At 29.4% G+C, this 482,141-nt stretch overlaps 25 protein-coding genes, 6 long non-coding RNA genes and 1 pseudogene across 43 annotated transcripts; 16 read left to right on the forward strand and 16 right to left on the reverse strand.

Annotated features, from left to right (window-relative positions):
- Positions 1 to 4,952: 4,952 nt before the first annotated feature.
- LOC130666761 (uncharacterized) lies at positions 4,953 to 31,355 on the reverse strand. The gene is made up of 4 exons (XM_057468012.1): positions 29,538 to 31,355; positions 26,121 to 27,821; positions 5,750 to 5,910; positions 4,953 to 5,408 (listed from the first exon to the last, which is right to left on the reverse strand). The coding sequence occupies exons 2-4, from the start codon at positions 27,034 to 27,036 to the stop codon at positions 5,349 to 5,351; spliced, it is 1,137 nt and encodes a 378-aa protein (XP_057323995.1). The 5' UTR covers positions 27,037 to 27,821; positions 29,538 to 31,355; the 3' UTR covers positions 4,953 to 5,348.
- Positions 31,356 to 47,894: 16,539 nt separating this feature from the next.
- Positions 47,895 to 49,681, forward strand: LOC130666949 (probable RNA-binding protein CG14230). Of its 2 annotated transcripts, XM_057468297.1 has the most exons (7): positions 47,895 to 47,958; positions 48,045 to 48,118; positions 48,193 to 48,330; positions 48,448 to 48,656; positions 48,714 to 48,973; positions 49,037 to 49,261; positions 49,326 to 49,681. In XM_057468297.1, the coding sequence occupies exons 2-7, from the start codon at positions 48,095 to 48,097 to the stop codon at positions 49,481 to 49,483; spliced, it is 1,014 nt and encodes a 337-aa protein (XP_057324280.1). In that variant the 5' UTR covers positions 47,895 to 47,958; positions 48,045 to 48,094; the 3' UTR covers positions 49,484 to 49,681. The 2 variants fall into 2 exon arrangements, with proteins under 2 accessions (XP_057324280.1, XP_057324278.1); XM_057468295.1 differs by having other exon boundaries at positions 47,919 to 48,118.
- A 65-nt stretch (positions 49,682 to 49,746) lies between these two features.
- Positions 49,747 to 52,800, reverse strand: LOC130666948 (farnesyl pyrophosphate synthase). The gene is made up of 7 exons (XM_057468294.1): positions 52,512 to 52,800; positions 51,073 to 51,235; positions 50,877 to 51,017; positions 50,591 to 50,794; positions 50,362 to 50,526; positions 50,074 to 50,286; positions 49,747 to 49,955 (listed from the first exon to the last, which is right to left on the reverse strand). Exons 1-7 carry the CDS (start codon positions 52,646 to 52,648, stop codon positions 49,755 to 49,757), a joined length of 1,224 nt encoding a protein of 407 aa, XP_057324277.1. The 5' UTR covers positions 52,649 to 52,800; the 3' UTR covers positions 49,747 to 49,754.
- A 327-nt stretch (positions 52,801 to 53,127) lies between these two features.
- Positions 53,128 to 57,463, forward strand: LOC130666947 (serpin B8-like). Its single transcript, XM_057468293.1, has 8 exons — positions 53,128 to 53,394; positions 53,483 to 53,589; positions 54,682 to 54,861; positions 54,930 to 55,140; positions 55,208 to 55,422; positions 56,719 to 56,898; positions 56,966 to 57,101; positions 57,162 to 57,463. The coding sequence occupies exons 1-8, from the start codon at positions 53,364 to 53,366 to the stop codon at positions 57,326 to 57,328; spliced, it is 1,227 nt and encodes a 408-aa protein (XP_057324276.1). The 5' UTR covers positions 53,128 to 53,363; the 3' UTR covers positions 57,329 to 57,463.
- A 105-nt stretch (positions 57,464 to 57,568) lies between these two features.
- LOC130666942 (spermatogenesis-associated protein 20) lies at positions 57,569 to 62,174 on the reverse strand. The gene is made up of 12 exons (XM_057468285.1): positions 61,534 to 62,174; positions 61,109 to 61,457; positions 60,901 to 61,044; positions 60,733 to 60,828; positions 60,424 to 60,666; positions 60,162 to 60,341; positions 59,890 to 60,096; positions 59,638 to 59,830; positions 59,394 to 59,562; positions 59,120 to 59,328; positions 58,001 to 58,200; positions 57,569 to 57,934 (listed from the first exon to the last, which is right to left on the reverse strand). Exons 1-12 carry the CDS (start codon positions 61,668 to 61,670, stop codon positions 57,674 to 57,676), a joined length of 2,388 nt encoding a protein of 795 aa, XP_057324268.1. The 5' UTR covers positions 61,671 to 62,174; the 3' UTR covers positions 57,569 to 57,673.
- Positions 62,175 to 62,355: 181 nt separating this feature from the next.
- LOC130666954 (probable protein BRICK1-B) lies at positions 62,356 to 64,331 on the forward strand. The gene is made up of 3 exons (XM_057468302.1): positions 62,356 to 62,691; positions 64,046 to 64,128; positions 64,202 to 64,331. Exons 1-3 carry the CDS (start codon positions 62,571 to 62,573, stop codon positions 64,226 to 64,228), a joined length of 231 nt encoding a protein of 76 aa, XP_057324285.1. The 5' UTR covers positions 62,356 to 62,570; the 3' UTR covers positions 64,229 to 64,331.
- On the reverse strand, positions 64,325 to 65,531 carry LOC130666952 (uncharacterized). Its single transcript, XM_057468300.1, has 3 exons — positions 65,390 to 65,531; positions 64,831 to 65,139; positions 64,325 to 64,761 (listed from the first exon to the last, which is right to left on the reverse strand). The coding sequence occupies exons 1-3, from the start codon at positions 65,397 to 65,399 to the stop codon at positions 64,550 to 64,552; spliced, it is 531 nt and encodes a 176-aa protein (XP_057324283.1). The 5' UTR covers positions 65,400 to 65,531; the 3' UTR covers positions 64,325 to 64,549.
- Positions 65,499 to 66,192, forward strand: LOC130666953 (uncharacterized). The gene is made up of 3 exons (XM_057468301.1): positions 65,499 to 65,641; positions 65,742 to 65,859; positions 65,934 to 66,192. Exons 1-3 carry the CDS (start codon positions 65,609 to 65,611, stop codon positions 66,080 to 66,082), a joined length of 300 nt encoding a protein of 99 aa, XP_057324284.1. The 5' UTR covers positions 65,499 to 65,608; the 3' UTR covers positions 66,083 to 66,192.
- A 97-nt stretch (positions 66,193 to 66,289) lies between these two features.
- Positions 66,290 to 67,470, reverse strand: LOC130666950 (complement component 1 Q subcomponent-binding protein, mitochondrial). Its single transcript, XM_057468298.1, has 2 exons — positions 66,624 to 67,470; positions 66,290 to 66,543 (listed from the first exon to the last, which is right to left on the reverse strand). Exon 1 carries the CDS (start codon positions 67,462 to 67,464, stop codon positions 66,634 to 66,636), a length of 831 nt encoding a protein of 276 aa, XP_057324281.1. The 5' UTR covers positions 67,465 to 67,470; the 3' UTR covers positions 66,290 to 66,543; positions 66,624 to 66,633.
- Positions 67,386 to 70,763, reverse strand: LOC130666945 (SET and MYND domain-containing protein 4-like). 2 transcript variants are annotated; one of them, XM_057468291.1, is made up of 5 exons: positions 70,553 to 70,763; positions 69,242 to 70,276; positions 68,889 to 69,166; positions 68,522 to 68,830; positions 67,386 to 68,309 (listed from the first exon to the last, which is right to left on the reverse strand). In XM_057468291.1, exons 2-5 carry the CDS (start codon positions 70,272 to 70,274, stop codon positions 68,070 to 68,072), a joined length of 1,860 nt encoding a protein of 619 aa, XP_057324274.1. In that variant the 5' UTR covers positions 70,275 to 70,276; positions 70,553 to 70,763; the 3' UTR covers positions 67,386 to 68,069. The 2 variants fall into 2 exon arrangements, with proteins under 2 accessions (XP_057324274.1, XP_057324273.1); XM_057468290.1 differs by having other exon boundaries at positions 69,242 to 70,279.
- On the forward strand, positions 70,727 to 73,409 carry LOC130666946 (SET and MYND domain-containing protein 4-like). The gene is made up of 5 exons (XM_057468292.1): positions 70,727 to 70,883; positions 71,083 to 72,108; positions 72,173 to 72,435; positions 72,497 to 72,799; positions 72,950 to 73,409. The coding sequence occupies exons 2-5, from the start codon at positions 71,085 to 71,087 to the stop codon at positions 73,184 to 73,186; spliced, it is 1,827 nt and encodes a 608-aa protein (XP_057324275.1). The 5' UTR covers positions 70,727 to 70,883; positions 71,083 to 71,084; the 3' UTR covers positions 73,187 to 73,409.
- On the reverse strand, positions 73,204 to 75,410 carry LOC130666951 (zip homologous protein 2-like). Its single transcript, XM_057468299.1, has 4 exons — positions 74,958 to 75,410; positions 74,272 to 74,453; positions 73,944 to 74,194; positions 73,204 to 73,875 (listed from the first exon to the last, which is right to left on the reverse strand). Exons 1-4 carry the CDS (start codon positions 75,073 to 75,075, stop codon positions 73,665 to 73,667), a joined length of 762 nt encoding a protein of 253 aa, XP_057324282.1. The 5' UTR covers positions 75,076 to 75,410; the 3' UTR covers positions 73,204 to 73,664.
- An 18-nt stretch (positions 75,411 to 75,428) lies between these two features.
- LOC130666944 (SET and MYND domain-containing protein 4-like) lies at positions 75,429 to 78,112 on the forward strand. The gene is made up of 5 exons (XM_057468289.1): positions 75,429 to 75,603; positions 75,776 to 76,815; positions 76,889 to 77,175; positions 77,242 to 77,544; positions 77,622 to 78,112. The coding sequence occupies exons 1-5, from the start codon at positions 75,593 to 75,595 to the stop codon at positions 77,859 to 77,861; spliced, it is 1,881 nt and encodes a 626-aa protein (XP_057324272.1). The 5' UTR covers positions 75,429 to 75,592; the 3' UTR covers positions 77,862 to 78,112.
- Positions 78,113 to 78,266: 154 nt separating this feature from the next.
- Positions 78,267 to 82,194, forward strand: LOC130666943 (SET and MYND domain-containing protein 4-like). Of its 2 annotated transcripts, none has more exons than XM_057468286.1 (4): positions 78,267 to 78,483; positions 79,192 to 80,238; positions 81,111 to 81,382; positions 81,453 to 82,194. In XM_057468286.1, exons 1-4 carry the CDS (start codon positions 78,477 to 78,479, stop codon positions 82,014 to 82,016), a joined length of 1,890 nt encoding a protein of 629 aa, XP_057324269.1. In that variant the 5' UTR covers positions 78,267 to 78,476; the 3' UTR covers positions 82,017 to 82,194. The 2 variants fall into 2 exon arrangements, with proteins under 2 accessions (XP_057324269.1, XP_057324270.1); XM_057468287.1 differs by having other exon boundaries at positions 79,195 to 80,238.
- Positions 82,195 to 84,100: 1,906 nt separating this feature from the next.
- LOC130666680 (uncharacterized) lies at positions 84,101 to 433,516 on the reverse strand. The gene is made up of 4 exons (XR_008989730.1): positions 433,416 to 433,516; positions 93,062 to 93,228; positions 85,032 to 85,226; positions 84,101 to 84,949 (listed from the first exon to the last, which is right to left on the reverse strand). It is a non-coding gene; the product is annotated as an uncharacterized LOC130666680 (long non-coding RNA).
- Positions 94,132 to 95,275, forward strand: LOC130666678 (uncharacterized). Its single transcript, XR_008989728.1, has 3 exons — positions 94,132 to 94,375; positions 94,818 to 94,979; positions 95,054 to 95,275. It is a non-coding gene; the product is annotated as an uncharacterized LOC130666678 (long non-coding RNA).
- LOC130666677 (uncharacterized) lies at positions 97,034 to 99,098 on the reverse strand. Its single transcript, XR_008989727.1, has 4 exons — positions 98,857 to 99,098; positions 98,251 to 98,414; positions 97,325 to 97,487; positions 97,034 to 97,250 (listed from the first exon to the last, which is right to left on the reverse strand). It is a non-coding gene; the product is annotated as an uncharacterized LOC130666677 (long non-coding RNA).
- On the forward strand, positions 99,767 to 108,488 carry LOC130666679 (uncharacterized). Its single transcript, XR_008989729.1, has 3 exons — positions 99,767 to 100,172; positions 107,335 to 107,529; positions 107,614 to 108,488. It is a non-coding gene; the product is annotated as an uncharacterized LOC130666679 (long non-coding RNA).
- On the forward strand, positions 110,634 to 111,972 carry LOC130666673 (GPI mannosyltransferase 1). The gene has a single exon (XM_057467877.1). It carries the CDS (start codon positions 110,775 to 110,777, stop codon positions 111,963 to 111,965), a length of 1,191 nt encoding a protein of 396 aa, XP_057323860.1. The 5' UTR covers positions 110,634 to 110,774; the 3' UTR covers positions 111,966 to 111,972.
- Positions 116,101 to 168,674, reverse strand: LOC130666671 (irregular chiasm C-roughest protein-like). 3 transcript variants are annotated; one of them, XM_057467875.1, is made up of 13 exons: positions 167,537 to 168,674; positions 143,301 to 143,626; positions 138,032 to 138,264; positions 131,732 to 131,932; positions 131,088 to 131,215; positions 130,680 to 130,831; positions 129,193 to 129,503; positions 127,502 to 127,742; positions 126,709 to 126,852; positions 125,738 to 125,985; positions 125,308 to 125,543; positions 125,048 to 125,177; positions 116,101 to 123,505 (listed from the first exon to the last, which is right to left on the reverse strand). In XM_057467875.1, the coding sequence occupies exons 1-13, from the start codon at positions 167,617 to 167,619 to the stop codon at positions 123,407 to 123,409; spliced, it is 2,532 nt and encodes an 843-aa protein (XP_057323858.1). In that variant the 5' UTR covers positions 167,620 to 168,674; the 3' UTR covers positions 116,101 to 123,406. The 3 variants fall into 3 exon arrangements, with proteins under 3 accessions (XP_057323858.1, XP_057323857.1, XP_057323856.1); XM_057467874.1 differs by having other exon boundaries at positions 125,738 to 125,982; positions 126,709 to 126,864; XM_057467873.1 differs by having other exon boundaries at positions 126,709 to 126,864.
- On the reverse strand, positions 230,185 to 233,484 carry LOC130666674 (seipin). The gene is made up of 5 exons (XM_057467878.1): positions 233,084 to 233,484; positions 232,431 to 232,576; positions 232,159 to 232,361; positions 230,602 to 230,887; positions 230,185 to 230,526 (listed from the first exon to the last, which is right to left on the reverse strand). The coding sequence occupies exons 1-5, from the start codon at positions 233,305 to 233,307 to the stop codon at positions 230,366 to 230,368; spliced, it is 1,020 nt and encodes a 339-aa protein (XP_057323861.1). The 5' UTR covers positions 233,308 to 233,484; the 3' UTR covers positions 230,185 to 230,365.
- Positions 234,463 to 237,902, reverse strand: LOC130666672 (retinoblastoma-binding protein 5 homolog). The gene is made up of 7 exons (XM_057467876.1): positions 237,770 to 237,902; positions 237,676 to 237,701; positions 237,425 to 237,597; positions 235,982 to 236,210; positions 235,399 to 235,854; positions 234,914 to 235,319; positions 234,463 to 234,585 (listed from the first exon to the last, which is right to left on the reverse strand). The coding sequence occupies exons 1-7, from the start codon at positions 237,786 to 237,788 to the stop codon at positions 234,500 to 234,502; spliced, it is 1,395 nt and encodes a 464-aa protein (XP_057323859.1). The 5' UTR covers positions 237,789 to 237,902; the 3' UTR covers positions 234,463 to 234,499.
- LOC130666670 (tyrosine-protein phosphatase 99A-like) lies at positions 246,845 to 406,783 on the forward strand. 5 transcript variants are annotated; one of them, XM_057467867.1, is made up of 13 exons: positions 246,845 to 247,521; positions 317,706 to 318,008; positions 365,252 to 365,375; positions 383,233 to 383,411; positions 384,370 to 384,554; positions 384,644 to 384,758; positions 391,280 to 391,471; positions 392,435 to 392,715; positions 394,327 to 394,583; positions 395,631 to 395,914; positions 396,686 to 398,075; positions 398,910 to 399,045; positions 399,123 to 406,783. In XM_057467867.1, exons 1-13 carry the CDS (start codon positions 247,437 to 247,439, stop codon positions 399,639 to 399,641), a joined length of 4,050 nt encoding a protein of 1,349 aa, XP_057323850.1. In that variant the 5' UTR covers positions 246,845 to 247,436; the 3' UTR covers positions 399,642 to 406,783. The 5 variants fall into 5 exon arrangements, with proteins under 5 accessions (XP_057323850.1, XP_057323851.1, XP_057323852.1 ...); XM_057467868.1 differs by having other exon boundaries at positions 246,849 to 247,521; positions 395,643 to 395,914; XM_057467869.1 differs by lacking the exons at positions 246,845 to 247,521; positions 317,706 to 318,008; positions 365,252 to 365,375 and adding an exon at positions 380,262 to 380,290 and having other exon boundaries at positions 399,123 to 406,782.
- On the reverse strand, positions 361,192 to 388,155 carry LOC130666676 (uncharacterized). Its single transcript, XR_008989726.1, has 3 exons — positions 388,031 to 388,155; positions 386,985 to 387,941; positions 361,192 to 361,466 (listed from the first exon to the last, which is right to left on the reverse strand). It is a non-coding gene; the product is annotated as an uncharacterized LOC130666676 (long non-coding RNA).
- A 280-nt stretch (positions 433,517 to 433,796) lies between the features above and the next one.
- LOC130666675 (solute carrier family 25 member 16-like) lies at positions 433,797 to 435,864 on the reverse strand (annotated as a pseudogene).
- A 654-nt stretch (positions 435,865 to 436,518) lies between these two features.
- LOC130666709 (uncharacterized) lies at positions 436,519 to 444,226 on the forward strand. Its single transcript, XR_008989734.1, has 3 exons — positions 436,519 to 436,930; positions 443,603 to 443,797; positions 443,880 to 444,226. It is a non-coding gene; the product is annotated as an uncharacterized LOC130666709 (long non-coding RNA).
- Positions 444,227 to 445,976: 1,750 nt separating this feature from the next.
- Positions 445,977 to 449,500, forward strand: LOC130666443 (telomerase reverse transcriptase-like). The gene is made up of 10 exons (XM_057467440.1): positions 445,977 to 446,194; positions 446,289 to 446,407; positions 446,484 to 446,692; positions 446,771 to 447,333; positions 447,399 to 447,733; positions 447,807 to 448,009; positions 448,079 to 448,338; positions 448,423 to 448,619; positions 448,695 to 448,910; positions 448,991 to 449,500. Exons 2-10 carry the CDS (start codon positions 446,292 to 446,294, stop codon positions 449,409 to 449,411), a joined length of 2,520 nt encoding a protein of 839 aa, XP_057323423.1. The 5' UTR covers positions 445,977 to 446,194; positions 446,289 to 446,291; the 3' UTR covers positions 449,412 to 449,500.
- Positions 449,501 to 449,804: 304 nt separating this feature from the next.
- On the forward strand, positions 449,805 to 450,657 carry LOC130666978 (protein chibby homolog 1). Its single transcript, XM_057468327.1, has 3 exons — positions 449,805 to 450,186; positions 450,264 to 450,379; positions 450,517 to 450,657. Exons 1-3 carry the CDS (start codon positions 449,988 to 449,990, stop codon positions 450,607 to 450,609), a joined length of 408 nt encoding a protein of 135 aa, XP_057324310.1. The 5' UTR covers positions 449,805 to 449,987; the 3' UTR covers positions 450,610 to 450,657.
- Positions 450,658 to 450,663: 6 nt separating this feature from the next.
- LOC130666976 (DNA topoisomerase 3-alpha) lies at positions 450,664 to 454,719 on the reverse strand. The gene is made up of 6 exons (XM_057468326.1): positions 454,247 to 454,719; positions 453,839 to 454,185; positions 453,312 to 453,777; positions 451,225 to 453,239; positions 450,897 to 451,147; positions 450,664 to 450,806 (listed from the first exon to the last, which is right to left on the reverse strand). Exons 1-6 carry the CDS (start codon positions 454,460 to 454,462, stop codon positions 450,766 to 450,768), a joined length of 3,336 nt encoding a protein of 1,111 aa, XP_057324309.1. The 5' UTR covers positions 454,463 to 454,719; the 3' UTR covers positions 450,664 to 450,765.
- A 1,108-nt stretch (positions 454,720 to 455,827) lies between these two features.
- Positions 455,828 to 461,710, forward strand: LOC130666974 (ras GTPase-activating-like protein IQGAP1). Its single transcript, XM_057468320.1, has 4 exons — positions 455,828 to 455,986; positions 456,279 to 456,372; positions 456,445 to 456,679; positions 456,749 to 461,710. Exons 1-4 carry the CDS (start codon positions 455,947 to 455,949, stop codon positions 461,348 to 461,350), a joined length of 4,971 nt encoding a protein of 1,656 aa, XP_057324303.1. The 5' UTR covers positions 455,828 to 455,946; the 3' UTR covers positions 461,351 to 461,710.
- A 733-nt stretch (positions 461,711 to 462,443) lies between these two features.
- On the reverse strand, positions 462,444 to 468,940 carry LOC130666975 (uncharacterized). 4 transcript variants are annotated; one of them, XM_057468323.1, is made up of 5 exons: positions 468,761 to 468,940; positions 468,021 to 468,203; positions 463,781 to 467,923; positions 462,945 to 463,208; positions 462,444 to 462,858 (listed from the first exon to the last, which is right to left on the reverse strand). In XM_057468323.1, exons 2-5 carry the CDS (start codon positions 468,158 to 468,160, stop codon positions 462,687 to 462,689), a joined length of 4,719 nt encoding a protein of 1,572 aa, XP_057324306.1. In that variant the 5' UTR covers positions 468,161 to 468,203; positions 468,761 to 468,940; the 3' UTR covers positions 462,444 to 462,686. The 4 variants fall into 4 exon arrangements, with proteins under 4 accessions (XP_057324306.1, XP_057324308.1, XP_057324307.1 ...); XM_057468325.1 differs by lacking the exon at positions 468,761 to 468,940 and adding an exon at positions 468,500 to 468,693; XM_057468324.1 differs by lacking the exon at positions 468,761 to 468,940 and adding an exon at positions 468,374 to 468,693.
- Positions 468,941 to 470,148: 1,208 nt separating this feature from the next.
- Positions 470,149 to 473,362, forward strand: LOC130666979 (peroxisomal ATPase PEX6). Its single transcript, XM_057468328.1, has 4 exons — positions 470,149 to 470,584; positions 471,080 to 471,553; positions 471,631 to 471,857; positions 471,937 to 473,362. The coding sequence occupies exons 1-4, from the start codon at positions 470,164 to 470,166 to the stop codon at positions 473,263 to 473,265; spliced, it is 2,451 nt and encodes an 816-aa protein (XP_057324311.1). The 5' UTR covers positions 470,149 to 470,163; the 3' UTR covers positions 473,266 to 473,362.
- The last annotated feature ends 8,779 nt before the right edge of the window (positions 473,363 to 482,141 follow it).

Here is a 482,141-nt window from a genome sequence, read left to right on the forward strand (position 1 = left end):
TGGAAACCGAAAACTTTTACGTCATTGCCAACGATGTTAATTAAAAAAAAACCATTAATTATTAAATAAATAAATTCAAAAAATTTCAAACTGAAAATCTAAAAAAAAATATTTTATAACTAAATAAACGGGCTGCTTCTTACGTCATAACTTTAAAAAACTAAATTTACCTGCATGAATAAATTAACAATTTAAAAAATTATAAAATAAATAAAAATACATTTTTTTGCATAACTCGTATCGTATTACGTGAGAAACTTAACTTCATGCAATTTGCCAAGAGTTGCACTATTGATTTCACACAAGAGTTTTGTGTAAGCTTTTTTTTCTCTCTCTCTCTCTCTCGCTTCCTGTTTTTTTTTTTTTTTTTCATCGCGGAAGAATGAAGAAATCTGTATAAATGGCTCTCCCGCGTCCTCTTCCCGCTGACAAATTATTCTATTTAAAATACAATGTACACATACACATATATGTATGTATATATATTGATTGTTTCTATAAATGTAATCCAATGCAGATCAAAACGATTGCAATTATGGACAAAATTAGCTTCGGCCTTCTTTAATTGATCGTAACTGAAGCTATACGTACATTGAAAGTGACCTTTAACATGAATTGACGTAATAACTTGCGACGAACCAATCGAATATAGAATAGTAGGCCATGTAAAAAAATTTTATTTTTTTATATATTTTTTATTTACTATTACACATACACATATTTTCATATGCATGCATGCATGTATGTATGTATATACCAATACAAAATATATATCAAAGTACAAGCGCACTTTGAGTCTCGAGATTTAATGAACTCGGTGTAAAGTTTCTTAGCAATGTTTATATTAAAATAAAAAGGATAAAAAAACAAATTGATAAAATGAAAAAGTGAAAAGAAAAGTAAACAAAAGACCGGTCGCTGACCCGATTGTAAGAAGCTATAGTTTTCATTGATTTACAATTTCTTTTTTTATCAACCTTCTTTCATTACTATTATTTCTAAATGTCATTACTAGATCCGCTTATGCCCATATATAGATAAACATGTATGTATGTATGTATATTCGTATATATATATGCTATGTAACCAAAGTCTGGCCGCGACGCTCTTCGGACTTAGCAAGCACGCAACTTAAATAATTAATTTTATCCGTCTACATAAGTCCAGGATATTTGCCCGATCGGAATTATTTATCATCTCTATTATCATCTAAAACGTGGGTTTTAAGTTACCGTTATAGACCCCGACATATTTATATATATGTTGTTTTTTAGAATAGCTGGATTTATTTTTATTAGAGCAGGGGTTTTAGGTTCTATTAAATAAATGTCGTTAAATGTAGAGACTGTTCGAATAATTGTCTGAAATGAAAATTATACTTTTAATACGGGTCTATGTACTTTGTAAAATCGATTTAATTTAACGTTTATTGCACGATAGAGAATAGATAATAATGTAATAAAAATGAAAAAATTAAAAAAAATATTAAATTTTTTTATGTAGACGTAAATCGTTACACGTTTATACAAATCATTGATCGTTTTGGAGTTCAATGACCTAAACTTTTTTGGCAACCGAAATACCCAAATGCATTTAAGAAAGTTAAAGAAACATTCATTTAGTTCAACATATAAATATATGTCTTTAGATATTGAATTTTTAAAATAAAAATTTATGTCTGGGAACTTTGAAAGCTTCGGGTCCAATTGAAATAGAGATTGTCAATTGAGAGCGTAACATTTTTATTTTTATTATTACAATTACTATTTTGCTTACGGTTTATTTTTTTCCGAGGGATTGTCGAGCTGAATCACCAAACGGTTAAGAAGAAAACAGTTACGAGGGTACGAGCGTATTTCAGGCACAGGATGACAGAAAAGTAGAGAAGAAATAAAAAAATATGGATTTGTAAAATGATATAGATATTGAATGAAAAAGAGTAATAAAAAAAAAGTGTACGATCGAAAGTACAGTCTCGGTCGTTGGCTCTACCAGGGAGGATGCAGTTACATAAGAGCAGAACAAAATTGATGGTTTCTCGTTGCCCCCGAATCCTCGTGATATTACGGCCGGGAAATGTTTTTGGTAAGTTGCCAATATCTGAGCCCGTTTCAACCAATCGGTGAAATTTATCCAAGTGCCAAATCTAACGAGTCAATCGAATCGAGTTTGAGTCAGAACTAAATGTTTGAGTTTATGTAAAACAAGTTGAAAAAATATAAATAAATACACGGAAAGAAAATTATGGCAGCGGTTCCCATAATTTTGTGAAATTTTTTCCTATACCATCATAGGAATTACGACCATAAATTATGGGAGCGGTTCCTATAATTATAGGAATGATTCCCATAATTATGGGAATAGTTCCTATAATTATGGGAATGATACCCATAACACTATAGGAATGGTTCCTATAATTTATAGGAATACTTTCTATAATATTATGGGAATCATTCCTATAATTTATTGGAATGGTTCCTATAATTTATAGGAACCATTCCCATAAATTATAGGAACCATTCCCATAATATTATGGGAATGGTTCCTATAATAGTATTGGAACTATTCCCATAATATTATGGGAATGATTCCCATAATGCAATTGGAATGGTTCGTATACAATTATGGGAATCATTCCCATAATATTATGGTACTAGTTCCCATACTATTATAGGAACCATTCCTATAATATTATGGGAATGGTTCCCATCTTATCATGAAAAAATTAATTTAAAGAAGTGTGGTAATCACTTCTACAATACACAGAAATATTATTAAACATAAAAACAAAAATTCAAACATTGAAAAAAAAAATCGAATTTGGCAAAAAAACATTAAAATTTTTAACAAGAATTTTTTGTCACCACAAAACATTCAAGAAAATTTAAATTTTGGGAAATTTCTACACTATTGTGCAAAAAAAAAATTTTATGATATTATAGGGATGGTTCCCATAACATTATGGGAATAGTTCCCATAATATTATAGGAATAGTACCTATACCAATATGGGAACCATTCCCATAATAGTATGGGAATGATTCCTATAGTAGTATAGGTACTATTCCCATACTATTATGGGAACCATTCCCATAATGCATAGGAAAACTTCCCATAATTTTCTTTCCGTGTAAATGAATAATTTTGTTTTTTAAATAAAACTTGAATGCATCGCTTCCAACGTCATTAAGCTTTTCTTTTTTAATCTCGGGTATTTTTTATAACAGTATGATTAATTTATAAAGTTATCCGTCTGACGCGGTGGCCTCGCACACTATCGTGATATTTTATCCAGCATATATAATATAGATATAAAAGAATCAATGGACGAGAACCAAAAATAGATGACGTTACCTTAATTGAAATTTAACTTAAATTATATTCATGCATGCATGCTTTAATACTTGGGGGATCTCGTTGGCTATTGGATGTTGCGTAACATCAAATTTAAATTAATCTAAGAAACATTCCATTAAATAATAATAATTAAAATAATAAACAACAAATTTTTATGTTATATAAAAAAACATTTTTATCATTTCAAATATAAAATAAATTCATATTTACATTTTTAATTATAAATAAATAAAAAACTAAACAAATTATAATAAAATACTTAAATTTTTATTATTATCTTTTGATTATTCCACTAAGGTAACGACATTTAATTCAGCTCAATAATATTTAAAATAAAAAAACTGACAAGTAAAAATAAACTGACGAGACTTTTTAATTAAAAAACGACAGCACTTTTTAAATTATTTATTTTTACTTCTCAGTTTTTTATGTTTTTTAATTTATCAGGTAAAATTAATTTTTTTTAATGAGTTTACTGTAAAAATAAAGTGACAGTGAACAGTTTGCTCAATGAAATCACCCGTTTTATCAAAAGACTAAATACATGTACAGTCTTTTGACTACAACTCAGTTCAATTAACTCAATGAAAAGTTTACTTTAGTAAAGTGACTCAACGACTTCCGGACGTGCTTTAAATTTTTTTTTCCTGCACCGAGTAATTGAAAGCGTAATTTTACATACGTAAACTCAAATCAAGTATTAATTGTTTAATTATAATGTTTATTTACGACAAAGCACGACCGAAGAGCTGTTGCGTTAACTATTGTTCATAAATATTGACAACTGATTGATATTATTTATATAATAATAATAATAAATACTGTTAAGTATAAGTATTAGGGGAGGGTGGGGCAGAGCGGCCCCTCTAAGCCAATTATTATTTTTTGTGGCTTTCAACCATAAGATCTCTTTACTTTTGTCCTATTTCGAACAAATTTATGGACATTTTGCCAAAATTCTGAAAAATTTTTTTTTTTTTTTGTGGGGCAGAGCGGCCCCCCTTCAAAAAGTGATAAAAAAAATTTTTTTTTCGTTTTTTTTTTTTTTAAATTGTTTTCATCATTAAGAATGTATTTCTTTCTCTTGACAACTATTTTTGGTTTTATATTACTCGAAAAAAATTTTTTAAAGCGTAAAAAATCGTTCACTCTCGATTACCTTAATTACTAATTGTTATTTAATAAAAAAAAAAATCAATTCTATAATTTTACTTTATTTCAAAAATTTATCAACTAAAAAAAAAAAATTTAATTTTTATAAATTTTTAGTGACCAAATTTGCCTCTTACATAAAAAAACGGCCGAAAAATATGAAAAAATAATTTTTTCGGAAGTTTCGGCTGGTCCATTTTGCCCCAGGTGTTATGCGTAGGGCTAGAAATGTGGAATTATAATAATTTTTTTTTAATTTGACGATAAAAATATGAAAAAATCACTTTTTCAAAATTTTTGGCTTGTCCATTTTGCCCCAAATGTCATGCGTAGGGGTAAAAATGCGCAAACATATCGGATTTATAGTAATTAGTCGAAAAAAAAAAATTTTTTTTTTTGGTCAAAATTTCAGGGGGGCCGCTCTGCCCCACCCTCCCCTATATTCAGCCTGTTATGTAAACAAAAATGTCTGTTGAGTGAGAGCACAAACAGCGTTATCATTTTTTAAATTTTTTCAATTGAGACGTTTCGTCCATTTTTCACGTTTTTCATTAATTTGAGTTATGATATTCAACCGAGTAGAGAAGAAGCAGTAGAAGAAGTAGAAGAAGAAATATTACCGATCATAGATGAACTCGTCACAGTACAACATTTATTGATAAGATGGATTTATTCCTCTTGTCTCTCCTTTTTATATATATTATTATACTTTTTTTTTTTTTTTTAGTTTTTACGTTTTTTTTTGTTGGTTTTCTTGGAGGTTTATTCTTCAATAATTAATGAGTCGAGCATGAATAATAAATGTAGAATAAGATAAGGAAGAAAGTAACAAAGATTTCTTTAGCGGCCTCTGACCCATCGCAGTAAAGCCTCTGCCAGTACGTCTAAATGTGCCTTTGTCTGTAAATAAAAATAGAAAAAAAATATGTATTAATATATACATTTGCGTGACTGAAGTAAAACCTACTAGATATATATAAATTCTGTATATATAGATATATAAGACTCAGCAATATAATTTTTTCTAGTTCAAAATATAAATCTAAGTGACTATTTAAAGAATAAACTTTGAAATAAAGGGGAATAAAATAAATGCATTTTTTTTTTACAAGAGGATTTAAATAATAAATTAATAGTACGAAGACACAACACCTGGTGCAAGTAGAATTTATAAAAAGTTTACACAAAGAAAAAAAGGTTATAAATTTATAATATAGTTAAGCCTGTATTTATGCACTTACGGTTTTGTAGAACATGCAGGCCTGTCGATCCTCGTCCTCTCCAGTAGGACAATCGATAAATCCGTCGCAAAGTACGTGATCGTCAATGCAACGATACCTGCCCATTCTGTCGGGTGTTGGGCAGGCAAATCTCTCCATCCCGTCTTCTGATGACGGGCACTCTGTAAATAATTATTATTTATTTAATTAGTGTAATTTATATTTGTCTAACTAATAAAATATTAAACAGAGGATTTTAAATTAAATAAAACATTTATATTTAACATTAAAAGTCAAATATTCTTCAAGCGCACAATATTCGTCATGCGCAACAGGTGGCAATAAAGAGAAATAAACTTGCTGTCCTTCAATTAGACTCATTGTTCAGGGTAATTTATTTATTAAAAATAAATGATTATTATTTTTTTTATTGTACACGGAAAGAAAATTATGGGAAGTTTTGCTATGCATTATGGGAACCATTCCCATAATAGTATGAGAATAGTTCCCATACCATTATGGGAATGGTTCCCATATTGGTATAGGTACTATTCCTATAATATTATGGGAACTATTCCCATAATGTTATGGGAACCATCCCTATAATATCATAAAATTTTTTTTTTGCACAATAGTGTAGAAATTTCCCAAAATTTAAATTTTCTTGAATGTTTTGTGCTGACAAAAAATTCTTGTTAAAAATTTTAATGTTTTTTTGCCAAATACGATTTTTTTTTTCAATGTTTGAATTTTTGTTTTTATGTTTAATAATATTCCTGTGTATTGTAGAAGTGATTACCACACTTCTTTAAAATAATTTTTTCATGATAATATGGGAACCATTCCCATAATATTATAGGAATGGTTCCTATAATAGTATGGGAACTATTCTTATAATATTATGGGAATGATTCCCATAATGGTATAGGAACCATTCCAATTGCATTATGGGAATCATTCCCATAATATTATGGGAATAGTTCCCATACTATTATAGGAACCATTCCCATAATATTATGGGAATGGTTCCTATAATATTATAGAAAGTATTCCTATAAATTATAGGAACAATTCCTATAATTATAGGAATCATTCCTATAGTGTTATGGGTATCATTCCCATAATTATAGGAACTATTCCTATAATTATAGGAACCATTCCTATAGTGTTATGGGTATCATTCCCATAATTATAGGAACTATTCCTATAATTATGGGAAACATTCCTATAATTATAGGAACCATTCCTATAATGATAGGAATCATTCCTATAGTGTTATGGGTATCATTCCCATAATTATAGGAACCATTCCTATAATTATAGGAATCATTCCTATAATTATAGGAATCATTCCTATAGTGTTATGGGTATCATTCCCATAATTATAGGAACTATTCCTATAATTATGGGAAACATTCCTATAATTATAGGAACCGCTCCCATAATTTATGGTCGTAATTCCTATGATGGTATAGGAAAAAATTTCACAAAATTATGGGAACCGCTGCTATAATTTTCTTTCCGTGTAATATTATTTTACATTAATGAGGAGCTAAATGCGTACGACAATTAATCGGTCTATTGATTTTATTTTTTTCCATTAAAATTTTTTTTGATTGATTGACGTCAATGGGTGAAGCGTTTCAATGGTTGGCACTCAAATGAAGCTTTCACCAGATACATAATTTTAAATCAATAACTTCTCCAATTTACATATTCAATATTATTTAATTGAGTTTTAATTTATCATCAGGCTTTAAATTATTCAAAAACTTTTTCAATAAATATTATCATATTTAATGGGAAAAGTAAAATTAAAAGAAATTATCACAATAAATTATTTTATGTATTTATAAAACTTCTTAGCAAAGTTTACTATCAGTTTTATAAAAGAAATCGGGTCTGCGTTTCAAAAAGTTTAAAAAAAAATTTTTTTTGAAAATAATTCCGCAGGGGTTGCAGTGCGTGGTATTAATAATAATTTATCAACAATAATATTTTTAAATTCGAGTGTACTCTGGGGATTATTAAATCTCGTGACATTTTATGACGCTATCGTATTTGCGCTCATTGTAAATTATTATAAGGTTATAAAAAAAGGTAAATAAATAATTTTTTATTACTTTCTGGGCAATCTATTAAATCGATCGTTAAATAAATCTTTCATATTTACCGTTGAGTTTACCAAAGTTTTGACCCAATAAAAATTAAGTTTGACATGTAATATCAATTTATAACGGTTTGAATATTATTTAAAGATAATTTAAAGAACATTAAATTCAACTTTTTGATTAGTACGAAAAACTTTTTACATAAGAAAATTTATAACCGCGTGAATCAATTTTTGGCATCGATATAGATTTCAAAAGTACTTCTGTCGGCTTATTTTATCGCGTCGTTTATGCGCATGCGGAACAATCGGGTTGGGCAAAGTGAAACTAAAATAGTTAATAGTTTTAATGATGATAAAGATTAATATATCCATTGAATTTAGGTGTAGAAAGTGCTAAAGGTAATAACTGTTACATCCCTTGAGGATAATAATCGTCCATATAGAAATGGCAAACGGTCACGTAATCAACTCGATGTGTTTATTTTCAACTACATTCTATATTCACATTCATTTACTCCCTTACATTTATTTTATTTAGTTTAATTATAATTTTATTATTATTATTACTATTCATTTTTTTTTCATTTCAAAATTATCATCAATTATTTGTTCGAGAAAATTATTACAAATAAATTGGGTCTATAGTCATTAAAATATTTTTCTTCGAAAAATTGAAAATTATTCACTGAATTTTTAAAAATCATTTTCATTTTTCATAATTTTCGAATGACACTTTTAGAGTAAAAATAAAAAATTCAATTGAAATATAAAACCGGGTCAAAAATAAAAGTTGATTTAGACTTGGTTTACCAAGTCGAAATTTGTAGCCGTTTTTCACAAGACAAACTCGACTTTTTTTACGGAGTTATGAAATATATTAAGTTTTCGCCTTGGTTTAGACTTAACTGGCTTACTTAGTCACGATTTAAGACGAAAAAGTTTAAATCAAGTCAAAACTGACTTGATGTAGACTTATTCGAAATTATAAGTCGAAAAAGTCAAAACTAAGGTGAAATAATTTTTATATATCAAGGCGAAAGTAAGGCGAATAAATGACTTTTTTTCGACTTGGTTTAGCAAGTCAAAAGTAATGTGAATGACTATCGTGCTCAAAGTAAAGACGAATAAGTTGAAACTAAGATGAAAAAAGTTCAAAAAGTTGAAAAAAATTAAATTTAAGTCGAAAAAGTCGAGATCTTATCAAAAAATCGTCGGCAAATCGATAACTTCAAAAGAAAATAAGGCGAAGCGAGCCTGAATCAAGTTTTATTTTTGACCCGGGAATTGACACCGTAACCAGATCTCAAATTAAAATTTTTTTTTTTTCGTGTATTTAAAATTATGAAATTTTTGTATTTTAATATTTTTAATGACTTTCCTAAGTGATTAAAAAAATGGATAAAACAATTACAGTAAAAGATGACAGATCCTGTAGCCAACAACTAGCTTGATAACTTTCTGCTGGTTTTCATCTCAAAAAGTTATTATTAATCAACACCGAGTGTTAATTAACCTATATTAAATATTCAATATACTATAATAATAAGTCATTGTTACGACTATATTATGAAAGGTAAAGTTACAATAATATCAGTAATTAAAATATTTAAGCAACGTCAACCAAGTAAAGTAATTATCCAAGCATCGGTAATGTTTGTCCTCGAGTGTATCTAGCTCGTTAGACTAACAGTAATACAACTCACATCACCAGCGATAAGTCTCTTATGTTGTACTCTCATATATTCATATATACATATGTATAATATTGCAATAACGAGATACCTCGAGAGCCAAGAATACAAAAGCTCGGTAATAAATTTGATGCCGTTACTGCTGGCAGATATTACAAGCAAAAGGTAAATATACTTATGTGTGTTTGCCTTTGTACTGATCTTATATTACGTGGTTTTGTTACACGCCCTCGAGAATCTGTTTTGGTTAATGAAATTCGAGGACGCACTTAATCTCAACTTTAAATATTTAAACAGATTTTAAACTCGACTAATAATTAAGTAAAAGCTTTTATTTTAAATTTAAATTTGAATTTCAAATTCAATAGCTCAAACTATTTATATAGGGGAAGGGGGAGGGGGTAGAGTAGGCAAAACAGGGTACCCCCAAAATTTGATAAAAAAAAATTTTATATTTTAAATGGTTTTTAAATATTCCAAAATCACTTCTGTAAATGTAATTAAGCGTTACTTTGAATTTTTTTCGGTAAACTTTTTCAAAAATCAATTGTCAGTTGAAAAATATTAATGACGTTTGTTTGATGATAAAAACTATTAAAAATTTGTTTTCTTCTTTTGTCTCCAATAAACATGTAAAATATAATTTTTCTTCATGTAAATTACTTACAAAAAAATTAAACTTAATCAAATTCGTTTAAAATCCAGAAATTTTTTTTTTTACTTTTTTTAGGGGGTACCCCACTTTGCCCGCAGATATGAAAAATTTTTTTTCCAACGGTAACTGAAAATTTCTTCTATTTACTTTGAATATCATTAAAAAAAAAAGATTTAGCGTATTCGAGTCCTCGAAAACTTGGTATTTCCTCAAGTACCCCCTTTTGCCCCTCCCTCCCCTAATATATGTATATATATATAAATGTATAAAGATCGACTTGCGGCTGTATTTAGACGGAAGTACATTTTTAAATAAAATTAAAAATTAAACAATCCTAGGTCTTGAGTCGTGTTAATTTTAGCATCGAATGCTGAATCTTTTAATAAAAAAAAAAAAGAAAAGGCATGAGGACATACATGACATGAGCAAGTATATATTTAAGTATTGATAACCGATTTATCGTTCTCATTCAAGACATGACAATGTTTAACGACCTATATTTATAATCATTCAAACTATAATTGAAAAAGTTGATGAATAACAGTCATTGTGATATATGTCCTTATCTATATATATGTAAAATGTATGTGTGTGTACATTAAAGAGGACGAAATAGATCCTTTCTCATCAGGTGACATGTGAATTGTAGATGCCACAGGTAGGTGGTGAGAAGCTTTTTCTACGATCGATAAACTCTCGTTTCTATATTTAGAATTATATTCATTTCAGTTTCTCACGTACGACACAAAGGATTTACTCAACACACAATTGACCTCTGGTACATGACATTAAATATATGAATTAATCTATTCAAACAAGATTAATTTAAAATTTTAAATTGTTCAAAGCTAAACAATAATGGCGATAATAATTATTGGAAATAAATTTTTCTTTTAGTTTTTAAGTAAAAAAGTTTTTTAATAAAAAAATTTTTAATACACTTCGAGTGAAAATAACTTTGTAATTTAAAATTTCAAGTATTTTTCAGGATATTAAAAAATGAAATACTTTTGAGTCTGGAAAATAAAATTATTGTCGGATAAAAAAAAATATTTTTTAAAAAACTTTTGAGTCTAAGAATATTTACTATTAAATTTTCTATTTAAACTTTATAGAGTTTTATAACTATTTTAGTATTCTTTTTATGAAATATTTTATACCTATATATATTTAATAGCGTGTAAGTACCTCAAGTCACACAAAATCTTGAGACACGATAAGTTAGATGGTCAAGTGATAAATCAATATCGCAAACACTAGCTTACAAACTATAAATTATATAATAAAAATAAAATAACACGATCATTGTTATTTATTTTCGATTGTCACAAAGTCACTAGCCCCATTAGCATCATTCATTTTAATATTCATTTTCATTTACATTTACATATTTTTTTTTTAAACAGTCATCGTGTTGTTTTGCATTTAAAAAGAAACTATAAATTTAAATTATTAACTTCCTAGGGTCTATAAATATTTTATAATTATCCATTAAATTGCTCGCGTGTTTGCTTTTAAGTAAAACGAATAGAAAAAAAATTTTCACTGGCACTTTGCGGACAAGCGTCATTTAGGAGTAAGTTTAAATTTCTTTGTGTAAGTTGTAGGGGGCAGGGGGATGAAGGGTTACATGACTAAATAACTAATTCAAAATATCTAATTCAAAATATCTGACGACAAAAGATCTAATGACAAAATATTAGGGTCAAATATTTGGTCGTGACACTGTTTGTATTCCTATACTTAGTAAATTTGACTAGATATAGATATACAAATACATTTAAAATTGCTACAATAGTAGCAATACTACACTGTAAAAAGAGCGGTGTTAAAAATGGACTCATATTAACTCCGCCCGGTGTTAAAATAAAATTACACCGGTGTAGGAGGAGTAATTCACCGGTGTTAAAAATACCGATGTTAAATCGGGGTAACCGGTGTAAAAGCGGAGTAATACCGGTGTAAAAGCACACTGTAAAAAAAATTGTTTGAATTTTCAAAGATTGTATATAACGCAATAAACACATACATTTGTGCTTGAAATTTCACTACTAATTTCATATAGAATTTAAAATACACGTTTTTGAATTTTCAAATTAACACTTTGGATTTTCAAATACTTTTTTTTTAATTTTCAAATAAGTATTATGAAATTTCAAATAGAATTTTTAAAATTCAATATATGTTTTATAATTTTCAATACTTGCTTTGAAAATTTAAAAATCAAGTATAAATTTTAAGTACATTTATTAAAATTCATATTTTTTTTCTTAATTTTGAATACCAGCTTGATTATTAAATTACGTATATTAAATTTAAAGCTTTTTTCATTTAAAATACAATTCAAATATCTAGTTATGAAAATTCAATTCCTTTTGTATTGTAATTTTCAAATTATTTTTAACAGTGCAGGGTAAACTGCGTCCGCTTGGAGTATTAATTTTAAAGATTATAAAACACAAAAAATGTCAGTTCTTTATGAAAATTAATAAAAAATATCATTTATTAACAAATATAGTGATCGAGTAAGTAAAAATATTCACAAAGTCAAATATTTTAACACCGGTAAAAAATATTTACACCGGCGGCGGCGTTATTTTAACACCGGTCTAGAATATTTACACCGGCGACGGCATTATTTTAACACCGCTTTCGGGGGTAAATTTAACACCGATAATTTTAACACCTACACCGCTTGGACTTACCCCGGTGATTTTTTACAGTGTATCAGAAACAATTACACCAGTAACTTCATTAGATGATTTGATCAGATATTTTTGGATTAGATCTAATTTCTTAGATATTTTGACGTTAGATATTTAGGGTCAAATATTTACTCGTGACACCGGGATGAAGAAAAATTAAATTTCACGTAATTATTGGATGCAAAGGGAGAAAAAACCTGAATAAATAATAACTTTTGATCTTTAATTAAAAGAATAAAGTATTTTTATATCCATGATTCAGGAAGATTTTGATGTATATTGTTGAGTCATCATTAAAGTATATATTTCACACGGGCGTCAAGTTATTGTTGTGATATAACTAATGAAATATCTTAAATTAATCACACTCTAGTGAACTATTTAATGAGAACTTAGCGTTTGTTCGTACGTTGGCGGACAAAGAAAACAATGAAAAATTATAAGTGAATAGTAAATTAAATGTTAGAGGTAGGATGAGCTTAAGAGAAACGTCAAGTGAATGCTCAGAGTAAAGTGGTCAATCTTAGCTTAGTTATAATAACTAGCTTTTCTATGAAAAAGAAATAAAAAAATGAAGAAGATAAAAAACAAAGTTTAAAGACTGAAATAAAAACAGAAAAGTTGAGAATAAAAAAGGTAAAGTAAGAAAGAAATCAAGAGAAGAGTGTATGGAGGCTTCGTTCAATGGGGTGGTGCTCTAGTTCTAAGAATTCCCGGGCACTCCCTTCTTTCTCTAGCTTATTTCTTTCAACATCCCCCGCAAGCTCTTCTTCGTAGCCGCGTAGTCTGCGAGACGCCAGTATGACCTCGTAGTGTTTCAGATCCCTTATTCTGCTATATATATATATATATATATATATATATATATATATATATATATATTTATGTATACGCCGTTTCAAGAATCTCGATAACTTTATCCCATACTAGAATCCGCTACTGATACACAGAAAGGCTTTTGCTTGTTACTTAAATCCTTTAACGGAAACCAAGGTAACAAGGATCGAAATTTTATTATCTCTACAGGTCTTATTCTTTACTAAATATATTTATTTATTTATTTATTTATATACTCTTCACTTTGCCTACTGCATAGTTTTAAATATATTCATTAATATTTTAAATTCAGAGAATACACTGTAAAAAATTCGCGGAGTGAATGCGGATTGAATGAATTTTTAATTATTCACTCCGGAGGGGAGTTTTAGAAATATTATTAATGAAAAATAACTCCACTAAATAAAATCGAAGTAAAAACTCGCGTATTACATTGCTGATCAACTGATACGCGCACACACTTGCACACACACTCACACATATCCACATACACGCGCACACACCCGAGCACACGCACACACTCACACATTCGCACACACGCACTCGCATATACACACTGCTTAACAGTTTAATATAAATTAATTTCAATGTTAAAACTCCGGAGCGGAGTGAATTGGGAGTGAAATTAAATCCGAATTCACTCCGGATTTTTTACAGTGTAAGAAAAAAAAAATTAGGATATCTTTTATTTAAAATCTGGCCGATTAAAGTTTTATACTTGTCAGTACCAGCCCTGAGTCTAGATTGTCTATCTATTTTTTATAGAATTTATATTCAATCTCAACCAAAATTAAAATATCAGTTGAATGTTTGGAGGCCTTGGGGTATCAGACAAGTCTTCTGGACGAACACTAGCACACAGAAGTGAAGACAAAATTTTTTTTTATCAGCACCCTGAGTCTAGATTTTCTATAGAAGTTCTTATTGTAAAATACTTAATCTTGTCTCATTGAAGAGTAATTTTAAATCCGATAGCACAAAATGAGCAATGAAAATTATATATTTATCGGATGGGAAATAAATAAGATCAGTAAAGTGGAGATATATTGAGGATTTTATGAAGACATTATTCTTCAGGGAGTATTGTTTTATTCTCGATACTCGCAATTCTATGTATATAAATATATATATCTGTATATGTATATACGGGATTTCTACCCTTTATTGCACACACAATTCGTATTTCTATCTCTCGCTAACCACAAGGTATAATTCTATTGATTACAGAGCTATCGACTAAAGAGGAACTCGATGAACAAATGTTTCCCTCTAAATTATAGACTCCGCTATCGTTGGTTGTTTAAGTCTAGCTGACAATAATTGTCACCTATTCTATAGTCTACATTGTTAAAAGCCATCTAGCCATACAACTAAATAATACTATTCAGATAACAAATTCAAATTCAATTTATAAATCCTGCAAATAATGAAATTATTTTTATGCACAAAGAAAATAAAATACATAAATTCATTAAAACTATTTATTATCTACAGAACAACTAAAACTGTCAGTATGCGCGCCAACACAATTAACATCCGGTATAAAATTATTTGAAAAACATTTATCTGCGTTAGTCTATTGATGCTTTTTTATTCATAACTTTTTTAGTCATTAGCAATTTTTATCTCGTTTTTTTCTCTCATGTCCCTGGGCGAAGCGGATTTCGAGGATCCTCCTTACGAATTGAGGGAAAACGAAAATTTAAAAATTTGAATTAGGGGAGAGTGGGGCAGAGCGGCCCCCCTAAGCCAATTATTACTTTTTGTGTCTTTCAACCATCAGATCACTTTACTTTTGTCCTATTTCGAACAAATTTATGGACATTTTGCGGAAATTCTGAAAAAAAAAAAATTTTTTTGTGGGGCAGAGAGGCCCCCCTCCAAAAAATGATAAAAAATTTTTTTTTAAACTGTTTTCATCATTAAGAATGTATTTCTTTCTCTTGACAACTATTTTTGGTTTTATATTACTCAAAAAAAATTTTTAGGTGTAATAAATCGTTCACCCTCGATTGGCTTAATTACTAATTGTTATTTAATAAAAAAAAAACAATTCTATATTTCTTATTTGTCATTACTTGGAACCCAAAAAACGTATTTTTTAATTTTTTGGATTATAAATAGTTTTACTTTATTTCAAAAATTTATAAACTAAAAAAAAAATTTTATTTTTGAATATTTGTCGTGACCAAATTTGCCTCAGACATAGAGAAGCGGCCGAAAAATATGAAAAAATCATTATTTGACGATAAATATATGAAAAAATCACTTTTTCAAAATTTCCAGCTTGTCCATTTTGCCCCAAATGTCATGCGTAGGGGTAAAAATGCGCAAACATATCGGATTTATAGTAATTAGTCGAAAAAAAAAAATTTTCATTTGATCGAAATTTCAGGGGGGCCGCTCTGCCCCACCCTCCCCTACGATATTTTTTACTCAAGTTGTAAATTCTTATAAAATATTTAAAATTACATTTGCATAATAAACTCGATAATTTACGTATCATTTATTCATTAAAAGTGTATCGGTTTCAAACTAAATTATACACTAAGCGCATTAATGAGATATATATAATCAAGATAATTGATGTAATTATAAACAACTTGGATGTTATTTGATACTAAATGTGTACAATTAATTGAAATACTATATTTACTCAGTAGTTTGTGTATATCATATTGTTTAAAACTAGTTCATATGATTGCTCCATTTATGCGCCCGATTCTCTTCATAGACTGGACTAATCTATAAATATTTATGTTTTGTAATATTTACGATACTATTACCAATAAATAACCCGGGAACTTTCGAAAAACTAATCGAAAACTTTTTATGTCAAATGATTTTATTTTTTTAAAACGATTCGATATTACACGTAATAGTAATAAAAAAAGTAATATTGATAACAGCGTTTTTTATTATATTTCATAGCGCGATTGTTCCAAGTAATTACTGTTGTTCGATATTGCAGTGAAAAAATTTTATTGGAAAATATAAACGAATGTGAAGAGAGAAAAAAAGTTAATTACTAGTGCGTAATATTTATTACGATTAAAAAATCTAATAAATATTTCAACGAATTTTCGACAGTCACTTTATTGTTATTTTTATGCGTGTTTTCGTCTCGTAAAATTTATACAACTCATAAAATTTCACAAAAAAAATATAAATATACATTTTTTAATTAAAAACTTTTAAATGTTTTCTGTCTGATTCCACAGCGAGATAAGTTGACAAGAAAATTTCCAGGAAATTCACAACAATCTTACCGGAAACTCGATAATTATCCTGATAATTAATGCAGCTCTAATTACCTACAGCTTGAATAGATATTTTAATTGAAATGCAGAACACGGAAAGTTTTCTTTGTAAAAATAACAACAATAATTAAATTGTCAATCCACTGAAGTATTTTTTTTTAAACAATCAATAGTTAAAATAAAACTAAATAATTATTCTGGTACTCTCTAAAACTAAATTAGTGAAAAACCACTAATTACTTGTGAATATTCACTAATCTAAATTGTCCAAAGTATACGACTATGAATTAGTGACTATTCACTTTTTGAATTAGTAAAAAAAACAACATATAGAATTAGTGAAAATTTCACTGATTTAATTAGTCAAAAATGTACTAATTCACTTGTTGACGAGGATTTATTTGGAAAAATATTATATCGTTGCTAATAATATTGTATCAAAATATTATTATTATTATGATTATTATTTGTAATTGATTATAAAATTTTTTTAGCAACTTGATCGACTAAATTAACAATTAAAATAACTTTCATACGGTAAATATTTATATCATAATTATAACTCATAACCTGAATCTATTGTCAATGATGGTTTTGATTCAGGTTCGGTAAAAAAAGTTGGAGTAAAAATATAAAGCTATTAAAAAATAACAAGATGTATTATTTAGCAACAAAATTAGGTTTTATTTAATTAACTTACTTGAATTAATACTGTTCAGTTGTATTTAAAAATTATCGTAATTAATTTTGCCCTGAATTTGATAATTCAACGATAGAATAAAAAGTCGTTAAGCGAGGCGCCACTAGTAATCATTGTAGGATCCGGGGAATCACTAATGAATTAGTGAATCTAATTCAAAATCACTAATTTTGTAGTGAATTTTAAGATTACTATTTCAATTAGTGAAATTTTCACTTATTTAGTTTTAGAGAGTATAAATTAGGGGACGGATGATTGTATAGAGTTTGTAAATTGGTACATATGTTAATAATTACTTCGTTCATTAGCTGTCTACGCCTCCTTACAAATCAGGGAATTAATTAGTATCAGCGAAGGGGTTTAATTCAATTTATGACTCGAGAGTGAAACTCACGGTTGGTTATCATTAAAACTAAACAATTTGTAACCTTTGACCTATACGATGAGTTAAACTACTTGAACACGACGTATATAAATATGTGGGTACGCTTGTTATAGACATTTGTAACTGACAGTGAGTACACATGTATATGCTCTATTTAACTTTCCACTAACATTTAAATGTTTCTATACGAGATATTTCTATAAAATTATTTGTTACGTGTAAATAAATTCCCCTGGAAATTTTTTCCCACTCGAAGAAATAAAATATGACGTTAATTGTTTTTTTTTTATTTCATTTTATGATCGGGAACAAATATTACGATTAATAAAACCGATATTGAGTTATTTTTATTATTAAAACAATAATCACGTATTTTAATTTTTTTTCGCTCAAAATAAATTTACTAATAAAATAAAATACATTTTTTATTGAATGTTTATAAAATAAAATTAAGTATAAAAATAATAATAAAAACTATGATATTTTTTCCATAATATATTTTTCTATCTCTCACCGGATAATTCTTAAGTAAATATAGCTCTGTAAAAAGAAACCGTTGCAAATAAGGTACCGTTGGTGAAATCTAATTTTAAAAGTTTACCCAATAAATTATAACTTTCTCCATTTAATTAACATAGCGAAATTCAACTTTTTTCTTTAAAATTACAACTCGACAAATTTTTATTTCTTGCCATCCCACGGGTAATTCTATAAGAAAAAAAAAATAAAAAAATTCAAATTTTTTGCAAGAGAAAATCCAATAGAAAAAATATCTATTTTAGAATTTCCGCTATAAATAGACTGGAAAAATTTATAAAAAAATAACGGAAGAGGAAATATATAAAAGTATACTCGATAACGGCAGTCTTGCACTTGTGTATGCACAGGTCAAAGCACCGGCTGAGCGATGGGGTTGTGTATGAGGAGTAAAAAAAGCAACCAAAGAAAAAGGGATAATAGAGTAGGTAGGCATTGGACGAAAGAGAAATAGGGAATTCAGCAGCAGTAGCAGCCAGCAGCAGTAGCTGCACACACTGCAAGTAGTAGCTGCACACACTGCAAGTAGTAGCTGCACACACTGCAAGTAGTAGTATTACGTAGTGAGTAGTAGGAATGGATTGGCAGTCAGCCGAAGCGCCCCCAGTGAGTGCAACGGTCGCTTAAGAGCGGCGCCGCTTATGTCACTCTCTCTCCTTCTTCTTTACATTCCATTCCTGTCCCTATCGCGCTATTCTCTTCGCCTACAGCTAAATCTACCCTACCAAGTAAAGTCTAGGCACATTTCACGCTACTTTTTTGTCTGCCGTCTACTCTCTCCCTCTTTTTCTCTCTAAAGCTTTATATCAATCGCACTTTGATTTTTAACAATGAATCTTACCCGGTCTCTGCTAAATTTATTGGCTATCTATAAATTTTTTAAAACGTTAGATAAATCAGCCTCCGTCCCAATTTATTTTATTATAAATTACACCCAAGATTATTAAGTTCAACAAGTTATTGCAACTTTTAATTTAATAAAATATTATTTAAAATTAAATTTGTAACTGAGTACTTATTGAATTTAAGTAAATTATCGAGTTTTAAAATAAATATTTAATGAACAAGTTTAATGGTATTTAACAGAAGTAGGTCACGATCCAAAGAAAATCCATGAAAAATATATTTTATGCGTAGAAATTTTTCACTGGGTCTTAACATGCCTTTTTTTTTAATAATTAATTTAAAAGTACAGTAATGTAGAGTATATGTGATAACTTTCGAAGCTTATTTCCGTACTTTTTTTAAAAATCTTTTATCTTCTTTTTTTCCCATTTACTTGTCCATATATTTTCCCTGTCTCTAGTGTATATTTTCCCTTCTTTTATGACGAGATGAAATATTCACCTTGGCCTTATTGCTCCCGCTGGCCATTAATTATGGTCAAGATTCTCTTACTTTGCTGTTGTTTTTTTTTTTTTTTTTTTTTCATTTACTTTTATTTTTATTATATTCCATCTCACCCCCTCGTCCAAAAAACTTACATAATTAGTTTAATTATTTATGAATTCAATTAATGCGCTTAAGTAATTTAATTTCAATAACTTTCTTAATTGATAAAATAAATTACATAATAATCATACAAACAGCCGGTAAAATAATTAAATGTCATTTTATTTTTAGTGAATATTAAATATCGCAAGACAGGAAATAAGATTTAAAAAACACGGAAGAACAAGAGTAATAAATTATTTTATCCCTTTGATGTTATCTCATCAGTGTTAAACCATCTACAAGACTGAATAAAAGGGCTTGATAAAATCAACGTGTCGCAAATAATGCCAACATTTATTCTCAATAATAATGACTCATGTTAAACATTATTATCCCCCACATTTACTTGTTATTATTTTTCTTTAGCATAAATCTTGTAAACAATAAAAAAAAAATTGACTGTTCGATAATAAAAAAAATGATGTCTTTGATGTCATTTTAAATTTAACACAAATTGGAATTTCATCCACGTCTTTATCTTAATAGAAATATTTATGGAAAAACTAAAGACTTTTTTTTTTGTGTTTCTGAGTGACGGATATTAAACCCCAGAGAGCTTTGAAATTGTGAAAGCTCAAATCACCGCTGACTATAAATCATAAAATACGAGGAGCGGGATAGTACCAACTTTTACTGACATGTCGCTCACGATCGTTACCACTGATTTTCTCAACTCACCCTATATACCCTCCCCCTCCCCCTCTCCCCCTCCAGCTCCTAGATTCTACGCTAGACTTTTCAAAGACCGATACTTTTTCCGTCGCGCGGTTTCTTTTTATATTTTTAACCTATGAAATACAATTCTATTTTTAACCGTATATTTCTTTCTGTATATAAATATAAATATATAAATATTTTTCCGTGTCATGTGACATGTACCGTCATACTGGAATATCCTTGGTGATTTATCTTTTTTTAAAACTACCGTTATTCACACAGCAGGATAATGTAAGATTATTTTATTTATTGTTCAAGGATTTTACTCACTACGATCTTATAATTTAACTCATTTATCAAATCTTATCTCTTAGATAAATTTTATTCACTAATTAATAAATTTTTAATTAAAACCTCTGCCATAAAAGTTTAAACCAAAAGCTTAATTAATTATTTTTTAAGCCCGAAAAAAATTTTTTTAATAAAAACTTTAAAACTTTTTTTTTTAATTCTATTACGTTAATTTTGTCCTCAAGAATTCCATTGTGGCTCCAAAACTTTCTTCTCAATAAGACAAAAAATAAAAAACTTGTTTTAATTTAAAAGAAATTAATTTATTCAGTGGATTTTCTTATTATTACACTGTAAAAAATCATCGGAGTAAGTCCAAGCGGTGTAAGTGTTAAAATTAACGGTGTTAAATTTCAACACCGAAAGCGGTGTGAAAATAACACCGTCGCCGGTGTAAATATTCTGTACCGGTGTTAAAAAAAAACTCTCCGGTTTTAAAATAACACCGCTACCGGTGTAGATATTTTACTTTGTGAATATTTTTACTTACTCGATCACTATACTTGTTAATAAATGATATTTTTCATTAATTTTCATAAAGAACTGTCATTTTTTGTGTTTTATACACTGTAAAAAATCACCGGGGTAAGTCCAAACGGTGTAGGTGTTAAAATCGGTGGTGTTAAATTTCAACACCGAAAGCAGTGTGAAAATAACGCCGCCACTGGTGTAAATATTCTGTACCGGTGTTCAAAAAAAATCTCCGGTGTTAAAATAACGCTGCTGCCGGTGTAAATATTCTTTACCGCTGTTAAAATAGTTAACTTTGTAAATATTTTTACTTACTCGATCACTATACTTGTTAATAAATAATATTTTTTTATTTATTTTCATAAAGAACTGACATTTTTTGTGTTTTATAATTTTTAAAGTTAATACTCCAAGCGGACGCAGTTTATCCTGCCTTTACACCGGTATTACTCCGCTTTTACACCGATTTTACTCCGCTATTACGCCGGTTACTCCGATTTAACACCGGTATTTTTAACACCGGTGAATTACTCCTCCTACACCGGTGTAATTTTATTTTAACACCGGGCGGAGTTAAAATGAGTCCATTTTTAACACCGCTCTTTTTACAGTGTAATCTTTAAAGTTAATACTCCAAGCGGACGCAGTTTACCCAACTTTTACACCAATATTACTCCGTTTTTACACCGGTTTTCCCGTTTTTACACCGATTTTACTCCGCTTTTACATCGGCATTTTTAACACCGGTGAATTACTCCTCCTACACCGGTGTAATTTTATTTTAACACCGGGCGAAGTTAATATGAGTCCATTTTTAACACCGCTCTTTTTACAGTGTATTGAAAAAATAAGTACTAAATATTTATTTACTGACACAAAAAATAATTACGTCAATATTTTTTAATTAATAAATATTATTTTTGTCCTACAAAAGTCTAGTCGACCGAAAAAATAATAATTAACTGATGGCTGAAAATGCCACGTACCTATCATAATTATAATATAATTATTTTTTCTTCCACAAAGGTTCTCTCTACACCCATATGATATTTTTTTTTCTTTACTATGTTTTTATTATTATACTAGTCTTTTATCCTCCCACACTTCCACTTCATGTGAATAAATTTAATTTTTTTTTTCCCTTGATAAAACTGACACGATATAGCCTGACAGAAGTGTTTTATATAAACTATTGCATTAATTAAATGAGTTGACATGTAAATTGCACTTCTTAATTGAGTAATTTATATTGACATTTAAATATACGTTGACTTTTAATTATAATTTTAATTACCGACAGGGCAGTTTTTGAAAAAGAAAAAAAAATTATTTTTTTCTAACATATATGAATTGATGAGCGTTAACCGTTTAAATATTTGTCAAGCTAACTTGAGTTTTTAAAAAATATGTATGTTCACTTTAAGTCTATTAAACTGGTAAAATACATGCAACAAGTGGGGACAAAGTAAAAGCGAACATCATACACGAAATTCAGTATATTATGAAATGAAAAGGATTATATTTGAATGGACACATAAAAAAAGGATTTCTTGGCGCAAGAAATATTTTGCGTTATAAAATAAAGACAGAAATTCTCTTATAAGACTAGAAAAAAAAAATTCGCGCAAGAAATTTTTTCTCTCCTCATGAAAAATTTTTTTTTCAATTCATATTGCAGGAAATAAATTTTTTCTATGAAGGATTTTAACGTAGCATACGTAAAATTCAAAAATGTCGTTTTTTTATCCCATCTGGTTTTTATAAGAACATCTTACTCTCTGGTGTTTTTAAGACAGCGTACAAATGAGGGTAATAAAAGTTTTTTTGCTAAAAAAATATTTTAACGTTACTTTACAAGTATTGTATTTTAAACAATAATGTGAGAGTTGTATAATAGCTGAGATGCACTTAGACAGGAAAATAAAGCAGTTAAAGGGATATTTTATATCCGTTAGACCTTAGACCTTAAACTCCAGACCTTTGCGTTAACATTAACCATGACCCGCAGTACTGTTTAAATGTTCCGCCATAAAAACCCTTCAGTGTAACTATTTTTCTTCGCTCAACACGAAAGTTAAATAAAAACCCACACGGATTAAACTTACATTAATCCTAATTACTTTTGTGTAAAGGATAAATTATATAAGATTAGTTAATTGGGAGTACTTTTTTTCATTTTAAATAATTACTTATGTCCTTGGGCTCAACATATAAAATCTTATTATTTTTAAAATTTATGCCCGAGTCGAAATATTAGACGTAAATTGAACGTTTTAAACGTAAATTGACAGCTTTTAACTTATTCAAAACGTAGATTGGAGTATCATAAATCGAAAACGTAACTAAAACCTATTTAGACTTACAATAAGAAAACATAAGCATTCCAAAAAATTTTTTTCATCGATTTTGTACTCCTGGATTATAATCACGTCAATTCCCTAAAATTTTGTCGTCAGCCTTTCTGGCTCTTGAATAAAAAATTCATATTTTGAAAAAAAAATTTTTTCAGTTCATACTCTCTAAAACTAAATTAGTGAAAAACCACTAGTTACTTGTGAATATTCACTAATCTAAATTGTCCAAAGTATACGACTATGAATTAGTGACTATTCACTTTTTGAATTAGTAAAAAAAACAACATATAGAATTAGTGAAAATTTCACTGATTGAATTAGTCAAAAATGTACTAATTCACTTGTTGACGAGGATTTATTTGGAAAAATATTGTATCGTTGCTAATAATATTGTATCAAAATATTATTATTATTATGATTATTATTTGTAATTGATTATAAAATTTTTTTAGCAACTTGATCGACTAAATTAACAATTAAAATTACTTTCATACGGTAAATATTTATATCATAATTATAACTCATAACCTGAATCTAGTGTCAATGATGGTTTTGATTCAGGTTCGGTAAAAAAAGTTGGAGTAAAAATATAAAGCTATTAAAAAATAACAAGATGTATTATTTAGCAACTAAATTAGGTTTTATTTAATTAACTTACTTGAATTAATACTGTTCAGTTGTATTTAAAAAATAATGTAATTAATTTTGCCCTGAATTTGATAATTCAATGATAGAATAAAAAGTCGTTAAGCGAGGCGCCACTAGTAATCATTGTAGAATCCGGGGAATCACTAATGAATTAGTGAATCTAATTCAAAATCACTAATTTTGTAGTGAATTTTAAGATCACTATTTCAATTAGTGAAATTTTCACTTATTTAGTTTTAGAGAGTACTTCTATCTAACACTATTATATCTTTTCATATATTATGATATCAAGGTTATGAAAATTGTGATTACAAATATTAAAATAAATTAATTAATGTTATCATTAAACTAAAATCATAACTCATAAAATTACCAATTTTTTACGAACCAAAACTCAAAAAAATCGTTCAATTTACTTTCAAAACGTTAAAAATATTCAATTCACGTTTAAAACGTTAAGAACGTTCAACTTACGTCTAATATTTTGACTCGGGTGGTTAAAATAAAAAAGATTTGAAATTTAAACTTTAAAAATTTTAAATTCGATTTCATTAATCGGAGTTTGGTAATGAACATGTTTGGTGATAACTTAAATTTTTGTTTTAATCTTTATAAGGGATCAAAAAAAATATCGTGGATATTTTTTTTTTCCTTAAAAAATTGATTTTTTAATTAAAATAACATTATGAGAATCTGAAGTATGTCATTACCCTGCCCACAATATTAAAAAAAGTATATGTAATTTAAATGCAATTTATAGTTGGACTTAATTATGAAAAAGTCGAATTTGTTATTTTTATTAATAGAAAAATATGTAGGGTAGAGTCTGACAAAATAGGGCACCCATTACTTTCATTACTTTATTTTTGAGAAAAAAGTCCAAGATCAAAATGCCGGGTCATTTGAAAGTTAATAAAAGTACAGTATTATAATTTGACCCGGTTTCTAGTAATATTCCGGACAGTGATAATTTTATAAAAAATCAAACTTTTACTTCTGCGGGCCAGTTCCAAAACACTCAGAAATTTTCACATAAAAAATTTGAAAAAGCTCAAAAATGAATTTTAATAAATTGATAATTTAAAAAAGTATCGTGGGACTAAATTTTGTTTATAAACCCACAGATATCTTTAAGAAAACAGCCAAAAAATAATTTTATTTTTTTTGCTTGAAAAATAAAAATTGGCCAAGCATAAAATAAAAAATGATACTGAAGTCAGCAGACGTCTAATAATTTTTTGATTTTTTTTTAGACGATAAACCAGAAGAAAAAAAATATTTGAAAAAATTGCACCTGTAGTTTTTTAAATTTTCTACATGTGCATATTTTTATTTTTTTTTTCTTCAAATTTAATTGTTCAAAAAAAAATCAAAAAATTTTGAATTGTCTGCTAACTTCAGGATCATAATTAAAAAACCAAGTCATTAAAAATTCTGAAGCCACTTTAAAATTTATCATTTCCACAAACCAAGAACAATAACTGATAGATAAAGTAAATAAAAGTCCATGTATATAATGATAATAAAAACTTACCAATTTGCGGAACATCGTACTGGCGATTGCCACGCGCAGTTCGCAGCATTAGCTGGGACGCCATGCTCCCCATGGCAACTTCAGGGATACTCGAGCCTAGGAACGGTGGTGGCTGTCCTTGTTGGGATGTAGAACGTGATTCTACAGGCTTTCTCCGTCCCCCTGCGACCTGATTTCTCTTGCCCAATGTCCTGGCATAGGTATTCCCGGCGGGTAATCTCATATCACCGTTAGCCTGCTGGATTTTCCATGGATAGTCAACTACTACATTAGGCTCAAGGGACCAGACCGACGACGAGCTTTTAAGTGACGACGACCTCCCTCCTACTAAATTATCTCTTCTCTCCATTGATCGTCCATTCAAATCATATTGATTTCTAATACTACCACTATTTCCACTACCACTACCGCTACTTCTGCTATGTCCACTCGACATTTCATCAGAGTCACGTAAACCACGTTTATTATTGTTATTACTATCACTACCACCATGATTTGAATGTCTTTCTTTACTTTTTAAGTCTCTATGTGTGTCCGTATTATCCATTGCCGAAGCTGTTAATTTATTTACAAGTCCTTTATTAATATTATTCTTATTATTATTATTATTAATATAATCACGTGAATTATCATTTAATCGATTATCAATAAAATCTCTTGTGAAATGACGGTCGTCATAGAGATTCCAATCTGGTGGTAAATCATAGGGTTCTTCATCAAATCTCGATGATGAATCTGATTCACTGGAATATTTTTTGTTGGCATCATCAATCGACTGATCGACATTTCTCAGCCGATGATCGTGTCCGGAGGATCTTATCTGCGTGTGTGGATAATGCGACCCAGGATGATTGCCCAACGTCAATGCAAGTCCAAGACTTATGTAGCACATCAGCCAAATTATTTTACCCGCCATATCTTTGCTGTTGTCTGTAATGTGTGATGCCACTTTTCACCAGCAAACTAAATAAACTTTTATTATATTTTTTAAAAATACAAGTGTTCCTTCTCAAAGCGGCGGTTACATTAAACCCGGCACTTGAGCCTGATAACTTTTACCCAACTCACTTTGGTTATTTTTAAAAAGTCTTATTTCGTTTAATTTCACTGAGCCGTTTCCGAAGTCCGACGTGTTTAAATATCTCACCACAGATCGATTGTCGACAATACGTGTTATTTAATTTTTTTTTTCTATTTATTATTCGTTGTGCTTATCTCACCGTTCGTCGACGTATGAGCTTTGTACGTGGTTAGAGTATAAAAATGAGAAGCAAGAAGGAAGGCTTTTTTTATGTACCAGGGAATTATTTCGAGGATATGACAAATCGGAAGGATCTCTTTTTGATAATGGTAAAGTGAAAAACGAGAGAGGCGAGATACAGAGATAGAGAGAGAGAGGAGAGAGAGAAGAGAGAGAGAGAGAGAGAGCAACAGAGGAAGATAAAAAAGTGCGGAAATAAGAGGAAGACTTTCGCTATTGGAGAGGAATTAAGGAGAACAAGAATGGACAATAATTTGTTGTCTTCCTCACTTTTTTTACTGTCTTGCAAGTTTTCTTATGGTTATTACTGCTGAGTGCAATAGTCAGGTGGATTTCCCAGCCGGTTGTCGTCGGTATTAAAATCCTCTAGTTACAAGAGCTTTAACGATCTTCGTACTCTTGTTTAAATGGCTCTCGAAGACGAGACTTTTTGTATCCTCCTGAAATCATGTCATTATTACAAAAGTGTGTCCTATTACTTTGTAACAGAATCTCAAGAGTTGTGTACACAAGTGCTCGGTAATAACAGTGACGTTGATAAAACCAGTGCTTATTAACATGATAATTAATTTTGTGCCGGTATCGAAACTCGCCATGGTGATCCTCGTGCATTGGTGCATGTGCTATTGTGCTCTTATTTTGTGCGATAAAACTTTACAATGATTATTAACATTTACATTTACATATATTTCATTAATTTGTCTGAACCATATAACTTATATTAATATAAACTAAATTATCTTTAATATAAATACGTTATTTGTTATTTTAACCTGACAAACTTTATTCGGTAGCAAACATTAACTAAACTTCAGGAGTGTTTATTCCCTTATGTCTGTGTCGGGGAACCCTCACAGATGTGGGAGGGTCGTCTTACACGACTTCTCCCCTCATAAAATTCCCTCGTAACCTTCACTATAACCCAAGTACTAGCGTCTTACAAGCATTGACGTCGCTCATTATACATACACATATATATCTATATATATATATCTACTATATCTACTTTAATTAGTATTTATCTTTATTTTGTTATTTTTTTGTATATATTTATTTTTCCAACACGATATTTAATACGCTCTAGATAAATATAACCATAAAAATCTATATTTTTTATTTTTATTCAAATATTTATTTCAATAAATATATAAGTATATCTCTATCAACAATGCAACATAACAACGCGCGTCCTTCGCGATGAAAAAACGTTACTATTTAAATATTTACTCTATAGACATCTGTAATGGACGGCATCTATACATATAAATATAAATATATCTATACATTATTTACCAATGTACCTCTTCATAAATAAATAAATAAATAAATACTATATTTTATGTATATGTATAAGTATATAAATATTCAATCTCTAATTTTTTTTTTTTTTTTTTTTTTTTTTTTTGTAAACTTTACGCGGGTGAAAAAAACATTTATAAATATACACTATATTCTTTTAGAGTTTGTTATTGTTTTTTTTTTTTTTTCTTTAATTAATTAATCATTATATACATATATAAATGTGCACTTGCATGCTAAGGCATTTGGTGCGTTAATAATAATAATTATCCTGTAGAATAATTATTTATGTGCGTTTACACATGTAACACGTGCTCAGTAGTGCTTATTATAAATAAGTGCTTTATTTTATCAGTGCAGTAAAATAATAATAAATAAAAAAAAAAGTTTAAACAAAGTGAGTATACAAAATACTTCAAATATAAAACATTTAGTTAACATGAAATATTTTTTTCAGTATTTTTGTTAAAATATCACAATTTAGTGGTTCCGTAATAAACAAATAACAATTAAAATTAACAACGAGGTAGCGGTGTGCGTCGGTATTTATTACAATACTCAATAAAAGTATATAAGAAAATAAAAAACAAGCATTCGAAGAGTTTTTGAGTTAGTGAGCGAGTGCAGTCGACAAAATAGCTCGATGCCCTGAAGCGTTTTTAGTAAAACCGTGTTGAGGCAACAGTGGAAAAGGGCCGCGTGTGCTCCGGCGTAATCAACAGGTGTCTCAAAAGTGCATAAAAAATATAGAGACGTATTGTGAGAAATAAATCATAGATCATTGTCTATGTTTTATTTAAGTCAACATCACTTGTTGATTTTAAAAACATTTCTTTTAGATTTTTTAATTTACGTACGCCTGTTTGTTTGTACAGTCTGCTGTTGGCGGAATTGCGTGTTCTTGTATATGCCGGTGGTGAAGACGTTGACGTTGACGTTGACGTTTAAATACGGATAAATATTAAATACTTGGTAGTAGAGATGACGTTGCTCTAGCTGTTGTGTAAGTACTCGCAGTACTTAAATATACAGTTATTTAATATTTATTGTGTGTTACTTTAATCAAAGCTAATTATTTAAGAATATCGATAAATGGAGTTACTGATTTTTTTATCTGATAAACAATATCAGTATCAATATAAATATATTGACAGTAGTAATAATAATAGTAGAGTTTTACAGTAGTGAATATAGCAACTGATTATTTAGTGACAATCCGTTTCCGTTAACTGAAGTAACATATACCTGAGCACTAGGTTCACTTCACCGTCAGATTTTATTTCCCCTTCTATAAATCCGTTTTCCCACCCAGTTCACTGATACGTGTGTATATGATACCTCTTCACCTTTTTCAAACTCGTCTGTATTTTTAATTATTTATTTAATGAAGTATCTGTTTTCCTTGACCACAACTTTATTATTATTATTATTATTATATGTAGAGTGTCGACGTCAACGGTAGCGTGATAAAGACCCGTGTGATCATTCACACCTGTAATTTATTTTTCACTACAACTCAATTACTTTGTTTTGTTTACTTCAATGTCCCCGTTTTGTCGAAAAAAATTTGAAAAAAAAAAAAATAAAACAGTACCTGTTATTATTACTATGATTATAATTGCAACTTTACTAATAATTTTCTTCTCTCTCTCTCTCCTCTCTACTCTCCGGTATTTTTGATAAGTCGGGTTTGTTTTTAACTTTAGTCGTTTGTTAACATAATAAATCCCGAAGGGAGCTTCTCTTCGCTCACTTTTCTTCTTCACCTTCTTCACAAGTGCAACAACTTATTATTCACTCACCTAAATTGTGTCACTTAATTATCGCGCACCGCTACTTATTAAAGTAAACCAGACTTCACTTGGTTACTTAACTTAACTTTTATTTATTTATTATATTTATTATGCGCTACCGTCACAGACACTAACGGCGCTCGGCATAATTTTTTTTTATTTCTTCTTACCGAATACAGACAAAACAAAAATGAAAACAAAAACAAACGGTAGAAAAGTCGGTAAGAGCAATATCGTAACTTTAAAATATAGTAACTGCAAACAACAATATATATGTATATTTAGTTTTAATTCAGGCAGTTCTTGAGTTTGTAATTAAGAAGAGTAACATTTTCGCCACCTCACCTCAGGCTTTACTAGCTGAGTAATCAGACATGAAACTCGTTTCAAGTATTAAATGCGAGAACGAATCTGAGGAAGAACCAACAGAATAATAATAATAATAATGAAATTATTAAATTCCTTCCTCAAAGCAATAAAATAAAAGTTCAACTACTTTTTTCTTCTCATTCGTAGATTTCTTGTAACAGTCTTCAGTAGTTAACCAAGAAGAAATATTTATTTTTTATCACGTTTAGTAAACCAAGTCCACAAGTCGGATTACACATATAAAATATAACAAGTCATATATATATGTGTGTGTAAATATATATTTATTTATATTAATATATTTATATATATATATATATTAACATCAGTCACGAATAATACTTGAAACAAAAATGATCTTTTGTAATGTTTCCCGGCAACGCGACAATCAGCCTCTACAAAAATCTGCAGCTGAGCCGGAGCCGTGAAGCTGTATAGTGAGCAAAATCGACGTGGGGAGGTGGCGATCGTTGGAGGGTTGGGGATGATGGTGGGTTAGTTTAGCGAGCGAGCCGGCTGGCGCCCTCACCAGAACTAACACCCACGCTGCGCGTTTCTCCTCATCATTTTAATGCGTTGCGCATACCCCCAACATCAATTCAAACTCTGGCACCCCCACCATCACCATCACCATCACCAGCACACCCACACCCACAACCACCCGTACTACATTATACGACACAGATCACACAGACAACACAGCAAAAGCCCTTACGACCTGCACGACTTTACTTACTCTGTCCTCCTCTTTGTACTCTACTCTATCAGCCTTTACCCAACTTGAAACCTATACGCTCTTCTTTGTATGCCCTGTCTCCTGATTCACCCTCTCTCGGCTATACTGGTTATACTCAACCGAGAACTCTCTTCTCTTCACTTCTCTTCACTTCTCTTCTCTATCTGTATCCATACACACCCTCATCTTATCCTCTACTCTCTCTCTCTTCCTGCTTTTAGATTTTACCCACAACCACCTAACCCGACGTCAGCATACACACAACAACTACTCTCGCACCTTCAACCAGCCGCGACGACACCCCCTTCACGCGCTTTTACCACTCTAGCTTATTTTACCTTTTTTTTTTTACTTTTTTTATTGAAGCACACGCAACCAATACCTTGAGGCTCTTTTATATAAATCACACACTGTGCAACAGACACTGGGTATAAATTTTAAGAGACAACGAATAGAAATAATAATAATAATAATAATAATAACGGAGACAGAGAAATAAAATCCACAGATGCCGAAGTGGAAAAGCTGATGCTTTGTCAGACAGAATGCAGGTATCACTACACAAGTCAAACAGGGATTGATGAAAATAGATTTTTTAAGGCTTTCTCATCACGATTGTGAGAATACTGTGTAGTGATAGAAGAGATTTTATTTACTGCGTCGTGTTTCCCATAGCCTTGGACTTTGTTACGTTAAAATTTAATGGATTTTTTTATTTTTTCCGATAAAAATAGGGTTGGAGGGAGCAGCTTAAAATTTAAATAATAAATCAATGTTGAAGCTCCGCGTAATCAATTGTAAAATCTGGGTTTTCTTATAATTTAGATGATTGAATTATTTTATTTATTATTCATTATTCGGGATCAGTTTATTTATTATTCAATCATCAAGTACAGTATACTATTTATTTCTTTTAAATTTATTGCATTTTGTGCTTTATATATTTATTTAAATTACGGAATTTTTTTTTTTATTGATCGAAAATATTTATACTTTTATTCAAATATTTAAAATATTGAATGTCGAATTTAGTGTGAAATTGACGTTAAATTTCATTTCCTATTTTTTAAATTTTATTTCACATCTCTCTATATATATGTCGTCATATTTTTACGAATACATAAATGTCATTTTTTTATGTTGGTAATTTTTTTTTGCAACACTGACAGTAAAAAAAAAAACAGTAAAGCAATTTATGAATATATTTAATTGTAAAGTCACTCGTAGCCGTACTAATTAAAAAAAAATTTCACGTTAGTTTATGATAAACATAATAATTAACATAATTAATAATTCATCAAATGACCTTTTTTAAATTAATTTAAATTACACATCTTTTCACATAAAATTTTTTACCAACCTCGGGATTTATGGTAAATTAATTTCTCTTATAAAAAAAAAAATTTAATAAATGAAATTGAACCGAAAAATGACGCACCTTTATACCCACGTATACAAGTGCCGCCTTTTCCAATCTTACGTCGTTTTCTTGATAATAGAAAAAGTTTCCGATACCCCTGAGATCCACGGATCGTATTCAATTCATTGATCTATGATAGATTTTTTATTGCATCCTCTATATAAATATTTCAATAAAAATTTCGAATTTTACTTTTATTGAAAAAATATTTTCCTTTATCGGCGCATCTAGTCTTGCGAAAAAAAAAAAAATAATAATAATGATAATAATAATAACTATAATACAGACTTTTATGTATGAAATATCGATAACGTTTATTGATACTAAAGATTGAAAAACAAAAAGATAAATATTTAAATGCGATGACCTGAAAATAGTCAGAATTGTTTAAAAAAAAATTCAAAACCATAAAAATCTAAAAGATCAAAGGTTATAAGTCCATTTGTTTTGTTTTGTACACGTGTTTACTTTGTTGTTATTATTATTTTATTTTTCATCATAAAAATAGAGACATTGAATATTTTAATAAAAATTTTTCGAAAAAATTTTAAATTCAAATATTTTTATGTATAAATACTCCGTATTAATTTTATCATTAGTATAAAAGTATGAAAAAAAAGTGAAATATTTTTAAGTAAAAATATTGAATAAAATAAATAATTAACAAGAAATGTATGATAGAGAACATCGGAGTTGAGTTGTTCCAATGCTACATCGATAGACTTGAATAAAATATAACTCCAAGCAATTTAACTCTTATTTTGACAGGGTAAATAATTTATGAGAACGAAAATAGAGTACTTATAAATAGATATTATTTATTAGCATGAATTTGTAAGATAAATTAAATGCGATACTAAAAAAAAAATTATGCTAAATAATTAATATCATAAAATCAACTCCATTTTTTTTTCTGTCTATAATTTATTTTTTTTCTGCGTAATAAAAGCTTGTGTGTAAAAAATATTTCAATATCAATTATCGATGATTGTAATTTATAAGATAAATAATTTCCTTGTAATGACTAGTAATAAAATAACAAATATTAAGTGACTGAGACACTCCCTGGAATAAGCCATATGATGTCCACTTGACGGCTATATTATAATGCATATTACACCGGGTATGACGTAAACCAGGTAAACCTAGTGAAATATCTCCACATATATTTAAACCCACGGAGTTAAACCCATCACACAACGTCCGCTGATATTAATTTTATTATTTTAACTCATTTACATCTACTGTAATTATTACCACATTAGTTAGCGTTGAAATGGACATTTATGAAAATAAATAAATTAGGGGAAGTGGGGGCAAAACGGGATACTTAACGAAAAATTTAGTTTTTAGGGACATAAATATCGTAAATTGGCTTCATTTTGATTCTATTTGAAATAAATATAACGAATTTTAGACTGCCATCAGGAAAAAAATTTTTATTTTCTGCGGGCAAAATGGGATACCCCAAAAAAAAGTAATTTTTTTTTTTGTTTTTTTTTCAAGTGAATAAAATTGATGTAATAATGTCTTTCTAAATTGATGTAAGTAATAAAATTTACTCTCAACATATTTTTAAAGTTTTTCCTTGTCATTTCTTTTCAAAATTTGAAATTGGCGGCAATATTATACTTTTCGCAAAAAATATAAAAATGTTTTTTTTTAGCTTTTAATACACGGAAAGAAAATTATGGGAAGTTTTCCTATGCATTATGGGAATGGTTCCCATAATGGTATGGGAATAGTACCTATACTACTATAGGAATGGTTCCCATATATTATGGGAACCATCCCCATAATAGTATGAGAATAGTTCCCATAATGATATGGGAATGGTTCCCATAATGATATGGGAATCATTCCCATACTATTATGGGAATGGTTCCCATATTGGTATAGGAACTATTCCTATAATATTATGGGAACTATTCCCATAATGTTATGAGAACCATCCCTATAATATCATAAAATTTTTTTTTTGCACAATAGCGTAGAAATTTCCCAAAATTTAAATTTTTTTGAATGTTTTGTGCTGACAAAAAATTCTTATTAAAAATTTTAATGTTTTTTTGCCAAATTCGATTTTTTTTTTCAATGTTTGAATTTTTGTTTTTATGTTTAATAATATTTCTGTGTATTGTAGAAGTGATTACCACACTTCTTTAAATTAATTTTTTCATGATAAGATGGGAACCATTCCCATAATATTATAGGAATGGTTCCTATAATAGTATGGGAACTAGTACCATAATATTATGGGAATGATTCCCATAATGGTATACGAACCATTCCAATTGTATTATGGGAATCATTCCCATAATATTATGGGAATAGTTCCCATACTATTATAGGAACCATTCCCATAATATTATGGGAATGGTTCCTATAACTTATAGGAATGGTTCCTATAAATTATAGGAACCATTCCAATAAATTATAGGAATGATTCCCATAATATTATAGAAAGTATTCCTATAAATTATAGGAACCATTCCTATAATTATAGGAACCATACCTATAGTGTTATGGGTATCATTCCCATAATTATAGGAACTATTCCTATAATTATGGGAATCATTCCTGTCCTATATCTCCCATAATTTATGGTCGTAATTCCTATGATGGTATAGGAAAAAATTTCATAAAATTATGGGAACCGCTGCCATAATTTTCTTTCCGTGTAGTGTAAAATGATACTAGATGTCATTTTTGACCGTTTTCGAAAGTTTTTCGAGAAAAAAAAATTTTGACGAAATTTTGAGGGTATCCCATTTTGCCGGCCTATCCCGTTTTGCCCCCCTCTTCCCCTATATATAATTAAATGTAAATTTTTTAAATAAATTGCGGTATTATTTTTATACTTAAAGTCATAACTCAACGATTCTGTGAAAGTTTGAATGCTCGAGTGCTACAGACAATAAATATTATTATTGGTAAAGTATGAATGATTGTGTGTTGTGTGTTGACTACAACATGGGTGATATATATATAAGTATATTTATATATTACAGCCATTAATGTATAATTCAAACGAAATTCGTATTTATTTTATTCTTGAAACAAGTGGACACAATTTCGTTCTGAAATATTATAAGAATATTTTACGTGAATTTTATTTTTATTCAAGTGGAGAATGCCCTCAAGTAAGCTTTCTATTTAAACGAAAACAAAAAACAATTAACTACGTCATCAACCTGCGTCATTTAAACAGTAAACTTAAAGAAAACGTTTGATTATAATTAATTTTCAAAGAAACATTTATAAATATATAAATAGAAATGCCCTTGCAAAATAAATTTAAATTTATAGACACAAGGGTTTTTAACAAATTAAATTAATTTTTAATTATTCTCATTAATTTTTTTCCGTTTAAGAGCATCTTCAAATATAATATTTTATATATTCATTAAACCTGGTTCGCTTTGACGGATTTTAATTAAAAGTCTTTTTAATATTTATTAATTAGTAAACTTAATTCTTTTACATTCAAAAGCGGGCGGGAAACACCAGGATTCAAAAATGAAAAAGAAAAAAAAATCTTCTTACTTCTATATTTATTTTTTGTAAAATAAGAAAAACGGCTCTACTAAAATACCACCATATATATTTTTATTTACATGCCAGTAAAAGAAAATAAAAACGTCTAAAAAAATACAATAAATTTTTTTTTAAAATTCATTAAACGCGGCCTTGCCCACTTCCGTAATAGACAAGGATACTTTTGGACATATATTAATATATATAAAGTATGCGGAACAGGGATGGTACATAAATAACTTAAAGGAGTATCCATAGTTCGGGGTCAAACCTACGCACGGCATTTAAGATACAGATAAACGATATCTTGAAGCCGCCAGTGGTGAACTCACGCGGAGACAACAGGATATTTGAAAAAATAGTCGCCATTAAAGAACAACATTATTTTATGCTCAAATTTTTTTATTTAAGTATCTCCATCTTCCATAAATATATATATATTATTAACTTAAAAAATCTTTAACCTTTCTCATGAATTATTAAACAGAATAAATTTTTTTTTAATAACTCTTATAAATATTAAACTGTAAGTACATGCGCATATTTTTCATACCCATAAATCGTTAAATTTAATTTCAGGTGCAATCGAACGTAATTTATTTCAAAATTTAATTAAACAATTTTATTTACGCGATATCAATAAATATTTAATTTTAAAATCCTACGCGGGAAATTTGAATTCAGGGGCAAAGATACCAAGTACTCTAATAATAGTAATATCTATTTAATGGTCTTGCTCTATTTCATTTAAAGCTCATGTATATGTACGTTAGTGCGACATTATTATTGGGCGGGAATATTTAACTAACTACAAGCTACAGATCTCTATACAAATCACCGCCTGAAATTACCACCTGAAAATATGCGTTGGTGGTTACATCTATCCATAGATCCATATATATATAGATATGTAAAATACAATATCAAATCTCATGATACATAGTGTGTGACCTCGTTGCCATTTGAATTTACGTCTCTTCAAATATTATTCCATTACACAGCCGACTGATATGTTTCATATCCATGCATATATAGGATCTATGCATTCGAGTATAACGTGTACATTTCATTTTTATTATTATTTTTTTTTCATTATTTGTATACATATTTTCCAGAGTTTTATAGAAATCTACAATGCAAACTACATTCACTCATGTTTTTTATCTCAACGCTAACAAGAATGAACTTGTGACTTTTATGCAAACAGTAATTGAATGAGATTGTTTATTCTAAATCTAAGATTACAGGTGGATAAAATTGTGAAAACGGATTGCTGGTGGTTATGATATTACTTCAACAAAGTAAAGTTATACTACTGGTGTAAAGTATACTTTTGCTATTGTCTATCATCAGATTCCACTGGTAGTAAAACCTGCTATTTACTTCACAATGCACTACTTCAAGTTAATGTTACGGAAACACTAGTTAACCTACGACGAGTGATGTATTTTGAAAAAAAAAAAAATTTTCTCTTGCCAATTATATCTTCCCTTATTTCAAAGCTCTTAGTTTGCTGGATGCCAATTTTTATCACAGCTCTACTACTCAAAGGAAAAACATTGCAGATGTATTCGGAAAAATCATCTAGATATCTATGAATTTTCATCAATATTTTTACTACCCAAAAAACATGTTTTCATAAAATAATGGAGGATTTTTCGGTTCAATACTTCAGCTCTTTAAACAGTTGTCCAAAAAATTTTACGTTCAGATGACCAAATAAATATGCACAACTCAAATTTAATTTGTTTTCCCGAGTCGAAATATTAGACGTAAATTGAACGTTTTGGGCATTGAAAACTTAATTTGACAGCTTTTAACTTATTCAAAACGTAGATTGGAGTATCATAAATCGAAAACGTAACTAAAACCTATTCAGACTTACAATAAGAAAACATAAGCATTCCAAAAAATTTTTTTCATCGATTTTGTACTCCTGGATTATAATCACGTCAATTCCCTAAAATTTCGTCGTCCGCCTTTCTGGCTCTAAAATAAAAAATTCGTATTTTGAAAAAAAAATTTTTTCAGTTTCATACTTCTATCTAACACTATTATATCTTTTCATATATTATGATATCAAGGTTATGAAAATTGTGTTTACAAATATTGAAATAAATTAATTAATGTTATCATTAAACTATAATCATAACTCATGAAATTACCAATTTTTTACGAACCAAAACACAAAATAATCGTTCAATTTACTTTCAAAACGTTAAAAACGTTCAATTTACGTTTAAAACGTTAAGAACGTTCAATTTACGTCTAATTTTTCGGAATGCTTATGTTTTCTTATTGTAAGTCTGAATAGATTTTAGTTACGTTTTCGATTTATGATACTCCAATCTACGTTTTGAATAAGTTAAAAGCTGTCAAATTAAGTTTTAAATGCCCAAAACGTTCAATTTACGTTCAAAACGTTAAAAACGTTCAATTTACGTTTAAAACGTTAAGAACGTTCAATTTACGTCTAATTTTTCGGAATGCTTATGTTTTCTTATTGTAAGTCTGAATAGGTTTTAGTTACGTTTTCGATTTATGATACTCCAATCTACGTTTTGAATAAGTTAAAAGCTGTCAAATTAAGTTTTAAATGCCCAAAACGTTCAATTTACGTTCAAAACGTTAAAAACGTTCAATTTACGCTTAAAACGTTGAAAACGTTTAATTTACGTCTAATATTTCGACTCGGGTTATTTTCGACTACTATAGACCAATCGATTTCAAAATATACTCGGTCCTAAATCTTGATGAGCCCTTTCGTTCCAAAGATCCACACGGACCTACATCTGAAAATTGTCAAAATAACTTCCGAGGACCTCGAAACGTTGAGATCTGATGAAAATTTTCACAGCGGGAAGTTGAAAGATAAAAATTATGAATGAAAAGTTTTTAAAGAATTAGTTCCAACTTATTATTTATCCATGTCCATTAAAAATGAATTTATATTTTTCTAATAAAATATTAACCGTAATGGATTTTTGAAACTCCAGAAAAGCGTAATAAATATTGCTGCTAGTTGACACCATGATTTTAAATAATAATATAAATAAAAATTACTTTTACAAACAGTAAGTACGTATATAGATGATGTATGAGAGACAATATAGATTGTACATAGGGCAGTTTACGCCGCGAGCAGTGAAGAGTTTTTTACGAGCATATAAAAGGTCACCAGCATTACGTCCTGTGTATACAATCAAAAACACAGGAAGCGAAGTAACGATACTCATTCAGTGAATAATGTGAATCTATTCTTCCCTCAAGCCAAGTAATTTCGCTTCCACCCTTTATATTGCCCGCCTACTTCCGTTTGTCTTTTCCAATCCAAAATAAAAACCCGAGTGTCGTTTAAAGTATACTCGTGGGCGAAAACAAAATTCACAGTAATATGTTAGCCAGAATATTTAAGAATAAATGAAAATAAACATAAATAAAATTACTTATGTTTATTATTATCCTCACATACACTTTCTTTATAAGATAAAATATTAAATAAAAAAATTACAAAGAAAAATCCTGCGGATTAAATTCCCGTGACCTTAAGTTAACTTTTTTTTATTTTTTTTTCCACTTTGTCCTTATAAGTGGTGTGAGAGTGAATTTAAGGTTCTATATAGCAAGAATACTCTCGCAGAATAACAATTAGTATCGAAAAAAAAAAAAAAGTTTTTAGATACTTGTCAACTAAACAGACCCTAAGAGCTAAAAATAACTTTACAAGTTTTTTTTTGTCTCATCGTTGACGTCGGCAAATTTAATTCCAATATTTGTTTCTCGTTACTCACTCAATTATTTACTATACCAACTAGACAAGTTGTTATTTAAAAATAAAAATCTACGATTGTAAAAAAAAAAATTAATAACGAGTAATGAATGGTAAATCGTAAATATAAATTTTTATATGATAGTAAAATGTATAATAGAGTAATAAAATTAAGTTAAACGTCTGGAAGAATAGCTGTGGCGACGTGGTCCGTTTAACACAGAGTAGAGTACAAGAGAGACCCGAAGCCGAGCTGGCTGGCAGAGCCACCGCCTACTTGGCCGGGATATAACGTGTCTGGGGTATTATATACATACACATATATATGTATACATCGTACAAATATCTATAGCATCTTTGTCTGATCCTCGCGTAACCCTCACGTACATACCCTAGGTCTACTAAATACGCTACCCACTTTCATTTATATATATGTCGCCTCATTTGTATTTTCTTATCTCCGCATTAATCGGGTTTTGCATACTATGTTTCATTGAATTAAAACTTTATCACTAACTCTAATTCATTATTACCTCTCTCTATTATATTTATCTATCTTCCTTTGCCTTCTTACATGTTAAATACCTTTACACACATAAAATATGTTTACAATGTGATTTTACGGTTTGCGAAACAATTAAAAAATTTTCCACAATCTTTCCATTGTTTTGCTCAATTACTTTGTTTCCACGCTCTCTTTGCTTTTAATGGAAGCTTTTTTTTTTTTTTTACCATCTACTATCTCTTAATATTTTTTGCACACACGATTTGTGTGTAGAGTAAATTATTTTTTTTTCGGCCGCAAAAAAAAAAATAAAAAATTTCCTCAGGCACAATAAAATTTAGTAAACTCATTCCTTAGAGCATGTTTGTCTAAGTTATTTTACCACGAGAGTAAAATCGAAGAATACGATTTAACCTCGAAGCCAGCCGCCCACGTACTTGGCGTTGGCGTTAATAAAAAAATATAAAAATCGAACCAACTAACACGTGGATTAAGTTAAGTGTTTTGTGGGTAAATTTTACTGGCTTAAACTATTTCACCACCATTACATTACATCACATTGCGTTATAAATTTATTTTATATTTTTCCTTAAATAAGATATTGACGTGAAATTTATATTGCTCGTATGGTTAAATAAATAAGTAAACTATCTGCGTTATTGTTGAAAAATAAGAAAACATAAACAGTGAGTGATGTACGCTGTCAACGACACGGAAAAAAGACGGGAGCATTTGCATATGAATACAAGACAATTGAAATCGATCGGCGAACCGGAAAGATGACGAATACTCGAGGGATGCTGGGAGTACTTGGGAGGATATGAAAGAAGGATAAAATAAGAATAAGAAAAGATGTGTAATGTTAAAAATTTATAAATATATATGTGAGCATAAGTATGAGTACGAGTACATATATATCAAGTAGTATGAGTAGAGGAAGATACCGGCGACGCCGCCGACAACAACAGCGGACCAGAGGCGACAGCCGCCGCAGCATAGCAGTCATAGTAACGATCGTACACGGCCTTGAACGATGACGTCAAAACTAGAGAGCTCCCGGTCGTGCATCCCCCCTCCCCTTTACACTACCTACCCTCGACAAAAGCCCCGGCAAACGTCCCACTCAAGTCCGAATCCTCGCGCGTCGTCCTCACCACCCTTACACACATTCTCCTCATCACCTATACAACCTCTCATCTCCACTCTCCGCCACCCTCTTTGTCGTACCCACTGATACCCACCACCGAGTAGTCAGACGGGGGAGAAGGGGGAGAAGGAGGTGGCTGGAGCCAAGCCAAAACCCGGGCTTCATTCATCCTTCGTACACCACTACACCGCCGACTAACTAAATCGCCTTCACCCTCACCACCCGTTTCACCCTCTTCACCCTCTTCACCCTCTCTACCATTACCACCAGCACATTTTACGTCTTCACACCGTCACCTCAATCTTTTCTTTACTTTAACTCCTTCTAAGACCTATATACAATAATACTACCGGAAATAACTCTTTACATCTCGAAACTACTACTATAAATAGTCTGACGTAGATTCGTATGACAAATAAAAATTTTTTTAACGACCAAACATTTAAATCTACTTTACATTTTTTTATTGTTTTCAGTTAATAATAAATAGTTATTGATATGGGTATAAATATTTAATTGCCTGTTTGTCCAGATATTTGGGGGAATAAATAAATAATAAACTATTTATACTCCCAAGAGAAGAAAAAAATACTAAAACTTGCGGGAATAATTATTATCGAGTTAGAATCGACTAAAAATAGATGTCAATTAGACATGTAAATAATACATTTATTAATATCCCTATTCTATTTTTTTGAATGGATATAAATAAGCAGACAGGGTTTTTTTTTTTTTTTTTTTTTTAATAAAAAATCTGCGGGTAAATAAAATAAGAGACTGCAAAATTTAACTATTTTCTAGTCTCTCGAAACGACCTCTATACTACTTACACCTCCACTCACGTGTTACTTCTTGTCGAGTCTGAGTGCACTCATAAATATACGTTTTACGTCAAGACCCCAAATCTGACGAGTACGTTATACAGTCGTCTACTTTTATCTTTTGTCTAACTTTGTATATATATATTTATTGCAAAAGACGTAAAGAGTTTAAAAAAAAAAAAAAAAAAAAAACAAGAGTTATAATTTTATCTTCAAAAGAAATTTATTTCTCTCTTCATTGAAAAAAATTAAAAAAAGGAAATAGTAATAATAATAATGAACATAATTCTGTCTTGTTGAATTTATAAAGCACACGAGCATAAAGAGTTGGAATAATAAATAAAAATAAAAAAAATACCGGACATATCGTGAAAATGTCGCGACAATTATGGGCTGGGGAGATACATTTAAATGGGATGAGGAAACAGCAAGATGACGCGTGTATGATAGAATAATAGTAGAAGTATAGCCAGTGGTAGAGATAATTAAGTGAAATAATATACAAAAGACAAAGGAGAGAGCAACAGAACTAGAGGCAGGAAGCAGAGATGAGAGGGGTCGCGCTGCTAGGGTGTTTTTGTGAATGGAACAAAAATGGAGTTTAAATAAAAAAATCGAGTTTTTAATTACAGTTAAACTCATTTTTTAATTAATGTAAATAATAAATGTTACTAACAATTGAATTTAAAATTGTTGTTTATTGAGAAAAAAAAATGGTTTAATTTTAGGGCTCGAAAATTACAAGCCCAGCGAGGATCTTTTTAGATGATCTTAGGGCACGGAAGTGGGGTTAAACCTGGCATGCCGAACTGTTCATTCACTGAATGGAGCAAAACCCCTGCGAAATATGTGGTGGGGGGAGTGAATCAATATGGCGGGCCGCGCCTCTCACTAGAATCGTGACGTCACTCATCAGTACCCCTATGTAAGTGAGTTTGTGTATGTATTTATACATGAGTCAGTACTACTTTACATGTATTTACTTATTCATTTACACATGCTTACATACATCAACACACACTCATGTACGACAACCGAAATTTGTCCTTTTTATATTCCACGAATTTCCACTGCGTAATTTAATTATACCATCCATTTATTTTATCTACCCCGCATTGAAATTTATTTATTTATTTCTTTTTTTTATTACATACATGTTAGAATTAATTAAAGAAATTAACACTCAGCGATCTCATGATAATTTATAAAAATAAATAAGTAATTACCGTAGACATAAATAAGTTTAAAATAATCCGGAATAAAATTTATTTACAAATAAAATAATCCCTCACATGGCTGACCCGTCCAGTAATCGAGACGCAACAGGGTTCGGCTATTGGATCATGTGAGAATCGATGCCTGGCTTAACTTGGGTCACCGCCACCAAATATCACACCAATTATATCTATATCTATCTATATATATATATTTTTTTATTATCTATATATACACATGTCTATTAAAGTTGACTATGATTTTTTTTTATTACTGTTTCATCAGCTCAAATAAAAATTTACAGCGATATTATTTTAACGAGAGTTTTTAGTATTAATAAAACTTGTATTTCAAAAGTACGCGGTACACTTGTTTCAAGGTCAAATAAACTAAATGAATTATTTATCTGTCTGCAAACATAAACACAAACTCTAGTTATTAGTATGATAAATGAATAATAATAATAAAAATATAATGTGATAAAATATATAATTAAATTTAGTGGTTCTCTCCAGAGATGCTATTTGATCAACACAAAAAATTTGAAAAACGGTTGATTCTGTGAGCGAACAAAACTTCCCGTTGTTTTCGAGCTCCTAGAGCTCAGTTTGTAAATTTTTGAGTTCGTCGAGCTCAAAAAACGGTTGGACAAAAAGAAAATACATTTCGCTGATACAAAGTTAATTTTGTCCAACGTTATTTTCAAAACTAATCGACCGATTTGCAAGTATTGTGCGGCAATCAAAATTACTTTTTGAGATTTAGCTGCAATTAAATTTTTAGCCAAGTCGATCAAGCGGTTTACGAGTTACGCAACAAAAACCTGAATGAAATTTGAAAATTAGTTACACATACCCACACAGAAAAAAATAATTTCTTGGCGCAAGGAATTTTTTGTATTATAAATTGAAAACAAAAATTTTCTTGAGACAAGAAAAAATTTCTCGGTTCAAAAAATTTTTTCTTGCTCTAAAAAAATTTATTCTCGCTCCAAGAAATTTTAAGTTTTCAATTTACAATTTAAAAAATTTCTTGAGGCAAGTAAAAATTTTTTTGGGACAAATAAAAATTTTTTGTACTAAGAAATCCTTTTTTTCTGTGCACACACGCGGACGTCCATCTGAAAATAGTGAGAATATTTTTCTAGGACCTCAAAACCTCAACAATCTGATGAAAACTCAAATTTCGAAAATTGTACTGAAATCAATAACTTCCTTTTTTTGAAAATTTTCAATTTTCATAGCAAGAAGTTAAAAAAAATGAGTAAATAATACTTCGCTATCTTGTGAATGTAATTATAATATTTTTATATAATTTTATCTCGCTCGTATATAAATATGAATGTATATACTCATAAACTCATTATCCTTGTCACTCACTTCATCACAAAACCCTTTTTATTTAACTTACTTATACGCCGTAAAATAAATCCCATTTTCATAAAGTTCATCTTGTGCAGTATTATGGAAAAAAAATATTAAATTTCTTTATAGAGCCAAGTCTGCGGATGACGAGCTCAGTAGAAAGATTGAATGAAAATAAAAAAAAAATAATAATAATAATATTAATAGTCACTAGACAGAAATAGTAATAAGATTTTTTTAAGGGATTAGATTGATAGTGCGATGAAAAATCGAAGTAATAAATTAAACAAGTCAGCCAGTGAGGGTGTAAGAGAAAGAGGGAAAGAGAGAGAGAGAAAGACAGACGTACAAACGGTTTTTATTTTATGTTAGAGCATGACTCTAGTGACGGGCATCGACCGTTTTTTAAAGGTTACGAACGACAAGTAATTTTATTATATATAAGTGTATATAATACGCCAGCTGGTTAGTGGTAGTGACGTCACATGACTTTAAAAACTATCTCAAGCTATAATATTATAATAATGTATATAAAAGTATGTAAAACGTAATCGACTTAGTGGATCGCATTGACGTGTCTGCCTGCAGAGCTGGACTATCTCTTTAAACATCGGCATTATACCCATCTATACGTCATTGAATAAACGGTGTTGCTGGGTCATACTAACCGAAGGGTATATTATTAACTAATATAATAAATAACTATTTATAATATCCCTGTCGCATCAAAAATCGTACAATAGGCTTATCGCATTAGAGAACACCCAGATTCCTGATATATATCATACAGACACTACTTCATATATCGAGCGAGGTTTCATTCAAACATTTATCATATCTGTCCGAGTATTATCTATTAGCAATACGACAGATTCGAGTTATTGGAGGATTTAAACTATTGAGAACGAGAAAATACTTTTTACTTTTTATTTATTCTATCAATGAGAGAGTAATCAGACTCCAGTTCATCGGGTCTTACAATCTCGGCGAATTTTATTTATCTCTTGGATAAAACTTTAATTAATTATATTTATTACCGACAATGAGATTTATTATATTTAGTTTTATAGCGTCTGCGATTTTACGAGCTCTCGGAAATGTAGAATATCGTATTTCTTATACTTTTTAACTATTTTTAATACTTTGTTACCTGTAATTGCGTTTGTAAATTATTTGTTTCTTATTTGCCTTTATTTTTATTTCAATAAAGATTTATCACAACACACTCATATAGAGTGAGTTAGATTATTACAGGATATTATGAAATAATTCCCTGGCCCTGCATACAAGCCCCCAAATTTCCCGCCATTTCCGAATTTATAGAGCTATGGAATTTTTGAAAGTTTTTTTATCAATATTGACAGTTTGGTTTACTATGAGACACTGTGGAAAACGAGAAACATTCGTATAATGGAAATGAGATCGAACTAGAGCACATCTACTCGCTCCTATCTATAAGGGTTGCGAAGAATTGGCCATGTAGGATCCAACGCACTAACGTTTTTTCATGGGGCGAGTGCCTTTATTTCCAATTCGATTTATCCGTAGGATCATAAATAACTTTATAGGTGAACAAACAAATCAGATTAACATATGGAGAGGTTGCCCAGACACATGGGTCTGTTCTGGGATTGTTCTAAGACTCTAAAAATTTTTTCCCTCCACTACTTTTGATTATTTTACATTGAAAGATCCTCAGAGAAGACACCAGATGGTAATCAGAAAGAAATATGAGAAAAAAATATTCGATCCCTGGCGGTTTTAAATCACCCTGGAAACAGCCTGAAAACACCCTGGGAGTGGAAACACAGTGGAATCACGGTGGATCCAAGGTGGTTACATGGTGGGGTTTTTTTCATTTTATCACCCTGATTCCACGATGGTTACACGATGGTTACACGATGGTTACACAGTGTACCCACCGTGATTCCACGTACACCGCGTAATCACCATGGATACACCGTGGAATCACGGTGATAAAATGAAAAAAAACCCACCGTGGATCCACCGTGATTCCAGGGTGTTTCCGGGGTGATTCAAAACCGTCAGAAATGGACAGAGAGAGCATTTTCGCCAATTTTCGAAGCAAATAGCTCTTCTGCTAAGACTCCACGGCTCTTCTTAATTGCTATTACTATTTTTCTAGTGCTAGGATTCTTTCTTGACTCACCTGAGCAGTTGTCATCATTACGATGGCGGCAATATCAAGTAGGGCCCAGAAACACTTGCGCAGTCTGGGTCAGCTTGTCTCCCGCCTGATACTCTCTCATTGTCATCATCATTTTATTAAGTTAAAATAATTCTTTCAAATATTGCGACACTCGATTATAAGTGTAATGTTAGTTTTAAATATTTTTTTATGAAGTGATAAACATGTGAATTTAATTTATGTGCATCCGTGATTTTTCAAGTAGGAAAATAGTATCAAATCTTACTAATCTCCTATTCCCATTCACTAGTTAAATCTTTTTTTGCCCGGCGACAAAGAATTTTTTATGTCGACAACATATGGAGCCGCCCTAATGACTTGTTACCGACTGTTGCATCGCGGGAAATCAAACGTGAACTCACGTTGGTTTCACGCTGACCAGTCAATTTTGAGGTTATTATCTAGAATAACAAACTGCTCTGTTACATTTATTTATTATTTATCAATAAAAAATTATTTTCTTCTTTAATTTTTCGTAGAAAATTCAATTTTACTAATTTCACTAAGCGATTAATCAACTGATCTTGCAATGGCGCCGTTCAAAATAGACGCGGTATTTTTAAACTTATTTATTTTTTTTAGATTATTGGTACGTGTAATTACATAATTATTTAATTTTATTTTTAGGACAGTAAGCAAAGTAACAATAAAATAATATTCTCCGATGATGAAAGTGGCAATAAAAGAGAAAAAAGAAAATTGTTTGATGATGATGGCAATGATGACGAATGTGTTTATGACATTAGTGAGAAAAAAAAGTCGAAGGTAAATTATGATAATTCACAAATATGTTTTGTATCAATGGCTTTAATTGGCTTCATTTTAATTGCAATATTATTTCTTTTTTTTTTAATTTTTTCTGATGTAATTTTTCAAATTTAGAAGAAAGTTATCGGAAACGATGAAAGATTCACGATAGACAAAAAGCATTTAGACGACGAAGAGAAAGAAGAAGAGCCAGTTGAGGAACAAGAGGATGGTGTTGATGATGAAGATGACTTGGCTCACGAAAAGAAGAAAGAACTGGAAATTTTGGGCCAAATATTAGGAAAGCCCGTGCTGCCTAAACCAGAAATAGTTGCTGCTAAAAAGTGAGTTGATAAAAAATAATTTATTATTTTATTTCACATGTGATAATTATTTTGCAGAACGAAGACAATGGAACGTTATGATCCTACAGGAGACGATCACCACAAGCATGAGATAAAGATTAAGACGAAAGAACCAGAGTCGACAAAAAAATCCAAGAAGAAGAAAAAAGAAATTCCAGAAGAAGAAAAAGTCAATCAAGAACCTCCGCCTCCCGTAAATGAAGAAATTTTTTATTCTGTGTCCGATAAATTAACGGAGAGCTTGCAAAAAAAAGAAGAGTTCAGTTTATTGAAAGCATTTGGGTCTAATGTACCTGGTAATTATTTTACGTTATTTATTTTAGTGTTGGAAAATTTTCTACAATTGATTTTTTTTCTAGTCGAAGAAGATGCCAACAACGAAGTGGCCAAAGCAACGGAAATGAAACCTTTGAAAGTAAAGTACAATATAAAAACTAAAAATCCATTCAAGTATGACTCATCAGACGACGAAGATGATTCAAATAAAAAGAAAAATAATAAAAAGTTGACTAGTGAATTCAATAATAATAAATTTGTTAAGACGAATAATTTTTTCTTTGCATCGAACGATTCACGATTCAAAGGTAATTTATTTTACTCTTTAAAATGGTAAAATTTTCTTAATTTTAATCAAAGTCTTTAATTCAGATGCTGTAGAATTTTTCAAAACACCTTCGAGCTCCAACGAGTCATTCAAAAACACCAGACGTGAATTAAAACAGATCGTGAGGTCAAAAATTCGCAATAACGTTCGCAAAAACCGCCCATGGAGAACTAAAGTATTGAGAGTCAAGTCTAAGAAATAATTTTCTTTGTAAGTTTTTTTTTTTTTTAATATAAAAAAGAATCAAATAAATTTTACAGTTTAAATGTAAATTTTTTTTTCAAAGTTACAAACACGATTTCCCATTTCTTACCGTAAAAATATCCATTACAAATTAAGAAAAAAAAAGTAATCATAAAAATATTAATTACATTCAATGTAGATTTTTATTCTTAGGAAAATATAAACCATATATGTTTATATTTGTATCAATAGATAGAAAAAATAAATTTAAAATTATTGGCATTTGGCGATCAGGCGTCCCTGCGGTAAATCTTCGACAATATTTTAAAAAATAAATCATGGGGTAGACCACGGGATATTTGTTGTATATGAGTATTCATGAGGTTGTAACTTTCTTCTTCATAAATAGCGTAAGTTGTTGATAGCCCCAAATCGTCATACAACTGTCTTATTTGTCCCACTTTCTCCTCATCATCGTGCCCGTAGCATTCCTGTTGGAGTTTTAATATAAAACATATTTAATTTATCCTCACTCAAGCCATTAAAATTATTCTTCTGTAGCAACAAATTATAATTTAACAGTAAATAGAAAGGAAATAAATTATTTACTTCAAATATTTTACGCTGAGAAGGAGTCATGCGTTGAAGAGCCACAACTGCTAGCCACGTACACTTTCCTTCTTTAATATCAAGTCCCTGTTTTCCAGTTATCCTCGGGTCACCATAACAATCTAGATAGTCGTCTTGCACTTGGAAAAAGTGTCCCATCTCCAACAAAATAGTCTTGGCTTGTCTATACATTTCGGGATCTTCCACTCCCGCCTTTTAATTATTTATTTATTTATTTACAAACATCCAAAACTTTCTACTCGACATATTCATATTAAAAATACTTACAAAATGCATTGCCAGTGTTATCGGCATTACAAATGAATAATAAGCCGTCTTATATTTAACAATAGCATTGTAACGATTCATTGTAAACAAATTAAAGTTTGGTCTTTTACCAAATTGTTTTGACAACATATCCAATGTTTGTCCCATCACAGTTTTCATTGTCGTCTGAATAATTTAATATTTATTAATATTTAATACTATTAAATTTAACAGTAAATAATAAACTTACATCGTGAAATGTTTCCATAAGATCTAAATAACATTTCTTATTTTTAAAATGCGTGCGTAATAATTGATATACTGTTTGCTCCAAAAGTATACCATCATTAATTGCCGCAAGACCGATATTATTATTTAAATACCAGCATGGCTGACCTCGGCGTATAGTTGAACGATCCATTACATCATCTTCGACTAATAAAAATGCTTGGAGCTGATTAAATGTTATTATTTATTTATTAATGCCGTATAAATATATTATTTAAATGATAATAATTATTGTAATGTTTAATTACTAATTCTGTACACCATCCTAAAGTCCTAGCTAATCTTATATTGTCATCTGTCAGTTGGTCATGTGGCGCTAGCATTCTGTACGCGTATACAAGAGCTAATCCACGATTTTTTTTACCACCGGGTACGTTGTATTGCAACACCTGAAAAATAATCAAGTAAATATTTTAAAAATATATAAAATATTTGGTGACATACTTTAGCCATCCATTTGGTAGCATCAGGAATGTCGAGATGACGACCAGCTTCTGTAAGATCTCGTACGATATCCGGCCAGAGTGCCATCATTTCTCTACTTTCATCTTTACTAGAAGTCCAGTCTTTTTGCGCCATACTGTGGATCATGCGACATAGTGGTACTCTGGAATTTAAATCCAGACAGATATTTTAATTATCAACTTTTTCATTTAAATCCTTCGTTATCTTGTCTAGTGATATTTATCACTGCTCTGATTTAAATAATAATATAATATTGTCATCCAGACAATAGTTTAACGTCACAAGTAATTTTTATTTTTACTTAAATTTATAATTCACTTGAAATCTGATCTCCAGATAAAATATTACAGCGGTAGTGACATTGAAATATAAATAAATTTTAGTGATAACAATCGTTTGAATAAACAATTCTATTGTTACAAATTATTTTCGTACTAAAAAAAAAATGTGAACTCATAAACAGGAGTTGATTAAAATGATCCTGAAGTTAACAGATAATTAAAAATTTTCGGATTTCTTTTTCAACAAATCAATCAGAAAAAAAAACAAAAATAAAAATATGCACGTAGAGAATTAAAAAAACTACAGGTGCAATTTTTCCAAATTTTTTTTTTTATAATTTACTGTCTAAAATAAAATCCAAAAATTATTAGACGTCTGCTAACTTCAGTATCATTAATATGACCCTGAAGTTAGCAGATAATTAAAAATTTTTGGATTTCATTTTCACCAAATCAATCAGAAAAAAAAACAAAAATAAAAATATGCACGTAGAGAATTTAAAAAACTACAGGTGCAATTTTTCCAAATTTTTTTTTTTTTTAATTTACTGTCTAAAATAAAATCCAAAAATTATTAGACGTCTGCTAACTTCAGTATCATTAATATGATCCTAAAGTTAGCAGATAATTAAAAATTTTCGGATTTTATTTTCAACAAATCAATCAGAAAAAAAAAACAAAAATAAAAATATGCACGTAGAGAATTTAAAAAACTACAGGTGCAATTTTTCCAAATTTTTTTTTTTTATAATTTACTGTCTAAAATAAAATCCAAAAATTATTAGACGTCTGCTAACTTCAGTATCGTTAATTAAAAACTAATTTTTTTATTTAATTTAAATGATAGACGCGAAATCTTAAATTTTGTTTTTAAATTTTTAAAAAACCGCGGCCAGGATTCGAACTTGAAATCTTCAAGTAGACAATAATAGCCACCGTCCATCTTACGGCATAAAATAAATAAATCGAACCCAGGTTTTCAATAATCAAAGTGATCAATATTTATAAAATAAATGTTTTTATTTCAAAGTATAACCGTAATTATTTCCTTAAACGACAAACAAAATTTATTATTAATAAATTAAAATAAATATTTATAAGTAATAAATAAAAAAAAAAAAAAAGTAAACAACTCACCTGACAAGTTGATTTGACAGATTCAATTTTAAATGATTAGTAATAAAATTATTTTTTTTAGATACTGTATCAATTAAATTTTTACAAAAACTTTTCTGTAATAATTTTGACGTCGCTCTATTTATTACCAGTGACATTTTTATGTTTTTCTATCGACTCGAAAACAAAAAACTTATCAATATCTATATATATAAACTCGTAAAAAAAATTAATTGGCGTTTCTTCCAGATATTATTTATATCTTTTAATTTCTTTGTGATCAAACAAAAAACCAAAAGATAAAACACAATAAAAATTTATTGTTTAAATCAGTAGTCAATTATCGGAGTAACTTATAAATTAAATTTAATTTAAAAGTAAAACAACTAAATCTTTAATTAATAAATAAAAAAATTATTTAATTAATTACAGCAAATATTTATTTTAAAAATTTTTAGTCCATAGTTAAGTGTCCAAGTGCAAGTGTTTAACTAAAACGAAATGAAAGAATACTTTGAAATCAAAAACGTCACGTAGGCCACAAATATATGTATACATATATACCACATATAAATATGTGTACTTCGAATCACAATTTGTAGAGGCTCTCATATCGTTTTTTATCAGATGGTATTTTTTATTCGCTATTATCTTGAATTTAATTGCAGATATAAACAATAAAAAAAGTAGGGGCATTAATTGATATTTGTAAATAGTTAGTAATTCATCTAATTAATTATCTTAAACACATAAAAAATATTTAGTACCTGCTGATTTAACACATTTTCTAATATTAGAAATTAGAGGGCATTATTTTTATTACGCCTCATTTAATTGTCATTTATTTAAATTCTATGTATTATTTTTTTATTAATGACACTGATTAATGGTACTTATCATAAAAGTAAGTTTTTTTTTATTTAAATTATCTTGATGACTAAATACTCAGAATATTTATTAATTCATTCATTCATTCATTTACTTATTTTCAGATTTACTAATTGGAGTATTCAAGCTATTTGTGTTAATTATATTTATAAACATTAAAATGGCCCAATCTGTACAAGAATTTCATACATTTACTTCAAATTTATATAAAGTATTTATTTTATTTATATATTTCCATGATCCTGAAGTTAGCAGACAATTCAAAATTTTTTGATTTTTTTTTGAACAATTAAATTTGAAGAAAAAAAAACTTAAAATATGCACATGTAGAAAATTTAAAAAACTACAGGTGCAATTTTTTCAAATATTTTTTTTCTTCTGGTTTATCGTTTAAAAAAAAATCCAAAACCCTGATTAAAAAAGTATTGAAAAAGATGAGAAACGAATCCTTTCGAATACTTTCTATACCCCAAGGTTTTCATTTTGACATAAAATGAATACTTTCCAATCCCAAAATAACAAAAGAATTTCTGAACTTCCGAGGAATTGAAAAAGATTCAAATGAATTGATATTTTTAATCTTTCTGAATCCTTCTCAATACCTAAATAATCCGACATTTCGGATCAAGTGTGGGATTGAAAAAGATTGAAATGAATTGAAATTTTTGAATCTTTCTGAATCCTTCTCAATTCTCAATTCTTTTCAATACTTTCGAATTCCACTTTGGAATTGGAAAGTATTCAAACGATCGAAATTTCAATTCCATTCAATACTTTCCAAAACCGCCGAGGGATTGAAAAGAATTGAAATAATTTTCAATACTTTTCAATTCACTTTTTTAATCAGGGAAATTATTAGACGTCTGCTAACTTCAGTATCATATATTTCCCGTTAAGATAAGAGGCCTAGTACTCGACCAAGGAGTTAGTACCCGATCACTCATGTATTTGTATATCATCTATATTTACTAAATTTTACTAAATATATTTGTACAAATACACCCTGATTAAAAACTCCGATTGAAACCGCTGAATTCTGATTGATTCCGATTGAAATCCGATAGACTTTCAATCGGAATTCATTGGTTTCAATCGAAGTTTTTAATCAGGGCATGGAGTAATCAGGTACTGGTTCCCTAATCGGGTACTAGGTCTCTTGCCTTACTAATTCCAAAAGTACAGATTTTTATACGCCCTTTTGGCTTTAGGAAGCCCCCTGAGGGCGAGTAAAAATCAAAGTCTTGTTAGAATTAGTAACGCGAATAATTGAGTAGTTTAGATTTTATATAATTAATTTTTTTAGACGACAATAGAAGAATATAATGATAACGTTATTTTTTCACCGATAAGTATTCATGTTATTTTATCATTTATATCTCATGGTGCAAAAGGAAAAACTGCCGAGGAAATGATCAATGGTCTTTGTATTAAAGATATCAGTAAACTAAATATCGATTACAAAAATATAATATCAATATTAAATGTTAGTAAAAACAAATGTCTAAAGAATTTGAATTTGTAAATAATAGTTAATTTTTAAATAATTATCAGTCAACAGATAAAGCTGAGCTACATTTAGCAAATTCGCTTTATTTGCACAATGATATTGAGGTGCTAGATGATTTCAAAACACTGGGAATGGATTACTACAGTTTAATTGTATCAAAAATGAATTTTTCTGATAACATACAATCAGCCGAGCAGATAAACAATTGGGTTTTGGAGAAAACTAATAATAAAATCACAGACATTGTCTCACCTGGTATCACTTATCTGCAATCTTTCAATGTCGATATATTTATTTACATGAATAATTATTTTTTTTACAGACGACATTACTGAGGAAACTAAAATGTTTTTAATAAATGCTATTTATTTCAAAGGATCATGGAAAGATCCATTTGATAGCCAACGGACTATGCATAAAATTTTTTATACAGCAAATAACGTTCATGTATTAACAGATATGATGATCAAAAAACAACATTATGTTCATGGTGATCTGCCTAATTTGAATGCTAGATTTCTTGAAATTCCATACTCCGTAAGCTCATTTAATAATAATTATCTTTACATACAAACCTCCCCCCCCTCCCGCGTCTATCTGTCTGTATGTTCGCCGTAAATTTAAAAACTGCACGAATTTTCGTACGGTTTTCACCAATGGGCGGAGTGATTCATAAGGAATTTTTTTTGTTCGAAAAGAATAGTTTTATTCAGCAGAAAAACAGATACATAGCATTAACAAGTATAAAATCATCTTTTAATTGTTAAAATACATATTTATTTATTTATTTATTTATTTAATAGACAAATGCCAATCGGCTATTTACATTATTATTATGATTATGTATTAATATAATAAAATATTGCTGATGGGGACTCTAAGTCAATATACATTAATTATTATGGATATTGCACTATAAGAGTATTAAAAGAAAGTGAAAGGGCCAGGTACATAATGAATAAGATTTAGAGACAATAAATACTAGTGGTGATTTGGTGATTATGTTTGTGTTAATTATTCAATTTTATATTTTTAATTTTCGAGTTGAAAGTTTGCAGAGAGTCCTCTAAGAAGTTGATAACAGAGCAGTGATCGTTGACTAGATTGGAGATTCTATTTCTAGGCCCATGGTGGACATAGCTCTTAGAAGTCTTAGCTGTGACTAAGAGCCTGGTGTTTCTTAACCCTAGCCTTGGTTTGTTGAACATAAATTGTTCTTTTATTTCTGGTGATAGTATTAGGCCGTTAATTACTTTATAAAAGAATGTTATATCAGCAACTTGGCGCCGACAGAGTAGACTATCAATTTTGAAGTGTAGACTATCAATCTTAAAAATACTTTAACTTATTAATAATAATATTAATATTTGTTAGCTTGCTACCAGTGGTAGATCTCACTAACTGACTTACTTCACTTAAATTTAGAGTGTTATTTCATTTGTAAATTGAGCTTATGTGTTAGGTATGCCAGGAAATTTAGCAAATCTTATTAATTTGTTGATAGATGTAAAAAATTACTGCTATAAAAAAAAACATCTAAGATTCATAAGGAAGGTTTGGGTATATAGTTCATTGAGATTTTGTGTAAACTGACTGCAATATGACGATGACAGTTGAAGAAGTCGGAAAAATCATGCCGACTGGGAGTTTTACTGGCGTCGCGTAAACCAACAGTTATATGAAAAAAAAATTTCCTGTGGAATTTATTATTTATTCCTCATAAAATTATATCCTCTAAGATTAACACACAAAAAAAAAATACCCTTGCGAAGCCAGGGTGGGTTGCTAGTTATTATTAATTATTAATTTACTCTTTAAATTAATTAATTTCAGGATGATAATTTAAGTATGGTAATTATTTTGCCATACGAAGTTGAAGGATTGTCATATGTAGAAAAAAATTTTAATTGGAATTATATAACTACCGCAGAGTCTAGTAACGGTGAAATAATATTACATGTACCGAAATTTAAAATTGAATCTACAATAGATTTACAACAAATTCTAACAAATGTAAGCCAATAAATTTGTAATATTTATTATTGAATTCAATTAACAAAATATTTAAATAATAATTTAGATGGGTTTAAAATCAATGTTTGAGGACACTGCCGACTTGAGTGGTATTACAAGTGTGCCTGTAAAAATAAGTAAAGTTGTACAAAAGGCATTTTTAGAAATAAATGAAGAAGGTTCTGAAGCTGCTGCCGCGACAGGTAATTTATTTACAATATTTATTAATAGATTTTAAAAAAAATTAATTATTTAAATTACAGTTGTGCGAATTCGATTAAAAAGAATGGCCGTTCAGACAGAAGAGTTTATAGTAGACCGGCCATTTATGGTCGCGATTCGCCACAAGCTTTTAGATATCCCATTATTTGTTGGCCAAGTAAAGGTCCCAGATGTAGTAACTAAGAGTACTAACAAAGATGAGCTATAATTTAAAAAAAAATTTTCTTTTTATACAGCAATATATATTTTTGATATAAGTTTATTAACAAAACGCTTGATCTGCTAAAAAAATAATTAAAGAAAAAAAAACTAAGGCACAAATTTATTTAATTGATATATTTATTTTTATTTAAATCTACAAGTAACGCTGTTAGTAATTTATTAAAATTTTTATACACATCTACAGTGTGATTATTTAATTAAAGAATATCACTGTTATCCATATCACGTTGATTATTTAAAAGTACATAGCTACCTTAAAATTAATAATTATAAATTTATGTATTAAACTATATTGTCATAGCACTCGTACAACTTTAAATTACCAATTAGCTTAATTATTTTCATCAATAAGTTCTGCGAGCTGCCGAGATTCAACGACCGGTAGAGAGCAAGTCCGATGTCTACAAACATAAGCAGTAGCTCTGCCGTTTTGCATTTTCATTTTTTTCACAACTTCATTGCGACGAATTAATACCGAGTCAGTATCTTCTGGATCTGTTAAAATAACTAATTTCGCGGGTATCATACGGTCTCTTATAATGTCCAGCAATTCTTCAGTGTCTTTAGCATCTTTTTTACCAGCAATATATATCTAAAATTATTATTATTTGATTTTTTAGCTCATTAATTAATTACACATTAATTAATATAGACGTACTTGAGTCGTAGCATCCCAGTAATGTAATAAAGCACAGCTTAACTCAGGAATAGCAATAGGCATTCTCATGAGGGTTTCACTAAAGAAACAAAGCAGCTCAACAACTTTGCTGTTGTAATCCGTGCGGTTTAAACAAGAGGCTAAACGCAATAAATTGCTGCATGCTACTGAGTTACTTGAAGGTTCAGCGCCATCATGATCTAAATTTAATTATAAAATTTTTAATTAATGATTTTAAGGAAAATCTTAAACAGTACCCCGTTCCCCCATTTTTTAAATACAGTAGACCCTCGTTGTAACCCAAGGAGCACACTTGCCTTTGTGACATCTATAAGATATCAGTTTTTAGGCTACTTTCTGACATATCGAAAAGGCAGCAATATGCTGACAAAACGATCAGAAATTTATGTCACCGAAAAAATGTCTACTTAAAAGACTTAACACAAGTGACGACAAAAAGTAAATTACAAATAGTGGTAAAATAGTAACAAAATAAGTCATCTAAATGGTTTTTTAATTGAAATGAGACAGGAAAAACAACACGATTCTTCTCTGTCTTCGGAACAAACATTTGCATGTCGTATTTATACCAAAAAAGATGACTTTGGGACAAAAAAAAAAATTTGTCTTGTCCTTTTAAAAGACATCTTAAAGTTGTCTCTGTGCTACTTGGGAAGCAACATCGGACGCTCTAATTCTTGTAAATTGAATTTTTCCCGCAAGTAAGAGGAGACTGAAGCGATGCTTATAATTAAAATTTGATTGATTGATTAATTAATTAATTAAAAAAAAATTAATTGAAAAAAGGACAACGTAGTTACAACTTTGCCGAGATATTTGATTAAATAATTACTTACAGTTGTTATCAATTGGGAGTCAAACGAAATTTTTTGAATAAATTTTAGTCTACAAGATTTGAAAATTCGAAGTATAAAATCGACATGAAGATTGTACTGAAGTTTCATTCAACTCTCAATTGATATCAAGTGTACGTTGTCCTTTTTTCAATTAACACTTAATCTTTTTTAATTAATTGATAAAATTTGGATACGGTTTCCGCGGGGGAGGGGCCACTGTCTGAGAATGGCCTCAACGAAATTATAAATAATAAATATTTACCGTCTTTTAATCTAAGTATTATATTTTTATCAGTATTTGTCGTATTAAAGTAGCCACCATCTTTGTCATCCCAAAATAATATATTCTGAACATCCTGCAATTCCTCAGCTAACTCAAGCCAGTGTGTATTTAAACTGGCCTCGTATAAATCCAGAAGTCCTTGAACTACAAACGCATAATCTGCATGGAAACCATGTATTGGAGTTTGCCTATATAATAAAAAGTTTATTTTACAAATTTAATATAAAATAATATAAAATTTTAAATGACTCACGGCTGCATTATTATGTCTCCATCACCGCGATAACAACTTCGTAATAAAATTTTTTTATTTCCATCATACAAATAACGTTCTATAAAATTAGCATTATCTTCAGCGTATTGTATGTACTGTTTATTTTTAGTTGCAACACCAGCGCACGCCAGTCCACTTATCATGAGACCTTAAAAAAAAAAAACTCGTTTAAAAATTGTAATTTAAAAAATTATTTTATAAATAAAACATTATCTATAATAACCATTCCACGCTGTTATTATTTTATCATCCAAGTGTGGCCTGGGTCTTTGTGATCGGGCTTGGAAAAGTATTTGCTTGGCTTCTGATAAATACTTCTCAGCATCTTCAACACTGCAGTCAAATTTATCAGCAGTATCTCTTATGCTTCCAAAAACAATCAGGACATTCTGGTTCGTCAGTTCACCATGTGGATCCTTAATGAATATTTACAATTAAAAACCAATTAAATTTCATTTTATTATTAATTACTTACTTGTCTTTTAGAAACATTACCATCATTTTTTACATTAAAATGGTACGAAAAAATATCACTTAATTTAATATCACGACCAGGTAGTTTTTTATCCAGGTGTCTTTCAATTTCTTCCATAGTCCATACGTAAAAAGCGCCTTCTCGTTTATCAGTTGCGTCTGCAGATGGTAGAGAATCAGCATCTTCAGCACTATAATATCCCCCGTCCTTAAATTTCATAATTAATCCATAAATATTTTTTAAAAATTGTATTTATTTATAAAAAAAATTACCTTGTGTCGTAGGTCTCGTGTGACATAAGTTACAATATCATCAACAATATCAGAAAAAAATTTATCTTTAGTGACAATATAAGCGTTCGAGTACGAACGTAGTAATTGCGCTTGATCGTAAAGCATTTTTTCAAAATGCGGCACGTGCCATTTACCATCAACTGAATATCTTGCAAAGCCCTTAATTAAAAGTATATTTTAATTAATCATCATTGACTTTAATCATTTAAATAAATAAATAAATGTCATTATTATTTAATACCTGACCGACATGATCATGAATCCCGCCGTTAGCCATTTTAGTCAAAGTATGTAAGCACATACTCAAGCATTCTTGATTTATCTCATTTTTAGAGTCGCTTGCGTACATATGAAACAGTAAATTTAAATTAACCGGCTGAGGAAATTTCGGAGCATCTGAAAATCCACCGAACTCGCGATCGTAAGATCTTATCAATTGTTGGACGCATAATTTAACACAATCTTTGGGTGGTGGATTTTTCCCCTTTTAATAAATACAAATAATTATTATTATTATTAACAATAATAATAATAAATTATTATTACTTACAGCGGCGATTGATTGATGTTTATTTTCAGTTGATGTTTTTAATAATTCAAGAATTTTATCTCCTGACTTTAATAAATCACTTTTACTTTCCAGCCACTGAAAAAATATCAACATTTTTTGTTTTCTAATCTTTTTGAAATGAAATAAAAATTTAAAAATTATTACTACCTTGTGTGCAATGCTGAGTAAAATTTTTTTAAAACCAGGTTGCCCAAATTTATCAACTGGAGGAAAATAAGTACCGCCCATAATAGGAACCAAAGTTGGTGTTAAAAATACACTCATTGGCCAGCCTCCATGTCCTGAAATCGACTGAACAAAACAAAGCAATCAAAAACTGGTTATTTTTAATCAAGAAGCTGTAAAAAAAAAATACCTGGACAAATGTCATGTATATTTTATCAATATCAGGTCGCTCTTCGCGATCGACTTTGATATTTACAAAATATCTGTTCATAACTTGAGCGATTTCATCGTTTTCAAATGATTCCTTCTCCATAACATGACACCAATGACAAGTCGAGTAACCAACAGACAAAAATATCAATTTGTCTTCTCTTTTAGCTTTCTCCAGTGCTTCATCACTCCATGGGTACCAGTTGACTGGATTACCAGCATGTTGCAATAAATAGGGCGATTTTTCAAACGCCAATTTATTTTTTTTGACTTTCGTGTCACCGTGAGATGTTGATGCCATTCTTACAGTATATTTATTGTACCTTGACCTAAAAATAAATAAACAGATAACACTCATTGACTATTTATCAATTAATTAATAAATTAATTTAAAAAAATTCCCACCTTTGTAATTGCAAATCATTAACAGACAACTGCGCGTGTAAAAATCTCCGATAATTGTTATTATTATTATTATAAATCTTAGTAATCTCTGATAAGCAACGTATTGACTGAAAAATATAACATCTTCCAAAACTCATAACATCTATTTAATAAAAGGCAGTCGCCTAAACTCAAATTTACTTGAAGAAAAATTATTAAAATTAAATTTAATAATTTTTATAATATTTGCAACCATCAAAATTATTTATTATTATCCGCAACTTAAATATTTATTGTTAAATTTTTTATGTAAACTTTAAATGACAAGCAAAAACTTATGATTGATTACTTCAGTCCATACTGTTGCCGGGGAATGTTTTATTTTAACGAATTATTGTTGTTATTATTATTATCAGGGTTAAAAGACATCGAAGATCATTCAAAATATGTATGATAATTTCACAGCAATAGATAAAAAAAAAAAAAAAACGTTTTAATTAGTACTCAGATTACTTTATTTTTATTTTTAACAGCAAATAAAAAAACACTTATGACAGCTGTCAGCTGTTACGTATTTCTTCTTTTTTTACATTCGCTCATTACAATTAACAAGTCTAAATTCTTTTGTTGCAATAATATTGACGTAATTGATGTTTTTATTCATGCATGCATACATATATGTAAATATATAGTACATACGTAACGTCATATTTTTAAATAATTCGTAGATGGAGTGACTAGACCATTTTTATTTTTGTTTGTAAGTAAAAATTAAAAAATAAATTTTTAAAAAAATCATTAATCAGTAATTAAAAATTGTAATTATAATTTATTTGTTTACTTATTAAATTTATAATTTATTTTTGAATGTTGATAATTTATCAGTTGAGTGATTTAAAGTGACATCTGTATGTCATAAAAATTTATAACAACATTGGGATATGTTTTGTTGTTTATTCATTCGTAAATAAATTTTTACACTTTGTACTTTTATATATTTAATAATTAGGGAGTGTACTAAATATATTAATAATTATAAATTTATAAATTAATAAATAATGGCAACTGTACACCGCGAAGCTTTTCAAAAACAAATTCAACAAGACTGGGCCAATCGTGAATACATTGAAGTCATTACTGGAAGTATCAAAAAAATAACAGATTTTTTAAATTCATTTGGTAACATACATTTATATTTATATTTATGATATGATCTTGAAGTTTGCAGATAATTAGTAATTTTCGGATTTTTTTTTTCAACAAATCGATTACAAAAAAACAAAAACTAAAAATATGCACGTGTAGAAAATTTTAAAAACTACAGGTGCAATTTTTTCAAATATTTTTTTTTTTAGGCTTATCGTCTAAAAAAAAATCCAAAAATTATTAGACGTCTGCTAACTTCAGTATCATATATTTATGAATGATCCTAAAGTTAGCATACATTTAAAAATTTTTGAATTTTTGTTTTTCAACAAATCAATTGCAAAAAAATAATATAAGAATATGCACATGTAGAAAGTTTAAAAAACTACAGGTGCAATTTTTTAAAATATTTTTTTTTTTATGGTTTATCGTCTAAAAAAAATCCAAAAATTATTAGACGTCTGCTAACTTTAGTATCATATATTTATGATCCTGCAGTTAGCAGACAATTAGTAATTTTCGGATTTTTTTTTCAACAAATCGATTACAAAAAAACAAAAACTAAAAATATGCACATGTAGAAAATTTTAAAAACTACATGTGCAATTTTTTCAAATATTTTTTTTTTTAGGCTTATCGTCTAAAAAAAAATCCAAAAATTATTAGACGTCTGCTAACTTCAGTATCATATATTTATGAATGATCCTAAAGTTAGCATACATTTAAAAATTTTTGAATTTTTGTTTTTCAACAAATCAATTGCAAAAAAATAATATAAGAATATGCACATGTAGAAAGTTTAAAAAACTACAGGTGCAATTTTTTAAAATATTTTTTTTTTTATGGTTTATCGTCTAAAAAAAATCCAAAAATTATTAGACGTCTGCTAACTTTAGTATCATATATTTATGATCCTGCAGTTAGCAGACAATTAGTAATTTTCGGATTTTTTTTTCAACAAATCGATTACAAAAAAACAAAAACTAAAAATATGCACATGTAGAAAATTTTAAAAACTACATGTGCAATTTTTTCAAATATTTTTTTTTTTAGGCTTATCGTCTAAAAAAAAATCCAAAAATCATTAGACGTCTGCTAACTTCAGTATCATATATTTATGATCCTGAAGTTAGCAGATAATTAGTAATTTTCGGATTTTTTTTTTCACCAAGTCAATTACAAAAAAACAAAAACTAAAAATATGCACATGTAGAAAATTTTAAAAACTACAGGTGCAATTTTTTCAAATATTTTTTTTTTTAGGCTTATCGTCTAAAAAAAAATCCAAAAATTATTAGACGTCTGCTAACTTCAGTATCATTTTATATTTACATATAAATTAATAAATAATTAGTAGCTAGTAATTATAAATAAATTTTTTTTCTAGATATGTCTTGTAGGTCAAGACTCGCAGTTTTGAATGAAAAACTATCGACACTAGAACGCAGAATTGAATATCTCGAGGCTTGTGTAAGTAATTAATTTTAATTTACTTTTCTCAATTAATCTCAAGTGTTATTAATTTAAAAATTTATTATTACAGGTAACGAAAGGAGAAACTTTGACGTAAATTCAAAAATGAGTTATTGTTCAATCAGTATTAGAATTTTTAAAAATCACAATCATTATGTAAATATTTTGATTCCATAAATAAAAAGTAATAATATCAAAGATTTAATTGGTTTTATTTATATCCTGATCAACATATAAATATATCGATTAAATTAATTGCTAATATAAATTTACATAACTATTTAAAGTCGTGGTTTCAGAGCAATTATATATTTTTAGTTTAGTGAATTAAACCAAGACTTGGTCTAGTTCTATAGTGAACTTTATTTAGATATCAATGAATTAATTAATCAATCAATCAATCAATGATATGATTTATTTAATAAGGTCTTCTTGGCCACTCCGATTTGACTATTGACATATCGTATTTGTAATTTCCGTACTCGTAGTGGTCATGCCAATTGAAAAATTTCCAATCACATTGTATGGAATCTTTTTTAGCTAGAGCTGCGAACATCAGCAATGCTGTTCCCCAGAGAGTGAATGACGTCGTCTTCTTCCAGGCCCAAAGGATTGGCATGCACGATACCGCTGAAAATAATATTCAAATTATTACTGTTATTGTTAACACAATTATTATTAACAAATAAATCAACTCACCACCAGCAGCGTAATTCCACTTGTCATCTTTTCCTCTCAGATCTGTTGCTATGTAAGTCACACCTGCGAATGCTGATGCTAATCCCATGAAAGGAACGAAATAGTACCCCAAAATATTTGCTGTTTCCGCAATATTTTTAGCTTGACTCAACACCACAGCATCTGTAGTTCCAAAAAAAAGAGCTGAGGCTATCGCATATTTGTTGATACCCCACAATTTTCCCACAGGATCTTTTCCTTCTGGTTGGTCGTAATATCCTGGCCCGGATAGGATACGAAAAATATGTTCTTCCTTACGATAGGGATTATCTGTAATTTTTTAAAATTTATTCCATCAGTAATTTATGCTAATTATTTATTTATTTATTTGTCTCGACTGAGCAATTCAATTTATAAATCAAAATTTTTTTACTGGAATAGGTTAGGAGACACCATCAAGTTTATTTAATTACCAGAATAATTTTGAATAATTAGTCACCTAGTAATTGAAATAGGGACAATTGATGATGATTTTAATTTATAATTAATTATTGATAAATTATTTATTATAAATACTTACAGAACTCCATGTTTAGGTTTAATCAGCTGGTGAAAAAACTTAAAAATTCTACAGGACGACTGTCAGCGCCCCGTTACATAAGTTTTTATAAAATAAAATTTCGTCAATACGACGTTATTTTGATGACTAAATATTTTGTCTTGTGTTAAATTTAAATTATTTAAACTAAAAAAAAAATTAGTGGTTGATAAATAAATAAAATAAATTTTAAAAATTGAAATGTTTTCTTCCATCAGAGCTCTTCGTTTCGCGGTATTTATTTAATTTTTTGAACATTTCACAACTTAACCTTCATATTTAATTACACACTTGTTTATTTATTTATTTATTAATTAATTATTTGTTTTTTTAGAATAGAAATTTAGCCGGCAGATTATTTTCCCAGCAAACTAATCAAGGTCAGCCTAGCAAACCAACTGAAATAAATGTCGCTGGACTCAGTGAAAATTGTGTTGCTGTTCCACCACAACGTCAGTATAAATATTTTTATTTTAATTAATCAATTTTATTAATTAATTATCAATTTTACTTGTAATCTCAACAGCTGTCGGAGCCGTTGGTGCTGCAAAAAACAAAGAATACAAAAATCCTGAATATTTCTGTTATCATGTAGACAGTTTCGCTGAAGCGGAAGTGGAATTGGCCAAATTCCGACTTCCACCTCCGTCAAATAAACGAAAATTTGGCCAGTAATTGTCCATTATGCCAAATAGTTGAATATTAATTAATCATAATTGTAATTAGTGTATAAATTATATTAAAATAATTACTTACTATTATTTTCATGTAACCACGTGCTTTCATTCAAAATAATACTCATTACTTAAATTTCAACTAATTACTAATTAAAATTAATTTAAAACTCGTGCAGATTTTGAGGTCTTTAATAAATAAAATTAATTATTTGACTTTGGCTGATTTATTTATTACATTCATCAATAAGCTGTCAAATTATACATATTAATAATTAATTCTACTGATAATACATTTTAAATGTTTTTTTTTTTTTTTTTCAATTAACAATACTATATATTTTGATTATTTATATCTAAATTTTTTTTGTTCCTTTAAAATGAACTAAAAGTAAAAACTTATCGTAAACGTACAGTACTTTTGGAATTTATCAGCCGGAATTGTAGTCAAACTTTTGGTTACTGAAAAAATATAATATATGTTATATAAATAAATCCTGAATAATAATAATAATAATTATAATATGAAGTTAAATAATTACCAGTATAAAATTATTTTCCAGTGGTAAACTTAGAAAGACCTTCTAATAAACTAATGTAAGCGCTGTGCTCGTAGTTGGTGCTCAGTTCAATGAGTTTTTCAGCAAACTCATTGGAAATTCCCTTCTCCTCCAAGTAGTTCATCAACAAATCATAGAGATATCCATCAATAACTTCTCCAGCGACAGCGTAGATTTTGTCAGTGTGCTCGCCTTCGTACAGAGAAATTTCATCGATTCCAAAGCAGTCATTGTAGCTGTCATCAGCTCCAGATGCGCCATGCTCGTTGTTGAATGAACATGTCAGTCCCAAAGTCTGCTTGCCCCGAGTGATGTCAATCGTGAAGTTGGGCTTGCTCTTCATTTCTCCGAACTCTGGTTTGTCGTCATTCGGGTCGATTTCACCGTCACCCTCAGCGTCGACAGTGTGATTAACATTGAATGCAATTGTTATTTTTTCATCCTGTATGTTTTTAACCAGCGTGACATTTGATCCGTCCAATGATACTGCGAACCCGTCGACTTCTGTTGGAATAGTTTTCGACTTTTGTGCTTTTTTTTCAGCAACAATCTCCTCAGCGAGGAACTCGATCAATTCTTTCTCAGCTTTTGTGTGCTGGGAACAACGACACTGGTAATTGTGGCCATTTACACATTGAAATTGTTTGTACTGATGTTGTTTAACAATTGGCGCGTTTGTTAAATTATTTAAATTATTATTTAATGTGTTGGACATGTGCCAAAGCGAGCGGGAAATTTGTGAGGTTATTCTATTTGCCGAAGTTGATTTTAACAAATTTTTTAATCCAAATGCACACAATGAATTTCTTACTAGTCCACTCATGTTGATTTATTTTTTTTTAAACTTTTTTCAATTATTATTAAATGTTATCTTTGATGAATCTCAATATCTTGTCTTAGCGATCGGTACTTGCGGCTTTTGGGTTCTTCACAAACGGGAAAATGGCTGATCTTGTTGCAACCACGTGTAGAGATGGATTTTATACGAGATTTTTCTATAAAAAGAGGGCACCACTTTCAAAATCACCGCATTCTTTATTTAAAAAGAATTAAAATTTAAAAAATTATTACCCGCTTAAAAAATATTTATAATAAAATTCAAATTTTAAATTATTTGTCCACTCAACTGTCCAGAGAACGATTTACTAATGAATTTAAATTTCTTTGTCTTAACTTTATATATAAATAAAATTTTTTATTTTTAGACTAAAGTACGCAGTTTTAAATATAAATACGCTGATATATTTTTATTTTTAATTATAATTAGATTAAGTATTTAAATCTAAATATTTAAAACTCAAATTAAATGGTAGCAAAAATTTATTATTTAAATGAGTACTTTGTCTTTAAATTACAAAGTCTTCTTAATTAAATAATTGTAATTTTAAATAAAGAAAAAATAATTATAGTATATAATTAGATAAATGATTAATAAGAACCCTGGAAGTACAACAGAACTAAAGCACTTCTGTGATTAATCATCTCAGCACAGGGAGAACTAATATTTATTTCTTCGAATAATTTAAATAATTTCAGGATACTTTCAAGAGTTTTTGAAACATCTACGATTAACTTCGATTCGAAATTAAAAATTGACAAATAATTTTCTAAATCTTCAACCATTGCCATTCGAAATCTTCTCATTATTTCCTCAGGTACAGATAGTTCCTATTAAATCAAATAATGAAAAAAACAATTGTTTTAATAATTATTTATAATTCAAAATAAAATACCCGGGTAAAAAAAATTCAAGCCAAAATTATAAAATTTGTTATGGCCGCAATGTGGGCGATATTACCACAGCCTCTTCCAATAAAACTCTGCGGCTTCAACGGGATTTTGGCGAAATATTTTTACCCGGGATTGAAAAGTATACTTACCGATAATGAGGGAAATTCAGTCTCAGGGTCCCAGTTATTTAAACAAGCGACACAATTGCACAAAAAATTGTAACGATTTTTAAGAACTTTTCTTCGGTCTTCCGTACTATGAAGCTGAAAATCAGCACCGTAATTAAGTGTTAATTGTTCTCCTTGTTTTATTGTTTGAACAGCATTGAATGCAACCGAAGGGCCGGATGTGTGAAAACACATGTTGAAAAAACAACTGTGATTACATAAACTTATCAATGGCAAAAGCATTATTCCTCGTATGAATTCATCTTCATCCTCGTCTCTAAATATCTGGGCCTTAAAATAAAATTAATTTATCAATAATTAAATAATAAATAAATAAATAAATATTTACCGAACATGAATTCAATAAAACGATATCAAAATGTTTCAACAATAAGCCTCCGATAAATAACGCTTGCTCATCATCAGCAAGATCTTTGAAGTCAGTTATTTTTCCATCAAATATATTATCAGTCGTCGCTGCTAAATAATATAAAATAAAAATACTTTTCAATTGATAAGTGTAATTTGGTAATTTCCAAAGAAATGAAGTATCTGCTGCTAATCCAAAAACACTAGCGTATTTAGTGTCGTCGAAAATTCCATCAGTTAAAAGTTTATTGACAGGATCTACATAAATAATAATAAAAATTTATTTTCTAAATTAAAATTTAATTATTAAATAAATAAATAAATAAATTTTACCAGTGAGTAAATTTAATTTGTCAACTTGGTCTTTCAAATTTTCAATTGATCCCATTTCATTTAGAGCTTTCACAAGCATTCTTAGACCCATAATTTCAGGAGCTTTCATATTGTTGAGTAACATTGAAGTGATAATAGGACATTCGATGTGATGATGTTCCTTCCATGCTTCATTAAGACAATTTTCATCGCAGTAAATAACATTAACACACTCGTGACAAGGAATTCCAGACATAACGAGCTTATAACAGTGCCAGCAGTAACGATATAAATTCTCGGGAGTGATTATTGTCGCGTATGGCTCATGAACTAGGACAGTCTCTCCCACATCAATATTTCTGGTAGCTACAATATGACGTCCTGATTGTTCATTGTATTTTATAGCAATAGCATCCGAAGCTCGAAGTATTTTCGTATTAGTACTAGGTACTGGGAAAACTAATTTCTGAGGATTTAAATCTTCAATTCCTGTGGGAAAAATATCCACGAGCTCCTGTAAGATATTTTCAATTTTCTTTCTACTGGCGAAGTTCATTGCTGACATCCAATGACGAGCTTGACTTATTGCTTCTTCGACTTCAGGCCGCATCGTTGGATCCAATGCCAGTAAATTTTTAGCACGACGTGCGTACAACTTGGCTTTCAAATCATCTGGATACCCAATTTTCAATGCCCGTTCAATATCTTTCAGCGAATCTTGATGATGTCCAGTCACGTACGTGACTGCTGACCGATTTGCGTAGCCTTTGGCCAGTTCTTTTGAACTCAAAGGTGCATATGCTATTCCCTGAGTGAATAACTCTAGTGCCAATTCCATTTTACTTTGGGTTAAATAATATTTATTACCATCTTTTATTTTCTCACAAGACTTTTCTTTACTTTTCAACTGATACTTCATCATCGGATAGTGTTCTTCGCATTCTAGCAAACGTTCCATTGTCAATTTAATGGTTTCCTCATAATTTTGACTCGTGCGATCTGGTATTTTTAAAGCTGAAGATTTTTCGTGCCAATATCCATGTGCTGGATCCATTTCTACTGTAAAAATTACAACAAAAATAAATGATACTGAAGTTAGCAGACGTCGAATAATTTTTTGATTTTTTTTAGACGATAGAAGATAAAAAAAAAATATTTGAAAAAATTGCACCTGTAGTTTTTAAAATTTTCTACATGTGCATATTTTTATTTTATTTTTTTACAATTGATTTATTGAAATACGAAAATTCAAAAATTTGTAAATGTCTGCTAACTTTATTATCATTAAAAATAAATAAATAAATTTTTATTTTAATTACAAAGTATAATTACCTGTTTAGTCTTGTGATCTTCTTTTGTTTCAATATATGTACTGTACACATACAATTAATTATTTAAATTTTAATTAATGTTTATTAATAAAAAAAAATATTTTTTTAATTCACTGGAAAATTAATAATTTTTTTCAAGTCGTCATTAATTTTTTTTACTTATTACGCGTCAGTAATGCATTGATACAAATATATGTGTAACGTATTTCTATACATACATATATATATATATCACACACACAACACATCTATGGGAATATATAAATATATAGAGTAAAAAAAGTTCATATATTTTGGCGCCATATCGCTAGAAAATAAGGTTAGACTAGTAGGTACGTATATTAATAAAAATATATAAATATATACAAAACTAATTAACATAACATATATTTTTTTATGTTATTTAATTTATTTTTAAATTAATCATCCAATTAATTAATTATGATAATTATTCTAATCAAACTTAATTTTTAAAAATCTAAATACTTTAGTTTCACATGGAAATTTAATTAATTAATTACTTAATTACAGAAATGGATCCACTGAACCTGTCATTAGATAAAATGTCATTGACAGACAACGTGAGTAATGAAGAAAAAATAAAAGAAGCAATTAAAAAATATTTAATTGACAACAATGAAATGTCATCATCAATAAATGACAAGAAAACAAAAGATGCTAAAAAGTCTGAAGAAAAAGTCAATGAAGCTGATGAAAATTTTTTAAAGTCTTCATTATTTTCAGTGATCGAATTATACACCCAAGCAGTCGCTTGTGCGCCAAATGATTCACGTGAGCTGGCAGTTGCATACGGAAATCGATCAGCAGCTTTGAGTTACGCGAAATTATATGAAGATTCGCTGAAAGACATTGAACGTGCGTTGAAACTTGATTACCCAGATAATTTGCGAGCTAGACTGTTCGCACGTCAAGTGAAAAATCTGCTTGCGCTCAACTCTAAAATCCGTCAAGAAGTCAAAGAAGCACTTGCTCAAACTAATTACTGGATGACGCAAATGGATGAGACCAATAAGAAAATAGTACAGAGTATTTTAAATAAATTAAATCAGCGTAACTCAACTGCTGTGCCTTACAAGAAATGGGACTCGAGTAAATTCCTGCCTGAAGTGCCTGCAGATAATCATAAAATACCGCGCGCTTCAAGTGCGATCAGTCTGGAGTATTCTGAAAAGTATGGAAGACATATTGTAGCTACCAGAGATGTAAAAGCCTGTGAAACTTTGCTGGTGCACAAGGCTTACGCTTCTATTTTACACGTTGAAAATATTTGGAAGTACTGCTGGTACTGTTCGAAACGTACTTGGTCAAGTGTACCATGTAATCAGTGTGCTAATGTTATTTATTGCGATGAAAATTGTCGGAATGCTGCTTGGAATGAATATCATGACTTTGAGTGCCCAGTTATCGCTGCGATGTTTTCTCATGAATTTAATTCTGTATTTATTATGAGCTTGAGGCTGACAATAAAGGCGTTCAAAGAAGCTGGATCTTTGGAGAACTTAAAGGAAAAACTTCAAGACATTGATTCAATTACAGGTAATTTATATTAATCGGGATTTAATGGCAAGTGAATAAATAATTTGGTCGTTTTTATTTTAAGATCCCATGGCTAGAGGTTTGACTGATGATGTTTGGGATGACACCAAGTATGCAAGTGTTTATTCTTTGACCAGAAACTCACCAGACACTATATCAGAACAGTGTTTAAAAAAATCTATTGGGATTTTGTATTGTCTGATAACAACAACTAAAATGTTTGATGACAAAATTGACATTGAAAATTTGGCTGATGATAAATGGGCTAATTTTGTTGGAGAATTAATTTTAAAACACGTGGAAATTAGCAGAGCTAATGCTATTCAAGTAAACAAAATCATAATTAATTTTTTTCTATTCATAAATTAATTGTATTTATTAATTACAGTTAAGAGTCAAGCGTGATCCGGATACTTTCGTTCCCTACTGCGATGTCTTGATGCCTTTCTTCAGTCTATTTAATCACAGCTGTGATCCCAATGTGCACAAGTTCACATCAGGAAACATAAATGCCATTTTCGCGACCCGTGTTATAAAAAAAGGAGAACAGATAGTGATAAGTTATGGCCCGAGGTTCCAAAATTTATCAACAGCTGAACGAAGACAGCACTTGCAAGTCCATAAATTTTTTTGCCAATGTATCGCGTGTTCAAATAACTGGGGACCGGAGTATCGTTTGCCATCTTGCCAAGTTATTATTTATTTTTATTCATATTTTATTTGTATCGCGTTACTAATTCCAAAAGATCTTATATTTTTATTCGCCCTTTTGAAAATAGTAACGCGGTATAATTGAATTATAAATTAACTTATTAACTTATTTTATTTTACATTAACACAGGAACAATCATTGCCAGTTGAAATAAAAAATAAGCTGACGACAACTTCCAGATACTTGTCATTCGTACGCAGTATGTGGAGCAATGCAGATAAAACAAGCAAATATATAAAAGAAACGCTTTATTGTTTATCAGAAATTATAAATACTTATTGTGAACATGTTGAGTATCCTTGTCTTGAAATAGAAGCCTGCAAAGACTTTTTGGAGTTTGTCTATCGGTACATCAGTGATCATTAACTCGCTTACTATTATATTTATTTAATATTTATTACTATAAATTATTCCGTACTATTAAAAAACGTTTTTTCGTACTAATATTTATTTAAGACTAGAGTTAGCTCTAAACTTGTAATATTATAAATGATCCTGAAGTTAGCAGACAATTCAAAATTTTTGGATTTTTTTTTGAACAATTAAATTTGAAGAAAAAAAAAAAATAAAAATATGCACATGTAGAAAATTTAAAAAACTACAGGTGCAATTTTTAAAAAAATTTTTTTTCTTCTGGTTTATCGTCTAAAAAAAAATCAAAAAATTATTAGACGTCTGCTAACTTCAGTATCATTATTATAACTCGTCACCGATTTCGTACTTTTTTATAATTATTTGTATTAGTATTATATGTTCAAAAATAAACCCGTATTTATTTTAATGTTGACTGTAATTATTTACTTAATTATTATTAATTAATGAAAGAGATCAGTTTTACTTTTTATTAAAACATATTGATATTTAAAGATGAGCTGTTACTGGTAGCAGCAGTTGATGAACTACCGGCTGATCTTGGAACTCTCCTGTTGTTGATCATACGATGAACACTAAGAGGAGTCATGTTTGAGCTCAAATTATTTGATACATAAGATGAATTTGAATTGTCTGAATTGTAAGGATTGTTTGGACTAACGAACGCAACTTGTCTGGTAAATCTATAAAAAATGTAAATTTTAAATAATCAATATTTTAAATAATGAGTGTAAATAAATAGGGTACGTACTGATAGTTAGAACGCTGAGCTCGTTGATTACGATTGAAATTATTTACAACATTAGCATCCTGACCAAAGAAATTTGCAGGTGGACCATGTCTGCGATTTGAACCAGCGGCATTGAGAATGTGCTGGTAATTGGGTCTGACTGCTTTCCATTCATCGCAAGCAGTTTTCATTTTCTCTCGAACCTGTTGTAATTTCATAAATGTTTTACGTTGCTCCCAGTACAGACGTTTTAGTGACGAATACTTATCATCCTGTGTGGAAATAACAATCAAATAAATGTTAATATCAAGGTTTTTTTTTAAATTTAATACAGTGGGTAGAAAACTACCGTATTTTGGACGAATTTGTTGACTGCTGCGATCTGGCCCAACTGGAACTTGGCAGTCATCACCATTTGCTCCATGAATTCGATGCACGGTGTATGCAAATCAGCAATTACTGGAGGAAGTGGTTCCTTCAACTCCAACAATCGAATGTCTGGTGCCTGACATTGCTGACAAACGGTACCTCCTTAAAAAATATATAAGTTTATATGACAATAAAGTTAGCAGACATTTAAAAACTTTTGGATTTCTTTTAACGAAAAAATAAATATTAAAAAAAATATTTTGAAAAATTGCACGTATAGTTAATGAAATTTCCGACATGTGCATTTTTTCATAAATATTTTTTTTTCATTATTTATCTGTTAAAAAAAATTTTTTTTAATTTCAAATGTCTACTAACTTTACTATCATTAAGTTTATAATTATGATACTGAACTTAGCAGACGTCTAATAATTTTTGGATTTTTTTTTAGACGATAAGCCATAAAAAGAAAAACATTTGAAAAAATTGAACCTGTAGTTTTTTGAATTTTCTCCATGTGCATATTGTTAGTTTTTGTTTTTTTGTAATTAATTTGGTGAAAAAAAAAATCCAAAAATTTCTAATTTGACTGCTAACTTCAGAATCATTTTATAATTGAATAAACTATTTTTTTAAAACAAAAATAGTTCAAAACAGATTGCATACCTGCCGTGGCACATTCATGACAAAAAATATGACCACATTGTGAAATAAAAAAATTTCTTATTGCCGAGCTCATTAGTAGCCGGCATTTATTACAGCGGAGCCAATTAATTTGCGACATGATCAATTTATTCTTGATGATTTTAATTATTGATTGGAGATCAATTCAGAACGTCCTGGTACTTCTAGAGGATGGAGGAAATGAGTTGGATCCTTGGTTTGTTCCAACAAAATTTTAAATAACTCAAAGTTACTAAAGCGCCCGCGCGCAAAATTTAAAAACTGGCGCTGTCAGTTTATTTTTAAAAATCACGCGTTCCTTCGATTCTGCGTGCTGATAAAACAGTTTGATGTATGACGTCATGATGTAAATATTTTCCGATAATTTTTTCCCGCTAATTCAGTAAGTATATATATGTATATATATCAGTGGTAATATGAGACAGATGAAGTAAATAACTATACTCGTTATTTATTTCGTTTCATTTTATTTTACTTATCTGTGCGGCGTGTGAAATAATTTCAACTACTTCTCGTGTATGATCTATCATTTTAGACACCAACATACTTGTAATTAATTTAAATAAAATTACATACATCGGAATTTATCAATTAAATAAACAAAAGAAGAATTCACAATGTCAATAAGGTAACTATCAATAAATAAAAATTAATTGTTTGATTACAGATTACGGAATTTATGCTCACGTTTTTTTTTCACTTTCCCTGAGTGTTTAATTTTTTTTTTTAATTTACTTGTTAATTGTCTGGACATTAATGAGTAAGGAAATTAATAAATTAATAAAACATTTATTTTTAAGAGACCGGTATTTAATAGAGAGGAAAATGCTGGAAAAACGTTGGGAAGAATCTGCAGAAAACGAGTGGTCAAAACTAAATTTCAAGGATGAGTATGAGATGATGACGGAAGTAATACGTATTATAAAGTTCGATGATACTAAAATAGAGTGTACGAAAAAAAGTACAGAAGAAACAGAGAAACTGTTGGCTGAAGCTAAGGCAGAACTCGCGAAGAAATCATCATCATCATCAGAAACTGTTATTGAAATATACACAAAAGCAATTTGTAATGCGGTGGCAAATTCACCTGAACTAGCTCGAGCTTACGCAAATCGTTCTGCTACATTCTTCAACGCAGGTCTCTACGAAGAATGTCTTACGGACATCAAACGAACTTTGGAGATCGGGTATCCTGATGATCTTAAAGCAAAACTTTACTTACGACGTGCTAAGGCCTTGTGGGGATTAGAGAAAAAAGTACGTCCTGAGGTTGAAGAAGCGATAATGGAAACTCGTAATTGGATTGAATATTTACCAAGGGAAAGTGAAAAGACACAAATGAGGAGATTATTGAAAGAGTTTAAAAAACATTCCTATGAATTATTTAACAAAAATTTTGTTAATCTTTTACCCGACGCACCTACAAGTAATCCATTTATCAAAGGTGCTTCTGATGCCGTTAAAATAAAATACTCTAAAAAATTAGGGCGACATTTGGTAGCAACCAGAGACATTAAAGTTGGTGAAGTTGTCTTGGTTGAAAAAGCTTATGTTTCGGTTCATATTGATGAGACTAAATATTCTTACTGCTGGTACTGTTCAAAACGCGCTTGGTCTAGTATTCCGTGTACTGAATGTACCAAAGTAGTTTTTTGTAACGAGACTTGTCGTGATGCTGCTTGGAATGAGTTCCATGATCTTGAATGCCCGACTATGGCTTCACTTCCTATGGCTAAATTTGGTTGGTTCGATATAATGGCCCTTAAATTAACAATTAAAGCTATCAAAGAAGCTGGATCTTTAAAATCATTAAAAAATATTATTGATAAAATTAAATCAAGTAATGAATTATTATTTTTATTATTATTTTTTTTTTTTAGATGATTTTACTTAAATAGTTTACTTGATTCTAGATCCAAGTGAGAGCAAACTGGGCGAAGAAGGATTTGATTACAATAAACTTTCCCCAATTTCTATAATTTATAATTTATATAACGATTTAAAATTTATGCAAAAGACAGATGGACATAAAGATTTTCCAGTAAGAAGTACTTACTTGCTTTATGTATTAGCATCTAAAACTGAATTACTGGACAGTAAAATAAATGACATAGGTGATCTTAAGGGCAATGAAATGGCAACTTTTTTGGGCTCATTGATTTTGAGATTTATGAATATTTCTCTCTTGAATTCATACGAGGTAAATTAACTTAGATTTTTAAAACTGATTATTTAATTGGTCACGTAATAAATAAAATTTTTTCAGGCCATTACCGTTAAAAATAAGAACAAGTGCAAAAGAGGTAAATTACTGGGTACGTTCGCCAGTTTTTTTAACCACAGTTGCGATGATAACATCACTTGTTCTCAGTACCACGACTATTTGGTCTTTCGCTCAACTTGTATTATTAAAAAAGATGAACAATTATGTATAACTTATGGCCCGACGTTTCATTGGTATACAGTTGAGGACCGACGACGTAAACTCAAAACGCAGTATAATTTTTTGTGCGAATGCAACGCTTGTTCTAAAAATTGGGATAAAAATACTCTAATTCCATCTTTTCATGTAATTATTATTATTATTATTATTATTATTTATTGTCAAATCGTCACTTGACTAATAAATTTCTAATTTGTCAACAGAATCAAGCTCTATTACCTGCAAAAAGATACAAGGTGATTTTAGAATACCATAGGTACAATGATTATTTTGCAAACTTGACTGAAAAGGATATTGATCACAAAATGAACTTTGAACCTTCATTCACACCTATTTTGATAAGTGTGTTGAACGTGTTGTATGAGAATGTTGATAGTTTTTGCGTTGAAACAGTATCAAGTAAAGCTGCGCTAAGTCACAATTTCGTTTGTGGTGGATATTAATCAGCTTATAATTGATAAACAGCATTCTGAACTAGTTTATTATTCATATCCTAGAAACATGACTCATAAGATATTCGACTTGACAATTAATATTTCGTTTAAACATAAATAAAATACCACTTATATTTTTTTTCAATTACTGTGAAATTTAAATTCGTTTTCGACTTTTGTGGCTTAATTTAAAAATCATGAGAGTAATTAAGATTAATTGAATTACTGACAAATAAAAGAATTCTTTCCATTATTCTGGTTGTTAAAAATTTTTTGTCTATTTACTTTTGTCAAAATACCCTCTCCTTATTTTTGTTCTTACTATTTAAAGTGCTCTTCTGTCGGTAAAATAGAAGAGCGTTTGAACAATGCGCGCTCTACCGACCATTCATACATTTCTTCGTTACGTTTTTCCTTTGTCTTGAACTTTCTTCCATTGTCATCAGCTTTAGTGAAGCCAGAGCTGATGCTGAACAAAAGTCATCTGAAGTCTATGGAATCCGAGATTTATCTGTTTTAAATAAATTTTATTTAAACATTTCATTTAAAAAATTAAGTATTTTAATAAACTATTAATAGTTTGGAAATTATAATCCATCAGTTGGGATTACTATTAAAAAAAAAATGGATGGTAAGAAATTTGACACACAATTAAATTATGTCTCATAATTATACACTTGAAAAAATAATTTGTTGTTTTTTTATGAGTGTGAATGTAATGATATTGAAGTTAACCGACGACTGATAATTTTTGGATTTTTTTTTAAACAATAAATTATTGAAAAAAAAATATTTGAAAAATTTGCACCTGTAGTTTTTTAAATTCTCTACATGTGCATATTTTTATTTGTTGTATTTTTGTAATTGATTTGTTGAAAAAAAAATCAAAAAAATTTTAATTGTTTGCTAACTTCAGGATCATGTGAATGTAGCAGACATCAGACAAATTTAAAATTATAAATAAATAGAGTAAGTAATTAGAAAAAAAATATTTTGAAAAAATGCACTTATTCATTTTTTAATTTTGTAAATGCGCCTTTTTTTAAAATTTCATTTTATTAATTATTTACTTCATTTATTTATAATTTTAAATTTGTCTGATGTCTGCTACATTCACACTCATGAATGTAGCAGACATCAGACAAATTTAAAATTATAAATAAATAGAGTAAATAATTTAAAAAATAATATTTTGAAAAAATGCACTTTTTAATTTTTAAATTTTTTAAATGCGCATTTTTTTTAAATTTTATTTTTTAAATTATTTACTCTATTTGTAATTTTAAATTTGTCTGATGTCTGTTACATTCACACTCATGTTTTTTTTATAATTATTCAGCAGAAGGTATGTTCGGCTTCATGCTTTTTACGCATCATATGGCGGATAAGTTGACACCTGGTGAATTTTTACGCGATGATGAAAAACTTATGAAAAATGCTCTTCGATGTGCAAAAATTTTAACGCCTCCGAGCGTCAGTAACACCGGGGCAAAAAGTCCAACCAGGACCCAGATTTTGATTGACAAAGGAAACGCAGCTTTCAAGGCCTCACCACATTCATTGGAGACCATTAAAATCTATACCGAAGCTCTAGCATACGCGCCCGTTGATTCACACCCGGAACTGATGGCTAAATGTTACGGTAATCGGTCAGCAGTCCTCTGTAACTGCAAGTATTACGATTTTTCGTTGAAAGACATCGACAAAGCCCTCAAAATAGGGTATCCTGATCATCTGAAAGCTAAATTGTACATTCGTCGAGTGAAAAATTTACTGGCACTACATAACGGCAAGAGTAATGAACGGATAATTGAGGCTACCAAAGATGCTCGCTACTGGATAGACAAAATAAGTGATGCAGAAATCAGGAAGAAGACTCAGGGCTCTTTGAATGGTTTGAAAAATCTTCATCTGAAGTCCCACAAGAAGTTTGATCCTACTTCATATGTGTCTGCGATACGTGATGACAACCGTCAAATACTACGAGCTTCAAGTGCCATCGCTCTGAAATATTCCGAGGAATTCGGCAGACATGTCGTCGCAACCAGAGACATCAAACCCGGGGAGGCTCTGACCATACAAAAAGTTTATGCGTCAACTCTTCTGTCAGACAATCGTTACACTCGTTGTTGGAACTGTTCCCGAGCAACTTGGTCAAGTGTACCCTGCAATAATTGCAGCAACGTCATCTTCTGCGACGAAACTTGTCGCGACTCTGCTTGGAATGATTATCATGACATCGAGTGCCGAGTTATTTCCGCGATGCCTCCTATTTTTCTCAGAACTGAGTGTGTCTTGGCTATAAGGGTCACCATAAAAGCATACAAAGAAGCTGGTAGTTTGCCTGCTCTGAAGAGAAATCTCATAAAAATTGATGTGCATACAGGTAAAAAAAATCGGTCTGTCAGTTGACCCTGCGGGCCAGCCCCAAAACTTCCCGCTGTTGAGCTCGAAAACATTATTGTGAATACATTTTCGAGCTCTTCGAGCTCGCAAATACTTTTGTATGCCATTGTTTTGTAAAAAACCATTTTTTAGCATTTCTTTCTCCCACGATATTTCGCGAACGAATTAACCGATTTTGATGGTTGAGGCGGCAATCGACGCGTTTTATCAAGTTCTAAAGCTGATCAAATTTTGAAATTGATTTATTTAGCCGTTTTTGAGAAATTTCGAAAAAACCAAAAAAAAATTTTTTTTTTAATTCTTTCGTCAACGGTTTCTCTTGAACGAATGAACCGATTTTAATGGTTGAGGTGGCATTCGACGCGGCTTATAGAGTTTTAGAGCTGATTAGATTTTGGAATCAATCCATCGAGCAAATTAAAAGTTATCCAAATAAAACATTTTCGAAAAAATTTTATTTTTGAAATATCTCTGAACGCACCCTACTGATTAAGTTCAAATTTTTACGGCTTCAAGACATTAACAAGCCGCGTCGAATGACACCTTAACGATCAAAATCGGTTCATCCGTTCAAGAGTTATGAATATTTACATACATACATACGTAAGTACGTACACACATACATACATACACTCGGACATCATCGTGAAATTAGTGAGGATAGCTTCCTAGGACCTCGAAACGTCGACATCTGATGGAAATTCGATTTTCGTAAATCGGACCGAAATCAATAACTTCCCGAATTTTTGAAAATTTACAATTTTCTTAGCGGGAAGTTAAAAAAAAATTATTTATTAATTAATTAAATTTATAATTTTATCTTTTATTTATTTATCATTCGAATTATTACAGATCCACTGACTAAAGGCTTCACTAACAATGTATATGATGAGACAAAGTATGCAAGTGTTTATACATTGAAAAGAGGAATAAATTCAATATCCGAGAGAGCAAAGTGGTCTTATATTGCTAGTCGCATTCTGTACACTTTGTCCGAGACTACTGACATGCTCGGTAACAAAAAGTATGACAACTTCAAAGATCTTGCAAATGATGATCTAGCCGTTTTTTTGGGAGCAATTATTTTTAGAAACATTGAAATAACAGGAAACAATGGCGTTAATGTTTGTATTTTTATTTTTAATTATTTTATTTATTTTAATTTAATTTGATTAATTAATTTACTTTATCTAGACGTCACTTCTGAATAATATCCAGGACACAATAATCGAGCACTGCGACATCCTGATGCCATTTTCATCGATTTTCAATCACAGTTGCGATGGCAGCGTAACACCAGCGATCTTTCGCGACGTAAATGTTTTTTTCTCAATGGATTCTATAAAAAAAGGCCAACGAATATTAGCCAATTACGGAAAAGATTACGACTACAAGCAAGCAGTTACTGCAGACAGAATAAAGAATTTAAAAGAACGCTTTGGTTTCCGCTGCAAATGCATTCCCTGCGTAAATGATTGGAATCCTGATACAGTATTTCGTTCTTATCACAGCCTATCGTTCCCTCCGTCAGTGCAATTGAAGTTAACGATGGTTGAGTACGAAGTTGATCGTTTGAAAGGAAAAGTTAAGAAATACTGTAGTCTTATAAACAGCATCCACTTGAGAGAAATGATTGATTGGTTATCGAATGGTTTAATTATTCATAATAAACATTACGATCAACTCACTGCTGAATCTGCCGAATGGAAACATTTGCTCGGATTAATGTACTCGAGAATGAAGGACATTACTTATTGATTTCAATGATACATTCATTATTTTCGTTTTACTTAACGTTTTTTTTTTCATTATTTAAAGTGTTTAAATATCTTATAACTTATACTCAATATTACGAGTGTTTATCCATTTTTTGTTTAAGTCCTTGCGTTTAAAGTTTAAATAAAGTAAATTTTTCATTAAAAATTTAAAAAAATTATTGCAATTACATTATTTTAAATGTAAGATCGCGGATGTCTATTCCGCTGACCCAGTTGTCGGTACAGGTCCCAAATATCCAAATTTTCTATCATACAAATTATCAATTACGGCCTTAAATAAAAATATAAATCGTATTCTCCGCGTATGTGCAGTTCGAATCTTACTAATCAATAGTGCGAATATTTTTTTGATAAATAGGAAAATCAACAAAAGCGGGAATTTGCTTTACGTTTAATCTACTTGTTAAATTTTTTTGATTGGATAATATACTGGCTAGCAGAATAAAAATTTGCATATGACAATTTACATATTTGAATAATTGATTTGATTAAATTAAAAAGCCCGGGAAAATCTTAAAATTTTAAAACGAGATAATGTTTATTCAGGACGACTATTCATATATTTAAATTACATCAGCAAATTATGGGTGTGAATGTAGCAGACATCAAACAAATTTCAAATTATTAATAAGTAAAGTAAATAATTATTCAAAAAAAATTTTTTAAAAATGCGCATTTAAAAAATTTTTAAATTAAGGGCCAGTTTTTCAAACCAGGTTTATTTTTAATCCTGGTTTAATTATCATTGCTGGTATATCTAGTGTATTGGTATATATATTATTAATATATAGGCCGTGTTCGCTGGCATTTTTTTTTTGGCGCAGGCGCTCTAAATTTTAATCTGCGCATGCTCAAAAAAAAGAGAGCTATTATTAACTTCCCGCAAAAATTACAAATTTTCAAAAAAAGCAGGGCCAAAGCAGGCGTTGGATTAAGAGTTTTTTGCATATATTTATACTTATAATAAAATTTTGTTTTATTCACTTCCAGGAATAATTTTTTTGTTACTTACCTGTATTTTTGTGAGTAATTTTTTCTTTATAAATAAATTTATTTTTGGTTTTAAAAATTCGCTTAGTTTTATTTGTAAAATTAAATATTTAATTAGAGAGAAAGAAAAAGTTTTTAAAAAAAATAATAATAATAATTCTCAACAATTGAAATAAAAATTTATTATTAAAAAACAAGATGACTGAGGACAGACTTTTTACATACATACACTTGTCAATAAGTGGGAATGTATAGGTTTATCAATGCGCATGCGCGAACATTTAAAAATTTACATTTAGTCACCCAGAAAAAGTTTTTTAATGATATATTGTTCACATTTTATACTTTCTTTGATATTTATTACTATTAAATGAATATAATTATGTATATTTTATTTATTTATAATTAATTACATGCATACATTAATAAATAAAATATTAAATTTAAAATAAAAGAGAGGTATTTTCTTATTTAAATCAGAATTGCTCACTATAGGAAAATTAGAATTAATAAAAAAAAAAAAAAAGCCACTAAGAACCAATGTTCTAGTGCGCATGCGCAAACATTTAAAAAAATAAAAAATCTTCCAGAAGATATTCTGTGGAGATTTTTTTTTCTTTTTAAAGTATATATAAATATATATATATATATATATATAAATTAATATTTATTTTTTTAATTTGCTTCTTTACAATAATATTTATTTTCTGTACAACAAATGTCATACGGGAAATAAATATTTTTGTGAAGAAGCAAATGAAAAATATAAATAATTATAAAAAAAAAATTCTTCATAATATATATGCATAAATATATATTTTTTTTCATAATTCATATTTTTTTTGTTTATTTAACTGCATTAATGTTTATTATTTACCTGCATTTATAAGAATTCTTCTGCTTCTTTTTAACTGTAGTTATTTCTCACTTTCTTATATATACTTATTTCTACTTATAAACTAAAATATTTAATTAAAAATAAAGGGAAGGTTTTTTTTTTTCATTTATAAATGCTCAATTAAAAATAATAAAAGTAAAAATTTATTATTTAAAAAAAAAAAAAAAAAAAGCGGCTGAGGACCGACTTCCTATACTGTGCGCATTCACCTACAATTGTATTTATTTAAAAATACAATTGTAGTGGTCTAAGCTATTTTCTTTTGGTAGAAAGAAAATAGCCCGTTTGGGAAACCTCAACACTGATAAAATACTCCGATAAAAATCCGATAGACCCGGAATCTATCGGTTTAAATCGGAGGTTTTTAACAGTGAAAAAACCCGACCAACACAGTGGTCACTCGATTGGTGACCAATAAAAAGCTAAATGACAATAAATACAAAATATTATACATTACACAATTACGAAAATAAATACATAAAGAATATAAATACTAAAATTTTATAAATAAAATTTCTTAAAATTAAGGCTTAAGAATAATACCTAGGCCCGGATATCGCAATAAAAAACATCACACACATTCATCATACAATTAAATAATAATCATACAAACTTAAAATTAAGAGGTAATAGGAAAAGGGGAAAAAATTAAATTAAATATAAGCAACCCAAACCATGCAACCCGAATAAAAAAAAAAACAAAAAACAAACCATGCTATCAAACCCGAATAAAAATAAAAAACCATGCACAAGCCAAGCAATAATAAAAACATGCCACTCGTACTCATTCTTACAAAAAAAAATTATAAATTAAAATCTTAAATTATAAATCACTCCTACATCATCCATCACACTCACAACATAATACAAAAATTATATTAAAGAAACTAAAATTAAGCTTAAATAAAATTAATAATAAATCTTCTTCTTCCTGGTCCTGGTCCTGGTCCTGGTCCTCTTCTTGGTCCTTGGCATCCATGGGCATCCTTCAAGTTGGGCATCCTTCTTGTTGACTGGATCTGAAACTAGAATATATACCCCAATAGATTAATACCGGGTATATATATTACTATGAAAAAAAAGAAGGATGTAGAAATAAATATCCACCAGAAAAAAAAAATTAGAGCGGCGGTGTGTCCTTGGATCTGGACCACCTTGTCGTCAATGCTCAGCAGCATCACTGTCCTCAAAATTATTCTGGTCCTCATAGGCCAGTCATGTCAGAATAGATTCCAGTAGACTCTAGCTTAGACATGTCGTATAAGATCTACTAAAAAGTAAATCCAAATTATGTACCTAAACCTGAAAAAAAAAAATATTTAGAAAAAAAAAAAAAACAAAAATTAATTGAAAGCCCGAGTAACTTCAATAGGGTGAGGATTAGGTAAGTCTCCGAAATCTTGAAAAAAATTAGAAAAAGATTATGCGTCAAAACCTAAAAAATAAAAAAAAATTATAAAATAAAAAAAAAATTCGTGATGAAATTACGGAACATTGCGAAATCTGTAGAAAAAAACAAAATTTTGATTTCTAAACCTAAAAAAAAAAAAAGATTATGATTAAACATGTCGGGGCGGTTCTCGTATCTTGTTTTATTTTATGTTTTCAAAATAATAATGCTAATAAAACTAAACTGTACGTGTAGCATTAGGCCACCAGCCAACCGATAAATCGACTCCCCGTTTTGATCGCACACAAAAGTCACTATAAAATCACATCATTATGATATCATCAATAAAACCATTGCAGTCAAAATTAATATCAATTGTGTAATGTGACCCGACAGGGCCAATTACACTATCATTATAAATTGATAATGGTATTGATATTAATAATGGCAACAACAATAATAATGATAATACTGATAACAACATGATGATAATAGATATTCTTAAAGTATGCAACCAATGAGGATCGACATCGATCAAACTGGAGGGTTATGCATACCAGCTCAGAAGATCAGCATAGATTAAAAATTAAAATTAAAAAAACTATAGGGTAACCTGACCAGTTGCAATAAATTAATTCATTAATTGGAGAAAAAAAAACTGACTCTAAAAACAATGACTCTACTTCTGCAAAAATCTCTAATAAAAGTGACTACTTTTGAAAAATAATGACTCTAATAAACTTGAATCTACTTTCAAAAAAAAAAAAAAATGACTCTAATTCTAAAAAAAATGACTTCGATTGTATAAAAAATGAATTGAATTAGGAAATGACTCGACTGTTAAAAAAACGACTCTAATTGAAGTGACTCTACTATTATAAAAGTGACTCAAATCTCCATAACTTTAATTTTAAAAAACAGGGGGGGGGGGGGACAAGTACATTCACATTAAATTAATCGATAAAAATAAAAAAATGGTTCCTATTTGAGTGACTCTACTATTTTAAAAATGACTCGACTTAGATAACGATAAAGAAAATTGAGGGTAAATGAGCATTTACATGAAATTAATTAATTGAAATCGAACCCCTTTTCGACCGCACACAAAAATTACTATAAAATCACATCGTTATCAATATCATCAATAAAACCATTGCAGTCAATATTAATATCAATTGTGTAATGTGACCTGCCAGGGCCAATTACACTATCATTATAAAATGATAATGGTATTGATATTAATAATGTCAGCAACAATAATAACGATAATACCGATAACAACATGATGATAATAGATATTCTTAAAGTAAACGATCAAAGTGGATCGATATCAATTAAAAATTTAAATTAAAAAAACTATGGGGTAACCTGACCAGTTGCAATAAATTAATTCATTAATTGGAGAAAAAAAACTGACTCTAAATTCAATGACTCTACTGCTGCAAAAATGACTCTAATAAAAGTGACTCTACTTTTGAAAAATAATGACTCTAATAAACTTGAATCTACTTTCAAAAAAAAAAAAATGACTCTAATTCTAAAAAAATGACTTCAATTGTATAAAAAATGAATTGAATTAAAAAAATGACTCGACTGTTAAAAAAATGACTCTAATTGAAGTGACTCTACTATTATAAAAGTGACTCAAATCTCCATAACTTTAATTTTAAAAAACAGGGGGGGGGGGGGGGGGAGGACAAGTACATTCACATTAAATTAATCGATAAAAATAAAAAAAAACTGGCTCCTATTTAAGTGACTCTACTATTTTAAAAATGACTCGACTTAGATAACGATAAAAAAAATTGAGGGTGAATGAGCATTTACATGAAATTAATTAATTGAAATCGAACCCCTTTTCGACCGCACACAAAAATAACTATAAAATCACATCATTATCAATATCATCAATAAAACCATTGCAGTCAATATTAATATCAATTGTGTAATGTGACCTGCCAGGGCCAATTACACTATCATTATAAAATGATAATGGTATTGATATTAATAATGGCAGCAACAATAATAATGATAATACCGATAACGACATGATGATAATAGATATTCTTAGAGTATACGACAAAAGTGGATCGACATTTAATTAAAAATTTAAATTTAAAAAACGATAGAGAAACCTGACCTAATGCCAAGTCTCGATTAGAGGGAAAAACAAAACTGACTCTACTTCAGATAAATTGATGATAAATTAAGTGACTCTACTATTTAAAAATGACTCGAATTGAATAACGACAAAAAAATTAGAAGTGAATGAGCATTTACATTAAGTTAATTAATAAATTCAAAATAAAAATAAAAAAATTTTGAAAAAATGGCTCTAACTCAAATGACTCTACTTTTTAAAAACTGACTCTATTTCTATTAAAATGACGTTAAATTAAATGACTCGACTATTTTAAAAATGACTCGACTTAGATAAGGATAAAAAAAAATTGAGGGTGAATGAGCATTTACATGAAATTAATTAATTGTAATCGAACCCCTTTTCGACCGCACACAAAAATAACTATAAAATCACATCATTATCATATCATCAATAGAACCATTGCAGTCAATATTAATATCAATTGTGTAATGTGACCTGCCAGGGCCAATTACACTATCATTATAAAATGATAATGGTATTGATATTAATAATGATAGCAACAATAATAATGATAATACCGATAACAACATGAGAATAATAGATATTCTTAGAGTATACGATCAAAGTGGATCGATATCAATTAAAAATTTAAATTAAAAAAACTATGGGGTAACCTGACCTAATGCCAAGTCTCGATTAGAGGGAAAAACAAAACTGACTCTACTTCAGATAAATTGATGATAAATTAAGTGACTCTACTGTTTAAAAATGACTCGAATTGAATAACGACAAAAAAATTAGAAGTGAATGAGCATTTACATTAAGTTAATGAATAAATTTAAAATAAAAATAAAAAAATTTAAAAAAAAAAATGGCTCTAACTCAAATGACTCTACTTTTTTAAAGCTGACTCTATTTCTATTAAAATGACGTTAAATTAAAGGACTCGACTATCTTAAAAATTACTCGAATTAATTAACGATAAAATAAAATTAGGCGAAAATGAGCATTTACATTAAATTAATCAATTGTAATAAAAAATATAAAACTAGCTCTAATTTAAGTGACTCTACGTTTTAAAAACTGATTTTACTTCTAATAAATTGACGCTAAATTAAATGACTCGACTGCTTTCAAAATGACTCGACTTAGATAATGATAAAAAAAAATAAACTACTTAAAATGACTCTAGTTCTGTGAAAATGACTCTAGGTTTATAAGATTGAAATTAAAAAATAAAAAAAAATAATTGAGGTGTAAATCCATGTGTGATAAAAAAAAGTGTGTGTTTGGGTGTTTTTCTGTTTTTTAAAACAATAATAAAAACTACGTAATATATTACCATCAAAACCGAACCGTATGTGTAGCATTAGGCCACCAGCCAATCGATAAATCGAATCCCCGTTTTGATCGCACACAAAAGTCACTATAAAATCACATCATTATCATATCATCAATAAAACCATTGCAGTCAATATTAATATCAATTGTGTAATTTGACCTGCCAGGGCCAATTACACCATCACTATTACACTTATAAAGTGATAATGATATTGTTATTAATCATGACAACAACAATAATAATGATAATACCGATAACAACATGATAATGATAGATTTTCTTAGAGTATACGACCAATGAGGATCGACATCGATCGAACCGGAGGGTTATGCGTACCAGCCCAGAAGATCAGGATATATATTATCAAAAATACTAACAATTAAATAACGCGACCGCCTGACATAGTGCCAGGGTTTTTTTTACGCGAAAATGCCATTTGAATTAAAATTTTTATTTAAAAAAAAAAAAAAAAAAAATCGATTTTTTATGTGACTATAACCAAATTAATACTACATACAGGCAATACTAACGAGTAAACTCAAGACTCTACAGCTATTGACACCTGACCGAGTGCCAGGTGTCTTTTTTAATTTGAATCTATATTTATGAATTTAAGGGTAAAAAAATTAGGGGTATAGATTGATGTGTAAATTAAAGTCGCCGTAAACGAGGTTGTGAGTAACCTCAACTTACGGCGACGTGTAAGGTAAGACTCGATTTCATTGAAGATGAACAGAGTCTCAGTGGGTGGTGTAAGTGGAGGTGTATGTGAATTTAAGCTAAAAAAAAAACCCTATGCAAAATTGATTCTAATTTCAAAACCCCTGGACCAGTAACTTAAATATCTAATAAAAGCGTGACGCTAATACTTGAATTTTAAAAAAAAAAGGGGGGGGGGTAAATCACCACTCTTATAAAAAAGGGATAAGGTGACTCTAATTTAAAAAAAACCCAAGTTATTTAATTAATCTACTTCCCCGATCAGTCTAGTGACATCAAAACCCCAGTCCTATATTATTCCCCTCCTATAGTAACTAATTTATTAACTAACGCAGCAAAAGTGACTCTAATTATTTAAATAATAATAATAAATGAAAAATACACACCGCTCTACAGACACTTAAACACTTAAAAAAGAAAAGTTATGATCAGAAAAATTTTTTATGGATTGAGACCGGCACCCAAATCGCACCCGGGTACTCAAAGGGTGGGACAGAATAATCCATTAAAAATTAAAACTGATCAGGGAAAATTTCTTTTTTCAGCTTTTTATGCATTAAAAAATGAAAAAAATAAATTTTTTTTAAATTTTAATGTATAAAAAAAATATTTTATATACGCTGTTATGGTTGGCCACCCATAACAGCGTAACAATATTTTTCGCCTTTAAGATCTATAGAGCGATATATATTTTTAGACTCTAATTCGCGTGAATTTAATTTGACCTAAATTATAAGAACCAAGTGTCCTTATAATCCCTTATAATCCCTAATACCCATAAACCCCCAGCTAAATCACTAGACCAATATCCCATTTCGCGGAAAAAAACCCAATACGAATTAATTAAAAAAAAAAAGGGTAAGAGTGGCAATTGTTGGGGAAGGGTTGGTTGACTCTAGAATTTAACGCGTGATTCTACTGAGAGAATACTCTCAATGAAAAAACCTATTACTGGTCCATTAACTAATCTAATTACCCCGATTAAAAAATTAAAAATTATCCTAGCAATGCAAGAGAGTGAGTTGGGTATACGCAAAGTGCGTATTTATGTGTGTGAGGTGGGTAAAAAATGGTGTGTTTAAATTGTCAACAGCAGAAGGCTATTGATAAAAAATCAATCTATACCCCATGTTAAATTAAAAAAAAAAAATGATAACTCCAGAAGGGAGTTATTTAATTTATAAGAAATAGCAAAAAAAAAGTTTACTCGGTTAGTACTGCTTGTGATTCAAATGACTCTAATTAAAATGAATTTAAAAAAAAAAAAAAAAAAAAACCAAGACTTAGTTGAAAAAACTAAATGACTCTACTTTCTAAAAACTAACTTAATTTAAATGGCATTTTTTAAAATTGAATGAATTTACTTTAATTGAATTGAACGCGAACAGTTTTACTGTAATTAAAATGACTCTACTTTTAAAAAAATGTCTTTAATTTAAATGACTCGACTTGCAAAAAAACTCGAATTTAATTTATTAAAAAAAAAAAAAAAAAGTGTTGAAAATTATGTAACTCTATTTCTAATAAAATGTGGGTTAATCTAATTTTAAAAAGCTAATGTATGTTTGTGTTTATGAATTTACACCCTATTAATTGAATTATTAAAAAATGACTCGAATGTTACTGATTCTACTGATTTTAAAATAAATTTAACTGCTCGAATTTAATTTAAAGAAACTAAAACTAATGTAAACGACTAGACTTTAGAAAAAAAAAAAAAAAAAATAACTAAATTTAATGCAAATGCTCAATTTCGATTAAAAAAAAAAATATTGATTAAAATGACTCGAATTCTAATTTTAAAAAACTAAATGTGATTCAAATGACTCGACAAGAATTAAAAAAAAAAAAAATTTCATGCAAATGCTCAATTTCAATTTAAAAAAAAGATATTGATTAAAATGACTCGAATTTAAATTTAAAAAACTGAATGTGATTCAAATGACTCGACACGAATTTAAAAAAAAAATTATTTTCATGCAAATGCTCAATTTCATTAAAAAAAAAAAATATTGATTAAAATGACTCGAATTTAAATTTAAAAAACTCAATTTAATTCAAATGACTCGACACGAATTTAAAAAAAAAAATTAATTCCATGCAAATGCTCAATTTCAATTAAAAAAAAAAATATTGATTAAAATGACTCGAATTTAAATTTAAAAAACTGAATGTGATTCAAATGACTCGACACGAATTTAAAAAAAAAATTATTTTCATGCAAATGCTCAATTTCATTAAAAAAAAAAAATATTGATTAAAATGACTCGAATTTAAATTTAAAAAACTCAATTTAATTCAAATGACTCGACACGAATTTAAAAAAAAAATTATTTCCATGCAAATGCTCAATTTCAATTAAAAAAAAAAATATTGATTAAAATGACTCGAATTTAAATTTAAAAAACTGAATGTGATTCAAATGACTCGACACGAATTTAAAAAAAAAATTATTTTCATGCAAATGCTCAATTTCATTAAAAAAAAAAAATATTGATTAAAATGACTCGAATTTAAATTTAAAAAACTGAATGTGATTCAAATGACTCGACACGAATTTAAAAAAAAAATTATTTTCATGCAAATGCTCAATTTCAATTAAAAAAAAAAAATATTGATTAAAATGACTCGAATTTAAATTTAAAAAACTGAATGTGATTCAAATGACTCGACAAGAATTTAGAAAAAAAAAAAATTTCATGCAAATGCTCAATTTCAATTTAAAAAAAAGATATTGATTAAAATGACTCGAATTTAAATTTAAAAAACTGAATGTGATCCAAATGACTCGACAAGAATTTAAAAAAAAAAAAAAATTTCATGCAAATGCTCAATTTTAATTTAAAAAAAAGATATTGATTTAAATGACTCGAATTTAAATTTAAAAAACTGAATGTGATCCAAATGACTCGACAAGGATTTAAAAAAAAAAAAAAATTTCATGCAAATGCTCAATTTCAATTTAAAAAAAAGATATTGATCTAAATGACTCGAATTCTACTTTTAAAAAACTGAATGTGATTCAAATGACTCGACAAGAATTTAAAAACAAAAAAATTTTCATGCAAATACTCAATTTCAATTTAAAAAAAAGACTTTGATTTAAATGACTCGAATTCTACTTTTAAAAAACCGAATGTGATTCAAATGACTCAACGCTAATTTTAAAAAACTCAATTTGATTTGAATGACTCGACTATTAATAATCTGAATTTAATTTATTGCAAAAGACTCGACTTTAATTAAAAAAAACTAAATTCAATTCAAAAGACTCGACTATTAAAAATCTGAATTCAATTTATTGCAAATGACTCGACTTTAATTAAAAAAAACTAGATTGAATTCAAAAGACTCGACTATTAAAAATCTAAATTTAATTTATTGCAAAAGACTCGACTTTAATTTAAAAAAAATAAATTGAATTAAAAAGACTCGACTATTTAAAACCGCAATGAATTTAAATTAAAGAAAAAAAAAAAAAAGATACGGAACCGTTGATAAATATTAAAAAGTGCAATTAAATATATAGATTATAATGGAAAATAGAAAAGAGAGTGAGAAATCAAAAAACAATAACAAACCTCAACAGAGAAATAACTTTATTTCCCTGCCGAACGATGCCAGTTGATCAGCTGGTAGGATGACAGCTAGCAGTTCATTGAGGCTGGTCAGTGTTCTTTGGTTCCATCCTTCCTTCCAGTCAAGACATCAGAAAAAAAACTTTTCATCGTTGGAATCCATTGATAATCTACCTAAACAATCAACACTAATTAATATATAAAAATACTGTTGACTTGTATATTTAATTGGGTTGACAAAAAAATTAAAAAAAAAAAATTGATTTTTTCAACTTGCGTAGACGCCGGTTGAAAAAAAAAATTTTGGATAAAAATGACTAATGACGTCATTAAGGGAAAAAAAAAATTTAAAAAAAAGTCAACAATATTTTTAAAAATAGTTGAACACTTCGACAACGATGCGTACACATCGAATGTCGGGTGCCAACTGATCCTTTCCCCCCTTGCCCTTAGGACGCTCGATTCACCCCCACTTCACCCCCACTTACTAGTCGACCAACGCAGAAAATAATTTCATTGGTACCCTTCTCTCCCTGCGCATGTGGAGGGGATCTCCGGCCAATTGCACCCTTATCTCCTGACTACCCTCCCACCCGCTCTCTACCAGCTATGACGCGTTCCTCACTCCCCTCACCCCTAAAATCTGATGCAATCATTTTTTTAATTTAATAATTCCTTAAAATTAATTAAATTTTCACGTTTTTTATGCTAAAATCTATTTAATTTACATTATAAATCTACATAATTTACATATATTAATGCATATGCAACTAATTAACGCAAATTCATATGCAAATGAGACATGCAAACTCGTTTAATTGTCGATTAAAAAGTCTAGTCGATAAAAAAATGTGCTTTAATAATTAAATAAAATTATTATAGATCTTCTAATGTTTAAATAAGATCTATTTCATTTAATTATTTATATAATTTCGAATTAAGTTATTACGTTTAGATGATAATTAATTAAACGTTAAAGTAATCGACATTTTTAAACTAACAGCACTAGTTCAAATCCAAAAAATCTTCCGCGACAATAAGTCGCGCGTTTCTCAGTGCGCATGCGATCTACGTTGGAAACAGATCAAAGAAACTTGTCGTTTCTCTACAAAAATAGTTGACGTAAATTTTAAATTTAATTGTCAACCTTAAAAAATTAATTTAATTAATAAACTAGTTTGTATGTCCATCAAATTGCCAGTGGAAATATTAAAATGAGCATTGGATGAGCAACAGTGGCCGCAGATCTGTCATCAATCTAACCTAAAGTTCATTTGTCAATAAAAATAAATTGAATTTATCAAGAATAAGACACGAGTAAGTAATAATTGATCAATTGATTGATTTTAAATCAATTATTTCATGTTCTTAAATATCCTCTAGTAAAAGTTTACTTTTTTAAATTAATTAATCACAAATTACATGATACTGTAGTTAGCAGACGTCTAACAAGTTTTGGATTTTTTTTTAGACGATAAACCAGAAGAAAAAAAATATTTGAAAAAATTCCACCTGTAGTTTTTAAAATTTTCTACATGTGCATATTTTTAGTTTTTTTTTCTTCAAATTTAATTGTTCAAAAAAAAATCCAAAAATTTTGAATTGTCTGCTAACTTCAGGATCATCAAATTACAACATTATCAATTTTCTTTCTTCTTTATGATCGATAAAACTTTCTCTACTTTTATTTTTAAATAATTAAAACACATAAATTAATAACTTAATAACAAATATTAATTAACAATAATCTTTATTTCAGATTCGTAAAAAAAAAACAATTCAGTTGATCTATAGATATTTTTAATAGTCACTCGTTGATTCGTCCATTGCCTACTAAATCAAAGGAATTTTTTTTACCTTAACTTCAGTAAGAGGATATCGGCGAATTGATTGAAGCAGCTGAAATTTCATTCTGATATCAGTGAGTATGCAGACATTTTTGCGTCACAGAAAATAATTTTTTTCTTGTATTTTTTTAATTTGATATATTTTCAGATAAAAAAAAAAACGATTGTGAAGCTTCTTTACTTGGGGCAGTGATAAAAACTGAGTTCTTCTAAAGTTTTTGTCAAAAAAATGTATCATAGATCAAGAATACATGCAACTGCAATTTAAAAAGCGAAATTTTATTCCTGCGGAATTGATTTTGAATTTATTTTTTCAAGACTCAATAAATCTCTTTGTATGAAATCACAGTATCAAAAATCTTTTATTATTCCTTGAATATTATTTGTTATTAAGATTATTTCATCATTAAGTGAAGCAAAGGGCATCAACTGATAAATCACATGTTTTCGTATGCTTCTGGAAATAAAAATTTATTTCAAGATACGCGCGGCTCATTCTTGCGGAAAATTTGTTACATTTTAACAGAAATTTCGATTTAAGAAAATAATAGTAACGCAAATGACTCGAATTTACTTTTTAAAAGACAATTTATTACGAATGACGACTTTAATATAAAAAAAACCTAAATTCAATGCAAATGCAATTACTAGCAATTTGATGGACGCAGAAACTAGTTCATTAATTAAATTATAATAAATGAATTGTTTAGAGTTGACCATTAAATTTATAATATGCGTTAACTATTTTTGTAGAGAAACGACAAGTTTCTTTGATCTGTTTCCAACGTAGATCGCATGCGCACTGAGAAACGCGCGACTTATTCTCGCGGGAGATTTTTAAGATTTGAACTCGTGCTGGTTGTTTTAAAATGTCGATTACTTTAACGTTTAATTAATTATAATCATAACGTAATAACTTAAGTCCAAATTATATAAATAATTGAATGAAATAGATCTCATTTAAACATTAAAAGATCTATAATAATTTTATTTAATAATTGGAAGACATTTTTTTATTACCGACTCTTTTTAATCGACAATTAAACGAGTTCGCATGACTCGTTTGCATGTGAACTTGCGTTAATTGGTTGCATAAGCATTAATTTATGCAAATTAAATAGATTTTAGGATAAAAAACATGAAAATTTTATTAAAATTAAGAAATTATTTCATTAAAAAAATGATTGCATCAGATTTTAGGGCTGGGTGGTGTGAGGACGCGTCATAGCTGGTAGAGAGAGGGTGGGAGGGTAGTCGGAAGCTAAGGGCGCATGTGGAGGGGATCTCCCGCTATGACGCGTTCCCCATTCCCCCCAGCCCTAAAATCTGATGCAATAATTTTTTTAATGAAATAATTCCTTAATTTTAATAAAATTTTCATGTTTTTTATCCTAAAATCTATTTAATTTGCATAAATTAATGCATATTTTATTAATTAACTCTAATTCACATGCAAACGAGTCATGCAAACTCGTTTAATTGTCGATTAAAAAGAGTCGGCAATAAAAAAATGTCTTCCAATTATTAAATAAAATTATTATAGATCTTTTAATGTTTAAATAAGATTTATTTCATTTAATTATTTATATAATTTCGACTTAAGTTAATAAATTTTGATAATAATTAATTAAACGTTAAAGCAATCGACATTTTAAAACTAACAGCACTAGTTTAAATCCAAAAAATCTCCCGCGAGAATAAGTCTCGCGTTTCTCAGTGCGCATGCGATTAAAATTTGATTAATGAACTAGTTTGTGTGTCAATCAAATTGCTAGTAATTGCATTTGCATTGAATTTATCTTTTGTTTATATTAAAGTCGTAAATCGTAATAGATTATCTTCTAAATATTAAAGTCGAGTCATTTGCGTTACTTTTATTTTCTTTAAATTAAATTTCTGTTCAAATGTAACAAATTTTCATTGGGAATGAGTCGCGCGTATCTCAAAATAAATTTTTGTTTTTAAAAGTAAATGAATTTTTTGTCACGTACATTGAAAACTTATAAATCATCGCCGTCACTTCTCAACTCTATTAACATCATTGCAATAAATTTATACAGATGGACACCACTTGCTTTACTTGATAATTAAATAATAAAAATAATTTAAATAATAATAATAAAGGAATAATAAATGATTCTTGACACTTTGATTTCATACATATAAATTTATTGTGTCTTGAAAAAACAAATTCAAAATCAATTTTTCAGGAATAAAATTCGGCTTTTTAAATTGCAGTTGCATGTGGTCTTGTTCTATGATACATTTTTCAGACTAAAATTTTAGAAGATCTCAGTTTTTATCCCTGCCTCAAGTAGAAGAGCTTCACAATCGTTTTTTTTTATCTGAAAATATATCAAATTAAAAAAATACAAGAAAAAAATTATTTTCTGTGACGCAAAAATGTCTGCATACTCACTGATATCAGAATAAAATTTCCGCTGCTTCAATTAATTCGCCGATATCCTCTTACTGAAGTTGAGGTAAAAAAAATTCCTTTTATTTAGTAGGCAATGGACGAATCAACGAGTGACTATTAAAAATATCTATAGATCGACTGAATTGTTTTTTTTTTTACGAATCTGAAATAAAGATTATTGTTAATTAATATTTGTTATTAAGTTATTAATTTATGTGGTTTATGCATCAAAGAAACTTGTCGTTTCCCTACAAAAATAGTTAACGCAAATTATAAATTTAATTGTCAACTCTAAACAATTCATTTATTATAATTTAATTAATGAACTAGTTTCTGCGTCCATCAAATTGCTAGTAATTGCATTTGCATTGAATTTAGGTTTTTTTTATATTAAAGTCGTCATTCGTAATAAATTGTCTTTTAAAAAGTAAATTCGAGTCATTTGCGTTACTTTTATTTTCTTAAATCGAAATTTCTGTTAAAATGTAACAAATTTTCCGCAAGAATGAGGCGCGCGTATCTTGAAATAAATTTTTATTTTCAGAAGCATACGAAAACATGTGATTTATCAGTTGATGCCTTTTGCTTCACTTAATGACAAAAAAATCTTAATAACAAATAATAATCAAGGAATAATAAAAGATTTTTGATACTGTGATTTCATACGAAGAGATTGATTGAGTCTTGAAAAAATAAATTCAAAATCAATCCCGCAGGAATAAAATTCCGCTTTTTAAATTGCAGTTGCATGTATTATTAATCTATGATACATTTTTTTGACAAAAACTTTAGAAGAACTCAGTTTTTATCACTGCCCCAAGTAAAGAAGCTTCACAATCGTTTTTTTTTTATATGAAAATATATCAAATTAAAAAAATACAAGAAAAAAATTATTTTCTGTGACGCAAAAATGTCTACATACTCACTGATATCAGAATAAAATTTCAGCTGCTTCAATCAATTCGCCGATATCCTCTTACTGAAGTTGAGGTAAAAAAAAATTCCTTTGATTGAGTAGGCAATGGACGAATCGAAGAGTGACTATTAAAAATATCTATAGATCGACTGAATTGTTTTTTTTTTTACGAATCTGAAATAAAGATTATTGTTAATTAATATTTGTTATTAAGTTATTAATTTATGTGTTTTAATTATTTAAAAATAAAAGTAGAGAAAGTTTTATCGATCATAAAGAAGAAAGAAAATTGATAATGTTGTAATTTGATGATCCTAAAGTTAGCAGACAATTCAAAATTTTTTGATTTTTTTTTGAACAATTAAATTTGAAGAAAAAAAAACTAAAAATATGCACATGTAGAAAATTTTAAAAACTACAGGTGCAATTTTTTCAAATATTTTTTTTCTTCTGGTTTATCATCTAAAAAAAAATCCAAAACTTGTTAGACGTCTGCTAACTACAGTATCATGTAATTTGTGATTAATTAATTTAAAAAAGTAAACTTTTACTAGAGGATATTTAAGAACATGAAATAATTGATTTAAAATCAATCAATTGATCAATTATTACTTACTCGTGTCTTATTCTTGATATATTCAATTTATTTTTATTGACAAATGAACTTTAGGTTAGATTGATGACAGATCTGCGGCCACTGTTGCTCATTTTAATATTTCCACGGGCAATTTGATGGACACACAAACTAGTTTATTAATTAAATTATGATAAATTAATTTTTTAGGGTTGACAATTAAATTTATAATTTACGTCAACTATTTTTGTAGAGAAACGACAAGTTTCTTTGATCTGTTTCCAACGTAGATCGCATGCGCACTGAGAAACGCGCGACTTATTGTCGCGGAAGATTTTTTGGATTTGAACTAGTGCTGTTAGTTTAAAAACGTCAATTACTTTAACGTTTAATTAATTATCATCTAAACGTAATAACTTGAGTCGAAATTATATAAATAATTAAATGAAATAGATCTTATTTAAACATTAAAAGATCTATAATAATTTAATTTAATTATTAAAGCACATTTTTTTATCGACTAGACTTTTTACTCGACAATTGAACGAGTTTGCATGTCTCATTTGCATATGAATTTGCGTTAATTAGTTGCATATGCATTAATATATGTAAATTATGTAGATTTATAATGTAAATTAAATAGATTTTAGCATAAAAAACGTGAAAATTTAATTAATTTTAAGGAATTATTAAATTAAAAAAATGATTGCATCAGATTTTAGGGGTGAGGGGAGTGAGGAACGCGTCATAGCTGGTAGAGAGCGGGTGGGAGGGTAGTCAGGAGATAAGGGCGCGATTGGCCGGAGATCCCCTCTACATGCGCAGGGAGAGAAGGGTACCAATGAAATTATTTTCTGCGTTGGTCGACTAGTAAGTGGGGGTGAAGTGGGGGTGAAGTGAGCGTCCTAAGGGCAAGGGGGGAAAGGATCAGTTGGCACCCGACATTCGATGTGTACGCATCGTTGTCGAAGTGTTCAACTATTTTTAAAAATATTGTTGACTTTTTTTTTGAATTTTTTTTTTTCCCTTAATGACGTCATTAGTCATTTTTATCCAAAATTTTTTTTTTCAACCGGCGTCTACGCAAGTTGAAAAAATCAATTTTTTTTTTTAAATTTTTTCGTCAACCCAATTAAATATACAAGTCAACAGTATTTTTATATATTAATTAGTGTTGATTGTTTAGATAGATTATCAATGGATTCCAACGATGAAAAGTTTTTTTTCTGATGTCTTGACTGGGAAGGAAGGATGGAAGCAAAGAACACTGACCAGCCTCAATGAACTGCTAGCTGTCATCCTACCAGCTGATCAACTGGCATCGTTCGGCAGGGAAATAAAGTTATTTCTCTGTTGAGGTTTGTTATTGTTTTTTGATTTCTCACTCTCTTTTCTATTTTCCATTATAATCTATATATTTAATTGCACTTTTTAATATTTATCAACGGTTCCGTATCTTTTTTTTTTTTTTTTCTTTAATTTAAATTCATTGCGGTTTTAAATAGTCGAGTCTTTTGAATTGAATTTAGTTTTTTTTAATTAAAGTCGAGTCATTTGCAATAAATTAAATTCAGATTATTAATAGTCGAGTCATTCAAATCAAATTGAGTTTTTTAAAATTAGCGTTGAGTCATTTGAAACCAATTCATTTTTTAAAATTAGAATTCGAGTCATTTAAATCAATGTCTTTTTTTAAAATTGAAATTGAGTATTTGCATGAAAATTTTTTTGTTTTTAAATTCTTGTCGAGTCATTTGAATCACATTCAGTTTTTTAAATTTAAATTCGAGTCATTTAAATCAATATCTTTTTTTAAAATTAAAATTGAGCATTTGCATGAAATTTTTTTTTTTTTTTACATTCTTGTCGAGTCATTTGAATCACATTCAGTTTTTTAAAAGTAGAATTCGAGTCATTTAAATCAATATCTTTTTTTTAAATTAAAATTGAGCATTTGCATGAAATTTTTTTTTTTTTTTTAAATTCTTGTCGAGTCATTTGAATCACATTCAGTTTTTTAAATTTAAATTCGAGTCATTTAAATCAATATCTTTTTTTTAAATTAAAATTGAGCATTTGCATGAAATTTTTTTTTTTTTTAAATTCTTGTCGAGTCATTTGAATCACATTCAGTTTTTTAAATTTAAATTCGAGTCATTAAAATCAATATCTTTTTTTTAAATTAAAATTGAGCATTTGCATGAAATTTTTTTTTTTTTTTAAATTCTTGTCGAGTCATTTGAATCACATTCAGTTTTTTAAATTTAAATTCGAGTCATTTAAATCAATATCTTTTTTTTAAATTAAAATTGAGCATTTGCATGAAATTTTTTTTTTTTTTTAAATTCTTGTCGAGTCATTTGAATCACATTCAGTTTTTTAAAAGTAGAATTCGAGTCATTTAAATCAATATCTTTTTTTTTAATTGAAATTGAGCATTTGCATTAAATTTAGTTATTTTTTTTTTTTTTTTTTCTAAAGTCTAGTCGTTTACATTAGTTTTAGTTTCTTTAAATTAAATTCGAGCAGTTAAATTTATTTTAAAATCAATAGAATCAGTAACATTCGAGTCATTTTTTAATAATTCAATTAATAGGGTGTAAATTCATAAACACAAACACACATTAGCTTTTTAAAATTAGATTAACCCACATTTTATTAGAAATAGAGTTACATATTTTTCAACACTTTTTTTTTTTTTTTAATAAATTAAATTCGAGTTTTTTTGCAAGTCGAGTCATTTAAATTAAAGACATTTTTTTAAAAGTAGAGTCATTTTAATTACAGTAAAACTGTTCGCGTTCAATTCAATTAAAGTAAATTCATTCAATTTTAAAAAATGCCATTCAAATTAAGTTAGTTTTTAGAAAGTAGAGTCATTTAGTTTTTTCAACTAAGTCTTGGTTTTTTTTTTTTTTTTTTTTTTAAATTCATTTTAATTAGAGTCATTTGAATCACAAGCAGTACTAACCGAGTAAACTTTTTTTTTGCTATTTCTTATAAATTAAATAACTCCCTTCTGGAGTTATCATTTTTTTTTTTTAATTTAACATGGGGTATAGATTGATTTTTTATCAATAGCCTTCTGCTGTTGACAATTTAAACACACCATTTTTTACCCACCTCACACACATAAATACGCACTTTGCGTATACCCAACTCACTCTCTTGCATTGCTAGGATAATTTTTAATTTTTTAATCGGGGTAATTAGATTAGTTAATGGACCAGTAATAGGTTTTTTCATTGAGAGTATTCTCTCGGTAGAATCACGCGTTAAATTCTAGAGTCAACCAACCCTTCCCCAACAATTGCCACTCTTACCCTTTTTTTTTTAATTAATTAGCGTTGGGTTTTTGTCCGCGAAATGGGATATTGGTCTAGTGATTTAGCTGGGGGTTTATGGGTATTAGGGATTATAAGGGATTATAAGGACACTTGGTTCTTATAATTTAGGTCAAATTAAATTCACGCGAATTAGAGTCTAAAAATATATATCGCTCTATAGATCTTAAAGGCGAAAAATATTGTTACGCTGTTATGGGTGGCCAACCATAACAGCGTATATAAAATATTTTTTTTATACATTAAAATTTAAAAAAAATTTATTTTTTTCATTTTTTAATGCATAAAAAGCTGAAAAAAGAAATTTTCCCTGATCAGTTTTAATTTTTAATGGATTATTCTGTCCCACCCTTTGAGTACCCGGGTGCGATTTGGGTGCCGGTCTCAATCCATAAAAAATTTTTCTGATCATAACTTTTCTTTTTTAAGTGTTTAAGTGTCTGTAGAGCGGTGTGTATTTTTCATTTATTATTATTATTTAAATAATTAGAGTCACTTTTGCTGCGTTAGTTAATAAATTAGTTACTATAGGAGGGGAATAATATAGGACTGGGGTTTTGATGTCACTAGACTGATCGGGGAAGTAGATTAATTAAATAACTTGGGTTTTTTAAAAATTAGAGTCACCTTATCCCTTTTTTATAAGAGTGGTGATTTACCCCCCCCCCCCTTTTTTTTTTAAATTCAAGTATTAGCGTCACGCTTTTTTTAGATATTTAAGTTACTGGTCCAGGGGTTTTGAAATTAGAATCAATTTTGCATAGGGTTTATTTTTTAGCTTAAATTCACATACACCCCCCCCCCCTTACACTACCCACTGAGACTCTGTTCATCTTCAATGAAATCGAGTCATACCTTACACGTCGCCGTAAGTTGAGGTTACTCACAACCTCGTTTACGGCGACTTTAACTTACACACCAATCTATACCCCTAATTTTTTTACCCTTAAATTCATAAATATAGATTTTAATTAAAAAAGACACCTGGCACTCGGTCAGGTGTCAATCACTGTAGAGTCTTGAGTTTGCTCGTTAGCATTGCTTGTATGTAGTATTAATTTGGTTATAGTCACATAAAAAATCGATTTTTTTTTTTTTTTTTTTTATATAAAAAATTTAATTCGAATGGCATTTCCGCGTAAAAGAAAACCCTGGCACTAGGTCAGGCGGTCGCGTTATTTAATTGTTAGTTTTTTCGTAATATAAATCCTGATCTTCTGAGCTGGTACGCATAACCCTCTGGTTTGATCGATGTCGATCCTCATTGGTCGTACACTCTAAGAAAATCTATCATTATCACGTTGTTATCAGTATTTTCATTATTATTGTTGCTGCCATTATTAATATCAATACCATTATCATTTTATATAATGATAGTGTAATTGGCCCTGGCGGGTCACATTACACAATTGATATTAATATTGACTGCAATGGTTTTATTGATGATATTGATAATGATGTGATATTATAGTGACTTTTGTGTGCGATCAAAACGGGGAGTCGATTTATCGATTGGCTGGTGGCCTAATGCTACACATACGGTTCGGTTTTGATGGTAATATATTACGTAGTTTTTATTATTGTTTTAAAAAACAGAAAAACACCCAAACACACACTTTTTTTTATCACACATGGATTTACACCTCAATTATTTTTTTTTATTTTTTAATTTCAATCTTATAAACCTAGAGTCATTTTCACAGAACTAGAGTCATTTTAAGTAGTTTATTTTTTTTTATCATTTTCTAAGTCGAGTCATTTTGAAAGCAGTCGAGTCATTTCATTTAGCGTCAATTTATTAGAAGTAAAATCAGTTTTTAAAACGTAGAGTCACTTAAATTAGAGCTAGTTTTATATTTTTTATTACAATTGATTAATTTAATGTAAATGCTCATTTTCGCCTAATTTTATTTTATCGTTAATTAATTCGAGTAATTTTTAAGATAGTCGAGTCCTTTAATTTAACGTCATTTTAATAGAAATAGAGTCAGCTTTAAAAAAGTAGAGTCATTTGAGTTAGAGCCATTTTTTTTTTTTAATTTTTTTATTTTTATTTTAAATTTATTCATTAACTTAATGTAAATGCTCATTCACTTCTAATTTTTTTGTCGTTATTCAATTCGAGTCATTTTTAAACAGTAGAGTCACTCAATTTATCATCAATTTATCTGAAGTAGAGTCAGTTTTGTTTTTCCCACTAATCGAGACTTGGCATTAGGTCAGGTTACTCTATCGTTTTTTAAATTTAAATTTTTAATTGAATGTCGATCCACTTTTGTCGTATACTCTAAGAATATCTATTATTCTCATGTTGTTATCGGTATTATCATTATTATTGCTGCTGTCATAATTAATATCAATACCATTATCATTTTAAAATGATAGTGTAATTGGCCCTGGCAGGTCACATTACACAATTGATATTAATATTGACTGCAATGGTTCTATTGATGATATTGATAATGATGTGATTTTATAGTTATTTTTGTGTGCGGTCGAAAAGAGGTTCGATTTCAATTAATTAATTTCATGTAAATGCTCATTCACCCTCAATTATTTTTTATCCTTATCTAAGTCGAGTAATTTTTAAGATAGTCGAGTCCTTTAATTTAACGTCATTTTAATAGAAATAGAGTCAGCTTTTAAAAAATAGAGTCATTTGAGTAAGAGCCATTTTTTTTTTAAATTTTTAAATTTTTTATTCAAATTTACTAATTAACTTGATGTAAATGCTCATTCACGTCTAATTTTTTTGTCATTATTCAATTCGAGTCATTTTTAAACAGTAGAGTCACTTAATTTATCATCAATTTATCTGAAGTAGAGTCAGTTTTGTTTTTCCCTCTAATCGAGACTTGGCATTAGGTCAGGTTTCTCTATCGTTTTTTAAATTTAAATTTTTAATTAAATGTCGATCCACTTTTGTCGTATACTCTAAGAATATCTATTATCATCATGTCGTTATCGGTATTATCATTATTATTGTTGCTGCCATTATTAATATCAATACCATTATCATTTTATAATGATAGTGTAATTGGCCCTGGCAGGTCACATTACACAATTGATATTAATATTGACTGCAATGGTTTTATTGATGATATTGATAATGATGTGATTTTATAGTAATTTTTGTGTGCGGTCGAAAAGGGGTTCGATTTCAATTAATTAATTTCATGTAAATGCTCATTCACTCTCAATTTTTTTTTTCGTTATCTAAGTCGAGTCATTTTTAAAATAGTAGAGTCACTAAAATAGGAATTTTTTTTTTATTTTTATCGATTAATTTAATGTGAATATACTTGCCCCCCCCCCCCCCTGTTTTTTAAAATTAAAGTTATGTAGATTTGAGTCACTTTTATAAAAGTAGAGTCACTTCAATTAGAGTCATTTTTTTAACAGTCGAGTCATTTTTTTAATTCAATTCATTTTTTATACAATTGAAGTCATTTTTTTTAGAATTAGAGTCATTTTTTTTTTTTGAAAGTAGATTCAAGTTTATTAGAGTCATTATTTTTCAAAAGTAGAGTCACTTTTATTAGAGATTTTTGCAGAAGTAGAGTCATTGTTTTTAGAGTCAGTTTTTTTTCTCCAATTAATGAATTAATTTATTGCAACTGGTCAGGTTACCCCATAGTTTTTTTAATTAAAATTTTTAATTGATATCGATCCACTTTGATCGTTTACTCTAAGAATATCTATTATCATCATGTTGTTATCGGTATTATCGTTATTATTGTTGCTGACATAATTAATATCAATACCATTATCATTTTATAATGATAGTGTAATTGGCCCTGGCAGGTCACATTACACAATTGATATTAATATTGACTGCAATGGTTTTATTGATGATATTGATAATGATGTGATTTTATAGTAATTTTTGTGTGCGGTCGAAAAGGGGTTCGATTTCAATTAATTAATTTCATGTAAATGCTCATTCACTCTCAATTTTTTTTTTCGTTATCTAAGTCGAGTCATTTTTAAAATAGTAGAGTCACTAAAATAGGAATTTTTTTTTTATTTTTATCGATTAATTTAATGTGAATATACTTGCCCCCCCCCCCCCCCCCTGTTTTTTAAAATTAAAGTTATGTAGATTTGAGTCACTTTTATAAAAGTAGAGTCACTTCAATTAGAGTCATTTTTTTAACAGTCGAGTCATTTTTTTAATTCAATTCATTTTTTATACAATTGAAGTCATTTTTTTTAGAATTAGAGTCATTTTTTTTTTTTGAAAGTAGATTCAAGTTTATTAGAGTCATTATTTTTCAAAAGTAGAGTCACTTTTATTAGAGATTTTTGCAGAAGTAGAGTCATTGTTTTTAGAGTCAGTTTTTTTTCTCCAATTAATGAATTAATTTATTGCAACTGGTCAGGTTACCCCATAGTTTTTTTAATTAAAATTTTTAATTGATATCGATCCACTTTGATCGTTTACTCTAAGAATATCTATTATCATCATGTTGTTATCGGTATTATCGTTATTATTGTTGCTGACATAATTAATATCAATACCATTATCATTTTATAATGATAGTGTAATTGGCCCTGGCAGGTCACATTACACAATTGATATTAATATTGACTGCAATGGTTCTATTGATGATATGATAATGATGTGATTTTATAGTTATTTTTGTGTGCGGTCGAAAAGAGGTTCGATTTCAATTAATTAATTTCATGTAAATGCTCATTCACCCTCAATTTTTTTTTATCCTTATCTAAGTCGAGTCATTTTTAAAATAGTCGAGTCATTTAATTTAGCGAGATTTTTGCAGAAGTAGAGTAATTGATTTTAGAGTCAGTTTTTTTTCTCTAATTAAAGAGTTAATTTATTGCAACTGGTCAGGTTACCCTATAGTTTTTTAAATTTCATATTTTAATCTATGCTAAGATACGAGAACCGCCCCGACATGTTTAATTATAATCTTTTTTTTTTAGGTTTAGAAATCAACATTTTGTTTTTTTTTTACAGATTTCTCAATGTTCCGTAATTTCACCACGAATTTTTTTTTATTTTATAATTTTTTTATTTTTTAGGTTTTGACGCATAATTTTTTTCTAATTTTTTTCAAGATTCCGGAGACTTACCTAATCCTCACCCTATTGAAGTTGATCGGGCTTTCAATTAATTTTTGTTTTTTTTTTCTAAATATTCTTTTTTTTTCAGGTTTAGGTACATAATTTGGATTTACTTTTTAGTAGATCTTATACGACATGTCCAAGCTAGAGTCCACTGGAATCTATTCTGACATGACTGGCCTATGAGGACCAGAATAATTTTGAGGACAGTGATGCTGCTGAGCATTGACGACAAGGTGGTCCAGATCCAAGGACACACCGCCGCTCTAATTTTTTTTTTCTGGTGGATATTTATTTCTACATCCTTCTTTTTTTTTTCATAAAAATATATATGCCCGGTATTAATCTATTGGGGTATATATTCCAGTTTCAGATCCAGTCAACAAGAAGGATGCCCAACTTGAAGGATGCCCATGGATGCCAAGGACCAAGAAGAGGACCAGGACCAGGACCAGGACCAGGACCGGGACTAGGAAGGAGATATAATATTTATTATTTAATTTAAGCTTAATTGTAATTAATTTTAAACAATTATTTTATTAAGGTGTGTGTGTGTGATGGATGAACTGCGAGCGATGAATAATTTAAGAATTTAGTTTATATTTTTATTTTGTAAGTATGATTTTGAGTGGTATGTTTGTATATTGAGTAGGTGTGGCATGCATGTATTTATTGCATTTTCTGCATGATGCTTGCTTTTTTTTGTTTGATTTTTTTTTTATTGCATGGTTTTGGGTAGTTTGTATTTAATTAATTTTTTTTTCCCTTTCCTTATCCCTTTAGGTCTTAATTTTAAGTATGAATGAATTTTGTTTTATTTAATTATAAGTACATGTTTATTTTTGTGTGATCAAACCCGAATGTTAATTATAAGCGTATAATGAATGTGTGTAATTTTGAGTATTGTGTGATCAAACCCGAATATTATTATTAAGGTTTAATTGTAATTATAATAATTTTGTATGTATATTTCTTCATGTATTTATTGTCATTTAGCTTTTTTGTTGGTCACCAATCGAGTGACCACTGTGTTGGTCGGGTTTTTTCACTGTTAAAAACCTCCGATTTAAAACGATAGATTCCGGGTCTATCGGATTTTTATCGGAGTATTTTATCAGTGTTGAGGTTTCCCAAACGGGCTATTTTCTTTCTACCAAAAGAAAATAGCTTAGACCACTACAATTGTATTTTTAAATAAATACAATTGTAGGTGAATGCGCACAGTATAGGAAGTCGGTCCTCAGCCGCTTTTTTTTTTTTTTTTTTTAAATAATAAATTTTTACTTTTATTATTTTTAATTGAGCATTTATAAATGAAAAAAAAACCTTCCCTTTATTTTTAATTAAATCTTTTAGTTTATAAGTAGAAATAAGTATATATAAGAAAGTGAGAAATAACTATAGTTCAAAAGAAGCAGAAGAATTCTTATAAATGCAGGTAAATAATAAACATTAATGCAGTTAAATAAACAAAAAAAATATGAATTATGAAAAAAAATATATATTTATGCATATATATTATGAAGAATTTTTTTTTTTATAATTATTTATATTTTTCATTTGCTTCTTCACAAAAATATTTTATTTCCCGTATGACATTTGTTGTACAGAAAATAAATATTATTGTAAAGAAGCAAATTAAAAAAATAAATATTAATTTATATATATATATATTTATATATACTTTAAAAAGAAAAAAAAATCTCCACGGAATGTCTTCTGGAAGATTTTTTATTTTTTTAAATGTTTGCGCATGCGCACTAGAACGTTGGTTCTTAGTGGCTTTTTTTTTTTTTTTATTAATTCTAATTTTCCTATAGTGAGCAATCCTGATTTAAATAAGAAAATACCTCTCTTTTATTTTAAATTTAATATTTTATTTACTAATGTATGCATGTAATTAATTATAAATAAATAAAATATACAAACTTATATTCATTTAATAGTAATAAATATCAAAGAAAGTATAAAATGAGAACAAAATATCATTAAAAAAATTTTTTCTGGCCGACTAAATGTAAATTTTTAAATGTTCGCGCATGCGCATTGATAAACCTATCCATTTCCCTATTGACAAGTGTATGTATGTAAAAAGTCTGTCCTCAGTCACCTTGTTTTTAATAATAAATTTTTATTTCAATTGTTGAGAATTATTATTATTATTTTTTTTAAAAACTTTTTCTTTCTCTCTAATTAAATATTTAATTTTACAAATAAAACTAAGTGAATATTAAAAACCAAAAATAAATTTATTTATGAAGAAAAAATTACTCACAAAAATACAGGTAAGTAACAAAAAAATTATTCCTGGAAGTGAATGAAACAAAATTTTATTATAAGTATAAATATATGCAAAAAACTCTTAATCCAACGCCTGCTTTGGTCCCGCTTTTTTTGAAAATTTGTAATTTTTGCGGGAAGTTAATAATAGCTATCTCTTTTTTTTGAGCATGCGCAGATTAAAATTTAGAGCGCCTGCGCCAAAAAAAATGCCAGCGAACACGGCCATTATTAAATTTCGGAATGCACCCATCGGTATCATAGTTTAGTTTTATCACGACAATGCTGCCAACCAGGTGGCAACCTGCCGTACTGTAGATTTGATTTTTCCGTGACCACAATCTTGGTTAGTTTTATTTATTTCCCCACCAGTAGGTTATTTGATCAACGATCACGCTGTCCGGTGAAATATAAATAAAATAATATTTCATTATTAATAAGTAATTATTCATTTTACAACAAACCTGCATGAAGACTTCTGATCCATGTAAAAAATATGCATGCCAACTGCAAACGTGTTTACGAGGTAGATTTATTTAAAAAAAAAAATAATACCACGTAAAACTTAATTAGTTAATTAATAATTAATTTTTTAAAGATAACGTCTATCAGCCATCACGCTGCGAGCAAGTAATTGAAAGCCTTCGCCAGTGTTGCATTAAATACTTTGATAAATCATCATTAGTTTGTGAAGGAATCGATATTTCAAAACCTTACGAACACAAAACAGTTGATTACGTAAGCATCAATCACTCCAATAATTAATACAATAAATATAACTGGTCGTTTGTTTTTTCAGTCATCATCATTGAAAAAGTCATGAACGACGACCGGAAGATACTGAAGCACAGGTCTATATTTATTCGATACCCGCGTACTACTACTTATGTAGGAACTGCAATTGGTTTGGGAATAATATTTAGTGGTCCTTTATATTATATACTGGGAAATAAACTCGAGACTCTTGAATTATCCGACGAAGATTATCAAAAATTATCCTTTGGTTTTAAAAAATAAATAAATTAGTATAAAATATTTCAGTAATGAACTCAGTAGCAAAAGCCAAAGAAAGATTTAAAAAGTATCCATTGTTGGTGGCACAATGTAGAGAGTCAGCAGCAGAATACGGGAAATGCGTTTTGTCGAAACAAAATATCGGTAAAGATGATTGCAAAAGAGAATTTATTAAATTCAAAAACTGTTTAGTTGAAGCTGCTGTTAAAAACAAAACAAAATTATAATAATAATATGAAGTGGCCTGAGTTCAAAGTTCATTGCTACTTAGCATTTGTCTTGAGAATACTCTTGATAATATATGCTAATTTTCATGATAAATATTTTCGTGTTCCATACACAGATATTGATTACAAAGTCTATACAGATGCTGCGAGGTATATAACAAATAGGGAATCACCGTATTTACGTCATACTTATCGTTATACACCATTATTGGCATTTATATTGACACCAAATATTTTTCTACACTACGATTTTGGTAAATTATTATTTTCATTAATTGACATCATCGCTGGTGTATTGATTAAAATAATTTTAACAAAAGGTAACAAGAATAAATGTAAAAAAAAAATTGGCGAGCTGTGTGCCCTTTCATGGATTTATAATCCAATGACGATAATTATATCAACTCGCGGTAACGCTGATTCATTGTCTGTCGTTCTAGTTTTATTAACATTATATTATTTAATAATTAATAAGGATTCATTTATAACCGGTTTGATTCACGGATTATCTGTACACTTTCGATTGTATCCAATAATATTCAGTTTAATTATGTATTTATCATATCGCGATAAATATAACATTATTCCTAATAGAAATCAATTTAAATTTATAACTGGCTGCGTATTATCATTATTTACATTAACGTTTATAAGTTATTATTATTATGGATACGAATTTATTTACGAAAGTTTAATTTATCATTTAATACGTAAAGATGGACGTCATAATTTTTCACTGTACTTTTATATGAATTATTTATCAGTTGGACAACCGATTGAAGTATATGAAAAAATAATCCGGGTATTGCCAGGAATTTTATTATTAGTAGCGTTATCATTTCGTTATTCAAATAACAAAAATAAAATAGAATTGTCATTTGGAATAATGACTCAGGCTATGGTTATGGTTACTTATAACTCTGTTGTAACATCACAATATTTTTTTTGGTATTTGTCTTTATTACCGATTTGTATACCGTACATTAATATCAGCATTGTTAGATTTATTATATTGCTTGGAATTTGGATAATAGCTCAAGCGCTGTGGCTATTTGATGCATACTGTCTAGAATTTTTAGGTCTTAATAAATTTCATTCTATATGGATCGACAGCATATTATTTTTCTTCGCGAATATTAAAATATTGTACGACTTTATTGTTAATTATGATAGTAATTTGTTGAATAAAAATTATTAAAATAAATGGATTTATTGTATGGGTTAATTTATCGGCCTCAAGGAACCTAACGGCGTATAAAAATTTTTTTTTCTGCCCAACGATGCATTTTTCAGCTGAAAGGATATACCCTAGGGCGTTTAAAAAAAAACAAGAATTTTTTTTTTTCTTGGAACCAGGCTCAAAATTTTCGTTTTCCCATAAGAATAACACAGGAAAAAAAAATTTATTTCTTCTGATTTTTGAAACTAGTGAACCGTAAATTACATTGTAATGTCCATCAAATATTTTTGTAGAGAATTGAACGTTCTACAAAAAAGGTCTCTTATCATTTTTTGATAAATCCATTTGTTCGAAAGTTATTAGAGCTGGAAGTCAAATCTACAGTAAATTTCGAGATCTTTTTACTTTTCCGGCGAAACTATCAGACTTTTTAAAAAATTTCATGGAACCTTTTTTGTAGACAATTTTATTCTCTACAAATTATTTTAAATAAAGTTTATTCAAACTCCGCATTGTTTTCTAGTTATTTTCATTTTAATGCCAAGCTCATAAAAATAATAGTCTTCTAATCGATTTTGAGAACTTAACGTTAAAATGAAAATAACTAGAAAACAATGCAGAATTTGAATAAACTTTATTTAAAATAATTTGTAGAGAATAAAATTGTCTACAAAAAAGGTTCCATGACATTTTTTAAAAAGTCTGATAGTTTCGCCGGAAAAGTAAAAAGATCTCCAACTTTACTCCGGGCTCTAATAACTTTCGAACAAATGGATTTATCAAAAAATGATAAGATAATTTTTTTGTAGAGCGTTCAATTCTCTACAAAAATATTTGATGGACATTACAATGTAATTTACGGTTCATTAGTTTCAAAAATCAGAAGAAATAAATTTTTTTTTCCTGTTATTCTTATGGGAAATCGAAAAGTGCGATGCGGACAACCTTAATATTAAGGGCTCTTATTTTCAGAGGCCTATTTTGGCATCTAAACAAAACTTTTGAGCCTGGTTCCGAGAAAAAAAAAATTCTTGTTTTTTTTTAAACGCCCTAATACACCCATATGGCATCTGTTTATTATTAGGATTGATAATAAAATACGATTTCCATCAGTATATTTTTTTTTTAATATTTTATTTTGAGGAATACAAAATACTTATGTACAGATAGTTTCAGAGAGTCATTATAATAGATTTTTTTTCTTTTATTTTTATATTATTATTGTTTAAGGAATGACAGATTCTGCAATTTAAATATAGATCTTATAATAATAGTCTAGAATTGAAATTGTGAGCAAGAGCATTCTTAAATCTTCTTTCATTTTATTAGATTTATTTAGGTCATCTTCAGAAATAATTATATATATATATGTGCAAAAATCTTACACCTTATCAATTCTATCTTTCATTATTTATTATTATTTTTCACTACAAAAAAATTTCATACATCGTAATCACAAGTATGCTTGTGATAATTTAATATAAATTATTATTGTGTATTTAATGTGAATATTTATCACATTTAATACATATGAGCAATTTATTTCTGCCTCGAAAATAGGAATAGTTGAAACTTTTTATTTATTTCAATAGCAGTTTAATGCAATTTATTTTGTTGACATACAAGATATATTTTATAATATTTTTTTAACAGGCACACTGTGCATTTTTATTTAAATTTATTTATATGAAATAACTACAACATCGTAGACGCGAGATCGAATTTATATAAATCTAAATCATATTCATCCTTACACTTAAAATTTATTTAAACATTCACATTTACAAGTTAAGTCTTATTATTGAAATTTATTTATCTACAGTGTAAATATTTCTGAAGATGATCTAAATTATTATTATTATTCTTATTTTACGCGCACTCATTTAAGTACAATTATTTTTATTATTATTATTTTTACAATTCTTATAAAGAATTATAATGATATTTAATTTCTCTCCAGGTAATGACTATGAGCGACTTAGAAATTTAAGGGAAAAATTTAATTTTAATTCTATCGATGATAAAATAAATGCGTGCGTTAGTTAAACAAATCGTGATATTTATATAAATTTAATTTTTTAAAAATTCATCTTGTTTTGTTTACTGATTTATAAATCACTAATTACTATTTTATTTTTTATTTTAATACATCAGCGTAAAAAAATCATCATTTAATTATTACATTTATGCTTAAGAATTGATTTATATTTTCTTTGTTCAATCGAGTATACATTTAAATATTAATATTGATATAAAAAGAAAAATTATAATTATTTATTACGACAATAATAATAATAGTAATGGGCACTCGAAATAATAAAAATGTTTATTAATTTACAAGATTCGATATGGCAGGATTTAATGTAGAATAATCGTTCATTGATATATTGTTATTATTATTATTGTAATTACAAAATAATTAATTTAACTTATTATTATTATTACATGACCAATAACATACCTATATAAATATTAATATAAATCGTTAATAAAGAAAAAAAGATAAATATATACATAAAATTTATAGTAAGATGGCTTTTAAAAAAAAATATTATTGCACACGGAAAAAAAATAATTGTGAATGCAATATGATGCAGTCTTGGTAAATAAACATGATAAAATCATGTTGCATTCACATGATTTGTCATGTTTCAGCTACATGATAGTCATGTTGCAATAACATGAGAAAATCATGTTGCATTCACATGATTTGTCATGTTTCGGCTACATGATAATCATGTTGCGGTAACACGAGAAAAATCATGTTGCATTCACATGATAATCATGTTGCGGTAACATGAAAAAATCATGTTTGGGCTACATGATAATCATGTTGCGGTAACATGAGAAAATCATGTTTCGGCTACATGATAATCATGTTGCATTCACATGATTTGTCATGTTTCGGCTATATGATAATCATGTTGCGGTAACATGAGAAGATCATGTTGCATTCACATGATAATCATGTTGCGGTAACATGATTTTCATGTAGCCGAAACATGACAAATCATGTGAATGCAACATGATCTTCTCATGTTACCGCAACATGATTATCATGTAGCCGAAACATGACAAATCATGTTGCATTCACATGATTTTCTCATGTTACCGCAACATGATTATCATGTAGCCGAAACATATCAAATCATGTGAATGCAACATGATCTTCTCATGTTACCGCAACATGATTATCATGTAGCCGAAACATGACTATTATGTAGCCGAAACATGACAAATCATGTGAATGCAACATGATTTTCTCATGTTACCGCAACATGACTATCATGTAGCCGAAACATGACAAATCATGTGAATGTAACATGATTTCATCATGTTTATTTACCAGGACTGCATCATGTTGCATTCACGATTAATTTTTTTTCGTGCATATTATAGTAATGAATACAAGTAATAAAAACATAATTAAAAAAATTAAAGCACTTTACATCAGTAAATTAGTTGATACTGATTTTAAACGTGACATCCACGTTGTAAATTATAAAATAATAATTATAAACAAAATACAAAATACAAAGCATGTACAACATAAAATAAAATTGTCTTTGGTAATAAAATATTGTTTTCATCCATTAATAATAATAATAATAATAATAATAATAATAATAATAATAATAATAATATATATTTATAATAAAAAAAATAATAAAATTATCGTTAACGAAACGAGACGAGTAATTAAAATAATTGCATAAAAATTATTCAATCTCTGGGCATTATAAAATAAAAAATAATAATAATAGTAAAAATGAAAATATTGTTGGCACGCTGTAGGATGAATGTTCAATACGATATGTTTTGTGTGTTGTGTTATTGTTTATATACACATAAATAAATAATGTTAGGTGTTATTGTTGCTTACAAACGGAAGATCTTATACAATAAATAAGATAATAAATATTTATGTCCAGGCACCACTGACGGAGGAAGTTTTAGATAAAATTTAGTTTCTTTTTTTAAGAAATTTATCGCAAGCTTTTTTTATTTTTTATAAGTATATTAATTTTCGAAAATGGTGATATTAATAATTTAATTGATCAAGTAATAAATTGTTTTAAGCAGTGGTTTTAAATTGTTGTTGTATTTGTGCACGAAATTTAAATGTACAGATGTTAATAACCGACAGTTATTATTATTATTATTATTTTTTTTTTTTTTATTTATTACTGATTGGTAAAGTCAGCATATTTACAAGGCATAGTCGGAGGGGCGCTACCTTTAGCTTATTCATTATTATTATTATACAATATTGTAATCAATGCTCTCTCAATATTTTCAACAGTTAATGTTACAAAATTGCTTTGAATTCACTTATCTTCTTTCATACATTTTAATTTATATTTTCTGATAAATTTTCGCGCACTGTACATTACTCATAGATTAATTTAAGTTTTTAATATAAAATCAATTAACTCTCTCTCTTTTTACACTGATATTACTAATTTTGAATAATTACAAGAGTATTGAGTAAAAAAAAAGAATAAATAAATCTTTAAAGTTTTTGACTTTTTTGATAAATTTAAAAGTGAGTGAACTTTTATTGAGGTAAAAAAAACGATAGTGCTGGATTTAAAGAGCAAGATTTGAACCTGTGTAAAAATAATATAATTAACAGTCTTATTTTGGTCATTTCACTAATTGACAGTATATATATATATATGTATTTATTTATTTAGGGAATTTGAAAGCTAATTAACTTGACTGCATGGAACAGCGCCAAAGTATTAAATGGCCCTTTCTATTGTCAGTTATAGTACGTGTATATATGTGTATATATTTGCATTGTAGATGAAACTCGACTGGAACGCAATAACTCGAATAGTTTCAAAACATCGTAAAAGCAGAGAAAGGAAGAAAAGAAAAACTTGATAAATACTTAAACAAAAACAATTTCAAATGTGTTCGCGTTAATTTTAAAATAGTTTAAGAATGCGCAATATTTAACGTTGTACAGTTTAGTTAATATTCAAATTATATTAAATTTACAACTAAATTGTTGTGCTAAGCTTTATACTGTAAACTAATTGTATTTTTATATTTTTTTTTTTCGTCATAAATTATGTTTTACATTTTGTACTCGGGCCATTTTATTTTAAAATACTATAGTAATTTCATACGTTAATTAATTTTCGTTTAATGACCAATTTACATTTAATCCAGTGATTTAAGTTTCTTTTGATTCTCAAAATTTTTTCTTATCTCTACATTTTTAAATTTTCTGCATTACTTATTTTTTTTTAAAATAATATTATTATTTTACGAAGATATTAATATAAATAACAGTTTATAAATAAAATGACATTATATTTATATAATACATTATTTTTTTTTTCACTGTAGAGAAATAATTATACTGTATACGAGGGTGGGTTGAAAAAAAACTTTTTTTTTGTTTTTCTTAGCATGGGAGTAAAATTTGTACCTTATAAAAAAAAAAATTTTTTTACTCAACATTTTGAGGTCCACTCGTTTTTAAAATAAATAATTGATCAAACGGGGTAGTTCCAACGAAAAAAAAAACATGGTGTTCTAGAATCTGTAGGGTGTCCCCTTGAAAGCTAATTGAAAGTCAGGAGTTGAAAAAATTTTTTTCCTATTATTTTTGTAATTTAAGTAAAAAATTCAAAAATGAAAATCATTTTCTTTTGGATTAAAATGAAAGTGAAGTAGAAAAAAATTACATTCGACAATTATTAGATGTTTTCCACGATTTTGGTAAAAAACAATTTTTTTCGTTGGAACTACTCCGTTTAATCAATTATTTATTTTAAAAACGAGTGGGCCACCTCAAAATGTTGAGTAAAAAAAATTTTTTTTTTTTATAAGGTACAAATTCTACCCCCATGCTAAGAAAAACAAAAAAAAAGTTTTTTTTTCAACCCACCCTACTGTATACGTGAAAGCTTAACATTGAGAAAAATATACAGTATTTATATATATTATTTACTATATTTTTCAGTCAAATTTAAAATAGTTGATATTTTTTTTATGCCACATAAGTACGCAAAAGTATTCGTATTTTTTTTTGTTCATTTATTTAACTTTTACTAAAAATTCACATACTTTCTGATGATTTATAAATGCAAAGAACGATATTTTTGGAAAAATTTCCGGATAGTATTTTGAGTAGAATCATTAGAAATTTTGTTTAATGAAATAATAATGAATTATTTATATTTAACGCTCTGGCTCAATCTCACTGTAATAATTACAAATTTTCTTTATCAAATAATTATTACACTTTTTGTTTAATAACCTAATACAGTTTTAATTTATATGTTATATATATATGTATAATTATTAAAGTATGGAAAGTATCAACGTATTGGAAAACTTTGCGTTTAAATATAATGAATATTATTCAAATATAATACATATATATTTGTATTTAATCTCTATATATAGTATTGCCTAAAATTGAATTCTCAATAGTTTTACTAATTTTATAATATAATCGGAATATTAGAATTATTTAATTACTTTTACTATCGAATAATTACGCTTTCAATATAAATAAAAGTTATCTCAATTGAAGCGTTCATTCGGAGGACGAATAATATTCGTAGCATTTCATATATATTTTGTTAAATTTCAAATTTTAATTTTTGAAAATTTAAATTTTATATTTTTTCTACAATCGACGTTTAATCGATTATGAGCATCAGACATCACTTTTATTATAAATGTAAATTAATTTTATATAATTTAATTAATAATTGACAACTAATCAATTAATCAATATTTAATGACCTGCGGTGAAGAAGGCGTAAATTGTCGAGTAATAAAACAATATAAAATTTTCTAATTTTAACATTTTACCACAGGCCAGTTTGTCACAGTAATTGCAATTATTTACTTTTATTTTTATAGTATACATTTATAATTCTACGTACTCGTAATAATAGAAAAATTTATTTTTCCGTTTGTCGGTGCGTCTTTCAATAGATTATTAATAACACCGGCACACAAAAAAAAATAAGTTCTCTGTACTTTTGACGGGACTGATTTATTCCCATGTATTTTGACCCGCTGAATCCGAATCCGAGGTCCGTTTAACCCGTACACCCTCAGATTTTTAGAAAACTTTAAAAAACCTCAAAAATGCACAAAAATCGACCGTTTTTTAAATTTATAAATTTTTTTAACCCTAACTAAGCATGATTTTTATGTATTTCGGTCCTCCACATACTAACCTGAAGTTTATTTAAAACATTAGCCATTTAAAGTCTGAGTAAATTCCAAAAAACCCCATAAAATTGCAAAAAAGCAAAAAAATTCTTAGTGTTGTGATGAAAAAAATTTTTTGAAGCATACTTAAAATTTTTTTATGGTTTAAGCCAAAATATTTTTTATATATATATCACAGATCGAACAATATGATTTCTTTTATTTATTTCGATTTAAAAATTGATTATTGTTATACCAAATTTTATTTTTTTCGATTTTTTGGGAATTTTTGCCATTTATTTAAAATTTTAGAGATGTCTGAGCCATGGATGTTCGAGAATTATATGTGACAGATAAACATACATGAAAATAATTATTTATTTAGCCCTATAAAATTTTTTTCATCACAATACTAAGAATTTTTTTGCTTTTTTGCAATTTTTTGGGGTTTTTTGGAATTTACTCAGACTTTAAATGGCTAATGTTTTAAATAAACTTCAGGTTAGTATGTGGAGGACCGAAATACATAAAAATCATGCTTAGTTAGGGTTAAAAAAATTTATCAATTTAAAAAACGGTCGATTTTTGTGTATTTTTGAGGTTTTTTAAAGTTTTCTAAAAATCTGAGGGTGTACGGGTTAAACGGACCTCGGATTCGGATTCAGCGGGTCAAAATAAATGGGAATAAATCGGTCCCGTCAAAAGTACAGAGAACTTATTTTTTTTTGTGTGCCGGTGTAATTTTTAAAAAAATTTATTAAATATTTATTATAGTATCTAGATTTTTTGAATTTTAATAAGCAAAATATTTATTTTTTCATTTTTTATAATTTATTGCAGATAATCTATCTGTATATATCTGTAATAATAATAATTAATATTATTATGATCATAAATATATACCTACTTTCGCAAATAACGCGCAATTAAATTGCACAAAAATATTAAATAGTTAACAGTTAACGTTATCAATATATATAAACATTACACATAATCGATAAATTCAACGTATAATAAAGCCAAGACTTTTAGTTATTTTTAATGCCGCAATTATATTATTTTTCTTTTACAGTTATTGACACGTAGTTTAAGTTTAGCTTTTAAATTACTGATCTATTTTTATTTAAAGAGCCTCGATTGAAAGACACATCGGAAGCCGAAATTTAAAGACAATATGTAATTTATTTATTCCAATTGATATTTCATTTAACGATTTTTTATTTAAGTGCATCTTATGCACCGATAAATTTACATAAATATTAAATTTTTAAAAAAATTTAATTTTCAGGAAAATCTCGTTAAAAAAAGATTGAGATTTCGTTACCGTGATTCACAGTCACAATTCTAACTAAACTTATGAAATACGGTGATGAGCAATAATTTCAGTTATATACATACATAATTATATAATATTTTACAGAGACACATTAATTTTTTATCAAAAGAGACTCGTTTTTAGTCCATATACCCAACGCATTATTAATTCTTGTTCAATATTCAATTAATTTTATTCTCGCTATATTTACCTTTGTATTCAATTGTACTGTCATACGCAGCCTCTCAATTTTTTTCCATTTTTTTTTTTATTAATTGATTGACGACCCTGTTTTATAATGCATACATCAGCGATATTGCTCTTATTGTTGAACAATTTATATATCTATAAATATTGACACTTTGACGCTGATTTTTTTTTTTTTACTCAATGACGACTTGCTTAATTTTTAATAGCAATTGATTTATTTATTTTTAAATTTTCACCGCAAATTAAATCTTCATTGAGCTGCATAAATTATTATTATTATTATTATTATTATTATTATTATTATTATTATTATTATTATTATTATTATTATTATTTTATAGCATGAGGCTACGTAATACAGTTTAAAAAAGAATACTTAATCGCGCATCGATAACGAGTAGCTTTCATTATTATTAAAAAAAAAATATATATATATATATCATATAAATATATCTAATAGAGTGGCTGGCTTTCAATATAATATAATTATGCCAAATTTAATAGGCAATTTAAAATTTTTTATTTTCTCTATATTATTTATTAAATTATTATCTAATATATATTTATATATTTATATATGTGTATACATACATTTATTTACACAAAGCCGTTCGACACGAACATGCTTATTTTAATATAAATTATTTTAGTGCCATCAAACTATAGGCTCTATACTTATATTGACAACAGGTATTTAATTATTTAAATTACTTAACTACATATTTTTTATAGACAACACGGCTATTTCAAAAAAATAATAATAACTTTTTTTTATTTATTTATTCTGCATTATTCCCACTAACGCAAAAGCCTGGTAAGTTAAAAAAAAAAACATTTTTTTATCTATCAGGCCAATGGAAACTGCCGTGAGATTAATAAATAAATTCTGCCCAAATTCTGATAATAAATCTATCTAATTAATAAAAGAAATTATTGCACGCCTCGGAAGCGAAGCGGAGAGGTTGTGCTTTATAACCGACCTGTCAAGGTCACACGATTTCCACTCATTAAAGTGCATATATTTTTTTTCTATTACTCTTACACATTATGAAAAAAACATCAATATAAAGCTGAAACACTAATAAATAATCCTGATACTTTTTTTAATTTGTCTAATATGTATTAATATAAAAAAAAGTTCATTAAAAAAAATTTATCGTGGACGTCCATTAGTCTGTGGTTCAAAAAAACGGCGTGGTACGGATATCTCGAGAACGACTTGACGAAACTACTTAATTTTTTTTTCAAAATTTTCAGAAATAAGCAAAGAAGGTTCCTTTCAAAAATCACTACTGTAGGCCTTCTCGTTTTTTTAAAAATAAATCATTACGGTTAAAACCGGCAATCTTACATGTAAACAAACACACACTGCCGCCATTTTTCATTAGGAATGTTCTCCTTATTTATTTTTTTTTTTACTTTTATTACCGTATATTTACCATGGAAATTTCTATGGGAAAAGAGCGGGATGTTCAATTTTATTCGAAATTTAACTTTTAAAAAAAAACATAACATGAGCGTTCGAGGCGTGCACTTTTGGATTTTCCAAATTTTTATTTATAAATCTAGACAAAAATTATATCAGATTATTTGGGCAATAATTGACGTATATTTCGAGTTAATAAAAAAAAAAATTAAATAAAGTTACTGATGAAATGCTTATTGGAAATTCATGACAATAAGTCAAAGATTGTCAATATCGTGTCTAATTATACATATATATAGATATATAATATATATATCTAAAGAGAATATTCTATTGCACATTTTAATTGCGTTTGATTTAATAATTTTTTTTTAATTAACTCACATCATTCAGAAGCTCCTGTTTTATTTAGTGCAAGAAATTAATTATAATTTCTGTTATTATTATTATTATTATTATTATTATTATCATCATCTAAAATTTATCAATAATCTTGTATGATGATAGTGAATGATAATAATAATAATCGCGTAATCGTTAGTAAATATCTCCATTAATTACAAAGTCTTGAGTGTTTGTTTGTAGTATCAAAGTTATTAAGTAAATACCCCTTTTAATGTAGAGCTTAAACGTTGTTAATATATGACAGTTCGATTGCCCGGAAAATTTACAGTTTAATGACATTCACTAGTTACAATAATATACATATAGATATTATCGATTGACATTTGCATATCATCGTTAATTAAATAAACTTAATGAATTCCTTGATGATTAATTAGACGATTAATGTATCGGGAAATCGTTGTTGGATGAGCTTACGATGATTTTCACTGGTCATATATATGTATATATCCCAAGTCGAGTATGCCAACTATTTCTTTGACAAATATATATATATATGTGTGTAATAAGTCAGAGATATTTTGTCGTAATTAACGTAGACACTTAAATGCTGTACAACACACGGCATTTAATTAAATGTATTAGTGCGTATGTGCCGGGATTTACGTCTGTGCTGATATTGAGTGTTAATTCCATATAAATACTCATGTATATATGTGATGATGATGGTGATGAAGGCACAGATTTATTCACTTGTTGTTGAATAAGATCAAAACCATTGTCTACTCTTTATAGCACTTAACTCTGACGATCACGACGGCAATCGCGTCAAAGAACAAGTCAACACAATAGTCATATTATATATTAATATTCACTTGTACTGGGATTAAGATCAAACGCAATACACTCATTAGTTATTGTTGTAATATAATTATCGTCACTAAACCGCACTAGTTTCTAGTTAAAGTCCTTATCTCATACGTGCGTTGCCAGCGTACCAATTCCTGATGTACGTTTTACTGTGGCTATTCCACCATTGGGACCACCCGTTATATAATGCGCTGATAATGGTGCCTGAAATTTATTTATTGTTATTTCATTAATTAAAATAAAAAAATAAAATAAGAGTTACACTGTAAAAAATCACCGGGGTAAATCCAAACGGTGTAGGTGTTAAAATTATCGGTGTTAAATTTACCCCTGAAAGCGGTGTTAAAATAACGCCGTCACCGGTGTAAATATTCTAGACCGGTGTTAAAATATTTTATTTTGTGAATATTTTTACTTACTCGATCACTATACTTGTTAATAAATGATATTCTTTATTAATTTTCATAAAGAACTGACATTTTTTGTGTTTTATAATCTTTAAAATTAATACTCCAAGCGGACGCAGTTTATCCTGCACTGTTAAAAATAATTTGAAAATTACAATACAAAAGGAATTGAATTTTCATAACTAGATATTTGAATTGTATTTTAAATGAAAAAAGCTTTAAATTTAATATACGTAATTTAATAATCAAGCTGGTATTCAAAATTAAGAAAAAAAATATGAATTTTAATAAACGTACTTAAAATTTATACTTGATTTTTAAATTTTCAAAGCAAGTATTGAAAATTATAAAACATATATTGAATTTTAAAAATTCTATTTGAAATTTCATAATACTTATTTGAAAATTAAAAAAAAAGTATTTGAAAATCCAAAGTGTTAATTTGAAAATTCAAAAACGTGTATTTTAAATTCTATATGAAATTAGTAATGAAATTTCAAGCACAAATGTTTGTGTTTATTGCGTTATATACAATCTTTGAAAATTCAAATAATTTTTTTTACAGTGTGCTTTTACACCGGTATTACTCCGTTTTTACACCGGTTACCCCGCCTTTACACCGATTTTACTCCGCTTTTACACCGGTTACCCCCCTTTTACACTGGTTTTACTCCGTTTTTACACCGGTTACCCCCCTTTTACACCGATTTTACTCCGTTTTTACACCGGTTACCCCGCCTTTACACCGATTTTACTCCGCTTTTACACCGATATTACTCCGCTTTTACACCGGTTACCCCGCTTTTACACCGATGTTACTCCGTTTTTACACCGGTTACCCCCCTTTTACACCGATTTTACTCCGTTTTTACACCGATATTACTCCGCTTTTACACCGGTTACCCCGCTTTTACACCGATGTTACTCCGTTTTTACACCGGTTACCCCCCTTTTACACCGATTTTACTCCGTTTTTACACCGATATTACTCCGCTTTTACACCGGTTACCCCGCTTTTACACCGATGTTACTCCGTTTTTACACCGGTTACCCCCCTTTTACACCGATTTTACTCCGTTTTTACACCGGTTACCCCGCCTTTACACCGATTTTACTCCGCTTTTACACCGATATTACTCCGCTTTTACACCGGTTACCCCGCTTTTACACCGGTTACCCCGCTTTTAAACCGATATTACTCCGCTTTTACACCGGTTACCCCGATTTAACACCGGTATTTTTAACACCGGTGTAATTTTATTTTAACACCGGGCGGAGTTAAAATGAGTCCATTTTTAACACCGCTCTTTTTACAGTGTATAATTGAAGTGAAACTGACCTGTGGCCCGGCACCATTCAGCGTATTCAAACTATTCATCCGCATAGCTTGAGTGTAAGGTGGCGGAGCCGGTGTGACCCCTGGTATTGCGGTATGGGGAGCGTGTCTGAGCTGCTCGGCCGCTGACATTCTGTGTTCAAATCAACCCCGTAATTAATATACATATATGTAATTAGATCAAGGTTGTCTTTTAGGGTTAATATTTATTTATCAAGATCAAAGATAACTGACAGTATGTACAGCAGTAAATAGTTTATTACCTCAGATAAGGATTCCCGTATGTAGCTGAGAATCGTGGATCAATTATTGGGGTTGCCTGTGTCGTATTAGTGCCCAAGTTGGCTGAACTCAGACCTATTTTCTTCGACGTTAATATACCACTTGAGGGTATACGACTGAGGGATTCACGTGACGCACCCATTCCTTGGGTATTGGGCGGCATATAGTCTCGTGAATAATCCACATACGGTACGTAACCATTATTGTTACTACCATCCTTTAATAATAATTATTATTATTATTTTTATCAGAGTATTATTGATTAGACGGGAGTAGTGTAGTACATTGTACTATTATTTCTTAATAAATTCAATTGAGGTTGATGGTTGGTTAAAAAAATAAAAGTAATAGAAGAGAATTAATAATAATAATAATAATAATAGTGGCGATTAAATGAAATAAAGTACTTACGTTGTTCTTAGGTGGAAACGAGGGTTCCGTGTAGTCGGCGCTGTATCGATAACCCATTGGGTTGGGTACTGGGCCAGCAAGAGCTAAAGCATTTACACCCCTAGTACTTCCTTCACCTTCACTGTCGAGAGCAGTCACGCTCTCGGCGTTGCTCACGCTAGATCCAGCACGTATATCTGCTTTAACGTCCGACAGATTACTGCTTCGATCACTTTCACGGTAACGATCTGGATTTGAGTCTGTTTCTTCTATATTCAAATATATTTAATCAATAACGAAAAAAAAATAAAAAATAAGTTATTTTTTTTATTCGTTTAGGGGAGACCGGGGCAAGACGGCCCACCTAAGCCGGTTATTATTATTTGTGGCTTTTAACCATCAAGTCGATTTACTCTTGTCCAACTTGAACTCAATTCACCAAAATTTTGGTGAAGCTCCTGAAAAAAATTTTTTTTTTTGGGGCAAGACGGCCCCCTCCGAAAAAAAATGAAAAAAAAAATTTTTTTTTTTTAATTGTAAAAAAATTTCCCGCGTAACAAATGTTTATATTTTTCTCTTTAACAACTGTATTTACTTTAATATTACTCGAAATAACCTTTTTTGATATAATACGAGTCATTTTTTCACTTCTGTAGAAAATTGATTATTGGTTTTTTTAACTTTTTCAAATGCTTTATTTTAATCCAAATCCATATAATTAACCAAAAAATGATATTTCTATTAAATTAATCATGACTAGGTTATAATACTATGAAATACATTTTCTTTTAGAATTTTTGAGTGGTTCATTTTGCCCCAAGTTTTACGTATCGGGCTAAAAATGAGTAAATAATATAAATTTGTGATAATCAAAAAAAAACAAGAAAAAAAAATTTTTGGTTAATTTTTGAGGTGGGCCTTCTTGCCCCAGATGGGCCGTCTTGCCCCAGTCTCCCCTATTAAATTAGGATTATGTTTAGGTAAATACATACGCAAATCATTCTCTTGAGCTTGAGTAGATCTCGGGCGTGGTTGTTTTATACGATCTCGACAGTGTAGTATCAAAATAACGATGACGCCAATGAGGATAATGCAGACGACCAGTCCAACGATTATCAGGATAAGTTGCCAATCAACTGGAATCAACGCTGAGCGTCACGTCTGGTTAAATCTCATGTTTCAATTTAAAACTTATATTTTTTTCTATTTTTAAACGACACGTCCGACTCTGTATTTTTTTTTATATTGATTACCGATTTATATTTTTTATCCGAAATTTTTTTCTCGAGACCGTGTATTGAATAATTAAATCCATTTATGAATTCATTATTGTTAATTCTTCAGTGTCTTGATTTTTTTTTAGACCGGTTCGATTTATGGTATATATATAGGTTGTCCCAGACATATTATTTTTGTACAGTAATTTTTCAATCGAGTTATTTTACGTATTGAAATTTAAAAATTAAAGATTTATTTATAAATTTAATTTGAATTAAAAAATATTAGTTATAAAAGGAAAAAATATCCATTTTAATCTTAAAATAATAACAATGGCATAAAGTAAAATATATAAGAACAGTATATGGGTGGATTTTATTTGTAATTTAATAAAGTCCTTGGAAGCAGTAGAAAAAATAAAACGGGTTATTATAAACAATAAAATTGTATGCTTTGTGTACACGTAAACAAGAAGAAAAAAAAACACACAATAATAATATTTAAACAACATGGTAGTAAAGGAGAAATTGCTGTCAAGATGAGGAAAGAAGGACTCTTAAAACTTACCACGCGTAGTGAGTTTAATGATGACAGTATCTGTGCCATAGCTATTTGTAACAGTACAATTGTAATCCCCGAAATATGTAGATATGGGCTCTAAAAGTGTAACAGTGCTGACAACTCTTTCTGGTGTGTACTCTTCTTGTACGTAGAAGGGTGTATTGTTGAACGAGAAATTAAGCTCACGACCAGCAAAACTCCATACAACAGACTCAGCTTTTGGCACTGATATTGCGGTGCATTTAACCTGCAAAGAAAATCATTATCTGTTCTGAATATATGCGGGTATAAATATATATATATATATATACATTATACTTTGTATGGTTATCGTTAATTGGTATCTCAGCATACGGATATTATGAGGACTATTAAATTCATACATACACGGAAAGAAAATTTTGGAAAGTTTTCCTATGCATTATGGGAATGGTTCCCATAATGGTATGGGAATAGTACCTATACTACTATAGGGATGGTTCCCATATATTATTCCCATAATTTTGTGAAATTTTTTCCTATACCATCATAAGAATTACGACCATAAATTATGGGAGCGGTTCCTATAATTATAGGAATGGTTCCTATAATTTATAGGAATGGTTCCTATAATTTATAGGAATACTTTCTATAATATTATGGGAATCATTACTATAATTTATGGGAATACTTTCTATAATATTATAGGAACCATTCTCATAATATTATGGGAATGGTTCCTATAATAGTATGGGAACTATTCCCATAATATTATGGGAATGATTCCCATAATGCAATTGGAATAGTTCGTATACCATTATGGGAACCATTTCCATAGTGGTATGGGAATGGTTCCCATATTGGTATAGGAACTATTCCTATAATATTATGGGAACTATTCCCATAATGTTATGGGAACCATCCCTATAATATCATAAAATTTTTTTTTTGCAAAATAGTGTAGAAATTTCCCAAAATTTGAATTTTCTTGAATGTTTTGTGCTGACAAAAAATTCTTGTTAAAAATTTTAATGTTTTTTTGCCAAATTCGATTTTTTTTTCAATGTTTGAATTTTTGTTTTTATGTTTAATAATATTTCTGTGTATTGTAGAAGTGATTACCACACTTCTTTAAATTAATTTTTTCATGATAATATGGGAACCATTCCCATACTATTATAGGAACCATTCCAATAAATTATAGGAATGATTCCCATAATATTATAGAAAGTATTCCTATAAATTATAGGAACCATTCCTATAATTATAGGAACCGCTCTCATAATTTATGGTCGTAATTCCTATGATGGTATAGGAAAAAATTTCACAAAATTATGGGAACCGCTGCCATAATTTTCTTTCCGTGTATGTGCTTGTTCATACTTTATAAAGGCTTATAATAAAAAGCAAAATAAAAATTATAAAAACAACTTTAACTAGACACTCTTTTTCTCTATGTACTGTTTTACTTCTCATGGTTATTCAATCTCTCTGGATTTACTATTTTTTTGTTATCGTAAAAATATAAATAAAATAAAAATGTATATACAGCACAGGATTGTAGTCGGAATCGAACGTCAACTCTGTGTCGTATTTCGCTTTGCTGTTGTTGTCCTACATTTTTCTCTTTTTATTTTTATTTTATATTTTATTTGTACAAAATACAGTAGGTATATATATTGTAGAATGATGAAAGTGGACAACTATTGTTAGTTTACCTTTACTACTCCTTCGTCGGGTACATATTGGATTCTTTGTGATACGATGCTCGGTGGTGCGCGAATCAAGATGTTGGCATAGCCGATAAGTTGAGGAAAACCAGGTACATGGGCTTTACAGTAATAACGTCCAGCTGTTTCAGGACTCACGACAACGCTTATGTTTGGACTTGTCGCTACAGTACGATCTGATTCTTCATGAATCCATAGAATTTCGGGAGTCGGATTACCGTCCACGTCGCATTGCAGTATCTCTGTTGCACCGTAATGCGTTTCAACAGATATTGGTGGACGTCGAAATTGTGGTCCATCTTTATTAAAACAATATATATTTATATAAAATTATCTCTCAAATGCTAATACAAATGCATATGTATTAGGGTGATCCAAAAAATAACAAATTTTTTTTTTTCTCGCAAACAGGTTCAAAAGTTTCATTTAGGTAAAAAAATACGCCTGTGAAAATTAGAGCTCTTAATATTAACATTAAGAGGTTCCTCATCGCACTTTTCTATTTTCCATAAGAATAACATGGAAAAAATTTTTATTACGTCTTCTGATTTTTATAAGTAGCTAACGATGCGTCATAGGAATGATTGGCAGGCATAGTTTTGTAGAGAATTGAATACTCTACAAAAAAAGATTCTTATCATTTTTTGAGGAATCTATTCGTTTAACAGTTATTTGAGGTTGAAGTCTAATTCATATTAAATTTTGAGATTTTCTTACTTTTCCGGCGAAACTATCAGACCTATTACAAAATACCATTGGACCTTTTTTGTAGACAATTTTATTCCCTAGAAGTTATTTCTAATAAAGTTTTTTCGTATTCCACATTGTTTTCTAGTTATTTTTATTTTAATGTCATGCTCATAAAAAAAATAGTCTTCTGATCGATTATAAGAGCTTGACATTAAAATAAAAATAACTAGAAAATAATGTGGAATTCGAAAAAACTTTATCAGAAATAACTTCTAGGGAATAAAATTGTCTACAAAAAAGGTCCAATGGTATTTTGTAATAGGTCTGATAGTTTCGCCGGAAAAGTAAGAAAATCTCAAAATTTAATATGAATTCGACTTCAACCTCAAATAACTTTTGAACGAATAGATTCCTCAAAAAATGATAAGAATCTTTTTTTGTAGAGTATTCAATTCTCTACAAAACTATGCCTGCCAATCATTCCTATGACGCATCGTTAGCTACTTATAAAAATCAGAAGACGTAATAAAAATTTTTTCCATGTTATTCTTATGGAAAATAGAAAAGTGCGATGAGGAACCTCTTAATGTTAATATTAAGAGCTCTAATTTTCACAGGCGCCTTTTTTTATCTAAATAAAACTTTTAAACCTATTTCCGAGACAAAAAAAAAATTTGTTATTTTTTGGATCACCCTAATATGTATATATAAATATATAATATACTGGTGTGGGAGTAGTGGAAGTAGTGGCAGTGTCGGGTCCCGGTATTCAAGATAATACTTACAAGTTATATCCAGTGTTTCCGTTTCCTCGCTCTTGCCGACCTCGTTGTGAACTTCACATTTTACGATAGCATCGTGGAGTTCCCGTGTGGCATTATGGATTATCATCTCTGTCGTATAGTCACCGATTACCGTTTTCTCGTTTATATACCACCTGTACAGAGTGAAATCGGAAAGCATTGTTATGTGCGAATGGATAGGCATGAAAAACAAAACAACCATCAGCACTACACAAACGAGAGATAACAAAAACAAAAACAAAAAAAAAACAGTCATCATTGATTATCACTGTGTTTTTACAGAGATAGTGAATATTTAGTGACTAGGCTGCTCTTAATTAAAGATTTTAGTCTCTAATTTATACAAATACGAATTCATTCGATATTAAATAAATTATTATTATCAGTTACCTATACTCCATGTCTGGTGGATTAGCTTCAGCACGGCATTTGAATCTTAATTCGGAACCTTCGATTATTTGCCCGCTCTTGGACAAACCTGAACTGATTTTCAACGATACTTTTGGAGCATAACGTACCTATATATTGAGGAAGAAAGAGTGAGTGAGTGAGTGAGTAAGTGATAAAATTTTAAGTAGTTTAAGATACTTAACAACCACGATCGAGTATTCATATACCATCAGGAGGGTTGTTGGATAAGCGGTTAAGTGGATGATGAAGAATGTAAGGAACCAGAAAGAGAAAGAGAAGAAAAAGAAAAAGAGTAATAAGAGACTTTGGTAATTATTCGTCGTATTAGAATAAGTCTTGAAAATCTTCTGAGGCGTAATGAGAGAGCAAGTGGAAGAAGAATAAGGAGAAGAAGAGGAACAAGAGTAAGGAACATTGGCAATTTTAGCAAGAATAATAAATTATACGATGGATCATCGCTCATTCTAAATGCAGAAATTCTCTCCTCTTATCTTTTAAAAGTTAATAACCTTATTCTCCATCATCATCATCATCATCATCATCATTCTCATCCATATATTATGTTGTAATTATTAATTTGAATTGTTAATTAATACTTGTGCATTTATTTAATAAAGACTTACCTCAACACGTAATTTAGCATTTAGCGGTGTACGATCCGCAGCATTTTGACTTTGACAAGTGAACGTTGTATTATCGTGTTCTTTACGTGGCATTACTTTTAAAATAGACCTTACTGTAAAAAGTGGCCCATCTTCATATTTCTCAGTGATTGTTTCAATTCCATTATGTAATACATTGCCAAGACCATCGATCCAAGTAATCTGGAAAGCACAAGAGCAAAGACCAAGAGAGACGTTAGCAAAAAAAACATTTTAAATTTTTTATACATATATTTATATATACGAGTACAGAGTACATGGATGTATATATGTATATGTATATGTATATGGTGAGAGAGCTTTTGTCGACTTTCTCTCTACCTTTAGTACGTCAAATGGGCTTGCGGTAGATCAACATCTTATTTGCATTTAGTAGGTATAGTATAAGAGAAAGTTGGTACCAACTTTAGTAAGCCAGTGCATCAGTTGTTGGATTGTGTCTACACCCAAAAGATATACATATACATATATATTCACGTAGTTTTCACAGTTTCAACGACAATTTATCAAATAAATAAATAAAAAAAAAAAACAACCATAAATAAATAAAATAAAACCAATAGGTTTTACGTTGAAAGACAGGCGATTTCCGAGTCTGCTTCGATTTGCATTGCACATTATATATATATATATATATATATATATATATATATATATATATATATATATATATATATATACATGTATGTGTATAAAGGTGTGATAGTGAAGGGAATTTGTTCTCCATTGGGATACGCGTTCATTCGTACTGGGAAAAACGGTTATTTTGAAACGCCTAGTATATATTGTCAATATTTGTATTATGTTCATATATATATATATATATATATATAATTCGTATTACTTTTAGCATTTTATTATTTTTATTAAATTAAAATACCATCGTTCGAATAATTCAATGCATATATATCTATATATTTCAGTTAATCTGTAAATTATATTATTTCATATTATTCATTAAATTTACTTAAATTTAATTAGTAAATATATATACGTATTATATATTTTATTTTATTATAAATAAATAAATGTTGTATTTAGTAAAATGAATAAAAAAAAAATTTTTAATTAATGAATCTGATATTTTAATCCATTTTAATAGTTAATAAAATGAGAAAAAAAGTTATAGTGGAAATTTAACAATTGACAAGTTAATTTTGATAAAGTAAAGAATTTTCTTGTTATCACGATCACTTTCAATTTAAGAACTTTTTTTAGTAGACATGATGCTCATTAAGAGTAATACTAATATAGTAACCAAGTTTGACATGCCCGTTTAAACTTACACGATAACTGTGAGAATTAATTTAATTTGACAGATGAAAATAGATATTATGATCTGTAAAGTTTTTTGATAATATAAATGTTAAAATAAATAAACCAAATAATCATGAGTTAAATCAAGCGCCAAAGATTAAATAGTCAATGAAATTAAGATAATTTATTGATGAAAATTAAAATAACTGTATAGAGTATACTTATAAGAAAATTTAATTTTTTCACCTTTTTTTGGGAGTGTCCCATTTTGTCCACAAAAAATAGAAATTTGTGTTTTTAACGGGAGCTGATTTTTTCTATTCACTTTGAATATCATTAAAAAAAAAAGATTTAACGTATTTGAGTTCTTGAAATCTTAGTAATTCCTCAAGTACCCAGTTTTGCCCCCCCCCCCCTTTCCCTATATTTGAATATTCGTCAAAAAGTATAATTGTAATATTGAATTATTTGAACAAACTTTAATAGAAGAAGGTTTATTCAAGTTTAATGGCAATAAATATTAATAAAACTATAATTATGAAATAGGATTGACATGTTATGACGATAAAAAAATATTTTTAACATATTTATGTTGTAAGTGTTTGACAAGGTGTAGGGTAAATATTTAAATTTGAGGGGAAAAAAATAAACCAGTGAGAATGCTTGTGAAAAAAAAAGAAATAACAAGTTTACGTATACTAAATAAGTCAATTATGTGAAATGTTGTTTGTACAAGCAGAGGGCTACTTCGGGTGGAATAAACTATTAAAACTCTAGTGAGCATGATAGAATTCTATTGGGAGATCAACTTTAAGTATGTAGATAAAATGCTAAAGTCCGTGTTGTACATTGACTGCTGAGGTTTATATATATATTATATACAGTACTTTGAGTTTTAAACAACTTTTTCGTTTAATTTTAAACTAGAAAAAAAAAAAAAAAAAAAAAAAAATTGGAAAATCCAAAAGTGCACGCCTCGAACGCTCATGTTATGTTTTTTTTTAAAAGTTAAATTTCGAATAAAATTGAACATCCCGCTCTTTTCCCATAGAAATTTCCATGGTAAATATACGGTAATAAAAGTAAAAAAAAAATAAATAAGGAGAACATTTCTAATGAAAAATGGCGGCAGTGTGTGTTTGTCTACATGTAAGATTGCCGGTTTTAACCGTAATGATTTATTTTTAAAAAAACGAGAAGGCCTACAGTAGTGATTTTCGAAAGGAACCTTCTTTGCTTATTTCTGAAAATTTTGAAAAAAAAATTAAGTAGTTTCGTCAAGTCGTTCTCGAGATATCCGTACCACGCCGTTTTTTTTAACCACAGACTAATGCACGTTCACGATAAATTTTTTTTAATGAACTTTTTTAACTTCCCGCTAAGAAAATTGTAAATTTTCAAAAATTTGGGAAGTTATTGGTTTCGGTCCGATTTACGAAAATCGAATTTCCATCAGATGTCGACGTTTTGAGGTCCTAGGAAGCTATTCTGACTAATTTCAAGATGATGTCCGAGTGTATGTATGTATGTATGTACGTACGTACGTACGTACGTATGTAAATACCTGTATCTTTTGAACGGATGAACCGATTTTGAACTTTAAGGTGCCATTCGACGCGGATTGACAATATCTTGAAGCCGAGAGAAAATTGAGCTTGATCGGTAGGGCTCGTTCAGAGATATTCCAAAAATAAAGTTTTTTCAAAAATGTTTTTTTTTGATAACTTTTAATGTGCTCGATGGATTCATTCCAAAATGGACTGGGCTCTAGAGCTTTATAAGCCGCGTCGAATGCCACCTCAACCATCAAAATCGGTTCATTCGTTCAAGAGAAACCGTTGTCGAAAGAATTAAAAAAAAAAAATTTTTTTATTTTTCCTGAAATATCTCAAAAACGACTCGATAAATCGAATCCAAAATTTTATCAGCTTTAGAACTTGACAAAACGCGTCGATTGCCGCCTCAACCATCAAAATCGGTTAATTCGTTCGCGAGATATCGTGGGGGAAAGAAATGCTAAAAAATGGTTTTTTACAAAACAATGGCATACAAAAGTATTTGCGAGCTCGTAGAGCTCGAAAATGCATTCACAATAGTGTTTTTGAGCTCAACGAGCTCGAAAACTGCGGGAAGTTTTGGGGCTGGCCCGCAGGGTCAACTGACAGACCGATTTTTTTATATTAATACATATTAGACAAATTAAAAAAAGTATCAGGATTATTTATTAGTGTTTCAGCTTTATATTGATATGCTTTTCATAATGTGTAAGAGTAATAGAAAAAAAATATATGCACTTTAATGAGTGGAAATCGTGTGACCTTGACAGGTCGGTTATAAAGCACAACCTCTCCGCTTCGCTTCCGAGGCGTGCAATAAACTTACGAAAATAATTTTAATAGCTTTATATATTTATGGTTTAATTTAAAAATTGATGGATAGAAGTTTTGACAGATATTAATTAAAATTATATCAATGACCGTTTTGCTACAGTAATAAGTTATATTCAGGCCACCTGTTGATAAAAAATATATATATGTGTCTGTCTAATTAATTTTTATTTTTTTAATTATTTTTTTCATTTGTATCAATATATTACTTAAAAGAGTAAATGAAATCGTACGTTAAAGGTATTTCTGGGGTCCAATCTACCAGAGGTAGTATACTAGAGAGATTCCCTTTGAGATTTATCGCCGGTAGTTTTCACAGTGAGTGTCTGTCTATAATAGGTGGAGAGGCAACCACCAGCTGGATGTACGAAATACACTCGTGACTGGAGAGAAAATCAGGACAGAGATATCAAGACAAACCTATCCAGCCACCGCAGTGTTCATGCTCTATATATATATAAAGTGTACAATAAACAAGATGGGTATAGAAATATGACCGATAAAAGATCCTCCGGGAAAAGATGGGATACTCTTTTCAATGAGTCCCCGTATAGGATATTTATGGTAGGAATTGTTGTTAGTTCGCGATGAGAACAATGCCTTGTTTCTCAACTAAAGAAAATTTCAGGACTCGTAAAATCTACCGGATTATTATGTTTCTCATACATATGAGCTTGCTTCGATGTCTAAAGAATAACAAATAAATTCATCGAGAGCTTTTTTCTTTGTTATTACTACACACAATATAAGTTATCAACAAGTTTAATGAAATGGTTTTGTTGTTGTTTTTGCTGATCATTAATAAATTTCAAATAAATAATTTATGACACTTGTCAGTTTGAATAGTAGGGGAGACCGGGGCAAGACGGCCCACCTAAGCCGGATATTATTATTTGTGGCTTTTAACCATCAAGTCGATTTACTCTTGTCCAACTTGAACTCAATTCACCAAAATTTTGGTGAAGCTCCTGAAAAAAAATTTTTTTTTGGGGCAAGACGGCCCCCTCCGAAAAAAATGAAAAAAAAAATTTTTTTTTTTTTAATTGTAAAAAAATTTCCCGCGTAACAAATGTTTATATTTTTGTCTTTAACGACTGTATTTACTTTAATATTACTCGAAATAACCTTTTTTGATATAATACGAGTCATTTTTTCACTTCTGTAGAAAATTGATTATTGGTTTTTTTAACTTTTTCAAATGCTCTATTTTAATCGAAATCCATATAATTAACCAAAAAATGATATTTCTATTAAATTAATCATGACTAGGTTATAATACTATGAAATACATTTTCTTTTAGAATTTTTGAGTGGTTCATTTTGCCCCAAGTTTCACGTATCGGGCTAAAAATGAGTAAATAATATAAATTTGTAATAATCAAAAGAAAACAAGAAAAAAAAATTTTTGGTTAATTTTTGAGGTGGGCCTTTTTGCCCCAGGTGGGCCGTCTTGCCCCGGTCTCCCCTAAATATAAAAAAAGCTGATGAAATACGTTGAACAAAGGATTATTATTTGGTACTCTGGAGAATTATCCGATTTTGATCTTTTATTTTACCGCATACGTCTATACATATATAGCTGACGTAGTTTCTCTTACTCTGAATTTTTCGGTAAGCGGATTTAGGCCCTTATGTTCGTATTTTGTCTCCAAAGAGATAAGCTTTTTGAGAGGCTGTATACCAGCTAGATTTTCCGTCAGACTTAGTCGGTACAGTCTGTGATACATTTACAGAGTCCACTGGCTTATTCCTTTGCCGTTAAATTACGTTTGTGTCAATGGATGGCAGTAGTAGTAAAAAGGTTCTAATAAAATACCAAAAAAAAAGTAACATCAACAAAGAAAATAGTTAAAAGTTAAGCGCATTAAAATTAAATCGTATTTAAACATGAGTAATGAGGCTTCGCGAAGGAAAGAGTTGAAGAGTCTAACAAACTGTGAAACTTTAATGACACTGAGGTTTTAAATGACGGAGGTTTAGAAGAATAGAGCAAGTGTCAGAGTATCCTTAGTGCGGGGCTTGTTCACTATCTCTCTAGTATAAGCAGGGCAAAACGACTTGACTTGACTTGACTCGACTCGACTCGACTTGACGACGATGTACGGAAGAAGAAAGCTAGGGTTCAAGTGGCTGAGTCGAGAACAACCCTATCTTCCCCTTTCTCTTTTTCAAACTCCAACTCTTTCTTATTTTTCTTTTTCTTCTTCTTCTTCTTCTTCTTGTTCGTCTTCATCTTCATCTACTTCTTCTTCTTCTACCTACTCGGCTGTCAAGTGTTCGCCCTGCGGCGTTTTTGTCGTCGGGAAACGCGCTCCAACTTTTAAAGCCTTTTGGCCTATGCGAATTTATACCCTACTACTATTCTCTTTTCTTTTCTCATCTCGTGTTCCGCATAAAGTTTATATACCTTGATAAAAGTCCATGATCCACTCTACATGACGTATACTATATACTTAAATTTTAAATATTCCTTTTTCCATAGACTACAATATTAGCGAATATAGTTTAAGCTTATAAATTTCACTAGTAAATTAACTTGATTGCATTTACAAAGTATATACATGTAGATACTACTTAAATAAAAAATTAAAGTGCATATAGTATGTAGTATACTTACATCCGCTGCTGGCTTTCCACCGACACTAATGCATTCCATGGTAAGCTCTCGATCCTCGGTAGTAACTAGAAAGTCACCCTGAAGGATTTTCGGCTTTTGTGGTGGTACAAGAACACTCAATCGAGCAAACCTTGATCTGAGACCTGGCTGACCGTCATCTGTAGGTGACACTTGACACTGATATTTTCCATCGTCCTCCAATTCCACCGGGAATATGTGTAGTGAAAAATCACCTACAAAATTTTTTATTGTAAATAATAATTATGATTAATTGATCCTTGTGTTATTACACGGAAAAAAATTATGCTCAAAATTTTAATAATTTGTAGTCTATTTTTGACTTAAAATCAAACCAGGATCATTATATATATTACAAAATGGCTATTATTTATATTAAAATTTGATACACATAGTAGAGCAAAATTTGTAATTTCGTATATTAAAATTAATATGAAAAAAAAATCGAAAAATTGGTATCTACAATTATTACTATTCAAATAAACATAGAAAAATTAAAAAAATGAGGAACCGAAAAATTAGTAAACGTACATATTAATATATAAAGATCTATAGTATACTAATTTTTTATTTTATTATTTACCACTTATTCGATATATGTATATAATAAATTCATTTATAATAACGAATAAATCACATTTTATATTAATTATTAGTCAATGGGATAGAATTTATAAAATAAGAGTTGAAAGTTTTCGGTATTTTCATGAGCAAAAAATCAGTATCTAGTATACTAATTTTTCATTTTATTATTTACCACTTTTTCGATTTATGTTTATTGTAAACTAATTTATAATGATGAATAAATGATATTTTAAGCTAATAATTGATCTGTGATATCGAATTTATAAAATAAAAGTTTGTAACTTTTGCAATTGTCGGCTTGAAAAATCAGTATCTACACAGAAAAAAATTATTTCTTGGCGCAAGAAATATTTTGTATTATGAATTGAAGACAAAAATTTTTCTTGGCTCAAGAATTTTTTTCTCGCCTAAAAAATTTTTTTCTTGTTCCGAGAAAATTTTATCTTACCCCAAGAAAAATTTTGTTTTCATTTTATAATACAAAAAATTTCTTGGGTCAAGTAAAAATTTTCTTAGAGCAAGAAAAAATTTTTTGCGCCAAGAAATCCTTTTTTTCTGTGTAAGATAGCAATTCTTAATTTGACCAATCATTACTTTTTAATAGATGTATGCCATAAATTAATGAACTTTCACTAAGAAGTCACGTATTATACCTAAAAGTAATAATATTTACTTACTTTTTAGAATAATTGATAGTAGTTTTTAGGAATCTACAAAAATTAGTAAACTACTTTGCATTAAGTACATGATAGTACTAATTATTGATAACAGATTCCACTTTTTACTATTATTTATTAATTTTTAATATTCTATTTTTTCCGTGTACAGATTTCCTTAACTTATATAACATCAGGTTTTGACAATTTATAATGCGTAATTCATACAAGTAAAATTGTTGCAATTGCTGTCACAATTTGACATGTTTTGGAGTTTCTACCAAGTAAATGTGCTATACGGATATACATTCAAATGATGATTTTAATAGTACATTAATTGTTGCAGTTCATATATGTATATATGTATATATATGTCTTATTGTACAAGCCGGACTGGACTTACGAAAATGACGTTACCTGCTACGTAATTACCGTCAAGTTTGAATTAGTTCTGAAACATTTGCCGCACGCTCTTGCGCGAATAATGTTGCTCGCGTAAATCGATATATATATATATATATATATATATATATATATATATATATATATATATATATATATATATATATATGTATACTAAAAGAGTAGTAAATGTATACTCGCATAATATGTATACGTGAATAAATAATTAAAATTTTATCAGCAGATATGTATACGTTATACATATACACAAAAAATACCGTTAGTGACGAGCATTTATATATATCTCCTTTTACTTCATATTATAATAATTAAAATCATCCTTAAATATTATCTAACTTTTAATTAATTTAATATTTAAAAGTTCCGAGTTGTTCTATATTAGTAAGTACACTGTAATCTCTTTGTACTCAGTTTAGCTTTTTTTTAATTCACTATTTTGATATAGTACCGAAGATTAATTTTATTTAACGAGTAACAATAAAAAGACGATAAGAAAAAAAAAATAAAAATGAATAGAATTTAAAAAATGAAATATTCCTGCGGGTATGTTTGATATTATGTCAGGTGTAGATGTGAATCCGTATGTTTCTCATGGTCATGAAATTTACAGACTCAATTAATGTCAGATCCAAGTTGCTGAGTCGATATAAACTCGGGGCTTTGACTATTAAAATGGACAGAGACAGAGAGATAGAGAGAAAATATGCAACGGCAATAGTGTGTGTGTGTGTGTGAGAAAGAGAGTATGATAGAATTTCATAGAGAGCGAGAGAGAAAGAGAGACCCGCATTAACAGTAACGTCAATTAAGCTACGGGCCTAATATATATATATATATATGACCGTTACTAATTTCCCTCATCGAATTATGAACGTTATTGCATGCAGCAAGGTGACTACTGGACGGTGCTTTGAAAGCCCATGAGCAAAAGCGTTCGAATTCTCTCTATATACCACTTGCGTTGTGCTATCGACATCACATCGAATTTACTATCGCAATAATAGACGCCCCCCGACCAACTATCTCGATTATTTATTCGGGGCATTAAATATTCAACGACTTTCTCTATCTCTCTCGCTCTCTCTTTCACACTGAGCTCTGCTGTACCAGCAATCTCGATGGTTGGCTTCAAGCCCAGAAAATTTACTAGATTTCAAAGACGATTCAGGGTGATTTTTAAAGACACGTAAGATATATACATATATAGATATATATCTTTTGAAGCTTTTGCAACTGATGCAGCAGCAGCAGCATAAGAGGCTATTGAGACTTTAACTTCGCTATTGCTATTTGTATGATGAGGATTTTACCTTCATAACGTCTTTTTTTTCTTTTCCTTTTAACATCGACATATTTAACCTTCGGCTTTTCTAAAGTATCCTAGAGAAAAAGTTTATCGAAAGCTTATTACAGAGGAGAGTTTACGGCCCTTGTGCTGATGATGGTTTATAGGATCAAGTGTGATCAACTTTTAGTTTACATTACTATTTATATTGATTTGAAAATAACTATCATAATATACATATATTATGCAAATTACATTTATAAATTATTTTTCATAGCATATCGTAACTGAAATTTTGAAAACTAAAAAATGTAATTTTTTAATTTAGAAAATTGTACTTAATTTAATGAAAAATATATATATTTTCAGAGTATTTTATTATTTAACGTGATAAAAGCTAAGTGATTTGAATTATTTAAGACATCCCAATACAAAAATTATTTATAAATTTGCCCCCTCTAAGCTAATGGGGACATTAATAATTCAATTAGTCAATTTTTAGCACAGCTTGAGTTTTTTTTTAAATTATATTTGTGATTATTAAGTTGCAAGGATTTCATAAGATCACTCTTACACTGTAAAAAGAGCGGTGTTAAAAATGGACTCATTTTAACTCCGCCCGGTGTTAAAATAAAACTACACCGGTGTTAAATCGGGGTAACCGGTGTAAAAGCGGAGTAAAATCGGTGTAAAGGCGGGGTAACCGGTGTAAAAGCGGAGTAAAATCGGTGTAAAGGCGGGGTAACCGGTGTAAAAGCGGAGTAAAATCGGTGTAAAGGCGGAGTAAAATCGGTGTAAAGGCGGGGTAACCGGTGTAAAAGCGGAGTAAAATCGGTGTAAAGGCGGAGTAAAATCGGTGTAAAGGCGGGGTAACCGGTGTAAAAGCGGAGTAAAACCAGTGTAAAAGGGGGGTAACCGGTGTAAAAGCGGAGTAAAATCGGTGTAAAGGCGGGGTAACCGGTGTAAAAGCGGAGTAATACCGGTGTAAAAGCGGGGTAAATTGCGTCCGCTTAGAGTATTAACTTTAAAGATTATAAAGCACAAAAAATGTCAGTTCTTTATGAAAATTAATAAAAAATATCATTTATCAACAAGTATAGTGATCGAGTAAGTAAAAATATTCACAAACTAAAATATTTTAACATCGGTAAAGAATATCTACACCGGCGGTGGCGTTATTTTAACACCGGTCTAGAATATTTACACCGGTGACGGCGTTATTTTCACACCGCTTTTAGGGGTAAATTTAACACCGATAATTTTAACACCTACACCGTTTGGACTTACCCCGGTGATTTTTTACAGTGTAGATCTTTATGACACAAAATTATAAATTTTATAAGGCAACAAGAGAATGCACAATGTTAGTTATTTTCATTGTGATAAGTGTGGATTATAAATATATTTTAATTCAGTGGTAATATTCAACAGGAATTGATTTTTTTAAGATCAATAAAAGTTACTCTTCATAAAGTATTCATATTCATAGTACGAAACACCAATGTCATATACATTATATATACTACTGATACAACTATCTACGGAGCATCTGATATTATGTGACAATAATATATATATATTTATATATATATAATACTCGGTGGATCTAAATGTCGATTGGTCTACGCGTACTGCAACAGTAGACAAGTGTTTCAAAGTTGCCGCGTTGTGTGGTTCATGCATTAAACATATACAAATGTTACGTGGTTTATGTCCGGCAATGTCTATTTCTATCATGTTATTTTCCGTTAAAGTGATAGATATTATATTGTTTGATATCAAATATCAAACATCATTATTATCATAAAATTATGTATTTATTTACGAATCTCGAGGTGGCATATGAAATAATATTTAATTGATGCTGATACATCTTTTATACGAATCAAAAACAATAGTAATAATAATAATTGCAGTCTGTATGTTAATAAAAATTTTAAAAATACTTTTTTCATTTATTTTTTATTTATTTTTCTTTTTTTTTTTTTTGAATGAATTCATTAAATGGCTCACCGGTGTAGTAATCAATGTCAATTTTAAAATACCCGCTAGTATTTGATCAATCCTTTTTTCGATATGCGCTGTTTTAAAATTGATTAATTATTTTATTTTATTTATTTTTTTTTTGTTTTATACATGATAAAATTCAATAACTAAAATTGATTCTCAGTTTAATTATTTGATATAATAATATTTAAATAATTTGTACCGTTTTTTTTTATTGATAAAAAAAAATCTAATAAAAGTTTGTGTAAACGTATTGGATTTATAAATATAATAATATTATTGTAAAGAGGATTACCTTCTTCATCACTACCAATCATAGCGTAACGTTCGTATCCAGTGAGATTTCTTACAGCACCAAGGCCAAAGTCATCTTTGGTCCACTGAATGGGACCTTTTTGATCAAGTACTCGACATGGAAGTGTAACCCGACTGCCGATAACAGCTGTCTGATCCTGCGGCTCAATTGCAAATCTCTGATAAACTATCTCGGTCGTTGCCGGCCTTAACGTCGATGGACCTGCTGACGAGTTTGTCGCAACAGCACATCTTGCGATCGTCATCCAACAGCATACTGTCATAACTAACCACGATCTCCTCGTCCATCTTTGTATTCTTTGTAATCTGAAAAATATTTAAATACACAAATTATTATACAATTTAATAAATGATAATAATAATAATAATAATAATAATAATAATAATAATAATAATGATAATAGCAATGTCGGCGGTTGAGTGTAATGTTGATAAGCCATAACAGGATGTAATTTGAGATTATTCTCATCATTTGTAGTACATCCCAATCCATCCGAGTTACTTCTTATAGAGTGAATAGAATAATCACTTTGCCCAGTCGTTCAAGTATATATGAATAGGAATACAACTATACTATGGGGATAATTGTGCCTGACGCGAATGTTCCTCCGTCTAGTCGGCATTCATCCTTCTTTCTCTTTCATTCTCTTTCTCTTTCTCTTTCTCTTTAGCGCTTTCGAGATTGTTCAAGCGACGACAGGAGTAGCTAATGGCTTGTCTCACCAATCAATTGTTCTATGCTGACTTCTAATGTCGATAACTAATTTAACTAATTACTCTAAACCATTTCGTCTTATCATTATTGTATACCTATAATTCAATTATTGCCATTTATCCATTTAATGAAAATTTTTTTAATGAAAATTCAATCTTCATTAGGGGAGACCGGGGCAAGACGGCCCACCTAAGCCGGTTATTATTATTTGTGGCTTTTAACCATCAAGTCGATTTACTCTTGTCCAACTTGAACTCAATTCACCAAAATTTTGGTGAAGCTCCTGAAAAAAAATTTTTTTTTTTTGGGGCAAGACGGCCCCCTCCGAAAAAAAATGAAAAAAAAAATTTTTTTTTTTTAGTTGTAAAAAAATTTCCCGCGTAACAAATGTTTATATTTTTCTCTTTAACAACTGTATTTACTTTAATATTACTCGAAATAACCTTTTTTGATATAATACGAGTCATTTTTTCACTTCTGTAGAAAATTGATTATTGGTTTTTTTAACTTTTTCAAATGCTCTATTTTAATCGAAATCCATATAATTAACCAAAAAATGATATTTCTATTAAATTAATCATGACTAGGTTATAATACTATGAAATACATTTTCTTTTAGAATTTTTGAGTGGTTCATTTTGCCCCAAGTTTCACGTATCGGGCTAAAAATGAGTAAATAATATAAATTTGTGATAATCAAAAGAAAACAAGAAAAAAAAATTTTTGGTTAATTTTTGAGGTGGGCCTTCTTGCCCCAGGTGGGCCGTCTTGCCCCGGTCTCCCCTATATATCATTCTACAAACAAAGATTTCATTGTTGTTGAAAAAAGCCAATAGCATTAAAAAATATTTCATCTGAGATTTTATTTTAGTTATTTATATGATTTTATTAAAAAAGAATAAATCATTCATGTCTTTGTATATTTCCATACTGAATTGACGTTTCCTTTGTATAAAATTACTTCCGTTCAGTTAATGCTGATGTAAGAGAATAAAAACTTTAATAATTCACTTTTTTTAAAAAAGAATCTACAATTTGTATTAACTTATAAATATTAATTTTCATTTGTAATATAAACTTTGCATTGTTCATTTTACTGCATATTTTATTATTTTAATAAATATCAACTAGATAGAAAAAAAAAATAAAAAATTAAATGAAAATAATTCTGCATGCAGGCAGCTCAAGCTAAAAGTGAAGAATTTACTCAACTTTAACAAACAAAAATATTAAAGCTGCATTGTTCATCGATCCAAAGAATGCTGAATTTAAATACATTTCAACGTTTTAAAAAAAAAAAAAAATTGTCTCGTTTTCTTTTGGCAAATAAAAGCTTTTACTTGTATACAGTGGTACAGGAATGAAAACACACATACATACATATTTACAGTTGTATATATTTATACATAGTTGAAAAAAAGTTTAAAAGTGTAAAGAAGGAACAATGAAAAAGCTTCAAACAATAAAAAAAATAAGAGGAAAAAAAAAAAGAGTAAATCTAGTCTTACAAAGATTCGGCCAAAAGATAATTTAAAGACTTTTCGACTTAAATATATATGTAAAGAGAAGAAGAAGAGGAAAAGAGATCGTAAAGCAGGAAAGTGTGTAAAATATGTTGGGAATTTAGATATGGTAATCGTGAATGAAACAAATCAATTTATTAAACAAATGAATATTATATCTTTCATTAAAATACGCGCTCTAGGGTATGTCTTCACTAGTAAGAGATTTAGCTTAGACTAACTTATTCTTTTAACATTATTTAACACTGAGGTCCACCAACCTCTCCTCTTTTTGTATAACAAAGATCTCTCAGTTCAAAATATATACACTGTAAAAAGAGCGGTGTTAAAAATGGACTCATTTTAACTCCGCCCGGTGTTAAAAATATCGGTGTTAAATCGGGGTAACCGGTGTAAAAGCGGAGTAAAATCGGTGTTAAATCAGGGTAACCGGTGTGAAAGCGGAGTAAAATCGGTGTAAAGGCGGGGTAACCGGTGTAAAAACGGAGTAATATCGGTGTAAAAGCGGGGTAACCGGTGTAAAAGCGGGGCAACCGGTGTAAAAACGGGGTAACCGGTGTAAAAGCGGAGTAATAGTGGTGTAAAAGCGGAGTAAAATCGGTGTAAAGGCGGGGTAACCGGTGTAAAAACGGAGTAACATCGGTGTAAAAGCGGAGTAATAGCGGTGTAAAAGCAGGATAAACTGCGTCCGCTTGGAGTATTAACTTTAAAGATTATAAAACACAAAAAATGTCAGTTCTTTATGAAAATTAATAAAAAATATCATTTATTAACAAGTATAGTGATCGAGTAAGTAAAAATATTCACAAAGTAAAATATTTTAACACTGGTAAAGAATATCTACACCGGCGGCGGCGTTATTTTAACACCGGTCTAGAATATTTACACCGGTGGCGGCGTTATTTTAACACCGGTCTAGAATATTTACACCGGTGGCGGCGTTATTTTAACACCGCTTTCGGGGGTAAATTTAACACCGATAATTTTAACACCTACACCGATTGGACTTACCCCGGTGATTTTTTACAGTGTATATATGAGTGCAAATGAAGAAAAACATACTGCCTTGCATTTACTTGGAATCTCTCGTCGACCAAAATACCTAAGGTCATAAAATTTGATCCATGCTAGCTTTCTTTTCCTTAAGTAAACATATACACATTTTCAACTCAACTCAAATATATATACTACGACTTAAATGCGACACTGTTCGAAATATTATTTCGAACAGAATATTTAGTAAAGAGAAATAATTAAATAAAGTATATATAAGAATAAAGATTGATTTTTGTACAGAGAATCCAACAAAATACAATGCGAGTATGGCTCTGTGATGTAAGAAACTTTTGTTCAATTGGATATATACAAAGAGAAATGGTTGAGGTAGAATCACCCACACCAGAAGAAGGAGAAGAAGAATATAAAGGATACTTGATGAAGAGAGCAGCAATGCAGAACGTTTAATCCAATAGATGTCCCGATGTTCATTATTCAAGAGAGTTCCGCTAGTATTGCCACTTGGATTTCTCTCCTGCAAGCTGTAAATCTTCAAAGTTCACTCGAAAACTTTAACAGTTGCCGTAGTTGCCGTAGAGAGAGAATGAAACGATGTAATGAATACCAAAATGTATTTAAAGATAATAAAAATAATGATAATATAAATTTATAAAATGCGTTATTGTATTTTTTATACGTCAAATTTTTTACGATATTCATATATGAGTAGTTTAATATAATTTCATAATAATAATAATAATACCAACAAAATATAAAATTTTCCCGGCAAATAAATACATCAAGTGCTCGCATCGTTATCGCAAAAAATATAATGCCCGTAGTTGTTGTCATATTTATCTAGTTAAATTTTATTCTCAATAATCTGTGATATTTTTTGGTAATAATATATATAATATTAAAAATAATTTATAAAAAGCTTGAAAATATAATTTTCATTTTATCCGTTAAATTATTTATAAATTTATTGGTCGTAAAAACTATTCGAAAGTTTAAAATATTTTATCTCAGCCTATTTATCTATTTCGCCTAAAACTTTATTAAAGTGATAAAATAAATTATATATTTTTATGAGAAATAAAAAGTTAATTACAAGTTCGTCAGTTTCCTTTAAGTTTTACCCATTGAAAATTTAAACAAGTATGATGTATATGTGTAGATATAAAGAGAACCGAAAGGTAATTTATTTATGTATTCACTTTAAAACTAAATTATCACTTAAACTTTATATAGGTACATACACACACACATCCATATAGATATAAATTTATTATCACATGTAGAAGGCAAGACGACAAGTCTGTGATTGTGTCTAAAAGTCTAAACAATGTTCGCTTGTTAACTTGCTCACTATCGTTAGCGACAAGTTGTTGCCACGGTTATTTTCCTACACATAGCCTAGCTTAGCTCATCTCTCTTGTACTCGCTCTGTTTTCCTACTCTGTGTCATCATCATCCCTTTTCCTCGCTTGTACTTTGAGTTGAGGTGTTTCAGGTCATTCGATCACAACTTTTACTTCCCCGCGAAATAACTACCAGGAGTAAGGTTAAATTCTGGTGAAATTGCTTTTCACACACTATTTTATCTTTTCCTACTCTCTCCCTTTTATTATCTCTCTCTCCCTCATTACTCTTTTAGAGTAAATAAAACCCTTTATTATATATATATAATTTAGAAGAGAAAGTACACTGTAAAAAGAGCGGTGTTAAAAATAGACTCATTTTAACTCCGCCCGGTGTTAAAATAAATTTACACCGGTGTAGGAGGAGTAATTCACCGGTGTTAAAAATACCGGTGTTAAATCAGGGTAACCGGTGTAAAAGCGGAGTAAAAGCGGGGTAACCGGTGTAAAAACGGAGTAAGCGGTGTAAAAACGGAGTAATATCGGTGTAAAAGCGGGGTAACCGGTGTAAAAACGGAGTAATATCGGTGTAAAAGCGGGGTAACCGGTGTAAAAGCGGGGTAAATTGCGTCCGCTTGGAGTATTAACTTTAAAGATTACACTGTAAAAAGAGCGGTGTTAAAAATGGACTCATTTTAACTCCGCCCGGTGTTAAAATAAAATTACACCGGTGTAGGAGGAGTAATTCACCGGTGTTAAAAATACCGGTGTTAAATCAGGGTAACCGGTGTAAAAGCGGAGTAAAATCGGTGTAAAAGCGGAATAACCGGCGTAAAAACGGAGTAATATCGGTGTAAAAGCGGGGTAAATTGCGTCCGCTTGAAGTATTAACTTTAAAGATTATAAAACACAAAAAATGTCAGTTCTCTATGTAAATTAATAAAGAATATTATTTATTAACAAGTACAGTGATCGAGTAAGTAAAAATATTCACAAAGTAAAATATTTTAACATCGGTAAAGAATATCTACACCGGCGGTGGCGTTATTTTAACACCGGTCTAGAATATTTACACCGGCAGCGGTGTTATTTTAACACCGGATAATTTTTTTTAACACCGATACAGAATATTTACACCGGCAGCGGCGTTATTTTCACACCGCTTTCGGGGGTAAATTTAACACCGATAATTTTAACACCTACACCGATCGGACTTACCCCGGTGATTTTTTACAGTGTAAGAATTAAATTGCAAGATACTTTAATGATCAATAAAATAATAAACTTTAATTAAAAAAATAATTTTTCTCTCTTAAATTAAACATCCAAGTGATTTATTGCGAACGTCTATTAACTTCACCTTTGCATTATAAATGTTGCACATTAAATTTCAATATCGATGTATCTTTCGTTATTATTCTTAAGCATGAGTCAGCTTTTTCATTATTTTGTTTTTTTTCTTTTCTTTGCACTTCGTATTATTGAACAAACGGCGGCTATAAATAAAAGTGACAAATGATAAATTAAAAAATAAAATGACAAAGTTTATCATTTAGCGCAGGTGAAAAAAGAAAAAATTAATAATAATAATAATAAAAAAGAAGAAAAAAATTAACAGAATAACAAATGGGAAAGATATATATATTTAATTATACTACGCGAAATAGACGTACAGAGTAAATATTCGACAAATGGGGTAACCTGGATGGCGGATTATTCATCATAGCACACACGGCATCACCTGGTCAGTATGGTCAGTATATAGTAGTATAACATACTAACAAGAAGGCAACTAAAGCAGAGACTACGCTACGCAAAGCGGATCGATGTAGCGATGGGTCACGACAAAGGCCACAGGTGTCTTGAAACACCAATTAATTATTTCTCCTAAAGATATATATCTTACTATAAGATTTATCAAATAACTAAATTCATTTAGTATTTTACACATACTTTTATTTTTATTTCACACAGAAAAAATAGATATCTTGAGTCAAGAAAATATTTTTGAAGACAAACATTTTCGGGAACCAAGTCAAGATTTTCTTGAGCTAAGAGAATTCGTCTTGGTTGGAGAAGATTTCTACTTCATCTGAGAAAATTTAGCTCTCCAAAAAAATTTTCTTGAATCAAGAATATTTACCTTCAGTCGAGAATTTTTTTTTTCGTGTGCATTTATATTTATTATAAAATAATTGAAACAAAGGCGCATACAATCCATTGTGATTCACAGTATAAATTTAAATATCACGTTAATAAACTAAAAAATACCTGGTCATATATTCAGTGTGATTTAAAAATCATCTAGTCTGGCGTAGACTACGGTATTGAGTTTTTTTTTTGTCGGAAAATTTTCAATTCTCATACGCGAAATTAAATAATTCGCAGAATATGGGATTACTGTAGAAGGACGTGGTGTAATAAGCTGCCGGGGATATAATAATATCATTTTTTTTTTTTTTATATACAATGTACATACATAATTATACTTTTACTGTACAATGTACTACTACAGGGTTAATAAACATGAAATTTGTTATTTATTTTTTTCTTGTTCTCTCGTAAAATAAATTATTTTTATTAATCCAACAATGTAGTGCCATAGTAATAATTAACAACTCAACTATCAGCAAGCTTATATTATTTTATAATAATAATAAATAGTAAAATAGTATATCTATTATAAGCTTCTGTACATGAGAATCTTCATAAATGAGCTACTAAAATTTAAACAGACATCAGTCAGATAAGCCGATTAAAATTGAACATTACTAAGTGTACCTATAGCAGTACAACAACCAAGTATGCTAGAGGAGCTGAGTGTATACACGTATACGTGTTGCGTAAAGAGAGTCGATATTCAGATCGAATGTCGGTTCGCGCAGACGCGCCGACCTCTCACCAACTAAACGCGATACGAACAGGAGAATTCCACACATAAATTTTTACCCTCCTGCTTGCTAATAAATTACTCAAATTATTACAACTTTAATTTGGATTTCTCGATACTTTACGTGTAATAACTCTACTGTCGAAATAAACTAATTTTGAAAATAAATATGTTGTTTTGTTTGATAGATTTAAATAAAAAAATAAAATAGTTGCCGGCCACCCCCAGTGTCACATTAATTGAGATTATTACTGCATTGATAACTTTAAAATAGTTTGATAACGGTAATAAATCTATCGTAAATTGAAATAGTCAGACATTGTTATAAAATAATGATAACAATAATAAATTTAATTGACGCGTAAAATTTAGGTTGTTATCCGAATGCAAATACCGCACGGTATGCAAGAGACTGAATAAGAGAAAGAGATAAAGCAGTAGCAGCTAGTAGCAGTACAGGAGATAAAGAGAGGGTAATAGGGGGTAATAGGGGTATAGAGTGAGTATAGGAATGCTAGCACGACGTGTGTGCTGGTGGACTACAACTGCACATGGCTTGTGGTTAACGTGCGAACAAAACTCGGATGTCCAACTATACAAATTGTTGTCACCCTACGATTTCAACCAGGGAGATATTCCCTTTGCATTATTCTATGAGGTTGCAACCTAGGAATTTCACTACGACAAATTAAATTCTCTATTAAAATACACTTCTGCAGTACATATATAAAATAACATTACTTTATTTTATATATATTATATTACATTACACGGAAAGAAAATTATGGGAAGTTTTGCTATGCATTATGGAAATGGTTCCCATAATGGTATGGGAATAGTACCTATACTACTATAGGGATGGTTCCCATATATTATAGGAACCATTCCCATAATAGTATGAGAATAGTTCCCATACCATTATGGGAATGGTTCCCATATTGGTATAGGAACTATTCCTATAATATTATGGGAACTATTCCCATAATGTTATGGGAACCATCCCTATAATATCATAAAATTTTCTTTTTGCACAATAGTGTAGAAATTTCCCAAAATTTGAATTTTCTTGAATGTTTTGTGCTGACAAAAAATTCTTGTTAAAAATTTTAATGTTTTTTTGCCAAATACGATATTTTTTTTCAATGTTTGAATTTTTGTTTTTATGTTTAATAATATTTCTGTGTATTGTAGAAGTGATTACCACACTTCTATAAATTAATTTTTTCATGATAATATGGGAACCATTCCCATAATATAGGAATGGTTCCTATAATAGTATGGGAACTCTTCCCATAATATTATGGGAATGATTCCCATAATGGTATAGGAACCATTCCAATTGCATTATGGGAATCATTCCCATAATATTATGGGAATAGTTCCCATACTATTATAGGAACCATTTCCATAATATTATAGAAAATATTCCTATAAATTATAGGAACCATTCCTATAATTATAGGAACCATTCCTATAGTGTTATGGGTATCATTCCCATAATTATAGGAACTATTCCTATAATTATGGGAAACATTCCTATAATTATAGGAACCGCTCCCATAATTTATGGTCGTAATTCCTATGATGGTATAGGAAAAAATTTCACAAAATTATGGGAACCGCTGCCATAATTTTCTTTCCGTGTACCTTTATATTTATTATTATTATTATTATTATTATTATTATTATTATAATATTCATTTACTCTTAGTAAATCATAATGTCGAAATTACAAACATATTTTAATTATTATTGGACGATTGAGCCCGTTAGCAAGTTAGCATATAAAGATCGTTAATCAAAATGTCACCAGGTCATCGAGTTAATTTCGAAATTTGTGTATCAATTATAATCTTGCTTATAACAGCTTGTATATTGTTAAATTCAAAAGCTATATTTATATTTATTACATACAACTCATACATGTTGAATATATTATACATAAAGCTTTGTTTAATATATATGCATACAAGAAGGGAGACTTTTTTCATATTATTTGCATAGAGCACATTTTGAATTGGCATTTGAAAGATTTTTTACTTTTTTTGAACAATAAATCTTGGACATGTGAAATTACTTGAAAATTTTTGTAGAAGTGATAAATTTAAGACCATTTTTTCAGACCTTCTATTATTTTATTATTATCCGTTACACTGTAGTTTGCCAATAAATTATTAAAAAATATTAATTTAAGATGTATAATAAAAGCTTGGATATACATAACTTTGTTGGAATAGTATACATATATATACTAAAAGTTTGTGAAGATGCGTTGACGTTAGTTTAAATTTCAGTGGTTGTACTTGTTGATAATATTTAGGCAAGTATGAGTAATGGAGATTGAAAGTGTATATATTACGAAATATATTCTCCAGTTTATGATTTTAATGATTGACTTTAATTACAAAGTACACGATTAACTTTTAAATTGTTACGAAATATGTGGTTTTAAAGTTATCAAATTATTAAACTAATTATTACCCTGCCATCGCGTTTTATGTTAAACTCTACTAAAATTTTAACTAAAAAAAAAACTTGTTTTTGTATTTTCAATTCTGTCGATTCATTTTATTAATACACTGTAAAAAGAGCAGTGTTAAAAATGGACTCATTTTAACTCCGCCCGGTGTTAAAATAAATTTACACCGGTGTAGGAGGAGTAATTCACCGGTGTTAAAAATACCGGTGTTAAATCAGGGTAACCGGTGTAAAAGCGGAGTAAAATCCGTGTAAAAGCGGGGTAACCGGTGTAAAAACGGAGTAATATCGGTGTAAAAGCGGGGTAACCGGTGTAAAAGCGGAGTAATACCGGTGTAAAAGCGGGGTAAATTCCGTCCGCTTGGAGTATTAACTTTAAAGATTATAAAACACAAAAAATGTCAGTTCTCTATGAAAATTAATAAAGAATATTATTTATTAACAAGTACAGTGATCGAGTAAGTAAAAATATTCACAAAGTAAAATATTTTAACATCGGTAAAGAATATCTACACCGGCGGCAGCGTTATTTTAACACCGGTCTAGAATATTTACACCGGCAGCGGTGTTATTTTAACACCGGAGAATTTTTTTTAACACCGATACAGAATATTTACACCGGGGGCGTCGTTATTTTCACACCGCTTTCGGGGGTAAATTTAACACCGATAATTTTAACACCTACACCAATTGGACTTACCCCGGTAATTTTTTACAGTGTAATAAAAAATGCTGGTTTTATTAATTTGATATCAGAGTATTTAAATTTTTATTTTACCAAAAAAAAAAAATCAACGGGATACGTAACTTTATCAAAAGTTGTGATACATTTAAAAATCATCAAACTAATGTAAAAACGGCTTGTAATGTGTATAGAGTAAAAGTGGTAGAAGGAACACGCGAACCACCCATTTACTAGTTAAAAATTAAAATAATGATTTATTTAAAAAATTAAATAAAAAATATCATGAACCATGAACTGTATATCTAGATATATATATATCTATATATTTTTTTTTGTTTATTCGTGATATTGTTGTATATAAATGATGATATTGTATTATACAGTGAAAATATAATCGCGTGATAAGTTTTGTCGGAAAATAGCGCTTGCGTACAATGGAAAGACTGTAAAGAGGATGAGAGTATAGAGACAAGAGGGCGTCAGGGGTGAGAGAGAGAAAGAGAGAAGTGGAAAAGCGAGAGGAATATTAAACGAGATTTTGGCGTATTTGGGATTTAACAGCAGGGATCCTGCTAGCGCCCGTTCGTCACTCCTTCTCTCTTTCTCATTTCTGTATATATGTATATAATAATATATATAATACAAGAGAAAGAGAGAGAAAGTAGCGGTTGTAGTAGCGAGCGCGGGCGCGGTTCACCAGCCACAGGGCATTATCGACGTTCATGCAGGAGCTCGCGATCTATCGAATGAAATTCTTATCGACGCGTTTATCCACCTTTGGCCGGAGGCGGTTGCGAGAAAATATTTATTATTTCCCCTTCCGTCTGCCTGTGGCTCTCCAGGTGGTTAAAAGAGCCATGGTAAGGAAGCTACGGGGGAAGACGTAATCAAATCGACCGTAAAACAAGAAAGAAAGAAAGGAAGAAAGAATAATAATATAACTTGCTACACTTTTCCAATCTTATTCTTATTCTTCTTCATTCATTTTCTTCTTCTTTAGCTTCAACTTGTTTTACTTTAGACTGAGTCCTCACCGTCATGATCGTCGTCGTCGTCGTCGTCATTTATACTCTTTTAAACCAAGTGAAAAAAATAATCTTTTGATTTCGACATTTGATTCACAACACGAAATAAATCCCAAACCGATGTTTTTACGTTGTTTATATATGCATGTATACGTCAATATACTTTATAGTACAAATTGAATCGATAGACGCATGTGTAAAAATACACACCTACATATATAAATCAGATTTTATTAGAAAAAGGTAAAACGACAAAATAAGTTTGAATTAAAAGAAAAATGTTTTATTTATAAATGAAAGTTAAATTTCTAACGTGTAACATTTAATGAAGAGAAAAAATATTCTCTAGCAAGCATAGGTTACATACACACACAATTTTGCATATATATATATATATATTTATAGATGTGAATGCATCAACGTGGTTAGACGAATGTGTACGCGGTACGATGGTATATCGTGTAGGAGTTTGAGTTTGAGTATAGGGTGGTGAGGGTGGTATTAGGGGTGAGTCGACAGAGCTCAAGCTGCGTTGTTGTAGTGGTGGCTTCATCGCGAATGTATACACATACATAGAGACGGTAAGAGTGAGTGAATGAGGGAGCGAGTGAGTCGTAGTATAGCTTCAACTTTAGCTGTGCCGCAGTGGTATCGAGCGACGGCTACCTCACCTTTCACCCCAGCCCCTTCTTCACTTGTACAATCCTACTCTGTTCCTGCTGCTGCTGCTGCTTCTACTACTACTGCTACTGCTACTGTTACTGCTACTGCTGCTGCTGCTGCTGCTGCCGCGTTATTCCATGTTGGGACTGTAGCTTTGTTCTCTCTGTCTCATTTCCGCGCACTGGTTTTGGTCACATCGTCAGGCTGCATCGTCTCTCCCGTGTATGTAGCGTTACGTCGCAACGACGATCTTAACCTCGTTGACAATGTTTAACTATATTTCATCTTTGAGACCCGTGAGAGTAAAAATCATTGTGCTTTTTATTCACTCTGATTTATTTGTATACATTATTATTATTATTATTATTATTTAGATTTTTTTTTTAAGGGATTTTCAGAATTCACAAAATCAAATGCCTTTTTTATCATGAAAAATATCAAAGATTTAAAAAAAAATAATCCAGTACGCATTAGATTCAATCGTAAAATACGTATGGAAAAAAAAAATATATATATCATATACAGATCGTGTGTACCAGGCAGAGCAGTCACAAATGCTCACACTATGCCGCTTTTGATAATGCACGAAAAGCTTTTCACATACTCGTTAAATCGACCCATAATGTTGCTACTATAAAGATATATGAGAATATATACATTTATATAATAATATTTATCCAGTTTATGCGGATATTTTTTTTTTATATTATAATAATATGTTTTATTTAAAGTAACAATTTCTAACATTCAATTGTCATTTATGCGGCGTGTATTTATAATTGTTATTGATGCATAGGTAATTTAATAGAGAACAGAATATAATAATTGTATTATTGATTACACGTGTTGAAATTTGATGAGAGTTTGCAGATCGTTGGTAACTAATATTAGGTTTAATGTACGTCTCAGACATGTTGTGTACGTGTGCGTGTGTGCGTGCATATGTGTTAATATAGTATTACACATGTTTATACCTCATGTAAAACTAACATACATACCTAAGATAATAAAACAACTCTATTTGATAAACATCTCTGACTATTTAATTAGTTTTATGAAACTTTGTTTATGACTGTCACATTAATTACTAATTACTCGGTAGACCATTTAAAAATTTATTAATTAAAAAAAATATAAATAACAATAATAACAAACTATCTTTTGATTATGGTAATAAAACATTTAAATATTTAATGATGATATTATTGAGTAAAACAGTTGTAAAACTGTCAAACTAAAACTATACTACACAGAACATTGTTGAACGTTTAATTCACCGAGATATACAAATTGTACGTACATACACAATTGAACAATGAAAAAGTTGGGTTCATTCTGTGGTGTACTATCTATAATGCAGACATGAGTATTTTTTAATTATATTATGTCTCATTATTTTATATTTCATTTTAAATTAAATATAGGGGAGGGTGGGGCAGAGCGGCCCCCCTAAGCCAATTATTATTTTTTGTGGCTTTCAACCATAAGATCACTTTACTTTTGTCCTATTTCGAACAAATTTATGGACATTTTGCCAAAATTCTGAAAAAAAATTTTTTTTTTTGTGGGGCAGAGCGGCCCCCCTCCAAAAAGTGATAAAAAAAATTTTTTTTTTCGTTTTTTTTTTTTTTAAATTGTTTTCATCATTAAGAATGTATTTCTTTCTCTTGACAACTATTTTTGGTCTTATGTTACTCGAAAAAAATTTTTTAAAGCGTAAAAAATCGTTCACTCTCGATTACCTTAATTGCTAATTTTTATTTGATAAAAAAAAATATCAATTCTGTAATTTTACTTTATTTCAAAAATTTATCAACTAAAAAAAAAAAAATTTAATATTTATAAATTTTTAGTGACCAAATTTGCCTCTTACATAGAGAAACGGCCGAAAAATATGAAAAATAATTTTTTCGGAAGTTTCGGCTGGTCCATTTTGCCCCAGGTGTCATGCGTAGGGCTAGAAATGTGTAATTATAATAATTTTTTTTTAATTTGACGATAAAAATATGAAAAAATCACTTTTTCAAAATTTTGGGCTTGTCCATTTTGCCCCAAATGTCATGCGTAGGGGTAAAAATGCGCAAACATATCGGATTTATAGTAATTAGTCAAAAAAAAAAATTTTTTTTTTGATCAAAATTTCAGGGGGGCCGCTCTGCCCCACCCTCCCCTATACTGTGTTGGTTTAATAATTTTTTTTTATTTTTAAATATTGAAAAATAAATCGACGTATGGAATTGATCGGTGTAATTAATTATTTGATATTTATCGAGCAATCAAGCAATCGTGCAATTTGAGTCTTGTTAATATAATCCTTTTTCTAGACTCGGTACGAATGTCATGTCGAGGTCTTGGGTATTGGCGTGACTCAAGTAGTGCATACATAACATTTGAGCATCCAATTTGCACCTTGTGCACTCTCTACACTATTTATAGATACTGTCTAGTATTTACGATTGCTCTTTTTGTCGATTTATATTTTAAAAGGTGATAAGACTACATATCAAACTGATTAAAAATCGTTATTTATTTACGTGTTAACAAAAGCTCAAATATAATATTAAATTATCGTTTTTATCTTGTAAAAAAGTTAATTATTTTTGAAATGTTTATTGATCGTTTGTTGAAAACTATTAAGATTAATTATTTGTTAAAATGAAAATCTGTCGGTTAAGTAATGTCGGATTTTTATTCTTTATACTTTTATTATATAAATTATTTATAATGGAGCTAGTTAAGCTCTGAGCTCAAACTTTTCCCCGGTTACTACAGTTAAAGATATAAAAACTTTAAGAAAGTCTAAATAAATTAGAGATTTCGTTTTTTATTTTTGATGATAAAGTACACACTACTGTGTGTTTGAAAGCACAATTTATATTGTGCACAACTCTACTGCCTCAAGCGGGTAGATATATATATAGATATATTTAGGGACATTGCTGTACAGCAGCTCAATTTACCGAGGGAAAAAGATATCACCCAATTTCTCTGTCTTATATAATCCAATTATTCATTTTGTTATTTATTTATTTATTTTTTTTTTATCGCAAACTTTTGAAGATATATTTATATATATGATTTTCGCGCTGGTTGATCGAATTTTTGGCACGACTGTTGGCTACCCTGTCCTGCAACGTTGGCACGTCGTGTAGGGCAGTGAAATAACTCAGCTAACCCGGGTGGTGGTGGTGGTGGTGGTGGTGGTGCTCTTTTCTCCCAACAAATTGGTGTTTCGTGAATTCTAGTCACGCGCGGAAAATGGCGGCGCGACGTTCCTGGGCAAACGAAACAAAGTGCCATATATACGTATATATACACGAAATACACTCATACACTCATATTTCTGCCAATAATTTTTCTTTGTCACGCTCTCACAGTCATTCACTCTTTGTCTCTAAATACGTCAAAAGATTTTCACGGAGAGAAAAAATAAAAAATGAAAAAAATAAAAAATAAAAAAAGCTCTAAAGCCGCGGCTTGAAAGCCTCTCACGCGTTCACACGAATCTCGCGCGTAGAGCATAGACAGAGCTAACATTTCTCCTCGAGGATTCACTAGTTTTCCGACAGCTTGGCATAAAATAAATCTACAGCTCTCCTCGTGTATGTATCTCGCTCTCTTTCTCTATCTCCTAGTAATATAACCTCTTGTCACTGTAGGGTGTGAGAAATCCCAAAAGAAAAAAAAAAAAAGAAAAAATAAAAAGATGGTTATTTCTTTCTAAAACAACCATATACCCCATTTACTTATAGTATCTATCTATATATGTATATTTATTATTCACAAGTAATATAATGTTATATATGCATAGATTTATATATTGAAGATGTTATTGTACTTTTGTTTGATAAGTATAAATAAATATTTTGCACTGAATTTCCATCAGACTTGTCTGACTAGGATGCTTTTGAATCATGGATGAATGTTCTCAATATCAAATATTCTTATCGTAAAACTTGAACATTGATGGTTCTTTACATAAAGAGAAATGTGATAAATGAGATCGATGTGACCTACTGAGTTTCTTTTCTCTTTTCAATTCCAATACTCCCTATTACTCATGTATTTATTTTGAATCCAAGTATTGTGTATTTTCGGTATTCGTTATTATTGAATAAAATGACAACACACATACGTTACATTTTATTTGCTGACAAATTATGATAACAATCTTTTGTTAATTATTATATATATTTTTGTTTTGCTGACGGTCCAATATTAATCAACACTGAACAGTTGTACTTGTACTCATTGGAATCGTTGAGCGTACAAGTGAAAGGGGATTGAAGAAGCTCTCTTTCTTCTCTATACGTTTGCGTTTCTCCTCATAACGAGGGACAAACACGCGATGATCCTGAGACCAACAACCGCATTCAGGTCGCAAGTTCCTCCGGGAATTCATCGAGCTTCTGTTCGTTCACTAGTAAACCCCGATGGGTATAAAAACGTGAGACATAAGCCCGGATCAGCAAATGAACAATCCCATCAGGTTTCACCATTTCTTTATTTTATTTTATTTTATTTTATTCTAGTTTACTTCTTTTTTTTTCTACTATTACTCTTTATTATTTTATTATTCACGTTGTCGTTGAAATCAAAATCTAAAGAACAAGTATCTTACTCTTTTTATTTTACACATATTTGCTAATAAAAAATTTTCATAGTAAAAAACAGACAATAACAAAGTTAACATCCAATATCATTTTTTTCCCTTCTCATTCAACTATTCGATGTTAATAACTTTTTTCATTTATTGTAAAAAGATTTTTATTTCAATAATTCTTTTAGCTTTTCCATTTTAAATAAAAGAAATTTTTTTTGTCATTATTGAATTGTAATGTGATTGGTTGATTGATCAGGTAAAATTTTTTAAGGACGTTAATTATGGAATGGAGAAGTGAGAGGGTACTGGGAGGTACTTCAAACAGTAAATATAGATAGAGAAAAAAAGAGTCACCGACACTAGACAATGGCAACGGGAGTAGTTCGGTGCTCGCCACTAGATGGCGCCTGCCACTTGTAGTGTCCCTGGTAAGAAACTTATTTCAAAAGTTTAATATTCCAAATTTGATAGCAGTATTGGCATAAATATTTTTCTGTCATACGAATTATTTATTATGTATGATTGACTCGATATAATACCTTTACTAATGGTATTATATTGAAAGTAATGAGTATAATTCATTGTTGTAAAGTTTATGATTAAATAGTTCAAGTGGTCATGCGCTACAATTTTAGAGTTAAATTAACTTAATTTATCTCTGAGTGTAAATCTCCACCCCATGGAAAAAATATTTTTTACAGGTATAAGTCGATCAGACAAAATTGTCTGATACCTTCGACTTATACATTCAAACTGTAATAATATTTTTGGGTTGGAAAATAAATAAGTCCAGTGACGATTCTTGAGATAATCACTGGACACGGAAGTGGGGTTACACCTGTCATGCCAAACTCTGTAATACAGAGTGAGTGGGTACTATCGACAGTGAATGCTCGCATTGTGAGTAAAAGTACAAGAAGAAAGAGTAAGAGAATCAATAAATAGGAGGATGAGAAAGGGAGAGGAGGAAGAGAGAGAAAGAGAGAATGGTATAGAGCATATGACAAGTGGGGAATTTACATTCGAGTAGTATATATATATAACAGTTTGGTATGTTTCGATTATTGGTACATAGATATTTAAATCAGTACACTAGTGTGTTATATACATATATGTGCATATGAAAGCAAACCTTGAGATCAAAGTATAGCAAAATCAAATTTCCAATTTATTGGAGTAAAATGTTATTTTTTTTTTCTTGTATAAATATTTAAAAAATTTGGTAATGCTTTGTGTAATCAGTTATGATGTATACACCAAATACATTTAATTTGTAATTAATGAATTTATTTTAAACAAATAATTAACATTTATAGGTAGATTATTAATGCACACATTTCGACTATTTTAGTATAGCCCTAGATAAGTGATATACATTATCGATACTGTAAGTAGGCAATAATATCAATATAACGATTTAGGGTTTCATAAACAAAAAAATTTATTTATAATACCATCGGGTACTTGTATTCTAGATTTGAATCATCAAAACAACTTTTTTAATAACTTTGTCTCAAATATTAACAGATTTACTTTATCTAATATACAATAAATGAAATGTTTATAATTTAAACCAAACGTTTGATCATATATCAAAGTAGTCAAAGAGATGGAATATCTTATTTTTAAATTTCTGATACATTGAATACGATAATTCAATAATTAAATGATGTACGGTTCAATTAACAGGTTCCACTGATTGAACATATGTGAACAATACTATTTTTATCTTTGCCGCCGCTCTAAAAATATTAAATATTTCAGATATTATTTTCATTCAGATATAGTGAAATAACGCGATGTTGAAACTTAATCTATTTAGAATGGTTTATATATTTTTAAGAAATGTGTGTTATCACACTGTAAAAAATCCGGAGTGAATTGGGAGTGAAATAAAATCCGAATTCACTCCGGATTCACTCCGCCACTCGGAGTTCCGGAGTTTTAAAAAAAATCACTCCGCATGCGGAGTAAATTGGGAGTTTTTTTTTAGCGGAGTGACGCGGATTTTATTTCACTCCCAATTCACTCCGGTCCGGAGTTTTAATACTTAAATAAATTTATATGAAACTGCTAAACAATGTGTGTGTGTGTGTGTGTGTTTGCGTGCATGTGTGTATTCGGGTGTGTGCAGGTGTTTGTGTTTGTGTGTGAAAATTTGTGCGTGTGTGCAAATGTGTGCGTGCGTGTGTGTGCGAGTGCGCGTGTGTGCCTAAATATGTATGCTTGTATGTGTGTGCATATCAGCTGATCAATAATGTAATACGCGAATTTTTACTTCGATTTTATTACGTGGAGTTATATTTTATTAATAACATTTTCAAAACTCCGCTCCGGAGTGAATTTCACTCCGAGGGGAGTGAATAATTAAAAATTAATTCACTCCGCATTCACTCCGGATTTAATCCGCATTGACTCCGCGAATTTTTTACAGTGCATTATAACTTAATTTCTCATAATATAGAGTATTTCATAACGTTACTTAAAGTATCTCCTTCTTCCGATCTTACCCCATTCTTGTAGTATCGTATAGCAATGTTGTCGATAGTTAATTGAGTTTGTTAAAGTATCGCTAAAATTGAATTGAGCTCGCGGGTTCTTGAGATGGTGGTACACCGTTTCAGCACTGTCAGCTGCAGTGTCTCTCTCAATTTTAGAACAATGACCCAAAAGCCATGATGTACATCTTCCTTCTGCTAAAGATAGTCCTTTTTTATTTTATATCCTCTCTTACTTATATATAAGTTTAAAATCTTCCATGTAAATGTATCCATATCCGACGCTTTAATAATACATTCCGAGTTAATAGATTCTTTATAAATTTTTTTTTTTTTTTTCCAAGTCATTCTATGTCAATTTATTATTTTTGATATCTTTATAAATATATATTTCAGTAAAGATGAGAGATGGTAATTTTTATACCAAAAATAGATCGACTTCTAATGGAAAAAAAAAAACTTGAAATTACTTTTTAGCTTGACTTAGTTTTAAATTAAATCTCACTTAAAATGTATACCGAAGAACACTTTAAATAAATTAAAAATATGAAAAGCCTTACACGAGAGTTAATTATTGAGTTAACTAAAGGAATTTAAGTCAAGTGTTTACTTCCGTTACGGACCAACTGATCCGGAAATTCCGTCTGGGAAAATCTAATCTGTACATCTCTTGCCATTAAAAAAAAAAATTACATTTACCGTGTCAAATATATATATAAAGTGTTATTAAGTAAATTCTATATATTTAAAACAATTAAGTTCTTTGGATTATTGATTTAATACCTAAAATAAGATTTTATTACTTCCGAGACTGGAGGAAAAAATAAAGAAAAAAAGTAAAAAAAAGCAAAGTATATTGATAGAGCGACACACTATTATATAGGGTGGAACAAGCATGACTAAGATGTTAGAATTATTATATTTATATATAAAAGAGGGTCTGACGCACAATTTTGACTCACGTGTCGTATTAAAGCGAGGGGCTCGATCTTTGGTATTACAAACTCACACATACGCACACACGCACATACATATGTATATGTAGATAAACAGCAGACAAGACAATCTACGATTTTAGAATCCATATAGTTGCGTTGAGATGCTTCGTCTGCAAATTTAACACACCTCAGGCCACCCTGCTACTGCTGCATTAACTTTATAACGAGTGAGAAATTTGATAGTTACATTAAAGGGAGAGTTAAGGGACACTGGAGTCTCGAGGGGTTAAGTGTATCTCTTTTGCTTGGTTATAAGATACCATATAATAGAGACAAAAAAATAAGTAAGAGCAGGGGATATAATGACACTGAATCACCCTTCGACGATTTCATATATATATATATATATATTTTTTGTTCCGGGTAAAGTAACGGAAGGAAGTCGATTGCAAAAAAAGTTAATTTTATTATAGCTGTACACTGTAAAAAATCACCGGGGTAAGTCCAATCGGTGTAGGTGTTAAAATTATCGGTGTTAAATTTACCCCCGAAAGCGGTGTTAAAATAACACCGCTGCCGGTGTAAATATTCTGTACCGGTGTTAAAAAAAATTCTCCGGTGTTAAAATAACACCGCTGCCGGTGTAAATATTCTAGACCAGTGTTAAAATAACGCCGCCGCCGGTGTAGATATTTTTTACCGATGTTAAAATATTTTACTTTGTAAATATTTTTACTTATTCGATCACTATACTTATTAATAAATGATATTCTTTATTAATTTTCATAAAGAACTGAGATTTTTTGTGTTTTATAATCTTTAAAGTTAATACGCCAAGCGGACGCAATTTACCCCGATTTTACACCGGCATTACTCCGCTTTTACACCGGTTACCCCGCTTTGGCGCCGCTATTACTCCGCTTTTACACCGGCATTACTCCGCTTTTACACCGGCATTACTCCGCTTTTACACCTGTTACCCCGCTTTTACACCGATATTACTCCGTTTTTACACCGGTTACTCCGCTTTTACACCGATTTTACTCCGCTTTTACACCGATTACCCTGATTTAACACCGGTATTTTTAACACCGGTGAATTACTCCTCCCACACCGGTGTAATTTTATTTTAACACCGGGCGGAGTTAAAATGAGTCCATTTTTAACACCGCTCTTTTTACAGTGTATGTTTATATATACATATAATTTATTTTTTATTGATAGACGGATAGAGGAGCGACTAAAAGTGAAAAAATAACTAAAAAAAGTGAATAAATTTATTTATCAATCAAGTATAGTGTGTGTGAAATGGAGATGGGATGTTGAAATGTTTGGAATTTAAAGAGAAAATTTTAGCAAGTGCACGGCTGCTGGTGAAAACTTGGTGAATAAACTACCGAGATGATGATGGTCCTATACTATATAAAGTAGTCTGAGTATAGCGAGCTGCTTCTACTCGTTGGCCAATCTTGATAAATTATCGTTTATATTTACGAGAAAGCTAACGCTGTAAAGGCCGTTTTAGCTTCCCGTTTACTGACATTATCGAGTACGATTATTTCAACTCGCTGACTGATTAAACGATTAAACTATATAGATTTGATAAATTACTCCCGCTAATCGCTTTTTATTTATATACATTTTTTTATCATATTTAAATTATCATTCATTTATTTGGATCTCTCAAATATATATCTTTTGAGTGTTCACTCAGTAATTAGAGACTGCGATAATAGTAATCGTTCATTTTGAAATTTGAAATATATATTAAATGTTTATTATTGTTATCGAGTGTTGAAATATAATTATTGTAATGAAAGCTTGATTGTTGGTCAAGCAAATAAAAAAAAGGCGTTTCAAATAACTTTTTAATTTAAATGAATTAAATTGAAATTAATATTAATAAATTACAATTAAAATTGAACCGTAAACAATAAATCCAATTAAATTGATCCAATAAATTAATTATTATAATTGGCCAGTTGTGTAAATATTAAAATTGATATTTATGAGTTTCAAAAAACAAAATTAAAATTGAAAATTTAATAATGAAAATGAAATAACTTTAATAGTAAAGGTTTTAAAATCGAATAATGGTGTAATGTCAAACACGCAATCAGAATTATGATATATACGTTGAATCGTTACTCTTATGATTAATGGCGTTACCATGATTTTATTTTATATTTTTTACCTCAAAATATAACTGTTGAAAATTTTTCATGTTGATTGAGACAAAATCCACTATATTTATTTTATTTTTCATTTATTTATTCACCAATTAATTTATCACTTTATTTTATTATTATTTATGGCGATAAAGTAAAATGCCAAATCAAAAGAATAAAATTTTTTAATTTTTTGTTTTTTCTCTATTTTTATAAAATATTCATAAATTGTATGTATATACGACGAAAATAATGATTTCTTTACCAGGGGATATCAGATATTATCGGCTGAGTTTTTTTCGGAAACAAAATCTCTAAATACAAAATACAGACCGCACATTAATGCACTAGGGGAGACCGGGGCAAGACGGCCCATCTGGGGCAAGAAGGCCCACCTCAAAAATTAACCAAAAAATTTTTTTTCTTGTTTTCTTTTGATTATCACAAATTTATATTATTTACTCATTTTTAGCCCGATACGTGAAACTTGGGGCAAAATGAATCACTCAAAAATTCTAAAAGAAAATGTATTTCATAGTATTATAACCTAGTCATGATTAATTTAATAGAAATATCATTTTTTGGTTAATTATATGGATTTCGATTAAAATAGAGCATTTGAAAAAGTTAAAAAAACCAATAATCAATTTTCTACAGAAGTGAAAAAATGACTCGTATTATATCAAAAAAGGTTATTTCGAGTAATATTAAAGTAAATACAGTTGTTAAAGACAAAAATATAAACATTTGTTACGCGGGAAATTTTTTTACAATTAAAAAAAAAAAATTTTTTTTTTCATTTTTTTTCGGAGGGGGCCGTCTTGCCCCAAAAAAAAATTTTTTTTTCAGGAGCTTCACCAAAATTTTGGTGAATTGAGTTCAAGTTGGACAAGAGTAAATCGACTTGACGGTTAAAAGCCACAAATAATAATAACCGGCTTAGGTGGGCCGTCTTGCCCCGGTCTCCCCTACTGTCTAATCTAGCGAAGTGCGCTTACATTATTTGACAATATCCATTTGTTAAGGAGAAAAACTCGGCCAAAGTTCCTATTGACTGCACAAGTGCAACAAAGATAGTACCGTTCGTTTAGGGTAATAGAGAGAGAAGTACGAACCCCTGTTACGCACAAAAAATTTTGCATTATGAAATGAAATCAAAAATTTTCTTGGGACGAATAAAAATTTTTAGCGCCAAGAAATATATTTTTTTTCTGTGTATATAAAGCAGATAGGGTTCTATATATAAATTTATGATAATGTTAAAAGGTGTACGGATTTAAATGTCGTTGTTATTTGGTGTGTCGTTTTGGGTTAAATTAAAATAGAAAGCCCTTTAAAATTGAAATGCCAAGGGGAGATGATGTTAATTAAGTTTTCTGAGAACGGAGGTCCTTGATTGGAGAGACAGATGCTTCTATCCTCTTTTGTGTCAAAGTGGGCGTTCGCGCTGCACGGCTTTATCTACTAGCAATACATATAGAACATGTCATATACACATACATTACTAACCATAAAAGGGGAAGCGGACGAGTTATATCAGACATATAACAGGAATATTCATTTTAATAGTTGATGTCTGTTACTCTCAATTATTGTCTTGTATTTTTAATTCCTCTCTATGTATTTTAATCCAATCTATTGTAATTTATAATAAATAATAATGATAAACTTACCGGCAGACTCCTTTTGGAGCTGCAATGTTTGTCGCTATATCCATCGCGGATGCACTCCCCAATCCATTATTTACAGACGACATATCGTGTATGTTGGTGGTTTCAATAAACAATCAGCTCGTCTCCACGTCTCACGAGTAACTTAGATACCCTCGTATTATCATTTTTTTAATTCTCACTCTCGTGTTATTTCTATTGCCGTTCGGTCATACACCCCAATTGTAAATTCACAAAAACTATATATTTATATATATATATGAAGAATTTTATTGATAACAAAAAATAATTTAACGAGTGAGAGAGTAAAAGTATAAGGAAAAAAAATGGCCCGGGATATATTTCTATATATTTTTCTCTTTAAACGATCGAGGGTAAGTCGACCCTCGTGCTGGAAGCATTACTCAACTACTCGAACAACTACCACTACTTGTACGGCTACGACCATCTCAGGGGTCTGGGCAACTCCGATATCCGACTGACTCAGCGATCCGGACGCGGATAATAGCACTACGAGACGAGCAACACAATCCCCGTTGCACACTTGATCTATCTCTCAACGTGTATTTCCCTACGCTAGTTTCAACGTCAACAACAACGACTACCACCACCACCACGATTAACATCCACCAAGATCAAATATAATCACTATTGTTATTGTTGTTGTTGTTGTTGTTGTTGCTGTTGATAATACTCTTGTTACCTAAGCACTCACTATGACTGATAAGATTTAAATAACACAAAGTTGCTGCTCACAGTTATCACTACAAAACCAAAAATAAATAAATCCTCTTAATTTATCAATCACTATCATGAGGATCAGTGGCATTATTATTATTATATCGTGCAATATCCCGCACGTAGTCTCACAATAAACAACAGTCACTAGTTATTAAATCCACGATGCTTTAATCGATGACATTTAACTTAAAAGAGAAAAAAATACAATGTGTTCAGGTATGAAAGTGATCGGTAGGCTATATTTTTTTTTAATCCACTTATTGCAACAATAATTACTGTGATTTTTACCAAAACTAGTGGGTGTATATATATTTTTTTTGTCAAAAAATATATGAAATATATGAATGGTAAATGGTGTGACAGATGAAACCAACTCGGAGCGCTGCCCCTTTAGAACTAACGACGCTATACTATCAGAGCTCTTACAAGCCCCCACCATTGAGTCAATGGTAGCGCCCCACTAGGACGATCCACCACGCGCCCTTACTCCCACTCTTTAAAAGCACGCATTAGACTACCCGGAGCGTGACACACGCTTGCAAGCTAAGTGGGGGAAGGGGTCGCGTGGCTGTCGTGGCGTGCTGAGCTAGCGTCGAGACTCTGGAATCATCAGGATCCACACTAGAGAGACAATCACACTAGTACTGGTACTACCTAGAGTTGAAAAGAGACACCATTAGTAAATGGTTTTTTGTGGTGGGGCAAAGAGAGAGTTTGAGGGAGAGAAGGGGAGAGAAGGAGAGGAAGTAGCTGTGCTGTAGAACCACAAGCGGCAGCGCCAACTGAAAATCAACGGCAGCGGCGGCGGCAGCAGCAGCAGCAGCAGTACCAGTACCAGTACCAGTACCAGTACCACCAGCATTAATGTGAATTGGTGAGCGGGGTGACAACGCAGGCGCACACAGGTTCCTCTATCATCAGCAGTACTACCAGTTTACTAGCGTACTAGTATGAGTATACGCTATACGATGAGGAATACGAGAGCAACGATGAGAGTAGTCTGGATGATGATGCGGCAAAAAAAAAGAAAAGAAGTATATGTATATATATATATGAGTAGTTTTGCTGGTGAAGGCCGCGGATACGATGCCGCGAGAGCCGAGTCGAGCTGAGTAAAACAGAGTCGAGACCTCTTACGCTTGGTGGTGTGCTGCTCATGCTGTTGATGCTGCTGATGCTGCTGAGGCTGCTGGCTGCTGGTGACTATTTACAGGCTAATGCTCGATCTCTTGCATCGCCGCCGGCTCGTCCCGTGTTCTTCATCCGCACCGCCAAGTACCCGGGTTCGCTTCGATGAATTGCTACTGACGCTCTGAAACGGATGTAGACTCAACTAAAACATTTTTTACATTCGTTGTTTTTAAATCAACTAATTTTTTTTTTTTTTTTTTTTTTCATCCTACCGCCACATTATTTTTATCTGTCGGTCTACAAAAAATGTATTTTTAATAATTATTAAATAACCGACAAAGTAAGATGACAAAAAATAAAATATATGTAGTTAAATATTGGTAGTGGCGGTGGTAGGGTAGTCTATTGTATTTAGAACAAAGGTTGTGTTATAATTCGCAACAATTGCACGTGTGTGGCACAGGTGCATTAGATGATGAGGGTATAGATATAGAATTAACAATTTGTGAAATTGTCAAAGGATACTCTCCACATATTAAGTTATAAACTCAATTTACTTAATACATATATTATATAAGTGTATATAGATATATTTAATTAAATAAATTTTATTATGATGATAAAATAAGCAGCGTTGATAATTCAAGTTTCATATTATTTTAAAAACTTATAAAAAAGTTTAATTACGAGTATAAATAAAAAAAAATAAAATATTATTTATTAAATCTATAAATTAGTGTATGCACTGTAAAAAATCCGGAGTGGATTCGGAGTGAAATTAAATCCGAATTCACTCTGCATTCACTCCGCCACTCGGAGTTCCGGAGTTTTGAAAAAAATCACTCCGCATGCGGAGTGAACTGGGAGTTTTTTTTTAGCGGAGTGATCTCGGAGTGATGCGGATTTTATTTCACTCCCAATTCACTCCGGTCCGGAGTTTTAATACTTAAATAAATTTATACTAATTTATATTAAACTGCTAAACAATGTATGTGTGTGTGTGTGTGTGCAGGTGTTTGTGTGCGTGTGTGCAAATGTGTGCGTGTGTGCAAATGTGTGCATGTGTGCAAATGTGTGCGTGTGTGCAAATGTGTGCGTATGTGTGTGCATATCAGCTGATCAATAATGTAATACGCGAATTTTTACTTCGATTTTATTGAGTGGAGTTATATTTTATTAATAATATTTTCAAAACTCCGTTTCGGAGTGAATTTCACTCCGGAGGAATTAAATTAATAAAAAATTATCTACTCCGCGAAAACTCCCCTGCGGAGTGAATTTCACTCCGAAAGGAATGAATAATTAAAAATTCATTCACTCCGCATTCACTCCGGATTTAATCCGCATTCACTCCGCAAATTTTTTACAGTGTAAATATTGCTAAAATTATATACATTTAAGTTTTTTGTCTAATTGATAATGTTTATACATTTAAGGTTTTATTCATTTTATCATATTTTATATTATTCTATATTCCATATTCTTTCACTGCTTCTAATGCAAACATCAACACAGATACATTTCTCCAGACTTTTTAAAACTTGTACATTCAGTATCTGTTTTTCTCAAGGCAACTACTCGAGAATGGCGAATGCAAAGCATATTTGCCCATGGCATCTTTGAAAAAAAGAGAAAAAAAAAACAACGATGGAAATGATAAAAAAGAAAAGGAGTCATACAAGTGTGGCAGAATGCCAGACAGCAGAAACGAGAATTACGAATACGTGCACATTTTTGAAAGGTATCTTCTATACGTTAAATTCAATTGATCGTTTAAGTTGAATAATAATTTAAAGCTCTGTTAAAATAAATTTCTTCATCATTATTATTATTATCATATGAATTGACACACTTTCTACATATTTAATATTTAAAATTTTTTCATTGATATTTAAAATAAATAAATGTACAATAAACATCAATCAAACGTATTATATATACATAAGCCACCCAATTATTAAATTATGTCTGGTTTGAATGAAAATAATAAAATATATATACCGCAATAACTTGAGACTCAAGTATTACGTGGTCTAAATAAATATAATTTATTGAGTCAGGTATATATTTTTTTTTCATTTTTCTTTGTGTAGACAGAAAAATTAAATACGTGATAAGATCAATTTGGTTTATAAAGTTAACTATATTATGTAATAGGGGAAAAAAGTGGATTTGATAAATGAGAGGACACGATAATGGCAATTATTTTTGATACTTGACTATACTATTTGCTAAGCCCGGTAAGTCTTTCCCTTTTATTCCTTCTTTATTGTTTTTTTATACATCCTCTGGCGTTAAAATCCGCTCAACGTTTGCCGTGTCAACATTAGGGTGCTTCATTTGAAACGAACATTTTTTTTTTTTAGAGGACACAAGAAAATTTTGTTGTTTATGTTGAGAGAAAAATTCCCTGAAAATTTCAGCTCTTAATTTTAATTTTAAATACTTTCTATCGAGCATCAAAGTTTTCCCATTTAAAAAGCATGTAAATCGAATAACTTTTTTTTAAAATTACTATAACTTAGCCCGATTTTAAGCTATCGTTTTGAAACCAGTTTTTATTTGTAGAGTAATTGTTGCTTTTTAAAAGTGTATGAAACGGTTTTGGTCTAACTCGACCCATGTCAATTGTGTCAGCTCCGAAAGTCAATTTTTCACTTTTTTCATTTATTTTTGTTTATAGTGAAGAAACGGCTCATCTTACAAAAAATATGCATAGGACCAATCTTTTAGGAAATTTTGTCCTCTACAAAATTGCTCATGACACTTATATTGCTAAAGTGCACTGTTCATGAGATATATGCATTTTAACATTTTACAGTAAAAAAAAAAAGTACTATAGTAAGCTTACAATTTTTTTTACTGTAAAATGTTAAAATGCATGTATCTCATGAACAGTGCACTTTAGCAATATCAATGTCATGAGCAATTTTGTAGAGGACAAAATTTCCTAAAAGATTTGTTCTATGCATATTTTTTGTAAGATGAGCCGTTTCTTCACTATTAACAAAAATAAATGAAAAAAGTGAAAAATTGACTTTTGGAGCTGATACAATCGACATGGATCAAGTTAGACCAAAACCGTTTCATACACTTTTGAAAAGCAACAATTACTCTACAAATAAAAACTGGTTTCAAAACGATAGCCTAAAATCGGGCTAAGTTATAGTAATTTAAAAAAAAAATTATTCGATTTACATGCTTTTTAAATGGGAAAACTTTGATGCTCGATAGAAAGTATTTAAAATTAAAATTAATAGCTGAAGTTTTCAGGGAATTTTTCTCTCAACATAAGCAACAAAATTTTCTTGTGTCCGCTAAAAAAAAAAAATGTTCATTTCAAATGAAGCTCCCTAGTCAACATATTAGTTTCATAAGGATTTTATTTGAAAAAAAAATTTTTTTCACTTATAGGGGAAGGTGGGGCAGAGCGGCCCTCCTGAAATTTTGATCAAAAAAAAAATTTTGTTTTTTTCGACTAATTACTATAACTCCGATATGTTTGCGCATTTTTACCCCTACGCATGACATTTGGGGCAAAATGGACCAGCCGAAACTTCCGAAAGAATTATTTTTTCATATTTTTCGGCCGTTTCTCTATGTAAGAGGCAAATTTGGTCACTAAAAATTTATAAAAATTAAATTTTTTTTTTTTAGTTGATAAATTTTTGAAATAAAGTGAAATTACAGAATTGATGTTTTTTTTTATTAAATAAAAATTAGTAATTAAGGTAATCGAGAGTGAACGATTTTTTACGCTTTAAAAAATTTTTTTCGAGTAATATAAGACCAAAAATAGTTGTCAAGAGAAAGAAATACATTCTTAATGATGAAAACAATTTAAAAAAAAAAAAAAACGAAAAAAAAATTTTTTTTATCACTTTTTGGAGGGGGGCCGCTCTGCCCCACAAAAAAAAAATTTTTTTTCAGAATTTTGGCAAAATGTCCATAAATTTGTTCGAAATAGGACAAAAGTAAAGTGATCTTATGGTTGAAAGCCACAAAAAATAATAATTGGCTTAGGGGGGCCGCTCTGCCCCACCCTCCCCTACCATAGACACTTGGACTTATTTTATCATAGAGCATTCTGGTATCACTACATGTATACATATAAATTTGAAAATAGGTCAATTGAACGGATTCTCATTAACTATTGATAAGGAATAATCGATCAAAAACCCACGTGATAAATTAATTAAATTGCAAGTAACGGTAATAGTCAATTTCTATGTAGAATTTCGTCTCAAAAAATATGAATTAAATTTTACTTGTGTCATTTTATTATTGAGTAGCTTTAAATGTTTAAATATTAAGTTAATAAATTAAGTAAAATTCGAAAATTTTAATCGACAATGTAGACAAATATTTTACTTTGCTTTTCCTTTTGCATCTTAATATTTTAAAATAAAAGTCTGAGTGAGTTTCTATACTTGAAGATATATTATTTTGAAATAGTATAATTTAAACAGAGATGAGACAAAAAAAAACATTAAATGCAGTAGACTAATTAATATAAATGTATATATATTGTCTGAATTTATTTAACTGTTTCACAAATATAATTATCTCATTGTCTATTATCAATAGACAAATTAAAACTTTGTTAATTGGTTCTATTTATATAATAATAATTACCTTTGCGTACATATGCATATTGTAATTTTCATTAACCTCTGATTAAAAATAAAATTAGAATTTTGTGGATAATTTAAATTGAATTTTTTAATTACTTTGATAAATGAGAATGAAAAATATTTATACACTGTAAAAAGAGCGGTGTTAAAAATGGACTCATTTTAACTCCGCCCGGTGTTAAAAGTACCGGTGTTAAATCGGGGTAACCGGTGTAAAAGCGGAGTAAAATCGGTGTAAAAACGGAGTAACATCGGTGTAAAAGCGGGATAACCGGTGTAAAAGCGGAGTAAAATCGGTGTAAAGGCGGGGTAACCGGTGTAAAAACGGAGTAACATCGGTGTTAAATCGGGGTAACCGGTGTAAAAGCGGAGTAAAATCGGTGTAAAGGTGGGGTAACCGGTGTAAAAGCGGAGTAACATCGGTGTAAAAGCGGGATAACCGGTGTAAAAGCGGAGTAAACTGCGTCCGCTTGAAGTATTAACTTTAAAGATTATAAAACACAAAAAATGTCAGTTCTTTATGAAAATTAATAAAGAATATCATTTATTAACAAGTATAGTGATCGAGTAACTAAAAATTTTCACAAAGTAAAATATTTTAACACTGGTAAAGGATATCTACACCGGCGGCGGCGTTATTTTAACACCGGTCTAGAATATTTACACCGGTGGCGGCGTTATTTTAACACCGGTCTAGAATATTTACACCGGTGACGGCGTTATTTTCACACCGCTTTCAGGGGTAAATTTAACACCGATAATTTTAACACCTACACCGTTTGGACTTACCCCGGTGATTTTTTACAGTGTAAAATATTGAGGCAAGAATGTCCGTAGGTGGTTTTAATCTTATCAGACACTATTATTAATATAATATACAGCAGATACGTGATACGAAGCTAAAGCGGATTGAAAGACAAGGTGGTAAATCTAGCTCGGAGATGAACGCCCATATGCATATATAATATATATAGTGTCTCATCCAGTTCTTAGACTTGTGTATTCCAAAAGCTCTTGGTTGATATAGAGAATACTACAAGATATATATGTACTTGTATTCGAATATATTTAATATAATAAAACAGATAAAGAGGTGAGGTAGATAGAAAAGCGAATAATTCCCAAGAGAGTAAAGAGTCTGCAGCACAGAATAATGGTCTGATGTAGACTAGATTCTCAACTAAAGATGTCGACGAAAGACGAAAGAGAGCTGGGCGTACAGGGTATACACGCGTTAAAACTCTAAAGACTACGGCCGTGTATAATTTTAGAATCTTACGAGTCTTCTCTTAAATTTGTCTACCGACATATATATATATATATATATATATATATGCACACAGAAGTGTAACCTTTATTTTTTCTTTGCATAGTTTAACTCTTATTATTTTTATATTTTTAACTCACATCCGCGGCGACGTCGACGCTCGTACATACAATATTCACCCTTTGGTTATTTTTAAACTTGACACACGTACTCTTCTTTTTCTGTCAAGGGTCAAGGGGAGACTAAAAGACGCTTTTAATACGTATTCTTACTTTTACTTCATGATCGTTATCTTTTTATGCTATCTCACCAAAATATCTTTTTAAAGCTACGCTTAATACTCTGTCGCTAAATTTTAATTAGTTTCTCCAAGTTGTTGGAATAAACTTTTTTTCATTTTTTTTTATAGATTAAAGTAAAAAAAAAATTAATGAATTTTTAACTATATGTATATTTGCTATATTTTAATACAACAACAAAATAATATAAAAGCTGCAGATGTAGGATAGGCGTCAACAATTATCTAAAGTAACGCCCCTTCTACTCTATATTATGTAATATTAATCAAATGAATAACATACCACAAATATGTACATATATATATCACTTAACTTGAATTAATTAACGCGATGGCTGATGGCTATTACGTATACAATCAGTGCTTCAATGAGTGATTGTAGATGTTTAATCAATTGCTAAATTGGTGATCAATTTATTTCATACATTGGAAATATAATATTCAAATTCTCAATATAAATTTATACAGGATAGTATTTACAAATAAAAAACTTTTATTTATCTTATTGATCGTTCCAGAGTATACAACTCTCTAAAACTAAATTAGTGAAAAACCACGAATTATTTGTGAATATTCACTAATCTAAATTGTCCAAAGTATACGACTATGAATTAGTGACTATTCACTTTTTGAATTAGTAAAAAAAACAACATATAGAATTAGTGAAAATTTCACTGATTGAATTAGTCAAAAATGTACTAATTCACTTGTTGACGAGGATTTATTTGGAAAAATATTGTATCGTTGCTAATAATATTGTATCAAAATATTATTATTATTATGAATATTATTTGTAATTGATTATAAAATTTTTTTAGCAACTTGATCGACTAAATTAACAATTAAAATTACTTTCATACGGTAAACATTTATATCATAATTATAACTCATAACCTGAATCTATTGTCAATGATGGTTTTGATTCAGGTTCGGTAAAAAAAGTTGGAGTAAAAATATAAAGCTATTAAAAAATAACAAGATGTATTATTTAGCAACTAAATTAGGTTTTATTTAATTAACTTACTTGAATTAATACTGTTCAGTTGTATTTAAAAATTATCGTAATTAATTTTGCCCTGAATTTGATAATTCAATGATAGAATAAAAAGTCCTTAAGCGAGGCGCCACTAGTAATCATTGTAGAATCCGGGGAATCACTAATGAATTAGTGAATCTAATTCAAAATCACTAATTTTGTAGTGAATTTTAAGATCACTATTTCAATTAGTGAAATTTTCACTTATTTAGTTTTAGAGAGAAGGGTTAAAAAATAAAATAAATAATTTAAAAGACATTTAATTGTGACAATTACTGAAAGAATTTATTTAATCATTTAAAAGTATAATAGTAGGTCAAGAATCGTTTTACTGTGTATAAAAAAGAACAGACGTTTCCAGTTACTAGAAACAATTGTTCCTCGTCACGAGTGTGCAATTAGTTTACCGTCAATTTTGTGTAAGCTTCAATTGGATGGTTCAGGTATACCATAGAATGTACTCTCATGTTATATGATCACATAATTGATTTATAATTCGAAAACTTTTTAGCTTGTTTTACACCATTTACGATTACACTTTATTTATTTTTAAAAAAACTTTTTTTATTTTATATTATGTTTCTTTTTTCTTGTTAACAAGTTGTAATTAAAACAAGTAGCACACATACGGAAGTCTTATGCTCATCATGAGTTGTTAGAGGTTGTTTTGCCACGAAAACGGTTCGTTTGCGTGTTTGATGATGAACAACGCGGTGTCTGACTCACGGTAGGGGTGTAATAAATGATTAAGGGTGAGTCCTGAGGCCCTGAGGCACTGAGGCACAACAACCACCCAACGTAATCGTCATTACTCCACCGGAGAAAGGATACGGCGTCTATAAAGACGTGTGTGCCTAATTTAATAACTCCAAGTCGATCAAGTGCTTTTTTATTAGGGGAGACCGGGGCAAGACGGCCCACTTAAGCCGGTTATTATTATTTGTGGCTTTTAACCATCAAGTCGATTTACTCTTGTCCAACTTGAACTCAATTCACCAAAATTTTGGTGAAGCTCCTGAAAAAAAAATTTTTTTTTTTTGGGGCAAGACGGCCCCCTTCGAAAAAAAATGAAAAAAAAATTTTTTTTTTTTAATTGTAAAAAAATTTCCCGCGTAACAAATGTTTATATTTTTCTCTTTAACAACTGTATTTACTTTAATATTATTCGAAATAACCTTTTTTGATATAATACGAGTCATTTTTTCACTTCTGTAGAAAATTGATTATTGGTTTTTTTAACTTTTTCAAATGCTCTATTTTAATCGAAATCCATATAATTAACCAAAAAATGATATTTCTATTAAATTAATCATGACTAGGTTATAATACTATGAAATACATTTTCTTTTAGAATTTTTGAGTGGTTCATTTTGCCCCAAGTTTCACGTATCGGGCTAAAAATGAGTAAATAATCTAAATTTGTGATAATCAAAAGAAAACAAGAAAAAAAAAAATTTGGTTAATTTTTGAGGTGGGCCTTCTTGCCCTGGTCTCCCCTACTCATAACTTATATCATAATCAATCACAAAGAAAAGTATTTTTATATTAAAATTTTTATAAATCGTTAGTTCTTATTTTTGGACCAACAATTTAAAATTTTATTATTTATTTAAAATATCAGGAATATGATTTTTTTAGTGTCCCCATTTTACTCAGTTCTTATTCATATATATAAAATAATAATTTACCAATTGCAATAATAAATGCACAATATACCAGACAGTGTTTGAAAATAAATAAAAATTGATTAAATTTTATAAGAATCACAAACAATTTTATACACCAAAATATAATTTAATACCCGTCTGCATTCAGTTTTCAACTTTTTATATCTGCTTGGTATTAAATAATTAAAATATGATCCAATAAAAAATTTTATTTTTATATATATAAAGTTTATTAAAAAATAAGTTGGCGCTATAATATCTGGACGTAATTTAAATAGTTAATGATTAATTCAGTTGTAGAGTGTAACTGCGTTATAAATATATACCGTTTTTCCCTTGCATAATTATATAGAAAGAAATAGTAAACTAGTTATTCCGGTAGAATAAAGTTGAGTTAATGCATGTAGTGTGTTGGTGTAATATACATATTTTAAAATAAAGATAGATTATCCGAGTCATTTTAGTTGAGGTATCCAAAAAGTAAATTAATGTCGGGCAATATTACATACACTGTAAAAAGAGCGGTGTTAAAAAGGACTCATTTTAACTCCGCCCGGTGTTAAAATAAAATTACACCGGTGTAGGAGGAGTAATTCACCAGTGTTAAAAATACCGGTGTTAAATCAGGGTAACCGGTGTAAAAGCGGAGTAAAATTGGTGTAAAAGCGGGGTAACCGGTGTAAAAACGGAGTAATATCGGTGTAAAAGCGGAGTAATATCGGTGTAAAAGCGGGGTAATCGGTGTAAAAGCGGAGTAATACCGATGTAAAAGCGGGGTAAATTCCGTCCGCTTTTGGAGTATTAACTTTAAAGATTATAAAACACAAAAAATGTCAGTTCTCTATGAAAATTAATAAAGAATATTATTTATTAACAAGTACAGTGATCGAGTAAGTAAAAATATTCACAAAGTAAAATATTTTAACACCGGTAAAGAATATCTACACCGGCGGCGGCGTTATTTTAACACCGGTCTAGAATATTTACACCGGCAGCGGTGTTATTTTAACACCGGAGAATTTTTTTTAACACCGATACAGAAAATTTACACCGGCGGCGGCGTTATTTTCACACCGCTTTCGGGGGTAAATTTAACACCGATGATTTTAACACCTACACCGCTTGGACTTACCCCGGTGATTTTTTACAGTGTATTATTGTTGCTTTACTTTTCAATAGTCTTGACAAAAAAAAAATTATACATTTCCTTTAGGAACTCATATGTACTTAGATATATATTAATATATACATTGGGTTGGATGAAATCCAATAATTGAGATAACAATATAATTTATGATTTGCCGGATATATATAGAGATGTAATTATAAATCTTTTTATTTTATTATAGTTTTTATTGTTAGTTCAGTACTCGATAAATACATTAAATGGACTTACCGGTCACTAGACGGAGATATTTATTTATTAGAAAAAGTAAATACATGGATCACCAGCAACAGCAAAGTCGCAGAAGTGTATAGGTATACATATATATATAAATATATTTGTTGAGTGTGTGCAGAAGCTAGCTGGAGGAGTACAAGATTTATCCTGGGGATGAATGGCCTTTGAAAACTTTAGAGCAGCAGGCTACCGTAGTCTGGTGGTGTATAGTGTGTAAATGTGTGTGGGTGTCGATGTATATATATATATACATAAAAGCAAGTAAAGAGACATTTACGGGAGAACGCGTTTTCCCTTCGAGTAGGACACGCGGCGGCACTGAATAAATATCCGAGGTAATCGGAAGCGAGACTGTAGGGCGTGTTCCCTTTTCATCCTGGCTACAATTCTCCAATAGGTATAGAGAATGTACTGGACGACTGAACCTAGAGATCCAGGGTTTGGTTGCCCGCTCTCTGCTTCGGCGATCGACAATTTATCTCACCAGCATTGCTGTGTCAAGACTTTGTCTTGTGTTTGCCCATCACATCTATACAATACTATCATTTTTTTAAGTCTATTACCATAAATATTACCACATTACTTAATAATATTGCACGCCTCGGAAGCGAAGCGGAGAGGTTGTGCTTTATAACCGACCTGTCAAGATCACACGATTTCCACTCATTAAAGTGCATATATTTTTTTTCTATTACTCTTACACATTATGAAAAACACATCAATATAAAGCTGAAACACTAATAAATAATCCTGATACTTTTTTTAATTTGTCTAATATGTATTAATATAAAAAAAAGTTCATTAAAAAAAATTTATCGTGGACGTCCATTAGTCTGTGGTTCAAAAAAAACGGCGTTGTACGGATATCTCGAGAACAACTTGACGAAACTACTTAATTTTTTTTTCAAAATTTTCAGAAATAAGCAAAGAAGGTTCCTTTCGAAAATCACTACTGTAGGCCTTCTCGTTTTTTTAAAAATAAATCATTACGGTTAAAACCGGCAATCTTACATGTAAACAAACACACACTGCAGCCATTTTTCATTAGGAATGTTCTCCTTATTTATTTTTTTTTTACTTTTATTACCGTATATTTACCATGGAAATTTCTATGGGAAAAGAGCGGGATATTCAATTTTATTCGAAATTTAACTTTTAAAAAAAAACATAACATGAGCGTTCGAGGCGTGCACTTTTGGATTTTCCAAATTTTTTTTTTATAATTTTTAGTCAAAATTTTGATACAATTAAAATAAATTACAAACAACGAGAAGTGAATAACACAAGGTAAAATTTATATTTTATTTATTTACGACTGACTTCTTAATTACTGACAATATCATCAATAAATACAAATACTTATTTCAAAACTATTTAACTACAACTGATGAATCTTAATATTTAATATTCACCTTAACGACAATAGCTCAATTTTGAATGATTTATCTGATGCTTTTTATTTGAAAATAAAAAATTTTATTACGTAATTTATTCATTCTGTTAAATTTTACGCTGTGTATTGATTTTAAACAGTTTCGAGAAAATGTATTAAAATTTTAACTTTATCCTATGTATATCACTCGACAAATTTAGAATAAAGAAATAGTTAAATGTTGAAGGCATAACGGAACTTTGGTCCCTTTCTCATACATTAAAATAAAAATAAAAGGGAAAGAAAAAAAAAATTAAGAAATAAGAAAAGAAACTGGCCGAGATTACCCACGGTTTGCAGTCGAGTGAACTGTCGGGCGCTTTTTGTAGTATATATTTAGTGTGTCTGGATCGTGTGCGCGTAACAACTCATACTCAATATTTGTGTATGTATGTCTGTGAGTAAATCTAACGTTGTTGTATCGTGTACCGTTTGTTCGTCAGGAAAAGTGAACAAGAGTAAATATATAAGGACCTAAACAAGGAGTATTATATGTTAGCGGTACTGAGTATATATATGTATATATATCGACTCTGGAAAAGACAGTGAGAGCCAGAGAGTACGAGAGAGTGATGAAAGAGATAAAGATTCAAAAGGACGAAATAAAAAAAAAAAGGTCTTATGGTGACACAGAGAGCCATGTGGAAAAAAAGAAACGTGTGGTCTTTAGGACAGGAATAAAAAAAAAGGATGTGTGGTAGATAAAGAGAGAAGGATAGAGCGGCAATGCACAGATGCGGTGACGGCGGATGTGATGGGCAAGCTTTAAAGGAGCCTACACTACTCTCGAATTTTCTTGATGCTTCTCACACTGATATACATGACTCAAAGTCTAAGGAATAATAATCAAAGCCTGGCACGATCTCGTCAGAGGTTGTTTTTAAAATTCTCAACTCGCTTCTCACATATTCCTTTTTCCTTAATTTTTTTTTCAGTCCAAGTAAAGGCAGATCCGGGCTTTTCATTTTTCTTATGAAGTTTCACAATAATGTATGTAGGGGAGGGTGGGGCAGAGCGGCCCCCCTAAGCCAATTATTATTTTTTGTGGCTTTCAACCATAAGATCACTTTACTTTTGTCCTATTTCGGACAAATTTATGGACATTTTGCCAAAATTCTGAAAATTTTTTTTTTTTTGGTGGGGCAGAGCGGCCCCCCTTCAAAAAGTGATAAAAAAAATTTTTTTTTCGTTTTTTTGTTTTTAAATTGTTTTCATCATTAAGAATGTATTTCTTTTTTTTGACAACTACTTTTGGTTTTATATTACTCGAAAAAAATTTTTTAAAGCGTAAAAAATCGTTCACTCTCGATTACCTTAATTACTAATTGTTATTTAATAAAAAAAAAAATAAATTCTATAATTTTACTTTATTTCAAAAATTTATCAACTAAAAAAAAAAATTTAATTTTTATAAATTTTTAGTGATCAAATTTGCCTCTTACATAAAGAAACGGCCGAAAAATGTGAAAAAATAATTTTTTCGGAAGTTTCGGCTGGTCCATTTTGCCCCAGGTGTTATGCGTAGGGCTAGAAATGTGTAATTATAATAATTTTTTTTTAATTTGACGATAAAAATACGAAAAAATCACTTTTTCAAAATTTTGGGCTTGTCCATTTTGCCCCAAATGTCATGCGTTGGGGTAAAAATGCGCAAACATATCGGATTTATAGTAATTAGTCGAAAAAAAAAAAATTTTTTTTTTGGTCAAAATTTCAGGGGGGCCGCTCTGCCCCACCCTCCCCTACTCTAATTTTCCTGTAATTCATTATTTACAAAACTATTATTATCTGTATGTAAAAATTTTCATCGGTTGCTGTCATGTTATTGATTATTTTTTTTGGCAACTATCAAAGTTACTGCTAACGATTAAATAAAATAATATTTGTAAATAATAAATAATGTGATATATTGTAATCCCAATGGAGTTGTAAAGTACTCAATAAATATTTAATTTATTAAATGTCGATAAATATAAAATATAAATAAAATAATTTATGCTATATAATATACAAATTTGATGTAATATTCAGGTGAATATAATCGGATGTATTTTAACTGATAATTGGACGAGATAACAACACGTCATTGATCAGCAGTATTGTCAAAGTCGTATATATATATATATATATATATATATATATGTATTTACTGCAGAGAAATTCACAGCTAAACGTTGTCGCACGCGTACCCGGTGTTAATCGGATTATCACCGATTCGCACGATGAGAAAATAACAATTCCTCGGGACACTGATTTGAATATTGTGCAGAGGCTATTGATATTATGCGTAGAAGCGTTAAGAGATTGATATTTCATCAGCCAACTCTCTCTATATCAATGAATTTATATATATAGTAAACGATTAGACAAATGGTAGACAAACCCACTGAGATTACCCACCAACGTTTAGCTTTAGAGTAATCCAATTAAATTAAAGGTTCCAGTCAAGTTTTATGGGAAAACTATTAACGTAATACGTTTTTTATAATTTTTTCTCAGTTATATAATATACGTATTACATTAAGCGAAGAAGTGTAATAAAACTATACGTGAATCACTCTAGTGCGACAAAGATAAACCAGATGAGTAGAATGAGGCCGTAGATTTTTGGTAATTCAACACGAGACTGCAGCTGTGCTCCGTAAATCTTCAAGGCGACAATCTGTCCTTTTATTCTCATGTTTTTTTTTATTTTTTTCCCGTCTAGTATTTTTTTTAAGATAAAATTCAAGTGTGTCTATTTTTAAAAAATGACTAAATGTATAAACTTAAATAAATGATCTGGAATGCGATTATAGTCAGTTCGGCTTGTTAGTTTGATTGTTTCAGAATAAAATCCAGCATCGTTTCAAAAAATTTAAAAAATGAATAACATGTAGGGGAGGGAGGGGAAAAAGGGGGTACTTAAGGAAATACCAAGTTTTCGAGGACTCAAATACGCTAAATCTTTTTTTTTTAATGATATTCAAAGTAAATAGAAGAAATTTTCAGTTACAAAAAAAAATTTTCATTTCTGCGGGCAAAGTGGGGTACCCCCTAAAAAAGGTAAAAAAAAAAAATTTCTGGATTTTAAACGAATTTGATTAAGTTGAATTTTTTTGTAAGTAATTTACATGAAGAAAAATTATATTTTACATGTTTATTGGATACAAAAGAAGAAAAAAAATTTTTAATAGTTTTTATCATAAAACAAACGTCATTATTATTTTTCAACTGACAATTGATTTTTGAAAAAGTTTACCAAAAAAAATTCAAAGTAATAAAAATATAAAAATTTTTTTTATCAAATTTTGGGGGTACCCCGTTTTGCCTACCCTACCCCCTTTTGCCCCCCCTTCCCCTATATTCTCCTTCAACTACTCAAACATAAACTTTCAATTTCAACTGTCGGTTTCACACGTATATATCTACTATCAAAATCATTTAACAGTTCACATACTTTGTTAAAAAAAATAAAAAGCTAAGATTCATTTCTTTTTTTTTTCATCTTCCATCTTATAGCTATTTCAGACGACTTTATATAATTTTAATCGATTTTAATTGTTCTTAACCTTAAATTTTTACAAATCGGATAACTCAATTTTCTTGGCCCGACTGAATTACATTGTTTAAAAAAAAAACTGTCGGAGAAATGATAAGATTCACTACGTCACTTGATAAATTATTTTAGGTTGACATTTCTTCAAAAGTATTGATCGGTATAAAAATTTTCTTTTGGCCTGTCAAGATTATTTTAAAAATTTTTCACATCTAACTTAAAAATAAGACAAATTCTAAAGAGCGACAGTCAATATACAGAAAAAAAGGATTTCTTGGCACAAGAATTTTCTACTCGCCCCATGAAATTTTTTTCCCAGCCCAAGAAATTTTTTTGCATTATGAATTGAAAACAGAAATTTTCTCCCGGCGAGAACTAATTTTCTCAGAGCAAGAAAAAACTTTTTGAGTCAATAAATTTTTCCTCGTCCAAAGTAAATTTTTGTGTTCAATTTATAATACAAAAAAATTCTTGCGTCCAGAAATTCTTTTTTTCTGTGTAGCATAAAGTTAGTGGTCATTAAAAGTGTATCATATTTCTGATTAAAATTAAATGCAATACCTGATGTCTGCAAAGACCTTTTTATTTTATCTAAAGCTATAAGTACACAGAAAAAAAAAAATTCTCGACTGAAGGTAAATATTCTTGATTCAACAAAATTTTTTTGGAGACCTAAATTTTCTCAGATAAAGTAGAAATCTTCTCCAACCAAGACGAATTCTCTTGGCTCAAGAAAATCTTGACTCGGTTCCCGAAAACGTTTGTCTTCAAAAATATTTTCTTGACTCAAGATAACTTTTTTTTCTGTGTAAATAAAATCTTTAAATAAATTTATGAAATAAAGAGGAAAAACTATCAACACTAAGAGGGCAGGGTATATATGCATCAAGTACCCTCTTGGTTGTATATAGGAAAGAAAGAAAGAAAGTTGCGGGTTGCATAGAGCACTATAGAGTTGTCGTGAAAAGTATAACCTTATCATCGTGGGTGCTAGGGCGTCTGGCATTTTCACCTGTATTGATCGTTCTACACCAATGGCATTGTTATTCGAGTGGCGCGTACTAGCATCGAATTTTAAAAGCACACACACACATACAAATGTTTATTTTTTATATATATATTACATCTTACTTTGTGAATTGTACATTGAATAGTATGAAATATTTGTGTACATTGTTTATCATTGTTTATCAATGTTGACGCCTTGTATATATCTGTGTGTTGTACAAGAGAACTCTCCGTCTGATCCTTTCACTTGATCGCAAGGGTTAATGTATTGCCCACCTGTCATGGTTGATAATATACATCGTTTAGGTTTCAGTTTCCCTTTCTCGGTCTATGTTATACTCAGACAAGTCTTGGTTATATTGTGTTGTGTTGGATAGAACCAAGAGCAGAGTAGTACTAGTAATAGTACTGCTGGTAGTAAACTACTGCTGGTGTACTTGCGTATAGTGAGGTAGGTCAGAGAACATGAGGTAAATTTGCAGCGTGAATATTCGTGAATATACTGAAACCGGACATATCCTATGCGCTCACTCGGGATCTGTCGGATGGTGTCACCCTCTACGGAAATTGGAGCGTCGTATTGTATTGATGATGCAACAACCCCTGTGTACTCTACTCTGTGATATGTCATTATTCTCTTAAATTATTCATCATCACATTTACACCATTTATTATTATCATTCAATTTAATATATTCATGTAATCATCTTATTATTATTATTATTATTATTATTATTATTATTATTATTATTATTATTATTATTATTATTATTATTATTATTATTATTATTATTATTATTATCATTATTATTATGATTATTATAATTATTATAAGTATAATAATAATAATAATAATAATAATAATAATAATAATAATAATAATAATAATAATAATAATAATAATAATAATAATAATAATAATAATAATAATAATAATAATAATAATAACTTAAAAAAGAAATAATAATAATAATAATAATATATTATTATTATTATTATTATTATTATTATTATTATTATTATTATTATTATTATTATTATTATTATTATTATTATTATTATTATTATTACATGACATTATTTTAATATGAATAATACTTTCAGAAAAAATAAATTATTCATTACAAAAAGGCATTAAGCATTTTATATTATTTAAATTATTGGTTTTTAAATAAGATTCAATTAATTGGTTATTTTCGTAAAAATTAATATTTAATTAAAGAAGGAAAAAAAAGCGGCAAAGTCCCGGATGATGAATTGTTGAAGTGAAGCAAAGTTTAATTTTTACCGAGTTTTCTTAACTTTGATGATACACTGAGCTGTTACTATTTTATTTTTATGTAATTGAGTTTTATACTTGAAGACGTTTTAATTGTAGGCGACGTAATACTTGAAGAAAGTAAAAACAAGTCAAGGCTTATTCACTGTAATTGTAGTATCATTCAGTAAGAAAAGTAAGAAAAGGAGGATGAGGATGAAGAGGAGTAGTATGTGAATACATAGACGTTACAAAATGAGAAACAAAACTGAGTAGATATATGATGCATGTTCTTATACATATTCTGCACTAGTCTTATACTATACGTTTACTATTATATGTAACGGTAAATAACTACATGTATGTAAAGTGGATGGTATAGTGATAGACGGAATAGAATAAGGCAAGGCGTTGAAAGTTACTCAAGGGTGCTGGAGACTCAAGAAGCTGGGGCGACTTTTCAAAGATCCTACTACTGCTGCTGCTGCTGCTGCTACTACTCCTACTGCTACTGCTATACTGCTGCTGGAAGCTTCCTCAAGTGCTGTCGCAGCACTTATTCTATCTACTTCTACCAATATATATAGTTTACTTATAATATTTAAATAGTATTAGTAAATATATTAAAAAATCAAAAAAATTATAACAGTATTGCACGCCTCGGAAGCGAAGCGGAGAGGTTGTGCTTTATAACCAACCTGTCAAGGTCACACGATTTCCACTCATTAAAGTGCATATATTTTTTTTCTATTACTCTTACACATTATGAAAAACACATCAATATAAAGCTGAAACACTAATAAATAATCCTGATACTTTTTTTAATTTGTCTAATATGTATTAATATAAAAAAAAGTTCATTAAAAAAAATTAATCGTGGACGTCCATTAGTCTGTGGTTCAAAAAAACGGCGTGGTACGGATATCTCGAGAACGACTTGACGAAACTACTTAATTTTTTTTTCAAAATTTTCAGAAATAAGCAAAGAAGGTTCCTTTCGAAAATCACTACTGTAGGCCTTCTCGTTTTTTTAAAAATAAATCATTACGGTTAAAACCGGCAATCTTACATGTAAACAAACACACACTGCCGCCATTTTTCATTAGGAATGTTCTCCTTATTTATTTTTTTTTTACTTTTATTACCGTATATTTACCATGGAAATTTCTATGGGAAAAGAGCGGGATATTCAATTTTATTCGAAATTTAACTTTTAAAAAAAAACATAACATGAGCGTTCGAGGCGTGCACTTTTGGATTTTCCAAAATTTTTATTCTACTGCATGCTGCAGGTGTTTAAATTATTATTGTCACAAAATTTAATTTTTTAAAACAGTTTGTTTCTCATTCTTTCAATATTGAATTAATGTTTTCGATGCTTATTAATTTCCGTTCCTCGAATTCACTGAATTTAAAGTAAAACAAGGATGCTAAATTATACGTATAGATTTATTTTCGGATCAGTTGAAACTCTTGCTACAAAAATAAGTAATCTATTTTACGAGTTTGAAATTTACAGTCAAACTTGATCACAGTTAAAATTAAAATTTTCCTTGATTTAGAACGTTATTTATATGTATAGGATATAAAATTTATTATTCACCTTATTAGTTATGAATTTTGCATCTCATTGACCTCAAATATTCACTATTTTTGTCTGTGGAAACAAATTGAATTATTTTATTGTAATATTTTATCATCTCTATGAATAAAAATGTCAACACGATCAACTATACACGGAAAGAAAATTATGGGAAGTTTTGCTATGCATTATGGGAATGGTTCCCATAATGATATGGGAATGGTTCCCATAATATTATAGGAACTATTCCTATAATATTATGGGAACTATTCCTATAATGGTATGGGAACCATCCCTATAATATCATTAAATTATTATTTTGCACAATAGTGTAGAAATTTCCCAAAATTTGAATTTTCTTGAATGTTTTGTGGTAACAAAAAATTCTTGTTAAAAATTTTAATGTTTTTTTGCCAAATACGATTTTTTTTTTCAATGTTTGAATTTTTGTTTTTATGTTCAATAATATTTCTGTGTATTGTAGAAGTGATTACCGCACTTCTTTAAATTAATTTTTTCATGATAATATGGGAACCATTCCCATAATATTATAGGAATGGTTCCTATAATAGTATGGGATCTATTCCCATAATATTATGGGAATGATTCCCATAATGGTATACGAACCATTCCAATTGCATTATGGGAATCATTCCCATAATATTATGGGTATAGATTCCTATAATATTATAGAAAGTATTCCTATAAATTATAGGAACCATTCCTATAAGTATAGGAACCGCTCCCATAATTAATGGTCGTAATTCCTATGATGGTATAGGAAAAAATTTCACAAAATTATGGGAACCGCTGCCATAATTTTCTTTCCGTGTATTTATTCAAATTTTCAAATGTTAAAAAAATTATGGTCGAATAGAGTTATTAATAATGTGTTCTCCGAAAAGTTTTGTTCAAATAATAATAATAATAATAATTATAGTTATAATAAGCAATGTACAACACACTGCAGTTGATTTCATTACTCTGTGTTTTACCTGTTTCGTGCATGCTATATATACTGTATAGTTACATTTAACGCGTCTCACTCTTACAACAATGAGACTCGCTAACTAGGCAAGGTTTAACTACACGTTCATATATATATATATATATATATATATATATATAGTCACTACTGACCTGGCTAAACTACCTTGGGTGGTATACATGCATACAATCTACATACATACACACACATATATATATATATATATATATATATATATATATAACTAGGTATACCATGTTTAACAAATTCCACGCAAACTACAACATTGATTACCTTATCACACAAAAGGTTTACTAGTTTAATTTTCTTTGAAAAAAGTTGTAAACAATAAATTCATAAAATAGTTTATAGATGTCGCACTCCTATAAAAAAATCTCGCAATTAATAATTATTATTGTTGTTATGATTAGACAAAATAGTGTAATTGGTGATAAAATTGTGGTATATTAATATATTTATAATCATTGAACAGACAAAAAAATATAATAATAATTATGTATTTATTGAAACAAAATAAAAAATTTATCGTAGCTTTTAATATTTATATGTATTCCATAACAATTTACATTTAATTACAGCTATTATTCGGGCTTGAAAATGTTCATTTTTGTTGCAACGTTGAAGGGTAAAAATTAATATTTATACCGAAAAGTAAATACTATTTTAATGGATATTTATGATTACGTCTATAATAATAACCAAACAAAAATTCGTTAATATCCGCGTCGTTGACGATGCTAACTCGTGTATGCCATTAAATGCAAACATATTTTTTTATTACATTTACAAATAAAAACATGAATTTAATTGTTTTAGTAATAAAAATTTACGTGAGTTAAATTCATAAAATTTTAAATATTAATATATAATTAAAAAACATTAGCAGCAGCAACTGCAGCATCAATTGATGCAAAAGGTTCTCAATCACATACACACACACACATATATATATATATATATATATATATATATATATATATATATATATATAGTGGGTGAGATACGAGTCTAAAAGGGAAAAAATAATTTGTATGGTCGGATGTGTAGGCGGGTAAGAGGAAGGAAAAGGGATATACGAGCACCGGACGTAAAGGGGATGATGGGTTTGTGACTAGGCGTCTAGAGGGTGCAGGCAAAGGATGTGGGAAATATGAAGGGGTTGAAAATTTTAGCTCCATAGAGCGTAGCACGGATAGATCATACATCATTCCTTAGCGAACGAAGCCGCTGTGCTAGTGCTAGTGGTGATGGTGGTGGTGGTGGTGGTGGTGATGCTGATGCTGGTACTCTACTGCTGTATTATTATATATAGTTTTCTTCTCAGTGGCAACGGCGACGGCGTTCTCCACCTCCTCCTCCGTCACCTTTTCTACACGTTTTGCCGCACCTCTCTTCAGTTGCAGCCTTTTGTCTGCCCTCACCCCTCATCGGCCACACCAACACCAATGCTTTATATATATATATATATATATGTCTATACTTTACTATACCTCAACTACTCACCCCATTAGCTTCCGCTTCAACTCGATTCACATCTACTCCCTCTCACCCGCAATTCACCTTACCTTGCCTTACCACCAGCAGCAGCAGCATACTTACAAGCTCCGCACTCACCATCATCACACTACTAGCCTTTCGATCCGCAACACGCCATTCTTCAACCCCATATGGTACGTGCGTGCTTTACTGGGAGCCGGCTTGGAGCTTTAAATTTACGCGCCGTCGCTTTGCGGAAGGAGAACGCTTTTCCCGCATTAGCCATCCTTTCAACGAAATCACCTCAATATTCATGGTCGATCGTACCTCTCCCGCTTCCTATATTATATATATATATATATATATATATATATATATATATATATATATATATATATATATATATATATATATATATATATATATATATATATATATATATATATATATATATATATATATATTTATATATATGTATACACTATAATGCATACCTGATAGACTCATCAGCATCAATATACTTTACTATTATTATTATTTTATCTACCTATATATTATGTTTATGTACAATAAATCTATTTTATACTTTGCCGTTGTTATTTTTTTAATTTTTTACCTCAGTCTTCATTTTTTTGCTGCACTGAATAATAATAGCAGTGATCCGTGAGAATAAATAATATTTATATTTCAAGTTATTGTGTTTAAAATACAACACTTAAAATTTTTTTATAATAAAAATATTATTATATTGTGATATTGATCTGTCTGCTGATACTTTTGCGTGAGATGTAGTAATAATTCAGAAAAATAAAAAATAAAAAATTACAAGATTGATTGTTAAATTATACCACTAAATCATTTTTTACTTTTAAAAATGTATACAAAAATGTAAATTATTATTATTTTTTTATTATACGACTTTGTAGAATAAATATTTACAATCGTTATTAATTAATTAGATGGATAAATAATATATAGACATACATAAATAACAGTAAGTTTTACACAGTAAAAAAGGATTCGTCAAAATCAACACATACCGTGTGTAAAACAAACGTTTTACACTTATTTATATGTTACTTTAATATGTTGTGAGTGTTAAAAAAAGTTACACACGTATACGTTAAAAATAAAAATTTTCCAAGAATTCTTTTGTGATGGTCGACATTATTTTTAACATATTTTGCGTGTTGATTTGATAGTAACATATGAAAAGTGTTACTTTACTCTCTAAAACTAAATAAGTGAAAATTTCACTAATTGAAATAGTGATCTTAAAATTCACTACAAAATTAGTGATTTTGAATTCGATTCACTAATTCATTAGTGATTCCCCGGATTCTACAATGATTACTAGTGGCGCCTCGCTTAACGACTTTTTATTCTATCATTGAATTATCAAATTCAGGGCAAAATTAATTTCGATAATTTTTAAATACAACTGAACAGTATTAATTCAAGTAAGTTAATTAAATAAAACCTAATTTAGTTGCTAAATAATACATCTTGTCATTTTTTGATAGCTTTATATTTTTACTCCAACTTTTTTTACCGAACCTGAATCAAAACCATCATTGACAATAGATTCAGGTTATGAGTTATAATTATGATATAAATATTTACCGTATGAAAGTAATTTTAATTGTTAATTTAGTCGATCAAGTTGCTAAAAAAATTTTATAATCAATTAAAAATAATAATAATAATAATAATAATATTTTGATACAATATTATTAGCAACGATACAATATTTTTCCAAATAAATCCTCGTCAACAAGTGAATTAGTACATTTTTGACTAATTCAATCAGTGAAATTTTCACTAATTCTATATGTTGTTTTTTTTACTAATTCAAAAAGTGAATAGTCACTAATTCATAGTCGTATACTTTGGACAATTTAGATTAGTGAATATTCACAAGTAATTCGTGGTTTTTCACTAATTTAGTTTTAGAGAGTATAATAAAATGACATTTTTGTGTGTTAAAAAATCAATCGATTGCGACAGTTCAAACAAGATAAATACTGTGTGTTAAATTAACACACAAAAGTGTTAAAAATTCAACACTCCGAATTTTAACACACGTTTTTTTTTGCACTTTGACGATTCGTTTTTTACTGTGTAAGAGTGTATATAATATATAAATGTAATAAGTATGTCTATGACAATTTATTAGTGATATAAATATATATATAAATTTGTAAAAGTAGAAGAGGCAGTAGGAATAGGAGCAGTAGCAACAGGTTTTACTCGAATGTTCACGTTCCTCGCGTAGTTCATGCATATTGAGTGATATTCGGTTCGTAGGTCGATTCGCGGTGCGAGTGGTAGTTTCTAACCGGTCGTGTGATTAACGGTGTCGTAACACGAAAAGGAGCTTCTAAGGAAACAAGACACAGAGAGTAAGAGACAAGTACTCTCTGTGTATGTGGTATTTGGGAACCGTCCTCGGGAAATGTAACCGTTGCCCTATATCGTTTCAACTCAAACAATGGGATTAATTATACAGCTTGCTCAGGATAACCGCAATCCCGCTGCTCACGAGAATTCCACGCCAGTATACTACACATTTATATATATCTATATATATATACTTAAACTCATTTACCTTCATACACCGACACAAGTCTCGCTCAGCTTCTATATAAGACGTCGTAAACAAAGTAGGAAACTTGATGAGAAAATTATCATTTTATATATATGTACAAAAATTATAACAACTTTATTAAAGTAATTACAGTATCCAAAAGACTTTTTGCATCTTCTTTGATCCGCGGTAAATCTCTCTTCAAGTAACGAATAATTTTGCTCGAAAAAACTTTAAAAAGTTAAAAAAAATCTCTCGATACTTAAAATCTTTTAACTCTAATGCTGTGTTTACACTGTATTTGAATTAAAATTTAGGTTTAATATTATGTATACATATTCTGTATGTACTTAGCAACATTGGCTTTAAATGTCCTTATACTTTTATATATCTATATATATTATGGATTAATGTAGTAGAGATGTAAAAAGCAAATGGAAAATATAAAATGGTGATTTAATGGTAGTGGTGTAGGATGAGTGAAGTGCAAATAACAGATGCATTCGATGGATATAGAAATGCTTTGACAATAATGGATGGTGTGTGTGCAAATGATATATATGTATATACTCATTTGCTATAAAAATTCTTGACGCACTATAGCTAGCTAACGGTATAGATGTATATAGTGCTGGTGGTGTTGGCGGTGGAGGCAGTGGCGGTAGTGGCGGTAGTGGCGGCAAGTGAGTAAAGAGTTGAGCTGTACCAGCAGCACTAGGAGCACTAGCAGCTACTACTTGGGATGGTGGTGGGTAATAGAGACCTGTTACCATTATCGCTCCATTTCTACGGTCGTATATTTAATGCCTTCGAAGCATTTGGAATAGCGAAAGTATCTTAATTTGCATATATACCGAGTTGAAAGTTCATGAAAAATTCATGTGGCAAGTGCCTCCTCCGTACTACTCAGAATTATGCCTCGTTCACTATCAATTTCTTATTGCATATAACGTTCCAGCAGGAGCATGAGTTGGATCTCTACTGGATCTCTACTGGGACACCCGCCAGGGCTACGGCAAAAGCGCACACACCATTGGTTCACCTTGTCTCCGATAACTTTTCAATTAAATTGTCTAGCTTTGATAAAATAATCATAATAATAATCATTCCCGTATGAAAAAACAATATATGGTTAAAATATATAAAATCATATATGTTTGCAACAAAAAAATATATGATATATTATATTGTATATTATAAAATATCATATAGAGATTTTCGCCGATTTAATGTAAAATTATATACAGTAGTAAATATATGTATTCCATATATGCACTGTAAAAACTCACCGGGGTAAGTCCAAGCGGTGTAGGTGTTAAAATTATCGGTGTTAAATTTATCCCCGAAAGCGGTGTGAAAATAACGCCGCCGCCGGTGTAAATATTCTGTACCGGTGTTAAAAAAAAATCTCCGGTGTTAAAATAACGCTGCTGCCGGTGTAAATATTCTAGACCGGTGTCAAAATAACGCCGCCGCCGGTGTAGATATTCTTTACCGGTGTTAAAATATTTTACTTTGTAAATATTTTTACTTACTCGATCACTATACTTATTAATAAATGATATTCTTTATTAATTTTCATAAAGAACTAACATTTTTTGTGTTTTATAATCTTTAAAGTTAATACTCCAAGCGGACGCAGTTTATCCTGCTTTTACACCGCTATTACTCCGCTTTTACACCGGTTACCCCGCTTTTACACCGCTATTACTCCGCTTTTACACCGGTTACCCCGCTTTAACACCGGTTACCCCGCTTTTACACCGCTATTACTCCGCTTTTACACCGGTTACCCAGCTGTTACACCGATTTTACTCCGCTTTTACACCGGTTACCCCGCCTTTACACCGATTTTACTCCGCTTTTACACCGGTTACCCCGATTTAACACCGGTATTTTTAACACCGGTGTAATTTTATTTTAACACCGGGCGGAGTTAAAATGAGTCCATTTTTAACACCGCTCTTTTTACAGTGCATATATGTAACTTATATGTTTTTTATATTAAGCTATATATACATTTACATTTAACTTATAATATATTGTATTGATATATTTATTTTTATATTTAAAAAATATTAAATTTTTATATGAAATAAAATATATGGTAGCATATAATTTCTATTATATATGGCACCATATATTTTCTTTGTTATATTTATTTTATTCGGTGTATGTATATATATATGGGAATGCATATTCGCATCAAATTAACTAATAATTGGAGTTGGTCATACAAATAAGAAAGTTTTTTTTTCCATACACAATGTAAATATATGTTTTATATATGATCCGAATATATTTTTCGTATATGAAAAGAATATATATTTTTATATATGATAAAAATATATTTTTTTTATATGATTGACATATATATTTTATACATGCCAGACATATACGGACTCGTATATGATGAGTATTATATTTTTTAATATAAAAAAAAATATATCAGAAAATGTAGTTAAATTCGCCACTTATATTTTCTGATATTTATCATATATTTTCACATATATTTTGACCATATATGTTATTTTCATACGGGTTACCATTATCATCCTCATATTAATATCAATATTATTATTATTATTATTTCATTGTAAATTTATTTAAAAATACCGCTTTGCATACTTTTCATATATTATTATAATATTGAGATCATTTATTGCTTTTGCTGTTGAATTTACCATTTACTTGGTCCTATAGTGCCTGAATAAATGCATGACTTCACCAACCAACAGCTTATATATATTGTTGTATACACCTTCACACAACATACATCATCATCATATATTTCGGTACCATATGTTTACATTTTCATATTATTTAGATCCTGACAGCGAAAGCTAAAAAATATATATGCTTAACAAATTGATTTATTCATTTTTACTTTTCGTATCGAGAATTTATAGAACCCCAATAATTAAATTAATATAAAAAATCGAATGGATTATTTAATTTTTTTTAAGTAAATTTTTATGTACAGAGTATGAAAATTTATTATTAATTTGAAAAAATGTCAGTGCACTTAATTTTATTTTGGGTCTATTGAATTTCCTTACATGACGTATAAAATTTTATAAATAGTTAATTCGATTAAATATCAAGTTGTATAGTAATCTTATAATTATAACTGACAAATGATATCACTAATTTAATAAAAACCGCGAAATTAATCATTACATGTAATAAAGTTTAGTAGAATAGTTCGAATTATTTTTTAAAATTATTAAAAATATTTTCAACATCCTTGTATATTTTAACAAGACCAACTTTTTTTTTAAATTAACTTTTTATACATTGTTTTACTTTGTTGCATATATATATATATATATATATATATATATATATTAGGGTGATCCAAAAAATAACAAACTTTTTTTTTTTTCTTCCAAACAGGTTCAAAAGTTTCATTTAGATAAAAAAAGACGCCTGTGAAAATTAGAGCTCTTAATATTAACATTAAGAGGTTCCTCATCGCACTTTTCTATTTCCCATAAGAATAACATGGGAAAAATTTTTTTTACGTCTTTTGATTTTTATAAGTAGCTAACGATGCGTCATAGGAATAAATGGCAGGCATATTTTTGTAGGGAATTGAATGCTCTACAAAAAAAGATTCTTAAAATTTTTTGAGGAATCTATTTGTTCAAAAGTTATTTGAGGTTGAAGTCGAATTCATATTAAATTTTGAGATTTTCTGCTTTTCCGGAGAAACTATCAGACTTATTACAAAATGTCATCAGACCTTTTTCGTAGACAATTTTATTCCCTAAAAGTTATTTCAAATAAAGTTTTTTCGAATTCCGCATTGTTTTCTAGTTATTTTTATTTTAATGTCATACTCATAAAAAAATAGTCTTCTGATCGATTTTAAGAGCATGACATTAAAATAAAAATAACTAGAAAACAATGCGGAATTCGAAAAAACTTTATTCGAAATAACTTTTAGGGAATAAAATTGTCTACAAAAAAGATCTGATGACATTTTGTAATAAGTCTGATAGTTTCGCCGGAAAAGTAGAAAATCTCAAAATTTAATATGAATTTGACTTCAACCTCAAATAACTTTTAAACAAATAGATTCCTCAAAAAATTTTAAGAATCTTTTTTTGTAGAGCATTCAATTCCCTACAAAAATATGCCTGCCATTTATTCCTATGACGCATCGTTAGCTACTTATAAAAATCAAAAGACGTAAAAAAAATTTTTCCCATGTTATTCTTATGGGAAATAGAAAAGTGCGATGAGGAACCTCTTAATGTTAATATTAAGAGCTCTAATTTTCACAGGCGTCTTTTTTTATCTAAATGAAACTTTTGAACCTGTTTGGAAGAAGAAAAAAAAAAGTTTGTTATTTTTTGGATCACCCTAATATATATATATAGATATAAACTTTAACTATGTTCAACATACTATATAAATTTTTTTTTTTAAATTGTATAAAGTTTGAAAGTAAACTAAAAATTAAACCCACGTAATTAATTCAATTAAAAATAATTTTCTGGCTCCAAAGTTAGCTCAAAGAAAACTTTAGTAAGATTTATATGTTATACATTTTTCACACTTTATGGTCATTCTAAATAAGTTAATATAATTTTTATTTTTAGGACTGGTTTGTTCACATATTTATCGTCAAAGACTTTTCTTTCCCTATCCGTAATAAAATTGTAACTTAAGTTGGTTAAAACCTTTGTATGGATAATTAAAACAACTTTCAATCTATATGTATATACATGAATGGTAGAAAAGTCGTTTATTAAATAGTTTAACTTAAATTAGTAAATTTCTATAAAACATTAAATATTTAATTATAAATTTATCTTTTTATCTGTTCTTCTTATTCACAACAATTTTAGATGTATATACATTTACAGATACAAGAGACACTCGCTCCATTTATTAAATCTCCAGAAAGTTTTGTCATAAATAAGAAGTAAACAGGTAAAGCACTGTATCTCGTGATTTACGATCCACCCACGTTGATCCTCTGCATCAAGTTCTTCTAGTACTATTACCCGTTCAATGTTCTGTATACACTTGTTATTTATATCTTGTTTATCTTTTCGATTTACTCATTACAATATTTTTTTAATTTATTCGAATACACGGAAAGAAAATTATGGGAAGTTTTGCTATGCATTATGGGAATGGTTCCCATAATGGTATGGGAACAGTACCTATACTACTATAGGGATGATTCCCAAATATTATGGGAACCATTCCCATAATGGTATGGGAATCATTCCCATACTATTATGGGAATGGTTCCCATATTGGTATAGGAACTATTCCCATAATGTTATGGAAACCATCCCTATAATATCATTAAATTTTTTTTTTGCACAATAGTGTAGAAATTTCAAAAAATTTGAATTTTCTTGAATGTTTTGGGCTAACAAAAAAATTCTTGTTAAAAATTTTAATGTTTTTTTGCCAAATACGATTTTTTTTTAATATTTGAATTTTTGTTTTTATGTTTAAAAATATTTCTATGTATTGTAGAAGTAATTACTGCACTTCTTTAAATTAATTTTTTCATGATAATATGGGAACCATTCCCATAATATTACAGGAATGGTTCCTATAATAATATGGGAACTATTCCCATAATATTATGGGAATAGTTCCCATACTATTATAGGAATGATTCCCATAATATTATAGAAAGTATTCCTATAAATTATAGGAACCATTCCTATAATTATAGGAACCATTCCTATAATTATAGGAACCATTCCTATAGTGTTATGGGTATCATTCCCATAATTATAGGAACTATTCCTATAATTATGGGAAACATTCCTATAATTATAGGAACCATTCCTATAATTATAGAAACCATTCCTATAATTATAGGAACCATTCCTATAATTATAGGAACCATTCCTATAGTGTTATGGGTATCATTCCCATAATTATAGGAACTATTCCTATAATTATGGGAAACATTCCTATAATTATAGGAACCATTCCTATAATTATAGAAACCATTCCTATAATTATAGGAACCATTCCTATAATTATAGGAACCATTCCTATAGTTTTATGGGTATCATTCCCATAATTATAGGAACTATTCCTATAATTATGGGAAACATTCCTATAATTATAGGAACCATTCCTATAATTATAGGAACCATTCCTATAGTGTTATGGGTATCATTCCCATAATTATAGGAACTATTCCTATAATTATGGGAAACATTCCTATAATTATAGGAACCATTCCTATAATTATAGAAACCATTCCTATAATTATAGGAACCATTCCTATAATTATAGGAACCATTCCTATAGTGTTATGGGTATCATTCCCATAATCATAGGAACTATTCCTATAATTATGGGAAACATTCCTATAATTATAGGAACCATTCCTATAATTATAGAAACCATTCCTATAATTATAGGAACCATTCCTATAATTATAGAAACCATTCCTATAATTATAGGAACCATTCCTATAATTATAGGAACCATTCCTATAGTGTTATGGGTATCATTCCCATAATTATAGGAACTATTCCTATAATTATGGGAAACATTCCTATAATTATAGGAACCATTCCTATAATTATAGAAACCATTCCTATAATTATAGGAACCATTCCTATAATTATAGGAACCATTCCTATAGTGTTATGGGTATCATTCCCATAATTATAGGAACTATTCCTATAATTATGGGAAACATTCCTATAATTATAGGAACCATTCCTATAATTATAGAAACCATTCCTATAATTATAGGAACTATTCCTATAATTATGGGAAACATTCCTATAATTATAGGAACCGCTCCCATAATTTATGGTCGTAATTCCTATGATGGTATAGGAAAAAATTTCACAAAATTATGGGAACCGCTGCCATAATTTTCTTTTCGTGTACTATAACACTATTGGGCAAAATAAAATTTATATTTAAATCAATAAAATAATTAATTGACTTAATCAAGAATTAGTCGAAAAAATAATTTCGATCGCAAGGCAACCACAGCGCCTTCGCGCTTGGATATGAAATTCAGCAATTTCTTCTTTTTTTTTCTATCGAGTGTTTAATCATTTTTATTATTCTTAAATTTAAAAAATTCAATGTAATGTTGTTATTTTTTTCGTAAATACAAAATGAATTTTCCCGACTTGGGTTGAATCGAGAAGACGATAAAGAGGATGAGGATAAGAAGGATGAGGAGGAAGGGAAGGAGGTTTAAAGAGAGGGTGAGATATATCTGATGTCAGGGATTGTGCAGCACGTTATTTCCAGCGGGCTGTCTTTTCTGGGTGCACAGTATTTACACGGGCTCTCAAATAAGTGAAAAAAGGGAGATTGGAAGATAGAGATATATAGTCAGGGAAACCTTAAAAATAGACAGTTAAAAAATAAGTAGGGCTTCGCAAGTGAAAAATCTATCGAGCTGTTCCTTCAGCTTTACGATTCCTTTTTACATATATATATAAAACTTGTACAAATTACATCAAAAGGTTTCATGAGAACATCATTGCACATTTCCATTATTTTTATTTTTTAATCGAATTACTTTTACGTTAAAATTTAAAAGCCTAAGATGATTTTTTTTTCTTATTATTAAAAGTCTCGAAATTTAAAGGTACTTGGTATTGATAAAATATCCACGAATACCAGTTAATTATAGGATTCCTTTAAGTTTAATGCATGAGTAATTTGATTCAATCCTTTGACTTCAAATTTAATTAACATCTACTACGAGATATTAAATTTCATATCAATAAATTGAAGAATAATTCCATAAAAATAGCACCATCGCTTCCCTGTGTATGCGCATATGACATTTCTATATTAATCTTACATCAAATTGAATTTTAAAACTTAATGAAAATTGTAGCAGTAATAGTAATTACTTAAATTTATGAAATGGATATAAATGTATATGGTTAACTTTTTGGTTCCGTAACAAATTGCCTTCGGGCAAAATAACCTCGACAAAATAACTCCGACAAAATACCCTAGTATCAAAATAACCTGAAAAAAAATAACTGTGTTATAAAATAACTTGAACAACAATAACCTTCAAGTACGAATTTTATCGTTATAGATTTATGTGAATTTTTTCAGGTTATTGTTATTCAGGTTATTTTATTACAAAGTTATTTTTTTTCAGGATATTTTGATACGAGGGTATTTTGTTCTAGGTTATTTTGTCGGGGTTATTTTGTCGAGGTTATTTTGTCCGAGGGTAACTGGTCGCGGCACCAACTTTTTTTCATAAATTTAAAAGTAAAAAGGGAGTTATCGTTACTATTATTATTGTTATATAACAAAATAATTGGAAATGAAAATAAGTGGATGGGTGATGAGTAAGTTTATTATTAAAAGTGGTGTAGAATTGATTGTATACATGAAGCTGTTGATAATTGGACACGTGTTTGAAGCAAGTAAATCACGATCAAGAGTATACTTGATCAGGCGTGTGCACTAATTGGAGGTACAATTAAAACAAGTCTCTGTCGTTCTTTCGATTCAATTGGGGTACTGTCTGATTTTATAGTTCGACGTGATCTTTACATTTATTTATTAATTTTCACCTTTAATCCATCACACTTTTTTTTTTTTTATTAATAAATATTGTATATAATAGTTAAAGTAAATTAACACCGGATATTGAAAGTTTTATTTCTCATTTTATTTAAGACTTTTTTTTTTATTTCTTTTGGTAGAAATAATCGATTGCTATCACGAGTAAGTCCGCCGGGTTTTTACGTGTAATTGAGCAAACGTTATGAATGAGGTTCGTTAGTTTTCCAATCGAGCGTATGCATCTAAAAGAAATTTTTATAAATAAAAAAAATAACTTAAATAATATAGCACATAGAAATTAAAGAGTGTTACAGCAGTAATTATTGTTTTTATTTTTTTTAAAAGATTTAATTGAACAATATAGTTTCCCAATAAGGTAACATAAAACCATATTGCACGCCTCGGAAGCGAAGCGGGAGGTTGTGCTTTATAACAAACCTGTCAAGGTCACACGATTTCCACTCATTAAAGTGCATATATTTTTTTTCTATTACTCTTACACATTATGAAAAGCACATCAATATAAAGCTGAAACACTAATAAATAATCCTGATACTTTTTTTAATTTGTCTAATATGTATTAATATAAAAAAAAGTTCATTAAAAAAAATTTATCGTGGACGTCCATTAGTCTGTGGTTTAAAAAAACGGCGTGGTACGGATATCTCGAGAACGACTTGACGAAACTACTTAATTTTTTTTTCAAAATTTTCAGAAATAAGCAAAGAAGGTTCCTTTCGAAAATCACTACTGTAGGCCTTCTCGTTTTTTTAAAAATAAATCATTACGGTTAAAACCGGCAATCTTACATGTAAACAAACACACACTGCCGCCATTTTTCATTAGAAATGTTCTCCTTATTTATTTTTTTTTTACTTTTATTACCGTATATTTACCATGGAAATTTCTATGGGAAAAGAGCGGGATGTTCAATTTTATTCGAAATTTAACTTTTAAAAAAAAACATAACATGAGCGTTCGAGGCGTGCACTTTTGGATTTTCCAAATTTTTTTTACTTTTATTACTGTATATTTACCATGGAAATTTCTATGGGAAAAGAGCGGGATGTTCAATTTTATTCGAAACTTAACTTAAAAAAAAAAACATAACATGAGCTTTCAAGGCGTGCACTTTTGGATTTTCCAAATTTTTTTTACTTTTATTACCGTATATTTACCATGGAAATTTCTATGGGAAAAGAGCGGAATGTTCAATTTTATTCGAAATTTAACTTTTAAAAAAAAACATAACATGAGCTTTCGAGGCGTGCACTTTTGGATTTTCAAAATTTTTTTTATTGTAGTTTATTTATTATATAGTAGATAGAGAAACAAGTAAAGGGTTAAAGTATTCAGTTGACGGTGAATAAAATTGAATATTGTCATTCCATGCAAGAAAGCAGGAAAAATGACGTTAGATAACCGATAAAGATTCGTTGCACTCAACTTTATATGCACTTTTAGTCGCACGGTATTGCTATTGGATGGGCGTGATGCGCGTGCCAAGTTGTCGTACGTGTTTCAGGGCGAATCACTAAGGGCCTATTCGTGCACTACCCCATGATAGGATAGACCAGACGACGTGTGCTCTTTTATCTATACACTCTCTGATACTTTTACAAGAATTTACATACATCTATATATTTATTACACATATACACTCACCGAATCATTGAGAAAGACTTTTGGGAATTGGAATAGCTCTCTGTCAATATATAAATAGTATTATGTGAGGAAACGTTAAACAATGAATAATATTCACATCTTACCGCCATTTCCCGAATATAAACATCAACTTTCAAATAAATAACAACACTTGTCATATCTATATATGTATATATTTGTTGTGCAATCCATTAAGGGTTCGTGCACATGATATCATTATGAATTCCGTAAAATATATGTATGTTTAGGTCTCTAGCTCCAGCATGTGCTGACGCAAGATCTTCAATAAATTATAAACTCTGCTAATATTCTCGTCCAACTAATTCTAAACAACTTATATTAAATATATTTTTTTTAATAAATAGTAATAACGGTCTTTGAAAGTTTATGATGCTTTGAGAATTCAAAATTTTTGTTAAAAAAAGTTATGTACGCTTGTAACAAAAGTACTTTTAACATATCAGTCAACTTTTATGATAACCCACACTGTGACCTGACAGTTTTATATAACTTGGATATAAAACTTTCTTCAACATCACGTCGAAATTTTACAATATCGCAAATTGATTTAGCTATATATGTTAATTTATATTTTATTTATTATGAGAATTTGAAATGTTATATTTTAAAATTGACTTATGAATAAGAGAAGATATATCACTTTAATAATTAACACGCTTGTCGTAAGTGGAGAGTGACTAGTATACATATTTAATCTGATGCTTTTGCAAGGGTGAGTCTTTGGTCATTGGATGGGGAAAAATTCACGTAACAGGCTCTTGGGTCTCAAATTACCCTACAATTAAAAGCCAGGTTACTAGGATAAGCTTTTAACTAAAAATATCAAGTCAAAGTAATCGATTATTTTTAAATAATTTTACTAAAAATGAAAACTATTTTTAAAAAAATATTTTCGTTATTTAATTTCTTAAGAGTAGGGGAGGGTGGGGCAGAGCGGCCCCCCTGAAATTTTGACCAAAAAAAAAATTTTTTTTTTTCGACTAATTACTATAAATCCGATATGTTTGCGCATTTTTACCCCTACGCATGACATTTGGGGCAAAATGGACAAGCCCAAAATTTTGAAAAAGTGATTTTTTCATATTTTTATCGTCAAATTACAAAAAAATTATCATAATTCCACATTTCTAGCCTTACGCATAACACCTGGGGCAAAATGGACCAGCCGAAACTTCCGAAAAAATTATTTTTTCATATTTTTCGGCCGTTTCTTTATGTAAGAGGCAAATTTGGTCACTAAAAATTTATAAAAATTAAATTTTTTTTTTTAGTTGATAAATTTTTGAAATAAAATAAAATTATAGAATTGATTTTTTTTTTATTAAATAACAATTAGTAATTAAGGTAATCGAGAGTGAACGATTTTTTACGCTTTAAAAAATTTTTTTCGAGTAATATAAAACCAAAAGTAGTTGTCAAAAAAAAGAAATACATTCTTAATGATGAAAACAATTTAAAAACAAAAAAACGAAAAAAAAATTTTTTTTATCACTTTTTGAAGGGGGGCCGCTCTGCCCCACAAAAAAAAAAAAATTTTTTTCAGAATTTTGGCAAAATTTCCATAAATTTGTTCGAAATAGGACAAAAGTAAAGTGATCATATGGTTGAAAGCCACAAAAAATAATAATTGGCTTAGGGGGGCCGCTCTGCCCCACCCTCCCCTATACTTTTATTGTAACTTGGATAATATATAAGATATAAATTGGCATTGTGGTTTAATGGTTAATTATATTACCGTATAGTTAAAGTTGATATAAAATTTTATTAAACATGGCAGACATCGACATTAGCGATGAAAATAAGTGTTATAAGCCTGTAAGGTATGTGTGCGTAGTGTATGTAAAACCGTTAGACGTTTGATAGCATAAAATATTAGAAAAGAGTGTGTAACAGGATGCAGGAGCTTAGTATGTATCCCTGGAATGAGATCAACACACGTCTTATTCGGATCGCTGCACGCATCAGCATCAACGAAAAATAAGGAAAAGGAGTTGAATTTTAAAAAAATGTGAATAATAATAATAGTATTAAGAAGAAGTAGAAGAAGAAGAGAGAGGATGTGTTCTGATGTAGAGCGTTACCCTGAGGCCAGCAGGTGCGCTACACTCTATCCTGTTCATCCTCTTGGTACTCTCAGAGCAGAACATCTTATATATATATCAGTATATAAGATATGTATTCACTGAGCCGTGTGTTTTCTCTGATGAGCACGTCTATGAAGAACATTCATGCGTGTAGATGCGTATATATATGAGTATATGTCCAGTGTGCGAGGTTGTCGGTGCATTTGATAGCGATCAACACCCAACTCTTGCTCGCTAGCTGCCCAGTTCTTCTGGTCGCGGTTTAAAACTGGATAGAGAAGAATGTAAATTGCTCGCAAGATCATGCTACACATCCTCTGCATGTACATCTAGACCCGCCCGATATATATATACATATATGCGTGCTCAATATGTGCTGAGATTCTTTTGAGAATTTTATCCGCTCTAATCTTTATCATCCTTTGCGGTTTTTACCATTTCACAATATTAGCAAGTTGAAAAAAAAAGAAAAAACTACAATAAAAAAAAATTTTGAAAATCCAAAAGTGCACGCCTCGAACGCTCATGTTATGTTTTTTTTTAAAAGTTAAATTTCGAATAAAATTGAATATCCCGCTCTTTTCCCATAGAAATTTCCACGGTAAATATACGGTAATAAAAGTAAAAAAAAAATAAATAAGGAGAACATTCCTAATGAAAAATGGCGGCAGTGTGTGTTTGTTTACATGTAAGATTGCCGGTTTTAACCGTAATGATTTATTTTTAAAAAAACGAGAAGGCCTACAGTAGTGATTTTCGAAAGGAACCTTCTTTGCTTATTTCTGAAAATTTTGAAAAAAAAATTAAGTAGTTTCGTCAAGTCGTTCTCGAGATATCCGTACCACGCCGTTTTTTTGAACCACAGACTAATGGACGTCCACGATAAATTTTTTTTAATGAACTTTTTTTTATATTAATACATATTAGACAAATTAAAAAAAGTATCAGGATTATTTATCAGTGTTTCAGCTTTATATTGATGTGCTTTTCATAATGTGTAAGAGTAATAGAAAAAAAATATATGCACTTTAATGAGTGGAAATCGTGTGACCTTGACAGGTCGGTTATAAAGCACAACCTCTCCGCTTCGCTTCCGAGGCGTGCAAAAAAAAAAAAATTAACAATTTGATCAAATGAAAAAAACTTAAAATTCTAACAGCAGTAATATAACCGATGATATTTTAGTGAACTGGATAGGATGGAAAACTCTTGTTTTATATATAAACGAAAATGTAAATATTGCAATGTGAATATGGCATCCAATTTTGTGGTTTTGACTTGTATAGATTGAAGAGATAATTAAACATTTCAAATTGAATCGACTGCTGGCGAGTATTATTTTTTACAATATCACCACTTTAAACCTTCGTGTATATTTATATGTTAAAATTTATAAAAAAATACTATAGTAAAACATCCTACGCAACGATTGACTGATAAATTTTTAACGAATATATCTAGTTCTAAAAGTTCAACAATCTAGAGCTTTAAAAAATTTTGATCTAAAGCTGTACCTAATTTCACATTTAATTCATGGGAAAAATAGATATTTATAAATATATATATATATATATATATATATATAGAATATATTTGATTGCTATTTTGATCAACTGCTGAGTGTAATAATAAAGAAACACCCACGTCAACTTTGTCAATTTATCATGTAACCTTTCACATTAGAAGACATCAAGATACGAAAATAAGAACAGATCAATCAAAAGTTTTGACAAACAGTCTTAAAAATGTATGAGATGTGAGGAGTAAAAGAAAGAAATAAAGCTATATATATACATAAGTGATGATGAGAAAAGAATATTGTGAAACAATGAATAATCCAAATGGTTGATGGGGTGTATGATGAAAAAAGGGAATACGATTGAGAGTTGATAAAAAGGAAAAAAAAGAAAAGAAGATAAATAGAGACAGATTGAAGAAAAATCTATATGATCTAGCTGAGAGAAACAAGAGAGAGAAATCTGTCACACTGGTTCAAGATATTCTTCCCACCGTACGGGTTTCCAGTTTCCACTATTGAAAATAAGTTTTTTTGTTAAATTTACAACCCCGTTCAATCCTGACGCTGTAAATAATTGATAAACTATACCACAAATAATGAACTCCGATAAAACAATGTCGTTGGATGTTTTATTTCATTCTAAACAAAAATATATGTACTCTCAAAATACTACATGCATGAATGATTGAGTTGTTATTCAATTATTACTGTTTACTATTCAATGAGAGATATCTTTGGATTATGTAATTAAGATTGACGATTAGTTGATTCATTAACCGTTAGGTTTATTAATAAAGTACAATAATAATGTGCTTGTATATTTTGTCAATTCAATAAAACACAACATAGTTCAATACTATTCCCAACAATAGATTACTACTATAGTTTTACATTCGACTATAAATAATATCAGAGCATAGATCTCTGGTTACGACTGATTGGTGAAAAATCAATTCATCAATTTTATTGTGTAATGGGTCAAAATAAATATATGTTTAAAATTAGTTTCATCAAAATTAAAGCTGTCAGTCATTCTATTTCAAGTGGCAAGATATCATTTTATTTCATTTTTTTTTTCATATGATATTAAACTAATACACGTCATATTATCAGTGCACTTCAACAATTGTCCATCATCGAGATTATTTTAATGCAATTAACCTATATATTTCAAGTTATATTTTAGTATGACGTCAATTATAATCTTCGCAAAAATTATTTACAATTTTTTGAAGGTTTTTTTTTTAATTTTTAACTTCCCGCTAAGAAAATTGTAAATTTTCAAAAATTCGGGAAGTTATTGGTTTCGGTCCGATTTACGAAAATCGAATTTCCATCAGATGTCGACGTTTCGAGGTCCTAGGAAGCTATCCTCACTAATTTCACGATGATGTCCGAGTGTATGTATGTGTGTACGTACGTACGTACGTATGTATGTATGTAAATATTCATAACTCTTGAACAGATGAACCGATTTTGATCGTTGAGGTGTCATTCGACGCGGCTTGTTAATGTCTTGAAGCCGTAAAAATTTGAACTTAATCGGTAGGGTGCGTTCAGAGATATTTCAAAAATAAAATTTTTTCGAAAATGTTTTATTTGGATAACTTTTAATTTGCTCGATGGATTGATTCCAAAATCTAATCAGCTCTAAAACTCTATAAGCCGCGTCGAATGCCACCTCAACCATCAAAATCGGTTCATTCGTTCAAGAGAAACCGTTGACGAAAGAATTCAAAAAAAATTTTTTCCTTGGTTTTTTTGAAATTTCTCAAAAACGGCTAAATAAATCAATTTCAAAATTTGATCAGCTTCAGAACTTGATAAAACGCGTCGATTGCCACCTCAACCATCAAAATCGGTTAATTCGTTCGCGAGATATCGTGGGAGAAAGAAATGCTAAAAAATGGTTTTTTACAAAACAATGGCATACAAAAGTATTTGCGAGCTCGAAGAGCTCGAAAATGTAATCACAATAATGTTTTCGAGCTCAACGAGCTCGGGAAGTTTTGGGGCTGGCCCGCAGGGTCAACTGACAGACCGATTTTTTTTCTTGTCTTCAAAACTTAAAAATAATTTAATTTAATATAATGCCGCGGATAAATATAGACAAGTTTATGTGCATTATATATATAGACTAAGAAAAATAATCATATAAAATAGTTTTAATTAAAATGGAGATTAAACATTGAAATTAATATATATACATATAGATAAATGTATACCTATGTGCTATTTTCGTTTTAGAACTTTATAATATTAATACAACTCTGTAAATATAACTAAAAAAAACCTTTTAGCTGATTAAAGTGTTAAAATGATTTTCCAAAATAATATCGCAAACATCATTTGTTAATATAATTACGACATGCATTATTCAACTCAAATCAAAAACAAATATATTAATTAATCAGAGATAAAATAGTACTGTACTATTTAAAAACCTTTTAATTTTATTAAATTGAAATATTATTTTTTGTACAGCAAAAACTTTTTACGGCATTATGTCCTTTTACTCTTTCACATATTTTATTTTATTTTATTTCAGTGAATCTTATATATAATTCTATCTTTCGTTCATATCAAGCTGATTATTTTCAAGTAAACAAAAAAAAAAAAAAAAATTACTTAAACTTTTATAATAAATAAAAAAAAAGTTATTACGTTGGAAAATTCACATCTCCTTATAATTATTAATTTTCTTGTTATACTTATCGATGAAAAATTAACAAAGTATTTCATAAAATCTATAAAATTTAATTATTTTAAATAAAGAAGTATACTTATTTTTATTACTTTCTTAATTTTTATTCTTTTATAAAATCGGACGTAAATTTTTATGTTTACCCTCTTTATTATTTTATTTTATTTTTTTATTTTTTCATAGAACAAAGTAGAGGCATTGCAGCATCTCTGAGTTTATATCTCCGGAGTTATAACTTATAATGTATTATATCTGCAGTGTAGAGTACCATCACCACTTCTAGCAGCACATCATTGTACAAGTGTATATAGCTTCTTTTCTTATATATATATATATATATATACATACATAGCCAATACAATCTTACTTATGTTACGAGTCTTGGGATCGAAAGCAACTATAACTATATAGCGGGACCAAAAAAACTTAAAATAAAAAAAAAAATAACAACATTTACTCGAACATCGGCCGCGTTTTCTCGTCATCGTACTCCTTTACCTGTATATATATATATATATATATACATAACATGTTAGTACATATATACCTACACAACCCTACAACTACTCAACTCTCTTAACCGCCGCCTCTACATTATTACTTCTTTGGTATCCTTCTCTTACATCCCTTTCAGATATTTCTAACCGGTCCAACAGGTAAGCGATCGCGTGTTGTTCGCGTGGCCGAACATACCCGAGTTACTACGAGTCTAACCGAGTTATGTTATTACCACTATTACATACAATTACGGCTTTCGAACCAACCACGACAAAATACAAATTTTTGATTAAATATCTACATATAGTTTTTAAGAATAGGGGAGACCGGGGCAAGACGGCCCACCTGGGGCAAGAAGGCCCACCTCAAAAATTAACCAAAAATTTTTTTTTCTTGTTTTCTTTTGATTATCACAAATTTAGATTATTTACTCATTTTTAGCCCGATACGTGAAACTTGGGGCAAAATGAACCACTCAAAAATTCTAAAAGAAAATGTATTTCATAGTATTATAACCTAGTCATGATTAATTTAATAGAAATATCATTTTTTGGTTAATTATATGGATTTCGATTAAAATAGAGCATTTGAAAAAGTTAAAAAAACCAATAATCAATTTTCTACAGAAGTGAAAAAATGACTCGTATTATATCAAAAAAGGTTATTTCGAGTAATATTAAAGTAGATACAGTTGTTAAAGAGAAAAATATAAACATTTGTTACGCGGGAAATTTTTTTACAATTAAAAAAAAAAAATTTTTTTTTTTCATTTTTTTTCGGAGGGGGCCGTCTTGCCCCAAAAAAAAAAAATTTTTTTCAGGAGCTTCACCAAAATTTTGGTGAATTGAGTTCAAGTTGGACAAGAGTAAATCGACTTGATGGTTAAAAGCCACAAATAATAATAACCGGCTTAGGTGGGCCGTCTTGCCCGGGTCTCCCCTAGTTTTTAAGAATAAATCTTATCAATATATTCATAACAATTTACCTCCGGTTAATTTTATAAGTTATAAAAATGATATTATCATGTATGTCATCGATTAAAGTTGATATTAATATACATTGATACAGAAGTGATGCAGGATCATTAAGGTCAAAATATCCTGTTTTCAAGTAGATAATACCGTAACTCTGAATAAACAGAGTGATTGAAACTCATTAAAGCATTGCACAGCCAATCGTAGTTTCAATTCGTTGCAAGAGGAAAAGTTTTAACAGTCTTAATTGCGACGTTCCAATCACCCTAAAACACACTACTAGTGAAATATTCACATTCACTAAAAGTTTTGTGTTGTGTGTATAGGCTAAATTTAGTTTACAACAGATTGCTTTTACTCTATACATATACAGATCTATAGATCTATGGATAATACTCTAGTTACAAACAATTTCGTGTTTAACTTACAATTTAAACTCATTTGATTTCTCTCTTTGTAAAACGGCCTTTCAAGGATCAAAATAATTTATATATTCACATCAATCATATATATTTATAAGATATAAATATTCAAACAGAAAATCAATATTTTTGAAACAGTGGGGAAAGTAACAAATCGTATGGCAAAAACAGAGTTGTAAAACAGAAAAACTTTTCATCCTTTGAAAAAGGTTTGTTTATAGATTACTTTTCCCTTAGAAAACTTTTCAACGTATACACATATATTTTGTAATGTGTTTTGTAGTTGACAGATACCTTTATTTTTTAGCAACATACAAAAGTCACAAAATGTAATGAGTTTCGGTAAAAAAAAAAATAATAATAAAAATAGTCATATTAAAATTTTTTATAGACACATTTTTTTTTTCGTATCTCATTTTTTATGTGTAACGTTTTTATATCCGATAAATGTATATTTTGTGAAAAATTTATTGTATACTACATAAGCCATAATAGTTAATATAAAACGAAATAATGATTTTTTATCTGCGTAAGGCTTTTTTAACTTCCCGCTAAGAAAATTGTAAATTTTCAAAAATTCGGGAAGTTATTGGTTTCGGTCCGATTTACGAAAATCGAATTTCCATCAGATGTCGACGTTTCGAGGTCCTAGGAAGCTATTCTGACTAATTTCAAGATGATGTCCGAGTGTATGTATGTGTGTACGTACGTACGTATGTATGTATGTAAATATTCATAACTCTTGAACGGATGTACCGATTTTGATCGTTGAGGTGTCATTCGACGCGGCTTGTTAATGTCTTGAAGCCGTAAAAATTTGAACTTAATCGGTAGGGTGCGTTCAGAGATATTTCAAAAATAAAATTTTTTCGAAAATGTTTTATTTGGGTAACTTTTAATTTGCTCGATGGATTGATTCCAAAATCTAATCAGCTCTAAAACTCTATAAGCCGCGTCGAATGCCACCTCAACCATCAAAATCGGTTCGTTCGTTCAAGAGAAACCGTTGACGAAAGAATTCAAAAAAAAAATTTTCCTTGGTTTTTTTGAAATTTCTCAAAAACGGCTAAATAAATCAATTTCAAAATTTGATCAGCTTCAGAACTTGATAAAACGCGTCGATTGCCACCTCAACCATCAAAATCGGTTAATTCGTTCGCGAGATATCGTGGGAGAAGGAAATGCTAAAAAATGGTTTTTTACAAAACAATGGCATACAAAAGTATTTGCGAGCTCGAAGAGCTCGAAAATGTATTCACAATAATGTTTTCGAGCTCAACGAGCTCGAAAACAGCGGGAAGTTTTGGGGCTGGCCCGCAGGGTCAACTTATAGACCGATTTTTTTTATTATTTTGAACGAATGTAATAATTGCTTCAACATTTTAAAACGGATTAAATAATTTGACAAGTATTGGCATTGTATAATAATTCTACTGAAAAGTATATATTATTTTTATCCCAGTATCATATATTACACTATTTATATACCATCTACAACGATACGAAAATTTCCAAATAGAAATAGATGTTTCATCATATATTTATTAAATTTTAGCTGGATGTAAAACTTTTTTCGATAAAAAAAACTCCAAGAAAGCTAAATAAGTGTGTGCATACATATATTTGACACAAATATATACAAACTTTTAGTTAGCTTATGTAATACTCAGTATGATGAAATATCTCTAAAAAGTATTACATGCCTCGACAAATATAATTGAAAAGTTTCGATGTAATTAAAATAAGCAAGACGTGTGGTTGTCATTGTTGTTGAGTAAATGACTGATGACTGAAAATTAAAGTTGTAGGTTGGCTGGAATGAGTCGATTGGCAGCGACAGCTGTTGTAATAACATCTTGAGTGAAACGAAAGGAATAAAAGGATGAGAAGTACAGCCACCACCAGCAGAAGCATCAGCATCAGCATCAGCATCAGGAGAACCCGAATAAGAAGAAAAATCCATGGAATAAAAAAAGAATTGGAAAAGAAAATAAGAAAACTCGTCCACTCTTGGACTCTAGCTCAACTCAGCTACTCGTTTTGCCATCATCGACATTCCGAGTCGTATACTTGCTTCTGGGAAGAAACTTGCCGTGGATCCTATGTCCTTTTTTAACTTTTATAGTATAGGATATAGTTACCTAAGACTACTCTACTTTAATACCTTAGGTACACACACACATACTGACATACATATCAAATTCAACATACAAGTTTTACTCGGTTTACCTTTAAATATATGTACATCTATAGAAAGAGAGAGAAATTGTGCGGTGGTGTCCCTTGTAGTTCACCAAAGACACGACTACTGTCACATACATAATGTGTGTATGGACCTTCGCGTGTCTTGCATCCATTACAGAATTATTGTCGCTGGGCGGCAGCTTTTCCAAAGCATTGGCTCGTCGTCTCTTTCCGTTCTGCAACACTAAATACCTCGGCACCCGAACGACGCGTGACCAAGGCCATCTCCATTTATTGTCCGATGCATCACAGGACAAGAAAGACTATAAACTATAGGTATACCTATATATATACATACACATATACATGTATGTGTTATTTTGTCTTGTTTAATTTTTAAATTTTAACTGCAATGGCAATTTTTTACCAAATAAATACTCATTATTACTGGACTGTATTTATAATATTTCTATACATATTTACTTTAGTCTTATTACCAATTAAAGATTTTTTAAAAATAAATTAGCAATAATGATGTATTAATTTTTTTAGTCTCGGTATCTTGTTTATATAAATACTTGTAAAAATAAATAATGATAAGTTGAACAATAGTCTTTCTCATTGTCACTTAATTTACCTATAGCAGGACGAAGAGCATTAAATTGTCAAGTATAGCAGGAGCAGGAACAGGAGCAGGAGCAGAAGTAGAAGCAGGAGCAATGTGATTGCGTGTTTTGTTACAATAGAACCAACCCGGGCGTGTAATGCGATTCGAAGCGGAACGGAACAGTGAGTTGGACACACGGGCGTGCACTCTTGACGTTCCGTAAAATTGCCGCGGGCACTTTCAGCAAAGGTAAATTCTTTTACGCTTTGTGAACATCGTAAGGTACTCATAGATCCTCGTCTTTAACTTATTTTTATTTTTTTTATTAGCTACTTAGCTTTATTGCGTTATTGCGTTACTGTCTTTATGTAGCTGTCGTTGTCTCATCGTCTGTTGTTATTGAAATAACAAAATTCTACATTAAAGATAATTTTCGGAATTGTACGAAAGCGACTACTGGCTAGAACATTAAACATCCCAGTGCTTGAAGATTATTATATGAGTATTATTATGAGGAGACAAACCGAGTAAAGGTAAAGAGAGAAATTGAGTGCTCAGCGATGACTACTTTGGTGCGACGTCACAGCAGAACCAGCAATAATGTCACCGTCAGCATTTTTACTCTTTCGCATTGTCTGGCCCGCGGGAAAATACTGCTATGATTCGCTTCGTCGTCCTCTATGCCTCGTTATATTGCCGACGAGTGGAAAATCGCGGGCTCTTTCAATTCAATCGTCAGTTTCTCTTTCTCGTCACCGCGTAATTGCCGTCGAATGTCCCTCATTCTGACATTATTTCTTTTTTTACATTTTTTTTTAACGATCTATCATCACGTCACGATTCAACTCGTTTCAAGTAACTTCCAATTGCTACTCTTAATTGCTCAAATCATCTCTCCTTCTTTAATTTCCTTATTTTATACCTATATATATTTACTTTTATTACTTCTGTTAATAATTATTTTTTTTTTTCTTAAGCTTTTCTTGTTGAAATTAATTTCCACTTGTGCTCCTCCATGGCCCAGTTAATAATATTAATGGATAATAGGACTTATATTTTTCGCAGGATCCTCATTTTGCTCGGCCCTCCCCTACAGAGAGGATTCTCATAAAATATTTAAGACGGTTAATTGCTGCATTGAATATATGTGTAATATCACGTTTGAAAAATCATGTAGCAAGTTGTTAATGCGGGTAATCTTTTTAAATCAGCTTAAAACTACAACCACTCACTTTAATATTTTGAGCCCTCTTTCATCAGCTTAAAAGAAAAAATTACTCTCAATGTATTTTTTTTAAGTGCATAAATAATATAATTTAAGTACACAATTGTAAAAAAAAATTAACATGGATATAAATAATAATTTATCACACTGTAAAAAATCACCGGGGTAAGTCCAAACGGTGTAGGTGTTAAAATTATCGGTGTTAAATTTACCCCCGAAAGCGGTGTGAAAATAACGACGCCCCCGGTGTAAATATTCTGTACCGGTGTTAAAATAACGCCGCCACCGGTGTAAATATTCTAGACCGGTGTTAAAATAACGCCGCCGCCGGTGTAGATATTCTTTACCGGTGTTAAAATATTTTATTTTGTGAATATTTTTACTTATTCGATCACTATACTTGTTAATAAATGATATTTTTTATTAATTTTCATAAAGAACTGACATTTTTTGTGTTTTATAATCTTTAAAGTTAATACTCCAAGCGGACGGAATTTACCCCGCTTTTACACCGGTATTACTCCGCTTTTACACCGGTTACCCCGCTTTTACACTCGTTTTACTCCGCTTTTACACCGGTTACCCCGCTTTTACTCCGCTTTTACACTGGTTTTACTCCGCTTTTACACCGGTTTTACTCCGCTTTTACACCGATGTTACTCCGTTTTTACACCGGTTACCCCGGTTTTACTCCGCTTTTACTCCTGTTACCCCGCTTTTACACCGATGTTACTCCGTTTTTACACCGGTTACCCCGCTTTTACACCGGTATTACTCCGCTTTTACACCGGTTACCCCACTTTTACACCGGTTTTACTCCGCTTTTACACCGGTATTTTTAACACCGGTGTATTACTCCTCCTACACCGGTGTAATTTTATTTTAACACCGGGCGGAGTTAAAACGAGTCCATTTTTAACACCGCTCTTTTTACAGTGCACTTATCAGTAACGGTTTATGTTTATTGGGTTAAATTTGGTATAGATCAGTACATGGAACATGAACTAAATTGGAATATTCATAGGATACAAGTTTAGTGTACAACATTCGTACTTAATTCTTGGCATACACGCATTGATCTTGTAAATAAACACGCGTTGTCGGCGTGATACACCACAAACTAGACAATGCGACAAGAGAGAGGTATTACAAGGCAGTTGGACAAGGTATAGTGGCAAACAAGAGCGACAATCACGCGGCATACTTGCGCCACCATCACCACCAACAGCAGCAGCAGCAGCAACAGCAAAACCAGCAACGCCAGCAACAGCAACAACAAAACCATATAATATATATATATATTAGCAGTTGTATGTATTCTGTACTATCCCATCGTAGCCAACAAATGCGACACGAACGTTTCCAGCACGAAGAAATCGATCGAACCGTCAACGACCTGTTCGCTGAAGCGTGTCTATGATCGGGTTGAGAGACGCGGTTGAATGATATATATCAGAGTATGCTAGTGTGTAGTAAGTTTATGTTGTGGCTGGAAATACCGGTCTACTCGCCCTTGTTTATACGTATATATCTCTACATATATATATTGTAAGTAGTATTAGTCAGGAGCAGGCAGGCAGATAGGCAATGGGCATTGCAAGATCTACTCCCTGCTCTGGATGATGTTGATGCTGGCTTCCGTATAGTACATAATATAATGTAAGCCTGTAGACAAAAATTATCATCATCATCATCCGGGGTATGATAGTGGTAGTAGTAGAGAACTTGAGGGACTCGGCTTAGATGGTAGATAGAAGAGTGGGAATAGTAATGGAACAAGTGCGGCAAATGGAAGAAATAAAGTATATCGATGGTGGTGGTTGAGTTGCTGGAATATGATGAAGGATGAAGGGAAAGGAGGAGAAAGAGGAGGAGGAGAGTAAAAGGAAGAGAGGTCGATGGGGCTTAAGAACCCCCAGGGCTCGAGAGTTGTTTTCTGGTGAGCCTCCTCGGTTTATTCCGTGGGACTTCGGGTTCACTCGGGCACGCGAGGACCACGCGCATCAAGGTCGCGGCCGTCTACCTTTACTTAGATGCTCAACGGCAAGTGAATGCATTGCGCGTGGCGCGGATGTTGCTGCTGCTCTGCTGCTGCTGCTGTTATGTTCCTTCTTGACTCTGGATTTGTGTGTGTCTGCGTTTCTATTCGAAGAAACTAATACAATATACAAGTTCACACGATAGCTATCTGACCGCGCTTGAAACCGGCTCACTAGCTTTAGCTCAACTCAATCGTTTGTGTTATAAACATATATATATGTATATGTATTTTAAGTGATGGCAGAGGGGGCTTTGGATCTTTCTCTTACGCTTTCTGCTGTATTATAATAGCCCTCAAGGTGCTTTCGGTCCAGAACTAATCGTCGAAATAAACTCTATACTCTTCTCATTTTTTCTCTATACTCGATTCTGAGCAGCCACCTGCTCATCGGACATGATGAGGTCGACGCTTTGCTTCCGCGCCCATACTCTTTCTCTCTTTCTCTTTATCTTCCCGTCTCTCTTGTATATCTATATATGTATAATATGTTCTCTACTACCACCAATACAACTACAACACAGTAATAATATCACTCTCTACGTATACACTTGATGTACACGCTTGAACAAATACTTGTTATCGGGAGAATACATGAGGAACTGGTAGTGCACGTCACGTTATTTGGGGAAAATTAGACCGCCGAGTTGATTGTGAGATTGCACAATTGTGTTCAGTTCGTTGAGGTGGAATTGGACTGTCGACAGTTAATAAAGCTCTATACGCGGGTTAAAGTCGATTCTCCTATGTTTATCTTTTCAAAATAATGAAATATTGCTAGCTATCTATTTTTATTTTTATTTTTATTTTCATTTTCATGCAACAATGAATGCATAATAACTTAAATTTGGAGATAAAAAACGTTATTCCTGTATATCGGGAGAGGTTTAATTATCAAAACATGTGTGTACGGAAAAACTCGTGTATGTATCGAGTTAACGATCATCTTAAAGTACATATCTAGCAAAATGTCTATGCTATAAGAAATGGAATGCACGTCGGTTGACGAACTATCCCTAATACCAGTTGAGTAGTTTGCCTGGTTCGCCTGGTTTGTCGACAACCGACTTCCTTTCTTAGCTAAATCCGGTTGTAGCAAACATCTTTAACGTATTTCTGAGTATATACTCGACTACACACCACTTGTATAACTCCTATCCTGCCAATCTGCTATTTCAACAATTAATATTATCATTATCGTGGAAATATATTATGTTTTTCTACTTAATAGCAATAATTAAATAAGGGAAGGTCAGGAAAAATTTTGTTACACTTTTACAATTTTGCACGCCTCGGAAGCGAAGCGGAGAGGTTGTGCTTTATAACCAACCTGTCAAGGTCACACGATTTCCACTCATTAAAGTGCATATATTTTTTTTCTATTACTCTTACACATTATGAAAAGCACATCAATATAAAGCTGAAACACTAATAAATAATCCTGATACTTTTTTTAATTTGTCTAATATGTATTAATATAAAAAAAAGTTCATTAAAAAAAATTTATCGTGGACGTCCATTAGTCTGTGGTTCAAAAAAAACGGCGTGGTACGGATATCTCGAGAACGACTTGACGAAACTACTTAATTTTTTTTTCAAAATTTTCAGAAATAAGCAAAGAAGGTTCCTTTCGAAAATCACTACTGTAGGCCTTCTCGTTTTTTTAAAAATAAATCATTACGGTTAAAACCGGCAATCTTACATGTAAACAAACACACACTGCCGCCATTTTTCATTAGAAATATTCTCCTTATTTTTTTTTTTTTTACTTTTATTACCGTATATTTACCATGGAAATTTCTATGGTAAAAGAGCGGGATATTCAATTTTATTCGAAATTTAACTTTAAAAAAAAAACATAACATGAGCGTTCGAGGCGTGCACTTTTGGATTTTCCAAATTTTTTTTTTTAAGGCTGCTGTTTTTTGGTCTTCTCCCTGCACAATCTTTAAATTGAAAAAATTGTAACAAATTATTCTTAAAAAAATGAGTTTTTTCTATAAAATTTGTTATTTTGGGGGAGGTATAAATAAACAGGAACACTGTACACAACATGGGTTTTGAAACTCTCATATGTCATTGTCATGTGTTAACGTGGCAGTACGTGTGCTCAAGAGCAAAGAAACGACGTGCACTTTAAATAGGAATAGAAAGAGAAAGAGAAAGAAGTGAAGAGACATTGCAGTGAACATACCTGGTGACTTGTCCCCTGAGATTTTAATGGATTTCGAAGGTACTCGAGAGGAATTAAATGTCAAGCATAGTTGAAAGGAGAGTAGGAGGTTATGGAAAGAGAAATAAAAATAGAAAGAGAATAACTCAGGATACATATATATCTATATAATAAAAAAACAGAGGATAGAGAAAGGGGATATAAAATAGACGATAGAGTTTATACAGACACTTGTACTTCCGTTTGTCGATGTACTGGTGTGAACTAGAGTTGCAACAGCTTGCCCATAGTTCAGCCAGCGACCCGTTCAACAACTTGCCGTGCATTTTAATGCGGTTGCTATTTCGCGGACACGTAATACGCACATCTATCTCCCAACAATATTATATAAGTGGAAAATTATTATTGTTATTTTTTTTTTCTTCATGACATTAGCTTGTAATAAAGATGATTCCTACTTCCTATATATCATTTATATTAATATACTTCTTATTGAAGGAAAAGAAAAAAAAATTAACAATTTCACCGTAAGTTTAATTTACTATCATTGGTTTATCAGAGTTGCAACAAAATTTTTTAATCTTGTTTTATTTTTTCTTAAATTGCTTCACGTCAATTCTGCTACTGTTTAATTTAATTTGAAAACAAAAATTATTAAAACTTTATGGAAAAAAATTTCATGAAACTCAACAACCACTTATTCTAAAGCTTATGAGTTTATAAACTTGAACTGTTTTTTTTTTTATTACCCCCTTAAATCTTTTAACTTTATAGTATTTTATCTGGTATTAAATTTTTAGTTAAAAATAATTTTTTTTTTCCACCTTCAATCGATATTTTAAACTGAAATATTTTTTCAACACAAAAAAAAGTCCTTGGAATATTTTTATGAGCACATAATTACATAAGAATGTAAACATTTATTAAATTTAAATTTTTCAAGTAATTTTTTCGAGGTCTGACTTTCTCTTACTTCTCTACTCATTTCATATACATACTGAATAAGTATGTTATAAATTACTTATAAAATATAGTATAAAAATGGATTTATTAATTATGTAAATGAAGATTTTCATGAACCAATAATTACAAAAAAAAAGGAATTAAAGTCAAGTTAGCAGACAAGTTGTTTCCGCCCAGTCAAAATTAATCCAAACTTGTTCATTTCTATATATATATATATATATATATTATATTAACAATCTAGAGATAGATTTTCTGCAACATAGAATTTCTGTTCATATTAGTTATATATTTCAGTTCGGTGTAAGTGTGTGGCGTAACAGAGGCCGTTTGCTACTGTAACCTGAGCGAATAAGAGAGAACAAACGAGGCCTCAGGCTGTGCAGGTTGTAACTGCGATATATATATATATATATATATATTCAGTATTACTATACAGCAGCAGCAGCAGCCTCTGTATGTACCCAGTTTCTCCCATGGTACATTTACGTGGGCCTTCCACAGTACCACAGCAGCAGGTAGACAAGGCTTGCTGATGGATTTAAAAGTATGAGATGGTAGTTGCTCTACACCTCGCCTCATCCAAGAGAAACACTGAGAAACTCTCGGTAATATATATAGATATGTTAAATGTATAAATGTAGCTGAGTTGTTCAGGTGTAGGTAAGAAAGAGTATAAAAAAAAGGATAAAAAAAAAGGACGACAGGAAGCATATCCAAGTATCCCCTTTGTTCTCGTTTCGAGAAATTAATGGTCGCTTTACTGAAACCCTCGAGGATCACTGGAACTTTTAATTGAACTGAAGCCATATTCTATTAATAAAATAAAAATATTTTAGTATTTGAGTAACAGATTATCTAATATTTTTTTCATAATGCTTTAATGGAACTAGTTGGAAAAAAGATAAAAAATATAAAAAATTTATAAAAGGGGTAAATTAAAAATTTTTATTATTTTTCAAAAATTTGTCAATAAAAGTGATAAAAAGAATTTATTGATATTGACACACGCCATTGAATTTTCGAGTGACAGAACAATGAGAAAATATGTCATGATATGAATTATGATGGTGTATTCGAGCAGTCTCTTGGCTGCTTAGTATATATGGCTGTTTGAAAGATGAGCAAGCAAACGTTTATTTAAAAGATATCATCATCGGATATATATGTCTATATATATGTAGGTACTCGTCTTATATTATAAAAAGTTACAAGAGAGGGCTCACGAGTAAAGTCTCAGTAGCACGTAAAATTGTGAATGAGGATCGGTACCGGGAATGCTGACACACACCCTAGCACACAAAAGTGTTTGCTCGCAAAAACATGATTTGGTGATAGGATCTAATCGGTAGGCGGCAATCTCGAGGGGAATGTGCATACAGGAACGTGAATAGACGTCTTGCCATGCTGTCTCGACTACTCAGTTTACTCTATCGACTGATATGCTCTTTATACATTTCGTGTTACCTTTACTTAGTACGTCATCCATTTTTCGATTACATGCTCTCTATATTTCTATATAACTCTTTATATTGAATTAAGATTTTCTGGGGATAAATTTTCATTATAAAATCATTCAAATAAAGTAGGGGAGGGTGGGGCAGAGCGGCCCCCCTAAGCCAATTATTATTTTTTGTGGCTTTCAACCATAAGATTACTTTGCTTTTGTCCTATTTCGAACAAATTTATGGAAATTTTGCCAAAATTCTGAAAAAAAATTTTTTTTTGTGGGGCAGAGCGGCCCCCCTTCAAAAAGTGATAAAAAAATTTTTTTTTTCGTTTTTTTTTTTTTTTAATTGTTTTCATCATTAATAATGTATTTCTTTCTCTTGACAACTATTTTTGGTTTTATATTACTCGAAAAAAATTTTTTAAAGTGTAATAAATCGTTCACTCTCGATTACCTTAATTACTAATTGTTATTTAATAAAAAAAAAAATAAATTCTATAATTTTACTTTATTTCAAAAATTTATCAACTAAAAAAAAAAATTTAATTTTTATAAATTTTTAGTGACCAAATTTGCCTCTTACATAGAGAAACGGCCGAAAAATATGAAAAAATAATTTTTTCGGAAGTTTCGGCTGGTCCATTTTGCCCCAGGTGTTATGCGTAGGGCTAGAAATGTGGAATTATAATAATTTTTCTTTAATTTGACGATGAAAATATGAAAAAATCACTTTTTCAAAATTTTGGGCTTGTCCATTTTGCCCCAAATGTCATGCGTAGGGGTAAAAATGCGCAAACATATCGGATTTATAGTAATTAGTCGAAAAAAAAAAAATTGTTTTTTGATCAAAATTTCAGGGGGGCCGCTCTGCCCCACCCTCCCCTATATGCCACGTTGTCATGTCATAAAAAATTTTTCCATAAACTTCAATACGATATTTTGCTAGTAATACAATTTAATTAAATTTATTTCCCAGGAAAATTAATTAACGAGACAAAAAGTAAATTATAAAAGGAAATTGAGATTTAAATGAAAAAGTTTAATTGCACTTTATTTTTATCAGTCTTCTAGACAAACTACTAAATCAAAGGAATCCATATACACGTGTACTGTATAAAAATAACAATTTTCAAAAGTTAGATCGAAATTTGTTCAAGTTGTTTTGAAAAATTTAAAAAATTTTTGTAGTTCGATCTGGCAAAAATTAAACCAAGTAAACAATCTATAGAGGTGAATAAAAAAAATGTAGGTATATAAAAATAAAAAAAGTAAACAAGCGGTCATGAGCTGAACAACGCAGAACTGGATACCGAAGGACGATCTCAAGTTGCTCCGACTCGTTGACCGGTTAGACGGTCATGTTATTAAGTAAATAACACATTGACGCTGCCGAGTGGAAGAAAAGGTGAAGAGGCAAGCTCTCTCTGTATAGCCCATCAGCGACTCTTATTTCTTGTTCGGGAGTTGGTTTCGTCTAGAAGCAAAAGAGAAACCGCAAGAATCGCCGATGGCAAATTTACCAACACAACAATATAAAAAAAAAAAAAAGATTTTATTTTGTTTAACCATTCCATCTAAATTTTCGTGGCTACCATGTATTTTTTATAGCCATTTTAATGATCAAAGCGCCATGGGTAGTTCATATATACGTTAGCAAGTTAAAGCAGCACAAAAGATTGTCAGGATCAGGCTGAGGATCAGGCTCTGCACCAGACTCTCTACTCAGGTATATGTTTATGTATGGGTGTGTGTGTGTGTGCTGAGAGTTACTTGAACTGACTTCTATAAATATCGTGGCTCATTATTTCGCTGCGTACGCCGCTGGCACCTGTCGTGTGGCTTCAGGTAAAGGCACACGGCTGGGGAAGAGGACCAGTATGAGAAGCGGAGTGAAGTGAGGAGTGTGTAGAGAGTAGTTTAACTGCAAGAGCCAAGAGCACCACAATACAGACAGAAGTAGAACTTGCTACAGCTTTAAAGATAGAGCGAGATACAAGGATCACGGATGTACCACAAGGGAGCTGGTCAGGTTGCCCACCGCCCGCGTTACCACCGGGAAGGGAGGGGATAACCGAGAGGAAACTGACTCCCATAGGAGGGACGGTTGCCTACCTAACCGGTCCAGGAATCCGGGGCCACGCTTACAAACCAGTGACTCCCAACTTATTTGTTTCATCATTATATCTGTCTTTGCTGATGCTGATGTTGATGCTGATGCTGATCATCAACTTTATTATTATTCATTAAATCACATTTTCAATACTTAACATTTGAGATAACAATATTGTTTTTCTTGGATCTACTCTCTAAAACTAAATTAGTGAAAAACCACTAGTTACTTGTGAATATTCACTAATCTAAATTGTCCAAAGTATACGACTATGAATTAGTGACTATTCACTTTTTGAATTAGTAAAAAAAACAACATATAGAATTAGTGAAAATTTCACTGATTGAATTAGTCAAAAATGTACTAATTCACTTGTTGACGAGGATTTATTTGGAAAAATATTGTATCGTTGCTAATAATATTGTATCAAAATATTATTATTATTATGATTATTATTTGTAATTGATTATAAAATTTTTTTAGCAACTTGATCGACTAAATTAACAATTAAAATTACTTTCATACGGTAAATATTTATATCATAATTATAACTCATAACCTGAATCTATTGTCAATAATGGTTTTGATTCAGGTTCGGTAAAAAAAGTTGAAGTAAAAATATAAAGCTATTAAAAAATAACAAGATGTATTATTTAGCAACTAAATTAGGTTTTATTTAATTAACTTACTTTAATTACTACTGTTCAGTTGTATTTAAAAATTATCGTAATTAATTTTGCCCTGAATTTGATAATTCTATGACAGAATAAAAAGTCCTTAAGCGAGGCGCCACTAGTAATCATTGTAGAATCCGGGGAATCACTAATGAATTAGTGAATCTAATTCAAAATCACTAATTTTGTAGTGAATTTTAAGATCACTATTTCAATTAATGAAATTTTCACTTATTTAGTTTTAGAGAGTACTAATTTTATTTTAAAAACTATGGTATTAAGATATTTATTATAATACATAAAAGTTGAGATATTATTTCATTTTTTTTTATCTCGAATTAAAGTAGTCAAAGATTAAAAAAAAAGTTAAAATATTTCTGTAATGAATTTAATCCTTGAATTCTTTATAATAAAAAAGAAAAAGAATTGCAGAGAACAGAGGGTTGGATGGAGATTTTTATATTGCAATGAGAAGAGCTGAATGAGTTGGTACCCGTAGAATAAGAGTCTGATAATTACTCCCATAGAGTACAGCAGAGAACAAGAGGAAAATGAGAGCAAGAAAAGCCGACGATGAATTCAAGTGACACAATTAGTTTAATGCCGGATCAATTTTGTACGAGTTCGCCCCCTGTGATCATCACTTTCACTCTTGTCCCATTTTTTTACATTTATAAATACACGTGAAAGAAATTTTTTTTTGTTTTCGAATAAAAAATTTATTTATCAATTGACACATCTTTTTTTTTAATTTTAAAATATAGTCTATAGAAATTTAGAGTTTTTTCTTTTATACACTTTGTATACAGTGGATGTACTCGATAATGCTATAAAACTATTGATAGATATAGACTCTGAGCATTTATTGTTTAACTCCTTGGGCATTGTCTTCTCGGGGTTGTGAAATAAAGTTCGCTATTATATTTATATATATGTATATGTGTATAAAGTACACCCTCAATAAAACTCGGTCAATATCGTAGGAACAAAAACAATGTCTTTTCGATAACAAAAAAAAGTTTTCTGATTTACCATCATTGTCTTTAAATGTCATATATATATTTTATATTTTAATAGCCAAAGTTCGCTCTATAAATATAATAGAGACGTTTGTATGAGTTTGATGTAATTTTTCGTCTGAATAAATCAAATTTTGATCATTTAGAGTTTTTGAAATTAACAAAAAAAAAAAAAGTAATGAAGTAAACGTTACTTTCCCTAACGAACCCAAATTACGGTAAACCCACCGTTAATTACGGTAATCCACCGTAAAATACCGATTTACCGTAATTTACGGTGGATTTACCGCAAAATACGGAAATACGGTAATCCACCGTAAATTACGGTAATTCGGTAATTCACCCGGATTTTTTTACGGTAGATTTATCGTATTCGACGGTAAATTTACGGTATACCCGCCGTAATTTACGGTAATTCACTGTAAAGTACCGATTTACCGTAAATTACGGTGGATTTACCGCAATTTACGGTGGATTTACCGTAAAATACGGAAATACAGTAATCCACCGTAAATTACGGAAATACGGTAATCCACCGTAAATTACGGTTATTCGGTAGATTCCCTAGCGGATCCGAATTACGGTAAATACAGCGATTTACCGTAATCTACGGTGCCTAGCAAAATTACCGAAAATTACGGTAATCTACGGTAAATTACGGTAATCTAAGGCAAATTACGGTAAATTTCCGTAATTTACTGTAATTTTACGGCACCTAGCAGAATTACCGTAAATTACGGCAATTTACCGTAATTTGCCGTAGATTACCGTAATTTACGGTAATTCTGCTAGGCACCGTAAATTACGGTAAATCACTGTATTTACCGTAATTCGGATTCGCTAGGGTTTATCGTATTTGACGGTAAATTTACGGTATACCCGCCGTAATTTACAGTAATCCACTGTAAAGTACCGATTTACCGTAGATTACGGTGGATTTACCGTAATTTACGGTAAATCTACTCGAATTTTACGGTATTCTACTGTAGATTTACGGTAAAAATACCGTGAATTTACGGTAACTCAGGTCTGCTAGGGTTGTCGGTAAACAACTTAATTAAATTAAAGCTCCCGTAAAAAATATGAACTAAACGATTCATATAATTTTTGATAAAATTGAATGAATGAATTTTATGACTTTCGATGGTGTTAAATAATATATTTTAGCATTAAATAAAATAAATTAAATTAAATTAAAATTTATGGTAATTAAACATTTGTTGAGGACCATTTAAATATTTTATTAAATTAAGATAAATTGTTGAATTAGTTAATAGTATATTTAATTAAAGCTGATAAGATTATACTTTTATGTTTTTCTTCTCTCTTCTATTCATTTTAATGTACATTTTACTCGTCTAATATTCATGACTAACTGAAACAAAATTTTCAAAAGTTTAAGTTTGCCAGATTAATTTTCTCAACCACAATGGCTGTTAAAGTTATACATAAAGTTAACTGACAAATTATATATACATACATATATATCGTATGGTAGTTTCTTAAACTTTCTATATAATAAAAAAGTCTTTTGTGTTTGCTATCAACAAGCTGAAAAAAATATATAGCTTGTAATTTTGTTTTTTTCCAAGACTTGGTTAGATTTAGATTTAAAAAAAATAAAAAGGGCAAAAGGTAATCAAATGTTAGCACCGCGTCAGTGCGAAGTCGATCTGTTGTGTCGATTAAAGTAATATGTTTGCATGATAAAAAGAAATAAAATATATTTATATACTTTACACATAATAGAGTGCAGTAAATGGAAAAGTATTGTATTTTGTGAATGAAAGATTCAAGTATTTAATGTTATTTATATTGGAAAATGTACAATACACTGTAAAAAATTTGTGGAATTAATGCGGATTAAATCTGGAGTGATTACGGAGCGGATGACTGTGTATTTATTTAATTTCTTCGGAGTAAAATTCACTCCAGAGGGGAGGGTTTATTTGAATATTAAAACTCCCTATTTACTCCATTTGCCGAGGGATTTTTTCTAAAACCCCAGAACCCCGAGTGATGGAGTAGAGGAGACCGGGGCAAGACGGCCCACCTGGGGCAAGAAGGCCCAGCTCAAAAATTAACCAAAAATTTTTTTTTCTTGTTTTCTTTTGATTATCACAAATTTATATTATTTACTCATTTTTAGCCCGATACGTGAAACTTGGGGCAAAATGAACCACTCAAAAATTCTAAAAGAAAATGTATTTCATAGTATTATAACCTAGTCATGATTAATTTAATAGAAATATCATTTTTTGGTTAATTATATGGATTTCGATTAAAATAGAGCATTTGAAAAAGTTAAAAAAACCAATAATCAATTTTCTACAGAAGTGAAAAAATGATTCGTATTATATCAAAAAAGGTTATTTCGAGTAATATTAAAGTAAATACAGTTGTTAAAGAGAAAAATATAAACATTTATTACGCGGGAAATTTTTTTACAATTAAAAAAAAAAAATTTTTTTTTCATTTTTTTTCGGAGGGGGCCGTCTTGCCCCAAAAAAAAAAATTTTTTTTAGGAGCTTCACCAAAATTTTGGTGAATTGAGTTCAAGTTGGACAAGAGTAAATCGATTTGATGGTTAAAAGCCACAAATAATAATAACCGGCTTAGGTGGGCCGTCTTGCCCCGGTCTCCCCTAAATTCGGTTTTAAATAAAATCTGTAGTCACTCCCGATTTTTTACAGTGTAATAAAAAGTATAATGCGAATGTGTGTAAAAGAGAGACAGAGAAAGATAGTACTTAAAAGTTAACTGTTATTATTTCTATAGAAATCTCTTAACAGTATGGGCGGTACAGACAACACCTGTCTGAATCTCGGGTAATACGAGGCCATGAAAAAGAGAAGAAAGCTCTACGAATTATTCGCACTCTTTCTTTGAGTTGCAATGACGATAAATGGGGTGGATACCAGCAAAACCGGTTATTCTCTTTTGCTTTATCCAATGTGGTGTACAAATATATATATCTATATTTATTTCAAGAGAGGAGAAGATACAGCCTTTTGCTGGCGTTGCTCTTGAATGACCTTTCTGAGTAGATGATAAAAGTGGGGAATATTATCAAGTACATAAGCCCCTTGTACACCTGGCTTTGTGTACCGCTTTGCATACTTTATACCGCTTTTGAATTTCGTAATGAATAATAAATTTATATAAAACTAAATATAAATTTATAGTAAAAAAAAAAAAATAAATCAATCATTTTAATGGATTCCTCTGCATAATGTGCGACACCGTAAAGTATACACTATATTTATTTTGTACTTTTTTTTTTTCATTTCCTCGGAAACTATTTCCACTATTTACTCAAGAAATATGTTCTATGCATGACTTACGCACATTCAATTCCTGTGAAAAAATAAACCTACATATCATTTATATATAAATATATTTTTATTCTTTACTGTTTAAATTAGTAAGCTTTTATTTTATTATAAAATTCAAATAATTTAATAATGTATTTGCTCACTTACTTATTTATTTTTTGCCAATATATTAAATCGGATGGATTTTAATTTTGATTTTATAAATATTTGACTTTGCACATTTTTAATAATTTCCTCCATTAGCCGCATTAAGGTAATTTAAATATTAATAAGAATTTAACTTTTATAGAAAATTACAGTATGTAATTTGAAAAGCTATTAATTTTGACAAGTACTTAAAGATCTTATATATCAGACAATTAAAACTCAAATATTTATACAGTCGTTAAAAGTACTATATTTATATTATGAAAAAGTTACAATTATATACATATATATAAGTCAAATTAAGTATTTATACAAATGGTACAATTTCGATGAATCTATAAAATTAAAATAATTAGTCCATTGTATAACCTCGATGTATACGATACAATATTCAAAATTTATTTATTTGAAACTGGTTCACTTGCTATTGATTTAATTTCTTCAATATAATGTGATTTATCTTGTGGTAAGTTTAACTCTAATTTATTAGATTCGTTGGTACTTTTAATAATGTCATCAAGTAAAGATGCATCTTCTATTGAAGAAGATTCTGATGATACTGCAATAAATTTTTTTTTAGTCTCATATAGATTTAGTGAATTTTTAAAACCGCGATAATTGGAACAATACCAACCGTCAGTGCTATTTTTATCACTACTATTTTTTTCCATCTGACCTTTTTCATAAATAAATTGTTCATCTTGAAGATCGTCTTCATGTGTAAAATGTAAGTATGACAGTATACAAATAAGCGATATAAAAAATAAATTTGTTGTGATGCCAACGATGGCAGCAGATATTGGCCAATGAAACATTAAATATCTTAATCCAGATAAATGAGCATGAATTCCAATAGTTGCTGAATAAAATTCAATAAATCGTGATTGAATTTGGATTTCAATAGATGTTACAGGATGACTCTGCAATAACGTTTTATTAATTTTGTACTATTGTCAATAATTCCTATTGAATATGTTTATTAAAATTTTACAAATAACCATTATAGTATTTATCGAATAACTCTCTTTAATGGCTAGACTGATGTTTTAATTATTAGACAATAACAGAAGGTTAAATGTCATAGATAAGGAGGGTCGGTAGTTATTTTTTTCAAACAAGACTCAATGCACTATAGTCTATAGTCTAGCAAGTTTTTGTTTTTTCAAAATTTTCATTTGTTTAAGAAAAAAAGTGGACAAATTTTTCATTTACTGCGCGAGTGATAGAGAAAATATAGACCCCGACACTGTAAAAAATTTTTAGTGTGAAAATGGTCCCCAAGGACTTTACACGGTCTGCTTAGGGTGAAATATTAAGCGATGTACTTTTAACACGTGTTTTCTTTCACACCATTCGGTGTTATTAGCTCAGATATTGTTCGATAATTTAATCTGTAGTTCAAAATTTTCAAATAATATATAGGCCGCAGCACTAGTATCCCGTGCAAAAAAAAATTTGCTTCATTATGAATTTCATTATGAATTTGATAATCAAATTCAGATTTTGAAACAAATATGACTTTGATAATGAATTAGCTATAAAAATCCTCTAATTTTCTACTACAGCTGAATCTAACAGGTAACCAACAGCTGAAATTTAATAATTTAATGGGTAATTTTTAAAAACTTGCCTTTCGCTTTAAACAAATGATAAGTACATTATAAAAAAGGTATATTATTAGCTTTGAAGAAAATTCAAATTTTTTTAATCAAAAGAAATTAAGACAACGAAGAGGAGTAATTCATGATGAATTTGATAATAATTATTATCAATGGGTAAGTTTTTAAAAATTACCCATTAAATTATTAGATTTCGGCTGTTGGTTACCTGTTAGATTCAGCTGTAGTAGAAAATTAGAGGATTTTTATAGCTAATTTATTTTCAAAGTTATATTTGTTTCAAAATCTGAATTTGATTATCAAATTAATAATGAAGCAAATTTTTTTTTGCACGGGTATATCAACTAAATACTTAGTGTTCAAGTAATCGAGAGTTTTAAATAAATACTTATATATTTACACCGTTCGCGGTGTGAACGTTCTAATTCACAAGGTCTAAAATTTAACACCGTGCGTGGTGTAACTTTTACACCGACAGTGTTGAAAATTTTAACACCAAATCATTGACACCATATACTCAAAATTAATTACAGTGTATCCTTGTTAAGTTTCCAATTTTTAATTGAACTTACTTGATCTTCCTCAAAATTACTAAATAACTCTACTACAATATTTTGTTTCTCTTCACGTGAACCGAAAATCAGCGCTGGTGAAAATGTAAGTGTTGTGAGAAAATGTAGCAATGTACTGCGATAATGTAACATTGTTGGCCTGCAAGAATTATCAACTTCGAAACCATCACGGCTTGATAATGATGAACATACCAAAAACATTCCTATAGACAATTAATTATTTAATTTTGTATTTCAATAGATCTATAATCAATAGTAATCGATTAAATTACCAAGTTCTTTGTTTACGGTTGATTCTGGCATTTCTAAATATAGATTTATTTTATACGGCTGTCCAACCATCAACAGTTGTTGTTTTTTAGTTAATTGAGCAGATGCTGACGGATAGCTACATATGCCTTTTACATCGTCACATGATCTGATAATTAAATTTTAATTACTTTTCCTCTAACGTTTACTATCAATATTTTTTTTTTTTTTATTTTATATGGATAATAAAATAATAATTACAGTAAAAGTATAAAAACATTTGATGTAATTACGGACAAAGCTTTTGATTACTTATTTAAAATTAATAATTAATTTTGTATAAAATTGTGAATTTAAAATAATAATATTAAATGACATTTCGTTTTTGGTCTACATTATAATCAAGTCAGTTAATTAAATATTAACATGTTTAAAATAATAAAAATCATATTGAATTATAAATGATAATTAATTTAATTTCAATAGCAATAATATTTAAATAATCCAGCCAATTGAATAATAGCATTCGATGCTATGGTAACGGTTGCTATAGAACCCATCATTACTGTAAGAACCATGGCTCTAAAATACTTATCATGGCAATGATTGGTTTAAAGTAATTACAGTTGCTACGGTAATTCGAAAATTAAAAAAAATATATAGATACGATACTTACTTAAATTGTAAGTGAACTGGACGTGTGTGTTGCATACTTGGCATATAGGCATAATAAAATGCCGTATAAAGAAATATCGAAATCCATACGGCGACAATTGAGGCTATCAATATTATTCCACTTCGAAAAAATGCAAATTGCATTAATTCGACACCTTGCACTGTTTGTTGCTGTACATTTGATATTTTATCAATTGTTTTTCTAATCAATCTTGAGAAAAACATTTTACTTTTTAGTTAGAAATTTGTTTACATATATTTCTGTTTTTTAACTTTAATCAATTAACAAGTTTATCAAAACTCAATACTTTAATAGATAAGATTTATTTATCTATCTATCTTTGTTTGTTTCATTTTGTTGTAATCGCAATATATATACATACATATGAATTATAACATAACATAACATAACCTTTGAACGACGGTGAGAATTTAAAAACAAAAAATCATTAACATCGCAGTACTTGAATTTGCCGCGTCGAAACAAACGGCAGCACCTTCTTGATAAAGAAAATATTTTTTGAATTTGCGCATACTATTTAAAAAAATTATTATTTTTAGAAAATCTCGTAGAATCTAATAGACTCTCATTAATTCCCATTGAGATTTTTAAAGAATGAATGAGTTGTATGAGAAGAGCTATAATTAAATATAAGGCCTTATACATACAGCTATAAGAATCTATCGAATTTTTTAAGCAGGGAAGTGTGTACCCGTGCAAAAAAAAATTTGCTTCATTATGAATTTCATTATGAATTTGATAATCAAATTCAGATTTTGATAATCAAATTCAGATTTTGAAACAAATATGACTTTGATAATGAATTAGCTATAAAAATCCTCTAATTTTCTACTACAGCTGAATCTAACAGGTAACCAACAGCTGAAATCTAATAATTTAATGGGTAATTTTTAAAAACTTACCCATTGATAATAATTATTATCAAATTCATCATGAATTACTCCTCTTCGTTGTCTTAATTTCTTTCGATTAAAAAAATTTGAATTTTCTTCAAAGCTAACAATATACCTTTTTTATAATGTACTTATCATTTGTTTAAAGCGAAAGGCAAGTTTTTAAAAATTACCCATTAAATTATTAGATTTCAGCTGTTGGTTACCTGTTAGATTCAGCTGTAGTAGAAAAATAGAGGATTTTTATAGCTAATTCATTATCAAAGTCATATTTGTTTCAAAATCTGAATTTGATTATCAAATTCATAATGAAATTCATAATGAAGCAAATTTTTTTTTGCACGGGTAAGTAGACGTTAAATCTGAAATATTAATTAGCTAATTTGTTATTGTTAAAAGACCTATCATATTTTGAATCATAAATAATTATTTAATGGTTGATAGGTTAATAATTTAAAAACAATGTTAATTATTATTATATATTTATATTTAAAAAATAAAATTATTTTCCCTTGCGATGTTCAAGTCGCGGGCGTCCTTTTTTAGCAGTGGGTTTATCTTTGCCTTTATTTAACAATGGATGAGTTTCTGAAAATAAATATATAATTTATTATTAGTAATGATTGGCGGATTAAATATTTATAAATAGAATTGAGACGCGACAATAATAGATATCAATAATGTCTTTAAATGAACGAGACAATAAATTTATTAGACATTTCAGTAACCAGTAAAATTTAAATAATAAATGATGAAATGTCACTAAGAATCAATAAATAATGGATTTTAGCAAAGTAATTTAAATTTTAATTTGATTAAATTAATTTGTGATATCTCCGATAATTACGACATCTATTAATATAAATAATAAATATTAAAAGTTAAATATTTATATGATAAAGTATAAAAAAGTTACCGTTCTCGGGGGCATTTTGCAAGTGGATGTCATGAGATCGATGTTTTTTGTTGGGTGGCTCTTGTGCAGCAGCTTGGTCCTCAGGTTCTTCAACATCTGGAGCGATTGGCAAAAATTGTAATGTACCAACGTCTTCTGTTTCTTCATCGGAGCTGCAAAAAGCGGCGACTCTGTCTATAGCCGCTACGTCAACTTCTATCTCTTCATCCTGAGCCTCCTCGCCCTGTACAACAGATTTATCTTCATCACTCAAATCAAATTCGCTTTCTCTCTCTTCGTATTCGACATTCTCGTCCAATTCTTTAAAGTCTGGTGCAAACGCAGACCAATTTTCAACTTGATTTTGCGCCCAAATAGACACAACTCCAGATGAAATTGATGCTATTATTGGTCGGACTGGATGCCACTAAAATTACAATTTTAAAAAAACATCAGACAATACATCAATTTTCCTTTACTGAATTATTTAAATAATAAAAATTTACCACAACGTCAAGTAAAAGTTCTCCTTTGGTACCATGTAAAATTTTAACTAAATTACCGATACTTTTTTCCCAAATATATAGCGCATGTTGTCTCGCAGAACCAGCACAAACGTATTCACCGTCACCCGAAAAACAGCATTTTTTCCACATTGTTTTGTTGACTAAATCTTGCAATTTTTGTATCGGTTCTGGCTCACCATCTTTACCACAAGCTAATATTTCGGTGCTATCGTAAACACGTATTACACGATCAGAAGTATTGACCAGAAAACAAGAACCGCGTCGTGCAAATTCAATACTCTTAACAGCGGTATTGCTGGCAGTGCCCTGTGATATTTTATAAGAGGCTTTTATAGTTAATGACTCGGAATCAAGTACGAGAATTCTCCCACGGGCGTTTCCTGTGTATACATAAGTACCCCGTCTATCAAAAGACGCGACGATATTCAAATCACTCTGCAATTAAAATATTATAAATATTCAATTTAATGTTTAATGGAAAGTAAATAATTTTATTTTTGAAATTAAGAGCTATCAGCTTAAAAAGCTCTATAAAATTTATTAAGTAATGTTATCAACATACGTCTTCATCTAGTGGAATAATTCGATGTGTTCCTTCAACATCAACCATAACGGCAGCATGTCGCATTGGGCAGACTAAAAATTTATTTGAATTTCGCGGATGAAATTGTACTTTTAATATCGGGGATGGAAAACGATATTTTTGATCGCATTCTCCGGATAGTACATCCCATATACAAACATTGTTGTCTGTTGAGGCGCTCAGCAATTTATGCCCATTTCTCGACCAACTATTTATTATTAAATATTAGGGTGGTCCGTTTGGAACGACTATTTTTTTTTTTTTCGCTCCCACTGAAAAATATTGTTGTAGACATTGAAAAAAAAATTCTCTGAAAGTTTTAGCCCTTAATTTTAATTCTAAGTACTTTACATTTGATTTTGAACTTTTCCCATTTAAAATACATAGGAAAGTTGGGATTTTTTTTTTAATTCTCTATAACTCAGCCGCATTTTAAGTTATCGGGTCGTCGTTTGCGGCATTTTTTAGGTAATTTGATACTCTTCAAAAGTCTCCTTAATAGTTTTACTCGGACTCTAATCGTTTTTTCTGTATTGGTTCTGAAAATAATTTTTTTAATAATAATTTTGGTTTTTAGTTAATATTAACTAAATAACGAAATTTACCGAAAAAGTCCAGATAAAGATTTTTTAGGAAATTTTATTCGCTACCAAAAAGGTCTTTTTAATTAAGTGGCTCAAGTTCTTCGTTCACGTGATATAGGGATTTCAGTAATTTTGTAAATAAAATATTTGTCAAAAAATTCCACCAAATGCTATTTCATTTAAATTTTAAATCAGTAAATAATTTTTCTTTCATTAATTTAATCCAGTCATTAAAATCAGAAGGGGTCAAATTGATGAACTTCGGAATAATTTTTGACAAATATTTTATTTACAAAATTACTAAAATCCCTATATCACGTGAACGGAGAACTTAAGCTACTTAACTAAAAGGACCTTTTTTGTAGCGAATAAAATTTCCTAAAAAATCTTTATCTGGACTTTTTCGGTAAATTTCGTTATTTAGTTAATATTAACTAAAAACCCAAATTATTATTAAAAAAATTATTTTCAGAACCAATACAGAAAAAACAATTAGAGTCCGAGTAAAACTATTAAGGAGACTTTTGAAGAGTATCAAATTACCTAAAAAATGCCGCAAACGACGACCCGATAACTTAAAATGTGGCTGACTTACAGAGAATTAAAAAAAAAATCCCAACTTTCCCATGTATTTTAAATGGGAAAATTTCAAAATCAAATGTAAAGTACTTAAAATTAAAATTAAGAGCTAAAACTTTCAGAGAATTTTTTTTTTCAATGTCTACAACAATATTTTTCAGTGGGAGCGAAAAAAAAAAAATAGTCGTTCCAAACGGACCACCCTATTAAATATCAAATGTAAGTATATTTTTTAAATAAAACTAAATTATTTACATACCTCAGTGAACAAACAGGATGCACATGTGCGCTTATTATTTTAGCAATACCACGAGTTAAAAAATCCCATATTACAATCCTACCGTCATTGCAACCAACAGCTAATAATGTCCCTCTTTTATTAAATGTACATGTTACTGCAAGTGATATGCAATCAAGTGTTCCATCGAATTCCTATTAGTAATAACGACAAAAATATAATATTTTTTGGTATATCGTATATCACATCATATTTATTAAACAACAACTTACCTCTGGATAATTTTGTCCAAATGATTCTATTAAAATAAATTTAATTATTAATAAAAGTAAGACAAATTTAATAACTTAATAATAAAATACATACCTAGTAGTTCTAAGTTCATTTTTAATTTTTATAAACAATAATAATTTAGAGATCTAGATTAAAAACAAATTGTTTATTTATTATAGCGTCTGACATGTTACCAGCTCTCCCATATAATTGTATTAAGTGTTTTTATTACAAATCACAGAGAAGTAATTCAGTCGCTGCTCGCAAGATGTCAGTCCAATGTCTGTCTGTGGATATTATTAACTATAGTATGTCGAAAAATTTATTTTATCTATTGATAGTAAATAAAATAAAATACAACATCCCTGATAGTAAGCGTTTCTAATACCCTGATAGCCAAGTTGGCCGCAAAAGTTGGCATTTCCATAAGTTGACGGCAACTTTCCGAGAATCTTGGCGACAGGTTGCGGCAGTAGATTGTTGCCAAGTTTCTGAGAAACTTGTGGCCAACTTGTAGTCAACGGTTGATGCCGTAAGATGGACGGTGGTGATTTAAGGTTCATCCAGGTCATATGGTACCAGGTAGGGTACTCTTATGCACCGTAAAGGTATCGGTCTTTGAGAGCGTGGGTTCGAACCCAACTCAAAATCATCGATTGCTCCTGCCTTTCTCAATTCTAAATTGAAGATTCAATAAGTTACACAAGCTGAAAGTCAACAACCTGCCGTCAAGTTGGTCGCAACTCAGATACACCAACTTTCTGATCAGAAACTCTGGCTATCAGGGCTACTGCCGTATTCTGAAGCCAATATAAAGGAAAGTGTTGGAGACCAAGCAGTTACCTTTAAGTTGACAGTAGATAGTCGGTCACATGAATTTAATTTGACTTGAAATGCTACTGTCAGATAATGACGTTAAGTTGATTGAAAGTTTCACTTTAAATTGACGGCAAGTTTTTCGGTAAAAATTACATTCAGGTGACGGCAGTTGATTTGCATCAACTTGCACGCAAGTATTATCCAGCCAAGGCTTGTCAGAAACTTGTCGTTAAGTTAGCCGAAAATGTTTCACGACAGAAACTTGCTGAGCAAAGTGCGGCTATCAAGGGATGAAAAATAATATTTTTCGCACTGCGCATCTGCTGATACTCTGAAAAGAGTGCACGTTAAAGTACAGAGATTTACATTATCAATTCAAAAGCTGACTCAATAATGTCTTAAGACACCCTGATAACCAATTGAGCTTAATTTTACGTAAACCAATTCATGTTTGGTAATCGGAAACGTAATCCGCAATGTTTGAGGAAATTTTTCTATTCATCTATTGTTACGATAGGAACCCATAGTCAGTTGAAAAAATATTTTAATAATTGTTAATAAAAAATTTTTTCATAAATGTAAATGATATGGAGTCAAAATTATTAAATACATAAAAATCGATTGATTAATTTCACAGACTTTACTGTGTATCTCATTGTTTTTTATAGCCAATCTCGGACGGCTAAAATAAATAAGTTATAAACTTTACGGTTGAATAATAACTTGATATACATTGCTGAATTATTCTCATATGAGAATGTGGAGTAAAACAAGCTATAGAATTATAAATGCTTTCAAAATTCAAGACTTTTTTTTTTCACGATATTTTTCGTGATTCATGTATACAACGAAAATTTAGTAATACAGAAAAAATAAATGATGGATTTAAGTTTATGCACGTATAGCACATGTCAATGAGCTTCTAGGCACAAGTAAACAAATTAGCGGAATGAACCTTTTTAGAATTGTTTTAAAAAGAGAAAAAACAAAATAAAAGCAAGTCAATGAAAGCTAAAGAAGGTGTGGGATTGAAGCCGTTGCCCTCACTTTAATTCAGTTTTCAAGCTTTCGTTGACTTAGTAGTGTTTGTTTTGCAAGCAGAGAATCGTTGATGAGTATCTGCGAAACGTAGTGTTCAACCATGGTTTAAGAAATTTTTCAAGAGAAAATTATACACTTATTTTTATATACTTTTTCAGGTCGTTTCCTCAATTAATTAATATTTATTGATTAACGGTTGATGTTATTCATTCAAATTTACACGAGAATGACCTTACACGCTCTATTGTTTTTGAAATACAAAAAAAAACTTTTTTTCATTTCTTCAGGCGATTCGGTTTTGCCCGAAAATAAAAATTTTTTTTGTAAATGCATAGGGGAGACCGGGGCAAGACGGCCCACCTAAGCCGGTTATTATTATTTGTGGCTTTTAACCATCAAGTCGATTTACTCTTGTCCAACTTGAACTCAATTCACCAAAATTTTGGTGAAGCTCCTGAAAAAAAATTTTTTTTTTTGGGGCAAGACGGCCCCCTCCGAAAAAAAATGAAAAAAAAAATTTTTTTTTTTTAATTGTAAAAAAATTTCCCGCGTAACAAATGTTTATATTTTTCTCTTTAACAACTGTATTTACTTTAATATTACTCGAAATAACCTTTTTTGATATAATACGAGTCATTTTTTCACTTCTGTAGAAAATTGATTATTGGTTTTTTTAACTTTTTCAAATGCTCTATTTTAATCCAAATCCATATAATTAACCAAAAAATGATATTTCTATTAAATTAATCATGACTAGGTTATAATACTATGAAATACATTTTCTTTTAGAATTTTTGAGTGGTTCATTTTGCCCCAAGTTTCACGTATCGGGTTAAAAATGAGTAAATAATCTAAATTTGTGATAATCAAAAGAAAACAAGAAAAAAAAATTTTTGGTTAATTTTTGAGGTGGGCCTTTTTGCCCCAGGGCCGTCTTGCCCCGGTCTACCCTAGTACAGAATTTAACATATTGCGGATAAAAAATTTTAATTGTTTCAGTGACCCTATTTTGTCCGAGTCTTCTCTGTATATTAATCAAAACAAATAGACTTCTCGTTACAGCAAAATTACATACTTGCACGGTTTAATTTTTTTCTCTTATTATACCATTTATTATATGTTTCAGCAGTATGTGGTAAAAAATTAAATTAGTATAATTCAATGTTTTTTAATAAGAGACAAAATTCATCCATTGTAGAGTATAAAAACTAACGTTTTGTTTGAAAATTTTTAAAATTCGTATTCCATTAGTATAATATTTGCTTTTAATTTATATAATATTAATATCAGAGTCTGTAAATATTATAAAAGAATTTAAATTATTCGGAAACTTTTTAATTTATTTATAATTAAATGAAAAATATAAACATATATCAGAAAGTAGTTTATATATAAAAATAAAATAAATATTTAAATCAATTGAAAAGAGAATCTTGCATTTAACATGGAGCTAAATAACTTATTTACACATTCACGCAGTTTACATTGTTTATAGAGTAGTAAAATGAATTGGAAATGGTAGTAAAAAGTATTCATCCTATTTTGTAACCCTCACCCTTTACGTGATGCTTGGCATACTATGAATGCGAATGAGTTTAGTTTTGTTCACTTTTTATTTTTCACTCCAATGTCTATACATATATATACATATATATGTTGTTGGAAAGTTAGCTTGCGTCTTTTTCCAGGGGTAGGAACTGGAGTTGAGTGTAGAGACGAATAACGTTATCTCAACTGTGAATCCTACTCTGTAGTCTGAGCATCAATCATATTTTGTTGCCGTAACTAAAAAAAAAATATTGCCGGGGAATAATATAAATAAATAATGGATCAGATTTATCACTATTCGTCTCAGCAGACCACCAAGTCATTAAATAATACAGCAGTTTATTAAGATTATTATTAATACACAATTACAAGATATTAAGGGCATTCTCAAACAGTGCCCCCCACTTTTTAAAAATATGTAATGACTTTTAACTGTGATAACCGTATTAAAATTTTATTAATTAATTAAAAAAAAATTAAAACCTTAATTGAAAAAAGGACAACGTAGTCGTAATTTCATTGAGATGTAGAATTTAAAAAAAATGACTTACAATTGATATCAATTAGGAGTTATACGAAATTTGTTGAATAAATTTTAGCCGCCAAAATTTAAAAATTCGAATCATAAAATTGACATGACGATTTTACTGAAATTTATTTAACGAATTTTGTTTAACTCCTAATTGATATCAAGTGTAAATAATTTTTTTTTAAATCTATATATCGGCGAAATTACGACTGCGTTGTCCTTTTTTCAATTAATGCTTTAATTTTTTTTTTATTAATTGATAAAAATTTGATACGCTTATGACAGTTAAAAGTGATTGAAAATTTTTAAAAAGTGGGGGGCACTGTCTGAGAATAGCCTTAAAAAAATATATAAATTTAGTGGTTATTGGTTAAATTGTTGGGAGGCACTTTAATGCTAATGTATATAAGCATAATGACAACATTAACGCAGAGTGACTATATGGGTTGGTGGTACCTAATGGTGGTGGTGGAGATGATGCCTCGAGGCTAAGACGTGGCTGGCTCTCATAATGTGCAATGGGTAACCTAGTCTCACGGGGTTTATCTTCATTTTACATTCACAGGATTGGAATCTTGCCACAGGGTATACGAGACAATCGTCTTAAAGCATACTTTGTCGTAACAAAACTACCACCATCATCAAATATACATATATATAATCGTATAACCCCCATGTTAGACTGTCGGTGGTGGCTAGCACCAACTCCCTCACTTGGATCTAAGCACATTATATAAAAGTATTATATATATTAATTTTTTTTTTTGTTTTTTCGAGCCCTTATTTTTGTCCCTGTGTGTAATACAAAACTACGTCCGACAGATGGGCGCGAGTAATTCTACTAAGGTGTCGAGGCTCGAAAAAATAGGCATAAATCAAAGATAAACCGGTGTAAATATCACCAAGCTTACATTTAGACAGGAAGGTCGTGCGACGGGCTGAGTCGCGCTGAAAAATAATGGCGACGTCGGCAGAGTAGTGTCGGGAAATGCTACGGAGGCTTAAGTCTGAGGCTTCCATTGCTTGCTAGAAGTAGGTACAAACCACTCGTTTTGCATCACTTGATAATAAAACTTGGATGACATTTTTATACTTAATTTATTTTTATTTCTTTTTGCACGCCTCGGAAGCGAAGCGGAGAGGTTGTGCTTTATAACCGACCTGTCAAGGTCACACGATTTCCACTCATTAAAGTGCATATATTTTTTTTCTATTACTCTTACACATTATGAAAAACACATCAATATAAAGCTGAAACACTAATAAATAATCCTGATACTTTTTTTAATTTGTCTAATATGTATTAATATAAAAAAAAGTTCATTAAAAAAAATTTATCGTGGACGTCCATTAGTCTGTGGTTAAAAAAAACGGCGTGGTACGGATATCTCGAGAACGACTTGACGAAACTACTTAATTTTTTTTTCAAAATTTTCAGAAATAAGCAAAGAAGGTTCCTTTCGAAAATCACTACTGTAGGCCTTCTCGTTTTTTTAAAAATAAATCATTACGGTTAAAACCGGCAATCTTACATGTAAACAAACACACACTGCCGCCATTTTTCATTAGGAATGTTCTCCTTATTTATTTTTTTTTTACTTTTATTACCGTATATTTACCATGGAAATTTCTATGGGAAAAGAGCGGAATATTCAATTTTATTCGAAATTTAACTTTTAAAAAAAAACATAACATGAGCGTTCGAGGCGTGCACTTTTGGATTTTCAAAATTTTTATTATTTATTGTAGATTTTTAAACAATTTATTTAAAGCATTGGTGTTATGTTTTCATTGAGTAATGTTTGTTTAGTAGTTTGTTTCCCGGTAACCGATATCGGCGTAAAAATCTTATGAATCTCTTTCCATTGTGGATTTAAAAAGAAAGCTCGAGTGGTAAAATAGTCGCTTTGGGATTCGCCACTTTAGCATATCGCCAAGAGGCTGTAATATAAAAGTGATACATAACTGGCAGTACCAGATGGAATTTCATTGGGGACTTTAAATTGTTGCGAGACACACGTTTGTAGTATTCTTTATATAAAAAAATATGAAATGCCTTAAGGGTTATATAGTCATTGTACCTAATATACTTAATATTATTTTACAATGCTAAACGGATAAGTGAGAATATACATAATGCCTTTCTTTTTTTTTTTATGATTACCATATTACCGGTGCGTAATATATTTACCATTTACGGGGGAGACTCAACTTCAATTTTGATAAAGGAAAATAATGAAAATTTTTTTCAAGATAACGAAAAAGGTTTGGATTAAACTAACTTTGTTGAAAAACAAAAAAAAAAATGGCTCAGAGATGTATAATTCGGAAATGACGATGAAATTTTATTTTCAGAGAGAAAGTAGATATTATTCTATTGTGTAGATAAAAAAAAAATAAAATAAAATAATTCTAGAGGCATGAGGGATTGGCTGAAAGCATTTTGAAAATCGCATCTGTTTCCGCACGAATTGTGTTTTTCTGGGTAAATCCACTGGCCGATCGATTGGTAAATCTGTGGCGGACCAATGATGCGTTTATTTGCTCGAGAATTAGAACAGGGTTTAAAAAGAACGTTATAACCTATCAAAGTCTTTCAGTAGAGACCGTACAGGCACTCTAGAGGAACAAATTTTTTCCTATCATCCAATGTAAATTTTAAAATTATCTTACTCACATTTTTTTTAGATTCATTAATACAATATTATTTACAAAGTCCATTGTTATATCTCAAGTTATAAATAATGCGTATACGCTATAGCTTTATGATATAGATTAAAGTGAATTTTATAAAAAAATAAAAAGCTTTCAGTGTAACTTTAAAATACTGTTTCTGAACATATTGTAAAAAATTTAGCTTTAAAGATGATATGAAAATATTTCATGTCATGGTATGTGATGCTGGTATTTTAAATTAATAAGTTATTAAAAAAATTCACAACTTAATTGAGTCAATTAAACTTAAATTTTAAATATCAATTTATTTCTTCATTCATTGGTTAAACTGTATGTCGATAAATTTTTAATTTTTCAAATGAATTTTAAATCTTATTGGAAATCGGTAGAAATACTTGGTTTTTTTTTTAACTTTATTTAGTATTTTTCTGTAAATTATAACTTGTCATTTTTAAAAAATTAGTACATGCGAATTTTCAACACAATCTAAAAAGCTCATTGCATATGACATTAAACATGAAGCTTAAGTATTTATATCAGTTTGAAAGAGACAATGTTAAATACAGAAGAGTTTTTTTTCTTCTTCTTGAAATAAAACAAAAGCAACTATAAATAACTATAATACAAAAATGGTTGTATTGTATAGCAAAACAAAGCTACTAATTAGTCCTATGTGTCTTTCATTTATAATTGTATGCAATGAAATGAATAGCAACTTAATTAATAATTATTATCTCTGTACGACTATTGAATAAATTGTGAGGATTCTTAATTGCAGTTATTTACAATAATATCTCTAAAGACAGTGTCAAAATTTCTGCTCCAATAAAAAAACTAAATAAATAATTACATAAGACTATGTTGGTGTTGCAGTTTAAATAAGCAAATATATTTCGAATCGAGTCAGGTTAGTAAGTTAAATATGTTAAGGTGTAAAAGTGTTATTTTTCTTATGTGTGTACAGTAGTCTAGTGTAGTGGTAGTGGTATGATTTAGCTTTAGAGAAACTTTATGTGGATGTAGGGGTTTACTGAGAAGAGGGGTTTGTATGATTAGATGTGATGCGCCCGCGCAAAACCCCTTGATGCGCGGCAAGTCCATCGACAACGCGCCGCGGAATCGCGAATGTAGGTGCCACGGAAAAGGGAAAGGGAAAGGGAAAACGGGGAAAACGGGGAATGGAACTGGAACTGGGGGATGATGTGCCGCGCGCGCTCAAACATACTCACTACTTCAAGAGAGTGAGAGAAACAGAGTGTTGAAATAGAATGAGACGGAATCAAACATGGTTTGGTAAAGTATCTCAACGCTCGATGGCGTACCAGTGCGAATCGTGATTCTGTTGAGCTCGCACTGACTCCAGATATATAGATACATATATACATCTATACAACACATACTTTATTTTAGTGATACATTCACTTATTTCATCTTTACGATATTTGTGTGCGCGTGCGGTAATTTACAAATATATATATATTGCTGTAACTTGCGCGCGTAACTGTTAGCTGAATAATATAATTAACAATATAAATAATAATAATAACTTTGGATTAAAATATTGGATCCATAATAAGTAAATTTAATTAGTTTATTTACTGTGCGTTGTGTGTTTGTATTTAGTGTGTGCGATACATATATAAATGTAATTTCACGTATAAATTTTAAATGTTTTGATGGAAAAATGGGTATTGCTGTGACGGTCAAACGAGTACTCAGCTGGAAACATTAGCAATTCTTGGGCGCGCAATCACTTGGAACCGGTTCGACAACCGATACTCCTTTTTTTTTAAATTTCTCAAGTTATTTATATACAGATATATTTTATACTGGCTGTGTTACTGATCATATTTTTATATATGTTCTCGTGTGTAAATTTTTCGGTTATATAAAATTCTTCGGATCCTTATACGCTTGAGTGAGTTTGTGCATCTGTTTGAATCTTCCTTGTGAGAGTCAAAGAAATAAGAAGACTAGCAAAAAAGTATAAAAACGAACAAGAGAAAAATGTTTTACTGTTAAACTTTTTTTTTTAATATCAATGTCTTTAGTTTTTAATTGCTAAGTTTTAATGCCTTTCATTGTTTTACTTAAGACATTTCATCTTTTTAAATAAATTGTGATAAATTTTTTTTTTTTTACATATATTTATTACTGTAGTTTTTTTTTTAGCATTACAGCATTATAATTGCATACATAACAACAAAGTTTAAGTTAAAAATAATAATCGAAGGAAGTATAAATCAGTAAAACTCTTTATCCATTGGTGTGAATTCGGGTGGACAAGTCGTTATCAACTTTAGCAGTAGTAGTGAATCGAATTGTTGGAACTTTGAATCAAAGCATTTGGGGTCACCACTAAAAGTTTTTGAGATCAAGAGAATGGGAAATAAAGAACAAGAAGAAGAATAAAACCAAACGATTTGGCCTATTCACGTTTAATTATTACAGTACAAATAATTTTATCAAGTGATATAGATATATATATATATATAATTACATACATACATATACCACTGAACAAATATATATTAAATCATTACAATATAAATAAACTATAGGTTGAATAGTTGGAATAATCAATAACCAATAAATTAAGGTACGGAGACAGAAGATTTTATTCAAATATTTATTAGCAAAAATCTGATGAAATACTAAAGTAATTATCGAAGAGACGATCAATTTATAATAAAGTTGGGGTTTGATAAGTAATAGATTAAATATTTGTAATAATCTATAAGATATTATGTTATGTCAATGAAACGTTAACGTTTGGAATTTGAAATAAAATCAATTTAACTGAATAATGAATAGCAATTATGAGAAATAATGACAGTGGTGTAAATGCTTTAGCAAGAAATGCTGGAGTGTGAAATAGTAAAAGTTTTGAGATAAGACGTATAAGACAATGGAACCGGCAAGTTTTAAAGATCAAAAGTTGACAAAAGATTCTTATGGGTATGGTGATGTGCGGCACCACTAAATACGATTTATTGAAAATAACCTCCTGACAAAGGTATATATGTATATACGTATGTATATATGTATATCTTTTGATAAAATCAGTGGTAATCGAGTTAGATCGTGGCAGCCATTGTGGTCCTAGAGCTAGAGTACGGCCGGAAAGTCGTCTAAAACTTTGCCAACATGAATGTGTGTCGGCAGGATTGGATTATCTACGCTTGTCTTATTTGGTTTCTCATTGAAACTGGAGCAACCGGTCGTGTCTTTGGTAAGCCAAATTTTTACTTTCCTATACTTCTATTGTTTGTTCTTCATACTACACTTTTATAACTTGCAATATTTTATATTTATTTAACATATACAATAAATAATAGAATAAAATCACTAGTGAGTACAGATAGCAAGCGGAAAATTTTCCATATAAAATATAATGGAATATTTTAACATTCTTTACCGAAATGGTTCAATTCTTTCCGTTTTTTTTTCTTTATCAATTCATTTGCAACGAGCGGTATTATATAAAATATAAATTAAAATTTCATTGTTTTGGTGAAAAAAAAAATAAAAATGTATTATTGTTATTAAATTATATTATATTACTCAAAGTGTTTATTACTGTCAAATGTGATATGCAAATAAAAAAAAATTTTATCTCGTTGAAATTGAAGAATATTTTTATTTTTTTAAAATTAGTATAAATAATAATTCTTTTTTTAACTAAAAATAAATCATAATTAAAATAATTTATTATTATTATTATTATTATTATTAAAATAAAAGCTCAGCATATTTTAGTATCGTATTAAATTTTTTGTAATAAATTAAAACCTTTTTGTGTTAAATAATAAACTCGAAAAATTGTAGAAAGGAAACGGTAGCGAAAAAGGAAACGTAAAAAAGATTATTATCTTATTCTTTTCTTACATTATACTCTTTTATACACAAAAGATGTCATTTTTCGTTATACTTTTGTTCATTTATTTATTTCCGCACTAGTAGCTAAAAAAAAAATTTTTTTTTTTTTTGAACTAATTTAATTAATAATTATAATATTTAAGTATGGGCGTAATTTTGAAATTAGTAATATTTGAGCTTCAAAATAAATACTTGGTGAAATATTTTGATTTTTTGTTTACAAATAATTGAAGTAGGGGCAAAACGGGTACTTAAGGAAATACTAAGTTTTCGGGGACTCACATACTTTGAATCTATTTTTTTTTAATGATATTCAAAGTGAATAGAAAAAATTTTCAGCTGCCGTGATTAGAGACCATTTTAAAAAACTTTTTTTATAAAATTTTGCGAGCTCCCCCCCCCTCCTTCAACCCTAACTGTTGGAGTGGCATTAAAGTGAAAAGTAATAGAAATTTTAATATGTCTATCTATATTAGGGGAGACCGGGGTAAGACGGCCCACCTAAGCCGGTTATTATTATTTGTGGCTTTTAACCATCAAGTCGATTTACTCTTGTCCAACTTGAACTCAATTCACCAAAATTTTGGTGAAGCTCCTGAAAAAAAATTTTTTTTTTTTGGGGGCAAGACGGCCCCCTCCGAAAAAAAATGAAAAAAAAAATTTTTTTTTTTTAATTGTAAAAAAATTTCCCGCGTAACAAATGTTTATATTTTTCTCTTTAACAACTGTATTTACTTTAATATTACTCGAAATAACCTTTTTTGATATAATACGAGTCATTTTTTCACTTCTGTAGAAAATTGATTATTGGTTTTTTTAACTTTTTCAAATGCTCTATTTTAATCGAAATCCATATAATTAACCAAAAAATGATATTTCTATTAAATTAATCATGACTAGGTTATAATACTATGAAATACATTTTCTTTTAGAATTTTTGAGTGGTTCATTTTGCCCCAAGTTTCACGTATCGGGCTAAAAATGAGTAAATAATATAAATTTGTGATAATCAAAAGAAAACAAGAAAAAAAAATTTTTGGTTAATTTTTGAGGTGGGATTCTCTGCCCCAGGTGGGCCGTCTTGCCCCGGTCTCCCCTAATCCTGCTCTATGTTTAATTTTCTGTAACTCGTTTATTCAAAAATAAACTGTTTGTATATATTATTACTCTAATTACTTAACTGACGAAAGACAATTCGAATGACAATACTCAATTAAGACTTTATCTTGGATTAAAAAGTAAGTTAATTTAAATTAAATCATAATTATTTTGATTTAACGCAAATATTAAATTATTTTAGTTAAAATAATTGAAATTGGATGTTACATAACAAACAAACACAAATATTCAAAATGTCTGGTTGTAAATGGTGCGTGCTTTGTACTGATAACCCATATAGAGGTAAATGGCAATCGCAATAATGTTTGTGGAATTATTCATCATAATTTTAGTAAAATATCCTGGTAGATGTGATTAACGAAAACACATTGTACATAGCTAATATCTAATTAATTATGTTACTAATTTCCCTTTGTAAATTGTTGTTATTCATTAGATGGATAATCTATTATTATTTTTACAACAATATCAAGTACAAACTCCGCGCATCAATTAAAACACATGTAGTATTGTTTTTTATGCACAAATGTAAATTCAGGAGGTGTATTGCTATACATCTGTAATTATTTTTGAAACATCAATTAGCAGAGCATTTGTATACAAAAATAAAGTAAAGTAACATTAAATTAATGTTAAAATTAAAATGAAATAATTTTATATACAAAAAAAAAATATATCTAACTTTTTGATGCAAAAACTAAAAGTTTTAAAAAGTTTTGATTATTTATTTTTGTTGTATGATGAGTAGTTTTAGTAGTAACTCTATTATAAATATTTATTAAAAATTAAAAGAAAAGAAAATTTTTCAATTAAATGTATGAGTTATTAGTTTTACAATGTTGATGTTTATTAAAAAAGTTACTTATAAAGGTTTCGATTGAGGCTTTGAGGTGATTGAATAGAAACAGAAGGTAGTAATCAGGAAGTAAGGATGAACTGAATGCCTCTAGCGAATAGGATCAGACAAGTTATATATAAAGGCAAGAGAGAATCCAGGAAGATTGGAACCTTCTGTGTCAGTCAAAGTGGATTTTGTAACGATTAGTCGGAGTTCAACCCACTAGGACAAAGTTATAGTATCGGTGAATGATCAAATGTATCGTAATTACACAATCCATTACAAATTTTATTCAAATTTAAATTATTGTTATAAATTTAAATGCGGTTTAATTTACTTTAATTCATTTTTAAAATTTAATTTTTGGATTAGTTTGCACCAGATCGTAATTTGGGATAGCCATTAGTTAATTACTGATTCTCTTTGAAATGTACATTGATTGATAATTTCGTAGGTCACACTGATCAATACAAACAGATATAAAAAACACTATGGGTATATCATTTTTAATTTATACCAGATAAATATGTATTTAAATTTAGCAATTTTCGCGCAGTCGCAGGTGAAAAATAAAATAATGTTTAATTTTTTAGTATTGAGTATTTGCTCTGTATATTGTTCCAAGTTACTGTGGGTACATATACATGGAAAAAAATTAATCGTGAATGCAACATGATGCAGTCTTGGTAAATAAACATGATGAAATCATGTTGCATTCACATGATTTGTCATGTTTCGGCTTCATGATAATCATGTTGCGGTAACATGAGAAAATCATGTTGCATTCACATGACAAATCATGTTGCATTCACATGATTTTCTCATGTTACCGCAACATGATTATCATGTAGCCGAAACATGACAAATCATGTGAATGCAACATGATTTTCTCATGATACCGCAACATGACTATCATGTAACCGAAACATGACAAATCATGTGAATGCAACATGATTATCATGTAGCCGAAACATGATTTTCTCATGTTACCGCAACATGATTATCATGTAACCGAAACATGACAAATCATGTGAATGCAACATGATTTCATCATGTTTATTTACCAAGACTGCATCATGTTGCATTCACGATTAATTTTTTTTCCGTGTAGAAAATTATAATACACGAAAGCTAATAATTTTGAAAATTCTGCCATTATTTAGTTGGAGTAAAATATATTTTATATAATATATAGCTATAGCTTTCAATCACCGAACGTTTTCATAGAATTGGTTATTTGTTTTCCGAAAATATGTTTTAACAAAATAATTAATGACTTCTCCAAAATGAATGGCGGGTTCGTTTTTAATGAGTCTCATGTTTTAAGCTTTTTGTTTCAGCTGAAAATCTATAATATCTATAGATATTGATTTAAACTAATGATTGTTTTTTCGGCTCTACAAGCCAATCAATTAACTAAATTTCTATTCAATCACAGAGCTTGCGAGAAATATAAATTCAGCTTTCTTGTTTTTCATAATTTAGATTAATGAATAATATTCATTATTACAAGTCCTTATTAATTTGAAATTAAGTTTTAATTGTAAACTGTAGACTGAAAAATTTTAATACGTATGCAAAATTATATAATAGAAGGGAAAAAAAACAAAATTAAACAGCGAGTACTCAGTCGATATTCATATTGTGTATGACATTTAACTAAATTGAGAACAGTTACTATTGACAGCAATTTTATGCAATAATGACCTGTCCAATTCAAGAATTGTTCCATTGAAATAAACAGGAGAGTAGAAAAATTTTTCTCTGCCTGCAATTACATTTTCTTTCTTTTGTTTTTATTTATTTATTTTGTTTGTTTTTTATTTTTTATACTATTCAGTATTCAGCAACCGATACGGTTTAACCGACATTGCATTCTGGTCTGCTGAATCACATTCACAAAAAGCAAAGTAACCACAAATGTCAATTTCTTTTTTTTTTTTTTTTTTTTTTTTGTTGTTTTTCAAATCCAATATTCATTTTGATTGATTGTTAGTTGAAAGCCATCTCGTTTAATGTTTATATTTGTCTACAACATATAATTTTTTTTTAATATGAAACCTATAATTTCGATTCATTGACCTGAAATTGTTTCGAGTAATTATTTGTTTTACTTTTTTAAATTTAAATATTCAAGTTAAACAAACACATGCTTCTAATAATTTTTTTATACTACACTGTAAAAAATCACCGGGGTAAGTCCAAGCGGTGTAGGTGTTAAAATTATCGGTGTTAAATTTACCCCCGAAAGCGGTGTTAAAATAACGCCGCCGCCGGTGTAAATATTCTGTACCGGTGTTAAAAAAAAATCTCCAGTGTTAAAATAACGCCGCTGCCAATGTAAATATTCTAGACCGGTGTTAAAATAACGCCGCCGCCGGTGTAGATATTCTTTACCGGTGTTAAAATATTTTATTTTGTGAATATTTTTACTTACTCGATCACTATACTTGTTGATAAATGATATTTTTTATTAATTTTCATAAAGAACTGACATTTTCTGTGTTTTATAATCTTTAAAGTTAATACTCCAAGCGGACGCAATTTACTCCGCTTTTACACCTGTTACCCCGCTTTTACACCGGTATTACTCCGTTTTTACACCGGTTACCCCGCTTTTACACCGATTTTACCCCGCTCTTACACCGGTTACCCTGCTTTAACACCGGTATTTTTAACACCGGTGTATTACTACTCCTACACCGGTGTAATTTCATTTTAACACCGGGCGGAGTTAAAACGAGTCCATTTTTAACACCGCTCTTTTTACAGTGTACGTATGAGGAAAGTAAGGGAATAGAAAAGTAAACAAAACATTCTTGCATGAGTGGACGTTACGATGGGTTAGGGTTTTAAAAAATGAAGGAACCATAGGAAAGTCTCATAATTACATTAGATCCACGAGAATGAACAACGCAGAAGCAAGTGCAGCGTTTCCTAACACGGATCATGGATACGGTTCGGTTGATCGTCTATGCCAACAGCGATGCCTCGTCAACATTGCATAGTTACAGCTCCGTAAAGTGTGCACGAGCAAGCATCGAGCCGAGAGAACATACATATACACAGCCCACACACATGGTTACTTATACTTTGTTAAAAGTTTACGTCGGTGAGAGGTGATTTTGGGGGTGATTCACCCTTTCTCAACTCACTGTCCTATCTTCGGCAACATTTTTCAAACGATAAATTTACACAGCACTTGGGTAGTGTTCCCTTGCGCGTAGTAAAGATGCTTACCGATAGAATTGCTTTTCATCCTGGTTCCTGGATACCCATTAAAAGAAACCAATGGAAAAGGCTAAAGAAAAATAACGATCAACCGTTTTTTTCTTGCTTTATAATTTTTACTTTTTTATTTATTTTTCCTATTATAAACTAAATTTAGGGGAGACCGGGGCAAGACGGCCCACCTGGGGCAAGAAGGCCCACCTCAAAAATTAACCAAAAAATTTTTTTTCTTGTTTTCTTTTGATTATCACAAATTTATATTATTTACTCATTTTTAGCCCGATAGGTGAAACTTGGGGCAAAATGAACCACTCAAAAATTCTAAAAGAAAATGTATTTCATAGTATTATAACCTAGTCATGATTAATTTAATAGAAATATCATTTTTTGGTTAATTATATGGATTTGGATTAAAATAGAGCATTTGAAAAAGTTAAAAAAAACCAATAATCAATTTTCTACAGAAGTGAAAAAATGACTCGTATTATATCAAAAAAGGTTATTTCGAGTAATATTAAAGTAAATACAGTTGTTAAAGAGAAAAATATAAACATTTGTTACGCGGGAAATTTTTTTACAATTAAAAAAAAAAAAAATTTTTTTTTTTCATTTTTTTTCGGAGGGGGCCGTCTTGTCCCAAAAAAAATAAAATTTTTTTCAGGAGCTTCACCAAAATTTTGGTGAATTGAGTTCAAGTTGGACAAGAGTAAATCGACTTGATGGTTAAAAGCCACAAATAATAATAACCGGCTTAGGTGGGCCGTCTTGCCCCGGTCTCCCCTACTTAATTTACACTATTCATTTTTTATTGATATTTAATCGGTGTATCATTTTTTTATTCGTTTGACATATTAAAATATCTGTGTATATATGTTTGAGTTTTAAAACTCGACCCGTTGGATAGACTTTGAGTGTATAAGCACTTGTGTTTACTATGTTGACCCGAAACTTGAATTCCCAGGATAACTTTTAACAAGGATACATACTTTGATCTCTAATACTAACCGTTATTTCAAAATATATTTACTCTCCATGAACAAATTTAAGTGAATGTATACAGTATTTAGTGTACTAATTTTTATAGTAACAATTTTTTGGTATAAATTTAAAAATAAAAGAGTGATAATAAATTTTGTTCATATTTGACCTTTTTTGACATTTAAATTGAATGAATTCAAAAATAATTATTTAGAATTTTAGAGCAGTAAGTAAATATTTCTTTTGTATGTTTTTTATTCAACTAGAAATATCAGACAAGGGTATGCGGTTTTACCCGATTGCGTGCTCATGTGCTTTTATCACGTAACTGACGTTCAATCACAATTTTAATAACTCCCGTTGTCATTGCTGTCTTTTACATATATGTATGTATATATATTTTTTTTGACAAAGTAACAATGTTTTTAATAAAAAAAGGGTGTATAAAATTTTCGTAAAAGTTTATTTTATGAAACAGTTTTTTTTTAAAAAAAACTCATGAGAGGATAGAGAAAAATAACGCTGGTGAATAATTTTAGCTTCAGTAGTCTGAAAAAATTGATTGAATTTAAAATTCGTATTTTTATCGTAGATGCGTAAATAAGCGTGTTGTGTGGAACCAACGGTTCGAAAAACACCAAGATAGATGAATATAAAAATATTTAAAAATCGTTAAAAATTCTTTTTCTTTCTTTAATATAACTGTGCATCAATTGTTATTTGTATTATTAAAAATTAAATAATTATCTAGTTGAACTAACGGGTACAGGATGTAGTTGTCTATAAAGCAAAGAATTTAAACTATTTCAGATCAATGAACCGCACCCACTTGGCGGTTGACCGAGTACCTTTATCTTTACCGATATTTCTTCAATTTTTTATTTAACATTTGTTTTTTTTTTCTTTTATTGAGCCTGGTTTTTTCTTTACTGTAGCCATTGATTGTCGAGCATCTATCGAGCAAGTGTCCAACGAGCCGTTGCCAATGAATCGTCGTCTACGATTCGTTAGATCCAATCCTTCTATCGCCATTACTACGACTACTACTACTAGTACTATTTCTACTACTTCTACTACTTCTACTACTTCTACTACTAACAATATCTATCTAACCAAACCAAGTATACTATTACCATTACCTTGAAGGAGCTAGATGTTGGTTAGATGTGTACAGTAAGGATATGGAACACCGCTAAGTCGTAGAAATGTTGCAACTGCTACAGAGTTTGTTCCTCCTTTACTGGCGTACATGCTACTATTTCTAGATGCCGGTCGTCGTCGTCGTCGTCCTCGTAGTCGTCGGTAGAAGCTGTCGCTTCGATAAATCAAGTGACACCTGGAACTTTGCGACGCTCCAACGACGACCGGCGTCGGCACGTACGCTCTATTCTTTCTGTCTTTATTTTTTGCTCTCAGTCTTCTTCTACCTCTCGCTTCTACTCATCTCTCTAAGGACTTTGTAGACTTTCTTGGCCTTCACCACTACCATCACCTCTCTCAACTCTTGTGTGCTACGAGAATATGTCTCTCCCCAGTACGTTATTCTTAGTGACAAACTTCCCTTATAGATTTTAAAAGACGCACCATTCTTAAGGTATTACTACTAATAGTTACTTGTTACCTTAATGCCAACAAAAACAATCTGTATATTATTTTCTACCCATATTTATTTATTACCTATTACTCATTTTACTTTTTTACTCGCATTTATTTATTTATACTGATTAAAAATAAACAAAAGTCACCGAGAGAAATACATATTTTTTGTAAGTTGATATTTATTTTACGAGATTTGCTTTTAATTATAATGCAGCGTACAAATATTAATATTAAAACGTCAATAATAAATGTACGACTAAAGCTTTGAATATGTAAATGAAATATTTTCTGTTTACTTTCGGCGGAAAAAAGTAATAACGTATAGGTATGAAAGATTGCTGTAGAAGCGACTCGATCGATTTAAGTGAGTAGGTGTGTGATATTATATAGCCTTATATACCAACAAACATTATTACTCTTCGTTCAAGTCCAATCGATAGTATGAGTAGTGTATCACTGGTCTGTTGGTTGAGTTAAAAAAAAAAAATAAATAAATAAAGACAATTTTTTTTTTGGCAATTTTTCAAGAGTTCCCTCATTCGTTTCTTTTTTTCAGCAGCTGACATTCTGTCGTTCATTACAACTATTTTTCTAGTAGACTCTGGGTAAAGTAGGGTCCTTAAAAAAATAAAAAAATTTGGAAAATCCAAAAGTGCACGCCTCGAACGCTCATGTTATGTTTTTTTTTAAAAGTTAATTTTCGAATAAAATTGAATATCCCGCTCTTTTCCCATAGAAATTTCCATGGTAAATATACGGTAATAAAAGTAAAAAAAAAATAAATAAGGAGAACATTTCTAATGAAAAATGGCGGCAGTGTGTGTTTGTTTACATGTAAGATTGCCGGTTTTAACCGTAATGATTTATTTTTAAAAAAACGAGAAGGCCTACAGTAGTGATTTTCGAAAGGAACCTTCTTTGCTTATTTCTGAAAATTTTGAAAAAAAAATTAAGTAGTTTCGTCAAGTCGTTCTCGAGATATCCGTACCACGCCGTTTTTTTGAACCACAGACTAATGGACGTCCACGATAAATTTTTTTTAATGAACTTTTTTTTATATTAATACATATTAGACAAATTAAAAAAAGTATCAGGATTATTTATTAGTGTTTCAGCTTTATATTGATGTGCTTTTCATAATGTGTAAGAGTAATAGAAAAAAAATATATGCACTTTAATGAGTGGAAATCGTGTGACCTTGACAGGTCGGTTATAAAGCACAACCTCTCCGCTTCGCTTCCGAGGCGTGCAAAATAAAACTCTGGGTTCTTTTTCGGTTGAATCGTTATATCGAGGAACAATGGCTGTGCCAAGAGGGCCTAATCCATTAAAATCTAGACTGTGGAGCTCTGTGGAGCTATGTGGAGCTCTATGGAGGTTTCTGCTGGTCCCTAGTTGCTGAGGACCACTCCCTACTCGATAACACGATCGTGCGACCGTGAAACGAGCTACTGCGAGCTACTCTCTTAGGAAACAGACCGGGAAACGGGATTAGGCAAAAGGACGTGGTGCTAAATTGACTTACTCGCTCGCTATTCTACTACTAGCCGTCTATTTGAATATTCTGAGGAGATCTCAGCTCGAAATTATCTCTCTGGTTTACGATAAATCTCCACCTATTTTTGTTCGTTATACATCACTTCTTCATTACTCGTCTATTTATAGAAAACCAATTGATATTTATACTTACAGATTTACATTTTCAGTCGTTAGTCTATGTATCAAAATAAAATGATGTCTAGTAACAATACTTTATTCATGTTACAATAATCGAGAGGTTTATTTATATCTATATAAAATATATGATTCATAGCATTGTAAAATTTTTAAGTAGAATATCCAAGGAGAACAAACACTATTTTAATCGATTATTTCAAATACGTGTCCTAGATAACGAAAAATGGAAAATAATTTAAATTTTGAGATTCGGAATCGGTAAATAGTAAGAACGCGTAGTAATAGTCTGCGCAATAATAATTCATAGATTTATATAAAATAAAATGGATTTAATTTGTAAAAAGGTATCTCGTTAATCTGATTGTACCCGAGGAGTAAAAGCCTAGGCTTGTGCCAGAAAAATAAAACTAATGCCCATCGTATACCACCAACCACTGTCCGCTTTTTTTTTTTTATTTTCCTTGCCAATTTTTCTTTAACCTTTTTTTTATTCTTTCTGTAGCATCTTTTTTTTTTTCTAATACTCTTTTTACCTCCACTTTTGCAGAATCCTATAAGTCTTGCCGAGAGAGTCTATTACCGAAGGATCACTCCCTGTAATTTCAAAACTCACCGAGACGAGACTTGATCCTCTACTGTCGGTCTCTGCGCGTACTAGTGTGCGCACTTCTATCACTATCTTTTTCTCAACTAGCTCTTGTTCTATATTCAACAGCTTTTTACTTTTTTTACTTTCATTACATAAAGCCCTAAAAGCTTCAGTCTTCCGTTTACTCATTTAAGTTTACTACAATTTTACTTATCTATTATCCTTCTTCAAAAATTATATTCATATTAATACATAGTTAAGGCTCGGGCAAAATGATAAATCAAAATTCTCAATTGCTATAGGGGAGGGTGGGGCAGAGCGGCCCCCCTTCAAAAAGTGATAAAAAAAATTTTTTTTTTCGTTTTTTGTTTTTTTTAAATTGTTTTCATCATTAAGAATGTATTTCTTTCTCTTGACAACTATTTTTGGTTTTATATTACTCGAAAAAAATTTTTTAAAGCATAAAAAATCGTTCACTCTCGATTACCTTAATTACTAATTTTTATTTAATAAAAAAAAACATCAATTCTGTAATTTTACTTTATTTCAAAAATTTATCAACTAAAAAAAAAAATTTAATTTTTATAAATTTTTAGTGACCAAATTTGCCTCTTACACAGAGAAACGGCCGAAAAATATGAAAAAATAATTTTTTCGGAAGTTTCGGCTGGTCCATTTTGCCCCAGGTGTTATGCGTAGGGCTAGAAATGTGGAATTATAATAATTTTTTTTTAATTTGACGATAAAAATATGAAAAAATCACTTTTTCAAAATTTTGGGCTTGTCCATTTTGCCCCAAATGTCATGCGTAGGGGTAAAAATGCGCAAACATATCGGATTTATAGTAATTAGTCGAAAAAAAAAAATTTTTTTTTTTGGTCAAAATTTCAGAGGGGCCGCTCTGCCCCACCCTCCCCTACAAACATTTTTTTTGTTAAAATTTAATAAGTCAAGTGGTTCATGCGTAAATCATTTCAGAAATAAGTCCCAGATTGTTTTACTAAAATTTTTGAATACTCCATTTTTCCCGCCCCCTCCTATTATAAAATGTTATAAATTTATTAATAGAAAAAAAAAAGAAAATAAATGAAATGAATAATGTTGATTGAAATAAAAGATAATTAAAACGTACATGACTTTTATGTTTTATCGGTCATTATATTGTTAGTATAAAGGAGATGTGATAGGAGTGATCCTTTCGGTTATTTATCCTTGCGTGATTACCCTTCTCTAAGAGGTGGTAAACCACGCGCCTTACCAGTGTGGTAGCTACTGAGTTTAGGAAACTACTAGTCTTTATGGCGAGAACTCTGCGTGTATCGTAAATATAAACAGCCAGTAGTTTTCCTCTTAACGTACTTTTAACACGAAAGGTCTTACTACAGACTATGCACTTTTAGTCTTACCCACTGTTCACAGTACCAACAAAATCTAAACTTTATATCTATATATACATTTATACATTTATACATTTATACATTTATCCAGCCTTTCAGTGTTATTGTTAATTCATTTTACTTAATAAACCATTACTCTTTAAATGACCAATGAAAAATTGTAGTATTGATTTATTTATTTTTAAGTATTCGTGTTATTTGTATGGCTTCTTAATATAGAATATTTAAAGTAAAGCCAAATAATAAATATTAATTTTAATCAAAATAGCCGAGTAGTTTAAATTCCTGCCCTGTTTAGAGAGAAGAAAGTCGTTCTTTTCTTTAATAATGTCCTACTTTCCTCTCTAGTTGTGTAATATACTATTTTTTCCAAACCAATTTTCATTTAATTATCACATTTTAAAATATAAAATACTCAGTTAGTAACACTGATTGAAATGTATAAAATTTATAACTTATTGTTCATTAAAAAAAATCTACAAAGTGACACATTATTATGTAATTAATTTTTGATGAAATTCTCGAAGAGGTAATTAATAACAAATTGACGGGCTTTTGTGTCTTTCCAAGTAATTATATAAAATGTAGTTGGGTAGATAATAGAGGGATTAAAAAGATAAAAAAATGTGAAACGAATTAAAAAAATAGATATAAAGAAAAAATAAAAAAAGTGAAATAGGGCAAAGAAAATGATTATAGGAGGAAAAGAGGTGAAGTAAAGCAGTAGCAGTACCAGAGAATAGAAAGGGGGTGCGAGGAAACAAAGAAGCGGGTTGGATATCACTTTGCGGCGAAAAATGGATAAAAAAGTAGCGAGTTACGTCGCACAACTATCGGGGTTGATTTACGGTCGCTGTTCACTCGCCGGATTATCCAACATTGCGAAAGTAACACGATATACGCAGTGGGTGTTCTTCTATACTCGGTGCCCTGAGATATGTGCACATACTAAAAAATAACCTTGGTTTCCGTCTCGACGTACCTTATACATCTAATTCAACGTAAAACAAACGTATTTGCTAAATTTTAAATCAACAAGATTGCCCTATTATTTTTATACCCTTCGCACCTTGACAGCTCTGAATAACTGACAGTTGCTAACCCACCCCTACCACCATTTATTATTATTATAATAATAAACGATTTAAATAAGTTGTCATTATTCAAGACTATCTATAAAATAAATCGCAAACTTTTATGACCGTGGGGATAGATTCAATTATCACTTTTTCGCTTATACCAACAATATATATATATATATATATATATATATATATATTGTAATGTAGTGATGCAAAGACAGCACATCCCAGTGAATCTACTACCCTATACAATTTTTCTCTCCCTTCTTGACACTTACGCCTGACACTTTTTCTTTTATCTCTGACTGTTTTACATTCATTTTAACAGCAAATCATCTGCAGTGAATAGATTTTTAGATGTCATTTTTATTATTATCATGTGTCGTCGAATATCGTAACTATATTACAACTTTATTAGTTTTATATATATTTTCTTTATAGATTTCTTGTTAGAATATGATTGACTCTTGAATTATATAAGTATATATAGATATATATATATATAGTAAAATTTTACGTATTCCACGTCTCATGCGTCTACTTCATCATCAACTTTCACGGTGGTATTTGTGATGTACTATATATCTTCATTTCTCATCTTATTTGCTCCTGGGAGAAATCACTACGTGCTTATTCGAGTGTTCATTGTTTGCAAGAAAATCAACTTCTTTAGGTGAATATCAAGTTTTGTTTTATTTTTTATGTTTGTTCAAAATTTATATTCTTGATAAATTTTAACTTTTACTATTTGTTTTAAAATAGTTTATCATCAGTTAAATTCGAGCAATTTTTAAACTTTTTTTTTTTTCAATAAAAAAAATCTGGGCATCAGTTCCCCCTGCTCCTTGAGCTCAAAAACATTTTTGTAAATGCATTTTCAAGCTCTTCGAGAAAATACAAAGAAAATCTAGACTCAGGGCTCGATGTTGTGAAAAAAAATCTGGGCATCGGTTGGCTCTGCGGACCAGCCTCAAAACTTCCTGCTGTTTTCGAGCTCAAGGAGCTCCAAAACATTGTGTGAATACATTTTCGAGCTCTTCAAGCTCGAAAATACTCTTGGATGCCAATGATTTCTTACCATAACTTTCGAACAAATAAGCCGATTGGGATGGTTGAGGCGGCAATCGACGCGTCTTATCAAGTTCTAGAGTTGTTTGAATTTTGAAATCGATCGTTGGAATCGTTTTCGAGAAATTGAAAAAAAACAAAATTTTTTTTTTTTTCGTAATCCTCAATTATCTTCGGGTCTTCTTGATCAAATGATTTGCAATTTTCAGGAAAGTTGACGGCCAACAACCTCTTTCGATTGCCGCAAGAACGATTTGAATTGGTCAATTAGTTTAAAAGTTATAAGCGATTTACATTTTTGAAAATTTACAATTTGCTTAGCGGGAAGTTAAAAAAGTAAATTAATAAAAGACCTTTTTTACATTTCGGTAAATTTAAACTAAAATTTGATTGACCAACATCGCGTACACATATAGATCGTTTTACTTGTGGTTTTTTTTTTCTTTTTTTTTTTTTTAACTTTGAAAGTACACTTGCATCGGAAGAGAGTAAAAGAGAAAAAGTAATAGACGCTCAATTCGTCGATTTAGAGAGTTTCAAGTTTATATACCTATATATATGTATATAGCATAGCGTGGGCCAAACGAAACCGGAGGTTCGTCGATGCGAAACGAATGATTCGAGTGGGTCCATTGGACTACTAGTTCCACAATGTTGCGTTGCTGAATTGACTTGTCTTTTTTTATTATTATTTTTTTTTCTCTTTCTCTGACTATCGCGAAGTATCCACTTTACGGAACAATGGATTGACTCAATGGGCACGTGTCGATGGCAAGGGGAAATCATGGATGTTCTTGACATCCATAATGACAATAGAACAGCTCATCATTTTGCTTAACTCTTACATAAATATCTATCTTTATTTTTAAATTTCATTTAAGGCGTACAATTAAATATAATATTTCAGAATTTAACAATGAAATTTATGCTAGAGATCTTAGGTGATTTAAATCTGTCCCAGTGGTTGAATATTCATGATTTGATAATTGAGATTAACCTGGTAAAGAGTTTAAGTACGTATGATGTAATACGGATATAACTACTTCGTATGAATACATATGTACTATGATGAGATATTTTGATTAAATTATCTTTCTCAATTTAACTCGCAGTTTTTTTTAGACCTTTAAAAGCTGAGGGTTAGCGAAAAAAAAAGTTTTAGAAAAATAAGTTCTGATATCTCAAAACGCTGAAAATAAGTGGCGATACGTAGGGGAGGGTGGGGCAGAGCGGCCCCCCTAAGCCAATTATTATTTTTTGTGGCTTTCAACCATAAGATCACTTTACTTTTGTCCTATTTCGAACAAATTTATGGACATTTTGCCAAAATTATGAAAATTTTTTTTTTTTTTGTGGGGCAGAGCGGCCCCCTTCAAAAAGTGATAAAAAAAATTTTTTTTTTCGTTTTTTTTTTTTTTAAATTGTTTTCATCATTAAGAATGTATTTCTTTTTCTTGACAACTATTTTTGGTTTTATATTACTCGAAAAAAATTTTTTAAAGTGTAATAAATCGTTCACTCTCGATTACCTTAATTACTAATTGTTATTTATTAAAAAAAAAATCAATTCTATAGTTTTACTTTATTTCAAAAATTTATCAACTAAAAAAAAAAATTTAATTTTTATAAATTTTTAGTGACCAAATTTGCCTCTTACATAAAGAAACGGCCGAAAAATATGAAAAAATAATTTTTTCGGAAGTTTCGGCTGGTCCATTTTGCCCCAGGTGTTATGCGTAGGGCTAGAAATGTGGAATTATAATAATTTTTTTTTAATTTGACGATAAAAATATGAAAAAATCACTTTTTCAAAATTTTGGGCTTGTCCATTTTGCCCCAAATGTCATGCGTAGGAATAAAAATGCGCAAACATATCGGATTTATAGTAATTAGTCGAAAAAAAAAAAATTTTTTTTTTGGTCAAAATTTCAGGGGGGCCGCTCTGCCCCACCCTCCCCTATATAAATTACGATCATATTTAAATTTATCAACTATGATAAAAATATAATCCCAGTAAATGTGACAAAATTTTGATATATTTAATTATTATCCAGAAATATCTGTAGATATTTTCATGAAAATAACATGTTAGAGTATAAATTTAATTACATCGAGAATTATAATTATATTAATATTTTAAATAAAATATTAATTATCTCAACGACCATTTGACAATAGTTGCAGTATGTGAGACCATATTTTATAAATAACAACCATTAAATTGGTTATTAATTCTCACACCAAAATAAATTATCAATAAAATAAAAGTTTGTCACACTACTTAATAATATATTATTTAATTAATGAAACATCTGCATTAGTATAACGTGAGGTTAATTTAATTTATCACTCGAGTCTCTGAATATTAAAAATAAAAAAAAGTGGAATAAATTTTACATAAATGTCATAGATACCGGATTTTCAATTAAAAACTTGGGTTAAAAAAAAAAATCTATTGTATTAAATAAATATTTAGTTTTTGGTTGTTGACTATTGCACAAACATGTCATCAAGATCGTTGTTGACAATAAAACTTTACTAGAGAAATTACAGTGAGAATGTTATACAAATAAATATACATATATTTGTATCATCGATTGAGGGTATTTCGCAGTGATATTTCGATCTGTCGGAAATAATAACCTCGTTGGCTTTTAGCCAAATAGAGGCGAGGGTTTCGGCATTCAGCTGATGGATTTGTTTGTGCCGTAGTCCAACGTGCGAGATTATCCGCACCCGAATATAATTTTCTCTCTCTCTTTCTCTCAGTCCCCACTATAATACTTTGTCCTTTATTAATTTCCCTCGTTTTCTCTGAACGGAACGCGGCATTCACGATCTATCTCTCGTCAACTGGAATGCCAGTGACAAGTGTCAAGGATCATAGTACCAGTCATGAGTACAACAAGACAGCACTGACACGGCCTACACTATAGATTGTTTCACCGCATGACACTATTCTCCCGCTATTATATATTATTACATAATCCATATACTATACTATTCTGTAGTAATGTACAATATATATATATATATATATATATCGACGATAACAAAACGATGGTATAACTTGAGTATAGGGGAGACCGGGGCAAGACGGCCCACCTGGGGCAAGAAGGCCCACCTCAAAAATTAACCAAAAATTTTTTTTTCTTTATCCCTTAGTCGAAAGTACGCACTTCCCTCCCTAATTTTAAGGCCTAAAGTCTCATTTCCCTCTCCTGGTGGAGTTACACGCGCCCCACTTATATCGCCGGGAGCAAAAAATTTTTTCGTGCCTACGGAAACAGCCGGCTGCTGCCATCTACTGAACGTCTACCACTTTATCAATAAAATTTTTGACGATAACATCATAGATCGTTGCTTTATTTATATATATGTCAGTGTTTTTGTGTCTCGTTGTTTGTGATATTTTAAGTAAACAGTGTACTTGCAATAATAAAATGACTGAAAAAGTATCATCTGATGACTTTATGGACGAGGATGAGGTGATAAAAGATTTTGATGCAGAGGCGAGGTTAATTATTCAAAGTTTATGTATTCATTTATATATTTTTTATTGGCAGGGAAAAAAAACTTGTTCATAGGCATAAATTTATTTCTTTCGAAAAAAAATAATTTTTTTTTATTTTTTATTTTTTATAAGTATAATTATGTCTTTTTTTTTGTTTTGTTTTTGATGCCTGCCCCCGCCGACCAGACGCACTCGCTTCGCTCGTGCTTTCAAATGTCGCGGGGCAGGCATCAAAAACGCAACAAAAAAAAAAAGAGAGACGGAAAAAAATTAAAGTTTTATGTATGTCCGAAAGAGGCGCGTCAATAGGGAGCAAATAAAAAAAACATGGCCGACCTGTCAGCTGAAGGCAGAACGTGGTTGTATTGTTTATAGTATTCAAAAATGTAATTAATAAACGTACTTTCGACCAGGTATAAAGAAAAATCGTATACACCACACGGGAAGATAGTTGAAAGCCCTACCCTGTGTGTCATGATGCCCTCGGCTTCGCCTCGGGCATCTTATCACACAGGGCAGGAATTTCAACTTTCTTCCCTTGTAGTGTAATATACTATTTCTTGTTTTCTTTTGATTATCACAAATTTAGATTATTTACTCATTTTTAGCCCGATACGTGAAACTTGGGGCAAAATGAACCACTCAAAAATTCTAAAAGAAAATGTATTTCATAGTATTATAACCTAGTCATGATTAATTTAATAGAAATATCATTTTTTGGTTAATTATATGGATTTCGATTAAAATAGAGCATTTGAAAAAGTTAAAAAAACCAATAATCAATTTTCTACAGAAGTGAAAAAATGACTCGTATTATATCAAAAAAGGTTATTTCGAGTAATATTAAAGTAAATATAGTCGTTAAAGAGAAAAAAAAATTTGGAAAATCCAAAAGTGCACGCCTCGAACGCTCATGTTATGTTTTTTTTTTAAAGTTAAATTTCGAATAAAATTGAATATCCCGCTCTTTTCCCATAGAAATTTCCACGGTAAATATACGGTAATAAAAGTAAAAAAAAATAAATAAGGAGAACATTCCTAATGAAAAATGGCGGCAGTGTGTGTTTGTTTACATGTAAGATTGCCGGTTTTAACCGTAATGATTTATTTTTAAAAAAACGAGAAGGCCTACAGTAGTGATTTTCGAAAGGAACCTTCTTTGCTTATTTCTGAAAATTTTGAAAAAAAAATTAAGTAGTTTCGTCAAGTCGTTCTCGAGATATCCGTACCACGCCGTTTTTTTGAACCACAGACTAATGGACGTCCACGATAAATTTTTTTTAATAAACTTTTTTTTATATTAATACATATTAGACAAATTAAAAAAAGTATCAGGATTATTTATTAGTGTTTCAGCTTTATATTGATGTGTTTTTCATAATGTGTAAGAGTAATAGAAAAAAAATATATGCACTTTAATGAATGGAAATCGTGTGACCTTTACAGGTCGGTTATAAAGCACAACCTCTCCGCTTCGCTTCCGAGGCGTGCAATATAAACATTTGTTACGCGTGAAATTTTTTTACGATTAAAAAAAAAAATTTTTTTTTTCATTTTTTTTCGGAGGGGGCCGTCTTGCCCCAAAAAAAAAAATTTTTTTTCAGAAGCTTTACCAAAATTTTGGTGAATTGAGTTCAAGTTGGACAAGAGTAAATCGACTTGATGGTTAAAAGCCACAAATAATAATAACCGGCTTAGGTGGGCCGTCTTGCCCCGGTCTCCCCTATACTATTCTGTAGTAATGTACAATATATCTATATCGAGAACAACAAAACGATGGTAAAACTTGAGTATACATAAATATTTAACGATGAAAATAATAATAGTTTTATCGGCGTAATCTTTATTGTTACTGTTGTTGTTGTTATTATTATCCTTGTCAAACGATCAGTGTCTACCTTATGCTCTATCTCCTCTATCTCCTCTATCTCTATTGATCGGCGCTGACGTCGACGCCATGACCACGAGTGCAAGGAATCGCTTCAACGATTTGTCACAGGAAAAGCTTTTTCTCTCAGCCAACTTGCACGTCGATTATGCGGGTACCGGATATAGGGGGACCTTGCTGGATATTTCTACTCAGTTTTATCTCTCTTTTACTTTTATATATATATATATATCTTAGGTAGATGAATGTATATAGTTATATAATAAGTAAAGCAAACGGGTATAGAGAAAATAAGACAAGTCGGGGGCATTATCGATAAAAAGTTTATACACGACAGAGCAAAGTCTCAATGTGACTAGCATCAGTATCCCCTAGAAAAATAAGCTTTATGGGTTTTTCGGTATCGAGATGCTATACCAGTTGCTACTATACTACTATACTACTGCCATACTAAACTTCACCCTCTGCAGCTTCCACTGTGTCATTCTTATCTTTGTTTTTCTCTTTTGATTTCTTGGTGGGGTCTGACACCCCGTCCTTCCTTCTTCTCAAGCCTGCTTTTGGATCTCGAGTCAACTCTTGTATGATTTATGATATTCCAACAAAGAATTATACCTTAGACAGTAAAGAATTGTTTGAATAATGTTTTTCACACTGTACCACACGCAGCTTTATTTATTTTATCTTGTAACTTTATTATTTATTTATTTGTTTTATTTTTTTTAGCATTTTCTCAATTCAACCGTTCTGTGTTTTTCTGTGTTCACATTTAACTTGCTGCACTACTTTTTATCCCGAGAAAATGCTGTGAGAGTACGAAAGCTAAAAGCTTTAATATTATTTGAATAATTATTTTTAACAATTTATGAGACGTCTTGTTTAACGGTTTTAATATTATGGAAATGGAAAAGTAAAAAATTTTTTATTTACACTTTTTTTTTTTTCTGGTTAAAAAGTAAACAAGTGAATATTATTCATCGGGGAGAAGGTTGTTTAATTTATTTTTTCTTAAACCGAGCTGCTTTATCAAAGATAAATTGCCTCAGAGTTGAATGATAACATCGTCTTTCTTACTCTCATAACTCCCACTACTTTCTCTATCACGTCAATTTAATTAACTTTCTCGATAATAACTTTGGGAATAAAAATTTTTAATTACTTTACATAAATGATATTATCTAATTACTGAAGCGCACCGAACCGACCTTAAATTGTCTTATTTGCATTTAGTTGTTGTTTATAATTGTATAACCGTCATCCTGAGTAAAGAGGAAACCTCGAGGACCGGTGACGTTGACTAGGACGACAAATGTAATACATACAATATATATTCACACGGCACACAGACACACACTTACACACTTACACACACGAACGTGGTTAATTCAAGTTGAGAATATGATAAGGATAAGGATAGCTGGATGATTGTACAGCGGTCTTGACGCTCTGTGGATACCAGAATAAGAGCTGTTGACTGTACTATCGTCACCCTTCACCCCTTTTACTCTCTCCCCCTCCCCCTCTTTCTCTCTTGCGCTTTCCACGTATTTATATGGATGTATATATATATATATCTGTACTTATTGGAGCTCGCAGCATGTAACCGCGTTATTAATGCCAGTATTATTTTACCTATGCAACTCACGAGCTCATGCGATAATGAAATTAAAATGCTGGTTAATGATACGATGGGTGCAGTGGTGAGACGTGCAAGTTGAACCTCGGAGAATGTTTTGTAGTTTCTTGGTAGATTCTGCGGTACTCTGGTGGCTTATAATTAAGATATTATTATTATTATTATTATTATTATTATTATTATTATTATTATTATTATTCTATTATATTTAATCGGTAAACTTTTCTTTCAATATAACGTTACAGTGTTTTAATAAATAATTAAGTATAGTTTTGATAAAAAATGAATGGAAATTAAAAAAAAAAAAAAACATGTTAATGAGAATAGTTTTGGGGATGTATATAATGGTTAATAGCATAAAATGTTGAGAAAAGTGTTTTACACAGCAAGTTTAGTAATCGGGAAAATTGCACTACAGTCTACGAGAGCATGGACTATTATCCTGGGAATGGAAACCGTTTATCAATGGTCGAGTTAGAGAACTATAATTGTGCAGTTGCGTACCGAACAGTTGGAATAATAATTTTAGCTGCTCCATGATTCTCTGATATAATTGTGGATTAAATTGTAATAATAATTTTTTTAAATTACATTGTATTTATGTGTACATGTGCTTCCAGAATTACTGCACCACTTATATTATTATTATTATTATAGATTAATTGTCAGAGATAAAATAACAGTAAAGTTTTGATTATTAATCTAAAATTATTACTGTGGATGTTGTAAAAATATTTATACAAGTTAAATAATACATCGATTAAATTCTATTTATAATGGTAGCTATGGATTTAAAGAAGACAAAATATATGAAAATAAAAATTTAATTTTATTAACTTTGAATTCGATTTGATCTTCTCTATAGTTAGATTTTCAATAATAGAATAAACGTTTTTATATATATACAAGAGCTCTGAAGTATTATTTTTGTGACAAATATTTTCATTTCCCTTGGTTTTCTTGATTTATCCAATAACGTTTAATCTATGTAACTCTCGACGGTAATTAACGTAACCTTTTTTATAAAATTAAATTTAGATTGATTAATGTTGCGAGATAAAAAAAATTAATTCGATAATCAAGGGGACTTGAAACTGAATAAAAACGTACACTGTAAAAAGAGCGGTGTTAAAAATGGACTCGTTTTAACTCCGCCCGGTGTTAAAATGAAATTACACCGGTGTAGGAGGAGTAATACACCGGTGTTAAAAATACCGGTGTTAAAGCGGGGTAATCGGTGTAAAAGCGGGGTAACCGGTGTAAAAGCGGAGTAATACCGGTGTAAAAGCGGGGTAACCGGTGTAAAAGCGGGGTAAAAGGTGTAAAAGCGGAGTGAAACCGGTGTAAAAACGGGGTAACCGGTGTAAAAACGGAGTAAAACCGGTGTAAAAGCGGGGTAACTGGTGTAAAAACGGAGTAATACCGGTGTAAAAGTGGGGTAACAGGTGTAAAAGCGGAGTAAATTGCGTCCGCTTGGAGTATTAACTTTGAACATTATAAAACACAAAAAAATGTCATTCCTTTATGAAAATTAATAAAAAATATGACCGAGTAAGTAAAAATATTCACAAAATAAAATATTTTAACACCGGTCTAGAATATTTACACCGGCAGCGGTGTTATTTTAACACCGGAGAATTTTTTTTAACACCGGTCTAGAATATTTACACCGGTGACGGCGTTATTTTAACACCGGTACAGAATATTTACACCGGTGGCGGCGTTATTTTAACACCGCTTTCGGGGGTAAATTTAACACTGAAAATTTTAACACCTACACCGCTTGGACTTACCCCGGTGATATTTTACAGTGTATGATAAATTTATAATAATTAGTTTTTTTCAAAAATTAAAAGTAATAAATTATGAAAAATATGAGGTATTGCTAATTATTGGTGAAAATATATTATTGACTTTATGTTCTAGTAGTTAACTTACGCGCCTGCGTGCTCATTACCAATTTTAGTATTGATAAAAAACATTTAAAACATGAAATGAACAGAGCTTAAAGCTGAAATTAATTTGTTATATGAAATAATATATATATCTGTCATCGTGTATATTTGGCAATTATCGTTATTCAGCATTACTATTTTATGCGAATTGACATCTCGATGGTATCAACGAATTATCAAACTACAGGAACAACTACCACTTCTGATAGGAGGAAGAGGTGTGGGGACTAGGAGCTGAGGCTGGGGAACAAGTTATGGTTGTAATTGACTGAAATTGGATGGTACTTAGCTCGAAAATCGAGTGCACGTTTTCAGTGCCAGGGGGACTGAACAGTTAGGCACTAGTCGAATTAGACAAATCGAGTTAGACTATTAACTTTGGTGGGTTCTGTGGCGTAACAGGTTAGACTGTCGGTGGTGGCTAGCACCAACTCCCTCACTTGGATCTAAGTTTGGCTAGTTTCAACCTCTCTATTCGTCTAGCATACTTGCTACACTGCTTGTGCTCCTCATTTACCCGGTGAACCTGCTGCTACTGGTTTCTGCCTCTCAATGTGCTTTTCACTGGGATACACACAGTCTACATATATAAATAGACGCGATTTCCTCCCTATGGGTATATAGTATTCAGATGAATGTTAACGTGGTGCACTGCACCCTTACTCCTCACTACTTCCAAATAAATTAACCCACCAAGCCACTATTATCCATCCCAGTAAAAAGAGAGAATAGTACGTTATTTGAATTTTCAATTAAATCATCCAGCGCAACAGTTCATACCAGCAGCGCACTTGTGGGCCCTGATTATTCAGGTTACTTCATTTAATTAACGTCATTAAATCCATTTAACCATATTCATTTCTATAACTATATTTGTTTGCGACTTTTTACTGATACAAGAAAAATTCCCATTATTGTAATTTATAATCTACTTAAATACAATCTGGACTTAATGTCAAAATTCATGTCATCTTTATTTCTTAAATTATTCATTCGAATTTTATGTATTTTCATTTGAAAAAAGAAAATTCATACTTGAATTTATTGAAAAATTTATATTTTGACATGACAGTAACATGAACGTTAAAGTATTATTGAATAATCTTTTTTTTATTTATGATTTCATATTTTATCGAATAGTGAAAAAAATAATAAGCTGAGTAAATTATAATTCTTAAAATAAATTTCACAGGATATATCAATATGAAAAATTATACATATATAATTACATCAACTGCAATACAAATTTAAAATCGAAGTAGGGCAGCTTTACCTTTTTGACTTTTACGATGGTATTTTAATCGCTCACGGAAAGAAAATTATGGCAGCGGTTCCCATAATTTTGTGAAATTTTTTCCTATACCATCATAGGAATTACGACCATAAATTATGGGAGCGGTTCCTATAATTATAGGAATGTTTTCCATGATTATAGGAATAGTTCCTATAATTATGGGAATGATACCCATAACACTATAGGAATGATTCCTATAATTATAAGAATGGTTCCTATAATTTATAGGAATACTCTATAATATTATGGAAATCATTCCTATAATTTATGGGAATGGTTCCTATAGTTTATAGGAACCATTCCCAAAAATTATAGGAACCATTCCCATAATATTATGGGAATAGTTCCCATACTATTATAGGAACCATTCCTATAATATTATGGGAATGGTTCCCATAATATCATGAAAAAATTAATTTAAAGAAGTGTGGTAATCACTTCTACAACACACAGAAATATTATTAAACATAAAAACAAAAATTCAAACATTGAAAAAAAAAATCGTATTTGGCTAAAAACATTAAAATTTTTAACAAGAATTTTTTGTCAGCAAAAAACATTCAAGAAAATTCAAATTTTGGGAAATTTCTACACTATTGTGCAAAAAAAAAATTTTATGATATTATAGGAATGGTTCCCATAACATTCTGGGAACAGTTCCCATAATATTATAGGAATAGTTCCTATATCAATATGGGAATCATTCCCATACTATTATGGGAATGGTTCCCATAATGATATGGGAATGGTTTCCATAATATTGTGGGAACCATTCCCATAATGGTATGGGAACTATTCTCATACTATTATGGGAATGGTTCCCATATTGATATAGGAACTATTCCCATACCATTATGGGAACCATTCCCATAATGCATAGCAAAACTTCCCATAATTTTCTTTCCGTGCTGTAATAATTAATTTAAAAAAATAAAAATATGATACTCCACAAATTATATATATTTATTAAAATTGATTTGCATTTTATTAAATTCTTTGGTTTCACTTGATCGGTTCATAATAGTTGTATGACGCGAGCTTTTATGTACTATACGTAATATATTTATAAGAGTTATCGTTTTCCGATCGTGTCGTGCTGCGCGTACTGGAGCATCAATCTTTTTTCTATATAGCAAACTGTGTGGCCTACGGGAGTATTTACTTTACACTGAATGTGGTGTATTCACTATTCGGCATGTCTGCAAAATAAATATAAACGCTAGCATATACCAATAACTGAACGTAAGATCTGAATCAGATATTTTATTTTATATTCCTATATATTCATATATATCCATTCCATATTTAAATTAAAGATTTTCTGCATACAGAAAAAATTATTACGCTATACATAAATAAAGTAAAATAAGATAAATTTTTATGCGATTATCCTTCAAATACTGCTTTGAGTAACATACTGGGCGAAATAATATCTCTCTACTGTAACTAGAGTACTCTAAGACCTTGAAAAATTGACATCTGTTCAAAACTTGGTATTCGAAAATCAGACCGAAACCACCCGTGTAAAAAAAATTCGTTCCAAAAAGATTCCAAAAAAGTTCCGCATGTGGAACTTCTAAACTTGAGACAGATTAGAACTTCGAATGGAACTTTTTTGGAACGTTAGTAATTTTGATGGTAAAAAAAAAGTTTTTATGAGCAAATTTAGAGTCAAAAAAGGACGTTCTTGGAATTTGTGTTGGAATTTTTTATGGATGTTAATTTTTGTTGTATAAAAAATTCAAAAGTAGTGATTTTTGAACTATTTTAGCGTGTTTTTGGAACGTCTTTAGTCTCCAAAAGATGCACAAGTAGTGATTTTGGAATGTTTTGGAATGCCTTTTTTAGTCCATAAAAAAGGCAAAAGTGGTGATTCTGGAACTTCTTTGGAATGTCTGTATAAAATTCAAAAAAAGTTCCAAGAACGTCCTTTTTTGACTCTAAATTTCCTCATAAAAACTTTTTTACCATCAAAATTACTAACGTTCCAAAAAAGTTCCATTCGAAGTTCTAATCTGTCTCATGTTTAGAAGTTCCACATGCAGAATTTTTTTGGAACCTTTTCGGAACGAATTTTTTTTACACGGGCAACAACTTTCCTTTTTTTTTGAAAATTTTCAATTTTCTTAGCAGGAAGTTGAAAAAACAGAATATGTACATATATTTATAGCGCTCACGTACTTGAATTTCTTTTCGTTCAATACGATGTATAGAATATATATATATATATATAGAGTTGTCTACTATTGTATATACAGAAAGTAATATTGCTTGTAGAAAATGGTCACATTCTATATTGATGTAGAGCCGAGTATATCAATGTTATTCTCATATAAAAACTATTGTTATAAATATATAAAATATCGATTAAATCAAAGTATCTGATAGTATATTACTATTGCTATATATTTATTTAAAAGACTGACAGAATAACTATGATCAAAAAATATAAAATAAAAAATTTTTCTACTTGATTTAATATTGATACTATAAAGCTCAATTAAATGGAAAATTTACTATCGAAGATTACCATATTTTTTATCAGCAGTCGACTACAAATAAATTACCTAAAAAACCCCGTTTTGTTCATATATTCTTATTTATATATTAGATAAATTACAAGATTATTTAAATAGATTCCAATTCCAAATTCAATTTTTTTAGGCATTCTGACTTATGTTTTTGTTTTGTCAAATTTTGGACATTTTGCAACAAGAAAAGGTTGCAAGGGGGTGGGGGCTACGGAAAAAATAAAAAAATTTAGTACGGGGACATCCGCGAATTGGAATTTTTTAAATTTCCTTTGAAATTTGTGGGTAACTTTGAAATTATTAAAATTTGTTTATTTTCCATACGACATTGCTTTGATAATTATAAAATTGAGAAGTAGCAATGAAAAAATATAGTAATTTTGAGCTTGTACTGAGTTGAGAAAAGAAAGAGAGGGCAAATGAGCAAGTCGACTACTTGTGGTATCACGTTAGCCTGAGGGATTAAAAAAGGCTTTAGCCATACTCGCACAGAAAATTAGGTGGAAGGTGGAAGGTGGATGTTATGTGTGTCTGACAAAGAAGTAGGGTGTCTGTTCATGACATGCTGGTAAGACTTACGGTCCAGCAGGCAGGAACTAGGAAGGTATGTCTAATTTAAATTGCATTTATGTGCAAACGCTTACTTCAGCATTCACAAACACACTGCCATTTAAATACATACTTATATATTCGTAGCTTGTGCTGATGAAAATACTTATTTTTATATTAACCATGTCAACCATTTTATTTGACAACTTAATCATATTTCATTTTCATTTTTTTCCTAACAAATTGTTTAAGGATTTTTGCAAAAGTTTTTTTTTTTATTGAAATTTTGAAGTGTATTTTTAGTGTTGTACAAAAAAACTTCCAATAGACAGGGGGTTCAAAAATGTACTTCAACCCTCTGTTAATTTTTGAAAAGAGGGATAAAAAATCTGTACACGGAAAGAAAATTATGGCAGCGGTTCCCATAATTTTGTAACATTTTTTCCTATACCATCATAGGAATTACGACCATAAATTATGGGAGCGGTTCCTATAATTATAGGAATGTTTCCCATAATTATAGGAATAGTTCCTATAATTTATAGGAATACTTTCTATAATATTATGGGAATCATTCCTATAATTTATGGGAATGGTTCCTATAATTTATAGGAATACTTTCTATAATATTATAGGAACCATTCCCATAATATTATGGGAATGGTTCCTATAATAGTATGGGAACTATTCCCATAATATTATGGGAATGATTTCCATAATGCAATTGGAATGGTTCCTAAACCATTATGGGAATCATTCCCATAATATTATGGGAATAGTTCCCATACTATTATAGGAACCATTCCTATAATATTATGGAAATGGTTCCCATATTATTATGAAAAAATTATTTTAAAGAAGTGCGGTAATCACTTCTACAATACACAGAAATATTATTAAACATAAAAACAAAAATTCAAACATTGAAAAAAAAAATCGTATTTGGCAAAAAAACATTAAAATTTTTAATAAGAATTTTTTGTCAGCACAAAACATTCACGAAAATTCAAATTTTGGGAAATTTCTACACTATTGTGCAAAAAAAAAATTTTATGATATTATAGGGATGGTTCCCATAACATTATGGGAATAGTTCCCATAATATTATAGGAATAGTTCCTATACCAATATGGGAACCATTCCCATAATGGTATGGGAACTATTCTCATACTATTATGGGGATGGTTCCCATAATATATGGGAACCATCCCTATAGTAGTATAGGTACTATTCCCATACCATTATGGGAACTATTCCCATAATGCATAGCAAAACTTCCCATAATTTTCTTTCCGTGTAGCTTGATAAATTTGGTTTATTGAAAAATAACATAATTTTGTTTTATACATACAATTAACTCGGTAGATTTAAATTAATATATATGTTCTTAATTAAAAAATATATAGATATATATGTATGCATGTATTATATCATATAAATGATAGCTAAGGTAGCCACTGTAAATTTAGTGTATCCTCATTAAAATTCAGAAACTCTCAATTTCACTTTATCATTAGAGTTTTAAACTTTGTGCAACTCTCTGATTTTACTTAGCAATGCGCAGACTGTATCAGCACAACTCTCATTAGTTTAGATTTATATATATATATATTTTAAGTCAATATACATATATCGTCATAATTTATCTAATTTTAAAAAATTTTCACAAACGTATTTTTTAGTTAATCACCAATTAAAATTTCTCAACATCACTTTTAGAGTTTTATATATTCTGTTATATATGTATAGAAATATTTAAATGGTTGTTTACTAAAGTTTAAATATTTTCCGAGTGATAAATGATGAAGATGAAACTAAGTTGATAAACTGCGCAGGGTATTGTATACATATAATATATACGAGAATAAAAATATTTAAAAATCGATTGTAAAAAAGTTAACAGCTAGAGGCGTTTTACGATTAAATCTACACCTAATAGCGTACTTTTAAAAGATTGTACATTCAAAACAAATGACTATTCATCGTTTTCTCAAGTAAATCTCTCTCTTCTTTTGTATGAAAATGATAAGACAAGATATTTAGATACTTTATAGTTTGATCGACGAGCTAGATATTTCTTTTTAAAAATATGTTTTAAAATATCTATATAAAATGCACATTAATCACTTTTTTAGTCCCTCATATCATCTCAAAGCTGAAAAGAAAATACAAGTATGTATTATGTCAATTTTTTAGTTTCATTTTTATCTTTTTTAATACTGTCCCATGTGTATGAAGCCATTATACCTAGAATTATAAACTATTTCAGACATTTCTTTCGTACAACATGAAAACATTATTTAATCTGTCCCTGGTGTGTGTCTCACTAATTTCTTACAACATCTTACATGTTATTTATCATCCTACCGAGCTTATAAAATACTTAAATTTTTATAAATATATTTATTATTATTTTTTAACGGCGTCTAAAAGTTTATGATAATGTTAAAGTAAATTAACTTTTTAATTTTATCATCATTCAATTCTTTCAGTAGGTGCATTCTATTATAAACTTTAATTCAAGGAAACTTTTAAAGCAACATGAAAAGTTAATTTCAAAACTTGTTACACTACAATAAAATTCAAGTCGAGATTCTTGTTTATAAACTCTTTTGTTTCATATTTTTTTTTTATATCTAATATTTTTTAACTTATTTTTATCAGCATTAATTAATTAATAATACATCTTTTAGATCGAATAATGCTCATATTTTTTGTTTATATTTTAACAGAAAAAATTAACTTTATAATTTTTTAACTTCCCGCTAAGAAAATTGTAAATTTTCAAAAATTCGGGAAGTTATTGGTTTCGGTCCGATTTACGAAAATCGAATTTCCATCAGATGTCGACGTTTCGAGGTCCTAGGAAGCTATCCTCACTAATTTCACGATGATGTCCGAGTGTATGTATGTGTGTACGTATGTACGTATGTATGTATGTATGTAAATATTCATAACTCTTGAACGGATGAACCGATTTTGATCGTTGAGGTGTCATTCGACGCGGCTTGTTAATGTCTTGAAGCCGTAAAAATTTGAACTTAATCGGTAGGGTGCGTTCAGAGATATTTCAAAAATAAAATTTTTTCGAAAATGTTTTATTTGGATAACTTTTAATTTGCTCGATGGATTGATTCCAAAATCTAATCAGCTCTAAAACTCTATAAGCCGCGTCGAATGCCACCTCAACCATCAAAATCGGTTCATTCGTTCAAGAGAAACCGTTGACGAAAGAATTCAAAAAAAATTTTTTCCTTGGTTTTTTTGAAATTTCTCAAAAACGGCTAAATAAATCAATTTCAAAATTTGATCAGCTTCAGAACTTGATAAAACGCGTCGATTGCCACCTCAACCATCAAAATCGGTTAATTCGTTCGCGAGATATCGTGGGAGAAAGAAATGCTAAAAAATGGTTTTTTACAAAATAATGGCATACAAAAGTATTTGCGAGCTCGAAGAGCTCGAAAATATATTCACAATAATGTTTTCGAGCTCAACGAGCTCGTAAACAGCGGGTAGTTTTGGGGCTGGCCCGCAGGGTCAACTGACAGACCGATTTTTTTTATAAACTGTTATCATAGAAGTAAAAATTAAATTATCTATAATGTAATATACATATATCTATGTTTATATTGTAAATACTAAATTTTATTTGGATAAAATTTATGAATCCATAAATCGCAAATAGTATTCGAAGCGTATAGAGATAATAAATACGAAAATAAAAATAAAAAAAGGTAATAACATGAATAATAAAAGACGAAAGTGAATAAAAAAAAATAGTGCAAGTATGAATGGAGTTGGAATAAGGCCGGATGTTTGTTTTGAAAAGGTGAATTACAAAGTCTCTAGAGAGCTACTGGTACACACCAGCACAGAGTTTTGTATCGAGAATTTCAACGGCGGAAGGTAACAATCACGTTACTAGTAGAAATATGACCAGTCACACATCTCGTCCACACAACCTTACACTTTTTGTGCACACACTTACTACACTCGGATGCCTGCACCAGGTCATATATACCCGTGGGCTCAAAAGAAATATAGAATCGCGTGGACTCTGGAGTATAAATGTAATATATAAAAGGAGACAAAATACACATGCGAGATCCTGGATGTTGGACTGCTAAAATCAACTCATGAATTGTAGCAGCAGCACTGTAGCGAGTGCGTGTGTGAATTTCTATTGAAAAAAATAAAAAAAAATAAAAAACAAGATTCCCTTGTGACACAGAATGTTTTTATGCTTGTGGATTTTTTCCGGCCCTGATGTTTTACGTCTCTGTATTTATTTAAAATGCCAATGAGTTTTCCAATAGTTTAAATAATTATGAAATAGATACATTCAACTTTACGAGCTATACCACCCAGAGGGCTCGAATTATTAAATAGTGACTAAAAATTTTATTTTATAAATACACTGTAAAAAGAGCGGTGTTAAAAATGGACTCATTTTAACTCCGCCCGGTGTTAAAATAAAATTACACCGGTGTAGGAGGAGTAATTCACCGGTGTTAAAAATAACGGTGTTAAATCAGGGTAACCGGTGTTAAAACGGAGTAAAATCCGTGTAAAAGCGGGGTAATATCGGTGTAAAAGCGGAGTAATATCGGTGTAAAAGCGGGGTAACCGGTGTAAAAGCGGAGTAATAGCGGTGTAAAAGCGGGGTAACCGGTGTAAAAGCGGAGTAAAATCCGTGTAAAAGCGGGGTAACCGGTGTAAAAACGGAGTAATATCGGTGTAAAAGCGGAGTAAAATCCGTGTAAAAGCGGGGTAACCGGTGTAAAAGCGGAGTAAAATCCGTGTAAAAGCGGGGTAACCGGTGTAAAAGCGAAGTAATAGCGGTGTAAAAGCGGGGTAATAGCGGTGTAAAAGCGGAGTAACCGGTGTAAAAGCGGAGTAAAATCCGTGTAAAAGCGGGGTAACCGGTGTAAAAGCGGAGTAAAATCCGGGTAAAAGCGGGGTAACCGGTGTAAAAGCGGAGTAATAGCGGTGTAAAAGCGGAGTAACCGGTGTAAAAGCGGAGTAAAACCGGTGTAAAAGCGGAGTAAAATCCGTGTAAAAGCGGGGTAACCGGTGTAAAAGCGGAGTAAAATCCGTGTAAAAGCGGGGTAACCGGTGTAAAAGCGGAGTAAAATCCGTGTAAAAGCGGGGTAACCGGTGTAAAAGCGAAGTAATAGCGGTGTAAAAGCGGGGTAAATTGCGCCCGCTTGGAGTATTAACTTTAAAGATTATAAAACACAAGAAATGTCAGTTCTTTATGAAAATTAATAAAGAATATTATTTATTAACAAGTACAGTGATCGAGTAAGTAAAAATATTCACAAAGTAAAATATTTTAACACCGGTAAAGAATATCTACACCGGCGGCGGCGTTATTTTAACACCGGTCTAGAATATTTACACCGGCAGCGGTGTTATTTTAACACCGGATAATTTTTTTTAACACCGGTACAGAATATTTACACCGGCAGCGGCGTTATTTTCACACCGCTTTCGGGGGTAAATTTAACACCGATAATTTTAACACCTACACCGATTGGACTTACCCCGGTAATTTTTTACAGTGTAAAATGATGATAATAGTAACATATTAATCGATGACATTAATTTAACCCAAATTATTAAATAGAGATGGGTGTAAACTCAGTTATCGATATGGATTAAAGGGGTGACCTTTAATAGCATTATGCTTTGAATATTCCCTTGAGAGAAGAGAGAGAATCGAATGTGGAAAACGTGCTGTGTGTTAAAGTTAACTGTGTATGTCTGTCAACAGTATTATTCTGTGTATAGCAATAGTACTCTATTTTACGAGCTGATACGATTTTACAAATGCGCATCATAACAATTGTGAGAAATTTATATATATGTATATATGTATCTATTTCCATAAACGGCATTGACACAATACATTTTATAGTCGTGTAGAGTACAGGGGTTGGCTTTTTTTTTCCAACTACGTGACTAGATTCTCTTGTGCGGTGTGTTGTGTACTATTTTAACTGTTTTTTATATTTTTATGTTCTATGATATTTAAATTAAGGGATATTGTCTGAAGCTATTTTTTCAAAACAACTAAATAAAAAGATAAAACGCATAAAATTAATCATCAATAGCCCGAAGCGATTTTAATAATACTTTTGTTAGTTGTTGGATATCAATAGTGTGGTGGTTGAAATGTGAATGACGAGAGAAAATAAAGCAGCGTATATACATACTTGGGAGATTTAAAAAACAAAAGGCGCGATTGCTTGCAAAGCGATCGATGAATCCGTAATTTCCGAACACACTAGTGTGGGCACACTTTGGAACGCCCCTTGGCTTTCAAATTTATGCTTCGGTTGTCGATATTTTTTATTATTGTTATTATTTTTTTTATTTTTATTTTTATAATGGATAGGGATTACATCTGCAGAGATGGGTGATGTTGACTGCCAGTGGCTTAAGGTAAGAGAGAAAGAGAACATGGATTTCACAGCCGCGAGGAATTTATGTAATACCTCGAACCTACGCGAATGGGTGGACTGTACTATAGTGTAGGATATAGAGATGGCCTGTTCGGTATTCCCCCTTCGCAAGCTCCACTCATATTCTCATCGTATAAACGGGTATGTTCGGCTCGGTGCACGCCATTACAGTGTCCCAGGGGTCAAAACTTTACGAAAAATGCCTGAATTTATGTTCATTTCCCCGAAAACTTAGCTTCTTCATACATTCACTAAAACTCTTCACCCATGAGTTTTCAAATTATTCCTCACTGCCTATTGTCCAAGGACACTATTTATTATTATTATCATTATCATTATTATCGATATTATTATAGTACAGCTTATATTATTAAATTCAAAACTTCTAGATTGTCTTATAAGTTTACATTTGTCTTATTGGTGCTGAAAAAAAATATTATTTAATTATAAAAGAATAAAAAAACTCTTTATCAAAACAGGTCTCTCTAAAGATTCATTACGATTCATCACAAAAAATTTAAGGGAGGGTGGGGCAGAGCGGCCTCCCTGAAATTTTGATCAAAAAAAAAATTTTTTTTTTTTCGACTAATTACTATAAATCCGATATGTTTGCGCATTTTTACCCCTACGCATGACATTTGGGGCAAAATGGACAAGCCCAAAATTTTGAAAAAGTGATTTTTTCATATTTTTATCGTCAAATTAAAAAAAAATTATTATAATTCCACATTTCTAGCCCTACGCATAACACCTGGGGCAAAATGGACCAGCCGAAACTTCCGAAAAAATTATTTTTTCATATTTTTCGGCCGTTTCTTTATGTAAGAGGCAAATTTGGTCACTAAAAATTCATAAAAATTAAATTTTTTTTTTTAGTTGATAAATTTTTGAAATAAAGTAAAACTATAGAATGGATTTTTTTTTTTTATTAAATAGCAATTAGTAATTAAGGTAATCGAGAGTGAACGATTTATTACACTTTAAAAAATTTTTTTCGAGTAATATAAAACCAAAAATAGTTGTCAAGAGAAAGAAATACATTATTAATGATGAAAACAATTTAAAAAAAAAAAAAACGAAAAAACAAATTTTTTTATCACTTTTTGGAGGGGGGCCGCTCTGCCCCACAAAAAAAAAAAAAAATTTTCAGAATTTTGGCAAAATCTCCATAAATTTGTTCGAAATAGAACAAAAATAAAGTGATCTTATGGTTCAAACCCACAAAAAATAATAATTGGCTTAGGGGGGCCGCTCTGCCCCACCCTCCCCTATAAGAACCAAAAAAATCTCTATTAATTTAAATACTTTTCATCAATTAAAAAAAAAATTTTGGTTGTTTCTTAGATGGTTATTATGGTACTTAGCCTTATCAATTATTTACTTTGCACGTCAGCAGCACAGAACAAAGCAAAAAAAAGAAAGAATAAATAATTTTAAAAAAGTTAATATCGTTAAATTAATTCGTGAGATGAATGTAGGACCTTTATTGATTTTCTACGGAAGCATGGAAACGCGGAAGCTGGGAATCTACTCCTGCTCTCGCTTTACTCTCAACGCTGAACATCATAACCGCATCCATAATTTACAACGACTCTCCAGTTGTTAAAATTATTCACCAAATGATAAAATAATTCTTGCAACGGCTGCTGCAGTTTTCCCTTAACATTATATGCATATACTGTTTACTTTATTTTACAAAAAGTGGATAAATTTAACTTTAAATTTATTTATAAATAAGTAGTTAATAATCATGATACTGTTGATAATTTTCAATAAAGCGAACATAAAATGATCTAAGGTTTGTAAAATAAATTAAGAAGAGTAAATTTTAATAGCTAATTGAGTGTAAAAGTCTTTTTGATGCACTTATATATTTATGGGCTCAATTTTAATGTACATTAATTATCATTAATGCGCATTAATGACGTGGCTTTGGAGCAATAATGACCACTTTTGTATAGAGAGAATGCTCATCTCATAATGATTGGATGTCATGTTCACACACAGGGAATAGCTAAAGTACCTTTGACCACAGGAAACTAATGTCTGTTCATCGTTGATGAGAAAATCAACTATCGTATCACAATTTAATCACCTTATATACTGTATTATAAAATATGACATCCCAGTAAGGATGATGAAAGTTTAATCGAACGTCCAAAACATCCCCGGGTAATTATTGATATTTTGGACAAAAAATTTTGATTATTATATTTAAATTATCAATTAATTATTATCTAAAAAAAAAAAAAAATAAAAAAAAACATGAATATGTATGTGTGTAGAGAAAACTCGACAAGTGCAGACACATAAAAAGTAAGTAGAAAGCGGGAAGCAAGAAGTGGCAAGTATACCAAGTCGTCGTTGGCACGTTCACTCTTTTAGACAGCCAGCCAGAAAGTCTCTCCAATGTTTCTTTTACCCTTCTCAACCCCTATGGAATCATCTAATATGATCAGAGAAACAACTAGGGTTGCATGTGAATCAAAAAATGAGAGACAAAATAAGAGCATGTCATGAGAAATGTTTCGTGAAAACGAGACTGATACACCACACCTTTTCTGGCTTATAAGACAAACACACAGCTTTACTTTTTTTTTAATTTACTTGCTGACCAAATAATTTGTATTCTGTGTCAAATACACTGATAATTAGTACACATGAGTTTTTTTATTTTATTAATACATTAATATTCATCAACTTCTTTTTATATTATCGACAATTTTTAATGTTTTCCAATAGTTTTATGCTCAGGTTATATTTTATAAATCATGTATTAATTAGGGGAGGGTGGGGCAGAGCGGCCCCCCTAATCCAATTATTATTTTTTGTGGCTTTCAACCATAAGATCACTTTGCTTTTGTCCTATTTCGAACAAATTTATGGAAATTTTGCCAAAATTCTGAAAAAAAAATTTTTTTTTGTGGGGCAGAGCGGCCCCCCTCCAAAAAGTGATAAAAAATTTTTTTTTTCGTTTTTTTTTTTTTTAAATTGTTTTCATCATTAAGAATGTATTTCTTTCTCTTGACAACTATTTTTGGTTTTATATTACTCGAAAAAAATTTTTTAAAGTGTAATAAATCGTTCACTCTCGATTACCTTAATAACTAATTGTTATTTAATAAAAAAAAAAAATCAATTCTATAGTTTTACTTTAATTCAAAAATTTATCAACTAAGAAAAAAATTTAATTTTTATAAATTTTTAGTGGCCAAATTTGCCTCTTATATAGAGAAACGGCCGAAAAATATGAAAAAATAAATTTTTCGGAAGTTCCGGCTGGTCCATTTTGCCCCAGGTGTTATGCGTAGGGCTAGAAATGTGGAATTATAATAATTTTTTTTTAATTTGACGATAAAAATATGAAAAAATCACTTTTTCAAAATTTTGGGCTTGTCCATTTTGACTCAAATGTCATGCGTAGGGGTAAAAATGCGCAAACATATCGGATTTATAGTAATTAGTCGAAAAAAAAATATTTTTTTTTTGATCAAAATTTCAGGGGGGCCGCTCTGCCCCACCCTCCCCTATTTCTTTCTCTTGACGACTATTTTTGGTTTTATATTACTCGAAAAAAATTTTTTAAAGCGTAATAAATCGTTCACTCTCGATTACCTTAATTACTAATTGTTATTTAATAAAAAAAAAAATCAATTCTATAATTTTACTTTATTTCAAAAATTTATCAACTAAAAAAAAAAATTTAATTTTTATAAATTTTTAGCGACCAAATTTGCCTCTTATATAGAGAAACGGCCAAAAAATATGAAAAAATAAATTTTTCGGAAGTTCCGGCTGGTCCATTTTGCCCCAGGTGTTATGCGTAGGGCTAGAAATGTGGAATTATAATAATTTTTTTTTAATTTGACGATAAAAATATGAAAAAATCACTTTTTCAAAATTTTGGGCTTGTCCATTTTGCCCCAAATGTCATGCGTAGGGGTAAAAATGCGCAAACATATCGGATTTATAGTAATTAGTCGAAAAAAAAAAAATTTTTTTTTTGATCAAAATTTCAGGGGGGCCGCTCTGCCCCACCCTCCCCTATATACATACATCTACAGTATATTTGCTTAAAAATCAGATTTTTTTTTTTTTACAGTTTTTAAAAATTCATCTTGCTTTAGTTAATCATAAGTGAAAAGATGAAGATTACCGTATTCAGGATAAAAAAAAAATTAATTATTAATTCATTCTATTAATTTATGCATCACCATACTGCAGCAATTATTCACAGTTTAAAAATATTTAATACTTTAAATTAATTAATTAACCTCATTAATTAATAAAATTGAATTAAATTTTATTATATTATATTTTATGATCAATTAACACGAAAATTAAATTTAATTATTTATATTTAGAATTTCAAAAGTATTGACAAGTTATTAGGAGTTGAGATTTAATGTCGATAATTGCAGTTGGTCATTTAAATAATTAAAATCAATCATCTACATGAATTTATATAAAAACTAAAAGTGTTTGATATTTCGAACAAGTCAATCAATTCAATTATACATTCCAATGTTTAAAATTAAAATTTAATTTCTGCTGTCAATCAACTCATAAAAATAAAGAGAAACAATATTTAAAAAAAAAAAGTTAAATAAATGAATAAAAAATTCAAAGTATAATAATTTCTCATTAACTTTTTAAAAAAAAAAAAATGAACGTGTAATAATACGTTGGTAGAATTCAATTGAAAATGACTTTTTACGAATGTAAATTTCTTATCAAACTCGTTGGAAGATTACAAATTCGCAATGAGGCAAAGTTTCAAAAGTAGAGTGTCGTTCTTCTTTTAAAAAAGATCAGTTTGCTGGTAGTAGTTGTGAATGTAATAGAGCGAACGGACATTATTTACGACAGACACAAAAATTGAAATAAAATAAAAAAATAGTTTAAAGAAAACAAATATTAAATTAACTCGGATAAATTTGTCTATTGACGTGATATTCAAATAACTGATAACCTCGAATATTTGAACAAGTTTTAAGTTGCGGTATTTAAACTATGTTATATAATAGTACGAGGAAGTAAAGAGAAATATTCGAATGGAGAATACGAACTGAATGAGAAGCAAAGCAATTTCTGTTGTAGCACCACCAGAGCTCATCAATTTGAGTCAACTCTCAACAATATACGTCAAGCTTTACTTACACAACGTGAATTAAGTACGACCACTGTTTATGGCTTTTATTCGTATTCCCAGCTATTTTTAATCTATATTTATTCTTTCCTCTTTGTTATACACAGTATATATATAACTGTACAGTCATTTTATCTTCACCCGTAAATTCATCTACTTGAATTTTCGCCTGGCTAATGATTTCCCTATCACACTGTAAAAAATCACCGGGGTAAGTCCAAGCGGTGTAGGTGTTAAAATTATCGGTGTTAAATTTACCCCCGAAAGCGGTGTAAAAATAACGCCGCCATCGGTGTAAATATTTTGTACCGGTGTTAAAATAACGCCGCCACCGGTGTAAATATTTTGTACCGGTGTTAAAATAACGCCGCCACCGGTGTAAATATTCTAGACCGGTGTAGATATTCTTTACTGGCGTTAAAATATTTTATTTTGTGAATATTTTTACTTACTTGATCACTATACTTGTTGATAAATGATATTTTTTTTTAATTTTCATAAAGAACTGACATTTTTCGTGTTTTATAATCTTTAAAGTTAATACTCCAAGCGGACGGAATTTACTCCGCTTTTACACCGGCATTACTCCGCTTTTACACCTTTTACCTCGCTTTTACACCGGTTACCCCGCTTTAACACCGGTATTTTTAACACCGGTGTATTACTCCTTCTACACCGGTGTAATTTCATTTTTACACCGGGCGGAATTAAAACGAGTCCATTTTTAACACCGCTCTTTTTACAGTGCAATAATAATTATTTTATTTTCGTCAGTTCAATGTTATCAATACGATATTGTTTCTAAAAATATTTGTATACCAAAATCAACCTTTTGATTGTTAATCTCATAATAATACGTAACTTTATTGTTTGATCGAGTTAATTACAAGATATTAATTAAAATTATTTTTCGATAGAAATTTTATACATATTTTGATGTATCAAAAAATGAACATGCTCTGTAAATTTTAAGCTTTGTATTTGATAAAGTAGATAATATAATAGATATATAATTACATTGAACTGCATATATGGTAATTTCAGTACTGTACGTCTATTATAAAATAATTGACAGTTATTTAATTGTATCAAAAGTTAATGATGTTAATTCAAGTTATTTAAACTCGCTGGATGATTTATTTGAAAAAATATAATTCATCGCTGTGTTTTAATATTTTTTACCTTACGTATTAATATATATAATCGATCGATTTCTTTTAAATTAATAATCAACAGACTAATTAAATTTTAAATAGTCCAGATGAGTGAATTTTTTGAGCAAACCAAATGTACTAAGACATTTAATTTTCACGAAGACTTAATAAATCTCGATTGACATAAATGGAGTGATGTATTAAAATTTAATACAAAAGATAAAAAAAAAATTTTTCAAAGGAAATTGTTGAAAAAATAATTTAGAGTAGGGGAGACCGGGGCAAGACGGCCCACCTAAGCCGGTTATTATTATTTGTGGCTTTTAACCATCAAGTCGATTTACTCTTGTCCAACTTGAACTCAATTCACCAAAATTTTGGTGAAGCTCCTGAAAAAAAATTTTTTTTTTTGGGGCAAGACGGCCCACTCCGAAAAAAAATGAAAAAAAAATTTTTTTTTTTTAATTGTAAAAAAAATTTCCCGCGTAACAAATGTTTATATTTTTGTCTTTAACAACTGTATCTACTTTAATATTACTCGAAATAACCTTTTTTGATATAATACGAGTCATTTTTTCACTTCTGTAGAAAATTGATTATTGGTTTTTTTAACTTTTTCAAATGCTCTATTTTAATCGAAATCCATATAATTAACCAAAAAATGATATTTCTATTAAATTAATCATGACTAGGTTATAATACTATGAAATACATTTTCTTTTAGAATTTTTGAGTGGTTCATTTTGCCCCAAGTTTCACGTATCGGGCTAAAAATGAGTAAATAATATAAATTTGTGATAATCAAAAGAAAACAAGAAAAAAAATTTTTGGTTAATTTTTGAGGTGGGCCTTCTTGCCCCAGGTGGGCCGTCTTGCCCCGGTCTCCCCTATTGTAATCATCAAATTCAGTTTTATTTTGACATCATTAAATGCTGTTTATTAATACGTTACATAATTTATAAAATTTAAACTTTTGAAACTTTAGATATTCATATTTTATTTTATAAAATTACATTTGTGGATACAAATTCAAAGTTTTTTATTGTTCATTATTATTATATGTGCGAAAACGGAACGAAATATAAAATTTTTCCTAGAATGACAGCAAAAACCACTATAGTGATCCATTAACTTTTACCATCTCAAACAAAAGTTTGTAGTTGAGAAACTTGTTGATGTGCATCATATTCTCCGAGGATTTCTTTAAAAGACCAGCAAATGCCAATCAATTGAATTATTTATCATTAACAAACTTTCCCCTAACTTTAAATTCACAAAATTTAAATTAAATCATTTGAAGTAATTTAATATTTATAATTTGAGTTACAAAAATTAAAACAGCTGCCATGAATAAAATATAATTATCAAATAAAACCGTCTTGCAAGATTTAGTGCACTTAATTAATTTTTTTTAATGATAATAATGAAGCTGTTTAAAAAACTAAACAAAGAAGTAGCGAAAAAAAAAACATAAATAAAAAATAAAACATAAATACTATTCGTTATTCAACAGGGTAGATGGAACGTCTATCTCTTGTATTTTTTTTCAGTTAGACAAATGTGCTTCCTTTTACGTCTAGCATTTAAATGGAACAACGTGATGGAGGAAAAAGACGTCTTTTCGTATGAAAACGTTGCATCGTATGTACAGAAATATACAAAAAATAAAAAATCTAAATATACAAAGCATTTCATTCGCCAAGAAGCTCATAATAGTCAGAAAGCAACGGCCAGCAAGAGTATAAGGGTTAAATGTTAAAATATATATATATATGTATCTAGTAAAACACTAGCTAGTAAGTATACGTCTAGTAAAATATAAGTCTGGTTTAAAACACATATATATATAGGGTATTATATTGAGAAAATGGATTTTTCTTGTTACCCTTTGATGAAAGTAGTCTCTTGCATCTTTCGTGCAATCTATATGTTCTATGATACCTATGCTATTTTTTATAAAATCGTATTGCCAGTGGTAGATTCTTTTAATGTATCCATTTTCAAGATGCTTTTAGTCGTATTAAATAAGAGAAAAATAAAAATTATTGCTATGGATCTTATTATATCGATAGCTTATAAAAAATCATTTATCGAAATTGAAATTATTATAAAACTATAAAACTCAATTTATTTATTTATGAAAAACGAGATGAGAAGGCAAAGTTAACAAATTTTAGTACATACTTATCTGAGTTTTTGTTTTCCCTGATCTTATTCATTTTTCAGTGATCTGATTTCGTAAACAACAGTGTGAACAGTTTCTCCGTTAATTATAGTGTTAATATTGAATAAAATGAATCCAAGTTAATTTCTTTTTTTTAAATTTTTTTCAATATTAAATTTTAGAGCCATCTTTCCCCACTTTTCTTTGTGTACAGACATATATACATTCTTATCTAAAATTCTTAGGGATTGACCTTTCGACAAGCATTTACGGGACAAACCCACACGTTCAATCGTTTATCTCGAAAGGTTTAATGGATTGCGATGTGCCAGAGGCGGGTTTTAACACACGCGAATGTGCGATATAGGTATATGGGTGTGTGGGTGTGTGGGTGCGCAGTGATTCACACAAAGGGAAGTTAGAATAAGAGGGTGAGGTTAAAGGGAGCACTCATTTGATGCCGGAAGGGTAGGAAGAGGTACAACAGACTCAATTCAAATGGTATCACCAAGACATATCCTCTCAACATTTTTCTCATTAAATCGATTCAGACTTTCTTATTTCATGACGAAAGAGAGTGAATAAAAAAGTTAAATAAAATAATAAAAAAGACGATCCCACAAGGTATTCCATATCCTTTTCCCATTTCTTCTTACTCTAAGCTTTCACATAATTTATGTAATTTAGTCACGCTGAGCTATCAGCCAACATTATTTTTTATTCTCAACATTTTCTCTTACAGTAATTGATAATACTTGAAAACTTCTGCTAACATTACATTGTTTTCAATCAATATTTTTTTTTCTTTTTCTTTCTTTCTGTTTCCAACTGATACATTTAACTTTTATTCGATTTCATAAATATTCAATCAGCTTGTAATACATTTTATAGATTACATTATTTAATATTGTATAATATTAATAATTTCAATCGATCACATCACACCAGGATACCTGTCAAAATCTTGCCAAAGACATCCTCATAAAAACATTATTATTAAATAAAACACGGAAAAAAAATTATGGCAGCGGTTCCCATAATTTTGTGAAATTTTTTCCTATACCATCATAGGAATTACGACCATAAATTATGGGAGCAGTTCCTATAATTATAGGAATGATTCCCATAATTATAGGAATAGTTCCTATAATTATGGGAATAATACCCATAACACTATAGGAATGGTTCCTATAATTATAGGAATGGTTCCTATAATTTATAGGAATACTTTCTATAATATTATGGGAATCATTCCTATAATTTATTGGAATGGTTCCTATAATTTATAGGAACCATTACCATAAATTATAGGAACCATTCCTATAATACTATGGGAATGGTTCCCATATTATCATGAAAAAATTAATTTAAAGAAGTGCGGTAATCACTTCTACAATACACAGAAATATTATTAAACATAAAAACAAAAATTCAAACATTGAAAAAAAAAATCGTATATGGCAAAAAAACATTAAAATTTTTAACAAGAATTTTTTGTCAGCACAAAACATTCAAGAAAATTCAAATTTTGGGAAATTTCTACACTATTGTGCAAAAAAAAAATTTTATGATATTATAGGGATGGTTCCCATAACATTATGGGAATAGTTCCCATAATATTACAGGAATAGTTCCTATACCAATATGGGAACCATTCCCATACCATTATGGGAATGGTTCCCATAATGATATGGAAATGGTTCCTATAATATTATGGGAACCATTCCCATAATGGTATGGGAACCATTCCCATAATGGTATGGGAACCATTCCCATAATGGTATGGGAACCATTCCCATATCATTATGGGAACTATTCTCATACTATTATGGGGATGGTTCCCATAATATATGGGAACCATTCCTATAGTAGTATAGGTACTATTCCCATACCATTATGGGAACCATTCCCATAATGCATAGGAAAACTTCCCATAAATTTCGTTCCGTGAACTTTGTACTATAGATCTAATTATTAAGATGAAAATCGTGTATAGAATTTAAGTTTTTAAAGTTTTTTGATAGATATATCTGTTATCAAATTATATACATATATTTATAGGATCGGGAACTGAGGAAGATTATTGGATCCGGAATTTAAAACTATTTTCACTTATCCCTCACCTAATCTATTCTCCGATAGTTTACTCAATAAATTTCCACAAGAATGAGTCACCAAAGTGTCGTCGTCGTCGTCGTCTAATGTTGTCAAAAAGATGGAAATCATTCAATATTTAACAATGACATTAATTTAACTTTCATTTAAACCTTTACTCAGCATTCATTATTCTCAGTGATTGATGTTTGTATTATTAAATAAGCTCATTGTCGATTTCTTTCTTAACAATATCCGTCATTGATTTCGAACGAAATAAAATTTTAAATATTTATGTCAATAAATTATAAAAGTTTTTAAAATAATATTGTATTCATATGACACATAAATGAAGAAAAAAATAATCAAGTGAATTTCTTCGAGTTTTTAGTTTGGATAAAATGCAACGTCTCATGACAGTTGTCGTCGATGGTACACAGGAAAGTAGAGAGAAAAGTTATTAAGCCAACGAAAAAGAAAAGTATAAAGAGAGAGATCTAAAACTATTCCGAAGCGAATCAACTTCCGGAAGACGATTGCGGCTAAAATGGCATCCGGGGATCCAAAGCTGCAGCTTTAAAAGTATTACATTTGAATATCAAACTCACTCTTCTCACTTTTCTCAGCGAACGCGAATAATATCAAAATAGTGTCTTGATGACAGTAATCTTAATCTCAAGTAGCTGTCCAATGTGATTCAAATTTTGATTAGTTTTATTTATGAACTAATAATAGCTTCCACACTGTAAAAAATCACCGGGGTAAGTCCAAGCGGTGTAGGTGTTAAAATTATCGGTGTTAAATTTACTTCCGAAATCGGTGTGAAAATAACGCCGCCACCGGTGTAAATATTCTGTACCGGTGTTAAAATAACGCCGCCTTCGGTGTAAATATTCTAGACCGGTGTTAAAATAACGCCGCCACTGGTGTAAATATTCTAGACCGGTGTTAAAATAACGCCGCCGCCGGTGTAGATATTCTTTACCGGTGTTAAAATATTTTATTTTGTGAATATTTTTACTTACTTTATCACTATACTTGTTAATAAATGATATTTTTTATTAATTTTCATAAAGAACTGACATTTTTTGTGTTTCATAATTTTTAAAGTTAATACTCCAAGTGGACGCAATTTACCCCGCTTTTACACCGGCATTACTCCGCTTTTACACCGGTTACCCCGCTTTTACACCGATATTACTCCGCTTTTACACCGGTTACATCGCTTTTACACCGATATTACTCCGCTTTTACACCGGTTACCCCGCTTTTACACCGGCATTACTCCACGTTTACACCTGTTACCCCGCTTTTACTCCGTTTTTACACCGGTTACCCCGCCTTTACACCAATTTTACTCCGCTTTTACACCTGTTACCCCGCTTTTACACCGATATTACTCCGTTTTTACACCGGTTACCCCGCCTTTACACCAATTTTACTCCGCTTTTACACCTGTTACCCCGCTTTTTCACCGATATTACTCCGTTTTTACACCGGTTACCCCGCCTTTACCCCAATTTTACTCCACTTTTACACCTGTTACCCCGATTTAACACCGGTATTTTTAACACCGGTGTAATTTCATTTTTACACCGGGTGGTGTTAAAATGAGTCCATTTTAAACACCGCTCTTTTTACAGTGCATGTATTCATTTCCTATTTTTGATAATCAAAAATGTTTTCATTTTAATAACTGATGGATGACAAAAGAGTTTGTTTATTTTCTCACAGTTGTTATCCAATTACACATGCTTTCGTGAGTGTAATTTAATCAGCTCAAATAGTGCGTTTAGTACACAACTAATTGTATGTTATTAACCATTTAATGTCTGGTCCCCGATGTTGACTCATTACCATCATAAATTATATTAATTATACATACATAGTTTATATTTACTTTTTTTTTCAAATTATTATTATCATTATCATCTTTTTTATAAAAAAAAAATAATACACGTTATCAAAAGTTTCTACCTGAAAAAATTATAACTTTTGAATAATTTTATTTACATAAATCACCTTTGAAACGGTAATGAATGGGAATTTCGTACTTCAAAAGTTAGTGGTACAAATGTCTAAAAGTATAAATATATAATACAGATAGAATATATTATTTATTAAAGAATAAATTAATAACCAAGTAATGATATACATTTGCAAAGCAGCTTAAAAATTTTGTATCTTAACAAAGCAATATTAATTATGATAATGATGATAATTAACTAAAAATTAATATTCCACTTTGTTAAAATATATTAGAGAGTTTCAGAGTTTTGATAATAAAAAATAAGAAACAGTTGATGGCAGTTGATAGTATATTAAACTTTATTAAGATACACATAAGTGTTTGTAGAGCCCCCATCGTTATAATTATAAAGTGATGTGATATAGCTAAGATACTGTGTATAGATATAAATTTTACTTGAGAACTTATCCAATATCCGGTTTGCAAAGGATATAAGATGAGATGAGTGTACTTTAATCTTTGATGAAATTTACTAAATTCTATGCATACTCAATATTTCTATGATAAGTAATCGTAATTGATATATATATATATACGTATAATTTCGTAGATAGTTTCAAGTTTTAATTTATGGACCATAATTAATTTTAGGGAAATTTGGAGCAGAATAAGATAGAATTTTTAAGAAACGAATATATTTATTTATTTTATATTTTGATAGACTTAAAGATTATTTGATTCAGGCACTACTTGAAAGATAAATGTGAATACCATAATATAAGTTGGTTCTGATTTAAAAAAAGCTCTTACTTTAACAATTGAATGTAGTCAAAGCGTGAAATTTCCCGAAGGCTCACTGACTGGATATGAAACTAGAACTGGGAACAAGAATATCGAATAAATTGAGTGTCGGCGGCGGTGGCTGTAACGTTCGGGGGCCTGAGGGACAGAGTTCCTCTTTATATTTTCCTCATTTTTCCTACCCATCGTTCGCGTCATCCAATTTTATACGCAACTTTACCCCATTATTTATTACTTTTACCAAGACTTAAATTGCTTTCTTTCTGACGAATCATTTTAAATCTCATATTATTTATATATACCAAATATATTACCTATATTCAATTATTTTTATAATAACAACAATAAAACTGCACGGCTGAAGGAATTTACATTTTAATGATTAATATTTTCTTAAATAATTTTTTGTTCATTTTTTAATTATTTAAAATACATGCGCGTTTACGCGATTAGCAAAAGGTTACCAATAGATTTTATTGATGATTTAAATTAGACATTTAAATTTGTCATTTACAAACATTCAGGTCAATGCTAATTTTATAAATCTATATTGATTTAAATAAAACAATTAAAAAATGAAGTATATTGTCGTTCAAAATATAGTTATATTAAAAAGTGTGGCAGCTTAAAAAAAATAATTAAAATAAAACTGAACTAAATTTCGAATTGCAATTTAAAAAAAAATTTCAAACCTAATACGAAAAAAATTTATATCCAATTTTGATGATCTTCTTAAAACTGTCGGTTTTTTATATGTCCTCTTTTAGATTTTTTTAGCTTTAGCTTCAGTCTTGATAGATCTACACACTGACAAAAAAATACGCTGGGAACTAGATTCTGTTCTCTCATCAAAGTCACCGTTGGTTCAGCGACGGTGAATTTTGAGTGAAGGACATCTCGTTTGAGCGAATAGACGGTAGTTCGCATCACATATTTTTATTTCTCAGTGCACAAATTTATATAGATTTAAATAATTAAAAAATAATATTTACATAGCAAAACAAATTTTTGTAATGATCAAATTTTTATTCTCAGTTATTCGATAAGTGAAAAAAATAAAAAAATTTATTTTGGTCCAGAAACAACTAGATGTACTCAGAAATAGTGTAATCTGGTATCTCGTTGAACAATTTAATGGGGCCAACTCGAGAGTACTGCCCCCAGGGATATCTCGATGGAGGACTTTAATACTATTAGTGCTTTCATACACCTAATCAAACATTATGCCTTAATCTCACAGTGTCGTCGTATATATCGCTTCGCGCGTCTGCTAACTGTTTCTCACCAGATATTTTAGTTACATAATTTAATTATGCCATTTATAACCGAGCTATTAATTTATTAATAAGTATTATAAATTAGCTCGAGGTACCCTTTTCAAATATTTAACAATTTCCATACAATGAATGTCTGAGCAATCAAGATAAGTCAATGGTTATTATAATTTAAATAAAGCTTACACTGTGAAAAATCACCGGGGTAAGTCCAATCGGTGTAGGTGTTAAAATTATCGGTGTTAAATTTACCCCCGAAAGCGGTGTGAAAATAACGCCGCTGCCGGTGTAAATATTCTGTTCCGGTGTTAAAAAAAATTCTCCGGTGTTAAAATAACACCGCTGCCGGTGTAAATATTCTAGACCGATGTTAAAATAACGCCGCCGCCGGTGTAGATATTCTTTACCGATGTTAAAATATTTAACTTTGTGAATATTTTTACTTACTCGATCACTGTACTTGTTAATAAATAATATTCTTTATTAATTTTCATAGAGAACTGACATTTTTTGTGTTTTATAATCTTTAAAGTTAATACTCCAAGTGGACGCAATTTACCCCGCTTTTACACCGGCATTACTCCGCTTTTACACCGGTTACCCCGCCTTTACACCGATATTACTCCGTTTTTACACCGGTTACCCCGCTTTTACACCGATATTACTCCGTTTTTACACCGGTTACCCTGCTTTTACACCGATTTTACTCCGCTTTTACACCGATATTACTCCGTTTTTACACCGGTTACCCTGCTTTTACACCGGTATTACTCCGCTTTTACACCGGTTACCCCGCTTTTACACCGATATTACTCCGTTTTTACACCGGTTACCCCGCTTTTACACCGGTTTTACTCCGCTTTTACACCGGTTACCCTGATTTAACACCGGTATTTTTAACACCGGTGAATTACTCCTCCTACACCGGTGCAATTTTATTTTAACACCGCTCTTTTTACAGTGTATGACACTGATTATTAAATATTAAAAATATGGAGTTGGGGACAACCAAATTCGAGTAGACGGCTTAAAGTAGGACTAGGATATAATAGCAGCAGGTATGGATTTTGATTTCTGGACTGCAGCCCAAGACTATACATGGTGTTTGCTCGAGTTCCAGTTCTATAGGAATATATTTATGTTACTACTTGCAACTTCCGGCAAACACTGCAGTTATATGCACCAGCTTAAACATGCTCCAATGAATTCGTGGACTTTTATACTTGACAACAGTATAGACAACTCTTGCGTCCAAACAGATTTGAATTTTCTGTTTCTACTTGAGCAACCATATCTAGCATACATTTAAATTCCACTCGTTCCCTATTTCTCTTTCTCTTTCTCTCTCTATCCAACATTTAATAATCATTGCAAATAAGATAGCTCTGCTCTATATACACAAGATGGTCGTATATACATGTATATGCACAGAAATGTCGAGCCAACACCCGATATATATCCTCATGCCATTTGCATCCTGTCTCTTTACATTGTGGAGAGTGGGTGGATGATGTTGGCGTCTTCAGACGGCCTCTCACCGATTCACCCACGGATAAACAGTATAGGTGTAAATGTAAATACATATATGTATAAATATATATACTGGGCATCTCTGTGACCAAGTTGAATTTTGTTTATATATATATATATATGTGTACAGTTGAGATGAAGAGGTAGTTAGAATCTCTTCTTGTTCTTCTTTGGTCATAGTAAAAGCACCAGCGTGAATAATGTTTACTGTCTACCCTACTGTGTTAAGTACTGGGATCTTTAAGCACCCGGTGTATCTTCCATATGCTTCATTGTCGGCAAGATTTATTTTTGTAACGTTTCTCACGGCTATTCATACTCGTGTTAATTATTTTCTTCGTCAATCTTTTTTCTAGCAAAAATGAAAAAAAAAATATGTAGGGGAGGGTGGGGCAGAGCGGCCCCCCTAAGCCAATTATTATTTTTTGTGGCTTTCAACCGTAAGATCACTTTACTTTTGTCCTATTTCGAACAAATTTATGGACATTTTGCCAAAATTCTGAAAAAAAAAATTTTTTTTGTGGGGCAGAGCGGCCCCCCTTCAAAAAGTGATAAAAAAAATTTTTTTTTTCGTTTTTTTTTTTTAAATTGTTTTCATCATTAAGAATGTATTCCTTTCTCTTGACAACTATTTTTGGTTTTATATTACTCGAAAAAAATTTTTTAAAGCGTAAAAAATCGTTCACTCTCGATTACCTTAATTACTAATTGTTATTTAATAAAAAAAAAAATAAATTCTATAGTTTTACTTTATTTCAAAAATTTATCAACTAAAAAAAAAAATTTAATTTTTATAAATTTTTAGTGACCAAGTTTGCCTCTTACATAAAGAAACGGCCGAAAAATATGAAAAAATAATTTTTTCGGAAGTTTCGGCTGGTCCATTTTGCCCCAGGTGTTATGCGTAGGGGTAAAAATGCGCAAACATATCGGATTTATAGTAATTAGTCGAAAAAAAAAAAATTTTTTTTTTGGTCAAAATTTCAGGGGGGCCGCTCTGCCCCACCCTCCCCTATATATTTTTTTTGTTTCTATTGCGAGTGAATAAAAAATTTAATAAACTTAAGATGAAATTTATTCTCATTTGCAAGTTTATATATTATGTTATACGGATGCTTCAGAATAAAACAATATATCAAGGGATAGATAAAGCGGATTAGGCTCTGAAACTGTCGAAACGTGCTTGTTCTAAGGATCAGAAAGATTGTAACATTTTTTTTTATTGTCCTACGTTTTACCTTGATTGAAAATAACCATAAAATAGCCGTATGCACATTTATTAAATAGAAATATATATATACATACATTTTTTTTATTGACTTTTATTCAGATACAAGAGATAAGAGCTTAAGGATGAAAAATTGATGCTCATTTTCCGGCAGATTTATCGCTGATATTTATATTTAAAATTTTTAAAGACAATAAAAAATTCACGAGGTGCTTTGTTTATTCAGAAATACATGAAGATCGAGGTAAATTGGAGGAGCATGTGCTACTGAACATTGTTACTGCTTGCAAATAAAGAGCTGACACGTGACTGAAGAGCGTATATACAGTGTCAAACATCCACCAATGGTAGTAGTAGTTAAAATAAAAAAAATAAAAAATCTTGGCTGACAAAGTAGTGAGCCGAGGAAAAAAATAGATCTCATTACCAACGTACCTTGCCTTTTTTTCTTTTTTTACTATCCTCCATTGTGTTCGCGAGATCCTCAACTTGCTAAGAGAAGTTTTCATATACTTTAAACGTACGTATATATATAGATATGACAGATGTTGATGTGAAAATGATGTGGAACTTTTTTTTTACAATTTTAAGAATTTTATATTTGTATAAAAATCATTAAAGTTGTTGGAATGTCTCGAGTCCCAGTTTTTTTAGCATTAAAAAAAAGAAAAGAAAGAAAAAAAAAATTTATTGTCTACATGGTATGCATTAGTTTTTATTGAGCTTCAGTATCTTGATGATGAAAATTTAAATATATTTTCACCGAGAACGAAAAAATAGATCCTATGAAAATTTAATTTTCTTCGTTTAATTCTACTAGGGGAGGGTGGGGCAGAGTGGCCCCCATGGGGCAGAGCGGCCCCCCTGAAATTTTGACCAAAAAAAAAATTTTTTTTTTTTCGACTAATTACTATAAATCCGATATGTTTGCGCATTTTTACCCCTACGCATGACATTTGGGGCAAAATGGACAAGCCCCAAAATTTCGAAAAAGTGATTTTTTCATATTTTTATCGTCAAATTAAAAAAAAATTATTATAATTACACATTTCTAGCCCTACGCATAACACCTGGGGCAAAATGGACCAGCCGAAACTTCCGAAAAAATTATTTTTTCATATTTTTCGGCCGTTTCTTTATGTAAGAGGCAAATTTGGTCACTAAAAATTTATAAAAATTAAATTTTTTTTTTTAGTTGATAAATTTTTGAAATAAAGTAAATTTATAGAATTGATTTTTTTTTTATTAAATATCAATTAGTAATTCAGGTAATCGAGAGTGAACGATTTTTTACGCTTTAAAAATTTTTTTTCGAGTAATATAAAACCAAAAATAGTTGTCAAGAGAAAGAAAGACATTCTTAATGATGGAAACAATTTAAAAAAAAAAAAAAACGAAAAAAAAAATTTTTTTATCACTTTTTGAAGGAGGGCCGCTCTGCCCCACAAAAAAAAAAAAATTTTTCAGAATTTTGGCAAAATGTCCATAAATTTGTTCGAAATAGGACAAAAGTGAAGTGATCTTATGGTTGAAAGCCACAAAAAATAATAATTGGCTTAGGGGGGCCGCTCTGCCCCACCCTCCCCTACTTGATTTATTTAAAGTCCCTTTAAATCAGTCAAAAATTAATTAATCAACATGAGTATAGGTGATCCTGAACAAAATTAAGGCCTCTGTTGGATGTTTGGGGGCCTGAAAAAATTTTTTTTTCAAGTACCGAGCCCTGAGTCTAGATTTTCTATAGAATTTCTTTTACGGTGTCAATATTTGTCAATTGATATATTATGTGAATAAAAAAAGACAGTTATCAAATTTACAGATAATTATAATAATCTCGTACGTAACAATACCCATTACCTTGTTACTTGAAGCAAAACTGCTGATCATTCAATAACTGGTATTTTTTCCCAAGAAAATGTACAAAGAACCTGACTAAAAAAAAATACACCTATCAAGGGTGCACTTACAATGAAAGCTTGTCGGAAAAGCTCTTGTACTATTATTCAATAGAACAGAGGGTAATAGCTGAAAAAAAATTTAAAAAGAAAATAGTTGTCTAAGAAATGTAAAACAAAAAGGTTTTTTTTGATAAGTCAGGTTTTGATGTATAATAAAACATTAAATGTTAACATTTACAATATTGCATAATAAATTAAATTTCTGTCAGTATTTATTAAAAGACGGATTTTAAAGATTGACAATAACTTTTATTAAATAATTTAACTTCGAAGCACCGTTCAGTCATTTAATTATTTAAGGTGTCAAAAAATGGTGAATTATTAAAAAATGCAAAAATTTATGAAATCTTAACATTATTAATAATAATATTGACTGACTACAGAAAGTTGTAGCAGTGTGAAAATGTTATTTTGTAAAGATAAGAAGAACAAGTATTATATTAGAGGATGTAGTGTGGTTGCGAGGTTCTGAGTACTCCAGACGAATATATTGATTGATGTGTTGGGCAAGCTCGGAGGGAACTTGTCCTCCCCTCCGCCCCTCCCTCAGCAGAAACCCCTTTCAACCAAATAGCTCTTGAAGCTTTCTTTGCCATCCTTTCCACCTTCAGACTTACTCTTCTCCCCCCCTCCCATGACCATGGGGCCTTTCAAAGCACCTCTTGAAAAACTTTTCTCACATTCTTTACTTTTTTATTATTTTTTTTTCGTTATTTTTTACTCTGTTGTCTTTTACAAAATAACTATTTTCTAAAAAAGATGATTTATATTTTTTTTAAAATCTTAATATTTTCATACTCTATGCAATTAAATTAGCTCTTGTTTGCTTATCAAGGAATCATTGATTTATGGTAATTTATAAGTACACGGAAAGAAAATTATGGGAAGTTTTGCTATGCATTATGGGAATGGTTCCTATAATGGTATGGGAATAGTACCTATACTACTATAGGGATGGTTTCCATATATTATGGGAACTATTCCCATAATAGTATGAGAATAGTTCCCCTACCATTATGGGAATGGTTCCCATATTGGTATAGGAACCATTCCTATAATATCATAAAATTTTTTTTTTGCACAATAGTGTAGAAATTTTCCAAAATTTGAATTTTCTTGAATGTTTTGTGCTGACGAAAAATTCTTGTTAAAAATTTTAATGTTTTTTTGCCAAATACGATTTTTTTTTTCAATGTTTGAATTTTTGTTTTTATGTTTAATAATATTTCTGTGTATTGTAGAAGTGATTACCGCACTTCTTTAAATTAATTTTTTCATGATAATATGGGAACCATTCCCATAATATTATAGGAATGGTTCCTATAATAGTATGGGAACTATTCCCATAATATTATGGGAATGGTTCCTATAATTTATGGGAATAGTTCCTATAAATTATAGGAACCATTCCCATAAATTATAGGAATGATTCCCATAATATTATAGAAAGTATTCCTATAAATTATAGGAACAATTCCCATAATTATAGGAACTATTCCTGTAATTATGGGAAACATTCCTATAATTATAGGAACCGCTCCCATAATTTATGGTCGTAATTCCTATTATGGTATAGGAAAAATTTTTTTTTTAAATCTTAATATTTTCATACTCTATGCAATTAAATTAGCTCTTGTTTGCTTATCAAGGAGTCATTGATTTATGGTAATTTATAAGTAGATGGAAGTAAATAATACTATTTAATGGTGTTTGTATTCAAATTAGCGGGTGATTGTAGAATAAATAAACAGAGATTGATATTGTAAATATAGTATAAATATTTGAAAAAGTATAAACTTTGAATGATAGTAAATAATTTAAGGTATATGTATCAGTAAACTCAAAGCTAGAGTATAGAGTAGATGAAGGAACGTAAAGTTTGATACTCAGGTGAGAGATCAGACATGTGGTCGGCTGGTGTATTTCCGTGAGATGTTTTAGAAATGAATCAAGTTTTAAAGTTTGCTTATGTATATATCTTCCATCTGAGAGGAAAATTCCTTTCTGTTGGTTTAAGGAGAGCTTAGTTTAAAGTTTATGCATAACAAATATATCTCAAGTTCAATTGATAGAACTGAACTATCTTTTAGTCTTAGAGATGTTGAAAAAATAAAACGTATTATTGTTTTCATTTTATAGGGGAAGGGGGGGGGGGGCAAAACTGGGTAGGGTAGGCAAAAAGGAGTACCTCTAAAATTTAATAAAAAAAAATTTTATACTTTAAATGGTTTTTAAACATTCCAAAATCACTTCTGTAAATATAATTCAGCGTTACTTTGAATTTTTTTTGGTAAACTTTTTCAAAAATCAATTGTCAGTTGAAAAATATTAATGACGTTTGTTTTATGATATAAACTATTAAAAATTTGTTTTTTTCTTTTGTCTCCAATAAACATGTAAAATATAATTTTTCTTCACGTAAATTACTTACAAAAAAATTCAACTTAATCAAATTCGTTTAAAATCCAGAAATTTTTTTTTTACCTTTTCTAGGGGGTACCCCACTTTGCCCGCAGAAATGAAAAATTTTTTTTTTCAACGGTAACTGAAAATTTCTTCTATTTACTTTGAATATCATTAAAAAATAAAGATTTAGCGTATTTGAGTCCTCGAAAACTTTGTACCCCCTTTTGCCCCTCCCTCCCCTAATTATCATTATAATCAATTATCTATCGTTATAAAAAATAATTCAGCCTTTATATATGAAATAGTTAGTAGAAATTTAAATTTCTATTTAGCATTTAGAGAATAAAAATATTCAAAAAAGCTTTTTCACAGTAGCGATACACTGAAAAACAGATAATAATGTTAAACATTTAAATCCCACAGGTGTGATTCTTTGTATAATTGCCCGTTTCGAATTTTAAAATAGTCACGTGACTCAATGGAAAAACGGATAGCCCAAGGCTTTTTTACGTTGGAAACAGATTTCCTCTCTGAGGTTTACATTATATTCGAGACACGGCATTTTTGCGATTTTTTTTTTTTTTTTCGGTACAAGTCCTTCTGGCGATAATTTTTTGCTCTTTTATATTTAACTTTTTATATATTTTTTTTTGTGTTCGTTCTCACAGATAACCATTCTTTTACACTTTGAGAGTACAGAATTGTTAAATTGTACACAATGACAGATCGTTTTGGAAGAAAAACCGCATGAGTTAGATATTTTTTTTGTTTTTGGTTATTTTTTTTCAAACTTTTCTACCCTGATTCAATGTCACCCCAGTTGACGTGCCATAACAAATTACAAAAAAACGTTGCTACGTGATTTGGCATGCGTAAAAAGTAGGTTTACGAATCGTTGAATCCGTAAAGTCAAGTGATATTTATCTTTTAAATATATGCGAATATAAATAGTAGTTAACAAGCTGAAGATGCAAATAAACGTTTCGTTATTAATTCACGGAGAAAAAAGAATAATTCAAAATAAATATATAAATATAAAACAAAATGCTCTATCCAGGTATGAATTTTTATGCAAAGTAGCCTTTTTCGCTTGACCATTCTCAAGTTTAAAAACATACGTCTGTTTGCATCTTTTAAAACTTTTATTTTTTTGTTTTTTTTAATCGTACTTACGAGCAAGCGCATCAGAGAATAAGTTAGATAACAGTTTTAAAAAATAAATCCAGGAGATGTGAATCCATAGTAGCCTCTAGTGATTTACGTGAATCGCGTGCAACCATCCAACAGTTTCTTCTCTTATTCGTATCACTATCACTAAGTTTTATACTTTTTATTTTTTCATTTTTTTTTTATCTCCTATTCTTTATATTCAGTCTGACTGAACAGAACGTTTCTAGTTCCAAGAAGATTTAAAATCCGTGAATATCGTTTTGGCTATCGGGCGGATGTTGTTAAGGCCATAAGTACAAAACCAGATGAGGGTTTCCGGGTGCAGCAGGTTACAGGTTAAGTCCATGCACCCGATTAGTGTCATCAGAGCCAGGCTGTCTCAAATGACAGGGTATCCAGGTGTTGGTTCACCTAACCACTGAAATCTATGCAAATTGTTCCAAACCTGGGATCAAGTATTAACGGATTTAAAACCGATATGCGTGTTACAAGTTAGGCTTTCCACTACGACAGGCTATTAGAATTCATTGCTAAATATAGTCTTGTTAATCTACAATCTTGCCGTTTAGTCTATCACCTCTATCTGTATAGTTATTTCTAATACATAAAATCAATATACATACATACATAAATATATATTCTAGGATAATAGCAGAGGGGTGGGCAAAATAGTCCCGTATGAAAAAGCAATATATGAGCTTCAGTATAATTAAAAATACAAAAAAAAATTTGGGAAATCCAAAAGTGCACGCCTCGAAAGCTCATGTTATGTTTTTTTTTAAAAGTTAAATTTCGAATAAAATTGAACATCCCGCTCTTTTCCCATAGAAATTTCCATGGTAAATATACGGTAATAAAAGTAAAAAAAAAAAAATAAGGAGAACATTCCTAATGAAAAATGGCGGCAGTGTGTGTTTGTTTACATGTAAGACTGCCGGTTTTAACCGTAATGATTTATTTTTAAAAAAACGAGAAGGCCTACAGTAGTGATTTTTGAAAGGAACCTTCTTTGCTTATTTCTGAAAATTTTGAAAAAAAAATTAAGTAGTTTCGTCAAGTCGTTCTCGAGATATCCGTACCACGCCGTTTTTTTGAACCACAGACTAATGGACGTCCACGATAAATTTTTTTTAATAAACTTTTTTTTATATTAATACATATTAGACAAATTAAAAAAAGTATCAGGATTATTTATTAGTGTTTCAGCTTTATATTGATGTGCTTTTCATAATGTGTAAGAGTAATAGAAAAAAAATATATGCACTTTAATGAGTGGAAATCGTGTGACCTTGACAGGTCGGTTATAAAGCACAACCTCTCCGCTTCGCTTCCGAGGCGTGCAATATATGATAAATTATATGGAATTATAAGAAGTCATATATGGAGCCATATACAAAATTTTGCCGAAATATTATATGATTTTATAATTTGCAACATATATATCGGTAATATATTTTTTTTACATGCTAACTTATAAGTATTGCTTATAATATTTTATACTATACTTTAAGTTATATGATAAGATATATGATTTAATTATATGACTGAAGTATAATATTTATACATGTAAATATATAATTATATAAATATATGTTTACATATATTTGTATAAATGTATGTAAATATATATTTATATAGATATATGTTTATATATATTTTTACAAATATAAAACTAAAGATTTCATACTATAAAATGCTTTTTTTTTAAATCTCGATACGATTATTTTTCATGAAGTTACAGTCTGCAAAAATCACTAAAAAATTAAAAAAATTTTTTTTTCCTTTAATTTTTGGTATATGAGTTAATTTTTTAAATTATTTATGTATAATAATATCGAAATTTTTATAATATTGAAATTATAAGTTTATATATAAAGCAGATATATAATTTTTGATACGATATCACATGTATATAATCACATATATTATAAATGATATGGATTATTATAATATTAAACGTATAAATTATTATATATGATAAATCATATATTAATCAATATTAATAATTTTGCCGCCATATATGTTCAGTTATTTACCATATATTTTTTTATATATTATCGACAGTATATGATTTTTTCATACGGGGTGTAAGCAAAAATTTTCTGATGGTAGGAAAAAATTTGACGTGATCACGATAGAAAAACTTCATTTTTTTTTTCATCCTCTGTTCATTTTGTACAAAATTTCAATAAAATTGAAAAAACTTTATATACTGTGTAATTGAGCAAACATTTACTGGAACCATACATATAACGATTTTGACGTAACTTCGTAAACGTATATATATATATGCGGTATTATAAAGGTTTAAATTTTGTTGGAAACTATAATGGTTGATTTTGTTTGATTACTCATTGCTTGAACGTAATGCCAAGCTTGAATTGTTGTTAACACTTGTGTTTCTTGGTGTATGTGTGTATATACACAACAATACATAGAGTAAGCATGTGCCGATGCGTAATTGAATTTCTCTACTTCACATCGTACGCCAGCAGCAGTATATAAATTCAATTATTTGATTTACTCTTGGTCCTTGAATAGCTTAAACCACTTTGTCTTGACGGTGAATACTAAGAGTTATTTCAAGATGTTGTAACTCTCTTCCTTCGAATGCGCATCACTCTGCATGCGGGTGCTGTAACTCCCGGTGTTTCCGATCGATCAAGCTTCACTAGTTCTCAGCAGTTGAGGTAAATTATGGTAACTTAAACATCCAGCGTCTATGCACTTTAGGACTCTTGTATATGCAGTGTATTAGTTGAGAGAAAATAAATTTTAAATATCGGTAATTAAATTTATCAACACAATAGAGGCTACGTATTGGTAAACAGTAATTTAATTAAATTTATAACCTTTTCTGTTTAATAATCACAGGATACGAAAGTTCATTCAAAAATAGTTTGGAAAATTTATTAATAACCTATACTAATTAAAATTTACTGTATCACATTTTAATTAAATATTATAAGAACATAATATCATAGTTGGTTACAACATTAAATTTATGTTTCACATCGAAATTGAAATTCAATAAATTCCTATCAAGTTTCATCCATGAGTTGAATACTCAATTCTATAATTGATACATTTTTAATATTATTTTTAATTGAAATGCAATCGTAACATACTTTTAAATAATTTATTTGAATATTTCCTTCAGGATACAATTATCAGATGCCGAGTAATTCAATATTATTTAGTGATTTTCATGAAATACATCTGTTGTTAATTTATTCATCACGTTACATTAAAAAACTTTACTGAAGTTTCAAACATTAGTGATATAAATCCAGTTCAAGTTTCCATCATTCCAAGAAGTGATAAAAAATATTTGAGTAGAGAAAGGTAGTTTTCGTGACAATTAACACTGAAAACTAGTAAGAATTTCATGTTAAAGCCATTGGAAAGTTATTAGAATTTCCTTTAAATAAATACTCGATAATAACATTTTTCCAATTAATTGATTTCACTTGAGTAATTATTTTAAAAATAAAATCAATTACCGAAGTTATGCCATAAAAAAATTAATTAATTACCGACAAAAAACTATTTGTCAATTTAGATAAAACATATAGTCTGTAATAAAGTTTGTGAGAAGAGATTTAAAATAATTTAAAATTTGAGACAATTTAAAAAAAATTATTTTGTCTGATCTTTTTCTATATACAAATGGAAATAAATATAGGGGAGGGTGGGGCCGAGCGGCCCCCCTAAGCTAATTATTATTTTTTGTGGCTTTCAACCATAAGATCACTTTACTTTTGTCCTATTTCGAACGAATTTATAGACATTTTGCCAAAATTCTGAAAAAAAAAAAATTTTTTTGTGGGGCAGAGCGGCCCCCCTTCAAAAAGTGATAAAAAAATTTTTTTTTCGTTTTTTTTTTTTTTTAAATTGTTTTCATCATTAAGAATGTATTTCTTTTTCTTGACAACTATTTTTGGTTTTATATTACTCGAAAAAAATTTTTTAAAGTGTAATAAATCGTTCACTCTCGATTACCTTAATTACTAATTGTTATTTATTAAAAAAAAAAATCAATTCTATAGTTTTACTTTATTTCAAAAATTTATCAACTAAAAAAAAATTTAATTTTTATAAATTTTTAGTGACCAAATTTGCCTCTTACATAAAGAAACGGCCGAAAAATATGAAAAAATAATTTTTTCGGAAGTTTCGGCTGGTCCATTTTGCCCCAGGTGTTATGCATAGGGCTAGAAATGTGGAATTATACCAATTCTTCGTTAATTTGACGATAAAAATATGAAAAAATCACTTTTTCGAAATTTTGGGCATGTCCATTTAGCCCCAAATCTCATGCGTAGGGGTAAAAATGCGCAAACATATCGGATTTATAGTAATTAGTCGAAAAAAAAAAAATTTTTTTTTTGATCAAAATTTTAGGGGGGCCGCTCTGCCCCACCCTCCCCTATATGAAATTAATAAAATGTTTCGAAATATGTAACTTGTAAAAGCACAAGCAATTTGGAGATTGTATAGTTGGTTTTTCTGTTAAATACATTTATGTTTATTTTCAAATAAATTGCGTAATTGATCTCGCCGGTGATTATATTTAATAAATACATCGAGCTTTATAAATACATTTTTTTTATTACCTATCAAATATTCGTATCAATTAATATTGATGAACACTCAGGTTATTTTATTTTAATTTTTTATCGCTTAATGGAGTAAAATATATAAATTGAATGTAACTTTATGTTCTTTGCTGTTTTATTTATTTTTTTAAAATAATTATCTCTTAGCTAACAGTTTATAAATGTTTTGTGCAGTTCAAATGTAAACATGAATAAAATTAGCATGAGCGATCAGTGAAAGATATGATAAAGTTGTCAACATGCAATCATAATTATATATAAATGTATATATATATATCCGTTATTTATTTTAATAACTAGAGTAAATATTTATAAAAACAGATGAATAAACAATTTATGTAGTTTATTTAATTGAATTTAAAAATAGAAAAAATTCTATTTATATAAAATAATAAATATTTAATCATCGACGACCGAGTTTTTGATAGCCCAATAAAGATAAACACGTAGAGACGATAAACAATTGTCAACCAATAAAAAAGATTAAAAGTTGAATCAAGTTCAATTTGTAGTTGAGGTATATATATATATATTTTCAGATTATTAGTCGATAAGAATTTAATCGAGTTCAGAATACTGATAACTTTCTTCTTTCCAATATACATAAATATATACAGAGCTTCGCTGGAGGGTAAATACGTGATGACTACCAAGTATTGAATAAAAAATTCAATAGTAACGAGCTAGCTCGAATATCGCGATACATTCGTTAGCATTAGTCACTTTTCTCCACATAAATATATGTATATAATAATAAAAAAAAAAAAAACGTATTAAGTACACGTGCTACAACGATGAAAATCTTTATGATTAATGATGTTTTATCTGCAAAATGCCATCCGATTCATAGAAAAGATGCGCACGCTATTATTGATGTTCTTATATTTATATATATAGAGCAATATATTCAGCAATTTTGTCGTGTGTTAATATAACTGGTGATCTTTTAAATGATGTATAGATATTTACTTGTGGTGGCTGATTATTCATGTCACCATGCAGCATGAAATATAACTCGAGATATCTACGTAATGAGTGTACTAATGCTCCTGCTATATCGATTCTCATAAAGTGTAATTATTTTTGATGTTGATAAAAAATAAAGGGGAAAGTAGGGCACGATTAAATACTTTAGATAATTTTTTAAAATTGTGTTATCAATTATTTATAAGAAATTCGACGTGATCAAAAATTTTTTGCAAATGTTATTATTATTATTATTATTATTATTATTATTATTATTATTATTATTATTATTATTATTATTATTATTATTATTATTATTATTATTATTATTATTATTATTATTATTATTATTATTGTTGTTGTTGTTGTTATTATTATTATTATTATTATTATTATTATTATTATTATTATTATTATTATTATTATTATTATTATTATTATTATTATTATTATTATTATTATTATTATTATTATTATTATTATTATTATTATTATTATTATTATTATTATTATTATTATTATTATTATTATTATTATTATTATTATTATTATTATTATTATTATTATCATCATGAGTGAACGTAGTTGGAGAAATCTCCTTCTAAAAAGTGATTTTTAACTAATGGTTTTTAATTGTAAATTATGAAACATTTGTGTTTTGATTAAGTTAATATTATAGTTGTTATTGTGATAATAAGTTTTGTAAAATTCGTCATTTCAAATTTTTAACAATAAATAATATATCTCGTTGACCAATTGAGGTTAGAGTCTCTCGACTGAAAACGTGGTTGAAAGTTTGTTTACGTTGAATATTACTTTTTGAGGTTACATACAAACAATAAAAATGAACGGAAAAAAATATAATTGTGGTCGGTGTAAAAAACCTATTAGTCGTATGGTCGAAAGCTGCGTTAAATGTTTAAAGGATTTTCACCCCTGTTGCATAAAAGCTCACAAAGTTTTCAATTCTGATGGAAGTCTTGTTCAATGTGATGGCATTTGGGAGCTGTATAACCTTACTTCGACTGGTAAAAAGAATTTTTCTCGTCGAAGCACAAACGATATCAGAATCAACTCAACTTTGGAGAACCCGGACAATCGAACAATTATAAAGGACAGTGACAATAACGATTTAATTGGCCAAATAGATCAAGTATCAGATAACATCACGGAAAAAGTAGATCATATGAATCCAGATAATATTGAAATACTAAAAAAATCCTTTCAAACATTTATCAAAGACGAAATGAATAATTTTAAATGTACTATAAAAAATGTTATTACAGACGAAGTCGCTAAGGCATCACTGCACTGGAAAAATGAAATTTTAGAAATTAAAAAAATGATTGTTCAGACTCAAAATTATCTCACTGGCAATGAAAACTTAGTTAATAAACAAGACAGTTACAATGAGGTTGCTAAAAAGTTAGTCAAAAAAGGGCATCAGACAATAATTATTAATTCGAATGATAATAACGACAGTAACATATCATTGCAACAACTGAAAGACAACATAGATGTAGCTAAATTAGGAGTTGGTGTAAATAGTGTAAAGAGTAAGCAAAATGGTAAATTAATTTTAGAAGTTGATAATGAAGCAGATACAATTTCTATAACAAATGAAATAAAAAACAAATTTGGTAATTCTTGTATTATAAAAACCATAGATAATAAAAAACAACCACGAATAAAAATTATTGGAGTTGAAGAAAATTTATTAAATATCAATGAAAAGGAATTTATATCAAATTTAATTAAACAAAATAACTTACAAAATTTCAAAAAGCCAGAAGAAACAATAAAAGTAGTAAAAAGATTTTTAACAAAAGAAGGAACTGGTTCTATTATATTACAATTAACGCCTGACATTCAAAAGTTTGTATCTGATAAAAAAAATATAAAAATAGGATGGAGAAGTTATAAATTTTTTGACTTTATAAATGTGAAAAGATGTTTTAAATGTTGGGGATACAACCATATTGCTGCTAATTGTAAAAAGACAGAAGTATGTAGAAAGTGTGCAGATAATCATAAGGAAGTAGATTGCCAAAATAACTATGATAAATGTATAAACTGTGTTAAATATGTACAAAAAACTAATGAAAGTAACTGGGACATAAATCATATGGCCACTGATCACAAATGTCAATACTATGGTAAAATATTAAGCTTTGAAAAGTCGAAAATTATGTACGAAGAACAATAGCAGAGACAGAAATATAAAACTTATAAACATAAATTGACTATAGTGTCATTGAATGCGTGTGGTTTAATTTATCACAAAGATGAGATAGAGAATTGGGTAATTTACAACAAACCAGATATTTTATGTTTGAACGAAACTCATGTAGCTGAAGACGTCACAGATCATGAAATAAAAATTCAAAATTATAATATATGTAGAACAAACACAACTAACAATAGAACTGGTGGAGTTATTACTTATATTAAAAAGGATATTGATTTTAATGTATTGGTTAATAGCGATAATTTAATTGAAGGAGCATGGATAAATATAGTTCAAATAAAAGGGAAACAGCAAATGACTATATGCAATTTGTATCGCTCCCCAAATAGCAATATAAAGCATTTCTGTGATAATATTATTAAATTTTTAGAAAACTATATAGATGTGGACAGATTTGTTATCTTGGGTGATTTCAATGTAGATGTTAGCAAGAATAATAACTATGCAAAAAAACTAGTTAATGAATGTGCATTTTTAGGACTCAAACAAAAAATAAAAGAACCAACTAGAATAACATTGAATTCTGATACTATCATTGATTTAGTTTTTACAAATTTTAAAATTACAACTGAAGTACTGAAGACTCCAAAGATAACTGACCATAATATAATTAAATTAAGTATTGACAATTCTAATGATGGAATAGGACAAAAAGTAGTTTATTCTACTCGAGATTTAAAAAATCTTGACTACGATATATTTAACTTAAAGCTGGAAAGTAAGATAAGTGATATTGTATATAATTATGACATAAATAATTTATCTATTGACTCTTTTAATAGATCAGTTGATAAAATTATTGATAGTATAAATCAGACTATGGACGAAGTTGCTCCAATGACACAAAAAATCAGAACACTGAAATTTCACAGTAAACCGTGGATAACCAAAGAAATTGTTAATAAAATGAAAATGAGAGATAAAATCTTTTATGTTGCGAAGAACAGTGGAAAAGCTTGTGATCTATTAAAGTATAAAAATTTAAGAAATGAGATAACAATAGATTTAAAAAATAGCAAAAGGAAATATTATGAACTTAATATAGATAGAAATAAATCCAATTCTAAGCAAATGTGGGACAAGCTAAAAGAAATAATAGGTGATAAAAAAGTACAATCAACTCAGTTAAATAATATAAATTTTAATGGTGAGATGATATCTGATAATAAAGTAATTGCTGATAAGTTTAACAGATTTTTTGTCGACAGTATTGAAAAAATTATAACAGATATAGATGGTAATAATCACAATATAAATTATAATAGTGTTCAGTATAATAATAATAACACACAATGGATTGAATTCGATGAAATTTCAACTGTTGAAGTTGATAAAATAATAAATGATTTAGATTGTAATAAAGGGGTTAACGATACTATTAATACTAATCTAATTAAACAGATATGGAAACATGATAAAAGTATTATTTTATATATAATTCATAATTCTTTGAAAATGGGACAATTTCCTAATAACTGGAAAACATCAACTGTTATTCCCATTCAAAAAGTTAAAAATAGTTTGAAAGTAGAAGAATTCAGACCTATAAATACTCTACCTATATATGAACAAGTATTGGAACAAATTGTTAAATCACGATTAGAAAATTATATGGAAATTAATAAATTATTAGATAATGGGCAGTCAGGCTTTAGGAAAAAGTGCTCATGTGAGACAGCTCTGCAAAGCTCAATCATTGAGTGGAGAGAAGCATTTGATCTTGGTGAAATGGTTGGAGTCTTATACATCGACTTTGCTAGAGCTTTTGAAACCATTCACAGGCCTACCTTAATTAAAACACTGAATGAACTTGGAATAGGTGGCGTAGTACTTGATTGGTTTATATCATACCTTAATAACAGGAAGCAAAAAGTAAAGTTTAATAACACCATGTCAGAAGAAATTGAAGTAAAACATGGGGTCCCACAAGGCTCTAAACTTGGACCACTATTATTTATTATTTACGTGAATGCTGTAATTGAAAAGTTTAAAAATCTAAGAATAGTATGTAAATTGTTTGCTGATGACATGTGTTTATATATTACTAGTAAGTTCCTCAAAGAAATAGAAATAAAATTAAATGAAGGTTTGAGAATTCTACATGAATGGACGAAAGAGAATCAATTAAAAATCAACATGAAGAAAACAGTATTTTCTATTCTACATGATAAAAGAAGAAGTAACATAAGAAATAAGTGCAATATTATATTTAACGATATAAAAGTACAAGAGGTTTCTGAAGTTAAATATTTAGGAATAATTATTGATGATAATTTAACTTTTAAGAATAATACAATTAATGTAATAAGAAAAGTTGCTAAAAAATTGAACATACTACACCGTATAAATAATTCAGTTAGTAATTATACAAAAAATATAATATACAAATCTATAATAGCACCACATTTTGAATACTGTAATACCTTAATGTTAAATTGTAATCAAGATGAAATGAATAAAATGCAAAAAGTTCAAAACAGAGCAATGAGATTAGTTTTAGGGGTAAACAAATACACAAGTATCAAATTAATGCTAGAAGTAATAGGGTGGCTTAGTATTAAACAACGTGTAATATTTAATACCTGTATATTTGTCTATAAAATGATCAATAATCTTGTTCCTGAATATTTAAATGAATATATTGTTTTTAGAAATAGTAAACATAACTACAATACGCGTAGTGGTAACTTAATTGATGTAAAAAACACCAAAACTAATACTGCTGAAAAGAGTATTATTTATAAAGGATTCAAACTGTATAATGATCTTCCTGAAAGTGTAAAAAATGAGATAAGACTAGAAAGCTTTAAAAGAGAACTCTGCAAATATGTAAAAGATAATTTTGATTACAAATAATTGTTATAAGGTAGTATGTACGCTTCATTTTACTCAGTGTGAAATTGAACTTGTAAAGAAAAACTAGCAATGCTAAAAATAAAGATATATTATTATTATTATTATTATTATTATTATTATTATTATTATTATTATTATTATTATTATTATTATTATTATTATTATTATTATTATTATTATTATTATTATTATTATTATTATTATTACTATTATTACTATTATTACTATTATTATTATTATTATTATTATTATTATTATTATTATTATTATTATTATTATTATTATTATTATTATTATTATTATTATTATTATTATTATTATTATTATAATGACGTAAATTTGCTTTAGATAAAATATTAATAAAGGGGTTATAAATTAATAATGCAGAGAAATGTTGTAGAATAAACTTAAACGTGTGACACTTTTGGGATTTGTTAGTTAAGGTATAAGCAATTAAGATAGTGAGTTGGTTATGAGATAAAAAGACAAGGAAGAGAGAAGGCTCAAATAGAAGGTAATTATAAAGTTAATGGGCTAGGTTAGCGTACGCGCGAGCGTTTTGTCTACTACTTTCTTAAATGCTGGTAGTTTTTATAAAAATTGAACCTTTACAAATAAATGAATAATAAATAATATCACAGGTGAAAACGATTATCATACATTACTGTTAAATATATGAAGACAAACATTTAATGTGCATTAATAATTGTAATTAAAAAAATTAGCCTGTATAATTGCTAAAAGTATGCTCATTCTATTGTAAAAATAGAATTTGTTCTTAATTTTTTTTTCGTTTTTATTATTAATTGTAACTTTTATTTTATATGCGATGTGTTTCAGGTGTGTCCCTTTGACCTGTTAAATTTATTTTAAAGTAGTTATTTATACATATATACATAAATTTCTAAGATGACTGTCAAGTTGATAAAATATTATACTTTTCTGTAATTCTCCAGTTAGGAATATGAAGAATGACGTTTCAATATCTGGTGTTTTAAATATTTTATGAAATTCGGACATCGATATGAAGCATAACATTCCTAATATCGTGAATCATATATTTTTTTTATCTCCATGCATATCAACAATTCAACATATTATCTGATTTTTCAATAAAAAAGATTTTCATCTTGAGATCTAATGAATGAAAAAAAACGGAATTAATTTATGCGAAATAAGAATTTAAAATTATTTTATCAATTAATAAATAATAACATAACATTATTTTGATAAATCGGAAAAGGAAAATTTTGTGTATGAGATAACGTATGAACTCGATGAGTATCGATAAAGCTGTACAGAAAATAAATAGAACTGGTAGAATGTCCAGTTATCGAATCTATGGCTCACTTTGGGCACGTATGAATACTGAAAACATGATTCGAATATAAACAAAAAACATTAGGTTTTGAATCACCGCAAAATCGTGACCAAACGAGATCGATCATAACGTCAATATATCATTCTACAGTTTGACAATCCTTTTTTACTGTCACAGTCGATGATTTCATATATATATTTTATATTAATCACCTTCACTAAAACAAAATATAAATCTTGAGCGTATTTATTTTTTAAATATAAAAATTTAATCATGAAGAATTTTACTCAATGTCTTTACTTCACCTTATCTTACGAAAAGGGGGAGGGCAGTATTTTAAAACGACGTAGGGGAGGGTGGGGCAGAGCGGCCCCCCTGAAATTTTGATCAAAAAAAAAATTTTTTTTTTTTCGACTAATTACTACAAATCCGATATGTTTGCGCATTTTTATTCCTACGCATGACATTTGGGGCAAAATGGACAAGCCCAAAATTTTGAAAAAGTGATTTTTTCATATTTTTATCGTCAAATTAAAAAAAAATTATTATAATTCCACATTTCTAGCCCTACGCATAACACCTGGGGCAAAATGGACCAGCCGAAACTTCCGAAAAAATTATTTTTTCATATTTTTCGGCCGTTTCTTTATGTAAGAGGCAAATTTGGTCACTAAAAATTTATAAAAATTAAATTTTTTTTTTTAGTTGATAAATTTTTGAAATAAAGTAAAACTATAGAATTGTTTTTTTTTTTTATTAAATAACAATTAGTAATTAAGGTAATCGAGAGTGAACGATTTATTACACTTTAAAAAATTTTTTTCGAATAATATAAAACCAAAAATAGTTGTCAAAAGAAAGAAATACATTCTTAATGATAAAAACAATTTAAAAAAAAAAAAAAACGAAAAAAAAATTTTTTTATCACTTTTTGGAGCGGGGCCGCTCTGCCCCACAAAAAAAAAATTTTTTTTTCAGAATTTTGGCAAAATGTCCATAAATTTGTTCGAAATAGGACAAAAGTAAAGTGATCTTATGGTTGAAAGCCACAAAAAATAATAATTGGCTTAGGGGGGCCGCTCTGCCCCACCCTCCCCTATCACTTGACAACACGATATTTTGTTGGGCTTAATGGCGGAGAATAAATATTTGTAGTCAAATAAAATTTTGAAATGATGTGATTAATTAATAGATGAAATATTTTTATTGTTGCAGACGTACCTGACCCAATTATAAAGCATGTTCTTGCAGATGCTGGACAAAATGTAACATTAGAGTGCCCTGGTGTAACAGAACGTTCAGTCGTTTCGAGACTAGTATGGCGTGCTAATGATTATCAAATTGTTGAATATGGTAGTCAAAGTATTACTTATTTTGTTCATCACAACCGAATAATACTGTCGGATAAAAACTTTACACTATTCTTTCAACCGGTACAATCAGAAGACAGTGGCGAGTACCAGTGCATTGTTAATAGCCGAAATATTCCTGAAGTTATCGTCAATCTCACCGTTCAAGGTAATTAACAAATGTCATAAATTTATTATTGATATTTTTTGTAAATTTATTTTTAGTAATGACTGTGAAATTACTAAATAACTTAAAGTAGACTACCGAAATTTTTCCATCTGTACTGTGAGTAGTGATCGCATTTTTCATTCATTCACTGCGGTCGTAATTTGTGTTCCGGAAACTAGTTTACGGCAAAAGTTTAAGAGTTTACTTAAGTTCTGGTGCTCTACTTTACTCTAAAAGAGGATCAAGACGATGTGAAGGATATCGAAGAGGGAAAGAAAAACTGAACTAGCCCCAAATTTAGTTAAAGCCCCAATCAAATTATTTATTTGAATTTTTGTGAAATGCATTTCAACAAATGACCTTTTCATTTTCATTTTTTTTTTTTTTAAATATATATAAAACAAATACATTAACGTCATAACACATTTAATGTAAGACGATATTTCAGCTGATAAATATTTATTACACGTATTTTTCAAATGAAATTATTTCTAAACGTGAGAATAAATATAAAAAATTGACAAGTATTCAACAAAACAATAGAAATATTTTAAAAGCGTTCGGGTCTAGTGTAGTAATCTGTCGAAGGAAATTGAATTCCGTCTGGTAGATCCATCTGGTCATAGTAAGAGTAACGTCCTCTACAATTCACAAGATCGTGTCTATACATTATACGTAAAGTAACCGAGCACATGTGGACGAGATATCGTTGATTCGTATCACGTATTTTTCTTGTGGGTAACCAATACCCACTAACGTTATATCAACCATTAAAATGAATATTTCTTAAATCCGTACTGATGATATATTATCTTTTGTTTTTGTCCACACCCTCTATGCTGCTATCGTTATTTTTTTTTTTCTAGAGACAGGTACTTTTATTTTGCTGACACGTTTCAAGCATTGGATTAAGGTCACCCGCATTTTTCTTACTTTCTCCTTCTTCTACTTCTTAAGGCAACAATTCATTCTAACAAATTGTACTCGAAAGTCAGATAATAGGATCCGTGCGTGATGAAAATATTATTATTTCATCAGGCTATTTCAGGATGCATACTCATATATATTTATATATATATGTCCTTCATTTTTCAATATTTAAATAACAAAATTTTATATTTTAAAATAAATTCTTATCAAAACATAATTTTTTTATAAAAAACGGGAATATTTATTTTTAAACGTATATGAAAACCAATACAAGTAAATGTACAATACAGCAAAGTGATTTGAAAAAAATAATTTGTCGTCAAGCAGACGAGTTACTTATCCGTAAATCCAGTTCTAGGCATTTTTTTACTCTTCCAACTATTTCCCAAGATCCGCCGAAGGCATTATGGCAAAGTACCTCCGGATTGGAAGGGCTCTTCCTGCCCAAGTACTAGCTAGGCGAAGCCATAATCAGAAGAGCTATTTCACTCTGGGTAGGAACTAAAGTAAGAGGGTGATGCCTTATTCTACCCTACTTCTATATATATATATATTGATGGCCTCCAATTCACCGAGATCATCATCTCATCCATTTCTAAATTTGCCACATTTTTTTCTTTTTTTTTTTTTATTATGTATTACGCACATGCTACAAGAAACATTTACAAATTATATATAAATTTTATCGTTAAATCATAAAAAATTTATTATTGATGAAATTTATCTGAGAATTGGGAGGTTCAGATTTATTTGACCGTTATAAATGTATAACACGTAATTCAATGTCCATGATTGAAATATGTCAGAAATTCACAATAGACATTAATATATAGAGGAAGCTTTAGGCAGGTCTAGCAGCGATATGGACGGCAAATATATATATATATATAAATTGAGTTCTTATGGACATGAGTGGAACCAATATTCGAACCAGCTAATCCGACCAGCTCTTTGAAGTGATAGCTTAACAGATTCAAGCCGACAGGGAACATCGGTACTCAATAGAGCTCTGGATTCAGAAATTAACATCCATATCAATGTTATTTAGGTCTCAATAATTGATTGGTTGTAAGCCGATAACTTTTGTATCATCGCATTATATAACATCAAATACTGATTACGGCTGCTCAACAGAAACAAATATGTTATATCGGCCATGAAAATAATATTATTATATTTTTAAAAAAAAATTTTTAACTTCCCGCTAAGAAAATTGTAAATTTTCAAAAATTCGGGAAGTTATTGGTTTCGGTCCGATTTACGAAAATCGAATTTCCATCAGATGTCGACGTTTCGAGGTCCTAGGAAGCTATCCTGACTAATTTCACGATGATGTCCGAGTGTATGTATGTGTGTACGTACGTACGTACGTATGTATGTATGTAAATATTCATAACTCTTGAACGGCTGAACCGATTTTGATCGTTGAGGTGTCATTCGACGCGGCTTGTTAATGTCTTAAAGCCGTAAAAATTTGAACTTAATCGGTAGAGTGCGTTCAGAGATATTTCAAAAATAAAATTTTTTCGAAAATGTTTTATTTGGATAACTTTTAATTTGCTCGATGGATTGATTCCAAAATCTAATCAGCTCTAAAACTCTATAAGCCGCGTCGAATGCCACCTCAACCATCAAAATCGGTTCATTCGTTCAAGAGAAACCGTTGACGAAAGAATTCAAAAAAAATTTTTTCCTTGGTTTTTTTGGAATTGCTCAAAAACGGCTAAATAAATCAATTTCAAAATTTGATCAGCTTCAGAACTTGATAAAACGCGTCGATTGCCACCTCAACCATCAAAATCGGTTAATTCGTTCGCGAGATATCGTGGGAGAAGGAAATGCTAAAAAATGGTTTTTTACAAAACAATGGCATACAAAAGTATTTGCGAGCTCAACGAGCTCGAAAATGTAATCACAATAATGTTTTCGAGCTCAACGAGCTCGAAAACAGCGAGAAGTTTTGGGGCTGGCCCGCAGGGTCAACTGACAGACCGATTTTTTTATGTAGCTGAGTTTCCCTTTATATCGAGTCTGTACTGTGATTGAAAAACGAATGAAAATCAAGACCTAGTGAATCAAAAGTTAAAAATGTTTTTCTAACAAAGTTAAATTCAAGATTCACGACTAAACGTTTATGCAGCAAGAAATTAAAACGTTTTCTTTCATTACAAAGCGAGATTTATCCATATGCATGATAGACTAATGTTAGTAATATAGGGTGATGAAACTTTCGAGAAATTCATCAGTCTTACAATTTTATAATTATTCATAGAATCACATCATTGCTATTCCCTCTAGGAATAATATAGAATGAGAGAGAAAGAGAGATCTATATACATGTATGCATGTATGCATGAATGTATGCATCATACATATATAACTAACACAAATTTTGGCTTCTACATTAAGTAATATTATAATATACACACCAATAAATCATTTAATTAGGGAAATTCATGCCTATAAACTGTTGATCTACTCTCCATAAAGTCTTCTTACTGCAAGATTACCAGTGCGTCATCGCATACATATCTACTAATGATTCACACATTTAACGTCAACATACTCAGCGCTAAAGGATTATCATTAAGCAACATGAGCGACGTGTCATCGATCTACTCTCAATGCGGTGTCACACGAAACCGCCTCTATATATAAATATATATATATATGTATGTATGTATATATATAGACATAAATGGACTCCGACTAACCTCAGCAATAAATGTTTTGGATAAGGATATCCCTTATATATAACATTGAATAACAAATTACGAGTTTACGGAAGTTAGCTTGCGATGGTAATCGGATATCTTAAAAATAGTTAGTTACTGCACGCAAAGATCACCCCACAGTTTTATTATCATTAGTACGCATTAGTTTGTGAAAAATAATCAATAACCTGCGCTGTAATAATACTAGAGATTTTTATCAGTATTTTATAGGACAGGGTGGGGCAAAGCGGCCAGTAAAACTTAAAAATAGAAATAGTTATTTAATAAAATTTAATTTATTGAGGCAAGAGCAATAAATATTTTAAAAGTTAATTTTTTTTTAAATTTTAATTTTAATGAAATAAAATGCAGAGCATGTTCGTAAATCTTAGTTAAGCGAACAAGCGGCATCTCGTTATCAAGCAGTCAATGTCATTAATCCAAGGCGCGCTCTAATCTGTCCACCCTCTTTGGTTCACAATCCCCGGGTTCTATATTGCAGAGCCAGGCTCTACTCTATTTTATCCCTTCCTCGGATGGAAATTCAAGGCTGTCGTGGATATAATTTAAAATCAATCGTCCGTTATACACTGAGTAAAAAATAAACTTTATTAAAGAGATAAAAATCTTATAGCTTCATTTTTCATTCTGATAGTTTGAACAGATTTAATTATTTAAATAATAATAATAGTGATGATAATAACAATAATAGTATATAGAAGAGATAAATTTATAATTTACTTACAGTAACGTCCAATGCTGGGTTTAAATACTCGTTTAATGATAATTTAATCTAAAAGAAAAAAAAATTTATTTAAGTACTAAACGTAATTATTAATTTTATCTCGTTAATAATTCATTAGTGATTAAACTCTAATGATATTAATTAAAAATAAATTTTATTTTATTTTACATGATGCAAGAAATAATTAAGTAAAATGAGGTAGTCAAAAATTTTTGCCCACAAATAAAATAGATTTTTTTTCGTAGCAATTAAAATTTTTTTTATTTTTAATGAATGAAACCCGGGTCAAAAATAAAACTTGATTCAGGCTCGCTTCGCCTTATTTTCTTTGAAGTTATCGATTTGCCGACGATTTTTTGATAAGATCTCGACTTTTTCGACTTAAATTTAATTTTTTTCAACTTTTTGAACTTTTTTCATCTTAGTTTCAACTTATTCGTCTTTACTTTGAGCACATAGTCATTCACATTACTTTTGACTTGCTGAATCAAGTCGAAATAAAGTTATTTATTCGCCTTACTTTCGCCTTAATACCCGGGTCAAAAATAAAACTTGATTTAGACTTGGTTTACTAAGTCGAAATTTGGAGCCGTTTTTTACAAGACAAACTCGACTTTTTTTACGGAGGTATGAAATATATTAAGTTTTCGCCTTGGTTTAGACTTAACTGGCTTACTTAGTCACGATTTAAGACCAAAAAGTTGAAATCAAGTCGAAATTGACTTGGTTTAGACTTATTCGACTTAAATTATAAGTCGAAAAAGTCAGAACTAAGGTGAAATAATTTTTATATATCAAGTCAAAAGTAATGTGAATGACTATCGTGCTCAAAGTAAAGACGAATAAGTTGAAACTAAGATGAAAAAAGTTCAAAAAGTTTAAAAAAATTAAATTTAAGTCGAAAAAGTCGAGATCTTATCAAAAAATCGTCGGCAAATCGATAACTTCAAAGAAAATAAGGCGAAGCGAGCCTGAATCAAGTTTTATTTTTGACCCGGGTATATAAAAATTATTTTACCTTAGTTCTGACTTTTTCGACTTATAATTTAAGTCGAATAAGTCTACATCAAGTCAATTTCGACTTGATTTAAACTTTTTCGTCTTAAATCGTGACTAAGTAAGCCAGTTAAGTCTAAACCAAGGCGAAAACTTAATATATTTCATACCTCCGTAAAAAAAGTCTTGTGAAAAACGGCTCCAAATTTCGACTTGGTAAACCAAGTCTAAATCAAGTTTTATTTTTGACCCGGGAAAAGTCTTAGACCTGCTCATTTTTTAATATAGCTGTGAACAATCGATTAATAGAAATTAATCAGAATTATAAATGTAATTTGTCAAAATAAATTGCTAAATCTATAAAGTAAAGGTAACAAAAATAGAATTATTTTACCACATTGCTCTTTGTCAAGACGATAATATTGACATTAGTCATTAAATTTGTGGTAAAATAGCATACCAGTCAGTTTTCACTCTAAACACAAAACTTTGATGCTTTGCACATTGATTTAATGTAATACAAAATATTATACCTTTGATGTGTACATCAGATTTTAATAAACACGTGCACTCGAGTTGCAATTATTTATCATGTATCAACAGAATCCATTAAAAGCTTTAGCGAGAATTCAAAACTGACAGAAAGTTTAAAATGAAAAATTATAATTATAAGAGAGTTACAAAAAAAAAATAGAAGAAAAAAAACACCTGAATTGACAGTAATTAAAATTTAAATAAAAAAAGAAAAAAGTTATGTCAACTGTCAAAGAATGAATAAAAAGTATGAGCTATAGTACTTAGTTTAAGAAATATTCAGTAGAACTATTCTGCGTACTGAAAATGGCGTCCAAGTCTAACTAGAGCAATGGGGTCAGGTCAAACAGCTAAAGCCAACTTGAAAAAGGATAAAACTAAGAGAGACATAGTTTTCATTTGAAAGCCAGATTAAATTTAAACATTATAAATTTTTTATTTTCAGTAATGATACATTCAATATTAATAAGAAATTAAAATTTCTTCTATCCATAGGAAAATGTTTTAGGAAAAATATTATTTATATACTTGTTGGAAAAAAAATAACAGTAAAAGTCTTGAAAAATATTTTATTAAAAAAGTTTAAGTAGATAAACAGGTATGACATCTTCTTGATGCTATTTTCTTAGTTCAACAGTATATCAGTTATATATATATATATATATATGAGGACTGAAACAGGAACCATGCCACCTGGAATAGTGTCGACAGTCACCCTCTTTCCGGAGGATGAATTCAATTGCTCAACGCGTCTCCACATCCTCACATCCACACGTTTATACACTTCTCACTCAGCTACATATCCACCATTTTCCTTTCTGTATTCCTTCTCTTCAGACTACTCTCTGGCTTCGTATTCCACCTAAATTCTTTTGACTGTGTGTACTGCAGCACAAGTGTATGCCAGCAACACATTTGTCGAGAGTGATACGGACACTACTAAAAAGCACCAAGGGCTCAATATGTTGTTGAGTTGCGACGCAAAAAAAAATTCTCTAAAAGTAAAACTTGATTTTTATTATTTTATTTTTTTCTTCTCCTACTATTACTTTTTTGTTTCATCACATTCACAGAATTATGCTAATTTCACTGAGGAAATAGTTGTCATAATTTGATTCATGTAATTAATTAGTTTTTTTTTATTTTTTACTAAAAAAGTTGAAAAGCTTAATTTTATCACATTTAGTATATTCATTAGATTTTAAACTGACGTTAATTTAATAGTTTATTGACAATTATTTTTAAGCGATTTTAACCATCTGTAAATTATTTTATCGAAAAAAATTGTCGCAAGTAGGGGAGGGTGGAGCAGAGCGGCCCCCCTGAAATTTTGACCAAAAAAAAAATTTTTTTTTTTTCGACTAATTACTATAAATCCGATATGTTTGCGCATTTTTACCCCTACGCATGACATTTGGGGCAAAATGGACAAGCCCAAAATTTTGAAAAAGTGATTTTTTCATATTTTTATCGTCAAATTAAAAAAAAATTATTATAATTCCACATTTCTAGCCCTACGCATAACACTTGGGGCAAAATGGACCAGCCGAAACTTCCGAAAAAATTATTTTTTCATATTTTTCGGCCATTTCTCTATGTAAGAGGCAAATTTGGTCACTAAAAATTTATAAAAATTAAATTTTTTTTTTTAGTTGATAAATTTTTGAAATAAAGTAAAATTATAGAATTGATTTTTTTTTTTATTAAATAACAATTAGTAATTAAGGTAATCGAGAGTGAACGATTTTTTACGCTTTAAAAAATTTTTTTCGAGTAATATAAAACCAAAAATAGTTGTCAAGAGAAAGAAATACATTCTCAATGATGAAAACAATTTAAAAAAAAAAAAAAAGAAAAAAAAAATTTTTTTATCACTTTTTGAAGGGAGGCCGCTCTGCCCCACAAAAAAAATTTTTTTTTTTCAGAATTTTGGCAAAATCTCCATAAATTTGTTCGAAATAGGACAAAAGTAAAGTGATCTTATAGTTGAAAGCCACAAAAAATAATAATTGGCTTAGGGGGGCCGTTCTGCCCCACCCTCCCCTATACAAAAACAAATTTCTCATTCTTTTTTTTTTTAAATCACCCGATTTCAGTTAAAAAATATCATAAATAGTGATTAATTTAAGAGTTTCTGTTTGTTTTCTACTCGATAATTTTTATATTAATAAGACGTACATCCTACTAATTAGGCATTTGTTTAAAGCCGATTGTGCCAATTATATAATAAGCTTCCAATTCATTGTTTAAATTGTAGAGATATTCAGTGTTCGAAAAATAATGGGCCAATTGATCCTCATTGAAAGAAATTTTCAAATATCAAAAAAAGAAACAAAAATTACATATTAATTTGTATCTCAACACAAATCACCAACTTATAACTTTTTATTTATTGCAGTACTTATTTTTTTAGCTGTTACATAATGAGAAAACTTTATATATACAAAAAGTACAAGAACAACTCAAATAACATTTAATTGTGAGGTATATTGTTGAAAATATACGTAAGCGAATGCAATTAGTTATACAAAACTACGTCCGCGGAATCATCAAGGGCACTTGACAAAAAATAAAAACTAAACATTGAGTAAAATAAATAAAAAGTGTATAAAATGGAAGAAAAACAAGCGGGTTGTAAAGGAGAATGAAATAAAGAGAAATTGGAACGAAACTTTAAGCTTCAACTTTTTATTTTTTTTTTTACAATTTGACATTAACGAGGGAATAGCAATTTATTCCGATCGGTTAGCAATTAACTATCTCGTCTCTAAGGAATTAAAAGTACCAATGATTTCTTTCGTACGACCAAAGAATGAGAGCATATATATGTATATATAAGAATATCTAACATTTATTCGATTAATGTTATTTTAGATAAGAAATGGAGGTGAATTTTTTTTGGTCGAATCCATTAAATTTTGGCTTCTCTGTATGAATACTTGATAGATAATATAACAAACGATCCGTTTTGGATTACGAATCCATGTATGAAAGCAAAAAATATAAAAGATCGGAAAAAATGTCGACTATGAATCAAATGCAAGGGAATTTTTGACGATGACAGGTATGATGTTGCAAAAGCGTCACTGAGTAAAAGAATAGCTAGAGGATCGATAGATATGTATACTATGCAAGTGAATGCAGCAGAACTCGGAAAAATGTAACAATGGCTTACGGAGATGAGAATAAAAGGCAGCGCGCAGCGAGGAAATAAAGTAATGAAAAAAAAATTTATCATATCGCTGAGAAAATACTCTTGGAGTAGCTTTTTCATTTGGTCATTTAACGAGAAGTGATAAGAAAAATTCCGTTATTACAGATTGTAAAAAAAATGTCCAAAGTAAAAAATATAATGTTTAAACTATAGAAGTAGTAACGGATCTTCCATATGTCTTTCTTGTCTTCCATTTGCTGAACGACAAACTTTTTAATGACAAGGCACTCCCGGAGGTAAAGAGAACGGATTCAAAGTTTCTCAAGTTTAAATCCCTTGACGAATCAAAAAGTCTCCCACAATTTTTCTTACCAACTGTAAAAATGAACGGAAAAATTCTCGAATTTCGCTCTTGGGGTTGCACTTACTTATAAGAAAACGTAATAACTTTTATATTTCAGTTTCTTTATTTGACGTGATGAGAATTGACATGTTCTTTAATTAATCTTATTTTTAAAATAACTTATACTTATTTATTAAACGATCCAGTCAACTGATAACCCACGAAAGTAGAAATAGATAAGTTTTTTTTTTTTTTTTAAGGATAAAATAATGCGACACTGTGCTAAATATATTCGAGTGACATACAGAAACCCCAATGGAACTTAGTGGCGAGTCAGTCAGAAACGGTTCCAGTTACAGGACAACAGATGAATAATTCAACACATCACGTCAACCAAACTGCTGTGCTCTGCAAATATTATTCTCCAGACGATACTCTGATTTCTCAGACATTTATTGTTCAAATTTCATTTTTAATTTAATTTTAAAATCTCAAATCAATGTCTCACCCAGACTAATTATTTTATTTAATCATTTCAGTAATCCAATGACTTGTAACATTTGAAATAAGATTTTGTATTCATAATCTATGTACGAATGATAGGGGAAGGTGGGGCAGAGCGGCCCCCCTAAGCCAATTATTATTTTTTGTGGCTTTCAACCATAAGATCACTTTACTTTTGTCCTATTTCGAACAAATTTATGGACATTTTGCCAAAATTCTGAAAAAATTTTTTTTTTTTTGTGGGGCAGAGCGGCCCCCCTTCAAAAAGTGATAAAAAAAATTTGTTTTTTCGTTTTTTTTTTTTTTAAATTGTTTTCATCATTAAGAATGTATTTCTTTCTCTTGACAACTATTTTTGGTTTTATATTACTAGAAAAAAATTTTTTAAAGCGTAAAAAATCGTTCACTCTCGATTACCTTAATAACTAATTGTTATTTAATAAAAAAAAAAATCAATTCTATAATTTTACTTTATTTCAAAAATTTATCAACTAAAAAAAAAAAATTAATTTTTATAAATTTTTAGTGACCAAATTTGCCTCTTACATAGAGAAACGGCCGAAAAATATGAAAAAATAATTTTTTCGGAAGTTTCGGCTGGTCCATTTTGCCCCAGGTGTTATGCGTAGGGCTAGAAATGTGGAATTATACAAATTTTTTTTTAATTTGACGATAAAAATATGAAAAAATCACTTTTTCAAAATTTTTGGCTTGTCCATTTTGCCTCAAATGTCATGCGTAGGGGTAAAAATGCGCAAACATATCGGATTTATAGTAATTAGTCGAAAAAAAAAAATTTTTTTTTTGGTCAAAATTTCAGGGGGGCCGCTCTGCCCCACCCTCCCCTATATCAAGTGATTTATTTGAAATTTATGTTCAAATAAACCCCAAGTAGAAAGAATTTGTTTGCAATTGAAAATTCCTTTCAATTCCTGGCCTACAGCATAAAAAGCTTTTATGTAAAAAAAAAACAAATTAATTTTTTAAAAAAAATATTGAATTATTGGAACAGAGCTTTTACAAAGAATTAATTAAAATTTAATTCACATCGTACCATAAATATTATTTTTGTTGATTAAAAAAAAAAAAGAAATGGTAAATCATCGATTTTATTGTATTTTCAATTTAAAATATCAACTGCCTAATAATTATTTAGAATATGTAGATAAAATTTTTGATGGGTAATAAAGATAAAAGTTTAAACAATAATGAGATTTTAAAGTGAGTAACATAAAGGCGATGATCTGAACAATATTATGTACATGCTTAACTCCCTTAAGGCAACTTGAAAGTTGTAAAGGATAATCTTTTATACTCTTGTGGAAAAAAAAAATAAAAAAAAACACACACACATTTCTATACATTAATTAGAACTTTAAATTTCTTTACGAAAAGAATATAACAATAAAGTTATTTTTTGAAATTTTTTTTTATTATACGTTTTGTACATTATTATAGAAGTATTAAATAAGATACCACAGAAAACCTAAAGAATAAGAAGTTTCTTTATTATACTAGGTAGATATAAATTTTATTTTATTATTTTTTTTATTCTTAATCCGAATTATGCAAGTTTCATTATAATTTATCTGGATTAAACAGAATTAAAAGATAAAAAAAATTAAATATACAAAAAAAAAAGTTATGCACTTCTCTAATGGTATCAATTAAAATGATAAAAAAATTTTATGTCCAAGAGTGCATTTAATTATTTTATTTTGAATATATATTACCAGAGTTTAAATATTTTCGTGTTGGCATAAGATAATAAGATATAAAGATCGTAAAAAGTACAAAAACGTCATGTCAAAACGAATCGAAGCTTTTACAGATAAAAGCTCGGGCAGCTGACCGAAAGCTCTTACCTAAAGTGGAACTTTACTGCAGCCGATCGTTAATCGCAATACAATGAACAGTAGGAAAAGTACGTAAAAAATATAAAAAAAATGATAATAAAATGAATGAAATAAACTTTAGTTCAATCTACCTCATACATTTTATTCTTTCGTAAAAAACTAAGTAAAATTGAGGAACAAAAAGTAAATTCAATTGAATCTACATACTGTTGAAAAGAGAAATGTTATAGAACTGCTTCGAGAGTACATATTTTTTTGTTCAATCTACAAATTTTTTGTTTCAACCAAAAATTTTAACAATCGTTGATTCTTTCAAAGCGTATATGGTATTAATTATAAGAAATAAAAAAAATTACCAATTTGTTCGTTTGTGAAATGTAAAAAAAAATTTGAGATTTATTTCCGCTTCATTGAAAAGTATTAAAATCTCAATTCTTCAACGATAATCTTTAACTTCATAATCTATTTTTATGACAAATATTGAAATCATTCATTTAAAAAACCTTTCATTATTTAAGATATACAATGAATTTCTAATGAAAATGTATTTTTGTCATAATTTTAATATTCACCTTAACATCTGAGCTTAATTTTATCGAAAAGTTTATATCATTATAGTTTCATATCGCATCAAAAAGTACCTCAGGATTTATAAGTTTATTTCTGAATAGTAGTAAAAAATTCATAAGTTTTAATGTTTTATATCTCTTGTCATCATAATATTTGTGCAATGTATTACAGATGGTTCAACAAGTTTATGAGAATTGCATTAAAATTCATGAAATCATTCTATTAACATTTAACAATCATATTCCTTAAAACCGTAAATTTTTCAGCAGATCTAAGTATAGTCATTCCAAAAGTATAAAATGACCTGAGATTAATGTTTAATTATATTATTACAGCAATAGAATATGAAATTTGGAAAATCCAAAAGTGCACGCCTCGAACGCTCATGTTATGTTTTTTTTTAAAAGTTAAATTTCGAATAAAATTGAACATCCCGCTCTTTTCCCATAGAAATTTCCATGGTAAATATACGGTAATAAAAGTAAAAAAAAAATAAATAAGGAGAACATTCCTAATGAAAAATGGCGGCAGTGTGTGTTTGTTTACATGTAAGATTGCCGGTTTTAACCGTAATGATTTATTTTTAAAAAAACGAGAAGGCCTACAGTAGTGATTTTCGAAAGGAACCTTCTTTGCTTATTTCTGAAAATTTTGAAAAAAAAATTAAGTAGTTTCGTCAAGTCGTTCTCGAGATATCCGTACCACGCCGTTTTTTTTAACCACAGACTAATGGACGTCCACGATAAATTTTTTTTAATGAACTTTTTTTTATATTAATACATATTAGACAAATTAAAAAAAGTATCAGGATTATTTATTAGTGTTTCAGCTTTATATTGATGTGTTTTTCATAATGTGTAAGAGTAATAGAAAAAAAATATATGCACTTTAATGAGTGGAAATCGTGTGACCTTGACAGGTCGGTTATAAAGCACAACCTCTCCGCTTCGCTTCGAGGCGTGCAATAATATAAATTAATAAAAGACCCTAGTTTTTTTTTATAAGCACACACAAAAAAAAAATTCTCGACTGAAGGTAAATATTCTTGATTCATGAAAATTTTTTTGGAGATCTAAATTTTCTAAGATAAAGTAGAAATCTTCTCCAACCAAGACGAATTCTCTTGGCTCAAGAAAATCTTGACTTGGTTCCCGAAAACGTTTGTCTTCAAAAATATTTTCTTGATTCAAGATATCTGTTTTTTCTGTGCATTATAAATATTGAGTAATAATTAAAAATTTCAAGTGAATCAAGTATTATTTGTTGCAATGATTTAAATTAATAATTCATTTAGTAGGGCATTAAGCCTTAAATTTACTCAAAGTTAACATTTCTATGATGAATACATTACTCTAGTAATGGAGCAGAGTGAGTTATGGTAAATTATATCTGAAGATTCCTTAGATTATAACGTAGTACCTCGGGGTAATTTGTGAGTAATCCTTTGCCGCAAGGGCTCCACAATTGCGGGGGTGAAATGAAAAGCAGGGTCATTGCATAAACGTCTTTCCCAAAACCCACTGGAATTGTTGGAATTAACAGACTTACGTATAAAGTTAGTAAATACATTGAATTAATGGTGAAAGCTGTTCATTTAAGTGTTAACGCTTAAACTTTAATGCATATGATGATAATATTTATAAAAGTAATATTTTACGATGACAAGTGGATTTTTTTCCATGACTTGTTTTTTAAAAAAAATCTTAAATTACGTCACACGAGATTGTACGTCATTCGAGGAGCCCAATAATTGGACTGAAACGCTTGAACAATTATTCCCATTGGCAACTTACATGTCTCGCTCGATTGGATTACGTTAGAACGTGAGTTGCATACTTGAAATAATTTTCACCATGATAACGCTCTTTTTAATTTCTTCATGTCTGAACTTTAATTATTTTTAAGAAATATTACAAATGGCTCCCAGTTTTACTTTTTCATCAATCAAATCTTAAATTATTTTTTTTATAACTTTTATTTTAAAAATTAAAAAAAAAAATTTTATCTAGAGAAGAGTACACAAAGAAAAGTGTAATATGAGCTATTTTTTTTTGTATCTTCCTAAAAAAAAAACGTAATTCACATTGCAGTTCGGTGCGAGTACTCAGCGATTGTTGATGTAAGAAGAAGAAATTGAAAAGCGACGTTTAAGTGGCAATATGTCGTTGTACAGGATCAAGGATCATAGTTCATAAAAAATAGGTGTTGGTCAAACTATCTTGGGAAATTTGCTGAGTTTATTTTTATTTTTATTTACAACAATAGTTTGTTTTTTATTTTCTAAAAAGTGTCTAGATGATTCAAGAAATTCATCTTGTATTGAATTTCAATTCCATCTAAAAAAATCGGTCTGTCAGTTGACCCTGCGGGCCAGCCCCAAAACTGTCCGCTGTTTTCGAGCTCGTTGAGCTCGAAAACATTATTGTGAATACATTTTCGAGCTCTTCGAGCTCGCAAATACTTTTGTATGCCATTGTTTTGTAAAAAACCATTTATTAGCATTTCCTTCTCCCACGATATCTCGCGAACGAATCAACCGATTTTGATGGTTGAGGTGGCAATCGACGCGTTTTATCAAGTTCTGAAGCTGATCAAATTTTGAAATTGATTTATTTAGCCGTTTTTGAGAAATTTCAAAAAAACCAAGGAAAAAATTTTTTTGAATTCTTTCGTCAACGGTTTCTCTTGAACGAATGAACCGATTTTGATGTTTGAGGTGGCATTCGACGCGGCTTATAGAGTTTTAGAGCTGATTAGATTTTGGAATCATTCCATCGAGCAAATTAAAAGTTATCCAAATAAAACATTTTCGAAAAAATTTTATTTTTGAAATATCTCTGAACGCACCCTACCGATTAAGTTCAAATTTTTACGGCTTCAAGACATTAACAAGCCGCGTCGAATGACACCCCAACGATCAAAATCGGTTCATCCGTTCAAGAGTTATGAATATTTACATACATACACACATACGTACGTACGTACACACATACATATACTCGGACATCATCGTGAAATTAGTCAGGATAGCTTCCTAGGACCTCAAAACGTCGACATCTGATGGAAATTCGATTTTCGTAAATCGGACCGAAACCAATAACTTCCCGAATTTTTGAAAATTTACAATTTTCTTAGCGGGAAGTTAAAAAGTATTATCTGTGTTAGTTTTAACATAAATTATTAATCTTTCAATTTACTATGATAAATTTCTTTTATTAAATTAAAAAAAAATTTCATTAAACTTAACTTTCAACAATTTTTTTAAAACTTAATCTTGATTAATAAAAATTTTAGCATCACTTGCAGGTCTATTAACACATGCAATGCACATTACGCGGTAACTATCATTACTTTAACTATTATTTTTACCTGTGCATTACATTTTCATATTACCTTTTCTTTTTTAATTTTAATGATCATTAGACTACTTTTTTTCTATACAGTCGAGCACTATAACCATAACTGTAAATGACTTTTCTCACTTAAAGTATCATCAAAATTGAATAACTTATTTTTGTATTAAATTCTTCTAAAATATTACGATACGTTGAGGAAAAGTGGAAGTAACGGTTGCTATTTTTAATCTTCATTACATTACATCTCTTTTTTTATATTTCTAAAAATCCAGATGAAATTTCAGTTTTCATAAAATTTTTTACTTTCGGGAAAAATTCATTTCATAGCAAAAGTCTTTGAAAAAAATTTTTTAAAAATTACGTTCTAGTATTCTCAAATCAATTGAAAATATTTGTGCAAATAGTAGACGACAATGAAAATCAATTTTGTTTTTTTTTAGTTTTCCTATTCCTCTGCTATATTAAAAGTATATATATATATATATATATATCGATCATAATAATACTCGTGAGATAATTAATAGAGAGCGAGATTATAATTGAAATCATTGAAATAGTTATAAAATTCAATAGCAATCGTTATTTATAACTGAAAATAAAAAATCAAACTACACTTGATAAAAATAATATTTGACTTTCAATTAATAACAATCAATATCATATAGCGAAAGCATATAAATATGCTTTTTAATTCAAACACGAAATTCCTTTTATTTTATAGTACTCATGTGAAAAACTGTAATATGCAATAATTCTTTCTACTCTACCATTTACCTACCTCTGCATCATTGCAAAAAAATTCGTTTAGTTTAGTATTTTATTTTATTATTTTTAAAATCTATATCACAAAGAGATTGTATGTGAAACGCATGCTCGAGTATGTCGCCTAGAAATTCGTGAAAATCGATTCGCGTACACTCGATGAATATACCTAGTTGTTTATATACTAGTTTCCATGTTACATTAATCCAATATCTGGTTATTATAGTCTACATTAAATAATCAGTATGAAAAAAAAAAAAAAAAAAAAATCATCATGTTAACTTTCAACTGTTTGTTTAACGAAAATTTATGTTTTATTACATTTGTTTGCTTTTACAAATAAATACAAACAAAAAAAATAATACTAATATATTGTGAAAATATTATGAGTAAGTATGCTCTATTTGTAAAAACATTATTCCATATGCATATATTTTTTTTACTGCCGATGGATATTAAATATTATTTTTCATCTTAGCTAACGGAATATTTAAAGAAAAATAATAATTCTGTGAATTAGGTTTTCAATGAAAATAAAGGGAAAAAAAATAAAAAGAGTGATTTTACAGAACCATTTTCAGATATAAGCGAGTTAATAAAATGAACCGTAGGTAGAAGTTTCAGATTGCACGTTCAGCAAAAATTGCATGCATCGTACTTTTAACAAAAGCTACCCGGGAAATGGTAAAATTGAGTTTTTTAATGTAATGAGAAAAAAAAAAAAAAAAAAAAAAAGCGGATATAGGAATAGAAAATATTGATTTCCATATTAATAATTTAACTTGAAGGGAAACTTTATTAGCTGAATGATTAATTACTTTTTAAAATAATTTATAGTAGCTAAAGATTTTTTTTTTTTTTGCATCTGATGTGATTTCGAATCACTAATTACGAAATAATAATATAATTAATTTATTCAAAAATATGAGTTAATTTAAAGCTTTTGTTATAAATAGTGGATATAATGTTAAGTAAGTATAAAATAGAGTAGGGAAAAATGTCAAATGAGAGTGCGAAAATCACATAAGTTTTTTTGATGACTAAAAGTTTCGGCTCTGTTTTTCTCTTTGCCATTTCCTTTTATTCACGTTATTCTTTTTACGTCCTCGGTACTAAACCGCTAGAAAGTAGAACGGAAAAGTCTTGCAGAGTTCACTTTCAGAAAAGTTTCTTTCCAACTGATGGCTGAGGGTGTGTGTGCACTATTACAAGGACCCGATTTATGATAAACGAAGAGGCAAAACCTTTATAACTATATGCCTATATACCGTTTAACTTTTTTTTGTTGCTCTTGCGCTCATAAATGTCTTTTAAATTTTTACAGTTTTTTAAATTTCTTAAACTATATGTCTGCTTTTAAACTCAACTTGTATACATACATAAAACCATTTCGTTTAACTAAACTAACGGCTGTCTTTAAAATATTTTACAAAATGCGATAAATAAAAATGAAATGTAACGGCAATTTAAACTGCTTTAAATAATTTTTCAACTTTTTTAGTTATTTATATAACGTTTTACTACACTGTAAAAAATCACCGGGGTAAGTCCAATCGGTGTAGGTGTTAAAATTATCGGTGTTAAATTTACCCCCGAAAGCGGTGTTAAAATAACGCCGAAACCGGTGTAAATATTCTAGACCGGTGTTAAAATAACGCCGCCGCCGGTGTAGATATTCTTTACCGGTGTTAAAATATTTTACTTTGTGAATATTTTTACTTACTCGATCACTGTACTTGTTAATAAATGATATTCTTTATTAATTTTTATAGAGAACTGACATTTTTTGTGTTTTATTATCTTTAAAGTTAATACTCCAAGTGGACACAATTTACCCCGCTTTTACACCAGTATTACTCCGCTTTTACACCGGTTAGCCCGCTTTTACATCGATATTACTCCGTTTTTACACCGGTTACCCCGCTTTTACATCGATTTTACTCCGCTTTTACACCGGTTACCCTGATTTAACACCGGTATTTTTAACACCGGTGAATTACTCCTCCTACACCGGTGTAATTTTATTTTAACACCGGGCGGAGTTAAAACGAGTCCATTTTTAACACCGCTCTTTTTACAGTGTAATCTTTAAAGTTAATACTCCAAGCGGACGCAATTTACCCCGCTTTTACACCGGTTACCCCGCTTTTACACCGATATTACTCCGTTTTTACCCCGCTTTTACACCGATTTTACTCTGCTTTTACACCGGTTACCCTGATTTAACACCGGTATTTTTAACACCGGTGTAATTTTATTTTAACACCGGGTGGAGTTAAAATGAGTCCATTTTTAACACCGCTCTTTTTACAGTGTACTACAATACTTACAAAAAACAAGTATATTTACGGATTGAAAGCACTGAGATTGGTGACAAATATATTTTACAAGAACGCATGTTTAATGCAAGTCTATATATTGTAACTGCATATATATGTGGACGGATTTTGTATACATAGGCTAGGAAATATACATTTATCTATATGTAAATGTGAACCGAGTTGGAAAGGTGTCGACTTGGGTGGTAGTAGGTAATGCATCGAGTTGGTACGTGTAAGGATTTAGATGAAAGATTGTATGTATTTGTAGCAACTCAACGTTAACCTATTTAATGTTTACTCATAGTAATATTCATATTTATTTACTGTTTAATAACTATTTAAATGATAAATATTTGCATATTAAAGTCGATGGAAGTACATGAATTTATAGTGATGAATATAAATAACTATTTACAAAAATTTCGATGTCTCAAAAAAGTCAAAATTATAAAAGTAACGATTCAAAGATGGCGAGTAGTACATATATAGTAAAAAACAAATAGAATAAAGGGAAGGTAGATTCAAGTAATAACCCGGGGATGAAAAGTCGAGTTGAAGCAGTAGCAGAAGCAGCAGCGAAGACTTTTGAGGCCGGAGATAGTAACCCAACTACATAGCAGCAAAAAATAAAAGTTTAAAAAGGGATCGTTTCCCCGGCTGTTAGCGACGCTTCGTATAAAGGATGATTTAGTATCTTTACCCCTTTAAAAACGGCTAGAAATACTTTTCTGCAGAGACATATCAACTATTGTATTGATTCGAAAAAAGAAAAAAAAAAGAAGATACACGACTCTTGTGTTGGCGGTGGATACTTGAGACGATCGGCTTTCAACATTTTAAAACTTTTTAAACGTCAATAACACAAACCATATACATTTTTGATAAACTTTTAACTTGCTGGAACGACATCAAAATTTTTTACTTGTTTTTTTATTTTCAATAAATGTTTTAGCATTTTTATTATTATTTGCTTTTTTTTTTTTTTGTGATGTAGGCTGATGATAAAGCTTATGAAAAGTGTGTGTTTCTGTTAAGTAAACATTGGGCTGATACCATCTTTAACCCATCGAACGACCCAAGGAGGAGTTGGCTCTTCACTTTTGAAAACACCACAACTCATGAATATTCATTGCCGAATAGAGCTTACATAGACTGCTTATCAACCTTTTTTTTTTTTTTTTCTATTACTGAAAACATAAATGCTTCTTTTAAGTTTTTTCACTGTGCCAACATATACACATATTTTAATTTAATAAAAGAAATAAAAAACAATTATAAAGGCAATAACAACAAGGCTTTCGGGTTATAATTAATTTTAATTAAGATAAATGGTTTAAATAAGTTTGTCACTTGGAAAACATATCAACATAAATAACGAGCAAGTACTGTTATGTGTTAAGTACAAAAGTGCCTTGCCAAATAACGAGCGCACAAAAAAAAAAAATAATAAAAAGTAAAAGAAGTAAAAGAAATAGCGTCACTGAGAAAACTCGAAAACTCGAAAACTCGAGCCTCAACAGCAATTAAAGTAAAATTATACAAAAGTTAAAGGTACATAGGATGAGTATATGTGTATATAATGTATATATATTTAACCGGAAAAACGTCATCAAAAACAACGTAACCTAACATTCACAAACTGTTTGGTATATTACAACCTGCTGTTGCTGTCGGCACCACTTCAACTTACACATTTGTATACTTTCGTAACACTATTTTTTATTTTTAATGTCATTTCATGTATATATATATATATATATAGATAGACTGGAAAATAAAAATGTAAAGAAAATTACTCTTGAAAATCTTTTTATAAATACATAAATAAAAAGTCAAAGATTTTTTTAACTCTAAATAAAAACTTTTTTTATATTATTTAATAAAGAATAGCGTTCAGGTTTTTCTCAAGCGCGTCACAAATATTTTATCAGTTTTGATATTATAAGAAGCCATATGAAATATAGCTCATGCATAAAATATGTTTTTAAAACAAAACATGTCAACACAGTTTTCTCTCTCTATCCTATGAAATTATTCAGCACTGACTTGAATGCAAATAATTATTCATTATTTCAATATAATTTCACTGGTTTTCGTAAATTAAATTATCAACAATAATCTCGATGGAAAAAATCTAAATTGATTCTCTCATTGTGAACTTTAATAAAGAATTTATTTTTTTCTCTTAACAGACATTTTAAAATGCAATTTAACTGGCAGTTAATACTTATAAAGTGATTTACAGCTCATAAAACATGAAGTATTCGAAAAATGAGAATCGAAAATCGTGGGAAAAATTCTGGCGTATCAACGACTGGAGCGTGACGTTCTTTTATATCCATTTCTTACTTTGGTCTTTATAGATCTATATATTTTATATAAAAAATATATATATATATATTTATACCAAATCACTTTTCTGCGTGTTGCCATGAATTCACATTGCATCTGGGTTTTCCGTCGTTCAACACAGTTACGCGTTGCACACGCGATATAACAAATAAGGCACATTATTTATTTGGACACTTGACGTGTCAGCGGTAAAGTTGAGCTCGTTGCTTGCTTCTTTCTATACATATATATATATATGTACATGCTTGTAGCTAGTACTGTTTCTCAGTAGGGTGGTGAAAGGAGTTAGAGAAGGTATATATATATATTCATACAGAGTAAGAGTATTGTGAAAGTAGATATATACCTGGGTCACCCCCGCACCGTCCTAGTCTACCCTTCTCATTCCTCAACCCCTTTAGTAACCCATTGCCTGGGTTAAAATCGTTGAAGTAGGATGAGAGAGTATAAGGCTGGATGCTACAAATACAACAACTTCTCTCTGTCTACTCGACTATTCCATACCTTCCTTTACACTGAAAATTCTCCTACATTTTCCTCCTTACACCCCAGATGATACATTTCTATAGCCAACACACCTACACGAGATTCTACACTGCAGTGTACTGAAAACCAGACATGAAATACTTGTTCTTCTTGTTCTTCTTCTTGTTTTCGTAATTTTTCAAAAGATTTTATGCTAAGGAGCCAGCCAGCAATTTTGTTTAAATATTAATCAAAATAATGACCATTATAAATTTATTTATTTATTGCACTTAAATGCACAACTGCAAGTGAAAAAGAAAAAATAAGTATAGGGGAGACCGGGGCAAGACGGCCCACCTAAGCCGGTTATTATTATTTGTGGCTTTTAACCATCAAGTCGATTTACTCTTGTCCAACTTGAACTCAATTCACCAAAATTTTGGTGAAGCTCCTGAAAAAAAATTTTTTTTTTGGGCAAGACGGCCCCCTCCGAAAAAAAATGAAAAAAAAAATTTGGAAAATCCAAAAGTGCACGCCTCGAACGCTCATGTTATATTTTTTTTTTAAAGTTAAATTTCGAATAAAATTGAATATTCCGCTCTTTTCCCATAGAAATTTCCATGGTAAATATACGGTAATAAAAGTAAAAAAAAAAATAAATAAGGAGAACATTCCTAATGAAAAATGGCGGCAGTGTGTGTTTGTTTACATGTAAGATTGCCGGTTTTAACCGTAATGATTTATTTTTAAAAAAACGAGAAGGCCTACAGTAGTGATTTTCGAAAGGAACCTTCTTTGCTTATTTCTGAAAATTTTGAAAAAAAAATTAAGTAGTTTCGTCAAGTCGTTCTCGAGATATCCGTACCACGCCGTTTTTTTTAACCACAGACTAATGGACGTCCACGATAAATTTTTTTTAATGAACTTTTTTTTATATTAATACATATTAGACAAATTAAAAAAAGTATCAGGATTATTTATTAGTGTTTCAGCTTTATATTGATGTGCTTTTCATAATGTGTAAGAGTAATAGAAAAAAAATATATGCACTTTAATGAGTGGAAATCGTGTGACCTTGACAGGTCGGTTATAAAGCACAACCTCTCCGCTTCGCTTCCGAGGCGCGCAAAAAAATTTTTTTTTTTTAATTGTAAAAAAATTTCCCGCGTAACAAATGTTTATATTTTTCTCTTTAACAACTGTATTTACTTTAATATTACTCGAAATAACCTTTTTTGATATAATACGAGTCATTTTTTCACTTCTGTAGAAAATTGATTATTGGTTTTTTTAACTTTTTCAAATGCTCTATTTTAATCGAAATCCATATAATTAACCAAAAAATGATATTTCTATTAAATTAATCATGACTAGGTTATAATACTATGAAATACATTTTCTTTTAGAATTTTTGAGTGGTTCATTTTGCCCCAAGTTTCACGTATCGGGCTAAAAATGAGTAAATAATATAAATTTGTGATAATCAAAAGAAAACAAGAAAAAAAAATTTTTGGTTAATTTTTGAGGTGGGCCTTCTTGCCCCAGGTGGGCCGTCTTGCCCCGGTCTCCCCTACACTTGAATATTTGTAGTCAAAAGTTGAGTATTGTGGATGTAGTCAATAATTAATTAAAAATAATAATTTTTGGGGGTGTATACATTGCGGGAAGAAGTTATGAAACTCGGAAATACATACTGGGGGTGTTAGACAACTCGTTACCCGGAAACTAGCAAACAGAAAACTAGGTTAGGCAAACACATACGTCATCGGAATTAGAGCTCTGTATAGTCCACGGGCGCATCTCAAATGTACACTATCGCGAAATGTGTTCTGCCCGTGAGTGAATTTATGTAATGTGGTCTCTAGATTGCAAGGAACTATATGCGCAACGGCAATATGTGTGCTTCTGTTGCGTATTAGTGTGTATTTATTGCGTGTATGCTTCTGATAATACCTTATGTGTAATATAGTGATAAAATAGCTATTGATTTTGTTTAGTTAAATAATCTATACATTGCTATTAATAAATACCTATTATTATTTTTAATTATTAAATGGTTTAATAGTTAGTTAATGTATATAATGGAGATAAAATATAAATATTTAGAGGATTAACTTATCGTGTATGCTAATTGACATGATTAACGTTTCGTTAAAAAGACAAACTAATTTTTGTGTATGCAAAGCACGAGCTCGGGTATTTACGTTACTCATAGTCCCTCGCGAAAAGTTAAGCCCAAGTAATCGTCTAAGTTTTGTGACTGTGAAATAAACTCACGTATAAAATTAAAATATAAAAAAATTTTATTTCTGAAAATTGAATTTTTTTTAAACATGAAAATCGACTCGGTAATAATATTATTTTTTAATTTGGTTAGTAATAAAAAAATATTTTTTTTTAGACGACTCGATTTTGCCTGAAAGAGATAAAAATAATTTTATTAAAAATTGACAATACTGTAAAAAATTTTGAGTCCGCGGTGTGATGTGAATGAATTTGTTTTAAAATTTTCAACACTGCCGGTGTGAAAGTTACACCACGCACGGCGTTAAATTTTGGATTGTTTGAATTAGAACGTTCACACCACCAATATGGTGTTAATGTATAAGTTCTTAATTTAAAACTCTAGATTCTACGATTGACATAAGCTGTCAATTCCTCACTACACGGAAAGAAAATTATGGGAAGTTTTGCTATGCATTATGGGAATGGTTCCCATAATGGTATGGGAATAGTACCTATACTACTATAGGGATGGTTCCCATATATTATGGGAACCATTCCCATAATGGTATGGGAATCATTCCCATACTATTATGGGAATGGTTCCCATATTGGTATAGGAACTATTCCTATAATATTATGGGAACTATTCCCATAATGTTATGGGAACCATCCCTATAATATCATTAAATTTTTTTTTTGCATAATAGTGTAGAAATTTCCCAAAATTTGAATTTTCTTGAATGTTTTGTGCTGACAAAAAATTCTTGTTAAAAATTTTAATGTTTTTTTGCCAAATACGATTTTTTTTTTTCAATGTTTGAATTTTTGTATTTATGTTTAATAATATTTCTGTGTATTGTAGAAGTGGTTACCGCACTTCTTTGAATTAATTTTTTCATGATAATATGGGAACCATTCCCATAATATTATGGGAATGGTTCCTATAATTATGGGAAACATTCCTATAATTATAGGACCCGCTTCCATAATTTATGGTCGTAATTCCTATGATGGTATAGGAAAAAATTTCACAAAATTATGGGAACCGCTGCCATAATTTTCTTTCCGTGTATAGCTTTAAAAGCTTTTATTTTATTTTAAAAGATTATTTAATAATAGTTTACTTAAAAAGCTCGATTAATAAGGGGATTAATGATTACCAAAAATAATTTTGTTTAGTATAATTTAAAGTACTTTGGTTAACAAAGATAGTCACCCATGAATTAAATAAACCATATAACAATAAAGTAAAATAGAGCTCGCGCTTAAGGCATGCAATAACCTCATATGTAATTATCAGTTGTAATTGTCACACGAGTTTTAAAAATAAATTACTTGAAAGTTGTGACAACGGTGGTATAGTATCATGTAGCTTTATGATAAAGACAAAATACATAATCAGTGTGTTCATCACGTGCAACAAGGTGCAATTGAACGGTCAGTGTGTGCTGGCCCTGGCAGGCAAACAAGTCCCTTGCACTGCTCCGTTTATTTGTAGTCGGCACGTATTTCCCTTTTAAGTCGTTGAGTTACTTTAACTGGTTAAATATAACCAGTACCCACTGCCATTACAATTAAACTCATCTGACCCGTCACTATTATTTTCATAGACCTTTATTCGTATTATTTTATTACAATTGCTCGTAGTAATTACTATTATACTAAAATTAAATTATACGCTAATATACTTAAACTTATATTAAATATTTAATTTGTAACTAAAACTATTGTAGGAAATTTTATTTAATCCCTGAATCTAATCGTTTTTGATACGTCTCTTTTTCAAATTAAATTTTTGAACAAAATCAAACCGTCAGGTATTTCTGAAGTAATTTAGATTTTTATTGAATTAATGTCGCATATATTATTCAAATAAACTAATGTTATTGGGTATGCATGTGTATACAAATATATATATAGTTTGTTGTATAATATACCACGAGAACGGGAGTTATAAATGGGTTGCATGTTATGGCAATTCAACAGAAATGTGCGAGTCATTTGGAGGTATATTTCCCGTGAGGTTATACAAGCGGAAAAAAATTTACTTTCGACAGCCGTAACAAGTGGGTTGATTGGGACGTTGTTGAATCATGAAAAAGAGAAGATCACGTTTCGACTACACTAGTACAGTTGTGATGTATCCGCATCTGTGTGCAAATGTATGTGTGTATATATGTATCTTGAATCGATTGATTGGATTCAATTGTAACAACTGGGAACAAAGTGACATTGAATTATGCAGTCAGGTAAATGGGGCGTCTTATTTCGACTAGATCTTCAATGTAATCTTCATCCAAATTGAATTTTTTTTTTTTATTCCTTTATTTTTTTTTTTCATGATTTGCTTGCTGGCTTGCGTGTTTACAATCTTGAAAAACACTTGAAAATTTATCTAGCGGAATTTTATTTAAACTATATTAATAATTTTATCAAGTAATAATTGTAAAAATTTGGAAAATCCAAAAGTGCACGCCTCGAACGCTCATGTTATGTTTTCTTTTAAAAGTTAAATTCCGAATAAAATTGAATATCCCGCTCTTTTCCCATAGAAATTTCCATGGTAAATATACGGTAAAAAAGTAAAAAAAAAAAATAAATAAGGAGAACATTCCTAATGAAAAATGGCGGCAGTGTGTGTTTGTTTACATGTAAGATTGCCGGTTTTAACCGTAATGATTTATTTTTAAAAAAACGAGAAGGCCTACAGTAGTGATTTTCGAAAGGAACCTTCTTTGCTTATTTCTGAAAATTTTGAAAAAAAAATTAAGTAGTTTCGTCAAGTCGTTCTCGAGATATCCGTACCACGCCGTTTTTTTAACCACAGACTAATGGACGTCCACGATAAATTTTTTTTAATAAACTTTTTTTATATTAATACACATTAGACAAATTAAAAAAAGTATCAGGATTATTCATTAGTGTTTCAGCTTTATATTGATGTGCTTTTCATAATGTGTAAGAGTAATAGAAAAAAAATATATGCACTTTAATGAGTGGAAATCGTGTGACCTTGACAGGTTGGTTATAAAGCACAACCTCTCCGCTTCGCTTCCGAGACGTGCAATTAAGGTAACTTATAAATGTATATCGATTTTTGTATATACACTCAAATATCTCTAATAATGATTTATAATTTATTTTACTTAATTTGTTATACCAGAATCGGATGTGAATAATGATAAAAATACTTTTATGTAAAATTATTTAAAATTTTTGATTTCCAGGAAGCAACGTCAGTATTTAAAATTTTAAAAATAAGTATTAATATTGACATGTTAAATTTATTATTTGAATTTCAACAGGATATTTTATTAATCTGAATAAAATTCATGTGACTTATTGTTATTAAATGAATAAAAATGTGCGCATGTATAAATATATGAAAGTACATATTTGAAATACTTGGAAGACTGAATATTATCGGTCATGGGACTCAACAGCATCAGTAATACGTGACCTGACTGTAAATAAATGAAAGCATCCAGCGGAGAATAAAATAACCAGAATTCTCCTCAAGTCGACTTGGTTCAATCTCTTTCATTCTTTGGACTATCGAATGGGCAAAATGTCAATAGAATAATGGTAGACGATCAATGCTATCGTCCACATCGATCGCTTTGCACCGCCGTCTCTTACATTACTTACACTACAGTAGTATAGAGTGAGTAGTATTAGAGTTTACTATAGACACTGATACTGTAGACTTTAAAGTAATATCTATACCTATATACATTAGGAACGCGTAAAATCCTTGAGGCACACGAAAATAAGAGAAGAGACCTTATCGAATTCCACTATCACCGTCATATCCCTACTTTAACCTCGCTCTATTTTACACCTCTATCTAGACTCTAGACAACGGAGTTACCACACGCATACCAAATTGCCAGTCGACACTCGACATTCTCGATTGTGCTCTGCTACAGCATTCATCCACTCGAGATAACTGACTTTGCATATACGTTTATATCTCACTAGTCAATCTTATACGTTTCGATATCCAACATTTCATTAATTCATCCATCTCTACATGCCCCTGGATATCATACTATTATTTATTATTCAACCAAGAGTCATGTTTACATCATCATTTTTCACTTTTAATCACTGTCTGCTCAATCCATTATTTTATCATTTATTCATACTTCTGCCGATACATCAAATATTCTATGAAAAATATACTAAAATTCATTTAACATGTTATTATAATTAAACAAGCTTTAATGTAAATCAATTCATTTAATGTCACTAAGTACTCTGATTTTAATTATGAAAACCGCAAAAAAAAAAATTAGGTTACGTGAAAATTATTTATAAATATTTTAATGGATAGCATTACATTATTTAAATTTTATGTAAAAGGATTGGGTGTAAAATATAAATTATTAAAAAAGTAAAATAAAATCAATACGGATTCGATGGAAAAAAAATTTAAGCGAAAATAATATTCACACGACGATGAGTTGGATGCATATATATATGTATATAGTTTGATATCTTTGTTTTATAAGAAGAATCTAAATTTAGTGAAGCGTTATATTAAACGAAAGACAATAACTAAACTCTTGTGTACTATTGAAGAACCAAACCGAAATACTCTTGAATGCACGTGACGTTTATTGAGCAAGAAAATTCACTTATTTGTACAATAAAAGATATGCTGTCTTTATTTTTATATTCTCAAATAAACGGACAAATTTTGAGATCGAAATAGAATGATACGTTGATAAAAAATTTATCTGACATCTTAAATTTTTAACTATGCTCTCTAAAACTAAATTAGTGAAAAACCACTAATTACTTGTGAATATTCACTAATCTAAATTGTCCAAAGTATACGACTATGAATTAGTGACTATTCACTTTTTGAATTAGTAAAAAAAACAACATATAGAATTAGTGAAAATTTCACTGATTGAATTAGTCAAAAATGTACTAATTCACTTGTTGACGAGGATTTATTTGGAAAAATATTGTATCGTTGCTAATAATATTATATCAAAATATTATTATTATTATGATCATTATTTGTAATTGATTATAAAATTTTTTTAGCAACTTGATCGACTAAATTAACAATTAAAATTACTTTCATACGGTAAATATTTATATCATAATTATAACTCATAACCTGAATCTATATTGTCAATGATGGTTTTGATTCAGGTTCGGTAAAAAAAGTTGGAGTAAAAATATAAAGCTATTAAAAAATAACAAGATGTATTATTTAGCAACAAAATTAGGTTTTATTTAATTAACTTACTTGAATTAATACTGTTCAGTTGTATTTAAAAATTATCGTAATTAATTTTGCCCTGAATTTGATAATTCAATGATAGAATAAAAAGTCCTTAAGCGAGGCGCCACTAGTAATCATTGTAGAATCCGGGGAATCACTAATGAATTAGTGAATCTAATTCAAAATCACTAATTTTGTAGTGAATTTTAAGATCACTATTTCAATTAGTGAAATTTTCACTTATTTAGTTTTAGAGAGTGGTAAATCTTATATGTGCTATCATTCTTTATTACGTCAAAGATTAAAATGCAGAGGATCGTTGAATTCTTTAAGAGAAAATTGAGATGATTTATTTGAAATTTATTATAAATAATAAAATAAAAGAGCCATAAAATAAGGCTCTTAGACATCTGTTGTAGTTGGTTGGATCAAATTCGTCTGATTCGAGTTTCGAATTCATGCGTCAATGGGAATTCGTTGAGGTAAACACCAATTCAACGTAGCAGGCCATCATCCTTCATGTCAAGCCAGACTCCCTAGAGCAAGAGCCATAGAATAGATCTAATGCTCCTAACCCAGAGTGGTAGTGGTTACCCGCTATTCGTCTGTCTATACTACACCACAAAACGAATTCAAGAGTAATGCTCCAGCATCCAATAAATTTACTCTTTCTAAATAATCTATTCTATTTCAAAGTACTATTTTTAAATACAGTGAAAAATAATAAAATTTTAACATCTACTTGCTTTTATATGATAAATCTCTCAATACATCATCCGAGTTTACGATGAGCTTACGTTATTTTATTTATTTATAAAACCAATAATTTAATAAAAATAAAATATAAATTTTTTCAATTTCTCTGCTCATACATTTGGTTATGCTAAAGAAGATAGAAAAAAAACAAAAAAAAAAATATTGAATGCACGAGTGAGCGTAACCAATGACAGAGTAGGTGAATTTATATACAACATATATAAATAATTATACTCATAGGTTGATGGCGAGATGCCAGTTTCATCTTTATACCACGGCAACAACTTCTTCTGGAAACTAAAATCAGATACGAAACGAAAAACGAAGCAAGCGCCTCCTCCATTTAGATGCATTATTCGTACTGAGGGTTTCGCATAAATAAAAGATATTTCTAAGGAAAAAACACAGTATGAAAGCGGTGAAAAATCCCCAGATATCTCAACGCACAGCACTTTGAATTCCAAAGCCCATGGATTTACCACTACTCACCAATACGATTGCATAGCAACACTGCTGACAGTATTGTTACATTTTTATGTCTCTATAAAACTATAAATATAAATGCCATTATTTCAATTCAAACATTAAAAAAAAAAATATATATATATATATTAGACTGGGCCAAAAAAATCGACTATTTTTTTTTTTAACGATACTGTGAAAATATTATTTGGGATGACAAAAAAAAATTATTGTGAAAATTTGAGCCCTTAATATTAAAATTAAGAGGTGTATCATCGCAATTTTTGATTTTTTTTTAATGAGCGGGTTTTTGTCTCATAACTCTCAAACCATCGAGATAATCGAAATCGACTTAGATACATTTTTTGAAGGAAATTTGATGCTCTACAAAAAAAGGTTGATTGAAATTTTTCGTCAGTTGAACAGTTTCCTTATAATCATACTTTGAACATTAGTATGATTTTAAAATTCGATTGTTCAACTTTGGAATTTTGTAATATTATAAGGAAACGATTCAACTGAAGAAAAAATTCAATCAAACCTTTTTTGTAGAGTATCAAATTTCCTTCAAAAAATGTATCTAAGTCGATTTCGATTATCTCGATTGTTTGAGAGTTATGAGACAAAAACCCGCTCATTAAAAAAAAATCAAAAATTGCGATGATACACCTCTCAATTTTAATATTAAGGGCTCAAATTTTCACAATAATTTTTTTTTGTCATCCCAAATAATATTTTCACAGTATCGTTAAAAAAAAAATAGTCGATTTTTTTGGCCCAGTCTAATATATATAAATAGAAACTTTTATGGATCGAACAATTTTAAATAATTTAAAAATCGTATTTTTAAATCTTCAGGTAATTTATTCGGATAATTTGTTAAGCACTTTTCTTTATACTAAAATAAATTATTGAACTGAATATAATCGAAACATGGATGACAAAATCGATTCGATACTGGTGCAACAAATTTAGTAGTTATCGATAGGAGTGGTCAGACGCCAGGAAAACTGCGTAACGTAACACATGGAAAACTAATTCGAAAGACTGGTTATATATATATATATATATTTGGTGTGCGACAATCAATTGGATTTTTCAACAACCCAGTGAATTTAACATCCATGTATCTAATTCCGGTATCCGTTTGTTGGGTGGCATGTATTTCTCTTTAAACTTTTAAGTCCGCAGTGCAGAGAATCATTGAATTAGGTAGACCTCTTTTATTGGATTCAAGCATTTCTGGTATTCCAATTTCTTTGTTTTATTTTCGTTTACTTATTTGTTTTGTTGTCGTAGAAAATGATAATAAAAAAAAAAAATAAAAAATAAAAGTCTCTTGAGACTGGACAAAAGAACGGCGAGTCTTTTAATTCCAACATTTGTCTTTGACAAGGGCCAGTTTAACGTAGTCTAGTCTGAATTCGGAGAAGACAACTCTCTAAAAACAACAATGCGACAGATTTGTTCCTTTGGAATGGATCCAGGTGAATCTCAACAATATAAATTTATTATCCAGTTGACAAGACAGCAGTTGGAACAAGAGATAATAAAATAAAGAGTCAATTCGATAATAAAATATCACAAGACGAAATTTAAATTATTTCAAATTTATTTAGTCGGTTGAATTTTTAAAATTCTAGATAAATAATTGAGAAGGGGTATTTGGACTTTGATGGATAATTTATCTCTGATTCCCGACAGCAAATAGTACATTATAAATCAAGCTCAAGGATTGGATTTTCTAATCAAGTAGCAGTTAAAGCCAGATTAAGTGTCTGTCCTATAGAATTAAACTTTGCGCAAAGTACCAAGTACAAGTTACATTGATGACCAACCACTATTGCTTAAACGAACCCATCGACATCAAATTTATTATCATTTTAAACTCTTTTTCATTCAATTTCTTGACGTTATTTTTTTTTAAAATCAACTTATTGCACGCCTCGGAAGCGAAGCGGAGAGGTTGTGCTTTATAACCAACCTGTCAAGGTCACACGATTTCCACTCATTAAAGTGCATATATTTTTTTTCTATTACTCTTACACATTATGAAAAACACATCAATATAAAGCTGAAACACTAATAAATAATCCTGATACTTTTTTTAATTTGTCTAATATGTATTAATATAAAAAAAAGTTCATTAAAAAAAATTTATCGTGGACGTCCATTAGTCTGTGGTTCAAAAAAACGGCGTGGTACGGATATCTCGAGAACGACTTGACGAAACTACTTAATTTTTTTTTCAAAATTTTCAGAAATAAGCAAAGAAAGTTCCTTTCAAAAATCACTACTGTAGGCCTTCTCGTTTTTTTAAAAATAAATCATTACGGTTAAAACCGGCAATCTTACATGTAAACAAACACACACTGCCGCCATTTTTCATTAGAAATGTTCTCCTTATTTATTTTTTTTTGTACTTTTATTACCGTATATTTACCATGGAAATTTCTAAGGGAAAAGAGCGGGATATTCAATTTTATTCGAAATTTAACTATTAAAAAAAAACATAACATGAGCGTTCGAGGCGTGCACTTTTGGATTTTACAAATTTTTTTTTATTTTCAGCACATGAATTCCTATTTAATTTTTATTATAATTAATTCAAACATTATTGGTTCTCTTAACTCTTTCTTTGACAGAAAGTTTTCATCTCCTTTAAAAAGAAGACTTACAATATTAATCATTACGAAATTGAGGTCAGAATTGATAATTCCACTTACTCACTAAAAATATTAATTATTTAACGGTCTGGATACTTGATTAATAATTGTCAATCATCACCAGAGGTTTAATTTAATTAATAATTTAATACCATTTAAGTTTTTAAATAATTTCACATCCTTATTTTATTATTCAATTTTCCTTTAAAATTTTTTCGACCAAATATAAAAATTATTCGTTCCTATGTCAGTGAAAAAAAAAAAAAATAATAAATGAATAAATAGAATCTCAACAATCGAATCATATAAGTTTAACTTCTTTGAAATAACTTTATAACAGTACTCGCAGTGTTATATTTTCGAATTCTTGTGAATGTTGTAATAAAAATAATACTCGTATTCGGTAAAAAAGTAAAAGAATTTACAGAGACTTTGTGCATAGTGCGCGTACACCCGGGCGTGGTAGTTGATTTACTCTGGGGCGGAAAATATTTTAAAATTTACCGAGTAGGTTGAATACAGATGGTCTTTTACCATATACCAACTAGCGGTCACCAATAACTTTATCCTCTATATATATATATATATATATATATATATTCTCTTTTTAACTCTCATGATCATTCTCTCTATTTCTCTTTCACACAATCGCTAGTACACATACACACATGGACATACGAGTAAAGTGTACAGAAATTTAAGTTTCTTTTTCGCTCATTCCCTTGCGCTGACTCAACTAAAACGACTCCACAATTACTCCCCAAGGATCGTTTCACCCTGGGAAACAATCCTGCAGCTTGTACGACCAAAGTATACGTACGTACAAACGAGTAAGGTTCAACGGCTGCATACAGACTGTGTCGTTTAAATACGCGTACTTCTACTCGCTTGTATTTAACGCCATTTCATTTAAAACTCGGGTTCACAAACGACTGGCTGGCTCTCGTCTCTGCTACACAATTAAACTTGCTATTTTGTTTAAGTAGCCCTAAATAAAATAAAATCGTGTTTTTTTATTTTCGGACAACACCATTGTTGACTTTTACCTCAACAAAATATAACTACTAACAAATTAATAGTAATTATTAATACATATCACACAGTGTTGAAAAAGTTTTAAAAATTTTTTTATCAATTAATAGTGATACTGATATGAGTAAAAGTTAAAATTTAATATAGGGGAGGGTGGGGCAGAGCGGCCCCCCTAAGCCAATTATTATTTTTTGTGGCTTTCAACCATAAGGTCACTTTACTTTTGTCCTATTTCGAACAAATTTATGGACATTTTGCCAAAATTCTGAAAAAAAAAATTTTTTTTGTGGGGCAGAGCGGCCCCCCTCCAAAAAGTGATAAAAAATTTTTTTTTTCGTTTATTTTTTTTTTAATTGTTTTCATCATTAAGAATGTATTTCTTTCTCTTGACAACTATTTTTGGTTTTATATTACTCGAAAAAAATTTTTTAAAGCGTAAAAAATCGTTCACTCTCGATTACCTTAATAACTAATTGTTATTTAATAAAAAAAAAATCAATTCTATAATTTTACTTTATTTCAAAAATTAATCAACTAAAAAAAAAAATTTAATTTTTATAAATTTTTAGTGACCAAATTTGCCTCTTACATAAAGAAACGGCCGAAAAATATGAAAAAATAATTTTTTCGGAAGTTTCGGCTGGTCCATTTTGCCTCAGGTGTTATGCGTAGGGCTAGAAATGTGGAATTATAATAATTTTTTTTTCATTTGACGATAAAAATATGAAAAAATCACTTTTTCAAAATTTTGGGCTTGTCCATTTTGCCCCAAATGTCATGCGTAGGGGTAAAAATGCGCAAATATATCGGATTTGTAGTAATTAGTCGAAAAAAAAAATTTTTTTTTTGGTCAAAATTTCAGGGGGGCCGCTCTGCCCCACCCTCCTCTATCACACAGTGTTAAAAAAGTTTTACAAATTTTTTTTATCAATTAATAGTGATACTGATATGAGTAAAAGTTAAAATTTAATATACATGTGGAATGCCTGTTATCCAAAAACTCGTTCTGACTAAAAGACAACAGCTATACTTTACAACCGACGAGCTTGGGTTAAATTTATATCACTGACGCACTTTGAATTAAATTAAGGAGAAACTTTCATCAACAAGTTTTCGGCCTCTACTCTAGGTTCTGTCATTGAATATATATAATAGAAAATGAGACAGTAACCTGACTGATGATACAAAGCTTTCAATCATAACTTCCATAACTCATTCATTTTTTTTTTAAATTTATTTATTTTTATTTCGAATTTATTTAAATTAACTGTTATATATATTTTATTCACTATTAAATATAATGAATTCACCGTTAATAAACAAAAAAAAAAAATTATCCAATTAGTTTATTCCGCTTCGACTTGCCGCACATGACCATTAATTATTATTACTATCGTGCTTCGCGTCTTTCTTTTATTTTCAGATTTTGCCTAATTGAGATATAACCCAGTTACAATTATAACAACCACGGTATCAAAGTCTTATACATATATGAATATTTTTTTTTTAGTAATAAAATATATTTGGACTCAGGTAAAACGGAAATTTCATTTAAATCTTCACGATTAAATTTTCAATTTAACTATCAGTGATTATTAATCATTAATGAAAACTAAATTTACAGCAGCATATATTTTAAAATATTCATTAACTTTTAAATAAAAAATTTAATGTTAAATAATTTAATCGTTTCCTTTTACCTTTGCAGTAATTTATTAGTTTCTATTGTGGTATTGTATATTCGAATATATATTTGCTTGAACAAAGACACTGATATTGTCACATAACATGAAAACAATAATATCAATACCTTTCATAGTAATTACGTTTATTCAATAAATTATTTATGAATAACCACGAACGGATAATTTGAAATAAATAACTAATTTTGTTTATTTTTAAAAATAAAAATATGTATACACAGAAAAAAAGGATTTCTTGGCGCAAAAAACTTTTACTCACGTCAAGAAAATTTTTACTTGTCCTAAGAAATTTTTCGCATTATGAATTGAAAACGAAAATTTTCTTGGAACGAGAAAAAATTTTCTTGAGTCAAAAAAAAAATCTTTGGGGCAAGAAAAAATTTTTAGTCCTAAGAAAATTTTCGTTTTCATTCAATAATGCAAAATTTTTCTTGTCCCAAGAAATCCTTCTTTTCTGTGTACGGAAACTGCACTTTAGTACCTGTTTAAATTGAGTGTTTATACAGAGCAAAGGATCTTGTATCTTTTAAATCTTGTAGATATCTGATACGACAAATAGAATTCGCTGAGCTAATTTTAAACTCGTACATAAAATCTTAAAGTGCTCATAGAACTTAAATTTTATCAACCTTTTGATTTCCACTAATTAATTTGATATTATTGACAAACAGTTTTCAAAAGTGAAAAATTGTAAATGATTATTTTTGTAAAATAAACTTTAAATGTTAAAATAAAATTTACGATTAATGGGTTGGGGTTTTTTATACTTTTTATACAACCTTGAGCTGACCAAATGCAACCATTTGTATTCACGATCTATGAGAGTGCTTTTAACGTTTTATCACCATGGCCACTTTTGGGCGGATCTATCTCCGCCCTTATTCAGACATCCGTTGAGCTTCTGCCCGTACATTTACGTTTTACTCTTTATTTTAACAATCAATTCTCCTTGTTTTTTCTTTCAATTTTTACTTCACTTGTTAGAGATAAAATTATTATATATTTTATAACTCGAATAAATTTTAATAAAAATAGTAAATAATTATTATCGTCATTATTTAAGAGTATAGGGGAGGGTGGGGCAGAGCGGCCCCCCTGAAATTTTGACCAAAAAAAAAATTTTTTTTTTTTCGACTAATTACTATAAATCCGATAGATTTGCGCATTTTTACCCCTACGCATGACATTTGGGGCAAAATGGACAAGCCCAAAATTTTGAAAAAGTGATTTTTTCATATTTTTATGGTCAAATTAAAAAAAAATTATTATAATTCCACATTTCTAGCCCTACGCACAACACCTGGGGCAAAATGGACCAGCCGAAACTTCCGAAAAAATTATTTCTTCATATTTTTCGGCCGTTTCTTTATGTAAGAGGCAAATTTGGTCACTAAAAATTTATAAAAATTAAATTTTTTTTTTTAGTTGATAAATTTTTGAAATAAAGTAAAATTATAGAATTGATTTTTTTTTTATTAAATAACAATTAGTAATTAAGGTAATCGAGAGTGAACGATTTTTTACGCTTTAAAAAATTTTTTTCGAGTAATATAAAACCAAAAATAGTTGTCAAGATAAAGAAATACATTCTTAATGATGAAAACAATTTAAAAAAAAAAAAACGAAAAAAAAAATTTTTTTATCACTTTTTGAAGGGGGGCCGCTCTGCCCCACAAAAAAAAAAAAATTTTTCAGAATTTTGGCAAAATGTCCATAAATTTGTCCGAAATAGGACAAAAGTAAAGTGATCTTATGGTTGAAAGCCACAAAAAATAATAATTGGCTTAGGGGGGCCGCTCTGCCCCACCCTCCCCTACTCTATAGATAGAGAAAATAATAATTACAACATTACAGATAAGCCAGAGAGTACTGATGATTGAATTATTGATCTCGAGTGTTTCGTAAATCAATGTTTATCGATACAATTTATTTACATCAGTGACAACTGAAATACAGTGTGACATTATAGCGGATCGGGGCGGATGAGAAGATACACTACTACAACATACATTCATACATATATATATACAAAGAGAGTTTAGTAGCGTAGAGAAACAGCCAGTAGCACGAAAACACTTTAGGTAACCGTTGAGTAAGGCTGGTCGAAGACACATCAATCAAGTCTCCACGATACTAAACCAATCACAAAAAGATTCTATTAGTTCTTGTACTTATTTAAAGGCAATAAATATACTTTTTATTTTTATTTTTAACATAATGAATTTACTGTTTATCTAGATATAAGAGTGTGAGTTTATTTAAAAATTAAATCTACATGAATATAAAATAAGATAATGAATTTAATGGAATGACATTATCGCGGTTTGGGTTCGAGATGTTAGTCGGTAGATAAGCATCTCCTGGGACTAGTGGTTTAGAGAAGAGGGATGGGACACACGAGTTAAGACGACATATAGATATAGATATATATATACGTATGTGCTCCATTTGGCTCAAATATTCTTGCACCAGAAGCGATGAATTTCCTAATTCTTCCTCTGGGAATCTCTCATCTTATCTCTATATGTCTCTAGCTATTGATTAATATTTAATACGTAGTACGTAATAGTAATAGTTCCTCATTACACATATAATTGGATAATTAAAAGTGAATTTATATGAGCGGTTAATTATTTTTTGGCGGAGGAGGTTAGCAAAAAAAAATTCAATATTGGAATAAAGAAAAAAAAATATATATGTATAGATTTGACTCAACTTATAAATTTATATTAAACGATAAAGACCCTACATACTACAGTTTTCAGCAAGTATACGCGGAAAACGCAAATGGAATTCAAATTGAATGCATGAATATACATTGTACAATATTGGTTATGAAATTGAAAGTATAGATATTTTCCAATGGATTTTACAGTGTTTAATTAAATTTATTGGTTCATCCCCGTATTAATTGAATTTATATTAAATTTTTTTTACATCATAAACATCATAGTATATTAATTGATGATAAAAACAGTTACTGAAAATACAAATGAATTTATAAGTAAATTTAATTTTTATGTTAAATTTATTCAGTTGATAAAATACGATGAAGAAATAGGCGGGTAAAATGGTGATGTTACGAAAAAATAAGACATTATTTGAGTTGCCATAAACCTTTTTTTAGTTTTTTTGAACAATTGATAAAAACAATATTAAATTACGATTAGAAAGATTTTTAAAAAAAATTTTGGTTAACTCTTTTAGTCCGCCTCTTATCGAAATTTGTTTTATTATATATTAATTTTGAAAATAAGAATAAGACTATAGCAGTATAGGAAAATTTGTTGAAAATAAAATCGATAATCGTTGAGAATATCGTAGATTCACCGATATACAATGGATAAGAGAACCAACTATTGGGCGTCGACGGTCTTTGTGTCTGGTCGTTCTGAAATTTTTCGTTCGATTCACGATTAAATTTATAGCTAGGTCACAGCTTGGATCGCCATGAACAGTATTCGTCCTAGGCAATACTCGTACTCCTTATCTTGCTTTAAAGCCTTTTGAAATCATTGATCCAACAACGAGTAGAGTGTAGAGGGACTGATCTACCAGCTAGTAAAATCACCAGCAAGGTCATAGTTCGAACTACTCAACTATTCCTTGTCTCCTTATATGAATAAGTAATTGACTTATTTTAGCCATTAATAGCTTGTGGGATTAACTCTTTCACTAATACTAAATCTGTAATCTTCAGTAAGTCCCTTATGTACTGAAGGCTCTAAGCAGAAAACGGACCAATCGCGTTAAATCTCAAGTTTAATTTTGCGATATTACTAATAACACAGAATAGTGTGGGATGGTGTGTATATAAACAAACTAATACACAGAAAAAAAGAATTTCTTGGCGCAAGAAATATTTTGTATTATGAATTGAAACAAAAATTTTTCTTGGCTAAAAAATTTTTTTCTTGTTCCAAGAAAATTTTATCTTACCCCAAGAAAAGTTTTGTTTTCACTTTATAATACAAAAAATTTCTTGGGTCAAGTAAAAATTTTTTGTGCGAAGAAATCCTTTTTTTCTGTGTACACGGAAAGAAAATTATGGGAAGTTTTGCTATGCATTATGGGAATGGTTCCCATAATGGTATGGGAACAGTACCTATACTACTATAGAGATGGTTCCCAAATATTATGGGAACCATCCCCATAATAGTATAAGAATAGTTCCCATACCATTATGGGAATGGTTCCCATAATGATATGGGAATCATTCCCATACTATTATGGGAATGGTTCCCATATTGGTATAGGAACTATTCCTATAATTTTATGGGAACTATTCCCATAATGTTATGGGAACCATCCCTATAATATCATTAAATTTTTTTTTTGCACAATAGTGTAGAAATTTCCAAAAATTTGAATTTTCTTGAATTTTTTGTGCTGACAAAAAATTCTTGTTAAAAATTTTAATGTGTTTTTGCCAAATACGATTTTTTTTTTCAATGTTTGAATTTTTGTTTTTATGTTTAAAAATATTTCTGTGTATTGTAGAAGTGATTACTGCACTTCTTTAAATTAATTTTTTCATGATAATATGGGAACCATTCCCATAATATTATAGGAATAGTTCCTATAATAGTATGGGAACTATTCCTATAATATTATGGGAATGATTCCCATAATGGTATAGGAACCATTCCAATTGCATTATAGGAACCATTCCCATAAATTATAGGAATGATTCCCATAATATTATAGAAAGTATTCCTATAAATTATAGGAACCATTCCTATAGTGTTATGGGTATCATTCCCATAATTATAGGAACTATTCCTATAATTATGGGAAACATTCCTATAATTATAGGAACCGCTCCCATAATTTATGGTCGTAATTCCTATGATGGTATAGGAAAAAATTTCACAAAATTATGGGAACCGCTGCCATAATTTTCTTTCCGTGTAGGAACATTGAAAAAAATTTAATTTAAATTTTTCTAAAGCTCGACATTAACAAGAGAAAAAAAAGATTCGAGTGGTTAACATGTTTGTGTGTGAAAGAAAAATTAAAATGACGGGTAGGAAACAGCGTAGCCATTTTGGAAACATTGAAAAGGTGAATGGACGAAGTAAATGAGGTAACGCACGATCCAATTTGATGACTCGATACACATGAACGAACACGATCTGCTACCAAAGTAATTATTAACACCAATGAATTGCAATTGGATTGCAATTAAACAATGCTCTCTTCTATTCTTCTATTTCCATCAGTTTGATGATTAAATTTTATACAATATCTACATCATACGTATTTTAAATTGTTATTAATAAATATATAAGGATATAAGGATTTATTTGAATAATGGCTGATTAACTAATTTTAAAAATCAATAAGTCAATAAAAATTATGAATAAATGGAATGGGAATTCGGTAATTACTATCGATGGTCTGCAAAATGATCAATTTTACCCGGTTTGCTCATAAATTTAAACTCAATACACACAAGTGATATCCATTGGGATTATTTGCATATTCATTATTTATTATTTATCATAGAGTTATTTTGTTTTAATTTTATTATTTGCTCTTTACCAATGAATTTTAATTTATTATTAAGTAAGAAAAATTTATGTTGTAAAATAACACCACCTAAAAAAAAATAAAAAACGAATTTTAACTTTGCCGGCACTAAAATAATTAATTGATTTAATGTACAGTGCGAGTAATAAAATAAAAAAAAAATAAAGTTTGTGAATCGCTAATGAAAAAAGTTTGATTTCTAATTAATTCCATTAACTTTTTATTTAGTTTTCGTCAATTAAAAAATTTATTAATTTCATTTACAACTTTTGACAACAAAATAAAAATAAAATAAAAATTATAAAAACAAGACAAACATTTATTTTTTTTATATTCAAATTTAAAAACATTTTTTTTTATCTCGCCTGAAAAAAATTGTTTTAAATTATAAAATAATATACATGAATAAATATTAAAGCATTGAAACAGCGTATATTTAATATCTGAAAGACAACATTTAAATGTAAACTACAAAGTAAAAGATATTTTAATCTATTCTAAGCATTAAAGTCTTAACGTTATACGCATATGTATAGATAATGTACATAACGATTGACGGAGTAAACTTACAATTAAAATCAAAAATATTTTACTTTACCTCAGTTTCTTGATGATTTCGGTATTTTCTCAGTATAATTAAATATGCTTTAACTACAAAGTTATACAATATTTAAATTTATATATATATATATTTTATGTAGTCAGTTGATGAAACGCTTGAATTGAGAGATAAATTTCACATGAATTATTCACATCTGCATACAATAATAATAATAATAAAATATAAAATAAATGGAATTATTAATTATGAGAATAAATATTTACAAGCTTTTATCAATTATTAATAAAAGACAGAGAGAGTGAATGTTGTAATTAACACGTTATATAGGGGAGGGTGGGGCAGAGCGGCCCCCCTAAGCCAATTATTATTTTTTGTGGCTTTCAACCATAAGAACACTTTACTTTTGTCCTATTTCGAACAAATTTATGGAAATTTTGCCAAAATTCTGAAAAAAAAAATTTTTTTTGTGGGGCAGAGCGGCCCCCCTTCAAAAAGTGATAAAAAAAATTTTTTTTTTCGTTTTTTTTTTTTTTAAATTGTTTTTATCATTAAGAATGTATTTCTTTCTCTTGACAACTATTTTTGGTTTTATATTACTCGAAAAAAATTTTTTAAAGCGTAAAAAATCGTTCACTCTCGATTACCTTAATTACTAATTGTTATTTAATAAAAAAAAAAATAAATTCTATAATTTTACTTTATTTCAAAAATTTATCAACTAAAAAAAAAAATTTAATTTTTATAAATTTTTAGTGACCAAATTTGCCTCTTACATAAAGAAACGGCCGAAAAATATGAAAAAATAATTTTTTCGGAAGTTTCGGCTGGTCCATTTTGCCCCAGGTGTTATGCGTAGGCCTAGAAATGTGGAATTATAATAATTTTTTTTTAATTTGACGATAAAAATATGAAAAAATCACTTTTTCAAAATTTTGGGCTTGTCCATTTTGCCCCAAATGTCATGCGTAGGGGTAAAAATGCAATCAAAATTTCAGGGGGGCCGCTCTGTCCCACCCTCTCCTATATTAATAATGAAAATTTAATTTTGATTTTCTGCTAGGTGTATTCTCTTTTCTTAGATCATGGCAACCTCCGACGAAAGCATTTGGCAAATATCCACCAGAGCTGTTCAAAGCAATCTTTTGTTTCTATATAATTGTTTCCTACAAGTTTCCTTGCGCTGTACAATCGTTTTATTCTTGTATAGTACATGTACAGAACTATTCACTTAGACGTCACTAAAGTCAAAAGCAATATAGTGAATAGTCAATGTGCAAAAGTAAACCTTAAAGTGTTAATACTCATAGTTAAATAATAGTCGAAACATTTCAAGAGCACATTACAATACTTTTTACACAATCTTTTTTAAAGTAATATATCTATTGATTTATTTCCTTTCTTTTTAGTCTTGATAATAAAACGGGTAACTATAATATAATCTTATAGAATAGAGAATACTATTAAATTGTCATGCTGTATTATTTTGAATGGCAGAGCAGAGCATGAAAAAGCTTAAATGAGATATATAATATATACTTGTATGTATGTGGAGAGATATACAAGTGAATGTGTCGTAGATTTCTATTACCATTTGGTGCTGAACCACCTGAGCCCCAATACAACAAGCTCCAGTGTAGAGATGTGAGTTGTCTTTTGGTGACATGGGTTTTCTAATCTGCAACAACACTAAATCTTGATATACAAATATAGATATATATTTTTATGGTAGATTAAATTTAAAATCAACTTTATTATTTAGATATTACAAAATTAATGCCTATGAACTTATAATTATATACAGATGTATTCAAAATTTTTATTTTACTGAAAATAAATAGGGTAGGGTAAGATGGTCATCGGAATAGAACGACTGAAGTGAATGCGGAACTCTCTAAAACTAAATAAGTGAAAATTTCACTAATTGAAATAGTGATCTTAAAATTCACTACAAAATTAGTGATTTTGAATTAGATTCACTAACTCATTAGTGATTCCCCGGATTCTACAATGATTACTAGTGGCGCCTCGCTTAAAGACTTTTTATTCTATCATTGAATTATCAAATTCAGGGCAAAATTAATTACGATAATTTTTAAATACAACTGAACAGTATTAATTCAAGTAAGTTAATTAAATAAAACCTAATTTAGTTGCTAAATAATACATCTTGTTATTTTTTAATAGCTTTATATTTTTACTCCAACTTTTTTTACCGAACCTGAATCAAAACCATTATTGACAATAGATTCAGGTTATGAGTTATAATTATGATATAAATATTTACCGTATGAAAGTAATTTTAATTGTTAATTTAGTCGATCAAGTTGCTAAAAAAATTTTATAATCAATTACAAATAATAATCATAATAATAATAATATTTTGATACAATATTATTAGCAACGATACAATATTTTTCCAAATAAATCCTCGTCAACAAGTGAATTAGTACATTTTTGACTAATTCAATCAGTGAAATTTTCACTAATTCTATATGTTGTTTTTTTTACTAATTCAAAAAGTGAATAGTCACTAATTCATAGTCGTATACTTTGGACAATTTAGATTAGTGAATATTCACAAGTAATTCGTGGTTTTTCACTAATTTAGTTTTAGAGAGTGCTTTTACGCCGGTTACCCCGCTTTTACACCGATGTTACTCCGTTTTTACACCGGTTACCCCGCCTTTACACCGATTTTACTCCGCTTTTACACCGGTTACCCCGCTTTAACACCGGTATTTTTAACACCGGTGTAATTTTATTTTAACACCGGGCGGAGTTAAAATGAGTCCATTTTTAAACCGCTCTTTTTACAGTGTTGGAGTGAATGAGGATTGAAATAAAATCCAAATTTACTCCCGATTTTTTAGTGTCAATGATCAGCAGGTCATATAAAAAAAGAATGTATACATATATGTCTATGTAATTTTGAAAATGTTTATTTTAAATATTTTACGGAATTTCATATTTAATTGAATTAATTTTTATGAGTTAGATTTTAAATCTATTTTCATTTCGCAGTTAAAATATAAAATATAAAATTAAAGCTCTGTAATATTACATTAACAAATTTTATTTCAATAAATTAAATAAGCCATGAGGTTGCATAAAAATAGAAACAATATTCAGTGAAAATGATAAACGCCATAATGGAATTACAATAATTAAATTAAATACTTTATTTTAAAGCGATATTCCGTGTTATAGATCAAATTTAAAATAATAAAATCATATTAAAGACAACATGTCAAAATTTATTTAATAAAAACGAGAACGTAGTTTGTGGGATAAATTTGTCAAGATATTTAAATGCATTAATTACTAAATTTAAGTAATAAAACGAATTAAAAGGTTATTTCACACAAAAATTAAAAATAATAAAATATTATTATATCTGAGTAAAGTAAAGCAAGTATTTTCGTCCGGTAATTTATTCTCATCATTGTCACTCAGCCTCATCTCTCTACATTCACTTTAAACTCTTGCTCATAAATCATTGTTTTCTCACCGTTAAATTATATGGCAAGAAAATATAAACAACATAAATAAAAAACCACGTCCTGTACCAATAAACCTTAATTTAATGTCTATCTGCAATAAATAAAACACAACCGCTTGTTCTGCAATACATCAGACCGTAAACCTGGATAATGAAAATAAATTAACAAATAAAAAATAAAATATCGTAACTACTTTTAAATTGAAATCGCGAGCTAACCAATTATTATGAATACGTAAACAATACTTAACAAATTTAAATGCCAAATTAATACCAAGTACCTAAATAATGTACAAAGTGTAATTAAATTTATTGATTAATTAGTATAATTTAATTAGTTCGTATGTATAGGACATTAAATATCTGACTCGCGGTAGAAATGTAATATATTCTGGGGCTATTAAAAAAATGATAACTTTGTGAAAATGTTTATGATGTATAATATTGGTATATAGTATATATATATAAAGAAGAGGCGTTGTATGCAAACATATATACCGTGTATTCTCGGGGGTAAATGTCACAAGAGCGACATAAACGTCGGAGACACGCGAAAGCGGTCACTGGCAGCGCCGAGAGGCCAGAAAGGTCAGAAAAGGATGATGACTTTAGGTCCCATTGAGATTTAACCTGGCCCCCACTATCATTTTAGATCTTATGCAACCCAGACATTATATTTTATTACTTGTGAGTGTTAAGAATAATAAGCAATTCAAATTTTATTCTAAAAGTACTTTATCATTTTTAAAAATACACACGAATAAGAGGAAGCTGGACAAAACTTTGAAATTTAAAAATTTTCTACATCGCATTTTGCCCAGCATTACTTTGATAATAATAAGAATACCATATTACACTGATCTATTTCAACAATATTTATATACTTTTGAAAAATTTCATTATTTAGATCTCGTATAATTTTTTACTCGCTTTTCCAGCTTAAATGTACTCATCAACGGGATTTTATTCACGTTTAGCTATAAAATATAATCCCGGATTTAAACGATGAAAATAATTCATCACCCGGTGCAGAGAATTTTAATAATAACTGAAGGTTTTTAAATTTTCAGCTCGACTCGGCTATAGTCAGTTCATTATAGTTATTTTAAATATAGGGGAGGGTGGGGCAGAGCGGCCCCCCTGAAATTTTGATAAAAAAAAAAATTTTTTTTTTTCGACTAATTACTATAAATCCGATATGTTTGCGCATTTTTACCCTTACGCATGACATTTGGGGCAAAATGGACAAGCCCAAAATTTTGAACAAGTGATTTTTTCATATTTTTATCGTCAAATTAAAAAAAAATTAGTATACTTCCACATTTCTAGCCCTACGCATAACACCTGGGGCAAAATGGACCAGCCGAAACTTCCGAAAAAATTATTTTTTCATATTTTTCGGCCGTTTCTTTATGTAAGAGGCAAATTTGGTCACTAAAAATTTATAAAAATTAAATTTTTTTTTTTAGTTGATAAATTTTTGAAATAAAGTAAAACTATAGAATTGATTTTTTTTTTAATAAATAACAATTAGTAATTAAGGTAATCGAGAGTGAACGATTTTTTACGCTTTAAAAAATTTTTTTCGAGTAATATAAAACCAAAAATAGTTGTCAAGAGAAAGAAATACATTCTTAATGATGAAAACAATTTAAAAAAAAAAAAACGAAAAAAAAAATTTTTTTTATCACTTTTTGAAGGGGGGCCGCTCTGCCCCACAAAAAAAAAAATTTTTTCAGAATTTTGGCAAAATGTCCATAAATTTGTTCGAAATAGGACAAAAGTAAAGTGATCTTATGGTTGAAAGCCACAAAAAATAATAATTGGCTTAGGGGGTCGCTCTGCCCCACCCTCCCCTATATTTAAATTAATATGTTAACCAAACGTTTATATTTATATAACAGATGTGTTGAAAACAAAGACAAGAGCTAACATGATCTACTGTCTATTTGTTCTTGCAGATGTACCAGATCCACCGGGACGTCCTATCGCCACTAACTTCACATCACGCTCTGTAACAATCTCATGGGCTCCAAGCGAGAATTCCCACAACAATCCAATTTCACACTACATAATCAATGTCAGGTGAGTTGTGTTCCTCAGTCACGTTAAGTGAAATCTTATGTAATACTTATAAATTATTAACTTTATACACAGCAATAATATTACATACAAACTTAAATTTCCACATTGTACTTGATTAAACAAACTTGTTTAATATTTTATGCGCAACATACAATATATTAAAAATAACAACAACTCAGCAAAGTATATTTACTCAAGAGTCGGGCGTTCGATTACATAAACCACTACAAATAACCCTGATATTATCGTGCGGGCTTTGTTCTTTTCAGTACACGAAAAAAGTTAAAATGAGTTGGGTTAACTGCGTGCTTCTTTTCTCGAGTACCTTTACTGCTGGTATAGAATCCAGAGTGTAGGAGGTTTTTCTGGGTAGTCATGGGTGTGTGAATAAATAGAGATTCGGAAAATCTGAAAAAACTCAATTGTCGACAAGTGGTTGAAGAAAGAAAATCGGAACGGAATAGTGATGATGAAAGAAATGGAAATAACCAAACTAAAGAGACCGAGACAATTGCTGAGAAGGAAGTAGTCGAGTACTCTCTAAAACTAAATTAGTGAAAAACCACGAATTACTTGTGAATATTCACTAATCTAAATTGTCCAAAGTATACGACTATAAATTAGTGACTATTCACTTTTTGAATTAGTAAAAAAAACAACATATAGAATTAGTGACAATTTCACTGATTGAATTAGTCAAAAATGTACTAATTCACTTGTTGACGAGGTTTTATTTGGAAAAATATTGTATCGTTGCTAATAATATTGTATCAAAATATTATTATTTTTTTTTTTTTTTATTATTGTTAACAGTGTATAGCATATTTATGCCTTTTACACTTCTTGCCTTTAATCGCAATCGCTACCTTTTTCTATTAGTCTAGTCAACAAGTGCCTTTTTGACGAAAACCTGTTCAACCTCATCGAAAATTATGGTTTTGGTCTCATTCGATTCGAAATGGCATCTAGAAAAAATGTTCAACTGGAAAATTGGGGCTCGCAAAAATTGTAAAAGTTATAAACAATTTAGTGAAAAAAAAAAAAGGGTTTGGTTTTTTGCAAATATTTCGAAAAATATTTGAGATATCCAAAATTAAAAAAAAGATCCTTAAAGAGGAGGAAATTTCCTAAAAGATAGTCTTACCTCCCCGAATTGTACCGACAATATTTATAATTTTAATTTAACGGTGAAAATGGGACTCAAAACGGATAGCGGCGCGTGCACGCGCGTTGACCGAATCAATACTATTATGAATAAAAATAATTTTCACTGATAAAATATAAATATTAAGGAATAAAAAAAATTTGGTACTTTCAAAACACATGAATAAATAATAATTCGCCGAAAAAAAATTTTTACCCCGATTTTTCAATTAACCATGCTATTGTTAATTAGTTAATTTTTACCTGTTGAAAGTTTACATAAAAACCCTGATTATTTCAAAACTAAAAACCCAGAATTTTTTTCACTTCTTGGAGCTATTCTTGAAAGGGTTTAAAAAAGATCGCCATTGGAAAAATTTAAAAATTTTGATTTTTCACTTTTTTATTAACAATCTAAGACATTGAAAAATGAAAAACTTAAATAAAGCAATCAAGAAAATTTTTTTTTTTTATTTTTTTTATTAGTTTGTTTTTTTATCGCTAAAAGCTACATAACAATAATTTTTAAAAAATTTTTACTTGCATTGTTCAAATAATTGTTATAAACAAATGTCTTGCTAATAAGATTTTTAAAAAATTTTTTTTGGGAATAAGATGCTTAATGAAAATAATGATTTTTAAAAAAAAAATCGTTTCTTAAAAAAATTTATTTATTGCTCAGAAACGCATTTGCTAATTAACAATCTTTTTTTGTTGCTTAATATTAATATCAAGGAACCATTTTTTTTTTTAAAATCATAATTTATCATGTTCTCTTATATTATAGAAAAAAAAATTTTTTTTATTCATTTTTTATTTGTTTATTTAACAAACAATTTGTTATAAACAAATGAATTTTTATGCAATATTTTTTTTTAAATACTACAAAAAATACTAAAAACAACCATGTGTATTTTTTTTTGCGAAAAAATTTTTTTGTATTTTCTATATCATTTTTAAAATTATTGTACACTTGGACTTGTCGCTACCTTTCTGTTTTTCTTCAATGTTATTTAAATAACTTATAAATTATTAAAGATACGACTAGAACACTTCAAGCCTTATTTATTCTTCATTAATTAATAAACAAATTGAGCTTTTAACCGAAGCTCTAACTCAATTACATAATGAATTATGAATGAAAGTATTTATATAAAAAAAATTCTTTAATTTTTTTTTTTTAGTCTAAGCATTTTATGAACTACAAATAAAAAAAAGTTAAAGAATTTTTTTTATATAAATACTTTCATTCATAATTCATTATGTAATTGAGTTAGAGCTTCGGTTAAAAGCTCAATTTGTTTATTAATTAATGAAGAATAAATAAGGATTGAAGTGTTCTAGTCGTATCTTTAATAATTTATAAGTTATTTTAATAACAATGAAGAAAAACAGAAAGGTAGCGACAAGTCCAAGTGTACAATAATTTTAAAAATGATATAGAAAATACAAAAAAATTTTTTCGCAAAAAAAAATACACATGGTTGTTTTTAGTATTTTTTGTAGTATTTAAAAAAAAATATTGCATAAAAATTCATTTGTTTATAACAAATTGTTTGTTAAATAAACAAATAAAAAATGAATAAAAAAAATTTTTTTTTCTATAATATAAGAGAACATGATAAATTATGATTTAAAAAAAAAAAATGGTTCCTCAATATTAGTATTAAGCAACAAAAAAAGATTATTAATTAGCAAATGCGTTTCTGAGCAATAAATAAATTTTTTTAAGAAACGATTTTTTTTTTAAAAATCATTATTTTCATTAAGCATCTCATTCCCAAAAAAAATTTTTTAAAAATCTTATTAGCAATACATTTGTTTATAACAATTATTTAAACAATGCAAGTAAAAATTTTTTAAAAATTATTGTTATGTAGCTTTTAGCGATAAAAAAACAAACTAATAAAAAAAATAAAAAAAAAAAATTTTCTTGATTGCTTTATTTAAGTTTTTCATTTTTCAATGTCTTAGATTGTTAATAAAAAAGTGAAAAATCAAAATTTTTAAATTTTTCCAATGGCGATCTTTTTTAAACCCTTTCAAGAATAGCTCCAAGAAGTGAAAAAAATTCTGGGTTTTTAGTTTTGAAATAATCAGGGTTTTTATGCAAACTTTCAACAGGTAAAAATTAACTAATTAACAATAGCATAGTTAATTGAAAAATCGGGGTAAAAATTTTTTTTCGGCGAATTATTATTTATTCATGTGTTTTGAAAGTACCAAATTTTTTTTATTCCTTAATATTTATATTTTATCAGTGAAAATTATTTTTATTCATAATAGTATTGATTCGGTCAACGCGCGTGCACGCGCCGCTATCCGTTTTTAGTCCCATTTTCACCGTTAAATTAAAATTATAAATATTGTCGGTACAATTCGGGGAGGTAGGACTTTTTTTTAGGAAATTTCCTCCTCTTTAAGGATCTTTTTTTTAATTTTGGATATCTCAAATATTTTTCGAAATATTTGCAAAAAACCAAACCCTTTTTTTTTGTTTCACTAAATTGTTTATAACTATTACAATTTTTGCGAGCCCCAATTTTCCAGTTGAACATTTTTTCTAGATGCCATTTCGAATCGAATGAGACCAAAACCATAATTTTCGATGAGGTTGAACAGGTTTTCGTCAAAAAGGCACTTGTTGACTAGACTATATTCCCTCCTCTTTTTCATGCGGCTGTGGACCGACTTGTGCTTCTGTACTGCATCATTACGTGATGCCCTATACCCCACCTTTTTGCCGTGGGAGTATAGCGGCAAAGGGAAACCACAGAGAAAACCTTTTGCCAGTACAGCTGTCATTTTTCGGAGCAGGTGAAGTTCCAGTGATCGATAAAATTTCCATTTTTACCGATCACTGGCTCTTCAGTCCGCGCCTAGCGCACAGAGACGTCCGATCAAGCTCAATGCATGGCTAAGCGGTCACCCAGCCAAACAGTAACCACGCTCGGTGCTGCTTAACTTTGATGATCGCCCGAGCCACACATGAACCGATCGGCTGCCTCTGCCCCCACTATCAAAATATTATCATTATTATGATTATTATTTGTAATTGATTATAAAATTTTTTTAGCAACTTGATCGACTAAATTAACAATTAAAATTACTTTCATACGGTAAATATTTATATCATAATTATAACTCATAACCTGAATCTATTGTCAATGATGGTTTTGATTCAGGTTCGGTAAAAAAAGTTGGAGTAAAAATATAAAGCTATTAAAAAATAACAAGATGTATTATTTAGCAACTAAATTAGGTATTATTTAATTAACTTACTTGAATTAATACTGTTCAGTTGTATTTAAAAATTATCGTAATTAATTTTGCCCTGAATTTGATAATTCAATGATAGAATAAAAAGTCCTTAAGCGAGGCGCCACTAGTAATCATTGTAGAATCCGGGGAATCACTAATGAATTAGTGAATCTAATTCAAAATCACTAATTTTGTAGTGAATTTTAAGATCACTATTTCAATTAGTGAAATTTTCACTTATTTAGTTTTAGAGAGTAGTAAAGAAAAAAAAAATTTAAGTCTTGCGGAAGCTGAATTTAAAATTTGTTCTAATGAAAAATACCATTGCTAAACATGAATGTGCGGTTGATGATGATCATAATCCAGCAATAGCTTATGCTCTTGTAAATTTATATAGATCACAACAGTCGGCTGACGAGAAAAACTTGTCTTCTTATATATGTCCGACAGTTTGAGAGTTTGTGAAAAAGAGAATAATAACATAGAATGGGTATAAAAGAAAAGGATGACCGCGTCAAGTGGATAAGGATTGTAGACTTGATAAGCACCTTTTGTTCTTTCTTATACCATGCCTTTTAGTTTTATATCTAGTCTCATGACGTCTTTGGTCCTTTTACTTGTTGTTATCTCTTTTCATTCCGTTTACTACTACACACTCGACTTTTGTCATTTTTTGTCTCTTATGGCTACAGGGAAAAAAAAAGTAAAAAAATTTCTTCAATACTTGAGAAAATAAATAAAAAAGAAAGACTCGAGATCTTGAAAGATTAACCAAGGAATCGACTAGAACAATACCCGATGTCTTTTACGTAGAAACCTATTCTATGTGGGTAATAATTAAAAAAAAAAAATGTAAACGGTGATACTGTCAAAGCGAATGTGGTAAAGAAAAATTGAAAGCATAAAATAATTTTGGTAAAGATTAAATTTTTATCGGAAAATATAAAAGCGCTTTTTAAAAAAAAAAAAAAAAAGCTAAATAATGATAATAAAAATGAAATAGGATAATAAAATAAAACAATAAGACGAGATAGAGACGAAAAATGGAAAAAAAAGATGCTCTATTACGTTAGAGTTTCACAGGCGTAAAAATGTATATTTTAATACTTGATTAACCAAGCTCTTGTAGACTCGCTAGACGCTCATAGAGAAGAGTCCTTTTCAGAAAAGATATTCTTTTATCCAGGAATAAATTGACCATACTTAGACTAGAGCTTTTGCCAGAGATATTTTTAGAACAAAGAACGCCTTTATATATTATATATGCAAGTACATATGTATATAAAGGAATATAAAGTAAACAAAACATCAATTGATGAAAAGTCGTAGATGAAGAGGTGGAGTTTGGTTAAGTCGTTATTGGAAGGGCGTTTCTCGATGAGTCTGATCGTCGAACCACGAAAATTGATCGTAACGGAATTTCAATTTCGCGCATGACTACTACGTAGAGTGAGCAGTGATAAATATCTCATAAAAAAAAAAATTTATATCATGTTTTTAATTACTTTTAAAAAAAAATATTTTTTTTTTATTTTTATTTATTTATTTATTTTTTTTTTTTAGAGAATGAAAATCCAATGAAATTTTTCACATAACGTTTAAATTAAAGCATGGATCACGTCACTCTGAAAATATTCAGCGAGCTTTGGCGATTAACCGTCGAGCACATTCATCCATATTGAACTGGCACCCTCGAAATTAAAATACCTCTGGAGTTTCTACGTTTGCATTTTTCTTAAAGTTAAATAGAGTCAGAAATCATACAAAGTAACGACATTTTCAACCTCTTCAAGTATTCCCTTATTTTAGTCAACATTTTTTAATACTTAAAATATATAAAGCTGAGAAAAAGGAGGAACTTGAGTGGAAAAAAGTATCGTAAAGTTTTAATGAAAATTTTTCAGCCATATATAAATATTAAAACTTTTTATATTCATCCAAAAAATAACAAATATATATTATAAGAGAATTTATTATTATGAGTTGATATTACCCCAATGGCCTACTTAACCCCGGGTTCAAGGATATATCTAAGCCCAAGATCAATCTCACACAATTGTGGTAAATTACTATTTTTATAATTAACTTTTTTAGTGTAATCTTAGCTGATTGCCATTTAGCTGATCTAGTGAATTTTACCACATTGCCATAAACAAAGCAATAGTAGTAGCACACAGTTGCTAGGATTAACCCCAACCGCGTAAGGGAAACGATGATAGAGATAGCAAATCCACAGGGGGATTTATCCGGAGTATACTGTCGACTCTCGCCACTTGTTCTTGATACTCCTGCTGTATATAATTTTTTTTTCTTTTTCTTTTTTTTTTTACTTTAAGAGAGAAGCCAACCGCAATATATATCAACACATTTAATTTACTAACCAATAAAACGAGCGTAAACACGAAATATTACATGTTTTTTTTTTAAATATCGAGAAATGACTTTATTGCTCGCTAATTGATAGTTATTCAATGTTTATAAATATACTTCTGACATTTAACAATTTTTGTTTAACGAATCAATTTCACAAATACTATTTAATCGAAATTTAACCATTTTGGTAATTCAATATCTTTCAAATTTATACACTGTAAAAAGAGCGGTGTTGAAAATGGACTCGTTTTAACTCCGCCCGGTGTTAAAATAAAATTACACCGGTGTTAAAAATACCAGTGTTCAATCGGGGTAACCGGTGTAAAAGCGGAGTAAAATCGGTGTAATGGCGGGGTAACCGGTGTAAAAACGGAATAATATCGGTGTAAAAGCGGGGTAACCGGTGTAAAAGCGGAGTAATACCGGTGTAAAGGCAGGATAAACTGCGCCCGCTTGGAGTATTAACTTTATAGATTATAAAACACAAAAAATGTCAGTTCTTTATGAAAAGTATTAAAGAATATCATTTATTAACAAATATAGTGATCGAGTAAGTAAAAATATTCACAAACTAAAATATTTTAACACCGGTAAAGAATATCTACATCGGCTACGGCGTTATTTTAACACCGGTCTAAAACATTTACACCGGCGGCGGCGCTATTTTAACACCGGTCTAGAATATTTACACCGGTGGCGGCGTTATTTACACACCGCTTTCGGGGGTAAATTTAACACCGATAATTTTAACACCTACACCATTTGGACTTACCCCGGTGATTTTTTACAGTGTACTGACTAATACACTGTAAAAAGAGCGATGTTAAAAATGGACTCATTTTAACTCCGCCCGGTGTTAAAATAAAATTACACCGGTGTAGGAGGAGTAATTCACCGGTGTTAAAAATACCGGTGTTAAATCAGGGTAACCGGTGTAAAAGCGGAGTAAAATCCGTGTAAAAGCGGGGTAACCGGTGTAAAAGCGGAGTAATACCGGTGTAAAAGCGGGGTAAATTGCGTCCGCTTGGAAGATTAACTTTAAAGATTATAAAACACAAAAAATGTCAGTTCTCTATGAAAATTAATAAAGAATATTATTTATTAACAAGTACAGTGATCGAGTAAGTAAAAATATTCACAAAGTAAAATATTTTAACATCGGTAAAGAATATCTACACCGGCGGCGGCGTTATTTTAACACCGGTCTAGAATATTTACACCGGCAGCGGTGTTATTTTAACACCGGAGAATTTTTTTTAACACCGGTACAGAATATTTACACCGGCAGCGGCGTTATTTTCACACCGCTTTCGGGGGTAAATTTAACACCGATAATTTTAACACCTACACCAATAGGACTTACCCCGGTAATTTTTTACAGTGTATGGATTGACACATAGAAAAAAATTAGTAACTCGTATAAAATTATATAAGACAATAACATGACAATAATAATAATAGAAATAATAAGTCAATTTCCAATGAAACGTATGAATGGGGTGATGGGTGCTCATAGTAGCATGAAAACCACAATATCTCCAAGCTCAGCAGCACCAATAAAGGAATCGCAGAAGGGGCCTCACTAAACTCTCTACAGATATATACTTGTTGGAATTGTTTGGCAAAATGCCGAGAGAATACTACGTGGGCTACTCGGCAACTGAATCGAATTATACGCTCTGCGACATGAAGCGGAAGTGAAAAAGACATTTGTTTAACCACCGTGTACTCGCACCCACCCGAGTTAATGTAGCTCATCCAACCGCACATGGATTTTTCTTTGTATTTTTTTTTTTTTTTTCCTCTCAAATTCTATTGACGTTTACACACTGACTTAAGTAATCACCGATTTATATTTAAGATTAACTCGGCAAAATCAACTTATCGTTTCTACGATGTAAATAAATACTACTTAATATTTCGTACTCTGATTATCACAATATCTTTTTACAAAGAAAGAACTTTTATTAAAACTTGGTAATTTTTTTTTAATGCTCTTAAAGTAGCTCCAAGTATTTTAGATTGCAGAAAATTTTGTCGTGGCTTCAGAAGTTTTTCTTTCTTTTTATTTTTTTTAATGATTATTTGCCTTGACAGATTTATGGAGTAAAAGGAAAAAAAAAATAACAGTTTCTCCGTAAGTTATGAGTAGTTAAAGTAGTAAAGAAAATTTTTTTATAATTTATCGTTAAAATACAAAAGTTTTATTTTTTTTTTATTTTTTGTAATGTTTCAGAAATCGATTTTGACTTGATATATATATGTATATAAATGTATTGTCTTATATAGGGAAGAAGATATAGTGAGCTTGACGGTGATTATCCCCGACTGGTTGAGCTTCGAACGGCAAGTTCTCCAGAGGATTATCTCTCAGTCTCCTCAACCTACCAAGCTACCAAGCTACCAACCTACACACCCCTCTACCCTTCCACCACTACTCCTGTCGATATTTCAACGGTCTTATCTACTCCTTCGGGATATAGCTATTCGAATCGGTCCCAATCCTGTGAGCATTCCCATCTAAGGTACCTACCGTACATTAGCCGAATTATCAATGAATTGCCACCTCTGAAAATTGTCTGGATAATAGAATCAAATCGTCAATCCAATCGGTCTAAAGCTCTTTCAAGTCACTGCTGAAAGATTTTTAAAACAATTAAATCAATTTTTCCATTTGACTCAAATTTTTTATTAAATTTATTGAATATTCTCATAAAGCCCTTTTGCACGCCTCGGAAACGAAGCGGAGAGGTTGTGCTTTACAACCGACCTGTCAAGGTCACACGATTTCCACTCATTAAAGTGCATATATTTTTTTTCTATTACTCTTACACATTATGAAAAGCACATCAATATAAAGCTGAAACACTAATAAATAATCCTGATACTTTTTTTAATTTGTCTAATATGTATTATTATAAAAAAAAGTTCATTAAAAAAAATTTGTCGTGGACGTCCATTAGTCTGTGGTTAAAAAAAACGGCGTGGTACGGATATCTCGAGAACGACTTGACGAAACTACTTAATTTTTTTTTCAAAATTTTCAGAAATAAGCAAAGAAGGTTCCTTTCGAAAATCACTACTGTAGGCCTTCTCGTTTTTTTAAAAATAAATCATTACGGTTAAAACCGGCAATCTTACATGTAAACAAACACACACTGCCGCCATTTTTCATTAGAAATATTCTCCTTATTTATTTTTTTTTTTACTTTTATTACCGTATATTTACCATGGAAATTTCTATGGTAAAAGAGCGGGATATTCAATTTTATTCGAAATTTAACTTTTAAAAAAAAACATAACATGAGCGTTCGAGGCGTGCACTTTTGGATTTTCAAAATTTTTTTATTTTACTTTTTGACACGAAAAGCATATATACGTTTATGTAAGCTGTTATGCATACATCCTGCTATCGGAATGTATTAATCATATGAAATATTTTCAATACTTCTCGCGGATAATTAAATTCCAAAAAGCTTTTGTTGTGAGCTCAATAGCAAATAATTCACTAAAATTTAACTTATGTTCTATTTTTTTATTTTATTTTTGTTTGTTATTTATTTATGCGTCCACTGACCGGAACAAACATTAAATATTTAAAGAATCGAGACCGAGGAAGGAGATGGAAGCTAACCGACCGAGAAAATTCCTCAGAATATCATTAAGGGTTAAACAGAAAATACCACGTGAGCATCATATATATCACCGTTAATTAACAAAAGCTTCTTCTCCGAGCTCACTTAAGTATTCTTATTTTAACCCAAATACCAATAGAATTTAAAGTAACTAAATAACAAAATATCATCAGTAAATTCTACTTTTGAATTAGTAAATCAAATATGTATAAAACATTATCGGTAGCGGATGTCAAGTGTCATGTTAAAATTGACAAATTACATTTTCTTAAGCAGAATATTTTCCGCGAAAGCTAACATCAATTGAAATAAAGCGATCTCTATTATTATTATTATTCTAAAATAAATTTATAACTTCAGAAATTATTGATTACAAGTTAATGTTTTTTTCATGGAATATAAATTTAATGGACGAATGCGTGAATCGATTTAATTTTTAACAGAGCGTATAGTCCACCTTCAGTGTATGCCTCGATGAACCTAGTCATCCTATCGAATACAGAGGAGAACGGAAACGAGACATATTTCATAGGAAATATTCAATGCATACGACCCACATACCTGTATGAATATTTTTATATATCTGTCCATCATAATTTCCATACACATTTTACATATTGAAGTTTCCCAATGTGCTGTATATATATTTCAAAATGTTGAAATATCCAACGACCCATATAGCTAGATATTGAACAACTCTATAATCCTAATTCAATTTATTTTTTTTATTTTATCATTTTATATCTTGAAAATTTTTTTATTTCTTCTTTCTCACATTATTCTTACCATTGTTATATTCTTCTACATAATTTTTATACCCGTGAATCATTCGTTACACCGGCATTTCAAATTTCTTTCTTTTTTTTTTTTTTTTCTTTAATTTTTTTTTTTTATCTTTAACAATAAACCCACCAGAGAATAAAAAGCTTGCGGCTAACTAGAAAAGAGGGAGAAAAGGGAACACGTTAAATTTAACGAGTCCACCGTGAGGGGTCATAGTAGTAGAGGACTTAAGGTAAGCGGAAAAGGGTTAACCCAGAGGATGTTATCGGGCAGCTCCATAAATTCCCCAAGATTAGTCGTAGTTGCTCGTGAGCAACCTAGCCGCTATCATCTTTTCCTTTCTCGCATAACGTTAAATTAGAAAATTTACCTTAACCTAAGCTGCTGAAAAAATTAATTAAAAATCATTTTCATTAACCATTATTATTATTATTATTATTATTATTATTATTATTATTATTATTATTATATCACCAACATTACCGTTTAAAATTAAAATTTCCCTCCCAGCTTATTAATAACAACGATAATATATATGATTAAAATTATAATTGACGATGTGAATAACTAGAATATGGTATTAAGTATTAATGATAAATGTAATGGTCATACATATACAGTACAGAGTATTATATATATATGTATATAGCGGAAATTCATCTCGCGGTATTATTAAGTAATCTCTCAATAAACCTTTTGGTATAATACGAATAAGCCATTATCAAAAGACGTTAATTTTTAATAGCCTCGTAAATGATAGTTTGCTCGACGCCTGAAAATTTTCTCGCTACCACGGAGCTTAATTAGCGGTCTGCGTTTCTATTAATTACTCCAAAACGGATTACCTCGCCGACTCCAAGTCCACAGGCTAGTCCGATATGTCAATATATTATGTATGTGTACAGGTATATATGTATATATGTAGATGTATTCAATCCTTCCGTTATCCGTAATATAACATGTAACTAGCTTGATTAATATTAATTTATTGTAGTATCAACTGTGTATAGACAACAACAAATTCGATGATCTAAAATAATTAGTTGTATTTAATTAAAATATTAAAGATAGACTTTACCAAATATATATACGAAGTTTTAGAGAGGTGATTTTAATTTTATTTATTCTGGTGTTGTAATTAAAATAAGATGAGAATAAAAATAATTAATTAAATGGGGATATTGATGGTGAAAAAAAAATTTTTTAATTAAACTCAAGGGTTGATTAAATAACGTTAATTTTTTATAAAAATTGAAATTAAGAGTAAATTTGAAAACCTTAAGTACTGTTGATAATGCAAGATGAAATTGTCGGAATGACAGTTTCCATCCAATCTCAGTTTGGGAAGAAGAAGAAGAAGAAGAAGAAGAAGGAGAAGAAGAAGAAGAAGAAACCTGAATGACTATTAGTTAATTGAAGTGGGAAATGAGGATGAGAATTTAAAGGAAATAGTGCAAGACAGAGAATCATGACAAAGAAAGTTGTTGAGAGCGAGTTAGAGACTGAGAGAAAAGGAGAGTGTGCAATTGTTGCAATGAGTGAGATAGCAGGGGGGAGATAAAAGGTAGTGTGGAGAAGGTGTACAATGAATTGAAACTCGATAGTCACAGTCGCCGGAAACCAATTGTGAGTTCCGTTACAATGTATTAACGGAAAAGTGCCTGAGCATTTTCAGTCAGCACGAACAGATTCAGCAATTAGTTGTCTTCACCAGACACCAACTTCTAATTGGATCTCATTACGCGAAAAATAACAAAAAGATTTGATTAAACGGAATTTTAAAAAAATATAAAAAAATAAAATATATAACTACGTTGTGTACATTGTCAACTGCGGGGTATCATCCCCAACAAATGAAAAGGAAACACTTAACTGATCCGATATGTAAACGGATCGTCCATCAACGTCAGAGTAATCGTAGTATGCTAACTACCAGCTTGAACTGAGCTACTGTGGACTCTGTTTAATACGACAGCTCTGACAGATAGCCTCGAGTTATAACGGGGCGGATAATTCCTCCCCCGTCTGCCGTTCCACCCCCAAATGTAGACGGAAAAAATTGTCACATTAGTCAGGAGCACCTTCATTAGTGAGCCAAAGAATACACTTACATCTAAAAAGTAATATCGTTATTCATACTTTCATAAATCTTCTTTTACTGTGTCATCAAAAAATTCTTTTATGCTACAATTCTCCGCCTTATTATATTAATTTGTATTTATGGGATTGTACAAGAATAGAATAAAAAATAAATATCCCTTAAATTTATTGTTTATAAGCCGAATATCGCGGTCCGTGGATTCAACATTTACTGCAGTAACTTAAAAGAATAAAGTAAGAATGTAGAAGCAAATGCAAAGCCAACAAGTGTAAATACGAATTGTAAACATTGCATTAATAAATTTAACCCGGGTAGATTGGTATAACGGCGAATAGAATGCATGGAACAGCGGGAGTAAATGTGCAAGGTAAAAACGCTTGAGTAAAAGTATTTTGGTTGTATCTTAGTGAACTTTATCGGACATGCTTTTATAGTAGCTGTTCGTTGGGGCTTTCTACGATTCGTTACATAATATATGTTTATACACACAAACATGTCAGATAGAGAAACTTTTAAAACTAAAATCCATTTGCTGCATCTATATATATATAGACATTTAGTACAAATTGTGGTTCATGCTCACAATGCGGTTAGCAAAGTGACCTATATCGTTCAAGGGCTGACCATCATGCTCTAAATTAGCCACAAAACTGACGGTCCCCTGCGTATGGTGTTCAATATCGTTATCTATAAATGATTATTGGTAGTAGTTGCTACGGCGAATCTGAATTACCTACACCACTAAAAACAAATCCCATAAGACCTACTTTTTTCCTTTTATTTTTTATTACCCAATAAAATTATATTTTCAAAAATATTCTTTATTTACTTTTCATGTTATAAATTATTAGTTTTTTTTAATTGTTACAATCTTATTACTGTATTATTATATTTTTTAAGTCTGCATACATACATATAAATACATCTGTTAGATTCCTTTTTATTCATACAATTCTAAAATAGCCCGCGGGAAATACTTTAAAGGTGCAAAAGCGCCGAGGCATATAAATTTTAAAACGAGCTGACTATGAAGTTCGCGCGCGTAATTGTCTCCCCGAGGGAAACGAATATCTAGAGAATTGAAAAATGGGCATACGACCAATTCAACCATATTACTTTTGTAATAAAATAAAATAAAGAAAATACTTCTTAATATCGATACTAAACTATTTTAAATTTATTATGTATTTTGTTGTGTCTGACTTATATACTTATATATCAAAAATTAAATCCATAATGCAATAGTTGAAAATAAAAATAAATGATTTCTATTTATGTAAGACCTCTGTGTGAAAAAAAATTGACAAAGTTATTTTTGACTTTGATGTCAGATTTTCTTGTTTTACTCATAACTATTAAACGTATCATTTTACTTTATTTTGAATTAATAATAATACATGTATAAATATATTACTTAATGAAGCTATAACGAAAAACTTATTTATAGACACACATATTTCTGAAACTTTAGAGAGTGTACCAGGTAATTTTCAAATGAATCATTTTCACAAAAAAAAAGACCCAACCCAGGTAGAAAGTAATCAATGGAATTAGCTTGTATTAAGCTAATTTTATCAGTTTTAGCCTAAAATTAGCTAACAAACTATGGTTAACACAAGGTTAGTTGGTAACGCTTTGGATCGCTAACATAAAGCTTGCAGTTTTAGCTTGCATAAACAGTGACAATTCAGCTTACTATAAGGTTAAAAATATATATTATTTTTAGCTAGAATAGATTTAGTAATTTAAGTTTGAAAACATGTTTACAGACAAAAATATATTTTATTATTTTTTTTTTCTGTACACAAACATCAGATATTGGGCATTAAATGTATAGTGTTATATATATTTTAGAAATATTAAACAGTAAATGTTCTTTTATGGTTGTCATTCATCGTTTTAACAGTAATATATAACGTAATCAGTTTTATGCTTGTAATGTAACGACGTTCTAAAAAATTCAAATTTTTTTATTATAAACATTGATAACTTGTGATTCAATAAATTAAAAAATTAAAACTTACGTACTTAGTAAATATTTTTCTTTATAAATGTTGCAAATAAAATTGAACTCATTTATCACTTATAAACAATAACAAAAACTCCTAATTAACCTCAAACTTCAGTTTTCAATGTACGCTTGGCGTAATGTAAGCAGATAAGGTAGTTTTCAGTTTAGAATCCAAGCTTAAGACGAATCTTATCTTACGCGTGGAAAAAAAGTTAACAGAAAGGTATATTTGGAGGTTAGTTACACTCTGAAGACTTGTCATAGAATTCATTCTAATAACAACCTAGAATAAAGCTTACAAAACAAGACTTAGATGTTAAGCTAAAATAAAGCTATTTTGAAGTTTCAAACTTGTCCGACTAAGACAATTTTCTACCTGGGAAATTATTAAACAAAACATGTCATTCGATGCGTAAACTTATTATTTATCGAATGAAATGTTCCTCGTTCGGAAATTGCTGTTTATATCTGAGAACAGCTCATTTGAGATTTCCATTTGCTAATGTAAGTGCAACAAGGACAGTTCCGTTTGTTCACATGTGTGTGAGAAAGAGAATAGATGGCACATTCTCTTAAATTCTTTACAATAAAATAAACAAGCTTTTTTATTATCTCGCGATAGACGTGAGTATTTCGGTAAAATTAAAAACTAAAAATAATTGACAAAATAAACGAATTATTAAAATAAATTGAATCCCTATCCTCACTCAGTCAACGAAATGTATAGCAATTACTTAAAATAAACTTTTATAAAAAAAAATTCAAGTCTACTAAAATACGTGTTATATAAAATATAATATACTGTTATTATAATTATTATTATTTTTTAACGATAAAAAGTTTATTCTCTAAACGGGCGTGTAAATACAAGTTGGTAAGTTATATAAATAATAATCGTAGTTTAACCCCGAACGGAGGAACAATTAAACAGTATAACGTAACTGTTGGAACGTTAGTAATACAACGGGCACGAAACGAGACACATTTTCTGCGCTAGCATGAGCTTTATCGTGAATTGTACTTATAACCCATAGTAGAAAGAATACGGTGTACGTGCCCTCCATTATTTATATCTTGCATGTCCCACTGATAAGCCGCGACATTCACCAATTCATGGTAATATTTAACCGTTTATTTTCACTACTTTATTCTTACCTACTTCTTAGTACCTTCCTACATGTTACATGTCTGTTATATTATTTTTATTTACATAAATAATAAGACTTACACGGAAAGAAAATTATGGGAAGCTTTGCTATGCATTATGGGAATGGTTCCCATAATGGTATGGGAATAGTACCTATACTACTATAGGGATGGTTCCCATATATTATGGGAACCATCCCCATAATAGTATGAGAATAGTTCCCGTATCATTATGGTAACCTTTCCCATATCATTATGGGAACCATATATGAACCATTATGAACCATATACTATTCCTATAATATTATGGGAACTATTCCCATAATGTTATGGGAACCATTCCTATAATATCATAAAATTTTTTTTTTGCACAATAGTGTAGAAATTTCCCAAAATTTAAATTTTCTTGAATGTTTTGTGCTGACAAAAAATTCTTGTTAAAAATTTTAATGTTTTTTTGCCAAATACGATTTTTTTTTCAATGTTTGAATTTTTGTTTTTATGTTTAATAATATTTATGTGTATTGTAGAAGTGATTACCACACTTCTTTAAATTAATTTTTTCATGATAATATGGGAACCATTCCCATAATATTATAGGAATGGTTCCTATAATAGTATGGGAACTATTCCCATAATATTATAGGAATGATTCCCATAATGGTATACGAACCATTCCAATTGCATTATGGGAACCATTCCCATAATATTATGGGAATAGTTCCCATACTATTTTAGGAACCATTCCCATAATATTATGGGAATGGTTCCTATAATTTATAGGAACCATTCCCATAAATTATAGGAATGATTCCCATAATATTATAGAAAGTATTCCTATAAATTATAGGAACCATTCCTATAAGTATAGGAACCATTCCTATAGTGTTATGGGTATCATTCCCATAATTATAGGAACTATTCCTATAATTATGGGAAACATTCCTATAATTATAGGAACCGCTCCTATAATTTATGGTCGTAATTCCTATGATGGTATAGGAAAAAATTTTACAAAATTATGGGAACCGCTGCCATAATTTTCTTTCCGTGTACTCATATAATAATAAATGATAATATATATTAACAAAATAGCAGTCTAAGCTCTTATATTTTGGTATAAACTAGCAGTTGCAGTGTGATATGAAGCTAAAGTTTGTTAAGGAAATTCAAACCGCAACTATTAATTTAGCGGTGAACCCAAGCAATCGTAACGTCAAAACTTCACCCAACAAATGCCCGCGATTAATTTAGCTCATTAACTTTTAATAACGTTAACTACATTATGAAGGTGTCAACAGCCATTTATACTTATTAATTATCTGCATACTTGATAACTTATAATTTTTAAACACAAAGTTGTTTCATTAAGCAGCACAAGTTAATTTAAATATTATGTTTCAGAGTTGGAGAAAACGGTCCCTGGGATCATCAGGAAATAGTTACGTCAAATAATGACACTAAATACTATATGGACAATCTTCTGCCATTTACGTCTTACAGTTTTCGAGTCACAGCTGTTAATGCCCGAGGACGTAGTTCTCCTAGTGTTTCATCTCATTATATTACTACATTACGAGAAGGTATAACCTTTTAGTATACCATTTAACCCTTAGTCTTACAACATAACTTTTATCACTAACAAAGTAGTCGAATTATCAAATTGTTTTTTAAAATTTCTATGTAAAAACTATCCGAATTCAAATAAGAAACCGAGCGGGATTTTCTAAACTGTGTAGTGAGAATGTAAAAGCAGTGTTGAATTTTTCAAAAATCAAATTGGATAAGCGATAGGAGCTTTGCTTAAAATAAACAGATTGCAAATCCCAGATTTTTTCTTTTTCTTTTTAGCACACTTTAGTTTTTCGAAATAACAATTGTTTCTACTACTACAATTCTTTATTTGCAGTAACTATTTATTTTAGTGTTTTCAAAAATTTTTTAAGTATTTCAGTGCGGTGATAAATATATGCTGAGTAAACATCAACAAATTTCTCAAGATATTTCACTTTACTCATCAAATCGACTTTATTCATTATATGTAAAAGTATATATAGAGTGTGTGTATGTGTGTGTTTGTACTAAAGCTGCACATTTACACGAATAGTGATATATATTCTCATTTGATTTAGACAGATAGTTTTGGTTGTGACCTCTAGAATTAGACGCTATATCAATAGAGAGTAACATACTTCATCTACAAGTAACACGATTCATACAACGAAACCCATTTCCTCTTCGTCAATATTGACAGATGTCTGTTCGTACATCGCGAATACTGTGTAAATGTCTATGTACATGTCAATTCTGTGTGTATGTATATATATAAAGTGTGGTTCGGTGTGAATAACACATGGAATATGTATAATAGAGAAAACAGCTCGAATTTCAAGTAGTATAGAAACAAGAACACTTTATGTAGTTGAATTTAACCACATGTATTTACCGTTATAATTAATATATGAAACTTTTTACAAAGCAATCGATAAATTAATGCATCAGACAAGATTCAATAACGTTTATTTTTGTTTAAAATTTTAGCTCCAGCAGGTAAACCGACAATCGTAACAGCTCAAAACATTTCAGCGACGGCTATTCTGATTACGTGGAAACCACCTAGTCTAGATACACTAAATGGTGAATTTCTCGGTTATCGTATATCCTATCGCCCTAGGCGGAAAGGAAGTGACATCAAAGAGATTTACATACGCAATCGAAAAATAGAGGTAAGCTTCAAAGCAATATATTCATTGCAATTTCTGTGTGATGTTGAATTCTCAACGATTAACGTGAATCTACTGAATTTCAATTTCAGAGACATATTATTCAAAACCTAGAAACGTATACACAGTATACAGTTTGGTTGCAAGTATTTAATCCCGAAGGTACTGGTCCCAATACGTCTGTCACAGTTATGACCGACGAAGGAAGTAAGTACTAATTTAAATACACAGTAAAAAATATTGTGTATCTGTGTTAAAAACGGTCCGTGTTAAAATTTTTGTGTTGATTTTTTTGTGTCAAATCAACACAATTCTTTGTGTTACTTAAAAATTTTTAATCGATTTACTCTTCAACACTTTAAAAGTGTTACTTAGTATAAAAATCGATATTATCAACATTTATTAAGTGTTACTTTAACATCAACACAAAAAAAGTGTTGAAATTTTAACACAAATTTTGTGTTGAAATTCAACACAAATAGTCTGTGTTGAAAAATAACACAAAAATTGTGTGGACCGTTTCTAACACACAGATTGTGTTGATTTTTTTGTGTCAAATCAACACAATTCTTTGTGTTACTTAAAAATTTTTAATCGATTTACTCTTCAATACTTTAAAAGTGTTACTTAGTATAAAAATCGATAATATCAACATTTATTAAGTGTTACTTTAACATCAACACAAAAAAAGTGTTGAAATTTTAACACAAATAGTCTGTGTTGAAAAATAACACAAAAATTGTGTGGACCGTTTCTAACACACAGATTGTGTTAATTTTAACACAATATTTTTTACTGTGTACTAATTATCATTCTTAAGAACTCAAATTGTTTTATTATCGATTTAGATAATTCATATTGTCTGTTATCTATTTATCGATTAGTTTTTTATTTTTGTCTATCGCTCAAGTCATTGGCTTAATAAATCTCTGAGTAAACAACACATCGATACGGGGGTAGTGACCCCGAGGTGAACTAGAGGTCACAGAATAAACTACATATATTCAATTTAATTCTATTGGGAATTCCCACTTTCTCATATGGTATAAAAAATATGAGTTTGTTGCCGTGAGTCGGTAAGGTCGATAAAAATGACATTTTCTTGCTTGCCGCTAAAAGCAGATTTTTATCCAAAAACATACCGACTGTTGATCCATCAAAAACACTGAGATTTTTTTATTTTTCAAATTTCTCAGAGCATTAAAATTATTACAGAATATTGATAACGAATAATTGAAAATTAAAAAGTTTGAATAGTAATTATAATTAATTATTAAAAGTTGAACTATGTGAATAAATAAAAACTGGAGATTATAACAAAATTTGACATAAATTAATTAGATTATGTCTGTAGACAGACAAATAAATTATAAATACACAATAAGATATTCATGTCTGATCGATTAATTAATTTTTTTAATAATTAGGTCGTCTGTGTGATTAATAATTAATGTAATTTTTCAAAATTATAATATTTAGTGAATTTAGAAACTATGGAGATTCGAGATTTTCATTTATAAATGACCAAAGTTATGCGACCTAGTCATCGCTATTATTAAAATATAATTAGTTGAAACTAAGTAATTAGTATGATGGTTAGAAATGAATTAAGTATAATTAAATAACAATTTTTTAACCTATTTATCAAACAATTAAATCATAATTTTTTTAAATATTCTTGTGGAAAAAAAGCGATTCCATAAAATTTATCGACTTGAAAATTATAGGGGAGACCGGGGCAAGACGGCCCACCTAAGCCGGTTATTATTATTTGTGGCTTTTAACCATCAAGTCGATTTACTCTTGTCCAACTTGAACTCAATTCACCAAAATTTTGGTGAAGCTCCTGAAAAAAAATTTTTTTTTTTGGGGCAAGACGGCCCCCTCCGAAAAAAAATGAAAAAAAAATTTTTTTTTTTTAATTGTAAAAAAATTTCCCGCGTAACAAATGTTTATATTTTTCTCTTCAACAACTGTATTTACTTTAATATTATTCGAAATAACCTTTTTTGATATAATACGAGTCATTTTTTCACTTCTGTAGAAAATTGATTATTGGTTTTTTTAACTTTTTCAAATGCTCTATTTTAATCGAAATCCATATAATTAACCAAAAAATGATATTTCTATTAAATTAATCATGACTAGGTTATAATACTATGAAATACATTTTCTTTTAGAATTTTTGAGTGGTTCATTTTGCCCCAAGTTTTACGTATCGGGCTAAAAATGAGTAAATAATATAAATTTGTGATAATCAAAAGAAAACAAGAAAAAAAAATTTTTGGTTAATTTTTGAGGTGGGCCTTCTTGCCCCAGGTGGGCCGTCTTGCCCCAGTCTCCCCTAAATATTCAAAAAAAATTTAATTAGTGCTGCAGTAAAAAATGAACAAAGATAAATAAAATAAAACTGTAGATTCAGTCTTCAATTACCGTAATGACAACTTTCATCCAGCAAAAAATAAATAAATTGGTGTAAAAAAGGAAAGTATCGTGGTCCTCAAAACTGCAAGTACGTTACTGCACAACGATGTCCTTTCTCGGATTTTCTTTTCACTGCTCTCGTCTACAACTATATATACCTAACTAAACAATAATCCCAACAACCAACCATTGAACCTTTATTTCCAGTCTCACGACCCACCTCATTGTTCCCACTGGAACAACTTCCAACAGCTTACTCCCTTTTTCTACAACTCAGTTATCCTGGGTTAGTTCAAGTCTTCAAGTTTATGCCAGGAAACAAAATTACACATTTAAAAACTTATTTCAAATTATCAAAAATCATCGCTAATAATTTTTCAAATCACTACTTTTACTGTACAGTGGAAATTAGTAGAAAAATTTCAAAAAAATATACTAAGTTGTAAAAGTCGATTTGAGTATCAGCATATCTGTTTCGTTTCATGGTTTCAAAATCTGTACTACTGATATGACTATTTAAAAATATGAATAAATTATAAAATGTCTGTACGCAAATGCTAAATATCTTAATTCGAAACTAAATATACATTATTAGTATAGTTGGTATAATTTGACAGATACGTGGGCGCGTAAAATTTTATATATATATATATAATTAAGTATACACCTTTGCAATTATATATATATATATATATACATATATTATATGTGATTGTAAATGTGTCAGAAGTGCGCCCGCGCTCAAAGTACAGTAGTATGAGTACATAAAATAGTAAGTGTGCGGCAGTGTGCGCTAATCTACATTGTGTGCGCGTTCTGTGCGCCGGTCGATTACCACAGCCGGAGCTCTTGTCGGCTGTGTGTGCCAGTGTGTGCTGTGCTGGGATATATATTCTCCGATTAAATTCAAAAGTAAAGGGGAAAAAGTATCCGAGCATAGCGTCAGTATCCGCACATGTGTTAATGCTAACAACAAAAAGATAAAATAAAAAAAGTATTTTAAATCCATAAAAATGTGAATTTCTAACCGTGATAAAATTATTTTTTCACCATACCGCGATTTGATTTTTAAATTTTTATACTACAAATTCATAGAGTTGGTTCTTTATTTGAATAAACTTCGGTCAGTGACTTGATAATTTGATTGCTGCGATGACTCAATGATCTGTTGTACTGCTGATAGATCTAATAATGATAATTATTATTATTAAAACAGTTTAATAAATAATTTAAATAAATAGTTAATAATTTTTGTGCACAGTACAGTGTGAGCTTTGGAGTATTTATTCAAATAGTTTGATATTTATCAGTGATACGGCACTGCACGTGTGTACATATGTGCAGACTGCAAGCCTTACTGTCACTTGGTCAGTTGTCATCGGTGCTACTGTTTTTAAAATCAGTCCTCAGTGCGTCAGATTCTTTATACATTTTTCATTTCGCCGATTTTTGTTGATAATTAAATGGCAATTTATTGATAAACTGTGAGATTAACTGATGATTTGGAAACTATAATAATAATAATAATAATATTTCCGGTGGTTTGAAAAGTGATGGGTGCAGCTGTGTATTTTTACAAGTTTTGACAATTTATTTTTTTAATTAACACTCGTTTGGAGTTAATTTTTTTTTTGTTTTTTTGCTGGACAAGAACATTATAGAATATTTTACTGGACTGTAGATGAAGATAAAAGGAGGGGCTTTGGTTGCTATACTGGAGCAGAGACAGAGAGAAAATCTAGTACAGTTGGTAGTTGAATTAATGAGAACAGGAAGTGATTGAGGGTACTTGTTAAATGTAATCCTGGTGAATAAAATTGCTCACTGTTCCTGTAATACTCAACTTTCATTAAATAAAAAAAAAAAATTAAGTTTATTAATAACTGAAGAAATTCAGTATTGAGGCAGCTTCGGAGTAATTTATTATTTATTCAAATGATCTGAAGGTTTGAAAAATAAAAGTCGAAGATGTACCGGATATCCTATTGATAAACCAGTATCTGGATATAAAAAATATACAAAATCATATAAGGAGTAAGAGGGAATAAAAGTTAATAATTATAGGTATTTAAAAATATAAATGGAAAAGAAAAAATGTTACGACTTCCTGGACGGTCAAGGATAAATTGAAGAATTATTTTTAGGCATACGAAAGTAATTTGGTTCTAAAACAGAGTCCAACAGCTGCCCCGCAAAACTCTTGAGGGGAATAACTAAAATGTCGAGACCAATAATAATGATAAATCGAGGTTCTCAACCAAAACCTTTTGATATTATTATTTTATTTACATTTTTTTTTGTTATTTTTTCAATTATTTCTCGAGCTAAAACTCAAAATTATAATTTCGAGACAACGACATCCATCACTAATTATGATACTGATGATGGAAAAGGTAATGAAATAAAATTAACATTTTATTTTATTTCATTTATTTATTTTTTTATTAATTATTTTTTTTTTTTATGTGAAATTTTAAATGATCCTGAAGTTAGCAGACAATTCAAAATTTTTGGATTTTTTTTTGAACAATTAAATTTGAATAAAAAAAAAACTATAAATATGCACATGTAGAAAATTTAAAAAACTACTTGTGCAATTTTTTCAAATATTTTTTTTTTAATAATTTATTGTTTAACAAAAAATCCAAAAATTATTAGACGTCTGCTAACTCCAGTATCATAATTTTAAATATGAGTTTGATTCGTCAACTTTAAATTCATATACGAACGAAAATGGCTGAGCCTTGAATAAAATCAATACCTGGATATCTGTCTCTAAAATTTCAATTTTCACTTTATTCCATATAATTTTATTGAAAAATCTCAGTATCAATTATCGATCAAATTAAATATTTTTCATTTTATTCATAAATTTTATATTGCTATATATTTAACCGGCATTAATATGCAACGTTTGTAAAATTAAAATGGGAGTGTCTAGTCGCAAAAAAATTTATGATCCTGAAGTTAGCAGACATTTAAAAATTTTTGAATTTTCGTTTTTCAATAAATCAATTGCAAAAAAATAATATAAAAATATGCACATGTAGAAAATTTAAAAAACTACAGGTGCAATTTTTTCAAATATTTTTTTTTTAATGTTTTATCGTCTAAAAAAAAATCCAAAAATTATTATGATCCTGAAGTTAGCAGACATTTAAAAATTTTTGAATTTTCGTATTTCAACAAATCAATTGTAAAAAAATAAAATAAAAATATGCACATGTAGAAAATTTAAAAAACTACCGGTGCAATTTTCTTAAATATTTTTTTTTTTTATGTTTTATCGTCCAAAAAAAAATCCAAAAATTATTAGACGTCTGCTAACTTCAGTATCATAAATTATATGATACTGAAGTTAGCAGACGTCTAATAATTTTTGGATTTTTTTTTAGACGATGAAAAATTTTTTAAAAAATATTTGAAAAAATTGCACATATAGTTTTTTAAATTTTCTGCATGTGCATATTTTTATTTATATTTTTTTTTTAAATTAAGTCATTGAAACAAAAATTCAAAAATTTTTAAATGTCTGCTAGCTTCAGGATCATTAAATTATTAGACGTCTGCTAACTTCAGTATCTTAAAAAATTTAATTATTTAATTAAAAATAAAAATAAGACAAATAAAGAAACGTTTTAATAAATTTTTATCGAAAAAAATAAATGATATCTTTGTATTGACAAGTAATTAGATAATTTATGATATAAAAAATACACTTGAACTTGTACCCACAACTTTTAATGATAAAAAAAAATGTCTATATATATATATATATAGATATTTACAATCATTTTGCGTTTTACTTGTGATTTATAATGATTATACTAGTTCAAGGTTAACAAGTTTTTAAATATTCACTATGAATAATATCGTTAACGAAAACGATAAATTATACATATTTGCGAACAAACATTTAAATAAATATGATACAAATATAAAGATTGTAAACAATTAATTATCATAATTAGTATTTATGATGATGTAATAAATGATAGCAGTGTCAGCTAATAATAAATTAAAAAGCCTCGTAAAAATTGATGGAAAGTAAAATTATGAATGAAGTTATAAATATTAAACATAAAGTTGGCTTTTAATGTCTATTGCTTGCGAAAAAAAAAAATGACTGAGTATTCATCTTTTGACTCACTGTTAATATAAAGACCTTGGAGGGTTTACTCAGTAGAAAAAAATATTTACATGTCTAAAGAAACCAGTGCGTAGACATTAAGAAAAAAAAAACAATTATTTTAAAAATAGTCTTCAATAAATTATTAAATAAAATAAATTTATTATAATTACAGTTCCAAGTACACCATTGAGATTAACAGCCTATGGGATTAATTCATCGTCCGTGGAGTTGTCATGGTCAGAACCTAAACATAAAAATGGAATAATCCTTGGCTACAGAGTATTTTACATGCACTCAAATTTTACGGAAGTTAAAACACTGAAAAAGAACAACGAAACTATTGATTTTCTTCTCAATGATTTGAGTAAGTGGTTTTTTTATGATCCTGAAGTTAGCAGACGTCTAATAATTTTTTGATTTTTTTTTAGACCATAAGCCGAAAAAAAAAAATATTTGAAAAAATTGCACCTTTAGTTTTTTAAATTTTCTACATGTGCATATTTTTAGTTTTTGTTTTTTTGTAATTGATTTATTCAAAAAAAGAATTCGAAAATTACTAATTGTCTGCTAACTTCAGGATCATTTTTTTATGATCCTGAAGTTAGCAGACGTCTAATAATTTTTGGATTTTTTTTTAGACCATAAGCCGAAAAAAAAAAATATTTGAAAAAATTGCACCTTTAGTTTTTTAAATTTTCTACATGTCCATATTTTTAGTTTTTGTTTTTTTGTAATTTATTTATTCAAAAAAAGAATTCGAAAATTACTAATTGTCTGCTAACTTCAGGATCATTTTTTTATGATCCTGAAGTTAGCAGACGTCTAATAATTTTTGGATTTTTTTTTAGACCATAAGCCGAAAAAAAAAAATATTTGAAAAAATTGCACCTTTAGTTTTTTAAATTTTCTACATGTCCATATTTTTAGTTTTTGTTTTTTTGTAATTGATTTATTCAAAAAAAGAATTCGAAAATTACTAATTGTCTGCTAACTTCAGGATCATGGTTTTTTTTTTTTTTTTTTTTTGTAGTAAAATAAAAAAAAAATTTGAAAAACGAGCTAATGAAATAGTATTTTTTTATTATTATACTCAAGTATTGTAAATATATATTAAAATGCAAGTTGAATCTACATGGTCGTTATAACAATATTACTAATGCACGTGGCATGCTTAACATGCGTCATTGTTTACATTAAGAAATCGTCAATACGCCTTTTTAAAGATTCGCATTGTAATCAGCAGTTGCATTGAGTCGTAATTTAAGACAATTTTAAATAAATGTGATATCTTATTTATTTACATTACTATTTTTTTCTTTCTTTTCAGAACCAATGACTGAATACAAAATATGGGTTAAGGCATTCACATGGAAGAATGAGGGCGAACCGTCTGATCATATTATACAAAAGACTGATGTTGCAGGACCAACTGCACCTGTAATACTTAATCTAACTTGCCAAGCTCACGACGCTATTTACGTCTACTGGGCACGTCCTGAGACCTTTTGGAATTCCATTGACTATTATTACATAATGTATCGTAATGATCAGTATAAAAAATATGACGAAATTGAAATTCCTACTACCAAAGAGCATCTCAATAGTGGGGTGAATATTTTTTTTTTTTTTTAAACATTTTTTGTACACGGAGAAAAATGTTGGTTCAAAATCTAATAATTTTTATTATGCTGTCGACGAAACTTGAAACAGGAAGGGAAGCATCCAAAAAATTATTGTGCTCATACGAAAAATTATTATGCTGTATCATAATACTTACTACGCGCGAGACACTTATCGATAAGATTTAATAAAAATTACTTCCATACATTATAATAATTGTGATAAGGCATAATAATTTTTCGTAAGAGCATAATAATTTTTTGGATGCTTCCCTTCCTGTTCAAGTTTCGTCGACAGCATAATAAAAATTGGTAGGTTTTGAACCAACATTTTTCTCCGTGTACATCAATGAAAGCTTTAATTTTAATTTTCACAAAAGCTGCAATTTTATTTTTTATCTTCGTAAATAAAATATTGTACGCGCTTTTTAAATTTAAAATAACGCTTTATTGAAGTTGTCATTTTTATTTATGGTATGCACGTTGTTACAGTAACCACTGATCCGATTGCATCCGAATTCCCTTTATATAAAACAAATATTTTTATTTCTTTGACAAAACGAAAACTCAATACTCGACATATCTTTTTTTTTTTTCAAATCAATATAGTATTTATTTTTTTTTAAATATGTATCTATTGTGGACACTAGGGTGGCCCAAAAAAACCGACTATTTTTTTTTTTCGAGTCTCTAATGAAAATTTGTTAGTTCAAGATGTTTTAAGAAGCCTTTACAAAAATCAGCTAAATAAAAATTTTTCAAGAGGTCGCTCACGAATTTTGAAAATATAAAAAATGATTGGAATTCGGATTTTTTGTTTCTGAATTTTTTCTTCCTCGTGGCATCAATATTTTATATCTGTAAAATTATGACTATGCTGAAAATTTCAGCCCAATATTTAAATATTTAAACGGCGCTCAAGAATTTTGAATATTAACTGATAATATGTAACTAAAACTTTGAATTAGTTTTTGTATTTTTTTATAACTCAATTACTGTCATTTCACTTAAATATAACTTTTGCATAACCGAAAACATACAGGACAGTCTTAAACAATAAAATTGGGTATGTTTTAAATAAGCAAAAAAACCTAAAAATTGAATTAAAAAATAAAAAAGTATGTAAATAACTTATTATTTATATTTCTCGGGTTGTATTTTTATTCATTATGATACAAATTGATGGTAAAAAAATTGAGAAGGTTTATTATTAATATTCAAGAGTCGCTCGAAAACATCCAAGAGACAGTACTCGGAAACATTCAAAATTCTTGAGCGACATTTAAATATTTTAATTTTGAGCTGAAATTTTCAGGGTAGTCATGATTTCATAAATATAAACTATAGCTGCCACAAGAAAGAAGAAATTTAGAACAAAAAAAACCTAATTTCGATTATTTTTGATATTTTCAAAATTCGTGAGCGACCTCTTGAAAATTTTTTATCGAGCTGATTTTTGGAAAGGCGTCTTAAAACATCTTAAACCAACAAATTTTCATTAGAGACTTGAAAAAAAAAATTAGTCGGTTTTTTTGGGCCACCCTAGTGGACACTATTGTAAATTTAAAAAATACTCAATAGAATAAATATTTAATTTCAGATAATAATACCAAATCTTACTATGAATACAATTTACGAAATAATGGTCTGTGCTGGTACAAATAGCACAATAAATCCACATCACGTAGTCCGAGGTAATTGTAGTCAACCAAAAACGCAACGAGTGGCACGTAATTGTGATAAAACACCACCACTAATGCGTCGGAGCTCTGAAGAATTGAGTACTGGTGTAATTGCCGGTATGATTTGTGTTTGTATCGCGGTAATGTTGGCCATTACAGCTTTGATATTGTGGAGGTGAGAATCTATTGTCACGAGTTATTAATTTAACTGAGTTATAAATCCGTTCAATGTGTCACTGATCACTTTACACTAATTACTCGTTACTCATCAGCTCATCATTATTAAACTAATAGCCTAAGAGCTTATCACTCGATAACAAATCCAGACCTTAAATTTGTAGAAGTAGATAGTACATATTTCTTATCAGTCTTTATGATAACGATAATATTAACCATTTCACATACTAGAACGTTGGTCAGTTCAGTTGATAATGTCTCTTGTGTCGTGAACATTCATTCTTATTCGTGACAAAAAATTTACATTTGTTATTTATTAATTTAACGGCCTTTTTAATTAATCAATACCATGGAAAATATATCGAAAAGATTTTCGTAAGACTTTTTTTTTATTATTAATTTTAACTCAATGTTATAATTTATTTTAAAATTATTTATCATCACCGGTTTTATTTGATCAATAAAGAGAAATGTGAATAACTTGAGACTGATAAGATACGAATAGATATTTTTAAGAGAAAGCGGTACAATGATAAATAATTATTATTTTTATTTTAGTCATTTTCTGTGCTCGTTTATTTTACCGGCAACAAATTACCGAATAGACAAAAATTTTTAATTGTCATTATTTTGATATTTAAATTCATAAATTTTCCACGAGAAGTGAAACATAATTTTTAATTATAATTTAATATAAATTTTATTTCAATAAATATAAAATTGTTACCAATAACCTGATATAGAAAAAAATGTAATTTATCTAAAAACTAGTTTATTGACATTATATCTAATCGTACAAGTAATTTTTACTTTTCAATTATTTTTTTGATCAATAAGTTCTCTAAGACAATTCTTCATACATTCCAGTTATTTATTTTTTTTTCTATCGAAACTTCATAAAACTATTACTATATATTACTTTTATTGTATGAAAAGTTTCGTAACTAGTTGAGGTAGCTTTTAAAAAATGTAATTAGATTTTAATTATCTTAAGTGCAATTGAATTTACCAAAAATATGAGATATTAATCAGTGCGCCTTAACAGGCGTGTTTTTAGAAAATGTTTCCAGACAACCTATTGCTTTTTGGATTATCCACCGCGGAATGTACAAACACACCAGGAATGGGAGAATAGCAAACAAGATGGTGAAAGGACGGCTGTTCCTGTATCACAATATGTCCAACATGTAGCAGCATTACATGCCGATGGTGACATTGGTTTTAGTAAAGAATTTGAATTATTTCCAAAAGAAACAGAACTTTATATAGCCGACAATTCTAAATCCGCTGAAAATCAGTCGAAAAATCGTTACGGAAATATTATTGCATGTAAGTTGTTATTAGTAATAAATATTTTCCCGTGAAAAAATATTCTGATCAGGCTTGATATGAGCTGATAAGGCCATATCAAAATTTTTGATATATTCATATCTGGCCTGATATGATCTGATATGTCCATATTTGATTTTTGATAGGTCCTGATCTGGCCTGATATGAAAATTGGCCATATCAGGCCAGATCAAGCCTTATCAATTTGATATGTCTATATCAGACTTGATATAGCTTGATAAGCTCATATATAATGTTATATTTATTTCTAATAGGTCCTGATATGGCCTGATATAACCTTATAAAGTTATATATACTTTGATATACTTAAAAAAAAAATCCCTGATCAGGCTTGATATAACTTGATATGACTTTATATAGTCTGATATATATATATATATATAAAAATTGATATACCTGCGAATAAAAATCCTGATCAGACTTGATATAATTTGATAAGCCTTTATAGAGGTTAAAAATATCAAGTTACCTCAAATTGTATTCGAAAAGATGTGTCATGAAAGTTGAACACGATAGATTTTTTTATACACAATAAAAATTTATTGATATTTATTTTTTACATATTTTTTTAAAATAAATTTGGTCTTTTACAGATGTAATTTTTTATAGACAATTTATATCAAAGCATATATAGTCTGATATGGCCAATTTCCATATCAGGCCTGATATAGTCTGATCAGAATATTTTTTCACGGGTTATTTATTAGTAAACTATTCGCAGTCACTACAATAAATGAAAAATTTTTTCAGACGATCATTCGCGAGTGAGATTATTGCCATGCAATGGAAGCCCATCAAATAAAGGACAAGATTATATAAATGCAAATTATATTGATGGATGGCAACGTGCACGTGCATATATCGGCACACAAGGACCATTGCCCGGAACGATTGACAGCTTTTGGCGAATGGTATGGGAGCAACGTGTATCGATAATCGTTATGATAACAAATTTAGTTGAACGTGGCAGACCTAAATGCGACATGTACTGGCCTAAGGAGGGTACCGAGACCTACGGCAATGTCCAGGTAACATTAATTAAGGAAGACGTTATGGCAACATATACAATCCGTACACTGCACATCAGACATATGAAGATCAAGAAAAAGAAGAACGGTAGTAATGTCGGCGAACGTACAGTGTACCAGTATCATTATACCGGTTGGCCAGACCATGGTGTGCCTGATCATCCGCTGCCTGTGTTAAGTTTCATTAGAAAATCGTCAAGTGCTAATCCACCATCAGCTGGACCGATTATTGTTCACTGCAGTGCTGGTGTTGGACGTACTGGTGCTTACATTGTAATCGATGCAATGCTTAAACAAGCTAAATGTAAAGGCGAAATAAATGTATATGGTTTTTTGAAACATATACGTACCCAACGTTATTCATTAGTACAAACAGAGGAGCAGTATATATTTATTCACGACGCACTACAAGAAGCCATTGACAGCGGTGAGACAAATACACCAATTGACAACTTATTGCAGCATGTACAGGACATGCTGTCGCCGCAAAATAACAAAACTGATCCGTGGAATAACATTGAGATGCAGTATAAATTAGTAACCTCGTGGAAACCTAAAGATTTTAATTTAGTGTCATCAAGTAAATCATTTAATCAGCACAAAAATCGAAATCAAGAAATAGTACCTATTGAAAATTCACGTGTACATTTAACACCTAAAGCTGGTATTGATGGAAGTGATTATATAAATGCAACGTGGTTCGCTGGTTTTCATAAAAACCGTGAATTTATTTTGACGCAGCATCCGTTGAAGACAACAATAAAAGAATTTTGGCAAATGCTCTGGGATCACAATGCGAAAACTATTGTTATGTTGACGCAATGCGACGACAATGAGTATCCAGAATTTTGGCCGAACGAGGGCGAAGAATTGAAAACAGACAACTTTCGCGTACAATTATGCGCTATTAAAAAAACTGTCAGTGGTGTTGTCTTGAGAGAAGTTGTTATACGTTCGCTCCAGGATGATTATGAATTAAGTGCACGTATTGTACAAGGACCTGTTAATCATAATGGCCTGTGGCCGCACAATGACAATCCCAAGGCATTTGTTTCTATGATTCAAGATTTTCATAAAGAATATCAGAATGGACCCATTGTTGTTATGGATAGGTATTTATTATTACTATTCTTTTTTTTTATTTTTAACTTCCCGCTAAGAAAATTGTAAATTTTCAAAAATTCCGGAAGTTATTGGTTTCGATCCGATTTGCAAAAACCGAATTTCAATCAGATTTTGACGTTTCGAGGTCCTAGGAAGCTATCCTGACTAATTTCACGATGATGTCCGAGTGTATGTATGTGTGTACGTACGTACGTATGTATGTATGTAAATATTCATAACTCTTGAACGGATGAACCGATTTTGATCGTTGAGGTGTCATTCGACGCGGCTTGTTAATGTCTTGAAGCCGTAAAAATTTGAACTTAATCGGTAGGGTGCGTTCAGAGATATTTCAAAAATAAAATTTTTTCGAAAATGTTTTATTTGGATAACTTTTAATTTGCTCGATGGATTGATTCCAAAATCTAATCAGCTCTAAAACTCTATTAGCCGCGTCGAATGCCACCTCAACCATCAAAATCGGTTCATTCGTTCAAGAGAAACCGTTGACGAAAGAATTCAAAAAAAATTTTTTCCTTGGTTTTTTTGAAATTTCTCAAAAACGGCTAAATAAATCAATTTCAAAATTTGATCAGCTTCAGAACTTGATAAAACGCGTCGATTGCCACCTCAACCATCAAAATCGGTTAATTCGTTCGCGAGATATCGTGGGAGAAAGAAATGCTAAAAAATGGTTTTTTACAAAACAATGGCAGACAAAAGTATTTGCGAGCTCGAAGAGCTCGAAAACAGCGGGAAGTTTTGGGGCTGGCCCGCAGGGTCAACCTATAGACCGATTTTTTTATTGAAATTATGTATTAACTTGGCAATTTAATTTTTAGGTATGGCGGTATTGAAGCAGCGTTATTTATTTTGTTAACGACACTGATGAAACAAATAGAGTTTGAAAAAAGTGCCGACATTTATATGTTTTCAAAATTGTTGTATATGAAGAGACCTGGAATATTCAGATCAAAGGTAAATATTTAAATTTATTTATACTCTATGATTATGATGACGATGAATAATTGATGACCATAAATATATTTTTCCAGGAGGATTATGTACTGGTATATAAATGTTTAGAGTCAGTATTGACATCAAAAACACGTGTCGAGCCGGACTTATACACGATGACGAACGGTCATGTGAACTGTATAAATCCAAACGATGGAAATAACTTTAAAACAACAACAATAGTCCCAACAGTCGGCGAACAACATATTGTAGGACAACTACCAGTAAAAAATGTTGTTGGTATTCATGAGTACGCATCGGTTGAAATGCCCGTGGAATATGCAACAGATTATGTTAATAATCAAAATCATCTGAGCCATATCAACAACGAGCGTGGATGTCCGACAATTGATGGCTGCGCAGATTACGGCGATCATCATATATTAACAGACAATGCCGGATTACCGGTCCGTAATCAAAATTATGTCAATCATCCGGGTGTAGTTGGAGGTGTTGCTGCTGGTGTACCTATAGATCCAAATGGTTATATTACAAATGGTAATATGCGAATTCCACCTGAAGGTATGGAATCAACATGTGCTATTATTCCTCAATGATGGAGGCATTCCGCGTCTCACGCTCAAAATATAACACTATCTGATGGTACTTTGTTGGAGCATCCAGTCAATTTATATAATAATTCGATAAATATAAATACAAACACGAATAACCCAACAGCAATTAATAATGATTACACTAATCAGTTTGGGTATAGTTGGCACGGTTACTATACAACAATGAGAGTAACTCATAAAAAAAATAATGTTGCTATGACTGGTCAATCGCGTTTCGATTTTGGCGAATGTATCTAGACACATACACTGTAAAAAAAGCGGTGTTAAAAATGGACTCGTTTTAACTCCGCCCGGTGTAAAAATGAAATTACACCGGTGTTAAAAATACCGGTGTTAAAGCGGAGTAATACCGGTGTAAAAGCGAGGTAACCGGTGTAAAAGCGGAGTAATGCTGGTGTAAAAGCGGGGTAAATAACGTCCGCTTGGAGAAAAATATTCACAAAATAAAATATTTTAACACCGGTAAAGAATATCTACACCGGTGGCGGCGTTATTTTAACACCGGTACAGAATATTTACACCGGTGACGACGTTATTTTTACACCGCTTTTGGGGGTAAATTTAACACCGATAATTTCAACATCTACACCGTTTGGACTTACCCCCGTGATTTTTTACAGTGTAGACGTATTTAGTATTTAGTAATACACTAAATATATCGGTCTAATTCGCCTAAAAATAATTTAGATAATTAACATCCAACAGTACGTATTGAAGCCATCCACTAGTCTCTTGAAAAAATTATTAAATCGAGTTTGTGTCTTTTAAAGAGAAATTATAAATGCTTTATTCTGTAAATAAATTACGGACCATCTGTTAAAAAAAAAAAAAGAAAAAGAAGAAAAACCAGTTGCCAAAGATATTAGGTAAATGATTATTAACAAAATTATACGTCATATGATATTATATTATTATTATTGTAAAATTAGAGAGCTGTAAATAAGCGTGTATGATAATATTTTTAATTTTTATTTTAATTACTATTAGTTTTATTTTTTTATAAATTATCAAACTCCTGTGCCAGTGCCCTCTCTTGTTCAGCCATTCGATTTATTTATACTTTTTATTAATTTAATACTTTATTTCTTTCTCTTATTTACTAATGCCATAACAGTATAATTTTCAGATTATAAAACATTGATTGACATCGAAATCACTCGGTAATTATCGTATGTTCGGCTGCTAATCAGCAAGCGAGTTAGCTAACGAAATGAAATATTAATTTTCGAATTTTTAACAAACAAATATTTTAAACAGCAAAAATCGTATTAACAGGGTTTACAAATTAAAATATTTAATACTAATAATAATAGTATTTAAATTTAATTAATGACTGTTGCTTCCAAACCGTAAACATTTCATGAAAAAAAAGACATTCAACTAAATATTTTAAATCAATAATTTATATTAATTTTTTTTATTTTATTAATATATACAATAGGGTGGCCCAAAAAAACCGACTATTTTTTTTTTTCGAGTCTCTAATGAAAATTTGTTAGTTCAAGTTGTTTTAAGAAGCCTCTACAAAAATCAGCTAAATAAAAATTTTTCAAGAGGTCGCTCACGAATTTTGAAAATATAAAAAATGATTGGAATTCGGATTTTTTGTTTCTAAATTTTTTCTTCCTCGTGGCAGCAATATTTTATATCTGTAAAATTATGACTATGCTGAAAATTTCAGCCCAATATTTAAATATTTAAACGGCGCTCAAGAATTTTGAATATTAACTGATAATATGTAACTCATACTTTGAATTAGTTTTTGTATTTTTTTATAACTCAATTACTGTCATTTCACTTAAATATAACTTTTGCATAACCGAAAACATACAGGACAGTCTTAAACAATAAAATTGGGTATGTTTTAAATAAGCAAAAAAACCTAAAAATTGAATTAAAAAATAAAAAAGTATGTAAATAACTTATTATTTATATTTCTCGGGTTGTATTTTTATTCATTATGATACAAATTGATGGTAAAAAAATTGAGAAGGTTTATTATTAATATTCAAGGGTCGCTCGAAAACATCCAAGAGACAGTACTCGGAAACATTCAAAATTCTTGAGCGACATTTAAATATTTTAATTTTGAGCTGAAATTTTCAGGGTAGTCATGATTTCATAAATATAAACTATAGCTGCCACGAGAAAGAAGAAATTTAGAACAAAAAAATCCTAATTTCGATTATTTTTGATATTTTCAAAATTCGTGAGCGACCTCTTGAAAATTTTTTATCGAGCTGATTTTTGGAAAGGCGTCTTAAAACATCTTAAACCAACAAATTTTCATTAGAGACTTGAAAAAAAAAATTAGTCGGTTTTTTTGGGCCACCCTAATATACAATAATATTTAATTTATAAAATTAATCATTAGTTTGTTAGATATTCCAATCACATGCCGATAAAGGGCATCTTCAAAAGACTGAAAAAATAAATAATCGTTTTATACGCATTATTATAATCAGAGTTTTAAATGATAATTAGAAATTCAATTACTTATGCAGAGGGACTGGGTAATGCAATTTTTTATTCGTGATATTCAAAGAAATGATAAAAAATATATTTAAAAAATCATCAACGAGTAATTAATATTATCTGTCCATTGTACGTATTCGAATTTCCACGACGTAAAAATATAAAAGAACATAAACTTTGATTTGAAATTATAAATACAGTAGCAAGTATAGATAAATATAACGATTTAAATATTAAAATAAATGTTTTGTCGAAATGTTTGATAATATTTAAGATAAAAATAAAATTATAAATATGATTGTTGTGTATGAATTACAATCGTAACGATTGGTTTGTTGAATGTCCTAATCCTGATAACCGTTGATTGTTAGAAAGTATATAAATTAAATATATATATAAATATAAATATATAAAATAGTATTTATGATAAACTATAATTGAATAGTATAATGAATATGTTCTGTCATGCGATGCTTGTATTATAAATGCCACATAACTAAAAATCAATCGGAGTTTACTCGTAATCAATATTTAAATTAAATTAAAAATTTTAATAATAACAAGTAGTTGAATTTATGTATACGTTATTATAATCCGTGTAAATGTAGATTGAATGTCCATTTAATTACGTATTTATGTACGCGCATATTTATCGTTTGATATATTCTGCTGGCGAAGTATTGTTGAAAGAAAAATTTATTCCACTTTGGCAGTAAATAATCTGCCAATTTTTTAAATTATTTCATTTTATAATACACTGTAAAAAGAGCGGTGTTAAAAATGGACTCGTTTTAACTCCGCCCGGTGTAAAAATGAAATTACACCGGTGTAGGAGGAGTAATTCACCGGTGTTAAAAATACCGGTGTTAAATCAGGGTAACCGGTGTAAAAGCGGAGTAAAATCGGTGTAAAAGCGGGGTAACCGGTGTAAAAGCGGAGTAATAGCGGTGTAAAAGCGGGGTAACTGGTGTAAAAGCGGTGTAACCGGTGTAAATACGGAGTAACACCGGTGTAAAAGCGGGGTAACCGGTGTAAAAACGGAGTAATACCGGTGTAAAAGCGAGGTAAATTGCGTACGCTTGGAGTATTAATTTTAAAGATTGTAAAACACAAAAAATGTCAGTTCTTTATGAAAATTAATAAAAAATATCATTTATTAATAAGTATAGTGATCGAGTAAGTAAAAATATTCACAAAGTAAAATATTTTAACACCGGTACAGAATATTTACACCGGTGGCGGCGTTATTTTCACACCGGTACAGAATATTTACACCGGTGCCCGGGTCAAAAATAAAACTTGATTCAGGCTCGCTTCGCCTTATTTTCTTTTGAAGTTATCGATTTGCCGACGATTTTTTGATAAGATCTCGACTTTTTCGACTTAAATTTAATTTTTTTAAACTTTTTGAACTTTTTTCATCTTAGTTTCAACTTATTCGTCTTTACTTTGAGCACGATAGTCATTCACATTACTTTCGACTTGCTAAACCAAGTCGAAAAAAAGTCATTTATTCGCCTTACTTTCGCCTTAATATATCAAAATTATTTTACCTTAGTTCTGACTTTTTCGACTTATAATTTAAGTCGAATAAGTCTAAACCAAGTCAATTTCGACTTGATTTCAACTTTTTCGTCTTAAATCGTGACTAAGTAAGCCAGTTAAGTCTAAACCAAGGCGAAAACTTAATATATTTCATACCTCCGTAAAAAAAGTCGAGTTTGTCTTGTAAAAAACGGCTCCAAATTTCGACTTAGTAAACCAAGTCTAAATCAAGTTTTATTTTTGACCCGGGTGGCGGCGTTATTTTCACACCGCTTTTGGGGGTAAATTTAACACCGATAATTTTAACACCTACACCGCTTGGACTTACCCCGGTGATTTTTTACAGTGTAATAATTATCATTTCTCAACGAAATTTGATGACTTGAAGTTGAGATTAAATTTTTTTCTTAATAAAATTAGAGTTTCAAAATTTCTTTCTTTTAGAATAAATAAAAATAATCAAAACTTTTTGGAAAAATTGAAAATTAATTAACACTGACTTATTGAGCGACAAGTTTTTATGGTAAAAAAAGAAATAAATGTTTTAATTATTACTGATAAATAATTATGATACTCGATAGAAAAATATATTAAATTGGATATTTATATAAAAATAAAGCACACATGCTAACATTTCCATAATCCAGTTGACACATTCCGTAACGTGTGTTTTTAATTATAACATTACCATGTGTATGCATAAATATATATTGATATTAATGTATATACTAAGGAATTTATAAAACGACGTACATAGATGTGAATAGATATAATTAATATATATATAAATAAATATATAAATATATATTAGACTCTAGTCAGCATACTGTCTGTGGAATGGCACACGCTTGCACCATATATGAAAAAAAATTAAATAAATATTAATAATGATAATGATAAAAATGAAAACACTGATATTGTAACAATCGATAATATAAAATATAAATGAGACTGAAGTCGATTTATCTTTCCGTTGTAATGCCAATTAAAAAGTAGTGAAACGCAACAAAAATTGTAATGATTCAAGAGAAGAAAATCTTTAGCATGTGCCGTTTTAATAATGATAATTATTGAGTTTTAATTTCATCTATTGATTGAGATGATAAAATTTATGAGATTACGTGTCGCGAAATCCTCATCGATTGGTTATTTTGAAGCGATACTTGCTATTAATAAATCTAAATATGAATATATTTATAGATGTTACACTGCACAATTTATCTGTTCGATAATTATTTTATCAATCTAATAATTAGTAATTATCATGATGCGATGCCATGATTACTAAATGATAAATATATAACTATTTTAATTAAATAGTATCGATATATTTATTGCACTGCCTCCACCTGTAATTTAAATGTCAAATATTAATTCAGTGAAAGAAAAATTTTAGGTCGCTCGAAATTTTAAATTCAAATTAGAAATTCAAAAATTAAAATTTCTTTATAAAAATATTTAATTTAAATTTTTTCTGCTGTTATATTTTTTTATCATACTGTATTGACCAACTAATAATATAAGCTAACATATATATTGCACAAAAAAAATACACACAAACATAAATTGTAAAGGACAAAAAATGCATTTAGATATTTTGTTGTGCCATTGACTTTTGAATATCTGCCTAATTTGATCCGAAATTATTGTAATTCAGCAACGTGGAAATATAATACTTGTGACTATAATTTACCGTATTTATAAAATCGAAAATCGATGTAATGAATTTTTATGATTCCGCAGTAGTTTGTAATAATAAAAATAATAAGTATAATTATTGAGACGCAGAAATTTAATAACACCGGCACACAAAAAAAAATAAGTTCTCTGTACTTTTGACGGGACCGATTAATTCCCATGTATTTTGACCCGCTGAATCCGAATCCGAGGTCCGTTTAACCCGTACACCCTCAGATTTTTAAAAAACTTTAAAAAACCTCAAAAATACACAAAAATCGACCGTTTTTTAAATTTATAAATTTATTTAACCCTAACTAAGCATGATTTTTATGTATTTCGGTCCTCCACATACTAACCTGAAGTTTATTTAAAACATTAGCCATTTAAAGTCTGAGTAAATTCCAAAAAACCCCAAAAAATTGCAAAAAAGCAAAAAAATTCTTAGTATTGTGATGAAAAAAATTTTATAGGGCTAAATAAATAATTATTTTCATGTATGTTTATCGGTCACATATAATTCTCGAACATCCATGGCTCAGACATCTCTAAAATTTTAAATAACTGGCAAAAATTCCCAAAAAATCGAAAAAAATAAAATTTGGTATAACAAAAATCATTTTTTAAATCGAAATAAATAAAAGAAATCATGTTGATCGATCTGTGATATATATATGAAAAATATTTTGGCCTTAAACATAAAAAAATTTTAATATGCTTCAAAAAATTTTTTTCATCACAACACTAAGAATTTTTTTGCTTTTTTGCAATTTTTTGGGGTTTTTTGGAATTTACTCAAACTTTAAATGGCTAATGTTTTAAATAAACTTCAGGTTAGTATGTGGAGGACCGAAATACATAAAAATCATGCTTAGTTAGGGTTAAAAAAATTTATAAATTAAAAAAACGGTCGATTTTTGTGTATTTTTGAGGTTTTTTTAAGTTTTCTAAAAATCTGAGGGTGTACGGGTTAAACGGACCTCGGATTCGGATTCAGCGGGTCAAAATACATAGGAATAAATCGGTCCCGTCAAAAGTACAGAGAACTTATTTTTTTTTGTGTGCCGGTGTAATTAACGTTAGTTAACTATAATGCGCAATGAATATACGATGAATTTTTGTATAAGTCAAGTATAAAGATGTTTATTTTAACATCATCAGGCCAAATAATTAATTGTGTAAGTTCAAATAACTGTCACTTGATTTAACGTTGGTTTAAACATTCTTATTTAATACGTTCGTCATTCCAAGCAGTAATTGTAAATAGCCATTGTAAATATCATTATTTATAAATTGTATAAGTATATCTATAAAAACTCAGATATTAATAAATTAATATTTAAATTTAAATATAATGATTTGTAACGAAATATTTCACGTGCAGTTAAATAAAAATAGAATGATATAAATATTATTACTGTGTGAGATCATAATTATTTCTTAATTGATTCCCACTGAAGATGGGTGAGGATAAGGCTGTCCATGTGTTCCTATAAAGAGTGGCTCGTAACTTTGCTCCTGTTGGAAATAACCCAGCACAATATAAACGTTTTTTGTTCATTACGATGCCCTCTAGTACAAAAAGCCCTATGGAGTCCTAAAAAGAATTTATTTTCTGAGTTCAGATCCATATGAGGATTGGGCGGACATGGGTGGAGATGATTATCTATGAAGAGTGGCCCGTAACTTTGCTCCTGTTGGAAATAATCCATTGCAATATAAATGTTTTCTGTTCATTATGTTATCCTCTGGTAGGCGGAACCGAAAAAAGTCCTGGGAAAAATTCCATGATTGATTTACGACCCGGTCCCTAGCCAAGGAGGATGTTGCCATTGTTTTTTTGTTACCTGATATTCAAAGGTAACTTCAATATAAAGTTCGTTTACAATTTATAGTTATCGGTGAAGTTCTTTATCAATGTTATTTAACGATAATCTAATTTTGAATTTTTTTCTCATTTAAAATTTTCGCGCTACTCGTTTTTCGTCCGCCATGACGCGCCACCATTAATTTAGGCGGCTTGCAGGCACACCGTCAAAAGTAAAAATTTCAGAAGTATACCAACTTCAGAAACTCACAGTTAGGAATGTAAAAAATAAAGATGGTTCATAATTCAGAATGACAAATCATCACCTTGTCAAAAACATCGAATCTCTAATCTTTATATCAACACATACTCAGAATTTACAATATTCATTCTTTCGTAATAAAGAATTAACAATATTTAGAATGACAATATTTCAGAAATCCAATACTTCCGAAATATTCAAACTACGAACGCCAATTCTTCAGAATTACATTTTATACGAATGACCATTTTAGTAAAATATTCTAAGCTTTGCTGACAGTCGGTATTACAGACTTTCCCTATGAATTTACCATTATCATGTGAGTGCTTTGGCGGATTGATTGGGTTTAAAAAATTTGTATGACTCGTTATGTAATAATTATATATGAATTTTACGAGTTTAATTTGTATGAAACGATTATATTGAATGTACTGAATTAAGATAGAAGTGCTATTTATGACCAGTGTTTTATTTTTAGACCTTTAATATTTCATTTTAATTAATGGAGAAGTATAAAAAAAAAAAAAATTCATTCTAATACAGTAAAAAAAAAATGTTGGAAAATCCAAAAGTGCACACCTCAATCGCTCAATTTATTTTTAATCATTACTTTTATTATTATATAATATTAATATATTTTTTAACTTCCCGCTAAGAAAATCGACGATTTTCGAAAAATTGGGAAGTTATTGTTTTCACCCCGATTTTCGAAAGTCGAGTTTTCATCAGATGTCGACGTTTTGAGGTCCTAGGAAGCTATTCTGACTATTTTCAGAATGATGTCCGAGTGTATGTATGTATGTATGTATGTGTGTGTGTGTGTGTGTGTGTGTGTGTGTGTGTGTGTGTGTGTGTGTGTGTGTGTGTGTAAACTCTTTGTAACTTTTTAACTAATGAATCGATTTGGATGGTTGAGGTGGCAATCAAAAGAGCTTGTTGGCCCGCAACTTTCCTGAAAATTTCAGATCATTTGATCAAGTAGACTCGAAGATATTGGCGAATTAATGAAAAAAAAAAATTTTTTTTTTAGTTTTTGAGTGATTTCTCAGAAACGACTCGAACGATTGATTTCAAAATCTAATCAGCTCTAGACCTTTATAAGCCGCGTCGAATGCCACCTTAACCATCTCAATCGGTTAATTTGTTCGAGAGATATCGATGGCGAAAGAAATGGTAGAAAACGTTTTTTTTCGATTATCTTTGAAGTGACTCGTCTGATCAATTTTAAAATTTAATCGGCTGTAGAGTTCAAGAAAACGCGCCGATTGCCACCTCAAACGTCAAAATCGGTTGATTAGTTCAGAAGATATCGGCGCTGAAAAGTTAAAAAAATAACATTTTATGTTATTTTTTCCGGATAAATCAAAATATCATGTGCTAAAATTGTGCTAATATGCTAAACTTGTTCCTTAGTTTTAAAGATATCGTCATCAAAAAATTGAAAAAACCCAGTCGTTAATGTTTTTCTCGGATTTTCAATATATTATTGCTCTGACCTAAGTCAAAAATCATTCAAATCTTGATTTTGATCACTGACATTGATTTCTGCCTCAATACATTTATTTCAGAGAACATAATCGATAATAAAAATTTAAAAGCCGCTTCTTTATTGATGGTTTTCGATTCTTAACATTTCAAACTCTAGCATGAAACGTAACTTGATAGAGCTTAAAAGGCTCATAATAAAATGATTTCATGTAATAGCATTTTCGAGCTCGAAAATATATTCACAGTAATGTTTTCAAGCTGCTTGAGCTCGAGAACAGCGGGAAGTTTTGGGGCTGGCCCGCAGGGCCAACAGACGCCCAGATTTTTTCTATAGAATTTCAATGGTATGTCTCTGGGATTTCTCGTAAAAATTTAACTGGTTATAATTTTTATATTTTCTATAGAATTTCAATGGTATGTCTCTGGGATTTCTCGTAAAAATTTAACTGGTTATAATTTTTATATTTTCTATAGAATTTCAATGGTATGTCTCTGGGATTTCTCGTAAAAATTTAACTGGTTATAATTTTTATATTTTCTATAGAATTTCAATGGTATGTCTCTGGGATTTCTCGTAAAAATTTAACTGGTTATAATTTTTATATTTTCTATAGAATTTCAATGGTATGTCTCTGGGATTTCTCGTAAAAATTTAACTGGTTATAATTTTTATATTTTCTATAGAATTTCAATGGTATGTCTCTGGGATTTCTCGTAAAAATTTAACTGGTTATAATTTTTATATTTTCTATAGAATTTCAATGGTATGTCTCTGGGATTTCTCGTAAAAATTTAACTGGTTATAATTTTTATATTTTCTATAGAATTTCAATGGTATGTCTCTGGGATTTCTCGTAAAAATTTAACTGGTTATAATTTTTATATTTTCTATAGAATTTCAATGGTATGTCTCTGGGATTTCTCGTAAAAATTTAACTGGTTATAATTTTTATATTTTCTATAGAATTTCAATGGTATGTCTCTGGGATTTCTCGTAAAAATTTAACTGGTTATAATTTTTATATTTTCTATAGAATTTCAATGGTATGTCTCTGGGATTTCTCGTAAAAATTTAACTGGTTATAATTTTTATATTTTCTATAGAATTTCAATGGTATGTCTCTGGGATTTCTCGTAAAAATTTAACTGGTTATAATTTTTATATTTTCTATAGAATTTCAATGGTATGTCTCTGGGATTTCTCGTAAAAATTTAACTGGTTATAATTTTTATATTTTCTATAGAATTTCAATGGTATGTCTCTGGGATTTCTCGTAAAAATTTAACTGGTTATAATTTTTATATTTTCTATAGAATTTCAATGGTATGTCTCTGGGATTTCTCGTAAAAATTTAACTGGTTATAATTTTTATATTTTCTATAGAATTTCAATGGTATGTCTCTGGGATTTCTCGTAAAAATTTAACTGGTTATAATTTTTATATTTTCTATAGAATTTCAATGGTATGTCTCTGGGATTTCTCGTAAAAATTTAACTGGTTATAATTTTTATATTTTCTATAGAATTTCAATGGTATGTCTCTGGGATTTCTCGTAAAAATTTAACTGGTTATAATTTTTATATTTTCTATAGAATTTCAATGGTATGTCTCTGGGATTTCTCGTAAAAATTTAACTGGTTATAATTTTTATATTTTCTATAGAATTTCAATGGTATGTCTCTGGGATTTCTCGTAAAAATTTAACTGGTTATAATTTTTATATTTTCTATAGAATTTCAATGGTATGTCTCTGGGATTTCTCGTAAAAATTTAACTGGTTATAATTTTTATATTTTCTATAGAATTTCAATGGTATGTCTCTGGGATTTCTCGTAAAAATTTAACTGGTTATAATTTTTATATTTTCTATAGAATTTCAATGGTATGTCTCTGGGATTTCTCGTAAAAATTTAACTGGTTATAATTTTTATATTTTCTATAGAATTTCAATGGTATGTCTCTGGGATTTCTCGTAAAAATTTAACTGGTTATAATTTTTATATTTTCTATAGAATTTCAATGGTATGTCTCTGGGATTTCTCGTAAAAATTTAACTGGTTATAATTTTTATATTTTCTATAGAATTTCAATGGTATGTCTCTGGGATTTCTCGTAAAAATTTAACTGGTTATAATTTTTATATTTTCTATAGAATTTCAATGGTATGTCTCTGGGATTTCTCGTAAAAATTTAACTGGTTATAATTTTTATATTTTCTATAGAATTTCAATGGTATGTCTCTGGGATTTCTCGTAAAAATTTAACTGGTTATAATTTTTATATTTTCTATAGAATTTCAATGGTATGTCTCTGGGATTTCTCGTAAAAATTTAACTGGTTATAATTTTTATATTTTCTATAGAATTTCAATGGTATGTCTCTGGGATTTCTCGTAAAAATTTAACTGGTTATAATTTTTATATTTTCTATAGAATTTCAATGGTATGTCTCTGGGATTTCTCGTAAAAATTTAACTGGTTATAATTTTTATATTTTCTATAGAATTTCAATGGTATGTCTCTGGGATTTCTCGTAAAAATTTAACTGGTTATAATTTTTATATTTTCTATAGAATTTCAATGGTATGTCTCTGGGATTTCTCGTAAAAATTTAACTGGTTATAATTTTTATATTTTCTATAGAATTTCAATGGTATGTCTCTGGGATTTCTCGTAAAAATTTAACTGGTTATAATTTTTATATTTTCTATAGAATTTCAATGGTATGTCTCTGGGATTTCTCGTAAAAATTTAACTGGTTATAATTTTTATATTTTCTATAGAATTTCAATGGTATGTCTCTGGGATTTCTCGTAAAAAATTAACTGGTTATAATTTTTATATTTTCTATAGAATTTCAATGGTATGTCTCTGGGATTTCTCCTAAAAATTTAACTGGTTATAATTTTTATATTTTCTATAGAATTTCAATGGTATGTCTCTGGGATTTCTCGTAAAAATTTAACTGGTTATAATTTTTATATTTTCTATAGAATTTCAATGGTATGTCTCTGGGATTTCTCCTAAAAATTTAACTGGTTATAATTTTTATATTTTCTATAGAATTTCTATGGTATGTCTCTGGGATTTCTCGTAAAAATTTAACTGGTTATAATTTTTATATTTTCTATAGAATTTCAATGGTATGTCTCTGGGATTTCTCGTAAAAATTTAACTGGTTATAATTTTTATATTTTCTATAGAATTTCAATGGTATGTCTCTGGGATTTCTCGTAAAAATTTAACTGGTTATAATTTTTATATTTTCTATAGAATTTCAATGGTATGTCTCTGGGATTTCTCGTAAAAATTTAACTGGTTATAATTTTTATATTTTCTATAGAATTTCAATGGTATGTCTCTGGGATTTCTCGTAAAAATTTAACTGGTTATAATTTTTATATTTTCTATAGAATTTCAATGGTATGTCTCTGGGATTTCTCGTAAAAATTTAACTGGTTATAATTTTTATATTTTCTATAGAATTTCAATGGTATGTCTCTGGGATTTCTCGTAAAAATTTAACTGGTTATAATTTTTATATTTTCTATAGAATTTCAATGGTATGTCTCTGGGATTTCTCGTAAAAATTTAACTGGTTATAATTTTTATATTTTCTATAGAATTTCAATGGTATGTCTCTGGGATTTCTCGTAAAAATTTAACTGGTTATAATTTTTATATTTTCTATAGAATTTCAATGGTATGTCTCTGGGATTTCTCGTAAAAATTTAACTGGTTATAATTTTTATATTTTCTATAGAATTTCAATGGTATGTCTCTGGGATTTCTCGTAAAAATTTAACTGGTTATAATTTTTATATTTTCTATAGAATTTCAATGGTATGTCTCTGGGATTTCTCGTAAAAATTTAACTGGTTATAATTTTTATATTTTCTATAGAATTTCAATGGTATGTCTCTGGGATTTCTCGTAAAAATTTAACTGGTTATAATTTTTATATTTTCTATAGAATTTCAATGGTATGTCTCTGGGATTTCTCGTAAAAATTTAACTGGTTATAATTTTTATATTTTCTATAGAATTTCAATGGTATGTCTCTGGGATTTCTCGTAAAAAATTAACTGGTTATAATTTTTATATTTTCTATAGAATTTCAATGGTATGTCTCTGGGATTTCTCGTAAAAATTTAACTGGTTATAATTTTTATATTTTCTATAGAATTTCAATGGTATGTCTCTGGGATTTCTCCTAAAAATTTAACTGGTTATAATTTTTATATTTTCTATAGAATTTCAATGGTATGTCTCTGGGATTTCTCGTAAAAATTTAACTGGTTATAATTTTTATATTTTCTATAGAATTTCTATGGTATGTCTCTGGGATTTCTCGTAAAAATTTAACTGGTTATAATTTTTATATTTTCTATAGAATTTCAATGGTATGTCTCTGGGATTTCTCGTAAAAATTTAACTGGTTATAATTTTTATATTTTCTATAGAATTTCAATGGTATGTCTCTGGGATTTCTCGTAAAAATTTAACTGGTTATAATTTTTATATTTTCTATAGAATTTCAATGGTATGTCTCTGGGATTTCTCGTAAAAATTTAACTGGTTATAATTTTTATATTTTCTATAGAATTTCAATGGTATGTCTCTGGGATTTCTCGTAAAAATTTAACTGGTTATAATTTTTATATTTTCTATAGAATTTCAATGGTATGTCTCTGGGATTTCTCGTAAAAATTTAACTGGTTATAATTTTTATATTTTCTATAGAATTTCAATGGTATGTCTCTGGGATTTCTCGTAAAAAATTAACTGGTTATAATTTTTATATTTTCTATAGAATTTCAATGGTATGTCTCTGGGATTTCTCGTAAAAATTTAACTGGTTATAATTTTTATATTTTCTATAGAATTTCAATGGTATGTCTCTGGGATTTCTCCTAAAAATTTAACTGGTTATAATTTTTATATTTTCTATAGAATTTCAATGGTATGTCTCTGGGATTTCTCGTAAAAATTTAACTGGTTATAATTTTTATATTTTCTATAGAATTTCTATGGTATGTCTCTGGGATTTCTCGTAAAAATTTAACTGGTTATAATTTTTATATTTTCTATAGAATTTCAATGGTATGTCTCTGGGATTTCTCCTAAAAATTTAACTGGTTATAATTTTTATATTTTCTATAGAATTTCAATGGTATGTCTCTGGGATTTCTCGTAAAAATTTAACTGGTTATAATTTTTATATTTTCTATAGAATTTCAATGGTATGTCTCTGGGATTTCTCGTAAAAAATTAACTGGTTATAATTTTTATATTTTCTATAGAATTTCAATGGTATGTCTCTGGGATTTCTCGTAAAAATTTAACTGGTTATAATTTTTATATTTTCTATAGAATTTCAATGGTATGTCTCTGGGATTTCTCCTAAAAATTTAACTGGTTATAATTTTTATATTTTCTATAGAATTTCAATGGTATGTCTCTGGGATTTCTCGTAAAAATTTAACTGGTTATAATTTTTATATTTTCTATAGAATTTCTATGGTATGTCTCTGGGATTTCTCGTAAAAATTTAACTGGTTATAATTTTTATATTTTCTATAGAATTTCAATGGTATGTCTCTGGGATTTCTCGTAAAAATTTAACTGGTTATAATTTTTATATTTTCTATAGAATTTCAATGGTATGTCTCTGGGATTTCTCGTAAAAATTGACCTGGTTATAATTTTTATATTTTCTATAGCATTTCAATGGTATGTCTCTAGGATTTCTCGTAAAAATTTAACTGGTTATAATTTTTATATTTTCTATAGAATTTCAATGGTATGTCTCTGGGATTTCTCGTAAAAATTTAACTGGTTATAATTTTTATATTTTCTATAGAATTTCTATGGTATGTCTCTGGGATTTCTCGTAAAAATTTAACTGGTTATAATTTTTATATTTTCTATAGAATTTCAATGGTATGTCTCTGGGATTTCTCGTAAAAATTTAACTGGTTATAATTTTTATATTTTCTATAGAATTTCAATGGTATGTCTCTGGGATTTCTCGTAAAAATTGACCTGGTTATAATTTTTATATTTTCTATAGCATTTCAATGGTATGTCTCTAGGATTTCTCGTAAAAATTTAACTGGTTATAATTTTTATATTTTCTATAGAATTTCAATGGTATGTCTCTGGGATTTCTCGTAAAAAATTAACTGGTTATAATTTTTATATTTTCTATAGAATTTCAATGGTATGTCTCTGGGATTTCTCCTAAAAATTTAACTGGTTATAATTTTTATATTTTCTATAGAATTTCAATGGTATGTCTCTGGGATTTCTCGTAAAAATTTAACTGGTTATAATTTTTATATTTTCTATAGAATTTCTATGGTATGTCTCTGGGATTTCTCGTAAAAATTTAACTGGTTATAATTTTTATATTTTCTATAGAATTTCAATGGTATGTCTCTGGGATTTCTCGTAAAAATTTAACTGGTTATAATTTTTATATTTTCTATAGAATTTCAATGGTATGTCTCTGGGATTTCTCGTAAAAATTGACCTGGTTATAATTTTTATATTTTCTATAGCATTTCAATGGTATGTCTCTAGGATTTCTCGTAAAAATTTAACTGGTTATAATTTTTATATTTTCTATAGAATTTCAATGGTATGTCTCTGGGATTTCTCGTAAAAAATTAACTGGTTATAATTTTTATATTTTCTATAGAATTTCAATGGTATGTCTCTGGGATTTCTCGTAAAAATTTAACTGGTTATAATTTTTTATTTTCTATAGCGTTTCAATGGTATGTCTCTGGGATTTCTCGTAAAAAATTAACTGGTTATAATTTTTATATTTTCTATAGAATTTCAATGGTATGTCTCTGGGATTTCTCGTAAAAAATTAACTGGTTATAATTTTTATATTTTCTATAGAATTTCAATGGTATGTCTCTGGGATTTCTCGTAAAAATTTAACTGGTTATAATTTTTATATTTTCTATAGAATTTCAATGGTATGTCTCTGGGATTTCTCCTAAAAATTTAACTGGTTATAATTTTTATATTTTCTATAGAATTTCAATGGTATGTCTCTGGGATTTCTCGTAAAAATTTAACTGGTTATAATTTTTATATTTTCTATAGAATTTCTATGGTATGTCTCTGGGATTTCTCGTAAAAATTTAACTGGTTATAATTTTTATATTTTCTATAGAATTTCAATGGTATGTCTCTGGGATTTCTCGTAAAAATTTAACTGGTTATAATTTTTATATTTTCTATAGAATTTCAATGGTATGTCTCTGGGATTTCTCGTAAAAATTTAACTGGTTATAATTTTTATATTTTCTATAGAATTTCAATGGTATGTCTCTGGGATTTCTCCTAAAAATTTAACTGGTTATAATTTTTATATTTTCTATAGAATTTCAATGGTATGTCTCTGGGATTTCTCGTAAAAATTTAACTGGTTATAATTTTTATATTTTCTATAGAATTTCTATGGTATGTCTCTGGGATTTCTCGTAAAAATTTAACTGGTTATAATTTTTATATTTTCTATAGAATTTCAATGGTATGTCTCTGGGATTTCTCGTAAAAATTTAACTGGTTATAATTTTTATATTTTCTATAGAATTTCAATGGTATGTCTCTGGGATTTCTCGTAAAAATTTAACTGGTTATAATTTTTATATTTTCTATAGAATTTCAATGGTATGTCTCTGGGATTTCTCCTGAAAATTTAACTGGTTATAATTTTTATATTTTCTATAGAATTTCAATGGTATGTCTCTGGGATTTCTCGTAAAAATTTAACTTGTTATAATTTTTATATTTTCTATAGAATTTCTATGGTATGTCTCTGGGATTTCTCGTAAAAATTTAACTGGTTATAATTTTTATATTTTCTATAGAATTTCAATGGTATGTCTCTGGGATTTCTCGTAAAAATTTAACTGGTTATAATTTTTATATTTTCTATAGAATTTCAATGGTATGTCTCTGGGATTTCTCGTAAAAATTTAACTGGTTATAATTTTTATATTTTCGATAGAATTTCAATGGTATGTCTCTGGGATTTCTCGTAAAAATTTAACTGGTTATAATTTTTATATTTTCGATAGAATTTCAATGGTATGTCTCTGGGATTTCTCGTAAAAATTTAACTGGTTATAATTTTTATATTTTCTATAGAATTTCAATGGTATGTCTCTGGGATTTCTCGTAAAAATTTAACTGGTTATAATTTTTATATTTTCTATAGAATTTCAATGGTATGTCTCTGGGATTTCTCGTAAAAATTCAACTGGTTATAATTTTTATATTTTCTATAGAATTTCAATGGTATGTCTCTGGGATTTCCCGTAAAAATTTAACTGGTTATAATTTTTATATTTTCTATAGAATTTCAATGGTATGTCTCTGGGATTTCTCGTAAAAATTTAACTGGTTATAATTTTTATATTTTCTATAGAATTTCAATGGTATGTCTCTGGGATTTCTCGTAAAAATTTAACTGGTTATAATTTTTATATTTTCTATAGAATTTCAATGGTATGTCTCTGGGATTTCTCCTAAAAATTTAACTGGTTATAATTTTTATATTTTCTATAGAATTTCAATGGTATGTCTCTGGGATTTCTCGTAAAAATTTAACTTGTTATAATTTTTATATTTTCTATAGAATTTCTATGGTATGTCTCTGGGATTTCTCGTAAAAATTTAACTGGTTATAATTTTTATATTTTCTATAGAATTTCAATGGTATGTCTCTGGGATTTCTCGTAAAAATTTAACTGGTTATAATTTTTATATTTTCTATAGAATTTCAATGGTATGTCTCTGGGATTTCTCGTAAAAATTTAACTGGTTATAATTTTTATATTTTCTATAGAATTTCAATGGTATGTCTCTGGGATTTCTCGTAAAAATTTAACTGGTTATAATTTTTATATTTTCTATAGAATTTCAATGGTATGTCTCTGGGATTTCTCGTAAAAATTTAACTGGTTATAATTTTTATATTTTCTATAGAATTTCAATGGTATGTCTCTGGGATTTCTCGTAAAAATTTAACTGGTTATAATTTTTATATTTTCTATGGAATTTCAATGGTATGTCTCTGGGATTTCTCGTAAAAATTTAACTGGTTATAATTTTTATATTTTCTATGGAATTTCAATGGTATGTCTCTGGGATTTCTCGTAAAAATTTAACTGGTTATAATTTTTATATTTTCTATGGAATTTCAATGGTATGTCTCTGGGATTTCTCGTAAAAAATTAACTGGTTATAATTTTTATATTTTCTATAGAATTTCAATGGTATGTCTCTGGAATTTCCCGTAAAAATTTAACTGGTTATAATTTTTATATTTTCTATAGAATTTCAATGGTATGTCTCTGGGATTTCTCGTAAAAATTTAACTGGTTATAATTTTTATATTTTCTATCGAATTTCAATGGTATGTCTCTGGGATTTCTCGTAAAAAATTAACTGGTTATAATTTTTATATTTTCTATAGAATTTCAATGGTATGTCTCTGGAATTTCCCGTAAAAATTTAACTGGTTATAATTTTTATATTTTCTATAGAATTTCAATGGTATGTCTCTGGGATTTCTCGTAAAAATTTAACTGGTTATAATTTTTATATTTTCTATAGAATTTCAATGGTATGTCTCTGGGATTTCTCGTAAAAATTTAACTGGTTATAATTTTTATATTTTCTATAGAATTTCAATGGTATGTCTCTGGGATTTCTCGTAAAAATTTAACTGGTTATAATTTTTATATTTTCTATGGAATTTCAATGGTATGTCTCTGGGATTTCTCGTAAAAATTTAACTGGTTATAATTTTTATATTTTCTATAGAATTTCAATGGTATGTCTCTGGGATTTCTCGTAAAAAATTAACTGGTTATAATTTTTATATTTTCTATCGAATTTCAATGGTATGTCTCTGGGATTTCTCGTAAAAATTTAACTGGTTATAATTTTTATATTTTCTATAGAATTTCAATGGTATGTCTCTGGGATTTCTCGTAAAAATTTAACTGGTTATAATTTTTATATTTTCTATAGAATTTCAATGGTATGTCTCTGGGATTTCCCGTAAAAATTTAACTGGTTATAATTTTTATATTTTCTATAGAATTTCAATGGTATGTCTCTGGGATTTCTCGTAAAAATTTAACTGGTTATAATTTTTATATTTTCTATAGAATTTCAATGGTATGTCTCTGGGATTTCTCGTAAAAATTTAACTGGTTATAATTTTTATATTTTCTATAGAATTTCAATGGTATGTCTCTGGGATTTCTCGTAAAAATTCAACTGGTTATAATTTTTATATTTTCTATCGAATTTCAATGGTATGTCTCTGGGATTTCTCGTAAAAATTTAACTGGTTATAATTTTTATATTTTCTATAGAATTTCAATGGTATGTCTCTGGGATTTCCCGTAAAAATTCAACTGGTTATAATTTTTATATTTTCTATAGAATTTCAATGGTATGTCTCTGGGATTTCTCGTAAAAATTTAACTGGTTATAATTTTTATATTTTCTATAGAATTTCAATGGTATGTCTCTGGGATTTCTCGTAAAAATTCAACTGGTTATAATTTTTATATTTTCTATAGAATTTCAATGGTATGTCTTTGGGATTTCTCGTAAAAATTTAACTGGTTATAATTTTTATATTTTCTATCGAATTTCAATGGTATGTCTCTGGGATTTCTCGTAAAAATTTAACTGGTTATAATTTTTATATTTTCTATAGAATTTCAATGGTATGTCTCTGGGATTTCCCGTAAAAATTTAACTGGTTATAATTTTTATATTTTCTATAGAATTTCAATGGTATGTCTCTGGGATTTCTCGTAAAAATTTAACTGGTTATAATTTTTATATTTTCTATAGAATTTCAATGGTATGTCTCTGGGATTTCTCGTAAAAATTCAACTGGTTATAATTTTTATATTTTCTATAGAATTTCAATGGTATGTCTCTGGGATTTCCCGTAAAAATTTAACTGGTTATAATTTTTATATTTTCTATAGAATTTCAATGGTATGTCTCTGGGATTTCTCGTAAAAATTCAACTGGTTATAATTTTTATATTTTCTATAGAATTTCAATGGTATGTCTCTGGGATTTCTCGTAAAAATTCAACTGGTTATAATTTTTATATTTTCTATAGAATTTCAATGGTATGTCTCTGGGATTTCTCGTAAAAATTCAACTGGTTATAATTTTTATATTTTCTATAGAATTTCAATGGTATGTCTCTGGGATTTCCCGTAAAAATTTAACTGGTTATAATTTTTATATTTTCTATAGAATTTCAATGGTATGTCTCTGGGATTTCTCGTAAAAATTCAACTGGTTATAATTTTTATATTTTCTATAGAATTTCAATGGTATGTCTCTGGGATTTCTCGTAAAAATTTAACTGGTTATAATTTTTATATTTTCTATAGAATTTCAATGGTATGTCTCTGGGATTTCTCGTAAAAATTCAACTGGTTATAATTTTTATATTTTCTGTAGAATTTCAATGGTATGTCTCTGGGATTTCTCGTAAAAATTTAACTGGTTATAATTTTTATATTTTCTATCGAATTTCAATGGTATGTCTCTGGGATTTCTCGTAAAAATTTAACTGGTTATAATTTTTATATTTTCTATAGAATTTCAATGGTATGTCTCTGGGATTTCCCGTAAAAATTCAACTGGTTATAATTTTTATATTTTCTATAGAATTTCAATGGTATGTCTCTGGGATTTCTCGTAAAAATTTAACTGGTTATAATTTTTATATTTTCTATAGAATTTCAATGGTATGTCTCTGGGATTTCTCGTAAAAATTCAACTGGTTATAATTTTTATATTTTCTATAGAATTTCAATGGTATGTCTCTGGGATTTCTCGTAAAAATTTAACTGGTTATAATTTTTATATTTTCTATCGAATTTCAATGGTATGTCTCTGGGATTTCTCGTAAAAATTTAACTGGTTATAATTTTTATATTTTCTATAGAATTTCAATGGTATGTCTCTGGGATTTCCCGTAAAAATTTAACTGGTTATAATTTTTATATTTTCTATAGAATTTCAATGGTATGTCTCTGGGATTTCTCGTAAAAATTTAACTGGTTATAATTTTTATATTTTCTATAGAATTTCAATGGTATGTCTCTGGGATTTCTCGTAAAAATTCAACTGGTTATAATTTTTATATTTTCTATAGAATTTCAATGGTATGTCTCTGGGATTTCCCGTAAAAATTTAACTGGTTATAATTTTTATATTTTCTATAGAATTTCAATGGTATGTCTCTGGGATTTCTCGTAAAAATTCAACTGGTTATAATTTTTATATTTTCTATAGAATTTCAATGGTATGTCTCTGGGATTTCTCGTAAAAATTTAACTGGTTATAATTTTTATATTTTCTATAGAATTTCAATGGTATGTCTCTGGGATTTCTCGTAAAAATTTAACTGGTTATAATTTTTATATTTTCTATAGAATTTCAATGGTATGTCTCTGGGATTTCTCGTAAAAATTTAACTGGTTATAATTTTTATATTTTCTATCGAATTTCAATGGTATGTCTCTGGGATTTCTCGTAAAAATTTAACTGGTTATATTTTTTATATTTTCTATAGAATTTCAATGGTATGTCTCTGGGATTTCTCGTAAAAATTTAACTGGTGATAATTCTATTTTTTCTATTCAGATGAGATTATATTGTTTATTAGTATGTGTTAAAAAAATTCTGTCACTAATTTTACGATTTTATGTTGAAGCTTAAATAATTATAACTCAACTATTCTTTCTAAACATGAATAAGTGAATATTCACTAATTCTGAGTGCCAACCGAACCACTTTTTGAAATTAGTGGTTCGGTTTGCACTTGGCATTAGTAAATCTTCACTTATTTTCACTTATTCATGATTAGAGAGTTATTAGAACTTAAGTATTACTGGCCACAAATAGCACTTCTATCTTAATTCAGTACATTCAATATAATCGTTTCATACAAATTAAACTCGTAAAATTCATATATAATTATTACATAACGAGTCATACAAATTTTTTAAACCCAATCAATCCGCCAAAGCACTCACATGATAATGGTAAATTCATAGGGAAAGTCTGTAATACCGACTGTCAGCAAAGCTTAGAATATTTTACTAAAATGGTCATTCGTATAAAATGTAATTCTGAAGAATTGGCGTTCGTAGTTTGAATATTTCGGAAGTATTGGATTTCTGAAATATTGTCATTCTAAATATTGTTAATTCTTTATTACGAAAGAATGAATATTGTAAATTCTGAGTATGTGTTGATATAAAGATTAGAGATTCGATGTTTTTGACAAGGTGATGATTTGTCATTCTGAATTATGAACCATCTTCATTTTTTACATTCCTAACTGTGAGTTTCTGAAGTTGGTATACTTCTGAAATTTTTACTTTTGACGGTGTGCCTGCAAGCCCTTTAGGCTTGCACGCAAGGCGCCCAATTAAATTTGCCCAAAATGACTTCTAGCTAAAATGGCAATAGTAACAACTAGCCAAAATTTCAAATAGCTAACCAACGCAAAATGCGCATGCGCGAAAATTTTAAACCACAAGGCAGGTGTTGAATTAAGAGTTTTTTGCATATATTTATATTTATAATAAAATTTTGTTTCATTCACTTCCAGGAATAATTTTTTTGTTACTTACCTGTATTTTTGTGAGTAATTTTTTCTTCATAAATAAATTTATTTTTGGTTTTTAAAATTCACTTAGTTTTATTTGTAAAATTAAATATTTAATTAGAGAGAAAGAAAAAGTTAAAAAAAAAAAAATAATAATTCTCAACAATTGAAATAAAAATTTATTATTCAAAAACAAGGTGACTGAGGACAGACTTTTTACATACATACACTTGTCAATAAGTGGGAATGTATAGTTTTATCAATGCGCATGCGCGAACATTTAAAAATTTACATTTAGTCACCCAGAAAAAGTTTTTTAATGATATTTTGTTCTCATTTTATACTTTCTTTGATATTTATTACTATTAAATGAAGATAAGTATGAATATTTTATTTATTTATAATTAATTACATACATACATTAATAAATAGAATATTAAATATAAAATGAAAGAGGGGTATTTTCTTATTTAAATCAGAATTGTTCACTATAGGAAAATTAGAATTAATTAAAAAAAAAGCCACTAAGAACCAATGTTCTAGCGCGCATGCGCAAACATTTAAAAAAATAAAAAATCTTCCAGAAGAAATTCTGTGGAGATTTTTTTTTCTTTTTAAAATATATATAAATTACTATTTATTTTTTTAATTTGCTTCTTTACAATAATATTTATTTTCTGTACGACAAATGTCATACGGGAAATAAATATTTTTGTAAAGAATTAAATGAAAAATATTAATAATTATAAAAAAAAATTATTCATAATATATATGCATAAATATATATTTTTTTTCATAATTCATATTTTTTTTGTTTATTTAACTGCATAAATATTTATTATTTATATTGTTTACCTGTATTTATAAGGATTCTTCTGCTTCTTCTTTACTATAGTTATTTGCCACTTTCTTAAATATATACTTATTTCTACTTATAAACTAAAATATTTAATTAAAAATAAAGGGAAGGTTTTTTCTTTCATTTATAAATGCTCAATTAAAAATAATAAAAGTAAAAATTTATTATTTAAAAAAAAAAAAAAAAAAGCGGCTGAGGACCGACTTCCTATACTGTGCGCATTCACCTACAATTGTATTTTTTTAAAAATACAATTGTAGTGGTCTAAGCTATTTTCTTTTGGTAGAAAGAAAATAGCCCGTTTGGGAAACCTCGACACTGATAAAATACTCCGATAAAAATCCGATAGACCCGGAATCTATCGGTTTAAATCGGAGGATTTTATCAGTGATAAAACCCGACCAACACAGTGATCACTCGATTGGTGACCAACAAAAAGCTAAATGACAATAAATACAAAATATTATACAGTATACAATTACAAAAATAAATACATAAAGAATATAAATACTGAAATTTTATAAATAAAATTTCTTAAAATTAAGACTTAAGAATAATATCCAGGCCCGGATATCGCAAAACACAGCATCACACACATTCATCATACAATTAAATTAATATTAAATAATAATCATACAAACTTAAAATTAAGAGGTAATGGGAAAAGGGGAAAAAATTAAATTAAACATAAACAACCAAAACCATGCAATCAAACCCAAATTAAAAAAAAAAAAACCATGCACAAGCCAAGCAATAATAAAAACATGCCACTCGTACTCATTCTTACAAAAAAAAAATATAAATTAAAATCTTAAATTATAAATCACTCCTACATCATCCATCACACTCACACCATAATACAATAATTATATAAAATAAACTAAAATTAAGCTTAAATTAAATTAATGATTAATCTTCTTCTTCCTGGTCCTGGTCCTGGTCCTGGTACTGGTCCTCCTCTTGGTCCTTGGCATTCGTGGGCATCCTTCAAGTTCGGCATCCTTCTTGTTGACTGGATCTGAAACTAAAATATATACCCCAATCAATTAATACCGGGCATATATATTACTATGAAAATAAAAGAAGGATGTAGAAATAAATATGCACCAGAAAAAAAAAATTAGAGCGGCGGTGTGTCCTTGGATCTGGACCACCTTGTCTTCAATGCTCAGCAGCATCACTGTCCTCAAAATTATTCTGGTCCTCATAGGCCAGTCATGTCAGTATAGATTCCAGTGGACTCTAGATTAGACACGTCATAAAAGATCTACCAAAAAGTAAATCCAAACTATGTACCTAAACCTGGAAAAAAAACGTTTAGAAAAAAAGAAAAAAATTAATTGAAAGCCCGAGTAACTTCAAGAGGGTGAGGATTAGGTAAGTCTCCGGAATCTTGAAATATCTACTGAAAAAAATTAGAAAAAAATTATGCGTCAAAACCTAAAAAATAAAAAAAAATTATAAAATAAAAAAAAAAATTCTTGATGAGGTTCCGTAATCACGAAAAATCTATGAAAAAAAAAAAACGAGAAAAAAGAATTATTTCTAAACCTAAAAAAAAAAAAAGATTATCATCAAACATGTCGTGGTGGTTCTCGTATCTTAGCTTAGATTAAAATATGAAATTAAAAAAACTAAAGGGTAACCTAACCAGTTGCAATAAATTAATTCATTGATTGGAGAAAAAAAAACTGACTCTAAAATCAATGACTCTACTTCTGCAAAAATGACTCTAATAAAAGTGACTCTACTTTTGAAAAATAATGACTCTAATAAACGTGACTTTACTTTAAAAAAAAAAAAAATGACTCTAATTCTAAAAAAATGACTTTGATTGTATCAAAAATGAATCGAATTAAATGACTCGACTTTTAAAAAAATGATTCTAATTGATGTGACTCTACTTTTGTAAAAGTGACTCAAATCTCTAGAATTTTAATTAAAAAAAAAAAAGGGGGGGGGGGGGGTAAAGTACATTTGCAATAAATTAATCGATTGAAATAAAAAAAAATTAAAAAAAAATGGCTCCAATTGAAGTGACTACTTTTTAAAAACTGACTCTACTTTGATGAAATTTACGCTAAATTAAATGACTCGACTGTTTTAAAAATGACTCGACTTTGATAAAGATAAATACATTGAGGGTGAATGAGCATTTACAATAAATTCATTAATTGAAATCGAATCCCCTTTCGACAGCACACAAAAATTACTATTATATCACATCATTATCAATATCATCAATAAAACCATTGCAGTCAATATTAATATCAATTGTGTAATGTGACCCGACAGGGCCAATTACACTATCATTATAAAATGATAATGGTATTGATATTAATTATGACAGCAACAATAATAATGATAATACCGATAACAACATGAGAATAATAGATATTCTTAGAGTATACGTCGAAAATAGATCGACCTCAATTAAAAAGCGAAATTTAAAAAACGACTCTACTTTTTGAAACTGACTCTACTTTTATTAAATTGAAGCTAAATTAAGTGACTCTACTGTTTAAAAAATGACTCTATACCGATAAAACTGACTCTACTACTATTAAATTAATGCTAAATTACGTAAGACTACTATTTAAAAAATGACTCGAATAAAATAACGATAAAAAATTGAGGATAAATGAGCGTTTGCATTAAAGTAATTAATTGCAATAAAAAATTAAAAATTGAAAAAAAAAAACTGGCTCTAATTCAAGTGACTCTACTTTTTGAAAACTGACTCTACTTTTATGAAGTTGACGCTAAATTAAATGACTCGACTTTGATAACGATAAAAATATTGAGGGTGAATGAGCATTTACATTGAATTCATTAATTGAAATCGAATCCCCTTTCGACAGCGCACAAAAATTACTATTATATCACATCATTATCAATATCATCAATAAAACCATTGCAGTCAATATTAATATCAATTGTGTAATGTGACCTGCCAGGGCCAATTACACTATCATTATAAAATGATAATGGTATTGATATTAATTATGACAGCAACAATAATAATGATAATACCGATAACACCATGAGAATAACAGATATTCTTAGAGTGTACGACAAAAGTGGATCGACATTCAATTAAAAATTAAAATTTAAAAAACGATAGGGTAACCTGACCTAATGCCAAGTCTCGATTAGCGGGGAAAACAAAACTGACTCTACTACTACTAAATTGATGCTAAATTACGTAAGACTACTATTTAAAAAATGACTCGAATAAAATAACGATAAAAAATTGAGAATAAATGAGCGTTTGCATTAAATTAATTAATTGTAATAAAAAATTAAAAATTAAAAAAAAAAAAACTGACTCTAATTCAAGTGATTCTACTTTTTGAAAACTGACTCTACTTTTATTAAATTGACGCTAAATTAAGTGACTCTACTGTTTAAAAAATGACTCTATACCGATAAAACTGACTCTACTACTATTAAATTAACGCTAAATTACGCAACACTACTATTTAAAAAATGACTCGAATTAAATAACGATAAAAAATTGAGGATAAATGAGCGTTTGCATTAAAGTAATTAATTGTAATAAAAAATTAAAAATTAAAAAAAAAAACTGGCTCTAATTCAAGTGACTCTACTTTTTGAAAACTGACTCTACTTTTATGAAGTTGACGCTAAATTAAATGACTCGACAGTTTTAAAAATGACTCGACTTTGATAACGATAAAAAAATTGAGGGTGAATGAGCATTTACATTAAATTCATTAATTGAAATCGAAACCCCTTTCGACAGCACACAAAAATTACTATAAAATCACATCATTATCAATATCATCAATAAAACCATTGCAGTCAATATTAATATCAATTGTGTAATGTGACCTGCCAGGGCCAATTACACTATCATTATAAAATGATAATGGTATTGATATTAATTATGACAGCAACAATAATAATGATAATACCGATAACAACATGATGATAATAGATATTCTTAGAGTATACGTCGAAAGTAGATCGACCTCAATTAAAAATTTAAATTTAAAAAACGATAGGGTAACCTGACCTAATGCCAAGTCTCGATTAGTGGGAAAAACAAAACTGATTCTACTTTAATAAAAACTACTCTATACCGATAAAACTGACTCTACTACTATTGAATTGATGCTAAATTACGTAACACTACTATTTAAAAAATGACTCGAATAAAATAACGATAAAAAATTGAGGATAAATGAGCGTTTGCATTAAAGTAATTAAATGCAATAAAAAATTAAAAAAAAAAACTGGCTCTAATTCAAGTGACTCTACTTTTTGAAAACTGACTCTACTTTTATTAAATTGACGCTAAATTAAGTGACTCTACTGTTTAAAAAATGACTCTATACCGATAAAACTGACTCTACTACTATTAAATTGATGCTAAATCAAATGACTCGGCTCAGATAACGATAAAAAAAATTAAGGATGAATGAGCATTCATATTAAATCAATTAATTGAAATTAAAACCATTGAAAACTTACGGTACTTAAAATGACTCTAATTATGTAAAAATTACTCTAATTTAAATGACTCGACCATTAAAAGGTCGACTATAATTCTAATAACTCTAAATTTATAAAATTGAAATTTAAAAAAAAATAATTGGGGTGTAAATACATGTGTGATGAAAAAGTGTGTGTATATGTGTTTTACTGTTTTTTAAAACGATAATAAAAACTACGTAATATATTTCCATCAAAACCGAACCGTATGTGTAGCATTAGGCCACCAGCCAATCGATAAATCGACTCCCCGTTTTGATCGCACACAAAAGTCACTATAAAATCACATCATTATGATATCATCAATAAAACCATTGCAGTCAATATTAATATCAATTGTGCAATGTGACCCGACAGGGCCAATTACACTATCATTATATAAAATGATAATGGTATTGATATTAATTATGGCAGCAACAATAATAATGATAATACCGATAATAACATGATAATGATAGATTTTCTTAGAGTATACGACCAATGAGGATCGACATCGATCGAACCGGAGGGTTATGCGTACCAGCTCAGAAGATCAAGATTTATATTACAAAAAAACTAACAATTAAATAACGCGACCGCCTGACCTAGTGCCAGGGTTTTCTTTTACGCGGAAATGCCATTCAAATTTAATATATTATTAAAGAAAAAAAAAAAAAAAAAAAAGATTTTTAATGTGACTCTAGTCAAATTAATACTACATACAAGCAATGCTAACGAGTAAACTCAAGACTCTACAGCTATTGACACCTGATCGAGTACCAGGTGTCTCTTTTAATTAAAATCTACATTTATGAATTTAAGGGTGAAAATATTAGGGGTATAGATTGGTGTGTAAATTAAAGTCGCCGTAAACGAGGTTGTGAGTAACCTCAACTTACGGCGACGTGTAAGGTATGACTCGATTTCATTGAAGATGAACAGAGTCTCAGTGGGTAGTGTAAGGGGGGGTGTATGTGAATTTAAGCTAAAAAATAAACCCTATGCAAAATTGATTCTAATTTCAAAACCCCTGGACCAGTAACTTAAATATCTAATAAAAGCGTGACGCTAATACTTGAATTTAAAAAAAAAAAAAGGGGGGGGGGGGTAAATCACCACTCTTATAAAAAAGGGATAAGGTGACTCTAATTTAAAAAAAACCCAAGTTATTTAATTAATCTACTTCCCCGATCAGTCTAGTGACATCAAAACCCCAGTCCTATATTATTCCCCTTCTATATTTACTAACTTATTAATTAACGCAGCAAAAGTGACTCTAATTATTTAAATAATAATAATAATAATAATAATAAATGAAAAATACACACCGCTCTATAGACACTTAAACACTTAAAAAAGAAAAGTTATGATCAGAAAAATTTTTTATGGATTGAGACCGGCACCCAAATCGCACCCGGGTACTCAAAGGGTGGGACAGAATAATCCATTAAAAATTAAAACTGATCAGGGAAAATTTCTTTTTTCAGCTTTTTATGCATTAAAAAATGAAAAAAATAAATTTTTTTTAAATTTTAATGCATAAAAAAAATATTTTATATACGCTGTTATGGTTGGCCACCCATAACAGCGTAACAATATTTTTCGCCTTTAAGATCTATAGAGCGATATATATTTTTAGACTCTAGTTCGCGTGAATTTAATTTGACCTAAATTATAAGAACCAAGTGTCCTTATAATCCCTAATACCCATAAACCCCCAGCTAAATCACTAGACCAATATCCCATTTCGCGGAAAAAAACCCAATACGAATTAATTTAAAAAAAAAAAAAAGGGTAAGAGTGGCAATTGTTGGGGAAGGGTTGGTTGACTCTAGAATTTTACGCGTGATTCTACCGAGAGAATACTCTCAACGAAAAACCTATTACTGGTCCACTAATTAATCTAATTACCCCGATTTAAAAATTAAAAATTATCCTAGCAATACAAGGGAGTGAGTTGGGTATACGCAAAGTGCGTATTTATGTGTGTGAGGTGGGTAAAAAATGGTGTGTTTAAATTGTCAACAGCAGAAGGCTATTGACAACAAATCAATCTATACCCCATGTTAAATTAAAAAAAAAAAAATGATAACTCCAGAAGGGAGTTATTTAATTTATAAAAAATAGCAAAAAAAAAGTTTACTCGATTAGTACTGCTTGTGATTCAAATGACTCTAATTAAAATGAATTTAAAAAAAAAAAAAAAAAAAAACCAAGACTTAGTTGAAAAAACTAAATGACTCTACTTTCTAAAAACTAACTTAATTTAAATGGCATTTTTTAAAATTGAATGAATTTACTTTAATTGAATTGAACGCGAATGGTTTTACTGTAATTAAAATGACTCTACTTTTAAAAAAATGTCTCTAATTTAAATGACTCGACTTGCAAAAAAACTCGAATTTAATTTATTAAAAAAAAAAAAAAAGTGTTGAAAATTATGTAACTCTATTTCTAATAAAATGTGGGTTAATCTAATTTAAAAAAGCTAATGTATGTTTGTGTTTATGAATTTACACCCTATAAATTTAATTATTAAAAAATGACTCGAATGTTACTGATTCTACTGATTTTAAAATAAATTTAACTGCTCAAATTTAATTTAAAGAAACTAAAACTAATGTAAACGACTAGACTTTAAAAAAAAAAAAAAAAAATAACTAAATTTAATGCAAATGCTCAATTTCAATTAAAAAAAAAAATATTGATTAAAATGACTCGAATTCTAATTTTAAAAAACTAAATGTGATTCAAATGACTTGACAAGAATTAAAAAAAAAAAAAAAATTTCATGCAAATGCTCAATTTCAATTTAAAAAAAAGATATTGATTAAAATGACTCGAATTAAAATTTAAAAAACTCAATTTGATTCAAATGACTCGACACGAATTTAAAAAAAAAAATTATTTCCATGCAAATGCTCAATTTCAATTAAAAAAAAAAATGTTGATGAAAATGACTCGAATTTAAATTTAAAAAACTCAATTTGATTCAAATGACTCGACAAAAAATTTAAAAAAAAAAATTATTTCCATGCAAATGCTCAATTTCAATTTAAAAAAAAAAAAATAAATAAAATGACTCGAATTTAAATTTAAAAAACTCAATTTGATTCAAATGACGCGACACGAATTAAAAAAAAAAATTATTTCCATGCAAATGCTCAATTTCAATTTAAAAAAAAAAAAATAAATAAAATGACTCGAATTTAAATTTAAAAAACTCAATTTGATTCAAATGACTCGACACGAATTTAAAAAAAAAAATTATTTCCATGCAAATGCTCAATTTCAATTAAAAAAAAAAATATTGATGAAAATGACTCGAATTTAAATTTAAAAAACTCAATTTGATTCAAATGACTCGACACGAATTAAAAAAAAAAATTATTTCCATGCAAATGCTCAATTTCAATTAAAAAAAAAAAAAATATTGATTGAAATGACTCGAATTTAAATTTAAAAAACTCAATTTGATTCAAATGACGCGACACGAATTAAAAAAAAAAAAATTAATTGCATGCAAATGCTCGGGTTGATATTAAAAAATTTAATACGAATGACTCGACTCTAATTTTAAAAAACTCAATTTGATCTAAAGACTCGACTTGAATTCAAAAAAACCGAATTTAATTCAAATGACTCGACTATTAAAAATCTGAATTTGATTTATTGCAAATGGCTCGACTTTAATTAAAAAAAACTAAATTGAATTCAAAAGACTCGACTATTTAAAACCGTAATGAATTTAAATTAAAGAAAAAAAAAAAAAGATACGGAACCGTTGATAAATATTAAAAAGTGCAATTAAATAAATGGATTATAATGGAAAATAGAAAAGAGAGTGAGAACTCAAAAAACAATAACAAACCTCAACAGAGAAATAACTTTATTTCCCTGCCGAACGATGCCAGTTGATCAGCTGGTAGGATGACAGCTAGCAGTTCATTGAGGCTGGTCAGTGTCGTTCAATTCCATCCTTCCTTCCCAGTCAAGACATCAGAAAATAATTTTTCCTCGTTGGAATCCATTGATAATCTATCTAAACAATCAACACTAATTAATAAATAAAAATACTGTTGACTTGTATATTCAATTGGGTTGACAAAAAAATTAAAAAAAAAAAATTGATTTTTTCAACTTGCGTAGACGCCGGTTGAAAAAAAAAATTTTTTTCAAAAATGACTAATGACGTCATTAAGGGAAAAAAAAAATTAAAAAAAAAAGTCAACAGAATTTTTAAAAATAGTTGAACACGTCGAAAACGATGCGTACACATCGAATGTCGGGTGCCAACTAACCCTTTCCACCCTAGCCCTTAGGACGCTCACTTCACCCCCACTTCACCCCCACTTACTAGTCGACCAGCGCAGAAAATAATTTCATTGGTACCCTTCTCTCTAGGCGCATGTGGAAGGGATCTCCGGCCAATCGCGCCCTCATCTCCTGACTACCCTCCCACCCGCTCTCTAGCAGCTATGACGCGTTCCTCATTCCCCTCACCCCTAAAATCTGATGCAATCATTTTTTAAATTTAATAATTCCTTAATTTTAATTAAATTTTCACGTTTTTTATGCTAAAATCTATTTAATTTACATTATGAATCTACATAATTTACATATATTAATGCATATGCAACTAATTAACGCAAGTTCACATGCATATGAGACATGCAAACTCGTTTAATTGTCGATTAAAAAGTCTAGTCGATAAAAAAATGTGCTTTAATAATTAAATAAAATTATTATAGATCTTCTAATGTTTAAATATTTAAACGTTAAAGTAATCGACATTTTAAAACTAACGGCACAAGTTTAAATCCAAAAGATCTCTCGCGAGAATAAGTCGCGCGTTTCTCAGTGCGCATGCGATCTACGTTGGAAACAGATCAAAGAAACTTGTCGTTTTTCGACAAAAATAGTTGACGTAAATTATAAATTTAATTGTCAACCTTAAAAAATTTACTTATTATAATTTAATTAATAAACTAGTTTGTGTGTCCATCAAATTGCTAGTGAAAATATTAAAATGACGATACACTTGGATCAATTTAAATTAAATTTCCAAGTGTATTAGGAAACCCTTCTGCTTGTTATTTCCCCGACAAGGTTTGTTTTAACGCTTGCGTGTTTTTTTTTTTTTTTTTGATAATTTAAATATTTTTCTATCATATTCTACCGTGATTTTATTTTAACTTATAAATTTCAATTTATATCCAATTTTTAATAATTAATTTTTCAAATTGTTAAATTTACCGTGCAAGTAATAATTAATTATTTATTTGTTAAATACTTTTTAAAATAGAAAGTATATATTTTTTCAAAGATACAATATTTGGTTTAAATATTTTTAAATATTTAAGTAAAAGACAGGACCCAAGTTCTGAGTAATTGCGAATAAGGTTTAGAGTTTTGGACGATTTTTTTTTTTTTAAGGCTGTCAACAGTTTACCTGCAAAGTGTGGCGTCTAATTGGACCAGCCAAGGCAAGAGTAATTTTAATTTTCTTCTGTAATTCGGATCACTTGCAATCGGATTGTGTTCCAGATAAAATGTCTGTAGCTTTTTATTCTCAGCCAGAGTGTCGATTGCTGTCCGATCTCTGATTTGATTATTATTCATCTAATAAAAAAATTCAATTAAACAAATGATGAATTTAAGAAAATAAAAAAAATGGTTACCCAGAACTGTTCCAATAACTCCAAATGTTTCATGATTTCGATCTTCTTGATTTGGTTATTGGCGATGTCGAGTGTAGTCAGCAACTTGCAGGACTCCAGTCCCTCGATGCAAGTCAGCCCGTTCTCCGATAAATACAACTGGTCAAGTTGGCTCAGAGTTTCCAAGTTTTCGATCTTCATAATGCGGTTGCTCTGCAAGCTGAGCAGCTGGAGGTTGACCAAGTGGCTCAAGTTTTCTATTTTCGATATTTTGTTTGTTACCAAAAATAAATTTTGCAAGTTTTTCGGCTGCGTATTTTGTTGTCACCCAACTCCAGCATCGTCAGATTTTTCAAATGAAAAATATTTTCAATTTTTGTTATTTTATTGGAAGATAGAAATAATTTATTTGAATTTGTCAGTCGATCAAGATTATCTGTTTTTTTAATTCGATTGAATGTATGGTAATGTTAAAACAAGGCCACCTGGTAACAAAAAAAAATTAATGGGTCGATTATTTTATTGAGCATTAATTTTTCTACGTCTCTATTGTCTATTTTATTAATTATTTATTTCTACAACTATTATTAATATTTTTTCATTAAAATTATCTCTATTAATATTCAACATTTCTATTGCATTTCATTTGATGTCTTGTATTATCTGACGCTGATTGAATTCATAATAAAACAAACCTGTACTGATAATTAATTTTCATTTTTTTTTTATCTATTATCATTTTTATTATTTACCGGTATTTCTTGGACAGTCATTGCATAAATAGTGAGGCAGGTACTTCATACAGAAAAATTGGAGATAATCAAATGAGAAGAATGAAAAACCAGCATATGGTATCATGCCCAGTATAGTTGGCCAAAATCCACGATACAATGCCGTTAACCCTCCTTCCTAAAATAATTATATTATGATAAATAAATATAATTATATTTTTTAACTGACTTGTAAAACTCACGTCTTTGAAAATAGACATTACGGTGTGGACAATACCGGTGTAAATATGCTCACCGGTCACTTGAAATGCAAGTCTAGCTCTGATAGTATCCAGAGGATATGCCAGAGTCACTGACGTCACTCCAGCACATAACCCAGCAATAAATTTGTCTCCATGAGAATTTTTACCAAACACCGTTCCTCAATACTGCAATCATTTATTTAAATAACTCCTAAAATACTGAATTTAGTAAAAAAGCTGCAGATACCTTTTTTGTAGGAAATTTAATTCTCTACAAACTTGGTCTCATGTATTTTTATCGTATCTTCAATAGTTTAGCCGCTATTCGAGTTTATTGCATCAGCAAATAAACAATTCTATGAAAATTTTATCTTTTATCTAAAACTATGATTCAAATTTTAGAGATACGATAAAAATATACAGAAACACTTTTTACGTAAACTTGATAGTTGTGATGTAATTTTAGTTTAAGTGGCAGAAAAAATTTACTCGAAATAAAAAATGACCTAGGGTCAAATATCTGTTGTAATAAAATAACTATTTGCGTAAATAATTTAAATAACAATAAAAATAAGCATCAAACCTTTTTATATATTTCAAATGAGGTATACTGAGTGGCAGCATAAGGAAATATTCTAATCATTTGAGCAAAATTTCCTTTGTAGAGTGCCAGGAATTTTTCTTTCTGAATTATTTCTTTCAGACCGGAAAAAACCCCATGCGAAAATAAACTCATATCAATAATCTCATATAAGTTGATGAAAAAAATATATGTGCACATATAATATGAAAATTGTTTTTTATTACATATCTGAAATGAAGATTATTATTAATTAATATTTGTTAGAGAGTAATAAATTTACGTGGTTTAATTATTTAAATATAAAAGTAGAAAAAGTTTCATCTCTCAGAAAGAAGAAAGACAATTGATTATGTTGTAATTTGTGATTGATTAATTTTTAAAAATTGACTTTTTACTCAGGGATATTAAAGAACATGAAATAATAGATTTTGAATCAGTAAACTGTTCAATTACTACTTACTCGTGTCTTATTCTTGATATCTTCGATTTGTTTGTATGGACAAATGAACTTTAGGTTAGATTGTTGACAGATCTGCGGCCACTGTTGCACATTTTAATATTTTCACTAGCAATTTGATGGACACACAAACTAGTTTATTAATTAAATTATAATAAGTAAATTTTTTAGGGTTGATAATTAAATTTATTATCAACGTCAAGTATTTTAGTAGAGAAACGACAAGTTTCTTTGATCTGTTTCCAACGTAGATCGCATGCGCACTGAGAAACGCGCGACTTATTCTCGCGGGAGATTTTTTAGACTTGAACTTGTGCTTTTAATTTTGAATTCTAGATTACTTTAACGTTTGATTAAATATCATCAAAACATATTGACTGAATTCGAAATTATATAAATAATTAAATGAAATAGATCTTATTTGAACATTAGAAGATCTATAATAATTTTATTTAATTATTAAAGCACATTTTTTTATTGCCGACACTTTTAAATCGACAATTAAACGAGTTCGCGTGCTTCATTTGCATGTGAATTTGCGTTAATTAGTTGCATATGCATTATTATATGTGAATTAAATAGATTTTAGAATAAAAAACATAAAAATTTAATTAAAATTAAGGAATTATTAAATTAAAAAAATGATTGCATCAGATTTTAGGGCTTGGTGGTGTGAGGAACGCGTCATAGCTGGTAGAGAGCGGGGGAGAGGGTAGTCAGGGGATAAGGGCGCGATTGGCCGGAGATCCCCTCTACATGCGCAGGGAGAGAAGGGTACCAATGAAATTATTTTCTGCGCTGGGCGACTAGTAAGTGGGGGTGAAGTGGGGGTGAAGTGAGCGTCCTAAGGGCTAGGGTGGAAAGGGTTAGTTGGCACCCGACATTCGATGTGTACGCATCGTTTTCGACGTGTTCAACTATTTTTAAAAATTCTGTTGACTTTTTTTTTTAATTTTTTTTTACCCTTAATGACGTCATTAGTCATTTTTGAAAAAAATTTTTTTTTTCAACCAGCGTTTTCGCAAGTTGAAAAAATCAATTTTTTTTTTTAAATTTTTTTGTCAACCCAATTGAATATACAAGTCAACAGTATTTTTATTTATTAATTAGTGTTGATTGTTTAGATAGATTATCAATGGATTCCAACGAGGAAAAATCATTTTCTGATGTCTTGACTGGAAGGAAGGATGGAAGCAAAGAACACTGACCAGCCTCAATGAACTGCTAGCTGTCATCCTACCAGCTGATCAACTGGCATCGTTCGGCAGGGAAATAAAGTTATTTCTCTGTTGAGGTTTGTTATTGTTTTTTAGTTTCTGTCACTCTTTTCTCTTCTCCATTATAATCCATTTATTTAATTGCACTTTTTAATATTTATCAACGGTTCCGTATCTTTTTTTTTTTTTCTTTAATTTAAATTCATTACGGTTTTAAATAGTCGAGTCTTTTGAATTCAATTTAGTTTTTTTTAATTAAAGTCGAGCCATTTGCAATAAATCAAATTCAGATTTTTAATAGTCGAGTCATTTGAATTAAATTCGGTTTTTTTGAATTCAAGTCGAGTCTTTAGATCAAATTGAGTTTTTTAAAATTAGAGTCGAGTCATTCGTATTAAATTTTTTAATATCAACCCGAGCATTTGCATGCAATTAATTTTTTTTTTTTTAATTCGTGTCGCGTCATTTGAATCAAATTGAGTTTTTTAAATTTAAATTCGAGTCATTTCAATTAATATTTTTTTTTTTTTTTAATTGAAATTGAGCATTTGCATGGAAATAATTTTTTTTTTTAATTCGTGTCGAGTCATTTGAATCAAATTGAGTTTTTTAAATTTAAATTCGAGTCATTTTAATCAATATTTTTTTTTTAATTGAAATTGAGCATTTGCATGGAAATAATTTTTTTTTTTTAAATTCGTGTCGAGTCATTTGAATCAAATTGAGTTTTTTAAATTTAAATTCGAGTCATTTTAATCAATATTTTTTTTTTTAATTGAAATTGAGCATTTGCATGGAAATAATTTTTTTTTTTAAATTTTTTGTCGAGTCATTTGAATCAAATTGAGTTTTTTAAATTTAAATTCGAGTCATTTTCATCAACATTTTTTTTTTTAATTGAAATTGAGCATTTGCATGGAAATAATTTTTTTTTTTAAATTCGTGTCGAGTCATTTGAATCAAATTGAGTTTTTTAAATTTTAATTCGAGTCATTTTAATCAATATTTTTTTTTTTAATTGAAATTGAGCATTTGCATGGAAATAATTTTTTTTTTTAAATTTGTGTCGAGTCATTTGAATCAAATTGAGTTTTTTAAATTAAAATTCGAGTCATTTTAATCAATATTTTTTTTTTTTAATTGAAATTGAGCATTTGCATGGAATTAATTTTTTTTTTTTAAATTCGTGTCGAGTCATTTGAATCAAATTGAGTTTTTTAAATTTAAATTCGAGTCATTTTCTTTATTTTTTTTTTTTAATTGAAATTGAGCATTTGCATAGAATTCAGTTATTTTTTTTTTCTTTTTTTTTTTTTACTAAAGTCTAGTCGTTTACATTAGTTTTAGTTTTCTTAAATTAAATTCGAGTAGTTAAATTTATTTTAAAATCAGTAGAATCAGTAATATTCGAGTCATCTTTTGATAATTAAATTAATATATTTATTATTGGGGTGTGAATTCATAAACACAAATTTCACATTAACTTTTTAAAATTAGATTAACCCACATTTTATTAGAAATAGAATTACATATTTTTCAACACTTTTTTTTTTTTTTTAATAAATTAAATTCGAGTTTTTTTGCAAGTCGAGTCATTTAAATTAGAGACAGTTTTTTAAAAGTAGAGTCATTTTAATTACAGTAAAAGCATTCGCGTTTAATTAAAGTAATTTCATTCAATTTTACAAAATGCCATTCAAATTAAGTTAGTTTTTAGAAAGTAGAGTCATTTAGTTTTTTCAACTTAGTCTTGGTTTTTTTGTTTTTTTTTTTTTAAATTCATTTTAATTAGCGTCATTTGAATCACAAGCAGTACTAACCGAGTAAACTTTTTTTTTCTTTTTCTTATAAATTAAATAACTTCCTTCTGGAGTTATCATTTCTTCTTTTTTAATTTAACATGGGGTATAGATTGATTTATTGTCAATAGCCTTCTGCTGTTGACAATTAAAACACACCATTTTTTACCCACCTCACACACATAAATACGCACTTTGCGTATACCCAACTCACTCCCTTGTATTGCTAGGATAATTTTTAAGTTTTAAATCGGGGTAATTAGATTAATTAGTGGACCAGTAATAGGTTTTTCGTTGAGAGTATTCTCTCAGTAGAATCACGCGTTAAATTCTAGAATCAACCAACCCTTCCCCAACAATTGCCACTCTTACCCTTTTTTTTTTTTTTTAAATTAATTCGCATTGGGTTTTTTTCCGCGAAATGGGATATTGGTCTAGTGATTTAGCTGGGGGTTTATGGGTATTAGGGATTATAAGGACACTTGGTTCTTATAATTTAGGTCAAATTAAATTCACGCGAATTAGAGTCTAAAAATATATATCGCTCTATAGATCTTAAAGGCGAAAAATATTGTTACGCTGTTATGGGTGGCCAACCATAACAGCGTATATAAAATATTTTTTTTATGCATTAAAATTTAAAAAAAATTTATTTTTTTCATTTTTTAATGCATAAAAAGCTGAAAAAAGAAATTTTCCCTGATCAGTTTTAATTTTTAATGGATTATTCTGTCCCACCCTTTGAGTACCCGGGTGCGATTTGGGTGCCGGTCTCAATCCATAAAAAATTTTTCTGATCATAACTTTTCTTTTTTAAGTGTTTAAGTGTCTATAGAGCGGTGTGTATTTTTCATTTATTATTATTATTATTATTATTATTTAAATAATTAGAGTCACTTTTGCTGCGTTAATTAATAAGTTAGTAAATATAGAAGGGGAATAATATAGGACTGGGGTTTTGATGTCACTAGACTGATCGGGGAAGTAGATTAATTAAATAACTTGGGTTTTTTTTAAATTAGAGTCACCTTATCCCTTTTTTATAAGAGTGGTGATTTACCCCCCCCCCCTTTTTTTTTTAAATTCAAGTATTAGCGTCACGCTTTTATTAGATATTTAAGTTACTGGTCCAGGGGTTTTGAAATTAGAATCAATTTTGCATAGGGTTTATTTTTTAGCTTAAATTCACATACACCCCCCCCCCTTACACTACCCACTGAGACTCTGTTCATCTTCAATGAAATCGAGTCATACCTTACACGTCGCCGTAAGTTGAGGTTACTCACAACCTCGTTTACGGCGACTTTAATTTACACACCAATCTATACCCCTAATATTTTCACCCTTAAATTCATAAATGTAGATTTAAATTAAAAAAGACACCTGGCACTCGGTCAGGTGTCAATAGCTGTAGAGTCTTGAGTTTACTCGTTAGCATTGCTTGTATGTAGTATTAATTTGACTAGAGTCACATTAAAAATCTTTTTTTTTTTTTTTTTTTCTTTAATAATATATTAAATTTGAATGGCATTTCCGCGTAAAAGAAAACCCTGGCACTAGGTCAGGCGGTCGCGTTATTTAATTGTTAGTTTTTTTGTAATATAAATCTTGATCTTCTGAGCTGGTACGCATAACCCTCCGGTTCGATCGATGTCGATCCTCTTTTGTCGTATACTCTAAGAAAATCTATCATTATCATGTTATTATCGGTATTATCATTATTATTGTTGCTGCCATAATTAATATCAATACCATTATCATTTTATATAATGATAGTGTAATTGGCCCTGTCGGGTCACATTACACAATTGATATTAATATTGACTGCAATGGTTTTATTGATGATATTGATAACGATGTGATTTTATAGTGACTTTTGTGTGCGATCAAAACGGGGAGTCGATTTATCGATTGGCTGGTGGCCTAATGCTACACATACGGTTCGGTTTTGATGGAAATATATTACGTAGTTTTTATTATCGTTTCAAAAAACAGTAAAACACATATACACACACTTTTTCATCACACATGTATTTACACCCCAATTATTTTTTTTTTAATTTCAATTTTATAAATTTAGAGTTATTAGAATTATAGTCAACCTTTTAATGGTCGAGTCATTTAAATTAGAGTAATTTTTACATAATTAGAGTCATTTTAAGTACCGTAAATTTTCAATGATTATAATTTCAATTAATTAATTTAATATGAATGCTCATTCATCCTTAACTTTTTTTATCGTTATCTGAGCCGAGTCATTTGATTTAGCATCAATTTAATAGTAGTAGAGTCAGTTTTATCGGTATAGAGTCATTTTTTAAACAGTAGAGTCACTTAATTTACCGTCAATTTATTAAAAGTAGAGTCAGTTTTCAAAAAGTAGAGTCACTTGAATTAGAGCCAGTTTTTTTTTTTAATTTTTAATTTTTTATTACAATTAATTAATTTAATGCAAACGCTCATTTATCCTCAATTTTTTATCGTTATTTAATTCGAGTCATTTTTTGAATAGTAGTCTTACGTAATTTAGCATCAATTTAGTAGTAGTAGAGTCAGTTTTATCGGTATAGAGTAGTTTTTATTAACGTCGAGTCAGTTTTGTTTTCCCCGCTAATCGAGACTTGGCATTAGGTCAAGTTATTCTATCGTTTTTTAAATTTAAATTTTTAATTGATATCGATCCACTTTGATCGTTTACTCTAAGAATATCTATTATCATCATGTTGTTATCGGTATTATCATTATTATTGTTGCTGTCATAATTAATATCAATACCATTATCATTTTATAATGATAGTGTAATTGGCCCTGGCAGGTCACATTACACAATTGATATTAATTTTGAATGCAATGGTTTTATTGATGATATCATAATGATATGAGTTTATAGTAATTTTTGTGTGCTGTCGAAAGGGGTTTCGATTTCAATTAATGAATTTAATGTAAATGCTCATTCACCCTCAATGTTTTTTTCGTTATCTAAGTCGAGTCATTTTTAAAACAGTCGAGTCATTTAATTTAGCGTCAAATTTATAAAAGTAGAGTCAGTTTTCAAAAAGTAGAGTCACTTGAATAAGAGCCAGTTTTTTTTTTAATTTTTAATTTTTTATTGCAATTAATTACTTTAATGCAAACGCTCATTTATCCTCAATTTTTTATCGTTATTTAATTCGAGTCATTTTTTAAATAGTAGTCTTACGTAATTTAGCATCAATTTAGTAGTAGTAGAGTCAGTTTTATCGGTATAGAGTCATTTTTTAAACAGTAGAGTCACTTAATTTAGCGTCAATTTAATAAAAGTAGAGTCAGTTTTCAAAAAGTAGAGTCACTTGAATTAGAGCCAGTTTTTTTTTTTTAATTTTTAATCTTTTATTACAATTAATTACTTTAATGCAAACGCTCATTTATCCTCAATTTTTTATCGTTATTTTATTCGAGTCATTTTTTAAATAGTAGTCTTACGTAATTTAGCATCAATTTAGTAGTAGTAGAGTCAGTTTTATTGGTATAGAGTCATTTTTTAAACAGTAGAGTCACTTAATTTAGCGTCAATTTAATAAAAGTAGAGTCAGTTTTCAAAAAGTAGAGTCACTTGAATTAGAGCCAGTTTTTTTTTTTTAATTTTTAATCTTTTATTACAATTAATTACTTTAATGCAAACGCTCATTTATCTTCAATTTTTTATCGTTATTTTATTCGAGTCATTTTTTAAATAGTAGTCTTACGTAATTTAGCATCAATTTAGTAGTAGTAGAGTCAGTTTTGTTTTCCCCGCTAATCGAGACTTGGCATTAGGTCAGGTTACCCTATCGTTTTTTAAATTTCAATTTTTAATTGAGGTCGATCTACTTTCGACGTATACTCTAAGAAAATCTATTATTCTCATTTTTTTATCGGAATTATCATTATTATTGTTGCTGTCATAATTAATATCAATACCATTATCATTTTATAATGATAGTGTAATTGGCCCTGGCAGGTCACATTACACAATTGATATTAATTTTGACTGCAATGGTTTTATTGATGATATCATAATGATGTGATATAATAGTAATTTTTGTGTGCTGTCGAAAGGGGATTCGATTTCAATGAATGAATTTATTGTAAATGCTCATTCACCCTCAATGTATTTATCGTTATCAAAGTCGAGTCATTTTTAAAACAGTCGAGTCATTTAATTTAGCGTCAATTTCATAAAAGTAGAGTCAGTTTTTAAAAAGTAGTCACTTCAATTGGAGCCATTTTTTTCTAATTTTTTTTTATTTCAATCGATTAATTTATTGCAAATGTACTTTACCCCCTCCCCTTTTTTTTTTTTTTAATTAAAATTCTAGAGATTTGAGTCACTTTTACAAAAGTAGAGTCACATCAATTAGAATCATTTTTTTAAAAGTCGAGTCATTTAATTCGATTCATTTTTTATACAATCAAAGTCATTTTTTTAGAATTAGAGTCATTTTTTTTTTTTTAGAAAATAGAGTCACGTTTATTAGAGTCATTATTTTTCAAAAGTAGAGTCACTTTTATTAGAGTCATTTTTGCATAAGTAGAGTCATTGTTTTTAGAGTCAGTTTTTTTTCTCCAATTAATGAATTAATTTATTGCAACTGGTTAGGTTACCCTTTAGTTTTTTTAATTTCATATTTTAATCTAAGCTAAGATACGAGAACCACCACGACATGTTTGATGATAATCTTTTTTTTTTTTAGGTTTAGAAATAATTCTTTTTTCTCGTTTTTTTTTTTTCATAGATTTTTCGAGATTACGGAACCTCATCAAGAATTTTTTTTTTTTATTTTATAATTTTTTTTTATTTTTTAGGTTTTGACGCATAATTTTTTTATAATTTTTTTGAAGATTCCGGAGACATACCTAATCCTCACCCTATTGAAGTTACTCGGGCTTTCAATTAATTTTTTTCTTTTTTTCTAAATGTTTTTTTTTCAGGTTTAGGTACATAGTTTGGATTTACTTTTTGGTAGATCTTTTATGACGTGTCTAATCTAGAGTCCACTGGAATCTATACTGACATGACTGGCCTATGAGGACCAGAATAATTTTGAGGACAGTGATGCTGCTGAGCATTGACGACAAGGTGGTCCAGATCCAAGGACACACCGCCGCTCTAATTATTTTTTTCTGGTGCATATTTATTTCTACATCCTTCTTTTTTTTTATAAAAATATATATGCCCGGTATTAATCTATTGGGGTATATATTTTAGTTTCAGATCCAGTCAACAAGAAGGATGCCCAACTTGAAGGATGCCCAGGGATGCCAAGGACCAAGAGGAGGACCAGGACCAGGACCAGGACTAGGAATAAGATATAATATTTATTATTTAATTTAAGCTCAATTGTAATTAATTTTAATTAATTATTTTATTAAGGTATGAGTGTGATGGATGAACTGCGAGCGATTAATAATTTAAGAATTTAATTTATATTTTTATTTTATAAGTATGATTTTGAGTGGTATGTTTTTATATTGAGTAGGTGTGGCATGTATGTATTTATTGCATTTTCTGCATGTTGCTTGCGTTTTTTTTGCTTGATGTTTTTTTTTATTGCATGGTTTTGGGTAGTTTGTGTTTAATTAATATTTTTTTTTTCCCTTTCCTTATCCCTTTAGGTCTTAATTTTAAGTATGAATGAATTTATTTAATTTAATTATAAGTATATAATGAATGGATGTATGTAATTTTTATTTGTGTGATCAAACCCGAATGTTAATTATAAGCGTATGATGAATGTGTGTAATTTTGAGTATTGTGTGATCAAACTCGAATATTATTATTAAGGTTTAATTGTAATTATAATAATTTTGTATGTATATTTCTTCATGTATTTATTGTCATTTAGCTTTTTTTTTGGTCACCAATCGAGTGACCACTGTGTTGGTCGGGTTTTTTCACTGTTAAAAACCTCCGATTTAAACCGATAGATTCCGGGTCTATCGGATTTTTATCGGAGTATTTTATCAGTGTTGAGGTTTCCCAAACGGGCTATTTTCTTTCTCCCAAAAGAAAATAGCTTAGACCACTACAATTGTATTTTTAAATAAATACAATTGTAGGTGAATGCGCACAGTATAGGAAGTCGGTCCTCAGCCGCTTTTTTTTTTTTTTTTTTAAATAATAAATTTTTACTTTTATTATTTTTAATCGAGCATTTATAAATGAAAAAAAAAACCTTCCCTTTATTTTTAATTAAATATTTTAGTTTATAAGTAGAAATAAGTATATATAAGAAAGTGAGAAATAACTACAGTTAAAAAGAAGCAGAAGAATTCTTATAAATGCAGGTAAATAAGATAAAAAATATATATTTATGCATATATATTATGAATAATTTTTTTTTTATAATTATTAATATTTTTCATTTAATTCTTCACAAAAATATTTATTTCCCGTATGACATTTGTCCTACAGAAAATAAATATTATTGTAAAGAAGCAAATTAAAAAAATAAATAGTAATTTATATATATTTTAAAAAGAAAATAAAATCTCCACAGAATTTCTTCTGGAAGATTTTTTATTTTTTTAAATGTTTGCGCATGCGCGCTAGAACATTGGTTCTTAGTGGCTTTTTTTTAAATTAATTCTAATTTTCCTATAGTGAACAATTCTGATTTAAATAAGAAAATACCCCTCTTTTATTTTATATTTAATATTTTATTCATTAATGTATGTATGTAATTAATTATAAATAAATAAAATATTCATACTCATATTCATTTAATAGTAATAAATATCAAAGAAAGTATAAAATGAGAACGAAATATCATTAAAAAACTTTTTCTGGGTAACTAACTGTAAATTTTTAAATGTTCGCGCATGCGCATTGATAAACCTATACATTCCCACTTATTGACAAGTGTATGCATGTAAAAAGTCTGTCCTCAGTCACCTTGTTTTTTAAAAATAAATTTTTATTTCAATTGTTGAGAATTATTATTATTTTTTTTTTAAAAAACCTTTTCTTTATCTTTAATTAAATATTTAATTTTACAAATAAAACTAAGTGAATTTTAAAAACCAAAAATAAATTTATTTATGAAGAAAAAATTACTCACAAAAATACAGGTAAGTAACAAAAAAATTATTCCTGGAAGTGAATGAAACAAAATTTTAATATAAACATGCAAAGATTTTTTTATTCGACACTTGCTTTGTAGTTTAAAATTTTTGCGCATGCGCATTCGCAGTTGGTTTGCTATTTCGAATTTTGGGCTATTCTTCATTTATTTTTTGTCAATTCCGCTAGGTGTCACTACCTCTCATAGCCAGTTTAGTTATAAGTCATTCGGGGTAAATGTAATTGGGAGCCTTAATTTACGAAAGTTATCAAATATACCGGCATTGTATAAAATATTTTCACAGATCATTTTGCAAAACAAAGGAATCACATTTCGTCCCGCCATTTTTCTACTTGCTCACATGGCCAAGTCGTAGGAGATTAATTCATTCGCAATCATCCTTTCTCGTGGTTAACTTTAATTTCCTATTATTCAAGAAATCTATCAATTATTAGTAAAGGTTAGTAGATATAAGAAATTATAATTATTTATTTCATATATTTATTAACTTGTACTTGTATTTAAAATTCTGTTCGCGTCTATTGTTCAACCAGTTGATGCGCACATGGTTATTGAAGCCAACCGATTACTATTTGACCAAATCAACAATCAGAATGTCAGAACCAGTAAATTGGACTGATATCAAAAAATCTTTCGGGCCTTTGATTGCCAGGTAAACAAATTATTAAACAATTTATCTATTGTTGTGGTATTAATGTTCAAACTTTCAATACTATTTTTTTTTACAGTCATTTGGAAGTAAATAATCATATTCCAGAGAAGTCTAAATGTGGGGCGTATATTTTGCCGAAGAACAACAAGTTCATTCTCGATGAATGGGGCAAATTTGAAAAAGGCGCTCAAAAAGTGTCCAACGACAACCGTCAAACATCTGAGGACTTTTCGTTCTTACCTGAAGCCCATGATTTGGACAAGACGGACAACTTTGCTTTATTTGGTACAACTCATCTTCATATTTAAAAAAAAATTATTCCGTACAATAATTAAATAAACAATTTTATCTTTTTATTTTAAGATGACTTCAGACGTTTAACAATGTATGAAGAGTCAAGCGAACCTGCACCAGAACAGACACCTTCTAAACCAAGCCCTCTGGACGACATACTAGGTCCCAATGCTAATCCTCCAAGAACCCTTGATGAGGCTGAAAACAGGCAATCAATTGCTTGCTTACTTGAGAAAGACCTTCACCAAAGAAATTATCGTTTTCATGAAAACTTTTGTGCGAGACCTAAAGATCCGAGTTTGTTTAAGGATCTTATAGAGCCAGATCTCTTTATATATCCAAGTTATGGTCCACACATAAAAGTAATTCATGATAGTTTTATTAAAAAACACTTGCATTTCCATTACAAGATTGTACTAGACAAGATTCCTCAAGATAAGTCTCTTTTTAAAGGAGAATTGTCTAAAAAGCAAATCCGTTACTTTTTTTCTCAAGTAGTTTATCACGTTGTCCCTAACTCATTGTTCAGCAGCCGTAAAAATATCAAAAATGTCAAAGCAGAATTGAATCGTTACTTGGAAGGCGTTAAAACAAAATCGTTTACTATTCAACCGCTCGTAAACAAATTAGACGTAAGTTAATTAATGAAGTTACGTTATTTTTTTACATATAAAATTTTAAAAACTGTTAATTTCAGGTTAATTCTTTAGAGTGGTTGTCCCAAGTGGGATCTAAAACGGACAAAGTCCTGGTGTTGTGTCGCACATTGGATTGGTTCTTCTCTACATTCATCTGGAATATTATCGACACTCATTTTTACGTTGAAGATAATAAAATTCGTAAGAAAGTTATTTATTTTCGCCGATGGGTAAAGGGATCAGTTATCCTGAACTATGTTAATGATCAAGTAACTCAAAAAGCTTATGAGCCAATCCAGAACAAAGATGTTGCGGAAGATGATGGAATAATACCTATTGCTAGTCTAGATATTCAGTCCAATAAAGATAGTGTGCGACCTGTGCTATCAGCTTCGTAATGTCTTTCTTTTTAAATTTATTAATTTTCATTTAATCGGTACGTTACTAATTAATTTTCCACCCTGTAGATCTAGTGAGAGCCAGAAAGTTGCTGGTAAAAAAATTCATCTCTTACTGAAACAACTTTATTCAAAAAACAATGAGATGATAAACAAACATACACTTGAAAAAATCTGGAGGTCTGTGTGCGCAACTCGAGAACTCGATAAGACCAAACCAGTTTACTTTGTTTCCTGTAATATCAATGATGCTTTTGGTTCAATTAATCAAGGCACGTATTTTAAATTTATAATATAAATAAAATAATTCAAAAATTTTAATTGTTTTATTAATATTGCAGACAAATTGCTGGGCATTGTCTTTAGATTAATAAATGAATTACCAGATCAAATTCCTACTCAGTGGTTCGCAATAATAGATTCAAAAAATATTTCAAAACGAAATTACACAGAAAAAGAGTTTATATCTCCGGAAATTCTACCGCCAATTTTACCTCGAGGTACTCTGTGTTGTCCTACAACTGCAACAGGTAAACCTTGTACAGTTATTGGTAAAAAAATTTTGAAGGCATACATCAAAACTGCTGTGTTGGAACAAAAGGTAATTCACAACTTTCCTATTAATTATTTATTATTTATCATTCATAATCATAATTGTTAATTATGATTCATTTTTTTTATATAGATTCGGCTTGGAAGAGCCCGAAATTTCAGTTTAAAAAAAGGAATCGGTCGCGGTTTACCAATGTCGCGAACTCTTTGTGACTTTTATTACAGTGATATGGTTGCAAAAGAATTTTCCAAGTTCACTGAATCTGGTCATTTACTTCGTTACATTGATGACTTTCTGTATGTAACTGAAAATAAAGAGCGAGCACAAGAGTGAGTTTTATTTTATTAAATTAAATCAATAGCTGACTTGTAATTAAATATTTAATCTAATTATTTATGATTAAGATTTTTAGATAAAATAACAGCTGGTATCGAAAGCTACAATTGCTCATTCAACCCCGAAAATACCAAGACAAATTTGCCGCCTTACAATAATGAGGAGTTTTGTTACTTGGGATATAATTTAAATATTGAAACTTTGAATGTTACACCTGATTACTCTAACATATCATTGCAGTACAACATGTCGAAGAGTAAATCCCAGACTGATGCAGCAGACGAGTGAGTCGATGATTCTTTAAATTTTTTTACTAATTAAATTAATAAAGTCACTATATAAATACAATAATTTATTGTTTCAGAGTATTTGTTGCAAAGATTTCAAGTTATACTTGGTTAAAATTATCCGAAATGGTACTGAACCCTTGTATAAATTCCAAACAAGCCGTCGTTGATAGTTTGAAAAATGCCGCACGTCTGTCTGCGGAAAAATGTTACCTTCTTCTACTCAATACCTACGACATAGAAAATTTAAACAAAGAATCTGCATTTAAAATTTTCAGCGACATAAAGAAACACTCCGTCATGCCTGTATTGCAGAAATGCAAAATTTCGTTAGCAAGACGTCGTCGTAAATTTAAAATAAAATTAGGAGAGTTGAAATTTATCTTCTGGGATGCATATTTGAAGAAGTTCCAAAAAAATGCAGTAGTATACAAAAAATTTTCGACACTTATCAAAAGCCAGTTTAGATCAAAATTATCTACATTACTTTCAAACTAATTTTTCTTATCACTTCTGTTTAAAATAAAAATAAAGATATCGATCTGTTTCAAGTTTTCTTTTCATAAATAAAAATCTTTCAATAAATAACCACAAGTTTTTTTTTAATTTATTGTTATCCAACTAAACATTTAAATGATTAAATATACTTTCATTGTTCAAGAGTAGTCTGTAACTTTGCTCTGGGAATAACTTCCCACAACAGAAACATTTTTTGTTTGGTATGAAAAATATTTTTTCTGAGACTACAAGATAAGAGGCCTAGTACTCGATCACTCATTGATTTACTAATTATCGATTTACAAATACTTAAAGTGATCGAGTACTATTTCCCTGATCAGGTACTAGGTCTTTTACCTGAATACAAATATTTTATTTTCAAAATGAAACAACTAACATCACCAAACGTCAGCGTGTTCAACTGAATTTAAACGGGTTTGTTTACAAACACAACACCTGTCACTTTGACAGTATAATTATTTCCGCTTTCGTTGTTTTTTATTTTTTTGTCTGTTGTATCAAAAAATAACCTCTAGCATTAACTTAATAATCATATAATTAACGCATTATTGTTTTATGAATATATTAAAAATGCCGTTTTTTACAAATAAATTTTCACCAAAAAAAACTCCACTGAGAAAAGCACCGACGTCGTTGGCCAATAGAGACTTGAGTCCTAAACGAATTGAAAGAGAACTTGGTCCTGAAATAGGGTCTATTAAAATTCGTCTTGGTGATCATGAAGCAGTATTTGATGGTGGTACTTGGATTCCTGGTAATAATAATCATTTTTTAAATAACATATACGTTAGTTGTAAAACATTAGAATCTGAAGTGAATTTTTATTTATAGACTCAGGTAAAATAGGCGGAACGTATAAAGAAAATGAAAAATTAAAAAAAGAAATAATAAAATTGGAGGAAGAGAATAACTTTCTTAGATTAAAATTTGAATTGATGCTAGACATGGTGAGTATTAAATAAAATTCATCATTTTTATCTCGTATAAAATTTATTTATTAAAAAAGAGAAAACCAACACTTTTATTTTCACATAAGTTATTAAACATCTAACATTTTGATACGATGAAAAACTTTTTTTTTCAGTTGACGGAAACTACTGCTCAAGTACAATTAAATAAAGATCAAGTTGAAAACTTAAAAATTAAAACGTCTTACAACAAACGGACAGCAACATAATAATAATAGTAATAATAATAATAATAATAATCCCTGAAGATCATTGATATGTTTAACTTTTAAAAAGTTGTTTCTTTTTTCTCGCATCATTTTCTGATACAAATTTACAAAATATAATACATATTATTTACAAAAATCATACAGTTGATCTTTCGTTTAATCCATTGCATTTTCTGGACATGTTTTCCTTGTATGACCTGTGAGTAAATATACCAAAAATTATTTATATTTTAAAGTGAAAGAAAGTAAAGAGCATTAATTATTTATGATAATAAAATAAATGATACCTTCAACACCGCATATTCCACACTTCCGTTTTCCACCAGCCCTCGATTTATTTCCAGCACCACGTCCTCGCTCTCTTGTCCCACCGCCACGTCCTCTTGTTGATGTACTGCTGTTACCCCAATCATTGTCAGAATTACTCCTGCCTGAACTATCATTTGCCCATTCAAAGAAACTACAAGTGCTTGATGGCCCTTGAGGACATGTATAAAATTCTCTGCCCTTATTTGGACCGTCTTTCCTTACGGTAAATCTTTTAAAGTGAAAATAAGTATGATATCAATTGATTAATCAGAAAAAAAATGAAAAAATAAATAAAATAATTCATACTTGCGAGCTGGTTGTCCACAAACACACATTACACCATCAGTATCATCAGCACTACCACGAGATGAGTTCAAAGTACCAGCATTGGAGTGATTATTTCTATTGTCTTGATTCCAGGTATTTTTTGAATGATTATTTTGTGGTCTCATTTGATTATCGTCATTACGATTTCGTGATGGTGGTGGTGCTGATCCTGATTCATTTACGGGACCATCTGTTGCCCAAAGAAAAAATTCACATGAACTACCCTGAGGTTTAGCGCATTTATAAAATTGTCTCCCTTTATTTGGTCCTTCTTTTTTTACTGTTAATTTAACAGCCGGTTCATGACAATTACAACTGTATGATTCAATATCATCAGCATTTGTAGCATTTATATTTTCTCTATTAAAATTTCCCGATTGTTTTGTTACTGTTTTAGGACGTTTTGTATCAGGAAAATCATCTGGCCAATTATCATTATTTCTTTTAGTATTATTTTGATTATTTCTGTCTGAATAATTACTACTACCTCCTCTTCCACGATTATTAAATGTACTCGGTCTATTGTTACTTTGAAATCCAACTAAACCAATAGATGAATTTGAGGACGAACTTGCACCTCGTCCGGCTGAAGTATTTCCACGATTATTATTACCTGAAGATCTTTGATTAGAAGACTGTGTATTATTTCGATTACTTTGTGTAAATGTTGAATTATTATTACTGCTACTGTAGCCACTGTCTGGTGGACGAGCAACTCTTTGTACTGAACTCAAATTAATACCGATTGCTTCATTAAATGTAATATCACAGCCACCGACACAAGTCTCATAGGACGAACCGTAAATTGGAAAAGCTCCTGGTCTAAATTTAAATTTAAGTTTTTTCATATTACCCGGACATATATCACAATTGTTATCAGAAAGTTGTACGTCTGTGACGGTTGATGGAAACCAAATACTATTATTACAAGCAGGAAATCCTACACAGCCAATATATTTACCACCGCCCTGTTTTCGATCCCTTAATGCCATATTCAAAGTACATTTTGGACACTTAAAAATAACTGGATCCTCTGGTGGAATATTCATCTCTAAATCAGCAACTGCTAAAGGTTGCTCATCAATATATTCAGCTAATGCAGTGTCGAGTAAATTGGCACGTTCCAATGCTGCTTTAAACACTTGCCGATATTTACTTATTTGGATTTCAAGTACTTGTTGTGGATCCTTAACACCATCACAAATAAGTTTTAGATCGTTTTCTAATTCAGCTCGTAAATAAGGTTTCGACATTTGAAATCCCATATTATCGTAACCCATGACTAAACCAATACCTAATTTACCAGGCATAATATGTTCTTTGTCTCTCATACCAACATACTGACGTGACTTTATTGTTTCAATATGTTCGGCGTGTGTTGCATCAGTACCAATTCCATGTTTATCCATCAATGATATTAAATCAGCTTCTGTTAATAAATTTGGTGGCGATGTTTGTTCACCAACCATCTCTATACTAGTTGGTCGAAATACTTGACGGGGTTCATATAAATGAATTTCTTTAGAATTCCATTTTTCATAAACATAAACGTCTAGATAATTTTTAGCTATTATTTGTAAGCCACTGGCTGAAAATTTTTCACCAGCTATATCGATGTCAACAGTTGTCTCATAGCCTTCGGCATTTTTTGATACACAAGCTAAATAATGACGTACAATAAACTCGTAAACACGAGCCTCGTTACCCTGAAGATTGTCAGCATACTTTGTTGGATGAATCGGAGGATGGGCTTGATCACTTTTTTTTCCTTGACGGGGTGTTACCCCCTCTTCTAGTACACGCTGAGCAAATTCACCCCACTGATGATTATTAACTTGTTGTTCAACCAATGATCTTAAATTTAATTCTTTTGGAAATATGTTTGTTTCCGTACGCGGATAACTTATAAAACCCTGCGTATACAATCTTTCAGCGATTTTCATTGTTTCCTTAGCAGTTAATTTTAATTTTTTTGAGCCTTGCTTTTCGAGTTCCTGTATAATAAAAAAAAAAAACATTAGGGACAAAAAGCATAAACATTGTAAGTAAAAATTAAATAAATTTACAATAGTATCCAATGGTAAGGGACGGAATTTGCTTTTGGGTTTACTTGTAACATTTTCAACAGTTGCATCTGGATTTTCCAAACATATGTCGAGATATATTTGACAAGGTAGTTCTTCAAAAAGTCTGTATCTTGCCCAACGAAATTCTGTACAAATCCCATCATGGTCATCGAGAACTTTTATTTTCCAGTATGGCTCAGGTTTAAAATTTTCAATAGCTAAAAATCTCTCAACAACAAAACCAAGAGTTGGAAATTGACAACTTCCGTAACTTATAAGCATCTGTGCAAGACTGTGAGGAAATACTTTTTGCAATCTAAGTGTTTGAAATCTAGTAAATGCTGCCCCTATTCTTAAATCCAATTCACTTCTGACATTAACAGCATCACTTAATAATTTCTTTGGCTCAGCAAGATTTTGAACAGCTCTTGTAACAGATGCGCCGGTTATTTCCGAAAATATTGCTCTAAAATAATATATAAATATCATATATTTACAAATATAACTAAAGATAAATAATACATTACCTGTAGACCCTAATGTCTGGTTTTACTGCTTGACAAACTTGAATTATTTCAAATCCAATATTTTCTCCTTCTCTATCACAATCAGTCCATATGATTAAGGCACCGCAGCTTCTAACTTCTCGTTCAATTGTTTTTTTGATCTTAACATAATTGTCTTCACTACAAGATTTTATAACTGGAGCATCAAATAAACTCAGAGGATGACAGCTCTGCCAAGATCTATAAGCTCCGGTAAATTCATAAGTCATCAAATGACCAGACACTGATGTCATCACCATTTGACAATCTTGGTTCCATAATCGATAATTAAATTCGTAAATTTTATTGAATTTTGACAATCCCTCTCTCTGTAAATTAATAACTTATTTATGATATCAAACTATTTAAATAATAATAATATAATTTTACCCGTCGATTATTTCCTCTAGCCAAATGAGCAGCAATATTTTTAGCAGCATCATTTTTTTCAGCGACATTTAATACCTTCATTATTTCACTTGATTTATTATAACACTTATTTATATTTATGTGTTGTACTGCATCGATACTAAATTTACAATTATTTATTTTCACATTTTGTCTAACAAAAGTATTGAGCCTTTTAAAAATTGAATAAAATTGCATTATTTTCAACGAGGTTATGTAAACAAATCATCGTATTTATTTGTTTATATTTCGTCAAATTAAAAACTTAATGTATTCAATAATTAATACTAGATATTAAAATATCTAAATTGTTTCATAAATTAATGAAATACCAATTAATTTTCAATTTTAAATATATTATTTTAAAAACGCGGGAAAGTAAAAAAAATCTCAGATACTTAAAATTTGTTATAAAATCATATGATGGCTGCTCTCTGTGTCATGTGAAGTGAGTTTGTAAACAAACTGAATTTTTTTTTTAATTAATAATGATTTGAATTAATTGCCCAAATAATAAAAATACTTGGCGTAAAAATTAAGTAATTAATTAATAAATAAATGAAAGTTAATGTGAATTCAACTGAAATCACTTTAATAAAATGATAAGTAAATACATAAAAATAAATATGATATTGAAGTTACCCGACATCTAGTTATTTTTTGAATTTTTTCAAAACGATGTTATAAATAAAATATTTTTAAAAATTGCATCTAAACTGTTTTTAATTTTCTACATGTGCATATTTTTGGTTTTTTTTTTTAGCAAATGATTTGTTGAATAATATTTGAAAATTTTTAATTGTCTGCTAACTTCAGGATGATTTAAAAATAGTTCGTTCACTGCTCGCAAACTTCTACTGGAGCTGTTTGACTTTTCGTAAATGGAATATCCTGGTAACCTCCACCTGTCAATTTATGATGATCATATTTAATCTCTTATTAAAATTAAGAATATAAATTTATTTGAATTAAAAAAAATGTTTATTAATTAATAGATGACAGTACAAAATTACTTTAAAGTAATTAATTTATTTAAGAAGATAAAATTTCCATCAGCTTGATTCGTGACAATCCAAGCGCATGTTCAGAAACTCACTCTGAAAGAGAAAGATGCAACTTTTGTATGAGTGTGAATGTATCAGACATTGGACAAATTTAAAATTATAAATAAATAGAGTAAATAATTAAAAAAATTAAATTTAAAAAAAATGCACTTATTAATTTTAAAATTTTTTACATACGCATTTTTTTTAAATTTAATTTTATTAATTATTTACTCTATTAATTTATAATTGTAAAACTGTCTGATGTCTGCTACATTCACACTCGTACTTTTGTTCATAAATATTACCTGGTATTTTCTTCTAATAACTCAACAATTGCATATTTAAATTTTTAGTTTTTAGTAACAAATATGCAGCATTTTTTCTCAACAATTTATTTGGCTGCAATAATTTTGTTTACACGGTGCTCTAATTTTTTAAATATCTGTAACAATAAAGAAGCGCCATCTGACGGAACATTGCAATTTTTGTAATTATGGTTACTATTATTATTATATTCAAATTAAATCCGTTGGGTTTGAAATTAGAGGACATAACGTCCCTCGTGTTATTCCAGTGCGACATTTTGTGAAATTTAATAGTATTTTTGGTGGTTATCACGTTGAAGCATTTGCAAAAATGACGGGCGTTACAGCCGAGTCAATTATTCCAAATAATGGTGAGTTAATTAATTACACAAATAAATAAATTTAATTTAATATTTTTAAAAATCAACTGGAGAAAGACAATAGATTATACCGGTTGTGAACACCTGTTTTCAAAACAATAGCAAATCGAATATTTATTTTTAATTGTCTTATATGTTATTTATTGAAAGACAATTAATATTTTTAATTTTCAGTCGACAAATTTTATACATTCATTATTTTATTGAGAAAATGTTTACAATTTTTTTGCCTCAAAAATATTTTGAATACTTGAGATTTGTAAATTTTTTTTTTGTTATCAAGGTTCGGATTGTCGTAAATCAGCAGAGGAAATGGATGAACAGAGACAGAAAACTCTTGCTTATGAATATTTGTGTCACTTAGAGGAAGCCAAAATGTAAATACTTTTTTTATTTTATTTAAATTGATTGTTTTTTAAAAATACAAACAGTCACATTTATTTTTATAGATGGATGGAAGCATGTCTAAGAGAAAAATTACCTTCTACGACTGAACTTGAAGAGAATTTAAGAAACGGAGTTTATTTAGCCAAGTTGGCACATTTTATGGATCCAGAGTCCTGGCCATTGAATAAAATTTATGATATCGATCAAAAAAGATACAAAATTGCTGGTCTACAATTCAAACACACTGACAATATTAATTATTTTATCGAGTGTTTGAAATCAATGCAGTTACCACTGGTATGCTTGAAATATACTTTAAAATATCGACTAAAAAAAAAGTTTATTCATTCGTTTATTTTTTTACAGATATTTCAACCTGAAACAACAGATATTTACGATAAAAAAAATATGCCAAGAGTAATTTACTGTATACATGCATTGAGTACACATTTGTTCAAATTAGGCAAAGCACCACAGATTCAAGATCTATATGGAAAAGTTAATTTCACTGACGCTGAAATAGATACTGTGAGTAAAGAGCTTAAAAAGTATGGAATGCAAATGCCATCATTCCAAAAAATCGGTGGTTTACTGCTGCACAGCATGGCTGAAGACACAGCAGCACTTCATGCTGCTGTGATTGCTATAAATCAAGTATTGACAACATCCGATCGTAATTTATTATTACAAGTACTATTAAAACCTGTTGCTAAGTTAAAAAATGTTAATTCTGAATTAATAGACATTTATTTTGAGACTTTATCACAAGCTAAAGAAGATAAAATCGAAGCTGCTTTTAATAGATCATTAAATGACAGCTATATTCCTGATGTATATGATGAATTATTAACACCTGCTGAAATACAAGGACATATTAATAATGTCAATTCATTGGAGGCATTTAAAAGGCTTATTAAATCACTTGATGATGACGATGATGATGATGAATTTGTTAAGTGTTTAAAGAACCCCGGACTACAGCTACAACGAATTTCATCAAAAAATCTTAAACAATATAAAAGTGGATTAGTTTCATTTATTGAGAGTTTTTTCAAAGAACACGATTTTATTGAAGATACCATAAGCTGGCAGTATTTATTGCAGAAAGAAATAGACGAAATAAATGATAATGAATCTAAAAATATTAAAATTGATAATATTGTTAAATCATTAAATTCAGCTCTTGAGAATAATTCACAAGAATCATTTCATTCAGCATTGATGAGTCCTCATTTAGGTATCAGTGGATCTATTGACGAATTCGCATTGCCACTTTATTATGAAGAAATGAAAATAGATCGAACAGAATCCAATTGTGATATTTGTTATCAAGATATTTTAGTTAGTATACGTGTTTTGACAGCTATTGCATCTATTTCAAAAGCTATCGATACAAATAATCCCGACTTGGTATTCGAAGCATTATCGAATCCTGAAACACAAATTTCAAATCTTGATAAAAATAATAAAGTCAAATATTATCATTCATTGGCAACAGTACGACATGATAAGTTGATAAATAATAATAATAAATGTCCAATATTGACATATATCGATATACAAGAAACAATCGATTTAGTTAATCAGCAATGTCAAAATGATGATAAAGCAATTGATGGATTACGATTGTTAAATAAAGCTGTTTTAGAAAATAATAAAACAGACATAATAGCGGCGTTGAAAAATAATTTATTAGATCCTACGATTCCAATTATGGAGGATGACGCGATATTATATTTGCGATTATTTAAACAATGTTTGGATGAAATAAATGACGAGAGGTCGGAATTATGGCTCGAGGATGTTGATTTCGTTAGCAAAATTGTCGTTGAAGAAGTAACACATGTGCAAAATGTATTTCATGTGTTGACTAAAATCAACAATGCATTAGATGATGATGATTTTAGTTCAACAATTAAATTTATTAAAAGCGCCAATTTTAAAATAATTGAAAAACACTGCGACAAATATTTTGAATATTTAAAAAATTTAAAAGATTATAAAAAAAAAGAGTACAACTGTTCTTACATTTGTTACGTGACACCTCGCGGTATTGAGGCTTTTATTGATCTCGATAAATTAACATATTCATGGAACCAACCAAAAAATATAACCGAGAGTCATTTTATTACGCTTGAAGATATTGACGAAATAGTAACTGTCGTTGCTAATGATGAGTATAATTTATCATCCGATACATTTAATCAACAAGCTATAATTAATTTTCAAGCATCGGCACGCGGTTATTTGCTGAGAACAAAAATGTCACAACGTTTGACATATTTTTACAATAATGTTGATTCTGTTGTTAAAATTCAAACTTGGTGGCGAGGAATAAAACACCGTCGCATGTATCTCAATATGTTAAATCAAAAATGTAATGAAAAATGTTTAAAAGAAGAAGAAGAAGCAGCAGCAGAAGAAAAAGAAAAAAGTAAATCAATCATCAGCACACCAGCAGTAACGACAGATCCAATTGATTATTATAAACGTCATGAAGATAAAATAATTAAAATTCAATCATTCTGGCGAGGTAGGAAAGCACGTAGAGCGTTCATTTCACTTTTACGTATGGATAAACCACCATTTCCTGTAGTACGTCATTTTTCAACGGTATTGAATTTCAATGCCGAGGATTATGATAAAGATCTGCAATTGCAGCAACTTAAACATGATGTTGTTAAGACAATAAAATATAATGAAAATTTATCACAACAATTAAATAGCATGGATATCAAAATTGGACTGTTGATACAAAATAGAATAACATTACAAGATGTGATAGCACATGGGAAAAGTTTAGAAAGTCTTGCTAAAGAAAAAAATAATAATAGATCACGTAAGAATTCATTTTCCGAGGCGTCGACTTATAAAGGATTAAAATCACTTACTAAAGAAGGAAGGAAAATGTTGGAAGGATATCAGCATCTTTTTTATGCATTACAAACAAACCCGAAATATTTAGCTAAATTATTATTCCTTTTACCACAAAGTAAATCAAATAAATTTTTGCAAAACGTCATTCTTACTTTATATAATTTTGGTTCAAATATAAGAGAAGAATATTTGTTACTTAAATTATTTGGCACAGCGTTGCAGGAAGAAATAAGATCGAAATTTCAAAAACCAGCAGAAGTTGTTACTGGTAACCCATTGGTATTAAAAATGGTTGTAAATTATGCACGAAAATTAAATGGACAGCGAGCGTTAAGACAAATATTAGGTCCAGTTATTGAAAAAGTATTGGCCGACAAAACAATAAGTATTGAAACAAATCCAGTTGATATTTATAAATGTTGGAGAAATCAATTGGAAATGAAAACTGGGGAATCGATAAATTTACCTTACTCAGTAACAGAACAACAGGCACTAAATTATGAACAAGTACGCAATAAATTATCTGCTGGAATAAAGGTACTTAAAAATACAGTATTAGAATTTTTGAAAAGAATAACAGAATCACGTAATTTGATACCCTATGGTATGCTTTATATATCTAAAGTACTCTATAATACGTTGGTTGAAAAATTTCCAAATGCACCTGAAAAAGATATACTGAAAGTTGTTGGTAATTTAATATACTATCACTTTATAAATGCAGCAATTGTAGCGCCAGATGCTTTTGATATTATAACATTACCAATTGACGAATCATTGTCGAATGATCAAAGAAGAAATTTAGCAAGTATCGCTAAAATTTTACAATTTGCAGCTTCGAAAAAAGGATTCGGTGAGGAAGCAACTCACTTAGTAGGTTTAAATCCATTTATAATCGATTGTCATGAAAAATTTAAAAATTTTTTCCGTTCGTGCTGTCAAATTGAAGAACTAGATCAACATTTTAATATACACGAGTACACAGAAGCAACTCTTATACACAAACCTGAAATATATATTTCAATTCAGGAAATTTGTGATACTCATTCACTGGTATTAGAGAATCAATATGATATAGCTCCTGATCCTAATGATCAATTACATAAATTATTAGATGATTTACAACCATCTGCACCAACAGTTGCCACTCTGATGGGTGTTACGGACCCAATATGTGATTCAACACTAACTCGCATGGGCAAAACGGAAGTATGTTTAGTACTCACTAATAAATTTCAAGTTCCCGATGATGATGATCAGAGTCTTAAAAAATTATTTATTAAAACGAAAGAATTATTGGTATCGGTGATACAATTTTTAAAAGGTGACACGCTTGTCAGTGCACTAGAATCAACATCATCACCAATTCAGGAAAAACTTTATGATGCTAAATTTACAAATGCATCTGTCGTGACAAATACAAGTATTGTATACAGAAACAGTTCATCATTGAATGATTGCAAGTATCAATTACGTGCATATTTGGCGAAATTAGAGCATGGTAAATTTGTAACGCGGACAGACGGCTATCAGAGCATCATAACAGCAGTTGCTAAAGATTTATGTAATAAAGGAAAATATCGGATGATTAGAAATAAAGAATTGCAAGCGTTGAGAATAACAAGACAGCGTTTACAGGAAAAAACTAAATATTATGCTGAGCAAGTTCAGTATTATAATGAATACACACAACGTTGTTTAGAAAATCTTCATACAGGAAAGGGTACTTTACGTGCTGTAAAAATACAACAGAAAAATTCAAACAATCATGCTAATTTAAAATCAAAAAAAACTCTCAAGTATTCGGCAACGAAACTCTCAGAAAAAGGAGTACTGTTGGAAATAGACGGTCTTACTCAAGGGCAATTTAAAAATGTTACTTTTGAAATAACACCAACAGAGCACAGTGGTCTGTTCACGATAAAGGGTAAATTTATGGGGGTTGAAATGGAAAAAATAGAAATAGACATACAAAAATTATTGGAGCTGCAATTTGAGGGCGCGCCTATTATGAATCTCTTCGACAAAGCTAAAATAAATGTTAATCTACTATTGTATTTATTGAATCGTAAATTTTATGGTAAAACTTAAACTTGAATATTTAATAATCGTAATGCGTAATTAATTATTATTTTTTTTATATTATCAATTAAATATTGTGACAGTAAAAAGTATGTAATTATTAATAACATTAACAATTGAATTTAATTATATTTTATACCAATTAATTACTTTTTTTTTTATATGAATTGGTCATTTATTAATATATTGTAAATATCTATATTTATAAGAATTCATATTTTAATAATACATTGTCTCTTATTAACTATTTATAAGAAGTCATTAGGTTCACTCGCTGACAGTGCAACTTGGGATAGTGAATCATTTAAGCAAATCAAAATTTATTTTCAATCAAAACTCATAAAAAATGTTTATATATATATTTTTTTTTACAAAATGACCACAATTTATTTAAATAAAAATAAAATAATAAAAACCTTTTGATCAAATTTTGTATTTTATTTATTCATGTTACCAAAAGCCAGCTTTCTGTTTGAAATTATTTAATGTTATCAACAATGGGACTAAATAATATTATTGATAATAATAATACTTGATGTTGCACCGTCAAAAATAAGGTAAGGCATGTTCTCATATGTTTAGTCAACTAATGTAACGATTTAGTTGCATTTACATATTAATATATATTATATAATATTATTATTGAGTGCCATTTATCGCATTTATTTATTTTTAATAGAAAATTTGACAACGTGTCATTTTAATATTCTTGTTTCTCGTGCTCCAATTTTTTTTTACTATTTTTTTGTCTTTTTCTATATTTTATATATAATTATAATATTAATAATGGATTGTAAAGTGTAGAGAGATGAATTTGGACGTTACTTTCATTGAATATTATTGTATACAAATCAATATAATCAACACTATATCATATTTAAATTTAATAATTAATTGAATTATCAATTTCCTTTAAGGATATTAAATATTAATAAAAAAAAAAGTTGCTTACAAAGTAAAGTAGTTAATAATAATAAAACTATCCGAAGATAAGTAAGCTATGATGTTTGTTCGATTATCAGTATTGAATACGTTTAAAGATACATGTACATTATTTACGAGACCGGAAATGTTTTATTTTAGTGTTATGAGTTTTTCTTTCTTTTATATCTTACTTAAATTTACTTAGATTGTATAGAGTATTCACAATCCTCGAAAATGTCTTGTAGTATATTTGACATTAATGAAGAATCATAAATTTTTTTAATCATATCAATAAATAGTATGATAATTTCATTTAACATATAATAATAATGTATCGTTAGGTACGAGTAATGGAGTTTGACTTTTTGTTTGTTTGTTTTTTTCTTTTTTTTTTTTTTACCGATGAAACGCTGGCGCATTGCTATCGTCCTTTCAATACATTTGACAAACTCCGCAATTTCATTTCCAATGCTGGAATTTTAGCTAACGCTTCTTCCATCAATCCACGAAGTTCACTCAAGTCGGGCATTTTTTCACATGATTCAATGTTCAATAACTCATTGAATAATGTTTCCCAAGCTTTTTGTACGTATCTGAAATATTAAAATTTATAAATAATTATTTGATGCCATTCTCAGATGGGCACTGATGAGAAAAAAATTAATTAAATTAAATTTACCGTGGCATTTTAGTATTAATGAACCAACGATCTCCAGTCGGTACAGCTCGCATATAAGTTCCAAAAAGTAGACAATGAGCAGAAGCAGCAACACAATATAAATCTGTCTGATAAGTCCACGGGCGACCGGTTTGCATTTCAATGCATGTAAAGTCTTCAGTTTTAATTATTTGTGTAAATTTAGTCCCCTCAGGAAACAGACTCATGTCAATACTACACCCATAGTCAATCAATTGGATTGTTGGTCTCACATCTTCAGTTGGCCTGTAGAAATATTTTTAAAAGATATAAATTTAAAAAATAAATGAATAAATAAACAAATGGTAGCACGACTTGTAATCCGCGGATAAAATATCCGGAGACATTTTATCCGATAGACAAAATATCCCCGGACTAAATATTCAAGAGACAAAAAATCCGTGACAAAATATCCTGTCGATAAATCTTATTTAGAAAAATATATTTTAAGTGAAAAAATAATTAATGGTTTTCGATAAACGGGTACTGTACCATTCCAAACATATGTGTTGACCTATTTCCAAAATAATACCCACCGAAAATCTGTGAAAAAAGGGCACAATACGAATTCAAGCATGTGTTGATCTATTTTTAATATCACACACTCAAATTTTATGTGCAAATATATTAAACATTTCTGATAAAAGGGTACCGTACTATTTATATAAAAAGTATTTATATTATAAGATATTTTGTCGGGGATATTTTATCTATCAAGTATTTAGTCCGGGGATATTTTGTCTATCGGATAAAATGTCTTCGGAAATTTTGTCTTCGGATCATAAGTGACGGTACCGAACAAATAAATATATACTTACAAATGCATTAATAAAAAGTTATCTGGTTTAATATCACCATGAATAATTTGGCATTTGTGAAGATACTCAACAATTTTTAACATTTCAATGGTAAAAAATATTGCCAGTGCTTCAGTAAGTGGTTTACCAGTAGCTATTTTAACTTGATTAGTAACAGCCAATAATGTACCGTATTTAGAAAATTCAGATACAAGAATACTTCCATTATTAGTAACATATGCTTTAGTAACATCCATAAATCCGCGTAACATGTGTGGATTTTTAAGACGTGTTTTTATTTCTCTGGCAATATAAAATTCCCAGACCCATGCTGGTTTTTGAGTTTTTAATGCAACTGTTCGTTCTGTTTGTGGATCATATGCTTTCAAAACAGTACCATAAGTTCCTTTACCAAGGCACTTTTCCAACTCGTATATATCTGTTCCTAGGGTAATCTTACTAGAAGGCACAAATTTATTTATATTTATATTTAATCTTGCATAACCATCTGAATGATGAACCTGGGGAAATTTTATATTTTTCAGCAGACCCGAAATAAGGGACTTGTCGAATGGATTAATGTCGCCGGTGGGTAATTGAAATTTGTCATCATCATCGTCCTCATCCACATTGTCGACATTATTATCAACATTACCACCGTCTTTATTATCATTGTCATCATCCTTTACTTCTTCCATTGGTTCATCAATAACACCACAAATATTATTACTATTACCATTAATATTACTATTATCAGTATTATTATTATTATTGTTAATATTATTAATATCGCTAGTATTAGTATTGTTATTATTATTATTATTTTTATTATCGGTCGTTATTGATGACTCTCGATCTAGATTAAATGGTATGCGCAAATCACAATTATTTTTTATTTCAGATGTTATTTGATCAACATTACGCTGCATTGTACGTGGACTCTGAGTATTCATTGCTTGAATTTTTGATCGCATACTTTGATCAGTATTGACATTTGCCGATAATAATGATTCTGTACTTTCAATATCTTGACTAATAGATTGTTCTTTAATTGGTAAATGATCTTCGCGAGTTGTCAATGTAAATCCGAATTGTGTTGTTCGTGTATTAGCACTACTACTGGAACTACTAGAAATATACTCTCTGGTTGATTCCATAATAATACTTAATTTGTCATCAGGATCAGGTGGCGCTTCAGAATGTTGTTGTTGCTGCTGCTGTTGTTGTTGTTGTTGTTGCTGCTGCTGAACATGTGATGGAAAGTGGATCTGAGGTGGTTGGAAATGTGCAACTTCTTTAGATCGATATGTTGATGGCCTGAATTGATTAGTCATTGGTGTAGAACTAGGCAATGGTCCACGGAATGATTCAGTGTAACAGGTATCATTAACACCAGACAGTGGTGATATACCCAGACTTTCATCAACAAATAAGTTATTTTCTACTGGCTGTTTATTATCTTCAATGATACTATTATAACCGATAGCAGTTGCGTTTTCTTTGTTATCAGCATTCTCGAGATATTTCAAGTCACGACGATTCATACCTGGCGATTTAATGTAAGGTAATTCAGATCTTCTGTAGTCTTTGTTATTATCAGCTTGAGGATCAACGTAAGGAGCAAAATGAAGTTGTTTTTGTGATTCGGGTTGAAGGGCTGGTGGATGCATCATAGTTGGTGGTGGATATTGTTGCTGTTGCGGTTGCTGGTGGTGATGATAACTCTGGATATTTGGATTAGGATGCATATTGTTGTAAATGTGATGTGATGCTGGTGGGATATGTGGTGATACACTGTGATGATGATGATGAAGATGATGCTGCTGTTGTGGTTGTGGTAATTGATGAGTCGGAGTATGTAGATGAGATGATGGTGAGTGGTGTGAAAGATGGGGAGGATGAAGTGGTGATTGAGATATTGATTGATGATGTAATTGAGAATGATGCTGCTGTTGCTGAATTATGCTGTGCTGCTGTTCGATATGTGACTGCATCTGAGGTGATTGAAGGTGAAGCATTGATTGTTGTTGTTGCTGTTGCGGTTGTTGAATTGGATAATGATATGGATCTGAAATTTGGTGACTTTGATAAGACTGATGATGATTTTGAATAGCATTATATGGTGAATTGTATGGTTGATGATTTTCTTGATCATGGTAAGCTTGGATAGAATTGTAATTGGGATGATGTCTAGGTACAGACATGGCGTGTTGTTGGGTCATTGAACTGTCAATATGAATATCAAAATTTAATTTTGAACGTGAGTCTACAGATCTGTGTAACATTGGACTCTCCATTAATGGAGAGTTTGAGTTTGCCGGTGAGTTCCATAGATCTTGTACAACTGACATGGCTTCTTTAGTATTCACAGTGAGACTTTGTCCAAGCATTTGTTCTACTCCAGATTCAACAACTCCGCTGGATGAATGATGTAAATTATAATTTGATGATTGTAATTTACTTTGTCGGCTCAACTCAGCTTCCATTCTCTGGCTTTCAATTTGTTCAGCTTCAATTCGTTGTCTTTCTATTTCAGCAGCTTCTCTCTGTTGTCTCTCTAACTCAGCAGCTTCTCTCTGTTGTCTTTCTAGTTCAGCAGCTTCTCTGCGTTGTCTTTCTAATTCAGCAGCTTCTCTGCGTTGTCTTTCCAATTCAGCAGCTTCTCTACGTTGTCTCTCCAATTCAACTTCTCTACGCTGTCTTTCCAGTTCAACATCTCTTCGTTGCCTTTCTAGTTCAGCTTCTCTGCGCTGCCGTTCTAACTCAACTTCTCTTCGTTGTCTTTCTAATTCAACAGATTCTCTCATTTGTTCTTCCAATTCGGCTTCTCTTCGTTGTCTCTCTAACTCAGCTTGATGATTTTGTTCAAGTGCTCTTCTATGATGCTCCAATTGTGACATATCTTTATCATCAACATCAAATATCCTTTCCACAATTTCTTGTTGTTGTTGTTGTTGTTGTTGGTGATGTATATGATGACGATGATTATTATCCTGATGATATCCATTAATATTCTGACCAATTCCAGACAGCATTAGTGATTCATCAACACTCGAGCAATTATTACCAATATTTCTTAATTGATTAAAATACTTTTCAGCTCTTATTTCCTCCATACTACGATCAGCATTATTTAAATAAACTAAATCTTTGGGATAACGAGGTTTCATTATTAATGTTGATGGTGCATCTGGTACAAATACTGGAACTCCGATGTGTTCTTGATATTTACTTCCATCAAAAAATGACGTATGATTTGGAAATAGTCTTAAAGTATTTACGTCAATATTATTGTCATCTAGACGATCTTCGTGAACTTTAAATGCAGGCCTTACTGTTGATGGTATCAATGGATGTTTTCGTGATGAATTACTCCATTGCCCGGGTTTTATTGTATTTTCTTTGTGTACAGTATCTTCTATTGGCACATGATCTAGTATACTGGCACATCTTAAATCAACACGTGCAGCTTCATCTTGATAAATTTGAATTTTGGCATTTGATTTAGTATCTCTTGATTGACCAGACATATTATAATATGATGATGCGGCTGCTGTGGTTGTTGTTAATGTTGCTGGTATTTGTGGCACTACACCAGGCATATAATCTTTAACACGATGTCCAGTTCTAACATTAGTCGCACGTTTACCAGATTTAATAGCCCGCAGAGAACTGAATGCTTGTCGTTGTTCAGATAATGCTGTTTCATTTCTCTCTTGATCACAACCAAGTGCTTTACGACCAACAGCCAGTTGAAAATTGTCACGAGCATAAATTAATTCATCACGTGGTTCAGCTCTAGCAGTTATTCCCAACATGTAAACCTCATCAGCCCGTTTGCAATCATTAGCTTGTTCCAATTCAAAAGCCCATGCTCTGTACATATCAGCCACCATTGTTCCAATACCAGTATTATACAACAATTGATATAATTCTAATGGATTTTTTTGCATACTTATATAATTAATCCACAATCTGATATATCGACGGTCTTGATGATATTTTATTTCTTTTTCAAATGTCGCTAAACACTGTTGCAATAATTTACCAATATGACATTCATGTCCACTCTTTGGATAACTTTGTTCGACCCACAATATATAATCATACCAATTTTCCAATGGATCATCACCTTCATAATTTTTAATCCCATCTTCATACATTCTGAAACAAGATGACAAAACAATAAATGTCTTTTCAAAGTCCAAATACTAAATTGTCTCTATTGTTAACTTTTTAAATAAATTTAACAATGACTTACTGCTTTTCTTGCATCAGCAATTGTTGTGCTTCAACGTCTTCTTGAGCTCTAAGTGCAGTACCCAATTGAGCTGCATTTCTACCATGACGCAAAGGCTGGATATTTTCTTTGCACAGTGCGATCACTGTTGCTGGATCCATTTTTGTAAATCCCAACGATCAGTTTAGTACAGTAACTTTTTTTCTAAAATATCAAAAACAATTCATTTAATAATATTTCGTAACAACTAAATTATTATTTAAACAATTGTATAGAAGTTTTAAATTGTAATTATAATTTAATAAAAATAATCAATATTTATAAAAGTAAAAAAAAAATGTATTGCAGTTTTTAATTACCAATCATTAGCATACTACTCTATGGGTTTAGTCACTTGAGTATTGACAAGTTTCGCCACTTTTTTTTTTTTTTATTTTATTTTTTGCTGAATTCGAGTGTATAAACAAGGACGCTATTCACAATATATCATATAAGTATACCTATATGTATATATGGATCAGGTTATGTGTAATGTAACGGCTAAAATAAAATAACCATATCACACATCCCTAAGCTGCCTTGAAACCCTCAAAACTACTCTGGACACTCTGGAACTCTGTACTAAAAATTGCTTGCTCTGAATCCTCCAAATGACTGAAGCTTGAACTGATTCCTCAACACTCAACTGACTCAACACTCTGAGCACTGCGGTATCATAGACAAGACAATGTATAGATATAAGAGATAAATATATACTGTACCTATAGTTGAGGTGTTGTATTATTCAGTACCAACTGCTCGCTTGGTGGATCTTTGAAAATGATGCGAATACTTGCACTAGATCGATGTCGTTAAAATTTTTATACTTTTAAGCGGCTGCATTAAAATACATTGACCAGCAGCAGTAGCCATTTAAATACATTTCTATCACTAGTGCACTCACATACAATACATTTAACTGTACTGGGTATTAATTCCTATCGGTGGCGGTGCCTGCGGTAATATTTAGACTTTTTAATGTGTAACTAAATTTCCTTTCTACAATTCTTCGTTCGAATCCAACCGTTTTTTCTTTTTTTCTAATTTTCCCAACTGAAAATACAAAAAAAAATTTTTTAAATAATAAATACTTAGTTTTGTAATGATACTGAAGTTAGCAGACGTCTAATAATTTTTGGATTTTTTTTTAGACGATAAAACATAAAAAAAAAAAAATTAAAAAAATTGCACCGGTAGTTTTTTAAATTTTCTACATGTGCATATTTTTATTTTATTTTTTTACAATTGATTTGTTGAAATACGAAAATTCAAAAATTTTTAAATGTCTGCTAACTTCAGGATCATGTTTTGTAATTAAATTTTCTATGCTGATGACTCAATTACTCTCAGTACACTGACAGTACTTTTTTATGATCTTGAAGTTAACAGACAATAAAATATTTTCAAATTTGCTTTTCAAAAAATCAATTACAAAAAAAAAGAAAAATTAAAATACAGACCTAGAAAATTTTAAAATAAAAACTGCGGGTGCAATTTTTCTTTTATAATTTAGCGGTTTGAAAAAATTCAAAAATTATTAGTCGACCAACTCCAGTATCATATTTTTTACAATGATCCTAAAATTAGCAGACAATTCAAAATTTTCGGATTTTTTTTTCAACAAATCAATTACAAAAAAATAAAAAATAAAAATATGCACATGTAAGAAATCTTAAAAACTACAGGTGCAATTTAAAAAAATTTTTTTTTTTTCAAATTTACCGCCTCAAATAAAATTCAAAAATAATTAGATGTCTGCTAATTTCAGGATCATTTTTTTACAACGATTTTTTAAAGACTAAAAAAAACAACCGATTATCGAATTTCACTTGACATTATTTTATTTCCATCAGACGATTTGAAAGGGAAGTAAACTGCTGCCATTGGCTTTGAGATAATCATCGCAAATTTATCAGCCAATAGAATAAATGCATTTATTTCAAAATAACCAATAGAATTTCATTACTTTCCCTGTGATCGCGCCAATAAGATTCTATTGCAGTCTTCAATTTTTTTTACCTAACCCTCAAAAAAAAGCATGGGTTAGAATATATGTAAATAAACATATATTAGAAAATTAACAAATTTGTATATATAAATCTTTTATATAATTTTATTTTAAAAAATGACATTTAAAGTTGATAATATTTATTTAAATACATTATGGTATTTAACAAGTACTTTAATGAAAAAAAATAATGATTATTTACTGTCATTTATTTATTTACATTACGTAGCAATAAAATTTTTAAAACTTAAAAATACGAAAGTGAAAATAGAAACATTAAATGACAGTAATTTTAAAAGTGTTGTTGAAAAATATTATTGTAACAAATCGTATATTGACTTTACATCATGTGCGATTGGAGGAATAAATTCCTTGGTGTCTTCAGAATCTACATGGATAAACATTTGTTCTTTAAAAACGTATAAAAAATATAAAATACTGGTACTGCCATTGGAAAATGTGGAAAATAAATTATTTTTATCGGAAACAACATCATTTAATATTAAAAATCTACTGAAAGATTCATCTTATTTCATAAGTAAGTATTCAAGTCTATGACCATAAAGTTAATGAGTGTGAATGTAGCAGACATCAGACAAATTTAAAATTATTAATAAACAGAGTAAATAATTTAAAAAATAATATTTATAAAAAATGCACTTATTAATATTTCAATTTTGTAAATGCGCATTTTTTTTTTAATTTAATTTTATTAATTATTTACTCTATTTATTAATTATTTGAAATTTGTCTGATGTCTGCTACATTCACACTCGTTAAAGTTAGCAGACATTTAAGAACATTTTGATTCTTTTTAACAAAAAAATAAATATTAAAAAAAATATTTTGAAAAATTGCACATATAGTTTATTAAATTTTCTACATGTGCATTTTTTTAATTATGTGTCTATTTAAAGAAGTTTATTTAAAATTCAAATGTCTGCTAACTTTACTGTCATTCAAGTCTTTGTTTTAATTGTTTACATAATAATTTAAAAAAAGCAAAATATACTAAATTTGTTTTTTTTTTTAGTGCCAGCATATGAAAATAATTTTGAGTGGGCTGAAGAAGTTAAAGTATCAATTATGTCAAATGATGACTGTTCTGATGATTTGATAGATAATTTATTAAAAAACTATTTTTCAAATCCACGATACTTGAGGACAAATGACGTTTTTAAAATTAGAATTAAGGATTATGGAGAAAAATATGTTTTTACATTAAAAAATCCACAGTTGACTGATTTATATTTTAAAGTTAATAGTATAAAAGTAAATGATAAGTATACATATAGATCTTGTTATGTATTTTGTGATAAATCTACACTTATACAAGAAACCAAAGTTTCTGGGTATCTTCCAGAGTCGAAGAAATTATCAATCGTTGACGACAGTATTACAAATGTTTATGAAGAAATTCAAAAAAATAGAATATATAATTTTCCATTATCAGTTTATCGACCTTTTGAAGAACTCAAAGCTTCGATACTTCCATTTATGATTACTGGTAATTATGATAATAGTGATAAGTTTTTTTTAAAATTTGTTTGCATACTTAAATAAAATTTTTGATAATTATTACAGATAATTGGATGGGGATAAAACCGATATTTTTGGTAAAAGGATCTGCTGGATGCGGGAAGTACAGATTAATTAAAACGCTATCACAACAAATGGGTTTTAATTTTTTAAATATTGATTGCAATGACATTCAAACACTATCAGTTTCGCAAACGGAAACTAGACTTCGTATTGGTTTAAATAATGCTCAAAATTCAGCACCGTGTATTCTCAAATTAAGTAACATAGATGTAAGGACTACTATTATTTTATTTTAAATTTTATAAAGTTTATTTTTCTATATAAATTTATGACAATATTTATTTTTAGGTTTTTGGGAAAAATTCCGAAGGTAAAATTGATGAGAGGATAACATCAAATTTTACGGAACAATTAAATAATATTTATAAAATAAAAATGAAGTATCCATTAATAATAATAGCAACATCTGAAGACAGTGAAATTCCTTGTGATGTAAATCGTAATTTTATTCAGACAATTACAATAGATTACTTTACTCAAGACGAGAGAACAGAATTGATTGAATGGTTTTTAAAAAGCCGTAATATTAAATATGATGTTGATTTAACTAAAATTTCTGGAATGTGTTCAAATTACCTTATGAATGATATTGAAAGCTTAACAAATTATGCAGCAACGAACGGTTATAAATTAATATCAACTAACGAAAGCAGTACAGTTATAAATGAAAATGATTTTATTGATGCTTATGATTACATGCAATCAACATTTTCTCAACAAATTGGAGCTCCGAAAGTACCTGAAGTACATTGGGAAGATATAGGTGGTCTTGCTAATTTAAAAGATGAAATAATTCGTAGAATAGAGATACCACTATTACATGGAGTTGATATTGAACGTTCTGGTATTTTGCTTTACGGACCACCAGGAACTGGCAAAACTTTATTGGCGAAAGCTGTTGCTACTGAATGTAAATTAAACTTTTTATCAGTAAAAGGACCAGAATTACTGAATATGTATGTTGGACAAAGTGAAAAAAATGTAAGAGATGTATTTGAATTGGCACAAACAGCATCACCATGTATTATATTTTTTGATGAATTGGATGCGTTGGCACCAAATCGAGGCCGTAGTGGTGACAGTGGTGGTGTTATGGACAGAGTGGTGTCTCAATTACTTGCTGAAATGGACGGTCTTGGTAGTTGCTCAGATACATTTATTATTGGTGCTACAAATCGACCAGATCTTATTGATTCAGCCCTTTTACGTCCTGGAAGATTTGATAAATTACTCTACGTTGGAATATATTCCGACTATGAATCACAATTGAGTGTTTTAAAAGCCATCACACGTAAATTTGACATGTCAAATGATATTAGTAAAGATTTAGGTAGTCTGGTAAAATTGCTACCATCAAATTTAACTGGTGCTGATTTACATTCTGTTTGTTCTAATGCTTGGCTGAATGCAACACGTAAAGTCATAAAAACTTGTGAAAAATATCTTAATAATGACGAAAAAAATTCTAATGATTTTAAAAAACCACAAGGACGTGTCACTGTTTCATTAGATGATTTTGTTGAAGCTGTCAAGTCACTAGTACCTTCCGTCAGTGAACAAGAATTGATACGTTACGAAAAACTTAACCAAGAATTAACTTCCAAACAGTTTAAATAATAATTTTAAAAATTGTCAATTGTATTTAATATTTTTTTATCCTGCATTAATGTAATAATTGTAAATAATGATAATTATTTGTATAATCAATGATATGTTGATCGTATCAATAAAAAATTGAATAATACATTATTTTTTTTACATACTAATTTATTCTTCCAAATGCACACTTTTTTAGTTTATAATAAAGAAAAAAACTCTTGTAATTATGACAAGAAGTTCAGTCTTTCTATCGCTACTCTGCCGACCTGCGCGATAGACGTAAATCGTCTGATCATTGAAGCCCGTGTTCGCTGGCATTTTTCTTTGGCGCAGGCGCTCTAAATTTTAATCTGTGCATGCTCAAAGAAAGGAGATGACTATTATTAACTTCTCGCTATGAAAATTGCAAATTTTCAAAAAAAGGGAAGTTATTGGTTTCGATACGATTTTCGAAAATCGAGTTTTGATTGTATGTCGATGTTTTTGTGTGTGTGTTTGGATGTGTGTTATGTAAACATTATTTTTGGTTTTTAAAATTCACTTGGTTTTATTTGTAAAATTAAATATTTAATTAGAGAGAAAGAAAAAGTTTAAAAAAAAAAAACTAATAATAATAATTCTCAACAATTGAAATAAAAGTTTATTATTAATAAACAAGGTGACTGAAGACAGACTTTTTACATACATACACTTGTCAATAAGTGGGAATGTATAGTTTTATCAATGCGCATGCGCGAACATTTAAAAATTTACTGAGTTAGACACTCAGGAGAAGTTTTTTAATGATATTTTGTTCTCATTTTATACTTTCTTTGATATTTATTACTATTAAATGAATATAAGTTTGTATATTTTATTTATTTATAATTAATTACATACATACATTAATAAATAAAATATTAAATTTAAAATAAAAGAGAGGTATTTTCTTATTTAAATTTGAATTGCTCACTATAGGAAAATTAGAATTAAATATAAAAAAAAAACCACTGAGAACCAATGTTCTAGTGCGCATGCGCAACCATTTAAAAAAATAAAAAATCTTCCAGAAGATATTCTGTGAAGATTTTTTTTCTTTTTAAAATATATATAAATATATATGTATACATATATATAAATTAATATTTATTTTTTTAATTTGCTTCTTTACAATAATATTTATTTTCTGTACAACAAATGTTATACGAGAAATAAATATTTTTGTGAAGAAGCAAATGAAAAATATAAATAATAATAAAAACAAAATTATTCATACTATATATGCATAAATATATATTTTTTTTCATAATTCATGTTTTTTTGTTTATTTAACTGCATTAATGTTTATTATTTACCTGCATTTATAAGATTTCTTCTGCTTCTTTTTGACTGTAGTTATTTCTCACTTTCTTATATATACTTATTTCTACTTATAAACTAAAATATTTAATTAAAAATAAAGGGAAGGTTTTTTTTCATTTATAAATGCTCAATTAAAAATAATAAAAGTAAAAATTTATTATTTAAAAAAAAAAAAAAAAAAAGCGGCTGAGGACCGACTTCCTATACTGTGCGCATTCACCTACAATTGTATTTATTTAAAAATACAATTGTAGTGGTCTAAGCTATTTTCTTTTGGTAGAAAGAAAATAGCCCGTTTGGGAAACCTCGACACTGATAAAATACTCCGATAAAAATCCGATAGACCCGGAATCTATCGGTTTAAATCGGAGGTTTTTATCAGTGAAAAAACCCGACCAACACAGTGGTCACTCGATTGGTGACCAAAAAAAAAGCTAAATGACAATAAATACATGAAGAAATATACATACAAAATTATTATAATTACAATTAAACCTTAATAATAATATTCGAGTTTGATCACACAATACTCAAAATTACACACATTCATCATACGCTTATAATTAACATTCGGGTTTGATCACACAAATAAAAATTACATACATCCATTCATTATATACTTATAATTAAATTAAATAAATTCATTCATACTTAAAATTAAGACCTAAAGGGATAAGGAAAGGGAAAAAAAAAATATTAATTAAACACAAACTACCCAAAACCATGCAATAAAAAAAACATCAAGCAAAAAAAACGCAAGCAACATGCAGAAAATGCAATAAATACATGCATGCCACACTTACTCAATATACAAACATACCACTCAAAATCATACTGATAAAATAAAAATATAAACTAAAATCTTAAATTATAAATCACTCCTACATCATCCATCACACTCACACCTTAATAAAATAATTATTTAAAATTAATTACAATTAACTTAAATTAAATAAAAAATATCATATCTTCTTCTTGGTCCTGGTCCTCCTCTTGGTCCTTGGCATCCATGGGCATCCTTCAAGTTGGGCATCCTTCTTGTTGACTGGATCTGAAACTAAAATATATACCCCAATAGATTAATACCGGGCATATATATTACTATGAAAAAAAAGAAGGATGTAGAAATAAATATGCACCAGAAAAAAATAATTAGAGCGGCGGTGTGTCCTTGGATCTGGACCACCTTGTCGTCAATGCTCAGCAGCATCACTGTCTCCAAAATTAATCTGGTCCTCACAGACCAGTCATGTCAATATAGATTCCAGTAGACTCTAGCTTAGACATGTCGTATAAGATCTACTAAAAAGTAAATCCAAATTATGTACCTAAACCTGAAAAAAAAAAATATTTAGAAAAAAGAACGAAATTCAATTGAAAGCCCGAGTAACTTCAATAGGGTGAGGATTAGGTAAGTCTCCGAAATCTTGTAAAAACTACTGAAAAAAATTATGCGTCAAAACCTAAAAAATAAAAAAAAATTATAAAATAAAAAAAAAATTCGTGATGAAATTACGGAACATTGCGAAATCTGTAGAAAAAAACAAAATTTTGATTTCTAAACCTAAAAAAAAAAAAGATTATGATTAAACATGTCGGGGCGGTTCTCGTATCTAGTTTTATTTTATGTTTTCAAAATAATAATGCTAATAAAACTGAACTGTACGTGTAGCATTAGGCCACCAGCCAATCGATAAATCGAATCCCCGTTTTGATCGCACACAAAAGTCACTATAAAATCACATCATTATGATATCATCAATAAAACCATTGCAATCAATATTAATATCAATTGTGTAATGTGACCCGACAGGGCCAATTACACTATCATTATAAAATGATAATGGTATTGATATTAATTATGGCAACAACAATAATAATGAAAATACCGATAATAACATGATAATGATAGATATTCTTAGAGTATACGACAAAAGAGGATCGACATCGATCAAACCGGAGGGTTATGCATACCAGCTCAGAAAATCAGCATAGATTAAAAATAAAAATTAAAAAAACTATAGGGTAACCTGACCAGTTGCAATAAATTAATTAATTAATTGGAGAAAAAAAACTGACTCTAAAAACAATGACTCTACTTCTGCAAAAATCTCTAATAAAAGTGACTCTACTTTTGAAAAATAATGACTCTAATAAACTTGAATCTACTTTCAAAAAAAAAAAAAAAACTCTAATTCTAAAAAAAATGACTTTAATTGTATAAAAAATGAATTGAATTAAAAAAATGACTCGACTGTTAAAAAAATGACTCTAATTGAAGTGACTCTACTATTATAAAAGTGACTCAAATCTCCATAACTTTAATTTTAAAAAACAGGGGGGGGGGAGAGGACAAGTACATTCACATTGAATTAATCGATAAAAATAAAAAAAATAAAAAAATGGTTCCTATTTAAGTGACTCTACTATTTTAAAAATGACTCGACTTAGATAACGATAAAAAAAACTGAGGGTGAATGAGCATTTACATGAAATTAATTAATTGAAATCGAACCCCTTTTCGACCGCACACAAAAATTACTATTATATCACATCATTATCAATATCATCAATAAAACCATTGCAGTCAATATTAATATCAATTGTGTAATTTGACCTGCCAGGGCCAATTACACTATCATTATAAAATGATAATGGTATTGATATTAATTATGGCAGCAACAATAATAATGATAATACCGATAACAACGTGATGATAATAGATTTTCTTAGAGTATACGTCGAAAGTAGATCGACCTCAATTAAAAATTTAAATTTAAAAAACGATAGAGTAACCTGACCTAATGCCAAGTCTCGATTAGTGGGAAAAACAAAACTGACTCTACTTCAGATAAATTGATGATAAATTAAGTGACTCTACTGTTTAAAAATGACTCGAATTGAATAACGATAAAAAAATTAGAAGTGAATGAGCATTTACATTAAGTTAATTAATAAATTTAAATAAAAAATAAAAAAAAGTTAAAAAAAATGGCTCTAACTCAAATGACTCTACTTTTTAAAAGCTGACTCTATTTCTATCAAAATGACGTTAAATTAAAGGACTCGACTGACTCAAAAATTACTCGAATTAAATAACGATAAAATAAAATTAGGCGAAAATGAGCATTTACATTAAATGAATCAATTGTAATAAAAAATATAAAACTAGCTCTAATTTAAGTGACTCTACGTTTTAAAAACTGATTTTACTTTTAATAAATTGACGCTAAATTAAATTACTCGACTGCTTTCAAAATGACTCGACTTAGATAACGAAAAAAAAAATTGAGGGTGAATGAGCATTTACATTAAATTCATTAATTGAAATCGAACCACTTTTCGACCGCACACAAAAATTACTATAAAATCACATCATTATCAATATCATCAATAAAACCATTGCAGTCAATATTAACATCAATTGTGTAATGTGACCTGCCAGGGCCAATTACACTATCATTATAAAATGATAATGGTATTGATATTAATAATGGCAGCAACAATAATAATGATAATACCGATAACAACGTGATGATAATAGATATTCTCAGAGTAAACGATCAAAGTGGATCGATATCAATTAAAAATTTAAATTTAAAAAACGATAGGGTAACTTGACCTAATGCCAAGTTTCGATTAGTGGGAAAAACAAAACTGATTCTACTTCAGATAAATTGATGATAAATTAAGTGACTCTACTGTTTAAAAATGACTCGAATTGACAAAAAAATTAGACGTAAATGAGCATTTACATTGAGTTAATCAGTTAATTGAAATAAAAAATGGAAAACTAGCTCTAATTTAAGTGACTCTACTTTTTAAAAACTGATTCTACCTCTAATAAATTAACACTAAATTAAATGACTCAACTTAGATAATGATAAAAAATTTAACTACTTAAAATGACTCTAGTTCTGTGAAAATGACTTTAATTTAAATGATTCTAAATTTATAAAATTGAAATTAAAAAAAAAATAATTGGGGTGTAAATACATGTGTGATGAAAAAGTGTGTGTATGTGTGTTTTACTGTTTTTTGAAACGATAATAAAAACTACGTAATATATTTCCATCAAAACCGAACCGTATGTGTAGCATTAGGCCACCAGCCAATCGATAAATCGACTCCCCGTTTTGATCGCACACAAAAGTCACTATAAAATCACATCATTATGATATCATCAATAAAACCATTGCAGTCAATATTAATATCAATTGTGTAATGTGACCCGACAGGGCCAATTACACTATCATTATATAATATGATAATGGTATTGATATTAATTATGGCAGCAACAATAATAATGAAAATACCGATAATAACATGATAATGATAGATATTCTTAGAGTATACGACCAATGAGGATCGACATCGATCGAACCGGAGGGTTATGCATACCAGCCCAGAAGATCAGGATTTATATTACAAAAAAACTAACAATTAAATAACGCGACCGCCTGACCTAGTGCCAGGGTTTTATTTTACGCGGAAATGCCATTCAAATTTAATATATTATTAAAGAAAAAAAAAAAAAAAAAAAAAGATTTTTAATGTGACTCTAGTCAAATTAATACTACATACAAGCAATGCTAACGAGTAAACTCAAGACTCTACAGCTATTGACACCTGATCGAGTACCAGGTGTCTTTTTTAATTTAAATCTACATTTATGAATTTAAGGGTGAAAATATTAGCGGTATAGATTGGTGTGCGAATTAAAGTCGCCGTAAGCGAGGTTGTGAGTAACCTCAACTTACGGCGACGTGTAAGGTATGACTCGATTTCATTGAAGATGAACAGAGTCTCAGTGGGTAGTGTAAGGGGGGGGGGGTGTATGTGAATTTAAGCTAAAAAATAAACCCTATGCAAAATTGATTCTAATTTCAAAACCCCTGGACCAGTAACTTAAATATCTAATAAAAGCGTGACGCTAATACTTGAATTTAAAAAAAAAAAAGGGGGGGGGGGTAAATTACCACTCTTATAAAAAAGGGATAAGGTGACTCTAATTTAAAAAAAACCCAAGTTATTTAATTAATCTACTTCCCCGATCAGTCTAGTGACATCAAAACCCCAGTCCTATATTATTCCCCTTCTATAGTTACTAACTTATTAATTAACGCAGCAAAAGTGACTCTAATTATTTAAATAATAATAATAATAATAAATGAAAAATACACACCGCTCTATAGACACTTAAACACTTAAAAAAGAAAAGTTATGATCAGAAAAATTTTTTATGGATTGAGACCGGCACCCAAATCGCACCCGGGTACTCAAAGGGTGGGACAGAATAATCCATTAAAAATTAAAACTGATCAGGGAAAATTTCTTTTTTCAGCTTTTTATGCATTAAAAAATGAAAAAAATAAATTTTTTTTAAATTTTAATGTATAAAAAAAATATTTTATATACGCTGTTATGGTTGGCCACCCATAACAGCGTAACAATATTTTTCGCCTTTAAGATCTATAGAGCGATATATATTTTTAGACTCTAATTCGCGTGAATTTAATTTGACCTAAATTATAAGAACCAAGTGTCCTTATAATCCCTAATACCCATAAACCCCCAGCTAAATCACTAGACCAATATCCCATTTCGCGGAAAAAAACCCAATACGAATTAATTAAAAATAAAAAAAAGGGTAAGAGTGGCAATTGTTGGGGAAGGGTTGGTTGATTCTAGAATTTAACGCGTGATTCTACTGAGAGAATACTCTCAACGAAAAACCTATTACTGGTCCACTAATTAATCTAATTACCCCGATTTAAAAATTAAAAATTATCCTAGCAATACAAGGGAGTGAGTTGGGTATACGCAAAGTGCGTATTTATGTGTGTGAGGTGGGTAAAAAATGGTGTGTTTAAATTGTCAACAGCAGAAGGCTATTGATAAAAAATCAATCTATACCCCATGTTAAATTAAAAAAAAAAAAATGATAACTCCAGAAGGAAGTTATTTAATTTATAAGAAAAAGAAAAAAAAAGTTTACTCGGTTAGTACTGCTTGTGATTCAAAAGACTCTAATTAAAATGAATTTGAAAAAAAAAAAAAAAAAAAAAAAAACCAAGACTAAGTTCAAATAACTAAATGACTCTACTTTCTAAAAAGTAACTTAATTTAAATGGCATTTTTAAAAATTGAATGAATTTACTTTAATTGAATTAAACGCGAATGCTTTTACTGTAATTTGAATGACTCTACTTTTAAAAAACTGGCTCTAATTTAAATGACTCGACTTGCAAAAAAACTCGAATTTAATTTATTAAAAAAAAAAAAAAAAGTGTTGAAAAATATGTAATTCTATTTCTAATAAAATGTGGGTTAATCTAATTTTAAAAAGTTAATGTGAAATTTGTGTTTATGAATTCACACCCCAATAATAAATATATTAATTTAATTATCAAAAGATGACTCGAATATTACTGATTCTACTGATTTTAAAATAAATTTAACTACTCGAATTTAATTTAAGAAAACTAAAACTAATGTAAACGACTAGACTTTAGTAAAAAAAAAAAAAGAAGAAAAAAATAACTGAATTCAATGCAAATGCTCAATTTCAATTAAAAAAAAAAAAAATAAATAAAATGACTCGAATTTAAATTTAAAAAACTGAATGTGATTCAAATGACGCGACACGAATTAAAAAAAAAAATTATTTCCATGCAAATGCTCAATTTCAATTAAAAAAAAAAAAAAATAAATAAAATGACTCGAATTTAAATTTAAAAAACTCAATTTGATTCAAATGACGCGACACGAATTTAAAAAAAAAAAATTAATTCCATGCAAATGCTCAATTTCAATTAAAAAAAAAAAAATAAATAAAATGACTCGAATTTAAATTTAAAAAACTCAATCTGATTCAAATGACGCGACACGAATTAAAAAAAAAAATTATTTCCATGCAAATGCTCAATTTCAATTAAAAAAAAAAAAAAATAAATAAAATGACTCGAATTTAAATTTAAAAAACTCAATTTGATTCAAATGACGCGACACGAATTTAAAAAAAAAAAATTAATTGCATGCAAATGCTCAATTTCAATTAAAAAAAAAAAAAATAAATAAAATGACTCGAATTTAAATTTAAAAAACTCAATTTGATTCAAATGACGCGACACGAATTTAAAAAAAAAAAATTAATTCCATGCAAATGCTCAATTTCAATTAAAAAAAAAAAAATAAATAAAATGACTCGAATTTAAATTTAAAAAACTCAATTTGATTCAAATGACGCGACACGAATTTAAAAAAAAAAAATTAATTCCATGCAAATGCTCAATTTCAATTAAAAAAAAAAAAATAAATAAAATGACTCGAATTTAAATTTAAAAAACTCAATTTGATTCAAATGACGCGACACGAATTTAAAAAAAAAAAATTAATTCCATGCAAATGCTCAATTTCAATTAAAAAAAAAAATATTGATTGAAATGACTTGAATTTAAATTTAAAAAACTGATTGTGATTCAAATGACTCGACACGAATTTAAAAAAAAAAAATTAATTCCATGCAAATGCTCAATTTCAATTAAAAAAAA

The sequence above is a fragment of the Microplitis mediator genome, chromosome 4 (genome assembly GCF_029852145.1).
Source record: "Microplitis mediator isolate UGA2020A chromosome 4, iyMicMedi2.1, whole genome shotgun sequence".
NCBI classification, from domain to species: domain Eukaryota; kingdom Metazoa; phylum Arthropoda; class Insecta; order Hymenoptera; family Braconidae; genus Microplitis; species Microplitis mediator.

Bases quoted from the DNA above. Each gene is read 5' to 3' on its own strand.
- LOC130666761 (XM_057468012.1), bottom strand. From the start codon at position 27,036: ATGGCGGGTAAAATAATTTGGCTGATGTGCTACATAAGTCTTGGACTT. The intron at 5,911-26,120 runs GTAAGTTTTTAT...AATTATTTACAG, and splicing joins GTACGATGTTCCGCAAATTG to AGTGCCCGTCATCAGAAGAC. The intron at 5,409-5,749 runs GTAAGTGCATAA...TTTTATTTACAG, and splicing joins CCTGCATGTTCTACAAAACC to ACAAAGGCACATTTAGACGT.
- LOC130666949 (XM_057468297.1), top strand. From the start codon at position 48,095: ATGGCGCCGTTCAAAATAGACGCG. The intron at 48,119-48,192 runs GTATTTTTAAAC...TTTTATTTTTAG, and splicing joins CGCCGTTCAAAATAGACGCG to GACAGTAAGCAAAGTAACAA. The intron at 48,657-48,713 runs GTGAGTTGATAA...ATTATTTTGCAG, and splicing joins GAAATAGTTGCTGCTAAAAA to AACGAAGACAATGGAACGTT.
- LOC130666948 (XM_057468294.1), bottom strand. From the start codon at position 52,648: ATGTCACTGGTAATAAATAGAGCGACGTCAAAATTATTACAGAAAAGT. The intron at 51,236-52,511 runs GTGAGTTGTTTA...TTTAAATTCCAG, and splicing joins CTGTCAAATCAACTTGTCAG to AGTACCACTATGTCGCATGA. The intron at 51,018-51,072 runs GTATGTCACCAA...ATTATTTTTCAG, and splicing joins CTACCAAATGGATGGCTAAA to GTGTTGCAATACAACGTACC.
- LOC130666947 (XM_057468293.1), top strand. From the start codon at position 53,364: ATGACACTGATTAATGGTACTTATCATAAAA. The intron at 53,590-54,681 runs GTATTTATTTTA...TAATTTTTTTAG, and splicing joins TTACTTCAAATTTATATAAA to ACGACAATAGAAGAATATAA. The intron at 55,423-56,718 runs GTAAGCTCATTT...AATTAATTTCAG, and splicing joins TTCTTGAAATTCCATACTCC to GATGATAATTTAAGTATGGT.
- LOC130666942 (XM_057468285.1), bottom strand. From the start codon at position 61,670: ATGAGTTTTGGAAGATGTTATATTTTTCAGTCAATACGTTGCTTATCA. The intron at 59,329-59,393 runs GTGAGTCATTTA...TTTATTATATAG, and splicing joins GGAGACATAATAATGCAGCC to GCAAACTCCAATACATGGTT. The intron at 57,935-58,000 runs GTACGTCTATAT...TAATAATTTTAG, and splicing joins ACTGGGATGCTACGACTCAA to ATATATATTGCTGGTAAAAA.
- LOC130666954 (XM_057468302.1), top strand. From the start codon at position 62,571: ATGGCAACTGTACACCGCGAAGCTTTTCAAAAACAAATTCAACAAGAC. The intron at 62,692-64,045 runs GTAACATACATT...TTTTTTTTCTAG, and splicing joins AGATTTTTTAAATTCATTTG to ATATGTCTTGTAGGTCAAGA. The intron at 64,129-64,201 runs GTAAGTAATTAA...TTATTATTACAG, and splicing joins TTGAATATCTCGAGGCTTGT to GTAACGAAAGGAGAAACTTT.
- LOC130666952 (XM_057468300.1), bottom strand. The intron at 64,762-64,830 runs GTGAGTTGATTT...TATTATTTTCAG, and splicing joins GTGGAATTACGCTGCTGGTG to CGGTATCGTGCATGCCAATC.
- LOC130666953 (XM_057468301.1), top strand. From the start codon at position 65,609: ATGTTTTCTTCCATCAGAGCTCTTCGTTTCGCG. The intron at 65,642-65,741 runs GTATTTATTTAA...TTGTTTTTTTAG, and splicing joins TCAGAGCTCTTCGTTTCGCG to AATAGAAATTTAGCCGGCAG. The intron at 65,860-65,933 runs GTCAGTATAAAT...TAATCTCAACAG, and splicing joins TGTTGCTGTTCCACCACAAC to CTGTCGGAGCCGTTGGTGCT.
- LOC130666950 (XM_057468298.1), bottom strand. From the start codon at position 67,464: ATGAGTGGACTAGTAAGAAATTCATTGTGTGCATTTGGATTAAAAAAT.
- LOC130666945 (XM_057468291.1), bottom strand. From the start codon at position 70,274: ATGGATCCAGCACATGGATATTGGCACGAAAAATCTTCAGCTTTAAAA. The intron at 69,167-69,241 runs GTAAAATTTATT...TTATTTATGTAG, and splicing joins CAAATTAAATTTACTCACTG to ATCCTGTCAATAAACTTTTA. The intron at 68,310-68,521 runs GTAAGTATACTT...TTGATTTAATAG, and splicing joins CTGAATTTCCCTCATTATCG to GAACTATCTGTACCTGAGGA.
- LOC130666946 (XM_057468292.1), top strand. From the start codon at position 71,085: ATGGATCCACTGAACCTGTCATTAGATAAAATGTCATTGACAGACAAC. The intron at 72,109-72,172 runs GTAATTTATATT...TTTTATTTTAAG, and splicing joins AGACATTGATTCAATTACAG to ATCCCATGGCTAGAGGTTTG. The intron at 72,436-72,496 runs GTAAACAAAATC...TATTAATTACAG, and splicing joins GCAGAGCTAATGCTATTCAA to TTAAGAGTCAAGCGTGATCC.
- LOC130666951 (XM_057468299.1), bottom strand. From the start codon at position 75,075: ATGTCGCAAATTAATTGGCTCCGCTGTAATAAATGCCGGCTACTAATG. The intron at 74,454-74,957 runs GTATGCAATCTG...ATATTTTTTAAG, and splicing joins TCATGAATGTGCCACGGCAG to GAGGTACCGTTTGTCAGCAA. The intron at 73,876-73,943 runs GTACGTACCCTA...CATTTTTTATAG, and splicing joins GCTCAGCGTTCTAACTATCA to ATTTACCAGACAAGTTGCGT.
- LOC130666944 (XM_057468289.1), top strand. The intron at 76,816-76,888 runs GTAATGAATTAT...ACTTGATTCTAG, and splicing joins TATTGATAAAATTAAATCAA to ATCCAAGTGAGAGCAAACTG. The intron at 77,176-77,241 runs GTAAATTAACTT...AAATTTTTTCAG, and splicing joins CTCTCTTGAATTCATACGAG to GCCATTACCGTTAAAAATAA.
- LOC130666943 (XM_057468286.1), top strand. The intron at 80,239-81,110 runs GTAAAAAAAATC...GAATTATTACAG, and splicing joins AAAAATTGATGTGCATACAG to ATCCACTGACTAAAGGCTTC. The intron at 81,383-81,452 runs GTTTGTATTTTT...TACTTTATCTAG, and splicing joins CAGGAAACAATGGCGTTAAT to ACGTCACTTCTGAATAATAT.
- LOC130666673 (XM_057467877.1), top strand. From the start codon at position 110,775: ATGAAGTGGCCTGAGTTCAAAGTTCATTGCTACTTAGCATTTGTCTTG.
- LOC130666671 (XM_057467873.1), bottom strand. From the start codon at position 167,619: ATGTCGTCTGTAAATAATGGATTGGGGAGTGCATCCGCGATGGATATA. The intron at 131,216-131,731 runs GTAAGTCTTTAT...CTCAATATATAG, and splicing joins ATGCTAAATTACGTGTTGAG to GTACGTTATGCTCCAAAAGT. The intron at 127,743-129,192 runs GTAAACTAACAA...TTTTCTTTGCAG, and splicing joins CCGACGAAGGAGTAGTAAAG to GTTAAATGCACCGCAATATC.
- LOC130666674 (XM_057467878.1), bottom strand. From the start codon at position 233,307: ATGTTTTTCTCAAGATTGATTAGAAAAACAATTGATAAAATATCAAAT. The intron at 230,888-232,158 runs GTAAGTTCAATT...ACGTTATTGCAG, and splicing joins GTAATTTTGAGGAAGATCAA to AGTCATCCTGTAACATCTAT. The intron at 230,527-230,601 runs GTTGGTATTGTT...AATTTATTGCAG, and splicing joins TGATAAAAATAGCACTGACG to TATCATCAGAATCTTCTTCA.
- LOC130666672 (XM_057467876.1), bottom strand. The intron at 237,598-237,675 runs GTAAGTTGTTGT...TATTACTAATAG, and splicing joins TTGGACAAAATTATCCAGAG to GAATTCGATGGAACACTTGA. The intron at 235,320-235,398 runs GTAAATTTTTAT...TTGTAATTTTAG, and splicing joins AACTTTTACTTGACGTTGTG to TGGCATCCAGTCCGACCAAT.
- LOC130666670 (XM_057467867.1), top strand. From the start codon at position 247,437: ATGAATGTGTGTCGGCAGGATTGGATTATCTACGCTTGTCTTATTTGG. The intron at 384,555-384,643 runs GTAAGCTTCAAA...TTTCAATTTCAG, and splicing joins TACGCAATCGAAAAATAGAG to AGACATATTATTCAAAACCT. The intron at 399,046-399,122 runs GTAAATATTTAA...ATATTTTTCCAG, and splicing joins CTGGAATATTCAGATCAAAG to GAGGATTATGTACTGGTATA.
- LOC130666443 (XM_057467440.1), top strand. From the start codon at position 446,292: ATGCGCACATGGTTATTGAAGCCAACCGATTACTATTTGACCAAATCA. The intron at 448,010-448,078 runs GCACGTATTTTA...TTAATATTGCAG, and splicing joins TTTTGGTTCAATTAATCAAG to ACAAATTGCTGGGCATTGTC. The intron at 448,339-448,422 runs GTAATTCACAAC...TTTTTTATATAG, and splicing joins CTGCTGTGTTGGAACAAAAG to ATTCGGCTTGGAAGAGCCCG.
- LOC130666978 (XM_057468327.1), top strand. From the start codon at position 449,988: ATGAATATATTAAAAATGCCGTTTTTTACAAATAAATTTTCACCAAAA. The intron at 450,187-450,263 runs GTAATAATAATC...TTTTATTTATAG, and splicing joins TGGTGGTACTTGGATTCCTG to ACTCAGGTAAAATAGGCGGA. The intron at 450,380-450,516 runs GTGAGTATTAAA...TTTTTTTTTCAG, and splicing joins TTGAATTGATGCTAGACATG to TTGACGGAAACTACTGCTCA.
- LOC130666976 (XM_057468326.1), bottom strand. From the start codon at position 454,462: ATGCAATTTTATTCAATTTTTAAAAGGCTCAATACTTTTGTTAGACAA. The intron at 453,778-453,838 runs GTAATGTATTAT...ATATTATTTTAG, and splicing joins CCAGACATTAGGGTCTACAG to AGCAATATTTTCGGAAATAA. The intron at 453,240-453,311 runs GTAAATTTATTT...TTTATTATACAG, and splicing joins CCTTACCATTGGATACTATT to GAACTCGAAAAGCAAGGCTC.
- LOC130666974 (XM_057468320.1), top strand. From the start codon at position 455,947: ATGACGGGCGTTACAGCCGAGTCAATTATTCCAAATAATG. The intron at 455,987-456,278 runs GTGAGTTAATTA...TTTGTTATCAAG, and splicing joins GTCAATTATTCCAAATAATG to GTTCGGATTGTCGTAAATCA. The intron at 456,680-456,748 runs GTATGCTTGAAA...ATTTTTTTACAG, and splicing joins AATCAATGCAGTTACCACTG to ATATTTCAACCTGAAACAAC.
- LOC130666975 (XM_057468323.1), bottom strand. From the start codon at position 468,160: ATGGATCCAGCAACAGTGATCGCACTGTGCAAAGAAAATATCCAGCCT. The intron at 467,924-468,020 runs GTAAGTCATTGT...ATCTTGTTTCAG, and splicing joins TTGCTGATGCAAGAAAAGCA to AATGTATGAAGATGGGATTA. The intron at 463,209-463,780 runs GTAAGTATATAT...ATATTTCTACAG, and splicing joins AACTTTTTATTAATGCATTT to GCCAACTGAAGATGTGAGAC.
- LOC130666979 (XM_057468328.1), top strand. From the start codon at position 470,164: ATGACATTTAAAGTTGATAATATTTATTTAAATACATTATGGTATTTA. The intron at 470,585-471,079 runs GTAAGTATTCAA...TTTTTTTTTTAG, and splicing joins AGATTCATCTTATTTCATAA to TGCCAGCATATGAAAATAAT. The intron at 471,858-471,936 runs GTAAGGACTACT...ATTTATTTTTAG, and splicing joins TCAAATTAAGTAACATAGAT to GTTTTTGGGAAAAATTCCGA.